The 517,423-nt window shown below is 41.7% G+C and overlaps 2 protein-coding genes and 1 long non-coding RNA gene across 4 annotated transcripts; 2 read left to right on the top strand and 1 right to left on the bottom strand.

Annotated features, from left to right (window-relative positions):
• Window positions 1–15,608: 15,608 nt before the first annotated feature.
• On the bottom strand, window positions 15,609–40,645 carry NFE2 (nuclear factor, erythroid 2). The gene is made up of 3 exons (XM_063428423.1): window positions 40,011–40,645; window positions 26,755–26,940; window positions 15,609–17,291 (listed from the first exon to the last, which is right to left on the bottom strand). The coding sequence occupies exons 2-3, from the start codon at window positions 26,878–26,880 to the stop codon at window positions 16,239–16,241; spliced, it is 1,179 nt and encodes a 392-aa protein (XP_063284493.1). The 5' UTR covers window positions 26,881–26,940; window positions 40,011–40,645; the 3' UTR covers window positions 15,609–16,238.
• Window positions 40,646–208,683: 168,038 nt separating this feature from the next.
• On the top strand, window positions 208,684–209,702 carry LOC134596990 (uncharacterized). Its single transcript, XR_010090337.1, has 3 exons — window positions 208,684–208,751; window positions 209,427–209,538; window positions 209,617–209,702. It is a non-coding gene; the product is annotated as an uncharacterized LOC134596990 (long non-coding RNA).
• A 23,783-nt stretch (window positions 209,703–233,485) lies between these two features.
• Window positions 233,486–512,411, top strand: COPZ1 (COPI coat complex subunit zeta 1). 2 transcript variants are annotated; one of them, XR_010084106.1, is made up of 10 exons: window positions 233,486–233,559; window positions 245,366–245,434; window positions 248,783–248,864; window positions 250,683–250,774; window positions 254,500–254,555; window positions 254,844–254,921; window positions 258,549–258,600; window positions 259,843–259,881; window positions 260,241–260,362; window positions 512,401–512,411. XR_010084106.1 is itself a non-coding variant. In XM_063428429.1 (9 exons), exons 1-9 carry the CDS (start codon window positions 233,542–233,544, stop codon window positions 260,286–260,288), a joined length of 534 nt encoding a protein of 177 aa, XP_063284499.1. In that variant the 5' UTR covers window positions 233,486–233,541; the 3' UTR covers window positions 260,289–261,225. The 2 variants fall into 2 exon arrangements, 1 of the variants encoding a protein (XP_063284499.1); XM_063428429.1 differs by lacking the exon at window positions 512,401–512,411 and having other exon boundaries at window positions 260,241–261,225.
• The last annotated feature ends 5,012 nt before the right edge of the window (window positions 512,412–517,423 follow it).

Genomic DNA, 517,423 nt, shown 5'->3' with positions numbered 1-517,423 from the left:
TAATAGTTTAAAATATAAAACATTGCTATTAAAGCACAATAGGAGTCAATCTTTTGAAAACTGGTAACTAAGATGAGCAATTTAGGCTAATAAGACTCAGTTTTTTTGCGGAGTACATTAAAGGACTGATACACCTTTACCTTAGACCTTATGTAATATTTATGTTCATTATGGAATTGGGGATAATTTGGCTGGTATCACTAAAGCGTGAAATAGTTATATTGCAAGATCTATTACTTTACAATAGTGATTTATTTATTTTTTTCCTTTATGCATGCAGCTATTATTTTTACTCCTTAATTGACATTGATTACGGGGACACTATTTTAGTAAGCTCATATTTTGTTTCCATGGCAATTTAGTGTAATAGTTATGCGTACAATTCACACTTGGACACCCTGTTAAATATCTTTAAGATGTTGATAAAATATAAAATTTTATAACAAGACAGGAGGCTCATTTTACGAAATAACTTTTTTTTTTTACCAGCAGCAAAGACATTTTTTCAATAAAGTTTAGTGAATAAAAAAAGATAAAAATAACTAACTGAAATGGAACGTTGGTAGCCAATCAGCATCCAGCATAGTCTCTATAGTGAATGATCCCCAATATTCTCCCTCTTTATTTGCTGCTCCAGTAGAAATAAGTATCATATATATTCACTTATGCTACTGTTTTCTATACATACCTTCTAGTTTGGTTATATATTGACATGTGTTTATTCCTTTGGAATATATACTTTTCTGAAGTAATTCTATGTCGTCTTATTCTTTTAAAATATATATATTTATATTTGGTGCACTGTCTTTCATGCATTGTATCTGGAAATGAAGTTGCGGTCCGTCCGCGTTCGGTAGTTTTGTCTTTGAACTGTTAGGTCAGTTATTTCTACGAATCACATTAGTTTGTTTTTTTTCTTCACACGAATGGCACCCATTTACTTTTTCGTATTACTTTATTATTCTCGCATTCGCTGGTTTTTGTATACGAACGGGCAGTTCACTGTTCAGTCATTTCGGCAGGTTTATGCGAACCGCTGCACGCGTGTTTTTCAGTTAGTCCCTCATACATTGGTGGCGTTTTATGGGCGGGAATACCAGTTGGTTGGTTCTCAGCTAACTTTCCCGTCCACTTTACCTCAGGACAGCGTTTTCTTCACAACTTGTTACTCTTTACTGGTAATTATTATAATAACTTGAACTATTTGATTTTCCTGTCAGGATTTCCCCTCATAGTTTGCAAAATTATTATTATTCAACTATTCTCAAATAGTAGATACAATTGCTATTTGTTGCAATTTTGTAAATTATGAATTCTAAAGAGATTAGACAAATTGAGTCACCAAAACCTGGTGTTTCTCATGACTGTGAAATCCTCACTGAGGATTCTTTACAAAATATTGTGGATTTATCCGTTCAAAAGTCAGTTTCCTCTGCAATTTATAATGCAATGTCTTTTATGCAAGAAGCAATTGCAAAGTCTGTGGCTCAAGCCATAAGCAACTCAAAACCCAGTGAGAAGACTCATTTAATTAGTACTCCTTCAGACCAGTTCTGGTCATCTGTGGAGTCTATATCTCAGAGACACCTGAGCTTATCTCAAAATCTGATGAGGAGAATATTATTTTGGATTTTAATGGTAAACCATTATTCGACCCAGACCACATTAACCCCTTAAGGACACGTGACATGTCATGATTCCCTTTTATTTGAGATGTTTGGTCCTTAAGGGGTTAAACACTCCAGGTCAGCCGAATGGGTCCCTATGGCTCATGTAGCTAAATATCTTGAATACTGGTAGAGGAAACCCCTTGACCAAGCGGCTAGAAATAAACTAAGAGCTGAATGCCCTAGACCGACCTTGTCAAAGAAAGTTGCATAGACCCCTGATCTAGATCCCACTATTGTGCAATTTTTAACAAAATCAGGGAAGAACCCAAATAAAGGACTTGACAGATCACTAAAATCTTGCCAAGATAAATTAATGGACATTTCTGGTCCTGTGGCTAAAATGTTTGAAACTTTAGAACATGCGACAGCTTTTGGGAATCCTCCCAGCATTGATACTTTGAGAGGCTGGACACAACGCATTGTATGCTTTTTAGGGAATGCTAACGCAGCGCTGACCAGCGAACGCCGCAGGTCTATTTTAATGAAAATTGATCCTCAACTTTCAAATTTAGCCACTTCCGAACCTGGTCCAGCTGCGGAAGGTCTTCTATTCTGAGAATCCTTTATTTATTCTTTATTTTTGTGTCGACACGAAGTGCGGCATAGCGATATACATTGGCTCACGCAGGGGCCAATTACCAATAATTTGACATTATATGTTACAATAGATAATTGGTTTGTCAGATTATATGACATTTGTGGTTTGCCGCTCTGTGTCGCTTTTTTTTTAACTTTGGAGGGCATGTCTTGCCCACTCACAAAATAAAAAGAACATAACAATACAATTAAATACATTAAACCAGTGTTCCCCAACCCCCGGGCCGCGGACCGGTACCGGTCCGTGGATCAAACGGTACCGGGCCGCCCGGATCCAGGGGAGGGAGTGAGAGAGGACCCTGGAGCTCTTACCTGCAGCTCCTCCGGGTCCTCCTCTCGCGGTAACCACGGCAACGCTCCAAATCTCGCGAGAGTGAACTCTAGCCCTGTAACTGGGCTAGAGTTCATCTCACCACCGCTGGGACCACCAGGAACTAAGAAATGTCCCCCCTCCTCCCAGTAAAGGCAAGAAGGGAGGGGGGACATGAATATATTCATTTTATATATATTCAATGCCCTTTTCGTCAGGGCATGCGGCGGATCTGGGCCCCTACTGGTGCCTCTGTCTTTGTCTAGTTTGTGGGGGTTTATTCGTCAGCATAGTCTTCCCATAGTTGCTAAATTATATGGAATGATTTTTCTTTGTTTCTAGTTTGGGCTGTGAGTTTGTCCATCAAATATGTATCTTTGATCTTTACTATTAGCTGTCGCTTACCATATGTCTACCCAGTCCTCTCCTTCCAGTACCCCTCCTAGGTCCGTCTCCCATTGGCCAATGTATCGTGGGTCTTTAGCGTCTTTGTCAGGGGCGCTGTGTTGTGCGTATATGGCTGTTATTAAGCCCTTTTGAACGGTTTCTGCGTTACATAGCTGTTCGTAGAACGTCATGGGGGTGTGAGCTGCTTTTCTAACCTCTGCGTTTTTGGCGAAGTCTCGCAGTTGTATATATCGAAATAAGTCTTTCATAGTTAGGGGTGGTAAGGTTTTCAGATTATCAAACGTTCTGAAGGATTCCCCAACATACATGTGGCCATAGCTCTGTATCCCCGTACTTTCTACGCCCCGAAAGTTTTGTGCGCTCAGCCCGAGATCAAAAGCTTTGTTTCTCAGGTACAGAGTCAGTGGTGAGGGTGTGTGTTTAAGTGCATATTTGGTGGCTGTCCTGTCCCATATACGTATGGAATTTAGGATCGCCGGGCAAGTGGTTCGTAGGGATGGTCTGTCTTGTTTGGGGACCCATATCCAGAATTGTGGCAGGTCCATGCTCATTAGCTTTGTTTCTAGGTCTACCCACCGGTGTGAACCCTCTGGTGCATGCCAAGCTACTATTTGGGCTAACTGAGCCGCCAAGTAGTACTGATACAGGTTTGGGAGACTCAGTCCTCCCCTTGTTTTCAGTCGGTAAAGTACTTGTCTAGCTATTCTGTGTCATCTTTGTGCCCATATAAAGTTATCTATGTGTCTTTGTAGTGTCGTTAGGTCTTGTTTGGTAACTTTGATCGGTAGGGCCTGGAACAGGAACAGTAAGCGGGGTAGCAACGTCATTTTTATTGCATGCAGTCTCCCTATCCATGAGATTGGTTTTTCTTGCCATTTTTCTAGATCCCGGCAGAGTGCTTGCCTAGTGGATGTGTAATTCGCTTCATACAGTTTCCCTGGGTCTGCAGTGAGTTTGATACCTAGATATTTAATGTCAGTTAGGGATCTCAGGGGGTCGGTAAGTGTGACCATGACGTCGTCTGCATACGCGGAGACTTTGTATTCCTCCCCTCCCGCTCGTATGCCCCTTTTGTTCCCATCCTCCCTTATCCTTTGCAGGAGTGGTTCTAGTGATAGGACAAACAGCAGGGGGGAAAGGAGGCATCCCTGTCTGGTGCCGTTAGAGGGCCTGAATGGGGTCGGAGCTGTTCCTGGTACAGCGGTTTGTGCCCGCGGTTCTGTGTACAGGGCTTTAACGCCTCTCAGGAATGTTTCAGGCATTTGTAGATGCCCCAAAATCGAGAAGAGATAGTGCCACTGGACCCTATTGAACGCCTTCTCCGCGTCCAAGGATAGAATCAGAGAAGACGTCCGAGTCCTCACCGCCCACCAAATGACATCCGCTCCCCTCCTGGTGTTTTCGTACAGTTGCCGAGATGGTACGAAGCCGACCTCATCCGGGTGGACCAGTGTTCCAAGTAGAGGATTTAGCCGCGTCGCTAAGATTTTTGCAAACACTTTTCCGTCAAAATGTATCAATGAGATGGGCCTATAATTCCCCGCCTCTGTTGGGTCTCTACCTGGCTTGGGGATGAGTGTGATATCTGCTGTGAGTGTTTCTGGATTAGGATGTCCTCCGTCCATCCATACCGTGTACACCTTCACCAACCTTGGGATCAACGTGTCTCTTAGGATTTTAAAGTAGGAGCCGTCTGGGCCCGGGGCTTTGTTTCCTTTGAGGGCTGTGATCGCCCCGTTTACCTCTTCCTCTTCTATAGTTGCTCCCAAGGTTTGTAGGGCTTCCGGACTCAGTCGCGGCATATTTGTTTTGGCTACGATATCCGCAACCGCTTGTGCATATATCTTGTTATTTCCATCCTGTTCTGGGGAGTGATTATAGATGTTGGCTAGGAGCTCCGTGAAGATCTGGTTGATCTCCATGGGATTGTGGGTCACCTGTCCTTTTTTGTCCCGGATCGCCGTTATGGTTTTGAATTGCTGTTTGGGGTTTAGTGCCCTAGCTAAGAGGGTGTCCATCTTATTAGAGCGTTCATAGTAGAGGCGTTTTTTGCGGACCAGATCTCTTCCGAGATCCTCTACTGCTTTGGCCCTAATTTTGTGGCGGAGTTCCCTAAGGTCCTGGAGTCCCTGTGTCGTGGGGGTTTGTTTGTGTCTGGCTTCGGCCCTCCTCAGCGCCTTTTGGAGCTCGAAGAGGGTTTCCGCTCACTGTTTTTTCCAGCTGGTTGCCAGTTTGATGAGGGTGCCCCTGATGACCGCTTTATGAGCGGCCCATATCGTGGATTGTGTTAAGTCTGGCGTATCGTTCGTATCGAAATAGGTCGTCAATTCGTCCTAAATCAGTTTCGCCACCTCGGGATCTTTTATGAGTGTGCTGTTCAACCTCCATTTCCATGGTGGTTTGGGCCCTGGGATTCTCATTATGAGCTCTATATCAGCGTGGTCTGACCATGTAATGAGGTTTATTCGTGCAGATTGGATCCATGGGATCCCTCCCTGGTTGACCAGAAATATGTCTATGCGGGAATATGTGGTGTGTGCCGCCGAGAAGAATGTGTAGTCCCTTTGTCCCGGGTGTCGCAGCCTCCAGGGGTCTAGCAATTTCGTTTTTTGTATGAACTGGGTTAGCAGCTTATCTTGTCCCCCAGCCCTTGGTGCCCTCTAGCCTCCCGTCGGCGTGCTACGGTCGACTGTTGGGCAGGGAGTTGCATTAAGGTCGCCCCCCCAGCACTATTATTCCGTGTGGCAGTGTGTGGATTAAGTTGTGTAATTGCTCCCAGAAGTCTGGGTCTGGTTGGTTGGGTGCATAAATGTTAATCAGGTGATATGTAGTGGTATATATGGTCCCTGTGAGGATGACATACCTGCCCATGATGTCGGTCTGTGCTGTTTGGGTGACAAAAGGGCATTTTTTTGTGCAGGAGTATTTCTACCCCGTTTTTCTTCACTAGAACTCTAGAAGAGTATGACCTGGTGTACAGGTGATCAGTTAGCTGAATCCGGGCTTAGCGCAGCATATGTGATTCTTGTACGGAGGCTATGTCCGTCTTTTGTCTTTTTAGTTCCCTCATTAACATCGTCTTTTGGTCGGCGTGTTAAGGCCATTGACGTTTAGGGAGGTTATTTTAAGTGTGGCCATGTTCTGTTTCGAGTCCTGCTGGACCCGTTTACGTTGGTGTCGGATCCGTCCGCCGCACGCCCCTCCGAGGTGCGGTGTGAAAAAATTAAGAAATTAGAGAGAAAGATTTGGCTGGGTTTGAAAGGCCTGAAACCCATATGTTAGTTTTTAATCGTTAGTAGATATTAGATTACTGTTCCTGTTTTGGGGGGGTACCTGGCTATTTCCTTGCCCCTAAGTTGGTGTTTACGCTAATGTATAGCATGGAAGGGGGGTGGGGGGTGGGGATGGGTTTACACTTGCGTGTCTGGTCGTGTTTTCGGTGGTCACTGTAGCCCAATTCGGTTTTTATCAGCTTAGGTATATACCACAGGACACAATCCCATTCTTCGGTTTTAACTGGTGCTGTCCCTTTTTTCAAATGTTAGGTGGTAAAGTCAGTGTTCGTTGTTTCGTGTCGAGTTCTCTTTTTGTCCGGTCCTGTGTCTTGTCTTGGTGTAATCACTCTCTTTTCTGCTAGGTCCGTCGTCTCTGGATCAGCGTCTTGTCCATGTTTTGGTGTTTTTTGTTGTTTCTTTTCTTTTTGTTGTTTTTTCTATTGCTTTTCTGTTTTACCCTCTCCTTTTCTTTTCATCTTCTGTTTATTTTATTTTCTCTTTTTTACCTCTGTTTTTCGTTTTTTGTTGTTGTTGTTTATTATTTTGTTTGTGTCTTGGACTTGTATGCAAGGTGTTTATGTCTGTTTGGGTTGGGTCTTGGTAGGTTGTTTCTGTCCGTTATATATTATTAGTCAGCTGGGGGGGAAGGTCCTTTCATGCCCCTCAAGGAGCACCGCCGTCTTGTGCTGCTTCCTCTCTGGGCAATTGGCCCAGTGCCTGGGTACCTCTGTGGGGGAGTCGGAAATCCCCTGGGATTTCTATGCCTAAGCCGTGTAGGAAGGCCGTGGGGTCTGCTGTGGGCAGGAGTATGGCCGGCTTCGGTCCGTTGAAAACCAGCATTTTGAAGGAGTGTCCCCATGCGAAATTAAGGCCTTTGGCTCTAACTAGATCGGCTATGGGTTTCCATTCTCTTCTTCTAACGTGGCAGGCGCTATGTCTTGGTACACGTGTATTGTGGAGCCTTCAAATGAGTAAGTGTGGTGGCGCGCACTTTTAATGATGGCTTCTTTGGTGGAGAAAAAGTGCCACTGCATGATTACATTGCTCTCAGTGCCCTGTGTGCCCTGTCTATGGTCCACAGGTGTTCTGTAATTGCTCTTTAAACAAACTCAGGAGCACCCCCTAGATTTCTGAATCTTTTATTCTTTCCGTCAGGCCTTTTATCCTCAGGTTGTTTCTGCGAGACCTGTTGGAGGCATCTTCTATTTCCGCTTCTAATTCAGCCACTTTTGTAATAAGGTGGTTGGTAGTGGAGGCTGCTTCATTGTGGGCCGCCACCACGTGATCCAGCCTCCATTCTAAGGCCTCTGTGCGTTGGCCCACCGTTTGTATCTCTGCCTTTACTTTTCGTGCGGATCTCTCTATCTCCCCCGACAGGTACTGTCTCACCTCTGCCAGAGATTGTAGTACTTCCGCATTATTTGCCTGTTGCGGTAGGCGACTGTGATCTCTGGAGTTCGGGGTGTCCGGGGAGCCCGCGCTCATATGGCCGCCGCCATCTTTAGTCGAATGCGGCCTGGGTGTTGTGAGCAGGTCGACGACGGATGGGGTACCTTCCTTCGGCTTCTTGACGGATTTTTTGTTTGCTGCCATTGCCTGGCCCTTCCCTCTGGTAGTGAGAGGACTTTGGGAGCGGTGGCAGGGGTAAGTAGCAGTTTGTGTGGCGTTTCGGATCATGCAGGGCGCTGGGCTCTCTGCCTAAGCAGCCATCACTCTCGGCGGTCAAGCCACGCCCCTCTGAGAATCCTTTATTAAAGACACTAATAAATATGTCAATCTATTTAGTTCCCTTGATAAGGCTCAGTCATCCCTGAGGAAAGTTTTCAACCCTAAGGTTTTCGGAAGGGCTGGAAGAGGAAGGAACCGTTCTTCCAGCCGTTCCTTTCAACATAGACAGGTTCCAAGGAACACCTTTCAACCCACCAGGCCCTCATATGACACCCAACAATCAACTCCATTCTTTCCACTACGTGGCAGACCTTGGAGATCAAGAGGCCATCGAGGAATGTCTTGCTTCAGATCTTCATCCGGTAAGTACGACAACCCCCCTTTCTTCCCTGGTAAGGTTAGGGGGCAGACTCACTCATTTTTTCCATGTCCTTGGATACTAGACACAGTTCTAGGTTACAAAATAGATTTTATATCATGCCCCGTCCAAAGAAACATACCTTTCCCGATAAATTTTTCGTCCCAAGACCAGGCCCTGGTGCATCAAGAAATATTAAGTTTATGTTCAAAAAATGCCATCATACAGGTGCCCATGAGCAGCCCAGACTTCATAAGCAATTTATTCTTGGTAAAAAAGAAAGATTCTGGTCACAGACCAGTCATAAACTTGAAATACTTAAACAATTTTGTCAGATACCACCATTTCAAAATGGAGGGAATTTATTACCTCAAAGACCTATTGATATTCAACGACCGGTTGATCAAAATAGATTTGAAGGATGCATACCTCACAGTACCTATCTAACACTCATGTCAGAAATATTTACAGTTCCTATGGGCAAGGGAAGAAATGGCAATTCAAATCATTGCCATTTGGTTTATCCTCTGCACCTTGGTGTTTCACCAAATTACTCAAACCAGTAATATCCCTACTTCAAAGCAGGGGAGTAAGAATGATAATCTGTCTAGACGACATATTGATTATGTCACAGAGTGTGCAAACTCTTCAACTACATTCTCAATGGACATTGAATCTGTTAGCAAGCCTTGGCTTTGTAATAAATTAAGAAAAATCGATTTTTTTTAATTTTTTTTAAAATTCTTTATTTTTGTTCGTGCATAGGGTTAACATGTGAATTTGCACTGCCACAATAGCTGGTGCATTTAAGTTTGCAAACACTCATTGTTACATGGCATTAATGACATTGCACTTTTTTAGTAGTTATATAAACAGGATAGTTTCTCACGCTTATACAGACAAGTTAAAGTAGTAGTAGTTTGATTCACAGATATGTGTCGCTTTATATTCATATTAAGATTAACAGATCTCTTAGATTAATTATTGCAATTAAAGAATATAGCCTAGGCACTAAGTTATCTAGCACGTCTAGTGTATATATGTTAAGGCATCTTCGCTAAAACATGTGTAATTGCAATTTGATTCTTTCCACCCTGGGTGGCCCCCAGTCCGGCAAGGTGATGGTCGACAGCTTTGTGCCAGGAGACCCCATTGGGTAGCTTAAAAGTGGCAGAAGGGTAAGGGCCCAGGAACCGCTGTGTTGGGTATAGTGAAAGTCCCCTATTGGTGTACTTTCGGTTCCTTCAAGTGCCTGTCTCGGGCGGGAGGTAAGTCCCCGTAGTCTCGTCGTGTCCATGTGTGTCTTGCGCGGTACGGCTGGAGATTCACTGCTTCCCTTTGAGTTAGGCCGGTGGTGGTGTTTAGGTGAGTGGTTGCTTGTGGTGCTGGTTGTGTCGGCCTGAGGTGGCTCCGGCTTCTCCGCCAGTTTTGCCAGGCTCCAGATGGGTCTTTGCAGGTGACCGCCAGTTCCCATATGGCTCATGCCGGCCTGCTGCCACTGTGAGGTGAGTGCTTCTCGGGTGGCTCGGCATGCGGTCTCCGCCATTTTGATTACGGCCCTTGAGGATTGGGGCCTCTCTGTCACAGCCTGGAGTGCCGATGTTGCTGCATGCCGGCAGGGTTCGGGTGGGGACCGGGATCACCCCCCCCCGGTCCAGAGGGGGGAGGACAGGGCCAGTTCCACCCAGCTTTGTGCTTCCCTCTGACCGCTGGTGGGCAGGATAGCAGGGCAGCGGCCGTCTGCTCTACTCACCGCCCGAGCGGTCCCCATCGTGGACGACGGAGAGCGCCCCTCCGAGGGACTAGAACTTTGCAGCAAGCCTCTCCTCGGAACCAGGGTGGCTTGCTGCACTGGATCATCGCTGTCAGGCACTTTTCAAGTCGTCTTTGTGCGGTAAAACCGGAGATTCTGCAGGAGCTGCACCATCTTGCGACTGCTCCGCATGGCGGTCCGGCCCCGCCCCCCCGAAAAATCGATTTTAACTCCCTCTCAGGAGATAGAATTTTTAGGATTTCTAGTGAATTCCAATATAGCCACTCTCAGCCTTCCATCATGGAAATTGAAAACGATTTGAAAAGAGATCAGGTCAGTTCTGAAAAAGGAATTAATTTCCATCAGGTCTTTAGCACGGATTCTAGGTCTTTTATCAGCCTCGATCCAGGATATCTTTCCAGCCCCCCTTCACTATCGGGCTCTTCAAAGACGAGATTTCTCTAACTTCAGAGACAAGAACAGAACTATCCTGGTGGTTAGATCACGTTCAAATTTGGAAAAGGAAAGCCATTTTCACATCATTCCCAGACCTAACTAAAGAATCCGACGCAAGTCGATTAGGCTGGTGAGCCCGTTGTGGAGGCAGTTCCACAGGAGGCAAATGGTCTCTAGAAGAGACAAATATGCATATAAACTACCTGGAACTCATGGCAGGGTTTTTCGCTCTACGCAGTTTTGCGAAACACAAATCCCATTGTTGTATCCTTCTCAAGATGGACAACATATCAGCAGTCCAATATATAAATCGCTTAGGAGGTACAAAATCCAAGCAACTGGCGGACATTGCGAAAGAATTATGGCACTTTTGCCTCGATCGAAACATAACATTACGAGCAGAATACCTTCCCGGCCTTTCCAATACAGTAGCAGATTGGAATTCCCGTTTCCTAGTGGATTACAGTGACTGGATGTTGGATCCCAACATCTTCCAACGACTACTTGCTCTGTGGGGTCCATTTCAATACGACCCCTCTTTGCATCACAACTCAATCGCCAACTAGAAACATTTTTCAGTTGGCGTCCGGATCCAGAAGCAGTAGATCAAGATGCTTTCCTCCAATGTTGGAAAGACAGAATCAATTATGCTTTTCCCCCATTTACGATGATATCCCAGGTACTTCTGAAAGCATGGTCCCAGAAATCGACCTTAGTAATTATAACCCCTCTCTTGCCATCACAACCATGGTTCCCTCAGCTTCTCAGCATGCTGATAGACTACCCACGACTCATACAGATGCGTCGGGATTCTCTTCGCAATCCGGAGGGAAATTTTTATCCTCTAGTGCTGTCGGGCCAACTACCTTTGATTGCATCTCTCATTTTGGGTCATTCGAATCTCATAGTGAATTTTCAAACACTACTAGAGACATTCTCTCAGAAGCATGGGCACCGGGAACCTGTGAAAATTACAGATCAGCCTGGAAAATTTGGCTTAATTGGTGCATGGGACTAGCAGTGGATCCCATACATTCAGATTTAGCAAACATTCTAATTTTTTTTCCAGCCTCTTTTGACTCAGGGAAAGCTTATCACACCATTAATGTCTATAGATCTGCTATCTTAGCAAATTACGACCCTATTGAAGTTTTCCCTGTCGGTAAACATCCTCTAGTCTGCAGACTTATGAAGGGTATCAGATTTAAACGTCCTCCATGCCCTAAATATAATTCCACCTGGGATGTTAATCTGGTACTCTAATTAATAGACTCATGGGGTGCCAATGACTAATTATCCTTAAAATTGCTTTAGTTTAAGCTTACCACATTACTATGTCTCATCTCTTTCAAAAGAGCTTCTGACGTTAAGGCTTTAGACTTAAATAATAGACAATATACTCCTGATGGTATTAATTTTTCTATTGTTAGAAGAGGATGGTCAGAAAATGAAGGACAGAATACAGTGCGGAGATTAGTTTTGGTACGTCTATGTGTTGTTAGTGGTCTTCAAGCATATGAGTTTAAAACCTCTTTGATTCGAAATTCTAATTTCTCGCAATTACTAATCTTTTTTCGTAAACCTTTTCTGCCTGTCTCCTCTACATCTTTAGCTAGATGGGTATGACATACTATGTCTATGGCAGGTATTCATATTTCAATGTTTGGAGCTCACTCATCAAGAGGAGCTATGACTACTAAAGTGTTTCAAGCAGGAGGCTCTTTATCAGATCTGTTAAAAACTGCAGATTGGTCTTCAGAATCTACATTTAAACAGTTTTGTTTTAGACCTAGCCTGCATGTTTCAAAAATAATATTGTAATAACTTCTGATGTATTTTATATTATGACTATTTAGCTTTAAATATGCATAATACGAGCCTCCTGTCTTGTTATAAAATTCAAGATTGTCCTAGTCTTGACGTCAGAAAATATAGATTTTATTAAAGACAGGAGGCGAGTATTATCCCTCCCATTAACCCACCCTGTTATTTATATTTCAGCTTAATCCTGTTTGGAGTTTCATCATTCTTATCCTTGGAGTTACTCTATAGAGACTATGCTGGGTGCTGTTTGGCTACCAATGTTCCATTTCAGTTACTCTGTTATTTTTATCTTTTTTATTCACTAAACTTTATTGAAAAAGGTCTTTGCTGCTGGAGTTAAGTAAAGAAAGTTAATGCATAATACTCGCCTCCTGTCTTTAATAAAATCTATATTTTCTGACGTCAAGACTAGGAAAATATTGAATTTTTAGTGAAAAGTAAACATAATAAAAAGACCTAGGAAGTTACAGTTGTCCTTTAAGTTGTTATGGTGTAAAGCCCATGCTTCTGGAGCCTCACTGTTAAATCATCTGCCATTTAGGATTTAAAGGAACACTATCAACAACTTAATATCAATAAGGTTGTTATGGAAAATAAAGATACTCCCCACGTTGAGATAATACAACCCACCGCGCTACAAAAATGATAGATACAGACACTTACCACTTTAAACAAATTTGTAGGGGTGTACCATATATAAAAAGAGAGAATTCAGCAGGGTAATATATGTAGATCATCCAACAAGACAATAACACTTATATGAGGAACCCACATGGTATAGAGCCTTTTCAAGATATAGGCTCTAGACCAGTCATGTCCAAACTGCGGCCCGCGTTCCGGTTTAATACGGCCCCACAGGTTATTTGGCTATCTGTTGTGGCCCACTGTGAATCCCCGAGCGCTACTCAGGATCCCTGGATCTTTGAACGCCGCGGTCCTCTTTGAAAAAGTTTGGGCACCCCTGCTCTAGACAGTAGATATTTGTGCACCTCTGTGGCAACAAAACCTCTGGAGCTCTAAACTTAGTGATGTACCTCAGGTATACGTATGTATGTGTTAGGGATCGACCGATATTGATTTTTTTTTAAGAGCCGATACTGATAATCTGTGAACTTTCAGGCCGATAGCCGATAACTTGCCGATATTCTGTAAATTTACCATTTTGAAAAAATAAACAATTTCTTAAGGTAAATGCACAAAATATACATGCCACATGTAGTGGATGCAGTGTGTTTAGACAGGGGAGCTGTGTGTGTTTGTCTGGTGGATTCAGTGTGTGTGTGTTTGTGTAGTGTGTATGTATACTGTAGTGAATGCAGAGTGTGTTTGTGTAGTGTGTGTATATATATAGTGAATGCAGAGTGTGTGTGTTTGTGTATTGTGTGTAAAGTGAATGCAGAGTGTGTTTGTGTGTGTAGTGTGTATAGTGAATGCAGAGTGTGTGTAAAGTGAATGCAGTGTGTGTGTAGTGTGCGTAAAGTGAATGCAGTGTGTTTGTGTAGTGTGTATATAATGAATGTAGAGTGTGTGTGTATAATGCAGAGTGTGTGTTTGAGTAGTGTGTGTGTGTGTTTGAAGGGATGTAATTTGTGTAAAATTTTAATATTTATAGGTTTTATTTATTTTTTGTCCTCCCTCCCTGCTTGTTACCTGGCCAGGGAGGGGGGCTATGGCATTCCCTGGTGGTCCAGTGGCATGGACTCAGCAGTGGGAGGGGCTCGCAGCATGCTGTTACTTGCCTTTCCAGCAGCTCTCTTCTGCTCCCTGTGTAAATCTCGCGGTCTGCATGCTGCGCGGCCCGCGGGACTCGCGAGATTAAGACAGGGAGCGGAAGAGAGCTGCTGGAAAGGTAAGTAACAGCTTGCTGCGGGCCCTCCAGAACCGCCGGGCTTGTAATGAGCCTGGCGGTCCTGGAAGGTATTATTGGCAATATCGGTATATATATTGGCAGATACTGATATTGCCGAAAATACCAAATATCGGCCGATAATATTGGCAAAACCAATAATCGGTTGATCCCTAGTATATGTGTGTGTGTGTGTATTATTATATATAAACACTCTCACCCAAACATGGTCACTACAGACAAGCTCACTGACCCTCATAAACATGCTTACTACAGACAGGTTTATTGACACACATGCTCCCTACAGACAAGTTCATTGACACACATGCTCACTGCAGACAAGTTTACTGTCACACACAAGCTCACTGCAGACTAACTGACACACGCTCACCACAGGCAAGCTCAGTCACACACAAGCTCACCTCAAATAAGCTCACTGACACACACATTCTGCCTACAGACAAGCTCACTAACACAAACATACTACAGACAAGATCACGGACACATACATACAAACACAAGATCAGTCTCAATAATCGGCTGCTGAGTATTTGAAGCCTACCTGGCATTAAATGCAATGGGAGCACCGGAAGGCAGCTTTTCCAGCCTCTTGCCGGCGAGATCAGCTGCGGAACTGGAGTGTGGAGGTGGAACAGAAGAGGCAAAAAAAAAGCTGCTGGAGGGAGTTTTACAGTGCTTCCTCCGACAGCCCTAATATGGCAGCACCAGCCCCCACCACTTCCCTCTTTAATTCCCTCAGACTGTCACAGTCCAAGGAGCAAAATTATTTAAATAAATAATTATTCCCCGCAACACAGTGGGTCAGTCTGGCCCTGCCTTCCAAAGGTAGACTACAATATATCCACCACTTTGTATTATTCCTAGATGTAGATATTTGTATATTTATAGGTGCCTCTCTCATATATACAAGAAGAAACTAGAGGGACTTAAAAGATCTTTTCTCAATGATTAATGCATACAACACGACGGGACAAGTTTGACATTTAGTACATTGTCGTAACTTGAAATGCTTGCATAGAGGTTGCATGTCAAACAGACTTTCCAATTGATTGGATACAATAAATCAATTGGTGAAAAATAAAATTGGCAATGGTTGCAGATTATAAACATGAGGTCTTTATAGCAAGGAGACACATTCAGTCTGTGAAATTGTATATAACATATAATCCCACTTAAATCAGTGTTTTGAAGACAAAAGCATTTAGGGAAAGGTTCATGCACCCAAATTTGCAGGCCTTGTTGCCCACTTTCCTTGTTTTAAAGGGAAGCTTCCACTTCCCAGGATTTGTAATATTCTTTTTCCTTTTAAATTCTAAATACATTTTTGTGAAATCTGAAAAATAAAGCTAAACGTAGAAATCCACATAACACTACTGAAACTGGGTGCATCCATCTTGACGTCCTGTCAATCATTGTTATAAATGTTGCCCCTTTCTGCCATTGAACATAGTTAATGGAGGATTAGAAATGAAAGAACGGTTTCTTTTTGCATTGTGCACCCTGGCTTTGCTTGGACTGGATTATAATGAAAATGAAAATGAAGCATCGCATGAAGAAAAAAAAAAGTTATGATTTTCAGTGTTTTATTTGAAATTTGGTGGTGTAATTTCCAGAGAGTTACGATGCCCGGACTTACAAATTTGGAGGAGGCAAGATGTGTTCACACACCAGCCAAAGCATTGCATAGGCTTTTTTTAAGTTTTTAAATCTATGCCAATAACATAGAATCCAAAAGTAAAGTGTTTTATACATCTGCTAGCAATTTAGCATGCACAATATATAGATTAATTGTGTTCACTATATGGAGATTCAATATCATGTTTTGTAGCATACACAGTTTTTTTTGCAGTATTTGTTAAGTTACTGTCCGTGCAGTAGATAGATTTGGCATCCACTTTGCATATGTAATATGTTGTTATTGCAGCCATTTTTTGCTGATATTATTGCTTCAATAAATAACATGCTGTGTAATGTCTTGTTGCTACTTGGCTTTTGTTTTCCAAGCCAGCTGGTCTCACTGCTGTAGCAACAACTGACCAGTGAAAGAGTCTATTAGGCTCTGGTCTCCTTTGATAAAGGGGCAGGGAATAGATTACTCTCATACGCCTGCTTGAGTAGGAAGTCGTCAACTGGACAAAGATGGTCTTCCTGATCTTGTAAAACACTAACCACCTGTTGCTCAAGAAGCTCCAGATTCTTTTTCAGATCACCCATTATCCTTCCTACCTCCTCTCGTTCCCGTCGCAGTCCTTCACGTTCTGTCCTCAGCTGCCATATCTCTTTCTCCAGAATGGCTATGGTTTCCATCTTTCGCTTACGACAATTTTGAGCAGCGACTTTATTTTTCCCCCGTCTGCGTATGTCTTTAACTAGTGCCAACTGTGGCTCTGTCAAAGTGAAACGAGAAAGAAGTTCATTGAAGTCCTCTACAGGCAAATTAACAATCCTTTCGGTGGGAAATGGAATATTCATAGCTGCTGCTCTTCTTTCATCTCGACTGCATACCAGTTCTTGAGTTTGAGATGTATCATATGAGCACGTTTCTGAGATGTGATTTATAAAAGGCTGTGAGACTGTTGGCATTAATCCATACTGGTCTTGATAAGCCAACGGAGGAATCATATCCAAATATTCTGACTGTAGTCTTTGTGGTTCCATGTGGTCTAATTCTGTGGATTCCCCATCACTGAAGTTTAGTGACAAGCCTGAATCTGATTCAATGTCATCTTGGCCCTTACAAACCTGATTCAAACTCTGAACATATGTCATTGCCATGCCCATTGCTGGCGTATTGAACAGCCCACCCACAGGTACATTCTTTGGCGGGTAATGTGCATTTGCATCTACTTGAGTAAGGCTTGAGGAAATTAGCATGCCGGTATAAGCGGTAGGGCCAAATGTTGGGGCCAGAGGCAAAGATGGCAAATGTTGCTGTTCCATTGTTACTGTATCCATGTAAGGACGATCATAATTCTGAGTGTGGCTTAGGCTAGTTACTATTCCATCTGGGAGATGGCAAACCCCATATCCAGAAAATGAGATGTTGTGAGTTTGAGGGCCATACCCACTGGTATCATACACTGGATCAGTCTGCACATCCAAGCCCTGAAAAAAAATGAAAATTATTTAAAGTATAAGTATTTTCTGCAGTGCCTGACTGTTACTGTCTATAGCAATTTTTGCAACAAATACTCCTCCATGTTCACCATTAATTGAATCACCAAACAGAGTAGGAGCCACTTTTACTCCAAATAATTGCCATTGTCTGTCAGGAGATATTGTAATTTTTCTGAAAGAAAGCATGCTGTATGATAATTGACTGAAATGCAATACACGTCTCTCTTCTGTGGTGGTGAAAGGGAAATAAAACATATTAAAAAACAGGTGTGGTGCCTGCTAGACAAGAGAACAGACTGTCTCTTATAGAAATTGTATAACAGGTGTGCCTAAAAGGTAGATGCCCCGATGATTCTTTGCATGCCTTTAGAATGACAATATATCAGGCAAGCTGTAGTTTTTAAAACATATTAGAATCTACCTTTTGGGCACCTCTGTTGTATAACAATAAAATAAAAAAGAGGGAACCTAGACCCCACTATTGACTAGGGGATGTCCGGTGAATAGACCACCCTATTTTCCTGTAGGGGAGATAACCATGTAATCCCTCAATGTGCCTGTAAATAGGATAGATCTTTTTTTGTGGCTCAGGAGTCAAAATATTTTTTTTTCTGTAACTGCTGTTTTAAAGCCTTATGGCGTCCTTTGTACTTACCGGGTCCCCGCCGCTCCCCCGACAGCGGTCGCGATCCTGGAGTATATATATCATGTATATAATCTAAGTACATTTATATACACATACATACATCATTAATAAAAGTGTATTTTAAAATTAATATATATATATATATTGATATTAAAATACACTTAGAATGACGTTAATTTGTGTGTATATATATATATATATATATATATATATATATATACATATATATATATATACACACACACATATATATATATATATATATATATAAAATAAAAATAATAAATAAATAAATTGAAACAAATGAAAAAAATAAATAATACAAATTAAAAAAAATATATATACCAATTTTAGTTTGTTCTAACTGTATTTTGACATTAATATACATATTAAATTCAAAATACATTTAGAATGAAGTTATAAATACATATGTGTATCTATAGCATTGCTTCAGACTTGAGAAAGGGAGGTTCTCCTGAAAGCTCGTCATTAAAAAATTCTGTTAGTCCAATAAAAAAGGATATGAATTGTCTGTTTTTTCTATCTATCTATCTATAAATAAATAAAAATTATGAAAAAAAAAATATATATATATATTTAAATTCTACAAATATATTTATAGAATATTTTTACATAATCAAGTCATTTTATTAATTGCAATCTGAGGGACCTGCCCGACAACCCAGGCAGACGGACAGAGAATTTGGCTCGCAAGCCCTATATTTTACCCTGTAACTTTCTAGGACACCATAAAACCTGTACATGGGGGGTACTGTTTTACTCAGGAGACTTCGCTGAACATAAATATTAGCGTTTAAAAACAGTAAAACATATCAACAATGATATCGTAAGTAAAAATAATTTTTTTTTGCATTTTTCACACACAAACTGTAGTTTGACTGTGATAGATTTTATTATTTTAAAACACTAACATTTGTGTTCGTCGAAGTCTCCCGAGTATAACCGTACCCCCAATGTACAGATTTTATGGTGTTTTCAAAAGTTACTGAGTCAAATATAAGGCTTGAATTTCCTTTTTTCACATTAAAATTTGCCCGATTGGTTATGTTGCCTTTGAGACCATATGGTAGCCCAGGAATGAGAATTACCCCCATGATGGCATACCATTTGCAAAAGTATGTCCAGTCTTTTTTAGTAGCCACTTAGTCACAAACACTGGCCAAAATTAGCGTTCAATTTACCAGTGTTTGTGACTAAATGGCTACTAGAAAAGACTGGACATACCTAATTTGTAATACCTTAGGTTGTCTACTTTTGGAAATGGTATTGGGGTGATTTTCATTCCTGGGTTACCATTTGGTCTCAAAGGCAATATGACCAGTCTGGCAAATTCCAATGTGTATAAACTGAAAAATGTAATATGCTATATTTGACCCTGTAACTTTCCAAAACACCATAAAACCTGTACATTGGGGGTACTGTTTTACCTGTGAGACATCGCTGAATACAAATATATGTACTTTATTGCAGTAGCAGCTAACAGTATTGTGACATTCACAGTTAAAATGCCATGCAGAACTAAAAAAATAAAATTTCCTAATTTCTCATTTTTAAAATATTTTTTTCATATTAAATTGTTTAATATACAAATATTTGATGAGACATGAAGACCTTGTTTCTCCTGAATAAAATGATATATGATAAGTGTGGGTGCACATAATATGAAAGAGGTGAATTACACCTGAACAGACATATAGCTCAAATTCAAGGATTTGTTTACTTTTTGATCAAAACTTGTACAATTGGCTTAGTCCGAGTCTGTCATCCTGGGAAAACACTTAACGACATTAGTGTGAGAGGGGGTGACAGTGTGAGGAGTGTGACAGGGTGACATTAGTGTGAGAGGGTTACATTAGTGTAAGGGGTGTGACAGAGTAAGAGGGAGGTGACAGAGTGAGACAATGGAGTAAGAGAGGGGCAGACAGAGTGAGAGGGATGAAGACAAATTGAGAGGGAGGGTGACATAGTGAAGGTGGGTGACAGAGTAAGAGGGGGAGACAGAGTAAGAGAGGGGAGACAGAGTAAGAGGGGGGAGACAGAGTAAGAGAGGGGAGACAGAGTAAGAGAGGGGAGACAGAGTAAGAGAGGGGAGACAGAGTAAGAGAGGGGAGACAGAGTAAGAGAGGGGAGACAGAGTAAGAGAGGGGAGACAGAGTAAGAGAGGGTGACAGAGTAAGAGGGGGGTGACAGAGTAAGAGGGGGGTGACAGAGTAAGAGGGGGTGACAGAGTAAGAGGGGGTGACAGAGTAAGAGGGGGTGACAGAGTAAGAGGGGGTGACAGAGTAAGAGGGGGTGACAGAGTAAGAGGGGGGTGACAGAGTAAGAGGGGGGTGACAGTGTGAGGTGGGGTGACAGAATGAGAGGGGGTGACAGAGTAAGGGGGTCACAGTGTGGGTGACAGAGTATGAGGGGAATGACATACTGAGAGGGGGCGACAGGGTGAGGGGTGTGACATTAGTGTGAGAGGGGTGTGACATTAGTGTGAGAGGGGTGTGACATTAGTGTGAGAGGGGGGTGACATAGTGAGAGAGGGGGGTGACATAGTGAGAGAGGGTTACATTAGTGCAAGGGGTGAGAGAGTGAGAGGGGAGTGACAGAGTAAGAGGGGGTAGACAGTGTGATGGGGTGACAGAGTGAGGGGGAGTGTAACAGTGTGAGGAGGGTGACAGGGTAAGAGAGAGGAGGGTGACAGAGAGAGAGGAGGGTGACAGAGTGAGAGGGGGTAACGTAATGTGGGGGTTACAGTGTAAGGGGGGTGACAGGGTAAGTGGCAGAGTTAGAGGGGGGTGACAGTTAAAGAGCAGGGGTGACTGGGTGAGAGGGGTGACGTAGTGTGAGGGTGAGTGACAGGTGGGGTGGCAGGCTGGGTGAGGGGGGTTGACAGGTGGGGTGGCAGGGTGAGGGGGGGTGACAGGTGGGGTGGCAGGGTGAGGGGGGGTTGAAATGTACCTTTTTCCCTCGTGGTCCAGTGTCCTGGCTGGCTCCCTGGTCTCTCCGGTCTGCAGCTCTGCCAGATGCAGTGCTGCAGACCACATGGTGAATTTCTCATGATCTCCAGTCAGAGCGTTGCCGTGGTAACCCGTGGCAACACTCTGATTGGCTGGAGATCGGGAGACACTTCAGTCTGCAGCTCACACCCGGCGGAGCTGCAGACTGAGGCTAGCTCTCCCCCAGGGCAGACCGAGCGGAGGGGCCTCACACCCGGCGACATAAAGGGAAACTGCCAGGCCCACTCCTGCTTCAGGTCCTGCTTTAATCCTTTGACCTCGGCTTGTACCTTGACTATTCTCTGCTTGTATAGCTCGGCCATTCCAAGGACCGGTATTACGTGTTTCTTTGTGTTCTCTCTCTTTGTGGTCTGTCTGTGTTTTGGTTTCGGAATCCGTGACAGCTGTGCCCGGGACGCAGATGACTGGGTACTACCCCTGACAAGTTTATGCCAAATATTCCCCCTTTCACAGCAAATAGTATGCACTTGATCATAATTTGAATTGCTGAGCTGCTTATATTTAAAAATAGATGTGGCCTTTGAGAGGTAATTTGTAATATTGAGCTGTTAAAAAAGACTTGTGCCCAGCATCCACTTTTGAAAAATATGAAAGTGGTGTGTCTCAAATGTGCCCCTTCAACATCCACATATCCCTGAAAAAGGTACAAATGGGAAAATTGTTGTACTAACATTACATAGCTGAGCCACATATTAGGTGTTCTATTGCCGTAGCACACATAAGGATTGCAAAATATACAGTGACATCTCCAAGTGTGTGTCAAAAAGGCAGAAAAAATGCTAATTGCTACTAGACTTGGTACAAACTTGCAAAAAATGGCCCTATGCTAAGGTTTAAAATACCCTGGGGCATCTACTTTAAGAAATGGTAGGCCTTTGTTTTGTTTTTTTTTTTTTTTTTTTTTTTAATTCTTTATTTTATTTGTGCATGAAATGAACATCTGTGTCTGCACTGCCACAACAGCTGGTGCAAGCACATATATAAACATACAACAATACTGATATGGCATTGAGAAAACATTACACATTTTTTTTTTTTTTCCTCAGATTAGGTAACATGTAGGAAAGTAAAGTGGGGCACACTATTAGCTAGGCATAGAGAGCAACCAGTGGTGGCTGACATTTTGCACATGTGTACAGATTAATAGCTTGTAAAACAATCAGTAAACAATCAGTAAACAAAAGTTGTGTCAGTGAACAATTGGTAGTAACCAGTTTAACTGCTTATATGCCTGATGTGCCTAATGTGTGTGGTAAGAGATAATGCTGGTATAGTGAGCCCCTAAGCTTGAAGTGTTAGCATGCTGGATCTGAATAGTAAGCTGCTTGTGGCATGTCACCCTGGCTGACTAATATGCACGTTCTGGTACAGGCCATGGGAGTCCTCTGTGTGTCGGGCGTGATATCTCGCCGATATGGACTGACTTGCGGTTAGCTGATATCCAATCGTATCAGTGTGGCAGGGAACGATTGTCCACCAGGGTAGGGATCCGGGCAAAGTCCATTTGCTGGTTTCTCGTGGGCAAAGGCGCGTTGGACCAAGACAGACAATTCTGGTCATCAGGAGGATAGGATCTGTCGAAGTGGTGAGCTTAGCTCTAGGAAAGCTTGTTGCCGGTCGCCACGTGGAACCCCTCTCTGAGGTTGCTGCGCCGCAGGATTTGTGTACGGTGGGTATGTGGTCGGACCCGCTGTGAGAGTACTTTGCTTGGCGGCATAGTCGTAAGTCCCTGGCGGGAGTAGTCGCTGTGTGGTGTTCTGACCGTCTAGTGCCACGGCTGTAGACGGCTCGGCTGTGCCGCGGTTTGCTTGACTCGTTGATGGGACAGGTAAGGGTGGGTTGCTTCGTAGGGTGTTCAGAGGCCTCACTGAGTGCTGTGGGCTCTGTGGGAGAGCAGCCTTTCGCATCTACCTCGGCGCACATGGCGTCCGCCATCTTGTGTGCTGCGCCCGCTCCCCCAATCGGGTTGGTGAGGACGTTGGGCCTGCTTTGCTTAGCCACTGGGTGAGGACCGGGATATCCCCCACCGGTCCATAGGGGGGGGAACAGGGCCGGATCCACCTGGTGTTGGGCCTCTGGCTGGGCGCTGTCAGGCAGGATAGTGGGGCAGCGGCCGTCCGCCCCACTCACCGCCGGCGAGGGCCCCAACTGGGACATCGAAGACCTCGCCTCCAGGGGACTGAAACTCGAAGAGCCGGCCTCGCCCTGGATCCAGTGTGCCCTTAGCATTGAGGGCCAGTGCTGTCGGTCCACGGTTGGTTCGGGTTGCATGTTTTTGGGCTTTAGAAGTTGGTGAGTTGCAGGAGCTGCTCAAACTTGCGACCGCTCAGCTCGGCGGTCCGGCCCCGCCCCCCCTGTTTTGTTTTTTTAACAGTCAAACTGCTATAATGCCACACATTGAAACATGGGCCCATCAAATCCGTGTAAAAATTCTACTGTAAATACTGAAATGGACAGGTCTCCTATATGGCACTGTAGCTTCACGAAATAGTGCCAAAGACATTCATGGTGGTATAATTTTACTCAGAAGACTTAGCTGAGCATAATTTTGGTGCTTTGATCTTATTGGCACATATCAAATATACAAAATGCCCAGCAAAAATGTAATTCGTATGTAAAAAAATGGCAAAAATAATTTTTTACCACATCCCTTGACATATACTGGTGAAAAAATGGGGCCAGGTTAAGGCCCAATATGCACCATATGAGATGCCCTGGAGTGCCTACTTTTACAAATGGTAGGCCTTTGTGGGGTTTTTTTGAACCGTCAAACACCCCAAATTGAAACATAGACCCATCAATTCACTCTACATTAAAAGTTTATTTTACTTCTTGTTCTTTGTGACCTGTAACTACCAAAAAAAAAAAAACACCTTAAAATCCCAGACGCATTATATATTCTGTAAATCAGAACTAAATTAATTTATTTTTAATTACTTTCCTTAACCTGCACTAATTATGCACACATTATTATTGCAATTTTTTTTATTTTTTTTGCATTTTTCAATTTTTTAAAATAATAAATAAGCATATATATATTACACAGGGGTCAAGTCCTGGGGAAAAAAGTGTGGGAACTCTCCCCCACCCAAAAAAAACCCACTCGTATGCATATATAAACGCGTGCACACACATACACATGCACTCAGACACTCACAGACGCACACACATACTCAGACACTCACACAGTGGTGTATTTTAATTTTGTGCTGCCCTAGGCATGACTATACCGGAGCACCCCCCAATCTAAATTTACCACCCCTTCCTGTCAAGGGCGCACCGCTTCCTGATTAAGAACCCACCCCTTCCTCTTTAGACTCCACCTTTTCCTGCTCCTTTTAAAGAAATACTATAGTGCCAGGAAAACAAAGCTGTTTTCCTGGCACTATAATTCCCTGTAGTGCCCCCCCTCCCTCATTCGACACTGATGGGGTTAAAATCCTATGGGTATTTAGCAGATGCTGGATGTCCTCATGCACAGGGGTGAGGACGTCCAGCATCAGTTAGGCGACTTTTGGTCACCTAACCACCCGAAAGTCCCTCTAGTGTCTGATAGACAGCCACTAGAGGTGGAGTTACCCCTCAAGGTAATTATTGCAGTTTCTGAGAAACCGCAATAATTACACTTGCAGGTTTAACCCCTTAAGGACACATGACGTGTGTGACACGTCATGATTCCTTTTTATTCCAGAAGTTTGGTCCTTAAGGGGTTAAGGGGACTGGGACACTGCACCCAGACCACTTCAATGAGCTGAAATTGTCTGGGTGCCTATAGTGTCCCTCTAAGCACACTCTCTGACAGACACCCACACTGGCAGATACACACACACTACGTGACAAACACACAGACGTCACTGATTTGACACACACACACATTCACTGACACACACTCATTCATTGACAGAGAGACACACACAAACACACTGACAGACACACACTAATAGCCACACGCACTAAATGACAAACAGACTCTCACTGATTTGACAGACACTTACAAACATACACTAACAGAAGCACATACACGCAAACATGTGCATACACTAACAGAAGCACATACACTCATACGCACACACACGCATACACTAACAGAAGCACATACACGCAAACATGCATACACTAACAGAAGCACATACACTCATACGCACACACACATGCATACACTAACAGAAGCACATACACGCAAACATGCATACACTAACAGAAGCACATACACTCACACACACGTACATATGATAACAGACGTAAATACACTCATACACACACACACACACTGACACAAACACACACATACATACACCAACAGACATGAACTAACATACACACACATAGACTAACAGACATACACACACACAAACAGACATACACACACACACGCACACACTAACAGACATACACACATACACTAACAGACATACACACACACACTAACAGACATACACACACACACATACATACACATACACTAACAGACATACACACACACACACACATACACTAACAGACATACACACACATACATACACATACACTAACAGACACACACATACACTAACAGACATACACATACACTAACAGACATACACACACATACATAGACTAACACACATACACTAACAGACATACACATACACTAACAGACATACACTAACAGACATACACATACACTAACAGACATACACACACACATACATACACATACACTAACAGACATACATACAGACATACATACACATACACTAACAGACATACACACACATACACTAACAGACATACACACAGACATACATACACATACACTAACAGACATACACACAGACATACATACACATACACTAACAGACATACATATATGCAAATTATTCAAATAAACATTGCCCACCCACCCAGCCTCCCTACCTTTCAGGAAAGCTGGCATGGATGGGTCCCTGGGGTCCAGTGGGGCTGCAGTGAGGCTGGCATGGGGGGGCCACCTGATTGCCCCCCTCCTCCCCCCCGGCGGGCGGCTCTCTCCCTGTCACACGCGGCGAGGGAGCTGTGTCCTCTCTGCTCCCTCTCGCCGCGCGCCGTTTTCGGATGCAGGGAGCCGGAATATGACGTCATATTCCGGCTCCCGGCATCAGCAGACAACCCACGCGGCGAGAGGGAGCAGAGAGGACACAGCTCCCTCGCCGCGTGTGACAGGGAGAGAGAGCCGCCCGCCGGGGGTGAGGAGGGGGGGCAATCAGGTGGCCCCCCCATGACAGGGGGAACAGAGGGCATTTGGGGGCGGCATTTTTTGCCGCCCCCCGAGTGCCTGCAGGGGGAACGGCGTTCCTGCTGTGAAAAAAGTGCAGGAACGCCGTTCCCACGCGTTCCTGCAGGACTCGAGCCCTGATATTACATCAAATTAAAGCCCTTTCTGTCCTTTAAAAACGGTACATAATATGTGTTGGTGCAATAAATTAGTAAAATGCAAATTGCAGTTGAACGCAAACAACAAAAAATGAAAAAATTGCTTGTGTCATTAAGTGCAAGACAAGCTTTTGAAGCTGTGTCCCTAGGGGGTTAACAAAGACAAGTAAATTGATGGATAAGTGTATATATAGAACACACACTAGTTGCTTGTTTTTCTTTATTTTGTATGCAGTTGGTATTAAAAGGAAGTAGCACTGAAATGTATAGCAAACAAGAATGAAATGTACAAGTGATGCAATTAAACACCGGAATACATGTTAACACTGAAATACTGCCAAGCAATTATGCAATGAGGAGGTAGAGAAATAAGCAGTGTACTGACCTGTAGGTCTGTAATGGAGAGGATCTCCTGCCAAGCAAGATCCATGTCACCTTGGACACTTTGATCCCCCATTAAGTTTGGAAAGAATGTGTTACCGTTCTTTACTCTTGGAGGACATGGGGACATAGTTCTATATGGTGGCAGGCTTACAGATGCGTTTCCAAATCCTTATTTGTCACTTGGTACCTGAAACCAAACAGATAAACGTAATTCGAGAGAGAAATATTAAAGGGGTCGAGTAATAAGCTAAAGTTAGACAGTATTAGCATTACCTCTGTCATTATGAGGTTGTCTATGTAATGATTATGGGTTTGAGGCCTAGTTAATTTTTTTGCAATGGTAGTGGCAACATATGTTTGAAGGAAATTGAGAAGACACCAATTTTATTATTTGCAAGTACAGCAACCTCTTCTCCAACTGTGAGAATAATTTTCTAGTAGAAGAATAAGGTTAATAGGACTATCAGATGATAAAGTAGTAGTTCAAGCGCAAGGTTATTGTAAAGAGAGTAATTACCAATCTGCAAATTGCATATTATGTAGCGATTTCCAAAAATTACTGCAGCAATAACCCTGCTCCCTGGCTCGCAATCGTCAGAGGAGCAATGTGAACTTCTACATTTGCTTTTTGAGATCTGTCCAACTTGTATGTGGTGCATCCACATAACTAGGACACACACCTGTCTTCTTCACTGGTGAAACGCGAACATGCTTTGGTGGTCGGTGGTTATGGTTAACTCATTCACCAGGTAAATCATTATCATGTAATATGTGGGACTGTGGCTGAAGGTTCAACTACATGCCCCCATTCATTACAGAGTTTGTGGGATAAACTCTGACCACAAAGACCAAAATGAGAGGCTTCTGATTGGTGAACATCAAGAAGAAATCTACCTGTTGCTTACACCTACTTGTGCAGCAGCTTAAAAGGACACTATAGTCACCAGAACAACTACAGCTTATTGTATTTGTTCTAGTGAGTATAATTCCCTTCAGGGTTTTGCAGTAAACACAGTCTTTTCAGAGAAAAGGCAATGTTTACATTACAGTCTAGGAATACCTCCACTGGCCACTCCTCAGATGGCTGCTAGAGGTGCTTCCTGGGGCAGTGCTGCACAGTGTGCACCACTGTCATTCAGTGTCTCCACCCTCTGCATGCAGACACTGAACTTTCCTCATAGAAATGCATTGGTTTAATGTATCTCTATGACAATATGCTGATTGGTTAAGGCTGTGTTTGGCTTCTGCTGGCTCTGCCCCTGATCTGTCTCCTTGACAAGCTCAGCCAATCCTATGGACAAGCATTGTGATTGGCTTAGAACTAAGGCTCAGAACACAACTTCTTATGATGTTAGCCAAGCAGGCAGATCAGGGTCAGAGCCAGCAGCAGCAGGCTGGAGTAAAGGTAAGGTTTTGCAACGGTAAGGGGGGGACCAGGGAGCTAAGTGGCGGTTTTAACACTATAGGGTCCGGAATACAGGTTTGTGTTCCTGAGCTTGAAAAAAAGTAGGTACATATATATTTTTCATATTTACCTGCTTTTTCTTTCTTATGCTTTTCACATCCACTCCAGGGCGATTCTGATCTAACCAATCAGTGTAATATCTCTAGGAACACTGGAAATGTGCATTGGGCATGCCTGACAAATCTACCCATGTACCAGTTGGACGATCCTTGTAACATCCTGACATGGGGAGAAGATCAGTGTGATTCATGCAGAGCAGGCTCCGTTGTCGGGTTTCTCTCTCCTGCTGCTGCACAATGATGCTCTGTTTTTGGCATTAGTGGACTAGTCTGAAACTGATAAGGATGTGTAAAAGGGAGAGGAAAGTGGGGCTGAAGAATCTTCCCTAGATAAGAGGTGTGTCCAACAATGCAATCTGACAAAGTTTACATTATGTTTATAAGAGTTACAAGCTTTTCAAAGTTTTTTTTGGGCTTTATTTTGATTTGGATATTTGTTTAAAAGTTGTTATTTGCATGTTTAAAAAAAAAATTGTCAAGTGATGCTTGTCCCTTTAAAAGGACATCTAAGCAACAAAACAGCTTGCTGTAAAGGAAAATGCAGCCTAGAGGTCCCTGGCGTTATTTCTTGATCTAATATAAAGTTGATTAGTAGTGTTTTGATATAAACAAACAGAGGGTCTTTCCACTGCCTAGGGACCACTCTGATCTTGCTTAGGGCTGTGAGATGATGTTATTGGAAATAAAAAAAAAACTTGGTCAGCAAGGGAAATGTCCATTGTAAACTGAGTGTAGCATGATTTTATTATACTGAAATGTAAGCTTTTATGGTGCAGAAATAATGCAAACATTTTTACTGTGAAGTCCATTCCCTGTCAATATTACATGCCACCTAACTTCTTGTTTTTGGCATGACTATCCCAATTACAGGTCCAATCCTGATTTTGATCCAAAAGACAGGTGCAGTCAGCACAAATATATATATATATATATATATATATATATATATATATATATATATATATATATATATATACTGCATTCAGTACACTGCTTATTAATGGTATTATTATTCTTTGTGTAAAATAATATTATCCAAGAACAAGTGCATATTACTCTTCCACCTTATCCCATCTTCTAAAAAAAGTCTAAAATATAGGGTCTCTCATAAAGCAGTGTTTCTGAACCTTTTGACCCCTGCGAGTCTAAAAAAAATCCTAAGTACCCCTGCCTTGAGCAAGTAATTTCTATTGATTTAAATTCCAAATGAAACGTGTATACACTGATATTTAAGTTAATCCTATATTGGAGAACAAGCCTGATTAAAAGTAGTAAAGAATATTTTTTAAAATATATACGACATATTGTAAATACTGTGTATGTAAGAAAGAGTGTATGAACTATTAATTTGAAGTCTAAAAGTCACAAAATGAAAATATAATACACACTTCATAGTTACGCACAGAGGACACTAATATACACACTCTCACTGACATACACAAACACTCACTGACACTGATTTAACACACACAAACAAACACAGACATACTCATTCTCTCACACACACTCACACATATTTTTTTTTAATTCCACCCCACTCCCTACTTTTGAGAGAGCTCTAGTGTGGCTGCTATCATCTTCGTGCAGTCATGGAAGAGCATGGGCATCAGCGCTCCATCGCCGCCCACCTTCATTCTTTCCTCCAGACACAGCATATTTAGGCAGAGTAGGCACCTGTCATCAGAGTAAACCTTAATGCACAGCCGGCTGCCTCCTGGCATACCACCTGCTTGTGGTGCGCATACCCCTGTAGTACATATTCAACAGGTTGAGAACCAGTGTCCTAGAGGAAAAGTTGAAATATCCTTTGTACTAAGAAAGGGCAGGGAGATCATTAAAATGGGCAAATCCACAACAAGCTTAGAGTAATTGATGAGCCCTAAACTATTTCTCAGTCCAGTGTACGATGTATGGTATGACAGTGGGACATACGTCATTAGATATTTTACACTTCACAGTCTATTTTTTGTTCATAAAAATTATTTCTGTATCTAATACCAAATACATTGCAAGCAATAGACAGACTCAACCCTGTCATGTCTTTTTCTTCATTATCTTTGTCCTGTGTCATATATATATATAACATTTCATTACAAGATCTACCATATGTTCTCTTTTCCTCTTCTGTCTAAACCTCTTTCCTTCCTTCTCATCCACTGTACTGAGTAGATAAGACAACATATCAGGAGACATGCACATCATTAATATGTTCACAGCATTGTATAATTTTATAAGTGCAATATCTTTTGGTTCAGTTTAAAAAAAATCTTAAAGTCAAGTTTAAGAAGTCTCTAAGAGAGGATAACGCAATAAGTAGGATAATGCAATAATAGTTCTCCGGTACTATTACCACTGCAAGAAAATATGCAGAATTAGAACACATGGGGTGCAGCACTGATCCAGAAAGTCTAGGTTTAGGAAGATGTAGGATTTGGGCAGTTTATGGGGTACCTGCCCTCATGGAGCTGGGGATCACATCTCTCAGGACTATGAACAAGGGGCCTTAATTATCAACTACAGCAGGGTCAGGAAACCCACAATACAAGAGTAAATTAAAAGAACATGAACACTGGCTGCATAGAAAGTTATATTTAGAGTGTTGCACTACATGAATGGAGACAACATCTCTTTTTAACACAACTTATGTATAAGAGACAAATTATGGACTATTTTGTATGATGTACTTGCCAATCTTTGGCAAAATGCCATTTCCCATCAGTCACGACAGTAAAAAGGCATGATGTACATCATGTACAATGCAAGCATGAGAATACCTATGGGAGAACCGGCTGTCTTGCATAGCTTTACGTAGATCCTCTTTTGTACTCTCCCGCATGCATGAAAGTACAATAGTGACAACAATTATTGGCAGTTGACAGAAACCAAGTAGTATGACAGCACAGAGAAGAGAGAACTTATAGAAGAATTATCACTTTGCAGAATTTGTAATATTTGTATGTATCCTAATATCCACAGTGGGACTGTTCTGAACTACCATTTTGTAATATATATATATGTGTGTGTGTGTCCATAATACTACATATTGATACCTTATTAAAGTTCAAGCATTGTAAAGTGAATTGGTTTGATTTTTTTTTTTTTTTCATTTTTGGACTGCCCTCCTTTGTATTTTTGTCTGATTGTTTGGGCTAAACTCGTTGTTAGGGGATATCTCCATTTTAAAAAACATACAAAAAGAAACACTTAAATTAACCTTTCTGTGGAATGAACAAAAGAGTGCTGTTAGTGCATCGAATCTTGCCCAAGTCTCTATAATGAGATTACATATAATGACCATTTACTAACATTAAAAAAAATAAAATTTTAGAGTTCCAAAATTGCATAACCGCAATCGTTATACATAAACATTACACAAAACAATATACTTATTAGACAGCATCATAAATATTTGATAAATTGATATTTATTGATCAATTCTTCTTGGACATACCGTATATACTCGAGTATAAGACGAGTTTTTCAGCACATTTTGTGTGCTGAAAAACCCCCACTCGTCTTATACTCGAGTCAGTGTCTGTATTATGGCAACTTACAGCTTGTAATGAGCCCGGCGGTCCTGTTGGGGGCTGGCAGCGAGCTGTAACTTACCTTTTCTGCAGATCCTGTCAGCTCCCCACTGTAAGTCTCGTGAGAGCCGCGGCGTCTGAGCGGTGCCGCAGACCGCAAGACTTACAGTGGGGAGCTGACCGAAACGCAGTAGAAGGGAGCTGACAGGAGCTGCAGGAAAGGTAAGTTACAGCTCGCTCCCAGCCCCCCTCCTGCACAGCCCATACCACTGGACCACCAGGGAATCATATAGCCCCCCTTCCTGTATCAAGCAGGGAGGGGGGACAAAAAAATAAAATAAACATTTTAATAATATTAAAATACAAATTTAATATTACCGGTAAAAATAAAATAAAACATTTTTAGATTATAATAATAAAAAATAAAAATGCCCACCCCCCAACCAAGGTTACACACACTGCATTCATACACACACACACTCTGCATTATATATATGCACACACACACACTCTGCATTATACACACACACACACACACACACACACACACACACTGCATTATACACACACACACACTGCATTCATTATATACACACACTGTAAATAAATATTCAATTAATATAATTTTTTGGGGATCTAATTTTATTTAGAAATTTACCAGTAGCTGCTGCATTTCCCACCCTAGCCTTATACTCGAGTCAATAAGTATTACCAGTTTTTGGGGGGTAAAATTAGGGGCCTCGACTTATATTCGGGTCGACTTATACTCGAGTATATACGGTAAATGTAAAAATGCATTTGTTTTATTTTGCTCTTTCGATTGGATATAATACTTTGTGCAATTTTTGAAATATTAAAAGGGACACTAGAGGCACCCAGACCACTTCAGCTCATTTAAGGTCCCAGGTCCCTTTTTTTATTATTCCAGTTTTTGATAACATTTAAGGGTTAACTCCACCTCTAGTGGCCATCATTTAGACAGCCAATAGAGGGACTTCTGGGTCGTTAGCTGACTCTTGGTTGGTCACCCCAAATCATATAGGAAACCATTATACAAGTTCTAATGCGAGCGTGGCACTTGCTACGCATGCGCATCAGGTCCCCCTGGCAGGCTGACGTCAGTGGAGCAGAGGCGGAGCCTGAACAAGCACTGAGGTTTTTTTGCATCTATCAATCTGCTAATACTTTAGTGACTATCCTTTTCTGCCTCCAGCAGTATGTTCAGAGTTTAACATTGTACTGCTTTTTGCTAAATTATTTTAGTATTCTCTTCATTCACATTTTGCCAGCATTAGTTCTTTACTTGGTACCTGCCTTTTATTGCACCCTTTCCACTTCTCCAAATAATGTTTCTGTACTCTTTTTCGCTGCTATGTTTGTCTCATTCCCTTTGTTTTCTTACCTCCAGCAGTGCCTTAGTTTTTTTATTTTTTTTTTCAGTTTTCTACATTTTTTAGTTTATCCTTTAAGGGCACCATGATAATAGCTTATGTATACCTGTGACATAACACGATTTTCCTCATCACAAGGAGCAGTCTTATCAAATGGGTAGTTGTCCTTTCCTCTTTATAATGCTACCTGTCCTGTGAAAGGTTAAAAACGTGCATTCTCCTCTCCTCCCCTCCCAACCTTCAGGACAGACATTTCTAACATATGGACGTCTTTTGTTTATAGTTGGTGCTATAGTGGAGTCAACTAAAAAGTTAAATATCAGTGAGAAGGATGTGCAGTTAAAAGTCCTTTGGTCTAAAAGCTGGATGACCTCACTCCTACTAGTTCAAATAAAGACTTGATTTGAGTAAATTGAAAACGAAAGAAGTGGGATTTTTATTTCTGATTACTATAGTGCTAATGAATCCCCAAAGTTAAAACTCTACCTGTTTCGAATACTAAAAGGAACACCATACAAATGTGTATTCCTGACACTATAGGTGTAAAACACAATTTAGGCCCCTTGGCCCCCTTGAAAATTAGTTTACTTATCTTTTTCCAGTGCCGTGCGGTTTCAGTGATGACTGCCTTTGCTCATGCTACACCTCATTGACTGAGATCATCAGAAATGATGATCTCAACCAATCCAATGCTTTGTCATAGGAAAGCATTAGGATGCTCATTGCTTGGCAAAATGCTGTCCCGAACAGCATCTCTTCATAGAGATGCATTGAATCAATGCATCTCTATAGGGAGCGTTCAGCATCTCCACGTTGAATGTCAGTATGCATACTGTGCTGCACTGACACAGGAAGCACAACTGGAGGCTGTCTGAGGAGTGGCAACTGGAGGTGTCTCTAGGCAGTAATGTAAACACTGCCTTTTCTCTGAAAATCCAGTATTTACATTAAACACTGTATTACGCTGCAGTTCTTGTGGTGACTATATTGTGCCGTTAAAAGTTCTGACATACAACAGGGATGAGTTTCAACGCAAGCAGCCGATAAAGGAGATGAAGCCTAGATTCAGATTATGAAGTCACTCACTAAACCATTTTGCAGAATCCCTATGTAAAGAAATTAAGATTTGGTCCACCAATGTTGCCAAGAGAAACAAAGTCGTATAAGATTTTTGTTGCCTTTAACATACCACAAAAATACAGGAATTAGAAGACATGGGACATACTTCATAATGACAACATATTAGCAGATGTTTTTCATCCTTCTATCAGCTTAAAATTAAACAAGATGTAAAAGATTGTCCTCCTATAAGCTTAAAATTAAACAATATGTAAAAGATTGTTAAAAAGACTCATTGCTGTAGTCTCGCATAAGCGATCTGTCACTTTTGGGGTCTTTGAGTATTTCACCAATGTCCCCCAAAAACAGATTGCATATGCGAGACTACAGCAATGAGGTCTATGGAGAGACTACAGCATTTTTAGCATTTTTTTCCGCAGATACATCGTCAATTGTATCCTACTTTTAATCAGATACCAACAGCTGTACCGTGTATTCAAGGTAGAACGCTAACATTGTGACTGTGATTTTGGATATATAACTGCAAGGTCTAGTAAATAATCCAGTATTTACATTAAACACTGTATTACGCTGCAGTTCTTGTGGTGACTATATTGTGCCGTTAAAAGTTCTGACATACAACAGGGATGAGTTTCAACGCAAGCAGCCGATAAAGGAGATGAAGCCTAGATTCAGATTATGAAGTCACTCACTAAACCATTTTGCAGAATCCCTATGTAAAGAAATTAAGATTTGGTCCACCAATGTTGCCAAGAGAAACAAAGTCGTATAAGATTTTTGTTGCCTTTAACATACCACAAAAATACAGGAATTAGAAGACATGGGACATACTTCATAATGACAACATATTAGCAGATGTTTTTCATCCTTCTATCAGCTTAAAATTAAACAAGATGTAAAAGATTGTCCTCCTATAAGCTTAAAATTAAACAATATGTAAAAGATTGTTAAAAAGACTCATTGCTGTAGTCTCGCATAAGCGATCTGTCACTTTTGGGGTCTTTGAGTATTTCACCAATGTCCCCCAAAAACAGATTGCATATGCGAGACTACAGCAATGAGGTCTATGGAGAGACTACAGCATTTTTAGCATTTTTTTCCGCAGATACATCGTCAATTGTATCCTACTTTTAATCAGATACCAACAGCTGTACCGTGTATTCAAGGTAGAACGCTAACATTGTGACTGTGATTTTGGATATATAACTGCAAGGTCTACCATGACAAACAACCAAATGTGTGTATGTCAGGATTTAGTGTGTCTGTGTCCATTGTAGCCTTAGATTCCTGTTTTTGGATGACAGTAGCGGGACATGATGGAGTTTTATGCTTCTGTAGCCTGTCTACTTCAAAGTTTAACAAGTTGGAGATGCTCTTGTACTGTATGTACCTTTCTCTTCTAACCTTTCTCATTAACAAGTCATGTTTGCTGTTATGCGTATTTATTACCTATGTTTTTTAGTTTGTGCAGTAGAATGCCGTAGTCTACGGTGTCAACGGTCTTTACAAAATCAAGGAAAATAGCTCCAGTTAGGTCTCCTTGTTCCATGCCAGTTTGGATGTCATTGCAAACTTTTAAGAGGGAAGTTGTAGTGGAGTGATTCTGGCGACAACCCGATTGATCAGGGGCCAGAAAGTTAGATTGTTGGTAATACTCACATAGTTGCGTATGGACGCATTTTTCTAAGATTTTTGACAATATTGGGAGCAATGATATTGGGCGATAGTTAGAAACCAAAGTCGTGCCACCACTTTTATGGATAGGCACTACTCTCGCAGTTGTATCCAGACACCAAGGATTCGTTAATTAGGGTTGTGACTGGTTTAGCAATTGCCGGCGCACTGAGCTTCAACAGCATTGCTGGGATTTGATTAATACCAGGGTCTATAATCTATAGAAAATGTTGTGTGTGAAAATCCCAGGAAATTAGCAGCTTTTGAGAAACTCAAATCACGATGTCTGGCACCAATAAACATTTCACAATCAAGCAGTAGCGGATCCAGAGCCTCACCTCAGGAGGGGCACTTGCAGATTATTTAGAGAAATAATCCAGACACAATACCCACTACAGCTCAGTGTAGTGGTTATGGTGCCAGTAGTGCCGGGAACCCCTCCCAGAGTAAGTAGTCAAACCGTTTAAGAACAGTTTGACAACTTACCTGAGGTCTGCTTGGAAATGGGGCTGTAGTAGGGCATAGGAGCAGGGGTGCAGTGTGTGTGTGTGTTTGTGTAAGAAGGACTGTGTGAGCAGTGTGTGTGTGTGTGAGAAAGTTGCAGTGTGTACGTGAGGACGGCAGTGTGTGTGTGTGCGTTGCAGTGTGAGTGGGGGGCAATGTGTGTATGGGGCAGTGTGTGTGTATTGGGGGCAGGGCATGTGGGCAATGTGTGTGTATGGGGGAAGTGTATGTGTATGGGGGAAGTGTATGTGTATGGTGGGCAATGTGTGTATGGGGACAGTGTATGTATGTGGGGGCAGTGTGTGTGTGGGGCAGTGTATGTATGTGGGGGCAGTGTGTGTGTGGGGGCAGTGTATTTGTGTGTGTGTAGGGTATGTGTGTGATAAGGATGGGGGGCTTTTTTAATGTTTTTTTTTTTAATTTGATCAAATGATTTTTAAAAATTTATTTAAAATATACATAATGTCCCCCCTCCCTTCTTACCTTTGTTTAGGGAGGAGGGGGGACATTTCTCGATCCCTGGTGGTCCGGTGGGGAATCCCTGGTGGTCCATGTGGTGAGAGTGAACTCTAGCCCCGGTCTCCAGGGCTAGAGTTCACTCTTGCAAGATCCGGAGCATTTCCGTGGCAACGCTCCGTGCTCGCGAGAGAAGGACCTGGAGGAGCTGCAGACTGAGCTCCACCGGGTCCTCTCTCTCTCTCCCTCCCCTACCGGCGGCCAGCAAACAGTGCCTGCGGACCGGAGAGGGAGATCTCTGATCACCCCTCCGGTGCACGAAGGCACATTGCAGGGCTGGCGCTTGGATAGCGCCAGCCCTGCATTAGCCGGCAGGGGAGAGGGAGAACCTCGGATTCTCGGGGGGGGGGGGGGGTGGGGGGAGAGGAAATTGCCCCGTTGCCCCCCCTGGATCCGCCAGTGCAATCAAGGACATTTACAGTTTTCCCTAGTGGGATAGGCAACCTTCGGCACTCCAGATGTTGTGGACTGCATCCCCCATAATGCTCTTACACCCATAATGCTGGTAAAGCATTATGGGAGGTGTAGTCCAAAACATCTGGAGTGCCGAAGGTTGCTTATGCTATGTCTATGCCTTACACAATGCTGCACTGAGAATTAAGGGACATTATTCCCACATTGTGGTTCTAGATACATTATTTCACTGTAATCTGTTTCACACTTATTATTCTGCTCTCTCTGTATATTCATCCATACATCCTTATTAGTGATAATTATTATTGTTTAGGAAACTGACATTATACGGAGTCTTGATCGTGAATTGTATTTTCTTCTCGTGTCTATCTCACCACATTATTTCCCTGAGATTATCCAATTATTTTCATCTTTAAAATTTATATTTCTGCCACGGTGTGATATATATTTGTCTCATTCTCCCCCGGTTTAATTAGCGTCTGTCATGCTCGTGAAATGTTAATTCGATAGCTTCCAAGGCTTCAAATGCAAATTAGGGAAAAGAAAACCGCTTTTGGGTGCCATCTTGGATTACTTTTAAAGTTGTGATAGTTATTTCGCTGGAAAAAAGAATCAATCCTCTTTGGTTGTCAAGACTAATTATTTGGGAATAAGTTTCAAAAATATGGGGATCAGGATTGTTGTTGAATCCCACAGCAACCACTTTCATCATTACTGGTTTGTTGAGATAACTCTGAATCAACGGATGAGGGACTTAATTTAAATAAATTTTTAACAGGCAGTGGTTCTATATAAAATGATTGGTTCAACCACATACATCGTCAAAGAGTGTGTACTGATATTTTTTTATTATGTTTTACTATTATATGGCATATTGAGATCAGTTTACATACGTATTCAGAACTTATAATAACTGCCTGTCCTGGAGACTATCTCCATTAGGATATTGATACTTTAGAGCGAGTTCAGAGAAGGGGTACTAAACTGCTTCATGGATTGCAGGATAAAACTTACAAGGAAAGGTTAAAGGAACTTAACATGTATAGCTTGGAGGAAAGACGAGACAGGTGGGATATGAAACATTTAAATACATAAAGGGAATCAACACAATAAAGGAGGAGACTATATTTAAAAGAAGAAAAGCTACCACAACAAGAGGACATAGTCTTAAATAAGAGGGACAAAGGTTTAAAAATAATATCAGGAAGTATTACTTTACTGAGAGGGTAATGGATGCATGGAATAGCCTTCCAGCTGAAGTGGTAGAGGTTAACACAGTAAAGGAGTTTAAGCATGCGTGGGATAAGCATAAGGCTATCCTAACTATAAGATAAGGCCAGGGACTAAAGTATTTAGAAAATTGGGCAGACTAGACTGGCCGAATGGTTCTTATCTGCCGTCACATTCTATGTTTCTACGTCACAAGCATTTTGCATATATTTTACTGTGGTAGATTTGGGAAAGGATAAATCCGCTATTTTGACTTATTTGGTATATAAACCACCTAGTAGAATGTACTGCAGAAAGGTGAGGGCAGCTCTACCAAGAATGTCTTTAAAATAATGTTTGCATATCATTCATTTCAGCTGTCTTTTGCTAGTCACACGTCTTCCTACAAGAATCCTCAATTCTATTCCGTGCCTCTGCAGTCAGTTTATGAATTTTCAGTAGTGCCACTGAGAATATATAATTTGGTCTATTGCTGACCTTATTCTACTAAAACGTTTTTATTTAATGCACCACGTCACCAGTCTTAGCTATACAACCAGTGGTGTCCAGATTATATATACACATTTAAAACTTATGACAGCTGTGTCATTAAACCAATGCCACCACAAAGGCTCAGTGTTAAAAAGTATGCTGGTAATGTAAGATTACGGGGGACTTTGTTACATTATTTGTACCTTGAAGGCAGGTGCCCCAAACTTCTCTCTCTAAGACCACCTATCCCTTAAAACTTGCTAAATGTAAGTAGCTCCTATGGGGCAAACAGCTTTGCCTTAACTATTTTTGAATATAGAGTCATGATGTCCTCTTATCAACGTGCATTTTATTTTACTTGTCTTTTAGCAAACTTTCAACCTTGGCCCTAGACTGCATTTTTTTTTTTTTTAGAATCCTCTGACTTCTTGGGAAAACCCTGGTATAACCTATGCCAGTGGTAACTAAATACAATCACTTGGCAGAAATTCATAAAAACTGACAGCCACAAATATACTTTAAAACATAGTTAAGAGCCAGGAACATACCAAGTGGCTGATAAGGCTACATGAGAATTTTGTCTACTGTAAACTGTATATAGTTTGCAACCCCAAAACTAGGCATTATTGTCTATATTATTGTTGTTTGTTTGTATTTTAATGATAAAAACGAAATACATGTCCTTATAAAAAATGGATTTTAATGTAAAGAAGATGTACCCATTATACCATGCGTTGAGCTATTATTTCTCAGTTATTCTCTGTTTGGCTAGATGCTATACTTTTAAGCTATAAAAATAGTTGGAGGGCCAATTATGTTCCACCAAGGAAACAAGATCACGAAATAATAAACCCCAAAACTTTCCCATACTTATAACAATGAGAAAAGAAAGCAATAAGAAAAAAAAAATAAAAAAAAATTCTCACCTCGGCTAAGGGTTGATCATTTAATTCTCACATTCATATCTCGGAGCAGAAAACTGTAAATAATTCCCAAGTGTTTGCTCCAGAAGTTGAATGTCTTAATAGTTGTACATCCACAAGGTGCTGCTCATATTGATTCTTCAATTGCACAATACCAATAGTATCTCTAGTTAATTCTCATTATCCTTTGCAGTTTATCTGTTCCGGATTTTCTTTATCTGACGTAGTTTGTCTTCACTAACCACCATTCTATGTGCGGCTTTTATACATCTTACCCATATGCTCTCTTGTCCAACTAACTAGTTTGGTTTCTTTATCTCCAGTTCCAGGCTCTGCTTCTCCTATGAACTCCTCCTGCACATCCCCTGCTGTCACTTTATCTTATATTTCTGTTCTAACCTTCTTCACAAATTTACTCTCTTTCTCTACTGGTTACTAATAACCTTCCCTAAACTGCTCGCACTGCTTTAAAACATTCTCACTATCTCCTGCCTCGTATCTCTTTCTATCCGGTGTAAATATTTTGTTCACTTTTTCTTTCTTCTAGCTTTGACTTGCCACATCCTCCCTGAATATAGTCCATATTGCCTGTGCTTCTCTCAGCACATAGTGGAAGGAAAAAGTTCTCTCGGGTTTATCAGCTCTTTCTGGCAACAGTAGGATGTAAAACCACACATTTGAGACACTGGTGTCTTCTCCCCACCCTCTTTCTCTCCCCACCCTCTTGTTGGCTTCCCCCTCTGAAGTCTCTGAGGTATATGGGACACGATTAGGGACAGTTGTTGAGGTTAGATAAGAAGGAACATACACTTACTTCAATGTTACCAATTATAAAATAGGCTTCTTTAGCTTCGCACAGTGGGTTAAAGAGTACTGCACACCTTTTTAACAAGCCATGTACCTTTTCTACTACGTGATAAGGTGTGAAGATCATATAGTAAGTGGCAGTAGTATATAGTAATAATAATAATCAATTTTATTTAGACCAAAAACTCCTGTCCTTTATGCACCCAGACGATGGTTATGAGTAGCTGACTTGTACTAGGAATGTCAAGTACAACATTCCTTGCAGGGACTGCATCTACCTAAATTCAAGCTGGACAATTTGGAGCAATAAAATGACTATTTTGGAGAGAAGAAAGTGGAGATGAAAACAATGCAAATTGTAATTTCTTCTTTTCAATACGTGAATGGCTACTTATTTCTCAGAAACAGACAGATTTATACCTATATGCTCCCCGAGTCCCATAAAGATGTACACCGACAGTACATTATACTGATCCTCCTTTGATACCTACAGATAAACAATTATGCATATTCTCAATAGATAATTGCTTCTGGCTGCAGGATGGACTTTAAACCTCCAAGTTCACAATGCAAAGAGTGATTCCCTGCAGTGCCAAAATCATTATTATGTATCATTTAATACTGAAATAGGAAATGTGTCTATATATAAAAATTCAGACACTTAAAAGGGTTTTACTTCAAGCATCAAAGCCACCATAGCCCGCTGTAGTGGTTCTGATGCCAGAAGTATCCTGGCCTGGTTCCCCAGACTCCGAGGCTCTCTCTCCATCTTGGCAATGCATTTTCGGCTGCTGCTGCAGAACTACAGAAGCTGGAAACCGATCCAGCTCCCAGCCAATAAATGGCACACTGTGCAAAAAAAGCTGCATAGGAGTGACAGTCAGCCAGCCTGGCTAATGACACCCCTACCACAGTGCCAGAAGTGTAGTTACACCTCTGGTAACCAATGAGCTAAAATCTTCATGTATAGCGTTTCACAGTGAAATGCTCCACGTACAGACTCCAGGCACCATGACCACTTCAAATCATGGTCGTGGTGCTTTGTGTAACTCTTTGTCCCGGAGTCAAATGCCAGAGCTGAAAAGGCTCGCGCTGTGCATCTGCACAGCAACAGCCTTTCAGCCAATCAGGTAATCAGGAGAGCCGTGCTGAGCGCGGGAATCCTGATAACCTCAGATTTTTAAAATGGCATCATTGATGGAGGACTCTATTTCTGTGTCTGCCACATATTTAGTGGATGCCTCTCTTAAAGGCAGCCCCATCAATGTTAGAAAGCTCCATAAGAGAGCTTTCCTTGCCAGGGATCTATCCTCTTCGTCATCTGAGGAGGATTTGGTCCCAGTTTTAAATAACAAGCATGAAGGAAGACGGCTGGTCTCTTCCGCCAGTTCCTCGTCTGAGGAAAACTTCTCCGCTTCTCCTTCCCCTCATACTCGTTTGAGTAAGCGAAAATTTAAGGGGACAGGACCCCAAAAAAGGAATAGCGTGTTTCCCTCGTTTGAGCACCAGAAACACCTTCCAGAGGAAAAGGGCAAATCTCGTTGGAGGTTAGATAGTCCCTCTCCTTCCTCTTCTAGAGCGTTTGCTCACTCTTCCTCCCAAAGCCGTCCCAGTTCCAGATACAGCTCTCCGGAAATAGACTGGGAATCCGAGTAAGTGGTTCGTTCAGCAGCTTCCACTGAGCGAGGGAAGCTAAGCAATGTTCAGATGGCCAGAGTAAGTCTCCTAGGAAAGACTCTCCCATCAAAATTATTTCACTCCAGATGGGCTATGGAGCACGATTCTGAGGTTAGAGATTTTGCTAAACTAGCCTTCAGATCCCCCTTGGTTAAGGAAGATGACCTTCTCCTCAGGAACCATATCGGTATCCCAGACATTCAGGCTTTAATGGCCACAGAGGTAGACCCTGCGCTGTTATCCATCACAGGGAGCAGCGTATCCTCTGATCCTACAGACCAGACTTTTCGCAATATACAGTTTAAAATTGCTGATGCTGTGGGCCCACTATTACTGATGCTGGATAAGGCAGAAAAAGAAAGCAATGCTCAGAAACCTTCCACTTCATCTCTGTTAGCATCTAAGATGGCCCTTTTAAAAGCGTCTGGCAGGGCAGTGCTAATTATTGGCCAATCCTTTAATTGCAGATCCCGCTGGCTCCATGCAGCTGGTCTGTCCGACCTAGCCCCCAAATCGCATGAGTTCCCAAATTTGGAGGATTCTTACCTATTCGGTCCCTCGTTCATTCAGGAGGTTAAAGGCCGTTACAAGGCAAGGAGATCCTTTTCAGAACTCAAGAAGACCGTCCCTGGCTACAAAAAGCCCTTTCGGACAGAGGGTCGCCCCTATAGGGCTGCAGGAGCGTCCCGAGAAGCCTCTCACCAGGCCCAGTACCGCCACTACAGTGGTAGACATAAGCTCCCAGGCGGTGGCAGAGGAGCGCATTCCAGAGGCGGTTCAGCTTCCAAAAGAAAACCCATGCATTCAAGTAAGTGTGCCTCCTCATATGCCACTAAATTGGAAGGATATTTCCTCAGACAAATGGGTTCTAAAGATTTTTCAAAGGGGTTTACAACTCCCCCTTTTAAGGTTCCCAGTCCAGAAATTTGCACCCCACAGAGAGGTGAACCCAGTGCTAGATGCCTCCCTTTCCTTAGCTTTAAGTCAAGGGAAAATAGAGTTAACAGACATGTCTATTACAGGATGGGTCAGCCCATTGTTCCCAATCCCAAAGTCAGACGGTTCCTGGAGACCGGTCCTAAACGTGAGGCCTCTGAACGCTTTCATCAAAAGGAAAAGGTTCAGGATGGAGGGTTTATCAGATCTTCCAGGCTTAGTACAGAAAGACTTTTTCTGCATAAAGTTAGACCTAAAAGATGCCTTCCATTCAGTCCCCATAGCCAAGAAACACAGGCGTTTTCTCAGGTTTCAGTGGAAAGGAAAAGTGTGGCAGTGGACCGTTATGGTGTTTGGCCTATCCAACGCACCATACACATTCTCCAGAATTATGAAATCAGTGATAGCTCATGTCAGACTAAAAGGTTTCATGTGTCTATACTATCTAGACGACATACTGCTCATGCACCCAGATGGGGAAGCCCTTGCTTCTCAAAGGGATTACCTTGCTTCCCTTTTACAAGACCTAGGATTTGTAGTAAATCTACAGAAATCAGTCCTAATTCTCACTCAAAGCATCCTCTTTCTGGGTTTCATACTGAACACCAGGACTATGTCTCTTGGAATCCCTCAAGACAAATGGAACAAATTACTGGTACATCTGAACTCATCTCTCAAGCACCAGAGTTGATCCTTGAGAGACCTAGCAAGGGTTATCGGGAAATTAATAGCTTTAACACCAGCATACAACAATTCCCCCTTACTTTGCAGAAGAAGTCAGCTGTTTTTAGGGAACCGACTAAGACAGGGTGGCCATTGGGAATCAAAATTTGTTCTCCCCAAGAAGGTCAGAGAAGAATTGAAGTCCATTCTGGAGTTAGAAATTCCACTTCCTCGTCCACTGTTAGAGCAGCCTGCGACAGTCACTCTGACGTCAGATGCCTCAAGTCACGGTTGGGGTGCGTTTACAACCCAGAACGCCATAAGAGGAATCTGGTCAGACCAAGAGAGTCACCTCCATATAAACATCTTGGAGTTACGAGTTATTAAATTAGCTCTCAAGGGCCTATTTCCTCTAAACCAGTCACCGACGTTGGTAAAAGTCCATTCGGACAACAGGACAGCGGTGGCTTATATAAACCACAGAGGGGGGTACAAGATCAAGGGGTCTTTGCTTAGAGGCTCTAGATCTTTGGTCCTGGGCCTTAGCAAGCAATGTTCAGGTTTTCGCAGAATATGTTCCGGGAGAGGCGAACGAGCTTGCAGACTCTCTCTCTCGCCAAAGTTTGTCCCTGGCAACGATTTAATTAAAGATTGCTCTTTTCCAACGGATAGAAAGCAATTTTGGCCAGAGACAGGTAGATCTGTTTGCATCCCGAACATCTGCTCAAACTCCCAGATTCGTCTCCCGGACCTGGACAAAGGGAGCTTGGAAAATGGATGCAATGTCTTTCCAATGGACGGATGTTCCAGCCCCTTATGCTTTCCCCCCTCCATCTTTACTGATGAAAGTGCTGGAGAAGATCCGCAGGGACAGGGTGCAGAGCTTAGTTCTCGTTTATCCAGTATGGACCTCCAGACCCTGGTATCCCTTGATACATCAGTTAGTCAAGGGAACCAAGATCCCATTAGGCATGACAGTGGACTGCTTTCAGGGAACCAGCGATCTTCTGCTCAAGCTCCCGCAGCTGACGTGGATCGCAGCCCTGGTAGGCTGTTAACACATCCCCTTTTATCGGATCAGGTCTTGGATATTATTAACTCATCTTTAAGACGTAGAACTATGGTAAGGTATAGAAAGATGATCGAGGAATTCAAAGAATGGGAGGTTTCTTTTCTGTCTAACACACAAGGATCTGATACCATTCCTTTGGCGTTAGAATTTCTTACCCTTAAGTTCCATTCTGGTTTATCTGTCAGTTCAATCAAGACCTACGGATCTGCCTTAAACTTCCTGATCCCCAACCTTACTCAGGATGCCCTGTATTTGAGATTACTAAAAGGGTTAGCCGTCTGCCGCCCATATACCCCACGCTACACATCTACTTGGGATGTAGATGTCTTATTAAATTTCCTAAAGTCTTTGGATAATGCTAAAATTGATTTAAGATGGACTGCTATTAAGTTGGCTTCTCTGCTGACCTTGGCCCTGGCAGCTAGAGGAGCAGAGTTAACTCAAATCCATATTTCAGAACCTTGGTTGTCCAGGACCCCGGGAGGTTTCCATATTATACTAAAAGGCAGACAAAAAACATCCCATTTTTCTCCTGGTCCGGTAGAATTGGACTTGGTCCAAGATTCTTCCGAACCAGGCTTATGTTTAGTCAGTTTGTTACAATCGTACCTTCAACTTTCTGCTGTATTTAGAAATGATATCAGTCAATTACTCATTACATCAAGGAATCCCTTTCGTCCAGCCAAGGTTAATACAATTAGAGGCTGGATACCTTCCGCCATGTCTATGGCTGGAATTGATGTTTCAGTGTTCAAAAGCCATTCAATTAGGGGAGCCTCGGCTACTAAAGCAGCAGGAAAGGGCCTTCCTTTCCCTACTATCTTAAAAGCTGCAAGATGGTTGTCCAGTAAAACCTTTGTTAGATTTTACTGGAGGCCATCAGAAGTTGAACGCCTTCAGTTTCTTAGGACCACCACCAGGTGTGTGCTATTCTACCCACTAGCTTTGCTAGGTGGTTATGCCTCCCGGAGGACAAATCAGAGTTTGCAGGAATCTATGATCCGCAAACTTTCTTTGTCTTAGGGATGAGCATAACCACCTAGCAATAGCGCCCGTCCCACTCTCCTCCAAGTTAAGGGTTTTGCCTGCTGGTGGTAGTTTGTTTTTCTAAAACATAAGGTTATCTGGTGCTTATTCAACCTTTTGATAACTGTTCTGTTTTGTTTTTTACAGACTATAGCCGTACTCCAAGACAAGACCAACAAACCAAGGATCCACCTAAGTAGGAGGATTAGATGCAAGTAGTCTCGTCGGTTTAATATTCTCATGGACTCCCTGCATAAAGAATATGTTTGCTGGGACTTGTTTCAACATTTCTTTTCTCTTTTATTGAACTTATTTTGTTGCAATTTATGTTGAATGTTTCCAGTGTTCATTTGATACTTTCCTTTGGCATACATTGTTGCCTTGTTTTTCAGTTCAGCTGTTTTATACAACGTTTCAAGTCTATCTTGTATGTCTTAATGATTTATTAAATATTTTCTTGTTCCCCTGTACTATTGGCATCTTGAATGTTTTTATTTTGTGTTTAGACGTTTAATTATATTCCTGTACACTGTGGGAAATATTTATCCTTAGTATTTCGTGGGATGTGCTAACCATCCGCAGTTTCCCAATTTTAAAAATCTGAGGTAATCAGGATTCCCGCGCTCAGCACGGCTCTCCTGATTACCTGATTACCTGATTGGCTGTTGCTGTGCAGATGCACAGCGCGAGCCTTTTCAGCTCTGGCATTTGACTCCGGGAGGCTGCCGCATACTCACTAGCTTTGCTAGGTGGTTATGCTCATCCCTAAGACAAAGAAAGTTTGCAGATCATAGATTCCTGCAAACTCTGATTTAAACCACTTTCATATTATATTATCTTTACAGAATTCTATTCATTACCCCCCTTTGCCTCGTAGCAAAAAAACTAAAACAAGAAAAACTTTAGGAACCATACCATATCAAAATCTACATTCACACCATAAAAGTGTTTGGTCTTTAATTTATGAAACCAGTATCCTTCCCTATCTCTTAATTTTTTCATTAAACAACCCCTCTCTCATCTAGAGAAACTTGTTCTATACCCATATAGGAGAAATCTTTAAAAATATTGCGAGCACCTATTGCAGTGTACTGGTACTGAATAGGCAGTGTATTTCTTCTTTATATTATTTTGGTTTTCCATCCTAAAAGATTGTCTTGGTAGTAAACTACTAACATGAGTAACTTGATTAGGGTTTCCCCTCCTCCCCGAACATACCCAAGCTTCTCTTCATGAGAGAGGGTAACTTAAAGCGGCACTGTCATGCCGAACTTACCTTTCCTCAATCTCTTCCTCTTCTCCCCCCCTCTCTCGGGATCTGTTATTCTTTTCTTTAAAATCATAAGACAAAGTAGGGACTCTTTGCCTTATGGAGGATTCCTCCGCTTGACCAGCTCTGACCAGCGGAGGAGCAAAGTGTGCTTCATTTCCGCTGGTCAGAGCAATTTTCCCATGATCCCTAGCTTTCCTCCCAGTTCCCACAATACTTCCTGTCAGTATTGCCGAACGTCCTGTCACTTGGACAGAACGCCGGCAAAACTGCCGAATTGCATCCTAACAGAATGAGAAGAGTTTCTCCATTGATGTTAGGATGCAATTTGGTACTTTGTTCGGATCGGAATTTCATTCGAATTAATGAAACGATCCTATTCATTGCCGTGGCTGCATCTTGCAGCCGCTTAGTAGATAACTCCCTAATTCCCACGGTATCAGGGAGCTATCTACTAAAAGGCTGAAAGACCTGAATTGGTCTTTCAGCCAACTTTACTAATACTAAGTAAAGATGACTTAGTATTAGTAAATAATATGCCCTACTCGCTATATCGCGAGTAGGGGCATGTCTAGTAAGCAGTGAGCAGCCTGTGGCTGCTCACTGTAAAAAAAACAAAACAAAAAAAAACCTAATAAACACTTCCCCCCCCCCCACCCTGCGCGGGGGTTAAAGATACTGTCCCCCCTGGCCCCCACCCCTGCGCGGTGGGTGGGGGCCCTAATAAAACAATAAGGGGGGGGGACCTACTGTCCTCCCCCCCCGGCCCCCACCCCTGCGCGGTGGGTGGGGCCCTAATAAAAGAATAAGGGGGGGGACCTACTGTCCTCCCCCCCCGGCCCCCACCCCTGCGCGGTGGGTGCCCTAATAAAACAATAAGGGGGGGACCTACTGTCCTCCCCCCCCGGCCCCCACCCCTGAGCGGTGGGTGGGGGCCCTAATAAAACAATGAGGGGGGACCTACTGTCCTCCCTCCCCCGGCCCCCACCCCTGAGCGGTGGGTGGGGGCCCTAATAAAACAATAAGGGGGGGGGGACCTACTGTCCTCCCCCCCTGGCCCCCACCCCTGAGCGGTGGGTGGGGGACCTAATAAAACAATAAGGGGGGGACCTATTGTCCTCCATCCCCCCTGGCCCCCACTCCTGCGCGGTGGGTGGGGGCCCTAATAAAACAATAAGGGGGGGGGACCTACTGTCCTCCCCCCCGGCCCCCACCCCTGCGCGGAGGGTGGGGGCCCTAATAAAACAATTAGGGGGGGGACCTATTGTCCTCCCCCCGGCCCCCACCCCTGCGCGTTGGGTGGGGGCCCTAAATGACCCCCCCCATCAAGGTGACTAGGGGTCCCAAGCCCCTAGTCACCCCCCCACCCAAAAATTTCTATCCCCTACCTACTCCCCTCACCCTAAAAATTGTGAGGGGGGAATAAAATAACTAACCTGTAAAAAAAAAAATTAAACTTACTATTTGACGTCTTCTTTTTTCTAAATTCTTCAGCCCCCCAAAAGGCCAAATAAAAATCCATCATACCCGTCGCACTTAATCACAGTGCTATGTGTCATTTTACAAGCGTGGGAAAGTTCTTTGGAATTTTCCCACGCTTGTAAAATGACACAGAGCACTGTGATTGGATGGCTTGAAAACCATCCAATCACAGTGATCTGTCATTTTACACAGCGTGGGAAAGTTCTTTTGAATTTTCCCACGCTGTGTAAAATGACACAGAACACTCTGATTGGCTTAAATCAACCAATCAGTGTGTCCTAAGCCTAATTGCAAGGCGGGGCAAGGCTTTATAAGACTTGACTCGCCCTGCGGAGCTCAGTACGCGGCGTGCCCTCCATGGGTGAAGATGGATTAATTTTTGTTTGCGCTCGTTTTTTTTTAATTTTTTTTTTTAAGTGCGACGGGTATGATGGATTTTTTTTTTTTTTTTAAATTCTTTATTTTGTTTGTGCGTTATTCGGTTTCATGCATTAGTTTGACAATTACAAGAGATTAAAGTATGCATTACACGAGTATTAGTCAAGTAGTTCAGCACATATTTTCTTTTTATAACATGTTGCATAACGATTGTGTGCAGTAGTGCTTACAAATGTGTCTGGGTGTATAACCCTTCGTGTGATGCAGGTAGCCCCTGTTTCTTTTCTTCGCGGATAGGGTCACATGGTTGCGCTTCTGTTGAGGCTAGGTACTACTATGTGTAAGTGCACTAGTTCGTAGATTTCGTGAGAAGTCGAGGGTGGTCTACCCGAGGAGCTATTTTAGCTGTGGACACTTATGTGAGCCGGTCGGTTGCACTGTAGCGTCCTCGTGGGGCCACGGTTCTTACCACGGTAGTGGGGGCCCCTTACCCAAGGGGGCTGCGGGGGGGGGGTAGGTGCAGTTAGCTTGTCTGGAGCCTGTTTGCATTAGTGAGGGCTCGTGTGCTTGTCACGGAGTGTGTGATTATTTCTGGGTGCGTGGATGGGTGATTGTGGAGGAGTGTGCGAGTTAATAACATATGTAGTAACAGGTATAACTAAATATCTAAACAGTTATAGAGAAAGAGTAACAGTTCAGTATGCGAGTACAATAGAGTCCGCCTGAGCCAGGTTGACCAGGCCTTCTTGTAGGCTGTGTCAGGTTTCCGAGCCTGTGCTTGGGGATCGGGGAGTAAATGGCCTCGTGGTAGCTGGATCTCCCATCCCGGATGGTCCTGTTTGGGCTGTTGTCTGGGGTGCGTCCGATAATCCAAAAAGTGTGAGGACTGCCAGTATGTCAGCCTCTGACGTGGCTCTATGAATAGTCCCGTTGTGCGGAATCAGCAGGGTTCGCGGCATGCCCCATCTGTACTGTACGCCTGCGGTTCTCAGGCGGCTTGTTAGGTGTTTTATTGATCTCCGCCAGTGTAGTGTCGCCCGAGTGAGGTCTTGGAAAAATAACAGGCTGGATTTTTCGAACAGTAGGGGAGTCTTGCCTCTGATTGCTGCCAGAATTGCCGCTTTGTCTTGTGTTGTAGCACATTTTAGTATAACGTCCCTAGCCTCCGCGGCTGGTGTGTTGTTGCCTGCTGGCAGGCGGAAAATGCCCTCTAGGTTGATTTTTCTGGCAGTGGCTGGCGGTAGTATGGAGGTTAGAAGCCTCCTCACAAAGTGGGGTAATTCCTCTTGGGTGATGTCTTTTGGGACTCCCCTGAGCTTAATATGATTGCGGCGCAGGCGGTCCTCCTGGGCGGCCACCTGCGTCGCCAATGCTTGGTGAGCAGTCTGCAGGGATTGCAGGGCTCCGGTGAGATTGGATGTCTCACTGGTTAATGATTGTATGTCCCCTTCCATGGCACTCACCCTCTCCGCGGTTTTTCGTGCGTCCGTTTTGAGAGTACCAATATCCGCGGCCAGCAGGGATTGAATCTCTTGCATCCAAGTTTGCAAGTCTTGTTTCGTGGCAAAGGTGTTCTCGCTCAGTTCTGTGCCAGCCAGGGGAGATTTGGTTCGCTTGTCTTCAGGCCTTAGCTCCGGTGAGTGAGCCCGCTCCGAAGGTGCTGGCGGGAGGCCTACTGTGGAGGATCTCGTGGCGGCCATTTTGGAGGGTGCGTGTCGTTGCAGCATTTCCCCGATGTTTGGTTGGTCTGGTGCCGATGTCGGGTGCTGTTTTTGTGTGCGGCGCCCCATTGTTGCAGTGGGGCTGCTGTGTAGTGCGGTGACCGTCTCCTCCGATTCCGGGCGGTATTTCGTCCCGATGCTATCTAGGAGAGTCTCCAGGTCGTCTCTCGTGGGAGTGAGGTAGGCCCGGTGTTTTAATTTCACCTTTCCCAGCTTTGGTTGGTGAAAGAAGGGCATTGGTCGGCTCCTCACGATCACCCAATGCTCGGAGTGGGGTTGGTGTCTGCGAGTGGGTTGAGATGTTCGTGATATTCTCAGGTTTATCTTTACGAGGTCGGGCGGTATGATGGATTTTTATTTGGCCTTTTGGGGGGCTGAAGAAAGAAGAATTTAGAAAAAAGAAGACGTCAAATGGTAAGTTTAATTTTTTTTTTTACAGGTTAGTTATTTTATTCCCCCCTCACTATTTTTAGGGTGAGGGGGGTAGGTAGGGGATAGAATGTTTTGGGTGGGGGGGGGTGACTAGGGGCTTGGGACCCATAGTCACCTTGATGGGGGGGGGTTCATTTAGGGCCCCCACCCACCGCGCAGGGGTGGGGGCCGGGGGGAGGACAATAGGTCCCCCCCTAATTGTTTTATTAGGGCCCCCACCCACCGTGCAGGGTGGGGGCCGGGGGGAGGACAATAGGTCCCCCCCCTAATTGTTTTATTAGGGCCCCCACCCACCGCGCAGGGTGGGGGCCGGGGGGAGGACAATAGGTCCCCCCCCTAATTGCTTTATTAGGGCCCCCACCCACCGCGCAGGGTGGGGGCCGGGGGGGAGGACAATAGGTCCCCCCCCTAATTGTTTTATTAGGGCCCCCACCCACCGCACAGGGTGGGGACCGGGGGGGGAGGACAATAGGTCCCCCCCTAATTGTTTTATTAGGGCCCCCACCCACCGCGCAGGGTGGGGGCCGGGGGGGAGGACAATAGGTCCCCCCCCTAATTGTTTTATTAGGGCCCCCACCCACCGCGCAGGGGTGGGGGCCGGGGGGAGGACAATAGGTCCCCCCCCTAATTGTTTTATTAGGGCCCCCACGCACCGCGCAGGGGTGGGGGCCGGGGGGGGAGGACAATAGGCCCCCCCAATTGTTTTATTAGGGCCCCCACCCACCGCGCAGGGGTGGGGGCCGGGGGGGGAGGACAATAGGTCCCCCCCCCTAATTGTTTTATTAGGGCCCCCACCCACCGCGCAGGGTGGGGGCCGGGGGGGAGGACAATAGGTCCCCCCCCTAATTGTTTTATTAGGGCCCCCACCCACCGCGCAGGGGTGGGGGCCGGGGGGGAGGACAATAGGTCCCCCCCCTAATTGTTTTATTAGGGCCCCCACGCACCGCGCAGGGGTGGTGGCCGGGGGGGGAGGACAATAGGTCCCCCCCTAATTGTTTTATTAGGGCCCCCACGTACCGCGCAGGGGTGGGGGCCGGGGGGGGAGGACAATAGGCCCCCCCAATTGTTTTATTAGGGCCCCCACCCACCGCGCAGGGGTGGGGGCCGGGGGGGAGGACAATAGGTCCCCCCCCCTAATTGTTTTATTAGGGCCCCCACCCACACTTATTACCATTTTTTTTACAGTGAGCAGCCACAGGCTGCTCACTGTTTAGTGGACATGCCCCTACTCGCGGTATAGCGAGTAGGGGCATTGGGGAGATTTTAATCTCCCTTGTGCTATTATGGGGGTCGTATTGACCCCCATAGAGTGAGGGGGGACCTGGGGGGCTTATGAAGTGGTGGGGAGCTCTGCTCCCTGCCGCTTCTACACTGTGTGCAGAATTATTAGGCAAATGAGTATTTTGACCACATCATCCTCTTTATGCATGTTGTCTTACTCCAAGCTGTATAGGCTCGAAAGCCTACTACCAATTAAGCATATTAGGTGATGTGCATCTCTGTAATGAGAAGGGGTGTGGTCTAATGACATCAACACCCTATATCAGGTGTGCATAATTATTAGGCAACTTCCTTTTCTTTGGCAAAATGGGTCAAAAGAAGGACTTGACAGGCTCAGAAAAGTCAAAAATAGTGAGATATCTTGCAGAGGGATGCAGCACTCTTAAAATTGCAAAGCTTCTGAAGCGTGATCATCGAACAATCAAGCGTTTCATTCAAAATAGTCAACAGGGTCGCAAGAGGTGTGTGGAGAAACCAAGGCGCAAAATAACTGCCCATGAACTGAGAAAAGTCAAGCGTGCAGCTGCCAAGATGCCACTTGCCACCAGTTTGGCCATATTTCAGAGCTGCAACATCACTGGAGTGCCCGAAAGCACAAGGTGTGCAATACTCAGAGACATGGCCAAGGTAAGAAAGCCTGAAAGACGACCACCACTGAACAAGACACACAAGCTGAAACGTCAAGACTGGGCCAAGAAATATCTCAAGACTGATTTTTCTAAGGTTTTATGGACTGATGAAATGAGAGTGAGTCTTGATGGGCCAGATGGATGGATTGGTAAAGGGCAGAGAGCTCCAGTCCGACTCAGACGCCAGCAAGGTGGAGGTGGAGTACTGGTTTGGGCTGGTATCATCAAAGATGAGCTTGTGGGGCCTTTTCGGGTTGAGGATGGAGTCAAGCTCAACTCCCAGTTTCCGGAAGACACCTTCTTCAAGCAGTGGTACAGGAAGAAGTCTGCATCCTTCAAGAAAAACATGATTTTCATGCAGGACAATGCTCCATCACACGCGTCCAAGTACTCCACAGCGTGGCTGGCAAGAAAGGGTATAAAAGAAGAAAATCTAATGACATGGCCTCCTTGTTCACCTGATCTGAAACCCATTGAGAACCTGTGGTCCATCATCAAATGTGAGATTTACAAGGAGGGAAAACAGTACACCTCTCTGAACAGTGTCTGGGAGGCTGTGGTTGCTGCTGCACGTAATGTTGATGGTGAACAGATCAAAACACTGACAGAATCCATGGATGGCAGGCTTTTGAGTGTCCTTGCAAAGAAAGGTGGCTATATTGGTCACTGATTTGTTTTTGTTATGTTTTTGAATGTCAGAAATGTATATTTGTGAATGTTGAGATGTTATATTGGTTTCACTGGTAAAAATAAATAATTGAAATGGGTATATATTTGTTTTTTGTTAAGTTGCCTAATAATTATGCACAGTAATAGTCACCTGCACACACAGATATCCCCCTAAAATAGCTATAACTAAAAACTACTTCCAAAAATATTCAGCTTTAATATTAATGAGTTTTTTGGGTTCATTGAGAACATGGTTGTTGTTCAATAATAAAATTAATCCTCAAAAATACAACTTGCCTAATAATTCTGCACTCCCTGTATAGTTACATATTACAAGGAGGGAGCTGCATGCCGGTAGCTCCCTCCTTGTAATAAACTGAACGAACAAACGAACACTGATACTCAGTGTTAGTTTGTTCATCTGATTTTTTCTATTCATTCATTCGTCTGTCTGATGAATAAATGAATAGATGAAATTCCCGTTCGCATGTCCAGGTGTTTCACTGGGCATGTGCGGGAATCTCACAGTCTGTGTAGTGTGGGTAGATGACGTGTCCCATAGGGACTTCACCTACCCACACAAAGATGGCGGCCCCCTGAATATAGATCGGGGCAGAAGATAAAGAATTAAAAAGAGGTAATCTGGGGGGCTTAGGGGCATTTGGGGGTGACTAGGGGGTCGGTTGGATGTAGTGGGGGCGGGAGGGGGGTTAAAAAAAAAACGGGATTCGGCATGACAGTGCCGCTTTAATGAAAAAACCAAGACAAAGGGAAGGATACTGGATTCAATAATTACCCAACACCACTATGGTTTAAATGAAGACTTTGATATGGTATGCTTCCTAAAATAGTGTTATTGCATTATGCCATAGGGGTTTATATTTTGATTGTTTTGACCTAATATATATAAAATCTGATTTGTTTTTTTTTTTATATGCAACTTATATATATTTGTTTTTGTATTATCTTTTTTTCCCCTTAATTTATTAATTTTCTTTTAGACCATTTTCAGTCTTGTATAGGTCGCTAACTTTAAGTACAGGGTTTTCTTTGTGATTTTAATCCATATTGTTACTCATAATTTTGCTATAATAGTATTTTTCTATATAATATGTATATTTTCAGTTTTTAGTCCAGTTTTTAATCTCCCTGTAGTTTCACTTTATTCGCATGGACCTCGTTTTATAGGGATGTTCTATTTGTGAGCACAGTGAAACGCAAGCTTACTAACTAGTAGAACTCACGGATGTGATACTTGCTCTCATTTTATATAATACGTATTTGGTTCATCTTGTGACAGCTTTGTCTTGCCATGGTTTTTTTGAGTTAATATGAGGTTTGGTGTGGAATAGGTGTTCTAAGTAGGGATCGACCAATTATCGGTTTTGCTGATATCGGCCGATATTCCTATTTTTTGTAACTATCGGTATCGGCCGATAATCACTGGCAATATCGATAATGAATGGGTGGGGGGGCACTAGATCGGAGTGACCAGCACACTCTGTGTAGAGTGCCAGGCACTCTGTGTAGAATGGTCAAGCGGAGCAGTGCGCACCGTGGTACAGGAACTTACGGACTGAAAGGGCACTGAGAGAGCACTTCCTGTCAGTCCAGTCACGCTACCAGGAGAGCGGGGACAAAGGAGGGGAGTGAGAAAGGGGGACTAAGGGACAGGGGGACGACGACACACTATGAGACGGGGGCGGGGGTAAGGATCACTATGGGGCGCGGAGGGTGGAAAGGAACACTATGTAAGAGGGGGTGGTAAAGCACACTATGTAAGAGGGGGTGGTAAAGCACACTATGGGACAAGGGGGGGGGGAAAGAACACTATGGGACAGGTAAGGGGGGAAAGAACACTATGGGACAGGTAAGGGGGGTGAAGAACACAAGGGGGAGAGGAACATTAAGGGAGGACACTAAGGTACAGGGGAGGAAAGGGAAAAGGAATACTGGGGTAGGGGGGGCACTCAAAGAGAAGGGAGAGGGACATTAAGGGGAATGGGGGGTGGGGGGCACTAAGACAGGTAAGGGGTCGGAGTTCCTACTGCACATATTTACACACAAACACACTGCATCCACTACACAAACACACACACTGCATCCACTACACAAACAAACACACTGCATCCACTAATCAAATATTCTCAATGAATCCACTACGGACACATATTTTTGAAAACATATACAAATCTGACTGGCATGTATATTTTGTGCATTTACCACTTAAAAAAATAATACGGTAAATGTACAGAATATCGGTTCCATTATCGGCCCAAAAGTTCAACATTTTTTGGTATCGGCTCGAAAAAAATCAATATCGGTCGATCACTAGTTCGAAGATGTGTTTTCCAGAGAGCCTATTTCTATCAATTCAATTGCTTTTAAAATAAATTTATCCCGGTCTATCTTCATATACAGAAAGAAAAGTGCTTGTGCACTGCAGGGCTTAGCTCAGACAGAGTGCTTCCAGCTCTTTGTTAGCAGTGGAAGTGACACCAGATGGACCCCAAGTAAGATGTGAAACCTGCCTGGAGGCACCTGACATGAATGTGTGGGATTATGTGTGTCCAGAGAAGCTGTAGAATAAAATGTAATAGGGTATGCACAAGGATGGGACCTTCAAGCCTTTCGGTCAAATTAGACAATGTGTTAACACAATAAGAGTCTTTGTTAAGACTATATTGTCTGCTGTTTAGTTTATATCTGATCACCAGTCACCCCACACAGCTCTGAGGTTTTTCTACGGTGAGATTTATTAGTCTTTATCTTTAAAAAAAAATGTTTCAGTTAAGTACAAAATCTTAGCAATTGTCATGCTAATTGTACTCCACTCCCACACAGATAGTCCAAAGGTAAGATTTATAGCCCATGGTCCTTAAAAAAAAAAAATCAGAAGGATATGCAATCATTTCTTTCTTGGTTTCAATAAAATTTGGACTAAACTTTTGAGTCATTTAAGGAGATGGTAAGATCTAGTGTTTCAGTTGCGGTACAAGGGCATACCGTTAAGAAAAAAGAAAATTGCATTAGGCTTGTCAGTAAAAGCAAAAAATTCAAGAAACCACTGTGGTACTCCGCAGATGTGGCCAAAATAGTAAAAAACAAGAAGTTAGCATTTAGTAATTATAAAAAAATCCAGAGTGAGGAAGACAGAATGACCTATAAGATTAGGCAGAAAGAGGCTAAGCAAGTTATAAGAGCTTCCAAAGCACACACAGAAGAGAAAATAGCACAGTCAGTAAAAAAGGCGGCCAAAACTTTTTTTAGATACATAAATGAGAAAAGAAAAGTAAAACAAGGATTAGTTAGATTAAAAACAAAAGAAGGAAGGTATGTAGATGAGGATAAAGGTCTAGCGGACTGCCTCAATGAATATTTTTGTTCGGTATTTACAGATGAAAATGAAGGAGAGGGACCTCAGTTAATAAAAAGGATAAATGAGTCATTTATTACACGTGAGTTTACAGAGGAAGAGGTTCTATTTCAACTCTCAAAAGTAAAGACAAATAAGTCAATGGGACCTGATGGAATACACCCAAAGCTATTAAAAGAGCTTAGTGGTGTACTAGCAAAACCATTAACAGATTTATTTAACCAATCATTGATAACAGGAGTAGTCCCAGAAGATTGGAAGTTAGCGAATGTTGTGCCCATTCACAAGAAAGGTAATAGGGAGGAGTCGGGCAACCATAGGCCAGTAAGCCTTACTTCAGTAGTGGGGAAAGTGATGGAAACCATGTTAAAGGATAGGATTGTTGAACATCTAAAAACACATGGATTTCAAGATCAGAGACAACATGGGTTTACTTCAGGGAGATCATGCCAAACTAATCTTATTGATTTTTTTGATTGGGTAACTAAAATTATAGATCAGGGTGATGCAGTAGACATTGCTTACCTAGATTTCAGTAAGGCTTTTGACACTGTTGCACATAGAAGGCTTATCAATAAACTACAATCTTTGAGTTTGGATTCCAATATTGTTGAATGGATAAGGCAGTGGCTGAGCAACAGGCAACAGAGGGTTGTAGTCAATGGAGTATATTCGAAGCTTGGGCTTGTCACCAGTGGGGTACCTCAGGGATCTGTACTTGGACCCATTCTCTTTAATATTTTTATTAGTGATATTGCAGAAGGTCTTGATGGTAAGGTGTGTCTTTTTGCGGATGATACTAAGATATGTAACAGGGTTGATGTTCCAGGAGGGATAAGCCAAAGTGAAAATGATTTAGGTAAACTAGAAAAATGGTCAGAGTTGTGGCAACTGACATTTAATGTGGATAAGTGCAAGATAATGCATCTTGGACTTAAAAACCCAAGGGCAGAGTACAGAATATTTGATAGAGTCCTAACCTCAACATCTGAGGAAAGGGATTTAGGGGTGATTATTTCTGATGACTTAAAGGTAGGCAGACAATGTAATAGAGCAGCAGGAAATGCTAGCAGAATGCTTGGTTGTATAGGGAGAGGTATTAGCAGTAGAAAGAGGGAAGTGCTCATGCCATTGTACAGAACACTGGTGAGATCTCACTTGGAGTACTGTACACAGTACTGGAGACCCTATCTTCAGAAGGATATTGATACCTTAGAGAGAGTTCAAAGAAGGGCTACTAAAATGGTTCATGGATTGCAGGATAAAACTTACCAGGAAAGGTTAAAGGATCTTAACATGTATAGCTTGGAGGAAAGACGAGATAGGGGGGATATGATAGAAACATTTAAATACATAAAGGGAATCAACACAGTAAAGGAGGAGACTATATTTAAAAGAAGAAAAACGACCACAACCAGAGGACATAGTCTAAAATTAGAGGGACAAAGGTTTAAAAATAATATCAGGAAGTATTACTTTACTGAGAGGGTAGTGGATGCATGGAATAGCCTTCCAGCTGAAGTGGTAGAGGTTAACACAGTAAAGGAGTTTAAGCATGCGTGGGATAGGCATAAGGCTATCCTAACTATAAGATAAGGCCAGGGACTAATGAAAGTATTTAGAAAACTGGGCAGACTAGATGGGCCGAATGGTTCTTATCTGCCGTCACATTCTATGTTTCTATGTTTCTATGTTAAAAGATACAAAAGAAGGAAACCTTCATCAAGGTCAGAATGATCTTCGGAAAATGTTTGGCTTCATAAATGTCAAATTCATTATGTACGACAGCTATAGTGTGGAGATGGGGTTCCCCCCAGACAAACAGAGAAAGTTTGTTACTCTGGTTTTAAATGAAGACACATGCTTCAAACTCAAGGAAAAACGTCTACAGGTTTTACAAAAACTTCTCAGTTTGATGCAGAGAGAATAGAAAAAAAGCGGTAAATGAGGGCATTTACTTCCAGACACTTTAAGGTTAAGAAAAATTGAATGAACTACCTAAAGAGGACATTCAGGTTGCTCAGTTATCTAAAAAAAAACAACCATGCCAATTGGCGAAGTGTCCGGGCTAAAAGATCCCAAGGAGAAACAAGTAGAAACATCTGCTAGAAGAAGCTCTTCAATCTGCTTCTTTTCAATGTAAGGCAGCATTGGCAGGAGCAGCTGTTGCTAAAGCTCAGAATATTTGGATACTATGGAAGATTGTTTAGTATATGGCACAAAGATTTATCCCATCTTATGATGAATATGAGGTTATCTAACGAGTATATCTCAAATTAGCAGCTCGTATTATGGGTCTATCCTCAGTGACCAGAAGAGCTTGATAGTTAATCCCCTGGACAGCTGACACTGCTTCAAAATCAGGGTTCTGTGAACTGCCATTAGAAAGAAAAACTATTTGGAACTCATCAGACAAATGTCTGAAAATGCTTTTCCACAAGATAGAAAACCTTCTTGGAAACTGGGTTATAAGAATTTTCAGTCTCGCACACAGTTATCGGTATCAAGATAGATTCAAGAATTTTATTAAAGACCCAGAGGCTCCTATTATGCATAACACTTTCTTTATTCCCTCAGCAGCAAAGATAGAGGAATATAAATATTATCAAAATGAAAGAAAAAACTGTTAGGCACACAGGCAACCAATCACATAAGAGAGGAAGTGACTATAAAAGGCCTGTGTCTCCCACAATCAACCTCTTTCTTTGCTGCTCCCTCAGACCAGCTAAGTATTTTGATCCTCTTGTGAATTCATGCTCATTGATTTTATCCTGCTATTGTGCTTTTATATACGTTTGTTGATTACACTGAATTGTCTACTGTTTATCTGACTATTTTTCGTTCTGGTGGTGTGCCTGGGGAAATCCCCATTTGATTTTAGTGTTTCCCCGCCGAGGAGATTCCTCTCCGTGTTCCCCTGTGCCTGCCCTGTTGCTGTGGGTGGCGCGCTGGCCTCGGGCGCCGTTTTCCCGCGGCCCTCGGCCGACTCCGGCTCTCCCCTCACCCTTGCGAGCTGCCCATGTGGGTAGGGTGCACGCGCCCCTTCCCCGGCCTGGAGGCAGTCCATGATCGGTATCTGCTTGGCTTACATGTACCGCGGCCATTTTGGAGACGGATCTCCTCGCGGCCGGCCGCATTTTTCTATCCTGCTCATGTTCAGCCTGCTGCTCGTTCTTGCAGGCCGCTGGGTACCCTGGGCACACCAACAGCCAGGTTATTCTCTGTTTTTTCTGTGGGTTACTCAACCCTGATATTTGTATTAGTCTGTCATTGTCAGGGATTTCCATATACATATACTATTGCTATTTTGCTGCTACTATGCAGGACAGGGATGAGGGGGCCAGAGGGCCTTGCTGAGGACTTTACCCAAGATAACCCTGAACGTACTGTAGCCTCCCAAGAATTTCAAGCCCTACTGGATGCCACTATGGCATCATCTTTGCAGAAAGCCTTTGCATCTGCCATGGGAGCGGTGTCATCGTTTTCCCAGTCCTTACAAGCTATGCTTTTACCCTCCATGGCGGCCCCCACCCTCCTAGGTGTCGGGACCCCCTGCCTGCCCCAGCCATGCCTGGAGCCCGTAAGGCGAGTGCTAAGGCTAAGCATGTCGACTCCCACTCCTCGATGCAGGTTCTACCTGCCATGATGGACATGCTTGAGGCGGTCACAGATGGCGCACCTCCCACGCACAAAAGACCCCCTGGCCGGGCTAAAAAGGCTAGACTATGGAAACGGGCTAGAGCCCATGAGGAGGGGTCGGATACCGACCGGAGTGCGGAGGCTCAGACGTGCTAGAATACGCCTCTTATGATGAGGTAGAGTCGGGTGAGGATGTGCCACCTACGGGTGTGACCCATTCTGGGACACCTTACACTACACAGGGTCTACTGGCTGGCTCCGCTGGGGACGGTGTGGCACTGTTGGGTCTGCAGGGCAACCCCCTGTACGACCCAGATGACCTACGCCACCCCCGGTCGGCCGAGTGGGAACCCCCTGGGCATATCGCCCAATATGTTGCAAGGGGCATGCGAACCCCCCTGTCTAGGGAGGGCCGCAATAAATTGCGCGCTGAATGCCCCAGGCCTTCCCTCCCAGGTTCGGCCTGCAAGACCCCAGAGGTTGACCCACAGATCGCTCAATTTTTGAACAAATCGGGATGGAAACCTAAAAGGGCCTCCCTTCTTCCCAGCTAGAGGGAGGTCGTGGGGTTCCAGATACCCCCGTGGTGCCACTTCGGGCAGACATCCTTGTGGTGAGTACCCATTCTTCCCTTCTCGCTCCAGAACGGGTGGCAGGCAGGTTGCCTTGTTCTTCCGGGGTTGGGCGGGTGTGACCTCAGATACCTGGGTGCTCCAGTCGGTAAGGGGTTATCACCTCGATTTTGTCTCTCTGCCTGTCCAACATTCTGTCCCAAGAGAACTGTCCCTTACCTCGGAACAGGAAGAGTTGCCGTTTGCCGCCCCAGGCTTTACGAGCAACCACTTCATAGTACCAAAGAAGGGGGTGGTGTTCGACCAGTGATAAATCTACGACCCTTCAATGCGTTCCTCCGTTATCAGCATTTTCAGATGGAGGGCATCCATTGCCTCAGAGATCTCCTCCGTGCGTGAGACTGGTTGGCAAAACTGGATCTAAAGGATGCATATTTCACCGACCCCATTGCGATGGAACACAGGGGCTTCCTCCACTTCATCTGGCACGGGAAACGGTGGCGTTTCACATGTCTGCCGTTTGGTCTATCCTCAGCTCCTTGGTGCTTCACCAAGATCATGAGACCGGTTTGATCTTCCTCTGTACACATGGCGTACGCCTAATTATTTATCTGGATGACATTCTAATCATGTCCCATGTCCCAGTCCCTGACCCCAGCTCGATCGATGGAATTCTTGGGGTTCAAGGTGGATTCCATTCAGCAATTCCTATATCTCCCGGAATCCAAGATGAAAGCCATTCAGAAAGAGCTTCAGCGAGCTCTTCGGGTGTCAGATTTGTCCATCAGACAGTTGGCAAGAATTATCGGCCTACTCGCAGCCTCCATTCAAGCGATCTTTCCAGGTCCGTTACACTACCGAGCCCTCCAACGGCTCAAGGGATCGCACCTCCGCTCAGGTCATTCTTACGAGTCCAGGGACGAACTGGTGTGGTGGTTGGCACACATGGAGGCTTGGAACGGAAGAGCCCATACCGGACGTGGTGATAGAATCCGACGCCAGCTTACACGGCAACGTTTCCACAGGAGGCAGATGGTCCGAGATAGAGAGATCCTTACACATCAACTGCCTGGAACTCTTGGCAGGGGCCTTCGCGATTTGCAGCCTTACCCCAGGTCGAGCGAATTGCTGCGTTCTCCTAAAGATCGACAACGTATCGGCGGTACGTTATATAAACCACTTGGGGGGGAACCAAATCCAAGATGTTGGCTCTATTGGTGAAAGATTTCTGGCAGTTTTGTTTGTACAACAATGTCTCCATGACGGCAGAACACATCCCGGGTCTGGACAATTCGGGGGCGGATTGGAACTCAAGACATTTGAGAGACTCGGGAGATTGGCACTCACACGTTTCAGTGTTTAGAGGTCTAGACAAGTTATGGGGCGGTTCGTGATGGACTTGTTCGCATCCCACCTGAACACCCAGTTACCCGAATTTTACAGTTGGAGACCAGACTTTCTTTCAGGAGTGGCCGACGGGCCGCCTGTATGCCTTTCCCCCGTTCAACATGATTGCTCGCACAATCTCGAAGTTGGTTCGTCACAATTGTTCCCTGACGCTGATCACCCCTCTGGGGAGATCTCAGCCATGGTTCCCACGCCTGATGGAGTTGTCGATAGATTATCCACGGCTGATCCAGAGTTTTCAGGAACTCCTTCTGGATCTGGATGGGAACTCAAACGGACTGGTATTACAGAACCAACTGCCTCTGATAGCGTGGCTCCTTACAGGGGACCTTGGAATGTCCCAAACGTTCCACGAGCGACTCTCCTACCCGTTTTTCTGCATTCTGGGATGTCAACGTGGTGTTACAATTTTTGTCGTCATGGTACCCGAACCAAGACACTTAAACAAATCTCTTCTAAGTTAGTGATGCTTATCTGCTTAATTTCATGTAAAAGGGTGTCTGACGTCAGGGCCCTTGATTTGGACCCATTACTTTTACCACTGAGGTTCTCGTTCAACATATCCAGAAGGACTAAATCAGCATCCAAATCTTTTGTATGCCCTAGATTCTCAGGGAATCCGGCATTATGCCTGGTAGAGTGTCTAAAGGTATATCTGGATATTACAGGGCCTCTTCATTCCTTGGACTTCCATAATGGCCCGTATCCACCCCAACTTTGGCTCGTTGGATACGCTGGCTTCTATCTTTAGCTCGTTGGATACGCTGGCTTCTATCTTTAGCTGGCGTTGACACTTCTATCTTCACGCCTCATTCAGTGCGTGGAGCCATTGCATCAAAGGCTTCCACAGTCGGCTGTCATCTGGAGGACATTCTGCGGGCTGCGGATTGGTCTCGAGAGTTGACCTTCCGTGACTTATTTCAGACCGATCAACCACATCACATATCAAGTGATAACACAGCTTTAAACTTGCATAATAGGAGCATCCGTGTCTTTAACCCCCTCCCGACCGCGGACGTATCAGGTACGTCTGGCAGAAAACAGTCCATAATGACCTTGGACGTACCTGGTACGTCTGCACCTATTTTGAGCTCTGGAAGCTCTGATAGTATAGCAGTGATGCTCTGCATGTGATGAGTGCCTTGAGGGGTCCTGGCACTCAGTGCATATATAATAATATATAAAAAATAAATAAATATAAAATAAATAAAATGATCAATATTAACTCCCCTCTTTTTTCTAAAGGCAGTGAATCATGGGGCTTCTGGGGGCGTCCCTAGCATGCCGCATCATAAGGGGCAGGCTGGGGTCATCTAATCACAGCTTGCCCCATTAGCAATTTCATCCCAAGTGTGTTCCCCATTTCTCTGATTAGTGTGGATCTGCCTCCCTCTCTTCACTGTGTTTTAGTGAGAGAGGGAGAGAGATCTGTGGTTTAGCTAGAGAGATTTAGGTATTTATAGGTAGGGATTTGTAAAATCTTGAGACCCAAAGGCTCTTTTCAGAGCCATTAACTCCTGTCTTGCCAGTGATCACTATAATCACTGGCTCTTGCAGAGCAGCACTTTTCTGCTGTTTGTGCCTTTTTTTTTTTTAAGGGGTTCATTTATTTGTGATTTTTTTTCTTTTTTGAGACCCAATGTCAGACTCTGACCCTGATTTTGACCCTGCCAGGTGCTCAGATACATCATCACTAGATACAGTGTCTACTGCTAGTGATGTATCTGGTGATGTTGTGTCTGTGCCTGCTAGTCCCCCCCCTGCCAGAAGGAGACATGCTGCTCCAGCTGGCAGAACTGCTGAGGAGTGGGTAGTGCCTCATCGCCAGAGGCCAGACATCCCATCCTTTACTGCAAATCCTGGCATTAATTTGGATGTCACAGGATTTAGCCCTCAGCAGTTTATGGAGGTGTTTCTGGGCGATGATGTATTGGGGAACATTGTCGCTCAAACTAATTTATATGCCCATCAATTCCGAGCTACAAATCCGGACTCTTTTTTGGCAAAGCAGCAATGGGCCCCCATCGATGTGCCAGAATTTAAAAGATTCTGGGCATTGACTATGCTGATGGGCATCATATAGAAGCCCTCCATCCGCTCCTACTGGAGCAGTAGCCCCATCTGCTCTACCCCCATTTACTCCAAATGTATGTCGAGGAAGAGGTATGAAATGATTCAGCGACAACAGCCTGTGTCCCCCCTAGGGAGCATCCCCAGTTTGACAGGCTGTATAAAATCCGCCCCCTGATTACCCACTTTGCTGCCAGGTTTGCAGAGGCTTATACACCTGGAAGGAATATATGCGTGGATGAATCCCTGATGAAGTATAAGGGAAGGCTGGGATTCAAGCAGTATGTTCCTTCCAAGCGCTCTAGGTATGGTGTAAAGATCTATAAGCTCTGTGATAGCGAGACTGGGTATACTCAGTTTTTATACAAGTGTCCCTTTGTTCAAGCTACTGTACTGTTTTGATACAGTAGCTTGCGGCACAATTAAAAAGAACAGCATAGGTTTCCCAGGACAACTTGCACGCACCCGGCTACGAAGGGGGGAGACCTCAGCTCTGCGCCAAGAGGAGCTGTTGGCAGTTAAGTACAGAGACAAGAAGGATGTGTACCTTCTTACCACCATCCACACTGAGGGGACTGTGAAGGTCCCTGTACGTGGCAGAGCTGAGAGAACGAGGAAGCCAGTGTGCATCAAGGCCTATAACCGTCATATGGGTGGGGTTGATCTGGCAGATCAGCTGCTGCAGCCCTACCTAATTATACGAAAGAGAAGGGCCTGGTACAAAAAGGTTGCAATCTACCTAATGCAGATTGCAACCCACAATGCTTTCTTGTTGTTCAAAAAAGCAAACCCCGGGACGCAACTGAGATTTTTAGTTTCAGCTCCAGATCATTTCGGGGATTTTGTACCGTGATGCACCTGCTCCCCGGGCGGTGATGGGAGAGAGCAGAGTTGGGGCTACACATTTTATTTTTAAAATTCCCCCTACTGCGGCAAAGCAGAATCCCCAAAAAAGATGCAGGGTCTGTTCTAAGAGGGGGCAGAGAAAAGATAGTGTATATTACTGTCCTGATTGCCCTGGACAGCCTGGACTTTGCATTGGCGACTGCTTCAAACGATACCACACGTTGGTCCATTTTTTATTTATTTTGTAACCTTTGCCGTTCAGTTTTTTTTTTTTGGTGTCTTTTTTTTGGGGGGAGGGGGGGTTTGTTACATTTACCCCGTGCATGGGGGGCATGGGTGTCCTTAGGAGGCCTCGCAGAAAACAACCCGGGGTGTTTTCTTGCAATAACCAACAACGGTCTCTCCTAAATCAGTCAAAAGGCGGTGTGCGTGTGTAAAATTGAGGATTGAACAGTTACCTCCACACACGTTCAACTTTTTTTATTTTTTGTCTGGCTAAAAAAAAGTTGCATCAAAGCACTCCACATGCAATACCTCGGGGTGTCTACGGTTCAAGTATGTACCCTTTTGTGGCGATATATAAAACTGGGGTATGTGATAAGCCCCAAGCTAAAGATAGGCCTACCAAAAGAAATACTCTCAATTTCAGCTCAAATTGCAAGTCATAAAATTGGAACCGTACCTTCCCAAAATCCTGGCAGACCTATGCATGGGGGGGGGGGGGCATGAGTGTCCTAAGGAGGCCTTGCAGAAAACAACCCGGGGTGTTTTCTTGCAATAACCATCAACGGGCTCTCCTAAATTACAGTCAAAAAGCGGTGTGCGTGTGTAAAATTGAGGATTGAACAGTTACCTCCACACAGGTTCAACTTTTTTTATTTTTTGTCTGGCTAACAAAAAGTTGCATCAAAGCACTCCACATGCATGTAAAATTGAGGATTTAACAGTTACCACCACACACGTTCTTCTGTGGGGTGTCAACTTTTCAAATATATGCACGCTCATGGCAAGAAAATACATTGGGATATCTGATAAGGCCCCCAAAAGGAAGATAGGCAAACAAGATATGTAGAATTTGAAAAACGCATATCAGACATTTTGCTTTGCACCCCCCAGTGAACCCGACAAACGTATGCATGGGTGTTATCGCTGTACTCGGGAGATGATGCCGAGTACATATTGGGGTGTCCTTTGGCAGTAACACCTAACAGGAGCGTTTGACAGAAACGTTTGACAGAGACTGGTGGTAGAATTAGTGCATGTAAAGTGTTGAAATGCCACCATGTGAAATGACCTAGGGTGTGTACTTTTCAAAAACATACAGTTTGACAGAGGTGAATTACATTGGCCGGCTTCAGACATGTTCCAACTGGGACATGGGTGCATGATGGCCAGCTGTGTTTTTTTTTTTTTTCATCATATTTTACTTTTTTTATTCTAGTAAATTATATGATATGATGAAAATAATGGTATCTTTAGAATGAACATTTAATAGCGAGAAAAATTGTATATAATATGTATGGGTACAGTAAATGTGTAAGAGGCAAATTACATCTAAACACAACCACTGCAGAAATGTAAAAAGAGCCCTGGTCCTTAACGGTAATAAAATTGAAAAATGGCCTGGTCACTAAGGGGTTACTAAAATTCCCAGATTTTACTATTAACATGACGTAAAGTCATGATTTTATTAAAGACACGGATGCGAGTATTATTCCCACCCGCCTTCCCGGTGTTGGGTCATTAGATGAGATGCGGTCAAATTTTCAGGTATGTTACTATCTGGTCTGGTTATTGTGTCCTATGTATTTATGTTATTATACTGTTGATGTTTGATTTTATATGATTATATTCTAATAGTTTTTTCTATATTATAGGTTGAATTCCTATGAAGCTATTGACATTTTAATTGGTAAGTCTTCAGTTTGGAGTTTGGTTATTACGATATTTCTCTCTTTTAGCTTGAAGTTATCGTTTGATTCTGGTTTTCCTATTCTTGCCGTGTGTGAGATCGTTTCGTGTTTTCCTGGTCTTCGGTTCTCGCAAGAAAGAGGGGGATTGTGGGAGACATAGGGCTTTTATAGTCACTTCCTCTGTTATGTGATTGGTTGCCTGTGTGCCTATACAGTTTTTTATTTCATTTTGATAATATTATATTCCACTATCTTTGCTGCTGAGGGAATAACGAAAGAGTTATGCATAATACTCGCCTCCGTGTCTTTAATAAAATCATGACTTTACGTCATGTTAATAGTAAAGTCTGGGAATTTTCAGAGATACCAAAAAGATACCAAATTTGATGACAAGCAGAACAGTCAACATGATAAAAAGAGGAGGTTCTGATGTCAGAACAGTAGGGGGAAGGCTCCGATATTTTCACGACGCTTGGAAGAACACCACTCAAAATTTGTAGGTTACAGACTTTACAGAGAAACCAAAGAAAGTTTCTGATATCATCTTACTCATCAAAAGTAAAGGCAGAATCTCTTATGGCAGAGGCTCTCTCACTCTTAAAAACAGTAGTAAAAAAAAAAAAAATCACAAAGAAACAGGAATTCAAGGGTTGTATATTCTCGCCTCTACCTAGTACCAAAACAGTATCATTCTGTTCATCTGGTATTAGATTTAAAAAAATTGAACAAGATCATCCTATATGTGAAGTTTTGGATGGAAACTATCAATTCGGACACTCACAGTTTGCAAAAAGGGGACTTCATGGCCACATTAGACCTCAAGAACGCGTACTTACACATTGCGATGGATTCAAAGTCAAGAAAGTTTTTAATATTTGCTTTAATGGTTGGTACAATTCTCTACCAGTTTCAGTTTTAGGCTCTGCCCTTCAGTTTAAAATCAGCACCAGGAATTTTCACAAAAATTCTTACTCCTTTTATGGTAGCTTTAAGAGAGAAAGGAATTTCCATCATCCCATATGTGGATGACGGGTTGCTGAAAGCAAAATCAAAACATCTTCTGTGACAGCATGTTCATACTTCAAAAATCAGGAAAAGCAACAACTACGATCTTCTACGATAGTACAACTTCTAGGCTTCCTGATTGTCAATTGTCAGCAATGAGCTATTTTCTCTAAGCTTCTGATTTATTACTTAGATTATTTTTCTAATTAATTTTAATTCTCAGGCTTCATCGGAAATCTTTTGTTCCGATCTCTGGTTCTCAAGGCTATATGCAAACCACCATTTGAGCCCCTGGAAGGCATCCCATTAAAATTTCTCTAAGCCCTTGTGCCTCATCAGAGGAGTTTACCATTATCCATTCAGATAAAGTTTTCTTTCATTGTAAACCATTGTTTTTGCGTAAGGTTATCTCTAATAGAGAGTTTAACTAGCCTATTATTCTACCATCTTTCTAAAACTCCTCTGCCTCTCCACAGGAATAAAAAAATACATACTTTGGACATCTGCAGAGCCTTGCAAATATACCTGGGCAAAACGGCTGCCTTCAGAAAGTCAGACTATCTGTTTATTCTTTTTTTTTTAGGAAAAGCTCAAGAGAAGAGATCTCTAAACATGCACTAGCCAGGTGGCTTACTAAAACAGTTAAAGGAACACTATAGGGTCAAGAACACAAACATGTATTCCTGACAGTACAGTAAAAACCCACCATTTAGGGGGCTTGCCCCCCCTTAAAAGTTAATAAAACTCCCCTTATTTCCAGCACTGCGTAGGTCCGCCGGTGCTGGCTCCGTCCCCTTGGTGATATCAGAATTGCAGATTTTTAGCCAATCCAATGCTTTTGGCTGAAATCGGCAGGGAAGCGGGGCCAAATACCATTTTGGCCAATCAGCACCTACTCATAGAGATGCATTGAATCAATGCATCTCTATGAGGAAAATTCAGCATCCCCATGCAGAGCGTGGAGACGCTGAACGGCACTGCTGCATACTGTGCAGTACTGAGCCAGGAATCACCTCCAGTGGCCACTTGGAGGTGTCCATCCTAGGAGTGGCCACTTGGAGGTGTCCCTAGGGGCAATGTAAACACTGCCTTTTCTCTGAAAAGACAGTATTTGCATGAACATGCTTGCATATAATGATTATTATACTCACCAGAACAACTACAATAAGCTGTAGTTGTGCTGGTGACTACAGTGTCCCTTTAAATTTATTAATGACACAGAGGATTCTATTATGCATTTTCTTTTTCCCTCAGTAGCAAAGAATGAGAGAAAACAGGGCAGTCAATCAAGTCTATAAAGGTAGGCTCCAATAAAGCTCTTCCTCTTTCTTTGCTGCTCCCTCAGACCACCAAGTACTCCTAATTTACTTCAGTATTTTTATTCATATTCACTGTACTTTTACCTAATATTTATTGGCTTCTGTGTATATTCTCCTACCCTGGGGTGCACCCTCCCTTCGTTGGTTTGTCTCAGGTCTTGGGCTGAGCCGTTGCTCAGTCTTCCACCATCACCCTCTCTTCCGCCTCCCTTCTTCCCTACTCGGCAGGCTGCTTGCCGCAACCCGTTGGAACGCTGGGAGGTTTGGCCCTGCGGCTGTGTTCATATCAACTGCTACTGCCACGCAGCTGAGTCCATCTGCCACATGAGCGAACGCAACACTCTTGCGGCCGTTTGCTTGTGTGGTTGCGTGGGTCGCTCGCCAGCCATTGCGGCAGGGAGGAGCCTGTTGGGTTCGCCATGTTTTACAGAGGAAAGGACATACTCACCAAAGCCTGGTTTCCCTGCTGTGGAGTCTTCCTCGACAAAAGCCTCCTCTGTTCCTTGGTGCACTCTATGGTATTGCTCACCTATGCAGGTTATGCTCTGTGCTTGTGTTAATCAACCTTGTGTGTGTACGAAACAGTCAGTTTCAGTGCATTAATTGCTCTATTAGTTTGCGTTGACCTATTACTGGTTCATCCCTTGTGGGTCTCTGAAAGTCTGTAATTTTAAGGGGTTCTATCCTTTTTGGTATATTTATGCAGTCGCTGGGTTACACAGATTGTGTCTCTACATTGCAGGGTTACAGATTGGCTGCTGCCTCTATACTGCCTGTACGGTTACACATTGCTAGCTTTTCCTAATCGTGAGAGAACATTTTATCTTAATATATATGTGGTACCACCCCTCAACAACCGCCTATGTCGGTAGATGAGGGACTGATGCCCTCGGAGGAATTCCAGGCCCTTCTGGATTCCGCAATGGCAGCTCCATCCAGAAAGCTCTGGCCTCAGCCATGGGGGTGATGTCATACTCCATATCACATGCCCTAAGCTCAGGCCTTAATTCAAACCCCAAGGGCCAGCTATGCTAACAACTGCTGCGATTAAGTCGGCACTTATGACCCGCAAAGCACGGATAAAACCACGTCTCTCCTCACTCACAGACACTTAGGTTAGGCCTAAGTTACCACCGCGCAAAAGAGCCACTGGCCAGGCAAAAATCGGGGCAGAAAATGTTGCGCGCCCGACATGATGGGTCGGATAGCAACCAGATAAGGAGTCAAAGGACTCAGATTACGCTTACTAAGAGAAGGCTGACTCCTACATTGAGGAATCAATCCCAGGCGGTGCCCCCGTGTCTCGGGGCGCTGGTGCTCCGTCAGCGGGAGTGGGTCTTTAGGATCCGCAGGGTAACCCCTGTTCAACCCAAATGATCTATGCCACCTGTGCTTGGTGGAGTGGGAGCCTCCAGAACATATCGCCCAATATTTTGCACTACATATGCGCACATCCCTTTCTAAAGAGGGATGCAGCGAGCTACAGGCTGAGTGACCTTCGGTGCCCAATGCTGCATATAAGACTCCCGAAGTGGACCCCCAGATAATCTAGTTCCTGCCAAAAACAGGCTGGAAGCCTAGAAAAGGGCTATAATTTTCATTACACAATTGTCAGGACAAAATTCTTGATATGCTGGGTCCAGCGTCTAAACTTTATGAACTCCTGGAATCCGCTAACGTGGGGGAATCTGTCCTGGATTTTGATATAGCAATTGGCTGGGTGTATAGACTTATATGCCTCCTGGGCAATGCAACAAGGCTCTGCCAGCGGAACGCCGTAAGACAATTATGCTCAAGATTGAGCCCAAGCTTATTAACATTAACCATTAAGGAACTGGGCTCTTTAGCCAAGGGCATGTCTTCGTTAAGATATTCACTAAGTTGGATAAGGCCCAGGCCAATATCAAAAGAGTTTTTACCCCTAGGGTTTTCACAGGGGCCGGGCGATCAAGGAGCCGTCCACCTGTTGAGTCTACAGGGGCCCATCAAGAGTCAACAGAGGCTCCTACACCACACACTGATCATTTCAAGAATTTAAGCCGTCACCCTTCTTCCCTTCTCGGGGAAGATCTTGGTTGTCTCATGGTTCCCAAGGAAGTTCATCGGGACGTCGCCCTTACGGTAAGTGAAATAAATTTCCATTCTTCCCACTGAGGCGTAGGGGGCAGGTTAGCACTGTTTATACAAGCATGGGATTTACTGACTTCAGATGCATGGGTTCTGCAAACGGTCGGAGGCTTTTGCCTAGACCTGATTTCCTCTCCCTTTCAGGTTCATACCGCTCACGAACCGTCCATGCACAGGGAACAAGAGGAATTAATCTTGGCAGAGATTTTGGATTTATTTGCAAAAAATGCAATTCAGGATCTTCCATACAGACCCAGAGGTCTGAGTGCCCTTTTCCTCGTACCCAAGAAGGGTATCAACCTCCAGGCCCAGAACGTTTTTCTCAGGTATCAACACTTCAAGAAGGAGGGCATTCTCTGTCTCTGGGACCTCCTCATGCCATCGGATAGGAAGGCCAAATTGGATTTAAAGGACACTTACTTGACTATACCCACAGCGGAAGACAACAGAGACCTCCTTCATTTCACCTGGCACGGAAGGAGGTGGAGATTTGCATGCCTGTTATTCGGCTTTCTTCGGCTCCTTGGTGTTTCACCAAACTAATGAAGCCAGTGGTGTCATATCTAGACGACATCCTCACCATATCAATATCGGCTGATCAATTTCAATCACACTTGCGATGGACGATTCAACAACTACAGAATCTGGACTCTCCCATCAATTGGGAGAATTATATCTTGATTCCGACACAGACAATAGAATTTCTGGGATTCAAGGTGAACATCGATAATGCAGTTCCTATCCCTCTCAGATACGAAAATGAGGGCCATCAAGAAAGAAATCAAGCGTGCTCTTTGAGCACAGGATCTCTCTGTCCGCCACTTGGCAAGAGTGATAGGACTACTCGTCTTCTCTATTCACTACTGAGCCCTTGGAGCCCTATCTAAGGTCGGGTTATTCCTACTAGTCGTGCCTAGTCCTGGACGTGGAATCACGTGAAGAATTGAAATGGTGGCTTATCCAGATGGAGGCATGGAATGGCCGGGTGATATTTGGATCTGCGCCCGATGTGATGATAGACTCTGATTCCAGCTTACACAGCTCCACTGGAGGCAAATGGTCGGTAGAGGAATCTACGCTGCACATCAACGATCTGGAATTGTTGTCAGGGTCATTTGCCTTTCGCAGCCTCACACCCAGCCAAGCAAAGTGCTGTATACTACTCAAAATGGACAATGTATCGGCATTGAGATACATCAATCACCTAGGGGGAAAGAAATTGAAATTGGGATGCACTGACTTTCCTTCCAGAGGGTATATCTTTTGACTCTACCAGAGTTTCTCAGACAAACCAGCCTTGTGTCCAGTCTCATGTATTAAATCCTACTTAGACCGTACATGCTCCCTTTGTACACTAAGTCAATACCACCTCTTCATATAGTTTAGGAAACCTCATCTCCATGACTACTCTGGCCTGGTGGGTACGTGATCTACTCTCACTATTGGGAGTGGATACCTCCATGTTTTCGGCTCACTCAGTCAGAGGAGCGATGGCTTTTAAGTTTCTTTCGTAGGTTGCCACTTAGAGGATATTCTTAAGGCTGTGAATTGGTCAAACAATTCTACGTTTCATCATTTCTATCGCTAACTTTTTCTCTCGGTTTATTGCTCAGCTTTGAACTTGCATAATACGGGCCTCCATGTCATTAATAAAATTACCAGATTTTACTATTAACATGACGTAAAGTCATGATTTTCTTAAGGACATGGAAACGAGTATTCTTCCCTGCCACCCTCCCGGGGTGTTGGTGACTCTGGTAAACGGATGCCTCACAGTAAGTGAAGGTAAGTATTTCTTCTGAGAGTAGGTATAGCTATAACTGTAATTGTCTCCTGTTCTGTGTGACAGGTTATTGTGCCATTTATGTTTATATTATGTGACATTCAGTCCGAAGGATAAAGATTACCATCTATTTTCTCTCCCGACAGCTTGATCTTCTCTGGATGTTCCTGTTCCAAGATTTAAAGTTTACGTTTCTTCGGTGATCTGGCCTTATTGGATCACACCTTTATAAACTTTACTGGTTTATGATTGGCTGCCTTGGTTCTAGGCAGTTTGTTGTAATGTATATATTTGAGTTCACAGAATGTTTTCTCTCATTCTTCGCTGCTGAGGGAAATAAAAAGAATGCATAGTACTCACCTCCGTGCCATTAATAAAATCATGACTCTAAGTCATGCTAATAGTAAAATCTGGGAATTGTCCTAGAATTCCAGTGGTCTTCAGTATCGAGTCTCAGTTAAAGCTCATTCTACAAGTGCTATGGCTGCATATTCTCATCCTCAGAGGCTACTTTAGGGCGCAAAGTTTTCCATGCTGTGTTTTTTTTTTTTTTAATTTCTACACTTTATTGGGTTCCTGTAATCTTTCTATATCCCACTTGTGTACTGCCACCATATGTTAGGAAAAACAGAAATTTCTACTTACCGTAAATTATTTTTTGCTTTATGTAGTGGCACTACAAATTGACTTCCTATAAGCACTGATTCAATGCTTTCATAGGGGGATTTGCAAGATTCTGGACGTCCTCATGCAAAGCGTAAGGATGTTCAGCATCATTTCATTGAGTAAAACTCTGTGAAACTACAGGGTTAAGACTGTCTAGAGGCAGTCTTAACCCTGTAATATAAACATTGCAATTTCTCTAAAACTACAATGTTTGCACTTGCAGAGTTAAAGGACCACTATAGGCACCTAGACCACTTTAGCTCAATGAAGTGGTCTGGGTGCCAGGTCCATCTAGTTTGAACCCTGCAGCTGTAAACATGCTATGTTTCACTGAGGGTTAATCCAGCCTCTAGTGTCTGTCTCACTGACAGGCGTTGGGCGCTTCCGCTCTTCTCACTGTGACTTTCACTGTGACGCTGCCGTCCATAGGAAAGCTTTAAAGGGGGGCGGAGTTTGGCCACCATCTTAGATGGCCATGTTCTAGAGGAGTTCCTGGTGCAGGGGGACTTTAATACACTAAAAACAACATTTGAAGCTTCGATGTGTATTAACTGAACGTTGGAAGGGATACAGGAATAACTAGCAGACATGCAGAAACAAAAGAAAAACGAAAAATCTGTTCCTGTGATGCAGAAAAAAAGATGTTACAACTGCTGGGGGAGTAAGGGCTCACAGGCCCAATCACCCACCACCAAATCCGAGCCGCAGTTTATTTTGCCGCTATAATCTACTTTAGGAGCCTTGGGAAAACCTGATTATCCCACCCGCCCGTCTTTTCAAACTCGCGCACATATGCGAGCGCAGCCGCGGCCCGCTCGCACAACCCTCGTAGCGGCTGCTATTGCCGCAACCTCCGTGGGCGAATCAGTGAGCTCCGAGCACTTGGAACGCTCAGAGTGTCGAGAGCAGGCTCTCGCAAGCGGCTTAATAGGCGCAGAAAGCCACTCGCGCCAAAACAATAAAATGGCTATGCCGCTAGTATATAAAAGCGGCCGGGCCACAGAAGAAGGGAAAGGGAGCGTGAGGTCACGCTCTCTGACGATGTCCTCTGCCTCACGGCTGGTGACACCGGCAGGGGGGACCTTTCCCTTCATAATGTTGGACAAGGAAAAAGAGAGAACTGCAGATAGCTCAGAAGACTATATTGCAAGAAATAAATTTAACTGCTTATTCTGCCCTTCCACAAAGGACAAGTTTTGATGCCACTACTAAGATGGCTACTGTGGAAACTTATTCCAATGATCATGCCACAACTAAGATGTCTGGTACAACATGTTTAACTACTTCCACAACCAAGATGGCCGCTGCCACATCTGAGACCTGATGCCTCAACCAAGATGACTTCCTCAAGTTTCAAAACAATGACATACAAGCCTAACATGCCACTTGAATTGGCTGAAGATTTGCCACCGTCAGCTGGCATGATTATACAGCTAATACAGAACTTAAGGATAGATCTAAAAAAATGACTTTAGGAAAGATTTTGACACCACGTATGAAGCGTTAGATACTATTGGTCAACACACAGAGGAAATAGAAAATAGATTGACGGTACAGGAGGAATCTCATTTAGACCTGGTCAACACCGTCAAGGAGTAATTTTCATTATTTTCCTCACTTAACGCATTTTTTGTCAATGCCCATATGTCTAGTCAAGATCTCAGATTTTACCTTTAGTATTTTCTCCCTCTTTAAATGCTAGTTTCAATTTTTGACTAGTTTTTCCCTTTTATTTTCTTTTCCTATTTGCATGATTCCCCCTGCCCCAGGTAGCTTTCTCTCCCCGCAACCTGGGCCTAATACTCGGAGATGGAGAATTATTTATTCTCCCTCATGGCCCTTTTTCTAAAGTTTTTTTCTCTCTCCGTATAGGGGAATTTAACCAAGTTTATTACTCCCCATTTTTTATTTTTCCTTTTTATTCCATCCATTTTCTTACGCACTGTAAGCAATTCAAGAAGTTACCAGGTTATGCTTCAAATGTTTTAGCAAACTCACTTCTGTCTAAACAAATGTCTATGTTATTACAATTGTTGGATTTCATAACTCTCCTCTTGGGACGCGGGCATTCAGGCTCCCACATTTCCATACACTCGGATTTGAGTCATGGTTATTAAACTCATGTCATTTAATGTGAGAGGCCTGAACACCGCTTACAAGAGGCGTTTATTGTTTAACCCCTTGAGGACACACGACATGTGTGACATGTCATGATTCCCTTTTATTACAGAAGTTTTGTCCTTAAGGGGTTAAGGAAGTCAAATCCAACAAATCGGATATTGTCTGCATTCAAGAGACCCATCTTAAGGAAGGAAAAGAGTACAAATTTATGGCACGGTTATTCCCATCCCAATTTCATTGCACTTACAAAACTAAGTCTAGAGGTACTCTTTTTTAGCAGGAATATGGCCAACTCTACAGAAAAGATAATGACGGGAGATACATACGGTGGATTGGTAAAGTTAACAACGTTCTGTATACAATTGTCAATGTGTATTTCCCCAACACGGGTCAGCTAACCTTTTTTTTAGAAAAATAATGGATTTGGTGAACGAGAATATGAAAGGAACTTTGGTGATGTGTGGAGATATGAACTTTGCAATGGATGGTGACATAGATAATGCAAGGGAAAATTTAGACAAACCCCATAGGAGTGACAGTGACAGGCTAGCCGTGAAATGTTCGAAATATATGGTTGAATGCGGATTGTATGACCCATGGAGATTAATGCATGAGAACGAAAGAGACTTTACTTTTTACTCAGTATCTAAGAACATGTATTCCAGGCTGGACAGGTTTCTGATACAGGGTGCTCTCATACCGCACATCTCAAGATCTGATATTTTAGATATCAATTGGTCTGACCATGCTCCCATAACTTTGCATATTGATGAAAGGGTTTCTTCCTCCCCCAATAGACACTGGAAACTGAGTGATTTATTAGACGATCCTGAAAATAGATCGCTAGCTGAAGGGGTATTGAATGACTATTTTTTGGAAAATGTTTCACACGAGGTTCCTGGAGAGGTGACATGGAATGCGCACAAGGATGTGTTGAGGGGCCATTTCATTTCCAGGGCGTCTCACTTGAAGAGGAAAAACAATAGAAATTTACGAAATTTGGAAAAAGAACTGTACAACCTAAATCAGGCAAATAAATTTGGCCCATCCTCCTCCCTGTCAGCGATGATAGGGGAGATTAAATCAAAAATACATAAAATAAACTTGGATCGAACTACTCTAATGGTGAGACGCCTCAAGAAAATGTTTTATTTAAAGGGTAACAAGGCCTCAACTCTCCTGGTGTCCAAACTCCAGCATGTAAATGCCCAATCTAAAATTGCATACTTAATAGATGACCAGGAACAAAAAAATATTTCACCCGACAAAGATTAGCGACCAATTTGCAAAATATTATAGTGAACTTTATAACTTGAAATCTGACTCAAACATCACCCCAGCCGTCTGAGGCGACTATTAATATTTTTTTTAGATAAGGTTTCGTTGACCCGGCTGTCTTCTGACAATTTGGTAAAATTAGAGTGTGATATATCTGAAACAGAGATAGCCGAGGCGATTCAACATATGCCATCTGGAAAGGCCCCTGGTCCTAGTGGATTCACCATTCTATACTACAAGACCTTTTCAGAGATTTTACTTCCCCATATGTCCAAATTATTTAACTCCTATAAATCCGGGGGGGGGGGGGGGGGGAGAGGAGGGGGAAATGCCAGAGGAGTCTTTATCCGCACAGATTGTCACCTTGCCAAAACCGGGGGTAAAACTCCTGACAAATTATCTAATTTTAGGCCCATATCCCTTATTAATAATGACACGAAAATGTATTCCAAAATACTAGCGAACCGTTTAGCTAATCTAATACCTTGACCAGGTGGGCTTCGTACAAGGTAGCCAAGCACCTGATGGAACGAGACGGTTCATTAACTTAATTCAACATATCAATTCAACAAAAACTCCTTCTCTGCTTCTCTCATTGGACGCAGAGAAGGCGTTCGACAGGGTACATTGGGCATATCTATGGAAGACAATGAGCAGATTTAATATTCCACAATCTTTTATTACCGCGATTAAGGCACTATATAGTACACCCACAGCTCACGTGTCGGCCTCGGGTTTTCAATCTAGAACGTTTTCTTTAACTAATGGGACGCGTCAGGGCTGCCCCTTATCTTCAATTCTTTTTGTCCTGGCGATGGAACCCCTGGCCGAACTAATTAGAAAGACCCCAGAAATAGAAGGTATTAGCATAAAATGATCCACCCATAACATAGGGTTATTTGCAGATTACGTCATACTAGCACTCAAAAACCTAAAGGACTCTCTGAAAACCCTCAATATTATTCTACAGACCCAGGCCCTAACTTTCCACTTGCATAAGTCTGACATGGAGGAATTAAGACTAACATATCCATTCAACTGGAGGAGAGATTACTTAGAATAATTAGGAATTTGCCTATGCAAGCATTTGCCTGATATGCATATTCATAATTTGAAGAGCGCATGGCCGGACCTACAAAAGGAGATGGAGTGGTATGGAGTTATCATGGTTAGGAAGAATTGCCTCCATCAAAATGTCAATCCTCCCAAAAATCTTGTACTATTTCAGAACTCTCTCTCTATCTGTTCCAATGTCCTTCTTTAACAAAGTACACTCAATAATGCTAAAATGTATTTGGAACAACAAACCCAGCAGAATTAGGCTTGAATCCCTGCAGCATCATAAATTGCATAGGGGCATTGGAGCCCCAAATTTCAGAAAATACTACTTTGCAACTAACGCTGCAGCTGCTGTAAGCTTTAATAGTAAAAATAAAAATAAGCCGGGGTTATATGTTACACAACGATAAACCAAAAACTAGACTGAAACATATGCTATCTTGGGAGATGGAGCTGGGTACCCAATATAAATTGGAGGACTGGTTCACTTTTTTTCCAGCGTTGAAGCGTCTATCTTTCTGCTCCAACCATCATGAAAATCATTTTAAAATTCTGTATCGATGGTATCTAGCTCCGTCTAAACGGCACAATATGAACAATAGGTACAGCGATAGGTGTTGGAGAGACTGCGGAGGATTGGGCAATATGGCCCACGTATGGTGGTATTGCCCAAGACTAACTAAATATTGGAAAATGATACATGACTTAATTATTAAAGTGAACGCCAACCTTGACAGCTTTACATCTGAATTGGCTCTATTTAAAAAAATCCCTGAATCCATCAGTAAAATAGATAAAATAATAGTAGGCCACATTCTGATAGCTGCTACTACATGCCTGCCTAGATATTGGAAAACAATATGCACAACCTCAATTAAAGAAGTACTAACAATAGAAAACAAATCATATGAATCATATAGAAATAACATATTTGCACAATTAAAATATCACTGGGATCAATGGGAAAACGATGTCAAAAAACCTATAACCTGTAATAACTTGTTATGAACTGTCATTCAATTTCAATGTGCCTTGTGGAGCCCGGCGCTGGAGAAAGGTAAGAATTTAACCCCTTCCTCCCCCTTCAGCCCAGGGGGAGGGGGACCCAGAGGGTGGGGGGGACCCAAAGACGAGTTTGTTTTTCCTGGCACTATAGTGGTCATTTAAGAGGACAGGGATACTGCACTCAGACACTTCAATGAGATGAAGTAGCCTGATTGCCAATGTCCAAAAATAATTATATAATTTTATACAGTGAATAAGCAGAAAATAAATTAATGCAGATGGTTCATAATTTTTATACACTTTTTTATTAATGCTAAAATGTAATTGTGTCAGGGATATACCCCCCCCCTCCCCCCCCCCCCCCCCACACACACACACACTTTTTTATTCCAAACAGAAAGCCTTAGAAATGATTTATATATGTTACTAAGTTATATTATACAATCATTTATCTAGCTGTATTGGTTACTGGAAAAATATCACAATATCCAGGTTTTTTGATAAATTACAAATATGAACATAGATCATTAATATAATTATAACAGAATTAAGCACTACAGACAGTGAAAAATACTTTCTTTGGCACTCCCAGATACCCACATTTAATTTAATTAAAACATTTACAAAATTATAACTATTTGCTTTTTTTTTTTTTTAACAATTAAACCATGCAATACGAAATCAGAAGTGTAATAGGAAAAGTGAGAGAAACTAACAGAGTAAATACTCAATATGAAAGAGAAGACAGATGTGGAAAAGAAGAAGAGGTATAGAGGAACTTACAAGGGTGTCAGCCTACATATTTCCATCAAAATATATATTTTTAAATTCTTGTTTCATTTTATTTTTCATCATATTTTTTATCTAGTTTAACCATAAACTGCACATTTACCGTATTTTTCGCACCATAAGACGCACTTTCCCCCCCCCTCAAAAGTGAGGGGAAATGTCTGTGCGTCTTATGGAGCGAATGTGAAGCTTTACTTACCATTCTTGTAGCGTCGGCAGCACAGGGCGCACCGCGGTACTGGAACTTCAATTTCAGGTTCCGGTTTCCGGCGGGACTGAAAGGAAGTGCGCGCACTCAGTGTGCACACTTCCTTTCAGTCCCGCCGGAAACCGGAACCTGAAATTGACGTTCCAGTACCGCGGTGCGCGCTGTAAGGCCAGCCCACGCTACAAGACAGGTAAGTAATTATGGGACAAGGGGAGGGGAGGGGGACAGTATGGGATAGGAGAGTACACTATGGGAGAGAGAAGACTATGGAAAAGGGGGGAGAAGACTATGGGAGGGAAGGGGAGAAGACCATGGGAGGGAAGGGGAGAAGACTATGGGAGAGAGGAGAAGACTATGGGAGGGGGGAGATGACTATGGGAGGGGGGGAGATGACTATGGGGAGGGGGGAGATGACTATGGGAGGGGGGGGAGATGACTATGGGGGGAGGGGGGGAGATGACTATGGGGGAGGGGGGGAGATGACTATGGGGGAGGGGGGGGAGATGACTATGGGGGAGATGACTATGGGGGAGGGGGGGGAGATGACTATGGGGGGAGGGGGGGGAGATGACTATGGGGGGGAAGAACACTATGGGACAGGGGAGAAAATAAAATATTCTGAATAATAAAGTTTACAGCAGAGCAATGCTTTCAATAACTTTCAGAACAAACATTGTTTCTTTTTAAATCGTGTCTAAAATTTTACTAAAAATACTTGCCTACCGCTTCCTCTATTTTTCTGCCATTCTGTAGGTCCCTCCATCTGTTGGAGAAGCCCATCCACAACCGTTGCATCTCTATGGTATTCTCTGCTTCACACTGAACACGTTTCTTGGTGCAAGGAAGGAAATACAATAGAGATGAAACGGATGTGGACAGGACTACATGAAGGTTAAAAAAAATAGAAGACAAGGCAGGCAAGTAGTTTTCATAATGTATAAAAAAAAAAAGATTAAAAAAACAAAAAACAAACCGAACATTTGTCAGGGTACTATACATTGCAATCAGGGGGTAACACTTTAAGGTTTGTTTTTTTTTTTTGTTAAAAACAAGAAAACTAGAAATTGTGTGTAAATCGGTGCTTAAAATTTAGAAAATAAGGTGCAGCTGTAACACTCAGTGGGTATCCCAAAATAACCCCAAATCATAGAGAAAATACAAAATACACTAAATGTTTAGGTGACGTGCCCCATATCTTTTGAGAGTGAGAGTGCAGCGTTAAAAAATATAATTTTGAACATATAAAACACTCATCCCTCCATCAATCAAATTCAATGGGTAAGAAACGTATTGAAATAAAGACAGAAAAACACAATAGAGTGATATTGAATTGCTTAATTGCTCTAAACAGCAGGTATTCATGTACTTATTAGGTGGCAACTAGACCTTAATGCCCTCGATCTATAAGGGATCTCCCAGGTACTCATAAAAGGAAATCAGAATAGAAGAAAAACTGGGTGCAGCATAATCAACTTCAAGCGATATACAAACATCAATGCTCATGAATGCTGGTTCATCTTCCTAGGAGTCTTTAGAACTGGCTCCTAGTATACAGATATTGTATCAACTTTTAGGGTGACACTACTCTTCTGGAACCGGATAAAAAGGTGCAGTGGGAGAGGTAATTAATTTTATTAATGACACGGAGGCGAGTATTATGCATTCTCTTTCTATTTATTTCCCTCAGCAGCAAGAATGAGAGAAAAAACGTTTAACTTAAAACTTATAATACAATAAACTGCCTAGGGACAGGGCAGTCAATCAACAGAGAGAATATTCTATAAAAGTAACGGTCCAATCAGTAAATTTTCTCTTTCATGTTGCTCCCTTAGACCAGCCAAGTATTTTGTGGATATTTCACCTGTGTAGGGTTTTTATTATTGTATTTTTAAAAGTTGTATTGGTGCACCAACTCCCTGTTGGGCAGACTGAGCCATGGATCTCCCTCCCTGTCTCTCCTCAGTGCTACCCGCTCAGCGGCTTTGCTGGGCTCCCTGGCAGAGACGGCGATTGTTCTCGCCGCCGGAAAACTGGGGCGGCTTGCTGTCTGGGTGCTCCCACATTACCGCAGCGGTCGGCTATTTGCCGTGTGGGACTGTGGGACCTGTGTGGAGGAGATTACTCACCAGTGGTCTGACATCAGCTCCTGTGAGTATCCCACGACAGCAGCTCCCTCTGTTCTCATATTGATCTCAGGTTTTCAGCTATTCTGTTCAGGGTTACGCAACTCTTTACTTAGGTACTGTTAGGTATCGGGGCTGCCCCATACAGCCTGTTTTTAGTATTTTCTGAATTGGTGTAGGGGTTATTCTACCTTCCCAGTGTTCTGTACAGCTTCTCTGCCAGATCACCACCACAGAGTGGCTGCTGCCCTGGGTTTTACTATTGTTTCTTCCAACTCCAGCCATGTCACCAGCACTGGGGGCTGGACTTAACCCGTGACTGCTCCTGTCAATGTCCACCTGTATAGTATCCCTAATCAGCAAGGTATAAAACACTGCCTCTCTCCAAGGGCAGTGTCAGTTCAAAATGGAGGGCATCCACTGTTTAAGAGACCTCCTTCTGCCCTCGGATTGGATGGCCAAATTGGACTTGAAGGATGCTTACTTGACGGTACCTATCGCAGTGGAGCCCAGAGACCTGCTCCACTTCACATGGCATGGAAGGAGATGGAGGTTTACCTGTCTTCCATTCGGACTCTCTTCTGCTCCATGGTGCTTCACCAAATTGATGAAACCAGTGGTGTCATCCCTACGAGAACGAGGAGTAGCCTGATCAATTATCTGGACGACATCCTCATCGTGTCGCACTCGCCAGATCATCTACACACCTGCGATGGACCGTACAGCTTTTACAAGACCTGGGCTTTCTCATCAACTGGGAAAAATCTATTCTACACCCAATTCAGACGATAGAGTTACTGGGATTCAACGTGGATTCTGATGCCCAGTTCCTCTATCTTCCAGACACCAAACTCAGAACCATGAGGAAAGAGATCAAACGTACTCTTCAAGCTCGGGACTTGTTGGTACGACGGCTGCCAGGATGATAGGGCTACTCGCCTCTTCCATCCAGGCGATATTCCCGGGGCCACGTCACTACCGAGCACTCCAGAGGATCAAAGGTTCTTCCCTGAGGCTAGACCACTCTTCCGAATCACGCCTCACTCTAGATTCCGAAGTTCAGGAGGAATTGGAATGGTGGCTTGCCTACATGGAGGCATGAAACGGCCAGGCAATCTTCGGGACTACACCGGACATGGTTATAAAGTCGGCTGCCAGCTTACATGGCTGGGGTGCGCGCTGCGGCAATATCTCTAACGGAGGCAGAGGAATCTTCTATGCACATCAATGGACTCAAACTGCTAGCGGGGTCCTTTGCCATCCACGGCCTGACGTCCAACCAGGCGAAATGCTGCATCCTGCTCAAGATTGACAACATGTCGGCAGTGAGCTATATCAATCGCTAAGGGGGCATGAAGTCGAAACTATTGGCGAACGACTTCTGTCAATTTTGCCTCCTCAACAATCTTTCGGTCATAGCGGAACATATTCCAGGATTGGACAACTCATAGGAGGACTGGAATTCGAGATACTTTCGGGACGCAGGAGATTGGCATCTACATGCTTCAGTCTTTCAGACAATTGAGCAGTGGTGCCCACTGGATATCGATCTATTTGCCTCCAGACTGAACGCCAAGCTACATCGTTACTACAGCTGGAGACCGGACCCGAACGCACTAGAGGTGGATGCATTCCTGTAGAGATGGCTGGATAAGCGGTTCTACGCGTTTCCACTGTTCAACATGGATCCTCGGACTATGACGTACCTATGCAGATACAGGTGCTTTCTGGTGATCATCACACCATTGTGAAAAACTCAGCCATGGTTCCCACGCATTCTGGAGAGGTATCTAGATGTCCCACGTTTAATTCAGACTATGCCTTGGCTCCTGACAGACCCGGATGGGAAGTCACACGAGTTGGTGGATCAAGGCCATCTTCAACTGGTGGCTTGGCTAGTTTCAGGAGTACCTGGACTATCCCTGGCATTGCACAATCTACTCTGCGACTCCTCACGATCGCTTGGGCCCCAGGCACAAGATCGGCCTACCGGACTGCATGGCAATCTTGGGCTAGCTGGTGCGTGGAAAATCACTGGATCCAGCTACTGCCCCTCTGAATATGGTTCTTCATTTCCTGACTTCAATCTTCGATGCTGGAAAGGCCTATAGTTTCGATCTGTGATATCAGCGGGACATTGTGGCGTCGATGGATGCTCTATCGGGAGACACCCACTAGTCTGTAGATTATTAAAAGGAATAACGTTGTCAAGACCTCCTCGGGCAAGATATACCTCATTCTGGGACGTCAATATGGTGTTACATTTGTTGGAATCTTAGCTTCCAGATGATACGTTATCTCATAAACAACTCTCTAAGAAGCTACTCATGCTACGGATAGCACCTGATATAATGCAAGCGTGTCTCTGATGTACAAACATTGGATTGGGATGCTCTGGTTTTCCTTCCCGAGGGAATGTCTTTCGATATTACTCGCAGGACGAAGTCTTCTACTAAATCTGTACTTTATCCAGGATTTCCTGATAAGCCTGCATTGTGCCCAGTTGTGTGTGTAAAATCCAATTTGGAATGAACACGCTCCATTTTTCCCGATGGTCATCACCAGCTCTTCATTTCATTTCATTTCGGAGACTGCATCTCCCGGTGTCTATCATTTCACTGGCTCGTTTGATACGTGACGTTGATGTAGATTAATTTAGAAATAAACAAATATGTTTAAATGTCTATCTGTTTCTGTCCAAATCTGAGATGATTAAATTGCGTATACGCAGAAGTAAGCTCACACTGACACATGGAGTTCAGGTTAAAAGCACTTCAGAAAATTTAATGCAATCTGGTTGGAAAACAGTTGTGCAGATCTTTTTTAAAAGCAAAATGACATCATCATTGAATATCAGATAATAACAAATAAACATCATTAATTGGATTAAACATTATGTGACTAACTTCGTGTCCACCCACCAAGAGGTGGTATTATTTTGGACACGGGTGGGGACAAGGGGGGTCTTGAGCGTCATTTTACACGGTCAGTGATATCAGGCCTCATGTCCAGGTGCAAGGTCTCTTATGAATAGAACATTTCATTACTACTGTGTTCTCGTGGCCTTCAAACTATACTATCTTACAAGTTTAGGGAGTAGTCAGCAACTCCTGTGTCTTTGCAGGAAATACAGTCTTTGTCTACTATACTAATTGGGTTGGGAAATTCAGTCACGTAAGGTAGTTTTAAAATGAACAAGTTAAGTCATGAGGACAAAATGGAGGATTGAAGAAGTCAGGTTAGGAGGACAAAATGGAGGATTGTCACAATATAAGGTTAAAATGGAGTTAGTACAATAATTCAATACAAGTACAATAAAGATTTTTAATAATCCCACATCAGTCCCCCCTATGAAATGTTAAATTCTAAGAGATAAAAACTTTATTAAGTTAGTATCAGGAAGACGTGTTAACCCAAGGCACAGAAATGACTGGAGTAACGGTTCTCAAAGTCTTCTTAGTTCTTCAGAGGGACATCATAAATAGACAAGCTTACATTACCATATGGACTTGTGTTATCTGGAATATAGGCACAAGTAGTCATGGTGACAGGTAAACGTTGTTGGTTGCAATAGGTATAATAAATGCAAATCAAAATATTATTATTATTATTAGCAGTGACGGTTGGGAAAATTGACTCAAACTTTCCTTTTACTGCAAAATCATCTGGTACCCCCCTTGGCACACCTATGGCATCAATATATATATATATATATATATCAATCAAACTTTCCCTTTAGAGGGGTGCTCCTTTTTATGTTCTGAAGCATGAATGTGGTGTGTCAAGAGTACCTTGTCATGTATTATGTGTATTGACATAATAACCTTGGCTAGGGTGTAGTATTAAACCTGTCCCACGCTACATCAGCGTAGGTGGACTCGGATCATTTAGTCAATATTAATATCACCACAAACTCAGGATGGGCAAATAATCCTGAGGAAGCTTGGCATTTGGATCCCTTCAGCTTCACGAGGTCTCCTTTTGGGGTCCTCGGCTTTCCATCGATGGCAGGTGGTCAGGCATTATTATGGCCATCAAACACCTACTTGCTGGTATCTTTTTATTTAACAAGTCATTTTTTCTTTAGAGTCAAAAGTGTGTCAAAATCAACAAATGTCACTTCTCATGTTGCAGAGAGAGTCTTGAATCTGGAACAATGAATCCACTGAGTGATCTCTGCAACTTTCACAATGCACTATTGGGTATATGGTCTTGGTTGTCACATTGATGACCGGCTAGGCTTCTGGCCATCCTGACAAAATGTCTATGATAACTAGTGCATAGTTGACCCAGTAGCTCTTTGTCACCTGGATTCTTGAAAGGGATATTGAGAGTTAGCTAGGTGCTTAGGAGTATTTTAGAGATCAAAGAGTTCATGAGGGTCTTGGATAGGTATAAAGTTCCATGGGCTCACTGCCCAGTACATGTTTTTTTTTTGGGTAAACAGAGCTTGAGAGTGTTGGAGTTCAGCCCGTCTTCAAGGGTTGCCCCTTTCTGTTTTTCCAGCTTTGTATTTCTTCAGGGTCAGCAGCTGCTTGTCATTCTTTCAGAAGCTTGAGATCTGTAGGTAGGATCTACATGGTGAGTATAGAAGTTTCTTTAGCGGACACCATTCTGTCCACTTCCCTTGGTGCACTTGTGGCTTGGTTGGCAGCTTTTAGTCAGCTGAGTGGTGCTTCTTATCTTCCAGATTGATCCAAAATAATGTGCTGCACTCAGGGCATGTCTTGAGTCAGTGTAGATATTGGCATGTCTTCCTTCAGGCATTTTGTATGCCACTGAGAAGGCTGTCAATTCAGCGTCTTGAGCAGATGTGAGTGAGGAAAGTGAAGGTGCTTGACGTACCTGATCTTCTGTAGCAACAGCAAATCCAGTATGGTACCTTTCCTCTTTATCCGCAAACAGAGTGGAGTCAGGATCTGGTAAAGCTACTGCATGCTCTGTTGAAAGGTGTCTTGTTTCTTCTTTCATCTGTTCAAAGCAATCATGAGGAGCAGTAGAAGAGGTTTCCTCACCTATTTCTGTGTGAGATTGGGGGGTATTTGTCTTTCTATTCACAGTTCTCTTGCTGACCCCCCTCTGTAGAGATTTGTAAATTGAATGTTCATGTTTTGTTCTCAGCCACCTCCCTTACTTCCATGGGAATCTGGGTCAGGGCCGCACTATTTCCTTGAGAGTGCCCAAAACAATTCTTTCATGTCTGAATAATTTTTCGTTAGTGTGGTATTCCCCCCTGGGAAGTGGCGGAAGAGTGGCCAGAGCAACTTTTCTTCAAAATGTAATGCTGTCAGGTAGAGGCAGAGTTGTCTATGAGCGGAGGAAATTGGTAAGGAATAAGAAGGGAGGAAGCATATAAAGGATATAGATATGGTGGTGGGGAGATGGAAGAATGAGTAGCGGATAGAGTGAGAGGGAAGAAGGTGGAGTAGGAGGAGGAGAAGGAGGAGTAGAGGAGAAGTAGGAGGAGAGAGGAGAAGGTGGAGTGGAAGGAGAAAGTGGAGTAGAGGGAGGAGTAGGAGGAGGAGTAGAGGGGAAGTAGGAGGAGAGAGGAGAAGGTGGAGTAGAGGGAGGAGTAGGAGGAGAAAGTGGAGTGGAGGGAGGAGTAGGAAGAAGAAGGAGGAGTAGAGGGGAAGTAGGAGGAGAGAGGAGAAGGTGGAGTAGAGGGAGGAGTAGGAGGAGAAAGTGGAGTAGAGGGAGGAGTAGGAAGAAGAAGGAGGAGTAAGAGCAGGAAGAAGGAGTAGGAGGAGGAGAAGGTGGAGTAGAGGGAGGAGTAGGAGGAGGAGTAGAGGAGAAGTAGGAGGAGAGAGGAGAAGGTGGAGTAGAGGAAGGAGTAGGAGGAGAAAGTGGAGTAGAGGGAGGAGTAGGAAGAGGAGGGAGGAGTAAGAGCAGGAAGGAGGAGTAGGAGGAGGAGAAGGTGGAGTAGAGGGAGGGGCAGTAGGGGAAAGTGGGGGACTGCAGATGAAGGGGAGGGATCGGTGGGAGGAATAAGTGGGGGTGGGCAGGTAAGGGAGCAGACAGGTGATGTAGCAATGGAGGAGACATCAGAAATCAAGACTAGGTAGAAATGCAATGGAGGCTGCAAATAGCCCATGTACAACAACTATTAACTGGCCCTAAGCTTTCCCTAGAGAAAAATAATAAAAGGCTAACATGCTCATCTTGTCTCCACAAGCCTCGAACATTTCACTCCCATGGGTGGCCCATGATGGCTTGCCCACCACTTCTCCACACGGGGTCTTGTGCCCGCGGAGACAGACGCTATCCCTAACTCTCGTTCTTAATTTAATAATTTATATCTAACATCTCAAAATGTAATTCCTACTCATATCACAAATATACATTATCACAATTTTATGTCTCGTAAATGGGATAAAATGTATTCTACTCTTTACTGATAATGTATTTTTAAAACATACAAAATAGACAAATAACATTGCCTTCTGGAAAATAAATGGAAAAGATAATGGAGAGTTTGTTAAGCTTATAAATGGCTATACATTAATTCACATTTCTTGTACTCCAGTTTCTGGCTGTTAATGACAATGTACAATGTAATAGAGCAGCAGGGAATGCTAGCAGAATGCTTGGTTGCATTGGGAGAGGTATTAGCAGTAGGAAGAGGGAAATGCTCATGCCATTGTACAGAACACTGGTGGGACCTCACTTGGAGTACTGGATACAGTACTGGAGACCATATCTTCAGAAGGATATGGATACCTTAGAGAGAGTTCAAAGAAGGGCTATTAAACTGGTTCATGGATTGCAGGATAAAATTCACCAGGAAAGGTTAAAGGATCTTAACAGGTATAGCTAGGTGAAAGGACGAGACAGGGGAAATATGGTAAAAGCATTTTAAATACATAAAGGGAAAACAACACAGTAAAAGTGGAGACTATATTTAAAAGAAGGAAAACTACCATAACAAGAGGACATAGTCTCAAAAATAGAGGGACCAAGGTTTAAAAATAATATCAGGAAGTATTACATTACTGAGAGGGTAGTGGATGCATGGAATAGCCTTCCAACTGGAGTGGTAGAGGTTAACTCAGTAGAAGTGTTTTAAGCATGCGTGGGATAGGCACTTGCTGCTAGTAACAGATCTAGAATTAATATACTATAATGCCCAAAGTCTCAATTCCTACGCATATGCAATAATAAAATATCTGGGCTTACAACAAAAAAAATTATGTTAGTCAGTCTTTTAATCTGGAGGCAAACATTATCCAGTAAAAACATTTTGAAACCAATCCCTAATTGTATTACCATTTGTTAAAGAAATCTAGGTTTATTAGAACTTTCTTTTAGTAAATGTTCTTTAAGATAACCCCTCTTCCATCATGTTACCAATTTTTTTTTTTTTCCTTCATAATCTAACGTAACAACTTTGCATATTCCCTCTATCCACATTGCATAGTATTGCAACAAATCACACTTGCCTTTACATTTTTAACTCGTCCAAATAATTCTCTATTCCTGCATCAGATTCACTTTCCTAACCTTCGTAATAAACACTGAGCTACTAATTTTACTGAACGCAGAACTGAAAAACCAGGAATGTCACCCCTCCCTCTCCCCCCTCGCGTCTCACAGAAGGCAAGGAGGGAGGGGTGAGGAGAGAGCCAGCATGAAGTTTTTTAACCATGTCAGCGCTGGAAGAACAGTTACGTTACAATTATTGCAAGCAAAGAGACACACAAAAAAAAACACAACATTTAGACAATACACCTAGGCTTCCCATACTTATAGCAATAATTGAAATAATCCCTGATCCAGTCAGGTCAATCCCAATATAGTAATACTCTCAGTGGGACTCAATACAAAACCCCCACCCTCTACCAGGGTAATGGCTAACACAAAATACAAAAACAATTATTATAATATACATATATTCTTAACCCTTTGTGATCTAGTTCCTCCTCAGCCCAACCTTCCTGCTGAATAGCATTGCTACTCTGTACCAGTAAGCTTGCTTTCTTCTCTGTCAGTAATCTACCACATGAAGGCACAGCAATTTTACACACTTTAGCAATCTCTATCTTCAACTAGATCACACGCGCTAGTCAGCCCTTATTGGGCTTTTCTAACCCTGTTCCATTCCCCTCCTATACAGGCGTCCCAGATATAGGGGAAAAAGGTTTTAAACAGTGTCTACAATGGTGGACTGACACTCGAGAGGGGTGGGTCCCCCCCAAGTGCGTCTTCCCAAAACGTAGACTAGTCACTAATTCCGTGTACCCGAGGTGGTAGCCACGGATTGGAGTGGGGTGAGAAGTGTGTGACCAATCACTTCTCTCACAAGAGAAATAGTAGAGGATAGTATAATAGTATAGGAAGTGTAGAAAAGATAAAAAGGTAAGGAAAATCCTTAGAGACAGACACAGGAGTTCATGAGACTCCTATTAAACAAACAAGACAACAATACAATTGAAATACAGTGCATGCATCACAGTTCAAATGAAATCAACAGTAATTCCTTTCCTTTACTCGTGTGCTTACTCCAAAGTCACCTCCCTCAATCCCGTAGTGTCTCCACTACCTGCGGCCGCGGAAAACAACTGACACCGGTCCGAGTTCCGCCAGCCTCCTTCGACACAGCAGCCCACTAATAGTGTCTGCGCTACCCTCACCCTTGTAGTGCCCCTATAAAAACCCACTTTATAAGTCTCACTACTCCGTGGCGATGAAGACAGCAATGCCTGCCCGAATTCATCCACCACAAATAAAAAAAAATTGGAATGGCTCCAGCTCAGCGCTCAAAGCTGGAGGGTACCACCACTCTGCAAGCAGAGTAACGTGCACAGAGAAGCTAGCTAGGCTATCAAAGTGACACAAGAAGAATCCCCAGGAAACTATGAGTCTACACAATCTCCACAGATCCAACACACCTCTTTTTCCCTACAGCCCCAGCCACGAGGCTCCTAAAAGAGTTAAACAGGAAAAGATGACCCCCAGGAACACATCCACAGGTCAACCCCCCTTTTTCCCTACAACCACAGCACCGTGGTTCCTAAAAGGGGTAAAACAGGCAACAGAAGACCCAGGCAAATCCCCTCAGGTCCACCCCCCTTTATCCCAAAAGGGGTAAAATACAAACAGATAGACAGATATACTGAAGACCCAGGCAAGTCTCCTCAGGTCCACCCCCCTTTATCCCAAAAAAGGGAAAACAAGCAAGACAGAACCCCAGGCAAATCCCCTGCAGGTCCACCCCCCCTTTATCTCAAAATGGGGAAACAGGCAAACAATTCAAACACACCCAGGCAACAGATAGACTAAAATGCAGGTAAACAAGTGAGTAACGAGACACCGGGCAAGATATTACCTGTCTTTGATGTCCTCCCGGGAAGCAGTCACAGACACGTGGACGGGTCAATCAAAGGGGCCGGAACATACCGGTGGCTCTGCAGAAGTCTCTACCGTGTACCTGGAGGTGATCAATCTCCTTTCCTACCCCCAGGATTCCCCCGTCCAACCTTGTCTTCCTTAGGACGGCTCACCGGCCAGAGGTCATAGCCCGATGCCCCACGTTGGGCGCCAAATTGATGTAGATTAATTTAGAAATAAACAAATATGTTTAAATGTCTATCTGTTCCTGTCCAAATCTGAGATGATTAAATTGCGTATACGCAGAAGTAAGCTCACACTGACACATGGAGTTCAGGTTAAAAGCACTTCAGAAAATTTAATGCAATCTGGTTGGAAAACAGTTGTGCAGATCTTTTTTAAAAGCAAAATGACATCATCATTGAATATCAGATAATAACAAATAAACATCATTAATTGGATTAAACATTATGTGACTAACTTCGTGTCCACCCACCAAGAGGTGGTATTATTTTGGACACGGGTGGGGACAAGGGGGGTCTTGAGCGTCATTTTACACGGTCAGTGATATCAGGCCTCATGTCCAGGTGCAAGGTCTCTTATGAATAGAACATTTCATTACTACTGTGTTCTCGTGGCCTTCAAACTATACTATCTTACAAGTTTAGGGAGTAGTCAGCAACTCCTGTGTCTTTGCAGGAAATACAGTCTTTGTCTACTATACTAATTGGGTTGGGAAATTCAGTCACGTAAGGTAGTTTTAAAATGAACAAGTTAAGTCATGAGGACAAAATGGAGGATTGAAGAAGTCAGGTTAGGAGGACAAAATGGAGGATTGTCACAATATAAGGTTAAAATGGAGTTAGTACAATAATTCAATACAAGTACAATAAAGATTTTTAATAATCCCACATCAACGTCATGACAATGGCGGGATTGGATACATCCCTGTTTTCGGCACACTCCGTTAGAGGTGCCATGGCTTCCAAAGCTTCTGTAGTGGGTTGCAGACTGGAGGACATTATGAAAGCTGCAGACTGGTTTAAAGACTACATTTCATAACTTTTATTTCCGTCCGATTGAGCATATTTCCTCTCGTGTGATAGCTCGGCTTTGAACTTGCATAATATGAGCCTCCGTGTCATTAATAAAATCCCCATATTTTACTATTAACATGACGTAAAGTCATGATTTTATTAATGACACGGAAGCGAGTATTATTCCCACCCACCCCCACAGGGGTGACTAGGTTATGTGTTTTCGGATTCCTCACAGTAAGTGTGAGTAAGTATTTATCTTAGAATGGTTTATGTTTATTATAGTTTGGTTGTGGAAAACTAGCTTATACAGGACATGGTTGTTTATGTGACACAGTCATAGAAATGAATATTACCATCTATTTTATCTCTCAACAGTTTTATATTTTTACATGGTTCCTGGATCGTGACTGGATGAAGTTATTGGTTTAGTTCATGATATCCTGGTCTTCGGTTGCGGAACCCAAGAGAGAGGAAGTTCACTGATTGAACCGTTACTTTTATAGAACATACTCTCTGTTGATTGGCTGCCCTGTCCAGTGTATTGTATTATATGTTTTAAGTTAAAAGTTTTTTCTCTCATTCTTGCTGCTGAGGAAAATAAATAGAAGAGAATGCATAATACTCGCCTCCGTGTCATTAAAAGCAAATATTGATTGCCAAAAAAAAAAAAAAAAAAAAGTGAAATTGGTAAAAACAGCAAACAAAAAAAATCCTCTTCCCCTGTGAAGACGTGTTTCGTCTCGTCTCTGATTTCTCAATCAACAGTATTGCCCTTTCCCGGTTCCGTACTTAAAACATCTCCAGCTCTTCCCCTAAAACTCCCTAGTCCTATCATGATGTTCCTTTTTGTTGGTGTATCTTCTCCGTCGTTCGTTTTCACAATGCGTCCAAGTATCAGCTATACTATATTGCCTCATCTCTGTGTCTGGTGTTGAAATTAGCTTTTAAAGTTTCGGAAAACTATTACGTACATTTTAGTTGTATATGTTATCCAGTTATAGAGTTTGCATTAAATAGCTATTTTTAAATAGCCTTACTTTTTGATTTCCCATGTGTTTTACTTAGTCTTTTTCCAGTCCTCAATCCTTGCATGCTTTTGGTTTGTGTGGTTACCCCCTTCCACCCTTAAACTGCACAACACAACATAAATGGTTACTCCAGGCACCATAACCACTACAATATAGTGAAATTGGTTATTGTTTTTGGAGTCTGTATGTGCTGCATTTTGCTATTAAACATAGCACATATTGAGTTTAGCTGATTCGCTCGTGGAGGTGTAAGTCCACCTTTGGCAGTGTCACTGTAGTGCAAATTATGGGCATATTTCTATGCACAGAGTTGCACTCATTTCCTGAGAGTTAACAGTTGTCGCTCTCAGCCAATGAATGGCCTCCGAGATTGACATCCATTTCTGTAAATCACCTTAAGTATTTATACACATCTTAAGGCATGCTGTAATTTAATTTCCCTGTATTATAGCTCATTAAGAATTGTGGCTTGTATGCTTTCCCCATTCCCATAAACCCGTTATTAAAGAGCTTCTGCAACCAAAAACTATTAAAAAAAAATAAAAATAATTCCGGTTATCATACTTTAAAAGAATAGAAGTAAAAAGATACTTATTTTCCAGTGCCAAGGCCAGGTTGTCCCTGCAGCCTGATCTTCCAGTAAGGGGGGAGAGAGGTCAGGAAGGATGGGACAGGCTAAGTGAAGAAATTGTGCGTCAGGTAGGTGGGGAGACCATGCCACCATTGGCCATCAGTTGCCTGCATGCATGCATGTTCTGGGTTGGTTAATAATACCCTAATGATTCAGCCAGATATTGAGTTATACCTTTGGCAGCATAGGGATGCATCTCTTTCATAGTGAAACGTGGCATGTACGGATTCCAAGCACCATGACCACTTATAATCACTTGGAATAACCCTCTGATGTATGTAATAAAAAAACACTGTTGATCAGATTATTCTTTTGACTCTTAGACCAAAATGGTTTATTTGGTGAATGAGATCTATATTTTTCCCAAGCATTTATTTTCTTTTCCTTATATTTCATTAATATTGTAAAGTTGTGAAAACAAACTTGTGTTTTTTTAATTTTTTTTACTTTTTGCATAATAACGAACTTCTGCAATACTCATTTGTGCCACTTCTTTGCGGAAAATCACAATTAAAAACAAACAAGGAAACCACCAGTCATACTTATGATCTGCACAGAATTATAAGTGCAGCCATCTTAAATGGCCACCACCTAGGGAAGCTCCTGAGACTTGGGGATAATTTTGTTTAAAAACTAATTTTTTCAAACTAAAACTCACTTTTTAAAGTTCATATATCCGTTTAAGAAGTCCTGTTCAACATGCAGAAACCAAGAGGCACGGAGAAAAATGTTCCTGCAGCAAAGAAGATCGAGAAAACTACAGCGGGGGTGAGTAAAGTCATGCCAGCCCACACACGTTCCCCGTCCCATTCTGCCTATTTCGCCCATTGCGCCCATTGCGGCCTATTTCGCCGCAAAAATCGCCATTGATGGCAGCGGAGAAACAACCACCCTCCTCCCACACCCTCTCGCATACTCGCTCTTATGCGAGTGCGGCCGGTAACCGCTCGCAGGGATCTGAGAGTGTCGGGGTCACGGCCGCACGTACCGGGATCGCCAGGGGGTCTGACAACCGCTCCGATCATTTCATCAGCTCGGAGCGTGTGCATTCAGCTCCCCCGAGCGGAGCAAACGCAGAGCAAAGCCACTCGCGGCTTACATGTAAAGCAGCCCGGTCCCTAGCATATAAAGGAGACCGGGCTGAGGACGAGGGGGCGGGCGGCGGGAGGTCTCGATCCCCATCGTGGTCCTCTGCCTCATGGCAGTCAGTCTTGACGGGAGGGACCTCTGCCACTCGTTCCCCTCACACATTTAGTCTTAAAGGGACAGCAGAGAGCCCCACTGTACATGAAATGGAGGAAGATTGCTACAATGTGTTCCATACACCATTTCAACATATGGTCAGCGACACTGCCACCACTAAAATGGATGATAGCACAGCCCCAGTTCCAGCTATAACCAAAATGGCCACCAATATAGCACATACCACAAATGTCACAACTAGGGTGGCCACTGCTCCGCCCACGACTTCTACTGGATTTAAGACTATGACCTATAACCCTCATATGCCATTGGAAATGGCCGAGGATTTACCACCGTCGGCTGGTTTGATTATCCAACTAATACAAGACCTGCGTGTGGACTTAAAAAATGACCTTAAAAAAGATTTTGATAACATGTATGGGATTTTGGAGAACATCAGCCAACGCACTGAGAACGTTGAACACAGAATGTCTACACAAGAATCTTCTCATTTAGAACTGGAAAAAACTGTAAAGGAGCTTCAAAAACAGGTTAACCAGCAGGCAGAAAGAATAGCTGATTCTGAGGACAGGAGCAGGCGCAACAACGTTAGAATCAGGGGGATCCCTGACAATGTAGATACTTCTGAATTACTGCACTATTTCCAAACCATGGTCAAAACAATTCTACCAGAGGCTACTAATTTGGACTTATTAGTTGATCGCATCCATAGACTACCTAAATCTAACAAGGCACCAGCAGCGGCACCAAAGGACACCATAGCAAGACTCCATTTTTTCCACATAAAAGTAGTACTTTTGGGTACCATACGCACATGAGGTCTTCCTGATGAATACAAAAACATTAAGATCTTTCAGGACTTCTCAGCATACACAATGAGACGTCGCAGGGAATTCCAGCACCTTACAACTGAACTGAGACAAAGAGGGATACGCTACAGATGGGGATTCCCTGTAAAAGTTTTTTTTAATATGGATGGTCGAAATTTCACGATTGCAACTCCTGAAGAAGGGTCGGAATTCATCAACTCTATCAACAGAAGGCAGACTCAATCCCACACTCTTTCACCGTCAACCCCACAGCATGCTCATAAGAAAAGCAAGGCAAATGATACTTGACCGTTGTAGGTCCTGGTTTGCAAGCCGTCAGCCTCTTTTTTTTCTTCACACTGTACTGGTCGCACTTCCTCTACTGTTAAAGAATTTGTTTTCATATTTCTAATTTCTCTCATTACTTTTCTACCCTATGCCACCTAACGTTTCTGCAAAATGGTATTACTTTCATCCTTACACTGGGATAGGTTAAGGCAGCAAGAAACTCACTTTTGGGTTTTCTCAGTACCACGTCAATCTGCAGGAATTTTTTTTTTATTTTTTTAAAAAATTTTTATTTATCCTGCCCTTACGATTATCTATTTCAACTGCGATCCCAGGACTGGAAGGACTCGTTTTATTTTTTATTCTTTTCATATATACATTTGACAATTTTTTTTATTGTAATTGTACTTTTTTAGTTTTGAGTGAAGCATGCATCGGCCCTCCCTTCCCCCAACCTAGGCCTAATACCCTGAGATGGAGAAATATTTTTTATTCTCCCTCATGGCCCTATTTTTACACAAGGTTTTTTTCTCTCCCCATATAGGGGAATTTACCCAAGTTTTTCACCCCCCATTTTTTTTATTTTTATTCCATCCACTTTTTTATACACTGTAAAAAATTTGAGAAGTTAACAGGTTCTGCTTTAAATGCTTTAACAAACTCTCTCTTGTTTAAACATACATATTTGCTGTTACGATTGTTGGATCTCATATTTCTCCTCTTGGGACGCGGGCCGTCAGGCTCCCACATTTCCATAAACTCTCCTTTTAATGACCGGGTATTCTGATTTGAGTCATGGTCATTAAATTCATGTCATTTAATGTGAGGGGCCTTAACACCGCTCACAAGAGGCGATTATTGTTCAAAGAAGTTAAATCCAACAAATCGGATATTGTATGTATTCAAGAGTCTCATCTTAAAGAAGGAAAATAGTATAAATTTATGACACGGTTATTCCCATCCCAATTTCACTGCACTTACAAGTCTAAATCTAGAGGTACTTCTATCTTCTTTAGTAAGAAGGTGGCCAGCTCTACAGATAAGATACTGATGGATGATGACGGGAGATACATATTGTAGATAGGTTAACAACGTTTTATACACAATTGTCAATGTGTATTTCCCCAACACAGGTCAGCTAACTTTTTTTTTAGGAAAATAATGGAATTGGTGAATGAGAACATGAATTTTAGTTGTGTGTGGAGATATGAACTTTGTTATGGATGGTGACTTAGATAATGCAAGGGAAAATTTAGACATTCCCCATACAAGAGACAGTGACAGACTGGCTGTGAAATGCTCAAAGTATATGGTTGAATGCGGATTGTATGATCCATGGAGACTATTACATGAGAATGAGAGAGACTTCACATACTATTCCGTATCCAAGAACATGTATTCAAGACTGGACAGGTTCATGATACAGGGCAATCTCATATCACACATCTCAAGATCTGATATTTTAGATATCAATTGGTCTGACCATGCTCCCATAACTTTGCATATAGATGAAACAGTTTCTTCCTCCCCCAACAAACACTGGAGAGACTGAGTGACTATTTGTTCGACAATCCTGACAATAGATTGCTCGCAGAGGGGGTACTAAATGATTACTTTTTGGATAACGTTTCGCATGAGGTTCCTGGCGAGGTGACATGGAACGCGCACAAGGCTGTGATGAGGGGTCATTTCATTTCTAGGGCGTCTCACTTGAAGAAGAATAATAATAGCAATTTAAGAAACTTGGAAAAAGAACTATACAACTTAAATCAGGCTAATAAATTCGGCCCATCTTCTTCCCTATCAGCAATGATAGGGGAGATTAAATCAAAAATACATAAAATAAATATAGACAGAACTACTCTCATGGTGAGACGCCGCAAGAAATTGTTTTATTTAAAAGGTAACAAGGCCTCAACTCTCCTGGCGTCCAAACTCTGGCAGGTAAATGCCCAATCTAAAATTTCGCACTTAATAGATGACCAGGGACAAAAAATATTTCACCCGACTAAGATTAGCGACCAATTTGCAAAATACTACAGTGAACTTTACAATTTGGAATCTGATTTGAATCTCACCCAGCCATCTGCGGAGACTATTAATACTTTTTTAGACAGAGTTTCGTTGCCTCGGCTATCTTCTAACAATTTGGAAAAACTAGAGTGCGATATATCTGAAGTAGAGATAGCCGAGGCGATCAAGCTCATGCCGTCAGGAAAGGCCCCTGGACCTGATGGATTTACCATTTTATATTACAAAACCTTTACAGAAACTTTAATTCCCCACATGTCCAAATTATTTAACCACTATAAGTCCGGGGGGAAGATGCCGGGGGAGTCTTTATCCGCACAGATTGTCACCTTGCCAAAACCAGGTAAAACTCCTGATAGATGTTCTAATTTTAGGCCCATATCCCTTATTAACAATGACAAAAATTTATGCTAAGATATTGGCGAACCGCTTAACTAGTTTAATACCCTTACTGATCAAGAATGATCAGGTTGGATTCGTCCAGGGAAGGCAGGCACCTGACGGAACCAGACATTTCATGAACTTGATTCAGCATATTAATTCAACAAAAGCTCCTTCTCTGCTCCTTTCATTGGACGCAGAGAAGGCGTTCGACAGGGTACATTGGGGATATCTATGGAAGACTGAGTAAATTTGATATTCCGCAATCTTTCATCACTGCGATTAAGTCATTATACTGCGCACCCACAGCTCACGTATCGGCCTCGGGTTTCCAATCGAGAACGTTTTCCTTAACTAACGGGACACGTCAAGGTTGTCCCTTATCTCCGATTCTCTTTGTTCTAGTGATGGAACCCCTGGCCGAATTGATTAGGACAACCCCAGAAATAGCAGGTATTCAAATTAAGGGATCCACCCACAAAATAGGGCTATTTGCAGATGATGTTATACTAGCACTCAAACATCCTAAAGAATCTCTGAAATCACTTAACACTGTTCTACTCCAGTTCGGAGAAGTGTCATATTATAAATTAAATATATCCAAGACCCAGGCCCTACCTTTTCATTTGCAAAAGTCTGACATGGATGAATTAAAAGTAATATATCCGTTCGATTGGAGGAAGGATTATCTGAAATATTTAGGTATCAACTTATGCAAACTTTTACCCAACATGCATATCAATAACTTGAAGAGAGCATGGCCAGACCTACAAAGGTAGATGGAGAGATGGGGTGGCATGGAATTGTCATGGTTAGGAAGAATTGCCTCCATAAAAATGTCGATCCTACCAAAAATCCTGTATTATTTAAGAACTATCCCTTTATCTGTCCCAATGTCCTTTTTTGCATTCAACAATGCTTACATTTATCTGGAACAATAAACTTAGAATAGAATTAAGATTACATCCCTGAGGCACCAAAAAATCCACGGGTGCATTGGTGTCCCAAATATTAGGAAATACTACTTCGCTACTAATGCTGCAGTGGTTGTAAGCTTTAATAGTCAAAAAAACAGGCTGAGATGGATGGAGATGGAGGAATCCAGCATTCTCCCCTATCAACTCGGGGAACTACCCTGGCTAAGCCCTACGAGGAGACCTGGCGTATCAAAAATGTTTCTGACAACTAAGACCACACTTAAAGCCTGGGATATAGTTTTCAAAAACAATTGTCACTCGATAAAACTATATAGAGCCATGCCAATTGATTCTATAAAATATTACATCCCAACCTTAGACTTAGCACTGCTAAAAGGACATCAACTCTATCCTGTCTTTTGAAAGACTAAAATGTAAACATAATCTGCCGATTAAATGCAAGGTTGAATGTGAGTTAGTGAATGAGAAATTGAAAGAAATATACAAAATTCCAGAATTCAACAAATTACAAAGCACTGGCTTTATCTCCATTAAAAAAGCTATTTTTAAATGACCCAAATAGGAAAGGCATTATATCTATCTGCTATATGATACACAACGATAAACCGACAACCAAACTGAAGCATATGTTATCTTGGGAGACGGAGCTGGGTACCCAATACAAGCTGGAAGAATGGTTTGAATTTTTTTCAGCACTGAAGGGTTAATCTTTCTGCTCCAGTCACCACGCAAATAATTTTAAAATTCTGTATAGATGGTATCTAGCTCCGTCCAGACTGCACAATATGAATAATAGGCACAGCGATAGGTGTTGGAGAGATTGCGGAGGATTGGGCAATATGGCCCACATATGGTGGTATTGCCCAGGACTAACTAAATACTGGATATCGATACATGATTTAATTGTTAAAGTGAACAAGAACATAGACAATTTCACATCTGAACTAGCTCTATTTAAAAAATTCCCTGAATCCCTCAGCAGAATCGACAGGATTATAGCAGGCCACATTCTGATAGCCGCCACCACCACATGTCTACCTAGATATTGGAAGTCTAAACATACACCCTCTATTAAGGAAGTACTGACACTAACACTAGAAAACAAAGCATACGAACTATCACATAGAAACAATACACACATATTTGCACAATTAAAATACCAATGGGATCAATGGGAAACCGAGGTCATAAAAACATATAACCTGTAATAACTTGTAATGTACTGTTACTCAATTAAAGTGCCTTGTACAAGTGAATATATTTACTGTTATAATGGATGGATATCCCCCCCTTTTTTCCCCCTTCCCAGTTTTACCCTTCCTTTACCTTCCCCAATATATTGTTCTTTATTATTTGTAAATTCTGCAAAATTTTTCAATACAAATTATTTGAAAAGAATTAGAGTTTTTTTAAAGTTTGATAAAATCAGCAATTTTAAGTTCAGATTAGAGTGTGTCAAAACACAATGACTGAGTTTTTATAAGTTAATTTACAATTTTCCAGTGAGCGTTGATCAGGGTATCAGTGCAGACAACTTCCCTTGTGCTGCATGGCTTAAAAGCAGCAATGTCCTCTGTCATGCAACTGTATTACGGGGTACATAGCTCTAAGCTGTAACATTTTTTACACTTACACAATTTTTGCACTCCAACTGTTGCAAACTACAACATCCTTAATGCTTAGCCATTCAAATTATAGAATGAAGGATGTTGCCTATCCAAAGTCAGATTAACCCTCCTTTCTGCCCCAAGGCCAGTTTCCTCAATGCACCTCCCCACACAGTTCTTCATAAATACATATATGCAAATAGTTTGGTGCATGTGGATGGATGGGTGAAAACAGCTATGTTGGGGGTGTGTGATTGGATGGATGAATACGACTGGATACGTAAATATGGCTAGCTTGGAAGATGATCGGATGGTGAATGTGAATAGGTGGGAGAATGGATAATGAGTAGGACAGAGCAGTGAGAGAAATTGGGAGTTATGAAATAGGGACACGGGGGCTGGACTTCAAGAGTGTGTCACCAGTGATGCAGGAAACTAGGGTACTAAAGCTGGATGGTGGGACAGGACCTCAAAACTTGAAATATAAACAAAAAGCAAAATGAATGTACAAGACATAATTTGCATCACTTAAAAAAAACAACATACCGTATATACGCGTCTATAAAGTCGATCTCATGTATAAGTCGAGTGTAGTTTTTTGACCAACAATTGTGAAATATGCTATGACTAGTGGATAAGTTGAGGGTATGACTTTCGAATGGAATTGCTCCCCTTCTGTTCGGTTACCGAACAGACTCTGTGTGGTCCCCCTTGTGAACACCTAGTAATCAACGACCACCCCTGGCTGTTAACCTCAAACAAGCATTTCCTGGGTGGCCACCATTCGTATATATACAAACAAAAGTGTTAGTCTTCTGAGTCGGCTACGCAAGCCCACGAACCCCGCTGAAACTTGTACCCCTGCCAGTTCGACTTCCCGACCAGCTAGGAGAAAGGTGTTCGGGAGTCAACACTGCCCCGCATTCAACTCCGGAACGCCGTACAAAATTCTATAGAAACTAGCACTGTCAACTCTGCGTTTTGAAATTACGTTTAGGACTGAAATTTCTCGACTTATACATGAGTATACGGTATATGTGTGTATATATATCTATCATATCTAGTTACTATCCCTTTTAATGACTGGAAAAGGAAGCAAGTAATTTACCTGAGCAACAAATCTCCAAAACTATTCTACCCCTTGGTTAGGGGTGGACTGGGATACTGGGAAACATTTCCTGATTGGCCTCTGTACCTGGGGCTGGCTGGAGAGAATAATTTTTCAACCCGCGGCCATTTTATATTACACAGTAATATAGGAGAGTTAGTTTATTTATGAAAAATAAATTAAAGGGACACTTCAGGCACCAAAAGACAACTTAATCTAATATAAGTTGTTATGGTGCCACAAGGCCCCCCAGGGGCACTCTTACTCAATGTGTAAACTGGAAAATCCTTCTATTAACACAAGAGAGAACCCTCAATAGTTATGGTTGGTTTAAGTTTTAGAAAAAGCATCAATGTTTGAGGCTGATCAGTATGGTACAGAAAAATAAAAAAATAAAAATTGGGGGCACACCCAGAACATGCATTTCTCAGCAGTGGTGCTACTGTAAAGACCACAATATACATATAATACAGATTAAGGAACAGAACACAATCAAACTGTTTTTGGTCTTACAAGGTTAGAATCATCTATCTTGGCAAACAATTATGGGGATACAGTTCCACCATATGGCCCTATTGTGTTAAGCCCATCACTATCCCATAGTACCCCAATATTGGTTGGTTCTACAATAACTTTAACATGGAAGATGAACATACTAACTTCAATACTTACAATACTGTGGTGTAATTAATTAACACAATATGGCCATATGGTGTGAACAAACCCTAATATTTACTTTGTAAGATTTAAAACTGTAATTTGTGTGTGCACGTGGTTCCTTAAACTGTTCAGTATGGTGAATAATGTCACTTCACCATATAGCAACCCTGGAAGTAGGCAAGTAGGCATGTCAAAATTAAGGCATATCTGTTATTTGAAACTAAAAGTACAGCAAATACCTGGTAAAGGCATACAAGTGTAATCAAGAACAGTAGCAGAATACAAAATATGGGGTTAGTTAATAGTAGTACACGTGGTCTTTGAAATTCCCCATGAAAATGTGTGAAAAAAAAACGTAAATATAACCAGCAAAATAAACAAATGTTTGTAAGAAATTATTGAAAAGTGTCAAAATGCTTTTAGTTTAATAAAATGTATAAAAAAAAATTATATACTTTTGTGTACCAGTTTTGGATTCTGTGACAGCTGTTTAAAAACTTTTAGTTTTAATTGTGTAATTTACTCTTTGCAATATTTATTCTAGAACATTAAAAAACATATATCATTGAAATATTGGGCATACAACCAGGACTAACTAGAGAATCTATCGCAATTATTTTTCTTTAGTCGAACTTGGGTGGAAATTATTATATACAAAACAGATACTTTTTTTTTTATAGTTTAGCAAATTAAAAAACTTGATAGAGTGAAGATAAATAAATATGTATACTCACACTTTTAGGAGCTTGAACTCAGCTTGGACTAAAAACAGCTGGCGCAGAATGATCGCCGTCTGAAGATATATAGTCTTGCAAGCTCTGCAGGTAGTGATTATGGCAATGGATATTCTCGTAGAGATATGGAAGAAAAAAAAATATATAGTGTAGTATGACGAGCTAATTGGCAGGAGTAGGTACACGAGAGACTTCGTATTTGGTGATTAAGCTGCCTATTGAACGATATTAATACTGTACAAGTGCTTACAAAAATTCTGTTTTTAATAGTTAGTGATGTGCTATTAATACATATAGGGTGTTAAACAAGAACACTATTTTAAATTATATATGATATGTACGGGAGCAGGGTGAAATTGTGGTAGACTAAACACATGGAGATAGTTCTAAAAAGGCCCAGGCCACTAATGCACCATATTTCAAAATAGCCTTGGTCCTTAAAGGAATAAGTAATCATAAGCATTCAGTGCAATGATGCACATAAAAACACATGGATTTATAACAGCCCATTGTAGCCCTATATCGCGTCGAGTTACAACAGAATTTGCATATAGCAACATAATATGTCGTAAAAATGGAAAAATAAGTATCATGCATCCAAAAGATTTGTATTGATAAGCAGGAATCTGTCGTACCAAATCTTTAACTCTTGCCACGACCAAATTGCCACAATCTAGGGAGCTAGTGATTTTGGTTGCGCCGCTGGGTTAATGGCAATGCAATATAGTGGCTATATATGTATGTACATGCTATGCTGACACAATGTAATCTAGGACAGGTATAAAATAATTTCCAGTCCGACCTAGAGTCTGGTTAAGGAGTAACCCTCAGTAACAGTTTCTAACAGAGGGGTTTGGGTGTTAAGCTGATCTTGGTGTACTATTCCAGCGTGGCTGGCTGTGGGCTGGAATGTGCTCCCTGCTCACTATAGATAAAGCTAAATTATCAGAAGTGCTAGCAGCCTTCAGCTCTCAATCAACTTATCTTTGCAAGACGGGCAATAGGTAGAATTTGGATGTATTTCTAGGTTACAGTGCTAATGGCTGAGAGCTTGTTCATATCAGCAGGTTGACTATATTTATTAGAGAAACAAAAAAGTTAACCGTCAATACTATATAGCACACAGTACCCTAGGTTTATAAGTGTACCCTTATAAACACTCAAGAAACAACTGTGACAAGAAAAAGAAAAACCAAAGGTACAAAGTAATGTGAATCACCAAAGTGATAATATATAAATAAATATAATACCAACTGGAAATATGTAGAAATATAAAGACTCAGAGTGGTATAGTGTATCAGAGTAAAAACAGCATGTCTCCACACTGGGTGGTATTCAAAAGCAGCAACTGGACCAATCAGGATACAAATCAGGAACAGTAGTAGCAGCACCAAACAATATACAAAATAAAATAAACGATTCCAACGCGTTTCGTCCTTCTCTGGACTTCCTCAGGGATGTGTAGTTGTGATGGGGATGGGAGTCCTCTTAAATATCCGTCTGATAATGCTTCAAATGATCGCCGGTGTTGGCGTGCGTTCCAGTGTGGAACGCATGTTACTTCCGCATGACGTCACTTCCAGATTGACGAGTGTAACGAAAAAACAGTTTCTATTGCAAATGACAGCTCGGATAGCAGTAGTAATGATCACATAGAAACATGGAACCAATAGAGTTCCTATTTATCTACCAAAAAACCTTATATATAAATTTACAAATGAACAAAATGGATTATTGGACATTGAGCATATTTAGATGGTATATAGCTGTGTATAAAGTGTAATGTATAATACTGTCCATAATTAATTTGGGGTTCATCCAGTGATAATGGATATGTATATTTGAAAAGAATAGAGATTTGAGAAAATAGAACTTTTAATATAGAAATATAAGAATAGGAAATAGAAAAAAGGATTTTATATTTGAAGATTTAATATTTAAAGATATACAACAATTAATATTTAAAGGTATATATACTAGATATTTAGTGCAACGGCCAATGTACACCATTCCTACACAAAATCGTTTCACGAGCCTAAGATCACCCATAAAGAAACGACCACACATAGAGGTGGAAGACCAGGGGGAAACATCATATCAAGTCCCACTCCACAGACAACATTAAATATCAATAATAATGAAGGAATTTTTAATTTATCCGGTATCCCTTTAAAGAACAGCCAATTATCATTGTTAAAAAAAGGCCTGAAATTCGCCCCCTCTAACAAACCTAATCCGTTCCAGTTGCTTCTGGATAATCAGATTTTTCTAAAAAAGTTAACGAGAAAGAGTTAAATATGAAAATTCTTTAAAAATAAATAATACTAACCATTCACATTTGGAACGAGATTCAGACATTTTGACTGATTCTAACGAGTCTATACAACTCTAATTTAAAATTTAAATCCAATTTTTATCCATGGTCAGATCGCAGTAAATATTTAGAAGTATTTAATGAATCCGTTCAGGAGGATTTTGATAAATTAATAGAAAAAACACATAAAAAACAAAAATATTTGCCATGCAATCTTACCAGGGCTGAAAAACAGGCACTACAATTATTACAAAGAAATCATGAGTTAGTTATCAAAGAAGCAGACAAAGGGGGTGGTGTTGTCGTTTTGTCTAATTCTTATTACATGGAAGAAGCTTATAAAATTTTAAACGACGAGGTCACTTATAAATGTTTGGATAAAGATCCAACGATACTGTTTCTTAAGGAACTTGACATCCTTCTAAAATCTGGATTAGAAAATGATATAATCACTAAGGAGGAATATAATTTCTTATATAACCCCCATTGCAAAATTGCATGCTTTTACTTCTTACCTAAGATACATAAGTCTATTTCACATCCTCCAGGTCGTCCCATTATAAATGGTATTGACTCACTTTCTTGCAATCGGCCTATATAGACTTTTTTCTACAACCATATGTATCTAAGATTCCTTCATACATCAAGGACACCAAACATTTATTAAATCATCTACAATCTATAACATGGAAATCGAGCTACATTCTAGCCTCAGTAGATGTGTCTTCCCTTTATACCAGTATCCCTCACCAAAAAGGCCTATCGGCAGTAGAGGAGTGTCTACTACAACACTCGTCTATTGCTAAAAAACAGATTGACTTTCTAATTAAATGCATGCTCTTCGTCCTCACCAATAATTTTTTTCTGGTTTAATGACCAGTATTTCTTACAGCTATGTGGTGTCGCCATGGGGACGAGGTTCGCCCCCAGCTTCGCCAATCTATATGTCTCCCACTGGGAATCCAGATGTATTTCTTTGGGTCAGACGCTGGGGGGGAGCCTCGTTCTATGGCGACGCTACATAGACGACGTCCTTATTATATGGGACGGTGATCAAGCCAGTTTAGACAGCTTCATTTCATATATCAATAATAATGACTACAACCTTATTTTCACTTCTACTTGCCATTCTACACAGATAGATTTTCTAGATTTAACAATTTATATAGAAAATAACATTCTACAGACAAAAACTTACTTTAAAAACACTGACTGTAACACTGCTATAGACCACACTAGCCTGCATCATCCTATGTGGTTAAAAAATGTCCCAAAGGGGCAATTAACACGACTAAGACGCAACTGTTCAGATATAGAAACTTTTAAAACTCAATCTAAAATTATCAAACAAAGATATATAGAAAAGGGATATGATTTAAAAACGATTGAAGAAGCAGAATCTTCTCTAATTAACAGTGATCGCAATCAACTACTTTCATCAAACAGAAATTAAATAAAAGGAACGAAGATTCAAATAAATTCAATTTTGCTTTTATTACTAGATACCATTCTCAGGCCCGTGAGATTAAAAACATCATTAATCGCCACTGGCATATTTTAAAGAAAGATATTTTTCTTAATAATATCCTACCAAATAATCCGACTATAATTTACAAAAAAGCAGATAATTTAAAGAATAAACTAGCTCCTAGTATTCTTCCCATCAATAAAAGTATTCCCTCCCAACCTACACAATTTTTTTCGAACCAAATATTAAAAGGCTTTTTCAAATGCGGAAAATGCTCCACATGTTTCTTTCAAAAAAAGAGCACAGATACATTTTTGGGAACTTATACTCAACAAACCTATCAGATTAATAAATGTATTCAATGATTAGAGAGAAGGAGACAGAGAATATAGGGTGCTGGAGGGAACCAGCTGCCCCAGCTCTGATGTGGTTACAAGGGGTATAGGGGGCTTAACCCCGGAGGCAAGGAAGAAAAAAATGAAAGAATGGGCAAAATAACCACCACACATAGAGCTATGTGAAGGTGGGAGATTGCTCGTTCAATGATCTATACCCCTTTGGTAATGGTATTTGTGGGGAAGAGGAAAGCGTAAGTTTTAAAACAAAAACCTTTTTATGTTTTATATGGAAGAAGACGTGGGTATTCAACCTTTAATAAGACAACTTATACTAATCACAATGAGGTATAAAACTGGCTCTACTTATGGCCAGGAGGGTGGAATTTCCCTGGCAGGCCCTACACCTCCTCGCTGACTTGCAGATCTTACCTACGTCCAAACTCTGTAGCCTCGACGTTGAGGCACTGTACTCATCCATCCCACATCAAAGAGGCTTGGAACATAGCAGACATTTTCTAAATAAAAGGGGTACTGAACACCAGGCACACACAGATTTCACTGTTAATCTTCTTGAATTCATCCTAAAACATAATTTTTTCCTGTTCAATAAGAAGTTCTACCACCAGGTGAGAGGTACGGCGATGGGCACGGCTTGTGCCCCATCTTACGCTAACCTCCACCTGGGCTGGTGGGAGGAACAGATTAGGACCAACAGTACATTATCACCTTTCATGTCCAAAATTACATCATGGTACAGGTACATTGATGATGTCCTGATTATCTGGCAAGGTGACTTGGATGAATTCAACCAATTTGTGGCACTCCTCAATACCAACGAGGACAACCTCAGATTCACTTCTGAATTTGGGGGCCCCTCCCTGAATTTCTTAGACCTGTCAATCTCGATCTGTGGGGATGGCTCCGTTAAAACAACCCTTTTCCGGAAACCATCCGCATCTAATTCCCTTCTCAAATGGGATAGCCACCACCCGAGGTCCCTAAAACAGGGCATTCCAACAGGCCAGTACCTCAGACTCCGACGGAACTGCTCAGACACAGGGGACTTCCAATTCAAAGCCAAAGCCTTACGGCAACAATTCAAGGAAAAGGGCTACCCCAATAAGTGCTTAAAAAGAGCCTATAAAAGAGCCCTTCTGACAGACAGGGTCGAACTCCTGTCAGATTCGCCCAATGCCAACCGAAATACAAACAAAATCATCAGAATGATTGGCACATTTGACACTGGATGGAACGATATAAATGAGTCCCTCCAAAAATTCTGGCCCATCCTTTTGAAGGATCCTCACTTGAAAGAAGTACTAAGTCCACGTGTCACCATCACTGCCAGACGTGGCAAAAATCTTCGGGACATGCTATCCCCCAGTCACTACACTGACAAACAGAACTCTCAGTTGTCATGGCTGGGGCGACAGATCCCAGTGGGCACCTTCCAATGCGGAAGATGTGTAGCGTGCAAATTTATCCTAAGGGACTCTAAGAAAGTTTGGGACAGTGAGAAAAAGCAATCTTTTCAGATTGCACATTTCTTCAACTGCAACTCAGCAGGGGTGGTATATCTCCTCATGTGTAGTTGCAAGCTGATGTACGTGGGTAAGACTTTCAGGCCCTTTAAGGAACGTATTAAAGAGCACGCGCGATGCACCAAGAATCGGGTGGAGACTCCGATCTCGAGACATCTTAAGGAGCATCATGATGGCTCATCCAAAAACATACGGTTCTGTGGCCTCGAGTTAGTTAAACGCGAGCCGAGACGAGGCGACTTTGACAAGATTTTGCGCCAAAGAGAGTGCAGGTGGATCTATAAGCTCAATACCCTGCATCCAAAAGGCTTGAACAAAGGCTTCTCTTTCGCCCCTTACATTTAAAATATATTTGAAATACCATTGGGTAGTCCTCAATCATGAGATATGTCCAATTTTGTATTTATTTTTTATATACACTAGACCCCTTCTCATCCAAGTGGCTAGTGCCCCTCCCTATTTAGAGGGTTTACACCAACGTATTTTTCCTTTTCTCTCTCTTGTCTTTTACTATTTTTCAAGGCCACTCTATTTGGTGTTTTTTGCACAAAATGTGATGATACAAGGTATTTATGGAATTCACAGTGGATTCACCCTCCCCCCCCCCCCTGTTTTTAGTAGTATCTCTGCCTAATATAAACCTACTGACTTACCTACTACCCCACTGGGAACCGTATGAATCTCTTGCCCGCCGTCCTTTAAACCCATATAGGAACTCATACCCGTTTCCCCCCCCCCACACCCTTAGACCCTAAGCAACATATGCTGCCTCGCTACCTCACCCCACAATTTTAGGGGATATAGGGTGGACTATACACGCTCCTTCCCCCTTTACTTTGAAACTGACAGAATGCACTACCAGCCGTCTGAGCACATCCCCATGTAACCGATACACTCGGGGGGCTGTACAGTACATGGCTGTTAAGTAGCCTATGCCACTATCTCCAATTGCTACCACTCATGGCTGTCAGTATTTGGTGGAATTGTAACTTATGGCCACCTTCTGAAAGACACAAATCGTCAAGAGGACATATGGGAACTACACACCTATTTGGGACTCTAGCAGCCAAAATACACATCTAAATAGGGTTCACAGACTTATGTGTACTGTATGATCCCACTTTTGAGATGATTGTAGCCTTTTAACCTTACCCCACAGTATATGACGGGGATCTGAAATGATGACGCTAATGGGAGGGGCGGGTCTAAGCGAGAGACTGACAACTGACTGTCAGCCCGTCCCCCACGTGGGACAGATTGCGTTGACTCCTCCCCTCGTTTCCCCATTGGACCGCGGTTTATTTCCGGATGGTGGGAACATGACGTAGTGTCGTGGGCGGTGCCGACGTCGACGATTGGCGGGCGGGTTCCCATAGGCGGGCTTCGTCATCCTTTAAACACGGACAGGTAGGCAGACCTCCCCAGCTCTTGACAAAGGCGTTGTTACGCCGAAACGCGCGTCGAGCATTACAGAATGCCGATGCATTCCTGTTTAATTTAATTTTCTTCATTTGTTATTTTTCTCCTTTGTTTGTTCTTTCCCTTTTTTTGTTTGCTCCGGCTCTAGCATTTCTGCAGTTCATCTCATGACTCTTTAAAAGCATCTGGGCGAGTGGGGCTTAGTAACAGGGATAACTTTGAGGCTGCCTTGAAGCAGCAGGTAGTGTTTCATAGTCCCCTGGTTCTAAGGGAGACAGTCAGTTATCGTAGGGCTACTTAGGGTGAGGGATGGACATGTCCTTCAGGTCCACTTGACAGCAAGCTATTATTCCATGCTCTGTGGGGCATGCATACACTGTCAGAATTGGCCATTTGTTTTGTCCGTCTTCTCACATCAGTATTTGTAGCCCACTTTAGTGACTACTCTGCTCCCCTTCCAAGGGTACCCTACCTACCTGGGTTTATTTATTATCCCTATACACTCTAGCCACTAGCCCTGCTGGCCAGCCTTCGGGCTACTATACGTTGCTAAAGTCTAATATACTAGGTGCATAATCATCAGGGACCAGTGTTTCCTACTGATCCTTAAGCACTTATTTACGGCATGAGCTTTGACCAGCGAGCATTACAGAATGCCGATGCACTCCGGTTTTGATTTAACTTTATTTTTTCATTGATTATCATTTCTCCTCCGTTTTCTTACTTTTGTCCTTTGTTCTGGCTCTAGCACATTTGCAGTATACCTCATTCTCTAGGAACACCTGGGCGAGTGGGGCTGAGTAACAGGGATAACCTTGAGGCTGCCTTGAAGCAGCAGGTAGTGTTTCACAGTCCCCTAGGTCCAGGGGAGACAGTTAGTTATCCTAGGGCTATTTAGGGTGAGGGATGGACATATCCTTTGGGTCCATTTGACAACAAGCTACTATTTCACGCTCTGTGGGGCATGCATACACGGTCATAATTGGCCATTGGTTTCCTCTGCCCGTCCTCTCACACCAGTGTCTATAGCCCACTTTAGTGACCACTCTGCTCCCCTTCCAAGGGTACCTTACCTACCTAGGTTTACTCACTACCCCCACACACTCTAGCCCATACCCCTCCTGGCCAGCCCTCTGGCCACTATAAGATGTTAAAGTTTGACATACTATGTGCATAATCATTAGGGACCTGTGTTTCCTACTGATCTCTAGGCACTTATACACTGCATGAGCTTGGACCAGTATTTGTGAGTACTTACCTCACCCACGAATTTACCCTACCAGGGACATTCCACCCTCCTGGCCATAAGTAGAGCCAGTTTTATACCTCATTGTGATTAGTATAAGTTGTCTTATTAAAGGTTGAATACCCACGTCTTCTTCCATATAAAACATAAAAAGGTTTTTGTTTTAAAACTTACGCTTTCCTCTTCCCCACAAATACCATTACCAAAGGGGTATAGATCATTGAACGAGCAATCTCCCACCTTCACATAGCTCTGTGTGTGGTGGTTATTTTGCCCATTCTTTCATTTTTTTCAAATTTATTCAATGCTCCACTACCCACGTAGTCTATTTACTACAATGCGGTTGCGGAGCTCAATATATTGGTCGAACGATAAGAAAGCTACATGTAAGGTTATTAGAACACTTCAAAAATATTAGGAATAAAAAATTAGAACATAGTGTATCTAGACATTGTGTCCATTGCCCTCAGTTCCAATGGAACACATTGATAGTTATTGGGATAGATAAAGTAGAAAAACATTGGAGAGGAGGCAATATTGAAACTTTACTAAATACTAAGGAGGCTCAATGGATCTTTAATTTGAAAACTTTAAAATTTGGTTTAAACCAGGAAATAGATCTAGCAGGATTAGATTTGAGAGAAAAATATTCTTAGTAGTTTAGAACCCCCTTTCTTCTCTTTTATTCCCATTACCCATGTTCCTCACCACTGTTTTATCTATATATTGTCCATATTTGATGATTAATTGTGGTTTCTCATTACAGAAATATTTCTTATCTATTGGATGAGGCCATACAACATATGATTCAAATTTGTAAGATTTTGAGCATTTTTGGGTGATCTATACCAATTGTATATACCTTTAAATATCAATTGTTTTTCATATTGAAATTTCCACATTTCTAAACTTCTATCTCCCAATTTATTTGATGAGGATTTACCTCAAAATATCTAGTATATATACACCTTTAAATATTAATTGTTGTATATCTTTAAATATTAAATCTTCAAATATAAAATCCTTTTTTCTATTTCCTATTCTTATATTTCTATATTAAAAGTTCTATTTTCTCAAATCTCTATTCTTTTCAAATATACATATCCATTATCACTGGATGAACCCCAAATTAATTATGGACAGTATTATACATTACACTTTATACACAGCTATATACCATCTAAATATGCTCAATGTCCAATAATCCATTTTGTTCATTTGTAAATTTATATATAAGGTTTTTTGGTAGATAAATAGGAACTCTATTGGTTCCATGTTTCTATGTGATCATTACTACTGCTATCCGAGCTGTCATTTGCAATAGAAACTGTTTTTTCGTTACACTCGTCAAACCGGAAGTGACGTCATGCGGAAGTAACATGCGTTCCACAGTGGAACGCACGCCAACATCGGCGATCATTTTTTTTTTTTTTTTTTTTTAATTCTTTATTTTTGAAAGTGCATAGAGAATTACACGTTTCAATACCGGCATAAAATGTTACAGTAATCAACAATTGGTGACATTTCAGTGTCAGTTTCAAGATACGTTGCACTTTTTTTTTAAATAAGAAGTTCAAGAGTAAGCATAGAGAGGCATAACAGAATAAAATAATAAAATAACAATCAGGTTATACATGCTTGTCTAATAACGATTTTGCATGTGATCCTAATGCTAAGGTTAATCGTGAATTGCGAACGATCGGCACAATTTCTAAATGCTTAGTTCCTCGTGGGTTACCTGTAGGGTGTCAGTAAGCTTTAAGGGACAAGCCTGCGATCAAAGGGTAAACCGATATGTCTGCTTATTAGTCAGACGCTTTGTGTTGTGTTAGTTCAAGCATAATTTTATGTCACAGGTGAAAAGCTAAGCATGTCAAGATATAAACAGGTATATAATATGGTTCTTTTCTACCCTGCGTGCGGGCTAGTAGGCCTATGTGTGGGATGGTTGTCAGGCTGGAACACGATGTATATATGTTTTATGTTATCAAATAATAAAGTTTAACCGTGGTAAGCGTAGTCATACAGGTTTTTCTCTATGATTATTCCGGGGTCAACAGTTATCAGTAGTCGTCTGGCTAAACAAAACATCCAACTTAACTAATACAACAATGTTGTATAATATTGTAACGCGTTTAGTTTAAGAATAATGCTAGACAGTGTGGACATTCGGTTATTGCTTGCTAGGGGAAACAGGCTAGTCGGTTCAATAAGGCGCAAAATTACTATAAAAATAATAATGCAATAGTGTTAGACATATCTAATATCGACTGGCGTGAGGCCAGGTTTAAGTAAAGATGCAGGGAACTTTGCATTAAACACATGCTCGGGGCTTCGGCTTCGGCTTCATACATTAAAAGGGTGTTGTCAATGGTAATGTCCTCTAACGAGACAGCAGGTAGAGACATCCCCCTGTATGTCTGCTCGATTTTAAGTCCAGGGTTAACCTATACCTTCCAGGCAGGCTGCACAGTCCAGTACCCTGTTGATCTGGTTGCATGGGGCCTTGGCGTCACGGATCATGGATGTAACAGGGACTATTTCTTTTCCTCTTGGTCCGGTGTGAGTGCCTTGGGCGGTGGGGATGCGTTCTTTAAAGTGTGACAGTTTCTTTACACTCCATGCTGTTTGGCGAGTATGAGGTTCTATGTGTCCCCTTGATGTAAAGATATGGCCCTTCAGAGTGCTGTATGCGGCTGGGCATCGCTGCACTTGGGTAGAGCGTCGGTAAGTTTTCTTGCTGTCACTTGGTGCCGGCCAGGTGCAGGCCCCTCGAGTGTGCTGTTGCAGCTTATGGAGCGGTTGGCTGAATTTGGCGGCTTTCCGAGCTCGGGGTTGTTGCTGTCTCCTGTGCCCCTTGCTAGGTCTTTTCAGCTTAGGTGTTGTTTGTTCATGGTTGGGGCTATATGGTGGCCCTGTATGTATTTTCACCCCTGCCTCCTGGGGCTGGGCTTGCTGCATCTTGTCAGCTAGCTTTATCCAGAAGGCTGCAAAGGTACGTTCTAGCCGTGTCATTATATCAGGTACCTCTTCCTTCCCGCTTGCTTTACACGTGGCGTCCGCCATATTACTATGCTCTAAAGTTGTAGGCCTGCTGTGTTGGTCCGTCGTTTGTTTCCTGGGTAGCCAAGCTTTCTCCCAGGGTTGGACCGGGATAACCCCCACTGGTCCGGGGGGGGGGGGGGGGGGAGCTTCAAGCCTCCTGGGCTGCTAACGAGAGGACGGGGAAAGCGGCCGTCTCTCCCCAGGTCCGGTGCCCGCAGGCCGCGATCACACATCTTTAGGTTCCGTGCTCCGATTTTCTTCCGAGTGGTATCAGGAGGTTCAGTGGGGCACACTGATCTCAGGTAGGTTAGTCTCGCGGGTGTGGGTGCCCGTTTTGTCGCTTTTTATGCGATTAATCGTAGGTATCTGCAGGAGCTCTGTGACCATGCGTCTAGTCAGGAAGCTGGTCAGGCTCCGCCCCCCATCGGCGATCATTTGAAGCATTATCAGACGGATATTTAAGAGGACTCCCATCCCCATCACAACTACACATCCCTGAGGAAGTCCAGAGAAGGACGAAACGCGTTGGAATCGTTTATTTTGTTTTTAAACCTAACTTTTATTTGTATATTGTTTGGTGCTGCTACTACTGTTCCTGATTTGTATCCTGATTGGTCCAGTTGCTGCTTTTGAATACCACCCAGTGTGGAGACATGCTGTTTTTACTCTGATACACTATACCACTCTGAGTCTTTATATTTCTACATATTTCCAGTTGGTATTATATTTATTTATATATTATCACTTTGGTGATTCACATTACTTTGTACCTTTGGTTTTTCTTTTTCTTGTGACTATATTTATTACCTGCTATTTGTTATTGTGTGTGTGTATATATATATATATATATATATATATATAGGGTTACGTGACGTAGCCGCGTCACGTGGGGGACCCGGCTGGATGGTGACGGACAGGGCATTCCCGGAGCCCCACACATGCGCAGTCAGGCGAGGATAGACGCCGGATATTGTGGCTGATTCCCAACAGCTGATCGGGTAAGTGCTCAATAGGTTATACAGTCCTATATAAGCTTGCCATTTTTATGAATGTTTCTTATGTGTCCTGATGAAAGCCCTGAACCAGGGCTGAAACGTTGACCTTGGATGATCTGAAAATAAATATCTCCGTTTGGAAGACCTAGAGTGCCGGTATTTTTTTCACTTTATATGTTTTTTCACTGTGCACCAGGCTATAATTTAATAAGTTGGAGTGCAGGAATTTTTTGTCTTACTAGATTTTTGGGCTACTTGATAGCACCATTTCTATGCACCCAGTGAACTACAGACTATATTATCCCCAGATATAGGGGTTAAGCTACATCTTGGGACACTTTAGTGCATAATCTTTGCATTGCTTTTTATTTTTAAAGGAACAGTTACCACTTTTTTTTCGTCCTTTTTAATGTATACCAATAAAGCTATATATTTTATACTTTAAGAAGTGGATAACCTTTTAAGACTAATTGTTTCTCGTCGGGGGAGATAGAAGGAGCCCCTCTTCAACATGGAGGACTTCTTACAAGAATCAGGAGCATGTGCATCACAAGCAACTACCCTCCAATTCTCAGCCGAAGAAGCACAAGAAATACTATGGGACACCACTAGCCTCTCACTACCTACTACAACCACTATAAAGGATGTATATTTCAAATTACTAAAACTGAAAAAGAAAGAAGTAGACTTGGACTTGCACGGATTGTTTTTGTCTGATTACCACCGAGCTAAGCAGATTCCCAGAGGATTTCGGGTCCATAACATACCCACGATAGGGAGATCCAAATCTAAGGTCTGTAAGGCAAATGTTCATTGGACCTAATGCTGATCACAATACAAGACGTTAGAGAGGACCTGATTGAAATTCGTAAGAAAATTCAACAACTCGAGACTGAACAAGCTATTCTCCTGAACACACAGGAAGGAACAACTATACAGCTGAAATTAAGTGAAGAGACACTTAAGTATAAAAACCAGCTTATAAAATTCAAGAGACAAAAAATGGAAAGGGTACAACAGGACTATATGGAACATTATGTCTACAGATGGTTGACTGGGGAATACCAAAATCGCCCCAGAAGATTTAGAAAGCGAATCCTCAAACCACAAATCGCTACTATAGACACTACATCAGGGGAATCGGCCTCAGAAGGAGAGGGACTTCACCCACAGCAACCTACCCATGTTTTAGACAAAGCGGGGACACAGGTAATAACACAGCCCCTGAGAACCTCCACAAGAAGTCGAAACAAAAACGACAAAGAACAACTACAAGAAGAGGACAAAAGGGAAGGGGCCACTGGACACAAAAAAACACCGATACGGAGATAATCCCTGTATTTAATTTGTCGGATCGAGAACTGGATCACAAAGAGATTGATGTACTAAACAAGGGACTTTCTTTTATCCCCACAAGAACTCCGAACAAATTTGAATGGCAAGTGGAGCTATACAAGTTCGGTCGCATATTAAGATTAAAAGATTACTTTCATAAAAATGACAAGCAGATTGCAAGTACGGATACCCCTGTGAACAAACATCAATTCAAGAGACCCAGTCAATTCGATCCTCCACCGAATCAACCGACGATTAGGACGTTCTTATCCACAATTAAAAACGAGACGGAAAGCATCATGACCAAACACACATCACAATTTAGTAATTTTTCCAAGGAACAACATGAAATAGTACGTAAACTATCGACAGACCCTTCTATTGTGATCCGCCCCGCGGATAAAGGGGGTGGAATTGTGGTCATGAATTACAAGAATTATGCGGATGAAATCCAGCAACAATTGATGCAATCAAACACTTATCTTCATTTGGACCATGATCCAACTAACAGTATTGTCCGTAAAATTGAAGACACACTCTTGATGGGTTTACGGGCGGGGCATATCGATATGGATCTATATGAATACCTCCAGAAAAAACACCCTCGTACGCCAATACTGTACACGTTGCCCAAGATACATAAGAGTCTCACCAACCCACCAGGGAGACCGATTGTCTCTGCAATTAATGGTATTCTGGAACCAATAGCGAAATACCTCGACTACGTGTTCAAGGAACCAGTAACTGCTATTCCAACATGCTTAAAGGATACCAAAAGCCTTTTATCTGACATAGACACTATTGAGGGATTTAATGGCCTTCTAATAACTATGGACGTAAGTAGCCTGTACACGGTTATACCACACGAGGAGCGTATCGAAACAATGAGGAAATTACTGCTAACATCATCCCAGTACCAAGGACCATCAATAGAATTTATCATGGAACTTCTATCATTGACCCTAAGTAATAACTACTTTCGATTCGAATCTCAATGGTTCCTCCAAACCTCTGGTCCATCTATGGGGGCCGCTATGGCCCCCATGTATGCAAATGCATACATGTATGACTTCGAACAGCAATATATCCTCACACAGTTTGAGAAACAGATAGTTAAATACTATCGATATATTGATGACATCTTGATCCTATGGAGAGGGTCCAAAGATGAAGCTCACTCATTGGTAGAATACATCAACCATCTACCTACCCCGATCAGAGTAACTTCACAGATTAACAATTAGAGTATAGACTTTATACGAAGACGACTGATCGGAATACTTTATTACATCATGAAAGTTTCCATCCTAAATCACTCAAAAATTCACTCCCACTTTCACAGTTCCTACGAGTGTGTCGGAACAACTCTCAGAGCGAACAATGTGAGGAGCAATTGAAGGTCATGTACTCCAAATTTCTAACGCAAGGCTACAAACGTCCAGATTTGGATATAGCCCTACAAAAAGCAAAACTACAACACAACCAGAAAACTAGCAGATCTAAGAAAGAAGGCAATCCTAGGTTGGTCTTTCCTATGAAATTACATACAGCAAGTCAGGAGGTCACGAAATCCATTAAACGCAATTGGAATATCCTACGACAAGATCCAACTCTACCAAAGCAATTTACACATCCACCAATGTTCTGCTTTAAGAGAAATAAGAACTTGAGGGATATACTAGTGAAAACGGACCCAGTACACTGCTACAACCCAACAATATCGACAATAAGGAACAACGGTTGCGTGAGATGTCTGGGTTGTGTAACCTGTGGCCACATTACTCCAGCTAAGACTTTCTCTCATCCCTATACGGGCAAGAAATTCAAAATAGCCCATAGGATACACTGTCGCACAGAGTTCGTGATCTATAAGCTTACATGCCCGTGTGGACTAAGCTATATAGGAAAAACGGAGACAGCTCTCTGCGAGAGAATAAGAGGCCACAGGTCCAGTATCCGACTAGCCTATCGTGATGGCAAGTCGGACAAACCTGTGGCCAGACATTTTTTAGAGAAAGCCCATCAACTTGCTACTCTGAGATGTTTGGCCATCGATCACATCCCTGAAATGGCTAGAGGAGGTGATAGAGGAAAAATCCTACTGCAGCGTGAAATATACTGGACATTGGAATTGGATACACTGTCCCCGAAGGGGTTAAATGAGAAATGCTCATTCATCCCCTTCCTATAATGCACATCAGGAATTGAGCCCATCCCTTAACTATTAAGCCCTGAAATGGGTGCATTATCTCCCCCTTGAAGATTTTAGTTTTTATTATAAATATTTCTATCATATGTTTTATTATATACATTTTCCATATTGCAAATATGTACTAGATGTAACCTTTGAGCACCCCCACAGCTGGGAGGGGATCGCCTGAATAGATAAAGACTGCCAGTTCCTTTGTATATAGTTCTTAACATATCACTTTAGATGATTTACAATAAGGGATTATTATTCTATTCTAATTTCTAGATGATATACACTTTCTAGATTGTTCACACACGAAGAGATGCCTTCATAGAAGGGCCTTATGGATACCCACACTTAATACACGACTCTCTTTTAAAATGAGACATAATTTTTTACCCTATTTTTGATAGGGTTATATTTACTCGGTTCACCGTACTGAGGGATAAAATTTTTTTTTTTTTCCTCTCTCTTTTATTTTCAACATCACTATATATATGTATATATCACTTTGATACCACACACATGTTTTTTGTATATAGTTGACCACTGTTTTCACTGTTATTTATGTACATAATATACAACAATATCATTGCTCTGAATTGAGCAGATCACATTACAACATACACAATGGGGTTTATTCCCTTGATGATATTATATATAGATCTTTTCCTGTAAGAGCTTATGCTCATTGTTCATCATCTAAAAAAATCTTTTTTTTGTACGAGAAGGGGCTGGTTAGTGACTCTGCCGTCACCTCGCTGGTCCAATCACCCGCGGACGAGAGGAGAGATTCTCCCGACGGCATACGTAAGCACGGCTACCCACAGCCGCAATGTATTTGCGGTTGCTGGGGTTACGTGACGTAGCCGCGTCACGTGGGGGACCCGGCTGGATGGTGACGGACAGGGCATTCCCGGAGCCCCACACATGCGCAGTCAGGCGAGGATAGACGCCGGATATTGTGGCTGATTCCCAACAGCTGATCGGGTAAGTGCTCAATAGGTTATACAGTCCTATATAAGCTTGCCATTTTTATGAATGTTTCTTATGTGTCCTGATGAAAGCCCTAAAATAAATATCTCAGTTTGGAAGACCTAGAGTGCCGGTATTTTTTTCACTTTATTTATATATATATATATATATATATATATATACATATATATATATATATATATTATTATATTGTACCCTATTGTAACAATGGAGAATTTTTTGGGCCAGGACATACATTGAGATTTCTCTCGTTTTCAGGTATCTTCCTGGTAAAATATGTTTTGAACGTGTTGCTAAAATATATATTTTAAGTGTAGTGTTTCCGTTTCAAGTATGTTATACATATCTTTGGACTGTATCGATTGTATAACTTTACAATCCCCAACTTTATATATGCTGGTACATTATAATATATGTGTGTGTATGCACACACATACAACATACATGATTCAGTGCACTCACTCAGTCTCCCACTTTTGTAGACACCAGGGACCTGTCCTCAACAAACAAAGCACAAACACATAAGACTCATTCGCGCTATGCTCAAATCATTAAAACCCGGCAGTGAGCACTGAAACAAACTCCCTGCATAGTGGGCTGGCCCACTTGATTGGCAGGCAGGCTAACCTGTCAATTGTATGGGTGGACCACCCCTTTTCAGGGTAGGTACACACATTTTAGCAGAGCTAGTAACGCAAATTGTGCCATTGGTCCGCCCTCTTTTACCCCTTCGACCAGCATCCCACTTCACAGGACACCAAAGTTGAGAGGTATAATATAAATAGGGCCTAGTATAGTTGATATACAAATTAAGCGCCCTGGCAAGGAGATTTTTCCGGTGGGTCTTTTTAACCCCTTATTTATTTGCTTATATGGGAAAGTCTGTCTTGACTCTGCTTTTAACACAGAGTGCCCCTGTTGTCCTGCTGTTTGGCCAGTGAACACATTGCATAATGTATTTGCTGTTCAGGATGAGAATGTGGTTTCCACCACAAGAAACTTCTTATACCTAAACCACATAAGTAACCAAGTTTACCCTGCCCACGCATGGAGTTTATCAGGAGCCTCAGACTTCCGCATTTGACACCACCACATTACTAGAGCTTTAGAGACATCGTTAGAATACAGCTATAAGAAAGGAGATAGGTTGGAATACATGAGAGAATTGAACACCCTTCTTGGTATCAAGACTTCTGCTGCAGTTGTCTACTATTCCCATCATGCACTGCAAAGCTAGGAATCTTGGTACACTTGGTTGAATCACATGATGCTTATTGTTGCTATTCTTACTTAATCAAAATTATGGATTTTTTTAATGACACGGAGGCTCCTATTATGCTCTTACTTAATTTACTCCTCAGCAGCAAAGAGAAAAAATAACTTGAAAGAGAAATATGAATATTATAAGACATAACCAACCTGCCTAGTAACAGGGCAGCCAATCAGGATATAGGAACAGGAACGGATCCCCTATACTCTAGCCGAGTATATCCGTGCAGAATCTCCAGAAATCCAAGTGTAGTAGAAGGTGTAGTGAATTATAGCTCCCAAACATGAGCCAAGACTTCATGAAGGGGTAAAACGATCTGTTTAATGGTGGACACAGCTTAGCCTTTTATGCAGGTAATCCAGCAAGGTATACTCCCACATGGACCTTGTGGAGGACTGGGACACAATTTACAGTAACCAAACATACAGTACACTGTGAAACACACCCACATAAACAGTAAAATCCCTCCTCTCTATCCTGGAGATAATTGGGTTAAAGGGACACTCAAGGCACCCAGACCACTTCTGCTCATTGTAGTGGTCTGGGTGCCAACTCCCACTACCCTTAACCCTGCAAGTGTAATTATTGCAGTTTTTCATAAACTGCAATAATTACATTGCAGGGTTAACTCCACCTCTAGTGGCTGTTTATTAGACAGCCACTAGAGGTCACTTCCTGGTATTTTTTCACCCCTTCAGTAACCGGGGATTGGTGGGTGGGAGGGAGAGGGACCCTCCAGTGCCAGAAAAACGGATCGTTTTTCTGGCACTGGAGTTTCCCTTTAAGTGGCCGTAGTAAACTGAATTATCTCCAGGTAGAGAATATATTTCCAAGTTATAAATGTAACAAAACATTAAAATACATAACTCATATTTCACATCACTGAACCCCGATATTCGACATATCCCCAGATAGCTTGGATCGGAGCACTTACTATATCCGAAAAGCGCTCAGAATCCCATGAACACAGTCGAATCTCCATGTATTTAGAAGGTTTTCACCAACCGTTCAGCATAAATCTGTCCAGAATTAGTTCCATGGCAGCTACCAGGGTCGGTCTCGTTCATGAGTTTTTATATGTACCGAACTACGCTGCGTTTATATGCACAAAAACAAAGTAATGGAAGTTTGGAAGTCCCAGCGGTGTTCATGTGAAACAGTGACTGAAAACAGTTCCATGCGGTCGACGACAAAACACAGCTGGGCGTTTAAGATGGCCGCTGCCACGTGTTCGTTCATACAAACCACAACCACCCAGCCGTCCCTTGCGTCTGGTCCGGCTGTTCGTTAGTTTGTTCAGTAAACTAAATAAAAGGGAAAAAATGGGGCTAAATACACAAATGGCATACGAAAAAGGAACTGGGATCCATAAAACAGGGGTTTTGTCACAGGAACAGTCTGTAAAGTGCCTAGATTTAGCCTCCAACGTCCTCTTACTTTGCTGCTCCTCAGACCAGCTAAGTATATTTCTCTCTTTCCTATTACATGTTATTGATTGCTCTTATTATTGATTGATTGATATAATGGATTGATCTTATGGTTTCTGTGGTGTATTTATTTGATCTGATTGTTTTTCTATTTGCTGTGTACTATTTCTTTTCCTGCTGTGGGGCAGTGCTTTTTGCTTAGCCCCACTTACGTGTAGCCTGGTTTTCCCCTGCCTGTGCGCACAGGCTGGGACCCGCGGCTACCGGGAGTTTTTTTTTTATATTGCGACTGCGCTGATTCTCTGTGCCGCCTGGTCTCCATGTCCTCGCACCGACAGTTTGTACCGCGTGTGTAGCACGCGCTCCACCGCCATTGACGGGCTCTGATTTCAGCGCGCTTTTCCGGAAGCGAGCGAAGGTGTTTATCCCCTGTCTGTTTTGCACACGTGGCTGGAGTCTCTCCAGCGGCACGGCTCCTTCCTTCACTCTCCTCCTTATTTTTCCGTCGGCAGGTACTGTGTGTGGGGTTACTCAACCCCTGGGATTAGTTCTTTCAGTTAGGTTATCTATTAACCACTCTTGGGGTCCTATTTCCAGCCCACTCTCCCTGGGATTAACTACTTACTGCCTGGGCCTGCAACCCTGCTTTTTTGTAAAGTGTTTTTCCTGTCCTGATTATACAGGCTAGAGGAGAAGGGACTGACAGTCCCATCTACCCCCTCATGGACCCCCTGTTACCCTCTGCTGCAGGGTAGGCTGGCCTCGCACCCTCTCAGGAGTTTCAGGCCCTCCTGGACTCCACAATGCAAAGGACCCTGGCCTCAGCTATGGAGACTGTGTCATCTTCCCTGTCACACACGTTACAACAGGCGTTCCTGCAGCCCCAAGGACCTACGGTTTTGCCCACCACCCACCCTAAACTGCAGGCACAGGTGGGCCGTAAGGCATGTACTAAGACCAGGCACGTCTCCCCTGCCACACTGTTGCAGGTACCACCTGCCCTGACTGACTCGCCTCTGGTCGTCCAAGATGGCGTGTTGCCGCGCTAAATAGCCGCTGGCCGTGAAAAATCGGGCAGAAACTGGAAACAGTCGCGTGCCCAAGATAATGATGGGTCAGATTCCGACCGGAGTGGGGAGACGGGTTCGGACGTTCCCAATTATGCCTCCTATGAGGAATGGGACACCGACGCCCGTTTGATCCAGACGACATGCGCCATTGTAACCGCAGCTGGCTCCCTTATTTACCACTATAACGTCTTAAAGCATAGAACTTAGCAGGGCTAACCATACAGAAATCTTAGCCATAATTTTCTGTAGTTTGTGTAAGAGATCCTCTATTTAACATATATAAATAATTGAGAATAAAATATAAAATAAGGATTGTCTTGGAAGCAATAAAGTTTTGTATTTGAGATATTATATAAAAATATAAATATAGACATAAATCCATTACAATAATTTATAGCAGAGTTTATAAGATTAAACTAAATGCTGGCAAATATCATTAATAGGTTAACATACCCTCCCGAACATGTCACCATGTCAGCCTCTCTGTCATTTTAAGATGGAGCAGCGTCTGTCTCCAAGTCTCTCCTCTGTTCCTTAACATTTAAAAGTACACCTATTTATACCTTAGGTGTCGTCATTTTAGGGTTACTGTAGTTCATATATGAAAAAGTTACTTTCTTCATTTTAGGACCTCCCTTCACTTGGCAAAAATACAAGTTCATAACTAAAGGGTGTATACGTCATGGAAATTTTCCTGACTTAGTTCAAGACGGCATCTTACAGTCTGAACATCTTTATCTAGTTAGGGTTACCACAGTATAATGTGTACTGAGAGAGTCGCAGCATAGCCTTGAAGCTTGTTTATGCATTATTATTGTAATTCGTCTGGGACAAAAAGGCGTTAACATAATATGCACTGAAGGTAGGTAAGAGGTTATTGCTTAAAGAAACATCTATGAAAAACAATGTTCCATTTCTAACAACTTGTCAGTTTAAGATTCTTTATTTTTCATTTTCCATAAACAAAAGTCGTATGAACGTTTTTACAGAAAAAAAGAGGTTGGTTAATCAGGGGGTAACAATATGATACGACAGTTTCGTTTGCACATAAATCTGGCATTGTGTTTTGGTAGTTTACACTATACCTTTCTTTGGGGACCTTCGTGTTTGGGAGGTCATGCGTGTGACCTCGCAGGTCATGTTATCAATGGTCATGTGTTGTTGAGGAGGTCTTTGTTTGGTTATGATGTTTCTGATTAGGTAGCGGTCCCGGTCGAAGGTGTGCCAGCTAAGAGAGATGGTATAGTTTGTGAGTTTGTTAAGCCAGGTGTTTTGGTGGCGGTCGTTCTATTGTTGGGGGGGGGGGGGGAACAGCTGTCCAAGAGGTTGCGGCCTTAGGTCGTTCAATGGCTGTGGCTATGTCAGCAGGGCCTGGCAATTGGGTTGGGTGCTGTAGTCAAGGGGATTGTTGGGTAGGAGGGGGGGTGTTGAGGGGGTAAGGGGAAAGACTACATAGAGGGAGGTTGGTACCTGCTGCCCTCCTGGGTACGCTCTCCGAGCCCCGAGTAGGTAGGGTTGGGGGTTGGTTGGGTGGGTGTCTATCGCTCCGTTCGCTGTATGTTGGTGGTGTTGGTCGTGTGGTCTTGTAGGTCACCATGGGAGGGCACTGTGTCCTTCTAGACACGGGTCCCAGACTTTGTGAAATGATTTAGGGGTGTCGTGTATTTGCGCTGTTAGTTTGTCCATATCTACGCTGTCCGTGATTTTTGTGTGTATTTGAGAGTGAGTGGGAATACGTGGTGTGGACCAAGTTTCTGCAATTGCTCTGCGTGTGGCAAGGGCCACTCTTGCTATGAGTTTATTTTCGCTGCGGGTGAAGATGTCCAGGGGTTTAGAGAGTAGAAGGGCCCACGGGTCAAGGGGTACAGGTTTGTCAAGTATTCTGGTTAGGAGGGTCGTTATTGTTTCCCACAGGGGTGTGAGTTTTGGGCACGTCCACCAGCAGTGGAGGAATGTGCCAGTTTCGCCACATAATTTCCAGCAGAGGTTGGTGGGGCTTTGTTTCAAAGCCTTTAAGCGGCAGCGGGTGAGGTACCATCTGAAGAGCATTTTGGGTGACGCATATTGAGATGGATTTTTTTTTGAAAATCTTTCTTTTATTATGGCACATGCGTTATGGGGTACAGAAGAGAAAGAGGAGGCATTGTGGGGTAACATAAGATAATTGCAACAGTAAGACACGTAGTGCACTCCAAAGAAAGATTGCCATATTTTTTGTTTTAAATCGTGATAAAATGGTTACGTGAATACAAGCTTGGTTAGTAAAGTAAATAAAACATTACGCTTATTTTGTCGTTTAAACAGATACTGAGGACAACATGGAACACAGATTTCTATAGGTTTCATAGAGTTTGTCCACCTGGGGACAGCAGTGCGTTGGCCAAATATGTAGACTTAAACATTTTAGTCGCTTTAAGCCGAGATAAAGAAAACATAAATCACAGAACTATCACCATGCAAATTTGTCCCATTTGCTCCCATCTGTAGGCGCCATAAGCAGTAGTGATTAACTGTGACATTGCAACATTCAACGAAATAGCATGTTATATACTAAGAGCCAGGTAGTTTATTAGTCGCGCATATTGTCATTACAGTATGCCACCTCGATACCAATGTCCCCTTTTACCCTATACCAGTGGTCGGCAGGCTGTTAGCATAGGTCTGAGAGCAGTCCGGGGCTTTCGACGTGGGGGTCATCTCCTGTGCCGCGGCTGTACGATTTCGACTGCGAGCAGTCTCATGAGCTGGTCCCCCAGTTTGTCTGCTAGCGTCGGGGCATTGCTGGGTGTGGGCAGTCGGTCGTCCGGGGACTTTCACCGCTGGATGTGGATTCTTAAGAGGGTGGTTGCAGGTGCCTGAGGGGCGAGTCTTCGCTACTTGCTGCTTTAATTTCAGTCTTCGTCCCCTTCTGGGGGCTTGTTGTGGGTACTCACTCAGGTGCCGCCGGGTAGCTGGTCGGATCCATGCTGCCGCCTCTTGAACTGCTTGTGTGAAGGCCCGGACCCTGTAACGGAGTTTTGACCAGAGGTAAGAGCAGAGTCTGTCAAAGAACTCCCGGGTGTGCCTGGGTGGGGTGGCAAGGGTGTTGCCTGTTCCATGCTTTGCCTTTTTTAATTCCTTTGCTGTGTGTCTTTCTTTGCTGCTTCGTGGCTGCATCAGGCCACATGTAGTGGCGCGCTTGTCCGCCATCTTGGGCACCGCCGCCTTTACTCTGCTTGGAGGTTCATCTGCCATGATGCCTCCGTGTATTGTGTCCCATGCTGGTGGGGACCGGGATATCCCCCACCGGTCCAGGGGGGGGGGGGGAGCGATGTGTGAGCATCCCCTCTTCGGCCCGAGAACCGGGAGAGCGGCCGTCTCTCCGCGGCTCCCACCCGTGCAGGCCGCGGATTGAAAAGCGGGCAACTTGGTGGTGGGTAGCCCCGAATCGGGTATCGCCGGACTCCGCATCACCTCCTGGGTGTGAGGGTAGTCGTCCGCTGCGGGCACGAGGTGGTGGTCGGGCGTAATGCCCAGAATCAGGGCCTCGGATGTGGGAGCTCCCACCATGTGCGTCTTGCTCGATCGGCTTGTAAGCTCCGCCCCCATATTGAGATGGATTTAATAGATGCCCAGATGTCAGCCCAATCTGTGGGGTCCTCGGGGGTCCAAGGTCTTTCTCCCATGCCGTGATGTATGGGAGGGTTACCTGAGTATGATGTGTGGTTAGTGTCATGTATATGGTTGATATTTGGCTCTTTCTGGATGGTGAGTGGAGGGTGTCCCTTTCAAACCCGGTCAGGGAAGAGGTGGCTGCCATGCGAACTGTCCGTTGCTTCGAAGCTTCGGAGTTGGAGGTAGCGAAAGTAGTCATATGTGGTTAGGGTTTCAGGGTTGGGGATGTCAGTGTATTGCAGGAGCTTACCATTGGGGTAAAGGTGTCCTAGCCTCACTATTTCGCTATCTTCGAAGTGGGCATAGTGTTGTGGTGTGAGGCCTGGTGGGAACATCTTGTTGCGGAGGATTGGGGTGAGGGGCGATAAGCCCGTGGACAGCTCAAATTTGTCGCTGAGGTGGTCCCAGAGGTCCAAGGAGTGGGTGATCGTTGGGAAGGTGGGGGGTGGCAGTGATCTGTATTGTTTCTGGAGCCACATGTATTGGGAGGGGTGGTCCCTACCGAAGATGAGGTGTTCCAAGTCCACCCATCGTTTGTGTGTGGGGGGGAAGATGCCAATGCTGGATTTGTGTTAGGTGAGCTGCATGAAGGTAGAGTGTAAGGTTGGGGAGGCCTAGCCCTCCGGAGGGTTTGGGTATGTATAGTGTGGATCTACGGACTCGGGGTTTCTTCCCGTTACAGATGAATCGGTCTATGGCAGTTTGTAGTTGTTTGAGGTCTATCTTTCTACAGGGAATGGGTAATGCTTGGAAGGCGTAGAGGAATTTGGGCAGGAGGTTCATTTTGACTGAGGCTATTCTTCCTAGCCAGGATATATTCATCGGTTTCCAGCGTTCCAGGTTTAGGAATGCTCTCCGGAATAGTGGGTGGGGGTAGTTGGCTGTGTAAAGGGCGGAGGTTTCGTTGGTGATTTGGACCCCTAGATAAGTGATCGCCGATGGGCAGAAACGGAAGGGGAGTTCCCGTTTCAGGGTGTGGATAATTGGTTCCGTGAGGTTGAGCGGCATGAGGTCTGATTTAGTGGCGTTGAGTTGGTATCCCGAGATCTTTGCGTAGTCTTGCAGGGTTGATAAGAGGGCGGTTAGGGTCGGGATGGGGTTGGTCAGGGTAAGGAGGATGTCGTCTGCGTATGCTGCAATGGTGAATGTTTCGTTCCTGATCCGGAGCCCTTCTATGCGTGGGTCGTTACGTATGGTCTCCAGCAGGGGTTCGAGGGAGATGGCGAATAATAGGGGGGACAGGGGGCAGCCTTGACGGATTCCGTTCAATATGGGAAAGGAGGGAGGGGTGATGTTGGGGATTAGTAGGTGTGCGGTCGGTGTGTGGTACATTGCTTGGAGAAAGAGGGTAAGTTCTTGTGGGAATCCGAATTTGCGGAGCACTGTGAAAAGGTAGGGCCAGAGAAGGCGGTCAAAAGCCTTCTCGGCCTCTAGGGAGAGTATTGTGGTTGGGAGGCGTTTATGATTCGCATACCAGATTAGGTTTATGGCTCGTCTGGTGTTGTCTTGCGCTTGTCTTTAAGGGATAAAGCCTACTTGGTCTGGGTTGATGAGTCTTGGTAAGAGGGGATTAATTCTTGTCGTCATTACTTTGGTCAAGAGTTTTAAGTCTATGTTTAGGAGTGAGATGGGGCGAAAGTGGCCTGGGTCTTCGTGGGTTTTCCCGGGTTTAGGCAGGAGGGTGATGTTGGCTCGTGTCATGTCGGGGGGTAGTGGGTTGCCTTTGAGCATTTCATTAAATACTTTGCATAGTCGTGGGGTGAGTATGTCTCCAAATGATTTGTAATAGATAGCTGTTAGGCCGTCAGGGCCGGGGCTTTTATTGGGTTTCAAGGTTTTTATCGCAGCTTGTAATTCTTCTGGGGATATGTCTGCAGAGATTAGCGTACTGGCTGTATCGGTGAGGGAGAGTTTTTTGAGGAAGTCTGCAATCTTTCTTAAAGACAAAGTACACAGTTCAAGAAATACAACATTTTGTATCCGCTCGGCGGAGTGGGACCCACCAGAGCATATTGCTCAATACTTGGCCTTGTGCATGCGCACCCCGCTTTCCAACAGGTTTTCTCTGGGGCCGGGAGGTATAGGACCCACAGAGGTTCCTTCTCTGCTGCTCAGGAATACCAACCCCTTTCTTCCCGGCTCGTGGACGGCCGTGGCAGAGTCGTGGAGGTCGAGGACAACCCTCCCACAGACGTCCGTACGGTGAGTACGCTAAATCCCTTTTTTCCCGTGTAAACGTAGGGGGCAGACTGGCTTTATTTATCAATACATAGGGCATGATTACCACAGATGCTTGGGTACTAATTACGGTCAGAGATTTTTTGCCTCGACCTGCTGTCTCCCCCTTTCCAGACTCGAATACACCAGGAACTGGCGCTGCCAGACGACCAGGCCAATTTAATCTCCGCAGAAATTTCGGAGCTTCGCTTGAAACAGGCCATACAGGAGATTTCGTACAACACTCCGGGTTTCATAAGCAATCTGTTCCTAGTGGCCAAGAAGGGCGGGGGTGTTCGATTGGTCATACACCTCAAACACCTCAACGCCTTCCTCCGTTATCAACATTTCAAGATGGAAGGAATTCATTGCCTCAGGGACCTTCTCCGTCCAGGAGATTGGATGGTCAAACTAGACCTCAAAGATGCCTATCTAACCGTACCCATGACAGGGGAACATTGGGACTAGTTGCACTTCACGTGGCGGGGATGACAATGGTGGTTTACCTGTCTACCCTTGGTCTATCTTCGGCACCCTGGTGCTTCATGAAGGTAATGAAGCCGGTGGTAGCGTTTCTCAGGGCTTGAGGCGTTCGGATGATGATATATCTGGACGACATCCTGATCATGTCCTCTTCACCCGATCAACTCCTGCACCATTTAGATTGGACGGTATACCTGCTAGAGGACTTGGGATTCCTCATAAATTGGGAGAAATCCATGGTGAATCCCGTGCAGAAGATAGAATTTCTGGGATTCGAAGTTGACTTGATCTCCCAATTTCTGTTCCTTCCGGAAGCAAAGCTAAAGGCAATCAAGAAGGAAATAAAACACACGCTTCGGGCCGCCTCCCTCTCCATCCGTCAATTGGCACGGGTGATTGGTCTGCTGGCTTCATCGATCCAAGCGATATTTCCAGGCCTTTAGCGTTACGCGACTCTTGGACAGTGCCTGGGCATCTAGGACTAGAACCGCCTACAGATCCGCATGGCACATGTGGGCTGGCTGGTGCGTGGGAAGGTTGTTGGACCCAGTTTCTGCCTCTCTGAATGAAATACTCATTTTTTTTTGTTTTTTTTAAATTCTTTATTTTGGTTGTGCGTGGTATAACAAAAAGCTTGTGCAGCCACAACAGCGGTCACAAGCAGTAATACATCAAACAGAGGAAACATAACGTGGCATATAATTATACAGCACATTTTAGTTTTATGAGAGAATCTAATAGGGTCTGCCGTTTCAACAGTGTGCTAAAAATTTATAAAGCATTCGATAGTGTCACGTCGCCATATAAAAACTCAGGTACCTCACATTTTGACATAAATATGGCATGAAGGTAACTGCACATTTTTAAAATGCGTGACGATCAGGCTAGGTAGACGTGTCTAGGTATGGTTCTCAGCAGTTTAAATTATTAACGAATCAATGCAAAACATAACAACAGATAAGAGTTAAACATTTTCATCGCCCTACGTAACACCGCTTTGCTATAGAGTGAAGTGCATTTATATGAACAAGTTGAGCGGTCAGTAGTGAAAGAAACGTAGCATCGTAACCACAGGCTTACTACATATCTGTGCATATCAGTCGTGGAGTGCCTGCTTGTATTAGCTGTGCAACTTAGCATAGATATGACGGCTGGGTGCTTAAGGCTAAACTGTGTGCCAACATGGCGCGTTCTTGGGGTTAGTGTGCTTGTCGTTTAACTGTTATGTTCCAGGGGTCGGTGTACGTGGAAGTAATAAAATAATGGGAGTGCATAACATTGCATACCCCGCGTATACCCGTGGTGTTGTGCCGTCTAGCAGTAATATAATATAAAATTTAAAGCATAACTCTACGTGGTATTCCGACTCCCAGCCCATGGGGTTTACCTGTCAGTACAATTATGTCTGTGAGCAGGTAGATTCATCTATCTGAAAATCATGGTACAGGTGTATATAGGTGAGTTGGCTAGGAGACTTGCTAGGTTAAGAAACAGACATAGAGGTCAAAATATAATACCAGATCAGTATGAAAGGGCAGTCGTCCTATATAGATTGCTAAACAATTACATTGTGAGTTCAGTAGTCGGAAGTCCTGTCTATTAGGTATTACAGAAGGTGCTACAATCATGCCTCAGTTAGGCTGCTGGACATGCTATCAGGGCTACTGCACCAGTTTTGAAAATACCAGTCCATGTCAGGCATGTAAAATTAATAGACTAGGTAGTAGCTAAACATTTGCAGGCTAACTATGCAAATCTATATTGTTTATGGAGTGGAGTAACTGAGAAATGGAACAACAACAAAAGAAAAAACATTCACATAGAGTCAGGCTGGCTAAAAACGATCATGCTTATCAGATCTATCTAGGACAAGGTTACGGCAGCAACAGTCCAGGTATGAAGATATAGGGCATTAGAGCAGTAGACTGCGGCTAGTATTAAATTGGTAGGTTGCAAGCAAAGTAGCCTAAGCAGGCTGTGTCCAGCCGGACGACTTGTGGTGGTAGACCCCTTCTTCAGCCTATGCCCTGTGTGGGCACCTCACAGTCCTGCAGCATGGCTCGGTACCTCAGGTCTCCCGGCTCAAGCGTTGTCAGGTGGAGTAGTTCAGCCTGTCGGATCGGTGTGTCCAGGCATCCTGCAGACCGTTGGTGAGGGCCAGCAATAGATCTCTGCGGCATTGTCCTCTGCTTGACCTTGTGCTGGAGTGGTTTGCGTGGTCCGTTGCACCTTCTCCCATCCATCCGGACCGCCAGATCTGAGTGCTGCAGGCACAACTTTGGTCGCTTGCTGGGGGTTGGATAGGCTGTTTCTCCCGACGGACTTGCCGGTGTAGTGCGGGTCCTTCCCGTTTGGGAGCACAAGCTCTTCCCGGCTCTCGCAGTGGGACGCTCTGTAGGTGCGTGCCTAAGTGCGGCTTGCTTTCTCTTGTGCCGAGTGGTGATTGTTTACGGGCGCCGCCATGTGTGTGCCTCTGCCCGCCGGTGAGGGTATCTTCTTCGACGCCATGTTTGTTTGGCGCGTGGTGCTTTGCTGGATGAGTAGCCTGAACAGGGGCGGCTTGATGGCGCCACGGGTGGGTCCGGGACCCGAGCATTGGAAGTGCTCAGTCGGTCCCCAAGCTTTTTCCAGAAAGCAGCAAAAGTAGCGTTTAGCCGCGTCAGGATGTCTGTCTCTCGCGTGGTGCACAGCGTCCCGCTTGTAGGTCCCGCCATATTGGTTCCATATTGGGTCGGCTGTGGCTGCTGCTTCTGCCTCTGGGGCAGTCCGCCAGGGACCGGGATGACCCCCGCCGGTCCATAGGGGGAGGGGGTGAGGGCCCAATTTCTCGCTTGTAGCCGTTAGAGGCGGAGCGGCCATATCCCCCGCGCCGACCATGCTGGTAGGCCTTGAGGTGTACCTCGCTGGTTTCTTCGAGTGCCACATGTTTAGCATCTGCGGGTAGCTCCCGGTTTCGCCCTGCCGTTAGGTGCTCTTGTGAGGGATTTAGGATAAGTTGTAGGCTTATAACCGGTGGAATTAGCCCCGAGGAGCAGGAGCAGCTCTTTTCTGCGTCCTCTCGGCTCTGCGGTCAGGCCCCGCCCCCCAAATACTCCGTTTTTTGACGATGCTTTTCAAGTCTGGATTGGCTTACCGAACGATTAATGTCTACCGTTCAGCTATTTTGGCTGGGCACCACGGTCTTGATGGGTCACCGATCGGACAACATCCTTTCTTCTGTAGATTTTTGAAAGGTATCCGTTTCTCTAGACCCCCGAGAGCCAGGTACTCATCGTTCTGGGATGTTAATGTGGTACTAAAATTTTTGGATTCATGGCATCTTAATGAAGAGTTATCAGTTATCATTTGTCTTGGAAACTGGTCGTGCTTCTTTGTTTGCTCTCCTGCAAGAGGATATCGGACGTTAGAGCTTTGGACTGGAACGCTATATCTTTTACTCCAGAGGGAGTGTCATTTAACATTTCTTGGAGGACTAAGTCTGCTACGAAATCTGTCTCCTATCCGTGATGTTCTGTTCGATCTACTTTGTGCACGGCGGCTGGCCTTCGAGTTTATTTGGATCTTACTAGGCAGTTACGTTCACACGATTTACGTCAATTGTTTGTTTAGTTTCGGACACCGTTCCTTCCAGTCTCTCTGACCACGTTAGTTTGCTGGGTTAAGGATCTACTCTCTTTAGCGGGCATTGATACCTTGATATTCTCAGCTCATTCGGTGAGGGGGGGCTATGGCGTCCATAGCCTCTAGGATTGGATGTCGTTTGGACGATATTTTGAGAGTGGCCGATTGGTCTCACGAATCGACCCTCCGTGATTTTTATTTCCGCCCGATTGACCATGTTTCTTTTCTAGTTGTGGCTCAGATTTGAACTAGCATAATAGAAGCCTCCGTGTCATTAATGCAATTCCAAGATTTTACTATTAACATGACGTAAAGTTATGATTTTATTAATGACACGGAGGCGAGTATTATTCCCGCCCACCCACAGTAAGTGACGATTGGTTGTTTTTGTTATAGATTGATAAAATCAGCATAATATCCCATCATATGGAAAAATGTGGTTCTTGGTTTTTGTTCAAACTTGCAAATGACAATAGAATTGCATATAGATCTGTAGTCTGGATTTTACCATTTGTTTTTCTGTTTCCACAGCTTGATTTCGTTATGGTGATGTGTTTTTCCGTGGTTGACTACTGTTTTCCCTGATGTGTATGGTTTCCAGTTATTTGGTCTTCGGTTTTGAAGGCAAAGAAGAGGAAGTTGGAGGCTGCATCAAGGCACTTTCAAGTTATTTTTTCTCTTTGCTGCTGAGGAATAAATTAAAAAAGAGATAGCATAATCCTTGTCATTAATAAAATTATGACTTTACGTCATGTTGATAGTAAAATCTTGGAATTATAAACAGGTTTTTTTTTTTTCTTTGGAATAAGGCTTGCACAATGCAGAATTCTAATGATTTTGTGTTTCCATTTCTTCCATTGTAGCAGTTATAATAAAGTTGTTTCTGTGAAGACAGAATCTGTTACATAAACAAGTTTCAAATCTATCATTCGTACAAATTGACTAATTCCATGCTTCAAATTATACGTGATATGGTTTTCGTTGATTACAATATGATAAAACATGATGAAAACAAACAGCATTACTCAGGACCCGATCGCGTCTCTCTCCGCATAATTTCACTATTTCCCGCCGCCACTCGTGCACTTTTCGTGTGTGATGGCTATTTTTTTGGGGGGGGGGGGGGGTCACTGCATCGGTGCATAGAGCTTGCGGCGGCCATATTGTAGTTTTTTGGGGCGCTTAAGGGCGCTAACGTTTGTGGCGGCCATCTTTTCCAAAACAGAGCGGGAAACCCAGTACAGGTACTGTAGTTTGGCGGAACACTCCCGGTACCTGGTATTGTTCTCTATTGTAAAAATTCTGTTAGCTTATTGCTTCTTATTGCAATATATATATTATTGTTTTTTGAGTGAGGCCTTATCGACAGTAAAGCCCTGATTAAGCGCAAGCACACGGTAATCCCTCCATCAAACCAGGAAAACCCTGGCATGATTGACACGCCTCATGCTGTCCATGATGGCATGCAAATACTGCGCACTAAAACCACTGGCTTGGCAAAAGCAGCAGAAATTGGAAAAGGCAGAGAGCCCACGATGCAATGTCCGATTCGGACAGAAGTGAGGAGGAGGGATAAGATGACCCATGTACGAAGATGAGGTGCCTGATATCAAGGACCTTGATGAGAAGCAAATTGCTTCTGTGATGTCCAAGACAGCACATACTCCTGTGCTATCGAAAAACTGCCGGGGCAGGCGAGCTCTGGGATACAAACGCAACCCCTTTGTTTCGACCTGGATGAACTACGCCATCCGCGCTCCACAGAGTGGGAGCCCCCAGAACACACCGCACAATATTAAGCATTAAGAATTTGAAAACCCCTCTCTAAGAAGAGTCAAAATAAACTGAAGGCTGAATGCCCCCGACCCATTGTACCTGACCTGGTGGCAAAAACTCATGAGGTAGACCCACAAATTATTTTATCTAAAAACAGGCTGGAAGCCCAGGAAGGGTCTAGATTTTTCCATGCGAAATTGTCAAATTTTTGGACACTCTAGGTCCGATTACAAAATATGGAGCTGCTCGAATCAGCAGTCGGGTGAAACACAACTCTATTTCGCCAATTCAGACATGTCTACCGAGCGCAGGAAAGCCATACTATTAAAGATTGAGACAAAGTTGGTCAGTATGGCTACAAACGATCCAGGAGCGGCCGCTAGAGGCCTTGTATTTGGAGAGTTTAGTGAAGGATCTTGGCTCGTACAGCATTCACAGCGCTCGATAATGCGCAAAAGATATGTAACCAAAAGGTTTTTGGAGGGGCTGGTAGAGGCAGGAGCAGTCTATACGGCCGTAACTTCCAGGGTTCTACCAGAGTTGGTAGAGGCTCCTTCCACTCACACAGATTGGTGCAATGGGATGGATGGGCAGTCTTCGGCTCCACTCCAGATCTCAATAGAATCAGACGCCAGCTTACGTGGTTGGGGCGCTCGTTGCAGATCCATATCCACACACTAACCATTTCTACATATCAACTGTCTGGAATTACTGGCAGCATCATTTGCTGTTGCCGTTACCTGAGACATGGGAGATTGGCAACTTCAACTATCCATTTTCAAGAAAATTGTTAATCTCTGGGTTCCCCTACATGTGGACCTCTTCGCATCCCGACTGAATACTCAACTACCTCAGTTCTTCAGACAGATGCGTTCCTCCAAGATTGGTCCATGGGTTAGACTTATGCCTTCCCTCCTTTCAATCTCATTGCTCGGACCCTGGCATACTTACGTCATTGCAAAGGAACAATGGTTCTGATAACCCCTTTCTGGAGGTTCCCACATCTCCCTGAGACTATCCTCGACTACTGCCGGACAGGCCTTTTCTCCTAACCAATCCAGACTGGGAAAGTCAAAACTTAATCGATCAGGGCCTTTAATGTCTATAGGCTTGGCTCATTTCCGGGGACCCTGGGCAAACTATATTTTGTTTTAAATATGTTTATTAGAGTCGCCATAGAGCGTGGGCAGGCATTTTTTGAATCGGTAAAAGTAACATAAGGGTGCCTGCGCAGAGGCATATATGTCAGAGCAGACAAGTAATATAGAAAACTGAACATACATAGATTAGCAAGATTTGGTACATCAAGGGCATTCAATCGGCATATTAGCGCTTTTTGCAGGCTGTTTAGTCGTCCGAGCCATACCTAAAGTAGATGAAGTGTACATGTACTTTGCGTATTCTAAATTTAAGTGAGTTAGATCAAGGGCACGTTTAACATATATATTAACGCTTGATGCAGGCTGTTTGGGCATCAGTGCCGTACTCGTGTCTAACCCTAAATAAGCGTTGTGTATTAACTGGTGCGTGCAAGTGTTGCGTGTTTGTTGGTTATGTGGGTGCTTTGTGTTAGCCGTTCGAGCCATTATCCCATGCCAGTAGGTGTATGCCTGTGGTCTGTGTCAGCAGGTTGTATGCAAGAGTGACGTGACCGCTGGCTTGTGTCAGTGCTTTGGGTTAGGTACGATGCGAGATTTCTGGGACGTTGGGACGTGCAGTGCAGTTATTGTGCTGTATTCATTCAGTACATCTGCCTTGCTGATATATGACCTGATAGGACATTGTACATTGTATGCAGTGTAATATTACCAGTATGGACATTTCAGAAAAAAGACTCAACCGTTATTTAACTTCAAATAGTGCCTGGAAATGCAGGTGGTAACTAGCATTATAAAAAAAAAAAAAAGAATGCTTCGTATGCAGGATTTTTAGACGGTTAAGCATAGGTAAACCAACAAATAAACTATATATATATTGCCTATGGGCACCCACATTTAAGAGAAGTGGCAAGTTTGGCCCAATGTAGAACGCATTGTAGTAGCCCGGCTTATCATACAGTAAAGGTCGTCAGACCTACGGAACTTTGCACACATGAAAGATTATGGCTGTACAGGACGTTATAATAGTCGGGTAAGGGCCGTCTGTGGCACAGCAGCAATATGACCCCCAGTCCGCCGAGCCCCCATCTGTCTCCCCCAGGCAGGTCTCAGCCCGCCAGCAGGGCTCTCCATGGCTCTGTGGGCACTCAGAGGCAGGTGCCGTCCACATGACCCCCACACCTAGAGTCTACGAACTGTCTGCCTCCTGCACCTCCCCAGAACCTCTCAAGCCCCTGTGGAGCGTGTGCCCCCATGTCTCTCCTGGCGCCGGCCACACTCTTGGGGATGGTGCACGTCGGTCACGGCCACCGGTCCGCCGGACAGCCCGCCACCACCTGGTCCACAGGGCTCACGGCAACAGGGACAAGTTCCTCTGGGGACCCCTCAGATCCAGAGGCCAGGGCATCTACTCCCCCTGCGAGCTGGTTGCCGGAGAATCCATCCGGGGGCCGGCAGCACCGAAGGCCACACGTACTGTCCAAGCCGGGCCCCCACGGTAGGGGAGTATGTTTTGCTGTGTCCCGTCTCAGAGCGGTCTAGAGCGCAGTTAATGGGGTTCCAAGCAGTCTTTTGTAAGGTAACTTCCGCTGTGGCTGTACCCATATCGGTACAGTGCAGTCTCCTGACAGGCTGTTCTGCAGGCAGCCTTTGCCAGTGTAGGCGATCGGCACAACACCAGCCCGGGGGTTCCCGCCACCATGAGGGCCGCCGCCATGAGGTCGGGGTAACCCCCGCCGACCATGGGGGAGGAGCGGGGCCGCGCCGCCGGCAGGCACCGGCCGTGTAATGTCAGTCACTCATCGTTGGCGCATAGGGCTCTCTCACGCCGTCGGCCCTGCTCAATTGCCTCACGAGGCTCCCAGCTAGGAGTAGGCCGGGGTTATCAGCACCCACCTTCCAGTTTGCCAATGGTGGTTATCGGGTGTCTGTCTGATGCTGGGGTTATGCTCCTTGCCGGTAGTGCGAAGTTGTCGACTTTGGGGTGTTCAGCACCCACTTTTAGTGCCTTTTTCTTGTGCTCAGGTCTGGAGCTAACGCTCATGGCTGCCGGTCGGCCCGGCCCCGCCCCCGCAAACTATATTTTGTACACGACTGTCCACCTCCTGGCAGACGCTTGGGCTCCGGGAACTCGACGTTCCTATAACGCGGCATGGAGAACCTGGTCCGATTGGTGTTTAGGACAGTCATTCCATCCTAGATCAGCTTTTTTTTAAAGGTGGTGTTACGCTTCCTCACACATCTATTCGAGTTGGGCAAGGTTTTTTGTACTGTCAAACTCTACAGATCTGCAATCTCTGCCAGTCACGCAGGTTTGGATAGTGCCCCGATCGTAAAGCATCCTATGATTTGCCGATTCCCTAAGGATATCCGTTTTTCACACACCCCCAAAACCTAAGTATTCCTCATTTTGGGATGTTAATTCGGTTTTCAGAATTCTGTACTCCTGGCCTCAAAACACTGACTTATCACTTAGATAGATATGTTAAGTTGCTCATGTTTTGTTTGCTTTCCTGCAAATGCATATCTGACAGAGCATTGGATTGGCACGCTCGTCTTCACCCCGGATGGAGTATCCTTCGATATCTCTCGCAGGACAAAGTCCTTGACTAAGACACAAGGTTTCTGGAACGTCCCAATCTTTGCCCTATACTATCCTGAAGGAATATGAACAACGTACGTCTTCATTACATCTGTTCCATAATGAGGCATCTTAAATAAAAAAATTAAGACGCCCATCTCCCGGTGTCTACACCTACTCTAGCACGCTGGGTTAAATGGCTGCTATCCTTGGCTGGAGTTGACATCTCAATTTTCTCTTCTCATTTGGTTATGCTATGGCTTAGAAAGCTTTGGCAGTGGGTTGCACAGTAGAGGACATTCTGCAGGCTACAGATTGGTCTACAGAATCAACTTTTCGTAACCTCTACTTTAGTAGCTAGTTCTGGCTCAGCTTTAAAATAGCATAATAGTAGCCTCTATGTCTTTAATAAAATCCCCAGATTTTACTATTAACATGACTTAAGTCATGATTTTATTCATGACATGGAGGCAAGTATTATTCCCACCCACCGATCCCTTTTTGGACATTGGTTTGTATTTTTTCTGATAGTGGACATTGTCAGTCTTCCATGGTACGTACACGTGAGATGTCTGATTTATTGGGTCACTGGTAATTATATAAGAAGATTGATTTTTTTTTTTAGATTATATCTTAAATACTGTTTACATACAACTGCGGATTTTATTAATGACACGGAGGCTCCTATTATGCTATCTTTCTTACTTTATTCCTCAGCAGCAAAGAGAAAAAATAACTGAAAGAAAAATATGAATAATATGAAAATACACTGCTCAAAAAAATAAAGGGAACACTTAAACAACACAATGTAACTCCAAGTCAATCACACTTCTGTGAAATCAAACTGTCCACTTAGGAAGCAACACTGAGTGACAATCAATTTCACATGCTGTTGTGCAAATGGGATAAACAACAGGTGGAAATTATAGGCAATTAGCAAGACACCCTTCAATAAAGGAGTGGTTCTGCAGGTGGTGACCACAGACCACTTCTCATTTCCTATGATTCCTGGCTGATGTTTTTGCCACTTTTAAATGCTGGCGGTGCTTTCACTCTAGTGATAGCATGAGACGGAGTCTACAACCCACACAGTGGCTCAGGTATTGCAGCTCATCCAGGATGGCACATCAATGCGAGCTGTGGCAAGAAGGCTTGCTGTGTCTGTCAGTGTAGTGTCCAGAGCATGGAGCATGGTAAGGAGACAGGCCAGTACATCAGGAGATGTGGAGGAGGCCGTAGAAGGGCAACAACCCAGCAGCAGGACCGCAACCTCCGCCTTTGTGCAAGGAGGAACAGGCGGAGCACTGTCAAAATGACCTCCAGCAGGCCAAATGTGCATGTGCCTGCTCAAACGGTCAGAAACAGACTCCATGAGGGTGGTATGAGGGCCCAACGTCCACAGGTGGGGGTTGTGCTTACAGCCCAACACCGTGCAGGACGCTTGGCATTTGCCAGAGAACACCAAGATTGGCAAATTCGCCACTAGTGCCCTGTGCTCTTCACAGATGAAAGCAGGTTCACACTGAGCACATGTGACAGACGTGACAGAGTCTGGAGACGCCGTGGAGAATGTTCTGCTGCCTGCAACATCCTCCAGCATGACCGGTTTGGCAGTGGGTCAGTAATGGTGTGGGGTGGCATTTCTTTGGAGAGCCGCACAGCCCTCCATGTGCTCGCCAGAGGTAGCCTGACTGCCATTAGGTACTGTGATGAGATCCTCAGACCCCTTGTGAGACCGTATGCTGGTGCGGTTGGCCCAGGGTTCCTCCTAATGCAAGACAATGCTAGACCTCATGTGGCTGGAGTGTGTCAGCAGTTCCTGCAAGACGAAGGCATTGATGCTATGGACTGGCCCGCCCGTTCCCCAGACCTGAATCCAATTGAGCACATCTGGGACATCGTGTCTCGCTCCATCCACCAACGTCACGTTGCACCACAGACTCTCCAGGAGTTGGCAGATGCTTTAGTCCAGGTCTGGGAGGAGATCCTTCAGGAGACCATCCGCCACCTCATAAGGAGCATTCACAGGCATTGTAGGGAGGTCATACAGGCACGTGGAGGCCACACACACCACTGAACCTAATTTTGACTTGTTTTAAGGGCATTACATCAAAGTTGGATCAGCCTGCAGTGTGTTTTTCCACTTTAATTTTGAGTGTGACTCCAAATCCAGACGTCCATGGGTTGAAAAATGTGATTTCCATTTTTAAATGTTTGTGTGATTTTGTTGTCAGCACATTCAACTATGTAAAGAACAAAGTATTTCAGAAGAATATTTAATTCAAAGTCAGTCTAATGACATGCAGAAATGATATAAAACATGATGGGCTAGTGTCCACAGTTAATCTACACAGGGTAGTGTCCACTTTTTTCGTGTTATGTCAAATTCCCCAGATTCCAGTGGGCAGGGTTGGAGGCCAAGAAGTCCTCGCGCTAAGAGCAGCTTACCCGACTCCTCTCCGTGGGCATACAGAGTCCCATAGCCCGGCTGGGCGTTGCAGGTAGACCCGATGTGCTGAGAGTCTGCAGGTAGTAGCTGTTGCTGTGGGGGGTCCCCTTGAAACTGCCCGAGAAGTGCGCTTTCCGGTCTGGGCTTGCCGTTGTAGTGGCTGTCTCCGAACCGGGTTCTCTTGCGTTGCTCTGCGTGACAGAGTTTGTCTGTGTCCGCTGCCGGTGAGGGACTGTGGTCTCAGCCTGGGTATCGGTGGTTTAGGAATACTTTGAGTGCGGGAGAGGTGTGAGGGCGGCTGAGTCTCCCTTTTGTCCCGGGTTCCGTGTGGGGTCTGCGTCTTGGAACCACAAACTTGGGTGCTGCTGGAGGCCAAGTTTTTCCCTGCAAGGGCGCTTCGGATAGCCCTGGTGTTCCGTCGCCGCCAGCGGCGGTTAGGCTTCCGGCGATGTGGCCGACGCTGAGGAATTAGTCTCCTGATGACCCTCGGCCCGGGTGGGCAGTCGGTAGTCGACGTGGGCGCTAAGGGGTTTGTAGAGCCCTTAGGAGTCCCATTCCGCTTCTGTTTCCTCGGCCCACATGTTGTATCCCCGTTTTGTATATGGGGTGTTGCGAAGAGTCGATCCAGGTTGTCCACAAATTGCTGGAATATCAGATCCAGGCTTGAGGGTTGCATGGGTACAGGGACCACAAGGCCCGGAGCTTCCGCCATACTGCTGGGCCCGGAGCGTCCGGGACTCCAGCCCGAGTGGGTGGGGGCCGTCTGTGCAGCCATATGTGTCGCTTCGGTGGGGACCGGGATAACCCCCGCCGGCCCATAGGGGGGGGGGAACGGGGATTCCAGCTTCGCCTTGCCGTGCGTTTCGTTAGTGGGAGAGCGGCCGCCTCCCCCACCGCCGCCATGCTTGTAGGCCGCAAACCTGCTTGGGTCGGGTCTGGGACATAGAACCACTTGCGTGGTGTCCACTTGTCGGTCTCGATGTCCCCCATCGTTTGGGAGCCCCAAGACATTGGCTTGCCGCCTCTGTGTGTCGATAATCGGCTTTAGGTGAGTCGATAAGCGGGAGCTGCAGAGACATGCGTCTGCTCCCTTCAGTAGTCAGGCCCCGCCCCCCCAGAAGAATATTTAATTCATTCAGATCTAGGATGTGTTATTTTTGTGTTCCCTTTATTTTTTTGAGCAGTGTATATTACAGGTACAACCAACTCTGCCTAGTAACAGGGCAGCCAATCAGCTTATAGGAACAGTCCATAAATTGCCTTGCTGTATCCTTCCACTTCCTCTTTCTTTGCTGCTTCCTCAGACCAGCTAAATACTATTTTTATCTCCTTTTCATGTTCTGTTATTTCTGAGATTTGTGGTTATTTATCCTTATTGGATTGTTTGGTTATTGTACTACTGTTTTTATTGTTTGTTTTATTTGATTTCATGTTAGTTATTGGTTTCTCTCTCTCTCCCACTTCATGGTAGCCAGGATTCCCTGTCTTTGCTGAGTGCCTAGCGTGTTCAGGCCGGGACTCGCGGCTACCGGGAGAGTGGCACTGTTGGCGTGCGCATTGCTCCCTTTATTTTTCCCTCCCTCCCCTCGCGGCATCCCCGTTCAAGGGAGTTCCTGGCAGCGTGCGCGCCACATGCTCCCGTGGCGCGCTCGGCACGCGTCTGCATTCCTTCTACTGCACACACGTGGCTGAGACTCCGACGGCACGGCTCCTTATACCTCTCCCATTCAGTTTTTCTTCCCTTAAGGTATTGTTCTGTGGGTTATTCAACCCTCCTTCATTTTGTGTTAGCTTAGATTTTATGCTAGGACCCTTTTTGACACACTTGGTCCCTACCCTATTTGTGTACATACACTTTTAATATACTCCTCCCTGCCTTATGATGCAGGCTAGAGGTGAAGGGTCAGATAGCCACAATTACCCCAGTATGGACCCTATGCTGCCCCCTGGCATAGGGGAAGTTAGCCTCACTCCCTCTCAGGAGTTTCAGGCCCTCATTGACTCCACCATGAAGAGGGCCCTGGCCTCTGCCATGGGGACAGTGTCATCCTCCTTGTCCCACACGATACAGCTGGCGTTGATACAGCCTCTGGACACTTCTATGGTGCCCAACCCCCACCCTACGCTAAAGTCTCAGGCGAGCCGCAACGCGCAAGCCAAGACCAAGCACGTCTCTCCCGATATCACGCAGGTACCACCTGCCCTGACTGATGTGCCTGTGGCCGCCCAATATTGGTGCGTTACCGTGCAAGAGAGCCGCTGGCTGGGCAAAATCGGCTAGAAACTGGAAAAGGACGTGTGCCCGGGATAATGAGGGATCGGATTCCGATCTAAGTGGAGAGACGGGTTCGGATGCCCCTGACTACTCCTCTAATGAGGAAAGGGACTCCGATGCTGAGGTAGGGTCCGGTGCTTCGGCGTTACCTCCGAGTGGGTGGCAGGGTCTTTGTGATCCGCAGGGTTACCCCCTGTTTGATCCAGATGACCTCTGCCATCCTCGCTCGGCGGAATGGGACCCACCCAAGCACATAGCTAATTATCTAGCTTTGCGTATGCAAACTCCTCTGTCCACAGAGGGGCGCAACAAGTTGCCCAAGGCCCTCAGTGCCAGATGCGGCGTGTAAAACGCCAGAGGTTAATCCTCAGATTACACAGTTTCTGGCAAAAACTCCACAATTGTCAAGACAAGATATTAGACACCCTGGGGCCTGCTGCCAAACTCTATGAGCTTTTAGAGGCAGCCAAAGCGGGGGAGACCCCCCTTTATTTTGATGAGGCTATCGGCTGGGTCCAACGACTGATATGCCTTTTGGGCAACGCACATACAGCTATGTCGGCTGAACGCTGTAAGGCCATATTGCTCAAGATCGAGCCTAAATTGGTCAACTTAGCGGTCAAGGAGCCAGGAACTGCCGCTAAGGGCATGCTCTTTGGGAAATCTTTTGTTAAGGACCTAGGCTCCTTCGTTCACACCTTTACCGCCCTGGACAAAGCCCCGTCCAACATGAAACGGGTCTTCGGCCCAAAGGTTTTCCAAAGGGACCGCGAGGTATAGGAGCCATCCGCCCGGCCATGGAGCTCGAGGTCCCTCACGAACTCCCAGAGGTTCCTTTGCTGTCTATTGGGCATACCAAGATTACAGACCTGCTCCCTTCTTTCCCTCACATGGGAGACCATGGCAGAATCGAGGAGGGCGTGGTCAGCCCTCACACAGACGTCCATATGGTAAGTACCTCCAACCACCTTTTTTCCTATGTAAACGTGGGGCGCAGACTGGCCTTATTTGTCAATATGTGGGGCACGATTACCACAGATGCATGGGTTTTAAGTACGGTCAGGGGCTTCCGCCTAGACCTTTTGTCCCCTCCTTACGAGGTGAGAACACCACAGGAACGGAGGCTACCGGTCAAACAGGCCGGATTAATCCCTGCAGAGATTGCGGAACTTCGTGCCAAGCGGGCGATACAGGAAGTCAAGTACGAGACACCAGGTTTCGTAAGCAATCTATTTCTCGTAACCAAGAAGGGCGGAGGTGTTCGACCAGTCATAAATCAAACACCTCAACGGATTCCTCTGCTACCAACACTTCAAGATGGAGGGCATTCACTGTCTCAGAGACCTGCTCAGGCAAGGGGATTGGAGTCTCAAAGATGCCTACCTGACCATACTCATGGCAGAGGGACTTGTTGCACTTTACACACTGGGACTTGTTGCACTTTACATGGCAAGGACGTCGGTGGAGGTTTACCTGTCTGCCCTTCAGTCTCTTCTGCACCCTGGTGCTTCACGGAAGTGATGAAGCCGGTGGTGGCGTTTTTCAGAGCTTGAGGCGTCCGTATGATTATATATCTGGACGACATCCTGATTATGTCCTCGTCTCCCGAACAACTCCTACACTATCTGGAATGGACAGTAGTCTTCTGGAGGACTTTGGTTGCCTCATAAATTGGGAAAAGTCTATGGTGGTCCCAATGCAGAAGATCGAATTTCTGGGATTCGAAGTCGACTGTCACCCAATTCCTGTTCCTCCCTGAAACCAAATTAAAGGCTATAAAGAAGGAAATAAAACGCACACTGCTCTCTCCCTCCGACACTGGCACGAGTAATTGGTCTCTTTGCCTCTTCGATTCAAGCTATTTTTCCGGGACCCCTACAATATTGGGCATTACAACGACTAAAGGGATCTCATCTTCAGTCAGGCAGTTTGTACGAAAGCGAACTGAGCCTGGACAGAGATTCCAGAGAGTAACTAATGTGGTGGTTAGACCACATGGAGGTGTGGAACGGCTGAGCGATTTTAGGATCTGCTCCAGATATAGTGATAGAGTCGGATGCCAGTCTGGGGCACTCGCAGTGGAAATATTTCCACAGGTGGTCAGAGGACGAGTCAAGGTTCCAAATAAGCTGTCTAGAACTACTGGCGGGATCCTTCGCCATTCGCAGTCTGTCTCCCATGCTGGGAAATTGCTGCATTCTGATCCGCATGGCCAATGTATCTGCGGTCCGATACATCAATCATCTGGGGGGCATGAAATCGAAGCAGTTAGCGAACCTAGCAAAGGACCTCTGGCAGTTCTGCATCCGCAATGAAGTGTCGGTGACCACCGAACACATCCCAGGACTGGACAACGAGGCAGATTGGAATTCGCATTACCTGAAGGATTCCAGGGATTGGCATCTGCTTTGTTCAACCTTTCAACAGCTGGAGCTGTTGTGGGGCCTGCTGGACCTGGATCTGTTCGCATCCAGACTGAACTCCCAACTGCCTCGATACTTCAGCTGGAGACCGGACCTGTCGGCTATGGCGGTAGATGAATTCCTGCAGAAGTGGCCTCTGGCTCGTCATTTTGCGTTTCCACTGTTCAACATGATCGGACATACCTGTGCAGACAGGATTGTACACTGGCATTGGATTTCCCACGGCTGATTACAATGAGGCCAGACATACTTCTGGATCCGGATGGAAACTCTCACGGCTTGGTGGATCAGGGTCTGCTCCATCTCATGGCTTGGTTGATTTCAGGGGCCCCTGGTCCGTCGCAGACATTCCGCAAGCAACTACACAACTCTTGGATAGTGCCTGGCCACCAGGAACTAGGACCACATACAGCTCCGCATGGCGCATGTGGGCTGGCTGGTGCGTGGGACGGTCATTGGATCCACTTTCTACCTCTCTGAATAAGATACTCAGTTTCCAGACCACACTTTTTGAATCGGGTCTGGCCTACCATACAATTAACGTTTATCATTCGGCTATTTCAGCTGCACATCATGGGATAGACGGATCACCGGTTGGAGAACATCCTTTCGTATGTCGATTATTGAAGGGTATCCATTTCTCTAGGCCCCCCCGAGAACCAGGTTTTCCTCGTTTTGGGATGTTAACGTAGTTCTACGGTTTTTGGATTTGTGGCCTCCTAATGACAAATTATCACTGAAACAGTTGTCGTGGAAGTTGGTTATGCTTCTGTGTTTACTCTCATGCAAGTGGATTTCGGATGTTCGGGTCTTGGACTGGAACGTCTGGTGGCTTGCCTTCGGGATTACCTGGATCGTACTCCGTTACGGTCGCTTGATTTATGTCAACTGTTTATTTCCTTTCGTACACCGTTCCTACCAGTCTCTTCGACTACGTTGGCTCGTTGGGTCAAGGATCTCCTTTCCGCAGCAGGAATTGATACCTCAATTTTTTCGGCTCATTCGGACAGAGGAGCTATGGCATCCAAGGCATATATGATGGGATGTCATTCGGACAACATTTTGAAGGCGGCGGATTGGTCTCACGAATCTAATTTCTGTGATTTTTATTTATTTCCGCCCGATTGACCATGTTTCTTTGTTGGTTGTGGCTCAGCTTTAAACTGGCATAATAGGAGTCTTTGTGTCATTAATAAAACTCCAAGATTTTACTATTTACATGACGTAAAGGCATGATTTTGTTAATGACACGGAGGCGAATATTATTCCTGTCCGCCCACCATGTGGTTGGGACTGCACATTTGATTCAATTGATATGTCCTTCTCTCACGTAAGTGACCATTGTTTGACTTGAGGTTACGGGATATATGATATGTTTACACGTATACATGTACTACTTGGTATTTGGTATATAGTTTTAATGGACGACATTTTATGAAAATATTGCATTTAGAGGAGGCTCTTATTATGCATATCTCTTTCTTTATTACTCTCAGCAGCAAAGAAAATAGAGATAAATAAATAACTGAAATGAACAAAAAAACAGTGCTCAAGCAACCAATCATAACACAGGAAATGACTAATATGCTTGAAGCACCCACAATCCCCCTCTTTCTTTGCTGCTCTCAGACCAGTTAAGTACACATTTTTCTGCTCTGTGCTGGTATTGAATTGTCTTATACTGAATTGTTTGTGTTATTATTTGTGTGCTCCTAGTTTTAGCCTTAGGGCTTATGAGGAGCCTGTTGCTTTATTTTGCTATCGTTTTTTCACTTTTGTTCCGTGGTTTTTCTCTTTTTCCCCCTGTGGTGTGCTCCCCTGGGGGCTGTTGCTGCCGCGTGCGGCAGTGCTGCCACTCGCCCTCTCCCCTCCCTACCACTGACCGAGGGTGGCCGCGGGGTATCCCCTGCCTCAGTGCCTTCGGTTACACGCCGGTGAGCCTCCGCTTAGCTCGGCGGCGGCTACCTAGCGTGTGAAGGTCGGGCCGCGCTGCTACTGCGCGCGCGCTCCCCCCACTATAGCCTGCTGTCTCACCTCTCCTCGTGCGGCGGCCATCTTTTTCTCCTCCCGACCTCACTCCTCTGGTGGGTCGCTTCTGCAGACACCCAGTACCCGTTTTTCCTCCTCTGGACACACCACTGTGGGGTAGGTTTCGTTTTTGTACTGTAATCATTTACTCTGTGCCATGTGAATTTTCATTCTAGCTGTTTATATTCCTTTTCCTTGATATTTCTCTTGTTACTGCTCCTTCCTTTTTCTGTTCTATTCCCCTTTGGGTTAATAAACCCTGACCTTTTTCTTCCTTGAATTTTTTCTCCAGAATACTTACTAATACTATACTATACTAATACTATACTATTTTCTTAATCTCTTTACTTTCAGATTGCCTGTCGTTTTTTGCAAATCCTTTTTAGTCATCACCTGCAATCATGCAGGATAAGGGTGATGGCCCTGAGGGCCACATTGATGAATTCCATCAGGAGCTCCCTGAGGGACAGGCCGTATCTGAGGAGTTCACAGATGGCGCGCTTCCACCGCGCAAAAGAGCCCCTGGTCGGGCAAAAACGGCCAGATTATGGAAACGGGCTAGATCCCGTGAGGAAAGGTCGGAGAGCGACCGGAGTGAGGAGGATGACTATGAGGAAATGGACTATGCTTCCGATGATGATGCCGGCTCGGAGGAGGGAGCTCCCACTGCCGTAGCATTCCCCACTGGGGGCGCTATCCCTGCTAAGGGTGTTGCTGCCCAGGGGGCGAGCGTGGGCGCGGGGCTTCTGGATCCGCAGGGTAATCCCCTGTTTGATCCGGACAACCTGCGTCACCCTCGTTCAGCTGAGTGGGAACCACCCGAGCAAATCGCCCGCTATATTGCACACAGGATGCGCACGCCACTCTCTAAGGAGAGTCGCAGTAAACTGCGGGCTGAATGCCCTAGACCTTCAGTCCCAGGATCGGCGTGTAAGACGTCAATTGCCTGGAACTATTGGCAGGAGCATTCGCTATTCGCAGCCTTACACCAGAACGTGCGAATTGTTGCGTGATGCTCAGGATGGACAACGTGTCAGCGGTGCGCTACATCAACCACCTGGGGAGCACGAAATCGCGCATGCTAGCTCTCATGGCGAAAGACTTCTGGCGGTTCTGCCTTCGCAACAACATTTCCGTGCAGGCGGAACATATTTTGCATCTCAAGTGGTTTCTAAGCTTTGAACTTGCATAATAGGAGCCTCCGTGTCTTTAATAAAATTCCCAGATTTTACTATTAACATGACGTAAAGTCATCCCGTAAAGTCATGATTTTATTAAAGACACGAAGGCGAGTATTATTCCCACCCACCCACCTGGTTGTGGTTGGACATTGGCTGGTATGGTGGGTAAGTATGGTAAGTTCTCTATTGGAAGTTTAGATTTTTATGTTTCAGTATCTGACATTCTATGTATTGGAGAAATGCGTTTATGCTACCACTTGATATATTAACATACTTTGGGTGTGAAGAGTTGGGCTTGACTTAGTGATTTAATTGTTTGTCGTTATGCACACAGTTGGAGCCCGGATATTACCATATTTTTTCTATGTCTCCTTTAGCCTGAATTTCTCGTGATTTTCCATGTTGGAGATGCTGTTGGCTACGTTAGCTGAAGTTGGATGTTCTACCGTTTTGGTCTTCGTTATCCGCAAGAAAGAGGGGGATTGTGGGTGCTTCAAGCATATTATAGTCATTTCCTGTGTTATATGGTTGCTTGAGCACTGTATTTTTTTGTTCATTTCAGTTATTTATTTCTCTCTATTTTCTTTGCTGCTGAGAGTAATAAAGAAAGAGATATGCATAATACTCGCCTCCGTGTCTTTAATAAAATCATGACTTTACGTCATGTTAATAGTAACATCTGGGAATTTTACCATACATTTCTCTGTTTTACAGCCTGATTTCATTGTGATGATTCTCATGTTGGAGATTGTTCGTTCCTGATGTGGATTATTTTCCGGTTGTTTGGTCTTCGGTTCTGAATGCAAAGAAGAGGAAGTGGAAGGATACAGCAAGGCATTGTATGGACTGTTCCTATAAGCTGATTTTATTAATAACACAGAGGCGAGTATTATGCTCTCTTTCTTACTTTATTCCTCAGCAGCAAAGAGAAATATAACTGAAAGAGAAAATATGTAAAATATGAACAATATATAACAGATACAACCATATCTGCCTAGTAACAGGGCAGCCAGTCTCTAGGAACAGTCCATAAGTCTCTATCCGTGTACTTCCACTTCCTCTTTCTTTGCTGCTGTCCTCAGACCAGCTAAGTATTATTTTCTCTCCTGTATATGTGATTGCTATTGTTTGCTAGGGTTATTTAACCTGTTTTTAGTGGATTATTGCTTGTCTTATTCCGTTTTATTTTATGTATGTTATGTGTTTTTATCTACTGATTTTATTGGGTTTTTGCTGTTTTGTTCCCTGCGTTTTGCCACCGCTTTCCCTGTCTGTGTTGCTCTTTTATACATCCAGACAGGGTCCGCGGCTAGCAGGGGAGATTTGCGCCGGAGCTCTGTTGCTCCTTTGTTCCCTTCCCTTTCCCCCTCGCGGCCGCGTTTCTCTGCCGGCCCGATCGTTATCTTCTCGCACCCGCTGGTGCGAGGGAGTCCCCGGCCGCGTGTGCTTCACGTGCTCCCCGGCCATTGGCGGGGAGGAGCTTGGAGGCAGCTGCGGCGCGCTCTACATGCGGCGGCCATCTTCTGCCTCGGCACACACGTGGCTGGGTCTGTTCGGCGGGTCGGCTCCCTGTACCTCTCCCATTTGTTGCTGTTAATTGCTGTACAGGTACTTCTTAGTGGGTTACTCAACCCCTTGCTGTTTTAGGCAATTTGGTTCCCTATTTTTGTTCAGTTAGGTATTATTGACTTCTATTACTGCCCTGTACCTGTAGTATATATTTAAAGGTACAGTACTTATTACTTGGACTTAGTTTTGTTTTACTCTGCTCATTATGCAGGCTAGGGGTAAGGGTTCTGTTAGCCCCAGCTATCCCATTATGGACCCTTCTCAGACCCCTGTCACTGGGGAGATGGGCCTTACCGCCTCAGGAGTTCCAGGCCCTTATTGATTCAACCATGCAGAGGGCTCTGGCCTCAGCCATGGGGACCGTGTCCTCGTCCCTCTCTCACACTATTCAGCAGGCGCTGACACAGCCTTTAGCCCCTACTATGTTGCCTGCTCCCCTGCCTGCACTAGAGCCTCAGGCGAGTCGCAAGGCACAGGCAAAATTTAAGCATGTCTCTCCAGATGTGACACAGGTGTTACCTGCCCTGACTGACGTGCCTATGGCCGTCCAAGATGTTAGCCGCTGGCCGGGCAAAATCGGCCAGGAAATGGAAACGGGCGCGTGCCCGTGATGGTGATGGATCGGATACCGATCAGACTGGAGAGACAGACTTGGATCCCCCTGACTACGCCTCCTATGAGGAAGGGGGCTCCGGCGATGAGGCAGAGTTTGACGCTTCGGCGCTTCCTCCGAGTGAGGGGCAGGACATTTGTCATCCTTGGGGTTACCCCCTGTACGATCCCGATGACCTTCGCCATCCAGTTATCTGGCGCTTCGCATGCGTACCCCTCTTTCCAAAGAGGTGCGCAGTAAATTGAGGGCCGAGTGCCCGAGGCCTTCGGTGCCTGATGCGGCGTGCAAGACGCCAGAGGTTGACCCTCAGATTTCCCAGTTCCTGGCGAAAACGGGTTGGAAACCCAGAAAGGGGCTGGAATTTTCGCTGCATAATTGCCAGGACAAGATCCTGGACACCCTGGGCCCCGCTGCCAAGCTTTATGAGCTTTTGGAAGCAGCTAAGGCTGGAACAAAACCCCTTGACTTCGATGAAGCAATTGGGTGGGTCCAGAGGTTGATTTGCCTTCTCGGCAACGCGAATACAGCCATGACGGCTGAACGCCGCAAGGCGATTCTGCTCAAAATTGAGCCCAAGTTAGTTAACCTTGCAGTGAAGGAGCCGGGTGCCTCGGCCAAAGGTATGCTCTTTGGAGAGTGTTTTGTTAAGGATTTGGGCTCCTTTATACGCACCTTCACAGCTCTCGATAAGGCCCAGTCAAACCTGAAACGGGTTTTTGGCCCTAAGGTTTTCCACGGGGCCGGGAGGTATAGGAGCCGTCCTCCCGGCCGTGGAGCTCGAGATCCCTCGCGGACTCACAGAGGTTCCTTTTCTGCCCCCCGAGCCTACCAGAACCATAAACCAACGCCCTTCTTTCCCTCACGCGGGAGACCGTGGCAAAGTCGAGGAGGTCGTGGACAACCCTCGTACTGACGTCCTTACAGTGAGTACCCCAAAACGTATGTTTTGCAGGACAAGCGTGGGGGGCAGGTTAGCACTATTTCTCGACATGTGGGGTACGATCACCACAGATGTATGGGTTCTGGATACGGTCAGGGGTTTCCGCCTAGATTTATTGTCTCCCCCTTTCCAGACTTTTATCCCACAGGAACTGAAACTGCCGGAAGAGCAGTCCGAGCTAATTACCGCGGAGATCGCGGAACTGTCTGCCAAACGAGCTATTCAGGAAATCCCCTACGACCACCCAGGATTTCTAAGCAATTCGTTTCTCGTCGCCAAGAAAGGCGGAGGTGTCCGACCGGTGATAAACCTCAAACACCTCAATTTTTTCCTCCGTTACCATCACTTCAAGATGGAGGGCGCTCACTGTCTCCGAGACCTGCTCCGTCAGGGAGACTGGATGGTCAAATTGGACCTCAAAGATACCTACTTGACAATACCCATGGCAGAAGAGCACTGGGACTTATTGCACTTTACGTGGCAAGGTCGTCGATGGCGGTTTACCTGTCTGCCGTTCGGTCTATCTTCGGCTCCATGGTGTTTCACGAAGGTGATGAAGCCCGAGGTGGCCTTCCTCAGGGCTCGGGGGGTCCGCATGATTATCTACCTGGACGACATACTGATTATGTCTTCGTCCTCCGAACAACTTCTCAGACACCTGGGATGGATGGTGAATCTCCTGGAGGGCCTGGGCTTCCTCGTGAATTGGGAAAAATCCATTGTGACCCCGGTACAGAGGATAGAATTCCTGGGCTTCGAGGTCGATTCGGTCAACCAGTTTCTGTTCCTACCGGAGACCAAGCTTCGGTCGATGAAGGAGATACGGCGTGCGCTCGAGCCACCTCTCTCTCCGTCCGGCAACTGGCGAGAGTGATCGGCCTATTGGCCTCATCGATTCAGGCGATTTTTCCAGGCCCATTGCACTATCAGGCCCTACAACGTTTGAAGGGGTCCCATCTTCAATCGGGGGGGCTCGTACGAGAGTGTATTGACCCTGGACAGCGACTCCAGAGACGAACTACGGTGGTGGTTGGATCACATGGAGGCCTGGAACGGCCAGGCCATCTTCGGCTCCGCGCCGGACATGATAATAGAGTCAGACGCAAGCCTGCATAGTTGGGGCGCTCGCTGTGGCAGTGTCTCCACCGGTGGAAGATGGTCCGAAGCCGAGTCGACTTTGCACATAAATTGCCTGGAACTTCTGGCAGGTTCGTTCGCCATTCGGAGTCTATCTCCGACTCAGGGGAATTGCTGCGTACTCCTACGCATGGACAATGTGTCTGCGGTCAGGTACATAAACCACCTAGGTGGAACAAAATCGAAACAGCTGGCGAACTTGGCGAAGGATTTCTGGCAGTTTTGCCTCCACAACGCTGTGTCGGTTACGGCCGAACACATTCCCGGACTGGACAACGAGTGGGCGGATTGGAATTTGCGCTACCTGAAAGATTCAGGAGATTGCATTTGCTATCCTCGACCTTTCAAAGGATAGATCGGCTATGGGGTCCACTACACCTGGATTTGTTCGCGTCCAGACTGAACTCCCAACTACCCCAGTACTTCAGTTGGAGGCCGGACCCAGCGGCCACTGCGGTGGACGCGTTCTTACAGACGTGGCCGCAAGGGCGCCACTTTGCGTTCCCACCATTCAACCTGATATCCCGGAGGCTGGCGTACTCGACCGGACAGGATTGCACGTTAGTGGTAGTTCCCCTCTGGCAATCTCAACCGTGGTTCCCCCGTCTCCTGGAGATGGCCATGAACTTCCCACGGATGATCAAAATGAGGCCGGATGTGCTTCTGGATCCGGATGGGAACTCGCACGACTTGGTGGACCAGAACTTGCTCCAACTCACAGCTTGGTTGATCTCAGGGGACCCTGGTGTGTCACGGACGTTTCGCAGGCGACTGCTCGACTCTTGGAGAATGCCTGGGCACCAGAACGGCTTACAAGTCCGCATGGCGCGTGTGGTCTAGCTGGTGCTTGGGAAGATTGCTGGATCCACTTTCTGCCCCTCTGAATGCGCTGCTCAGTTTCCTGACAGAACGTTTCGATTCTGGTTTGGCCTATCATACCCTTAATGTTTATAGATCGGCCATCTCGGGATCGATGGATCTCCGATTGGACAACATCCTGTTGTGTGCCGCCTGTTGAAGGGTATCCGTTTCGCTAGACCTCCGAGATCTAGATACTCTTCGTTTTGGGATGTTAACGTTGTCCTTCGTTTCTTGGACTCCTGGCCATGTAATGAGGAATTGACGCTCAAACAGTTGTCATGGAAGCTGGTCATGCTTCTGTGTCTTCTTTCGTGCAAGAGGGTATCGGACGTCAGGGCTCTGGACTGGAACGCGGTCTCATTCACTCCCGAAGGTGTGTCGCTTAACATCTCAAGGAGGACTAAGTCGGCTTCCAAGTCGGTGGACTACCCTAGATGCTCCGTCAGACCTGCTTTGTGTCCTGTGGCTTGTCTCCAGGTTTATTTGGATCGTACTCGACAGTTGAGGTCACCTGATTATTTATTTCCACTATTTATTTCCTTTAAGGCACCGTTTCTACCAGTCTCCTCGACTACGTTAGCCCGCTGGGTTAAGGGTCTACTTTCCGCTGCAGGAATTGACACTTCGATATTTTCGACTCACTCGGTTAGGGGTGCCATGGCATCGAAGGCTTCTACGATAGGTTGTCGCCTGGACGATATCTTGAAAGCGGTGGATTGGTCTAAGGAATCTACGTTCCGCGATTTTTATTTCCGCCCGATTGAACATGTTTCTTTGTTGGTTGTGGCTCAGCTTTAAACTATACAGCAACAATAAGTGCAAAAACACCTGTGTGCAGATAAAACACACTTAGTGGGTAATAGGTGAAAAAACACAAAAATTACCCTTAGTTATATGGTATTGTAGATAAAAGGACTCCTCATAACAAATATTAGCAAAATACCAAAACGGCAATCTACAATACAGTAATAGAGAAAGACATAGGGCAATATTGTTTGCAAAAAATATGGGTTTAGAAATAAAAATGTGGATTGCACTCACAAACCCAATTTGATTGTAGGCATATCATGAAAATTAATGCGACATCTTCAGGACTTTGGGACATCAATGGCATGCATGAGGAAAAGAAAAAGAATAATAGTGCAGAGTATCTCAATAAAAAAAACACGCTTTAATATTTGTAACACTTACAAGACAGAAGTGTAAATAGGCATATCACACTCAGGTGGAGGTATCTCTAATTCAAAGATCCACAGGAGCAGGAACAGCCAGATAAAATAAATAAATACACAAATAAAAAACAAATACTCTGTACACTAGAAAGCCCTACGCGTTTCGTTCAATGCTGAACTTCGATATATATTGAAGATCAGGAGATCAAAACCAAGACATTTTTCAAGACTATTGATTCTAATAGCTTTATCGATACTGGAAGTGGGCACCATCCGAATTGGCTTAGGGGGGATCCCAAAAGCCAGTTCGTTAGGCTACGTAGAAATTGTACCGATTTAGATTATTTTTTCATACAATCAGAGATCCTTAAAAAACGGTTTCTGGAGAAGGGCTACTCCCCTGAATTCATAGACCTAGAGATTGATAGGGTTGGAAAGATTAGCAGTAGTAATTTACTTCAGAACAAGAAAAAAGATACAACTACCAGAAACCCAATCTTTGACTTTTCTTTCAACACTCAATATAATGGAAAGGCTTTCGACATACAAAGAATAATTAAAAAACATTGGGGTCTACTCGTTGAGGATGAATTTTTAAGTAAGCAAATCCCACAGGTCCCTAAAGTTATCTTTAGAAAAGGTACTAGTCTAAAACAGATTTTGGCTCCTAGCAACTTTCGATCTGGGAAAGATCAAATTAAACACAAGGGAGGTTTTTACACATGCGGAAATTGTATAAGTTGTAGTCATCAATTTAATATCACTAAAGATTTTGTCAGTACACAGACACAAGTTAAATTTAAAATCAAGAACAAGGTGTCTTGTTCCTCCATCCACGTAGTATATTTACTTACTTGTGGGTGTGGGATGCAGTATGTGGGGAGGACTGGGAGGAAACTGAAAGTTAGATTTCAAGAACACAGAAATAACATTAAAAAGGGTATGTTAACACATTCAGTGCCAGTACATTGTAACAATTGTTCACTGTTTAATTTTAACACATTGAAATGTACAGGCATAGAACAGGTAACCCTGAATGAAAGAGGTGGTTTGAAGAGGACCTCATGATGGCCCTAAGGAAAAGAGAGGGCTACTGGATCCACACATTAAAAACTATGAAACCAAGTGGGTTAAGTGTGGATTTTGATTTAGTATGTTTTCTGTGATCTTTTACACTTTTTATTTTAATCTTTATATTCATTTTTATTATTTTATTTTTAATTTTAATTTTTACTATATATATTTTTTTCTCTATATTTATTCATTTTTATTTTATTTTATATTTGATTTATTTTGTGTGATTATCTACTCCTTTATGTCTATGTTTATTTTTTATATTTTATTATTTATTTATTTTCATTTTTATTTATTTATTTATTTTTCCTCATTTATTTAATTTATTTACTTATCTTACTTATATTTTATTTAATTTATTCATTCCATTTATTTCTCTTTATTTATTTCTTTATTCATCCATTTATTTGTATTCTCCATTCCTCTTCATCTGCATCTGCACTATGTATTAATTCATAGTTTGGGATATTTTAATTTTTGTCTATTAATTCATGTATATCTGCTGTTTTTTTGCAAATGTAACATTGGGGACTTTTCCCTGCTCGATTACGAGCATTGGAACGCATGTTATGCCGAAAATCAAAACGAGGCTTGGTTAGCAATTCCGGAACGCAATATAGACGTAACCGGAAGTGCGCCGAAGACCGGACCCGGAAGTATAGCGCACAACTGACCGCTTCGCGCCAAGAACGGATTTAAAAGAAGAAAATTCGGGACTTCACTTCATGCCTGCATGAGGACAGCATTCAAGTTGATGCCCCTGAGGAAGTTCAGCATTGAACGAAACGCGTAGGGCTTTCTAGTGTACAGAGTATTTGTTTTTTATTTGTGTATTATTTATTTATTTTATCTGGCTGTTCCTGCTCCTGTGGATCTTTGAATTAGAGATACCTCCACCTGAGTGTGATATGCCTATTTACACTTCTGTCTTGTAAGTGTTACAAATATTAAAGTGTGTTATTTTGTATTGAGATACTCTGCACTATTATTCTTTTTCTTTTCCTCATGCATGCCATTGATGTCCCAAAGTCCTGAAGATGTCGCATTAATTTTCATGATATGCCTACAATCAAATTGGGTTTGTGAGTGCAATCCTAATTTTTATTTCTAAACCCATATTTTTTGCAAACAATATTGCCCTATGTCTTTCTCTATTACTGTATTGTAGATTGCCGTTTTGGTATTTTGCTCAGCTTTAAACTAGCATAATAGGAGCCTCCGTGTCAATACAATTCCCAGATTTTACTAATAACATGACGTAAAGTCATGATTTTATTAATGACACGGAGGCGAGTATTATTCCCGCCCACCCACCCGTGGGTCTGGGTCAGGGCCGTCTTTAACACAGGGCAAACGGGGCAGCTGCCCCGGGCCCAGTTACTCCTGGGGGGCCCAAAGCAGCTGCCCTGTGGGCCCACAACAATTTGGAGGGGCCTATCAGGTGGCCCATGTATTTAGGGCCACCCGATGGGTATCTCTGAACAGGGACCCGGTGGGGTGCCATGGCCCTTTAAGAGCCGACCGGGCCCCTGTAGTATTAGCTGGCTGGCAGGAAGTGACAGCCGTTCACTTCCTCCCAGCTTCAGAAGAGGGCACCGCGGGAGGAAGGAGGCAGCAGCAGGTAGCAGCATGGGGAGGAGAGGCAGGAATGAGCTGCTGCTCATTCCCACTCCCATCAGCCTCAGCCAGCTCTAAGCTGAATTGAAGGTAAGTGTGTCCAGTCCCTGATCCTCTCCTTCTGGGTGAATGGCTGCAGCTAGGATTGTTTTTAGAAAAAACACCCCACTCAATGCCCCTGCCCTGCTTTCCCCCACTTACTGCTTATCTTCTCTGTGCCCCCACTCACTTCTTCTCTTCTCTGTGCCCCCACTCACTGCCCCTGCCCTGCTTTCCCCCACTTACTGCTTATCTTCTCTGTGCCCCCACTCACTTCTTCTCTTCTCTGTGCCCCCACTCTCTGCCCCTTCCCTGCCTTCCCCACTTACTTCTTCTCTTCTCTGTGCCCCCACTCTCTGCCCCTGCCTTCCCCCACTCACTTCTTCTCTTCTATATGCCCCCACTCTGTACCTGCCCTGCCTTCCCCCACTCACTTCTTCTCTTCTCTATGCCCCTGCCCTGCGTTCCCCCACTTACTGCACTCACTGCTCCTGCCTTCCCCCTCACTGCTTTTTTACCCTGTGCCCCCACTCACTGCCTTTCTACTATGTGCCCCCACTCACTGCTTTTTTTCTGTTTAGATGAGTTTAATTATTGCTGCAGTTGCATTTAAGCAGTGTTTTTTTATGTTTTAATTCTTTTTTTTGTTGTGCATTACATATAACAGTACCAGCTTGCCTTGCCACAGCAGCATCAGCATTTACAAGCTTTGTGCCTCCTCCAACTCTCTGCTTCTGCCCTGCTGCAAACATAAAAATGATCACATGTATGTCAGTGAGTGTATGTGTGTGCCAGTGTGCATATCAGAATTTGTGTGCATGTGCCAGTGTGTGTATCTGTGTGTCAAGGTATGTGCATGTGTCAGTATGTTTATATTTGTGTTGATGTGTATGTAACTGTGTATGTGTATACATCCCAGCAATCAAACACAACATGCAAACACATCCCTGATAACACAAACATTACATACAAACACACCCCTGATTTCAAACTCCAAGATTATATATAAAACACACCCTTTACTCAAACACCAATACTATACACAAATGTTTAGAAGACAACACTACGTCCTATAACAACCCTGAAGGCAAATATTACATACAAACAAAACCCAGTATTAAAATGCCAAAATGATATGCATACACCAACTCACAGTTGCACACCTGCATTTAAAAGTTAACCATACATACAAACACACACCACTGCATTCAAACGCAAACACTACACACAAGTACACCTCTGCATTCCAATTGTAATAGTACATACAAATACACCTCTACATGCACACATATAATCTATACAAAAACAGGCTTACATTCAAATGCACAAACACTGCACACAAATACAACCCTACAAGGATGGGCAAAGTATAGATCCCCAGCTGGCATAGCATTGTGGGAGTTGTATGACAGATGGGGGTGTATATTTTCACCACTCTTGTGCTAGAGGGGGAGGCCCAAACAACTTTCTTGTACCAGGGCTTCTCTGCATTAGTTCCGCCACTGGGTTGGAGTGTAAGGCATGATTGCATGCCAGGGAGTGGGAGGGCAGCAGGGTCCAGGGGGCCCAAGCAAATGCTTGCCCAGGGTCCAATCACTATTAAAGACGGCCCTGGTCTGGGTCAGGTTTACGGTTATGGTTCAATCGGGGGGGGGGATCTTCTTATCTCACAGTAAGTACACGTTTTACTTGTATTAAGTACACGGTAAGTGTATGGTGCGACATATGTACATAATATTCTGACTATAATGCTCTTTATATGCAGGTCACATGATTCTGATAGGTTACACTCAGATCCTAAGTTTGGAGTTTATCACCTATTTCTTTGTTTTACAGCTTGATTTCGTTCTGATGAAGTTTACCAGTTTGACGTTTGTTAATTACTGAAGTGGATGTTTCGGTTTGGGTCTTCGGTTCACAAGGCAAAGAGGAGGAAGTGGAAGTACACGGATAGAGACTTATGGACTGTTCCTAGAGACTGATTGGCTGCCCTGTTACTAGGCAGATATGGTTGTATCTGTTATATATTGTTCATATTTTACATATTTTCTCTTTCAGTTATATTTCTCTTTGCTGCTGAGGAATAAAGTAAGAAAGAGATAGCATAATACTCGCCTCCGTGTCATTAATAAAATCATGACTTTACGTCATGTTATTAGTAAAATCTGGGAATTTCGCTACCATTTTCTCTTCTTTTCTAGTTTCTTTTCTTCGTTATTCCATGGAGAAAGGATGTTTACTTAGATTCTCCTGTTTCCTGTTAAATCTCTTCTACGATTATGGTTACGTTGGTCGCTACGAGAAAGAGGAGTTTAGGAGTGCAACACCTTATATACCATATGCTGTGCGGTGATTGGTTGCACTGTTACTATGCAATGATATGTTATATTCTAGTTTCCTTATAATTATTTATCTTTGCTGCTGAGGGAAATAAAAAGAGAAAGCATAATGTTTGCCTCCGTGTCATTAATAATATAATGACTAAGTCATTTTAATAGTAAAATCTGGGAAGTAATTCACACAAAGTTAGAGGCACTCATGGCTAGTACTGAACCACCTGCAAAAAGGGTTCAAGCTGCGAGAGGTCAATGTGTACTCTTTGTTCATGTCCCTAAATTGGCTATTCCTTTTCGAATGTTGTGTTAATCATATTTTGGAAGAGATCCTGCAAAGTAACAGAGCTTTTTGCTATTTTAATATGAAAATTAACATTCTTCCTACATTTTAGCAAGAATGGCATATAAAATCTTGCCTGCCAGCAAGTACTAGCAAGGGATTCCACTATAAAAACACATAAGCCATCACAAAAAATCCTCAAACTTTTTTTAAAGGCTTGTTTTACCAAAATGTTCCACTAACACAATTCCCATTATTTTCCAATACAATAAGGTGCTCTCTTACGAAGTCTATTCTGCTGAATATCATACTGCTTGTGATGAAACTTATAATCTCATCAAAATTTAATCTCATCACTAATTCCTGCTGGAACGCCGAAATAGCAGTTAACCAGAAACAAGGGGCATCTTTCTCCTTTATGTTTAACAAACATATTCAAACTAACTGCATCATTTGTAAATCAATCATGCGTTTTATTGAAAACCACTTGTTTAACCCCTTAAGGACACATGACATGTGTGACATGTCATGATTCCCTTTTATTCCAGATGTTTGGTCCTTAAGGGGTTAAAAGGAATTTTTTTTTTTTTTTATAATGAAGAAAAAAAGATGACTTACTCATGCTCCATTTTGAGCCCCCAGACACATTGATTATCTGTCAAGACTATGCACAATTTGAGGGTCTGAAATTATTATGGAGTGCATTGAGTTTCATGGTGCCTGCACATCATGTCAGGATTACTAAATGCACACTAGATGATGATTACTTGCATGATTTTCAGACAGATACTACTACTTCTGACTAAATTGGACAAATGCCCCTGAAAGAGCAAGGAGAATGCACAGATGATCGTTATTTAATACATAACAAGATAACACATACATGCTATAATACATGTAATACTTTATTTTATATTGTTAATATTCTGACAAAATTCCTGTGTAAAAATACACATTTGAATTGGCCTCAAAAGTTTGCAAAACTGCGAGAAAAAAAAATGTTTCCCCATTTTGTAGCAAAATTGCAAACCTCAAATTGTGTTTTTCACCTTCGGTTGACCAATACAGAGAGATGCATATATTTAAAGCTGAACTTGATGGACTAGAATATTTTTTCCAACCTGTACTACTTAACTATGCAAAAAATGGCTGGGGATTGAATACTGTATGGATGAACGTCACAAAATCATAGTGTGTTCAATGGGTTTATAGTTTTTGTTCGTGGATTTTAGGGAGCATGTAACATAAAGGGGTTATAGAATTGTTAGCCATTAGCAAAACCCTCATTTAGAATGTGCCTTATCAGTTCTGCAATATACAACATTGGATCATAATCAATTTACAATACATCTTAATTGTTAGAATTAATGTTAACATCATCACCATAATCACATTGGGCCCTCTCTTCTTTGTAGGTTTAATCACCATGGCTCTTCTCTCTTGCAGTGATTTCAAAGCCACATAATCTTTATCAAATAGGTTTAGACCTTGTTTCCTCTGTTTTAAAATCCAAATATCCCATTATAATACTTCTAAAAATGTTATATGTAATAAGATATACACTGATCATCCACAACTTTAAAATTACCTGCCTATTAACGTAGGTCCTCCTTGTGCTGTCAAAAGACTCATATGCGTTGAGGCAAGGACTCCATAAGAGCTCTGAGCGTGCCCTGTGGTATCTGGCACCAAGACATTAACAGCAGATCTTTTAAGTCCTGCAAGTTGCAAGGTGGGGCTTCCATATATCGTGCTTGTTTTTCCAGTACAGCCCACAGATGCTCAATTGGATTAAGATCTGGAGAATTTGGTGGCCAAAGCAATACCTTAAACTCTTTCATGTTCCTCAAACCATTCCTGAACAATTTTTGCATGTAGCTGAAAGAGGACACTGCCATCAGGGAACATCAGAAGGGTGTACGTGGTCTGCAACAATCTCTCGTTAGTTGGTATGTGCCAAAGTAACATCCACATGAATGCCAGGACCCAAGGTTTACCATCAGAACATTGCCCACAGCATAACACTGCCTCCAGTGGCCTGCCTTCTTTCCATAATGCATAGTGTTGACATCTCTCCCCCAGGTAAACGATGCACACAATGCTAGCAAGTTTTCCAGCAATTTGAGCTACAGTTGCTCTGAGTGATTGGACGAGAGGGGCTAGCCTTCGCACCCCATTTGCATCGCCTTGGGCTCCCATGACCCTGATGTATTTTCAACAGTTGTCCATTGCACTACTTTTGGTAGGTATTAACTACTTCATACTGTGAACACCCCCATAAGACTTGCTGTTTTGGAGATGCTTTGACCCAGTCATCTAGCCATAAATATTTGTCACTTCTTAAAGACACTCAGATCTTTTCATTGCCCATGATTCCTGCTTCCAATACATGAAATTCAAGAAATGACTTAATTTGCTGCTGAATATATCCCACTTCTTGACAGGTGCCGCTGTAACAATATAATCAATGTTATTCATTTTAGCCATCAGTAGTTTTAATGTTGTGATTCACCAGTGTATATTCTTTATGGCTATTTAATATTGTCTGAGTGCCCCTGTCATGATTGGAAAATATATTTTGGGACCTTCCAGGGCCTTATGTACTGCAAAATACAGACATTCACAAGATTTGTCAATGTCTGGACTTTGCAAAGTAACCTCTGAATTATCTTGAGTGTAGACTGGATGCAACTGAAATATATGGAGCAGAATCTATTAAAATCTGTAATACTATTACAACCTACATGTTTGCTTAGTCTATATCCAGTCATTGTGCCTTTTTTGGGTGATGTAATTTATTTTTTAGATGTCTGTTTCCAAGAGAAGAGAATGATAAATTTGAGGTCACTGCTTGACAATGCTAGATTTGGTAAGTGGATCTTAGGTTTAATCTCTTAGAGCTACATTTAAAAATAACAATCCCATCCATCCTTATAACAACTTTAAGTTAAGCTTCATTAACTTATGGGGCAGGTGTGTCTGGCACTGTCTTACTGTCAGGAGTTAAAACATTTTCCAGTGGTCTAAGCCTAAATGTGGTCCTCGTGCACCCGACAGCTTTCTTTCCTCCTGGCCAGTGGGGCCAGTGGTCAGAAAGGTTTACCTGGTGGCCGGTGATATTTGTGATACTATTGTTTCCAAATGCTATAGCTAGGAAATAATTTGATTTCTTAGGCTCTAACTCTGCTACTAAGAGGTCATGAAAAATTACCCGTCCTACAAAGATAAAATTTTGAGCCATCTCTTACCCCTTTTCATAGACTATTCGACATAGAGGTCCAAAATCTTAACATTTGTTTTTCTTAAAGGTCAGAACTATAGAACACAATGGAAAAAGTACTATTTATTAGAGGTGAGCAAGGGTGACCTGTGGTGATGTCACATATTGATGCCACTAATTTAAACAGCAGCTGTAACCTAAGCATTACACAATAGAAAAATCACAGAAATAGCTTGATATTATGACTGTTACTAATATTTACTATTAATATTATGGGCTTAATAAATAAAAAAATAAGAATCCATATTGTTTAATTGTGATCACATTTGCATAACTCCTAAACTGTAACAGATGGGTGCACTAAGTGGTAGTGCCAGTGACACTTATATTACAGACAATGTCCAAGTGTGTGGGTGGCCATCCAAAAAGGAGGAGGTGGGCCCCATTAAAAAAGTTGCCTGTCAGCCAAAGGTTAATGCAAACCAGACTGACTGGCAATAGCTCTGACCCATGTCTCTGAGTACAGCATATGCACAGAGCTCTGTTAAAGTATTCTGCCCACGGGATGAAACCTCCTTTGAGTTTCCACAGTAGAAAACCATTTAATGGCACTCACGCTCTACTTCATGGAAACTTGGTCCTTTGTGTCCCACAGATGCAGGACACTAGAGAGTACATTTTAGTCTGTCCTGTGGATCCTGTAACTGGTTTTAGATGTACACACTTGCTTGAAGTAGAGTAATGTAGATAGTATATCAGTCTAGCACCATATTAAAAACTGAAAATGTACCTGTGTAACCATGACATGATTAATGTTCTAAATGTTGAACACTTTGTATGCTCAGAGTCAAAATTATTTGATTTGTTAGAGTTAAAGGAAAACTATAGTGTCAGGAACACAAATATGTATTCCTGACACGATAGTGTAAAAATTACTATTTAGGTGTCGGCCCCCTTATGTGCAGTAAAAAAGTGCTTTAATTCACCTTTACTCCACGCTGCAGCTGGCACTGCATCCATGGCTGAGATCATCAACCTTGATCATCTCAGCCAATTCAATGCATTCTTATAGGAAAATAATTATATTATATATTATATTATAGGCACATTGGGAGGCTATTGTGCATGTGAAGCACCAATCAGCATCTCCTCATCCTGAATTAATGCATCTCTATGGGGAACATTCAGCTCCTCCTTGCAGAGTGTGGGACGCTGAACACCAGCGCTGCACCCTCTTTGAAAAAGCAGCCTTTACGTTGCAGGGACAGGCTATAGACACCAGAACCTCCACATTAAGTTGTATTTGTGACTATAGTGTCTCTTTAAGCAGTACATACACACTGCTCTTAGTCATGTACCCTGTTATGAGCTTTAGAATGACCTTGAAGTTCGCAAGAAATATTTTCACCAAGTACACTTGGGAGAGTGTCGACATTTTGCTAAATGTGGAGATACACAATAGTGATGATGCAACTAGAAGAAAGGAACCAGCTGTCACCGAGAAAATGTGTTTTCTTTAATTTGGGGTCATTGTGAAATTAGATACAGATTTGGCTGTTAAAACGTTACTAGCAATTTTGCAATTTACAATAACACCCTCACTTCTCCCTGGCAAACCACAGCTTATCGCTCTTAGGAATTGTAACAGAACATCCTCTTTCCATTCCAAAAGCAAACTTCTATGAATTTTTAAGGGAGTGCTAATATTTCTACTTAAGAATAAAAACATAGTAAATATGGCATGAAACAAGTGTTTACTGGAGAAAAAAATAAATATTGCAAACCAAAGGCTTTAGCGTTAGTTTATAAAAAATAAAATAAAAATATTTATATGAATGCCATTATCTTTCCACATGACATTTTTAAATTGTGGAATACTACATTTGTGTCAAGGAATTTTGAATATAATATTTTTTTCATGTTTTAAGTGTGGGAATGGACATTAAATGTCACGGGAGCTCATAATTCTTAGCATTACTAAAATTTAATTTTACAGTCCTATATTTTTTAAATTAATTTGATTATCTTGGTTGTATATGTAAAGTGTTATGTCAGTATAAATACGTTTTAATTCCATAAACGTGTCTTATTTTTCAGATTTTATTAATGACACAGAGGCTATTATGCTCTCTTTAATATAATCCTCAGCAGCAAAGAGAAAATAAACTTGAAAGAGAATATGAATAATAAAATGAACATAATCAACTCTGCCTCGTAACAGGGCAGCCAATCAGGATTCAGGAAACAGTCTATAAAGTGCCTTGAGCCTCAAGCGCCCTCTTTCTTTGCTGCACCTCAGACCAGCTATGAATTATTTTACTTCTCTAACGTGTTATGGTGTTGGTTTCTGCAGTGTTGTTCTATTATGTTTCTTTATTGTGATAGTTATCTGGGGCAGAACTCTGCCTGTGCTACACTCTTAGTAAGCACAGAGTGGGGCTCTCGGCCTCAGGCGTTTTTTTCCCCCGTTTGTTCTGGCTGCAGTCGCGTGCATGCTGACCGTGGTAATTCCTTGACGTGTCGGCACTGCAGCGTGCTTATACTGCCACAGGTGCCTGGTTCTCGTATCACCAGATCCACCTGTTTTCGCACCCAGTGGTGCGAGGATTTGGCCCGTGTGTTCCCACTCGCTGGCCATTGCCAGGGGCGGAGCTTGTGTCCCTCTTCGGCGCGCTTTTCTAGAAGCACTTGAGGGTGTTTTCCCTGTGACCCGTTACTCTTGTGGCTGCTGGGGCTCAGATCACACGTCTCACTCCCTTTTGTGTTGCCTGTTTGTTGATTTACAGGTATTCCTTTTCGCTGGGGTTACTCAACCCTTGAAATCTAGTGTAGATAGATAGTTTGCCCATATCTTGGACGTGGAGCTAGAGGTCCCTTGTGAACAAACAGAGGTTCCTTCAATACACCTCGATCTTACCCGGAGTTCAAGCCAACGCCTTTCTTCCCGTCTCGAGGGCGACCATGGCAGAGTTGTGAATGTCGAGGACAACCCTCCCACAGACGTCCTTACGGTGAGAACTCAAAATCCCTGTTTTTCCCTATTATGCATAGGGGGCAGACGAGCTTTGTTTGTAACTGCATGGGGAATGATCACCACAGATGCTTGGGTGTTATGTACCGTCAGGGGTTTTCGCCTCAATCTGGTATCTCCCCCTTTCCAGGTTCAAAGCCCCGAGAACTGGTCTTGCTGGACGATCAAGCAGACCATATCTCTGCGGAGATTTTGGAACTTCGCTCAAAACAGGCGATCCAGGAAGTCCCGTACGACATCACGGGTTTCACGAGCAATCTGTTCCTAGTGACCAAGAAGGGCGGAGGGGTGCGACCGTTTATAAACCTCCGACACCTCAACACCTTCCTCCATTATCAGCATTTCAAAATGGAAGGACTTCACTGCCTCAAGGACCTTCTACCTCCAGGAGATTGCATGGTCAAATTGGACCTCAAGGACACTTATCTGACTATGCCCATGGCAGAGGAACAGTGGGACTTGTTGCATTTCATGTGGCGTGGGCAACGATGGAGGTTTACCTGTCTGCCCTTTGCACTGTCCTCGGCGGACTGAAGCCCGTGGTAGTGTTCCTCAAGGCTTGAGGCGTTCGGATGATTATCTACCTAGACGACATCCTGATCATGTTCTCTTCACCCGATCAACTCCTGTGTCATTTACAATGGACAGTACAGCTGCTTGAGCATTTGGGGTTCCTCATAAATTGGGAGAAATCCATGGTGAACACCATGCAGAAGATAGAATTTCTGGGATTCGAGGTCGACTCGGTCTCCCAATTACTGTTCCTTCCGGAGGCAAAGGCCATCAAGAAGGAGATAAAACGCACGCTCTGGGTTTCTTCCATCTCCATCCGACAAGAGTGATTGGACTGCTAGCCTCAATCCAGGCTCTCTTTCCAGGACCCTTGCACTTCCAGGATCTGCAACGACTGAAGGGCTCTAACCTCCGATCTGGTCAGTCGTATGAATTCGAGCTGAGTCTGGATGTGGACTCATGAGAGGAACTGGAAAAGTGGTTTGACCACATGGCGGCGTGGAACGTTCGAGCGATATTCGGCACCGCTCCAGATGTGATAATCGAATCAGATGCACACGTTGCGGGAACGTCTCCACAGGTGGCAGATGGTCCAGAGACGAATCCAGGCTTCACACCAATTGTCTGGAACTGCTGGTGGGGTCCTTCGCCATTCGCAGTCTATCACCGACTATGGGAACAGTTGGCGAACCTGGTAAAAGACTTCTGGAAATTCAGCCTCCACAACGAAGTGCCGGCTGATCATTTTGCGTCCAGACTGAATTCCCAGCTCCCAGTTGGGAGTGGATGCCTTCTTGCAGACGTGGCCATCTGCTCATCACTATGCCTTTCCTCCATTCAATAAGATTTCTCTGATGTTGTCGTACCTGGGCAGGCAAGACTGCTCATGATAGTGGTTCCACTATGGCAAGATCAATCGTGGTTCCCTCGACTTCTGGAGCGGTCGTTACATTTCCCACGACTAATAACCAAGAGACCGGACTTACTCCTGGATCCGAATGGGAACTCACACGGATTGATAGACCAGGGCTTACTCCAACTCACGGCATGGTTGATTTCCAGAGTCCCTAGTCAATTGCGGAGGTTCCACAGGCAACTACAACACTATTGGACAACGTCTAAACACCAAGGACTAGAGCCACCTACCGTTCCGCATAGCGCTTGTGGGCTAGCTGTTGCGTGGAAAGGTCGTTTGATCCAGTTTCTGCCTCTCTGAATCCGATACTGCAATCTTTGATGTCACTTTTTGAATCAGGAAAGGCCTACCGTACTGTTAATGTCCATCAGTCAGCTATCTCAGCGGGACACTGCGGCCTGGATGGATTCCCGATCAGACAACATCCTTTCGTTTGTAGATTATTGAAGGGTATCCATTTCTCTAGACCCCCGAGAGCCAGATACTCATCGTTCTGGGATGGCCATGTGGTACTGCAATTCTTGGATTCATGGATACCGAATGAAGAATTGTCCCTGAAACATTGGTTGGAAACTGACCAAGCTCATTTGTTTGCTCTCCTATAAGAGGATATCGGACGTTAGGGCTTTGGACTGGGACGCGATATCTTTTACCCCAGATGGAGTATCGTTTAACATTTCTCAGAGGACTAAGTCAGCTACAAAATCAGTCTCTTACCCGAGGTACTCTATTCGACCTAACCTGTGCCCGTTGGCTTGTCTACGAGTTTATCTGGATCGTATTTGGACGTTACGTTCACCTCACTTGTGTCAACTGTTTGATTCAGGTACCCTTCCTTCCAGTCTACACCCACGTTAGCTCGTTAAGGATTTTCTATCCTTGGCGGGGGTTGACACCTCGATATTCTCGGCTTATTCTGTGAGGTGTCAAAAGCCTCTAGGACTTGTTGTTGTTTGGACGATATGTTGAAAGAGGCAGATTGATCTCACGAATCAACCTTCCGAGATTTTTATTTCCGTCCGAATAACCATTTTTCTTCTCAGGTGGTGGCTTAGCTTTTAACTAGTATAATAGGAGTCTTTGTGTCATTAATGAAATTCCAAGATTTTACTATTAACATGACATGGAGGCGAGTATTATTCCCACTCACCCAGCGGGTGTGGGAACTTATATATTTGGTTAGGCTTGGAGTCTCTCCACACAGTAAGTGGTGCTAATTTGATATTGGGTGATGGGTTATCTACATGTTTTATTTATACATATCAATGTGATTTGCAGATATACATAGGCAATGGTATTCATATTGATTTTACTGTAGATCCAGAGTTTGTATTTTACCATATATTTCTATTTTTTCACAGCCTGATTTTCATTTTGGGGACGTTTTTCCTTGATTGGCGACTGTTTCCTAATGTTGACTGTTTTGGGTTATCTGGTCTTCAGTCTTGAAGGCAAAGAAGAGGAAGCTGGAGGCTAGTTCAAGGCACTTTATAGACTGTTTCCTGTATCCTGATTGGCTGCCCTGTTACTAGGCAGAGTTGGTTATGTTTGATATTTTTATTCATATTCTCTTTCAGGTTTATTTTCTCTTTGCTGCTGAGGATTATATTAAAGAAAGAGAAAGCATAATACTCACCTCAGTGTCATTTATAAAATCATGACTTTACGTCATGTTTATAGTAAAATCTTGGAATTTGTAGCCAGCACAAATTAAGCACTAGATTTTTGAATTTGCATCCAGTAGAAAGGTAACTGCAATGTGAAGATGTGCTAAATGAAAGAAAAGCCTGTTGGATAGACTACTTTAAGAAAGTACTACTTTCTAATAAAGTACAGATAAAATAAACAAATCTATTTCATAAAGCATTATTTCATGTATAAACATATTTTCTTGAAGAAATTTATTAGACAACCACTTATTTGTTGCATCTTGATAAACTCGGACATTGTGACAAAACATTGCCTGTAATTTTGGATGGCTGAATAAAATTCAAATTGTACCTAAAACAGAGTGCTGGAGTCTCATTGCTTGGAATTATATTACATCTGTCATGTACTATTTAAGGGTTAGGCTCATGAAACCGATATATAGCAAAAATTCTCAAAAATTATCGAGCCACCTGCATTTATCGTTGCAGGCATTTGTCAGTTTGTCCTGTGAACAGTGTTTAATGAGCAAGTAATTCTGGGTTTTCTGTATGACAATTTAAAATGTCAAACTGACAATAAGAATACATTTTTCCATTTGTGTATTTTCAGATATGGATCAGTGACTGAAAACTGGCAAAGTAAGGAAGCGGGCACATGATATGGATATTGACCAATCACCAAGAATTTCTCAGTACACGTGTAACACTTCAGTGCAAGACAATGAAAAGGCACATCATTTTGGACGCCTTGAGTGGTGACTTTATTTTGGCAAATTCACCATTTGATTGTCAAATTTTCTCTTTAATATTGTAGCGGAGAGGTAGTATAATCCACAATATCTCCGCTGGGTAACAGGAACAGCATAAAATAATCCAGGCAAAATAAGTACAGCATACAATAATCCCGGTAGCGTTGTATAAATCCTTCCCTCCCAAGAACTGGACGACACATAGGCTGGGAGTCAACTGAGCTTTTAATCACAGGTCACAGTATTTATGGGATTCCCCATGCAAGGGGTTTCCCTACTGACATTACAGGGGTTGTACAGTAGGGGACTACATGGGGAACTTAACAACCCAGACATTTCTCCCATTATGCACTGCTGCACGAGAGGGATACACCCACTAGAATATCCAGTTAAGTGGATTATCCCTCCGTGCAGCAGAACTAGCATTTCACACAAAAATACACAACTTTCACATTATTCATCCTACATTAACGAATGACCGTTCGGTAGATAGCTGGGGTCTGAGCTTACCACTCAGATCCCAGCACATGTAGCCGAACGCCGCACAAAACACGTTATTTTACATTCACCTTAAAAGTACCGAATGCATATAGGGGAACAAACTACAGAAGGACCGGTACTCTCGAACGGCCTGGAAGTCCAGCGGTATTCGTGCCGTCGAGTAGCCGATTTTAGTTCCAAGCGCTCGACGACCAAATACCGCTGGGCTAACAAAGGATCCAAGATGGCCGACCGCCGACCACCCTGAATCTCAATAATTACCAAAGGATACATTGTTGCAATACTTCATGAGAGCCACACGACCTGTGTGTGGTCTCCCATTTGGTAGTTTGTTCATTTCACGAACAGTGTTGAAATTCACTGTTCGTGAAACTACTGTATGAATGCTGGTGGCTTTTTTTTTCAGGCACAGGTATTCACTTGGTTCTAAAAGTCTTAAAGGGATAGCATCCCATTACATAAAAATACATTCTTAAGTGGCTAGTTTTGCCACAAATATATTTCTCAGCAGCAAAGAGAAAAGTAACTTGAAAGAGAATATGAATAAAAATATCAAACATAACCAACTCTGCCTAGTAACAGGGCAGCCAACAGGAACAGTCTATAAAGTGCCTTGAACTAGCCTCCAACTTCCTCTTTCTTTGCTGCTCTTCAGACCAGCTAAGTATATTTTTTCTCTATCCCTGTGAATTGCATTTAATGATTGGTTTATATCTGTATTTACATTTATTCTTGGTTTCCTTGTGTTTTACTGTGTTTTAGTTCCTGTGGGGCAGTGCTTTACTGGCTCTGCCCCACTAGTGTTTGGCCTTGCTCCCCTGCCTGTGCTGAGTTCTGCAGGCACAGGCTGGGACTTGCAGCTATAAGCGGGGGTTTCTAGCTTCCTTTTTCCTCCCCCTCCTTTCTTCCCCTTCTAATGCGCACCCTGCTCTCCAAGAGGGGTGCAGCAAAGCGAGGGCCGAATACCCCGATTATCCATGCCCGAAACACCAAAGGTGGACCCCCAGATGTTGCAATTCATAGCCAAGACAGGGTGGAAACCCAGGAAGAGACTTGAGTTCTCCCTGCATAATTGCCAGGATAAAATCCTAGACACGCTGGGTCCTGCTGCAAAACTTTATGAATTGCTCGAAGCCGCTAAGGCCATAAGCTGGGTACAGCGTATGATATGCCTCATAGGCAACGCAAACATACTTATGTCTGCAGAACGTCGTAAGGCAATACTTCTAAAGATAGAACCCAAATTGGTGAAGCATGCGGTCAAGGAACTGCGACACAAACCATAGCGAACTGGGTCTTTTCTCTCTCCCTTCCTTTGGTTCTTACCTTTTTCCTTATCAAGTTCTTGAAAAACGTGTACTACTCAGGCCAACGCGACCAATATATATGTGATGGGCAATTGTATGATTGTACAAATAAGAAAAACGGAATGTAAACTGAAACTGTACAACAGTGTATTACCTCCCCCCCACTCTTCCTCAAATTTCTTTTCTGTAACCCCACCCCATTTAACATACTGTATAAACCAAAATGCACCACAAAACTGCTGCTAAGGACTCTCTGGGGACTCTTTGGTGAAGGATCTTGGGTCATTCATCCGAACCTTCTCTGTCTTGGACAAGGCCCAATCGAACCTGAAACTGTTTTTCCAAAATTGGCTAACAAAGCAGTTTCAGAGTCTGGGCCAGCCAGCAAAGGGATGCTGTTTGGGGAATCCTTTGTAAAGGACCTTGTTCGTCTCGTAAACCTTTACGGCTATTTACAAAGTACAGGCAAACATGTATTTTCCCCTAAGGTTTTTGGTGGAGCGGGGAGAAATAGGAGCCATCCACCCAGCTAAGGGCATAGAGGCTCATTCAGAGCACCCAGAGGCTGCTTCTTTATCCACTGTGGTTTAGAGGAGTTTAAAACTTCTTCATTCTTCCCTTCCCAGGGACGACCGTGGAACCCCAGTGGGCTCTCGAGAAGCTACATCAGGAACCAACAGGTTGGGGACCTCCCTGGTTTTCCCTCTGCCCCCACTTGCCTCTGATCCCCTCCTGTCACCCTCCGTCTCCCTTCCTTGCGACTTCACGGCCGCATTCGCGAGCCAGTGGTGAACCTGGCGTTCTCCCCTCCCTCGGGAGAGCCGCCGCAGTCAGTCTGCTTAGCTGCACAGGGGGGTTTTCCCGTGCGGCTGGATCCCACAACGCCAGAACAGCTGTGAGCTCTGTGAGGGGAGGAGCTGGACACAGCCGTTGGCGCACTCTCTAGTGAAAGCGTGCATAGACGGGAAACCCCTTGTGTCATTGCTCACCTTCCTGTGCTGGCTGACGGCTCCTCTAGCAGGGCATACACCTGGGACTTTAGGGATAACTGAGTCTGGGTTAATCAACCCTTTTTTCTTTTCAGCTTGTAAGTGTTAGGGTTTTTTTCCCCTTAATCATAGTAAATTAAGCAGAATTGGGGTTTCTGCATAAAGTGTCACTATGCAAACAAGAGGTGACAATATATAAGGGACTGGTTTGCCCAGTATTGACCCCTTCCAGCCCCCTGTGGCTGACACGGTCCTAATGGCCTCACATACGAAGTGCGCCTCAGTCTCGATGTGGACTCCAGGGAGGAACTAGTTTGGTGGCTCGTCCACTTAGACACTTGGAACGGCCAGGCGATATTCGGAGCGGCACCAGACTTGATTGAGTCTGACGCCAGCTTACACGGCTGGGGGCATGCTGTGGAAATATTGCCACCAGCGGCAGGTGGTCAGAGGAGGAATCCTTACTTCACATCAATTGCTTGGAACTCCTGGCAGGCTCCTTCGCCATCCGCAGCCTTACACCCACCAACATCACCTGTTGTATCCTACTCAAAATTGACAATATGTCAGCGATGAGGTACATAAATCACCAGGGTGGCACGAAATCGAAGCTATTAGCTCTCGCCGTCAATGAGTTTTGGCACTTTTGTCTCCGCAACATCTCAGTGATTGCAGAACATATTCCTGGACTGGACAACTTCAAGGCAGATTGGAATCGGGAGATTAGAAGCTAGACAGGCAAACCTTTTATCACCTGCAGGCACTGTTGGGACAGTTCGACATCAACAGCTGCGACCTAGATGTCGACACGTTAATGCAGAAGTGGCCACAGACCCACCTTTCAATCTCATACCTCGGACCCTCATCCATCTCAGACGGCACAAATTTTCCATGGTCTTAGTCACTCCCTTATTGATGACCCAGTCGTGGTTACCCAGATTTCTGGAGATGTTGATGGATTTCCCTAGATATAAATACAATGTGATCTTAGGTATATTCAAGGAAGCCCAATTATTTCAAGAGCACTTGGAGGAGCGTGAGTTCAGACACCAGACACATGTTGGTATTCAAAATAAGCCTCTGGAGGCGGAGCTTGCAAGCAAACCGAACAGGACGCCATTTCAGCTTGCTCCGAAACAAAACTGATCAATCACACAAATATCAGCCAACCTGAGCCCGATCCACACCCGAAACCCTCACCACCCGCTCCAGCAAGCCGTCTGGCACTGATTGATGCCTTTCTTCGCGGCCCAGAGACTACCCCAAGGGAGACGGAGGTCTCGGGCCTACTACACGCCATCGATCCCGGACCTGGGGAATCTGCTGGAGAGTATAGCGGCAAGAGAGGCTAAACCGGCACATACCTCCACTCCGGCCCAGCCGACAGCGCACGAACAGGTAATGGGCGAAACTCACAAAAGCACCAAGTCGAAGCGGAGATCAGGGACATTGGGGAGATGCTCCTACGGCCTACTCCACACAAACCCGCGCGCGCACCGCAAGCAGCGACAGCCGAACGCCACCCGACCCGGGAACAACAGGATGAGGAGATCCCACAGCCCTCAGTGCAGGACTCCTCAGATGACTCTGCCCCAACAACCAAAAGGGACTTAAAAATATTGCTAGCAGACATACACAAACTGCTGGCCGCCGATTCTGCTCTCCTAAAAAAGGAGGTGCACGCGGTCACAGAACGGGTGAGGGTCACAGAGGAAGAAGTGATGGCAGTACAGAACCATCCAGGCTACTCAGCATACCCTCACACACAAACTAGCAGCGGTAGAAGACCGCCAACGACGCACCCTCATATCAAATTACGGGGAATCCCAGCTACAATCACAGCGGAGGAATTACCACACTATATCCGGCGACTTCAAGCCACAATTCTGCCCCACACAGCGGCAAAAAAAAAAATCACCATTGACGGAGTCTACCGTCTGACCAACACCACCCCGCTCAAACCCACACAGCCTCGTGATGTGATCCTCAGATGCATCACAATCCAAGACAAGATCCAAATCATGTCGGCCCTAAGAGGCAAAACGCCACTACTGTTTGAAAACACCTCTCTCACATTCTACCAAGATCTCACAAAGGCCACACTCCTTCAACGCAAAGCTTTTGGCAGTGTCACTGCCCAACTCCGGGCAGCAAATCTGGTCTATAAATGGGGTGCAAACTGCACAGTCAGTCACCAGAGATGGAACCACCCATACCCTAGCAACAATGAGTGAGGCACCAACATTTCTACGCAACCTGGGGATATCCACTCCAAACCCTGAGACACCTGGAACTGTGCCAACAGGACTTTGGGACCCAGCCATGGTGGTCCCCTTCATCCCACGGGAACCCAGACAGCTGAGGGCAGCCCCCTGACTCAAGAGGGAGCCACCGCGGCTCCAGCAACGGGACAATTAGAGGGTTCGCAAGGACTTATGAACTCAATAAGAGCCTACTTTTTTAGGGGCTTCTTCCTCCTGTAATCTACCCTTTTTTTAGGCTAAACGGGCAACAGATATTTGTGTTCTCCGATTATGTTGTACCTTTTATATACTTTGGCTTTTTATTTTCTTAACGAATGTTTTACTTGTCATGTTACACGCTTACCCAATGCATTCAGTGTTGGAAACAGCAAAAACACAACGATGACAAAGCGCAGCTAATCAAATCTACACTACAACCAGCTGGCGTCCTCCAGCCATACCCTCTCACCCCCGCGGCCCCCTTGGTTAGGGGCACCCACCCCAGATGGCAGGGGCCTACCCTCACAGCACCATCTGACCAAAACGAGACACAACTCAGTCTCTCACGACACACATCCAGCTACATGACACAAGGCACCTGCACATCTCGCTCACAAGTTTGATCGACCCACGCTCAACTCACATTAAATGCAGACTGACACCTCGCCACCCCACACACATGCCCTGCCAACATAGAGGCATATAGACGCTGACACACCAAGGACAGACCTGGTCTAACAATTGTACAAAGTACGATTTAAAAGTCATGTGAAAACCTCCAACCTGTCCAATGTTTTAACAAGTTAAATATTACAAAAATTGGTGTGTTATATCTGATAAATTTATCTTGCATATACGTATATTTTTTTTCTACATGTATTGTAACCCTGTCACATGTAACCAACGTGAAACTTTTACGCACCTCAAAAATAAAGAATTTAAAAAAAAAAAGCCTCTGACCTTTATTTTGTCAGTTGTGTTTTTATATATTAAAAAGTAAGTGCTTACGTTCACATACTCATAGGACAGTAGTAGGAAGGGTGTGAAAGGAGTACAGATAAGACATACGGATGAACATCATGTACATATAACAGATAAGTTCCGGGAAAGAGAAGGAACAGACTGATTTAGGAGAGACAGCTAACTTGGGGGCTATCAGCTCCTGAAACTAAACATATATGGTCTCAAGTGTCCAGGGACTAATGAAAGTATTTAGAAAACTGGGCAGACTAGATGGGCCGAATGGTTCTTATCTGCCGTCACATTCTATGTTTCTATGTCGTTTTAAGCATTAAGCATTTCCTGAGTCCAAGTTTTAATATAGGATATCTAATATGACACTGATTTAGAGCAAAGAAAACTTTGATTATTTGTCTATCTACACCTTCCAAATTGATTGATTGTGCGCATGTCTTCTGGAAGTAAATCACACCGGACACATTGCAGGTTTGAAAGAACTCCAGAGTGGCCTTTATTGCAGGGGGTGCAATTCCCTTTTAAAGCAGAAAAACGTCATGTACAGAGTCACGGTTAACATACAGTATTCATTCATCAATTGGTTAACAGTCTAAGGGGTCTTGTCTAAACCCACCCTACTGGGCGTGACCCCAGCATCATCACATGACATTTCTTTGTATCCCAGCCCCATTTTACTACACGTGGCATGTTTCTATAGAGCTTTAGTTGCACAAAGGAAGTGGGGGAGGAGTTAGTAAAGGAAGCTGTTCCTTTAAACACAGCTCGATGGGAAGGGGGGAAGGTAGCAGGGAAGGTAGCAGGATGGGAGGAATTTGCAGAGGAAATAGTTACTGAGCACACATGTGTAAGAAATTATGACCCCCTTACAAGGATATTCTTTTAGGGAATGTGTGACAAAATAAGATTTAAACACAAGTGTATAATAGTAAAAAAGACATTTTAGTATTTTGTCCATAACAGTCCCCCCTAAAAATGTATTTTTTACTATCAACTACTATCTCTAATACTATCCATATAGAAAAAATAACAAAAGGCTATCTTGCACATCTGTCTGAACAGGCCTCGAACGCTTCACTGCGCGGGTGACCCATAGCAGCTTATCCACTACTTCTCCCGCGACAGACTTCTGCCCGTAGAGACAGACGCTATCCCTGAATGTCCTTAAGAGGAAGTAGCTGTTGATTTAGTGCAGTGGGACTGTAAGGGTGTATCACGGTCTATGTCGTCAATCTCTTGGTGAAGGAAGGTCGGGGTGGTCTGGTCGATTGACTGATCAACTGTCTTTTGTAGGCATTTCTTAAGACAGGGTAACAACAAATAAGAAGAGCGAGGATGATTATCGTTATTAAAATGGCAAACACCTATTTGGGCCAGAGCCCCTTGCCATCCAGACATCCATCCAAACCATCTTTCCTATGGATCTGTGGCCCCAGAATTCCTTTTCAGTTCATTGGATAAACTCTTTAACTTATCTATTGCCAATGTTACCTTACCATTATGGCCTGTATTATCTGGGATATAGGTACAGCATGTCATGGTGTCTGGGACTATTTTACATACTCTCCCTTTTCCTGCCAAAATCATCTCATCTCTAAGGCCATTCTATTATGGAAGGTCATCTGAGAGGTAGCTTGTAACCGCCCTATCCCACCATATATCCCATAACAAGTATAGTTAGTTCCCTGGATATATAGTAATGCCTTCGTCTGGGTTAATATTTTTAGTAATGATTGCGTATTCATTTTCCATGACTCGCATGCTGACCGCTTAGGTTTAAATATAGTGTAGAGACTTAAAAAGCATACCTCATATCCGGAGGAAGGTTCAGGGATACAGTACCTGGGTGAGGCCTTGCTCCTCCGCAGACATAGCAGTAGACTTGTTATGTGTAGTAGCATTGTATTTCTCATCCATTCAAGTCACAAGTTAGTGTCAGAGAAATCTGTCTCTACAGTCATAGTATCCTCAAATATGGGATGACTACCATGTCTTTTAAAATCCTAATGTGTGGTTTGAGGGGATTAACAGTCATGTACGTGGCACCTACCCATTCAGGTGAGTCCTACATGTCCAGTAAGTAAAAGGTCTCCTGTTTATTGTATGAAGCTCCTCCCTTCCAATTTAGATTTTATTAGCTGTAATGCTTGGGAGAATAGATTCAAACTTAATTTCTTACCTTAAAATCATTTAGTACCCCCCTTGACACCCCTATGGCATTAATATATATGTGTGGGTAACACCGCCTTTTATAGGGGTGCTCATTTTTGTCCTGGAGCATGAATGTGGTGTGTCAAGAGTACCTTGGTGATTTTATTAAAGACACGGAGGCTCCTATTATGCATATCTCTTTCTTTATTTAGAAAGCAACCAATCACATAACACAGGAAGTGACTATAATATGCTTGAAGCACCCACAATCCCCCTCTTTCTTTGCTGCTCTCAGACCAGTTAAGTACACTTTTTCTGCTCTGTGTTATATTGCAAGGATTTATACTGAATTGTTGTATTTGTCTGTTTTCCTGCTCCTAATTTAACCCTTAGGCTTATTAGGAGTCTATGTGTTTAACAGATTCGCTTTCTACCGTGTTTTTTGTGCTTTACTGTCTCCCCCTGTGGTGTGCTCTCCTGGGGGGCTGTCGGCTGCCGCGTGCGGCACTGCCGCCTTCCACCCTCTTCCCTCCCTGCCGCGATCTGCGGCTAGCCGCGGGGTAATCCCTGTCCTCGTGTTTGTTTCTCTGCTACACGCCGGTAAGCCTCCGCTTCGTTTGGTGGCGGCTCACAGGCGTGTGAAGGTCGGGCCGCGCTGCTCTGCACGCGCGCTCCCCCTCCCCCTCCCTGGCCAGCTGCCTCACCTCTCCTCGTCCGACGGCCATCTTTAATTCTTCCGAACTCACTCCTCTGCCATTCTGAGACTGCGGACGCTCAGTACCGCTTCACCCTCTGCACACACCACTGGTTTTATTCTGTTTTTTGTTCCGTTTTTATCATATACTCAGTTGCTCTGTGTATGTATGATGTTTGGTTAATCTGCCTCTGTTCAGTTTTTTACTTCTCTGTGCTTTACTCTTCTCCGTTTTTCCTTTGGGTTAATAAACCCTGTACTTTTCCTTTACGTCATTTCCATCCTGGATACTTATACATATACATTTCTCTTTACTTTCAGATTGCCTGTCATTTTGCCTACTACAACTGTATTTTAATCCTCATCTGCTGTCATGCAGGATAAAGGGGATGGGCCTGAGGGCCACACTGATGAATTTCAGCAGGGAATTCCTGAAAATCAGACCGTGTCTGAAGAGTTCCAAGCCTTGATGGACTCCACCATGGCGTCCTCTCTCCAGAGAGCGCTCGCCTCAGCTATGGGGGCTATGTCCTCCTCCTTCTCCCAGACGCTGGCACAGTCTCTTTTGCTACCCCAGATAACTAACCCTGTCCTACTAGGTACGAGCCCTGCCCCTGCCACTGCCTCACCCGTTGCCAGTAAGGCCAAGGTGAAGGCCAAGCACCTCTCCTCCCACTCCATGACGCAGGTTTTACCTGCCTTGACAGACTCGCCTGAGGCAGTCACGGATGGCGCGCTCCCACCGCGCAAAAGAGCCCCTGGTCGGGCAAAAACGACCAGATCATGGAAACGGGCTAGATCCCGTGAGGAAAGGTCCGAGAGTGACCGGAGTGAGGAGGATGAATTGGAGGAATTGGACTATGCTTCCTATGATGAAGCCGGCTCGGAGGAGGGAACTCCCCCTGCCGTAGTACCCCGCCCTGGAGGCGTTTTTCCTGCTAGGGGTGTTTCTGCCCAGGGGGCGAGCGGCGACGCAGGGATTCTGGATCCGCAGGGTAACCCCTTGTTTGATCCGGACGACTTGTGTCATCCTCGCTCCGCTGAGTGGGAACCCCCCGAGCATATTGCCCGCTATATTGTGCACAGGATGCGCACGCCACTCTCTAAGGAGAGTCGCAGTAAATTATGGGCTGAATGCCCTAGGCCATCGGTCCCGGGATCGGCGTGTAAGACGCCAGAGTTAGACCCTCAAATCGCCCAGTTCCTCAACAAATCGGGCTGGAGACAAAAGAAAGGCCTAGATTTCTCCCTGAGGCATTGTCAAGATAAGATCTTGGACACCCTTGGCCCTCTGTCTAAAGCTTACGAAATATAAGAAACAGCCAAAGCTGGTGAGGCGGAGCTTGACATAGACGTGGCGATTGGATGGGTGCAACGTGCCATCTGCCTGCTCGGCAATGCTAACATGGCCGTTTCCACCGAACGCAGGAAAGCAATCCTGCTTAAAATCGATCCTAAGCTGGCAACCATGGCCATATTGGAGCCTGGGCCCTCGGCTGAGGGGATGTTATTTGGCGATAACTTCGTCAGAGACCTGGGATCTTATGTCAATACTTTCACGGCCATTGACAAGGCCCAGGCCAATATGAAGAGGGTGTTTTCCCCTAGGGTTTTTGAAGGGGCCGGGCGCAACAGGAGCCGCCCACCCGGCCATGGATTCCGGGGTTCGTCTCGAGCCCAGAGAGGCTCCTTCTTCCCCACCAGGAGTTTCCAAGAGCCAAGACAGGCTCCGTTCTTCCCCTCCAGAGGGAGACCCTGGAACTCCCGCTATCCGAGAGGTGCATCGTCGAGCAGACGACCTTATGGTGAGTACCCCTTTTTTCCCTCATGCTCAAGAGCGGGTGGCGGGCAGATTGGCCCAGTTTTACGATGCGTGGGCTGCCTTAACATCAGACGCTTGGGTTCTCCAAACAGTACGGGGTTACCACATAGATTTTGTATCCATGCTATCGCTCGCCCGAGATCAAGAGGAATTGATCTCCGCGGAGATCGTAGAACTTCGCTCCAAGGGTGCGATACAAGAGTTCCCGTCGGCTCAGCCGGGGTTTACGAGCAACCTATTTTTGGTCCCGAAGAAAAGAGGGGGTGTGCGTCCCGTCATCAACCTCCGCCACCTCAACGCCTTTCTCCAGTATCGTCATTTCGCCTTCGAGACCTCCTTCAAGAGTCCGACTGGTTGGCCAAACTAGACCTCAAAGACGCTTATTTTACAGTGCCTGTAACCTCGGCCCACAGGGATTTCCTCCAGTTCACCTGGAATGGGGAACGCTGGAAATTTACTTGTCTGCCATTCGGGCTCTCCTCAGCCCCCTGGTGCTTCACCAAGGTCATGAAGCCAGTGGTGTCCTTCCTCCGGAGCCGTGGAATGCGTCTGATCATTTATTTGGACGACATCTTGCTGATGGCCCAATCGAAAGAACAACTACAGGTCCATGTCTCATGGACTACATCCCTGCTCCAGAATCTAGGCTTCCTCATCAATTGGGAGAAATCGGTGCTCAATCCCACTCAATCGATATAATTTCTGGGGTTTACGGTGGATTCCGTCCAGCAGTTCCTATTCCTACCGGAGTCCAAGATGAAGGCTATCAAAAAAGAGATCAGACGTACGTTACGTGCAGACGACCTCTCTATTCGTCATCTGGTGAGAGTGATTGGCCTGTTGGCCGCCTCAATACAAGCAATATTCCCTGGCCCTCTCCATTATCGGGCCCTTCAACGGTTAAAGGGCTCTCACCTGCGTGCAAGCCACTCGTACGAGACGAGAGTACGGCACACATGGATGCCTGGAACGGGAGAGCCATATTCGGCTCCGTCCCGGACGTCGTGATAAAGTCCGATGCCAGCTTACACGGCTGGGGCGCACGTTGTGGTACCGCGTCTACGGGAGGCAGATGGTCAGATCAGGAACAAACGCTCCACATCAATTGCCTGGAGCTATTGGCGGGAGCATTCGCCATTCGCAGCCTTACACCGGATCGGGCGAATTGTTGTGTGATGCTCAGGATGGACAACGTGTCAGCGGTGCGCTACATCAACCACCTGGGAGGCACGAAATCACGCATGCTAGCTCTCATGGCAAAGGATTTCTGGCGGTTCTGCCTTCACAACAACATTTCCGTGCAGGCGGAACATATCCCGGGGCTGGACAACTCAACAGCCGATTGGAACTCACGCTACTTGAGAGACTCTGGAGATTAGCACTTACACACTGCAGCCTTCCAGGGCTTGGAACTAATTTGGGGCCCATTCGAATTGGACCTTTTCGCGTCCCGTCTCAACACACAGGTAGCCAAGTTCTTCAGTTGGAGACCAGATCCGGCAGCAGCGGCAACGGATGCGTTCCTTCAGGATTGGCCGAATGCTCGGCTTTACGCCTACCCTCCATTCAACCTGATAGCCCGCACGCTGACGAAACTGACTCGACACGGCTGCTCGATGGTGCTGATCATGCCGCTGTGGCGGTCTCGACCTTGGTTCCCTCGGTTACTGGAGTTGAGTGCAGATTACCCACGTCTAATACCGACCTACCCGAATCTCCTGAGGGATCCGGATGGCAACTCGCACGAATTGGTGGACCACGGCCTCCTGCATCTGATGGCATGGCCCCTTTCAGGGGACCCTGGACTATCGCGGGGGTTCCGCAATCGACTCTCGACCTCCTCGACAATGCATGGGCACCAATGCAGGTACTCGAGTGGCATACCGTTCCGCCTGGCGACTCTGGTCTTGTTGGTGCGTGGAACGGTCAGTGGATCCCATATCTGCCCCTTTACATATGATCATGGAATTCCTTACTGGAATGTTTGAATCTGGGAAAGCGTATTGCACCATTAATTTATGCCGTTCCGCTATATCAGCTGGGCATCGAGGCTTGGATGGTTCGCCTGTCGGACGTCACCCCTTCGTATGCCGGCTGCTCAAAGGGATTCGTCTCACTAGGCCACCCTGTGCGAGATTCACTGGGTTTTGGGACGTGAATGTGGTCCTCCGATTTTTGTCCTCTTGGTACCCTAACCAGAATCTGACGCTGAAGCAACTGTCGGCTAAGGTGGTCATGCTGTTGTGCCTCATTTCTTGTAAGAGGGTGTCGGATGTTCGGGCACTCGACTGGAATGCCATTGCGTTTACCCAAGAAGGCATCTCCTTTAACATTTCCAGAAGGAAGAAGTCAGCCTCGAAAGTGTTTGTTTATCCTAGATTCCAGGATAATCCTGCGCTCTGTCCGGTTGAATGCCTTCAGACCTATCTCGAGGTTACTCGACCGTTGCGATCCCTGGATTTATACCCCTTGTTCATTTCGTTTAGAGCCCCACACCTTCCGGTGTCTACACCTACGTTGGCAAGATGGGTACAAGAGTTGTTAACTCTGGCCGGGATCGATACGTCCAGATTCACCCCTCATTCAGTCCGTGGAGCTATGGCCTCTACGGCTTCGTCTATGGGCTGCCGTTTGGAAGATATCCTGCGTGCAGCGGATTGGTCGCAGGAATCGACTTTTCGGGACTTTTACTTCAGACCGATTGAACATTTTGCATCTCAGGTGGTTTCTAAGCTTTGAACTTGCATAATAGGAGCCTCCGTGTCTTTAATAAAATTCCCAGATTTTACTATTAACATGACGTAAAGTCATGATTTCATTAAAGACACGGAGGCGAGTATTATTCCCACCCTCCCACCCGGATGGGTTTGGACATTGTCTGGTATGGTAGGTGAGTAAAAGTTTCTCTATTTGTGGTTTTGATTTGATGTTTCAATATTTGACGTCCTATGTATTGGGGAATGCGTTTATGCTGCCACTTGATGTATTGCCATATTTGGGTGTGAAATGTTTGGTTTGACTTAATGATTTAATTGTTGTGATTGTGAACATACAGTTGGAGCCCAGATATTACCTTCTTTTTTCTGTGTCTCCTTTTAGCCTGAATTGGTCGTGATTTTCCATGTGAGTGATGCTGTTGGCTACGTTAGCTGAAGTTGGATGTTCTACTTTTGGTCTTCGTTATCCGCAAAAAAGAGGGGGATTGTGGGTGCTTCAAGCATATTATAGTCACTTCCTGTGTTATGTGATTGGTTGCTTGAGCACAGTATTTTTTTTTGTTCATTTCAGTTATTTATACATCTCTATTTCTTTGCTGCTGAGAGTAATAAAGAAAGAGATATGCATAATACTCGCCTCCGTGTCTTTAATAAAATCATGACTTTACGTCATGTTAATAGTAACATCTGGGAATTGTCATGTATTATGTGTATGAATGAGAGAATAATGCAGCGCACTCAGACTACAAAAAAATACAAAAAACAAAGAAGGCTACTAAAATGCCTAACTCAGTATAAATATGGGGATTTGGTTCCACCATATGGCCATATGTTGTTAAGCCCACCACTACTTTCAAAGTACCCCATTATCGGTGGGTCCTACACTACACTGTGGGAGACAAAATAATAGTAATCGTGTTATAAATAATATAGTGTTAAATACTAGTAAGAGCATAGTGAGTATACAAACTAAAGTAATGAAAGCAATTAAAAGCAGTGTATTTATACTGAGTTAGGCATTTTAGTAGCCTTCTTTGTTTTTTGTATTTTTTTGTAGTCTGAGTGCGCTGCATTATTCTCTCATTCATGAAATCTTGGTCACAGCGGCAGCACCTTTCATGCAAAATTCAGGTCTCGGGAGTGCCCCCTATCCTTTCTCTGTTTATTCTATATTTGGAGTCCAGACCAGATTCCTTAGGGGTTAAGCACCCCGCCCAGGCCCCCCCAGCTTCAGAGTTTCCTTTAGAGGTGGCCACAGGTGTGTCAAGTCACCTTTATTATTTTTTCCAGTGAGCACAGTCATCTGCATTAGTGAGTATACTCATTTTCAGCACTAACACATTAATTATTTAGCTTTAACACTGCTTTTAATTGCTTTCATCACTTTTGTTTGTATACTCACTATGCTCTTACTAGTATTTAACACTATATTATTTATAACACGATTACTATTATTTTGTCTCCCACAGTGTAGTGTAGGACCCACCGATAATGGGGTACTTTGAAAGTAGTGGTGGGCTTAACAACATATGGCCATATGGTGGAACCAAATCCCCATATTTATACTGAGTTAGGCATTTTAGTAGCCTTCTTTGTTTTTTGTATTTTTTTGTAGTCTGAGTGCGCTGCATTATTCTCTCATTCATGAAATCTTGGTCACAGCGGCAGCACCTTTCATGCAAAATTCAGGTCTCGGGAGTGCCCCCTATCCTTTCTCTGTTTATTGTATTATGTGTATGGACATAATAATTTTGGCTAGGGCACATTTACTTATTCTTAATCTTATAAATCTTGTCTCATGCTACCCTAGTACTGACAGACTCAGATCATTTAAAAATTCAATATTGATATCACCACAAACTCAAGATAAGCAGATCATTCTGAAGAAGCTTCGACTGTGCATAGGCACCTCAGACGTGAGGGCTGCAGAGTAAGGAGTACGTCTGTTTCTCTTTAGTTTCACGAGGTCCCCTTTTGGAGTATTCGGCTTTCCATCGATGGCAGGTGGTCAGGCATTATTATGGCCACCAAAACACCCACTTGTTGATATTTTCTTCAGCAAGTATCTTTGCTCTCTAAGAATGTAGTTTCAAAAAGGGTTGTCAAGATCAACAAATGCTACTTCCCATGAAGCAGAGGCAGACTTTATTCTGGAATGATGAATCCACGGGGTGATCTCTGTAACTTTCACGGTGCACTAATCAGCATGTGGTCTTGGTTATCACTTTGGTGGCTGGGTAGGCCTCTGGCCATCCTGAAAATATGTCTACTACAACTAGTGCATATTTGAACCAGCCACTCTTCGGCGTTCTGGGTGTAGTCATCTTGACTTCTCTGGAAGAGATACTGAGGTTTGGCTAGATGCTTGGGGCATTCCTCCATTCTTCCTAAGTTGCCCTTGGCACAAATGGCACAAGATCTACAGTAACTGTTGGTACAAATGGCACAAGATCTACAGTAACTGTTGGTCAGAGGCAATTCCTAGTACTTCAGAGTATTTGCTGATCAAAAGAGTTCATGAGGGTTCTGGACAGATATGATGCTCCGTAGGCCCACTGGACCACTGCTGAGTATATGTTCTTGGGTAAGCAGAAGTTTAAATTGTTGGGGTACAGCCCGTCTGCAAGGGTTGCCCTTTTCTGTTTCCAGCTAGTGTTTCTTCAGGGTCAGTAGCTGCTTGTTATTCCTTCAGGAGCTTGAGGTCTGTGGGTAGGATCTTATATGGGGAATATGGGAGTTTATTCAGCAGACACTCTTCTGTCCACTTCCCTCAGTGCACTTACAACTTATTGGACAACTTGGTCAGCCAAATAGTTGCCACATGCTTCCTCTGAGTTCAGTCTTCCGTGAGCCTTTATCTTCAGTACGGCCACTTCTTCAGGAAGGTGTAGGGCATCCATCAGCTCTTTTTAGCCGTGCTGTACTTAACTGGCGTGCCAGTTGCTGTAATAAATCTCCTTACTTCCAGATTCATTCCGGAGTCATGTGCCACACCTAGTGCATACCTTGTTGCAGAGTAGATATTGGCGTGTCTTCCTTCAGAGGTCTTGCATGCTGTAGTGAGAGCCTATAGCTCAGCTTCTTGTGCAGACATTGTTGAGGTGAGATACTTGGTCCACTGTAGTGACAGCAAATCTCGGAATCAAACTCAATTATTTCACACCCGCGATTGCTCCCGGACCGACCGGAGTTGCTGATCGATCTGAATGAGAACTCGCACAATCTAATGGACAGAGGGCTGTTGCGTCTAATGGCTTGGCTCCATTCCGGGGATCCTGGACCATCTCTGATATTTCACAGTCAATTCTCAAACTTTTGTCAGAGGCTTGGGTGCCAGGCACTAGAAACACATACCACTCAGCATGGAGATCATGGACTAGCTGGTGCCTGGCGAGGCAGGTGGATCCCAAATCTGCCCTCTGAATAAGATACTAGATTTCCTCACATCCATGTTTGAGACAGGCAAGGTGTACCGTACAATCAATGTACATAGACCAGCTATATCGGCAGGTTTTACGGGAAATACAGCTGGAAACTATTTTATTTGTTGCCTTATGAAAGGGATTAGATTGTCGAAACGTCCAATGGCTAGATACTCTGCCTTTTGGGACGTCAACATAGTCATCTTCTTAGACAATTGGCTGGTGAATCAAGAACTCAACTTTCGGCAAAGTTACTCATCCTCCTTTGCCTAATTTAATGTAAATGGGTTTCAGATGTCAGGTCTCTGGTCTGGACCGCCATCACCTTCCAACCAGGCGGAGTTTCTTTCAACATTTCTCGGAAAACTAACTTATCAATAGTGATGTACCGAATTTTTTCCCGGCGAACATAGCGTGTTCGCGTTCGTCGCCGCCACGGGCGAAAACATGCGCGGTTCGACCCGCCCCCTATTCGTCATCATTGATCAAACTTTGACCCCGTGCCTCACAGTCAGCAGACACATTCCAGCCAATCAACAGCACACCCTCCCTAGCAGACCCTCCCAGCATCCAATTTAGATTCATTCTGAAGCTGCATGCTTAGTGAGAGGAGGGAAAGTGTAGCTGCTGCTCATTAGATAGGAAAATTGAAAGCTAGGCTATTCAGTGTCCACTACAGTCCTGAAGGACTCATCTGATCTCTGCCATAAGGACAGCACCCCAAAAAGCCCTTTTTAGGGCTAGAACATCAGTCTGCTTTTTTTTTTCTGTGTAAGGTAATTGCAGTTGCCAGCCTGCCAGCTTCTGTGTCAGGCTCACAGTGGATACTGTGCCCATTTGCCCAGTCAGTGCCACCACTCATATCTTATGATAAGCTTATGCTTGATGTAAAGGATCCTGCTATCCGTGCAGCGCTGATCCTTGTAGCGTCTCCCGAAATCCAAGCTGAAAAGAGTGAAGTAGTGATTATAGCTCCCAATTCCCCAAACATGAGTCAAGACTTCATGAAGGGGTAAAACAAATGTGTTTATTGATGGCCAAACTCAGCCCTTTTGTGATGGTCTCCCAGCAAGGGAACTCCCACATGGGACCTTGTGGAAGACTGTAACAAAATATGCAGAACCAATCAGTATACAGTACAATTCTTATACACACCCACAGGAAGAGTGTAACCCCTCCTCTCTATCCTGGAGATAATTAACTTAAGTGGTTGCAGAGAACCTAATTAGCTCCGGGCAGAGAGAAACATGTGCTTTTTACCTTTTAACAAAACTGTATTAAAATCAATAACTCATGTTTCGCTGAACGAAGTCCCCATGTTCCACACACCCCCAGATAGCTTGGATCTGAGCGCATATTATAGGCGAATAGCGCTCAGATCCCACGAACACAGTTCTCAATAACGTCGAGTAAAGTTTAAGTTCACCAGCTGTAATGGAAGATAAACTGCATGAACCCACATACGAGTGTAACAGGGGAAATGTACAATCCAAGCAAGTAAGGCGAATGATGTGATCCAGAGACAGAGGGCTCTGTCCCAAGTGCCTTAAGACCCCATGACTTAACGGGCCAGCATCCCAGGGTAAGAGGCTAGCAATCCGGCTCCTCCAAGAGATAGGGGGGTGAAAGGCAACTTCTATCCTAAGTGACTCGGTCCCACTTAGTCGTTCTCTGGTAGGGCAGTTTGTCACATGCAGACCCAGTGACAAAAGCGATTTTGTCACACTTGACATTTAAAAAGGAACTTTTTTTTCACTGTAATAGATTGAATAGCAGTTAGTTGCCTGCTAGCTTCTGTCAGGCTCACAGTGGATACTGTGCCCATTTGCCCAGTCAGTGCCACCACTCATATCTGGTGTCTCTATAGCGTGCTTTTACAAAGAAAAAAAGTTTCAGTGTAAGCTAATAGCAGTCAGTGTCCTTAAAGCGTGTGTTAGGCCTTCAGCATGTGCTCTGCAGACCTCTGCCAGTGTACTTTGCCAGTTGCCACTCATATCTGGTGTCACAATAGCGTGCATTTAAAACCAAAAAACTTTTTTCACTGTTAGATTGAATAGCAGTTAGTTGTCTTTAAGCGGGTGTGTCAGGCCTACAGCGTGTACTCTGCCAACCTCTGCCACTGCACAGTGCCACTCATATCTGGTCTATGTCTCAGGCAGGCAGCATTACACACATGGACGTACGGTGTGATGATGATGATGTTGTACCCGCTGCTGCTTCCTTTGCTGAGTTGTCAGATACAAGTGAAGCAGTTGATGATGACGATGTGTCCATGGATGTCACGTGGGTGCCCGCTAGAAGAGAAGAAGAACAGGGGGAAAGTTCAGATGGGGAGACAGAGAGGAGGAGGAGACGAGTTAGAAGCAGGGGGAGGTCGTCGCAAGGAGCTAGTGGCATAGTCAGACAGCATGCATCGGCACCCGGGGTCAGCCCGACAGCACGCCAATAAACGCATGCTGTGTCCACCACCAGAATGCAGTAATTGCAGAGCTCAGCAGTGTGGCTTTTTTTTGTGTGTCTGCCTGTGACAACAGCGATGCCATTTGCAACCTGTGCCAAAAGAAACCGAGTCGTGGGAAGTCCAACACCCACCTAGGTACAACTGCTTTGCGTAGGTACATGATCGCACATCACAAACACCTATGGGATCAACACATGAGTACAAGCAGCACACAAACTCAAAGCCGCCATCCTCCTCCTGGTCCAGCATCTTCAGCCACGTCAACCACTGCTGTCCTCCTTGCCCCCTCTCAACCATCCGCCACTCCGTCTCTCGCCTTGAGCAGTTCCCGCTCATCTGCCCACAGTCAGGTGTCTGTCAAGGACATGTTTGAGAGTAAGAAGCCAATGTCACAAAGTCACCTCCTTGCCCAGCGTCTGACAGTTGGCTTGTCCGAACTATTAGCCCGCCAGCATTTTTCGTTGATATGCATTTTTATTTCTTCTTAGATAAAAAAAAAACAGACGACATTGGCAGGGCTATTCACTTGTGTGATCTGTCATGAATCGTAATTTGAATGTTAATTTGAACTGTGGGGCACAAGAACTTGAATAGAAAACATCTTTAAGCCAACTAGGTTTTCACTAAGCTTAGTGAATAACTAACATTAACGAGTCTGATTAAACGCACTCTGCACTCGAGGTATGATCTGTTTAAATGACCCCACTCTGGGCCCTAAATGGTAAAACGTTTCACATGGGCATACGAAAGGTACACATGGCAATTAAAATCAGAAAATATGTAAAACATTTTTAGATATACTGGAAATTAGTACACCAATACAATTAAGGAGGTTGATTAATAAACTAAAGACATTTTAATCTATCAAAGCGGCTTGAGAAAATATATGTTTAAAAAGATACAAAAATATCAAAATCTGCTTATAAAAAAGAAATACTGCCTTAAAATTCAAAATGCAAGTATGAATATTAGCACACACAAGCTATCTACCAAATGTGAAAACTATTATTTAGCTTTTCTGGCAACTAAAAGTAACATACTACAGAGTTTACTATATTCAGTGCAATATCTAAAGGAAGTACTGGCTAAAAATTCAATGTAAAACTAGCAAAGTTGTATTAAGTCGGTTGTTTTCTTTTTATCTGGTGAATAAAATGTTTCTACATTATATCAGACAGCTATTTGTCGTCTTCAAAAAATTCTTCTTGTGGTTGTCTTTCTGTACTTTCAGGATTCATGTTTGCACGTTTAATTGCGAATTTGCCAGGAATCTATTTAAGGACAGGTGTCAATCCATATCTGCCAAGTGACCCTATGTAGGAGGAACAGTCTCTATTCTGCTCTTTGTCAGTGTGTATCAGGGATCCTTAGGACAGGTGTCAATGCATATCTGCCAAGTGACCCTATGTAGGGGGAACAGTCTATTCTGCTCTGTGTCAGTGTGTATCAGGGTCCCTGAGGACAGGTGTCAATCCATATCTGCCAAGTGACCATATGTAGGGGGAACAGTCCCTATTCTGCTCTGTGTCAGTGTATATCAGGGATCCTTAGGACAGGTGTCATCCACGTTTGCGGAAGTTCCCGTTTGCCAACCGAAAATTTAGTGTTCGCGACATCACTACTGATAACATACAAATCCCGGTGTATCACAGAGGGATGGAATCCTCACAACACTTGCCACAAATACAATATCTCAAATATATTCAAATAATCAATTAAAGCAGCCACAATGCATATATTGATTAATAACTTGCATCAGAATAATAAACAGTTCAAGCTACAAAACAAAGTCCACTCATACACAGCACATACACAGTATATGCAATAACTCAACCTGCTCTATAATCTCATACTCAGCAAATATAGTGAGGTTAATCCAAACAACACCCAATGATATAAAACAATAAAGCACCACAACTATCAGAGTCAAAAATGGTTACCAACAGAGTTTAGATCTGTATATTGAAGTCTCCCCTGGACCTCTGCTTAGTAGTCACTCCTTGAAGTTCCTACCAGAACTGCCCTGTCTCTAGCCATTCTGGGCCTACATTTATACAGCTTTTTCTCTTTGAAGTTGTTCCTTCCATTTACCCATATCTTCCCTCCATCTACCTAAATTATCTTGGGGGCATGTGATGGGTTTGGGAGGATCAAAAAGCTCCACAATAAATTCCTTATTTCTTGTTTGATGTAGGTGGTTCATCATAGATGTAAATAGCTATGTTAAATATAAGTTGGGAAAACTCATTAACACCCTATTGACAACACGAAACTCAGGATGAACAAACTGATCCAATATCCTGTTCCAAGGTATGCTTTGTTAACAGTAAGACAAAAGGCCTTTGATTTTGGAATTGATAACCCCAACTGTCCCATCTACATTAACAATTAGATCAAAGACTGTTTGTCCTGGAAATTACACCACCTTGTTTTTCCTGATTTACATGGCATATCTAACATCTCCTTTTGATATTAAAGGTCCAAAGGTCAATCATACAGATCTACATACTATTTCCTAAACTTGATTTACCTTCTAATTTGATTCATATTTTACTATTCCTTACATTTAAGTCATCATTTTCTCACTAATAGCAGTCAGTGTCCTTAAAGCGGGTGTCAGGCCTTCAGCGTGTACTCTGCCAACCTCTGCAAGTGCACATTGCCACTCATATCTGGTGTCACTATAGCGTGCATTTAAAACCGAAAAACTTTTTCCACTGTTATAGATTGAATAGCAGTTAGTTGTCTTCAAGCGGGTGTGTCAGACCTTCAGCGTGTACTCTGCCAACGCACAGTGCCACGCTTATCTGGTGTCACAATAGATTGCATTTAAAAACCCCAAAACTGTTTTCACTGTTATACATTGAATAGCAGTTAGTTGTCTGCAAGCGTCAGAAAGTCACCCCCTTGCCCGGCGTCTGACACCTGGCTTGTCTGAACTATTAGCCCGCCAGCTTTTACCATACAAGCTGGTGGAGTCTGAGGCGTTCAAAAAATTGGTAGCTATTGGGACACCGCAGTGGAAACATTTCTTTGCACAAAAGGCAATCCCCAACCTGTACTCAACTGTGCAAAAGGAAGTAATGGCATGTCTGGCACACAGTGTTGGGGCAAGGGTCCATCTTACCACTGATACCTGGTCTGCAAAGCATGGTCAGGGCAGGTATATCACCTACACTGTGTATTGGGTAAACCTGCTGACGGCTGCCAAGCATGGAATGCGTGGCTCTGCAGAGGAGTTGGTGACACCGCCACGACTTGCAGGCAGTCCTGCTGCCACCTCCTCTACTCATCCTACTCCATCCTCTTCCATAACCTCCTCGGCTGAGTCCTCTTCTGCTGCTGCGTCTTGCTCCACATAAACGGCACCCCCCCCAGGTACTATTCCACATCCCTATTATGCTCTGTGTCAGTGTGTATCAGGGGCTCTGAGGACAGGTGTCAATCCATACCTGCCAAGTGACCCTATGTAGGGGGAACAGTCCCTATTCTGCTCTGTGTGAGGAGGAGGAACGGAAAATGAATAGCTCGGCATCCAACCTTGTGCAAATGGGGTCTTTCATGCTGTCGTGCCTGTTGAGGGACCCTCGTATAAAAAGGCTGAAGGAGAACGATCTGTTCTGGGTGTCCACGCTACTAGACCCCCGGTATAAGCAGACAGTGGCGGAAATGTTACCGAATTACAAGTCGGAAAGGATGCAGCATTTGCAAAATAAATTAAAAAGTATGCTTTACATAGCGTATAAGGGTGATGTCACAGCACAACGGGAATCTAACAGGGGAAGAGGTGAAAGTCATCCTCCTCCTCCCACAACCACGCCATATCTGCCAAGTGACCCTAGGTAGGGGGAACAGTCTCTATTCTGCTCTGTGTCAGTGTGTATCAGGGTCTCTGAGGACAGGTGTCAATCCATGTCAGGGTGTCAATATGTCATGTCAGGTGTCAATCCATATCCATTGTGATTTAGGAATGTTAGGTGATTTATGCCCTTTATGTATTAAAACCAGACTCTGCATCAACTGTGTAATTTTCCATGGGAGTTTTGCCATGGATCCCCCTCCGGCATGCCACAGTCCAGGTGTTAGTCCCCTTGAAAACAACTTTTCCATCACTATTGTGGCCAGAAAGAGTCCCTGTGGGTTTTAAAATTTGCCTGCCCATTGAAGTCAATGGCGGTTCGCCCGGTTCGCGAACCGAAAATTTTGTGTTCGCGACATCACTAGTTATCAACCAAACAAATGTTTTATCCAGAATTTCCTAACAAACCTAACCTGTGTCCAGTACTATGTCTGAAAGAATATCTGGATTGCACAACTGCTCTTCAATCTTCCCAGGAAAGTGCTTTTTTATTTCTCTTCGGAAACCACATCTTGCAGTTACATCTCCCACTTTGGCCCGTTGGACCAGATGGATGCGCTCTACAGCCGGGATAGATGTCATATGTTTTATCACCCCATTCTGTGCATGGGGCTATGGCCTCCAAGGCTTCGACGATCGGGTGTTTGGATGATGATATGAAGGCACCAGATTGGTCTAACGAATCTACATTTCAAGTCTTTTTACTATCGTCCCATCAAACATTTTTCTTCACGGATTATTGCTCAGCTTGGAAACTGCATAACAGCCTCGGTGTCCAAGTTTTTACTATTTACATGATGCAAAGTCATGATGATGTAAAGTCATGATTTTATTAACACGGAGGAGAGTATTATCCTCTCCCGACCATCCCGTGGAGGGTGTATACACCTATTACTTTTATTGCTCCAGGTCTACGGTAACTCGCATACAGATTGGTTGAGTTCATTTTACGGATTGACTAGTTAGGATTTGGTCGGGGAATGGTTATCTGCAAGCGGTATATTACGTAGATTCTTGACACCTGTAAACTGATTGGCTCCCCTGTTCACAGGCAGATTTATAATGTTATTTGTTAAGTTACTTCATTTTTTTTTCTCTCAATTGTTTTGCTGCTGAGGAAATAAAATAGAAAGAATGCATAATACTCGCCTCCGTGTCGTTAATAAAATCATGACTTTACTCCATGTAAATAATAAAATCTTGGAATTTTATGCCATCTGGTAAATGTTTTGTTCACGTTGCTCCAAAATGTTTATTTTCTCATTATTCTAGTTCTAGTATAGGCAAGTGGGATATTCTTTCAGATCTGGATGGACATTACATTTTTAGCTTGTTTTTCCCAGTTTTGGAACTTAGATATTACCATATTTTTTTCACTCTACCTCTTTTAGCTTGAATTCCTTGTTTTGATTTGGATCCCTGTTGGATATATACGTTGAGCCTGCTTTGTTTTGTTTCCTGGTCTTTGGGTTTTCACAAGAAAGGGGAGTTTATGAGAAACATGCCTTTTGTGTATATTACATTTATATTATGGTTAGCATAGCAAGACCACTTAATGTTCTCACATATTTTAATATTCTTATTATAGCCAAATTTACCACCCTAACTCCTCCCACAGTTTTTACACTAAATAGACAGTAATATACCGAAACTTGCGGATTGTTCCCGATCGGATTGCTATTACTTTGTGGAATGTTTCGCCGAATGGTTCACGGAATACCGTCGTTCTTGTGGCGAAATTTGTCCCATAGGAATAAGTGGCAAAATGTTCAAAACTAGAGTGGGAGCTGGCAAAAGCTGAAAAATCAGGACATGATTTCTAAACTGCCACCACTACCTCATTTTCAAGCCCACCTACACAAATCTTATATCAAAATGTTCAGCTATCCCTGCTGCCACTAAACTGGCTAAGCCATAGTCCTGATCGTTTTCACAATATGACCATTTGTTTGCAACTCATGCTGCCCATTGACATTTATTGAAACTCCACTCTAACCAGCTCAAATTTGAAGGCCAATTTCTAATCTGTGACTGTGCCTTCATTTTTATTCCAGAGGCATACTATGCATGTAGGTCTGGGTCTTGTGATTCTCACAATATAAGCTCTTTGCTGTAGGATTTATAGTTTTAAAAAACGACCGTTTGAAGATGGCAACCGCCAAAATACTCTGACCTGTGCCAGGCTGGAGCAGCAAGTGATGTCATAGACAGGGCATTTTGTACACCTGCTAATGTTTTTATAAATGTATGTTTTAATGTAACTGTGAAGCCCTTTGGGCAACAACGTTGCAATTAAATGTGCTATATAAATAAATAATAACAGTTACTTTGCCCACTCCAATTGTAGACTACTGGTGGAGGCAAGAACACTTCACACAATTTCCCCAGAAATTGTAGCTTTTCTAGTGATATAGTTTCTCATTTTTGCTGCTGAGGGAAATAAATTATGCATAATGCTCGCCCTCATTAATAAAATGACGACTTCATATTAATAGTAAAATCTGAATTTGTCAGAATTTTAGACCCATATCATTGAGAACAATATATTCAAAATATTTAGCTAACAGACTCGTCGAGTTGACTACCCATTAAATGGATAAAAGCCATGTTTTTCTTATCTAATAGACACGCATCTAATAGTACGAGGCAATCTATAAACTTGATTCACCATGTCTGTTTTCCTCAAAAGCATTCTCGTCTTTTCTTTGGATGCAGAGAGGCATTTGACAGGATAAATTGGGAACGTTCCTTATTCATAGATGCGTTTTTTGCTCTATGTAGAAAAACCCATTGCTAGAGTCTCCGCATCAGGAAATATTTCCAAAAGCTTTGATGTGACTAATTGAACAAGAAAGGGATGTCCATTGTCCCCAATTATTTTTGTATTGGCAAAAATTTACATTGTGGCAAGCTTATGCAATATATGATCATATACTTTAACTAAACCCCCATTATTTTTTGCCTAGGTGAGGTGTTTTTAAATGAAACGATTACAATCTGTAAGATTTTAAATCATTGTTTAGTGAATAAGCAAGTGCGCTGGATTGTGTATTTTGTATATATTGGCCCCTGAAGGACCCTATAATGTATGCATGTTCAGGTGAGTGCAGCCCTCTAGGTTTCTTTTATTTATATTGTACTGTCTTATTCACATTTGTATAGCACTGTGGAAAAGGTTGGCACTTTATAAATGTCAGTAATAAATAAAATCAGATTTGCGGTGGTGGTCAAGTGGGTAATATGTACCATATATGGCGGCAATGCAATAAACTAAAACCATTCTGGATTTCATTATTTCCCTTAAAACTAATTATTGCACCTGTGGAGTATGGATCATTATTTAATGTGCAGTTTGCAATATATATTTAATACTAATGTACAATAGGTGTATGAAATATTGCAGGCCCTTTTGCTTAGATTTGAAAACGTTACACTTTCAATGACATTTCCACAAGGTTAAAGTTAAATTAGAACAAACACATGTGCTGTCAGTCAAATGTATACAAAACTCGTCGTAAGCTAATTACAGGCAAGAGCCTTCTAGAGAATATTCCACAAACACATGTGCTGTCAGTTAAATGTATACAAAAACACTTCGTAAGCTAATTACAAAATCGAGCCATTTAGGGAATATCCCAAACTTAGATATGCAATACATTACATCATGTAACAAGTTAGAAAACCTTTTTGGGAAAATCACACAGGTGGGGGCTGCTTTATGGAGGACAAAATGGCTATTTAACTGAAGGAGAAAGGATAGGACGTTGTCATTCTTTAACATTCATTCACTCAGGCATACATTCAACCATTATTCCATTCTCACTTGCACACGGACACCATACATGCTGTAAGCCACTAATACTTTGGTAAGATTAATTATTTACTGACTATTTTTGCATTCTGTTACATTCATCCAATACACTTTTATCTTATATTTATTTGAGTCATTGTTTCATTTATTACAATATTACTACAGTGCCTTTTGGGTCTGCAGACACTGAATTATTTTAGTGATAAATCAAAAATCATCATCTAGAATGGTTAAGGAAAACAGTATTTATAAGTAATTTGGGAACGGAAGGGTCTACTCCGTATACAGCTATAGATTGCATAAGACACGCTAAGCTTAGAATGACCCGGAGTGACCTTTTGTCGGTAAAGGTCCACATCATACCTGAAGCGAGCCATAACTATCAAAATTGAAGTATCACCGAAACCGACAGCACCAACTATAAACACCCTTTCTGCTAAAATTGGATTGTTCAAATTGACCCAGAGCTTTACAAGTAAAACTGAAAAAATAGCTATGTTCCATATTCGTATAGCAGCAAACATCTGTAATCCCAAGATATTGGCAAGTTGTGCAAATTGCCACTAGTAATGAAATCCTGGCTATTATATGTGAAAATAACATACAAAATTACCATATGTCCTTCATCCCCACTTTCAATACAACTAGGACAAACTTGGAACTCAGGGAGGACACAATTAAAAAGCGGTGTATTAGATAATTATTGTATAACTGGTAGGGTATATTTTAATGTATATTTGGTGTAAATATGTGAAACTCATCAAAACAAAACATTAAGCCTATGAATACTATCATAGCAACCTACTTTTCTACCCTACCCTTACCTTTTATGTTACTATACCCTACTCCCTCTAGCATGTAAGCTCATTGAGCAGGGCCCTCAACCCCTCTGTAACTGTGCTTCCAACTTGTATTTTAGTCCACCCATTGTACAACACTATGGAACTTGTTGGCATTTTATAAATAATGCATGGTTGATAAATATTGTACAATAACTAATGTTAAAATAATTCTATGTATAGGGGAAGATAATTGAAATGGTATTTGCCAATTGTCTATTGAATTGTATTAGTTGGGTCATGAAAACTATTTTCCCCTTTGTTAATTTTTTTTAAAACATATTTGAAAAGAATGACATTGTTGTCAGCTAACAAATACAAATGCACTTTAAGCCTACTATTCAATTAGTTATACTGATCTTCAAAGGTTTAGACTAATTTGAATCCATGATTTAAAAAAAAAAAAAAATTACACATATATATATATATATATATATATATATATATATATATATATATATATATATAAATATATATATATATTTTTTTTTTTTTGGGAAGATCGTGTATTGAAAATGGCCAGCCTGAGGTATTTTACTATCAGAGAACATGTTACAGCTCTCCCAGGAAATTAAGAAAATAAGCCAACAATGGAAAGGGTTAAAATAGTCTTTCCAAAACGCATTTCTCCAAACCTGGAGAAGAGAACTGGAATGCAAACCCCATTGAAGGAGAATGCATCTAAGCTGCCAAATAATCAATAAAGGAAAAACAAGGCACTTCAGTTTCTGTTTCCATTTACAAATACAGAGCTAGTAGAGATGGCACTCATACTTTTATTGAAAAGAAAAAAAAAAAAAAAAAATACTGTAGTAAGCTGATAGTAGTTCCAGACTTAAAACTGTTTCTTACATCATCTGAACTAGATTAAAAAAAATAATAAATAAAGCTTCAAAACAAGCTCAAGGATCGCAACGATTATTTGTTGTGTGCTTTATGAATAGTATTTCAAAACAAACTGTTTTTCAGTTAATAAAAGTAACACATGCAATTTACTTTTTACATATAAATCATAAGATTGGTATCCATTGTATCATATATATATATATATATATATATATATATATATATATATATATATATATATATATATATATATATATATATATATATATATATATATATATATATATATATATATATATATAACTTAGTGAAAAATAATTTTATAGGAAAATGTTATCCTTCTGTCATCCCTAAATCATAGGGAAGAGAAAAAAAAATGTACGGTAAGTGAAATTTTTTTTCATTGCTGTGATTACATACCGTGAAGGTATTGAGACTAGGAGTGTCCTATCACATTCTACACACGATAGAGGGTCACCAATTAAATGTGTTGGAACTACTGGAAGTCTAACTTACCCAAAACTATTTTAGATTTGAGTCCGGATGTTTCCGGCAAATTGCAGTCACTTCCATGAAGGCATTTACGCAAACAGATTTGTAACAATTACAACTTGGAGCCCTGTGGAGAAGCCATTTTATTGTATTTTAAATACATTGATGACACCTTTGAGATATGACATAAGTGAACACTGATACAAACCATTAATTTATCATCTTCCCCAATTCAATTGACGATTAATGCAGATTTTGACCCATGGACTTCTTAGATGTGAGAGTCAAACCAAAACCTGTTGATAGAAACACTTTACTTCATGCTAGTAGATTCCACCCAAATGCACCAAAGGCATCCTCTTCTGTAGTCCAAGTTCTTAAAAGTTCTGAGGTATAATTCTGATGAACAGAATGTGGGAAAAGTTCTGTGAAAGAACCTACAAGAGGGATATTCACCGGAAAGCACTACAGAGAGGTCTTCATAATGTTCCATCACGTAACAACGAAGAGAGCTCATCTCACTTGGTTTAATACACTACAGCTGCTCTAAAACTACATAAAATCATTGATGGCAACTAGCGGATTTTGACAAAAGATACTTTATTGGTTGACGAATTTAAGGATCGCCCGATGTTCTATAAAAGGAACAAGAACCTTAGGGACTTGTTAATCAACATTCATTGTTATAACACAGATCAAGCCAGCAATTAGGGAAACTTATTTAAGCAAATGAAGAGAAAGTAGGCGGTTTTATACTATGGAAAAATACATTAGTCAACAGATAACACCTAGAGGTCTTAGATTTCAATAGTCTTCAAACTAGATAATGAAGTGTTTATGGATATATGGGATAAGGCTTTAGAATCCTTTTCCATTCATATGATGGACATTATTGAACAGAGGAAGCAAACTTTACATCATCTGAACAAAACAATTAAAGAAGTCCAAACTAAATTAGAGAAAAATAATGAATGAGGATTTCATAGATTTGAAGGACTTCAATGACCTTAAACAAACACTATAGGGTCAGGAACATGTATAAGTATTTCTGACCCTATATTGTTAAAACCGCCATCTATCCCCCCCGATCCCTAAATATAGTAAAATATTACTTGTACTCAAGTCTGAAGCTGCTGGCTCTGCCCCTGTCTGCTTCTGAAACTGTGGTGGTCTGAGCCTAGAATTTCTAGGATTCCAGGTCAATTCCACCCAACAGATGCTCTATCTTCCAGAAGTAAAGGTCAGAGCCAACAAGAAAAAGATTAGATGGGTACAGCAGACCCCAGAAATCTCAGTGCATCAGCTAGCAAGAGTGACAGGTCTCCTTACTTCATCTACCCAAGGGATTTTTCCTGGTCTGTTACATTACTGAGCACTCCTATCTGCAGACTGGTAACTCTTATGAAACGCGTCTTGCCCTGGATGTGATTAAAGTATTTAACCCAAGTTTTTTCAAGACAAAAATGTAATGATCTAGAATTTGATAAGGCAGGAAAAGAAAAATCTGGATATGGTGAACAGGAGGCAGTACCAAGCACAAGTAGTGTAAAACCTTGTGTGGGAACCGAAGAAGTGACGCTATCTTTTCTCCAAGACCGGAACACAGACTTGGAACGCAACTTGCATTCCAGAAAAAGGGCAAAAGGAGTTCCGGTGTTCTATCAAAAAAGCATACCCCGTTAAAAAGCAGGGTAAATTAACGCCGCAATGCGCACGCGCGTCTAGTACTCCCATCGGAGGTACAGCGCGCGTGCGCACGCACTACTGAGCAGGGAGCGCTTCACCACCCGCGCGTGCGCAGTACTGGGGTAGGGAAATTTGATGCTCATTTCTCCTGTTAAATCTCCCTACCCCTATAATGCGCATGCGCGGACACAATCGACCGCACGTGCGCAATGTGGGGTAGGGAAATTTCACAGGACAAATGTATACACTGCCCATGCGCTGGATTGGGTAGGAGGAGCTGGAGCTTGTCTCATGTGCACTGGTTGTGTTGGTTAATTATTTTCTGTGCTTACTACAAGTTTGCTATTCTATACATTTATTCTACTACACTTAACACCCTTTCACCATCCTGTGGGTGCAGTTGTAGAAGGATTAACAGGACACCATTAAGGTAAGAAAACACTTTTTTATAACCCTCTCCCCCCCCCCCCCCACTTACCCTCTGCTAGTCTGAACTATATAGCCCCCCACTTACCCTCTGCTAGTCTGAACTATATACACCCCCACTTACCCTCTGCTAGTCTGAACTATATACCCCCAGACTCCATGAAGGTAAGTAATACTCCTATCGTGATGACAACTATTTGTGTCTTTATTGTCCACTCACAGGCTTGATTTAATCTCTTGCCTAGTGTCCTCTCTCATCAGACTCCCTGACGGTGAGTAGTACCCATATGGTGTTGTGACTGTAATAAGAGTTCATAATTTTGTCCTTATATTGTCTCCTTACAGGCTTCACATTTCATTCAGTCCCTCACCTCGCCTATTGTGTCTTTTTAGACTTTTTAACGGTGAGTAATTCCAAGATCGAAGTGATACAATTATATTGCATAATTTGGTCCTTATTGTTCCCTTACAGGCACGACATTTGATTTTATCAGACTACCAGACGGTGAGTAATACCCATACTGTTAACTTATGTAAGACTTTAACATTTTATACTCTCAGGCTGTGCAGTAGATTAACTCTGTTGCACTGTAGTGTTCATTGTTAGTGGAATTTACACTATGTTGTGGTATTTTACAACGAATGTTGGACCAATTTTCCTTTCACTGTGAAAAGGCTAGTTTCAGATTTTGGTTACATATGTTAAGTGGTTATGTATGGCATTTAGGGTAGTTTTTAGTGTTTGAGATACATTTGTAAAATTATGATGTGTGTTCTATTTTTAGAGAAATGGAGACCAAGTACAACGACATCGTAAAATTCCTCGGTTTTGGCGAATACCCACCCGGGTATTCGAAGACACAGAGGCAGACTTTCAGGAAGACCACTGCCAAATTTACTTTAAAGGGTGAGTATCAAAAATACAATCAATCTTAGTTGTTTGTAATTAAACGAACCCTTGAATTTTTCATTTTCATTACAGAAGGAGAGCTCTTCATTGGAAGAAGACGACTTGTGAAAAACGAAGAAGAAGCAAGGAGGATCTTCGTAGAGTTTCATGCATCGCCCATTGGAGGACATACAGGCATCAACAGGACGTGATCGGCCATCTCCTCGAGATTCTTCTGGCATGGAATGGCCACTGATATTGATAAATGGGTACACATTAATTATCTTTGTGTTTTGCTATATTAATGAATGCTTGTACACAGGTTAACAACTCATTTCCTACAGATCCAAGAATGTGATAATTGCCAGAAGTCTGGAAAGCCATTGTCTGCTCCACAGACGTTACAATGTATTAAGGTAAATATCTACTATAGTATTGCATAACAAATGTTATTACATTGTTTTACTTAAAAATGTAATATATTTTTTTTAAATCACATTAGGTATCTGCTGTCTGGGAGCTTGTTGGGATTGACCTAACAGGTCCCTTCTTAGAGACAGTGGATGGCTTTAAGTACATATTGACGGCTACGGATTACTTTTCAAAGTGGGTGGAGGCTTTTCATCTTAAATCAAAATGTGCTGCTGAGGTGGGACGCCATATTTGCTCCATGGTCTATCGACATGGTTGTCCCAAGCGTATACTTTCAGACCAGGGTAAAGAATTCGTCAATCAAGTATGTGTACTTACAATTTAACATTGTTGTTAATAATATTTATTTTGTAATATGTGTTGGCTTATAAAAAATATGTTCCTACTATTTTTTTCTTCTTCTTTCAAGCTCAACGACCACATGTGCAGTCTTCTTGCAATCGAAAGAAGCGTGACAGCGGCATATCACCCACAGACCAACGGCCTTGATGAAAAGACGAATCATAACATCAAAAGGCAAGTTGAATTCAAGTTTTGATTTTATTTCTGATTTTAGTAGAACTTTGACTCACAGGTTTACTTAAAGGGAATCTCCAGTGCCAGGAAAACAAATCCATTTTCCTTACACTGCAGACTCCTTATGTCCCTCCCTCCCACCCCCCATCCCAGGTTGCTGAAGGGGTTAAAACCCCTTCAGTGACTTACCTTTATCCTGCGACGATGTCCTTTGGCGCTGGTTTTGGCTCTGCCCACTCTCCTCCCCCGCCAACGTCCGCGCGCGCATTACAACTCCCCATAGGAAAGCATTATCTATTGCTTTCCTAGGGGGATTCCGGCGACACTGGAGGTCCTCATGCATTGCGTGCGGACGTCCAGCGTCTCTTTAAACACGAAAAGAAGCCGGAGGCTCCTCCAGTAGCTGTCTCATAGACAGCCACTAGAGGAGGACTTAACCCTGCTAGGTAATTAGTGCAGTTTATGAAAAACTGCACTACTTACTCTTGCAGTCTTAAGGGTAGTGGGAGTTGGCATCCAGACCAATCCAATGGGCAGAAGTGGTCTATATTGTCAGCAATATTAACATGTCTTCCTGACACTATAGTGTTAAAGAAACACTTTAAATTTCATGCCCCTTCTGATTACTTTTAAATGCTTTTTTACTCACCTTTTCCAAACGGTTTGTTTCTCCTAACAGGTAGAGCCGTCCAGGCAGAGGTGGCTCTCTAATTAGGAGATTTTAGTGTCGCCTTAGGGCAGACTACCATATCGGATCCTAGGTCAGAAACCGAGGAACAGACACAGGAGGGGGCCCGGCGGCTTCCCCATAATGCTGCTTTGGTGCAAGGCCCCGCTAGTCCGTCTGCCTAGGAGAGAGCCAGCCTCCTGTCTGCAGCATTGCCGGGAGTGAGCTACAGATGTAAGTGTCTCGCAAACTCCTGCCTGTCAGAATGTTGCCGCTGGTTACCAGCTAACTCTCTGACTGGAGATAAAACATTTACCACATGGTATGCAGCTCACTCCCGGCGGAGCTGCAGACCAGAGAGCCTGACTACTGGGGAGAATGGGTGCACACAGTACCACCAGTGACGGTATTTATGAACCCACTCACATGAGCTGCAAAAAGCTGCACTACGCAAATTGACATCTCCTCGTGTTGTTTTTTCAGCACACTTGTTTATATTGTTGTATGCTGATACCAAATTTACAACCAGACTATAATTTATAATTTCTATTGTGCATATAGCGAGCCTTGTTCTTTTTCACCATCCTATTCTTCATTTATGTAGTATTTTTATTTTCAATTAATGTTAAATGTAAGTGATTAACATTAATCTTGACTTTCTTTTCCCAAGTCATCTGCATCTTTGATTGTCATGCAAAGCATAGAAGACAGAGGTAGCAGTTCCTGGTTTTTTTTTAGTTTGACCCTGTTGGTCATTTGTTTGGCCATGCCCTGTTGGTCTTGTCTTTCACTCTATTGCCGTTCTGGATTTATTTTTTTTTCCACTTTGGTAAAGTTGCCACTGTTTGGCATCGTGTTCTATCCAGTTCTCGTTATTAACCATACATGTTTGATATTATACCAAAGAACCTATACAGGTTGAGTAATCCCCTTGTCAGAAATGCCTCAACATAAGTGAATTGAATTTAGGAAGCTTAGCATATATGATTTTTCTTGCAGATTGGATGTTATATTGGGATACTGCTTTGTTAATAATTTGTTTTATTTTTCAATACTTCATTTTAAGATAAGGCACACTCAACCTGTATTAGCTTTGGATCCAGAATGTACAGTTACATACCTGGAGTTAAAAAAAAAAAAAAAATACAGCAAGAAAATTTAATAGTTAAAAACATGTGGGAAGATGAAGATGACGAATCTGTGGAAGCAGTTGTGGGACCATACAAGCTGTATGTTTCTTCGTTCCGTACACTGCATGGCAATAATTGGCTGGTTGATGAGGTAAGAAAAAGTGTTATTCATTACTGTAATGCTAAAATATAAATACAAATATTTAATAATTGATTTTTATTTTTATGCAGGTGATTGATGCATTCATCCATCATCTTATTGTGAAGCATCAGGCAAGTGTGAATTATGTTTATTTCTGGGTTATGTTAGTTGCGTTCGTTATTTTGCATTATAATTTTCCATCTATTGAAACAGGAACCTGTTCGACAGTTTGATGCAGTACTGTCATCTGTATTATTTTATGGTGCAATAGAAAATCTTGGAAAGGTTAGTGACTTGTTAAAATTACATTTTTATATATTGAATATATCTATTTATAATGAATTACCTATTTGGCTTTCTAACTTATTCTTCAGATGAAGTTTCCAGTCGAAGATCTGTGGTTATGCCCTGTAAACGTTGGAGCTCACTGGATTTTATTGGTATTTATTATTAAAATTATTTAATTTCCCTTTCTTTACTTATGTTGCCATGCACTATTATATTCTGTGTATATTCTATGTAAATATATTTAACTACAATCCTATGACACCACAATGCTCATTTGCTCTATATAGTGTTGGCAAAAAGTAGGTATACAGTAGAATGATATATAATAGTGCAATACTGTATGTAATGGTTAACAATTATTGAGTATAGTATAGCAGTCACAAACACATTGATAGAAGGCTCAAAACTCATAAGTGGAGGTGACCTCCAGTCTTCTCATTCCGATATCCCAATAAAATTCATGTGGAGCGAGGGGGAAAACAATTGGTTATAGAATCAGTTTACTTACTGATGATCACTGATATTTAAACAATTTCTTATGTTGTGACGTTCATTGATCACACTGTATATTTACTTTTTGGTCCACCTGATATATTTTAAATATTAATGTAATCACCAAACTTGGATGATTTCACAATATATTTTTTAGGTTGTCATCATGTCCAAGAAGGTCATTGTGCTAATGGATCCAATGGCAAATGAAAACCGCTATGTTTCAAAAGTGCAACATAACTTGCAGTAAGGGTGCCTCTGAAAACCGTTTTAACTTCACATAAGCTTTAATAAACAAGTGATTCCTATTTTTAAATCTGTTACTTTTGTCATAGTATCTTCTTGTGGATGTACAAGCCGGATGAACAGCCAGATCAATGGAAAACATGGATAATGTACCACAACAACCAGCAGGATTCCACTAGCTGTGGAGTTTTAATATTGATGGTAAAAAGTTTTCTAACATAGTAAAAGACACTCAACAAATGCGATCTGCAGTTACAAATGTGAATTATTATTTTACAGTTTGCCAAGGAGTTCCTACGGACACGTACAATCAGTGAAGTGAAGACCTCTCCGGAATATATAAGGGATGCACGACTGGAAATAGCTTGTGCCTTACTCCAGTATAAAGGTCAGTAGTGATGTACCGAACTGTTTGCCGGCGAATAGTTCCTGGCGAACATAGCATGTTCGCGTTCGCCGCGGCGGGCGGACACATGCGCGGTTCGATCCGCCCCCTATTCGTCATCATTGATCAAACTGATCAAACTGATCGTCATCATTGATCAAACTGTGCCTCACGGTCAGCAGACACATTCCAGCAAATCAGCAGCAGACCCTCCCTTCCACACCCTCCCACCATCCATTTTCGATTCATTCTGAAGCTGCATGCTTAGTGAGAGGAGAGAAAGGGTAGCTGCTGCTGATTAGATAAGGAAATTGATAACTAGGCTAGGGTATTCAGTGTCCACTACAATCCTGAAGGACTCATCTGATCTCTGCTGTAAGAGCAGCACCCCAAAAAGCCCTTTTTAGGGCAAGAACATCAGTCTGCTTTTTTTCCTCTGTGTAATGTAATTGCAGTTGCCTGCCTGCCAGCTTCTGTGTGTCAGGATTCACACCGTGACCTCCAGACTGCCAGACGGGGTAGCCCCTTTATTGCCCGAAGAGGGAATTGAACCTGTGTACTCTGCAGTTCTGAACCTGCTTTCTTACCTCTGAGCCATCTCAGGACTTTGGATAACTCCCGTTTAATCTTGAATTGCCTGCAGCACTAGAGGGCTGGACTTCACCTGGCTCAGACCTGTCACTCTCCAGCTGAATCTGATACCTAATCAACAAGGTATAAGACACTGCCCCTCCCTAAGGGCAGTGTCAGTTCAATGACTCTGGTTAGAGTATTGCTATTCCACGTTCCAGTATTGTCCTGACCTTGGATTGCTACTCGTTTGTACCCTGACCTCTGGCATCCCCTGACCTCAGCTCGCTACTCGTATCTCCTGATTTCTGGCATCCTCTGACCATTGGCTTACCTACGACTATTCTCCTGGATTTCCTGTTCTGTACTGCGACTTCAAGCATTCACCTGCACAGCCCCCGTGCACAGATTCACAGGCCAGGTGAGTTCTACCTTGACCACCTTGGCCTGTGTCTAATTGCAAGGGTGAGCATATCTCTGCATATTGACTCCCAGCAAGGTAAGCCTGACACTGTCAGGCTCAGTGGATGCTGTGACCATTTACCCAGTCAGTGCCACCACTCATATCTGTTGTCACAATAGCTTAAGCTTTACATTTAAAAAAAATAAAAAATTCACTGTAATAGATTGAAGAGCAGTTAGTTGTCTGCAAGCGTCTGGGTGTCAGGCCTCCTTCAGCGTGTGCTCTGCAGAACCCTGCCAGCGTACTTTGACAGTTGCCACTCATATCTGGTGTCTCTATAGCGTGCTTTTACAAAGAAAAAAAGGTTTCCAGTGTAAGCTAACAGCAGTCAGTGTCCTTAAAGCGGGTGTGTCAGGCCTACAGTGTGTGCTCTGCAGAACTGTGCCAGTGCACATTGCCACTCATATCTGGTGTCTCTATAGCGTGCTTTTACAAAGAAATTTTTTTCCCAGTGTAAGCTAAAAGCAGTCAGTGTCCTTAAAGCGGGTTTTTATTAGGCCTACAGCGTGTGCTCTGCAGAACTGTGCCAGTGCACATTGCCACTCATATCTGGTCTCACAGTAGCTTGCACGCATAGTACCACTAATCCCCAAAGAAATGACAGCCAGAGGCAGGCCACCCCGCAGGGGCCATCGTGGTCGTGGTGCTGTGATTTCCTTTGGCCCTAGAATAATGCCCAGTTTTCAGAGGCCACGTACCCTGAACGGAGCCGTGGCGTGCGTCTGATCATATATTTAGACGACATCTTGCTGATGGCCCAATCAAAAGAGCAATTACGGGTTCATGTCTCATGGACTACGTCCTTACTCCAGAATCTAGGCTCTCATCAATTTGGAAAAATCGGTGTGGGATCCCACCCAATCGATAGAATTCCTGGGGTTTACGGTGGATTCCATCCAACAGTTCCTATTCCTTCCGGTATCCAAGATGAAGGCTATCAAGAAAGAGATCAGACGTACGTTACGTGCAGACGACCTCTCTATTCGGCATCTGGCGAGAGTGATCGGCCTCTTGGCCGCTTCAATACAGGCAATATTTCCTGGGCCTCTCCATTATCGGGCCCTTCAACGGTTAAAGGGCTCTCACCTGCGTGCAAGCCACTCGTACGAGACGAGAGTACGGCACACATGGATGCCTGGAACGGGAGAGCCATATTCGGCTCCGTCCCGGACGTCGTGATAAAGTCCGATGCCAGCTTACACGGCTGGGGCGCACGTTGTGGTACCGCGTCTACCGGAGGCAGATGTTCAGATCAAGAACAAACACACCACATCAATTGCCTGGAACTATTGGCAGGAGCATTCGCTATTCGCAGCCTTACACCGGAACGTGTGAATTGTTGCGTGATGCTCAGGATGGACAACGTGTCAGCGGTGCGCTACATCAACCACCTGGGAGGCACGAAATCGTGCATGCTAGCTCTCATGGCGAAGGACTTCTGGCGGTTCTGCCTTTGCAACAACATTTCCGTGCAGGCGGAACATATTCCGGGACTAGACAACTCAACGGCCGATTGGAACTCACACGCTGCGGCCTTCCAGGGATTGGACGCGAGTGTCCAAGTTCTTCAGTTGGAGACCAGATCTGGCAGCAGTGGCGACGGATGCATTCCTTCAGGATTGGCCGAATGCTCGGCTTTACGCCTTTCCCCCGTTCAACCTGATAGCCCGCACGCTGTCGAAACGGACTCGACACGGCTGCTCGATTGTGCTGATCACACCACTGTGGCGGTCTCGACCTTGGTTCTCTAATGGTGTGGCCCCTTTCAGGGGACCTTGGACTATCACCGGAGTTCCGCAATCAACTCTCGATCTCTGACAATGCATGGGCACCAGGTACTCGAGTGGCATACCGATCCGCCTGGTGAATCTGGTCTAGTTGGTGCGTGGGACGGTCAGTGGATCCCGTATCTGCCCCTTTGCATATGATCATGGAATTCCTTACTGGGATGTTTGAATCTGGGAAGGCTTACCGCAACATTAATTTATGTCGATCTGCTATCTCAGCTGGGCATCAGGGTTTGGATGGTTTGCCTGTGGTGCGTCACCCCTTCGAACGCCGGACTACTCAAAAGGAATTTGTCTCGCTAGACCACCCTGTGCTGGATTCACTGCCTTTTGGGACGTGAATTTAGTCCTACGATTTTTATCATCTTGGTACCCGAATCAAGATCTGACACTGAAACAGCTGTCGGCTAAGGTGGTCATGCTGTTATGTCTGATTTCTTGTAAGAGGGTTTCGGATGTTCGAGCACTTGACTGGAATGCCATTACGTTTACCTCGGAATGCATCTCCTTTAACATTTCCACAAGGACAAAGTCAGCATCAAAGGTGTTAGTCTACCCTAGATTCCAGACTAATCCTACGCTCTGTCCAGTAGAGTGCCTGAAAGCCTATCTGGAGGCTACTCGAACGTTGCGCTCTCCAGATTTGTGCCCATTGTTAATTTCGTTTCACGCCCCACACCTGCCGGTATCTACCCCTACGTTGGCAAGGTGCATACGGGAGTTGTTGACGTTGGCCGGGATCGACATGTCCAGATTCACCCCCATTCAGTCCGTGGAGCTATGGCCTACAAGGCCTCGGCAATGGGCTGCCGCCTGGAAGATATTCTACATGCGGCAGATTGGTCACGGGAATCGACTTTGTGACTTCTACTTCAGGCCGATTGATCATTTTGCATCTCAAGTGGTTTCTAAGCTTTTAACTTTCATAATAGGAGCCTCCGTGTCTTTAATAAAATTCCCAGATTTTACTATTAACATGACGTAAAGTCATGATTTTATTAAAGACACAGAGGCGAGTATTATTCCAACCCACCCGGTTGTGATTAGAAATAAGCCGGTATGGTTGATGGATCTGGTAAGTTCTCTATTTGGAGTTTTTGGTTCAAATGTTTCATTATCTGACGTGTTGGTGAATTATGTTTATGCTACCGTTTAGTAGATTAGAATGTTTTAAGGGGTGAGGAGTTGGGCTTGACTTAAGTGGATTAATTGATTGTCAGTATACACAAACAGTTTGGAGCCCAGATATTACCATATATTTTCTGTCTCCTTTTTAGCCTGAATTATCGTGTTTTCCATGTTGGAGATGCTGTTGACTACGTTAGCTGAAGTTGGATTTTCTACGTACTGGTCTTAGTTATCCACAAGAAAGAGGGGGATTGTGGGTGCATCAATAATGTTATAGTCACTTCCTGTGTTATGTGATTGGTTGCTTGAGCACTGTATTTTTTTGTTCATCTCAGTTATTTATTCATCTGTTCTTTGCAGCTGGGAGTAATAAAGAAAGAGATATGCATAATAGGAGCCTCCGTGTCTTTAATAAAATCATGACTTTACGTCATGTTAATAGTAACATCTTGGAATTTGAAGGACTCTTATTTCACGGTTCCTATAGCCGAGGAACAGATTTTCTCCAATTCACCTGGCGAGAGAAACAGTGGAGTTTACAAGTCTACCATTTGGGCTCTCATCGGCTCCTTCGTGTTTCATCAGTCACGAAACCCGTGGTATCATTCCTCCGGACCCAGGGTGTTCGTCCAATTATATATTTAGACAGCTTGCTTATGGCCCAGTCAAGAGATCGATTACGATTGCATGCCGGCTGGACGACTACATTACTTCAGAACCTGGGCTTCCTGATCAATTGGGAAAAATCAGTACTGATCCCCCCGCTCAGTCAGTGGAATTCTTGGGTTTTCCAGTGGACTATCAGACAGTTCCTGTTTCTCCCAGAAACCAAAATGAAGGCCATCAACAAGGAAATCAGGCGGACTCTGCGAGCGGAAGACCTGCCTATCCGACACTTAGCAAGGGTGATCTGCCTACTCGCGGCTTCCATCCAAGCGATATTTCAAGAACCACTTTACTATCATGCCCTTCAACGTCTCAAAGGCTCCTACCTCCGTTCGGGTCAATCATACGAGGCGAGACTGAAGTTGGACAACTCCAGAGATGAACTGATCTGGTGGCTGGCTCACATGGAAGCCTGGAACGGCAGGGCGATATTCGGGTCGATCCCAGACGTGGTGATTGAATCAGATGCCAGCTTACACAGTTGGGGTGGGCACTGTGGCGCCGTTTCTACAGGAGGCAGGTGGTCTGAGTTTGAGAAGATGTTGCAGATCAACTGTTTGGAACTCTTAGCAGGGGCCTTTGCTATTCGCAGTCATACCCCAGGTCGCACAAACTGTTGCGTGATGCTCAAGATGGACAGTGTCAGTGATGCATTACATCAACCACCTAGGGGGCATTAAGTTGCGCATGGTTGGCAATCATGGCAAAGGATTTCATGCAATTTTGTCTCCACAAAAATATGTCTGACGGAACACATTCCAGACCTGGATAACTCGAAGGTGAAGTGGTAGAGGTTAACACAGTAAAGGAGTTTAAGCATGCGTGGGATAGGCATAAGGCTATCCTAACTGTAAGATAAGGCCAGGGACTAATGAAAGTATTTAGAAAATTGGGCAGACCTGATAGGCCGAATGGTTCTTATCTGCCGTCACATTCTATGGGGACTGGCGCTTACACGCTTCAGCGTTTCTGGGATTAGAACGGTTGTGGGGACCGTTTGAGGTAGATCTGTTTGTAGACGGATGCGTTCATTCAGGATTGGACGGATGCATGCCTTCCCGCTGTTCAACTTGATCGCTTGAAATTGACCAGTCACAATTTTTGATCACTCCTCTGGAGATCGTGCCCCTGGTTCCCTCGGTCACTGGACTACCCACTGTTAATTCCGAACTTTCAGAACCTCCTTCTGAATCCAGATGGGATCCACAATTTAGTGGACCAGGGCCTACACCTGATGGCGTGGCTCCTTTCCGGGGACCTTGGTCTCTCGGGCGTTCTACAGACTACTCTATCTCCTCAATAACGCATGGGCGCCTGGTACTCGATCGGCCTACCGGTCATCCTGGCAAATGTGCTCTGGTTGGTGCGTGGAACGAGCACTGGATCCCGTATCTGCCTTTACATAGGACATTGGAATTTCTCACTGGTATGTTTGAGTCGGGGAAGGCGTATTGCACCAACAATTTGTTCCGCTCAGCTATTTCGGCAGGACATCATGGTATGGATGGTTCAGTCGGTCGACATCCTTTCGTGTGTCTGCTTGAGGAGATTCGCCTTGCTAGGCCACCTAGAGCTAGATTTTTTGCCTTTTGGGACGTCAATGTAGTCTTACCGTTATTGACGTCTTGGTATACGAATCAAGATTTTATGCTTAAGCAACTGTCTGCTAAGTTGGTGATGTTATTATGCCTGATCTCCTGTAAACGGGTGTTGGATGGCAGAGTACTTGATTGGAATGTTGTTACCCTCTGGGATCTTCCGTGATTTCTATTTCAGGCCGATTGATCACATTGCATCTCAAGTAGTGGCTCAGCTTTGAACTTGCATGACAGGAGCCGTATCTTTACTAAAATTCCCAGATTTTACAATTAACATGACTTAAAGTCATGATTTTATTAAAGACACCGAGGTGAGTGTTATTACCACCCTCCCGGTGGTGGGAATGGTTGCGTGTGTGCGGTATTTAGAATGGTCGGTAAGTATCCTCGTTGGAGATTTGTCATATCAGTTCAGGTTATTTTGGCACCCTCGCATGTTAGGTTTGATTTCTGAAATGTTTATTCCAGGATATTGGGATGATTATGTGACGATGTTACCAGTATTCTATTGTGAACATTCCAGTTTGAGTTCAGAAATTACCATATTTTTTCTCTGTAGCTTGAAGTATCGTGTTTCCATGCTGGTTTTACCGTTAGCTGAATTTGGTTCCTGACTTCTGGTCTTCATACTCTGCAAGAAAGAGGGGGATCTTGGGAGTCACAAGCCTTTTATAGTCACTTCCTCTGTTAGTGATTGGTTGCTTGTGTATTACAGTTTTTTCTCAATTTGAGATATTTATATTAATCTCTATCTTTGCTGCTGGGAGAATTTGCGAAATATATACATAACACTCGCCTCCGTGTCTTTAATAAAATCTTGACTTTGTCATGTTAATAGTAAAATCTGGGAATTCATTTTGCAGTTGAGTGAGACCGTCATGGGTTCCAGTGTTGAGCCCACTTATACCTGTATTTTCAGAATTAAAGGAAAGAGTAATCTATCAAAATGAGTTTCAACAATGTCACCAGATGGTGGTATTATATTGGTATGCTGGCTTTGTGAAGTGTCACGTTTGAATCCTTGAAAGTGCTTTTCCATTTTCTTAATGTTCAGATTGCTTCAAGTTCATATTGAATCATTGTGTGTTCTTTACCATTTCTTGACACAAAAAACCTGAGGGAGGACTTTATACAAATATATATATATATATATATATATATAAAAAAAACCTTGATGAAAACACCTTGTTACATTTCACGAGCTTCCATCATCGGTATTCAAGTCTATTTCTAAAAGTAAATTCAAATGAATGAAAACGTTGGTCTTTCAGGAGGGTAAAGCAAACATACAGCCTGACTGCACGGTTTAAAGATTCATGTTAAGGGGATATCCTACGGTTTTGATTATACAGCAGAAAACAAGACTAAGGAGAGCCCAAGTAGATTAAATAAAAGGTAATTACCCTTGCTTTAACTGCATCTCATGTCTACAAATAGATCTATATCACACACACACACACACCCCAATATTATATACTTTGATTTAAATTTTTCATTTGTTTTTCACTATTTGTTTCATTTTCATCTACACACCTCATACTACCAAATATAACCATACTGTTATTCTTAACCCTTATCTCAATTCAAATTTTTTTTTTCACATCACTACCACCATAATAAGCACACACCTCCAACTGGAAAAACAAATCATGCACCATGGCCTGCTCTGTTGCTGTAACTTATCTGCCGAGTGCTAGTGGAGAGTTATAGAAAATAGCCCTCCTACCCCCACAAAATTATAAAGTATTTTATTTACTATATGGCCAAACAAAAATGTCCAAATTCCTATTCCTTGTGTTACTTGCCCTTGCAAATGATGTGGAGTTTAACCCTGGTCCCCCAGCTAATTCTAGTCCTAATCTCCCCACTTAAAAAAAAAGAAAGAAAAAAAAAGCCTCTTTTGTGAACTGCAACATCTGTAGCTTACTCCCTAAACTTGATGCACTGCAAGCCTGGTGTTCCCATTACAAATCAAATCATTTTGCTCTCAGAATCAGGTTAAAAACTAAAATAACAGACTGCCATTTCAATACAGGGTTATTCAAGTTTTAGAATTGACAGAGCAAAGAGGAAGAGGCATTGTCATTTATGTTGACAATTCCATAAAGTTAACCTCCTTATAAAACTTTAGCCCTCCTGCCACCTTTGATTTCCTTTCTGGCACAATTGAGATCCCATGCAATCAACCATTGTTGCAGGAATCTACCGCCCACCTAGCTCCCCAGGGCATTCCCTATCTGACATAGCCCATAGCTCAAAACCCAAAAAGTGAGCTGTTGGTCTTTGGAGGAGATTTTGATTGGCTGAATCCTAAAAATAGATCTTGCTCGCTGTTTAAGACTTTGCAGCGAATGCAATTAATCTCCCCCAACACGCATAAACATTAAAAGCCATAACCATACTCTGCTAAATTGGATTCTCTCCACTTCTGATAGAATCCAGGCAGCCAGTGTTCTCCCAAACAGTTTCAGTGATCACTGTTTAGTGTACTGCGTGCGCAAAATAAAGGCTATTAAATCCTCTCCCAAGGTTAATATCGCCAGGTCCTTCAAAAAATGTAGTCTTGAATTCTTTATTAATGACATCAAGAACCTCCCATGGCACAGATTAAACACTATCCCAGATCTAGACTGTGCTGTTGAATTCTTTCAGTCTGAACTACAAATTTGGAATTTGCATGCCCCGCTGCGTAAGGTGAGCGTAAAAGGAGCATATATGAACTGGATCACAGCTGACCTCATTCAAATGTACCAGTTTCGTGATTCTTTGTGGTCAAAGTTCAAGCGTACTGGCTCTATGAATGATCACTGTGCATATAGACAATGGCAAAATATATGCACAAAAACAAAATTTACCAAGGCCCAATATTTCTGTAAAAATCTGAATAACCCTAGAAACTTTTGGAAAGTTATAAATAAATTACAAACTCCCCCAAACCACTCCCAACCCTCCATTGTCAAAGTGGATAACCAAACCCTGCAACTTCCCTTAGATGTAGCAAATGCCTTTAACAATTATTTTGTTGGATGCTCCACTGCCCTGATTGCCAAGCTAATAAATGACACCCTGAATCTACAAATGTGGAGTTTGCAAAGACCCAATAGATAAATTCTTTTTTAGACCTGTACCTATTAGTGTCATTTAAAAAAAACAAACACACCTTAATCTAAAAATGAAAAACCAGTCTGGACCTGATCAAATCCCAGCAATGCTGTTGAAGCTCAGTGCGCCGGCAATTGCTAAACCTGTCACAACTCTAATTAACGAATCCTTGGTGTCTGGATACATATCCAAACTTTGGAAGACTGCAAGAGTAGTGCCTATCCATAAAAGTGGTGACACTACTTTGGTTTCTAACTATCGCCCTATATCATTGCTCCCGGTATTGTCAAAAATCTTAGAAAGATGTGTCCATATGCAACTATGTGAGTACTACCAACAATCAAACTCTGACCCCTGATCAATCGGGCTTTCGCCAGAATCACTCCACTACAACTGCCCTCTTAAAAGTTTGCAATGACATCCAAACTGGCATGGAACAAGGAGACCTAACTGGAGCTAATTTCCTTGATTTTGCAAAGGCCTTTGACACTGTAAGACCACGATATTCTACTGCACAAACTCAGAAATTGGTGATTGCTTGCAATGTGTGTCCATTTCTGACCAACTCCCTCCCTCTCCTAGTCACGTGTGGTGTTCCCCAATGTTCCATTCTCGGCCCCCTACTATTTACATTTGTAAATGATCTGCAAATGATCTTCAAAACCTCAAATGTACACATGTACACAGACAGTAATCTATGCAAGCAAATCAGATTTACCGCAGCTTGAGGCTGTGCTCCAAGACCAGTTTTGAGAGGTAGAAAAGTGGATCACAAAAAAACAAACTCTTCCTAAACACTGACAAAACTGTCACAATGATATTTGGAACAGTGCCTAAATTACACAATTCCCACCTATCCAAAACTAATAGGACACAAGGTCACACATTTAGGCTGGAAGAAAGGAGATTTAATCTAAGGCAAATAAAAAGTTTTTTTTACAGTAAGAGCAATGAGGATATGGAATTCTCTGCCTGAAGAGGTGGTTTTGTCAGTCTATACAGATGTTTAAACTGCAATTGGTTAAATACTTGCAAAAACATAAAATACAGGGATATAAATTTCTAATTAGTGGGGTAATAGCTGCTTGATCCAAGGAGACATCTGACTGCTATTATGGAGAAACAGACTTCCAGATTATTGACAACGGAACAAGCTATCCGGCAATTCCGGATATACCGTCAACACGCATGAACGTGGAGCGTCATCTACCATGTGACGGAAGATCGCAATGCGGAAGTAAGCGCAAGACGCAGACGAAGGGCGGGAAATTTGAAATATATAAAGCACCATTAGAGAAGTCCGGTACACACTTTGAGAAAGACCGATCCAGGTCGAAACGCATCAGTGTATGAGGACTTTTATTCTACTATATCTGAAGCTGTATTTTTTCCGTGTACCTTTTTTTTTTTTACAAGTTTGTATCCAATAAAGCAAATTTCACTTTATTATAGTGGACATCATACTTTCTGGGGTACCGGAAAAGGAGACATCAGTACAGCTTGAATAAGCTTATTCGCCTGCCATCTAAGCCAGAGCCTGCTATATGTGGCTCTGGAAAGTGTGAGTTACCCATTACCTCTGTAATAAGATCTGCATTGTTTAAAGTAACAGTATTATGCTATGAGCTCTTATCTTTTCAGAAAGATCAGGAGGCTTCACACTTATAAGTATACACTTCAAATATTTGTCTTGTATAACTGCACCCCCACTATTAACTACCTCTTTTTGAATCATAACTAATCTGCAGCCAATCATATACATTCACATACAATAAGTGTCTTTACCAATCCTTCAATTTCCTCTCTTTGCTGCTCCTCAGACCAGCCAAGTAGATTTTGCTTTACTCTACAGATTTTTCATACTGTGTGTGTGTGTGTATGTGTATGTGTATGTGTATGTGTATGTGTATGTGTATGTGTATGTGTGTGTGTGTGTGTATGTGTGTGTGTGTGTGTGTATGTGTGTGTGTGTGTATGTGTGTGTGTGTATGTGTGTGTATGTATGAATGTGTGTATGTGTATATGTGTGTATGTGTGTGTGTGTGTATGTATGTGTGTGTGTGTGTATGTATGTGTGTGTGTATGTATGTGTGTGTGTGTATGTATATGTGTGTGTGTGTGTGTATGTATATGTGTGTGTGTGTGTGTGTATGTATATGTGTGTGTGTGTGTGTGTGTGTATGTATATGTGTGTGTGTGTGTGTGTGTATGTATGTGTGTGTGTGTGTGTGTGTGTGTATGTATGTATGTAGATACACACACACACACACACACACACACACACATTTTGCTTTAATACTTGAAATGTAAAAGATGTTTGATGGTATACCCCTTTTATGGGAGGACCGCTCGAAGCAGTGTTCCGACTAAGAGCAGTTTCACCCACAATCTCAGTGAATTTAGGAACATTGATTTGTTTGTTGAGTCTACATGTAATATAAGATTTAACAGATTAAAATTGACTCATTACCCAGACCGAGGAGCAATCTCACAAAAGGGTGAGTGGAGCGCCCTCTGTGACCTAAGGGACAATGAAGACAGTCATCAAGCCAGTGGATAAGGGTGGAAACATCGTAATTATGAATAGGCAACATTACGTCCAGATCGCTGAGAATATATTACATGATGAACAAGCCTATAAGGTACTCACCACTGATCTCTCTACTAAGTTCCAAATGGAACTCAAACATCTCCTTGACAAAGCCTTTGATAAGGGAGTTTTATCCAAAGACGAATACACAAACATATTTGTTAAAAATCCCACATCAACCTACATCGACAAACAAAACACCAACACTGTCAGACCTATTGTGTCACGCTCCAATAATCTTACCAACAGGGCTAGCATCTATGTCGATAAAATTCTGTCCGTTTGTAGAAGGACTGCCATCTTATCTGAGGGATACGAAGGATACCCTGAAATGCCTTGACTCTACAAAGATACCTAAGCGCTATACTTTGCAGTATCGATGTAGAGGCCCTATATTCCTCAATTCCACACCTCATAGGGATAGATCAGGAACACGATATTTCTCTGAACTCCTATACTTTATTTTGACCCATAGTTTTTCCTATTCAATGGGAAGTTCTATCACCAGGTGCAGGGAAACGCGATGGGCACGTCCTGTGCCCCATCCTATGCCAACCTGCACCTGGGGTGGTGGGAAAAACATGTGGTCTTCTCTGACGATCTCAAAAAGTACACAGACTCTTTGTGGAAAAGATACATTGACTATGTTCTTGTTGTCTGGACGGGCACTGGGGACCTCTTCACCCAGTTTGTCCAAAGAATCAATTCCAATGATCTTAATCTCAGGTTTACAATGGAAATAGGGCACTCATCGCTCAACTGCACGTTTACAGTATCTGAGGAGTCCCTAAGTCAGACTATACTATTGTAAGCCCACCTCAACTAATACCATGTTGAGATGGGAAAGCCAGCACCCAACCCCTCTTAAGAGAGGTATTCCGGTAGGGCAATACCTAAGGTTAAGGAGGAATTGCTCGTCTTTGGATGACTTGGTTCATAAAGCTAAGGCACTTCACATTAGTTGGGGCTACCCAAATAGATGCCTTAAATAAAGCCTATCAGAGGGCACTCCTTGCTGATCACACTGAACTCCTGAAGGACAAGACCCAACCGAGTACATCTAAACAGATTAGGTGTATTGCCAACTTTGATTCAGGTTGGGATCTGAGCAAAAAAGGCAGGTTTTGGCCATTGTTAACCTAGGATCCACAACAGGGTTAGTCGCCCCACACGTGGCACTCACGGCACGGAGGGGGAGAAACCTAAAGGAAATGCTAGTACCTAGACATTTCGCTCCTGTCAGCAAGAAGTCAAACTGGCTCACAGTGCATGACACGTACCAATGTGGACAGTGTGTAGCCTGTAGGTATATGGCCAAGGAGGTAAAAAACTATGACTGACAACTGGGAACGTAGTATGCAAAATTAAACAGTTTTTCAACTGTAACACCGCAGGTGTCGCATATCTCTTGACTTCTTGTAAATGTGGCCTCAAATATGTAGGCAAGACCATATGCCTCCTAAAAAGGAGTTATGGAACACGTTCACTCCGCAACAAACCATAGAGACACTCCGGTGGGGCGGCACATAAGATCTCATCATAATGAATCACTACATGGTATGAGGTTCACTGGCATTGAGAAGGTACAGTTGGGACAGAGAGGAGGGGGATCTAGATCAAACCCTCCTTAAAAGAGAATGTTTTTGGATACACAAATTTCACACCCTGGCTCCAAATGGCCTTAATGTAGGATTCACATTTATACCCTTCATAGAAATATGAGAGCAAAGTTAATGATTAACACCAAGTGAGAGAATAGATCTGTAAATATTTATATACTTTCGTTATTACTTTGTTATTTGTTCTTTAGAATATCTTTTAGTTGTTTGCATCAGAAATTTGAACCTACCATCCATGAAACAAGTTGCAAAGTTTAAGGGCACAGTCACGTGTGTATGAGATCAGGTTCAGGTCAAATCCGTTCTGAATAGTGTTATGAACCAAAATCACTATATAGTAGATTAGCCCCTATGGCTTGCCACATCCCCAGGGACATGTTCAGGTGGGGGAATATACAATAAACCTAAAGGCACATCACGGGAGGTTAGGAGTCTTTTCCTACAGCATGACTTGATAGTACATGTCATGACATTCCCTAAACCAAGTGACTATCTACAGATCACATACGTGAGGATAGCATTATTGGATAACACCTATCATGGCCTCACAAGTGACCCAGTGAGGAATCTAGTCTGATTCCCACATAACCAGTCAAGCTCTTTGGACAGGATTAGTGCATCGTTTTGTACTTAGCTGCAAAAGCTAGATCACATTATGCCAGCAAGTTCTGACACGCAAGTAGTCCCTCCAGGGCTGCACACTGAAAATCACTGCCATCAGCGAGTCCAGTGGGGGGCCTTGAACGTTCTACTTATATCCCTTCAGACTTCTCAGTCATTTTAGCCCATGATCGGACACAATTATATATTATCCCTCCACTCCTACAGATCCACAATTTGTGTTGGTTATAAACTGATGATACAAGGGCACCATATAGCCATGTTATAAGATGATCCTAAGCTGTGGATAAAGTCATCACCCTTACAATCTTCCAAGTAAGCGCTTGTAAGTCCCCTTTCTCCACACTACCACACATAATGGTGGTAAGTGTTTGGGTATCCCAAGTGTACTAATGGTCAGGCATTATCATTTAATGTTTGGACCTCCATGGCCACCTTTGGGATCTCTCTACCCCAGGTTTTTTTTTTTTTTTTTTTAAACATATCCCCCTGCTACCCTTAGGGATAACCCTCCTTTGATGAGTGGGTCCCATTATGGTAACGTACATGCTACCCGGAGGGATAACCCCTTTGATGAGTATAGCTTGGTTGCTTCATCTAAGTGCTGCTTCTAAGTGTGTGGTTGGAGATATTCTGGAGTTTTACAGAAGCTTCAACTGTCTAAGATTTTACTAAGTTTTCTTTTCTACTGTTACAGGTAAGATTCATCTGTAGGAAAAGGTTACTGATTGTACAAGGTATGATTTCCTGTTGGTAATTTTGTAAGGCATTTGATTTGATTAAGCTAGTTACTTGCTATTGATTGCTGGTTAATTAGCTATTGTTTGCAAATATGCAGAGGCCTACCCAGGTGTTAAACATTCCTAGTGGGTGGTGATTTTAGGAGTTATATAAGGGTTGTTGTCATTAGCTTGGTTGCTTCATCTAAGTGCTGCTTCTAAGTGTGTGGTTGGAGATATTCTGGAGGTAATCTGAGGTATTCAGGAGGACTAAAAATGTGTTTGATTTAAATGATTCACCTCATTGAAATGGCAGACTTAGTTCAGTGTAATAGTTGTTATGCATTTGTTTCATGTTCCACTTTTTGGAGATTTGGATGCCGTCTAATCTGTAGACCATTTTCTATTTTGCTGCAGGAGATTGTATTTTTGAAGTCTGAGATCTGTAAATGATCTGGTAGACAAACTCAGGCTGGAACTGCTGCAAAGCCACTGCCGCAGAGATGTACTAGGAATGGCAGATGGATTACTGTAGGATCTGGTAGACTTGGAGTTGTGGATAAAAGTCATATTTCACAGTCTGTTGCTCTACACAATTCATTTTCTGCACTTTCAGAGTGTAGTGGTGTTGTGGAGACAGGCTTAGGCACTGAGGGTACTGGTGTTGTAGACAGGCTCGGAGACTATGGTGAGGCCTAATAGAAAGCAGTTGTTGGGGGATTCCATCATAAGAGGTGTGGAGATGGACAGTGGTGGTCTTGTGAGATGTCTTCCCAGACATTGTTAAGCGAGCAAAGCAGGAAGGGGAATTGGATATACTTGTCGATTTAGGGACAAATGACGGCTTGCAATGAGGTTTTAGAGGTTAAGAAAGTTTTTAGTGTGTTTGCCAAGGATATACGGCAGGTTGCTTCCACACTGTCATTCTCTGAAGTTCTGCCTGTGCATAACACTCAGAATGACAGGCAGATGCGTATTAGGGACTTTAACTTGTGGCTTGGTGAATGGTGTCGGGAGCAAGGATTTGGCTTTATTTCTTATGGTAGCTCTGTTTGGAATGGAAATAAACTACAAAAAAAAGATTGTTTGCATCTTTCTCAAAAGGGAACAAATGTTCTCAGTGATTTATTTAAACTAGGAGGGGGAGGGACAAAAGGGTGATAAAACATCAATCCAATTGCCCCCCAAAACAAGGACAGAAGGTGCGTTAAAAAAATGACAAGCTTAGAGTCATGTCTACAAATGCTCGCAGTTTAGGGAATAAGATCCATGAACTTGTGGCAATAATAGCAACTGATAATGTAGATTTAGTCGCTGTTACTGAGACATGGTATAATGAGAAAAAATGACCCGGACATAGCAATACCAGGGGTACTCTTTATATAGAAAAGACAGGGGAGGGTGGCCCTGTATGTGAAGGATAGCATAAAATCTAGCCTAATAAGTTAGTGAGGCGAACAGAGTCCGTTTGGGTTACGTTAGAATTTGGTAATCACACAGTTGAGTGGGTGTGATTACAGGCCCGCAGGACAAAATAGAAGAGTTAGATAATCTACTAGTTGAGGAAATAGCTAAAATGACAATGAAGGGGGAAGTTATCATCATGGGTGACTTTAATCTTCCTGATGTGAATTGGAAAACAAAATTAGCTGCTTGTGCCAGGAGCACACATTCTAAACTCCCTACTGAGATGATCTGTAAAACAAGTCGTTTAAGAGCCAACTCATAAAGAGGCCATACTAGATTTAGTGTTAACAAATGGAGATTTGGTATCAGATATTAATGTAGGTGAAAGTTTAGGATCCAGTGATCAGTCAGTGTGGTTTAATATAAGAACAGTGACAGTCACACCACACAAAAACAAAAGTTTTAGACTTTAAAAAAACAAAACAAAAAAAAAAAACACTTTTCTAAACTTAGAATGTGTAAAGGAGTCATTATCAGATTGGAGCAATTTAAATGGAGTCCAAGAGAAATGGGATTATTGCCCAGCGATCACAAATTCGATCCATATATGGGACAAATACGCCATAAAATATGAACAGCAATGACCTCCCGCCTCACTCCCATATACCGAAACAGGGCATTTACCCCAGGCATGAGACCTAGAGATTTCAAAGGCTTAGAAAGGGCAGACCTTTAACGAGTCCACCAACTCTACACAGGAGACGAAATAATTCCTTTCACAGAATTACAAACTAGAACAACCCTGACCCCCGCAGATTTTTTCAGGTACCTCCAGCTAAGAAACTATGCTAACCAAGAGTCTGTTAAAATAGCTGCCAAAACTAAACTGACATACTTTGAAAAAATATGCCTGGCCGAACGCTACCAAAAGGGCATAATATCCCTCCTTTACTCCCACCTCTGCTCCACCACGTGGGAATGGGGCGCCCTCCACTACACCGACAAATGGGAAACCTTAGAGGGCATAGACTGGCAGGACATATGGGAGGCAAACGCCAAAACCTCCATCTACGTCACAATGCAGGAACAGTCGTACAAAACGATGTTTAGGTGGTATACCACCCCTGTTCAATTGTACCACATGAAAAAACGCCTACAGACCTCTGCTGGCGCAACTGTGGAGAGAAAGGGACGTACGCCCACATGTAGTGGCACTGCCCCCGAGAGTAAAATCTTCTGGAAGGCCATTCAAATACTATTAACACAAATTATGGACAGACCAGTAACACTAAACCCATGGATATTCCTGCTAGCCAGACCACAAGAGGATTGGCCTAAACCTTCACACTCCACTGGCATCTGAATAGTCCAGATTTTGTTTAGCCAAGACGGGATCCTTTAGTTAGCCATATATACCTCTGATTACTTCCCAAGTCACGGGAGGCTCCTTTTTCTAGCCGGTCTGTCATGTAACGCACTCACATGTCTCACCGGCATTCAAGCAATAGAGCTCTCATCGAACAGGACTAGCAGGAGCACATTTGATACACTTCTGAGTTATAGGTTACTTACTCCTTAGCCGGCAACAGTAGCAGTTGGAGTAATCAAGGTCAAATAGTGCCAGTATTCTTGGACCAATTGTGGGTCTAGCCTCATTAGTGGGTTTTTAGTCTAGCGACTATAAGCACCAATCTCTCGACTATACCCCGAACCACAATCCAGGAGAGTCCAGGGGTAGTGTGAATATCCAGCCCCCTGATACCAAGCATAAATACTTGATTTAGGCACAATAGCTGAGAAGTTTCTATTCTATACATGCCTAAGTGTACAATATTTTGGGGATTTTGTCCTGCTATATCTTTGGGTATATAGGCTAACAGGCACCACAACAGTAATATAAGCATTAGGAGTCTAAGCATTGGGGCGAGTTAAGGACATAACTTTAGCAACCCTATGACGGATTAGCGTGATCCTAGAATTTGGAATGTCTGTCTAGTTGCTATACCCAGCCTTAATATAGCTACGATGTTTATATGTATTTTCTACATAGGCTCCTTAATATCTAGGTTCAGTCAATCTAACTTTCACTGTTTTTTATATTCACGTTTTTATTTTATTTTTAATTTCTCAATAAAAAGTTATTTTATTTCATACATTCAGATACTCAGGGACCTCCTTTTTCTGTGCCCGTTGGATTCTTCACCTAGGGGCTATTCGTTCTGGAGGTTAACAATACTGTTAGTATTATCCCCTACAAGGTTGTCCCAACACACATTACCTAGCTCCCCAGTGAGGGAACTAGTACACTTCAGTGTACCTAAATAAAAAAAAATTTAAAAAAGCGGCCCGCTCCTTTTCCTACAGAGCGCCGCAATTGTGTTACGACCTCCTGCACACTTAAATCTTCCCCAAGCCTACAGTGCTTTACGAGACCCTTCTCTACATACCTCAACAATGCACGTGTCATGGTTGATTATATATTTACCTGCTCTAAGTTAAATTTTGTTTATATTGTGTATTAACGTTTTTGAATTTTATTGTATCCTAATGTATCAATGAAATGTTTTGTGGACCCAGGACATACTTGAAAACGAAAGAAATCTCAATGCATCTTTGCTGGTAAAATATTTTATAAATACCAGCCCACTTTTTACAATTTAAGCACAATATATAGTCAAACTAAAATATCAGATCATAGATGCATGTCCCTGGTGTCATGGCAAGGGTGCATCATTTATTATTATTACACTATGGAATATTGTTCTTTAATGTAATTTGTGTAGTGCATTAAGGACCTACCGGCCTAGCAGAGATGGTATTGTCAATGTCAAAAGGGGTTAGTCTGATTGAAGGTCAAAAGGGGTTACATCTTTTGAAACTGGGACCCCCACAGAAGTCAGCTGACAGAAGGGGTAGTGTGAATTGCATAAGAATGTGAAAAGGATTTTAACCATAAGCATGTGAATTAATCGAGGCTCTGCATGGTGTGAAATTCTACACTTTTAAAAGCCTGAATGTCTAGCTGGCTTCAGCCCATTTGGCTGAACATTGTAATTGATGAGCCTTGTTCCAGTATCATATGCAAAGGAAGGGAAGAAAAAAAAAATCATTTTACCCCACAGAATATTTAAGCCTAATTTGTTATATTTGGAATGTGACCAGCGCCATCTTCTAAACATGCCCAAACATGAGTGGCCCAACTTGACCATAGGGGTAGGAATTGTGATGTCCGCCATATTGGGTCGAAAGTACGGCATGCAACATCTATAGAATGGAAAAAATAAACTTACAGATGCAATTATGATTTGTGGCAGGCACATAAGAGAAGATAGAGCCAAATGTTTCCATTTGGGTTAATGTGGATCTGGAAACAAGGGGGAGGTCACTTCGTGTCTATAGACACGCCTTAACTCCATCTCTGGGTGAGGCGTGGTAATCCACAGGGTATATCTCTAATGAGACTGAAGGGGGCAGAGTACTTGCTTGGGGCCAGAATCTAATTGTAAGTGAGTCACCATCTTTCCTAGCAGAGACCCCCTGCGGCATAAGTATTTACTTTGAAAGAGCTGAGTAAGTGATTAGGACTCTTATTGTATCCTTTGTTTTAATCTAAGTTGGTGTAAATAATTTGTTTATCATCTACTTTTTGTATGCACTGACTTTTTTGGTCATAATACATATTCCTTTATTAAGTTTTGCCTTGGTCTGGTAAAAGAATCACGTTACCTGAAGAAACCAATTAGTATTTTGCAATTACATAGATATTGTGCCAAGTAATATTTGGTGGGTTTTTATTATTGATTTACCTGGGGGACCAAGGCACCTCCATTTCTAAATTGACTTGGTGGTGGCAGCGTTAAAATAGTAATATAATCTTTAATTGTGGGTGGTGCTAGGGGGGATTTTGTCATTATTTCTGGTCTAATGGAGACAAAGTGAGCTTTAACCCTTTCACCACCACAACTACGTCATGGAAACTCTTGAAGTAGGGTGCATTCGTGACACCTGATACTATGAGAAGGGGTGACAGGAACAAGAGATTGCTTTATAGGGAAGCTTTAGATTTTGGAATTAGTAAGGCTTAGCCCTAGAGGTCTAAATTCCAAGTATGAAGTTACTCCTTTACTTTAAGTATTGATTTTAATTTTTCCATGTGGTTTTACTTCTACTCCGACTTGTTTTGTCCAAGGCATTGTTAGATGTCGTATGTAATGCCATGTGGTGTTCATCTGAGGTTGTATTTACCCACATTTTAAGACCTGCTAAGAAACAGATAATTGTTATGTCCAGATATGTAAAAAACATAGAATTCAAAAGAGGGTGTACTCTTTTTCCCATGACTATGTTAACCAACATTTAGTCTCTATGGTCTTCCCAGTTTTCTTTAATTCTTCTAGGGAAGACCAGAGAGACTTTGTTTTCACTGTGACCCAAGGTGTATATATGGCTGAAGGACCCAAGTCATATGCTAAAGTGATGAGTTGTTTTTTGTTTTACATGTATAGTTCATTAAAAAAAAAAATTTAAAAAAAAATAGATATTTGAGGTGACCGTTAACCTTAAAGTACTATTGTGCGCTCTCACTTTATTACTTGTGTATTTTTTTATAGTTAATTCATGGGTGCACATCTGCACTTTATCCGATTTATACCTAGCGTCATTATACAGTTTTTTTACATTTGATTTGTCTTATTCAAGACCTCCTGTGAATCAGTTATTTTGTCCAAAGGCTTTCAACGGTTTTAGGTCTATTGAACCTATCCTTGAAAACTTTTCTAAATGAATTTTGGAAATCCAGAGTAGAACTATGCACATGTTCTCTCTGGATACACTATACAAGTTAAGTCTCGTTCCTGAATTTCACCCTGAAGTTGTATCAAAACTTCACTTATCCAAAATATATAATCCTTCATTCTAGTTATCCTAATCCATCCTCAGAGGCACCTACTGTATATTCATAGATAGAATCTACAGAATCATACCAGTATGCAAGCCTTTGTCATTCTTTAAGGATCCAGGAAGGGAGAACAAGCTTCTACAGCAACACTTAGAAGGTGGATAATTGTTGCCATCTCTAAAGTATACACCTCAGCATTATTTACAGCACATTTTCATCTGGAAAAATAATCAACTAGGACCATGTATATCTTTTGGGCTTCAAAGGCAGAGATTTCAGCAAAAGATATACAGAAAGTAGTAGTGTGTTCTTCTAGTAACAATGTCGGATCTAGAGAGGACTTCCAAGTTTGGCAAAGAATTATTATCCTACACTACCTCCAATAAATACATTTCTATAGTTAGCAGCTGTGTCCAGCAATTCATTTAGGCTAGGGTATATCCCACTTGTGATGCTGCCATGGTTAGCCAGGAAAATAGAAAGTAATTCAGACTTTGACTTCTCATTTTGCATGGCAGCATCACAGGATCCCCCTCTTCTGCTTAGGTAATTTTGATTTGAGACTGCTGGGACTGGGAGTAGCATTTATAACTTTAAATCGTATTCTTCTTAATTGTATTTTAAGCAGGCCTGTCATTCATCTTTGTTTTCCCTCCTTAGGTCTCCTGTATCTTAAATGATTACTCTCCTCCTTGATACTTCCTTTATGTTTCTCTTTTCTTTCTTAATACCAAGTGTGGCCACTTAGTTCTCTTCTGCCCTTGATGTCTGCTGTTGGCCCTTTAGGGGGATAGCTTTTACCAATGTGTGAATTGTGGCCACATCTGATTGGCTACTGAAACAGAACCTACCGTAAGTTCTGCCTGTAGTTACATTTTGTTAACTAGAAGATTTATAGATAAAACTTACTTCAAACACAGGGAGCTATATAGGAGCAAATTAGACCTTTGTTTTTCTTTACAGGGCCACTTTAAAAATGTACCTTAAGGTTTACAGCCCATTTGTGATGCTGCCACAGAAAATAGCCAGAAAGAAAAAAAAATAAAAAATTACAGAGTCTGAATTCAATTTTCTATTCTACACACACTGACTGTAAACTGATTAGTCATACTTCTGTGGTTCAATTGGTGTCCAATGTTAGCAAGGTTCAATACATGCCCCCACCCGATTCTTTATCTTTATTATGGACTTTTCCATTATGCATAAAACATCAGTACTGCGCATCTATGCAAATTACATCTACACAAGTCAAAGTTTTCACAACTTTAGCTCTTTTTACAAACACCATGAAAATAGCCTAAGCTGCATAAACAAATCCATTAAGCATTAGAGAAAATTCTAACAGTAAACCAGGCCACAATCCATTCGTTTGAATGAGTCAGAATGTGGTTAAATCATACATACTCTAGGTCTAGGGGAATACTTAGAAATAGAGGATAACTATCCTTTGCAGTAAAGCATTTTAAATAAATACGCCACCTGAATCACTGACTTTCAGAATACCAGCCTACCTTCTGCTAATAATTTTACATTTTACCAGAAATCCCTAGGACCTTTTCTCATACTCCACATCTTGCTGTATTAGCATCAAGGTGTTAAATCTGGCAGGATTTTAGGTTTAAGAGATCTCTTTTGATTTATACCCAATAAGTCATTTAATCTATGATCCCACAAGATCCTTTAGAATGTAAGCTCATGGGCCATCTAGCTATGCACTTTGTATAAAACAGCTTAAATGGCTACATATCAGCTTACAAGCAGGGCCCGCTCTACCTTTTGTATTTTTCTGTGTATACCTAAATGTACAGCGCTGCAGAATATGTTAATAGCAATTTTTTTTAATGTTCCGTCCCCATTAAATACCCTACTCAAAAAAATAAATTTTTTTAACTTCATTAACAGATCATTTATACTGCCTGACACTCATACCCCAACTTTAAAAATTAAAAAAAAAAAAGTAGGAACTATGGCCGCCTTCCACTAATGATGATAACTATCCAGTCTTTTGGTAGCCTGCCAGAGTAACCGGCTCCATACACTCAGATTAAATAAAATGGCCGAGCTCTGTTTCCCTATATCAATTCCCAACACATCACTCTGGAGCAGGCTTCAGCTACGACAGCCGTATCCAATAAACTCAGTGACAATCACTGACACAGCTCCTCTATCGTGCACCCTGCCCGCTGCCTATCCCTTCAAAATGGAACAACGCGACGGAAGCCACGTCTTAAGCCGTCTGCAATCACCATGGCAACCATCTGGCCAATTGCAGATTACGTTTTAGGCCTCCCCGCCGCTTTTTTTTTTTTTTTCCTTTTAAGCCAACCTACAAAGGTCGCGCTGATGACGTCACGTCAAATGCCCTATCACCGGGCGAGTATGAATGGCGTCTCGGGCATGCCTTGCTAAGCTAACCAATAGGAAGCGCAATGGGAACTGACGGGTCCAATGATTTGTAGCTTCCGCCCGGACCTAAGCGACGAGAGCGCTTCGCTGTAGCCTCGGCCGGGCTGCAGCCAATCAAAACGCGGTAGAACGTCCTTCGGCGGACAGTGAGCCAATCAGAACTAAGGAGGGCGGGATCTGTTGATGTAGACTGACAGGTCAGCTAACCTATGCGTGTATTGCTCCACGTCTGCAGGACTGAGTAAAATGGACGCGGTGCTGCTGGTAAGTAGGGCCGCAGCTTCTGGAAAAGGGGACTAGTCCAGGAGCACTGGCAGCTACCTCTCGGCACGGCAGTGGTAGTACTTTACGGCTGCCATCAAGCGCAGCCAGGCTGAGGTTTTACTGGGCATTACAAGTGCCATAGTCCCAGATACAGTGCATGTCAGAGAGTGGGCATCACTGCACCAGGAAAATCAAACCTATAGGTTACTGTGTGCTGTTATCTAGTTATCTGTTTGCTGGTTAGAATAGGCCACAACCTCTGGCAATCCAGATATTATGAACTACATATCCCATAATGATCTTACAGCCATAATGCAGGCAAAGCATCACGGGAGATGTAGTCCAGAACATCTGGAGTGCCAAAGGTTGCCTATAGAGCATGGGTCCTCAAAATCTGGCCCCGCAGATGTTGCTGAACTACAACTCCCATGATTCTCTGGCTATCTATGTAATTCAAAGAATCATGTGAGTTGTAGTTCAGCAACATCTGGGGGGACGGAGTTTGAGGACCCATGCTATACAGTATTGTATGGGTGTATTGTAAGCTGCTGTCAGTACATGTTGATATACCTAATAATACATGAGTGTATGTATTATTGAATGAATACAATTGTAGTAATTAATTAAGTCCCCCAGCAAGGTAGAATTTCATGGGATTCTTGCTTTGTCCTGGCGCAGTTTATGGGGACACTGTAGACACCCAGACCACTTCAGCTCATTGAAGTGCTCTGGGTGCAAACTCCCATCACCCTTAACCCTGCAGTGGTAATTATTGCAGTTTTTATAAGCTGCAATAATTGCCTCTGAGAGTTAACTCCTCCTCTAGTAGCTGTCTACCAGACAGCCACTAGAGGGACTTCCGTATTGAAACTCACTTTTGGTCCGTTATCTGCCGCTGGACGTCCTCGGGCTCTGCATGAGTATCTCTAGCGTCAGGTTTTCCCCATAGGAAAGCATTGAATAACGCTCTCCTATGGGGAGATCCTAATGCGAGCGCGGCCATTACCGCACATGCGTGTTAGGTCTCCCCCGTCGATGGGGGAGGAGCGTGGGTAGAGCTGAGAAAGCGTCCAGGGACATCGGCGCTGGACCCAGGTAAGTGACTGAAAGGGTTATTAACCCCCTTCAGTGTTGTAGAGGGGGCCTTGACAGAGGGGAAACCTATAGTGCCAGGAAAACGAGTTTGTTTTCCTGGCACTATAGAATCCCTTTAAGGCTCTGTCATTTAGTTGAGGCAGTTATGCACCTGACAAAGATGTCCTCAGAGTCAAACCTTCTACTGTTCGTGACTTCCAGGGCACTGCCAAAAAGCACAAGGACAGAAAGGATTACCCTACTCAAACAACAAATCCAATATTTATTTTTAGTAGCAAAGGAACACTGTAAGCACCATAATCACTACAGCCTGCCTTAATTGTTAAAATGCCAGTAATGCTCTGACACCCTCACTGTGTACGGTTAGACTGTCTAAAATTGGTTTGACAACTTAGCTGGAGTCCACTGGGTGCTTACTGCCAGCACCTATTGAGCATAGTATGGACAGTCTCTTTGGTAGAGAGCATCAGCCAAAGCGCCAGTGAATGCATCCATACGCCATTGGGCTTAGCTTGGCAATCGCCTTGTGGGGCAGAAGAGGCATTGGCGGGCGCCTTACAGACTGCATATTGGTTGTCAACCCATTCTAAAATGGTTTGGTTACTTATAATGTGAGAGTGCCAGAGGACGCCCGGCACCATAACTAAAGCAGGTTGTAGTGAATATGGTGCTTGGAGTGTTTCTTTAAAGTTTGCCCAGTGTTATGTTCTTCATGGCTTTACTTTTTAAATAACACAAAATGCTGTGGCCCAGTCACAGTTTTGCAAGGGTTTGCACTTTTACATTAGCCACTGCTGTATGGTGAGCCTTGATCTATGTCAGATATTGGCCCGTTGCCATTCATTGCTTGAGAGAGTCAGCTGACCTCTCCTGTGAATGACATTCTGTGCATAGAAATATGCCCTTAATTGACATTAGCCAGCCCAGAATGCTGGTTCGGGTCCGGGCTGGCTAATAATGCTGTTAGAGGTGGCCATACCCCCGGCAGCCAAGGGGTTAAACTCAGTATGTATAGCATTTTCTTAGCGATATGCTGCACATACAGACACCATAACCACTTTAAATCACTGAAGAGATTTATGGTGCTTGAAGTAACCCCGCTAAAGAATATTGGACCTTTGCGGGGTAAAATGCATAAATAAACAATGTAATTTTTAGCACACATAAATCTATTCACTAAACTATTAAGTGAGAATTACACCTTTTAGGCCAAAATAGCCACATTGGGGTGAAAACTTCCAAGTTACCCATTCGAGCTGTGTGTTTAACGTGCTTCTTCCTCTAAGAGAAGCATCTAATTGTAAAAAAAATAGTCATCAGGGTTGATGACTTAACAGTAGGAAGATTGGGCTGCAGTGAGTGGTTCTGGCGTTGTATAAAGGTCAGTTAAATAACCATTTTAATTATTAAAAAACAAAGTGGGGGGCATAAATTCAAACTTTAAGGAGAATTGTCACCTCAAAACTAATTTAATATAATAGTTTTAATCAAACTTTGAAAGGAAATTGTTTGTTTTTAAAATGCATTATATGTAAAAAAAAAAAAAAAAAAGAGAAACTCATCCCGTACCTTTCAGTTTATTACCGGATACATTATATACTAAAGGTAGGGATGAGTTTTTCTCTTTTTTTTTTTTTTTTTACATTTATATTTTTTTACATATGCTGCATTTAAAAATAAATTAAAACACAACAATTTCCTTTTGCCATATGCATGCAATTTTGGTTTGACAGTGTTTGAAAACCGTCTCCATGATCTTCCCTGCTTCATTCACTGCACAGAAGCAGGGAAGACCAGAGAGACTTTCAGTTTTTGTCCTTTCACCCCTTAAGGACACATGACATGTGTGACATGTCATGATTCCCTCTTCTTCCAGAAGTTTGGTCCTTAAGGGGTTAAAAAGTAATACATCTAATTAGAAAATAATTATATTTTTATTGTTCCTTTAATATGTATTTGTGAGGTGGGAACAATTTAAAAGCAGAAATCAGCACCTCTTTATCCTGCAATTCGGTCCCTCCATCTTAGAGCTTATAACAATGATTGTATGTGGCAGAACACAGATGATGATAATATGAATTATTTCTACTTCTCCTAACTTGCAATATGTGCTATGGTTCTGCCAGTACTGATCTGGGTTGTAATGCAATATGCCAAGTCTTTACTTTAAAAGAAAATGGAACATTGCATTAGAACATATTAACATAACATTAACATTAAGTTCTATCTTTCCCCCCTCCCCCCCCGATGTTTTATTCAATTGTTTACTTTACACAGAAATTGCAGTCACCCTATAAAGGGTCTCTGTCACCATCTAGTGTTTTTGCATAATTTTCAAAGATCCCAAACAGTGACTGCTCCTCTAGCAGTGTAGTGGCAGAGGAAGGTGGGTTATACTCAACTGAACCTGCCCTTCATGGCCTTGCTCTAAATGTGGGTCCTCTTCAGCTCCTGGTCGATCCTTCAACTGCTGGTATCTTATGTCCTAGTTGTAATCGCGTCCATGCAAGTGACAACTCTGGCTTGACAAGCTCTGTTTTTTGGGTTTTTTTTTGGTAAAGCGTAGGAAAAATACTTAGGCAAAGCAGTCCCTACTAACTTTTAGTTTGGATTTTGTTTTTTTTTTATTTATTTTGTATGTGTTTTACTTTTAATATTCAGGCATATTTTAAAATACATTATTTCTGTTTAAAGGACCACTATAGTGGTCCTCGTTTTCCTGGCACTATAGTTTTAATGGGTTCCCCCCACCCTCATGGCCCCCCTCCCGCCGGGCTGGGGGGGGGGAAACGGGTTAAACACTCGCCTTTCTCCAGCGCTGGGCTCCCTCGGCGCTGGAGACTCTCCTCCTCCTTTGGATGTCATCAGCTGAATGCGCATGCGGGGCAAGAGCCGCGTGCGCATTCAGTCAGTCCATAGGAAAGCATTCTCAATGCTTTTCTATGGACGCTGGCGTTTTCTCACTGTGAAAATCACACTAGAGGCTGGATTAACCCAGACCAATTCGTTGAGCTGAAGTGCTCTGGGTGCCTATAGTGGTCCTTTAACCCCTTAAGGACCAAACTTCTGGAATAAAAGGGAATTATGACATGTCACACATGTCATGTGTCCTTAAGGGGTTAAGGAAAATTGATCATTTCGATTTTATTTTTTGGCGATGTATTCATTAGATTATACCAGTCTTTGTGCTGGACTAGGTGCAGTAGTAGTGTCAGCTGCTCCTAGGGCTATATGAAGCCGTAACTATCTGATGAGCAAATTCAAATAAATTACATTGCTTTTTCATTCTACACATGCTACACTTAGCAATTTACATGGAAGAAATATTTTACATTATCTCAAGCTCTGTTACTGGATTTGATAAACCCAGGCATCTAAAGAAAAAAAGGACTTTTTTTTTTATTTTTTTTTCATATTCGCTTGTTTTAATAATTTTTATTATTTTTTTTTTTTTAAATGCTCTATTAAATATATATTTAACATAATCTGGATTACAGACAGGATTTGGGGCTACATTAGTGGAGAAGCATACACGTTGTGTCGAATATTTATTATTTCCATTTATATAGCTCCAACAGATTCCGTAGCGCTTTACAATATTATGATAGGTGGGATTTAATTATAAATAGGACAATTACAAGAAAACGTACAGGAACAATATGTTGAAGAGGACCCTGCTCAAACGAGTTTACAGTCTATAGGAGGTGGGGTATAAAACACATTAGGACAGGAAATATCAATCAAATAAGGGGGGAGTGAAGCAGTCCCTTTAGGAAAGAGCAAGAGACAGGTATGTAAGGTAGAGGTTAGTCTGGGAGGCCATAAGCTTTCATAAAGAGATGGGTTTGAAGGCACTTCTTAAACGATTGAAGACTAGGGTATTCCATAGGAAGGGAGCCACCCGCGAGTTCGTTTTCTTTAGCTGCACTTGTGTAGATATTATGGAATGTAAAACTGATTGGGAAACCGTTGTTTTTTTGTTTTTTATTATAGTTTAATTTAATATTGTATTATGTTTACAAATATGGTATCAAAAGAAAACCCTATTTCTTCTTTTAAAAGTGATCTATAATGTGTATGGGTGCACAGGGTGAAATTGTGGTACAAAGAATACATGGCAAATGGCCTTGGTCACAAGCTTGTTAAAGTTGTTGTGGTGCATATAGTGTCCCTTTAAATGACTTTGTTTATAAAGCCCTAGTCACACCAACCTGCTCGTGAATTACAAAGCCTTCCTAAAAATTAGCCTGTTTAATTTAAAATTCATCTCCAGCTATGTTAAAAGTCTGCTAGAGCAGGCAGGAGCCTCCTGTGTGTAATTAAAAATGATCAATCACAGCCAGGGGAGGTGTGGCTAGGGCTGCATGAACAGAATCAAAAGTGATTTAACTCCCAAAATGGCAGAGCATTGAACTGTTAGACTGTATGGACTTGATCTATACATCCAAACTGCTTCATTAAACTAAGTCTCTTTACTTTAAACTACAGTTGTCATGCTGCAGTTTTAGTGTAAAGATTATGCTACTGCTCATTTCTCTACCATTTAGAAGTTAAATCACTTTGTCTATGCAGCCCTGGCTGTGACTCACACAGCCAACATGATGATGATAAATGGTTTCATCAGATGTGATAGCACGGTCACTATGTTTATTTTAGAAGTATTTATTTCCTGCTCTGTCAATTGGATCTTAATCACACACACAGGATGCTCCTACAGGTTTTCTATTAAGAGAATGAAAGAAAGTCTGAATTAAACCGACTGTGCAATGTTTTAAAGGGACACTATAGTCACCTGATCAACTACAGCTTATTGTATTTGTTCAGGTGAGATCTATAGCTCCCTGCAGGCAATCTAATGTAAACACTGTATTTTCAGAGAAAATACAGTGTTTACATTGATTGATAGGAATACCTCCAGTGGCCATCACTCAGACGGCCACCAGAGGGACTTCCTATCATGTAGGGCCCTAAAAAGGCCTTGTGCAGGAGAGAGAAGGCACTGTGTGCGCGCCTTCTCTCTCCGCCTGTCAGCAGAGGAGAGGGGGCAGGCAAAGACCGCGAGCTGAGCTGTCAGTCAGCTTGCGGCCGCGCGCATGTGTGGTAGTGCGCTCAGGACTTAATAGGGCGGCATGAATGCCGCCCTATGAAGTATGTGCAGCAAAGCCGCGCATGCGCACAAGGGAGCAATGACGCTTCCAAATGGAAGCATCGTATTGCTCCCTGCTCGCGCCCGCCTATTTTAACGAAATAGGGGGCGCGGCTTCACGAGGCTCCCGGCGCTGGAACCAGGTAAGTAAAATCGTCTGACTGGAGAGTCCCTTTAAAGATTAGATCTTTCTTTACAGTAAATGTGTAGGTAACATGCAATGGAGGTGTGGCTAGGGATGCATAGGCAAGGTAATTGAGCAGTGCTGCTTCAGGGGGCATAATCTATACACCAAAACCACTTCATTAAGCTTATGTTGTTTTGCTGCTTATAGCGTACCTTTAAGTTGATCTGGAATTGGACTATACGGTGTGGGAGGCCCTGGTCCCGGCTGACCTAGGTAAGAGGCAGACTGTTGGAAAATGGTCTGCCCCATTACTGTGGAATGGCGCCATAGTACTCTTAGTGTCATAACCACTACAGCGGGCTATAATGGTCATAGTTTTAAGTCACATGACTGTTTCAGTCTCGCATAAGTGGGTACTAATTAGTCCACCTTTGATCATGTAGTATACACCTGCTACTGGGGAGGGGGTGGGCAATGTCCTGAGACTAAAGCCACAGTTTACGGCTGCTATATTTTTTAATTAATCACTGTCTGTAGTAACCCTTTGTGATAGGTGCGCTGTAAATTAATCTTTGTAATTGAATGATATGAAGTTCCAGGTATAATCAGCTATAGTTCATATAACAGTGCCTCATCCTGTCCAGCTTTTTAATGCTTGGGTCAGTATTTATTTACATCTGTCTTTTGAGAGGTAATTTTACCGCTAGTAAATAATGCTCGTACAACAATTAACTACGGTACTCACTCAGCACCTTGCAGCAGGAAAACTCTCAAATCCTGTATCATTCATCTTCCATCTCGGGAGTAGAATAAATCGTGCAGTGTTCTTGCATAATAATGAATGAAGAGCTGGGATTTTTTTTTTGTAATGAGATGTTTTCTGTTTACTAAAGCCCACTAGTATCGTGAGAAAAGTGATGCAGCTCTGCTTGTTAAAATGCTTTGGTGGCACTCGTTCAATAGAGTCCTAATTATTACAATGGAGGTTTTCTCTTGCATTCTTAACTAGAATTCCTGCTTTGCATCTAAAACAAGAGTTGAAATGGCAAGGTGCAAGGTCACAACGTCTATTTAGAAATTAGTTGTCTCTACAGTTGTCACTCCTGTGCATATGGGCTGCTTGGGGTGAGATTAAAACCTCCCCTGAACTGTCAGTTATTGCTGTGAGAAAGTGCTTGGTTTGTGCTTTTATCTGACACAGGCCACATGCTCCCTAACTATGCTTTGAGTGGCAAGGAACCAAGCCAGATCATAAAGATGTCCATGCTTCATTTCCTACACTTTCCTTCATGGGATCCTCTGTTGATATCTGTGTTGTACATTCTCGAATGCACAAGAATTTAGGACTAACATAAGCTTGTGGCAGATAAATCGCCGAGCTGAAGAGGACCTGCAGAAGAAGATGGCAGTAGCTGGCTGTGAGGGACAGTTTATGCTAAGTAAGGAGTACCTTTTTTTTCTGCACCCCTGGGTCACCATCTGGCGTCTTTAAAAATTATGCAACCAATCCAGGAAGTGACAGAGCCACTTTAAATTAACATGCCTAAAAGGGAACAGCTAATATGTACAGATCTCGTCACAATTACAACTGCATAACACTTGCTACAGCAATAATATATTTTATAAAATTTGACAAACTGTGTTTGGTATATAAAGTAATTTGATTATTGTGACTTAATGGTTATTCACTAATTGGAGAATTCACTGTGAATTTAACATTGCAGGCCAAAGGAGCAAGGCTGTAGAAATGATCTAATTCCGCTACCAGTTGGGCTACTTCTTTGGCCTTACATTTGAAATTTACTTTGAATTCCCAACAATTCTCTCGTTGGTAAATAGTGTATGTTTAACCCCTTAAGGACACGTGACATGTCATGATTCCCTTTTATTCCAGAGGTTTGGTCCTTGAGGGGTTAAGACAGAGGTAATTGTCCACATTCTGAACCAAAACAAAACCATGAATTATCTTCAAGTGCTCCCAATTATATATAATTTGTTAAAGGACAGAAGGGCTTTATTTATACAAAAAATAAAAAATGAGTTTTTTTATTTTAATTTAATTTTTTTAAAATTTTTGGCTATAATAATGTGTATGATTTAGTGCAAATTATGAAAAGTAGTCATTTATTTGTCCTTATTTAGGATTTCTGTTTATTTTGGTAGGTCACGTACAAGAAGTAAAATAAAATTTCAGTGTGGTTATTTGATATATTTGCCTTGTAAATTTAATATCCCTCACAGAAAATACAATTGCTACACACAAGTATGTATTTATATAAAGTAGATGGCACAGGCTATTTACTTAAAGGGACACTATAGTCACCAATACCACTTTAGCTTAATGAAACTGTTTTAGTCTATATGTCCCTGCAGTCTCACTGAAGTTAAATCACTTTGTTAATGCAGCCCTAGTCACATCGACATGTGATTTACACAGCCTTCCTACATGCTTCCTCTAAAGAGTTGTCTAATGTTTACACTTGTTAACAATTTCTTATCCCCTACTATGTTAATAGCTTGCTAGACCCTGCAAGGGCATCCTGTATGTAATTAATGTTACATTTACAGAGAGAGAGCTAAAAACTTTTAAAGTAAATGACATCTCATTAAAAGTGCAACCATTTGTTCATGCAGACTCATGCAGACTCGGTCACAGCCAGGGGATTATTTATATACCTAACCCTAATAATAACAACTGTAATCCTAATCTCAATCCTAATCCCATAAATAGAAGAATTTCCTTGCTGGTCGTAATACAAACCCTAATCTGAAACCTAATTCTAAACACATTGTAAATATAAACATAATACTTAACCTAATCTTAATCCACAATTTAATCCTAATAACAAAGTTTTCCATCTGCTAAATATCAGTACGGTACTGATAAAAGCAAAGGGAAATCTGAATAAAAACAGAGTGATATGTTGCTGCCATCTACTGGCTGTTTTTAGTATGATCGCTTCCGATCTTATCTTTTTGAATATAGTATGTCCAATGCATTGAGATAAGTGCTGGGCAACTGACAAAGCCAAGCACTATTCAGAATGCAATTGGAGCACGGAGAAAGACACTTCAGTGTCTAGTCAGACCCTGGGGATCTCCTAATCACTTGATCCAGTGAGAGAATTACTGTAGCCAAGTTTGATTGCTCAGCTGTAGTGTTCTTTATGGATTTAAAGGGCTACATGCAGTGCTGACTTTCAGCAGTAAATGCAGCCTATTTGGTGCCACTACAATAGCCCAAGATAACAGAGGGGAACACCAATGTATCTATTGATAACTGGGTATCCTGGTATTGGCAGTGATTTAACCTTGCTCACACCATGATCTAGTTAAAGGCATTTAAAGGAATATTTAAAGGGACACTATAGTCACCAGAACAACTACAGCTTATTGAATTTGTTCTGGTGAGTAGAATCATTACCTTCAGGCTTTTTGCTGTAAACACTGTCTTTTCAGAGAAAATGCAGTGTTTACATTACAGCCTAGTGATAACTTCACTGGCCACTCCTCAGATGGCTGTTAGCTTTCCTTCCTGGGTCATGGCTGCCTAAAATGCATCCAAACATTCAGTGTCTCCTCCCTCTGCATGCAGACACTGAACTTTTCCTCATAGAGATTCATTGATTCAATTCATCTCTATGAGGAGATGCTGATTGGCCAGGGCTGTGTTTGAATTGTGCTTGCTCTGCCCCTGATCTGCCTCTTTGTCAGTCTCCGCCAATCCTATGGGGAAGCATTGGATCAGGCAACCACTTCTGATGATGTCAGCAGACTGCTTGTTTTTCTGAGGCAAACAGCATGCAGATTTACAGCTTCAGGCTTGAATACAGTAAGATGTTGCTATATTTATGGAGGCATGAGGGGCCAAGGGGGGCTAGATGTTGGTTTTAACACTATAGGGTCAGGAATACATGTTTGTGTTCCTGACCCTATAGTGATCCTTTAAAGAGTTCATCAGAAAAACTGGGAATTTAACACTGCTCACACCAAATATGCAGGTTGTTCTATGCCGCCATACACGCTTTAAAGCACACTTTTATGTAGGATGGTGTTAAGGGGTTAAATAAATTGTAGTGGTGATGTATATATTGCTTGTAAAGCACTGTCTAATTTTTCTGGTTACCTGTAATCACTCACTGTTACCAAATTGTTTGTTTTTTCTTCTAACTTTCTCAAATTTATTTCTGCTTAATCGAAAAGAAGGTTGAAAAACTTTTAAAGAGGGTTTTTGTTTAGCAGAAACAAATCAGCTTTTTTTTTTATTTTTTTATTCATGATGTGTCCAAGGAATCAATGTATAAAGTGGAATTATGAGGCAAAACTTTGTTGAGCTAATTTGTTGTATACACCTACCAGAATCCCTTGCAGTAGTGAGAGCACTGTTAAAGTGAGATTTCTGTGAGAAAAGCAAGTCTTATGGCTTGACTGGTGTGTGCATTTGTGTTTAGCAATGCATTAACAATAAATAAATATGTAAATTAAACACTAGGAGCAAATCCCATTGTACAGCGCTACGGAATTTGTTGGCGCTATATAAATAATAATAATATATTCTGTTATATTTAACTGCTTCAGGTAGCATTCACAGAGAACACTGATAAAGTAAAGTATCTTAGAAAGCATCACCTCCTGCAGTTAGCCTGTTGGAACATGGCTGGCAAAACCATCCTCTCTGTGTACACTTTGTAGATAGAACTAAGCTAGTACAGAAACCGGATTAGTCACTAAATTGACAATTGTTAGGAACCTATTTCAAATTTAAGTCCAAAATAATTAAATTGGAAAAAATCACCCAAGTCAGATCTGCTTCAAGTTTAGCTACTTTGGCCATAATTTGAGCTATCTAGGATGGTCTTTTCAATTGGTTAGCTTTCAGTTGCATATATATGTATGTATGTGTATATATGTGTATATATATATGTATGTGTGTGTGTGTGTATGTGTATATATATATATCTCCACATGTTTGTTACAAAATGTAACTTGTAATGGTAAGGGTGCCTGATTCATTATGCTGTAATTAGATGGACACCGGATCGATGAGAGCTGCAGACCGTTAGCATTTGTGGTGAAGTTCTGTTATACACTCAGGCTGTGAGTATGTGGAAGTCAGTGCATCACAGAACTTTGTCTCGGGGGCTTTAATAGACCGACTGAATAAAGGCTTGGAAGAAGAGTAAGCTGTCTCGCCAGGAAAGGGATAAAAGAATTCACCATTCCAACAATTTGATGCATCTCATGTAGCCTTATGTTCAATACTTCTGTGTGTAAATGCGTCACATAATACACTATTGCCGTAATACTGATCTTTTATTGGTTTATGCGAATTCTCCACATTTCATCTCACCTCAGATTTATCTTCCTCTCCACCAACTTACTGGTGTTGTAAAAGCTACTTTCAGGAGTTGAGACTTACAGTTTGTTTTTCCTGGTAGGATCCGTCGCTGTATACAGTGAAAGCTGTTTTGATCTTGGACAATGATGGAGAGAGACTACTTGCCAAGGTAAAATATTTTCTTTTCCTTCCTTAATGGAGTTTGGGGTACTTGGGGACTGGTACTGATCATTAGGAAGCAATTAAGTGCAATGTTAGTTTGTGTTTGGAATAATGCAATAAAGATAATGGAACTATCTGTATTACATTTGCAATAAGACAAGCACTTAAGAGGTGTGTTGTGTTTTTTGTTTTTTTTCCCAAAACTAAAATTTTTCCTTAAAAACAAAAAAGTGAAATTTTAAAACCAGAAATGTAGACCCGTTCAAGACTGATGGATACTGTTATTAAAAGTATTTTAATACAACAACCCACATTTTACAATTGGTTAGCATAGTACTACAGAAAGGATTTTTTTTCTGATCTCCATCACAGGAAGCTTCAAATCCCTCAAAATCTAAATTCCTAATAGGTTAGTTGCACCCTAACTTCTTCTCCTTAGAATATAAAATAGAGATATTCCTGAGGTACTAATGAGCATTTACTCCTATTATTGTTTTATGTTATCTGCAGGGGAGCAGACTAGGGTAAACTGCATGCGTTGGTAAGTGCATGCTGTGAAGCCTTCTCTGCCAGGGGGAGTGGAGCCTGCCAGCACATTTTATGGTGGAATGTAGTCCCAAGTATTGCGCATTTGGACCAAATTCAAACCTCTCTTCTTAAAATGGATTTAAAAGCCTTTGATTTCATTCAGTTTAAAGTGACACAATAAACACCCAGATCACTTCCTCTAGTTGAAGTGGTCTGGGTGCAGTGTTCCTGTCCCCTTAACCCTGCAATGTAAAACATTTTGTGTGTTTTGAGAGATCATGTTTCCACAACTATACCAGAATTCCCATCTTGACATGCAAATGGGCCCAGACAGGCATTGTGTTTTAGAATCACCATGCATTTCTGCAGGTACACAGGTTTTAAAGGGTGTTTTTTTGGAGTGGGGGGATTTATTTATTTATTACCAAAGCATGGGTTATGATCCAAAAGGACAAGTGATCAGAAACCACCCATGTACTGTACAGTTTCAGCTTTTATTTATTTATTTTTGTATTCTTTATTTTTGCGGTTCGGCTTGAAAAGCACATTACATCACATGCATTAAGTGAGCATATAGCTTCATATATAAGTATTGCAACATTAACACAGGTGCAAAGACATCCCTATTGTTTTTTTGTGTATAGAAACATAGAATGTGACGGCAGATAAGAACCATTCGGCCCATCTAGTCTGCCCAATTTTCTAAATACTTTCATAAGTCCCTGGCCTTATCTTCTAGTTAGGATAGCCTTATGCCTATCCCACGCATGCTTAAACTCCTTTACTGTGTTAACCTCTACCACTTCAGCTGGAAGGCTATTCCATGCATCCACTACCCTCTCAGTAAAGTAATACTTCCTGATATTATTTTTAGACCTTTGTCCCTCTAATTTAAGACTGTCCTCTTGTTGTCGTAGTTTTTCTTCTTTTAAATATAGTCTCCTCTTTACTGTGTTGATTCCCTTTATGTATTTAAATGTTTCTATCATATCCCCCCTGTCTCGTCTTTCCTCCAAGCTATACATGTTAAGATACTTTAACCTTTCCTGGTAAGTTTTATCCTGCAATCCATGAACCAGTTTAGTAGCCCTTCTCTGAACTCTCTCCTTCTGGAGATACGGTCTCCAGTACTGCGTACAATACTCCAAGTGAGGTCTCACCAGTGTTCTGTACAATGGCATGAGCACTTCCCTCTTTCTACTGCTAATACCTCTCCCTATACAACCAAGCATTCTGCTAGCATTTCATGCTGCTCTTTTACATTGTCTGCCTACCTTTAAGTCATCAGAAATAATCACCCCTAAATCCCTTTCCTCAGATGTTGAGGTTAGGACTCTATCAAATATTGTGTACTCTGCCCTTGGGTTTTTACGTCAAAGATGCATTATCTTGCACGTATAGTAACTGTGAAACTCTGGGTGCCTAAGCAGTAAAAAATAGAGCATTGGACTAGGGCTGCTGGTGATAAGCATTATGTGCCTGCAAGCTTGATAAAGTAGTGGTGTAACTAAAGGTTTGACATATGGCACAGTTGTGTATTTTGCAGTGGCACAACTTTCTCGGAGCTTAAAGCTTTAGTCAACTCCAGCCTGGAAAGAGAAATAATGCCTGAGTCCTAAGCTGAATGTGTAGTTAAGCTCAACTAGTGACATGGTTGGCATAAGGGCAACATTGCACGTTTAGAGGTAATGTGTGGGTAGTATGAGCTATTCCAAGGTGCATGCCAATCGCTTACAGAGCCAGAGTGTGGAGTAAGGAAATCTGTAAAAAAAAAAAAAAAAAGTTAAACATTAACCCCTTAAGGACACATGACATGTGTGACACGTCATGATCCCCTTTTATTCCAGAAGTTTGGTCCTTAAGGGGTTAAAGAACTAATAAAAATTTGAGACGCATATATCAGCCCCTGTGGGTATCCGGTAGGATAATGGATCGTCTCCGGAGCAGCTCCCCGTGCACAAAGGGGGGTAATTCCCACTACAGTCCAAGATGGACCTGCTTCCTTCAGGGCCGCCTCTGCTGGTAGGCCTAGGGATTGGATGAAGGCGGGTACCTTCGAGAGATGTGTCAATGTTTTGCCAGCCTTGTCCGGTACCGTGGGAGAGCCTCTAGATGCGCCCAGGAGGGCCACTCTGTCAGAGTCCCGCAGAAACTTAAGGAGGATGTCGGTAGATGCGTCTTGGGGTGCGTTGACCGCCTTTGGGAGACAGAAGCAGGCATCCACCACCAGCGGTTTAGCCTGTTTCGGCGGTAAAAGGGTGGCAGTTCAGCGTTAGAGATGAATTCCAGGACTCGGCGGATCCTCACATTTCACGCCTTAGCGCTGTCTTCCATGCTGGCTAGTTGCACCATCAGGTCTATGCATCTCTTCTGTAGCGAATTCAGGGCAGTATCCGTAGCCAATTGTGCCAGTTTAGTGCTTCTCATGTCTCCTTCCACTGCCTCAACCCGACTGGTGAGCATGATAACCTCCTCTCTCTCACAAGTGCCATATCTGCCTGGAACATAGCTTTGATATCTTACTCAGTGCCTGTATTTCTGCTTTAGTTGAAGGAGCATAGTCACCTTCCTCAGTTTCAGCCTTTTGTGTCTTGTAAGCATGGATCCAGTTCTGGTCTGGAAGTTGAGGTGGGAGTTGCCACTTTTATCAAAATACTGTTTTTGGTCTTGGTTTTGGTTAAACATTGGTCATGCATTTTTTATCATAACGTAAATATTTTTGGGGGACGGTGGGAGACATATATCTGCAGTATTTAAAATGAAAAATCTATATATCCCTGGATAACTTAATTTCAACGTGCTAATGAAACTTTCATTTTCTCCACAGTACTATGATGAGACATATCCAACTGTGAAAGAGCAGAAGGCGTTTGAGAAGAATATATTTAATAAAACCCATCGGACGGACAGTAAGTATTGGATTCCATATGTTACAATAAATGTTACTTGTGTATCTGTGGCTTTAACTTTCCTCATACATATAGGTATAAAGTGGAAGAACCAAAAAGTGTTGAGTAATAAGGAAATATAACGAGGTGGTAATCTTACATGGAATACAGAAGTATACATAGTTATAGATCTATGTAATTCTATTTTAGATGTTAAAGTGTGATTAATCGGTGACTTTGTGTCGCAGAGCTTGTGATCCCAAAAATGGGGGGCTTTGCTGCAAGTGATAGACTTGTGCAATGTATGGTCATATTTTATAACCAAATCCTTATCATTTGAAACTATAGCTGATTTAAGTACTTCAGAGTTTTACGGAGCATCCCCTCTTCCACACTTTATAAAAATAAAAAAAATATATTTAAAGTTCTGATTTTAATAAAAACTGGCTCTCCTATAAAGGTACTAAGGTGCATCCTCCCAGCTTTCAGAAAACTTGAAGTGTTTTTCCAGATTGCACTGCACCTGATCACAAAGCATATGTTAATGCTTCTGATAGAGAAGGATTGGATCCATTTCTTCTCTACAACAAGCATTGACTGCATCCGGTGTCACATTGCTTATCAGTGAGATGCACTGAATTTGCTAGTAGATCAGTACTGAATATCTCCCGGCAAGAAAACCTGCAGTGAGGGATCTCCTCAATGCTGTTTTACACACAGGCTAGGTATTTAACAGGAAGAGAGGAGGCCAAGAGGGGCCAGGGGTTTCAATAATACACAAGTGTAAATATTGTTTTTATTTACAACACTGGAGTGTTCCTGTAACCTCTTTGTGATAGGCACTAGTCTGGCAAGGCATAGTGCCACGGAGACTGGAGGCCTATTGACAGAATTGTTTGTGGAATGTGAGAGATGATTATGTATATCCAGTAATAGTTTTGCAGATCTTGCACCAGATAAATTGATAGCCTTGCTATCTGTAAGCGTTCGCTAGATTTAAATCCTATCCAACTTTAATCATGAGTTTAACAAACAACTTCTCCAGGAAGCCAGAAAAGTGGTATGCCAGAATGATCTACAATGTGATTCCTGTATGTACCCTAAAAATATGGTAACGGTATACGTGTGTGTAAATGGTGTATACTGGAGATAACAGCAGAACACAATTCTATGGGTTTTTTAAGTAGTTCTATCCACACAAGGCCTTTGAAATTCACCATTGAAATTCAATATGTATGTGAAATTTTAACAAAAAAAAATTACCACTAAATTGCAGAGTGAAAAGGCTTTTAAAATACCCCATATTATATTGTTCAGGTTGTCTTCTTTTGCTAATGGTATTCCAGGATTGGGGTATAGTGCAGTAAAGGACTTCCATTTTGTTCAATGAAAACTGAAAGTCTGAAAAATTTAAATGTCCTAAATTATATAATAAGCACATTTGGCAGATATTGTGAGAATACAAACACATACATTTGTATCAGTATACCAAGTTTTTACTTAAAAAAACATATTTCACTCCTTGCAATATTTGTATGATAACTACCCAATATGAATTCTTGACATTTTGAGGTATTTTCACAATCAGGACTAAGTTAATCTATTTTGAGGTTTGGTTGTGGGTTTTTTTTTTGGTTTTTTTTTTGCGTGTGTTTTGTACTTTTATTATTACTATTATATGCAAAAGAAACCTATAACAAAAGTGCAAAAAAGGCCTGTTGCTAAGGGGTTAAACAAAGATGCAAAATTATTATTATTTTTTTTTTTAAATATGCATTATTATTTTAAATATTGTAAATGTACACTTTTGTTCTAATTTCCTGTTTTTCTCCCACACAGGTGAGATTGCTCTACTTGAGGGACTAACGGTGGTCTACAAGAGTTCCATTGATCTATACTTCTATGTCATTGGAAGCTCGCATGAGAATGAGGTATCTATCATCGTTTTGCTTAAACAGTTAGACAACAGCTATTTCCTTCCGAGCACACCTATAACATGTAACTCACTAATGAATACAAATTTATTGCCTGGAATCATCCTGTTTGTTGTCAAAACATAAAAAAAATTGTAGTCCAGTTCTACCTAAGAATATATTTTGCTAAATGCATGCAATTTACAGTCCTTGTTTGTTCAACATCCTCATAGCTAAAATGATTTCTAATAATCGGATTCTAATGTGCTTAATCACTTGCCTTGTGTTTTTTGTGTTTTGGTTTTTTTTGTTTGTTTTTTCTCAAACTCCTTTAACCCCTTAACGCCGTTACGGCGTTCTATGCCGTCGCGGCTTTAATGGGCTTTAAAGCCGTTGCGGCGGCATAGAACGCCGTAACGGCTTGCAGCCCCAGGAGCAGAGGTGTACTCACCTCCGCCGCGATCCTCTTCTGGGGGGCTGTCTGAGAGCCCAGGCAGCCCCCCTCCGGCAAATGAGGCCCCCGGGGGCCATGTGATCGCTCTCAAAGAGCGATCACATGGCCCCCTATAGCTGGCTATGGATCTGCCAGCAGGGGGACTGTTTAAAATATTAGACAGTCCCCCTGCTGGTAGGTAGTGTAAAAAAATAAATATAAAAATGTTATAAAATAAATTAAATGGCTTTTTATATATATATAATATGTATATATATTATATATATAATATATATACATATTATATATATGTAACGTCATACGTAATGTATTTTAATATTAATATTAGTATATATATTAATATTAAAATACACTTAGAATGACGTTACATATATATAATATGTATATATATTATATATATAATAGATCTACATATATATATTATATATATATACGCATAATTACAATAATAAATAAATAAAATAATTAAATAAATAAATAAAATATTGAAACAAAATATAAAATAAATTATATATTCATATGTAATTTCATTCTAACTGTATTTTGTTATTAATATATATATATTGGAAACAGAATACACTTAGAATGACATTCTATATATATCTATCTATATATAAAATACAAATAACCGCAAATATATATAGAGAGATAAATACATATAATTACATAAAAGATTACATTAGTATACACGCAGAATTTATATACCTATAAATGCATATATATTAAAATTCTACGTGTATATTTAAGTAATTTTTTAACATAATTATGTCATTTGATTAATTAAAATTTGATTGACATGCCTGACAACACAGGGAGAAAGTGCAGAGAATTTAATTCGCATGCACTATATTAGACCCTGTAACTCTCCAAGACACCATAAAACCTGTACATAGGGGGTACTGTTTTACTCGGGAGACTTCGCTGAACTCAAATATTAGTGTTTAAAACTGGTAAATTGTATTACAACGATGATATTTTAAGTAAAAGTGAAGTTTTTTGCATTTTTTACAAACAAACGGCACTTTTATGGACTATATTATTGTTGTAATATGTTTTACTGTTTTAAAACACTAATATTTGTGTTTAGTGAAATCTCCCGAGAATAACAGTACCCCACATGTACAGGTTTTATGGTGTTTTGGAAAGTTAGAGAGTCACATATAAGGCTTGCATTTCATTTTTTTGACATTGAAATTTGCCAGATTAGTTATGTTGCCTTTGAGACCGTATGGTAGCCCAGGAATAAGAATTACCCCCATGATGGCATACCATTTGCAAAAGTAGACAACCCAAGGTATTGCAAATGGGGTATGTCCAGTCATTTTTAGTAGCCACTTAGTCACAAACACTGGCCAAATATTAGTTTTTTGCTTTTTTCACACAAAAACAAATATGAACGCTAACTTTGGCCAGTGTTTGTGACTAAGTGGCTACTAAAAAAAACTAAACATACCCCACGTTCAATACCTTGGGTTGTCTACTTTTTCAAATGGTATGCCATTATGGGGGTAATTCTCATTCCTGGGCTACCACACCGTCTCAAAGGTAACATTACTAATCTGGCAAATTTCAATTTGAAAATGGAACGTTCTATATTTGACCCTGTAACTTTCCAAAACACCATAAAACCTGTTAATGGGGGGTACTGTTGTACTCGTGAGACATCGCTGATTACAAATATGTGCATTTTGTTGCCGTAAAACCTAACAGTATTATGACATTTACAGCTAAAATGTGAGGCGGAACTACAAATTTTAAAAAAAAAATCAAATTTCTCACAGTTTTTTTTAATTTTATTCATAATAAATTGTTTCAAATACAAATATTTTATATGAAATGAAAGCCCTGTTTCTCCTGAACAAAATGATATATAATAAGTGTGGGTGCATTTAATATGAAAGAGGGGAACTACGGGTGAACAGACATATAGCGCAAATTCCAGTTTTTGTTTACGTTTTGTTTTGATCAGAACGTGTACTATTGACTCCGTCCTGAAGGGGTTAAAATGTAAGGGCAGCTGCAGTGTTGGACAATATGTTCGTTTTGCTGTTTAAATTCCTGAAGACTAATCAATGAGGGAAAAGGGAGTTAATGATTTTTTGTGGACATTTGTCTGCTTGGGTTAGGGCAACAGTTGGTTTGCATTTTGGATTTAAACTGTTTATATGCAGGCTTAGGGTAATTATTGATGTAAATGGAACTCATACCTCTGTAATTGGTGTTAGTCACTCGCTAGTAGATTGAGCGGGTTCGACTTCCTAATAGACAACCTGGAAGTCGTTCTGTGACTCGTATGTTTTCACCTCAATGGGGAATTCTGTGTGTTGTTGGCTGCTTTTACACCAGCATATTTCAAATCTTATACAGTTAACATAAGATAAATATTGCAAAAATGTTACTATGGAAAATTTAGTATTCCAGACACTTCTAAACTGTAAGAAAAAGAAGGCACTCCTTATTATGTTGAGGGAAAAAAAAATCTCAATTACAGAAATGTAGACCACTTAAGCCCCTTAAGGACACATGACGTCATGATTCCCTTTTATTCCAGAAGTTTGGTCCTTAAGGGGTTAAAGGGCAACTTTCAATTCCCGGGACTTTTACTGTTGTGTTTACTTATCCCTGTATTTAATAAATATGTAAGATTTAAAAAAAAAAAAAAAATTCTAATTTAAAAATCCACACCTCTTTATGCTGCAAATGGGCACCTCCATGTTCGTTACCTTCCCTTTGCACCTGACAGTCAACATAGAGAAATCATACAGAGAAAATGATAAATGTAAACAGCGTTTCTATTTCTCCTTTACAACATTTTCCCTGGATTATGCTGTAATTTGGAAAATTATGTAATTTTAAAATAAAACGGAGCATCTAATGCGTTCTATTTGATCCATTTTTTTTTCTTCTTCTTCAGTGGTGTAAATGTCCAGTAAAGTATCAGGAATATCTTTATTTTTCTTTCAGTAATTGCAGTTCCAGACACTGTTAAATGTTTTTTCCATCAATTTATCTCTCTTGCTTTATTCACGTTTTAAAGACCAACTGAAATAACCATTAGATAAAAAATAAGGCATTTTTAGTGCTTCAAGTCTACTTTCTAAGCTCTAGTATTCATTAGCCAGCCAGTATGTAATGTAATTTGAAATGCTACCTCACTGTTCACTACTTCCAATTATGCTGATCAATTGCCAATTGCTTACCTGCCTTGTTTTATTTGAGACTACATCTGTTGGTGCTTGTAATTTTTCATTGAATAACTTAATCTGTTCATCTTTTTGTCTCTATATAGCTCATGTTGATGGCAGTTCTCAATTGTCTTTTTGACTCACTAAGTCAAATGCTCCGGTACGTCTTTGATCACATTTTATGAAATAAACCCCATCCCCCTTTAAAGCAGCGCTGTGGTTTGTGGGTTTCTGATAGAGATATATTTATGGAAACGGCAAAATATGTTGCTGCGTGATCTAATAATTCTATAAATAATATCCTGTGGTGTATTCCTGTAAGAGTAACAAAGTTATTTAAAAGAGTCTTGACTTTTCTGGAGTGGAATCTTGGGCATAGTGCAGTAATGAGTCTATAATTCAATCTAATAACTTGCACATTATGACTGACCGTTTTCTCACTTTATAGAAAAAATGTGGAAAAGCGAACTCTGCTTGAAAACATGGAAGGACTGTTCCTGGCAGTTGATGAGATAATCGATGGCGGGTAAATAAATGAAACGTAAACATTGCCAATAGGGGACTTTTTGGTTTCTTTAAAACCTAAAAACTAGGGTGTAAGAGTATTTTTTTTTTATTATTTTATTTAATTTCAGGGCTCAGGGCAGTTGTAGTTTTCATTCTCTACAAAAATATTGTAAACTTGTCCATTAATGAATCTTCTTAAAGGAAGAAAAATGAGTGGGGGAATAAAGAGCATTTTATTCTTCATGTCTGTACAGTGGGATGACAAAATGCAAGCACTTTCTACCGAATTCTATTATTTTAGCCCTAGCAAACACCTGTGGTTGTCCATAAAGAATTGGGTAGAAATGGGGATAGCCCAATGTATCACAATTACGGTGAGTATAACCATTCCCTTCCTTGCAAGAGACCTATACGCTGCCACCAAGTTACATATTCCCTTAAATGCAATTTAAGTGTCCTGAACTCGCAGGTGATCACATGCCCCTAACCCTTCCTTTCAGCTAAGACCAAGGTTTCAGTTACTGCTGGATAGATGCTGGCACTCTCCACTAAAGCCAAAAGCTATGTCCGCATGCTACAGAGCATTAGAAGAAGCCTTGCCAACATTCACACAGGCTTTTCAAACACGTCGTGGAACATTTTCAAAGTAGGATTGGAAAAGGTCACTTAACACCCTGAAAGAGGTAACCTGATGCTATCATCATGTCAAAGCACACCATGAATAAATATATCAGTGGTATATGACCCCCACCCGCTTACGTAGGATTTACTACCTCACCTGCTTGCTGGGGATGTGGTGAGCATGAGGGTAAAATGGTACATATTTGGTGGAAATGCCACAAATTACAAACGTTCTGGAAGGAGGTGGCTAGCTTACCCTGACTATTAATTATTAATGTTCAAGAAATCCACACTCTTCCTTGATAGAGCTTTGGCAACGTGTGTCTTGTTGGCAGCATGTCGCCTCATAGCTTTACATTGGAAAAAAAATGTGCCATCCTTTCCAAAACTGCTAGAGAGAATAAACCTTAGCTACACATACGAGCAGTTGTGTCTGTCTAGACTCTAGACAACATCTCTCAAAGGGAGAAATTTGAATGGATATGGTGGCCATGGAGGGAATATGCAGTGGTGAAAGGAGAGCCTTTGAAATAGAGTAAAGTAGAAGGCAAAGTACTACATGAGATGCCAACTAAGTAATACACCTGATCAGGTCTTCTAACATAAATACTACATACACAATCAATTCAGTCTGTTTCTGTTTATTATGTTTGTTTTGTATGCCTTGTTATTGGTTATTTTCCTTTGTACACTGATGCTGTTTATTCTGTAACAATGCCACCATTCTTTGAGTACCCTGTACACTGTCCTCTGTATGCCATATTTTGAAAATTAATAAAACACAGCTATCAAACATCGGAAAACCTAAAGGCATCAGCACAGCTGATTGGCTGAGAGTGGTCAGCTGATGCTCTCAGCGCCATTCAGTGACTCCACTTTCATAAAACTGGTTAGAAAATAAGCATACCCTTTTTCAAGCCAGTTTTGTGAACAGGGAGCTACTGACCGCTCTCAACCAAACGGCAACGTTGCTGCCTGATTCGGCAAGACCCTTCCAGTTTACTGATTTTGAGAAAATGTAAGGACAGAGAGGCATGGAGATTAGACACTGGAACACACACATTGGGGTTAAACCATTCGAGAACAGTTTAACCCATTAAGGTGAGCCATGGACCTCCTGGCACCATAATCTCTTCATTTTGATTGTTTTTATTGTGCCCATAGTGCACTTTTTTTTTTTTTTTTTTGCAGAGCTTATAGTGAATTACAAATGATCCTTCAATGCCACAACAGTCAATGCAGGCACAATAACATTAACAGTAGAATAGACGTGTGGCATTGTGAGAATACAGCACTAATTTTATGTTTTGGTATATTCAGGCTAGGCACATAAGTCAAATGTAGGTTCATCTAAGTGACATTATTAGCAAGATTCCTATACATAAACTTAAACTTAAAATAATATCTGAGGACATTCTTGACTACATGGTGTAGCTACAGTAAGGTAGAGAGTTATAAGCGATTAGTACATCTTGTAAGGCACAAGTCTAGGATTTCTGCTTACTGCTAGGTTATCAGGCCAGAGTGTACCTTTTTAAGATGCAGATCAGCAGTTTGATGTGGGTTTTATTCCCCCCTCTCTCCATTAGAAATATGACTGGGTAGCCTTTCCTCCCAACCAATATATTGTGCAGTCGAAGATGCATCCAGGTTTAACAGATTTGCAGGTTCAGTTCTCCTGCAGAAATTGACAAGACAACATCCCCAGTTCATAGGCTTGCCAAATTCCTGTCCGCTGACCTGTAGGGGCCAGAAAAGTTTACTAAAGGGTCAATCTAGACACCATAACTACTGCACCCCGTTGTGTTTTTGGGGCTAGGAGTGCACTTGCACCAAAATAGCAATAATAATTGTCATACATTATTGACCCCCTATCTTCACAATGTACTAACCTAACACACTCAACTTTCCAACTCCTTATCCTTTCTTAAATCCTTTCTCTGCTACCTTAATTAACCCTCTCACGTGACAGAAAATGGTGTTCATGTTTGGGGTGGCAAGGAACATTCAGGTCTGACTAGTTGCTTAAAACTTCAAATATGAACCTTGTTAAAGTGACATTCTAATGTATGATGTTATCCTAACTATAAGATAATGCCAGCGACTAATGAAAGTATTTAGAAAACTGGGCAGACTAGATGGGCCGAATGGTTCTTATCTGCCGTCACATTCTATGTTTCTATGTAATGTTTATAAACGCACAATAGAGCTCCACCTGCTGGTTTTTTTTCTCCCCCTTCTCCCACCCATTTTATCTTTTTGGGTTTTTTTTTTAGTCTGATGCAACCATAGGTCTACCTACAACAGACCAGGGCAGTCCACATGTTAATATTGTCCATATATATTGTATAACTTATTTTTTATCCTTTTTTTGTAAAGCTTTTTGTTTATTTATTCTTTTTGTAGAGGGGCTGGTACTCTTAATTTGTCATATTATACAACTAAAACTGTTCTTTTTCACCCACTCATTTGTTTTTGGTTTTTAAATGCAACAATATCCCAGTAGTGTGCAAACTGTAAATTAGGCAAATGTACTGTTCCTTGGTCAGCTGTTTGAAATCCCTTTTTACACTGAAATATGAAAGGTGTGTGTGTCTCAGAGTGTAGTGTAAAGACTATTGTCTTCTATTCTCTCTGATTAACTAACTATTTGAATATGGCAGTTCAGTGGTTAAAAGTCTAGTATGAACATCACAGCACTTCAGATTCCCAAATGAAGCCTCATGTGATTGTAAATAGACGTGTTAATCTGGAACTTGTACATTTTCCGTCTGTGCTTGTTTTTGCTTGAATTGTGATAGCACAGCAGTTACTACCATAGAAAGCCTGGGAATGAAACTGCTTCTAACAATGTCATTACGATGTAAGTGCTGCTATGTATGCATGTAATGACATCATTAGGAGTGATTCCATCATAGGGCTTCTGCAGATTGCACAGCCGAGATAGGGCTATAAAGGGAAACTAGAATGGTTTTCTGTAACTCTCTCTGTACCAGTGTTAGCATTCTTTGTTCTCTAATTGCAGTGTTATTTTGGAAAGCGATCCTCAGCAAGTAGTTCACCGGGTCGCCCTAAGGGTACGTAGCAAATGTTTGGTTCTTGATCTTCATTAGTATGTTCTTATTGATTAATTTTTTTTCCATGTATTTCGATTGATTCTCGCTAGATGACTCCTCATGTACTGTGAGGAGATGGTGTTGCCACTCGTTGCCCGAAAATAATTTAGTCACAGACTGCTTGTAACACATTATTGTCCAGTTACCTTTCCTAGAGATCTTAACAGCAATAAATATAAATCTTATTGAATTTTAATTGCTGGTCTAAAAAATAATCAATTTCTCACGTAGGGGTCTTGATTGCACGATGGACTCTGCAGCCAATTAACAAACGTACACTGGTAATTCACTGACTAACAAATTATTTATTTATAAAGCAACATGTGCACTGTTCACAAGAGACACTATATAGCAGTTTGACCCCAGATATCTATGGTGGATAATAGCATACGTGATGGAAGAGGAAATTGAGTAAGTCCCCATTAAAGTGTGACGGTCACATCTCCAGTGGCTGAAATTTAAAGAAAAATGGAAAGGCCAGATGTCTGCCCTAATACCAGTGCTTGTGATTCCTAGGCCATCTTGCTGGGCACTTTGTTTGAAATCACTTCATGTGATCTATTATAAGCACTCCGATAGCCATCTATATTTTGCAGTGATATGTTTTTTATTATTGAAAATAATTTATGCAGTTGCTTACTGTGGTGTATTCCCTTATCTTTATAGGGGACCCTGGTAAAGCATTTTATGCGGGAAATGTAAAACACGTTAAGAGTTTCAGCCACTTGTGTTGGGGTCTGTGCTAGTCTGACACTTCTTTGTGTATAAACCACTTTTTTTTTCCCCAACGGACTCCCCAGCATTGAAGTGGTTAAGCTCCTTAAACCATATGGTGTTTCTTTTCCTAACATATGTCCCCTGGGTCTTCCTCCCAGTTTCCTATGAATGCCTGCTGAGCAGGCAGATTGATGTCCCCCATTAACATGCTGTTACAGTGCTAGCTGCATTCTCCCAGGGATTTGTGCCCAGCCTCTAACAGAACCACCTGCAGAGAGATGAGAAGTTGGAACACAGTAGCGGTATCAGTGATGCTGTCTGGGTTTCGTTGGTAGCGGAAGGGAAGAATTAACTGCTTTCTCTTTATGTTAAAGCAGGTGGTAGCAAAAAATGGTAGAAGTCTCTGGTGTGGACCAAGAGGATAAATAGGGAGAGTCGTGTAAAGATTAAGGTTTCGTGACATTAACATATGCTTCTCTTTTCCAGGGAGATGATGTTCCTCTCACAGAACAAACAGTTTCTCAAGTAAGTTACAAGATCTACCTAGTAGTTCGTTGACAACTACTATTTACGGTGCCTCTTTCAAAATGAATGTTTTTATTTACTGAAGTGAGAGTAAATTTCATGTTTAAGGTCAAAATAGCCAAACTGGAAAAATTCTTAGTCCGACATGCTGTTAGTTCACTCTGGCCTTGAATTTGAAATTCACTTTAAATTCTGACTTTAGTGAATAACCCTGTTAATGTAATGTTACACCCTGTCAGAGGTGTTTAGGAATGACATGTAGGGCATTTTGTGTGTGCTTAATATTATTATAGTGTATTTTATTGCATCATTGTGTGTTCCTCGTTTTAAGGTTTTGTTTTGTTTTTCTCCCCTTTCAGGTTCTTCAGTCGGCAAAAGAGCAAATAAAGTGGTCACTTCTGCGATAGTTGGATAATTTTAAGTACGGCATATATTCATTCCATCTTGAGAAGACTTTCCACGCTCCTCCCTCTACTTTAATCTGTATAATGAGCATTACTTTTTTATAGTTCTAGGCCATTGCACTAATGTCCTTGTGTCATTGTTCCTGCTTATAAGGACAGTAATTCAATGCTCTGCAGGTCCCTAGAACAGCAAATTAATTTACAACTTTTGACTTTATTGCCTTTATTTGTCCTATCACACATATAGCTTCCTTATCTTTACAGAATGCTAGCAAGTGAGAACATAGCACCACGTTGTTGTAGTACTAGAACATCACAAAGTGTCATTACAAATTCAACCATTGTCCTTACAATTAAAGCCACAGAGCTAGTATTACATTTTCATGTTGCCTATTATTGGCAGTAAATGCCCATATGACAGAGTAGTAGATTTCTCCAGGGGGCTTGGATCATGTACAGTTACCTTTTTTCTTTATAACATTATCTTCAGGAATAATAATAAAGAACCTCCATATCCTTTCACGCTCTACCAGAGACCACAGCCTTGGGCAATATGATATTACATTAAATGCAATGTGAGTTGACAAAGTGGACCAATTGTGTGTGTATAAAGGGCATGCCTGTGCTACTTCAGGGTTACACAAGTCCATAACCTAAGGATCTTAAAAGCCTAGGCCACTGCTTTCCAAATGCAGATGGTGGGTTTCTGACCCCCAGCATGCCTGAAAAGTCTGCATTCCTTGTTATATAGCATCAGTGTTCTAGTTGATGCTGTGGACCTACAGAATTTTAAAGGCCTGCATTCTGCATCAGTAAGACAGCACTGGTCTAGGTATAAAAAACATTCTACATGAGCACATATGTTTTGTCATGCCTGAATTGCACACATGTGAAACAGAAAGCTGTACAAAATATTAATAAACATTCAACCAACATGAAATTTGTGTGTGAACGTTATTTTTCTTTTCTATAAATGCACCCTCATTGTGATATTGCTGTCTTACAATGTTTACATTTTTATTAAAATATTTTTTTCACATATCTGCTTAGGTATACTGTCTCATATTTTATTAATATCACTTCCCCTTTCATTGTTCATCCATCCTAATTTTCTTACATTACAGCATTTCCCAGCACCTACAATCCAGAGTTTGACTGTAAAATGTCCATTCTTAACACTAAAACATTGTATGAGCAAATTAAAGGAACACTATAGTCACCTAAATTACTTTAGCTAAATAAAGCAGTTTTAGCGTATAGATCACTCCCCTGCAATTTCACTGCTCAATTCACTGTCATTTAGGAGTTAAATCACTTTGTTTCTGTTTATGCAGCCCTAGCCACACCTCCCCTGGCTATGATTGACAGAGCCTGCATGAAAAAGAAACTGGTTTCACTTTCAAACAGATGTAATTTACCTTAAATAATTGTATCTCAATCTCTAAATTGAACTTTAATCACATACAGGAGGCTCTTGCAGGGTCTAGCAAGCTATTAACATAGCAGGGGATAAGAAAATCTTAATTAAACAGAACTTGCAAGAAAGAATGCCTAAATAGGGCTCTCTTTACAGGAAGTGTTTATGAAAGGCTGTGCAAATCACATGCAGGGAGGTGTGACTAGGGTTCATAAACAAAGGGATTTAACTCCTAAATGGCAGAGGATTGAGCAGTGAGGCTGCAGGGGCATATTCTATACACAAAAACTGCTTCATTAAGCTAAAGTTGTTCAGGTGACTATAGTGTCCCTTTAACCCCTTAAGGACACGTGACATGTCGTGATTCCCTTTTATTCCAGAAGTTTGGTACTTAAGGGGTTAAGTCACATTCATAAGGTTATTCACCAAAGTATGAATTTATGTTAATTTGAGATTTAAGGGTCCCGTAGCCAAACCAGAAAAATTCTCCCAGTCGATTTATGCTTCCAGCTCGGCTGCATTGGCCTTAAAGTTGCATTTCAGTTTGAATTACCAACAATTGTACCTTTAGGGCAAATAGTGTGTCTGTTTTACTTTTAGTTTTTTTCAAAATGTTTAATATTTTTCTGTTTAGTAACAATACATTAATGTTTAGAAATAGAACCATGAGCATTTAATATATCCACAAAGTGTTAAAAAAATAAAAAAATAAAAAAAAATGAATGCGGTTATCCCAGGTGAGTCTTCATTAAACTACAGGTGCACAAAAGTGCATGTTCTATATTCTCTTATTTTGTTCTTGGATGTAACAAAACGTCTCCAGACTTCAGTAGCCTCATCATATGTCAGGCAGCACTGGAAATGTGTTTACCTAGTTAAAGGACTACTCTTGGTACCTTAACAACTTCATCACAATGAAGTTGTAAGGCTGCGAGGAGATGCCAGGTGCTATCTTATCTGAAGGTATGAAGTTTTAACTGCAAAGTCTACAAGCCAGAGTACCATTGAACTGCATTATATTCGAGGCTTTAATCTGGAAAACTCAGACCGAGCACTGCTGATAGGCTAAGAGTGTCGGATAGGTACTTTTCTCAATTTAGAAATTCTTATTTCCTGCACTGTTAATAGACTGCTATGCCTTGTAGAACCTCATATGTGTCCCAGTCACAACCAGGGGAGGGCTGCATGGACAGAAACAAAGGTGTTTTAAAATCCTAAATGGCAGAGAACTGAGCAGTGAGACTGCAGAGGCAGTCTCAAAAACGGCTTTATTGAAGAAGCACTATTGGGTCAGGAATACAAACCTGTATTCCTGACTCTGTAGTGTTAAAACCACCATTTAAGTGACTAAAACTTACCTTTTTTCCAGAGCCATGCGGGTCCGTCAACTCTGGCATCATCAGAATTGATCTCAGCCAATCCAATGCTTTCCCATACCTAAAGCAATGGATTGGCTGAGATCACCAAGGAGGTGGGGCCAAATGTCAGCAGTACTGCACTCTGTCTGAGGAGTGGCCACTGGAGGTGTCCCTAGGCTTTAATGTAAACACTGCCTTTTCTCTGAAAAGAGAGTGTTTGCCTGAAAATGCCTGAAGGGACTGCCTATACTCACCAGAACAACTACAATGAACTTTAGTTGTCTTGGGGACTATATTGTCCCTTTTATATAGTTGTAACTGTAGGAAAAACAGTTAAAGTTATATACTTATACAAAACCCAGAGTCTGAATACAAAATACATATTGGGGAATTATTCTTACATTATTTTATGAAATGCAACTTTCAGATATTTTTTTTTTTTATTAATTTTTTTGCCATTGCCTTGAAGTGAAGCTATGCTAAAATATTAACTTTTATAACTAGAAGGAAGGAAGTCTCTTAGTAAAAACAGAATACTTGCAGTGCTACTACGCCTAGCAGAAGATGACCTAATATTTTACCACTGATAAACCCATACTTTCTACTCTTCCACATCATGATCTAAAAAACTTCATAGTTATCCAAGTGGGGAAGTCCATCAAGTTCATCTGTTTGCAGATCTGTTCATGCTGTTGATCCAAAGAAAGAGGAAAAAATAGTTTGAAGTGATTGCCAAATGTGCCATAGAACGTTTTCAAAAAGTCCTCCTTAGATCAATAAGCTGTTTCCACAAATTAATTATATCCTTAAACATTCTGTTCTTTAAATAAATAAATAAATATATATATAATAGTACTAAGACATCTTTTTTTCAGAAGTAAACAAATACATTTTTCCTAGCCTTTTTCATAACTTAAACTTTCCATTCCCCTAATTTGTAAGCCTAATCTTCCTAATCCATGTTTTCTTTCTTTAAAACTGAAACCCATAATTCATTCTTCTTTCTTAGTAGGATTTATTTTTAGGAAACCATATGAATAGCTAAAGCTATTGTGAATTTCTGCTTTTGGCTGAGCTTCCTGGGAAATGGTTCAAACCAGCTGGACTGCGGAAGGTTAGCTTTTACATAGCATGTATGAAAGCTATCACATTGCATGGAATTTAGGTCCTTAATTTCAGTATTAATCCCAGAGCCCATTGTGAGAGAACACAAGCTCCTTCTAGAGGCCATGATTGAGGATGGAGAAGAGAGAATTGTATCCAAAGACTTTGAAGGTGTCTCTAATGTCGACTTCAAAGACTAAATATATTTTGAAATTGACATTTTAATGTCGACATGAAAGAGACGTTAGCAGAGTTTGAGCTTACACCTTACTGCATTCCAAGTGCTCTGAACTCGCAAAGATTTGTAAAGGTTCATTCGCTCGTACTCAAGGTCGTACCTACTTTAATAATGCAATCCATCTCTAACTTTCATCTGCCTTTCATTAGCAATAGCGGCTACAGATGAGAATTTAAAATAAAATCTGCCTGATATGTTTTAATAGGCATTCACTGAAAGGTAATTGTTTAAAAATGTAGTTGTGGAGAGTGTATAAATGTAAACACGGGCTTGTTTTTTTAAAATAAGTTTCCAGCATTACATTCCCTTACATATACAGATGTATATAGGTGACCTCTGGAGTGGAAAACCGCAGACATCCTATTTCACTGTAAGAGAGTAACTAAAATGACAACCCATTAAGGCCCGCATGATGGTCGGTGCCATCATGCTATGCGTTAACGCCATTTGACGTCATAAACCGTCATGCATTAAAAGTAACAGCAGGGTTAAAATAAAAGATAATACATGAGTCTTTCAATACATGAGAGTCCCCTCTGTCAGCTGGGACCACAATTACCATCCCCAGACTGACAGAAGCGGTATGTGCAGCACTCTAAGTGAGCACTGCACATAGCCTTTTACAATTATTTAAATAGCTCAGCTGCTGTGATTTTGAATAAGTCCTTGTATGAGGGAGGCCCCCAGGGTCTGAAAAAACTTTCCCCTTTGCTCAGTGATCGGTGCTGGACTTTGCCAGCAACCCAGGACTTATCACAGTTCCTTGAACTGCAGCATAAGAGGGAGATCTCCTTCTCATTTTGCTGTCACACAGTACAGAGTGCTCACAGAACCCTCTGTACTGTGTGAGTTTAGAAATCCTAATGCTCAAGTCAGTACTGGTGTCAGCAGAGGGAATCCCTTTGAGGAGAGATAAAGGGTTGGATTGATGTTAAGATTAGGAGAAAAGGTATATGTGTACATGTGTGGTGTCATTGTGATCGATAACAGTAGCAGAATACAAATATGTTTATTTTTTTACAGTAGTGGAACACACATGGTCTGAGAATTTCCCAAAAATAAAACGTGAAAAAAAAACAAAGATAAAAAGTTTTAACCTAGGTTTGTAATAAAATGGTTAAAATGCAAGTGTCAATTTTTTTTTTTAAAACTCTTTGTAATATTTATTCTAGAACTTATAAAAATTTATTGAAATTGTAGACATATTGGGCATTTTAACAAAAAGGAGTAATTAGTTAATCTATTTTGAGTTTCTTTTCTTTAGTTGCACTTGGTGTTTAGAAATTACTAAATATAAAACAGAAAAAAAAGGTTTTTTTTCTTACAGGTTTTAATATGTTATTATGTATAAATATAGGGTATCAAAAGAAAGCATTAAAAAAAAAATATTTAAATGAAAGGTTGAAATTGTGGTAGATTGAATACATGGCAAAAGGGCCAAAAAGGCCTTGGTCATAAACGTGTCACATCTCAAAAGAGCCTTGGTCCTTTAGAGGTTAAAGGAATTTACAAACACTTTACCCAGAGATCTGGTGATAATCTTAGGCTACCCTTTATTACAGGAGTAATATCAGCTGTTTTGATATTGCCCAAAGGAAAATTGTCCTACACCACAACCCTTGCAATGTAAGTTCAATGAGTATAGAAAGTACTTTTTCAATCAGACCCGTTGCCACAGGTGTATAACATTATGTACCAAGCCATGCAGTCTGCATTTACAAACATTTCAGAAAAGAAAAAAAGGGTTCTGAAGAGCTCAGTAAATTCAAGCGTGGTACTGTGATTGGATGCCACCTTTGCAATAAGTCAGTTTGTGAAATTTCAACCCTACAAGCTAGTCCACGTTTAACTGTAAGTGGTATTATTGGAAATGGAAGCTTCTAGGAACAGCAGCAACTCAGCCACAAAGTGTAAGACCACGTAAAGTCACAGAGCAGTGTCACCCAGTGCTAAGATGCATCGTGCGTAAACAGCTCCAATGCTCTGCTGATTCCATAGCTGAAGAGTTCCAAACTTCCACTGGCATTTATATCAGCACAAAAACTGTGGTGGGAACTTCATGTGATGGGTTCCCATGGCCAAGTAGCTGCATGGAAGCCTCACATCGCAAGTGTTAATCGAGTGGCGTACAGCACCAAATATTGTGGAAAGCCTTCCTGGAAGAGAGAAAGCTGTTAACGCTGCAAAGGGGGGACAAATAACATATTAATGTCTATGTATTTAGAATGCAATGTTATAAAAGTCCCTGCTGGTGTAATGTTCAGGTGTCCCAATCATTTTGTCAATATAGTGTATATATCGTAGACATTACGTAGGAATCTTAAACCATGGCTGGTATCAAATAAAATCTCTAGATTCCTAGGGGTGAGACCTGGTTACAAGTCCAACAACCTGAAATGAACCAAAATAATATGTATTATCTAACAATATCTAGGCACTTGCTAATCCATTTCGAGAGGCAATTCAAAGTTGCAGCGGATTTTGACAAAAACAAAACTGTTACTATACTAGGATGGTGAGCATTAGGGTTCTGCTAATTTCTTTTTTTAAGCTGCTTGGTATCATTTGTATGTAATATCTTTTTTCAATTATAATACTTTTTAATTTTTAAAGCGTCAACGCATTCTGCAGTGCTGTACATGCGTTCAATTGGTACAAGTAAAAAGGCAAAATGTACAATACATATAAGACAACAGAAAATTTGACAAACAAGTCCCGTGGGAACTTACAATCTGGATGTATACACTGTGACTATTTTTGATCATAATAAATGTTCTTTTACTAAGTTCTGCCCTTTTCTGACATGAGAATCAAGTCACTAAGACATATATAAGTGATTTCTAATCCCTGCACAATGAACCATGTCACGTGCCTGCCTGGAGTTGCCTTGTGTTTTTAAAATGTTGTTGTAGATCATATATAAAAAAGTAAAACAAAAGGGCTCGATTTTTTTTTACATTATTTTCCTGCATTATAAACCCTTACATTCAGTATCTGGCTTTAATGTTACAGCGCTGCATATCTTTTTTATTATACTTCTCACTGGAGATGTGTTTGTTTACTGCATCTGTTAACTTATGCATGTAGTCACGAACACTTACATAAATAAACTACGCATTCAAATAGGAGATGCAGGGCACAATTTTCTCTACAATGGTTGAATTGTGGACCTTGCAAATTATTCCTTAAAGGAACAATCTAGGCATTATACCAATTTTATCTAATTGAAGTTGTTATAGTGCCTGGCTCTGTCACTCCATTCAGTATTAAATGATTTCCAAACAGTTCAACACTGCATGAGGAGGTAAGGCTAAGGCAGAGATTACATTCAGCCTTAGTCATACAGGTAATTCATTCATACTAGCAATGGGCGGTCAGCTGACACTCTCAGTAAACCACTTCTGTCTGAGCTAATGCTTCCTCAGGGGTACAGGCAGTCTGAAAATATTGCAAATGTCCTACTTTTGGGGCGTTGTCCCACTTGGGTTCCCTGGTACTCTGCATTCGGGGACACGAGGGAACTGTAACGAGGCAGCCCAGCGTGAGAACATTACTAGACGTTCTCTCATTGTGAAGCAGGAACTGCAGAGAGTGCTTTAGCAGCATGGTTCTCAATGAGGGGGACTCAGCACGGTTCTCTATGCAGAAGGCTGACGGTGAGCCTGCTCTGCTTGATGCCAGGCTCACACACCGCTTTGGTGGGTGGATCCGCCTACTTTCTGAGCGGGCTCGTCCATTTAGGAGCATCACTAGTTATGCAATTTGTGTCACTGGTGAAGCCCCATTGGAAGGTCCGTCCCTGTCCCAATTCGAGATGGAGCAATGTTGGGAGGTATGATATTTGTCCATTATTAAAATTAAAATGCACCTGCCTGAAAGGGGGCATGTAAACCTGCCCTCTAGAATGTAAGCTCATTGAGCAGGGCCCTCCACCTCTCTGTTCCTGTAGGTTCAATTGTGTGGTTAAAATTACATGTCTGTTAGTCCACCCATTGTACAGCGCTACGGAATGTGATGGCGCTATATAAATAATAATAATAATAAAGAGTAGGTTAATCCATAGATGCTTTGACCTGCACAAGGCGATTGAAGTTTACCCGAAAAGCCCAGATTCTGCAGAAATTCCCAACAGAGATTAGGAAATTTAAGGGAAACTTTACTATAATAGTGATCATGAAGAATAAAGAGAGAGTGATTTTAAATATATTTGGTACTCAGCAAATATGTTCAATGGAAAATAATACTCAATTTTTATATATATAGCATATCCTATTATCCCTAAAAGGTAACTAAAACGTGAGTCAAATGGATTCTACATTTGCACTCAACAGGGTGCATGAGGTGACAGGTTACAATCAAAAGCTTAGATTGTCAGCAGGGTGATCTAGACAGTAGAATCATCTAGTGAGATTAAGACTCCGACTGAATTAGATTTTAAGAGAGTGAAGATGATCAAGAAGGCCAATGTATGACCGACACATGGCAGATAATTCACTAAACACCAGATAGAAGGTGGTAGAATTTATGATATTATAACACCTGGATCACATCTGATAGAAGGGATATTTCTGATTAATTTCCAGTTATGAACAGTCATGTAGGCAGAGTTACCCTATTGTGATGCTGCCACGGATTAGACAAGAATAAACTCTATGGAGGATCAAACCCCTAGTGCACAGAAATAGGAATGTGTGTGAAATAATTCCCAGATTTTACTATTAACATGACGTAAAGTCATTATTTTATTAATGACATGGAGGCGATTATTTTGCATTCTCTTTCTATTTATTTCCCTCAGCTGCAAGAATGAGAAAAAAAACTTTTAACTTAAAATCGTATGATACAATAAACTGCCTAGGGACAGGGCAGCCAATCAACAGAGAGTATATTCTATAAAAGTAACGGTCCAATCAGTGAAGAGTTCCGCAACTCTTGAAGACCAGGATAACATGAACTAAACCAATAACTTCATCCAGTCACGATCCGGGAATCATCCAGAAAAGTCAAACTGTTGAAAGATAAAATAGATGGTAATATTAATTTCTTTGACTGTGTGTCACATAAACAACCATATCCTGTTTAAGCTAGTATACCAAAACCAAACTATAATAAACAAAAAACATTATATATACACTTACTCACACTTACCGTGAGAAATCAAAAAACACATACCCCAGTAGTCACCCCTGTGGGGGTAGGTGGGAATAATACTCGCTTCCGTGTCATTAATACAATCATGACTTTACGTCATGTTAATAGTAAAATCTGGGAATTTTATTAATAATGCATATTATGCAAGTTCAAAGCTGAGCTATCACCCGAGAGGAAATATGCTCAATCGGACGGAAATAGAAATTACGAAATGTAGAGTCTTTAAACCAGTCTGCAGCTTTCATAATTGTAGAAAATAATCCAGGCACTCCAACGAATTCCAAAAAATAGGCAATTTATTAGAACCAGCAGCTACACAGCGACGTTTCAACCCCTCAGGGTCTTTATCAAGCTTGTAAGTTTATATTTGGTCCACTCTGGTATTGGGGCTTGTCCAGTAAAGCACCCTGGATTCCTGGATGAAGGGTTGAGTGCACTTCCATTATTTCTCTATATCAATGCAGCTTTCATAATGTCCTCCAGTCTGCAACCCACCACAGAAGCTTTGGAAGCCATGGCACCCCTGACGTAGTGTGCCGAAAACATGGGTGTATCCACTCCCGCCATTGCCATTACGTCACGTATCCAACAAACTAGTGAAATGGTAGACACTGGGAGATGTGGTCTCCGAAATGAAATGAAATGAAGAGCTGGTGATGACTTTCGGGACGAATGGAGCATGCTCGTTCCAAATATGATTTTACACATAAAACTGGGCACAATGCAGGCTTATCCGGAAATCCTGGATAAAGTACAGATTTAGTAGAAGACTTCGTCCTGCAAATAATATCGAAAGACATTCCCTCGGAAAGGAAAACCAGAGCATCCCAGTCCAATGCTCGTACATTCGACACACGCTTGCATAATATCAGGCAGAGTAGCATGAGTAGCTTCCATGAGAGTTATTTAAGAGATAACGTGTCATCTGGAAGCCAAGATTCCAACAGACATAACACCACATTGACGTCCCAGAATGAGGTATATCTTTGCCGAGGGGATCTTGACAAATTTATTCCTTTTAATAATCTACAGACTAGTGGGTGTCTCCCGATAGGGGATCCATCAAGGCCACAATGTCCTGCGGATATCGCAGATCGTAAAACGTTGACTGTCCTATAGGCCTTTCCAACATCTAAGATTGAAGTCAGGAAATTAAGGACCTTATTCAGAGGGGCAGTAGCTCGATCCAGTGATCGTTCCATGCACCAGCTAGCCCAAGATTGCCATGCAGTCCGGTAGGCCGACCTTGTGCCTGGGGCCCAAGCGTTCGTGAGGTAGATTGTGGAACGTCAGGGATAGTCCAGATACTCCTGAAACTAACCAAGCCACCAGTTGAAGATGACCCTGATACACCAACTCATGTGACTTCCCATCTGGGTCTGTCAGGAGCCAAGGCATCGTCGGGATTAAACGTGGGAAATCCAGAGACATCTCCAGAAGGCGCGGGAACCATGGCTGAGTTTTCCACAACGGTGTGATTATCACCAGAGAGCACCTGTGTCTGCATAGGTATGTCAGGGTCCAAGGAATCATGTTGAACGGTGGAAATGCGTAGAGCTGCTTGTCCAGCCATCTCTGCAGGAATGCATTCACCGCTAGTGTGTTCTGGTCCAGTCTCCAGCTGTAGTAACGAGGAAGCTGGGAGTTCAGTCTGACGGCAAATAAGTCAATATCCAGTGGGCCCCACAGTCGCTTGATTGTCTGAAAGACTGAAGCATGTAGATGCCAATCTTCTGCGTCCTGAAGGTATCTCAAATTCCAGTCCGTCCATGAATTGTCCAATTCTGGAATATGTTCCACTATGTCTGAAAGATTGTTGAGGAGGCAAAACTGCCAGAAGTCTTTCGCCAGGTTTGCCAATAGTTTTGACTTCCTGCCCTCTAGGCGATTGATATAGCTGACAGCCGACACGTTGTCCATCTTGAGCAGGATGCAGCATTTCACCTGGGTGGGTGCAGTTCGAGTCCATTGATATGCATCGAAGATTCCTCCACTGACCATCTGCCTCTGGTAGAGATATTGCCTCAACGAGCACCCCAGCCGTGTAAGCTGGCATCAGACTCGATAACCATCCCGGTGTAGTCCCGAAGATTGCCCAGCTGTTTCATGCCTTCATGTGGGCAAGCCACCATTCCAATTCCTCCCGAGCTTCGGAATCTAGAGTGAGGCACGACTCGTAAGAGTGGTCTAGCCTCAGGGAAGAACCGTTGATCCTCTGGAGTGCTCGGTAGTGAAGTTGTCCCCCGGGAATATCGCCTGGACGGAAGAAGCGATTAGCCCTATCATCCTCGCTGGTTCTGAGCTTGGTGTCTGGAAGGTAGATGAACTGGGCATCAGAATTAGACATGTGCAATTTGTTTCGGGCCGAATATGAATTCGGACGAATTTCGGGCAATTCGGACATTCGGGTACTTCCCAATGTCCGAAGTGCCGAATTACCGAGGTCCCGAAGTTCCGAAATTACCAAATTTCCGAAGTGCCAAAGTTCCGAAGCACAGTATTGCCTAAGTACTAATATACTTACCAAGTGGAAGAAGAAGAATGTTACACTGTATACTATTTTAAATAAAAAGTATACAACCATAGCCAGGATTCAGCTGTAAGCGTTTGCAACACTTACAACAATCAAGTAACACACATTCATATAAAATGTAAGTTACTTAGCCTGTCAATGTAATGACAGGAATGAATAAGTAGATAACTCCCTAATTCCCACGGTATTAGGGAGCTACCTACTAAAGGGCTGAAAGACCTAAATTGGCTTTATAAGCCTTCCCCCGCCCTGCAGAGCTCAGTTTGCAGGGGAAGTACAAATTTACTAATACTAAGTAAAGATTACTTAGTATTAGTGAATTATGCCCCTACTCACTATACTGTGAGTAGGGGCATGTCTATTAAACAGTGAGCAGCCACAAAAAAAAAACGCCCCCCCTCCCCCTCCTAACCTGAAGGGGGGACCTATTTCTCCCCCGGCCCCCACCCCTGAACGGTGGGTGGGGGTCCTAAAGTAAAATAAGGGGGGGACCTATTGTCCTCCCCCCTGGCCCACACCCCTGAGCGGTGGGTGGGGGCCCTAAATACTAATTGGGGGAGAGCCTAATGTTCTCCACCCTGGGCCCCCCCTGATCGGTGGGTGGGGGCCCTAAATACTAATTAGGGGGGACCTAATGTCCTGGCCCCCACCCCTGAGCGGTGGGTGGGGGCCCTAAATACTAATTAGGGGGGGACCTAATGTCCTCCCTCCTGGCCCCCACCACTGAGCGGTGGGTGGGGGCCCTAAATACTAATTGGGGGAGGGCATAATGTCCTCCCCTCTGGGCCCCCCTGTTCGGTGGGTGGGGGCCCTAAATACTAACTAGGGGGAGACCTAATGTCATCCCCCTGGCCCCCACCCCTGAGCGGTGGGTGGGGGCCCTAAATCAGAATAAGGGGGAGGACCTAATGTCCTCCCCCCTGGCCCCCACCCCTGAGTGGTGTGTGGGGGCCCTAAAATACTAATTAGGGGGTACCTAATGTCCTCCCCCCTGGCCCCCACCCCTGAGCGGTGGGTGGGGGCCCTAAATACTAATTGGGGGGGAACCTAATGTCCTCCCCCCTGACCCCCACCCCTGAGCGGCGGGTTGGGCCCTAAATACAAAAATTACCCCCCCCCTCCCCCGGGTGACTAGGGGTCCCCAAACCCCTAGTCACCCCCCTCCCCACCCCCCTCACCCTAAAAATAACGAGGGGGGACCATTTAACTAAGTACCTGAAAAAAACAAAAAAAATAACTTACCATTTGATGTTTTCTTTCTTCTAAAATCTTATTTTTTCAGCCGCAAAAAAGGCCAAACAAAAAGCCATAATAACCGACGCACTTAAAAAATAAATAAAAAAATTCATGTTCACCCGGCGAGGGCTCCGCGCAAACTGAGCTCTGCAGGGCGGGGGAAGGCTTATAAAGTCTTGCCCCGCCCTGCAATTAGGCTCAGAGCACTCTGATTGGTTGGTTTGAAATCCACTAATCAGAGTGCTCTGTGTCATTTTACACAGCGTGGGACAGTTCTTTGGAATTTTCCCACGCTGTGTAATTTGACTCATAACTCTCCGATTGGTTACTTAATCCACCAATCAGAGAGTTATGAGTCATATTACACAGCGTGGGAAAATTCCGAAGAACTTTCCCATGCTGTGTAAAATGACACAGAGCACTCTGATTGGTGGATTTTAAACCAACCAATCAGAGTGCTATGACAGGTAAATGTAGAGACTAACCTGTCAGTAAGTGCGTCGGTTATTATGGATTTTTATTTGGCCTTTTTTGAGGCTGAAAAAATAAGATTTTAGAAGAAAGAAAACATCAAATGGTAAGTTTTTTTTATTTGTTTTTTTTTCAGGTACTTAGTTAAATGGTCCCCCCTCATTATTTTTAGGGTGAGGGGTGTAGGTAGGGGAGGGGGGTGACTAGGGGTTTGGGGACTCCTAGTCACCCGGGGGAGAGGGGGGTTATTTTTTTATTTAGGGCCTGGGGGCCAGGGGGAGGACATTAGGTCCCCCCTAATTAGTATTTTAGAGCCCCCACCCACCGCTCCGGGGGGCGGACATTAGGTCCTCCCCCTCATTCTAATTTAGGGCCCCCTCCCACTGCTCAGGGGTGGGGGCCAGGGGGGAGGACATTAGGTCCCCACCCCTCATTCTAATTTAGGGCCCCCACCCACCGCTCTGGGGTGGAGGCCAGGGGGGAGGACATTAGGTCCCCCCTCCAATTAGTATTTAAGGGCCCCCACCCACCGCTCAGGGGTGGGATCAAAGGGGGAGGACATTAGGTCCCCCCTAATTAGTATTTAGGGCCCCCACCCACTGCCCAGGGATGGGGGCCTGGGGGGAGGACAATAGGTCCCCGCCCCCGTTATTTTACTTTAGGGCCCCCACCCGCCGCTCAGGGGTGGGGGCCTGGAGGGGAAACTCTTTTTTTTTTTTTTTTTTTTAAGTGTCGACGTGCCGAAGTTCCGAAGTGCCGAAGTTACCGAAATTTCAAAGTGGCCAAGTTCCGAAGTGCCGAAGTTCCGAAGTGCCAAAGATCCGAAGTCCCGAATTTCGGAATGCCGAACCAAACCAAACATTTTTCCCATGCACATGCCTAGTCAGAATCCATGTCAAATCAAAGAAACTCTATCGTCTGGGTTGGGTATAGAATCGATTTTTCCCAGTTGATGAGAAAACCCATTGTAAAAGCCATGCCGTCTATTGCAGGTGTGTATGTAGACGATCTGGTGAGTGCGACATAATGAGGATGTCGTCCAGATAAATGATCAGGCGTACTCCTTGTTCTCGTAGGGATGACACCACTGGTTTCATCAATTTGGTGAAGCACCATGGAGCAGAAGAGAGTCCGAATGGAAGACAGGTAAACCTCCATCTCCTAACACGCCATGTGAAGTGGAGCAGATCCCTGTGCTCCACTGCGATAGGTACCGTTAAGTAAGCATCCTTCAAGTCCAATTTGGTCATCCAATCCGAGGGCAGAAAAAGGTCTCTTAGACAGTGGATGCCCTCCATTTTGAAGTGCTGGTACCTGATGAATGTATTCAGGGTCCGTAAGTTGATAACCGGTCGGACGCCTCCGCCTTTCTTGGGAACCAAGAACAGATTGCTTGTAAATCCTTAGGAGAGGTATGGAACTTCTTGGATTGCATTTTTTTGTGAACAATTCTGCCACCTCGGAAGAGATCAGATCCTCCCGATCCTTGGGTAGCCGGGATTCGGAAGGCTGGTGAACCTGAAATGGGGAAAAAAGCAGGCCAAGACGGAAGCCCCTGACCGTCTGCTGTACCCAAGCATCTGAAGACAGCAAATCCCAAGTCTGAGTAAACAGAGCTAATCTGCCCCTGACCCCTGTGGTGAAAGAATAGGGAAGTATGGACTTACTGTATGGTCTTGAGGTATATCCTCGGGGCCACAGGACGACCAGGATCTTCATCCTGATGGGAAGAAGGGCGATTGCTTGGTGTCCTGAAAGACCTTATGTGCACTGAAGGAACCTCTATTGACCCTATGTGGGCCTCTGTATCCATGGCCAGGCGGACGGCTCCTTGATCTCCCGGCCCCATTGAAAACCCAAGGGTTAAATACCCGCTTAATGCTAGCCTGCGCCTTGTCCAAGGCCGCACAAATGTCTGCACAAATGAGCCGAGGTCTTTAGTAAATGATGCTCCAAAGAGCATACCCTTGGCCGAAGGGCCCGGCTACTTAGTTGCCATATCCATTAACTTGGACTCTATTTTGATCATAATGGCCTTACGCCGTTCTGTCGACAAAGCCGTGTTGGCATTGCCAAGCAGGCAGATTAGCCTTTGTACCCATACAATGGCCAAATCTAAATTGAGCAATGTTTCTCCCGCTTTGGCGGACTCAAGAAGCTCATAGAGCTTAGCCGCTGATCCCAGTGTGTCCAGGATCTTGTCCTGACAGTTATGCAGGGAGAACTCCAGACCCTTTTTAACCAAAAATTTTATTATTTGTGGGTCCACCTCAGGGGTCTTACAGGCTGCATCAGGTACCAAGGGGCATGGGTATTCCGCCCGCAGTTTACTGCGCCCTTCTTTAGATAAGGGGGTGCGCATTCTAAGTGCTAGATACTGGGCTACGTGCTCGGGGGGCTCCCACACTGCCGAACGTGGATGACGAAGGTTGTCTGGGTCAAAACCCTGTGGATCCCGAAGTCCCAACTCTACCCCCGTCGGGGAAAGGGGGTGGAGGAGGGGAAAGGACTGCTCCTCGAGACACTGAGGCATCGCTTAAGGTAGGGATCATGTCCCGGGGTTCCTCCACCTCCGAATCCGCCTCCTCATAGAAAGGAGTAATCAATATCGGGTCTTCGGTTGCGGAACCCAAGAAATAGGAAGTTCACTGATTGGACCATTACTTTTATAGAATATACTCTCTGTTGATTGGCTGCCCTGTCCCTAGGCAGTTTATTGTATTATACGTTTTAAGTTAAACGTTTTTTCTCTCATTCTTGCTGCTATGGGAAATAAATAGAAAGAGAATGCATAATGCTCACCTCCGTGTCATTTATAAAATCTGCTCATTCTCAAAAATGGATTGGTTAAAGAAGTGATCTGCTGGCCCTTAGCGTAAATCATTTTATTCTGCTGGGCCTGGTTTATACACTCAGCTCCGTTATACACTCAGATACACCAACAATATGGAACTCCTAGAAAAGAGGCATTTTAGGATGGAAAATAAATCTTGGGATACAAAATAGGGACTCTACCTCCTCCTAAATAGGGACACTTGGAAGGTTGTCAGCCTCACACTACTTACTTGGCTCTCCCTCGACGCTTCCCTGCTTCCGCCCTGCAGAACAATACACTAAAGATTCGGACAATGATCGGTTCAGCAAATTCTCCTCAGCAGCTTCCTGTGTAGAGATCTTATCTTCCATTCGCTGGGAGGGAACACACGGTGTCCATACAATGGTTGCAGCTCGCAAACAGGTCCAAATGCAGCTACCTGTGAGCTGTGAGAGATTGATGATTCTCCTTGCAGTCAGTCAGTCTTCCTGGGACCGTGATCTGGATATCAGCACCTTTAAAGGGAAAGTAAAAGTGGGATATGTTGTGGGGCTGGCGGTGTTGGGGGGGAGGCATACCAACACTTTTCCCTATACATTTGCCCAGTCCTGCTTGCTCAGTTCTACTGTGCTCCTCTAAGTGCTTAACTGTGTTGCTGGTACTTCCTTTTGTTACCTGGGCTTTTGCCGGAATTCTCGCTTATTTACCAATGCTGCCTGGACCAACATGTTTGCTATTGTGACCTCGTCTTTGCTTTGCCTCTATTGGTACTGCGCTTTGGTTTAGCAAGTGATTGCTGTTTCCAGCATTCTGAGAATGTAGAATAACACCTCTCATGAACTGATACAATCTCCTCATTATGTTAATCTTTTTCTGCCTAGACTGCCACCTGCAGGGAGCTTGCAATACTTAGATTCTTAAAAAAAAATTTCATGATTCATTTCTTCTTTAAATTACTTATTTCAACTCTTTCTTTTACTAATTTGAATACACTCCATTTTGGCACCTTCGGCTGTCATGCTGGAAGATCAAGATTATTTGTTTGATTTAATAAAACACTGAACAGCAGTTGTCCAATTGTGAAACACATTCAATTATTCACTAAAGACAAATTTGGTTATCTCAGCTGTATTTACATTACAATTCGGCTTCTGTTCTGTTAGCTGTTAAAATCAACCAGATCTCTATATTAGCTTGCTAAATTGGCAATTTACAAACAGGGAAACAAATCCTCGATTTTATTGAATTCCCCCAATAAAGACCAGTAACCTTAAAGGGACATTCTACCTCCCAACTACAAAAAATAAAAAATAATAATCATTTTAAAAATCATTGTTTGTAGATATACCCAAAATGAAACTGTGCTTTCCTTTTTTTGTCACTGGGGTTATGTCTAAAACTTCTTGCAAAACCTGCCGTTATCTTGTTTGCTGCCTTTGCAAACTCTCCCCTTCTAACACCACACAGACTTTCTGTGGTTGTCCAATCACATACTTCCCAATGCAGCTCAATGAGAAGTCTTTGCAAAGCAGATGTTGTGATCAATTGCTGCCTCGTGCATTTAGCTCCATTGAGCTAAACAAACCAGGAAGTATCAGGATCAGTTGTCTGATTGACCAATTTGATTTTTAAAAATATTTCTAATACCGGGAAAATGTATTTTCTATTCACTTGTCATTCAGTTACGATTGAGCTGTGTCAGGGCCAGATGTGCCAGTAGGTAGTAACATGGTAATGTCATTTTTTTTAACAGAAATAAAAGGGAAGGGAAACAATGAGCTTATTACATACGTGATCACCAAGAAACTAAAAAAAAAGGGGGGACAACCCCAATGTTACAATAAGTAAAAAGAGAAAAAACTAGATTGTTTCTTAGTGTGTGATCAGGGGAAAAGACAAAGATAAAATATAAAAAGTGGCTGTTAGTGTATAACCTCACCGAAGAAAAGTGAATTTACAGATCCTACAATACCTTATTCTTACCTAATGGGGATTCACAGATTTTTTTGTTTTCTTCCCAATTTATTGCTTATCTGTAGAGATTTCTCCTTATAGTAACTACTTCATTAGGGACTTTTGGTCAGTTATATTTTTAAATTATTTAGTAGATAGGTTCCCTCAACGGCACATTAGGGTTTTTTAGGGAGCTCTGACAGCTTTAATAGTTTGTGTGTTTATGGTTTATATGTTTGACAGCACACAGGGCTTATGGTCATTTGTGTGTTCACTGCTTTTATAAGTTTTTTACATTTTATTTACAGAGAGAGAATGCGAATCATGTATTTCCTGGCAGGTATGCATCCTCAAAATCATTGCAAACGCAAAACAGATTTTTATGAGTAGTAGAGGCACCTGGATGCATTATCAAACAAATCTCAGCATTCTAAGGAAATTCATTTGAGCAGCAGTGAGCTATTTAGTCCAGTTTGGCCAGGAGTAGAGAATATAAGGAATCATAGATGAGTTTTATCAGCCAAAATGAAATGAATGGAGACAATTAAATTGGGTTAAACAATTCAACAATAAGTCAAAAGACTTTGATGGATTTCCTTCATTGTGGTCCATTTATTTTGTTCTAATAGTACATCCTAGAGCTGTTTTTGTGTGTGTGTGTGTTTTTTTTTTGTATGGGTTGGGGGAGAATATTTCCAATGGCTCAATATTAATTAATTTATTATGGGAACCGTTTTTTACAGCTATATTTAATTACATTTCATCTGATTCGCTACTGCTATTTGTTTTGGGTGGAATACAAAAAGCAGTGTCTTGATTCCTGCATATAATCTATGCACATGACTCCAAGGTGAACCTTACAATAAAGCATCACTTACTTTGCTACGGTTTAGCTAGTCCCACACTGACCCCTGGTGGATAACTATTTGCCAAACTACAGGCACCTGTTGGCTTTTTAAATTCCTCCAAATGATCTTGTCTTCTCACTGATATTCAGAGTGCAGTCTGTGGCAGAAAACCATTAGACACACAAAGTGTACCATTGGTTTCTTTCTTATTAATTTGTGAACTGCATTTGTTTCCACCAGACATTCAAGAGTGGAAGGTGTTAATGTATAATAAAACCTTTAAGTTAAAGAAAATGCATCAGCTGTGTAAGAAAACACCCTGCTGGTGGCACAGATACACTACAGCCATGAACAAGGCTACTATAGGGTTGTGGACAGATGATACAAGCAATCTTGGGCTGCATCACCGTCATTTGCTGTCCCAGTTCATAACATAATGCATATGTAAAGCTTTTTAACACCTCAATGAATTCCGTGGTAACATATAATCTCCATTTTTACATATTACATATGTTACGGTTACATGGGTCTGGACACTTCTGGTTATGTTTGGACATGCTAGACTTACATGACACAGGCCTCGGAAGATAATAAACAGCTTATTACAAAGACTGTAAACAAAGCTGATACATGTGAATTTTGTAGATTAATTCTGAAAAGATCCCAGGAAAATACATCACCCGCAGTTTAGCTAAAACCAGGAAATCCTTTATTCCTTCTAATTTAAGCTCAATGAGTCATACAGTCTGGTCTCAAGTGACTCATAATCTGTATAGATAAGATAAGTCATTTTTAGTCTCCAAATTATTCTTTCTATTACAAGCATGCCATATTTAATATGCCTGCTTGAATTCAGGTGGAGAGAAATCATGGTAGGATCAATTGTCTGATTGACCATTATACAATATGGAACCCCACTGTACCTGCAAGCCAGTAGTGACCACAGAATCAAATAGAACAAAAGGTAGGACTGGGCTCTGGTATTAGATTCGAAGGCAGAGTATATTGGTCAGGATACAACACTATCAAATGCAATTTGCTTTTGGACTTTATACCAATGCCTAGTCCTACCTTTTGTTCTATTTGCTTGATTTCAGGTGAGTCAGTTAAAAGAACATTCCACACAACTAAAGAACTTTAGCTTGCTAAAAAAAAAAGCTTTATGTGTGAAGAATGTGTCCTCTTTTTTTCATTTTACATAAAGTCTAGATTCTGCTAGATATTGACACTTTTATAAATTAACATTGTGACATCCCCTGGCTGTGCATTAGACAACCATTAGTGTTACTTCCTGGCTGATTAGCTTGGTGGAACTCAAGTGGCAGTAATTGCTCAGAGCACCTGCCTTGAGAAGATGTCTCATTGAGCTGCATTGGGAAGTATGTGATTGGACAGTCCCATAAAGTCTAAGTGTGGTTAGAATGGGATGGTTTGCGAAGGCTGCAGACAAGAGAACTGTTTTAGATACACTCCCAATGAAAGAAAATCCATTAAATGCATGAATAGTTTCATTGGGGTTATATATACTAAATAGTGATTTGGGCAGTGGAGTGTCACTTTAATGTGGAGTGGAGTGGAGTGTAAATTTACTTATTTCTCTATCCAGAGAGAAATAATATCAAATGGTTGTGAAAAAATACAGTTTTCTTTCAGCTGTTGTGGATGGACATTGGTAGGAAATGGTAAAAGCTGTTTGGAGGAAAATGGTAAAAGCCCTCCCTTTTGCCATACTGTTTCATAATTAAAAGGCTACTTATGACAAAGATGGTCATACATGGTCATATGAATATTTCTTGATGGCTGTGGAATATAGACGTTTTTCAATAAAGGTTTTATTTTAAAGAAAACAAATTGGTAGTGACATTCTCAAGGTATACAGATGATGCCATGTGTGACAGAAGGCTTACAAGGTTTTTTCCATAATTTTATTGTGTTGCTACCTTTTATGGACATCAGAGCAGATGTTCATGTAGAGACCCTCATGTAAGGTAACACATTCTCACCCCTCGCAACCCAATTTCTGGAAAAAAACAGTCCAGACAAGATCGTGTTAACTTCTGATTGAAACCTAAACATCAAACGAGCAATAGGGTAGGATTTCCAAGAAAATACTGCATAATAGTCAAAATATAATTACCCCTTCCCTCCTCTATTTATTATAATTGCCTTCTATAACCTTTAACCCCTTAAGGACCAAACTTCTGGAATAAAAGGGAATTATGACGTGTCAGACATGTCATGTGTCCTTAAGGGGTTAAATCAGCAATGAAAAAAGGGCAGCAATGGTTATCATGCTTTGCTTAAATAGAAATAGAATGTCCTGCAACTTAACTGGGTTTATTTAGTAATTAATTATTGTACTTTACATTGGGTATTTTGATGGTTGTATTTTTTTCTTTTTTTTTTTTTTCACAGCAATAGTACAAGGCCCTTAAATTAAAAATGATCATAATCCAGTTTTGACTTGACTATGAACCTTTTCAGGTTTGCTATGAGCAAACTGGGAGTTAATAATGAGGCATTGGGAGAGAATTTGCAATATTAAGCTTTTGGTGCCCTCAAGTGGAAAAATCTGAAACTGCAGGACTCATGCATTTGCGCTAGCAGGGGGAATTATATGTTTCATGTGACTTTGATTAGTTGGTGCAGTGATACACCTAGGGTTGATGGCTGATGTGGTCGATGCTACAAGTCTACATAAAAAAAGATAAATCACTCATTTAGGTTATGTAACTATTTAACCTAAATGATGGTTTCCTAAAGAAATTAGAGCCATGTCTATGTCATTGCTATAACTGATGACGTTTTTAAATTAATTTTAAAAAGTGTCAGTTTCCCTTGAAATAGGCACTCAAATGAACCGGGAAAAGGGGTTAAGAAGCTGAAGTGCTTTAGGGGTCTGGAGTGTCCCTTTAACCCCTTAAGGACCAAACTTCTGGAATAAAATGGAATCATGACGTGTCACACACGTCATGTGTCCTTAAGGGGTTAAGAGTTATTGTTGCCAAAATACTGCCTATATGTTAGTTATTGAAGGATTGATGACTGAGGATAATAAAAGATTAAACCAAGCAATCATTACAGCTCCTAAGAACAGCCTTGCAACACAGAAAACTCAATTTAGTCTAAATTTTGTATTCTGGAAAACTGATGGATAACTCTGCTAAGGAAATGAATTCTGGAAAACTTCAAGTATAAGATTTGATTTTTTTTTTTTTTTTTGTCCATTCAAATCAACAAAAGGAAAGATATTATTTTTTTTTTTTTTTAAATGTTTTAAAATGTGTTCTTTTTAATATTCTGCTAATTCTAAAATACCAAGCCAACACACCTTTAATCCCTTATGGAGAATATGACCCGAATAAGTAAAATAGTGTAAAAGTTACAAAGTCTATTCTACAGCAGAAATCTAGATAAAGCTGGGACCCCAAAAATGTAATTTAAAATGTACATCACAAATAAGTCAGTTCAAGCCTTTAGGAATCTCTGGTTTCCTATTCAGTGTTGTTTTATGAATATTCTAAATATTTCCTATTCTGTTTGGGTAACTGGAAATTCTACAGTTAGCAATATAGAGACTTCTCTAGTAAGAGGCTGGATTGAGTTGTCTTACAGGTGGAAGCAGACATAGCCATGAATCAGCAGTGACAAGTGAGTGAAGCCACCCAGCACTGGGTGACAAGGGATTTGCCGGTCTCCAATTAAACCAGATCATTACATAAAACTGTAATAACATTGACATTGACATTGACATTGACATTGACATTGACATTGACATTGTAGCTCATAGTAAACACGCACAGATGTTGAGACACATAAGACTTTCAGAGTCACAGCTATGCCATGGCGGCGACACACACAACGTCCCCTGTCTCTTTAACAAGTGGAAATGCTATGGGTGTGTGGTTTTTGCTTCCACACTATTAATTTGTGATCTATCAGCTGCTACAACATGATGCCTAAATTCTGAAAAGAAACAGATTTTACTAAGAAAAGCATAAACAGGTGTGTTTTATTGTCTCCTGTATACAAAGCGTGTTGTTTTACGAGGGCATATTTGCAAATATCACAGCAAAGAGATGCAGGGAGAAATGTAAAGTTCAGGATGACTAACATTATTGGTAATGTTACAGAATAACAGGAGAACACTTACTGACAGTTCTGACACAAATAACATCTGTCTGTCTATTGTATTATCTGTCTGTCTGTCTATTGTATTATCTGTCTGTCTATTGTATTATCTGTCTGTCTGTCTATTGTATTATCTGTCTGTCTATTGTATTATCTTCTGTCTGTCTAGAGGTGGATAAGAGAGGCAGAGAGAGAGGGGAATAGAATGTAGAAGAGACTGGTATTGAGAGTTTAGATCGGGGAGTTTGATATAAAAGGATGAGCGAATAGGGAAGCGGGTGGATAAAAAAATCAATATAAAGGGAGGGGATAATGGGGACTGGAATAGAGAGGTGGGAGATAGAGTGGGGAGAAGAAAGGGGAGATTGGTTTTGATTGCTGGGAATATAATGGTGTTGGTAAGAGTGGTTTGGATATTGAACTTGGATCAGGGTACACAATCAATGTCTTGCTTAGGGAGCCAATAATATAACGCTACTGTTTGTGGTACCTTTATGAAATAACTACTTCCACAAGACAGTCACTAGCTCTAACCCAAATCTTAATTTGGTAATGTGTCATTTGGTAATTAAAAAAGCCCTTGTAATGTATGCTTTAGCAAAGTTAACACCCTCAAACATTTGTTTCCTACACAGAGCCCACTGTGATTCAATTTATATTACTAAAATAGCAAGGGGCTGAAAGGACCATTCATAAATACGGCCTTTCAGTTCTCAAGTATACGAAGGTAATGGTGACACACGTATCAACAGCGGCAAGTGTAGCTGTGTTTCTATGTAGCTCCGAGCTTACATTGTTAGTTAAATGGGCATGTGCAAGAAAGCTTTATATGCACAAGAATGACTATTCCAATCCTCAATAAGCTTTCCAAATGGTTCAATACTGTTAGAAAAACTTTTAATAATATTTATCTATATAAGTCACCATTAAAGTCGATGGTTATTTTTCTAGATAAATCATTCGGAAACTTTTTCTAACAGAATTAATTTGTTTGGGCAGTTTATAACATTGATGCCTTATTTAGATCCGGGACTAAAATACTAAAGGACTAAAGTAAAGGTTTTAATGCAGTAAGACCTTACAGGACCACTAGTAGAATTTAGGAACAGACACTATTTGGAGGTGCAAAGTACTAAGCAAAGTGTTCAAAGCAGTACATACAGCCCTTAATCATTCACACTGTAAAAGTCAGACAAGCCAGGCTCCAAGGACACAAATCAGAGAAATGGAGGGTTTTAGACCAAAAATGGCATTTTGATGGAAAACTGCTGACTTCCATCAGTCAGCCCGAGTTGAAGTCTATGAAGACTCTTCTGGTAAAAATCCGTGAATGACACTAAATAACTGAAAGTCACAATTGGCAGGTCGAGAAGTCATCATAATGATTAAACGTTTGTTGGCATGAAATGCCTAATGTTGGGAGAGGATTTTATCCTGGAGGTCACTAACTTTGTGTATTTTATTGCTTTATGGAAGTCATAAGGGCTGGATTTATCTGTCGTTTCAAAGATTCCTAGTTGTTCCCCTACTTGTCTTCTACAGTATTTTACAGCAGTCATGTCTGTTTCCAGTCCGTTTAGTGGTACTTTCTATTGGATTCAGTGACTTGCTGATCATTATGTATTTCTGTATTAATATTGCACGTATGAAATATGAATCCATTGATTTAATCATGTTCATTTATTTAAAGTATGCCAATAAACTCTGCCGTGTTACATACAAGTAAAAAGGTTAATAAAACAGTTTGAGAGACTGACACAGCTGTAGGGTTATTCATTAAATGGGAATTGTGGAGACATTATAAAGGAATTGAAAATGTCATCTAAAAATAGCCAAACTGGAAAAATTCTTCATCTCATCAATTTTTCCATCCTGATATATTGGAATAAAATATGCAATTCCCAAATCCACAATTTACCGTAACGCATTAAGCCAAGTATTGAAGTTTACAGTCTGTCTATAAGGTAAAGAATTATACCCCAACAGACTACGGATAAATGTTTAGTGCATTGGCTCATAACTCCTAGGTGAGGTACTCGTGCTTTTTTAAAGGAACTCTCCAGGTACCAAAACAACTTCTTCTGAATTAAGTTGTTATGGTACCAGGAGGCCCTTGGACTCATGCTTACCTTCAGGGTTTAAACCGTTTTTTTAAAGGTTTAACACAGAAGTGCCAGCGGGCAGGGCGCCGCTGATTGGCTGAGAGTGGTCAGCTGACGCTCTCAGCCAATCAGTGACTCCCCATTCACAAAACTGGCTTGGAAAGAAATGTACCTTTTTGCCAGTTTTGTGAATGGGTAGTCACTGATTGGCTGAGAGCGTCAGCTGACCAAAAACGGTTTAACCTGTGAAGGTAAGAAATCACCCAGGGACCTTCTGGCACCATAACAACTTCATTTCGCTGAAGTTGTTATGATGCCTATACTGTCCCTTTAACGGGTCACCAAAAAATGGAGAATGCATATAATATTCATCCAAATTTCAGACGACTGCTCACAAGCATCTATTGGAGCATCACTATTTTCCCAGTTCAAAGGAAACAATCTAATTACTTTTTTTGTTCTCAAATTTATTTTAGAATTATATTACATTTTTAGAATGGGTAGAATGTAAGCAATCACAAAATGATTACTCCTTGTGTTTTTCCATCCTCTACATCCCAGTCTAGCCTGCTCACTCAATATATTATTGTGTTGTATCTTTTTCACATTTAATATAATGGTGGCAATTTAACTATGAAGAACTAACAGAAAGCCCCATAGCTACAATGTTTGTGACTTTTGTGTCCATTTCATAATGTATAGCTAATGACCATGGAGAGGACTTTTAATAAAAATAAAGACTCTTCCTCTCGACTATAAAAAGAATATATCGAATATATTGTGGTTATGGTTTTGTATCAACTGTAATGATGCTGGGGCACTATAAAAGTGTTTTATTGAGATAATAATATTTAGTTCACAACACATTTTACATAATGCTCTGTTTAAAATGTATGCTTTTAGATAGTTTATTTAATTCCTTTGTGTTTTGGGTTATATTTTGTGAGCAAAGCATGTTGAATGTAAAGAATATTTACAGGCATATGGTAATGGATTGCTTATAGTAAGATGAGGGTAATGAGTTGATATATATTAGCAAAATCTTCACGCCACGGTCAACCAAGATTAAGATACCTGGTGCTTAATTTGGAAAATACAAGTAGAAAAATAGGATAGCACTCAAAGATTTTAGAATAAAATATAACTTACATTTTATTGTCAGGACCCGATGAAAGATCTTTAGTGAATCTAAAATGTTGACAGACAATAAAAGTGAAGTTTTACTTCTTCCAAAAAGTGCTATCCCATTTTTACAAGCTAAGGTCATCCTGACCACATCATCTCAGTAAAATGTCCTGGAAGCACTGGTCCTGTCATTTTGCCATCTCCAGTTAAAACATTATCGTTTTGCAGCAATGGCAATGTTTAAAGCAACACATTACTTCCTCCCCCCCCCCCCCCCCCCCAGTCCCCTCTCCTAAAAATGCCAGTCCAGTAGTGGCTGCAGGAACATTTCTGTGTCTTTGGAAGACCCCGTGGTCTTGCAGGATCCCCCATATAACTCAATGCTGTACTCTCTTGGCTCCGAAGATGATGCACCAGATCAAGAGGTTCACGTTCAGGAGGGACAGGTTCAGGTCAGTAAATCTCACCTTTAGAGGAGATAAAATAAATCGCACCTTTATCTGCTCCTCCACGGCCACAGGATCCCCAATGACAATGTCACCATTGGAAGTCTTCGCGAATTTGGCAAAGTCCCCAGATGGTGACAGTAGCGCTTTAACTTGAAGTCTATTAGCTGTCATGTTGACATTACATAACCAACAACAGGCTGATATCATGAAAATAACATGAAGTGCTTAGGAGAAAACTGCTACCCTGTTTTAGTTCTCTTACGAACAATAAAAAAAGATTAGTCCTAAAATTGTAGGTTGTTGCTGCTAGCTTGACATCTATTTTGACATTTAAGCAATTTATCTAATAGAATTTGACTTCAGTATTTCTTTAGATTACATACATTAGACATATTGCTTTTATAGCAGACCTCATAAAACTTTATATTGATTGTTTCAAGATAGATACAAAAAAAAAGTTGAGCTTCTTTACAAGTACATCAATTCTTGGTTTCCAAACAGTGTACAGGCAATGACGAGAAAGGCTGAACTTGATGGACAAGTCTTTTTTGAACCTGTATAACCATATAACTATGATGTAGAATAGTTCATTCAAAATGTGTCATTTGCGACATAAGAGGGCAGCAATAATTTTTTTATAAAAATATTAAGAGATCATTTCTTATCTCTAACTAAAAAATGACATTAAACTATTTCACCCTGTCCCGCTAGGTCACTTTACAACATGTGCTGCTTCTTATTTCACGATTACCAAATCCCTTCATTGTTACTCATAAAAAGTTTAAAATCTTTTTTTTTTATGTGATGCCAGAGAAGTCCCTGGGTTTGGTAGACCTCATTAACAAGAAGAGGATGATAATAATAATACTATATGACTGTTTCTTTAATGAGCTGCAAAGAACATAGGATTTTACCGGCGTGATTACACAGAATCCCAAAGAGCTTATCAAGGTATTCAGCGCAGAATGCTCACAGACGCAAGATGCTTTTCTGTGGAACTTTATCTGGTTGCTACAGAATCATAAAGAATGGTGCCATAAAATGGATCGTTCACAGAAAATACAACTCGGCTGCAACATTATTAACCTTGTGAGTGCAACACTCCATCTGGCTATCTTAAGACAAGTTCTGCTTCTCTATAAAACCAAACATTCTAAATCCATTGTTCATTCGCAATGTTAGAACTTACAAATTTGTTTCAATGTCCCCCACTCCCTCTAGACTGTAGGTTCATTTGGTCACTCGATTCACATTAACATGTACATCATGTGTTTTTATTGAGTACCCATTCTGTAGAACATGTTGGCATCCTAAAATTATAATACTAATGAATACAATAATATAGGTTAATTCTATTTGTTGTAGTTTTGTTTTACTGATCATTTAACCAATCAAAAAAATACTAGGCCTATATCTTTATATATTGACTAATAAGCCCATGACTGTCACTTTGACTTTGAAGACCTTGTAGCAGAAATATTACCTTTTCATAGATCTGGAGATTTGAGATCCATGGTAGCAAGCAATTTGGGCATTTTTTATGAATTAAAAATTTCAAAGCGTTATTTTGTTGAACACAAAGGTCAAAGAATATTTGTACGTTGATTTGCAGAAACGGATAGAGCGCACTCTGATTATAGAAGAAGAAATGGATAGAATGTTATTTTATACCAGAGGCATATCTGGATAAAAATTAACTATAGTCATATCTACAAAACCAGCTGGACTGTACAGTAATGATAATGACAAAACCGGATAGAATGTATTATAATTATGCTTTCAGAGCCAGATAGAATGTTCTTCGATTCTAATGTTCTTGCTTCTTCTTATGTATTCAGGAGAACACTTTATTTTGCACTTTTTCTGGACATTTTCCTTCTGGCCCTTAAAATGGGCCTGATGATTGACTGGCATGCAGGGCCGGATTAACATAGGGGCTGATGGAGCTGCAGCTCCAGGCCCAGGCCCATGGAATAGGCCCATTGATTTTAGTAAAAAGAAAAAAAAAATTTTTTTTTTTTTTTTTTACACACTACTCTTAGGGTTGCCAGGTATTTCTAATGTATTTCTTAGGGTTGCCAGGTATTTTTCAGAAGTAATTCTCAGGTATTTGAGGCTGCCTAGCCAGTGCTGGTTTTGCAGTAATACTGGCAATAGAAATGTCTCTCTCAGTATAAACAGATTATTCTGCAATACCCACACCGGCCAGTAGGGGTCACTGTTTGTGTGGAGGCAGGGATAAGAAGTTACAGCATCTCCCTCCCTGCCTCTCTCTACTCACTGACCCGCGGGGAAGCAGATCTGCGCAGAGAGTCCAGACAGCAGCTCCGAGCCTGCGAGACATGGGGACGGTGAGACATTGGGACACTGGGGAACATGGGGACCCTGAGACACTAGGGACACAGTGACACTGCAACATTTTGACCCTCTCTCAGTGGCCCTAGTCTCTCAGTGTCCTCATGTCTCCCAGCCAGTGTCCTAGTGTCCCCATTTCTCCCAGTGTCCCTAGTGTCCCCATGTTTCTCCCAGTCTCTGAGTGTCCCCATGTCTCCCAGTGTCCCAATGTCTCTAAGTGTCCCATAGTACCCTAGTGACATCAGGACACTGGGAGACATGGGGACACAGACTCTAAGGGACACTGGGAGACATGGGGCTACAAACACTAAGGGACACTGGGCGACATGGGGACACTGAGACACTGGGGGACACAGAGACATGGAGACACTGGGGGACACAAGGAGACATGGGGACACTGGGCGACTTTGAGACTTGGTAGATATGGGGCACTCCCAGTGTCCCCAGGTCTCCCAGCCAGTGTCCCTAGTATCTTAGTATCCCCATGTCTCGTAGTGTCCCTGGTGTCTCTCAGTGTCCGTAATGTGCCAGTGTCCCTAGTGCCTCAGTGTTTCCTAGTCTCCCAAAGTCCCCTAGTCTCCCAGTGTCCCAATGTCTCCCAGTGTCTGTGTCCCCTAGTATAAAATAAAAATCTCAGGCACTCAAGTCTCCAGTGTCCCCTATGTATCACAGTGCCCCCTATGTATCAGAGTGTCTCAGTGCCCCATGTCTCCCAGTGTCCCTGGTGTCTCTCAGTGTCCGTAGTGTCTGTGTCCCCTAGTCTCCCAGGGTCCCCATGTCTCACAGTGCCTTCAAGTCTCTCAGTGTCCCCAAGTATAAAAGAAAAAAATCCCAGGCACTCACTGTGATAGATTTAAGCAGGTTTATTGGACACTGCAATGTTTTGCCCTGTACACAGGTCTTTATCAAGTCTCCAGTGTCCCCTATATATCTCAGTGTCCCCTATGTATCACAGTGTCTCAGTGCCCCATGTCTCCCAGTGTCCCCTCATGTCTCAAAGTCACCCAGTGTCCCCATGTCACTCAGTGTCCCCAAGAATCTCACTGTCCCCAGATCTCCCAGTGTTCCCTAGTATCTCAGTGTCCCCATGTCTCCCAGTGCCCCAATGTCTCTCAATGTCCCCTGGTGTCATGGGGACACTGGGAGAAATGGGGACACAGACGCTAAGGGACTGGGAGACATGGGGACACAGACATGCCCCTTTTTTGTGTATGTTTGCCTCTTTCGGCAGTTCTGGTTATGTGATTTGTCAGTGGCCAACCCTTTTACGCGATCCATATACTTCCTGCTTTACTGGACACTGCTGTTAGTGGGTATGGGTTTACTTGAAAGATGAAAGCGTATGATTAGTATAGGGTATGTGTTTTCTCATAGCTGCATCCTATGAGTTTCCCTCCAGCACCATCTCCATCAGATACATGACGCTTAGGAGGTAGGACTGTTTTAGTGTTTTTGGTCAATTAGATTTTGTAATTAGGCCCATCATAATTGTCAGCACCAGGCCCCCTGGGCTCTTAATCTGGCCCTGCTGGCATGGCTCTGGCATCCATGTTGGAAACTGCCAAAAATAACAATAAGCCAATGAGGAGCAATGATGTGCTACTGCACCAAAATCAATACATTATAAATTACATATTTGTTAACCTTTTAAATTCTTCACTACCTAGAATGTGTATACATATTTGTAGAATTACAGTGAAATAAAAATGAAATATATTATAAAATGTGGAAATGATCTTTGTCTTCTAACTCCGTCTCCTCGCAGCTGCTATTTGAAAAACAAAATATAAAACTGGTTACAACAATGTGTTGTGATATATGTTTTATCCTATGGCATTTTTTTGAATTAAAAATTTCAAACCGTAATTTTGTTGAACACAAAGGTCAAAAAATATTTGTACGTTGATTTGCAGAAACGGATAGAGCGCACTCTGATTATAGAAGAAGAAATGGATAGAATGTTATGTTATACCAGAGGCATATCTGGATAAAAATATACTATAGTCATATCTACAAAACCAGCTGGACTGTACAGTAATGATAATGACAAAACCAGATAGAATGTATTATAATTAAGCTTTCAGAACCAGATAGAATGTTCTTCGATTCTAATGGAAGAATTAAATTGCATGTTCTCTAATTAAAGCTGCAAAACCCAAAAAGAATGTACTTTAATTCTGACTGTAAAACCAGATAGATTGTACTGTAATCATAGCAGTGTAACCATATAGATTGCACTTTAATTGTAGCAGCAGAACAAAATAGAATGTACTGTAATTGCAGTGACAGAAGTATATAGAATGTAGAGCATATGGTAATTCTAGTGACTGAAGCAGACATAATGTAGAACTGTAAATTATACCTGTAGGAGGAAATATAATGTAGAGTGTGCAGTAATTATAGTAGATCAAGTCGGTAGAGTATAGAATCTATTGTGATTATAGCAGTAGATGAAGAAAAAAAACATAGAATGAACTGTAATCGGAGCTAGAACATTACAAAGCATAATGGGGTCGGTGGGGGCAGGGTCAGTGAGGGGCATGTTACATCATCACCAATGACACGCACTCTTCGCAAAGTGAATGCATCAGTTTGATGCCCCTCCAGGACAGCTCGTGCGCAGAATCCTGCTGAAGAGCTCTGGCATAAAGAAAAGGCCATGTGTTTGTTTAGCAGATTGCAAGTAAATGTTAAAACATGCTAGTTCTGTGTTTGCTTGTGATATGTCTCTGAAATCCCCACAAGTAGAAGATCAGAGGACAAAAGAGGGACAGGGCTGGGAGACGGTGATTTGTGTGTATAGGGACCCTGCCTGTGAGTTTGTATACATTTTGAGACTGCTTTTGAGGTTTGATGTTGGGGGGGGGACTGCTTGTGCTGTTGCGTGGTGGTAGAGTACCTGTTGTGTTGTATGTAGGCAGGTTGTTTGAGGAATTTCATGTGTAGTGGTAGCTGCTTGTAGGGATTCTGCCCATGGAGCTGCTTGTGTGGGTTTGTAGTATATAAAGGAGTAGGGGCTGCAGTATGGTGGATTGGGGCTGCAGTGTATGGTGGAGATATTGGCTGTAGTATATGGGGGATATGGGCTGTAGTATATGAACCGTAGGGTCAACAGAGTGTATGGAGAAAGGGGCTGTAATGTGGTAGGAGAATAGAGGCTGTAGTGTGGGAATAGAGGCTTTGGTAGGTATTGTTAAAAACAACTAAAGCTTATTTCCCCCTTACTGATTTCTGTTGGAGATGCTGCTTGTCCACAACCCCGGTGGGTGCAGACAGCTCCTTCTGGCCAGTGTCAGGTAAAGTAGCAAAGCATTGCCAAAGTAATCCATGACAATGATCAGATACTGTAGAAGGAGCTGAGAACTTGGTCTTTATTAGAAGGAGGTGCAGGTCATATTCTCACTGCACCCCTCAGCATCATGGTGGCATGGCCAGTGAGGGAGATCTTGATCTTCCCATCAGCTTTGGAGATTTCCTTTCTAGGCCGGTGCTCAAGTATCACTGGCTCTGCAGGGGACGGCTGGGGAGATCCCTTGATCTCATATAGAATATAGAATCTAGAGCATACTGTCATTATACCTATTATACCTAGATTATTCTACATTCTATATCAGTGGTTCCCAACCCAGTCCTCAATTACCCCTTAACAGTCCAGGATTTAGGGATTATCCATTTGTGTCTAAGGTGTTTTTAGAAAGAAGAAAAAAAAACACTTTAGGCACAACAGGGTAATCCCTAAATCCTGGCCTGGTAGGGGGTACTTGAGGACTGGGTTGGTAACCATTGTTCTATATTATAGCTGCAGAAGCAAATTGAATATAGAGCCTAGTACAGTGATTATTCATTTATTCATTACTGGCATTTATAAAGTGCTGTACAATTAGGGGAGAATGCACAATATACACAGACACATACAAAAGATAATGAGGGCCATGAACTGAGATCTAGCCATTGAAGCTCTTTTATACAAAGTCATTAGATAAGTGGCCTGTGAGCTTACAATCTAAATGATGTAATGTGGTTTGAGACAGGAATTATAGCAGTAGAAGTATTTAAAATGCAGATCGTACTGTAACTATGGTACTAAAGGTAGAGCATTGTGTGAACTTATAGCACTATAGCGGAGAGTGTACTGCAATCATAGGTGGTAGTTAGAAAGTGTAGAGTGTACTGTAATTTCAGCAGTAATAGTGGACAGAATGTATAGTCTACTAATTATAGCAGTAGAAGCAGATAAAAAGTAAAGTGTACTGCTAATATAGCTATAAACATAGATAGAATGTAGAGTATACTATCATTTCAGTTGTAGAAATGGGTAGAATGTAGAGTATACGATAATTTCAGTGTTAGAAATGGGTAGAATGTAGAATATACTATAATTACAGTGGTAGAAATTGGTAGAATGTAGAGTATACTATAATTACAGTGGTTGAAATGGGTAGAATGTAGAATATACTATAATTACAGTGGTAGAAATGGGTAGAATGTAGAGTATACTATAATTACAGTGGTAGAAATGGGTAGAATGTAGCGTATACTATAATTACAGTGGTAGAAATTGGTAGAATGTAGAGTATACTATAATTACAGTGGTAGAAATGGGTAGAATGTGGAGTATACTATAATTACAGAGATAGAAATGGGTAGAATGTAGAGTATACTATAATTACAGTGGAATAAATTGGTAGAATGTAGAATATACTATAGTTACAGTGGTAGAAATGGGTAGAATGTAGAATATACTATAATTACAGTGGTAGAAATGGGTAGAATGTAGAGTATACTATAATTACAGTGGGAGAAATGGGTAGAATGTAGAGTATACTATAATTACAGTGGAAGAAATGGGTAGAATGTAGAATATACTATAATTACAGTGGTAGAAATTGGTAGAATGTAGAGTATACTATAATTACAGTGGTTGAAATGGGTAGAATGTAGAATATACTATAATTACAGTGGTAGAAATGGGTAGAATGTAGAGTATACTATAATTACAATGGTAGAAATGGGAAGAATGTAGCGTATACTATAATTACAGTGGTAGAAATGGATAGAATGTAGAGTTTACTATAATTACAGTGGTGGAAATGGGTAGAATGTAGAGTTTACTATAATTACAGTGATAGAAATGGGTAGAATGTAGAGTATACTATAATTACAGTGGAAGAAATGGGTAGAATGTAGAATATACTATAATTACAGTGGTAGAAATGGGTAGAATGTAGATTATACTATAATTACAGTGGTAGAAATGGGTAGAATGTAGCGTATACTATAATTACAGTGGTAGAAATTGGTAGAATGTAGAGTATACTATAATTACAGTGGTAGAAATGGGTAGAATGTAGAGTATACTATAATTACAGTGTTAGAAATGGGTAGAATGTAGAATATACTATAATTACAATGGTAGAAATGGGAAGAATGTAGCGTATACTATAATTACAGTGGTAGAAATGGATAGAATGTAGAGTTTACTATAATTACAGTGGTGGAAATGGGTAGAATGTAGAGTTTACTATAATTACAGTGATAGAAATGGGTAGAATGTAGAGTATACTATAATTACAGTGATAGAAATGGGTAGAATGTAGAGTATACTATAATTACAGTGGAAGAAATGGGTAGAATGTAGAATATACTATAATTACAGTGGTAGAAATGGGTAGAATGTAGAGTATACTATAATTACAGTGGTAGAAATGGGTAGAATGTAGCGTATACTAAAATTACAGTGGTAGAAATTGGTAGAATGTAGAGTATACTATAATTACAGTGGTAGAAATGGGTAGAATGTAGAGTATACTATAATTACAGAGATAGAAATGGGTAGAATGTAGAGTATACTATAATTACAGTGGAATAAATTGGTAGAATGTAGAATATACTATAGTTACAGTGGTAGAAATGGGTAGAATGTAGAATATACTATAATTACAGTGGTAGAAATGGGTAGAATGTAGAGTATACTATAATTACAGTGGTAGAAATGGGTAGAATGTAGAGTATACTATAATTACAGTGGAAGAAATGGGTAGAATGTAGAATATACTATAATTACAGTGGTAGAAGTGGTAGAATGTAGACAGAGTATGCTATAATTATAGTGGTAGAATGTAGACAGAGTATGCTATAATTATAGTGGTAGATATAGGTAGAATGTAGTAAGTAGCGTTGTAACTGTAGAAATTGAGAGAATACAGAGTGTACTGTAATAATTGTGGAAGAACTGGGTAGAATGTGGTGCGTGATGGAATTGTAACTGGAGAAATGTATAGAATATAGATTGTGCTGTAATTATAGCTGTAGGATTAGGTAGACTGGTAGACTGTGGAGTTGTCTTCAGGTTTATTAAGCAGCAGTATTACAGTGATTCGACTGGTACATGGGAGCCATACTAGGTTAGTCACTAAAGTGAGAATTCAAAACAAATTCAATGTTAATTGTAAAATTAAAGTCAGAATAGTTCAATAGGAAAAGCTATCCAAGCTGGCTTCATTTTTTATTCAATTCAACTACTCTGGCCTTAAATTTTACATTCACTTTCAATTCACCTTGAGTTATCACTTTATTGAATAACCCTGTTAGGTTTAGAAAACAGGAGAGTAGCATATTTAATTTCATTTTATTTTATTGCAATTTCTTGGGATTGTGGAAAAATCATGGCGATGTTCCCATTTTACCAGTAGGTGGAACCAGAGACAAATGAAACTTTTCCATGCCTTCATTTTAATCCTATAAATCCTATAAATGCTTGGTTGGGGAAATTCTATTGTGGGGGGAACAAAGTTGTCATATCCAAAGCAAAACTAAATAAGCATAATGTAATAATTCAACTATATTTCATTAGTTGTATAGTCTTGTTGTGAATGGTAGGATAGTGAATACGAGTTTAAACTTCTAGAAGGTTCTGCAGCAGTCACTGACATTTTCTGTATAGTTCTAAATGTGACACAGTCACCATGGAAACCTAATGAATATTACTGCTGATTGCCCCACTTTTAAATAGGAACTCTACTTATATGGGAACCCATAAAGACTTCTATGTATAGGTCACCCAGAGATTTCACCAATATCAGTTTTTTTTCTTAATTGTACTCTAGGACTCTATTTCACAATATATAAAAGAAATACAAAATGGAATACTGGCCTTAATGTTAAAGGAACAATATAGTAACTAGAACAACTACAGCTTAATGTCCCTGCAGGTGTTTCAATGTAAACATTGTCTTTTCAGAAAAAAAGGCAGTGTTTACAGTGCTGCCAAGGAACACCTCCAGTGGCAGTCACTCAGTGGGAAAGCATTGGATTGGCTGAGATAGTCAGTTTTGATGATCTCATTCAAGGGGGTGGAGCGAGGGCGGAGCCAGCATCGGCAGTCCCATGCGGCACTGGAATAAAGGTGAGTTTTTACTTTTTTAAGGGGGGCATGTTTGTATTCCTGACCCTATAGTGTTCCTTTAACTGTGTTTAGTACTTGACATTAGTAATATTATGTGAGTTGCTAAAAACCAAACAACAAATCCTTTACTATTTATTATGGAATGCAGAAAGATATATTCATGAAAAAAGTGACTTTGTAAACAATGTTATAAAGCAAGGTGTGTGTGCATGCGCATGTGTGTGTGTGTGTAGGTAGGGAGAATAGATTTAGGATTCATAATGGTATATTTTTTATTAGCAGTTTATTAATATTAAAGCAGTGTTTCAAAATTAATATTTTACCCTTAATATAATATTCTGCAATATGTTCTCTATGAAATAGCATCACTCAAAAAAGTGAATCACTCCAAACGATTTCCTTGCCATTAATTTATACAATAAGCTAAAACATACACATAGAGATAATATATCAATGTCTCGTGACTAAAATCTTGGGAACACGATGACTAAACTTCCATATTATAAACTGTATAGTTTATGCACTGCTATACATTAACTCTGAAATAGTAGACTGGAGACCTGGGTGCTTTTCTTAGCTCGGTAAAGCTTCTAAGGAAACCTATGATGCATTAGGCAGAGCAGCATTTGGATACAAAACATTAAGCACGCTCTTTGTACAGCTGTAAAATCGAGACATGGTTCACACATTGGGGCACAGAGACTGGTATTCGTTATACAATGAAACGCAGGTTGAGAGATTTACAAAGCAAAATAAGGTCTGGTACTCTGAGGGCGGTTGGTTATTGAGGCCCACTGCAAGCCTTGTTTTTTTTGGCCTTCTCTGCATATGTCAAATGAACCACGGAAATAAACCTATATCGGGCCCTCAAGATATTAGAACACGATATAACCACAGAGTTTACAGCTTGGGGAAACGTCCTGGCAGGACACTGGTTAGATGTTATTGTTAAAAGCAACATAGGGTTTGTCTCGTGTGGTTAACAGTATTCAGTTTGGAACATTACAGATGTTGCATTATATTTTAATGTCACATCTGTCATTACTGTCCCTATGGACAGCAACTACTATCAAGCTCAGCCAGCCAACAGCATCACAGAATCTGTTTTCTAAAGGCTTTCTGGGCACGATACACATTCTAGTACACAGCAGTGGGTTAGCTGCAGGATGGCAGAACAAACCAAAAGTTATTTCCTGTGTATATTTTCAAATAAAATAAATACATGCTATGTCTTTTTCCAAACTCGAAGTTGGCTTGTCTCCATTTTTTTACGTAATTAAAATATGTCATTTTGGTACTAAACTTTTCACAGCAGGAAGAAACCTTAATATACGTGATAAATTAGAACCGATGCAAATGAGTTAAGTCTAGTTTTTTATTACAGAAAAAAAGTATTGTAATTAAGTATTTATAAATGGCAGAAATAAGGATAAACGCGAACCAATCCTGTTAAAGAGCAGGATGTGACAGCCTGGCAAAGCAGCACATTAATGCATCGGTTTGTAAAATTGAACACACTTCAGTGATCAAGGAATATTACCATATACTCTTCATAACTGTCAATATTCCAAGCGCTAAATGAGTGGGGAATTGGAAGACGAGTCACATTTTAATAGATGTAGTATAATCTGATTTGTGCCGTCTTACCTGCTCTGAATGGGTTTCATGCCGAGAAGCGATCGTTTATTTTAAGATTATATTTTTATGGGAGAGAAACTTGACTGGGTCATTGCAAAAGGTATATTATGTGTTTGTATAATGGGTCTATTCACGAATAACGAGTGTAGTGAGAGCACGGCCTTCCACTTCCGCTGTCCTTTTTCTCACTTAACCTCCGACTATTAGTAGAAATGAGCAGGGAAATGTTTACATGTAGATCTCCGACATTACTAAGAACATGGAAAAGCACAAAACAAATAAGCATGTTGTTCTTCGGCACCCAAATAAACCAAATATCAAGGTGAATGGTCTCCAAGTTTCCTTACCACATGTGCCGAGAAGTTAGTCCCATAATTCAAGGACTCTAATAATCAGAAAGAACACATCGACTCTGTTCAATGCATTACTGTATGAGCAATTTGTGAGGATTTAATAACACTAAAATAATACAATAAATGGCCAGAATTTAAAATAATGGGCAATCCCTGGCACATACACATTGGGGTATGATGGAATTGGACACTTTTAGAGCCAAGAGAACTAGGTCTTCCACTGATATTTATCTGTCACATCGGGGCCTTTATATTTTCTTTAGATATCAGCCTGATATCTTGTGGGTGAATGAATGAATGAGTGAATAGTGAATGCCATTACAACTTGTTCCAAAAGTCAGCCATATCACCTGTTATTGTGCAAGTTATTGCTTATTTGAATTCATTAGAATGTCATACATTGCCTATCTGGACACCTCGATATTTACTAGACTTGTGCGTTCGGCTTTGGCCGAGTTGCAATTCGTCTGAATTTAGGCCGATCAGCAGTTCATCTCTGAAGTACCCTATGGAAATATAACTAAGCAAACAACTAGCGCGATGGGCCAGCATGTTCATTTGCTTAAGGATCTGAAGTTCTGCCCATGGCGTCAAAAAAAAGGGGTAATGATTGGGGTATAAACACTAAATGTTGATTTTACTCACAGCTCAAGTGAGAAGTGACCAATACATTAAAAAAAGAGGAACTGTAAAAATTTTTTTTTTTAAATCAATATTTTGATAAACAGCAAAAAACAAATGTGAGGAAGGCTGAACTTGATGGACGCAAGTCTCTTTTCAGCTATGTAACTATGTAACTATGTAATATTTACATACTTTATATATAATAAATATATATAATACAGAAATATGTATTTATTTTTACGGCTTCTCCTCTCTTTCCCCTTTTTTTTGGTTACTCTTTAAAGGAACACTATAGTCACCAGAACAACTACAGCTTAATGTAGTTGTTCTGGTGAGTATAATCATTATATGCAGGCATTTTCATGCAAACACTGCCTTTTCAGAGAAAGGGCAGTGTTTACATTGCCCCTAGGGACACGTCCAAGTGGCTACTCCTCAGATGGCCACTGGAGGTGCTTCCTGGCTCAGTGCTGCACAGTAGGCAGCAGTGCCGTTCAGCGTCTCCACGTACAGAATTGGGACTCTGAATTTTCCTCATAGAGATGCATTGACTCAATGCATCTCTATGAGGAGGTGCTGATTGGCCAAAATGGCGTTTGGCCCCACTCCCTTGCTGATTTTAGCCAATCCAATGCTTTCCCCATGGAAAAAACATTGGATTGGCAAAAAATCAGCAATTCTGTTTATGTCACCAAGGGGGCGTGACCAGCGCCGGCAGACCCGCGTAGTGCTGGAAATAAGGTGAGTTTTATTAACTTTTAAGGGGGCCAAGGGTGGGGGCGAGCCACCTAAATGGTGGGTTAAACACTATAGAGTCAGGAATACATGTAAGAGTTCCTGGCCCTATAGTGTACCTTTAATCACTTGATCTGTGAGCAAAATAGCAGGAAAATGCACGTATTTGTGTACTGCAAAATACACACATAATATTTATATTATGTACATATTTTGCAGTACACTGATCAGCTCATTTTTGCACCCTTTTTTTTGTTCCCCCAAATCGTTTTACTGAATATTGTTCATGGACAATATTCAGGCAAGCCTAACCGCCAAATGAATGTGCTTCGAAGGTCCCAAAGTAAATTTCATTTTTGGAAAAAGTGTTCCGGCCTAACCAAAATTTTCAGCTGTGCTGAAGTCTAATATTGACTACAATTTGAGCTTATCTAGATGTCCCTTAACATTTTAAGTGCCTCAGATGCAACTTCTGAGCTCTACATTAATTGAATCATTTTGGCTGTTCCATCTATGATTTTTCTTACTAGTACATCACAATTAGGGTTCCTCCTTGAACACTTGTGATTCAATTGGAGATCTCTAATCCCTAGGATGTTAGCGTTTCCATTAAGTGTTTTATTTAATTATATATTTATTTATTCATTACAAGCACGCCACCTCAAAACCAAGAACTAAATCTTATTATATTACAATGAGAAGCAGAGCAGGCCAGTTCATTTATAGATCACTGTCACTATTTATACTAAATGAGTGTATCCATTATGCAGCTGTGACAATTTATAACGTAATACTATACACCCTATATTTACGCTTGTTTGAGCAGGGTCTTCCCTGAACAACCTATCGTTCTTGTCAAAATTTGTAATAGTTTGCCTAATATGTTGAATTCCGCCCTTTATATCATTGCAAAGCCCTGTGGAATAAATCGGCGCTATATAAACGCCAATAATAATAATATTTTAAGCAATTTTGGTAATATATAGTTATATCTCCTACGTGTCCCTTTTCCTTTACTCATGTTGTTATATAGAAAAAATTTCCAGCACGTCTGATGTAAAAATATCTGGGCTGAGAAATAATTTGTAGCACATTTCCACTTGGCTATTTATTAGTTAACGTTTTGATATCTTGGGTCTCAGTACCGTAATAAAGGAGATTATTAGTGTCACCAGCACTTTTACATCTAATTTATTGAATTTGTTGAGTTTTTGCATCTGTTCATCTTTTGCACCCTCTCGTTTTTGAATACACTACATTTTTTCGGCGACATAAAAGATTTATCATCTTTCATCTACTTTTTCCAATAGCAAAGTGCTCCGTTTAACTTTTTCCTGCTACTCTGAGTTTGGCGGTCCTTGAATTCGAAATTTCTGTGTAAATTGCCAGAATTTACCATGGATATAAGCCTTCCCTGTTTAGATCACTTTCAGAATAACACCAAAATAATGATGGCATTTAATTGGCACTTTTCAGAGAACTTTGATAACATTATTGCTAATAATATCCTAAGTGCAGATTATCTGCAAGTGTGTAGAAAATCAGAAACTACTTATCCAGATGATTAGCTGGCCTAAAGCTGAGCTGGGCATTGTGGGAAACGGAGTCTGCAAACATCTGGTTGACCATTTTAATCATCATCATCGTATTTGTTCAATTCAATATAGTACAATAAAATGAAAAAAATGTGATTAATCTTGTTATAGAGATGGGGATGGCGGATGAAGCATGAAGAGCTGTTGTAGGACAGCATTCTAAAAATGGAATGATCGTCAGGAACATTGAATTTGTATTCCATGATGTCTTTTCCAGTGCTTTATCTTAGCTTTAGAATTTCCCTTTAAATATATCTCTATAATATATACTGTGTATGGTATACTTTTGAATCAACAAAGGTCAAGTACACTTTTAAAATGTCTAGTCAATTCAGACAGGGGGTCAGAACTAGGTATTGACCCTGGAAATCTTGGACAGTTGGCAGGCAGTTTCTGGACACTATCACATAGTGGGAGGCAAAGTATGGTGGAGGGGTGAGAGGCAAGTAGACAGTGGGAGGAGGGAAGATGCCAGGAGAGATGAGCAGCAGATGCAGTGAAATATACACTTGAATGCTTCCAATGAGTTAAAAAAAAAGGAGAAAACTAATTTAAGCTTTAAATTAAAATAATGACACTGAAGAAATAAGAGAAATGGAAAAACCATATTAAATTTCAGTTTAAACATTTTTTATTTTTTTTGTGTGTGTTAGATACTATTTAAAGTTTATTAATTAATCATTAAAATTTTTGTGTGATAGATTGTAAGCTCACGGGCAATCTAGCTAAGCACTTTGTATAAAATAGCTCCCATGGCTAGATATATTACGGGCAGGGCCCTCTCTACCTTTTGTATTTGTCTGTGTATATTGTACGTCCTCTACTAATTGTACAGCGCTGCAGAATCTGTTGGCGCTCTATAAATACCAGTAATAAATAAATAAATACATAAATAAATATGTTCTCAAACAAATACCAGAGTACTCAACAAACTACAATTGGAGTAAACTGACAATGGATTTCTGCATTTAAGTCCAAAATAAGGAAGAAAAACTGAGTAAGAGATATTTTTCCAGTTTAAAATAATTTGACCCACAGTTTGAATTTCTTAGTTTAGTGCGTAATCCTGAAATGACATTTTTCATTATATGTAGTCATTGCAGTACTCATTATTGCAAAATGATAAAAGGACACAACATATTTGTTTTATCACTTGCTTTGTTATCTTAATAGCATAGAAAAGTTAAACTAAAGGTGCCACTTTAACTTGTAAAACAGACATGCTGGTTTATATTACTTAGCACAATGTGTACGTATGGCAACCAGTCGGCAGTGGAGTTGTTTTTAGATTAAATAAATCCACAGATTATTACTTAGAATCTCTTGTATTGCCTGTATTTGTACGCAGTACTGGAGACCGTATCTTCAGAAGGATATTGATACTTTAGAGAGAGTTCAGAGAAGGGCTACTAAACTGGTTCATGGATTGCAGGATAAAACTTACCAGGAAAGGTTAAAGGATCTTAACATGTATAGCTTGGAGGAAAGACGAGACAGGGGGGATATGATAGAAACATTTAAATACATAAAGGGAATCAACACAGTAAAGGAGGAGACTATATTTAAAAGACGAAAAAATTCCACAAAAAGAGTACATAGTCTTAAATTAGAGGGGCAAAGGTTTAAAAATAATATCAGGAAGTATTACTTTACTGAGAGGGTAGTGGATGCATGGAATAGCCTTCCAGCTGAAGTGGTAGAGGTTAACACAGTAAAGGAGTTTAAGCATGCGTGGGATAGGCATAAGGCTATCCTAGCTATACGATAAGGCCAGGGACTAATTAAGTATTTAGAAAATTGGGCAGACTAGATGGGCCGAATGGTTCTTATCTGCCGTCACATTCTATGTTTCTATGTTTCTATGTATACAAAAGCAAGCGTCTATCACTATGGGAGACCGTGAATGGGCGTCAGAAGTTTTATCCTATGTTCTACCAACTGTACTGTCACAAACTGTACACCTTCCTCTAGCCAAATATACCTACATACCGTCTAAAACCATTTAGGTTGCACAGTCTACGGCAGGGATAGGCATCCTTCGGCACTTCAGTTGTTATAGACTACATCCCCCCATAATGCTCTTACACCCATAATGCTGGCAAAGCATCATGGGAGGTGTAGTCCAAAACATCTGGAGTGCCGAAGGATGCCTATGCCTGGTCTACAGTGTACTAGGGACATCCTATCCAAATGTATAATATGATTTTCACACCAAGCATAACTTTTGTATAATGAATGCACTTTTAACTTATGCACTGTAAATCATAAAGGGATAATTACACTTGTTAACACTTTATGAATTATATATACATATACAAGCATCAAGGCTCCCTGGCATGATGTTAAAATTGGATGAATCTCAAAAGTGAGATATGCTTTTTTTTCCTTCTCTAAAAAAATGCATTTGCGTTTTAATCTTTGCTTCTTTTCTTTGGATGCAACAGTTAAACAAGTTTCATTTCTTTAAAAAAAACAAAAAAACTAACATTCTGCATCGGTTTTCATGTCTACTTCATAAGTACTGCTCTGGAAATCCTTTTCAGACCAGTTATTTCCCCTTTCTACAGCAGTGATGGTTAACCACTGAGTGCGTAAGGGGCGTGCCCAGACTCACCGTAATGCTAGCCTGCTTTGTTCTCTCTGTTCCCGACTAAAAGCCTAAAATGTGACTGTATTTATATATGCACCTTGTTATCAGTGAGCAATGTTTATACATAGCGAAACTCTACGTTGTTTTTTTTTATGTAAAATGTATCAGATAATTCAAAAATAAGTAATTATGCTTTAGTTTGTTTAAGGAATAAAACTAAATATTGTCTATGAATAAGTATAAGTAATAAACCAATCCCTATGCACACCTTATGAACTAGCTATGTATAGGTGTATGTACCTTGTTTATGACTACATGCCTCGTAATACCCGTTGAACAGCGCTACAGAATTTGTTGGCGCTATATAAATAATAATAATAATAATAATAATGCTCAGCCATCCTCTTGTTTCTCTAACAATGAGAAATATATAATAACCTTCCAGAAAATAAAAAAATCTGCCTCCATTTTAGTAGTTCTTAAAATAAAATAACATATTTGTACCTAAAAAAAGAAGAACCTGTTTTACTATCTTGCTATTATTGCGTGCTCCCTGAATTCTTTTGTATCAGTTACTCTTTGTTACATTATTGTATTAAGCATAGTTATTGAGATATAGCTCAGGGTTCTGCCTGGTTTCTTAGTAAATTAAATAATATGTGGAACATAGCTTCTTAAACACATTTATCGTACCAGATTACCAAAAGGACACTACCCTATAATCCACACACAATTATTATTATTTCTCCCCAAAAAGAGAGAGTAAGAGAAAGAAAGAAAAGGAAATATGCAGAAATGCTGGAGAGCTGGTCTACGTTCAGAGACTCCCCCCTCCCCACCCCCCTCTCTTTAACACTCTCAGACAGGGGAATTCAGTCTGTGGCAGATTTATAGCCAGAAGCCTCTGATTGGCCAACCCGTTGGCAGCTTTGATTTAGTACCTCCCAGGATTGGCTGCCTTTTGACAAGCTGATTTATAGGCAGGTTCTGATTGGTTTGCTTGATCTGCCTGTAATTTATGAGACTGCTTCTGATAGAGAGCAGTGGAGGAGGCGGCAGTCTGAGCTCATTATCCTAATGTGGACCATGCATATGATGCAAGTCACACACATACAGACTTAGCCGCACGCATGCACGCGCACACATACACACACACACACACACACACATATATATCCTTGGTTTAAAATGCTAAGGTAAAGCATTCATGTTGTAGAAGTCATACAGCCTCTCCTCCTATATGTTGCTTTATATTTAAAAATGCCAATGAATATTCATTTTTATTATGCAAGTCTCACAAATATAATTAAAAGATTAAAAAATTGAGAACACACTATTACGTTATTTATCCTGATGTCTTGCGTGCACGTAATATACCCAACAGGCACACGCAAGCTTGTCTCATTATGTTAGTGTGTAATAAAAAGGACACAGGCACGCAGTGATTTATTTAATATTTGTGAAGATCTGACCAAGGGAATTGCAAATTTTAGGACAAAAACGGCTGAACTGGAAAAAAAAATCTCAGAGTCAGCCCTTTTTCAAATCGCTGTTCCTTTGTCCATTCTTCATATTTCCTAGTTTACTGAATAAACCCACAGTGTATTGTAGACAAATATAACTTCAATTGCATGTGGTGCAAAACAAACATAATGGAGCACTGTTAATGACTTTCACAGAAATACACATACGTATGCTCACTTTCATTGTTCTGATGTGTAACTGGGGCGTGACAAAGGCACATTCATAAAGAATATACCATATAAAATCTGCAAGTCACAAAAGGACAGATGTAGTATATATGTATTGTATGTACTGTATGCCGACATATTTTACTGAATTATTGATATTATATATTGATATAATGCTTCTTAATTGAAAAATAAATAAATAAAATATATAACAGTGAAACCTGAACTTGGCACCCCAGATTTTACCATCTGCATAGTGCATGATGCAGAGCCAGCTTTTAGGTTACTACATTTGGGGTATCACATTTATCATCCCTGTTGCAGAGGCTTCCTTTTTTATCTTGTCCCATAACATAGACATTCGGAAATCCTTTATTTACTGGTGTTGAATAGATGCTTATTTGTATAGCTGCCAACCGTCCTAGTTTTGCTGTAGCAGTCTTTATAGAGCAACTTAAACCTATACCCTTCTCTACCCAGTGTGTGTTTTCCACAGCTTCAAAATAAACAGGCAGTGAACAAGGAGGGACAGACATAGGCATGTGAAAGACGCTAAAACAGCTGCACCTTGATAGGATTGGACTTTTTGTCTTGGTCATTTTCTCAGCCAAAACTGAGTTTATGGTAGCATGAACGAGTCGGCTCTTGCTAAGAGTGCTGGGAACTGTAGAATACAAGAGATGGTGTTTCTGGGATAGTATGATTAGGGCCCTGAACCTGTTGCATGTGGCCAGGGGGACAGGAGACCCAGACCTCTTCTAGTCGATGAATGTCGAGAAGGAGTTTGACCGGGTGGACTGGGACTTCATGCATGCAACATTTCAGACGGATGACTTTAGTGAGTGTTTCCGGTCTTGGATTACCATGCTGTATACATATCTGTCCACCCGCTGTAGGATAAATGGGGCACTGACAAACCCATTTGATATAAAAATGGGACCAGGCAGGGGTACCCATTGTTGCTTTTACTGTCCACATTGACATTGGAAACTTTTCTCTGTACAGTTAGGTTGATAGCGGGTATTCATCATAAGGTCCTGGCGTATGCTGATAACCTCCTTTTCACGTTGTCCTCACCATCAGGCTCCCTAACTGCATGATGAAAATAAGGTACTTTGGAATATGGATTGCCTGAGACTTATCCTAACTATGCAAGTTTAATTTCACCCTGTTTCTAGATGGTTTGCAGCTCAAACCCAGGGAATGGAATGCAAATTCCTTATCATGGATGGGAAGATCCAACGCAGTCAAGATGACGGTCGTACCACGTCTCCTATATCTTTTCCAAACATTCCTTGTAAGCCCACAGTTTTTCAAAGAGCTCCAATTGTTGGTACAGCAATTCGTCTGGGGTTGTAATTTGTGTGTAAATGGGCCAGCGTATGTCAGTTTGTCTGTGTGTGAGTATGAAGTGTGTGTACCATGGAGCAGTGCGCTTGCCATATTTGTGTTTTTTCTAAAGCATTTGTTCATATAGGAGTATTATGCTTTATACATTGCTTTCTATGTGTTTTTATACCCAATAAACACTGATTTAAAACAAAAGATGGTGTTCCAGATGGATAACATTTGGATTATCAATAAGATACAACAATTATCTCCACTATACTAAAAACACCTCAACACATATATATCCACGATTAATATAGAGCCATATTGCCACGTTTCTCACAAAGACTGCAATTTATGTAACAGGCAACTATCACATTTGGCATGTTGTTCCCTGTAAGGCAGAGATGTTTGTCTACTGACAGTGTGGAAACGTCTACATTTGCACTTTAACCATTTAAGCACCACAAGGGGGACTCACTCATATTCCCTCTGGCTGACATTTAAATGATTTATTTTAGCAAAAAATGCTTTCACATTTTTCAGAATCTGTTTCATACGCACAGGCGTCATACACTTAAACTAGTAACCATACTTCCCCTTTAACCTTTTGAGATGTTCATTGCACATCCCTCTGGCACCCAAGTCTCAAGAAATAAGTAATTAAAAGCATGTGTCCTTAGTGTCATTATCTAAAGGCGACAATACCTGGCTCTTAAACCAATATACAGAAATGTACACATCTATCTACACCAGTTTTATAGAGCAGCCTCATTTAGCATCTTGATACAGATACAGTTTTATGACTGTATTTAACCCCTAATAGACCACTGATATATCATGCCAGTTTGGTCCCTAAAGGCCTCATGCCAGCATGGAATATTCTGCTTGTTTAGCAATTATCATGGCGGAATTATACTATAATAGACTCTTAAAGGGTTAATATGCTATTAACTTAGCTTTGCCCCTGTGAAATGCTAGGGAAATCAAAGCACATGATCTTCAGAGCACACAATGGCATTTCAGGGGTTATTGAAGTCTCCCAGCTGCAGACCTGAGGCCAAACCCATGCAAATGGATTGCTCCGAATTCATCTCCAGGGAAAAGGCTCAATGCTTTCAAAGGGATTCTTCATGTCATACATATGGTACTCCTCTTTGTACTGCTTTTCACTTAGTTTTTGTTACGTTAGTAAACATAGTCTGGAGCCTACACTGTTTCTCAGATGTTGCTCTGGTATAAAATATTCGTCATATTAAAGGAGAGACACACAGAGTCCCTCAGCATGACCTCCTGTCCTTTACTAAGGAGATCACTGGGTCAAGTTTATGTTCCACAATCTAGCAGTACATATTGAAATCCAATCTTCTTCAAGCAGAGAGTATGTATACCTTAAGGTTGTGGTTTCTAAAATGGTCCTTATTTCTACCACCAAAAAGAACAGATACATTGTTCCTGTAATCGGTGGGCATCTGTTCCTTAAAAACTGTTCACTACTGTTTCAATAACTTTAGAAGAAAGTACTAGACCTTAGAACCTTCACAAAACTTCTATCGGCACTCATAATTGGATATGCCACTCGGGTATTGGCATATGTCCAGTAATACTTCAGTGTCTGAAGGCATCTGGCTCACTGTCTCCGTGACTAAGAATTATATTGTAGTTTGATTAATTGTCCAGATCCTCCACACTGAAATCTGTGACACGCTTACAAAAATGACATAACTTTATATAGTTTGCAGACATATCTCTTCTGAAATAACCCCTTTTGAGTTTATTTCTCTCAATAGGATGAATGTGATAAACAAACCCATTGACTTACATTGTGGCTGTGTATATTAAATGTAGAAGAATGTGGTAAATGTAAGTGGGAATATATGTCAGGACTATTATTCTATCTCTTCTCTTTTCTTGTGTTTTATGACTATACTCTAGAATTACTATGACCAGGAACGTGTGAGAATTGGGGAAAATGCATGATTTTTTTCTGGGTAAAGCTATGTTTTATTAGGGCATTTAAAACAATAAATTATATGATCATACAAAATAATAAAATGGACATACACCTCTGTTTTATTTACACTAAAGGAAGTCATGACAAGTGTCCAGTTGCTCAGTAACATTTACATTAAACTTTACTCTTTACTTAATGCAGTCAGCATTAAAATAAAGTAACTGCAGTTCTGGTAGACATTTAAGTTGACCTTAAGTGCCCTAGTTCACTGTTGTCCAACATGAAGCCCAAAGTCTGCATATGCTCGGTCCCCTAAACGTTGTTTTTGAGTTAATTTAAGACCTCTACATTAAAATGAAAGGCAACACTGCTATTAATTCCGAATGTGTTGTAAATCGTTGGTTTCTTTGCTCGTATATGTCCTACTGTATGCCACATTTTCTAAATAACATCTGCAATGAAAGAACTAGTGGAATAAGCAGAAGGGCTTCAGAGGATATAGCAGCACCCAGAACCATAAGACACTTGAATGGTTCAGTTACCACCCAGTTCATTGCGATTTTGAGTAAGAGAACTGAGAAATATCTTTTGTTCTGCTCTTCCACAGGCTGACACCTCAATGATTAACGCAGGTGTTTATTATTATTATAATATATATATATATATATACAGAATTGATGGGAGTTGCACTCCAGCTTTCCTCAAGTGTCTGCACAAATGTATAGCGTTCAGAAAAAGTCAGCACTCAGGGCGTTTATAAAAAGTAAAAACCTTTGATTCCAATTTGTCTATGGGTCCATAGACCCATAGACAAATTGGAATCAAAGGTTTTTACTTTTTATAAACACAAGTCCCTGAGTGCTGACTTTTCTAAACGCTATATATATACGTATATATATATATATATATATATATATATATATATATCTCAAGCACTTTCACAGAATTTAAAGCAATATAGAATTTCTCCAAATCTGTAATGTGGGTGCTCAAGATGAGGCTCAGTCTTTTCAAACTAAAACAAACATCTATAAAAAATATACCTATGGCACTTGTGTGAGGTGAGCATAAGGCTACATTCCCCAACAACTGATTGCTACATTTATTGTTCTCCACATCTTTCTCAAGTTCCAAACGTGGCCTTTTATCAAGCCATGGTCATCATGCTAAAGTTCGATTTAATTCTTTGTATTGATTTTTTTTTTTGCTTTTTCTTAATTGTTCAACAAAATGTAATGAATTGAGATTCCAAGCAAAATAAACAGAGCACCCCAATATTATTCCAGCAGAGGGTTGCACGAAGAACAGATCTTACTCTACAAACTAGGTAGTGATTTATTATCATGTCATAATATATAAACAAAAAGGAGGAATTCCGCACTCTATCAAAATCCTGGTGCAACCAGACTTGGGGTTGGCTGCCCCCTATTGTGATAGTTGAACAAATTTATGGTCCAGGCACTCAACGGTCAGTTAAACAGCAGGTATATTTGGAAAACTGCAATGTTTCGATCTCCACGAGATCTTTCTCAAGCTTGAGATAGATCTCTTGGAGATCGAAATGTTGCACTTTTTTCAAATAAACCTGCTGTTTAACTGATCCTTGAGTGATTGGACAACAATTTTGTTCAACATTCCATACTGACTCAGCACAAGCATATAAAGCGTCTATAGGACAATCAAAATGAAACAAATTATTATGACGAAAAGTTAAGGTCAAGAGAAAGAAGACAAGTTTTACAGTAATCCATTAATCAAATCACAAATAATCTTCGAATAGTTTACTAACTACCGGTAACTCCAAAATAGTAAGATAGTGACATCTCTGAATGGTGGGCATTTGCCAAAGTAAGGCTTATTATTTTTGTTCTCCAGTTGTGTCCAAAAGGCACATATCCAAACTACAGCTCTCACGATGCTTTCTCAGCCTTTAGCTTTAGCACAGCCTTTATTTCTGTCCATGACGGATGGCTACAGGATTCCTCTTTAAATGAAAACTGTAATTTATTTTTGTATTATTATTATTATTATTATAAAAAGATTACACAGTCACAGTGTGTATTACTTTAAAATGCATATCTGTTAGTAGATACCCCTTTCGCGGTGCATAATTTGCCTTAGGCATTCTCCGTAGGGGAAACCATCTTTAAATTATATTAGATCATAAGTCATGCAGGTAACTGAGAGCTAGCGCACATTCATGACATCATACATGAATCATGCATTGCTGAACATGTAAACAAAATGTGTGAGATGGTTTGAACCGTAAACAGCTCATGATCTTCAGTTGGTAGTATCTAGGGCAGGGGTGCCCAAAAGGTAGTTCCCCAGATGTTGTAAAACTACAACTCCCATGATGCTTTGCATGTCTTTAGAATGCCTTTAGAATGACAAAGCATCATGGAATCTGTAGTTTTAAAACATCTGGGGATCTACGTTTTGGGCACCTCTGATCTAGGGAATACACTAAAAATAGATATTTCCTTGGATGTATATGCACTACAAAATAATGCATTTAACATACGTAGTGCATAGCGATGATTTTAAATAATGGTAAAATATTATGACAGAGGTGCACGTGTAAAGGGACTCCCTCATTTACTTTGGTGAATCGTGTGCTATTGTATGGAAAGATGTACTTAACATCTGTCCTGTTACTAAAGTTCAAGTACTGGAGCTGTGTATCCCTGCCTAAAGGATATATCTGCCTGAGAACATCTGGATTAATTAGCTGTTTAGTGAGGAAAAGTAGGCCACTTATACAGCATAAAGCCTGACCTGCTGGCATTCCCTTGAGGACTGGAATTGCTCTAAAGGAATTCTGACTTCCTTTCTTCTTACCACTATGTTTTAGAAAAGCAAATTACCATGGTGAACTGATATTAAACAGTTTTGCTTTGATTTATCCCCATTTACTCTATAGGTAATAGGTGGCATATGCTCTGTGAACAGGAAAAGGCAACCTTTAGAATTTCGACTGCTCTGGACTACAAGCATTACTGACCTAGGATGATTGGAGTTGCAGGCCATGTCTGGAGTGTTGTGCACTGCCTATTCCTCTCCTTTAGAAACAATTGGAATTATGGGCAGCGTAGTGTGAATTACAGATTTATTGCCAATTAAGCCATGCTTCACTGCAATTTCTCCAGGGAAATCCGAGTGAAGCCTAGGGTGTCAGCCAGAAGTGCGTGTCACGTATGAAATGACATAGTGCAATAGTCACTTCTCTGTCGTGTTATTTGCTGATCACACATTAACGTTTCTTGTGCTTCTTTTTTTAAGGCATAGAAAGTACTGCCCTGACTCCTGAGAATAAAACAAAATCAGGAATAAACTTTGTGCTTTTTGAAGTTGGGAATGAGCCGACCAGAGGAGCCTTTTGGCTTTTTAAATCTATCTTTAAAATGTCTGATTGTTTGTTTTTCTTATCTTATTTTACAGAACATGCTTACTGTTCAGCTAAAGGGTTAATGTAAAAAGCAAAACAAAACCATGTGTTCCAACTGGATATATAGACTATGTATAGAAAAAAAAAGAAAATAATTTTAAAAAATGATGAAAAACGGCAGCTAAAATGGTTAATCCGAAGATCTGGCATCAGGCGTGGGCAATTGGCGATTAAACAAACCTAATGGCCCTGCTGCTGATTTTACACTTGTACTTGGGAGAAACCTGCAAATCTGTAAACCACACTATACATTTGACTCATTTAATAACACCCCTGACACACAGGTTTGCAAACGTGCATTTAAGCAAAAATTTCAAGCATCCTGCTCAACATTTCCCTTAAGCTACACTGATGTGCTCTGTTCATTATGAGCTTAGCCAGAGGAGTCTGACGCTCATCTCTACATCTGGTACAGCCTGTGGCCGATATGCTCGTGTATATGTCTTTTCTGTCTTCTGTTTCGATAACAAAAGAAAAACAATCTCCAAATGGTGCAGGTCTCTGTTAGCTCTGCCACCCTATTCCCCATTCTTAGATGTCATTTAAGAGTCCGTGTATTCTAGAATACTTTGATCCAGACTGCTGAAGCTTCCTCTTTAACAATGCATGCTGGTAGCATTCCAAATGCTAGTACAAACCAACAGACAGCAGGACCATTCTGCCAGACACAATGGCACAGAAACAAATGACAAGGAAGTACAGATGGACAAACATTACAGGAGTCATTTCAAAGGGCGGGCATTCAGCAGATAGAAAACTGGGCAGAGAAATGTATTATTAATTTCTTTCTGGGGTAACATTTTGCCTTACATACTAATATAGTAGGAATTGCATTTTAATATTAAGATCAACAAAGGTAAACTTCAAAACGGACAAAATTAATTATAAGTTATCATTTGTCTATATTGATGGAGTTATTCACTAAACTGAGAATCATGGAGGAATGACAAAGGGAATTACAATTTTTATTTTCAAAATAGCCAAACACCATGAAAAATAGCAGAACTGGATAATTTTTCTGTTATACTGCTTTGACTTAAAATGTGCATTTTCTTTTGTCAATCACAAAATCTAAAAAATTCCGATTACAAATAATGCTGTAGATTTGAAGTGTCCCATGTCAGATGTCCATGAGTGACTAAGACTCACAGAATAACACGTCCAAATTACCCCTTCTCGTCTGCAGAACTCCACCTTTTTGTATTATTTACTTTCAGCTCTGCTCATGCACGCCCTCTACTGGTTGTCACACAGGAGTACACAGGGATTTATTCACTAGCAAGCAATTGTGAGCTCACTACCGTTTAAAATGGAAAAAAAAAAATATTCTCCACTCCACCAAATTTGGTGATTTTTTTTTAAAATTCATTTTTCTTTGCCCTATTTTTTAGAAATAGTTATCAGACTGCCTCAGCTTGCGGTTAAGTGAATAAAGCACAAACTGCATGCTTCATTTGGGAGATCATCCAATTATAACTTGGACTTCCAAATGTAGTTTTTTTTTTATTTTTAAATTGTGAGCTCTAAATTTACAACAGTGTGTGAATGGGTTTTAGAAATGTGTAAAGCTTTACCTCCAAACACAGACTCTGAAAGAATAGTTTGAATACATAGTGCTGACAAGAATAATGACCAGCAACATTCCAGTGCTACAAACTAAACTAAGATTCTTAATTTGAAATTTGTTAAATGCTCAAATTTGTCAACATGCAAAATACGCTTGAAAGGCGAAAAGACAAGATATCCACACTTATAGCTAGAAGTGACAATTATAAAAATAGCATAGTTAATACATCACTGCAAGTTGCACTCACTCAAAAATGTGAGATCTTAGATATTTGTTTGGTATGTCTTATTTACCACTCTTATTTTGCGTTCTTTACAAAATTTAGAATACATACCTTTCAAATGTAGTAATATAGACGCATATTGAGCTCTTAATAGCACTAATTCCCTGTGACTTTAATAGTACACATAATTATTAACATACTTAATCATTAAACCAGAAATTTAGGAGACTAGGAAGCTTGGAAAGAGTCTGCAACTCAAGTATTTTGGCCTAAATGTTTGCATTTCCTTGCTAGTTTGTCACAATTATTGGTCTAGTAGATGAAACCCTAACACTTTAAAATTATGAAGGCCCTTTACTAGTAACATTTATTCCTGTAACAGAAGCTTCCCCATCTTTGTTTACCAAAATAGATCTCCATTTTGGATCAGTGTTACACAGGTTCCTTGTCCATTATTCACAGGTTATGCTGTGTCTGCTTGTGCTGCAGTATTCCATAGTTTCCTTTATCAGAAGAAGGGGTATCCCACTATTGCCACCAGTTGTAACAGAAATAGTGGTGACTGGTCCAGAGCTTAGGATCTAGGCCTGTCTCGCTAGCTAATCCATCCCTTCTCTGCTGGCACCACTTCAATTCTTCAGGCAAAGGTATTGTTCTCTACACACTAGACTGTGTGCTCCAGCCACTCTATTTACAAAAACACTTTTGTCTCAAAGGCCCAAATGATCAAGCCTCCAGAACCCAGGTCCAAAAAGTCTGTCACCATGCCTCATGCCCCTATACAACAGACAACATTCAAATTCAGGGGGCAAGAATCCTACTTGGCTATTTTGTTTATTGTTTTCTTTACAAAGATCATATAACTTACAGGTCCTGGGCACCCCAACACCACTTTTTATGAAATGGATGTGTTTTTGTTTGCAGATTGCTGAATGTTTGACATTCTGGGCTGTACAATTGGAAGCGTTAGTTTTGACAGTACTAGGTCACAGATGGTAACATTCGATCTATTATGTTTTTATGTATTAATGGTAACCATTAAACCCACCCAGTGTATGTATTGATCATGCACCAAAGAAAACAAGAATAATTGCATATTAGACAAGACAGCATTTAGTTCCATCATTTATGACACTTAAAGGGGACATTTCAGGCACCCAGACCACTTCTGCCCATTGGAGTAGTCTGGGTACCAACTCCCACTACCCTTAACCGTGCAAGTGTAATTATTGCAGTTGTTTATCAACTGCAATAATTACCTTGCAGGGTTAACTCCACCTCTAGTGGCTGTATACTAGATTTTCTGTGCTAGAGCGTCGCTGGACGTCCTCACGCTGTGTGAGGACCTCCAGCGTCGTTCAATTCCCCATAGGAAAGCATTGAAAAATATTTCCAATGCTTTCCTATGGGGAGCTCTAATGAGCATGTGCGGCATTGCCGCTCATGCGCATTAGGTCTCCCCAGCCTGCCGGCGGGATCAGTCTCGCCCACCGGCCGACGTAATGCAGAGGAGGAGCGGCGGCGGAGGAAGAAGCAGTGACGTGGGACATGTCGCTGCCTCTGGTAAGTGACTGAAGGGGTTTTCATCCCTTCAACAACCGGGGATTGGGAGATGGGAGGGAGAGGGGACCTGCAGTGTCAGGAAAACTGATTGTTTTCCTGGCACTGGAATTTCCCTTTAAAGCAGACATAGTCAGAATGGTTTGTTTTTATAGTGATTTTACATTAAAACATGTTTTTTTAAGAATAGCCTGCCGTGCAATTACAACGCAAAGTTATGAAAGGGAAACTATAGTCATCAAAACCACTACAGCTGACTGTAATGGTTATGGTGGCGTCAATGGCATGTTCCTGCAGTGTTAGCAATATAAACACTGTCTTTCAGAGAACAGGCAGTTTTACATTGGTGTCTAGGAACCCTTTTAGTGGGAATCACTCAAACCGCCACTAGAGGTGCTTCCTAGTCCTGGCTGCGTGGATTGGTGTACATTGTCTCCATGCTTAATGGTCCCCATAGAGTTACATTGATTCAATGCATCTCTATGAGGAGATGCTGATTGGCACAGCGCTCTCATGTTCAGTAGCCTCTCAATGCTTTCCTATGGGAAAGCATTGGACTGGCTGAGATCATCAAGACTGATGATCTCAGCCACAGTGTGGAAGAAAAGGAACATTTTAAACCTTTAATCTCCATGGAGAGACTGGCAAGAGACCTAAACAGCAACTCCTGCATGTTTGTATTCCTGACAGTATAGTGTTCCGTTAACTCACACATTAAAAGCATAAAGGGACTTTTAAGCATGAACAGTTATTCAAACTGTATTTTGATTTTTGAAACAAGAGTTTGATCTTTTCAGAAATAATTAAAAAAAAAAGATTGAAGTCTGTTCAAACCCAGTTCCTTTTCTGGAATATTGACTATGTTGCTAGAAGTTGGTGTTAGGTGGGTAGGAGGTGTGGAGAAATGGAGTAAGTATTCTTTGATCATGTCATGTGCTTTAAGTTTATGAAATATTGAAATACTTTACTAAAATTCCTCAAATTACACAGAACAATGTTTGTTTTAACCCTTTCTGCTTTTGTCTAGATTGGCATGTTCTTAGATTAGATGTTCTTGAAAAAGGCCTTAGTGACTGTAAAGTCAACTTGGTTTGGTTTATTTCTAATACATTTGGTCTTACATGGTCTTACATGTTCCCAACTTGCCCCATTACAGTCTATAATGAATGCGGCAACAAGGCTCATCTTCCTGTCTGCCCACACCCCTTCCGCGCCTTTCCACTTTGTCAGTCTCTCCATTGGCTTCCCGTAAGATATAGGGCTCAATTTAAGATCCTTACACTTGTTTACAAATCTCTACACAATGCTGCTCCCATCTACTTATCCTGTCTAGTCCCATACACTCTGCCAGGGACCTACTTCTAACCTCTGTACGTACTCCTACCTCTGATGCTTACCTTAAATACTTCTCTAGGGCTGCACCGTTCCTCTAGAACACCCTTCCCCTCTCTGTAAGACTTTTACCCAGTCTCCACTCCTTCAAAAAATCTTTGAAAACGTACTTCTTTAGGAAAGCATATCAATTAAACTGTGAACAGCTTTCCCTCCCCGCACCCTTATTCCTCTCCTAAAATTGTCATCAAAACAAAACACTCAGCCCTCAATGAACACTATCCTAGCAACCTACTTTTCTAACCTACCCTTACCTTTTGTGTCACTATACCCCACTCCCTCTAGCATGTAAGCTCATTGAGCAGGGCCCTCAACCCCTCTGTTCCTGTGCGTCGAACTTGTCTGGTTACAAATACGTGTCTGTTAGTCCACCCCTTGTTCAGCACTATGGAAGTTGTTGGTGCTTTTAAAAATAATAATAATAAGTTATTTCTAATATTTCTAATACACTTTTGTTCACGGAAGTCCCATGAGTGCTTTCTTTCAACTGGTTTATGCATGTTACTAAGTTAGCACCTGAGCAGAAGTTTTTGAAAATTTGTTGTTATGAGTGCTAGAGGATTTATATATAATCATTTTAATATTTTTTACTTTCTCAACCTTCTTAGATATTTATGTGTATTCCTCATTCTTGGGTCCTCTCCCATAGGCCTGGGAGTTTGAGGGTTATGTGCACTATCTTAACTGTTCCTAGAACTACACTCTTCTGGACAGCTATCTCAGATACACCATCTGGAATCTGTTGAATCCACTACCACAAATTGGGGGTCACCTCCCTGAGTGCTCCTATCACACGTGGGACTACTACTGCTTTCACTTTCCACATCCTTTCCTATGTTCCCTCTTCCTATTTTTTTGTCACTAGATGTTGTCACATCCACCAACACTGCAATATTTAGTTCCTTGTCTACCACCACAATGTCAGGTTGGTTGGCCACTACTTGCTTGTCTGTCTGGATCTGAAAGATCCACAGAATCTCTGCATTCTCAATTGCCATTTGTGGTACCCCCCCCCCCCCCCATCTTCTGTTCAGATATGTTGGTACACAATCCCAACAACTTGGCCGTACATCTCAGTATATGCTGCCCTGCTAATACCTGGCTTGCACCTAGCAATACTTGGCTTGCACCCAGCCACTATGTGCTGGATTGTCTCAGTGGCCTCCTTGCACAGACTGCAACGAGGGTCTTGTCTGGTGGGGCAGGCCCAAGCTTCTCTTGATCTGGTGCTGAGTGCCTGTTCCTGTGCTGCTAGGTTTAGTGCCTCACTGCTGTCTTTCAGTTCTGCATTTTCCAACAACTAGTAGTGCATGCCGGTGGTGCATCTCATGGAGAGGATTGCTTGTAATGGACCCTCCTCCTTTTCTGCATCCTCTATCTGTTGTATGTCTCAGGCATTCCCTCAACAGTTCATCTTTGGGAGCCATCTTTGTGATGTACTTGTGGATGCCCTGTGTTTCACCCGTGACTGTGACCTTGACACTCCACAGGCCCCGACCTCCTTCCTTTTGGCTGGTGTACAGTCTCTGAGTACTGGATTTTGGGTGGAATCCTATTCACAGTGAATAGTTTCCGGGTCTATTCACCCATTGGGGAATACCTGAAGCAAAACCCTCATCCCTACTATTTCCATTTAAAGTTCTCAACTCATCTTGGCCAGGTTATTATTCCAACTGGGTACCTGATTACTGATATGTACACTATACACTATACTGTAAATCGTGGAATAATGTCTAGAGAATTTAAGAAAATATAGTCCAAACAATCTCATAGTTTTCCAATGTGGCTATATTGGCTTAAAATGTGCATTTTCCTTGTCAATTTCATAGTGGACTGAATAAAACTTCAGTATCAGAAAATACAAATTTTGCAAAGAAGTGACCTAGGGGGAGAAATACATATTTTAAGGTCTAACATATATATTTTGTTTAATTTTTATTCACTAAACTATGGATTTGGGGATAATCTATAAGTTAATTACAAGTTAAATTGGAAATAGTCTCCAACACAGCTAGTTATGCCTAACATATGCATGTCCCCACAATTCTTAATGAATAAACCTCTTAATGAATAAACCTCTTAACACCCTAAAATTAAGCAGGACAGAGATCCGATGCAAGAGACATCTGGGCTGGCACTCTACGCGAGAGTACGAGGTCCACTGCCCGCGCTATATCTCTTCTGTGTGAAAGAGAACTTGGCATGAAGATAAGCCTTCCTTTGAGCTATATTTCTGCCACCGAGAATGGGTTTGTATTGATTCTCTGAGCATGGTCATATTTCCTGCTAACAAAATAAAATGTGCTTTAGGAAAGGAATTTGTTTAGTTCTATTCCCTTCTATATCTTATTTATAGAGTAAATGTTTTTTTTTTCCCAGAGGAGAGGCAGTACACTCAAATTCCTAGTGGCTATCTATATACATTGCACATATGTGAATTAATGTATAAATATACAAATGCGCACATGATGGACTGTGTTTGTTTTCTCTAACCTTGCATTCAGTTATAAACGTCTCAATATGTCCTATGGTAATGAGACAATAAAGGGTTATAGTAAGCAGTTTTAAGTGCAAATTACACATTGATTAATTGATTTTTGTAAATTCCCTCTCCAGGAAAACACATTGAAATGTGCATTACAGATTGAAACAAAGTCATTTTCCTAATGTAACAACCTTATCACACGGAAGCCGCTCACAAGCGGCTCAGCACTGCGGATATTATATAGACAAGATTTTTAATGAACCGTGAAAGGGAAACACAACCTGTGGAATTAGAACAGATGTTGTATAACAACTCCCATCATCCTTTGGGTGTAAAATAGTAGTTATTGTTGTCATACCACTGGGCCAGATGATAAAGTGCATATCTCGCAAGTGTCACTCTTCAGAAGAGTCCTTATTTTATGCCCAAATCCCTTCATAATTTCTGTATTTTCGATTGTATAAGAAAGCTTGATAGCAATATAACTCAACCAAGAAGTTTCATAAAACTCCAGAATTAATTCTGAATGACAAAATTTAGACTAAAACATCTGATTTCAATTCAGAGATTAGTGAATAACCCTGACAGTCGTTGATCTGCAATTAGAAGTGAGTTTATGTAAAAAATATTAGGTTCTAAATATAATTTTAACTTGCTTCAATAGTTATCAGTAGGTCATGATGTCAACTACAACATCAAAGAATAACCACGCCTCCACCTGCACCCTGTAAAATGAAAGTGTCTCTTGTCAGCCATTTTAAATGTTAGGAGGTAAAAACAAAATGTATGTGATAATGGCATTTCAGTATTTACCCCCTTGCAACATATTGCCATGAAATGAATGGCAAAGGGAACATACCTAAAAACAAATTTAAGATTGTGTTTAAAAATAAATAGACTATCTATCTGTCGACAGAAAGATTGATAGACAGACAGATAGACAGACTGACCAGAATAGATTGATAGACAGACAGACAGACAGACAGACAGACTGACCAGAATAGATTGATAGACAGACAGACAGACTGACCAGAATAGATTGATAGACAGACAGACAGACTGACCAGAATAGATTGATAGACAGACAGACAGACAGACAGAATTATGCTCTGTTTCCTGATGTGCTTAGCAATTTACAGGCTGAATGGCTGATGCAGGGAGTTAATATGCAGCAATAGTTATAGACATTAAATTAGTTACAATATAGACATGTTCATTAGGATAGGTGCGTCTCGCTCCATAGAGCTTACCGTCTGCCTTTTTTACATACCTGCCAACAGTCACACATGTTTTCTAAAATCGTTTCATAGGAAAACCCCTGATGGACCATGACCTTAGGTTATTCCTATTTGAACACCAATAACTCAAACCTATATTAATGAAAAAGCAAGCCCTCAATCGCTGTGAACAGTTTCCTTTAGGACTCTGCTGAGAATCACTGCTTTAGGCTGTGAGCTCTGCAATGTAAGGAACCATTAATCTAGGAGCAGCACGGCATACACCGCCAGTTCTATCCATCCAAACTGCTGTCATTTTTATAGTCACATGCCTAATACATTGTTACCTCCAGGCCAATTTTAAACCCTGTGATTGCTTTACACTGATCAACCTGTTCTTTAACATGCGAGTGTATGCTAATAAACAAGTTTGAAATACAAAAGGCTAAGAGCCACCTTATTGCTACAAAAGTGAATTCAAAGCAATTTAATAATTAGTGCTGGGTACCATTTGAAATATTTATGTTAATCTCTATTTATGTAGAATGCAAGTAAATTTGATTGGGACCTCATCACCTTTTATTCCTGTGTCTACTGCTTGCATGCATTTTTTTTTTACCCCTAATAAAGCTCTGTATTATATTTGGGCTACTTATGCATAAAATAAAAGTAAGATTAAATGAGCACTTTTACTTTCTAAATACTTTTATGTATTTATAATGTTAGAGTGTTCTAGGTGGCTTTATATTAATGAGCACCCTTTTTATTAATGAAAATAAAATTAAAGTCGTCTCTCAACCATCGGCTGAGCCAATTGGATTCTCTTTGTAGAAAAACATTATAATGTAATGGGATAGCTTACTTCATTCAGTGTTGTTATGACGCCAAATGTAGACGGCTTCAAAAAAGGAAGGCATTCAAGGAGGAAGTGCCTCTATTGGCTGTCAGATTAACAGCCATTACAGGTATATATTGACTGACAAATTGACATTAAGCTGCAGTGGTTGTGGTGCTTAGAATAGCTCTTTAATTTTATCTATGTATATATATATATAAAAGCAAGGTGTCTGTAGTTGTGGGAGGGGTTTGTTAATGGCCTATTTTTACTCCCTCCTCCCAGCTCCCTCCTGACATCCTGCCTAAGTTTGGAACCCACCTACCTTTCCCTCTTTAGACTCTTTCAATAGGCGGGGCCTCTTTTTCAGGCCTACCACATTCGTCGGTTTCGGCAAACCACAACCAACTTGCTACGATTGGTATAACTCAATGCTAAAAGGAACACTATAGGGTTAGGAACACAAACATGTATTCCTGACCCTATAGTGATAAAAACCGCCTGTTGGGTGGCTTGCCCCCCCTTAATACCCTTAGAAGGGGTTTAAACAGACCTTACGCTTAACGGCTCAGCCGGCGTTGCCCCACCCCTGATCTGCCTCTTTGGTGACATCATCATAATTTATTTTTAGCCAATCCAATGCTTTCCCATAGGGATTATATACACAGCTCTGTATTTTGGGCGGCAGTCTAGAAAGTTATTTTGTATCATCTCTAAAATTGTAACCAAAGTACCAAGGTTGGAAATATTTTCCATTCTATATTGACCTACATTTCCCAGTGTGTTCATTCAACACAGTTCACCAGTTTGTATTTACATGTTTTCCAGAAATGAAGGAAATGTCCAGAGCAAATTGCCATCATTGTGATCATCGGCTGCTGTTTGGATTGTGGTTCACAAAAGCTAGTGTGGCATCATGGGAGCTGAAGTGTAAACTGCTGGACATCCTAAGGTTATTCATCACAGGCCTAGTGTACCAGACCAGACCTGATGATCTGCCTGAAGTGACTGAGTGATTAATTTACTAAACAGTGAATTGTGGGGCGTTGACAAGTGATTTACAAAACTTAATCCAAATCACCTGAGCTGGCGAAAAAATCTCCAACTCAGCCAGTCTAGTGCCGAACTCACCATAAATCTCTGTTTAACATATAAATCATTGACTTAATATTAATTAACTGATTTTAATTTATACTAGAAACATTGTATTTTTTCCTTTTTTTCATGTACATGGAGAGTTTATTACAAAATCAATATGAACATTACCATATGGTTTTACTAACACAAATTTAATTTCTTTGTATGCGTGTCTATAAATGTGTGTCTCTGTTTTTTTTTTTTTTTTTGAGGGGGGGGGGAGGGGGGAGATGCATATGTGTAGCAGTATCTGTAAGTTTGTACCTGGGTGTATTTAGGGGAATGTATATTTCTGTCTGTGTGTGCATACCTATGTATGTGTATGTATCTCTGAGTTTGCAACTGTGTGCATCTCTCGGTGTACGTACCACATGGGAAAACTAAATGGTTTTTTAAGGGGCTCTGTAGTTTCTGAAGACAGCCCTTGCTGACTGAATACTAAAAACGTATTTAAATACAGGTCGTTTTAACGTGAACCTGTGTAATGACAGGAATTGATTTTTCAAGTAGGTTTTCTACTTAATGACTCACTTTATTGATTATGTCCCAAATTTAAGTGTGATACAATAGATGTCACAGGCAGTCCAGAGGCCTTGCGGGTCTGTCTTCTTCCTGATGGAGTGTGTTATTGAACACTATACAGTGTCATCAGTGCTCCTTTACCAGCAATATAAAAAGGTTTACTTAGAATTATGGGAGTTGTAGTCCACAGTAACCTGATTGTAGTATCATGCAGATTTGTAGACATCTAAGGGAACATCTAACGCACATGTGTCAAACTCCAGCCTCAAGCATGTCAGGCTCAGTTCCTTGCAAGAGTACCTGCTTTAGCCCTGGTGAATACATCAAATGTGATAAAATTAGAATGCTCACGTTCTGGGTATGTCTCTCTTTTTCTACTATTCTGATTACAGTCATGGGGTTATTTTATAATAGCATTGATGGGTCATTTGTGTTTCCCAGAAAAATCACAAAAAAACCCACAAAAGGATAAGTGCTACGGAATCTGTTGGCACTATATAAATAGCAATAATAATAATAATAACGTTTGAGGGTTAACAAAAAGTGCCCCAAGTACCTGCTAGATTTGTTTCCCACTTTCTATTGTTATATGTAAATGAATGTAAAAATGTGTTATATTTGTAAAAAAAAATGTAACCCTCTGTTACCTTGTTCATTGTGCAAACCGTTTTATTTATATATATATATTTTTTTTTAATTTAATGTATAGTTATTTATTTATTATATTATTTTTAACTCTTTGCTACCTGGCTCATATAGCAAGTGGGCATTATGAAGGCGAGCCTTATAATAACCTATAATAAATACCCATATTGCAGTGTTAGGTTAATTTCAGACTTTAGCCAAACTTTTCCAGCTTTTGAACCCTGTGAGTTACCGCAAGGGGCACGAACTCAGACAAATGACCACAACACACTGTTTGTTACATATACCGTATCAGAAATTATTATTTTTTCACGTTCAGTAGAATCTGATGCCAGGTACACCAATTTTCTATCAATGTACAACAATATAATAAAACAGACAGACAACATAGTAAAAAAAAAATATATAAATGAAAGACAAATGGACGTATTCACTGGGAACATGTCACTAAACCACCTAACTGGAGCCAGAGATATTAATGTTTGGTGGTTGTGCACCCACGTCAAGTCGCAGATAAAATAACACCAAATTACATTTTGGAAAGTGCATAAGAAGAACCATTAATACAATACACGGAGGGTCAGGATGAACATATATTGTACACAGTGAAAGGATTTGTACAATAAAACATAACTTTTATTCAGAATAAGCTAAAAGGTGGATTAATAAAGTAAAATGAAGCTATTAGGATAATTAAAAATTGTAGAGATAGAGGGGAGAAGAAGACATCCATCTGACCCCTAAAAGATTTTGACTGGAGGTTCCATATGCAAAGTATGAGGTCACTATTGAGGGCAATAAGTTGTGCCTAGTGGTCAAAGCTTGCTCCTTACTTTGAGATATAATCTTTCCATGAATACTGTTTAACCTTCAAATGGGGTAATATGATGGTTTCAAACTATTTCTTTTTTTTTTTTTTGTATAGTTTAACATGGAAGGATATGATTAGTAATGTTTCTCTATATACAGAGCTGTCTATTAATTACTTGGAAACCTCACTACGTACTAGCCACACATCCCTGCTAAAGGACTGCTCACTGATCCGCTTATCATGGAACACAGAGTCGTATACAAAGGCCCTGTTCTTTCACTGAATAGTAAATATGTTGCATATGTACAAAGCTTGAAGAGAGAGATTTAACTTTTCACTCCACCGTATTACATGTGGTGGTGCAAACATAGATTGAGGCCTGTTGGCAATTGTTGAGGAACAGCATCTCTAAGCAAACAGAATGATCTACAACAATAATGATAACATTTCAACTCAACGAAAGGATAATTAACTTGACAATTGTGTTGTGCTGGTGTTGTGTTGCAACTTGCAAAGTAGCCTTTATTTTTTTATTTTATTTGGTGGAATAAAGTCATTGTGTAAAAACTAATCTTGGCTTCTTCTTTTTTTTCCCCCAGGAATGTTGTTTATCTACTTAAAGGGGCACTGTAGTCACCCAGACCACTTCAGCTCATTGAAGTGGCCTGGGTGCAGTCCCCCTTAGTCCTGCAATGTAAATCATTGCAGCTTTTGAGAAATCACAATAATTAAATTGCAGGACTAAGACTGCCTCATATTTACTATTCAATGAAAGAACAGGACCTTTTAATCAGTCAGTTAATCAGCCACTAGAGGCCCTCCCTGCTCGCTAGATGACTTTTGGTCGCCTAACTGATGCTGGACATCCTCACATTGTGCATGATGACATTCAGTGTTAGTTAAATCCCCATAGGAAAGCTATAAAAGCAATGCTTTCTTATGGGGAGGGCCTAATGCAAATGAGTCACTCACTGCACATGCACAGTTGCCCCCCCCCCGCTTCAGATGACATCGGAGGAGGCGGAGCACCGACCCAGCGCGGGAGAATGTCACTGGAATCAGGTGAGTACAATGTACAGTAAGTGTTTTTTTTTTTATTTAATGTCAGGGGTGGGGGTAGTGGGAGCTGTAGTGTTAGGAATACAGACAAACATTTGCAGTTAGAAGAATAAAAAGCTCTGCCCCCAGTGTGTCCTAGATATTGCTAGCTATTTCAAATGCTGCTATCAAAATGTCATGTTAAAAATGACGAGCGTCCATTGAGTGGTGCCATAATGATGTTGCATTCAGAATAATGCACTGTCAACACAGCACATAATAACACTGTTTTTAATGTCCGTTCTAAGGTTAGGGTCACTGTGGGTATTGTATAGGTGCATTCAATGAGATATTGACTGTTTCTCCCATCACTCTGATAGCAGTTATGTGCATTACCGTCCACAGTATCTACAATCTACCAGAGGATAAGGAAGAACACAATTTATCTATGCCAATTCCTTTAGGAGTCTGATTAACATATGATACCATACTTTTAGAAAAGATTTGCAACGTGAAATTTAGATACTGGCAGGCTTCAAAATATCATACTTTCAGTATAATGAGACCCATGCTCACAGCTGCTCCAGGACAGGGTAGGCAACATTTAGCACTCCAGTTGTTGTGGACTACATCTCCCCTGGCCTTTTGCTAGCAATATGTACATTTGCTCTTGGCTCTTTCAGGGCATTTACCAATACATGAAATTCAGGAGCAATCTGCACATGGGCAGCTTTAACTTGCCTCCTTGAAAGGTCTTAACACTCATCAGAGTGATATGACCCCTTTATGGCCTTGTCATGCCACATATTCCTCCCTTTTTTCTGACCTAGTACTTGTCGGTGTTGGCAAGTATGCCAGGGCATATGTTGTCATTTTGGAAATAAAATAATAGCATTGCATAGGGAAACATTTAGATATTTAATATTTAAATGCCACAATATGTAACAATAGTGACCATAAAGGCGTTGAGTCACAGTGGTCTAAGCAACTCTGCAGCAGCTTTCCTTGGCGCAGGATATGGTGTAATAGGGCCTTAGAGTACAAAGCTATGTGATATTCCAGAACACACAACCAGACATGATGATTGTTGAAAATTCATTTGAGTGGTAGGTTCTGAGAACAGAGGTGCAACCACTATTATACTGAACCAGGCATGGTGATTTGCATTTTTCGTGTGTCAGTATCACCAAACCTGGTCTACAGCAACAGTACTGATACGCAATCTTTTGGATTTAAAATTAATTTAATTAAAAAGAAATAAATAGGTGGTGGGAAACAGGATAGTGATAAGGGTGAGGGTTTCAGCCATACACATTATCAGATCAGCTGATTGAATAAAAAACTAGTATATAGAGATCCATGCAGACATTCATACAATGACTTCACTGGCATTCTCTGTCAGAAGTTTCCAAATGCCTTTGTCTTTCTTGAGGCCCATGTCATTTCCACAACTATCTGAATTCCTATTATTTATTATGTTGTGTTTCTTTCCAGTTTGCATTTTCATACATTCTGTACATTTCTAGAATAAAGCATGATGCCCAGTTGGGGCGCAACACAGTCCTAGCTGACTGGCAACATAACATGAATCATGTATATAGATGCAAGGGACATATAAGAAGAGTATTTGGCTTATGGAACCAGGCTGATTATTGCAAAATAAATACGAGCAAACAGTAATAATTACCATGCTGGGTCAGCTTTATTTAAAATAAACAACAAAATATGAATAAAATAAAATAATATTAACAACAAAACAATATAACAAACACAACAACTAACAAAAAATCTGTGGCAATAATTCCAAGATTTTACTAGTAACATGACGTAAAGTCATAATTTTATTAATGACATCCGGTGAGATACGCGTCCTTGAGGTCTAACTTGACCATCCAATCTCCTTGTCATAATAAGTCTCTGAGGCAATGAATGCCTTCCATTTTGAAGTGTTGATAAGTGAGAAACGCGTTGAGTTCCCTTAAGTTTATAACTGGTCGCATACCCCCGCCTTTTTTGGCTACCAAAAATAGGTTGCTGGTAAAACCTGGGGTATCGTATGGGATCTCTTGGATCGCTTGTTTGGTGCGGAGTTCTGTAATCTCCTTGGCTATGAGTTTGGCTTGGTCTGGGGGTAACGTCAGTTCTCGTGGGGCATGTGTTTGGAATGGGGTAGATATTAGGTCGAGGTGAAAACCCCTGACTGTGCTCAAAACCCATGCGTCTTTGGTGATCTTGTCCCATGTGTGTGTAAATCCTGCTAGCCTGCCCCCTATATGTAACTGTGAAGGAGGGTGAGATATTGTACTTTCCGTAAGGACGTCTGTATGTTGATTGCCAACGGCTTCCCCGAGTTGTCCATGGACGTCCTCTGGATGGGAAGAAGGGTGCCGGTCGGAATTCCTGATAGGTGCGGGGTACACCGAAAGAGCCTCTATAGATCCTGGAGGGACCCCTGTAGCCTCAGCCGGGTGGACGGCTCCTAGATCTCCCGGCCCTATGTAAAACCTTGGGGCTGAATACCCATTTTAGGTTGGCCTGTGCCTTGTCGTGAAGGTTTTTACAAATGCTCCAATGTCCTTGACAAAGGAGTCTCCAAATAGCATCCCTTTTGCTGTTGGCCCGGGTTCTCTACTTGCCAAATTAATCAGCTTTGGCTCAATCTTTAGTAGAATAGATTTACGGCGTTCCGCCAAAATGGCCGTGTTGGCATTACCCAACAGGCAGATAATTTGCTGGACCCAACCAATGGCTTCATCGAAGTCCATGATGGTCTCTCCCGCTTTAGCAGATTCAAGTAATTCATATAATTTCGTGGTTGGCCCCAGGGTGTCTAGTATTTGTCCTGGCAGCTGTGGAGCGAAAACTCCAGTACCCTCTTGGGCATCCAGCCAGATTTCGACAGGAATTGGGCGATATGGGGATCCACCACAGGGGTCTTGCATGCCAGGTCTGGCACTGACGGTCTGGGACACTCTGCTCGGAGCTTGTTCCTACTCTCGTTAGAGAGAGTAGTACGCATACGGAGCACCAAGTACTGCATGATATGCGTTGCTGGATCCCACTCCGCTGAGCGAGGGTGGCGGAGGTCGTCCGGGTCGAACAGGGGGTATTCCTGTGGGTCCCGAATACCATCCTCCATCGCCGTCGGCTCCTCCTGAGGGCTAGACTCCTTCTCCGAGTCAGAAGCCATCTCCTGATAAATATAGCCTGGGTCATCCGGCACCAACGTGCCCGTTTCCAATTTCTGTCCGCTTGTGCCCGGCCAGTGGCTCTTGTGCGTGGCAACACGCCATCTGGGACTGCCATAGGCGGGTCAGTCAGAGCAGGTAACACCTGCATCAGTGGGAGTGGAGAGGTATGTTTAGTCTTTGCTTTTGCCTTGCGGGCCGCAGGGACTGCAGTAGAGGTGGCTGTAACTCTAGGGGTTGTAGCAGTGCTTGTGCCAGGGAGTGTGAAATCGAGAAGGACATTCTCCCCATTGCCGATGCCAGGGCTCGCTGGACCGAGCCGGCCATAGTAGACTCCAGGAGAGCCTGGAATTCCTGCGAGGGCAATATACCCAGGTCTAGGCCAGGGAGAGTCAAAGCAGCCTCGGTGTTAGGGCAACCAAGGCACTCAGTTCTCTTCCCGTGATTCTGCATCTTATAGGTTACGTACAGCAGAATGGCCCACTAGTTGTAAATCCGTAGGTGTGCTAGGGCAGGCAAAGTCAGAAATCTGGATTCTTTCACCAGTGTATGCAAAGACTGGGTAGGTGAGTTCCCACTTTATGATAGTGGACTTAATATTTTTTTGAGAGGTACCTTTAATTAGCACCCACCTAAGTTTTAGCACACGGCCAGCAATAACTGTTATGTGTACAGTGTTTTGGGAGTGACAGGAGAAAAGGGAGGGAAGAACCCTCAAGGGTTAACAGAGTATACCCTGACTGCAGAGCTGAATTAACCCTAAGAAAAAAAGGAGAGACCATGGGGTTGATTAACCCCAACCTAAATACTAATATTACCACAATACTTGCAATTTGCGTTTATGGGGACAGCAGGATCCGAGCTAGGAGCCGTTCAGCCTTCCCGCGCTTCAGAGGGGAGAAGCGCGCTGAAGGTGAGTAGCTCCGCCCCCTCTGCAATGGCCACGAGTGTAGGCCCGGGGAGAAAACAGTGTTGCTCGGCACCCGCGGAGTGTCTAAGCGGGTGCCGGCATGTTACAGTGGGGGAAACACTAGTGAGACCGGTGCGGTCTCACAGCCTGTCAGACCCCTCTCAGACCTGCGCGGACGGAGAGCACAGGGAGAGAGGGAAAAAGTGTCTGACACAAGTGCAGCAGTGTGGGAGACACTGCCTCACGGTGGTCCCGTTAAAGAGCTACAAACAGTAATCAGAAAAACTATTTTCAAGTGGAAATCAATCAATCATACAGAAATAGAGACATTAATACAATCTGTGGAGTACAATAAAATCTACTTAGCTGGTCTGAGGAGCAGCAAAGAAAGAGGAAATTAGAGGATTTGTCAAGACACTTAATGTATATAAATGTATATGATTGGCTGCACTGTTGTTAGGCAGATTACTTATGTTAATTTGTTTTATTCTCTTTCAAGTTAAATTCTTTGCTGCTGAGGAGAATAATAAAGAAAGAGAAAGCATAATAGGAGCCTCCGTGTCATTAATAAAATTGATATAATTGATAAAGCAAAGTGTTACAAACCGTGAACACCCAAATACATTTCCAATAAGTAATGAATTGTATTCAAAAATTGTAGTGCTGAATAAACTCTATTGGCTAATTATATATGTATATTATGTGATTATTTCTGCGTTGTCTGAAACATATGTACAGGAATGGTAACATAAACCTGGGCATGGGGGCATAGATCATTAACATTAAGTTGCTGGGTGAACACCAGACCAAAGCAATTGTCTTCATAGCATTTCCCTTCTCATATTCTGAATTTTCTTCCCCATTTTAAAATACCTTGATAATCAATTATATACATTTTTCTTACAAACAACCCCTGGTCTCTTTCAGTCATTTCTGTTTGCGATATAGGTTTATGTTACATTGTGTAGAATTGTGGCTAACGTTGGGAAGTTCATACGTTGATATGAATCAATACTACTAATATTTACACACGTGTAAATCAATGCTAATATTTAAGTTTATAAATGTACATCAATTTTTCTATGTGAGGAGGTTAAGTAAACAGACAAAAGAACTTAAACAACCATACACCACAGGCCTTCAAATGTAATGCCAACGGTGCACAATTATTTCATTCCACCGGCTTGCAAAAAAATAATTACACCTTTCTTGACGGGGGACGAGGGAGGATATGTAGCTGGGAGGGAAAATCTATTAGAGGGGGTTATGTGACTGCATTCCTATTAGGAAGAAGTGGTGAAAAGTCTTGGAACATGACATATATTTAGCTTATACACCAGCCAAATAAGTGTTTGTACAGAATACTGTGGAAGAGAGGGTATATATATTTTTTCTTGCTCACTTGACCCAATATTTGTAATGTTTTTAACCCAGGACAACTGATCAGTTAGAGGTTTTATGGCTGTGGGGGGTATTGAAAGGACAAATGTCAGACACAGAATGGAGCTCAAAGTCATGGAAGAGGTACAGAAGAAACTGAAATATATTGGGGTGATCCATAACAAGCAGCCAAAATGTAGTTAGGCAGGCATAAGGCAGAAAGATGTGAGAGTATTGACACATGAAGGGACTGAAGTATATGGGGGATGACAGGTACAAGAGGGGCATAAGACATGGGAGGCAACCCGACACAGGTGTGTGACTGTAGTAATTTGTACTGACCAATCAGGAAATTTTTGTTTTTAGTTTCCTGTTTAAAATTAGTTCTCTGTGACGTCAGAAGATACACTGATCAGCCACAACATTAAAACCAACTGCCTAATATCAAGTAGGCCCCCCTCGTGCTGCCAGAACAGCCCAGATGTGTTGTGAAATGGACTCCTCAAGACGTCTGAACATGTCCTATTGTTTTTGGCACCAAGACATTAGCAGCAGATCTTTTAAGTTTTGCAAGTTGCAATGTGGGGCCTCCATAGATCGGGTTTGTTGTTCCAACACATCCCACAGATCCTCAATTGGATTGATATCTGGGAATTTGGAGGCCAAGGCAACACCTTGAAATCTTTGTCATGTTCCTCAAACCATTCCTGAACAATTTTTGCAGTGTGTCAGGGAACATTATCCTGCTGAAAAGGTCACTGTCATCGGGTGACACATCGCCATGAAGGGGTGTATGTGTTCTACAACAATCTCTAGATAGGTGGTACGTGTCAAAGTAAGATCCACCTGAATGCCAGGACCCAAAGTTTTCCAGCAGAATATTGCCCAGAGCATAAAACTGCCTCTGCCAGCCTGCCTTCTTACCATAGTGCATCCTGCTCCCATCTCTTCCCCAGGTAAATACGCACACGCACATCCACCTGATCTAAAAGAAAATGTGATTCATTAGACCAGGCAATCTTCTTCCATTGCTTCCATGGTCCAGTTGTGATGGTCAAATCCCTATTGAAGGCACTTTTGGCGGTGGACAGGGGTCTACATTTTTTGCCCTCTTTTTCTTTTTTCCCCTCTCTTTCTTTTCTTATTTTTCTTATTAGTTTAAGGTAAACATCCCTAATTCTTATAATTAAAACTGTCGAGAGATGTGCAAAGCTTTGCAGTTTTATTTTAAATTATACCTTTTGTTGTTCTTTTTTTAAAAAGCAAATTGCAAATTTTAAATGAAGAATTAAACAAAAAATTCGGACTGCAAATAATTATGATTCGAACTGCAAAACGACCGTAGAGAGGCTTAACAATCGAAATCTGGATCATACTACCAAATGTTCTGGCAAGACACAGCAACACAATCGTATAATGTATTTTAAACTATTCTAAATACTATTGTTTGGATCAACAGCAAAAACAAATGTGAGAAAGTCTGAACTTGATGGATGCTTGTCTCTTTTCAGCTATGTAACTATGTAACTATGCATATGCAATAAAATTCACAATCACACTGTATAGATCACATTTTTGCTCAGCTTTCATTCTCCACACGTTTGATTGATTAGTGAGTATGTCTGTTGTTGTTACCCAGTGGAAAGTTTTATCAGTGATTTTTTCCCCCTCCATCGGTAACTGGTAAAAAAAAAAAAAAAAAAAAAAAAGAGGTGTGCTGGGGATCAAAAAACATATTTTTTATATTAACATTAATTATATAAGTAAATAATGATTAAATATTAAAACCTAAAAGAAAAATCTAGAATATAAAAATGCTTTGGGCAGTATAATAAATCTCAAATAAATATTGAATCTTTTAGAAACCATGCCATCCATCTACTCAGTGTAGATGCTGGAGCACAATAGCTCTGTAAGAGTCTATTTGACAACAACAAACAGAGCAATTTTAGAGCTTCATGAAAAGGCCTCTTGCACATATATCAATCAGTTTCTAGATTCTCTCTTATTAGACTATGTGTGCGAAGGCACGGGTTAATTTAGCATGACCAACAGAACTCTGTATACCATCCTTTCACTGTGTGCTGGGATTCCTGAGGCGTAATGACCCTTACTACACATCAGTAACCCGCCAGTCATAAAACTTTATAGTTTCAATGTTTCATATACCTGCCAACTCTCCCGGATTTTCAGTGGGACAAGCCCAAGATTTTTCCCACTGTCATGATATCCTTCTGCCCATTATTTGTTTTATACGTTAAGCTGAGACCAAAATTTGACATTTATGGCATGGGACTTTATACACTAAACAGTGAATTGTTCTGAAATTAAAACGGAATTGCAAAGTCAACTTAAAGTTGTGACTTCAGCAGAATTTGAAATTTTTTCAACATCTTCTGTTTAGCGGTAGTTTTTGCAATGAGTTTTTTTTTATTCTCTAATATTTAGATGTTTCGAGAATTACCCTGTAATGGTGTTCCAAACATGCAGTTAAAGCTAATGATTAAGACTATAGGTTCCCATGAGCCAAGTAATCACTGCTAATTTAATTTTATGCAATATTTACTCTCTGTGAGTTTGGTTCTTTATTTGTAACATTTTATATTTGTATTTACTTCTGCAGAACAAGTCGTTGAGTTTCTTATTTGTAATCATTATATTACCGTTGCTTTGTCATATATTGCTGTTATGAAAGCTATTTTTTTTTTACTGGGGAATATATTTAATAACTAGTGTGTTGCACTGTGATGATAATCAACACTCCCAAATCTCCAACAAATTTGTGAGAGTTAGTTCACAAATGTCCAGTCATAGAATATTGTGTAGAGGAAGATCCTTGTACAATTACTCCTCCTCTTGCGCATATAGGGTATTTAAAAGAGGGTGGTAACTGGCTAGTGGCGGCTAACCTGCCACCACCATTTTTCTCCATGTTCACACTACTGCTTATGGTGTTGCAATGGAAGGAGGGCCCATGTGTCCCTCCTGCTTTTTTTTAAACTAACTGACTACTGACAACCTATGCAGCCAGCAGATCATTGTTCTTATTGCCGAACATTATTTTACCGGTAGATGAACATATTGAAAGTCAAGACAAGATAAATTGTTTCCTCATTCGCCTATAAAAAATTATCGACACAATTTTATCACAATTTTTTTTAATCACAACTAGAAATTCTGAGTTGGCCCTGAAGGGACAAACACCTGTGACATATTAAGCTTGGACACTAAATGACAGTCACTCAGGAAGCAATGCACAAAATTCAGAATATGCATTATTTGCATACATTTCTTTACACGAGTCTGCGTTATAATTACAAAAATATTTTGATAAATATTTTAGAGTCACCCAGTGCTTAGAAAGAATGCCAGGCAAAAAAATCCTAAGCGGTTCTACTGTCTCCGTGTCTAGTTTCACATAATGCAATTCCAATATATGGCTAGACACAACTTAAAGGTCTATAGTCCGGGTAACGTTTTGAAAGGTAAGAGGGAGCACTGTGCTACACACATCGCCTCTTTGGAGCTGTTAAGCACACTGCAACTAAAAAAATTGTTAAATTGTAATACAATTGGTTATAGGACATTATGGTTACATAATTATAAATTCTCAAATACCGGTTCCATTAAATTATTGTGTATACATAAAACATCAAAGGATACACAGAACAAGTTATGGAATCATAACAAGAGAACATTATATATTTCTATTCATTAGAACTGATGGAGTTACAGCTAAGTGAGGTAGTGATCAAGGTTATGGTTTACATTGTGGAAGCAGGGACTATTGGGGAGGGATCAGATCAGGAGGACTGAGTAGAGACTCTCTGGGATCTTAGGAAGTATTTAGAATGCTTTAGTGTAGAAGTAGGCTTTATGGAGGGATCAGAGAGAGGAGGTTAACTGGATCTAGTAGTAGGGGGCCAAGAGTAAATAGGAGCACATGCATATAGAGTTAGAGATAGGGATGTGGAAGAAAGGGAGGGAGTGGGTATTGTGGGATATGAGAGAAAAGAAATAGGAAGGAGCAAGGTTATAGAAAGATTTGTAGCATTTAAAAATAGAGCATTGTTAAATTGGAAGCCGATGGAGTTTTTGAAGAAGGGTCATGGCATTAGCATGTAATTGCAACACGTGATGACATACAACGAGTAAGATAAAAAGCCTATGGGCTGGGTGAAGTTTCAAATGGTCAAACGGAGCACCTTGCTGTCACACATATCACCTCTTTGGAGCTGTTAAGCACCATACAACTAATACCAACATTAACTACAACACTTACAAATAATAATAATAATAATAATAATAATAATAATAATAATATCACTGTTTCATTTAATATCAGTGTTTATGAATAGCTGACACTTTCTCTATTTCTTAGATACATCCTGGGATATAGATATTACTAGTCCCCTACTCAGTGATACTTATTTTATAAAACTTAGAAACTTAGGTATGGTGAAAAGGGTAGTTGATCTGTGAGGCTTGGACCTCTGACCTTAATGTTTGCATAGATACTGCAATTAAACAGGACATCTAATGGGCAGGTAAACAAGTTATGTTTTTTGCACTAAATTACTTTTCCCTTGGGGAAATAATTTTTTTTATATATATATGTGTGTGTCCAAAGAGGTAGCAGCACTCACGGAGTTTTAAAAAATACTATTCTTTATTTGGTCATTTAAAAATTGCGATCAACGTTTCAGTCCTCTAAACGTGACTTTCCTCAGGATAAAAAAAAAAAAATATATATATATAGAGAGAGAGAGAGAGAAACAATAAACAAAGGAGAGCACTCTCGGGTATTTTTGTCTTTTCTGGCATGTCAGATCTGGACCAATCCTTTAGGTGGGTTCAGTCTGATATGCCAACGGTATAGATTTCATTTGTAATGGCACAAATGTTATAAAATATATTTAAAACCTCAGAAATGAGCAGCTTTTTATCTATTATCTTCGTGTCTTTTAAACTTACTTGCTTCTTTCCCATATTCAGTATATATATGCGCAAATATTATAGGAATATTTTTTTATAGAATTACTTATAATTCCCTTCCTGATAAAACTGAACAGGGTGATTAAAACAAAAGAACTCTGTCGTAGGACTATATTCTTTATCTAAAAATGTATGTGTATTTTGAAAAGATCCTTTTTTTAGTGAGTGATAAATCAAAAGATGCCTTCATTTTTAGTGGTTTACTAATTGATTCAGGATGCCGGCAACCAGAAAATTTGAGCCATTGCATGAAAATAATATATTTAGCTAATTTTATGTGTTAAAGCATCATGTGTCAAAATAAAAGGCAACATGAGTGGTAGAAAAATATAGGCTGCAATAATGAGTGTCAGTGATCGGAAACGTGATTCTTCAGACAATTCACGAGCAATCGTTAATCACACCACAGATGTCAAATATTTAACATACCTGTGAAGAGCAGGCCTTTCAGAACATATATTTCATTCTATTTGCTAGGTATATCAGCAATGTTATCAATGAAAGAAAAAAGTTAACACAAAAAACAACTCTCTGCGGAGATAGTGAGTGATACTCTAAAGTGCCTGAACAGAAGAAGCAGCTCAACACAAAAAGTGGAATACCCTAATCCACAGTAAAATGCAAATATTCCAGAAATTCTGGAATATTTGGAAAGAAAAAAGTTACCTGCGCTCTCTCCCAAATCCCTATGTATATTTAAACAAATGGAGGTTATTTAGTTGCTCCAATGGCCATTGGAGGGAATGCCCGCCTGCCAACGTCAAGGCAGACCCCCTAAGCAGGTCCTACACTGACCCTTCACCCTGCTTCTTTGAGCTTCTGGCAAGATATCTCTAATGAGACAGAGAGGGGTATTTTTTATATACACCCCTATATACTTATTAACCCTTAATAGGGAACACATGGGATGGGCGGCAGCATTGTAACTTAGCTGTGTGATACAAAATGTAAATACAAATACAAAAAAAAATCACTCCTGGGCGGCAGCAACAACCATAGTGCACATCAGCCCCAATACATACAGTAAAAAACAAAGAAAAAAGTTACCTGCGCTCTCTCCCCCCCTTAATAAGTATGTAGGGGTGGATATATAAAATACCCCTCTCTGTCTAAAAATGTTATCTTTATGAAATACCTATTTTGGATGGTCACAAACCCCGGTCAGAACTAGTGTTCATATTAGTTTTTTGTATTTTTCACAAAAAGCTGTACATTTTACTTCTCTAAAACACCCATTTGTTCAGAGATATGTCACAAGTACAACAGTACCCCCTATGTACACATTTATTTGGAGTTTTGGAAAGGTACAGGATCAGATATATGGCATGCCCATTTAAGTTTTCCAGATTGATTTGCTGGACCTATGTTGCCTTTGAGACCATATGGCAGCGCAGGAATTAGCTATAGGGTATTCAAAATGTGGTATGTCCAGTCCTTTTTAGTAGCCAGTTAGTCACAAACCCTGCCAAAGTTAGTGTTGATATGTTTTGCATTTTTCACACAAATACTGTACTTTCATTGATAATATCATCGTCACTATAAATTTTACTGTTTAAAACATTCATATTAGTGTTCAGCAAAGTCTCACAAGCACAATAGTACCCCCCCATTTGCAGGTTTTATGGGGTTTTGGAAAGTTACAGGGTGACATATAGGACTTGCAAATTAAATTCTCTGGACTTTCTGCCAGGTAGGTCCCTCAATTTTTTTTATTAATACAATCACCTAATTAATGTAGATTAATATACACGTAACATATATTCAGATTTTTTCTAAATTTATATTAATACCAAAATACACTTAAAATTGTATTACATATATATATATATATTAAAAACATTTAATTATTTTCATTTTATAGTATATTAGCATTCAATAATACATTATACATTTATACATATATATATAATTTCAATATAAGTGTATTTTGATATTAATATATAAATATCAAAATACAGTAACAATGCAAATAAATATATGTATAATATATGTATAATACAGTAATTAAATGTTTTAATTACATTATAATATATTATACATATATAATATATGTATAATATATTAATTAAATACTTTTTTAATTTTTTTTTTTACTGATTTCAATGTCCGGGGGACTGCCTGACAACACCGGCAATCCTCCTGCAGGCAGTTATGTAGGCCGCCATTCTGACCATGTGATCGCGATAGCATCAAGATCACATGGCCACGGAGGGCCTGATTGGATGTTAGGCAGTCCTCCCCAACCGGAATCGCCGTAGAGACCTGCGGAAGGCAAGTATAATATGCCAGGAGAGAGAAAGAATACTCAGAGCAGGGCTTAGTGCTTAGCAGAATGCCCCTGCCCTGAAGATTCCAAGAGGGCGGTAAACCGTTAGGGAGGGTGTACCATGCTGCCTTAACGGCGTTAAAGCACACTTTTATCAGGCAGCATGATACACTCCAAAGGCATTAAGGGGGTTATATGCTGCTCATTCATAGCATATTAATAGCAGGTCATCAAATGCATGGAAATCAAGATAGAACCCAAACATGGGTAAACTCAGAATTAATATAGGACTTGTTTTCACCAAGTGAGCTCAGCTTATCAAGGTTGAAATGTGATAGACTAAAGACATGGAATAATTAGATGCAAAGCTGTCCCTCAGAGCCTCTAAATAATTACAAAGAGCTTTACAATGACTGTAGTTGATATCACGGGGCCCCATAGCTGTCTATTATAAGATTTATATTATCTGAGGTAGGTTAAGCTTATAGGTGTAGCTACCAGGCCTCCAGTGGTGCTACTGAGAAGGAATCCAGCAGTTTATAAGGGACCCATGAGGGTTGTCATTAGGTGTTTTAACTAACATGATTGCCTTTTAGCAAGATTTGTTGTTTCCTAATTCCTAATGTAATGAATCCCCATTCCCCAATCATATTTAAATCAAATAAAATGTGTACTTCCATGTGTACGGTTTTGCCTAGTGCTGTGTTTATCTATATTTTTTTTCCATTAGTTCATCCTAAATGACATTCTAAAATCCATATATTGTGCGATATTTGTCTGTTTTTGGTGGGGTTATTTTATATGTATAATACCATGTTTGTTTTATTTATGAAGCACACACATTTTTAACACAAAGCTAAATCCAAGTTCTAATCAAATAAAGGAAAACAAGCTCTTTTCATTAGCACTCTAAAAAAATAAAATGATATACAGGCTGGTAACAATTTAAATAATTTATTAAATTAAACTTAACAAAACCTATTGCATATTATCGAATACTATAAAAGAAGCACACATAAAATATAAAATACAGTGCAGTGATGTCAGAAATTGGTTCAATTTAGATCCTCTATATTTTCCTATGTGTGACTTTTGTATGCAAATAACTTTTCCAATAGGCGTATAAAGGAATCTTTGGACAACCTCTATAGTATAGTACTACTTTGAAAGTATTTTGGGATTTGTAGGCTATCAACATCTGGGGAGCCTCCAACACTGCAAAGTATGAAATCGGGATGGGTGGGTTGGTCTTGGGGGGTCATTGCCAGTGACACAACTCACATCACTGTTGATGCCCATAATGAGTGGGCTCATCCAGGATTGCGGGTGTTCCTACCAACTGAAGGGACGTGCCTGCCTGGCGTCAAGCACAACAGGATGGCAGATAGCCTCTTGGCCAGTCCCCAGCATAGAAGGCAATGCAGAGAGCACTGTGCAATCACTCTCTGTATGGTCCTAGTGACTGCCAGGCAGTGCTAGCACAGCTAATGAATTGTTACATTATGCAGGTTCAGATCGCGGATGTCCCCAGATGCAGGTTCTTATTTTAAGTTCTTATCCCTCCAATATTTGAATTGTCGGGAGGCCTGTAAACACCAAAGGGTTTTTTTTATCTGGTTGAACACAATTTTGGTCTTGTTTTTCAGAATTGTTCATTTCAAATCTAAATGTTGAAATTCAGTTCTCAAATCACTACAAAGCACTGTTTAGTGGATAATCTCCATTATAATTGCATACAGTGTGCTTGCCTTGTAGGATAAATGGAAAAAAAATTTGTAGGCAGTGTATGCTATTAGCTTGATGATAAATATGTTTTTCTTATTTTTGGGTTAAAGAGTATATATGTAACCTTACACATATACAATGTTTTTAAGAGTATATGACAGACTCCTAACACTCTATATGTTCGTATAGAGATGTCAATAGCAGAAATAAATGTAAGTTGTTTTAATGAAAATATTTTATGAGCTTGAACGGAATCTCACATTATAGCTATTTTTTTATTTGATGTATAATTCATGACTGAGTACAAGATGGCAGCTCTTTTGTCCTTAGAGGTGAAACACGATTGGACAATCCTAGTCTTAGAAAACGTACGTATGCCTATTGTAAGAAACAAAATGAGTTAATTTAGCAGCAGATACGACTGCTATGTGATGGGAATTTTAATACATTCCTTTATTATTTTACAATTGTAAATGTAATCTTCAACATTTACTTTTTAAAAATAATATGGAAATTTCTTAAATGTTTAATTATTGATGACATAAAAAAAGATGACTAATTGCAATACTGTGGGGGAAATATTTCTACTCGAAAAATTCACCTATTCAGAAATCTCAATTTCAATTTCAATACTTCTCAAGGCTATAATCTATGTTATGAATAAAAATGATTAAAATATTGTGGGTGCCCTTTAATTACAGTTCTGACAAAATGTTTTTGGATCAGTTCTTTCACTGGAGATATGCTACAAAAAAAATCTATGATAAATAATTTACCATGGACTAAATAACAAATTTCAATGAAAATTCCATCATTTGTTCTATTCTGTCAACATGTTATACATACGGCTGTCTTTGTTGCCTTTGGCATGCTTTCTACAGTTCGTGGATAGATTTAGTGTTCAGTAGACTAATCAATAGTATATTCACACAGTACCATTTTTATTAATTTCACCTGTTTTTACAGGCCTTTGCCATGATAATACCCGAAGCTGGGCATTCACATGCCAAGTTGGCATACATTAACAATAGCTAATCTTTGGCTTTCATTCACAATAATGTTCAGCCAGCATTAAGAAAATGTTGTAACTTCAGTACCAAAGATTAGACTCAACTGGCAAAGATTATTTCCCAACTGGTATTTTCTCAAGATCTTCAGTCCAATAAAATTAAAATAGTGAATTTATTTCTGTGAGAACCCAGAGTGAGACAATGGAATCTTTTGACGAATATGTGATACAACCTTGAAACATTGTCTGTTCTTAAAAGCACTTGCTACATATCACCAAAGCATCCACCGTTTCCCTAAATCCGTAACCTTGTGCTTCTTTAACAAAAAAAAACCCTCTGTATTTTAAAAGCATAGATACATAGGCTCATTCAGACCTTCTGCAAATACCAAATCACACTATAGAAGCATATGAAAAGCTACTAACAAACACATACATAAATCATATGATAATCTAAGTGAAGTATAATAAGTATAACTCACGTCTACCACTTGTTACTCAGGCTAGTTTCCACAACTATCCCAGAATTCTCAGCTTGACATGCAAATGAGCACTGACAGGCATTGTTTTTCAGACTTTATAATGCATTTGTGCAGATACAGATACTTAGTGTACACTTTTTTAAATACAGTTTTTAAAGAAAACAAAGCACAGGTGATCCCAAAGACCAGCAACCAGAAACTAGCCATCAACTGCACAGTTTCAAACTTTTTGGTCTTTTCATCAGGGGGCCAGTTCTAGTCTGACAATTTAAGTTTCTCTGAGAGCCCAATAGCGGTCAGCCCTTGTGTACTTTACAAAATAGACCAGTCTTCAAAAACTCTAAGTACCAAAAGTTTTTTTAGTTTTTACCGTGTTACAAGGATATTTGGCTCTACATCACTGTATCGCTACAATAACATTGGACAGCATCCCCCCTGGTAAACAACAAAAAATACAAGTAGAATATTGCACAAGAATATGAGATCTGAAATATATTTTACCGAATACAATAAATTCAGGTCATTTTAATTCTAAAACGGGTTGAGGTTGGAATTATTAGCTGAAAAAAGAAATTGGTAAAGTAAACAGTGTTCATAGTGGTATTAATAGCCGACAAGAGAAATGGTATCGGCACTTTATAGATTAACAATAACAAGTCATTGTACAATGCTGCAGTATAGCTTGGTGTGGGATACATTAACAATAACTCACCACAAATATATTGGACATCTCTAAAACACTTGGATGCTAATGTAATAGAGCTCATTTAAAGAAGGATAATAAAAATACATGCATGTCTAACGTAACAACCTATCAGTAAAGACTTTTTTTTTTTTTTTAATAATAATAAATATAATTTAAGGTAACATTGATGTTATTACAGATGCTAATTGTTAAGTTACTTAATTTAAAAATCATCTTTTGGATTATGTTTTGGAATACAAATCTCAGGTTTTTTTTGTTTTTTTTTAAACAGAATTTTTTATATAACCAATGAAGTATATTTGAGATATTTTAGGCCGTGACTGTCTTTGTTTCTAGGGGTAAGGTGTATATCGTATCCTTCAAATTGACATTCTGAAGAGCCAAAGACAGAGTAGAACAAATTCTTTTTTACAGGGAGGTTGGGGGTCACACACACACGCACATCTTTAGGTTGCATCTGGCATTCTAAGGGCATCTGGTTGGATGATCCTTTTTATAAACATTTATTGAAGATAGTGTTTTAGATTTATGTTGAAAATATAACATGAAAAATACTCATTGAGGATAGACAAAAGCTTAATAGCTTGCTCTATCAAAGGTCTCCATTCAGGAAATCTCATTCAAGTTATTGCTTGCTTGTTGAGGACATGAACAGATCACGTTTGTCAACAACAATAAATGAAATCCAGAACTGAAATACCAGGCAGGTCTCTGTAGCAGAACAAATATACCAGTACCATACTGCTGTGAGGTATGACCAATATCCCTATTGACATGGCAACAGATCTGTGCTTAAATGGGATCTTTAGTTTAATGAAGCAGTTTTGGTGTATAGATCATGTCCCTGCAGCCTCGCCGCTCAATTCCCTGTCACTTAGGAGTCAAATCACTTTTGTTTCTGTTTATGCAGTTTTAGCCACACCATCCCTGGCTGTAACTCATACAGCCTGCATGACAAAATTGTTTCATTATCAATCAGATATTAACTTTCTTTAAAAGTTTTAATCCACTTTAGTCCACTCCTAACCTTTATGGGTGCACATATTCACCTTGAGTATGCTATGATGCACACATCACATACAGCAACCACACACACATGTATATGTGATATATATATAGATATATATTTGTAGTCGGGGTCATTAAGTCATACTTGAAGTCGTAGGTTTATGATTGATAGTCGGTTGTGGTGTGCCTAAACCGACGTCCGGGTAGGCCTGAAATAAAGAGGGCCCACCTAAGAAGTATTTGCTAAGGGGTGTTGGAGGGTGGGGAGTCTAGGTCAATCTCGGCTAGGATTAGAGGTAAGGCTGAGTTTAAATAGGCCGGTTAACCTCTCCCACAACTACAGGCTCCACCTTAACATTTGTAGTCGGGGTCATTAAGCCGTACTTGAAGTCGTAGGTTTATGATTGATAGTCGGTTGTGGTGTGCCTAAACCGACGTCCGGGTAGGCCTGAAATAATGAGGGCAAAAAGGTTTAAATATAACGCTTTTAACACTTGTTATTCACATAAGCAATTCCTTGAAAGCTTTCCTAAGTTCTCTTTCTGGCTGTGAAATGTAACTGCCATAAGCTGCTGATTTCCACCTACCTAGATTCTTGATAATGTGTACGGGGACGTGTGTACGGAGGCGGCTGAAGCGGCGCAGATCCTAAAGGAGTGCCTTGAGATGGACATGGGTTGTAACCTAGTCTGACGGCCATGGCTCTAACATAGTATACGGATTCCGCAGTGGTCACGTGTTTGTCGTAAGTTATGAGCAAGGGTGAGTAGCTTTGTTGTTCAGTGAGGGAGAGGCAAAAAGGTATCCAATACGGACGCCGGACACCATTTATTATGGGTCGGAAAGTATAGGACCTCTGTCGGCGGGCCCATCTGGTCGTCTTAGATTGTCTTAGTTGTCGTACATAGTGGCCCCCTTGTTTATGTAGATCCCTTAATCTGATGTAACTTGGATTCCCGGATAGTCTACACACCGTGAATTCATTGGGTCTTAAGGACACGTAAAATGTTATGTACATTGCTGCTTGATTATTTAGTTAGTACTGTGTTCGAATGGTAGGTGTCTAACAAATCTGATGGAGCCTTGAATTTCCTTCCCTCAACTTGTTAACTTTGCGGTTAGAGGGCCGTCTGTGTGAAGTATTCCTTTTAGGACGTTTTTCAGGTGATAGGATGACATGAATGGTTTGTGATAGGGGAATAAAGTGAGTGAGTGAGAATGGTAGGTGTCTAACAAATCTGATGGAGCCTTGAATTTCCTTCCCTCAACTGGTTAACTTTGCGGTTGGAGGGCCGTCTGTGTGAAGTATTCCTTTTAGGACGTTTTTCAGGTGATAGGATGACATGAATGGTTTGTGATAGGGGAATAAAGTGAGTGATTGGTGCTGTACACCTGTGAGGTACAACTTGATGGTGATATGTGCCAGCTTAAGGTGTAAGTGGCAGTGAGCAGTGAAGGCAATTATTGTGTAATGTAAAAGGGTGTTGGTGATGTGGTGTTCGGATGTGAATCTGGAGAAGACAGTAAGTGCTCTGTCGTTGGACTTTAGTATAGTTTAGTATTTAGTATTGTCTGACAGTGCAGATTTCACCAGGGTTTGGGCGTGTTGTTTAATGGTACTTAGTCCATGATCAGGTCCTGGAATGTTGGGGTCACTTCAGGTGTGATGGCCGCTGTGGGGTGGTGTTAGAAAAAGGCCTGAAAGTTGACCTCTCATCAGCTGAGATGTTTTCCCGACCGGGTACATGTATGCAAACCAAATGAAAGTCATGTGGTGCTGCCTACCACGTGAGTCTCATGATGACTATTGATCTCCCATTCCAGGGGGAGAGAAATCTACCCCACATTTGTAAATCTGCTTTGGCGTTGTTGACAATGAGAATGGTAGTATTGTCGTGAGTGGCCTCAGTTAGGAGGTATAGAAGGCGTGAAATAAACGCGCGTCCCTGTGGTATTATGTGGACCACGAGATTCAGGGGGCCCAGGAGAGACTGCAGCTCTTGCGGGAGCAATTGTTAGTGCAGGAACCCTGTTATTTCGTTTGTGCTGCAGTTAACTTCTCAACTGGTAGGTTAGTTGTCATGGTTTCGAGTCTAGATGGATACCTAAAAAGGTTAGAGCGGTAGAGGGACCTTTTGTTTTCTCTCTCAATAGGGGAACCCCCCAGAGTGGAGAATAGTGCTGCTGTTTTGTCGATGCCGTGGGGAATGTTATTGGGTTCCTCGATCATGAGGAGGTAGTCCAGGTAGTGTATAGCTACTGGGCAGCAGCACGCATTTAGTAGGCACAGCATTTCGGCAAACTTGTCGAAGAGTTTGGGGCTGCTCTTGGCCCCAAACGTTATACACGTGGCGAAGTAGTACTGGACACTCCATTTGACACCATGTAGATGCCACAGTGATGGATGTATGGGTAGCAGCTTAAACACCTTTGCAATATAGTTTTACTAGCCGGGCGCCGGGCCCTGTTTTCGAGATTGCTCCCATGGCATTGTCCACTGTGGCATACTGTAGTGAGAATTCACCGGATGGTATTAGAAAAATAATGATAGGAACAATAGAGGAATGAGGTGCGGAGAGGTCAATGATTAAGCTTCTTTTTTTTTTTTGTTAAATTTCCCAGTTGCAATACAGATTGGGTTTCTCTGAAACTGGCATAGGGGGGTTGTGTGAAGGGGCCCATCATAAACCCATGGTTTATTTCTGCAATGAGCAGTGTGTCCGTGGTGTCGGGGTCTAAGGTGGCTGATTGGAGGTTTCTACATTCTAGAGTGCCCCCTGTGAGTGCCACTAAGCCAATGTGGAATCCTACCGTAAATCCTGTGGTGAGGAAATTGACCAAGTGAGCCTAGAATCAAGAGACAGGTGAGGCCCTGCTAGTGCCAAGTGGCGGAGAGAGGCTCTACCTATGATTTGGGCAGAGGGAATTTTGTGGCCTCTTGAACGTGGTGGCAGGATGTTGGCCTCTCGGTGACCGTAAGAGATTCAAAACGTGTGGACGTGACTTGAGAAGCCCTAGCTGTAGCCCTAAAGAAGGGCGAGCGAGGTGGCTAACTATGATTTGGTCATGGGGCTGAAACTCTGTGTATGAGGTGGGGTGTAGACCTCGCCGGACTGGTGTTTTACTTAGGATATCTAAGGCCAGCGCCTAACCCTAAATGCCGGTTCTCTAACCTGATGGGGCTTGTCTTTTAGAATAATGTGCTTGAACATATGTAGATACTATCCTTGAGTATTTGTCCTATTTCTTTGGACAGTGCACAGGAAGACTTCAATATATATATATATATATATTCCAGGAATCCTAAGGGTAAGATAGATGCTAGTGGGCCTGAGGCTTGCCACTGGTATGCCAAGTGTAAAAAGTCAAACGTATGGGTAGGTGTGTATCAAAAGATACTGTAACGTAAGAACCTGTGTAAGCTGAGGGACCTGAACGTTGGTACGTAATTAGAGACAAGCCCCTGGGTTCCCACAATTGTGCATTTTTTAAATGGTACGAAGGCGAAGTGAGGCCTTAAGGAGAAACGTAATCGTAGTGAGTAAGATTAACAATGCCTAATACTGAAATGCAGGGAACCAGGTAGTCTGTTGGTTGTTGATGGTGTAGGACCAGGCTAAGTAATGATATGTAGAAATGATAGACAAGAAACGTACCGTTAAATTAGTAGTAACACAGTGGTTTTATGTGGTTGTTGTTGCCATTGTAGTGAGGAATCGCAGACCTGGCACGTTTTGAAGTTTAGAACCCACTTTGTTTAAAAGGGGTTGGGGTGGACCATTTGGGTGCCGGTTGGTGACATATGAACGTTGGCATAGCGTGTGACGTCTCTGGCGGAACGGTGTCGGCTTGTGATGATTGGATAGTGGATTGGCGTAAAACATGAGTTTTCCTGTGATGTGATGTAGGTAGGCTGTTGCCTCCGTGAGGTGTCCTGGAATGGACCTAAGCGAGGGGCGGAGCTGTGATGGTGGCTTTATTTTTTTTAAATTTTAATTAATTTGTATTTATCCCCCACCATGTTGGCTCTTAAGCCTGCTGGTCTGACCGGGGGTGCTTACAAGTGGGAAACAACAGAAATCAGTTACCTTGTAGCTAGCAAGGTTGTGAATACTCTAGGGTCCTAAGGTGGATTACTATTGTCCTGCCCGGAATAGTACAGAACCGAAATGACCAGGGATGGGCGTTTGATGACCTAGAATTAGGTAAGGTAAATCTGTGCTGGTTCATGCAGCTGCGAGAAACACTCTATGGGAAAGTATTACCTGTGTCTTGGACGGCTGGTTGTTGCAGAGCCAATTTCTCTATAATTACAGTGTACATACCTGGTTCTTAACTGTAGGGAGGTATTCTACGCCAGAGGAGCTAGCCTGGCGTCGGTAGAGCTGGACCTAGCTGTAATATATGTTGAGGAATGTAAAGAGGAAGTTTAAGATACCGTAAGGAAATGACTTCCCTCCTGAGCTTGTATGTGTGGCCCCAATACATGTCAAGTTTGTAGGAGTCCGGACGTATTTAGTGAACGTGGTGCCTGTAGAAGTGAATGTCTGTGGTATCTGGCACCCCTTACCTCTCTCCAAGATCGTGATTCTTGATGTTCAACATAGAGCAATGGATTTTTATTTACGTGCCTGATTGAATTAAGGACCAAGCTGGAGTTGTGGTTAAGTTACATGGTCGTTTGGATGTTGGCATAGCATATCCTTCTGTGTACCTATCCAATTACTGCCGAATCTCTACTTATCAGTGGTGATTGAGCACTAGGTCATGTGAACGTGACTCTGGTGTGGAATGTCTTTTGTAATGTGACCTGGGGTGACCGTGTAGTACAGGCAGATGTGAGCATCATAGGGGACAGCGAGTTGCCTGGAGGACGCCTACCAACCAGTGATTGGTAGTTGCGTGCACCCGGAAGAAAGGCGTGTGCCGGGTAAGGGGGTTGCGTGTTTCAGTGGGGGGAATTGGTACTCACGTGACCGGTAGTGGTTGCGGCCTAGACGCGACGCCGTGAGCGTCGGCGGAAACGCGGTGTGGAGCCAGTTTACAGCAGGCTGGCTGGAATGCCGGTGGGTATGGTTGCCCTCCGAGTGTCTGGAGCTGAGTTTAGCTGCGGGTTAAGGGTAGTTCTTCTTGCCCACGGGAACGCTGCTGCGGCTGACCGGAAACGGCCGGTAGTACTGATGGAACTAATGCAGGACCTGACTGCGGCTGGCTGAAATGCCGTCGGGTAAGGGTGCCCTCCGGTCGCTGGGCTGATGCTGGCTGCGTGAAGTAGGAGTCTTCTTGCAGATTGGGGTTGCTGCCGGACCGGAACCGGAAGTGGACGCAAGGGAGTCTGGGTCAACCTCGGCTTGTATTAGAGGTAAGGCTAAGTTTAAATAGGCCGGTTAACCCCTCCCACAACTACAGGCTCCGCCTTAACATATATATATATATATTATGATATGTGATAGATATATTTATATATCAGATAAAACATCTGCTGGTCATATACAAATCCTACAGCAAGCAAAGGACGCCCATATCCAGTGGCGGAGTAAGGGGGGGGACGGAGGGGGCGGTCCACACCCGGTGCCACCTGGTAGGGGGGTGACATGACCCTGGTCTGAGGGCTAATGGGTGATGTGTGAGCTGCGCTTCATGGCTGCTGGGGTGTCGCACAGCTCACACGGAGAGACCAGCAAGGCAAGCTGAACTGGCCGCACGGAGGGAAGAAGGGGCGGAGCCTATCCACGAGTGGGGGTGGGGCTTAACACAGCCCTTACCCGCTGCTGTTACTGCTGCACATGGAGGTGCAGGAAGAAGAAATCCCTGCTCCTCTACCTAACAGGCTCCAGCCAGGGAAGGACTTCAATGAATCCACTCCTCCAGCCCACACTGTCTGTAAGTAAGAGAGTTTGTGTAACTGCCTGTAACTGTGTGTGTGTGTGTGTGTGTGTAACTGTCTGCCTGTAACTGTGTGTGTGTAACTGTTTGCCTGTAACTGTGTGTAACTGTTTGCCTGTAACTGTGTGTGTGTGTAACTGTCTGCCTGTAACTGTGTGTGTGTGTGTGTGTGTGTGTGTAACTGTCTGCTTGTAACTGTGTGTGTGTGTGTGTGTGTGTGTGTGTAACTGTCTGCCTGTAACTGTGTGTGTGTGTAACTGTCTGCCTGTAACTGTGTGTGTGTGTGTGTAACTGTCTTCCTGTAACTATGTGTGTGTAACTGTCTGCCTGTAACTGTGTGTGTGTGTGTGTGTGTGTAACTGCATGCCTGTGACTGTGTGTATCTGTCTGACTGTGACTGTGTGTGACAGTCTGCCTGTGACTGTGTGATGTTGCCTGTAACTGTGTGTGACAGTCTGCCTGTGACTGTGTGTGTGTGTGTGACTGTCTGCATGTAACTGTGTGCGTGACTGCCTGTAACTGACTGTGTGTGTAACTGTCTGCCTATAACTGTGTGTGACTGTTTGTCTGTAACTGTGTGCATGTGACTATCTGCCTGTGACTCTGTGGCTGTAACTATGTGTACGACTGTCTGCCTGTGACCGTGTGTGTGACTGTATATGTGACTGTCTGCCTGTAACAGTGTGCGTGACTGTGTGTTACTGCTTGTAACTGACTGTGTGTGTGTGTAACTCTCTACCTGTAACTGTGTGTATGACTGCCTGTGACTATATGTGTGACTGTCTGCATGTGACTGTGTGCGTGTGACTGCTTGTTACTGTGTGTGACTGTCTGCCTGTAACTGTGTGTGAGTGGGTGCAGGGATTTTGTAGAAGGGGGCAGGGGTTTTAAAAAGTTTACAAATTTGTGCAATACATTTTAAAAAATTTAAAAAAAGAACACATTTTAAAAATGTTGTAGTGTTTTTTTTGGAGGGTGGGGAGGGGGGGAGGGGTGTGCCAAACCCAGGACCCCAGCCCATATCACATAATGCACCTCCACATGTGTAAACATATCACAAACAGCACTCACATGAGAAATCTCAATGTATCCTTCCTGGTAAAATATTTTATTAATAAATAAATAATGAATACTAAAAATAAATCCTTTGTAGGACACTGTCCAAGCTGAGTCGATTTGCGGAAGGAACTCTGATAGTAGGCGGGAATTTCAATGCCCCCCTAGATCCCATCCTAGATTCCTCTACTGGACACGGCAGCATACCCCACAGGCATATCCAAGCGATCCGTACCTCTCTCAGTAACATGAGATTAGTGGACTGCAGGGCCTGTCATCAAACAGACAGGGAATACACTCACTACTCTGCTGTACATGACCGATACGCCTGATAAGACAACCTATTTGTAGAGCAGGAAGGCCTCACACGTTTAAAGGCAGAGATAGCCGTCTCTACCTGGTTCGATCATGGAACGGTCTTGATTGACATGGCATCTCCCTTGACTAAACCAGCAGAGTAGACATGGCGGCTCAATGAGTTCTTATTACGGGATCCTACCATTAAAGAACAGGTAACACAAGCCTTATCACTATATTTTGAGGAGAATGACACTGCGGGGATGTCGCCCACCACGGTGTGGGAAGCACACAAGAGTGTAATCAGGGGCTGCTTAATTGGCTTAGCTACCAAGAAGAAAGAAGCAGCACAACAACTACCTGACCTGTCGACATGTATAGCCACTCTAGAGTCGCAGCACAAACGATCACACCTGGAATCAATTTATGCTAATCTACTAGATGCACGCCGAACACTCATGGAACTCTTGACATGTTGGCATTTTAGGGACCTCCAGAAGTCCAAAGGTTTTTATTATACGCACACCAATAAAGAAGGGGAAAATTCCTGGCCAGAATGCTGTGTGGACTGTGGCAATATACTCAGATACGCAAACTTAAATTGGCCTCGGGGGTACCTCCCAGTTTCATCAAGATATAGCGAAGGAATTTTATTCCACACTGTATAGAACTACTACTACTACTCTTGGAACCTCACCACACCTCACCACACCTCTAAGGTCCAGAGGTACCTGGACGACCATAAACCAGACAGGATTGCCAGAAACGTGGTGGACCTGCCCTTGGGGGAAGAGGAGCTTCTGGCGGCAATCAAAGCTGCTAAGGCGGGGAAGGCGGCTGGCCCAGACGGATTCTCCATAAGTTGCTACAAGATGTTCTCGCATATACTCACACCTAGACTGACAGCCCTGAACAAGTTGGCGGAAGGGGGAGAACTCCACCGTGAATCTCTGGTGGCCACAATCACAGTGCTTTTGAAACCCAATAAGGACCCTGAATCCTGTGGTAGCTACTGCCTAATATCGCCCAATATCGCTCCTGAACGTTGACATTAAATAGCTTACGAAAGCTCTGGCGACTTGGATGCAAACCTATCTACCTTACCTGATCCACCTGGACCAAACTGGCTTTATCACCGGCAGAGAAGCCAGAGACAGCACCCTTCGCCTCGATGCTCTGCAACATCTTGCAAGCCACACAAATAAACACATGCTCCTACTATCCACTGATGCAGAGAAGGCTTTCAACCGTGTCAACTGGGCCTTCATGTTTGCTACTCTATCTGTAATGGGCTTCGGGGTGAAGCTAAATTGTTGGATTAGATCTGGATCAGATCCACAGATGTGTTTGTGCTGAGCAGCAATCATGCATATGGAAACCTGGTAATTGCTTTTGGGGTCAATGGCCAGTTATGGCCAATCGGATCCACAGGAGGGATATTTAAACTAAATTCTTCTTTTTCTCACTGCCCTGTCGTGGTTTACTTCCTGATGGTAATCCGAGAGTGCGTTCCTGATCTTGATTTTCTGGTATTTGTCTTTGGCTTTGTTTTGACTTCCCTGAATTCTGGTATCCTTGACTTTTGGCTTTCTCTCATCGTTGTGTCTGATTCTGTGTTCCTAACCTCGGCAAGTATTGTGGTTCACACAATCCACCTGTTATTAGGAGCTGGCTGTCAGTTCCATGGTTAGCAATGCAAGCTTCTATGGAACCTATTATAGAAGGGAAAGCTATACTATATATATGTAAATGCAATCTGAATCAACCTTAAAGGGGGGTATCTACCTGCTTTATATATGCACAATTTGAACATGTTGGGTAGATGTTCAGCGCCGCCTTTGTCACAAGTGATCTGATTGACAGGTAGTTTCACAATGCACTTGTATGTTTACCATGCAACCTTGTTTGGCGCTAGATACTCTGTACTTATTACTCTGCCACAGTTATGCCTTTAGGAGCCTGTGTGCGTTCTCCTACTATTCTGTGATACCTAGTAGATATAATTTTAATAAAACAATTTACCAAAAAAAATGAGGAGGAGGACAATAGGAGGGGATTTTTAATTGCTGTTGCTGACTGCCCTCTCAGGTTGGGTCACTGATAGTTTTCACATCCCTTTAGGTTGGCCTACCTATGATGTGCAATTGGGTATTGACCATTCGTACTGGATGGCACCCATTTGTTTGTTTTTTATGCACTACCCTGAAGTTCCCTACGGTTCCTACATATCCCAACCTAAATACATGCTTACTTTATGACGTACAGAAGTTAGGGTTGGGCATTCTTAGCAGACTTTTGGGATCACACACCTAGATCTTGTATTATGTCCATTTTAATTATTGTTTTGTTCTTTACTTTATATGTACTCTGATTTAATGGGACCTGCGTGTCCCTTTCTGATATCTCAGTTAAAAACTCGAAATAAAATCTGATTTACAAAATAAATAAAAATATTATGCCCAGGTTTTAATTGTTAATGATTACTAACTTTGTGGCGTTACCAGCAGAAAACAGTTAACACATTTTTGCACAGTGAGTGATCTTGGTGAAAACAAATACACAATACTGGCCGATGTTCATAAACCGTTAAACAAAAAAAAGTGTGAGTCTTTGATCAAGGCCTGTGTTGGGTTACTGGTAGATCCAGCATCTACTATTTCTCAACTAATTTCTTGAACTAAGTTGCTTGTCTGTAAAACTGTCAGTGAGAGGATGAACTGTGGCAAACAATATGTGCTCAGTTACAATAATCACTACAGGAAGATGAGATTGTAACCATGTGAACTGGTATATGAACGAGAGAGGCCAGAGAAGTTCAGCAAATAACTCAGTCACAGCAGGTATCAGGACAGCAAGAAACAGATACCCTGGGCGTCTCTGCCAGGTCAAATGGGAGCAGCATGTGCCTCAGCAGACCATTAATAAACAATGCCTTGAGACTTAGTGAGAAAACAAAATTCTCACAAACTAATACTTGTAAAAGGGACTCCTTTTCTGGGGATACTCACTACTTACTATTTTTGTGAGAAAGTGAAGAAATTAGTGTGTTGTTTAGCAGCATTTGGGTATGAGGCACAGCTCTCTGGTAAATGCTTGATGCCAGGGTATTTACATCAATAAAAGACCAGGCAACATGTCTTCTCTAATTATTATTAATATTAGTATTTATAAAGCGCCAACAAATTCCATAGCACTGTACAATATATGGGCTAGCAGACATGTATTTGCAACAAGAGGCACAGGAACAGAGGGTGTTAAGGGCCCTGCTGGAATTAACTTACATTATTAAATATCTTGTATCCTGTGTGAATGTTTCCAAAGTGTTGGCTATTTTCTTTCTGTGTAAACATTTTTCATTTCTTTTGGTTTTGGGACGAAAGAGGGGTACCGAAAGGAAAAAATGCCTAATGATAAAATCTTATACAGTGTACAGCAAATGGTGTCAATGTTTACACATACATTGGAAGAATTAAGCAACAAATAGGTTTCAGTTAGACGTATAACATAGGTAATTGTAGCTTTCATAGCTGTAGTGGTAAGTCAGTAAATGGTAGTATCACAGTATGGTTGCGGTATGAAGTTACAGTGGTAAGGGGTGGAGGGGTGGAGGTGGGGGGGAGAAGGGGTATTGGCACGTCCCTACCCTTCCTGGTGGTCCATGTTGTACAAGCCTAGGGGGTGACCGGTCCTCCACACGTGCCTACAGAGCTAAATATATGTTTACAAAGCTTTCTTCCTATCAGTGGTGGTGGTTTAGTCTTTAAGGTTGCATTGGGCCTGCTTTGCATAACCAAATACTCAGTGGTGATCTATTTTTAAGGTGCGGGAGGAGAAGAGTATTGGTTATTTTAAAAGATTGTAAATAAAGTTTCTTTTATTGACGTTGACATCCACATATTGTTATATGCACTGCTCGTATCAATAGGGCAAAAAACTGGGAATTGTTTTTTAAAAAACTGTTCAAAGTTTGGCTTTAGAAACATTTCCAGCAGTAAAGAAAATGACATTTAAGATAACACTTTAAAATACACACTGTTAAATTAAATCTAAACTATAAAGTCTCTCTTGGAATTCTAGTGGAATTTTTCATTTTCTAAGGTTTATGGCAGAAGGAGCTAACATCAGCATTAGAATAATGTTGACATTTATAATAATGTTGACGTATATAAACACGTGCACATTTTTTCACTCATTAGCAAATAAACATATTGTGCATATTTAGCTATATGCTAAAATTGCTAGAATTGACGCTTTTATTTCTTTAACCCTTTAATGACAAAGGGCTTAGGTAAAGACATTTCTATCATGACAGCCAAGGAAGGTCATCTGTCATGAATAGGTTAATACATTTGCTTGCCAAATTATTGTAGTGGAATCTAGAATGTCTATGTCTGTGTAGTTAATATCAGTCCGAGTAGTAAATGTGCAATTTCCTGACTCACAATAATGATCATAAACCCAAGAAAATGTGATTTATGGGTCTCTTTTTGTTGTTTAATTAAGCATTCTTCAACATTGAAGTGTGGACCATTGCTTTTTAATTTGCAACCATCTTTTTACAACCTTCAAGTTTTCACTTATTAAAGCGAAAAAGACAAAGCTTTTTTTTTGGCACAAGGATTAATTATTTTAGAGCAAGGGGCATTGCAGTGTACTTAACTTCGCTGTTCACAAAACCACCCTTCCATTCCGAGTGCCTCAATTCAATTTCATGTGATATATTGAAATGAACATATAAAAGTTCAATTTTATTACAAATAACTGGAAACAGTCCACAAGGCAGTGTAACATATAATGAAGAATTACTTTTGCTGTTGTTTACCTAAGAAAGAAATCAAATTATGACGATAGCCTGCTGGTTAAATAGGTAAACCCATTATTTCCAGTGAGTAGAGATCCCTATTTAATTAGCGTTGATAAGTGTAATGCTTGTAGCAGTCAAAACACTTCATAATATGTGCAATGGAACAATGTTCATTCGATAATACTAAATGCTTCATTAAATAATGGCTTGCAGATAGCAAACTTATCAAGTGCTACAAATAGGCTAAACATTACACAGCTTGGTACCAGTTATCTTTAGTGATATTGCAAACTGGAGAAAATACTAAAATCCAATCAATCATGAAAAGAAAAGCAAAATCTCAATAACAAGGCAATTCAGCGTTATATTATGACATTTATTAAAATACAAAGGTGCAAATCCTGAAAACATCTTATTGTCGGACTTTAATGTGTTTCCTGTACAGCTTTCTAAATTGCAGAACTTGTGTTACTCTTGTGACGTTGTTGTTAATAGACATTGAAGGGTAAATTCTCAAGAAAACGAATGTTTGTGTTTCAGACCTGTAAAACATATGATTCGTGAATCATTAACCTGTGGCAGACTGGAAGCATTAGACTGATCTTTGCATCCATTATGTCATGAAGATGATGTCATATGCATGCACACTGGTTTGTGCTAGTAAACCTGTGTTGGAGGATGCCCTTTAAACATTCACCTGCCATGCACTGTAGGCAATATTCAACTATAGCGAGGTTAACATTTTGCTTGGTCAGTCTGTTGGTTGAATAAAAAACTAAAAAAATAATTAAGCTACTGTGGGCTGAATAGTTTTTGGTACTTTGAGTAACCCTCTAGAATGTAAGCTTGTTGGAGCAGGGCTCTCAACCCCTTCTGTTCGTCCCACTCATCTGGTTACAAGAATTGTTTGTTAGCGCACACATTGTACATCACTGCAGAATTTGTTGGCACTTTAAAAATATTAATAATAATAACAACTGGGGGCTTAGAACTAGTGGAAAATTAGTGGTGAAGACAGGAGAGTGCCACCTACTGTGGAATTTTTAATTTGTAGCCAGTTGTGACTTGGGGTCCCGACTAATCAACTATTATAGGTTCTGTACAGATATTGCACTTAAAGGGACACTTAAAGGACCTTAACCACTACAGTCTACTGCAGTGGTGATGGTCTCAACATGCCCCATAATACCATCTGTCAGTTCAATATCAAGCCATTTGGAAGTGGTTTGACACAAACCAAATGTTTACTTGTTAGTCATGTCTTAGCCCTTTGCTTGGCATATTGCTTCTGTAGAGTTTACACTTTTGCATTAGCAAGAGCAACTCTGTATATTGTTTGACACATTCGACCAAAGAATGACATTAAAACACCGGTAAAACCAACAAAAGCTCCCAGGAACATGTTGGGGACAAAGAACCAAACTATTTTGAAATAGTAATTTTGTTAACTGTCATATTGTAATGGGAATTTGTTCTGTACAATCTGTATGAGAGCTAACATGTGCCTTGCCACTTAAGGTTCTCCTGAACATATAGCCATAGTGACTATTGTGGTAAATATACTTCTCAATAAACAGGCAACAATATAAACACACATGCCCTCTCTGAACATGGTGCTCCCTCCACCATATCCTAATGGATTATGTCAACTGTGATCATGGTCTACACAATGTAAATGACTAATTCCTATGATTTGTATTTTATTTTTTCCTAGAATATTTTAATGCAAACTGATTTCATGGAGTGAGTCTGTTTTGCAGCTCTGAGATTCACAATCCAAAATATACCAGTCTCCGAAAACCCAAAAGTGCAATTTGATTATGCCAGATAATTGAATGCTGGATTAATTGTGTAACACACAATAATAACCTGGATACACATGCATTTATGTGTTCAACCCGTGAAGGTTCATTTCAGAGACAGATTGTTGTATTTTCATTTTAAGGACAGAAGCCATCAGTGTATATATCACTATTGACAAGAAGGGTTACATTTATGTCACAAAGTTCTTTTTAAGATTTGAAGAAGTTGAATCCTGGCCGAATGTGTTTTGGAATTGTGACCTTCACATTTGTAATTTAAGTCTGTAAATCTTGGAGCTGAAGTAAACATTTCAAAATCTAATTAAGACCTTGTCAAGCAATTTTACAATGACGTGTCTAATACAAGCCTGACACACTGAAGGGCACCGGGTAGGTGGGCTACTGGAAATGTCACGATGGACACAATGCTCTGTCAGGATGATGAAGCACAGGTCCAGACTAAGTAAACCATTCTTAGAAAGGATGATACCTATGTAAGCTAGATACAATTTCTGTAAGACATCTTTGATTTCCATATTGAACATTGTCTCCATTGCAGCTAAAGAAGATGATATCAGATTACTGAGTAGACTTGTTTATCCCATCATATTAAAGCCATCGCCAATATTATTGGTCATCACAAGATCATCAAATACATAGTCACAGTAAAAGTAGAAAAGTAAGTAAAACGTTTTAATTATCTATGTTGTATTCATCTAAATGCACTCCATAAAAAACACTTGTTTTAGCTTTATTGGCTAAAACACAAATTGACTTGAAATATAGTATTTCTTTTATTATTATTTTTTTTTTTTTACAAAGAATACATTGGATGTTCTCTCACTGTGGAATACTGCATGAAAAGGCTGTACCACCAAACTCCATGATGCAACAAGAAATGAAGAGTATGGTGCTTGAAGTTGTTATAAGGGACGATCCTGTTGCTTAGGTAGTTTGCACATTTCCCCGAGAAGTGGTTATGAAGTGTTAGCGCTGTTGTCAATGTCTGGAATTAGCATTTGTTGTGCTATAATTTTCCTTACCAGGGAAGTAAACCAGGATGAGTTTTCACAGAATTTTCACTTGCCAGTGACTAGTGGGCAGATGGAAACAGAAAAAAAAAGAAACAAAAAAATAAACATTTTATTAAAGATCTTCTCACAGTCTCTGATCACCCTTCCAGGGACATACCAAGTAATTAGGAACTCATACTGCACATGAAGCTGTATAACTTTATGTTAGTTGTGCTTTCATAATTGTAAAAAAAAATAAGGACGTTACTTGCGTACATGTGCATAAAAAAATATTAATTGCAATTTCATGGTGAATAATCATTAGATGCCTTTCACTTATAGTGACCCAAGATTCTCCACAGTTCTGTCTATTGGGTAAACACAACATGCTAGTCATTTTGACAAAAAAAATGGTTAGGCATATAATACATATAATAAAATGATGTAAAGGTAAAGATTCACTATCACTACCGTGCAAAACAATCTTCAAATATTTATAGAAATAATTTGTGGAACAGTTTATATTGGTAAAAATAGCATACTTTATATTTGCTTAACTAATATATATTCTTCACTCAATATTGCCATGTTCTAACATTCCTTTCATTGCTAATACATCCCAAGCTCTTTCTTGCTATAACTAATGATCACTGAGGTTTATTTTATGGTAATATTAATATTAATGATGACAAGCAAATTATATCATGACAACAGCATACATGTTCATTTTTTAAATTTATTTTTTAACAATGCATGCATGCAAACAGCATGAAGTCCAAGGTTTTTATAACAGTTGTAATGATGGGGATAAAAAAAAAAAAAAAAAGAACGGAGGCACTGAGAATGTAATGTAGCTGATGTCAGAGGATTTATAGCGGAGAGTCTATTGATGATGACAGGAGAGCTTCAACAAAGTGTTGTTTTTTTCATAGAGCAAAGATGTGTTTGTCACCTGTAATCTGTCATTGTAAAGAATCATCATCTCACTTCATCTGAGTATCAAATGCTGGAAATTTAGAAATCATTGCTTTTTGGCTGTTCCCCTACATACAGATTGAGGGTCAAAGGGTCTAACATAAACAACAGAAGTAGACAAAGGATTTGTGGGACAGTACAAACCTTTATCTGGAAATCTATTCATAAACAGGGCTATACATAGGACACGAGGTCACACATTTAGGCTGGAAGAAAGGAGATTTAATCTAAAGCAAAGAACAGGTTTTTTATTTTTACAGTAAGAGCAATACGAATATGGAATTCTCTGCCTGAAGAGGTGGTTTTGTCAGAGTCTATACAGATGTTTAAACTGAAATTGGATAAATACTTGCAAAAACAACATACAGGGATATAATTTCTAATTAGTGGGGTAATAGCTGCTTGATCCAAGGAGACATCTGACTGCTATTTTGGGGTCAAGAAGGAATTTTTTCCTAGTTTGTTGCAAAATTGGAAGCGCTTCAGACTGGGTTTTTTGCCTTCTTTTAGATCAACAGCAGAAAGATATGTGAGGAAGGCTGAACTTGATGGACGCAAGTCTCTTTTCAGCTATGTAACTATGTAACTATGACATGAAGGCCCACAACAAAGCATGTGGTAGGTGGTCCATAAAGTATATTTGGTAAAGTCATGAAGACCAGTATCATTGAAAAGCATGCACCACAAATGTTGAAATGAAAATGCCTTAGGTATATCAGTCTGCAAAAAGTTACAAAGCCATTTATTTCTAAGGCTCTGGGCACCCAGTGATCTACAGTTAAAGTCATCATGTCCACTTGGAGATAACTTGAATCTTGTTAATCTTTCCAGCAGTGATCAGTCTACTAAAATCATCCAAGGGTACAGCAATGGCTCATATAGGACGTCACAAAAACCACCCTGGACAACATCTAAGAACAACATCTGTATCTAGCCTCAATGCATGTATGCTTAGTCATTGTCATTGTTTAATTCACCCCCTTAAAGTGCTGTCTCATCCACCAATTCTTCTTTGTTTTTATACCCTTCCTCTTGTCTATTTTCTCTCTTTTTTTTTTTCTCCTACCATAATAAGACAAGCATGCAAAATGTTCTGATGTTGCTTTATCACCCCTGTATCACAAGTCAGGTTTGACTTACATGTGTCATTTTGTTTTCCAGAAATTATTTAAACTTAATAAAGGAAGAATCTCCAGAAAGAGCGTTGCTACAAACTTATGCGACCCCACTAAAAAGGTATTCAAATATACAATAATAATCAACTATTATAGATCATATAACCTAAAACAGAATATAAATGTGACCAAAAATAATAAAAAACATTTGAAAAGAGCCCTAATGAGGAAATAGAAACTTTAATTTTGGAAATATCTGAAGAGAGGGTCATCCCACAGGTACCTGGGAGACCCTGGTTAGTATCAAACCTTTTGCTAGTTTTATTCTTACCTGGGGACGTTGGGTTGTAATGGTTTTGGTTTAGAGTAAACTTTTAATGGAACACAGGCCTTGATTGTTCAGAAAATAACGTTAACATATTTCTTAATTTATCTATTATATCATCATATTTTTTATGACTCAAGGCTATGAGGCAGAGCCGAGTCAGCAACATACAGTGCCAAAGTAATGGTTCCATAGGGGAAATCCATTAAGTATTTTGAAAACGGGTAGCATATGCCCAGTGGAATAAGTAAGCTCAATTATTGCATAATCTAAGAATGGTAATGAGATTTATTTTAAGGAACAAGCTGGCACAGAATGCCAGTTCATCTGTGTAATACAGACAATATGTGACTCTGGGGTCAAAGACAAGAATGCACACATCTGTGTCTCAGATAACAAGTATATAGGTATAAATAGTTTTTGTTTTTTTCAAAATCTTTCAGATGGTCTATCAGGGTGTATGGTTTAAAGCCATGTATTCTCAAGTTGCCACTGAGTTTTTGCATTTTATAGACCTTGGTCGTGTCGGTAGTATTCCTAACTCAATGTGGGTAGTTTCTTGCCTTGTTACTCTGTGTCATGGCTTCACATGATAGGAGTTTAAGGTATGTGCAGAATTATTTGGAGGACACCACAGGCTCTAATGCATAAGGGGGCATGATTTCTGTGGTATCTTGAGTATGGTAAGCAAAAAACGGGGCGCAAGAGTATACTGAGAACGGGCAGCAGCTGAAATAGCCTGTCCTTCAGTGGGTCTCCGCTCAGATCTCAAGCTGGTTTTAGCTCATCTTGTGCCATTACAGAGAGAACATCTCTGAAACATATTAGACTGGTCCCACCCATCTCCACGAGAGATACAGCAACCCCAGACGATCGTTTCAGCCTTGTTAGGTATCATCAGTGAGGCATAGCTGATCTCTCTCTAGGTACCGTGAGCAAGGGGTCCACGTCTGGATTACCCTTTAAACTTATGGAGAGCAAAAACTTGAGTATGGTACACACAGGGCCAGTGCAAGGATTTTTGCCACCCTAGGGAAACAAAAATTTGCTGCCTCTGGAGACAGTTTGTAAGAGTGCTCACAAAAATCAACAAACAGGAAACAGCTCCATTTTTTGGGGCCCCTTACACAGCTCAAAGTCTGGGCACCCAGGGCCTGACTGTGAGTATGCCTACAAGGCCTGTCCATAAGTCCACCTACATGGCCCACACATGAGCTCGCTCACAGGGAGTGGAGTGTATGTGTGTAGGGGATGTGTTATGTGTTATTGTAGAGGTTGTAATGTGTGTGTGTTCTTATGGAATGTAGTGTATAGGGATACCAATTTGTGTAAGGGATTTAGTGTGTGTATAGGGGATGCAGTGTGTGTTTGTGTGTAAGAAATGCATTGTGTATTTCTGTGTGTTTGTAAGTAATGTAATGCAGTGTGTGTTTGTAAGGGGTGCATTGATTGTGTGTAAGAGATGCATTTTGTTTCTGTGTGTGTGTGTGTGTGTGTGCATAAGGGATACATTGTATGTTTCTATGAGTGTGTGTGTAGGGATGCATTGTGTGTTTCTGTGTATGTGTAAGGATGCATTGTGCATGTGTGTAGTGTGGAAGAGAGGGTTTGTGGGGTGGGGTAGGATAGGGTTGAGAGGGGAGCAGCTCTTGATTTTTTTATAGCACTCTCCCCTCCTGTGAATTAGTGATCTCCCCTCCTGTTCCATTAGTTCTCTCCCCTCCCCTCCCCTCCTGTCCCTTACTTCTCTCCTCTCCCCTCCCCTCCTGTCCCTTAGTGTCTCCTACTTATCTGTGTAGCATGGCCGGGCGGGGCAGACCATGGTACAGGAGCTTCTGTTTTCTCTCAGTGAGCACTTCCTGTCAGTTCCGGCCGAGTACAGGAAACAGACGTTCATGTAGCCCGGTCCGCACTACATTGAGTGACTGGCAGGAGGGAGAAAAGCCAAAAGTCATAATCCCTATTTTTTAAAATCTTTTTTGTCTTTTCAAGATATATTCCACAAATAAAGAAATTAAGCACAAATATGAAAGTATGTGCATTCCTCATATCTGTAATCCTGAAGTGTAATTACACAAATATATGGCTTTTCAGAGGGATTTCTCAGTCTACTAAAACCAAAGTCAATTTATGGAAGGTATAATATTAGATCTTTCCCCTTTTTTCATGACTGTAATTTCAGAATTTGGACTTCCAAACAACCATTTGGGATACAACATAGGGAAGTAATATCAATAGTGTAAAATGTGTTCTAGCATTGCCCCAATGCTTTCCTTTACCTTAAACACACACAAAAAAAACATGTTCTGCATACAGTCGTAATGTCTTAGACAGAATTTATTACAATATCTGTGCACTTCTTATATATAATGTACATTTCCCTACTGAGTGCCTACCACAATTTAAGTATGTCTGAGCTCTTCTTATTTAAATTTTGATTGCATTATTTAAATGGTCTGAAATCAATGTAATGAAAAAAAGTCTAAAATGGTGATATTTAAATAACGTTATTTTTCACTAGTACAGAATACTGTTCATAAATAACGAAAGAGCATTTAATCTTTAAAATACATCCACAAGGATTTCTGTCAAGTTTGTTAATGACTTTTCATATTGTGTGTTTTTTTTCACTGTTATATTCTTATATTCTTGATATGCTCTTGAGGATTCAAGAAGAGTTTAACACAATGCTTGCTTTTTGTCTACAGATAACAAATACTGGGGCCCAAGCCAAATAATCTGAAACATTATCACACTGGCAATATTTTATCTAGATATCCATCTTCAAACATCTGTGCAGTTCCAACAAGGTTCTAGAGGAAGTTTTGTCTACAAATGTATTTTACCAGAAATAAATAGACACGGAGAGGCAAAAGGTATGTACCATCCCAGTAGTTCATAAGTTTTAATTTATGTCCTAGTTTTGGTTACCAAAAAAAAAAAAAATGAAATATATTAATAAGTGGTACCGTGACTACAGCCTATACTTGAAGTAGATATGTCACATTCTGAGTAGACTGACAAAGATAGACACATTGTCCTGAAAGCTGTGTGCTTAACTGATCTTCCACCCAAACGCATCCCGACTCTTGGATCTTTTTGTGTCTTGCATACTTCATTGAATTGAGCACTACGTCTACTGACCATAACATCTGTAGTTGTAAGATCTGATGACATGGTTCCCAACCACACAGGCTCAATTTGTGACACTATGTCACACTCCTTATGTGACAATATGTCGCCAAGTTTTGTTGTCAAGCAGGTTTGAATCCCAGTTTATTTATTTCTGGTTTTTTTTTATTCTAAATGAACTACTACCAAAAGCTTACATTTATTTCCTTTGGTGCAAGTTTGTCATAGTTTTCTAGATAAACCTCAATCAATCAAGTTATATTACATGTTCCGTATGAATTTGAAAGATTGTGCTATATAAAAAATATATAATAGATGCATAAAGCTATGAATGCTATTTATGTATACCATTAAATAATTATGGATGGTGAGGTAAACACTGTGTCTGCAATGTTTGTTAAAACGACCTTTATTATAAATCTGGTCTGTTTTCAAAACTCCACGTTATTACTTAGCTGTTATATCAGTCGGGTTCTGATCCTCAACATTTTGTTTCCAAACTCGCAGCTCAAACTTGGATCTTTCCTACCACGAATATGAATTTGGCCTCAAGCCTAAGAACTATTCTGTCATAAAGTACATTTTTAAGAAATAATTACATTTCTCACAGCTGTTGAACCATTACAATCCTGCAGTACAAAACTTCAGTTCTGAAACCTCATAAAACAAACGAGTCGAAAAGGGATCACCAGAAGAATTTTCGACTTTTATGCTTATGTAAAAACTCCCTTACCACAGTAGCTGATTTTTATTTTATAGATACAAGACAGTACAATCTGTTCCATGTGTTTATAACGGGAATAAGCAAATAGATGCTCACTCAGTCTCTCTTGAGAGGGATTAAATAAGCAGAAAAAAAAGCCAAATCCACTGGAAAAATGCCTTTCCATTTCATATTTATCGAATTGAGTAACATTAAGGAAAAGTATGATTTATATGTCTTGGGTAAAATTCTTTTATTTTTTAAATGATAATGAATATTTATTACTGAAAGATATAAAATACACAAGATGTTTGCACTCAGGGATATCTATTTGCAGCTGTTTGGTAGAATTCTGAAACAGTATTTATCAACGCTGATGTAATAATGGGTGTTTTGAAGACTAATCCTTGTATTCTGTTGAAAATCTGGAGCCCATCGTTATTAAAACTCATGTATGCCATAGTGTGTTTTGCTGACTTCATTCTAAGTAAGCAAGAAATCTATCACCAGAAATGCATCCCTTTGGACTTGGCTACTCATTTCTTGAGATTTTTTCCTTCTTAGTCAGGTATTTTTTGTCTTCTTAATGATGGTGTGGAAAAGGACAGTTCTTCCAGTCGGGCTGTGCCTCCATGTAGAGTGGATAACTTGACTGCAGCTAGGTCAGGAATGTGAAACTTTCAACGGTGGAACAGCATCAAAGGCCGACTGAAGAAGACAGGATATGTATCCAGGAGAAACTGGAGGCCAGCAGTTATAGTCCCCTGGGTCAGGCAGCTTTGACACAATCATAATAAATGCTAGTACATATTCCCAGTTCACACATGTACACACATGCTAAGGAACAAACAAAATATGCTGTATCCACAATATATTTGTTTCCCCCCAATAATGTGCTCAAGTTGATAGGTCTAACGAGACACAGTCATTTTGCCTGCCCAGTCATGGCCATTCTGACATGAACTGTCTGAAGTTGAAGGTCCTCCCATCTAGCTGGCAGCCACCGCTCCGACAAATTCAACGAAGACCGACATAATGTAAATCCAGGTCTGCCCTGGTGGTTCATCACTTAAACAGGAACCTAAAGGTTAAAAATATGCAAATTTTAATTAACTTCCAATAACGAGAAAAATATTTTATTTTTTTGGTCGTACATTGACCGGAGCATGTAATCTAACACAAGATAAGCAGTCTAATTCCATCGTATTTTGCAGTTTTTTTTCCCATAATGTAAATTACCTGAGTGTGATTTATCAAAGTAAAAGTGCTATACATAGACCTATCAATGCAAAACTATGCACTTTTCCATTTAACGTTTTATTTTTTTTGATAAATTACTGTAGTTTTGCCTTAATAAATATGTCTATAAAGGCTGATTCAATTTGCACAGATAATTGAATACAAATTCTTCCATAGACTGCGAGTGAAATTTTTTAGATAAAACCCTCTAATAAATTTTTTGTCAGGTAATTGAATCCAGCTCGTCCTATCTCACTCATCTCTCGGTTTAACTACATACTGACGCAACTGCTTTAAGAGAATGCAGTTAAAGGAACACCATTATGAAAAAAAGGTTCTGTTTTTCTTTGCATTTATATGCTATATAGCACAAACTATAGATAGTTCTAATTGTTAGAAAAGTATGTTTTGTATTTATCTGCAGTATGTGACATGCAACCAACTTGTTGTGAATCAAGGCACAATCCAGATGCCGTGAACTACAGATACAATTTACTTGGCCAATAATTCAACTAGCAATGTATCTTAGAAGATGTGGTCCTCAGCATCTGGAATGTTCCTATGTAACAAAAGACACTTTCTTTTTGTATTTCTTTACTTCTGTTGAACTTCTAGAGTAGCCCAACTTTTCTTTACGTGGAGACACATTTGAACATGACATTAGCTTGATGGCCCTTCTAATTGTGCTGTTGTGTGCTATTTCTGTGCATGGGTATATGGTAAGTGAACTGCTTCACCAGAGGAAGATATGAGAGAAACATTCACTTTTTGACTTAAGAATACATTACTGTTTAATAAGCAGAGGCTCAGGGAAAATTAGGAAAATAGAAAAATTTGAAGGGGTTATTTTTATTGTATATTTTCCAAAATGTATTGTAAAAATGAGTGGTAAATCCACCCTAAAGTATACTGTTACATTTATTATGCAGGGGTGTCAAAGTGGGGGACAGGAGGGGAAGATTAATCGCCCAGATAATTAGGGGGAGATAAAAAGGGAGAGATCACCCCCAGTCATGATAGTCTAGCTTTTAATATCCCAATTAGCTTTTTTAACAATAATTAAAAAAAAAAAAAAAAAACATTTTATAGGAGATGATTATATTATTTGCATAGCATGACAAATAGATGTAAATAAAAAAAAATTAAAAAAAGATCTATGGAGAAACTGAAATGTATTTATTTTTCTTTGACCATGCCTTTAACTTTTTTTAATAAATAAACATTTTTTTTTTTTTTTTTTTAAATTGTGAGTAATTGCATACCCGTGTATATTCAAAGGGTTAATTCAGCTTGAGTAGGTTGAGTAGGCTATGGGAAATATATATCCCATAATTTACTTCAAACCTCGTAAATACCTTTCCATAAAATTAAAAAAACAAATCCTAAAACTCACCTCATTCATGGTAAAAACAAATATAAAAATATTGCAGCCCTGTACTATTTATCTAGTTAGAGGGTACCATTTTTTCCTGCAGACAATCATGTGGTTTGAAATGTGATCTTTAAAGGTTCTCCAGATATCTTTTCTAGTAGGCTAACCTCTATAAATTTGGGTTCGTATGCCAATATTAATATGTTCCTTTTCTTTTCTCAGACATTATGTTCTTTACATCTAACTGTTTTACGTTTTCGTTTCTACTTTACCAATCTACGTGATCCGTAGCATGCAATCTACCAAAGCTTTTTCATAAAGTGTTTTGTCTTAAAGACTAACTTCTGACAAAAAGACAGTTTCCCATTCGAGTTTTACACAATAATGTCTATCAATATCTTCTCACTCCCCACCACGTGTACAGAAGAGGGATAAATCTCCCTAGGTGGTCTTCATTTATTAACGTATTTACACATTATTTTCTTTGCTTATCAACTGTGTCTGATTTATTTGCTCAATTAAAGAGTTTACCAAACATTTAAAGTCCCGTTTTATCTTTTTAAGATGCAGCTTGATTATTAGTTTTAATCTCATCCTGTAATTGTTATAAAAAGGCCTCCATGTCTTCTGATATCAAGACTCTCTTGAGACTAATAATATTTGCCATTTACTTTATGTTTTAGCGCTAAAACGAGAAAACATTTTAATTAGGAAGAGTTCATCCGCGCTATCATCCTATATTTTGTTTTCCATCAGAAGATAAGGTTGGTGTTTTTGAAGACAACTTGCCAGGAATATCATGATATACAATACAAAGGGTCTTACACAAGCTCTTGTCTTGGAATGAGTGACTACCTAGGACACAAGCTGTCACAACGTTGCCATTTTTAGGGCTCTCTCTCTCAAAAGATCTGTAACATTTCAAGGTATTTACTTTTATCACAAATCTAGCACAACTTCTGAACATTCAGGTATTATTGCTTTGTGGAAGGAAAGCAAAAAACCCCCCCCAAAAAACGAGGATTGGGGCACACAGTGTTCAGCGGTTATAGTTTTGTGTCATTAATCAGTCTGTATTATTATTGAGAGGGTGTCATAAAAAGTGGAGCCTTGGGGTTGTTCTAAATGGATTGTTTAATCTACTACAAAAGCGAGTGCTATACCTTGATTTAAATTATGTTTTCCCTAGTGAAACCTCTTCTTAGAAGATAATTGGGAACAATCTAATGTAACATGAGCATCGCATTCATGATGTTATCTCCCACTGACAGATGAGGATCATCGGATGGTGCAGTTGCAACATCACTTAAAGACTGCAACATGTGTGCCAGTACGCCTAGACTCAAGTCTATCCCATGAGTTGGTAAGAAGTCGAGGTGCAGATTGGAATTTAGAGCACATTAAGTCAGTGCAATTATTGTCATAAGAGCTTGCATGAGATTGCAATTAAGACATAAGAGACAATGAAGCAAACCAGAAGATATAATTAGCTGGGTATACGAAGAGGAGAGTTTGATGGCCTATGTTGCGGCATCACACACAATTCCACATAGACGTTTATTGAACACGTTCTTGAGACTGCAAACCAGTATACAGACTGTTGTAATTAACAATAAAGTACACATTTAATTAAATATACCTTTCACTTTTTTTTGGCGTTGCCAAACATTTGTATAGTAAATATACATCTCAGCAGGGACTCAGGTAAGGTATGTGCAGGAATGATTCTCAGAACAAGGAAATATTGAGGTACCATTTGCAAAGATTTTTACTCTAGAGGTTAAATGTCCCTAACCCTTCATTTACATATAAAAAAAAAACACGGAACCAGCTATGCATAAAAAAAGAGCAAGTAAAAATTCTCAGTTCATAATGGCATCTGGGTGAGAGAAAATTTATAGCTGATGGTTAGAGAGAGAGAGAGAGAGAGAGAGAGAGAGAGAGAGAGAGAGGGTATAGAGAACTGAACAGAGCAAAAAACTGGAAACTGAGATCAGAATATAATTCTGAGCTAATTATATGTGGGGGTAAATCTCTGGCAGAGAGCAATAAATTCAGAAGCCAGTGGGGGTGGAGTGAATGGGTAGTTTAAAGGGTCTAGCTTGAGTAGAAAAATTACTCTGTCATATTTAGCTTTTAATATTCCTGGAATTTCTGTGGTGCATGTTTTAATTTAGTTTAACCCCTTGGTTGCTTTGGTTCTGGGTTCTAACCTTGAGGAATAGCATTAGCAAATTTTAAATAAAAAAAAATATATCTCTGCCTGGAGGATCTGCAAAGCACCATGAAGCTAATTCGGGCAAACAGTTTAAAGTAATAAATAATACCAATAATTAAAAATAATGACTGCCTGCACATGTCTGCATTAAATATGTCCCATCTATGTACAGAAAACAACTATTGTACTTTATCTTCTTTTACAAGTCTCCCCAGATGAACTGAAAAAGTATTAACCCATTCAATTGGCACGCCAATTTTAGGCTACAGTTATTTATTTATTCATTCATACATTTATCATTCATTCATTTTTTTCGGTTAGTGTTGTTCCGTTAATTCCAGCCCACCTTCCCTCCCACCCTGCACTGTTATTTTTTTTTTTTAAATCTAACATTACAGCTTTGTATGATGTCATAACTTAAGCTGTTAGCTTTCTACAGTAGAACGTTGTAAACCCAACTACAAATCCCAGAAACTCATCATATGCCCATTAAGTAAAGCTTATCAATTAAGCTCAGCGGTGCTATATAAAAATAAGTGAGCACAGATGGCTGAGCCATTTGTTGGTTCAGAGGGACTCACTGCAGAAGCTGCAAACACTAAGATTTTGCAGCAAATGTTGGAATTTGAAAACTAGTATATTTTTTATAATTTTTTTTATTTAAAGTTTTTGGGCATATTCTCAATATTCATTATGCATTAAAGAAATAACATACATTGGCGTCAAACGGGATTCCTACTATGCAAAATAAACTGGAATACAGTCATCACACTGAATGAAAGAAAGACGTTGGATGAAAACTATTGCCAAGCCAATTGCAATGCTCCATTCAAATTGCACTGATGACACATTATATAAATAATTTATTTGTTTTTTTATTCTTAATGTATAGTTATTTAACATCGCTTTTGCCATACACAGCAAACAAAAGAATCCATTAAGAAGTTATGGAGTTTGTTAGCAGACTCATAATGGAAACATAAAGGAATGGATGAGTAAAGGAGGCTTCATCATGGAAAGTTCGGTACATGGAACTACATTTAAAAAAATATATATTTTTTTTTATTTGTAACTTTATTTGAATTTTTATTAATGGTACGCATTTCCATATGTGGGCTCTATGACTTGGGGACATAAAGTCGACTCACGGGATATACAGATAACAATAAATGCTAGCCTATATAATTTTACATGGACTGTGTTTGTTTTAGTAGGATTAGCCATAAGGTGAATTTAGGCAACTGCCTATTGCCCAGGGGCTAAACAGGAGCTGTGCAACCAGAAATTTGACTGGCCACATTTACTATCTTTCTTTGATCATAATGTGAAGAATGAAGGACTCAATCCAAACCAAACCTGCCTGGGGCTCTTTGGGGTCTTAATCCTTTTCTGGTTCTAGCATATAAAATCTTATAATACATGAAGAACCAACAATAAATGAACTTTATTAACTAAAGGGACACTCTAAGCGCCATAACCACGTTAGCTCATTGTAGTCTTCCGACATAACACCCCAGATTACTGTAACACTGTTTTTTCGAGTGGTTAGATAAAACCCAGGTCTCACAAGCACCTTTGAGCCCATCCCCATTGTTGCAGCTAGCTACCCCTAACTAGGGATAATGGCTTTTTGCACCATAACCACTTCTATGAACTGCAATGAGCATGATGTTTAGAGTTCCTCTTGCAAAAAAGATTTACTTTTGACACTACCTATATTTATTTTTTCATTATGTATAAAACAAAAATAAACAAAGGCAGGTTACAGGTACACAATAAATGTGCCATTCATATGTTAATCAAAGGGCATTAATGTTTTTTAACACTTTATAGCATTCAATACTTTGAAGGGCAGCAAAGCTACTTTGCTTTCACTCTTAGGTAAGAGTACAATGGTTTTATTTGGCCATCAGAATTGATCGCCATTCCAATTTCCAGTATTTAATGAAAAATAACTTGTTTCATCCCAATACCCAAATGTCATATAAACATCTCGGACCAGGGTACCACACAGGAGCCTGGACTCATAAATTCCTTGCCTTAAGGCAAAAAGGGTCTCACTTCATACAACCCCTCACCTTGTGGTCATCTTCTTGCAAATAAATCTAAGGCATGTCTAAAGGTCGAAGCTTTTAGGCTTTCTAGAATATTGTGTGCCATATGGCCCATTAACCTAGCCACCCTTAGAGACACTCTTTTTCATGATTTGTACAAGATGTTCTTAAGAATCCATTTACCACCTCACATTAAACTCAACAAACAATCTTTCATAATACAGCTTCCTATGATAAAACTGCTCTCCGAAACCAATCAGTTTCTCCTTGCTTAAAGCATGTTTTTTTTTTTTTTTCATATCTGAATTGTAGATGTACCTTGCATTTGTACGTGTTGCTTGTTACACAAGAGGAATCTGGTCCTTTCTATTGAAAGTTGAAAATGATGACACACATTCTGAGATTCAAGAGCAACTAATACAATACAATTAGCAAAATAAAATATTAGTTTTTGTAAAAAATTCAAGCAGGGTCAGAAAAATACACTAAAAGATCATAATCTTATAAGTCAACAAACTATCATACATTAAAGGGACACTCTAAGCAACATATTCACTATAGCTCCTGTCCCCAGTCCAGGTTGGATGAAATTGGCATTGATTATGTGGTTAAGTTTATTCAAGTTCCGCATTCTCTACGAGACTAAGGAGGGGACAATCTTTGGGTGACACGGACAGCCCCTTGCTTTTTTCAAAACACTTCTGAAAATTCAACATAAAACTGAGAGGCAGGACCCAAAGTCTCTAGGCAACATAAAACAGTAGACAAAACTGCAGTGGTTATATTGTTAAGATTTCCCCTTTAATAGCTTAAAGGAACACTATAGTGTCAGGGATACAAACATGTATTCCTGGCACTTTAGTCTTGAAGTGGCTGTTTAGGTTTCTCTCCAATATAAGGAGATTTTACTCATCTTGTGATTTTACTCATCTTGTCTCTCACCCTGTGCTGGTCTCATTGTGGCTAGCCCGCCCACACTCCTGCCTGCAGTCATGATGATCTCAACCAATCCAATGCTTTCCCATAGGAAGGCATTGGGAGGCTATTGCGCATGCATGGCAAGAATACCGTGCTGCACCTATCAGCACCTCCTCATAGAGATGCATTGAACCCTGAATCGCTATGGAGAACATTCAGCATCTACACGCTCTGCATGCACTGCACACTGTGAACGTCTGAGGTGTTACCAGGCAGTAATATAAACACTGCCTTTTCTCTAAAAAGGCAGCATATTTACATTGAAAAGCCTGCAAGGACAAGCTACAGACCATTGAACCACTATAGTGGTTCTGGTGACTATAGTGTCCCTTTAATACTCTATAATTTTTATTTTTTTTTACAATTTAATAAATTTGCCAAAAACTTTCAGGAATAAATTGTGTAAAAAAAAAAAGTTAACGTGTAAAGCTTGTTCTTATACCGTACACTGCTACATTGGTAAAGAGAGCAATGTTTTGCATTGATAGATATGTTAATACTAAAAAAAACATAAATGTAAATGTTCCACATGACAACCTACTTTATCCAACTGGTTATTTTCCATTTATTATAAGCTTTCCTCCTAGAGTGTAAGATAATTTGAATAGGGTCTTCTCCACCTCTTCTTTATGTCCACATTAACTTGACTATTTTATGTTTTATATCGCTATTGTAAAATTGCAAATCTCTATGGAATACTTTGGCATTATATAAATGATAATAATTTGTACATGAAAAGACACAACATGAACAAATTATTATACTCTGAAGTTTTTTGTTTTTTTCCATGTTGACAATGGTGGTCAGGCTATTTAATAGACCTTTTAACCTTTTGAAAGATATAGGTATAGAATAGCAATCCATCACATGAAGGGTTAATCTGGGAATGGGCTCCTGAATACAAAGCTACATATTGCTCTAAATTCCTGTCCCAGTGACAGGATCATAAACTCTGTTTCTGCTTCTGAGCCCTTTCTTCTCCTTTTTTTTTTTTTTTTTTTAACGAGGGCCAGAAATCTTGGCCGTTATAAAATGCTCCCAAATGACAAAAGCAGCAGTGCAGAATAAGAAGCGCAGTCACTTTTAATCATTTTTCTCTTTACCAGAAAGCAGCAGGCGCTTTTTCAAAATCTAAAGTTCATCAAAAATGAATCAAACGTTTAATTTAAACCTGACTCTGTTTTCAAAGAGGTTTATTTTGGCAAAAAACAATGCAGGGAAAGGGAGGGGGGTGTGGATGGAGACAAGCAGAAAGTGGACAAGGGAGCACAGATAGAGAAGAATAGAATTTGAGAGGTAGAGATCCCCAAAACAAAGATAAATTATTATTATAATTATTATTATTATTAGCGGCGTTTATATAGCGCCAACATATTGTGCAGCGGTTTACTATATTATAAAGGGGGAAATTTAACAATGAATACGAATATTACAAACTGTTATAAGAATAACAAGTTGATGACGATCGTGCTCGCATGAACAATCTAGAATAGATCTAGGTATAAGTAAATAGATACAGATGGTAAAATAGTCTGGATCGTTTAGTCCCTAGTAGTGAAGATTTTGTATAAAACTAAAAACAGCAGAATATCCATGTAGAAATGCATATTTTAGAGAAGGCAACATTAATTTTAAACTGAAGCTAGGAATTTCAGAGAATGTTTTAATTAGTTACAAGTAGTTTTTCCCATTTGCTCAGACCTGAATGAAAACCAGAAATGCAGTGGGTAATCATTGCTAACTGGGGGTGCAAAGAGACCCTTATTTTATATGATAGGTATAGTAAATAATTCTTACTTATTTAATACTTATACCCAAATATCTGTGCATAGATAATCTGACAAGTTTTCTGCATTCTCTTTGGGATATGTAAAACATTTATTACGACATTTCCTTGGTACTAGAAAATTAAGTGAGATTAATATAAAGCATAAAGAAAAAGTTTCAGACTTTCATAGTGCCTCTAGGTATTTTATATATATATATATATATATATATATATATATATATATATATAAATATATATATATATAATACTCATATATATTACAATGTCATGCTAACACAGATAGTTATAGTTGATACAATATTGGTTCAATAAAGGGCCACTATAGGCACCAAGACCACTTCATCTCATTGAAGTGGTCTAGGTACACTGTCCCCGCCCCCTTAATCCTGCACTGCAAAACATTGTAGTTTTAGAGAAACTGCAATGTTTACATTTCAGGGTTAAGACAGTCTCTAATAGCTATCTACCAGACAGACACTAGAGGTGCTTCCTGCATTTACATAGAGTTTAACAACGTGAAATATCGTTGGACATGCAAACGCTTTAAAAACCCAGTGAAAATACAGTGAAAATAATAGCATTGACAAACTAGTTATCTAATGAATGTCATGACTTCCTAATTGTTAGGCACAAATGTAAGGTTCAAGTTATAACATTTTTCTCCCTATGAAAAAGAAGTATAATTAAATAAATGTAAGGTTCAAGTTATAACATTTTTCTCCCTATGAAAAAGAAGTATAATTAAATAAATGTAAGGTTCAAGTTATAACATTTTTCTCCCTATGAAAAAGAAGTATAATTAAATAAAATAAAATATAATTTCCCTGAAGAATGTTTAGGGTTTAGTTAAAATACTTAATACTCAAGAGAGACTCCTGTTTATTTATATTTTTACTTTGCAATGTTTACAAAATGCTGAGTGAATAACAATTCCTCTATTGCAGTCTACAGGAACATTGAAATTCAGTAAGCAGAGTAAATCCAGGTGCATAGATGGAATTTTGGCCAAACATACTTTGTGTTGACCACCCACTCCAATCCATGCACTCCTTTTGAAATTACAACAGCTAAGCATAATTTTGAGTAGAGCCTCAAAACAGTGAGTGTTCGCAGTTAACTAATTATCTCATGTTAACATTGGTGTAGGACCACTTATATAGAGATACTTTGAAGCAGTAGTGGGCTTAAGCCTAGTATATTGTGTGACTGACTCCAAATATAATATACCTACTAAGTTATATCGTTGTAATTACTCTTTTAAGACTTAGAACGTGTGTGTGTGCGTGCATACGTGCGTGCATGTGTTTATTTTTTGTTATTTTTTACTCTTATTCTCTATTTTGCCTATATAATCGGACTTGGATTCTGCAAAGATAAACTAACAAGATCTAGTTTCAGAGACAGCAATAAAAGCATGGGGTGACATAGCAAAACAGTTTTCAGAAACAGCAGTGGTGCACACAGCTAAGGAGAAAAGAAACATGCCGCATTGCCATTGGATTATTTAACCCCTTAAGGACCAAACTTCTGGAATAAAAGGGAATCATGACATGTCACACATGTCATGTCCTTAAGGAGTTAAAAGCATCTTTATCATATATAATGCAAAATAATGCCCAGGTGTATGCACTTGTCATTGGTGTAACCCAGGTGCACGCTGGCAGGGCATACAGGAAGGGCATTGTGGAAGCTTGCATCATGACGTTTGTGAATGTATTCTCTTCTTTCCTGTTTTAGCAACATCAATGCAATTTTCATATCAACCACTGAGGACCTCATCAAGAACCTAGGAAGACCTACTCAAGACCTCCTTGTATATTTTCAGAGACTTACCTGTTGTACTTCTTCCCATTCCCTAGCGCACCCTGTATTTTTGTTGTTTTCTATTAGCAACATCAATGCCTACTGCACCAGTACCTATGTAGAAGCCTAACGTGCACACAGTCCTATGCATTTCACTACCAAGCACAGTTGACTAGTTAGCTGTTCCATCTTCTTGCAAAGACACTTTATGCAAAGACCTCCGGTTTCAGCTGCTTTCCTTCTCCTCTGTGTTGTTCGTGACACCATCCTTAACGGTTGTGCACTATTGGTATATTATTTTGTTTTTCATATCAACCACTGAGGACCTCATCAAGAACCTAGGAAGACCTACTCAAGACCTCCTTGTATATTTTCAGAGACTTACCTGTTGTACTTCTTCCCATTCCCTAGCGCACCCTGTATTTTTGTTGTTTTCTATTCTCAGATTTATTGAAGGGTTTTGAGGGTTGCCCTTTCCCTCAGGTGTGCAGCTCCTTTCCCCTCTGTGATCAGTACTTTAGCGCTGTTCCACCCCTTTCTCTTTTGTGTTATAGTTACTATTTTCCCTCCGGTTTCAGCTGCTTTCCTTCAGATCACAGCTATCATGTCCATTTTTGATTATAGAAATAATCACACTGCTTAAACCAGCAGCAATCGCAGTAGACCAACCCCCATCCATTCCACCATTTCAGAGGTTCCACTCTTTAAATTTAGTAGATAGAAAAATAAAGAAATAGAAAGCGTATTGACAACAGTACTCAACCGGAAATTAAAACATTGATTCTTATTTATATCGTATGACTACTGCGTTCATTTTGCTTGTTGAGTTGTCAGTATACGGCACTGATGTGGACATGAAAAAGCACTCATATTGGTGTTTAAGGGAATACAAAAGTATAAAAAGAGGAATATACTTTATAAGCAAACCTTAGTGTTAATTAAGAAGAAAGCAATGTTCTACCTGTTTAACCAACACACATTGACAGCTCTTCCATGTATCATACCAGATTAGGAACCAGAGGGTAGACTAGTTTAATGATGAATCACAGCAGCACTCTAGTTTCCATACCATTGGATACTGACCTCAAGCCCAGGTCCTTGGATCAGGGAAGTGTGAATGACAGTACACTTCATGCGGGTGTGAGTGACTATGTGGTTAGATGCCTTGGATGTCAAAAGCACTAGCTGAGACCAGGAACGTGTTTATTCAAGGCATGTTGCAACAGCATACCTGGCAGTTGATGAAAGGTGAGAATATTTTAACTGGAGTGTTGCAGAAATACACTAAAAATATTCAGTATGCACAACATAAGCAATATTCTTTCACATGTCTACAAGCTATATATCTGTTTAAAGCTAAATAAAACAGACGAAAAATATGGGGATTCCGTAATATAATAGTAATTGTAAGGATTAACATATTATTATTATTATTATCCTTTATATATTAGAATATATATTGAAATATTAGAATATAAATTTGATAATATTGTGGGGAAATGTACAATGGAGTCATGGAATTTTCAAATGAATGTGAGATGAATGAATAATGTTCATATGAATTCTGTGTGCAGAAAGAGAAAGCAAGAAAACATGACGGATGTGGAAACTGTATAGACAGAAGAAGATAATAGTGAACTATAATATATAATCGATATAATTTTAGGTGGATGATGACAAGTAGGTAAAAAATTAGACTTTGAAAAGTTTGATTCGGATGAGTTATTTTGCAGGACATTGAAATTCTGTTTGGGATTTCCAACACTTCTTCATGTGATCGTTCGGTTGGCTAATTATTGTCCATGGAAAAATATTCGGGGAAACATTCGGGCAAACCAAAAAGAGCAAATGTTTTGTTCATTGATAGGCACATTTACCAACTAATTGGTACATAGATCAAGTGCAAAAAAGTAACCAGTATCGTAAACAAAAATCTATATTTCTATATTATATATATTTACTAAATTTACATTTATATAAATATAGACTTTCTTTTACTGCTCCTCCCTTCTTTCCTTCTGTTGGTCACTTCTCACTTGATCTGTGAATAATATCAATATTTAGTGGCTGCTATCCCCTATCCATCAACCATGTTTTTTTCCATCAATCATTTTTTTTTTTTTTAGCTCCACAGGTAGAACTCCAAATACTGAATCAAATGAACTTATACAGCCACTGTGCTAGTCATTTACTCAGTTCTATGCCTGTATGGAGTTTTGTAGATGTGGAATTCAGCTGAATTGCTCAAAATTGTCTGAATCACAATTTCGAAGAACCCGAATGCAGAAGTCATGTAAAGATAGAGACAATGCAGAGGGGAATGAGAAATGCTTGACAAAAAAAAAAGTAATAGAGAAGGGTGTGAGGTGTATGATTGAAAAAGGTAATGGAGGATGTGATGGGATGTTAAATGTATGACTGAAAAGGGTAATGGGGGAATATGGCTGAATAAAGGTAATGGAGGCATGTGACGTTTATGACTGAATAAAGGTAATGGGGGTTGTAACGTGTGTGACTGGAAAAGGTGGTAAATCAGCAGCAGCAGCAATCTTTCTTTTCAATATATAACTTTGCCCCCTTCCCAAGATGGGGCATCGTTGCATCTTACAATAGACAGGGAGTATTGTGATGCAAGAAAAAAAATGCTCATAGAGTAGTTAGATCGATGTTAAATCAGAGACAAAATTAATGAGGGGCAAGAGAAGGAATGTGGCAGAAAATCAGTTTCTTTAAAGGAACACTTTAATATCAGAAATAAAACTAGACTTCGATTCAAATTTCAATTCAGCTGAACCACTTAATCCAAACAATGCTAAAATATTTCAGGATTGCAGAATTTTGTGTAGAATTTTGGCTCGTCAGAATTTCGTCCCCAGAAAACCATTTGGAAAACCAAACCAGATGAAAGAGTTCAAAAATAGGCCAATTATTGTACTGCAAAATATTTACATGATATAAATATTATGTATATAATTTGAAGTACTTTGATAGGAACATAGTCTCACCATTTGGTTCATTGATCAAGTAAGGAAAAGAAACCAATAGAGGGGAAATGGAGCAGTAAAAAAAAATCTAAATTAATTTAGATATTTGTTTACCCCTCCTCCATTTTTTGTCTCTCTATTGGCCACCTGTCACTTGAAAAGTAAATAAAATCAATGTTTAGTGGCTGTCCTCTAGCCATCAATCATCTTTTTCCTCATCAATTATCTCTTTTTTGTTTTGGCAGAACTCTGAATCGCGAATAAAACAAACACTCTCGTCCATTGCTTTCATATTAAGACTACATGGCATTTTGTAAATCGGAAATTCAGATGATCAGCCAGTTGCAGTTCATAACGAAATGAATCTCCAAGGCTAATACAAATATATATTTCTGATGTCAGAGTATTTTCTTGCCCAAAGGGCCCCAGTGAAACTTTAATAAATAATTTCTAGCCGTTTTTCATCAATCTACTTCCTTCCACGTGCTGGCCTTATCACGGCTTCATTTCTTCTCCGGCTGAGATCATCAGTGACAAATGCCCATAAGGTGCAATTGCTACTCTGTGCCAATAAGCATCCCCTGTTAGAGATGCATTAGCTCAATGCATCTCTTTAGGGAGCATCTAGCGTCGTTATGCAGAGCGTGAAAACTACTACAGCTCAATGTAGTGGTTATGGTGTTGTTGTTGAAAAGACTGCAACTAGAAGCCCCTCTAGAGACTGCTTGTGTGAGGCAGAGTGGCTGTCTGAGTGGTGACCTTAGGAACAAATGTAAACACTACCTTTTAAGGCAGTGTTTGCAATTGTCAGGCTACAGGGGTACTCTCTATACACCATAACCACTACATTGAGCTGTAGTAGTTTTGGTGGTTTGAGTGTCCTTTTATAGAAAGAGGAAAATTATTGTGGAACAAATGAATATGAAGGGGGAAAATATAATGGAGCGTGAGGAAAAAAAAAAAAAACAGAGAGAGTTCCACATTTTAAATATGACTATATCCACAAATGTAAAACAGGTGATTTATTTTTTATTTTTTTTAATAAATGTCTGAGACTTTTCTATACAATACCTGATCTATTTAATATTAAAAATGTGGTGATTGTCAGTCTATTTTCCAAGAAAAGTGTGGTCTTTTAATAAAGGCAATTTCCACAGTACATTTTCAAGCAATAGATTTCTTTTGTTTTTTAAATTTTTAGGCAGGAAATTGCTCCCATTCATTTATGAAGTAACCTACAATTTGAAAATTTGCAGAAACGTAGGGTTAGGATCTTTGGATATATCCTTAAGAAGAAACGAAAAAAAAAAGAATTAGAAGCCTATATTAGTAAAGATTAATGATACCAAATAAAATAAGTAACAAAAAAGAAATTGAAACTACAATATGATGAGAAAGGTAAATAAAGATAAGAAAAGGTAAGTTGAGGTGTTTTCTCTAAACAGCACTGTGGTTGAGAAACAACTTTCCTAATGTATAACATAATGGCACAGATAGGGAAAACAATATCAGGACCTGCAGAATTGAACAGGTTTCCATCTTTTAATGCATTTTATGCTAAATGCAAGAAGTCATCACAAATCGCTAATTAGTGGCTAGACCAGACTTTGTGGTCTCCCCTGATGCTTTGCCAGCATTATGACTGCAAGTGCATACTGGGAGATGTAGTCCACAATATGGGGAGTGCCAAAGACCGCCTACCCCTGACTTGGACAGAGTTAGCACCAAGTAAAATCAGATGCAAAAAAAAAAAAAAATACCCATCAATGAATAAGGAAAGACTGAGCAATGATGTATTAAGATCAGGAAAGGAAACAGGTTATTTTTTTTAAATACAGAGCCTGATGTTAACCTTTTGATCAACACAAAAAAATGCAACATGTTGCTCAGTAATGCTTTGCACGTGTCTGCAGATGTCACAGAGTTAATCTTTCTAAGTATGTGGGGAGTCCAGAGAGATGTGCATGTGGGATTTATAGAGCCTACGTTAATGAAGCAATAAAGCTACTCTGTGTTGCGCAGGAGGTGAAAATGGTACAATGGAAAAATCTGTCCCTACGGCACAGCGCCAGTTACAGGGCGCCGTCAACGATTTTATTTATCAAGGACTTGCTATTGTAACTCAGACTAGTATAGTAAACAGTTGTTCATTAGATTTTAAGGAAATGAAATTTCTTTACTATTTTGAAAGCTTCGGGATGCATCACCAATACGGTACTCACACTTCTAGCCATGCGGTAGTTAATACCAAATCATCAGGGGATCTTAGAAAGTAATGTTCAGCTATGGCTTTGAATTAGTGCAGGTGAGCGATGCGATGAGAATTAAATAAATGTTTTTGAATCAGTGTTTTTTTTTTCTGTAACATTTTCTACAGCCTACTGACAAAAGATAACAGTGATGAAAGATTTAGTGTTCAAGTCCAAAACACATTGAGACAGACCTGCCAATATGTGATCTAAAAGTGATTTAATTCATACAAGGTCTTCGTGGTTCACTAATGAATATGCCGCAATAAAGTAAGCATGAACAAACACTGCCAAGTGCCTAAATCTTCTCTGGGTCTAGAGATATAAAGTACTTTTGCAGGTCAGGAGACTTCCCAAAGTGAGCCATCTGTAAATTGTATCTATAAAGGAGTCACAGTGACCTATAGAAGGTACAAAACGTCAATTCAAAAGCACAAAGTGTAAGAATATCTTTGTAATACTTATTATTGTAGTCCTTTTGTAGTTTGATAAAATTATACCCATTTTTTCATAGGTTAGAAAATATAAGGACACAAATTAAACGTTTTTGAGAATAAAGCTTGTGTAACACGGGTTCCATTACACCTGCTCTGTATATAATTTATGGTCTCAATAAGCTTAGACTATTGATGTTTGCCACTCAATTCAACCACACTAGCTCCTGGGATCTGTGAAAACATTCTATTCCTTAACCCCCTTCGTAACACGTGATGTCCAAGGGCCATTGTGATATCAGTGGACTTAACTGACACATGGTAATAAATGGGTTAAAATACTACATTTCTTCACTATAGATCATTCTAGACAAGTAGGAAATATAAATACTAGATTTGTTACAGTCTATTCTATGGAGATGGTACCTCTTTCTGGACGAAAGACCAATCTCTGGCTATCATAGAGGTTGTACGATAAGCATCTATTCTGCTAAAATATTTGTAGATACATTGGACTTGTCTTGTGCCGGTTCCACGAAAAAAGACCAAAACTTCTGATACTATTCTATGAAGCCATTTTTATTATCTTCAATCAGCTGGTTGAGTATAGCAAGTACAGTATGAAAATTGCTGTTTATTCTTATTCAACAAACTAGGAACTGTGAAAAAAATATAATGCATCAACAATGTCAAAGCTATAATAATTAAAGGGACTCTTTTGACATGGCTAAAGTGTCAGGAGTCCCCTGGTGCCATTCTTCAATCAGTGCTAAACTGCTGCTTGGGCTATGAGAAAGAATTAACCTTGAGCAGCAATGGATATCTGTGATTGGCCGAGAGTTTCAGCTTACTGCTTTTAGCCTATCAGAGGACCCATTCGGGTATGAATTGGTATGGCTAGAAGGAAGTGTGTAATCTTTTTCTTAGCCATACCTCCAGTAGGAGCGTGGCTATGGGAAGCAAAGTTCTCTTATTCAGTGTTAAGCTGCTTGCAAATGTTTTAACACTGAATGGTGGGACAGTGCCTGGGGACTCCAGGCACTATAACCACTTAAATGAGATGAAATGGTTATAGTACCTACAGTGTCCCTTTAAGGTGAAAAAATAGATCAGTTGATATATTTTTTAATATAATTGGGATATTTGGCCTCACATTTGCAGTTCCCAAAATTCTTATGATTCCTAATTTTATGGCAAGACAGGAGGCTTCATATTTGCTTTACATTCTTTACTGAAAACCTCCAGCAGCAAATAAATAGTTAACAGAACTTTTTCAAACAACCAATCAGAACAATAGTAACAGCAGTACTAAATCCCTGAGTCAGACCCTCCCACTACCTCTTTCCTGTTGCCTCCAGGTGAGCACTGTCCAACTCAGAGAGTGTGTCTGTTCTGGGTTATTTATGTTATTTTCATTGTATTATAACTGTTAATTTAGTTTAATTAATATTAGAGCTACTGTTTAGTGTGTGTCCTCTTGATTTATGTGGGGATCTGGGTTTTGGGGATTGTAGGACCTTTTTCTCTGGGCTTTCCCCCATCTGCCCTTGCGCAGCCCGTGATTGCGGCACCCTCCTGGGCTTGACCGCGCTTCCCCTTCCGGTTTCCCAGCCTCTTTTCCCCCTCTTGCACATCGCGGCGGCAATTTTGTTGGAGCCGCAGCAATCATTGTTCTTGGCACCGCGTGCACTCCCACATGTTCCGGGCGGCCTGGACCTCTGGTTCATCGCCACCCAATCCCCCTACGTGCTGGCTGTGCTGCTGGCTCCCTCCTCCTACCGTTCTGCTTCTCTTTTAGGTTGTTAGGCCACCAAGGCCATAGGTGGTGGTAGGCCTCAGGCCAACTATATGCGGTGTGACCCCCCCTCTTACAGCATGTACTATATTACTGGCCAAAGCCCAGTCACTATTATTGCCCTCTACTGGGCCCTATTGTGGCGTCTGTGTCACACTACTGGGTTGGGTGAACCCCTTCCCCTGACTGCACTGCTGGATCTCTATCCGGTTATAACCATATTGAGGGTGACCCCCTCTCCAACTGGCCTATGTTGCATGGTATGCGTGTGCTTGCTAGGTGACCACCAGCTGGCCTCACTCTGCACGCTGGGTGACCCCCAGCTGGCCTCATCAGGTACTACACTTACAGTGTTCTACCTCTATTGCAGTGTTACAGTCATGACTGACGAAACAGAGTTCCATACCCCTGAAGGCCTCCAGGACTGGCTTCGTGCTGCCATAGCGGACTCACTACCAAAAGCCCTTGCAGTCTTCCAGGGTGACACCCTACCAGCAATCCTGGACCCTACACCTGGCTCCTCTGGGGCTCAGGGATCCGACTCGGACGACTCCCTCTGCCCTGGAGTGATGGATTCCGCCCGCAAGAGGCCTTGGGAAGGTTGGGGCACTCCCACAGGGAAAGAAGAATTGTCCAGGATGACCTCCGGCCCAGTACAATGTACTGGATGAGTCCCGGACCGGCAGCTCTGGCGCCGCTTCCCCCAGCAGGGGGTTTCTCGGCAGCCACTCACGTTTTTGAAGGAGATGGTTCTGGGCTCCCACAAGATTGATTGCCATAGGGATACGTCAATCACCACCAAACTAGTCCATTCAGAATTGATTTCACTGCAGGGCAAGGGCGCAGTGGAGAGGGCGACTGGACCACCTCGGTTCTTGAGAAATAGCTTCTTTGTAAGAAAGAAGACGGGGGACTTCCCCCCCGTCATCAACCTGCGTACCCTCAACGCATATGTCGTCTACCGGTATTTCAAGATGGAAGATATCCATCTACTCAGGGACCTGCTCTGCGAGGCCGATTGGTTCACTCGACTGTATCTAAAGGACGCCTACCTCACGGTTCCCATCCACTACGAGGACAGGTTTTTCCTTCAATTCTCCTGGATGAATCACATTTGAATCCCACTCATGTCATGGTGCTTCATCAAACTGCTGAAACCAGTCATGGCTGCCCTGGGAGCCAAGGGGATCAGATTGATTGTCTAGACGATATTCTGTTGATGGCACAGGACCGCTGTCCTTTGCTGGCAGACGTCATTCACGATCCATCTGCTTCAGGACCTGGGATTCATCATCAATGTGGAGAAATCGTAATTGAACCCATCCAGGTCTGTTCAATTTCAGGGCTTCATGGTAAATTCAGTTCAGGCGGTACTTCGTCTTGCGACATCCAAGGTGAACGCTATCAGGAAGGACATCAGACAACTGCTGCAAAGCCTGAGGGTCACGCTAAGGAACCTTGCCCGAATGACAGGCCTGATCACACCACTTTGGAAGAGTCAACCGTGGTTCCCTCTCTTACTGGAATTGTCTTGTGAAGGCCCTCTAATACTCCCGGGCTCCAGGTCTCTCCTGCGGGATTCACTAGGGAATCCACATCCATTGATATTAGAGGATCGCCTACTGCTGGTGGCTTGGACCATTTCCAGGGTTCCTGGGATTTGTGAGGCCTATCGACAGTGGCTAGAGAACTGCTCTGGGATTCATGGGCACCTGGCACCAGATGATCATATCTGCATGCATGGAGATACTGGCATAGCTGGTGTCTGGAGAGATGTTTGGGTCCCTTTATGGCCCCTATCATAGCAGTCATGAACTTCCTGGCTGAATTATTTTCTCAGGATAAGTCATATAGGACCATTAACGTTTTTCGGTCAGCCATCTCAGCGGCTCATATCCCTTCTCAGGGCCCCTCGGTCTGCAGGTGGTATTGCTTGTTTTGTGGTTCCTTAAGGATTGTCCTGATAATGAGGATTTGTCTCTTCGCCAATGTCTGCGAAGCTGGCTTTCCTGTTATGTCTTGTGTCTTTCCGTCGGGTCTCAGATGTTCGTGTTTTCTATGTAGACTCCTTTTCCTTCTCTCCAGACAGTGTATCTGTCTCTATCTCACGTAGGAGAAAATCTAATTCATCTTCTGTGTCGTACCCCTACTTTCCAGATAGGCCACGTCTCTGTGTGGCTCGTTGTCTAAGGATATATATATATCCAGGACCTTGTCCTTACGACCTTCTGCCCATGGGCAGCTGCTGATTTCCTATGTATGACCATTTAGGGCTGTTTCTGCACTTGCGATCGCTCGTTGGATTCGGTGGCTTTTCTCATTGGCTGGTGTGGATAGTTCCTTTGGGGCACATTCGGTTAGAGGCGCTGCCGCACCCCGGATTGGTCTTTTAACAAAGACAGGAGGCGAATACTTCCCACCCTCTTAAGTTGCCCTCCCTTTTATTGGGGATTTTTTTCTCTTATGTTAATGTGGGATAAGGTTGTCTTACTATCTATGACTTTATGTATGTACAATAAATCTTTTTCTTGCTACATGGTTTGGTTTGTCTGTGTGTGTTTATTCGCCACTTATTATAATGTGGAAGTAAACTTTTTGTATTATGACATCCTGCCTTGACAGTTTACTTTCACGATGTTTATTTTTCCTTGCAGCGTAATCTGGTTTCCCTCTGGTTGGCGGTTTTCTTCCATATATTTTCCATGATACAAGTTGGATTCATTGGTTTCCTTGCTCTCCTGCTCGACCTCAACAAAGAAAGAGGAAGTGGGAGGGTCTGACTGGGGGTTTAATACTGCCGTTACTATTGTTCTCATTGGTTGTTTGGAAAAGTTCTGTAAACTATTTATTTGCTGCTGGAGGTATTCAGTAAAGAAGGTAAAGCAAATATTCGCCTCCTGTCTTTATTCAAATTTAGATTATTCCCTCACCGAGGCTAGATTACCGTAATTAATTGTATAAACCTAAATTTATGCTAGGTTTTGAGTGTTGTTCTAGATTGCATAATTAGGGAATATATTATTTGTGGAAATACCAAATTCCATGTACACTCCTTTTGACATCTTGATGCTGGCACTGTTAAGGATGAAGATAACCTATGAGTACATTGATATTTGTGATCCTTTAAAAAAACAAAAGGAATAACACCATAGGCCAGTGGCTAGCCGTGTTGATCTAGTTGATTGTGATATATATTTTGCTGTTTGATTCTTAAGAATGGGTCACCAAACTAATGCCATTTGTAAAGTTCAAGTCACTGTTAAGAATCATTGTGTTAGACAATAGCAGTAAATGGATCCACCACCAAATGGTCAAAGGAGAGTTGAAATACCAACCCACCAGTTTGCTTATATCCACAAAGCTTAAAGAAGCATATATAGTATGTGCTAGTTAACAAATAAAAATAAAAATAAAAAGATTAAGAAAAAATTAACACACATAACTTGTGCATTTATAGTCTGCATGAACATTCTGGGTATATTAAGGAGAAAATATGCAGTTATTTTTGTTACCTTATTTAGAAATGAATGCCTCTGGATACAGCTGATATTACTTGTATCTCAGCAGCTATAGTAGAAATGACTTATAAACCTAAGCCTTGTTCACATTCCTCTTTGTTTTGGATGTAGTCTGAATGACTAACATCTTGGATTCACTTCCAGACCAACAAAACATTGCAGTTTAATGATCACATTGTCAGTGAATTTGTTATCTACATAAATTGAAATAACCAGTTGCTTTTCAAGGTTATGTAGTGGTGAAAATAAAACATTCCTTTGGTGCATTGGTAAATGATTCTTTGACAGATACAAATACTTCCAATTTAAAAATGTGTCAAGATTTAGGTTCAGATGAAGAAATGTGGAAGAGGACTCACCAATAACGGACACACCGGAAAGCATGATACGCTTTAGGAAACATCTCAAAAAGGTTTTATATAACATTTAATGTCTTTACTGAGGACATGTTCCCATGAGCATACGAGACAAGCTTTCCATAAAGAAGTCCTGATTTACATTTCATTTGCATAAGATATTTTGTGATCCGCATTCTACTGTAAATACCTCTAATAGACATCATCAGTGGTGGACAGCTGGTATTTGTTTTGGTTCACTAGGAAAGGGATTCATATCTTTATTGCTCTTTATAAACGGAAGAATAGTTTTTTCTCAATAAACAGGCCTATGAGAAACTGAAGTAATTGTCTGGGCTTGAGTTTTCTCTAAGGCAGAGGGTATTTTAGTCGTATTTTGGGTTTGGGAAGTATATGGATACAAAGTAAAATAAGATAACCTTTGTCCTGGCTCTCTACTTTCATCATGTAAGTAGTACATCATGTAAGAGTAACAAACCCTGGCCAAAGTTAGTGTTCATAATTCCCAGATTATACTATAAACATGATGTAAAGTCATCATTTTATTAATGACATGGAGGCGAGTATTATGCAATCTCTTTCTTAATTTTCCCTCAGCAGCAAAAGAATGACAGAAACTCAAATAAATGTATACATATAACAAAAACTGCATAGAAACAGGGCAGCCCATCATGAAGTAGTACAGTCTATAAAAGGCATGTTCCCAAGGATCTCTTCCTCTTCTTTACTCCGAGACTGAAGAACAGATCACTGAAGAAAACTATAACTTTCAACCTTGTAACCGGAACCAGGATCATCTAGAGAAGATTAAACTGTTGAGAGAGAAAATAGATGGTAATATTCATCCTATGGACTCTATGTCACATAATGTAAAACAGAAATAGTTCCAGAACCTGACCGCCCAGACCATGACACAAAACCGGATAAATGTAGTTAATCTCAAAATACTTACCCTCACTTACCGTGGAGCATCCGTTTTACCAGACTAACCCACACCCAGGGAGGGTGGGAGGGAATAATACTTGTCATTAAAAAAAAATCATGATTTTACATCATGTTAATAGTAAAATCTGAGAATTTTATTAATGACACAGAGGCTCCTATTATGCAAGTTCAAAGCTAAGCAATGACCCACGAGGACCAGTGATCAGTAGGCTGGAAATAGAAAGTACGAAATGTAGAATCAAGTGACCAATCCGCAACCTTAAGAATATCTTCTAAACGGCAACCTACAATCGAAACCTTAGAAGCCATCGCTCCTCTGACTGAGTAAGCTGAAAATATGGAGGTATCCACCCCTGCTAGTGATAATACATCTCGCACCCAGCATGCCAGAAAAGTCATAGATACAGGGAGATTAGGTTTCCTAAATTATATGAAGAGATGGTGTTGATTTGGGGTACGAAGGGAGTGTAGGATTTAAGACATGCAACTGGGCAACTGGGCACAAGGCTGGTTTGTCTGCAAAATTTGGATAGGAAACTGTCTTGATTGCTGACTTCGTCCTCCGTGTGATGTCAAAAGAGATACCCTCGGGAAGGAAAGTCAGTGCATCCTAATCGAGTGCTCTCACGTCCAAAAATCGCTTACAAGACAGCAAGCAAATAACATAAACAATTTCCATGAGAGTTGCTTGAGGAAACAAGGTATTGTCTGGAAACCGAAATTTCAGGAGATGCAGAACCAGGTTAACGTCCCAAAAGGAGGTATATCTTGCTCGAGGTGGTCTCGAAAATCTTATCCCCTTCAGGAGTCTACAGACAAAAGAATGCTTACTGACGATGCCCTGATGTCCTGCAGAAATAGCAGACCTAAATATGTTCACAGTCCGATATTCCTTTTCCACGTCGAAGAGTGAAGTCAGAAGGACCATATTCAAAGGGGCAGATACTGGATCCAGTGATCGCTCCAAGCACCAGCCAGCCTATGAACGCCAGGCAGTCTAGACCAACAGCACCTGCAGCTCATTGACTGTCTCCCTCATTTGTTTTGTCACTACTACACTCATCAATGTTCAACTATTAAATGTCTCTTTAGACGGAGATATTCATGTATTGCGGAAGCAAAGTAACACAGTTTGGAAGAAAACACAGAACATTTCCTAGTCTAAAGCAAATAAGACAAAGTTGTCTTAATTTCATTTTCATGTGGCCTATTGCGCTGTGGGTTCTTGCAATATAAAATATTACTGTTTTCTTCTCCAAATTTCTGCGCTGTGTCTTTGTACATTACCAAATATGAAATGAAAACAAATATTGCATTTTTAGCTGGGGGTGGTTGGCGCTCACGTCGCTTCAATAACTTTTACAAAGCAAACGCAGTTTTAACCTGTTTAACATTGTTCCAAAACAGCTTGCAGTATGTATACAATAGGTTATGGTACCACACAGTGACAACTCACACAAAGTAAGATGGAAATAAAATTAGAAAGCTGTGTTATGTGACATCTTGCACTGGGGAACCATTGCGTACAATAAGAATAGACAAATCTCCAGGCAATGTAACTCCGACAGCAATTACAGACTCAGTGGTTGTATAATTATCAGTAATCTAATGACCAGAAGCAGATCAGTGTTATAATGACTCATTGTATGGTATTAATTAGAACTGTCTTGCTGTTTTCAAACACTTTTCTGTAAAGGTGGATAGGATTGCTTTGTCTCTGGTCTCCATACAGCAGAGCAATATTTAAGACAGCAAAGGTTGGTTGGCAGAATTCCATTGCAAGAGAATCTCAGATGCATTATATTTTCATTTTAGTCTATTCAGGTGTCTGCATTGCGATCAGGAAATCATTTTTTAGTTCAGTAGTAAGTTGGAGTCTCCTGTCAAGCAGCAATGGCATGCAAGCGTAAGGTCAGACTATATGGCAATTAGAATGGTGTTGTGATACCCAAATCTTTCCCATCCCTCTTATGCCTTTCTTTTCACCTTTCCACAAATGGAATAGCAATGCCTGAAAATGTGCATGCGGAAGAGCGGCTAATTAATCTTCATGGGCCTTAATTAGCTCAGTGTCATTATTTATCATCCTGGAGCTGACAGATTGTGAGCTGGCAAGTCTAGAGAAATAATTAATACTTAAACCCTTATGTTCACAGGATCTATGACTTATCTTGTTCTGCTTTTCAGTGCTTTTTTTTTTTGCCAATGTTTTAAGAATGAGAGGTGGGTCGTGTTAATGCTGTTACCTTTTTGTGGTGCATTTTATTTAATTGAGCACAGATTCTCTTGGGAGCTTGTGTGTACTGACCTATATGCAGAATAAATGAGAAGTTAGAAAGCAATGTGCAATGCTAAGGATTATCTTGCTTTATACCAGTCTTTAACACAATACTTTCTTGGCCACTTTGTGTCCAATGAGCCTTGCTAAATTGTGACTGCTGTGGTATATAACTGTGAGAACATACTAAAAACAAAAGGTCTCATCCAAATTGCGAATCCTGAAGTCATTTTTTCATGTTGTCATTGATTAATCTATATTTACAAACTGAAGAGCTGGAAGAAGGGAGCTCAAAGGATAGGTGCAAAAACATACAAGCCTACAGCAGAAATCTATGTTCTCCTACACCTACTCATAGCATATTACATCCTTGATCACACAATGATAATCATTAAGGTAGATAATAATAGTGCTAATACAAGAAGCACTCTGACGTTTTGCATGCTTCTTACCAATTTCCGTCTATCAGATGGATGATTAGTGATTTCTCCGTGGAGTGGTGAACAAGAGACTTTCAATAGAATTTTTATACACAGTGCTGCATTATACCCGTTGCACTTGTTTTCAGTGGTAATATAGACCACATCATTTCTGATTGAACTCTTGGAAGCGGTGAGCAAGAGTGATGTAGATGTTCCAACCATTATGCCGGGTCCTCATAGAACACAATATCAGCCATTTTGGTCCACATTTACACTAAACCACTAGCAGACATAATCTGATCAACAGGTCTGCATTATATATATATATATATATATATATATATATATGTATAATATAGCCAGATAGAAATCAGAATAGCAGAAAGAGTAGGTCATCTCAAACCTTTAAGATGGCCAGGATTGAACAACATGTTTCTATGCAATACAAACAATATAGAACTAATAATGTTAGAATGAAGAACCTTCCCAGCAAGCTTTACTTTGCGACAAGCATCAGACCTTGAATCAACCATAAGAACCCTCGACATCATGTATGTCCTCATCATAACAGGTTTAAAGGCTAGTAGAATTCATGGAGAACAATCTTTGCCATAATTACAAGGGAGCACTATAATACTATAGATGGCTTGAATAAAAGCATACATCTATCACAACTCTTTATATGTAAGCATGCCTGATGGCCTGTTCTCCTTACTAATGGCAATTACCTATTAAACATGTTGAGTTAAAGCACATAGTCATATATTTAAGCATAATATGTTAGAAATAGTTAGTAGTTAGTAGGTTCTTACAGGAGAACATAAAGTAAGAGGTTCATCTTCCATCCATCCCAAGAAGACTTCCAATCCTCTCCCCCTCAAATGTCCTCAAAAAAAGTTTGGCATACGTTTTGCAAACAATCCTCTTTGTCAACACTAGATAAGCAGTGGCAGCATAATAGTTCACTAGACTTTGCTCTCAAATCTAGTAATATTTTTTTTTCTCCAAAGAACGTGTTTTGCCATTGTATGCAAAAAAAAATAATTATATTTTATTTTTATATAAGAAGATATTTTCTTCTTACACAATTATAGGAGATAGTGAGACAACTTAGTCTTGTAGGAATGAGGACTCCTCAACCACAAAGGACACCCACCAGCACGCACCTGGAATTGCAGAATGCAATATGGCAACAGGGACCAGTATTCCGCATCTGTACCAAATAAGAATGGCCCCAGGACCAGAGTTCCATCTCAAACGTCTCAGTGCACATTCACCGTAATTTATCCCAAGATAATAAGCATTATTGTGCAATGCTATTTTAGTTTTAAAGTGCAGAGTTGCAAATTTTATTACTACGTATGCATACAGATTAATAAAATAGGAGCTACACACTGAGAACATTTCCTTATTTTAAGGTTTAAAGTTAGGTTTTAAGGATTTGGTGTGCCTGTAGACATGGCCCACAAGGGAAATTTGGCCCTGTTTGACCCATACAGCTGGCCAAGCCAATGCTTCATGAATTTTACTTTTACATATTGAAATGCTATCTTGAGTATCTACCCCTGCTGTTTCTTTTCCTATTCAACTCCATAAGAAAAGGTTGAATGTTATGTTTTCATGTTCTTAAAGTGATCTAGTTAGGCACAACATTCCATTATTTTACTTTTTTTTTTTAATTGTCATTATGTTTAATTAGGTTGCTGGAAAAAAAATGCATGTAATTCTAGTTCCATACTTTGTGAAAGCGACCCATACAACAAATGAAATTGATGAATGCACTTTGAACATCCTACATTTCCCAGCATGCAGTTCCCACTGAGCATTATGGGATGCTGCACTCAGGGGCTCACATGCAGCTGCCATTTTGAATGAAGCAGCAGCAATATGTTGTCACGAAAACATATACATTTCATTGTAGTAATTACTGAACTTTGGCCAAGCCATCTTCACCTCTGCCACGGATTGTTCAATTTTAATCTGAAAATGATTTCCTCTATTCACTGTGATAGCCAAACATTTATATAATGTATAGATTTACAGATGTCAAATTTAAAGTATTTGCCTGAAGTCTGGCTCCAGTGCAGGCCAGTTAGACAAACTGAATTTATGTGCTTTCTCCCAAATCATCTGACATTTTTTCTGGAATGTCCTTACTGTGAAGCATTCTGGGACAGTTTGGAGATAATACAGGTGTTTAATAAAGTTTAAGATGGTGGTTCTTGCATTCTGTTTGTAACTGAATGTTGGGTAAATATATTTTACCAATTTGCAAATCTGTTTATTCAGCTAGCACATAGTGTGGATGCAATTATGTGCAAATTAAAATGGCACTCTGTTGTTTTCTGCATTAATAACATGTAATAGTTACTTTTATAGAAGTCACACCAAGCATTGAAAGTATATAGTTTAAAAAAAAAATTCAAGTTACCGAGCATTTTCTCTTTCCTTGATATACACAGTATTTGATTTTAACTCTGTTCCAAGCAACATCCAGAACCTCCGCTTTAGCAAAACGGCCACACCTTTAATTCCTTAGACAATTTTCAGGATTTTATACTCCGCGAGACTCATTTCGGTAACTATAGCCCCATTCATTGTGATCCTCTTACTGTATTGGGATGGCTTCCAGAAATAATGTCCTGCAGATTTTTGTGTTTGCTTTATAAAGTCTTTCTTTAAATTCTCATGAACATTACAATCCATTAATATTTCTTTTTACAAAACCCACCATTTTTTTTTCAGTGTATTATCCGCAGATATAATAAAAAAAATCTGCTACCGTCCAGTACAATAGTAATAACTTGTGAATGTTTTTAATGACTTGAAGCCCAGACAGAAATTAAAGCCCCAGTGATATCCTATGAAAATATGTTCCATTAGCTGGTATGTAGAATGGTACTATAAACAGGATTTTTTTTTTTTTTATTCAGAACTTGACCATGAATTGAAAAGGAAATATATATATTATTGTATGCTCCCAGAAAAATGACTTTCTGCTTCTTTCATGTAGAAAATATAGCATTACCAAAGGAGCTCCGGAACAAGAAGAGGTGTTACCAAGTATATTCTGGGGGTCTATTCATACATACTTAATCAAATCAAAGGAGTCTGGAAGGAATACTAAAAACCATTTCTGAGTAATGTGTAAAAAAGCTCAGAATGTGTGGAAAATGCTTATTTAACTCCTTTAAAGTATGGGTATGGACAATTCCGATTTGGCTGCCTTAACGTAAACTTTGGGATGCGTTTTTTCTAATGAGTAAATCCAAACATGTTGGCCAAAAACGTTGGAAATATCCTCCAATTCATATAGTTTTGTAAATGTTTCAAAAGCGTGCTTAAACCATGATTCCTTTCAAAATGGGATTTAATTTTGTATTGCAGTGATATGAGTAGAGCAAGTAATATTGTATTTTGCTTTTAGAAGCTGAGCATGCTAAGTAGGTTCTGGGCTCAGAAGGCCAGGTGAACTAATACAAGTTGTTTATGCAATGTGTTGCATAATGAAATCTTGGTGTCAGCATTTGTTATTACTCAAGCAAGTATTCAAGTACCAGAACACACCACAACCAGCAGTTTGCCTTTTTAATTAGTTAAATGCTTAACAATTAGTCCAAATACATCAAGGAGGAATCTAATATATATATATATATATATATACATCTTGAAATGTCGGGCTGTACGTTTGTCAGTCTGACACTCTGTGTGTGTTTTTACATCACTATATGTGCATACCCCCAAGTGTCCCTATGCCCCTGTTGAGAAGTGATTGTCCCAATTTTGGGCCCAAATCCCTTTTCTATCCCAATGACAATCTTTTTTGTAGAGTTCCATATTGTTTAAGTTTCCATATTGTTGGAATGTATAACAGAGCACCACAGCAATAATATTCACAGTAATGTAGCTCTAACCTATAATAATTATGTTAAAATATCAATCTGCATAAATAAGATACAATGTTCTTGTTCTAAATTACATTTTGGTTTCCGAAATTTTTATTGGTAAGTCACCTAAAATTTCTCACAACGTCCCTGCCCCTGACCACAACCCACTCACACTCCTGAAATTAAAGTGTTCCTCTTTGTCCATTTGAAATGTTGGGAGGTGTGATATGTGAGTTTTTGTTGTCTGTTTTTTTAATATGTGTGTTTGACTGTCCTACAGCATGGAACAGGAAATCTTTGGCAACTTGGCTGCTATAAAAATAAAATCAATAAAGTATAATAGAAAAGAACAGTATATTGTGAAAAAAATATCTTAGATAAGTGTTGATTTCTTTAGAACCACATGTACGATTATAATGTATATTTTATACATGACTTCATTATAATTCCCATGATGCCTATAAAGTCTTCAGTTGGATTTACACCCCAGGACATACTTGAAAACTACAGAAATCTCAATGTATCCTTCTTGGTAAATTATTTTATAAATACAATAAACAGAAGTTATATTAATACACATACATACAATTACATAAACATAGATTTAACACAGTTGTATATACCGTATTTTGTGTATAAGACGCCCCCATGTATAGGACGACCCCTTTTTTTGAGCCCAAAATTAAGAAATAAATATTTTAAGCATCAAACAGGACAACTTGATGTTTTACTTTGATTAAAATTGTGCTCCTTAAATCCACACTCTAATCTGTAATGCTTTTAATTGTTTGTACTGTTTGTAATCAGATTTAAACCCTGTCCTCATTAAAGGACCACTATAGTGCCAGGAAAACATACTCATTTTCCTGGCACTATAGTGCCCTGAGGGTGCTCCTACCCTCAGGGTCCCCCTCCCGCCGGGCTATAGGGGGTGGAAGGGGTTAAACTTACCTCTTTCTCCAGCGCCGGGCGGGGAGCTCTCCCCTCCTCTCCTCCCTCTCCCCAGGGGTGTCCAAAAGCTAGATAGAACTACAACTCCTATGAGAGCAAAAAACAAGTCGCAAGAGAGTGCTGAGATTGGACAACAGCTCAATTAGCCTGCCCTTTGGTGGGTCCCCGCTCAGTTCTCAAACAGTTTTTAGTTGCATCTCAGACTAATTCCATCCAAAACGTGGACCTCTTGTTCACGGTGCCTAGAGAGATATTGGCTATACCTCACTGATGATACCTTACAAGGTTGAAATGATCGTCTGGGGTTGCTGTATCTCAGAGGGAACTTGCTGGCATTTTTTATCTGGACTGCCCATACAGGTGGGACCAGTCTCATATGCTTCAGATATGTTCTCTCTGTAATGGCACAAGATGAACTAGAACCAGCTTGAGATCTGAGCGGGGACCCACCGAAGGACAGGCTAATTGAGATGTTTTGCCGTTTTCACCTCTCTTGCTACTTGTTTTTCTCTCCTTAAGTTTAAATGGCAATCCAGACGTGGACCCCTTGCTCACGGTGCCTAGAGGGATATTGGCTATACCTCACTGATGATACCTTACAAGGTTGAAATGATCGTCTGGGGTTGCTGTATCTCTCGTGCAGAGGGAACTTGCTGGCATTTCGGATGGAACCAGTCTGATATGCTTTGGATATGTTCTCTCTGTAATGGCACAAGATGAGCTAAAACCAGCTTGAGATCTGAGCGGGGACCCACCGAAGGGCAGGCTAATTGAGCTGTTGTCCGTTTTCACCTCTCTTGCTACTTATTTTTCTCTACAACTCCCATGATGGTTTGCAGGATTGTAGAATGCTTTAAGAATTACAAAGCATAATTGAAGTTTTAGCTTTAGAACATCTGAGGATCTACCTAGCCGATTCATTCTCAAAACACTATCTAAAGGCTTTTGCTGAAGGCGGAACAACCTACAGTAGGGTACTCTTTTTCTGCCACAGACCCTCAGAGACAGTTGCTTAGCTAAAATATGGGAGTATATTTTGTATATTATTTTTCACCTTAGTATCATACGTGATATATTGAAATTTTGGCTTCAGACTAAAATTATCACATAGGGGTTAATAAATCAAGAATAGCATTTAAATGCTGTCAGTTATTTACCTGACTTACTGTACTTGGATTTCCAATTGGCTCTGGTTTTGGCTGGATGCTTTTACTCAAGAAAACTCTTTGGGAGTTTGCTGCCTGGACATTGATGTACTGCCCTGGGTCACTGTGCTACTATACATCTTGTCATACATTGTTTAGTAATCTGCATTCTGTCAAATATAAAGCTTGTCAATATGTAAGTGTGTACGAGTTAGAAGAAGACTGACACTTTTTATTCACAGGATACGGGTCTGTCCAGGATTCTGGTTTGATTTATGTGTTTGGAAAAGGTGACTCACCACAATATGTTCTGGCTGAGATGTGGGATTTGGCAGAACTTTTCATTGGAATCATTTAATGATGAAAATGCACTAAAATAGACAAAAATAACATTTTTGGAAATAGATAAAGCTTTGCAGCCTGCAGATCAAAATACATATAATGAGGATTACACCAAGATCTATTGAAGCAACATTCCAAGCACCATAACCACTATGGCCTGCTGTAGTGGTTATGGTGCCAAAAGTTCCCTGCCCCTCCTCCAGATTAAGTAAGTCACACTATATAAGAATGGAATGGCAGCTTACCTGGGTGCCCATGGCTGCAAGGAGAATCTAGTTTCTTCCATTGAGCTAAAAAAGGCCATGTAGGACTGCTTTCATTGGCTGAGAGCACCAGCTGAACTCTCTCAGCCAATGAACGCAGCCCTGTCATGGGACTTGTTTAGATCAAACGGTTTGCCTACTTTCTCTGGGAGGACAACTTTAGTGGTTATGGTGCTTCGAGTGTTCCTTTAAGCAGCTCTAACTTTTCAATACTAACATTTCTAGATTCCTAAATTAAAGGGATGTAAGGTCTTATGTAAAGAAAGGCCCTCTATGTGATTCCTGCAGCTCAGATGTGCCTCTAGTTCTTTTTCTTATACATATACCGTTAACTATCAAATGCATAATGATACGCAAAACAGTTCCAACTTCTTGCATAATCTGTTGCCTCTTACTTTTACTGACAGTTCTACTTTAAATCAGAAAGCAAAATAAAGCTTTCTGATTTAAAGTAGAACTGTCATATCCCAAGTAACTGCTCCATGTTCATTCACCCCACTAAACACTTTCAGCACTTATTGTGGTGAATAATGCAACAGAGGTAAATAAAAAATAAATAAAGTAAAGTAATGGAAAAGGAAAACATCTTGCATTGTTACAGAAAAGTAGGCAGCAATACAACCACGCCAGGAGTCTGAATATTTTGGGCAAAAAGGAAAGGAAATGGGTTTTAAATCTAAAAACTCTAGTTCCTAATGGTCTTAATGCTGATTTAGATTTTTTTTAAATTTTCTATATTTGTTTTAAATTTTCTATATTTGTTTTACATTTTCTATATTTTTTTTAAATTAATAAATATGTTGTCCATTTATAATCTAATGTTATCTTTTAATTGACTCTTCTACTCATTTGGTTATTTATTTATTTTTTTTATTCCGACTTCTTGTCGGAGACCTGATTCTTAAGATAAACCCTGTTTTGGTATTCCATATTTTCTGAGGATTCATACGAGACGTCCATTTGCATCCACAAGTGGAAATGGTACCAGTCAAGCGCATGTTAGAGCTAATTTCTGTGTAAGTGTTTGTATATTAATGTATTCTTCCATTTATTTACTCACCTGGCCCTACTACACTATTGGATTTCTTTTTCCTGTCCATTTTAGTTTTTATTCTTTTCCTTGGATCATTGAGGCGCAACTTCTATCCCTCCTGCAAGTAAAAAAAAAATTGTACTTTTAGCAAAGTTAGTAAAAACTTACTACTGCTGCACATCTGTGTTGCGACAACTTTGTGTGTTTTCTCAGCATCTTCTCCAGCAATAGGGCACTTCAAAAGATAACTAATTTATATACTTTGCTGGGTTTTGTACATTAAAATAATGGAAAATACAAAGAATAAAAAAATAACTACAACCAATAGCTATAATTGAATAAGTAAGTGTTCCTCTTTAAATGGGTCATCGGATTTGTCTATTTGGAAATTATTAAAAGAGAGGTGCTTGCTTAAGCTCACGTGAGTTATTATTTGATCAAAGTGGGGACACTATACAAAAGGAGAGCCTCTCAAAGGTGTTTTAGGGAACTACCTGAGCAGGTCCATTGCCAGACTAAAGAGCTACTATTTCATGCTGTGTTGTAACTAGACACTTTGTTAATAAAAACACCCTCTTGAGCTTAGCAGTTTAGTGGTGGTTAGTATGGCAGGAGATATATAATATAGCAACAATACAAGGCTAAATTAATGGCATTATCTAGTGGGATGTAATAAATTTGAGAACTATGCAATATGTTTTTCCCTTTTTACAGAGGCTTAAATTTCCCAAGTTAGCAGTATATCTCACTCAAACGGAATTTTATGTATGGATTTCGTACGTTCGATTTAACAATGAGATGGGAAATTGTAAATACTTTCTGTACTCCGTGTCATGCTTTTTTTCTGTCTAAACCCTCTGTGCTTCTATTTACAGTAAATATCAGAATGTTTATAGAAGGAAGATAAGCAGTCAACTGGAATGGGAGGCTTGAAAGGGAAGTATTATGATTTTCCAGTCTGTTTCTCCTCAGTCTCGCAGTTGGGGGCCCAGGATTTAGCCAGTTACATCATTATTTTTTTTTCCTTCCAATTTAATTCTGCAGTCACTATTAAGTAGTAACAGCACATTATATCTTAAGTGAAATTACTGGGAACCATTTTGGCCCCTTGGGTAACTAGGACGTTTTAGAACAAAAACATATTGCTTTTGGTAAGTTTTGTTTCATTTGCGTCAAAACTTAGAAAGGCCCTAAATCTTTGTCTGAATAGATTGCATCATTTAGGTCATATATGTAGGCTTTGCTTGAAATGACACAACCATTAATCTATTTTGATAATCAAAGTGTCATACTGTATTATAGAAACATTTTTTTTTGATAAGTTCAAAATGCAGACAGTGAGAGGTAACCATGGAAATTTACCATGACATTTACACTCTATTTTGGACTACATCTCTCGTGATGATCAGCCAAACTTGAGATTGGATGAGCATCATGGGAATTGCAGTTCAGAAACATCTGGACAGGACAATGCAGATCATGGTTAGGCACAATTGAACCATGTCTGATAACCCAGGTAATGGAGTACAGCTTCAACAACATAATAACGACAACTGCATGTTGGATAAGTGATGACGACCTTATGGCCCAGCTGCCACCACTGTCCGTCACGAGAATTCAAGGTGGCTACATGTTATTTATCAGTCCTCCTGAAGGTCCTGGTGTTGTAAAACACTAACTAGATGTACTATGATATAACGGGCCTCAAAAACCGTGCTGATTTTGGTGATACAGTCTGGATTTTCATGTCCTGCTTTGACCAGGGAACTGTCCCAACAAGCATAGTGCAAGCAGTGGAGGCTTGTCCTAGGGTAACGTCCCACCAGTTTTTTTTCTGGAAACAATGATTTGCAGTAGCTTAGAAATAATAAGATACTTTCTCTGGGGCATGGAGAGTAATCTAAAAAATGGGGGAAAAGAAGATTAACATACTCCATCCATTGGCTATATGTATGTCAAAATTAAAAATAAATAAATCTGTCTCTTTAATTCTGAAATGGGTGTCAGTTCTACAGTGCACCTCTCCAGTTCTTCAGTTCTGCAGTGCCCCTCTCCCCTAAGCATGTCAAAAGTGGGACGGATTTGAAATCTGTCCTGTTTCAGCAGATTTTGCACATGCCAGAGGAATTTTAGGGAAATCCCATTGAGTTGTCATTTGGGCAGAAAAGCCAACTGCCCATGAGTGGAGGTATTCTATTGGCCTCTCTATTAAGGGTTAATCGTTGTCTCATAGCACCAGGGGATAAGGTTACAGTGCCCACAACAGAAAGAAGCAAGAAGCCATCTTGGAAGTAGCAAATTGAGACCACATCAGCACCTCCTGGTCCCTAGCAAATTTAAATGTACAAGATTATCATTTTCTCTCCCCCAATAGTCTCAGTGTTTGCCTGAGGGCTGATTAGAAGAACACTCCAGACACCATAACAACTCAATCTTAATGAAGTTGTTGTGGTGCTAGGAGGCTCCCAGGTACTTTCTTACCTAAAGGGATGAAACCATTCTCTAATGGTTTAACCCCCAAGGCTGCCTCCAGCGCCGGATCTGCAGTTATCCCAGCCGTCATCCGGCTTCTGAAATAGAGTTTCAGGAAGCACTTAGTGCCACTGTGCAGGGGTACCACTAAAGCAGTCAACTGATTATCTAAGCCAGTCAGTAGCTCGACATTCATAAAAACACACGCATCTTTTTATGATTGTCTTAGTGTGTCAGCTGACCACTCTAGCCAATCAGCTAAAAGGGGATGGAAAGCACAAAAGGGAGGATGTCAGTTAACAATTATCAGGTTAATTTTCTCAAGAACATACTGGTGAAACTATTTATTTTGATTTGTAAATGGATTTTATTTTAAATTGTAAAGGTCAAGCATACATATATACCGTAGTATGACAGGTTATGGCCGCCTACGCAGAGGCATATGGAGGCAATATAAAGTAGCACTTCGATATGCTGATCAGTACCTTTGGTAGGTGTGTAAAACAATTCAAAAGCATACATTAGAATGGAGGATAAACAAGAGTCATGGGTAGATTGTTTTTCCAATAACAGCCATCCCACGCAGGGGAGATAAAAAGCATATTTTGTGTCATCTATGTGCATGTATACCAATGAATAGAGTAACCTATTCGCAGGGGAGGCAAAGCTTAGATATTTGTAAACAGTAGCCCTTGTGAACTTAATGCAATATTTGAAATAATGAACCTTGTCTGACAGGTGTAGCAAAGTATAGTCAGTAGGCATGTCTCCAAGGAAAATCCTGTTGGCATTATTTTAAGCTAGCCTGTCATTATCAGCTACCCTGAGTGAATCTTTGCACCTTCTCTGCCCCCGGTGACTGCCCCCGGTCCACCATGCCCCGGGAGTCCCCTGCCGGTGATATCCCTTCTTGTCCCAGCTGGCCCCGGCACACCCTTCCTTTATTTTTGTAATTGCAAAGTTACTCCAAAATTATATTTACTATTTGGTTTAACTCAGCCAGAAGGCTATAAAAAAGTTTATGAGTGTAACAAAACTTATACCTGAGACATACAGCGAACGCACTCCACCCAGACCATTCCACCGATATATGGTCTTTTTTCATATTTCTCGTCCAGCATAGGATTAGGCTCCTGATGCAGTACCATTGGATATATTAATAGTACTGAAAAATTAAATGAAAAATGGAGGAAATAACCTTTTTAGATTTTAGCACAATTAGGTGATTTTGTTTCTCCTTGATAAACAGCTTACATGAAAAAATAGAAATTATGTGCACAAATACATGGAAAAGACACCTTTCAGTTTTAGCACCAACTGCTTCAGTGTTCATCAGGGAACTTTTCATTAGGGTTCATTAGCATGCCCCTCTTCAATGCTTCCTTTTTAAAAATTACATTATCTGGCTAATGTCAACCTGTTATTAGCTGTCCTCTTCAGTGGTATTGGTGAGAGTATCTGTCAATCATCAAATGTCCACTTTCATTCGGTGTCTTATGCAGAATCTTTTCCCCCATACAGATGGACACACCTACAATTTAAAATGTTGGCACAGTAAGCAAGATAGCTTCTTTTTTGAGTCCTCCTGTAGTGGTGCCATCTCGATCTCTTACCAATAATAAAAATAAACATGGAACTAGAATGAAATTTCACATTTACTGTGGATAGATAGATAGATAGATAGATAGATAGTAAGGTAACATCCCCAGGACGTACTTGAAAACCAGAGTGGCCTAAATGTACCTTTCCTGTTTAAATACGTTATTATTATGGTAGATAGACAGACAGATAGATAGATAGACCAGCTCAAAGATAAATGCAGCATATGCAATATATATTATCAAAATTATAGAAAAGTGTTATTTTCATGAAGAAAATTTTCACTTGCTTGACTTTACAGTCATAACATATGAACGCCTAACAGCTTTTATATAGGTAAAAAAAAGTGGAATTTCTGCTGTGTTTTACTAATAAGATTCATCATTCCAGAGTAAACTAATTGTGAAGCGGGTTTGGGTATTTTGATGGCACACAACGGGTTATATTCTACCTCTCTGCTTGTGTACCATATTCTAAAGCAAAAACACATACATCAGACCTGATAACTCACACAAGTTATAAAACATCAGGGGTGGCTAAGGGGAACAGGCCAAATTCCTGCATACTTGTGTCAAAACATAAACTTCCCTGGGTTGAGCACAAGTCTCCAGTTCTACGTGTGCTCTGTCTGACTATTTCTGTATCTCCCTGGGGATGCTTTGCTCCACATGTAGCACAATTTTACTAGACCTGGACCCTTAATTAAAATCCTTTACCTCTAGTGAACCTAGGCAAAACTGTTCAGGGTCGTTTCAGGAGATGAACAGTCTTTGAGTGATTTCAATAGGCCTCTCATTCTTTTATTTTTATTTTCTAGGCAGGGCCATATTTCAAGAATCTTTTGTCCTTTTTTACTGAGTTGTGTGACTGCAACAGTGAAAAGAGAACAATTAAATAGTACTTACATGTTAATTTTGTTTTGGTTTTATAAAAAGCTGTTTTAGACAAAGTTTTTGTTTTTTCACTTATCTTTGCATTCCGATTTCTGATAAAGCTCTGCATATCATTCTTTCAGTTACACAACGCTAATCTCCTCCCTCACATCCTATTCCAATGTGACATCAAAATCGCATTCCCCTCACCCATTAAGATATGCCATGCATATATTCTTTGCTTCATCTGTTCAAAAGTGCCACATTAATCTCCTCCTACCAACTCACTCAAATTTACCAGAGATATCTCCTACTCTTAACATACTTAAGGACAATTGTCACCTGAAAACTCTTTTTTTTAATATAGCATCAGGTTTTAATCATAACCATCAGGTTTTGAAAGGAACTAAATTATTTTTAACTGAAATACATGTACAAAAAAAGTGAAAAAATTATCCCAACCTTTAGTGTATGCAGGGCCAGCACAACAATAAGTTGGCACAGCCCAGGGCACACTGGTCAAAGGGTCGAAATCTCTGGGTTACCAACCGTGGACTGTTAGGCCATGCTACATGGAGGTAGGTGGGCAGGTACAGGAGGGAGTTAGAGACCACAAAGAAGGGGGGAAGGGGAGTTAGAGACCACAAAGGAAAGGTTGAGTGGAATAGATACACATAAAAGGTGCTTGGAGTGCGAGCTAAATAGAGGGGCTGGTGGAAGAATGAGACTCACACAGTGTGTTGGGGGGAGAAAGAGACTCAGAGAGGGGCTCGGTGGCAAGAAAGAGACATGCAGAGGAGTTGTGGAATGGAAAAATGAGAAACACAGAGGAAAGGGAAAGGGGAGAAGGATACACACAAAGGGGTGGGGGCTAAGAGACACACAAAAGGGGCTTGGTGGAGAAAGACAAAAAAAGGGCTTGGGGAAAGACATACATAGCAAATGGAGAAGGGTAAAAGAGACACACAGAGGGGCTTGGGGAAAGAGACACACAAAGGGTCTGGGAGCAAGTAAGAGATTCAAAAGTGGGGCTTGTAAGAGACACACAAGGATGTAAGACACACAAAGGAGAAAAAGGGGGAAAAAGATACACTAAAGTGAGTAAGACAATCAAAAATGGGATAAGAAACACAGAAAGGGGCAAGAAAAAAAGCGGGATTAAGGGAAACACCAGTGAAGATGCATTTTTTTGTGGGGAGGGAGGGGTATGTGGCAAAATGCATCTTCACTTTTGTAGTCAAAAGTCCTTGTGCCAGTCCTGAGTGTATGAAAGGATCCTATGGCCATATACATGCACCTTGCTTTTGTGCAGGGAGGACACTTGGACAGCCACTAGAGAGACATCCTTGGTTTGGTCCTGCACGCTCTGAATGCTCCCCATAGGTATGCATTGAAACCACGCATCTCTATGAGGAGATGCTGATTGGCGCAGTCTGTCAATTTGCCACACACGCACACAAGCATTCCAATGTTTCCCTACAGGAAAGCACAGGATTGGCTGAGATCAACAATATTGATGATCTCAGCCAGGGAAGTGGGCAGCTGCACACAGACTGAAGCAGTGATGGATTAAAGGTATGCAAAATGGCTTTTTGTAATCCAAACTGGGGGGTGGCCACTGAAATAGTAGAACAATGTAGCTTTCTGAATACGTTTGTATTCCTAACACTGTAGTGTTCCTTTAAGGCTCACAGGATGGCCCCATCACTCACATCTTCAGCTTCTTAAAAATGGCTCCTCACATTCAATAAGAAACATAACCTCTTTGGTTATCAAATTGAAAATAAAATTGTTCATATCAGATTGTTATGTGCAGTGAGTAAATAGGCTCATATAGAAGCAATTTATTCATGGTTTCATTTTGCAACGCATTACAAAAACTAACATTATTTCCATAATTTCTCATCGTTGTTTTATTAATTAACATATATATACACATGGTAAATTCACGGTATATTGTAAACTGTATGTGATAATACAAGATTAATTACTTTTAAATAGCCAAACTAAAACATCAACAAGGTAACTAAGTCTTTACTGCAGGTTTCCTTAGTGGTGCACTATGGGTAAATAATACGTGAGTCCAAAGAAAACAAAAACCTAACACCAGGCATCCTATTTATGGATTATAAATCTCGCATCTATAAGAACACTTCTGCTTGTCTGTAATGCATAACAGGCCCTGCTGAAGGAAGAGGGGAAGGTAAGCAGTAGATGAAATAAAAACAGGGCTTTTCCTATAATAAATTTGGAGTGGCCTTTTATCCTCTGAAATGCAGCCAGAAACCTTTGACAAATAGCCACAATCCCTCTAAATTCTCACTCCCTTTGAGGACTGTAAGAAAACTAGGAGCTGCTGGAGGTTGAGTATTTGCAGTTTTTCCAGCAACAGAGAGAAAGTTGTCAAATCCGCTACCGTAGCAGCGAACTAAAATAAGATCGGACTGTGTTAATATGCTTTGTCCCATAAGATTCTTATTTTACACTTAATTAATTTGCTAAGGTGTTAGGAGAAAAGTAAAGCCATAGGAAAAAAAAAAAATAAATAAATTCAAAAGAAAGGAAATCCTACACAGGCAATATTTATTTACCATGTATGGCAGATAACAGCGGAAAAAATGAATCCGAAAGATTATTTGAAGGTCTACAGGGATCTTGTACATTTCAGCTTCTCGCTGCCCCTTCCCAAGTGATTTCTTAATAGCAATATCAACAATGCCCTCCATTAGTCTCTCTCCCAGCATCCTCTTTTCCTGAGACATGTCTCCCCCTCCTACAAATGGGGCCCTCGCATGCCATGAGCAGGCCCATTGCCATGGGAGCTGGGATAGCTACAGCAGCTGGCTGAAGCCTAATTACATTCACTGTTAATCAAAGGCTGTTTTCTTCATCTGACAGGGCCTGGGAAGCACATTCTTATGTTGTTAAGGTGCCTCCGGGGAAGCCAGAAGAACAAGCAGTTTGACAGTAACAACATGCTGGGCCAAGGGAGAGGGGGGAAATGGTGGGGAGACAGTCAAGGCTGACAGAGGGAGATGATTGGGAAATTCCCTCCAAGAGCCCAGGGGATGTAGGGTCAAAGAGGAGGAGAGGACTTTGAGATGAAAGGTTGTAATCTATGGAAAAAGATGAATTCACACAATTCACCTCCCACCCACAGTGAGGGTGTCCCCCATCTGATGAAACTTCTCCTGCTGTCCCCGCAGCATGCGTCCATTTCATGGCAGAGCCACACGTTTTTGAATATGCTAGTTATTATGAGCACAATATTGCTTCTGACTTGACTCCATCATGGATTAAAATGACCATTTTAGGACTGCATGAACTTCTGACCTTTTCCAAGACAAAAACAAGTGTTCGTCATTCCTTAGAGGTGTTATTGAGGGTTGGCTGAGAGTGAGGAGAGGGCCTCATGGTATTATTATTATTATTTATAAAGCGCCAACAAATGTCCCGGTTTTGCAGAGCCGTCTTTTTTCCCCATCAAAGATCTCCCTCACCGGTACAAGGCAGTTTGCAGCTGCAGAAGGAGGAAGGGAGCTGGGCCTGGGAGGCAACACGCTCCTCCCATGAGCAGGCATGTCGGAGCATTACCATGGCAATGCTCTGACACTTCACTGTACTCGCGGGAGTGTAACGCTCAATTGTTGATAAGATGGAAACAACTGCAGATTTCTGAATTTGATAACGTTTATTACTTTAAAATAAAAAAGATAATCAATTTTGAACTGTCTCTTTAATTCCTGGCAGGTTATAACCAGCAGCGGTGTTTGAAGTTGTTTTAGGATAAGGTAACTTTAACACAACCAGCGAGAAGTTCCAAATTAGGATGCAGATAATTAATAAGTGGAGCAGAATGCAAACCACTTAGATTAGAGATGGTTTTATATTAAACTTGAGCCAATCTGGTTTACTTAACTTATGAAGGAGAGATAATCCAAATTGGTGATGGAGGTTCCACAGAGGATCGAGGTTGCAACAGGCAAGAGAATGTCCAGAAACAGTCCGAGGTCGTAGGAGAGGAGAAGGAGGGTAAATGATTAAACAGTCCGGGTCCGATACACAGTAGAAGTAAATATCCAGTTTGAAGTTCGCGGGAGCTTTCGAGTTGATCAAGCACTGTGGTGTTGGCGCGGACTCTCTATGAACCCTGGGAACGACCACGTCATAGGAGGGGGAGTGGCCGCGCTCCGAGAACCCGGAAGTCCACGGTTAGCGAATGCCGGAAGGTCTGACAGAACCCCCCTCATAAGAAGCAGCCACCGGATGCTGTCAACGAGGTCTGGATGGGTAGCGAGCATGGTACGCGTTGATAAGTCGACGAGCATGCACCGCGGAGGACGACACCCATGAGTCTTCGTCAACACCGTAGCCCTTCCACCGGACAAGATATTGTAAGGAACCACGATGGATTCGTGAGTCGAGAATCCTCTGAACCTCGTATTCTTCTTCACCTTGTACCAGAATGGGATCAGGAGTGGTATGAACATCCCTCATGAAAGGGTCGGAGTGGTGTGGTTTAAGCAACGACACATGGAAGACTGGATGCAGTTTCATGGTAGGTGGAAGTTTCAATCTAACCACGTTTTCGTTGATGAGTGACAATATACGAAAAGGGCCAAGGAAGAGTGAACTTAGTTTCTTTGAGGGACGGTTGGTAACAATGTTTTTTGAAGAGAGCCATACGAGATCACCAACCTTGTAAGTAGGGGAAGGTCGTCTACCAGTATCGAAAAACTTTTTCTGAGCAGATGATGCATTTTTAAGGTTATCACGTAACTTGAGGAAGAGGGCAGACATGAACGAGTTATGGTTGGAGACGTATGGATTAGAAGAAGGAAGTCCTTGATCGGGAAATGAAGAAGGATGGAATCCAAAATTTGAGAAGAATGGAGTCATTTTGCTACTAGCGTGTACCGAGTTGTTGTATGAGAACTCTGCCATTGGTAACCACGTGATCCAATCATCTTGTAAATGAGAGCAATAACACCGCAAGTATTGTTCAAGACATTGGTTAACTCTCTCTGTTTGTCCGTTGGTTTGAGGATGATAGGCTGAAGATAATTTACGTTGAATGTTGAGGGAGGAACACATCTCATTCCAGAATTTGGAGGTGAACTGTGTTCCTCTGTCTGATATGATTTCTTCAGGAAGACCATGGAGTTTCACGATGTTGTTGATGAATACTTTTGCAAGTTCAGATGAAGAGGGTAATTTCTTTAAAGGAATAAAATGGGACATCTTGGTGAAACGGTCTACCACCACCAGAATGGTGGTATGATGTTGCGAAGGAGGGAGTTCTACCAAGAAATCCATTGAGATGGACTGCCAAGGTCTTTCTGGAACAGGTAGGCTCAGTAATTGACCGAATGGTGGATGATGGTCAGATTTTGATCTCAGACAGGTTGGGCAGTTTTTGACATAAGATTCTATGGTTCTGTCCTGGCGAGGCCACCAGTAATATCTTTTAGACAGCTCCAGTGTTTTTCTTGTACCAGGATGACCAGCCAGAGGGGAATCATGAATCAAGGAGAGTATTTTATTCCTAAGCAAGGGAGGAATGTATAACCTGTCTTTGAAGTAGTACAACCCGTCCTTTTTTGATAGATTGTTTTGTTTGGGAAGTTCAAGATCTTCTTCTTTAAGATGTTTAATCTCATCAGTTAATGACGAAATAATACCTATGATTTTAGGAGGTTGAGTTTCGTTTACAGGAAGATCTTGGTGAATTCTGGACAGGGCATCTGCCTTTTTATTTCTGGATCCCGGTCTGTAGATGATTTGAAAATTAAAACGGGAAAAGAAAAGATTCCAGCGTACTTGTCTGGCAGAGAGTGTTTTGTTGGAATGAAGATATTCAAGGTTCCTGTGGTCGGTATAAACAATTACAGGAGTGCGTGTGTCTTCAAGTATGTGACGCCAGTTTTCGAATGCAGCTTTAATACTTAATAATTCTTTTTCTCCTACAGGATAATTGCGTTCAGCAGGAGACAAAGATCGTGAAAAAAAAGCTACTGGATGGAGAGGATCTTGAGGCGTTTGGTGTTGAGAGAGTACAGCCCCGATAGCTGTATCAGAAGCATCCGTTTCCATGACGTAGAGAAAAGCAGGATTAGGTAGTTGAAGAATGGGAGCACTTGTGAATCTCCGTTTTAATTCATCAAAGGCTGCTTGAGCCTCTTCGTTCCAAGCAAAGGATCGTTTACTGCTATTGAGCAGGTTGAGGGGATGAGCAACCTTAGAGTAATTTTTAATGAACTTCCTATAGAAGTTGGCAAATCCCAAAAAACGTTGTAAGTCTTTAGTATTAGTAGGAGTAGACCAGTTGACAATGCAATCTATTTTGGAGGTATCCATACTTATTGAATGAGGGGAGATAACATATCCCAAAAAAGTGATTTCATTGACTTCAAATATACATTTTTCTGGTTTTGCGTATAATTTGTGTGTTCTTAATCTGGATAATACCCATCTCACGTGTTTTCTGTGTTCTTCAAGGTTGTTGGAGTAGATGAGAATATCATCTAAGTAAATGATGACACAAACGTCTAGGAGATCTCGGAAGATATCGTTAATGAAATGCTGAAAGGTTGCAGGGGCGTTACATAGCCCGAAGGGCATGACAAGATATTCGTAAAGACCATATCGGGTTCTGAACGCCGTTTTCCATTCATCATTGGCCTTGATTCTAACAAGGTTATATGCTCCACGAAGGTCAAGTTTAGTGTAGATGGTAGCTGTTCTTAATCTTTCAATCAACTCATTGATCAGGGGAAGAGGGTAACGATTCTTAATAGTTATTTTATTTAAAGACCTGTAATCGATGATGGGGCGTATAGTCTGGTCCTTGTTTCTCACAAAAAACATGCTGGAAGCGGCTGGTGAACAGGAAGGTCTAATGAACCCCTTCCGGAGGTTTTCATCTAGGTATTCCTTGAGGGTTTTTAGCTCTGATTCAGAGAGGGGATAAATATGTCCAAAAGGGATAGGAGCACCAGGAACAAGGTCAATCGGACAATCATATGGTCGATGAGGAGGAAGTGTCTCTGCTTCCTTTTTACTGAACACATCAGCAAACTCCGAATAGCTGGAAGGTATAGTGGATTCCCTAGTAACATGCAAAATGGGGATGTGTTGTAGACATGTTTTCTGGCAATATGCAGAGTTAAACGTGAGAGAGAAAGGAGCCCAGGTAATAAGTGGGTTGTGAGTCCGTAACCAGTCTATCCCCAATATTATAGGATAAAGAGGAGAATTTATGACATCAAAAACAAGAAATTCAGAATGGACATAATTAGTAGTAATCCTTAAAGGGACAGTTTCAAGGCGAATGGGCCCCGAGGAGATTAAGGAGCCATCAATAACTCTGACAGAGACGGAATTACGTTTTTGAACACAAGGAATTTTATTTTTTGTAACAAAGGATGAGTCCAGGAACACCCCATTAGCACCGGAATCAATAAGGGCCTTAGTAGTAATTCTTTCTTTGTCCCACTGTAATATGAGAGAGACAGAGGAGAAATGAGAGGTTGGTTTAGAAGGAAGTACACTCATTATAGCCGTGGTAGAACCATGCTTACCGCCTCTTGGACGTTTCAATAGGGGACAGTCTGGGACCACATGTTCTTGCGAAGCACAGTACATGCAGAGGTTCAGTTGTCTTCTTCTGGTTCTCTCTTCTGGAGTAAGAGGACTTCTCACAACCCCTATTTCCATAGGTTCAGCGGGAGTTATAGGTTTCTCCGGTGCCTTTGAAGAGGTGAAGGGTTTTTTCCATAGAGAGCTAGTGAGTGATTTCTCAGCTTTTCTTTCCCTAAGTCTTCTGTCGATACTGATTGACAGTTGAATAAGTGTATTTAGTGTAGTAGGTAGTTCAGTTCTGGAGAGCTCATCTTTGACAGCTTCAGATAACCCAATACGGAACTGGTTACGTAGAGTTATGTCATTCCACTGAGTTTCAGGTGCCCATCGTTTAAATTCAGCAATGTAATCTTCAACAGGCCGGTTTCTTTGCTGCAGTGTTCTGATGGTTAAATCTGCAGTCGCTTGTTTGTTTGGGTCTTCGTAAAGGAGAGACATGGCTTCAAAGAATTCATCCAGAGAATCCAATATGGGATCATCGTTCTCAAGAAAGGAATGGGCCCAGGCCATGGGTTCACCTCTCAAAAATGAAATAACAGAACAGACTTTAGATCTTTCTGTGGGATATGATCGGGGTTTTAATGCAATCAACAACTTGCAAGAATTGATGAACTCTCGGTATTGGGACCTGTCTCCAGAGAATTTTTCGGGGTTGGAGACAGCAGGGTCACTAGCCGAGTGTGTAACTGTGTGAGGAGTATGGGTTTGCAAGTCCCTTACATAAGTAAGGATTCTTTCATTGGTGATCTGTAGATCTTGCATGCCTTGAGTGAGAGTATCCACCCTTTGGTTTAATCTGGTGATTTCAGAAGTGAGATCTGCTGTATCCATTAATTAGGCTTGATCAATCTGTAACGCTCAATTGTTGATAAGATGGAAACAACTGCAGATTTCTGAATTTGATAACGTTTATTACTTTAAAATAAAAAAGATAATCAATTTTGAACTGTCTCTTTAATTCCTGGCAGGTTATAACCAGCAGCGGTGTTTGAAGTTGTTTTAGGATAAGGTAACTTTAACACAACCAGCGAGAAGTTCCAAATTAGGATGCAGATAATTAATAAGTGGAGCAGAATGCAAACCACTTAGATTAGAGATGGTTTTATATTAAACTTGAGCCAATCTGGTTTACTTAACTTATGAAGGAGAGATAATCCAAATTGGTGATGGAGGTTCCACAGAGGATCGAGGTTGCAACAGGCAAGAGAATGTCCAGAAACAGTCCGAGGTCGTAGGAGAGGAGAAGGAGGGTAAATGATTAAACAGTCCGGGTCCGATACACAGTAGAAGTAAATATCCAGTTTGAAGTTCGCGGGAGCTTTCGAGTTGATCAAGCACTGTGGTGTTGGCGCGGACTCTCTATGAACCCTGGGAACGACCACGTCATAGGAGGGGGAGTGGCCGCGCTCCGAGAACCCGGAAGTCCACGGTTAGCGAATGCCGGAAGGTCTGACAGGGAGGAGAGAGTAGTCAGCCTGCAGCTAGAGGAGCTGCTGGCTGAACTCCCAGAGGAGCTGCAGTCTGCGCGCCACCACTGGACCACCTGGGATTCAAAAGTCCCTCCCTCCCTCCTGGCCAAAGGTAAGACGAAGGGAGGGAGGTTAACATAAATTAGTTATATTGGTTACAATTACAAACTAGTTAGTTGTTTTTTTAAATATATACATTTGCTCAGTTATTCCCCTTCACACATTGAAACCCTACTAACACTACACCTCCCCCCCACACACACTGAACACCTACACACTACACTCCCCACACACTAAACCCCTACACACACACACACACACAGCACCCTCCACACACACTGAATCCCTACACACACACACTACACCCCCAAACATGCACCACCACCTACACACACACATACACACACTGCACCTCCTTCACACACAGCACCCCCTCCACACATCCACGCAGCACCCCCTACACACACAGCACCCTCTCCACGCACACACACTGCACCCCTCCACACGCACACACTCACCCCACACACACAATGCATGCCACACACACTGCAGTCTGTCTGTGTGTGTAGTCAACAGCCTGTGTGTGTGTGTTCAGAAGTCTGTGTTCAGCAGTCTGTATGTATTGAGCTGTCTATGTGTCAGGATTACTGTTTGATCCAGCACGTAGAACTGTATAGCACGGATGACAAATAAGTAACGTATTACCGGTCCTTAGAATGGCCGGATTTAACATACATAGAATAGTCAAAAATACTAGCCGAGGTCAGGGAACACAGAAAGGGACGCAGCGATGAGGAAAGCCAGGAGTCAGGATACCAGAATAAAGTCAATAAACAAAGCCAAAGTCAAAAACCAGGTAGAAAACTAATAACAGGAACACGCTCTCGGACAACCACAAGGGAAACCACGACAGGGCACTGAGCAAGATGAGAACTGGGCCTAAATACCCCTCCTTTAGTTCTGATAGGCTGTAACCGGCCTTTGACCCCAAAGTCAGTTACCAGGTTTCATTTGCATAATTGCTGCACAGCATTAACCCTTCTGTGAATTAGGTTGCTGCTCGGCACAACTTTTCCTGTGTGGACAGTACATATCATTAACCACATTTCTATAAGCGGATGAATACGTGACACTATGTGAGTGTATTCAGCAGTCTGTCTGTGTGTTTGTGCGTATGTATTCAGCAGCCTGTGTGCACTTAGCAGTCTGTCTGTGTGTATTCAGCAGTCTGTCTGTATGTGTATTCAGCAGTGTGTGTATTCAGCAGTCTCTGTGTGTGTATTCAGCAGACTGTGTGTATGTTTATGTGCAGTGGCGTACACACAACCCATGGGGCCCCGGTGCGAAAGTGATCCATGGGGCCCAATCCTCCCTCCCTCATCCCCCCTGTAACTCCCCCCTGTCTACATACAGACAGACAGACAGACACACACACACACACACACATACATACATACAAGCAGACAGGCACACATACATTTAGAAAGATAGATAGACAGACACATATAGACAGAAAGACACACACAGAAGACATACAAACAAAGATACATACATACAAACAGACAGGCACACATACATACAAACACACACATACATACAAACACACACACATAATATTTAAGTCACTCTCCTGTTTCCTACCTTTTAGGTGCAGGAGGGTGACTTTCCCCGGGGTCCAGTGGTGGCTCAGGCTGCTGGGAGTCAGAGTTCCTACTCTGTGCTTTGCCTGGGGGCGCATAATGTTCAGCTGAGCACCGGCCACTTGGTAAATATTCCTGTTCACTGTGATGGCCGGGAGGATGGATGAAACGAGGCAGAGGTGTTGACCGAAAGACCAACTTTAGGGACAAACCATTCAAAAAAGAGGGAAATGGTTTAACCCCTGAAGACAACAGCCGCATACTCCTGCCCCCTTAACAACTTCACTGAGCTGATGTTGTTATGAAGGTAGGAATATTCCTTTAAAAATGGAATCCTGTAGAATGGATGCAGTGTAGTGACAGGTCACTCTGTACCATATGTTCTAAGTGTCCCTGTTTAGGAGGTAGGGTCCCCATTTTGGGCCAAAATCAATCCATCCCTCTTTTCTACCCTAATGTCTCTTTTCTAGGAGCACTGTATTGTTGATGTGTGTTAGTGCATACCAGAGAACCACAGCAATAATACTCACAGTAATGTGTCTTCAATCGATAAATGGTTATAGAAATCAGTCTGTATAAATAAAATACATTGTTCTTGTGCTAAAGTACCTTTGCTTGCATAAATTGTTATTAGTAAATCACCTAAAATTTCACAAAACAGCCCCGCCCCTGCACACTCCCACTCACCCCCCCTCCCAAAATTTTATTTTTTTTAAAGTATCCCTCTTTGTCCATTTGAAATGTTAGGAGGGATATTGTACAGCTCCAACTGTAATGGTTTCTTCCAGACAAGTCAAGGTATGTCCTATAATGGAGCACACTAAGAGCTATAGGTTGCTTCCTCAATATGTTTTTTTCCCAGACAGCTACTTCCACATGCTGCTGGAAGGTACATGATCAGCTATCCCCAGCAGTATGTAGAAATCATATGCTGCCAGAGGAAACCAGTTAAGGTGTCAACTCTACTAACACTTTATCTCTGCTGCCACCGTGGCTTTCTATTGGCTGAAATGTCTGAGTGCGTCAAATGATTATCATGCTCTTGTACGTCTGATCTCTGGTTATCTACACTCAGGAATTTTTATAATTAGAATCTTTTTGTAAATGAAAGAGCTGTTTCTTAATAAAGTATTTACTGCTTTCACTTCTGCATACTAGTCGTAGAGGTATTGGTAGTAGAGTTATTGGTAGAATTGTTGCCAGGGAAACCTGCCAGGCAAAACAAAATCTCTGGAGGGAAACCTAGGGAAACCTTGAAAAGGCTAAATCACTGGGTTTGCCGTAGGAGTCTAGCCAGCTGTGTTTCAGATCCAGCAAAGAAGGGTGCCAGCAGAATTCAGTGTTCCCCTCCCAAATGGACCAAGATATCGTCATCAACTTATTCTAAGACATGATCACAATGTAACAGTTTTGTTTCTGATTAAAAAACAGGAACACAATCTGCATAGCAAATTAATGCTTGCAGTTAAATATAGCCAGCACTCATGATATAATTATTGTTTTTAACCCCTTAATGACACAACTTCTGGAATAAAAGGGAATCATGACGGAATATATCCGTCGTCTGTCCTTAAGGGGTTAATATTATATTCATATTGTAAATAGTATTCACTTCATTATAATAACATGTCTGAGGGTTGGAGATGCAAAAATGTATTTAAAGGATCACTCTAAGCACTAAAACAACTTTTACGTAATGAAGTGGTTTTGGTGTGTATATCATGCCCCTGCCGTCCCACTTCTTAATTCTCTGCCACTTAGAGCCCTGTTGTTTTGGTGGCTAGACTATCCCTTTAATAGCTATTGGTTAACTGCCCTTCTAACACTCCAAAAAACAAGAGTGAAAAAAGGAGTGAATAAGTAAAACAGTGGACACTATTGTTAAGGTATGTTGAAGAAATTGACAACTGTTGAAAATAACAACACATACAATTTTTTTGTATAATACACTGATCAGCCACAAATTTAAAAACCACCTGCATAATATTGTCCAGGCATGGACTCCACAAGACCTTTGAACATTGCCCTGTGGTATCTGGCACCAAGACATTAGCAGCAGATTTTATAAGTCCTACAAGTTGTGAGGTGGGGCCTCCATGGATCAGATTTGTTGCTCCAGCACATCCCATAGATGCTCAATTGGATTGAGATCTGGGGAATTTGGAGGCCAAGGCAACACCTTGAACCCTTTGTCATGCTCCACAAACCATTCCTGAACAGTGAGACAGGGTGCATTATTCTGCTAAAAGAGGCCCCTGCCATCAGGGAATACTTTTGCCATGAAGGGGAATACGTGTCAAAGTAACATCCACACGAATGCCAACACCCAAGGTTCACAAGGTTTTCAGCAATTTGAGTTACAGTAGTTTTACTGTGTGAACGGACCAGATGGGCTAGTCTTCGCTCCCCATGTGCATTAATGAGCCTTGGACACCCATGACCCTGATGCTGGTTCACCAGTTGTCCTTTCTTGTTCCACTTTTGGTAAGTACTGAGCATGGCATACTGGTAACAATCCTCAAGACTTGCCACGATCCTCAAGACTAACCATCACTATTTGACCCTTGTTAAAGTCACTCGGATCTTATCTCTTGCCAATTTTCCTGCTTCCAACACATGAAATTAAGACCTAAATGTTTACTGCCTGTCTAATACATCCCACCCCTTGATTGGTGCAATTGTAATGATATAATTAATGTTATTTACTTCACCTGTCAGTGCTTTTAATATTGTGGCTGATTTAACACTGTTTTAAACAGTAACAGTATCATACTATACTAGTAAAGCGCTACGGAATCTGTTGGCGCTATATAAATGGCAATAATAAATAAATAAATAAATACTTAACTTTGTCATCCTCCTTCGCCAATGTTTGAGGTCAAAGCCACGTACATATATACATATACACCACTCATGCTCATTCATATTATCCCCTATATAACATAGACCAAAGTATTGTACACCAGTAAACTAACATGCATATTGTACCACAGATGCATACTCAGAACATTGAGTATATCTATGAAACATCTAATTCCCAACACTGTAAAATTCGACACTGTATTATTTTTTCTTGTTAAAAATATTATTTTCTACAATTACTGACATATTAGGTTGTTTCCCCTTATGAAGCATGTAATATTCTATTGCTCTGTTACCTTTGGCACTCGATTCACACCCTCTTTTATATTCTATTCATATTATTTATATGGGTCTCAGCAACTTCTGCAGCAATACATACACTGAGCCAGAGATCCGAAACACAGTTAGTGTAATAAACAGACACACACATATAGCAGCTAATGAGAAATCAACTTTTCAACAATTTGTCTGGCAATTAATAGGTTAATACACCGGCCTTTCATTTATGTACATTGGATTATCTTATAATGTTCTTTGAGTTCTAAGCCTGGTTTTCAGTCTTTTGTCTTTCTATCGCTTTACATTATAGAGTGTTCCATAATGCTTATTCTTCACTTTCACCCTCTATCATTATGTCAATGCTCCTATTCATCCTTTGTGCCTGCATCCTTACAACTCCGTTATCTCCATCCCCATTTACAGTCATCTCCCGTGTCCATTTTTTTTTTACATTCTTTCTTTTCTATTCCTATTTCCCTTCCTTTTTTGGTCTTCCTTCATTTTCTTGCTTCCGCTATTCATCAATAATTCTCTTTCTCGATTTATATCTCGTGTGATTAACATTTCCCTTTCAGCTTCTCTCTACCTGACTTTCTTTACGCAGCCTTTTCCCTACAAAATTAGACATAGGCAGCTTTTTCTCCCTGGCTTTGTACATACTGCCCAGTTTTCTATCCGTTCTGTGTGTGCCTCTTCGCATCTGCACACTGTAAATAAAATTAAAAAAAGGCTAAATCTACACCCCTTTTCCTCTACCACCCTCCCCTCCCTCAGGCTTTCTGCGGACAAACTGCAGGTGCGTTTATGGCAAAAATATATTCTGCTCACATCGCAGAGCTGCTGTGCCAATGTTATTTTCCACATTACACAGAATGAGGATTAGGGAGGGGAGGCTTTGCAGTGGAATGGACTGCAGAGCTTTGAAAAGATTGAAAAATAAACTGCAGGGAACTTTGTTGTAGCCAACACAGTGCTGCTCATAATATTATATTTGTAAGTATTGTTTGTAAAGAGCAGACAGTGTTTTCTGCGCTGTGTAAGATAAGAAGGACCATGTTGAGACTGGGATGTTGAACCCAGATCAGATCGCTCAGTGTTGAGTGCAGTCTTGGTGTTGTATGGTGACAAGGAGCAATATACTTCATCGTAAGACGACAGCTTATAGTATAATTTGTGATGGGATTTAAAGGATGAGTGCTGAGTTATGTTAGCAAACAACAGAAGTAGGGGTTACTAAATCACAATTAACTGCTCCTGTGAAATATCATTGAGAAGCCAAGAACAGTCACCACATCAAGAGGCAGTTTTCTCATTCCAAACCAATCTCATGCACAATTCTGGTGATTATCGAGCAAACCGTTTTTTTGTTTGTTTGTTTTTAATGGAAAATGTGCCATTTTTTTGTTCTTACCCTAACAAATTCAACCTGTTTAGAATTAGATTTTTCTTCCCAAAATATGTGCTGTTGGAACTGAATGCTACAATGCATCATCTGCTTCGAAATTTGATTCAAAAGACATTTTGGGAGGGTGTCGAAATTGGCAAATAACGATCAACATAAATGCATGCATTCCCTAAAGGGGACAAGGTCGATTTATGGAAGGGAGTTTCCAGTTGCTTTCTGCAATTTTCCATTTTTTGTTATTTTTGGTAAGGTTTGCAGTTTTTTTGTAGCTTAAATATATTAGTCAATCTGAAATGATAGTTTTATGGCAGAAAAGCGTTATATAGCTGGACATATAAAATAACATCCATATTTTAGACAGCACGGTGATCTCTTTATTTTGGCTTTCAGTATAAAGTGTGCGAAATAATAAAAATAAATATATATACATACTCATTTGTTAAAAAGATTTTATTCTGCCTCTGTTCCAAGATGAGTTTGGCACGTGAAAAAAACCCAAAAAACATATTTTCAACAGAAAACGGAGAACAGAAAACAAAAAAACTCTGTCCCCTTTTTATGTGACACGTGAACTATATTGAGAATTCAAAGTGAATTTCAAAACGAAGGTCAAATTATCCAAAATGGAAGTCAACAATGCTTCTACTTTGGCTACTCTGGCCTTAAATTCAAAATTCACTTTTTAGTGAATAACCCTGTAGGTTAGTATTGACTGCGTTGTAATAATCCAAGCACATTAATTATGCTACTTGTTATGACGTCTATTTGAGATGGATGAGACTCTAAATTTTGTTTTTCTGAGATATGTTTCCTTATTTTGTCAAACACGGAAGGATGAAAGCTTGACTTGAAACAGCCATGAATTAAGCCTGCAACCATGAGGGGCACTAACTCACCAAGTTCTGTTATGGAAATAAATACACAAAACACTGACCATGATAAGCTCAAGACGTCAGAACATTTCTAACACCTCCCAGCAGTCTATACCAGGGTTGCTGACATGTAGGATTGCCCAAAATCCCAACAGACATGTAGTTTGGAGGAATGGACTTAATTAAAACAATGATCTACCATGAACAAACCTTGAAGGAGTCAGACAGCCTCAGGTTCTAGATAGTCTCTGGAACAAAGTCACACCTAGCTGGACAACACTGGAATAGTATACTGTCAATGAGTCTCTGCAGTGGAAAGAACAACATATTGCTTTCCTGAAATACCCTTTGTCACATAAAAACTGTTTTTTAATAGATAAACCTATTGGTATTCGTTTAGAATTTTAATAAATAATTAGAAAGCTGTCACTGCTTTCCGTTCTTCTGCCGGCGTGGCCGCACATAAGCTAAGCGGCCACACCGACAGAGATATTGTATACTTACCTTGGTCGCAGAAAACCGCTGCCTGACCTCCTTCTGTTCCGGTCCCCAGCGAGTACGACGTTCCTAGAGATGCCGGCCGCTGCGGTTCTGGTTTTAATAGGAGACTCACCTTTGCCCATATCAAAGATGGCGCCAACATACGTGCAACGTCACATCATAGACACACACACACACACATTTTGGGGTCAGAGGCCAGAGACAACCAATTACAGCCTCAAGAGGGTTATTTAATCCCAAAGTACCTTTTGGTCAGTGCCCTGTCGTGGTTTCCACTAGCTGGTTATCAAAGAGTGTGTTCGTGTTTTTCTGTTTTTTACTTTGGCTTTGTTTTGACTTTGGCTTTTCCTTATCACTGTGTCTCGTTCTGTGTCCCTGACCTCGGCTAGTTTTCTAACTATTCTCGGGTACGTTAAGTCTAACCATTCTAAGGTCCGGTAGGATGTGATACTATTCTGCGTGCTGGATCAATATAATCCTGACAAAAACTTCATTCATTTCATCATATTATGAAAGATGATAATCATGTTCCATATTCCTCAAACAGCTACCTTTACCATATGCCACTTTAAGTGAAATAGCCTCAGTCAATGCACCCCTCTATGCTCATGTATGATATTACAGTTGTCAATAGATATTCCAGGACACCACACTATATTTTGAGGCCCATTTAAGAGATAAAATATATATACAATGATTTAAGACTAATATCTGTCCTGCTATTTTAGACAAGATTTTAAAATTTTATAACTTACAAACACAAATGTGATGATACTTAGCAAAGTGAATCATGCAGTTAGCCCATAATGGAATCTTGCCCTGGCTGGCTTCTTCATTGAGTCCTCCTGCTCTTCTCATTCTATTGATATTGCTCAAACCAAAGTAGCCATTGACTTAATTGCTAGATCCAAAGGCCGCTACTCTAGTAATTCTCCTTGACCTTCTTCTCTGTTACACAGTGAGCCACCTGCTTCATCTCCATAACCATGAGCTTTATGACATTGCTCCTTTTTGGTTCTTGTCTTACGTCTACCACAACTCTTTTAGGGTCTCTATGTCTGGTACATAATTTTCTAAGCTAAGTCTTTCACCCCAAACTCAGTTCTGGATACACTTTTATTTTCTCTCTATACTTCCTGTCTTGATAATCTAGTACATTTGGATTTCAGTGTCAGATATATGCTGACACTCAGATATACCTTTCTATAGATATACCTTTCTATATGCTGACACTCAGATATACCTGATAACTGTTTTCTGCCACTGTTGTGCCCACTTTTTAAGATGATATTCCTTCCCTTTGCTCCACTGAACACTAATTCCCCTTTAACAGTCTTCTTTTTGTTCAATAGTTGGTAAAATCCTCCAAGGTATCAAGGGAATAAGTGTCTTCATTTCAAATGGAAACTATAAGTGGAAGTTAATTTTTGATGTTCTTCGATCCATTGTCAAGTGCTAAATTTTTTATTATTATCAATTCCTCTAACTGGTAGTCATGTGGTCCCTCTGATACAGAGGCAGGCAACTTTCGGCACTCCAGATGCTGTGGACTACATCTTCCCTGATGCTTTGCCCGCATTACAGCTGTAGGAGCATATTTTGAAATATAGTCCACAACAGTGCCAATGGTAGCCTACCCATGCTGTAGTCCATTCAAAGTCAAAAAGGTACAAAAGGATAATGAGTCCATTAGATTTGGTGTGTTTGGTGGTTTACTGATGGGTAAGTTAGCCTTTTTTGTTTTATGGATATCACTGTCAAGTGAACAGAGACAAACTATTTTCCCCACAAACCTCCAGAAACTTCCAAATATTGCCAACTACGTCAACTTCATCCATTTCTTACATGATATTCATTCAAGCTTTTTGTTAAGACACATTCATTATTTCCTTTCTAGATTCCTAAAGTCAATCCTTCATGTCATACTTGCATTTGTTATCCTGTTACAGTAATCAATAAATGTCACTGTCAGCCATATCTTCCTTTTCTCACAAACCACACTCCACTGCCAATTCTTGTTCTTGCACTTTGTATCCTTTATGATTCGATGTAATATCCTAGTTCTCCCATAAAGTGCTCTCCACAATGCCAAAACACACCAACCAAACCAAATGTACTTTCCCTTACATTCCATTGCTTTACATATAATCTTCAACTGTCCTCCACTTTCATTTCCAAGTACAGCTCTCATTTATTATACTTTATAAAGTGCCAACAAATTCCGCAGTGCGGTACAATGGGTGGACTAACAGACAAGTATTTGTAACCAGACAAGTTGGATGCACAGTAACGGAGGGAGTTGATAGCCCTGCTCAAAGGAGCTTACATTTCACTTCTAGAACTTCACAACTGCACTCTTATTCTTATCAAATGCCCTACTCTACTCTACATTATATTTTACTCTATTTCCTCTCTATCTACTCGAAATATCCTCTCAAAAGAACTAATGATTAACTCCTCTCAATATGGTAGCCAACTGCTCAACTCAAACAACTTGCTCTCATTGTCACCTGGCAATTGATTCCCTTCTGGATATTTTCCCATTTTACTTTGGGTGTAATTTAAATCTCCTCCTCTAGACCAGTGGTTCCAAAACCAGTTCTCATGGCCTATTGGACCACAACTGGACTTCCACCACCATGCCTACTTTAAATCACCTAAGTAATCATTATGGATGATTTATAGTAAGGGTTAAATTAACACTTTAGGCACCCAGGCCACTTCAGCTCATTGAAGTGGCCTGGGTGCAGTGTCCCTGTCAGTTTAACCCTGCAGTTGTAATTATTGCAGTTATTGATTACTGCAATAATTACATTGTAGGGTTAACTCCACCTCTAGTGGCTGTCTACCAGGCAGCCACTAAAGGTGCTTCCGGGTCGTTAGGATCGTGTCTGCATGAAGACATCCAGCATCAGCTAAAACCCCATTGGAAAGCATTGATTCAATACTTTCCTATGGGGTAGTCCTAATGCGAGCACGGCACTCACCATGCATGTGCATTAGGTCCCCGATGCCAGCTGACGCTGGGGGAGGAGGAGCAGAGGCGCACTAGCACTATAATTTCCTTTTAAGAGAGACTTAGCATTAGTAGTATCTTCAAGATTATGTGGGCTGAAACTCCCATCACTCTCAGTCAGGCTGACATCATGACAATCTTAAAGGCTAGAACTCCTAACCCATTCCCTAGATCTCTTGTCCCTAAATCTTCTAGACACCCCCCACTCTTAGTTTCCCATAATACTATGGACTGCCCCCACCCTAACCACCACTCTTAGTGATTATGTTTTTAGTGCTATTATCATTAAAAACTCTCCATTTCCACCACACATATTGAGCTATGGGTTATTTATTGCTTAAATTATACTATTATGAATTCTGTTCAGGCAATGCTGTACACAACCTACAGTAACCTTCCTTGGAATCTGGAAAAGACTTTCAGAGGTCCGTAGCAACACGAAGATCACACAGTTCCAAAAGCACAGTGAATTCCATTCAGATGGGTGATCTTCTGCCAGATGTCTGTCTCTCTGCCCATCCTCCACTCCACCATCTTCAGATTACAGAAAGGTCACAAAGCACCGTCTGGACATTAACTTCTAACATGCTATACCCACAGGTTAAATTGCATGCAAATTGGCAAAAAATAATTAGTGTACTAGTGAGGAGCCGAGAATATTAAATAAAAATGAAAATCAGTTGGATGTCATGCAGTTGGATTAGAAGAGGAGACAGCTACAATACAGTGACAAAGGGAAGCATGTTTACCAAATGACAGAGGAGAAGGTTAGACACTGAAGTAGCAATAAAATGATTGAGGTTGTCGGGAGACAAACATTAAAATATAAACAAAAGGATCAAAACTGACGAGGTCGAAACAATATAATGTTGAAAAAAAAACCATACTGATTTTATTTATTTTGGTATTTATATAGTGCCAATTTATTCCTCAACGCATTACAATATTATAAACAGGGTGAAATTTAACAGTAAATGAGACAATTACAAAATGTTACATGAACAGTAGGTTGATGAGGACCCTGCTCAAACGAACTTACAGTCTAGAGGAAGTGTGGTATAAAAACACAATAGGAATAATCTAAAAATAATATAAAAATAATATTTAAAAAAACAACACACATTTATGTTTGTTTTTAATCAGATTGGAATATAGAAGATCTGTCTGTCTGTCTATGTATCAATAAAGTGAATTCATTAAAAATTCCAAATCGCTTTTCTGGGGTTAGAATAAGTACAATGTGTAGAGAAAGAAAAGTTGAAGGGTAAAAGACAGAGATATTTTTAATAAAGTAAGAAACAAAGATAGCGACTGCTTGAAAAATCCATTTAAATTCACAAAGAGTGATGGACATTGACAGACACATTGACAAATTCTATTTTCTGTAAAAGGCAATGCCATTTTCTTTTTTTCTGTGAAAATGTTCTACTCTAGGCAAGAGGGGATTTGGCTATAAAATAAATGATAAATTAATCACAGGTAATAGAATCTAGGCTGTAAAGGGATGAAACAGAAGAGAGCACAAGAGAACTTTGTTTATAAAGACAAAGATAAAGAAAGATCCAGACTGACAGAAAGAATGCACTACTTACAGATAGCGCAGACAGAGAAGTCCGTATACTGCAGATAATGGAAACCAGGGAGATAATCAGAAATAGAAACAGACAGAGTATGTGAGCAGTGTGTTTGTAGTGTACATACATTTCCAAAAGGTTATTTTACTTAAAAGAAATACTATAGTATCAGGAATACAAACATGTATTCCTAACACTATAGTTCTGGAATACATATTTAGGTCCTCTTCCCCCCTCTTTGTGGAGATTTAAGGTTTAAAACGTACCTTTTCTCCACCGCTGCGCTGGTCTTGCCGTGGGTGGCCCCGCATCCATGGCTGAGATCCCTTATCTTGATGATCTTAGCCAATCCAACGCTCCCACATTGGAAAGCATTGGGAGGCTATTGCGCATGCACATCAAAATGCCATGCTGCGCAAATCTGCATTTCCTCATAGAGATGTTTTGAATCAATTAATCCCTATGGGAAGCGTTCAGCGTCTCCATGCACAGTGTCGAGATGCTGAATATAATTACTGCACAATGTTCAGCACTGAACTAGGAAGCACCTCTAGTGGCTGTTTTGAGTGACTGCCATTAGAGGTGTTCCGAGCCAGCAATGTGAACAACATTTTCTTTGAATAGGCAGCATTCACAAAACCGAGCCTTCAGGGACAGACTATAGACACCAGAAACACTACATTAAGCTGTAATGGTTCTTGTGACTATAGTGTCCCTTTAAAAGTACTAAACCTATACATTTCTACAACTCAGTGATTGTATTAGCCTATTGTATATTGCACTGTAATCATAAAATGATTAACATATATCATCAGATTGCTGTTTGATTTGTATCCTATTTTTATCCCAAATCTAAAAAGTATTTATAAAAATGAGTATGTTAAATAATGAATTAGTGTTACTAAGAGGTGCCAAATACAACATTTATTTACAGTTCCTGAATATAACAATTTTTATTTGCACTTAGGCAGCCATCTTATGTTCTTAGAATACTGAGCTATCGTCACAGAGTCCATTTTATAGCATAAATATTGTATAGGTCTATCCACATTTCTTCATCATCACAGAATATTCCGGATTCTGAGGATTTGTACGCAATGTGCTTCTGTGAAGACTACTTTGTGTTTTCTAAATATTTGTAGTGAAACCAGCAAAATATTTGGAGATTTTCCGTATGGAAGGCTATATGTGACATTCACCCCTAAACAGCATGCAAATGTTTAGCAAAAAAAAAAGCCTTATGACCATAAAAAGTATACACATTCATAAAACACACTCACTCAGTCCGCCCCAGCAAATGGATATCTGTGAAGCATCACAAAGCGTATCTTTATAGAATCCTGAAAGGTAACTGTCTTACATATACATCTGTCTTCATCTACAGCAATGTTTTATGATACAACACAGACATCGAGAAAAGACTACTGCACTACAGTAAACACACTAAGCCAACTAGCTCTCCATTCAGCTGCTAGTTGTTAACATGCAATATGTTTTCAAATAAAAATAAAACGTTGAGGGATATACTAATTATGTAACCAAAAATTGTGGCAAATTCTTAGGGGAGTTATATCACCAACCCAGCTGTTTTTAAGTTTAGCAATCTGGCCTAAACGTTTTCAATGCTCCAGAATAACCAATTTTATTAAATAAAACCAATAGATTTGTACATTCTCCCTGCAAGAGAGAAGATGATCATGTCTGTCGCCAGAGTGCTGTGCACGCTGATGACAGACACAAAATAGGGGGGTTATTGGCCCCCGAGCATGCTACCATGATTAGACATGACCTCCGATGCTCAAGTTCCACACGTATCTGCGCGATTTGCACCACCATCTTTGGACACTGCTTTACCCAGTCCACCTGAATTCCTTCGGAAGTAACCCTTGTTAATTTATCTAAACTCTCACCAGACAGATCTATTTTTTTTTTTAAATTCTTTATTTTTGTTGTGCAATATATTATCACAATCTGACAAGTGAAAAAACATATTTTGCATATGTCAGTACAGCACAGGGACGTCCCTGTGGTAGCGTATTACATGTTTTTAGTGAAAAAGAAATAACTTTTTTAATAACAACGTTTTAACATGAACCCATGTGTCACAATCACTTATTCAACTTTCTGGCTAAGTCATAGGGTATGTTATCTCATAATGTAAATGCAAGGTTCGCTGTACCTTAAGAAGCATCAGCACCACTCCTTATAGGAGAAGGCTCGTGGTGCTGATAGGAGAAGAGTGTAAATGGAAAGAACAGAGAAGAAAGTATAGAGCGGAGGCAAGACGGGGCATGGAAGCGCGAGGGAGGCAGCCGCGGAGGAGGGAGAGAGGGGAGGGGGGGGAGGGAAAGAGGAGGACCCGGGCCCCCGGACCGGCCCCCAGAACCGTATAAGTCCCGCCCCGCACCCTAAGCGCCCAGCGGACTCTCGTCCCACGGCTCCCACAGTCTACCGAACGTTCCCAGGGACCCCCTAATCCTAGCTGTCAGGTCATCCATAAGGTGCACCTCCCTAATTCGCGCAATAACACTCGCTATATGTGGTGTCTCCGGTTTCAACCATGTATAGGCGATCGCTCGCCTTGCGGCCAATGTAATTTTGTGGATCAGTTTTTGCTCCCTTCTCGTCCACACGTCTTTAGTCCTATTCAGGAGATACACCCACGGGTCTAAGTCTGGGGCTCTAGAAAAAACTTGCGTCAGAAGGTCCTGTATGGCTCCCCAGAATCCAGTGACCCTCGGGCAACCCCACCACATATGCAGGTAAGTCCCCTTCTCCCCGCACCCCCTCCAGCAATCGTCCGTGGTGGTTTTGCGCATCTTAAACAATTTGACTGGGGTCGTATACCAACGGAACATTGTTTTTAGGGATTGTTCCTGTAATGTTACACATACCGAGGTTGTCCTGCTTGCCTCCCATATTTCTTGCCACTCTACTCCTTCAAGTTCTTCCCCCAGGTCTCGCTCCCATTGTGCAATGTACGTCAATTCTCCCCAGTCCCGGTATTCGGAGCATAAGTGTGCGTATAGTCGTGTTATGAGTCCCCTCGGCATGCTCCCCTAGTCACACATGGATTCAAAGAAAGTTAGTGTTTTTTGTGCTATTGCTTTTATGTTGGGTTGGCTAGCGTAATCTTTCATCTGCAGATATCGAAAGAAGTCCGCAGGTGTTAGGAGTCGTCCCTGTTTGAGTTGATCGAAAGTAATTATGTCAGAGCCCTGGTAGAAATGATGCAGTCTTTGTGTGATTGGGAGTTGGGGGTATACTTTCTGATACTAGTGTAGCAGAACCCTTTTGGCTGTCCAATCTATTCCCTTTTATTGTTGGCACTTAAGAGTTTTCCTTATGCCTGGATTATACAGAATTAAATACAATTATATGTGGCCATACTTTGTTTGGTATAAAGATATACCAGCTTGCATGTGAACGGCTATATTCACCATACAAACTAAACTACCGAACAACCGGACCACCCTGGTGTGAAGAGTGGATGTAATTTACCTCCCTGATTGCTTGTTACATTCCCTTGAACGCACGAACACTCTGCTATATCCCCTGGGTGGCCGCCATTTCGGCAGCCGAACATGTGGCGGCGGCCATCTTAAACCCGCGAACAGCGGTGTTTGGTCGTCGAGTGTCTGGAACTCAAAACGGACACTCGACTAACCGAACACCGCTAAGACCTCCAGGGCTGCAGAAAGTATCGATGGAAACGCACGAACAGCAAATCGTTCAGTAGGATGAATCCCACGAACTAGGGGATTCATCCGGTTACCAACGTAACTATGGATGGCATAGCCTTTTGGGACTTTTGAGGCACGAACGGAGACTGACCGCAGGGCCAGATCTCATGGAACTATTTTCGGCTACTTTACCCATGCGGTCGGTCAAATCTTTACCTTCTCATAACTCCCGAACCCCTGGTCTGATCTGGGTGATTTTTGGATATGTTCTTAACCCAGATCATTTAAAGGTGTATCCCTCATATTTGGGTTACATCCAAGAATTGGGGAAAAGTATGCACTGTATAATTATGTTAACTGTTAATCTAAGGGGAGGAGATGTGTGGGAGGTAACGTCTATGGGATTGGTTACTGTACTAATTGTGGTGAGTCCCTCCCTTGCATGGGAGAATCTCATAAAAGCAGGAATGTTGCCATTAAACTTCAGTTCTACTTCACCCTCAATCTGAGTCCTGTCTCTTATTGGGGGAATCTGCTTCAAGGGATTGCTATGCTCTGCATATTCCCTTGCTACAATCACTGAGCTCTTGTAAGAGCTTGTTCCTGCTTCACTCTCTTGGAGGAGAGGTTCACCCACTGGAACCTGGAGCCTTGTTGTAGGTCCAGGGTGGGAGACGGCGAGACCCCAACCAAGCTGCGGCGGTTCGTGGGGTTTACGGTGGTTATGGTGTCTGGCAGAGCGCTTGGAGCCCTCTGTAAGCGCTAAGAGCATCCTTCAATGGAGGTACCCAGTCGGGGTGCCAGGTAATCCGTTACAACTAGCACCAGTGATTCCTGGGTGCCATGATAAATTTGGATTTTACAGACACAAAATATGCATAGAATTGACATTAGACAGCCTGGAACAGAGTTCTGGGCTGCCAATGTCATGTGTGCTGTGGTGGCAATTAGTCAATAGCACACAATTAACAATACCTCAGTATGTGCAGTGATAGGAGTATATACTGTACTTACATACTCCTACCACTATGATCATTTCAAACCCCTGGGTTATGGTGATTCGAGTAACCCTTTAAAGGGACACTCCAGACCCCTAAACAACTTCTGAAAAGCTTAATGTGTGAAGAGTGTATGCACTTTTTTTTATTTTGCAAAACGTGCAGATTTCATAAAAAATTTACACTTTTATAAATTATCCTGGTTACACTCCTTTGGCTTTCAAGCAGACAACAGGTAATACTATTTCCTGGTTTCATTAGCCCAATGCTGCTGACCTCAAGAGGCAGAAACTGCTCAGAGCATCTGACTTACAAAGAGTTCTCATTGCATTGGAAAGTCTGTGATTGGACAGCCACAGAAAGTGTGGGTGGGGTTGGAAGGGGAGAGCTTGGAAAGGCAACATACAATAGAACTGCATGTTTTGCAAGCTGATTTTAGATATATCCCCAATGGAAAAAAGCCTCACAAGATGGGCAAATTGTGGAAAAGTTTGATTTAGGAAATGTTGTACCAGTATAAGCTGGATTTACATTAGATTCGATGGCTCATTAGATTCAAATCCAAACATCGCATTAGATTCGAGTGCAATTTAATTACTAACAAAATGGAAAGCACAATGCAGTAAAGACAAACCGCGCATGTGTACTACTCTTGCTTATCTAGTTTACCGCACTTTACGACCTTCTCGGAGATTCAGAGGGCATACGACGTGAATTCGCATTCACATAGCTGCGACAGGAAGGCGAGACGGTTTCAGTGTAAAGTATTTTCTTGTGCAAATGCCCATAACAATCGCCAGCAAAAAAAATTCCGGCTTCCAGGTTTCAAAAATTGAAGTGCGCATTAGATTCGATGGTGCATTAGATTGGAGTAAATACGGCATACACCTTATTTTCCTTAGTGCCTAAAGCCAGTGAAATTGATAAATACATTGCTTTGAAGCATAGTGCAATATCTATTTCATGAAAACCTGCAGCTGCTTTTAAAATGTTGAATTAGCAAATATTGTTAAAGAATGGGGTGGGATCTGCAGCTTTGGCAGGGACAAAAGATATCTTGAAAATGTATCTGTTTTCTATCATCAGACTTTGGTGCATATGGAGACAGATAGGTACCTCTACGCATACTACAAATGGATGTTCAGAATGTAGCAGGCAGCAGACCTTAACCAAATAGCATAAAATATAGGCTGCAGATGGTTTAGTACTGAAGATAAATGCACACATATAAAAACATTGTGTACATAAACAGGGGCAGCTGATAAAGACCTACATAAGAAAAATGAGGTAGAATGGGCCCCACTGAAAAGTTAATAGAGATGAATGAGAGAGTAGAAAGAAAATGGGGAAATGAAAAACACTGAAAGCACAAAATAAATGATCGATTGTAAAAAAAGCTAAGAAAATGCAAAATTGTCAATGAACAAAGAATATAGCCAAGGAGAAAAGAAGACTATTTTTGTTGTTGAGATTAGGAAAATGTTAGAACTAAAATCATATTCCGCTGTCCGTTATGGTATTCTGCATTATTTTTATGTAGAGGATGCATAAACCAGTAATAGCGGGAGCATTAGATTGTTATGTCATTTCTCATTGTTTATAAGCATGTTTCTCATAGATTGCATGACATAGGCACTGTCGTTATTCGGCAGGTGTTAGTTTAAAATTACCTTAATAAGACTCGGACACCGGTTATTCTGTTGGAGTATAACGTCCACAGCTTTATTAAATCTCAAACAAATTAACAAATTTAGGGTCATTGTCATTTCTGACATTTTGTTACTATCCCCCCATACAATACCCCTGACAATGACCCTAGCACTTAAACAATAAATAACATTTCAATAACATTTAACTTATAACACACGGCCTACCAAAGAGGCCCCAACCAAACGTAACTGTAGGGGTGTACCCAGACACCCCTACCCCCTAGGTTCGTAGCCACCGAAGAGCTTGAACCTACCAACACTCTTATCCACCTGGCCTACTCCGGCCTAGGCCTTGGCCTATCCACTTCCAATTCCAGCCAACTTCCGACTTTACCATGCCCTGTTCCCGCCGCTGTGACCAAACGGGAACACAACCAAACCTAAAGGGAGGGTGGGTGGGACAAAGAACAGGTGAGTGAGTTTCTGTTAAAATGGCTCCTCTCTAAGATGGCCGCTATTTAACTCGCTCTTAGACCACCCCCACGCTGCATTACCCTAAGCCCACCCCCAATTCTTTACCCTGCCCACTCTCTGGCCCTGTCAAGGCCCACTCCCCCTCTGCGTTGTTCCGTGGGCTTCATGACATAGGCACTGTCGTTATTCGGCAGGTGTTAGTTTAAAATTACCTTAATAAGACTCGGACACTGGTTATTCTGTTGGAGTATAACGTCCACAGCTTTATTAAATCTCAAACAAATTAACAAATTTAGGGTCATTGTCATTTCTGACATTTTGTTACTATCCCCCCATACAATACCCCTGACAATGACCCTAGCACTTAAACAATAAATAACATTTCAATAACATTTAACTTATAACACACGGCCTACCAAAGAGGTCCCAACCAAACGTAACTGTAGGGGTGTACCCAGACACCCCTACCCCCTAGGTTCGTAGCCACCGAAGAGCTTGAACCTACCAACACTCTTATCCACCTGGCCTACTCCGGCCTAGGCCTTGGCCTATCCACTTCCAATTCCAGCCAACTTCCGACTTTACCATGCCCTGTTCCACCATAGCACATGCCTTGACCCCTTAAGGACATGCGCGACCCCCACTACACAAAAACAGGGCCCTATCAATACCCTCCTGAAAACCCAGGTTCAGCAAGTCAGTCCCTACATCTGACAAATGAACCCCGTCTCTCCTGAAATAACCGGGCAACATGCCCTCCAACTCCTTGTGTCGGACAACTACTCCCCCCAAACGTCTAATAAATGCTGACATTGCCCTATTCACCTTGCCCCTGCAACGGGCTACCGCATCCAAGTCCCTAGCGTGCCTCCACGCAAATCGGGGAACCATCTCCGACCACACCACTACAACGCCAGGGACCAGCCCTACCAGCCGGTCCATGTCCCTCTTCATCCACCTCACTAACTCCCTCTGAGGGACAAGCCCCAAATCGTTCCCCCCGCCATGCAACACTACCACATCAGGCTTCGCCCCCCCATACACTTTCCTGAACAAAACACTGCTCAAACCTTGCCAGCTAAATCCCCTAAAACCAAACCATGAGATCGCCACCCGCTCCCGAGGAAAGCCCAGCTGTGTTCCGCTCCTTCTAGCTGCAGCTCTCTTCTGTGCCCAATACACAAACGAATGGCCGATCACCCACACTGTCCAATCTGAAATGAAATAAACGTTAGTACATCGTCATCCAAACCACCGTCCCGTCACCAACACCATCACTCAAAATACTTAACTTTCAAAAATTTTTAGTTTTTTTTTTTTTTTTTTTTTTTAATTTACACCAGCCTGTCTGGCCTCACATACGATCGGAAACGCAAGGAGTCCCACCTACCAACCCTTTTTATCCTATCGTCACCCAGACCTAACCTTGCCGCCTCTGTCGCGGCCCCAATACGGAATGAATGAGTACCGAACTGCATGGGCTCCAGGCCCATCCTCCCCAGGCCTATCCGGAAGACCCTGGTAAACTGGAAACGTGACAACGCTGACCCGTCAGCGTGTATGAAAAAACAGCCCTTACCCTCTGGCCGGAGCGCTAAATAACTAGCACCCCGCAGCACCGGGCACACCTTGGACCCCGGCAACCCGTACAAGACCACCGTGCAGCCTTTTCCAAAAACATCCGTTTTTGACCTGCACAATCTGATACTCACCCTGTCAGCGCAGACCAACACGTCTTCCTGCTGCAGACCCCCAACCCCCGCCTTGTTCACACTCACCAGCTCGCCGACTCGAAACGCCCCAAAAAAGGCCCACACAAATGCACCTGCGAATAATTCAACCTCAAATGGCGAGCGGCATATCGAGGGTAGCAGCTCCACCAACTGTTGAAGCATCCCGAAAGACACCGGCCGCCTCGAGTCAGCCGTTTTCTTCCCTCTCCTGAAGCCCTTGATAGCCTGCCGAACCAAGAAATGTTTAGTAACATCTTCCCACCCGTTGAACTTAAATAAAAAAAGCCAGAGCCGACATATGTCTGTCGACCATGGCCGGCGAGGCCTGCTTAACAAACAATTGGCAAAGAATCCACAACAAAACGTCCAGTCTCCGCTCCGCGGAAAGCTCCCCCCCTACCTGATGCACCGTCTCCTCCCATACTTTCCAGACCTTAACATACGCCGACCAGGTGCTTGGCGCCAGCGACTTCCTTATGCACTCCCCAAGCAGGCCATCCCGAGTTGCCACATTTCGACTGGGCCCACCTGCCCCACCTTCGCTGCACCAGGAGCCGCTTCCCAAAAACGTTCCCACTGTAAACGAGATAGAGCATCAGCCACCACATTCTTACACCCCGGAATGTGCCTAGCCTTAAACACAATGTTAGATGACATACAGAGCAAAACCAACCGCCGCAACAATCGCACCACCGGCGGCGAGCTAGCAGACAGGCTATTAATCGCCTGCACTACCGCCATGTTGTCTGAATGAAATGTGACCCTCTTGTTGGCAAGCTCCTTGCCCCAGAGCGACACCGCGACCACCACGGGAAACAGTTCCAGAAACGCCAGGTTTCTGATAAGCGGGGATGACAACCACGTTTCCGGCCACCCCTCCGCGCACCATTCTCCCGCCAAATAAGCACCAAAACCAATACTGCCCGACGCGTCCGTAAACAACCCCATAGCCTCAGACGACACAGACAGCTCCCTAAAAAACACCGTTCCATTAAAATTGGTCAGAAAATGATCCCACACCTCTAGATCTTCTCTCATGTCGGCGGACACTCTAATATAGTGAGACGGCCGCCGCGCCCCGCCCCTGGCCTGAGCCAACCTCCTACAGAATATCCTCCCCATAGGAATGACCCTGCATGCAAAGTTAAGGCTCCCTAGAAGAGATTGCAAGCCCCGTAACGTAACCTTCCTTGCCCTTTTTGCCGCGCCTACCACCTGTCGTAAAATCTGCAGCTTATCTACTGGCAACCTGCACTCTCCAGCACACGAGTCAATCTCCAGACCCAAGAAACAAATGCACGTAGTGTATGCGACACCCACTGCAGAGTCCCCAGCAGCTGACCGCACCTACCCGAATCTCGAGGGCCGACACATAGAAAATTATCGAGATAGTGCACCACCGATCCCCCCGCCGACTCTTTGCGCACCACCCATTCCAAGAACGTGCTAAACTTCTCGAAATAGGCGCATGACACAGAGCAACCCATAGGCAGGCACAAATCTACAAAGAACCCGTCCTCGAAATGACAACCCAAGAGGTGATGACAATCCGGATGGATGGGGAGCAGCCGAAACGCTGCTTCCACATCCACCTTCGCCATTAACGCCCCCCGACACGCTCTCCGTACCAGCTCGACGGCTTTGTCGAATGATGTATAGGAGACCGAGCACAGGTCCGCGTCAATGTCATCATTCACCGAACCCCCTTTCGGGTGCGACAAATGATGAATCATACGGAATTTACCCGGTTCCTTCTTGGGAACCACACCCAAAGGGGATATCCGCAGATCCGCCAATGGCGGGGCAGCAAACGGACCCGCCATCCTTCCCAAGGAAACTTCCTTCAACAACTTCTCCCCAACCACCCCCGGATGTTCCAGTACAGACTTAAGATTTGCGCTAACCCCACTCGGACCTTTTGCCTTGAAGGGGATCCGGAAGCCCTCCGTGAAACCCTTCCATAAAAATTCTGCATCTTGCTGACTATCGTATTGCCTTAGCCAAGGCAACATCACGTCGACCTTCACCGGGGACCGCCCCAGCGGTAGTCGCTGTAGCAGCGGTTCCTGTCGTACCTCCCCCTGTGCTACTCTTCCCTTTTTTAAAGCATCTACTGACCCCGTGGCTCCCGCCGCAACCGGAACACTCGTGTCTAAACCTACACGAAGCCCCCCATTTACACTGGCCCTCGTTAAACGCCCAGCAAAAACCTTTTTTCGGACCCGCCGACGCAGCACTCCCAGTGGCCGCGCCGGCTGTCCCCGGAAAGGGAGCAGATTTCTGCGCCATCATCAGCCGCATCCAAAGCGGCAGGTCCATCTGGTCCCACCGCATGGATGCATTCGCTGCTAGCCGTTGACGAAACTGTTCGTCGTACTTCCACCACGCCAGCCCCCCATAAGTCCGGTACGCATCTCCTATCCCGTCGAGATAGCAAAATAGCTGGGAACAGCAATCCGGACGCTTTTCGCCTATAACGCTGGCCAAAATACAAAATGCCCGCAGCCAATTCCCAAAAGTCTTCGGGATCTTCCTATACTTACGCCTCTTTTCCTCTTCCTCTTTCTTGGCGTCTTTTTTGTCCTCATCCTTGAGGTCTAGGAACTCCTCTAGGGGAAGAAGGGAAAAGATTTCCACGAACTCACCTTTCCATATCTTTTCCTTCACCTCCCCTTTTAAATGACAACCAAGGGGACCCGCGAAGGACACGTGCACGTTTTGCCGTGCGGCCTCCGAGATGTCCCCAAACCCTGCCTCCTGCTCTAACGCCCCTTCAGTCGATTCCACCGGCGGAAGCGCGGCATTCGCGTCCCCACTGGCAACCCCCCCCCGATAACGAACCTCTACTAGTAATTACCTTACCTTGGTCCCCGTCTGTGGCCCATACTCTACCAAACTGCTGTGACTCCCTACCTTCCTCCCACGAGTCCAATAAAGATTTCAAACAGCCTATGAGTGTTCCTGGATGTAAGGCAGAGCTCGACTCACCACAGTTGCCCCCGGCCGCCTCAGGCCCAGGGGATGCCGTCCTTCCACCGGCCCTGACAGGCCCCGGAGCTTCCGTAAATCGCCGACTCCTGCTCTCCTGGTCTCTCCTCGGAACCGCTGGCGTGTGACTCCGCGACCTGTAAGGAGACGACAACCTGGGCAGTCTGTTCGATCGGTCCCCTGCCCGCCCGTGCTCCCTACGCTCTTCCCTTCCGTCCCAGTCCCGGCTCTTCCTTGCCGCCCTACGGTCCCTGCTGACAGACCTCAGCCTCCGATCCCGGCCACTCCTATCCGAAGAACCGGAAGCACTCAGCCGACTATTCCCCCTCCAATTCCTAGAAACGGACCTCCGCTGCCTAACTCCGCAACTGTGCCTGGAGTCGCTACGCCTGTCCCGTGACGGGCTCCTGTCCTCACTCATCCGACCTCTGTCCATGCACCTGCTTCTGCTGTGCCTAGCGCTAGCGCTGCGCCGCTCTTTGCTCCTTCCCCTCCAAACACTAGGCCTCCTATTCACACCCCCCTGGGAGCTGCCTGCCGGGCCCTCCCGCTCTTCTCTGCCTCGCCTGCCTCCACCAGCCGTCATGGGCCCCAGCCCATCCCAACCCGGCTGGCCACTACTCGTCGTCTCCTGTCCTCCGCTGACCACTACCGCCTGACTACCAGAAGCATCCCTGGCTGTTGCCGCTTTCTTCGGATTGTGGCTGAGCTTGCAGCGCCCCCTCTCTCCTCCCTCTGTCCTGCTCCCCGACCTGGCCCTCGATAAGGCCGCCCCCTGTCCACTGCTGACCTGATCCCCCTGCTCCTGAGGCGGGACCGCTAGAGAAGATCCTGCAGCAACACTCTCGCCCTGACTCCCCAAACCCCCCCTGGTGTTCGACTCACCGCTTCCTGACAATCTGGCCTCCCTGGCCTCCTGGCCGCTTCCTGACCCACTTTTCTCGACAGCTGTCCTGGAAACCGGCTCCGTTCCCGCCTTCCTGCCAACCGCAGATCCGCGGGGCGCCATTTTCCCCCGCGCTCCCTTCGCCGTGGCCTTCCTCGCCTGGCTAGCCGTCCCAGTGACCGGCGGCGCCTGCTTCGACAAACCGCTGCCGGAACCAGTCGCCATTTCCCTATCCTCGACCGACGGGCTCCTCCTCCGACGAGTTGCGGGTGCCACACCCGGGCTGAGACGCTGTGGCGGCCTCGTCCTCCGCGTAGGCCTCCGCTCCGACTCCCGGGAAGTTGCAGCAGCGCCGAGCTGCTGATGTAGCCACTCCATGCCCCGGTCCCTGACAGCCGCTCGGACTCCCTCCAGGATCTCTTCTAACGACGCCATACCTGCAGAAACGAGAAAACAGAGGAAACCCACAGACCTGACAAAGAACAGGTGAGTGAATTTCTGTTAAAATGGCTCCTCTCTAAGATGGCCGCTATTTAACTCGCTCTTAGACCACCCCCACGCTGCATTACCCTAAGCCCACCCCCAATTCTTTACCCTGCCCACTCTCTGGCCCTGTCAAGGCCCACTCCCCCTCTGCGTTGTTCCGTGGGCTTCAGGTTCGTTTCTCATAGCTTGCAGGTTCATTTATCATAGATTGGAAGCTCGTTTGAGCAGGGCCTTGTTCACCTCTTGTCCGTTATATTCTGTATGTAAATTACTTGTTGTCAAATACCCCTATTTTATAATTGGAAAGCGCTGTAAAATATGTTGGCGTTATACAAGTGATAATAATAATAATTAACCTGCATTCATGCATGTTGGCAAATAAGAGCTTTGTGCATTCGTACTGAATAATTCTCTGTGTGCCAGATTCTGTTTTGGGACATACAGCAAAGATGAATTGCAGTGCTAAAGATACATTTGGAGGTAGACAAGTGACAGTACTTCCAATAACCACTTAAGGAAATATTAATTTGTAGCCTACCTTTATTGCCTTCTAGGTAGGCTGCTGCAGGGCCGGACTGGCCCACCGGGATACCGGGAAATTTCCCGGTGGGCCGTCGGCACCTGGGGCCGGGCAGACACCTGGGTCTGCTGGCGGCCTCTGGGGTTCTGGTACTGGTGGCCGCCTAGGGAGGTCTGCTGGCGGCCTCTGGGGGTCTGGTACTGGCGGCCGCTGGGGGAGCAGGCTGTTCTGTCTCTGCTCTCCCGCCCCAGCGTGCCGGTTAATGAGACCGCGGCCAGAATATGACGTCATATTCTGGCGCTGGTCTCATGCAGCAGCGCGCGAGGGCGGGGGAACAGAGACAGAACAGCCTGCTCCCCCAGCGGCCGCCAGTACCAGACCCCCAGCGGCCGACAGTACCAGACCCGCAGCGGCCGACAGTACCAGACCCCCAGCGGCCGCCAGACTCCAGCACAAGTTCCCCAGCGGCCACCAGCACAGACAGCCGTCTGCACTGCACGACCCCCTGGCAGGTAGTAGTAATGTGTGCTATGGTGTGTCTGTCTGTATGGTGTGTGTGTGTGTCTGTCTGTATGGTCTGTCTGTATGTGTGTGTCTGTCTGTATGGTGTGTGTGTGTGTCTGTCTGTGTCATGGTGTCTGTCTGTATGGTGTGTCTGTCTGTATGGTCTGTCTGTATGGTGTGTGTGTGTCTGTCTGTGTCATGGTGTCTGTCTGTATGGTGTGTGTGTGTGTGTCTGTCTGTGTCATGGTGTCTGTCTGTATGGTGTGTGTGTGTGTGTGTCTGTCTGTCTGTATGGTGTGTGTGTGTCTGTCTGTATGGTGTGTGTGTCTGTCTGTGTCATGGTGTCTGTCTGTATGGTGTGTCTGTCTGTATGGTCTGTCTGTATGGTGTGTGTGTGTGTCTGTATGTGTCATGGTGTCTGTCTGTATGGTGTGTGTGTGTGTGTGTGTCTGTGTCATGGTGTCTGTCTGTATGGTGTGTGTGTGTCTGTCTGTCATGGTGTGTGTGTCTGTCCGTCATGGTGTGTGTGTCTGTCCGCCATGGTGTGTGTGTCTGTCCGTCATGGTGTGTGTCTGTCTGTCCGTCATGGTGTGTGTCTGTCTGTCCGTCATGGGGTGTCTGTCCGTCCGTCATGGGGTGTCTGTCTGTCCGTCATGGGGTGTCTGTCTGTCCGTCATGGGGTGTGTGTCTGTCTGTCCGTCATGGGGTGTGTCTGTCTGTCCGTCATGGGGTGTGTGTCTGTCTGTCCGTCATGGGGTGTGTGTCTGTCTGTATGGTGTGTGTGTCTGTCTGTATGGTGTGTGTGTCTGTCATGGTGTGTGTGTCTGTCTGTGTCATGGTGTCTGTCTGTATGGTGTGTGTGTCTGTCTGTCATGGTGTGTGTGTCTGTCCGTCATGGTGTGTGTGTCTGTCCGTCATGGTGTGTGTGTGTCTGTCCGTCATGGTGAGTGTGTCTGTCTGTCCGTCATGGTGAGTGTGTCTGTCTGTCCGTCATGGTGTGTCTGTCTGTCCGTCATGGGGTGTGTGTCTGTCTGTCCGTCATGGTGTGTGTATCATGGTATATGTGTGTGTGTGTCATGGTGTGTGTGTGTGTGTCATGGTGTGTGTGTGTGTGTGCGTCTGTCTGTGTCATGGTGTGTGCGTCTGTCTGTGTCATGGTGTGTGTGTCATGGTATATGTGTGTGTGTGTCATGGTGTGTCTGTCTGTCTGTGTCATGGTGTGTGTGTGGGTCAGTCTGTGTCATGGCCTGTGATGGTGTGTGTGTGTGTGTCATGGTATATGTGTGTTTCTGTGTCTGTCATGGTGTATATGTGTGTTTAAAAATAGTGTTTTTGCTCACCTTTTTTTCCCCCACGCAGCGTGCTGGTCTCCCCTCGACTGGCCCTGCCTCTATGGCTAAGATCATCAAGCTTGATGATCTCAGCCAATCCAATGCTTTGCCATAGGATTGGCTGCAAAACGCTACACCAATCAGCATCTCCTCATAGAGATGCATTGAATCAATGTATCTCTATGGGGAACGTTCAGCGCCTCCAGAGTGTGGAGGCCCTGAATGTAGGTGCACTGACACAGGAAGTACCTCTAGTGACCGTCTGAGTGACTGTCACTAGCGGTGTCACTTTGAAGCAATGTAAACACTGCCTTTTCTCGGAAAAGTTAGTGTTTACGTTGAAAAGCCTGTAGAGACATGCTATAGATACCAGTACCACGACATTAAGCTGTGTGTGTGTGTGTGTGCACGTCTGCTAGTGAGTGAGCGAGCTTGCTTGCATGTGTGTGCCTGTTGGTGAGTAAGCTTGTGTTTTTATGTCAGTGAGCTGATGTATATCAGTGAGATTCTTTGTCTATGAAGGTGTGTATCAATGAGCTTGTGTGTGTCATTGAGATGTCAGTGTCTGCATGTGAGTATGCTTACTGTATAATTAAACATTTTACTCTGAAAGGACCAATATTTTATATTAGAAAAAGCAATATATATATATATATAAATATATATATATATATATATATATATAAATATATATATATATATATATATATATATATTACTCAATCATCTGTCATCTGGGGTGGTAAGACATAGCCTTACATATTACATGCGACAATATATTGCGCAGTGACTTATGGGGCTGGCATAACATTTTTTTCCAGGGCTGCTTTGTATCCCCAGTCCGGCCCTGGGCTGCTGTGGTGACCCGAAGTAAGGGTCAGCTTTTTACAAACTTTAAAATCAACCATAGAAAATAAACCTTAGCCGTATGCAGACAAAGGTTGTACATTGATTTTATGACCCTATGAGAAGTACATCCCCCCCCCCCCCCACCCCCCCACACACACACAATAGGCATAGGAGTGAAGCATCAGATTTGTAACCAGCTAATCACTGATGCTCCCTGTGGACGAATTCAGAATTGCAACCAAACATACTAATGGTTCTCTTTAAATTCTTTGTAAGAGATTACGGGCTCAATTAATCTTGCTACTCACTCTGGTTTCGGCACCCAAGCACTGTTTTCCTTTAGCCATCAAAGAAAAGCAGGGAATGGACGGCTGACTCAATGCAGTAAAAGGCAGTAACTCTGAGTGACGGTCACGCTGTATTAGCTTCCACAGGTCGTGCCCCTTACTGTCCCATGATGACTTTTCTGAATATTGATGCATGTTTACTAAAGATTTGTATTTTGAGCAATAAACATTTTTTTAAGTGATGAAACATGAAATGCCTTAAGATGATATACTAAGTGAAAAACGTTAACATAGAGAGCTTCCCCCTCTATGCCCTATGGGTGTCCTTTGTTTGTTTTATTTTCTGATGGTTTTTAATTTAGCCATTTGTAGACCAAAACAACTTAGGGACTGAATTTGGATATAGCATTTATTAACGGTCAGTAATGCAGCAGATGCATAATGTGTGTCAAAGCATAACCATCTTCTGTGGCGTACACACAACCCATGGGGCCCCGGTGCGAAAACTGATCCGTGGGCCCCCCCCGCGCGCTTACTCTGTGCGGGCTGGGGCCGCAACACATGGCGGCGGGCACCGGGTCGCAGGGCTGCGACCTGTGTGACCGCGGTATGTACGCCAGTGCATGCATAAACACATACACTTAAAGGACCACTACAGACACCCAGATCACATCAGCTCAATGAAGTGGTCTGGGTGCCAGGTCTCTAGTTTTAACCCTGCAGCTGAAAACATAGCCGTTTCAGAGAAACGGCTATGTTTCACTGAGGGTTAATCCAGCCTCTAGCGGCTGTCTCATTGACAGCCGCTAGAGGATTTTCTGCGATTCTCACTGTGAAAATCACAGTGAGAAGACGCTGAACGTCCATAGGAAAGCATTGAATAATGCTTTCCTATGGGCGGTTTGAATGCGCGCGTGGCTCTTGCCACGCATGCGCATTCGGAGCGGAGAGGCGGATCGGGGCGGAGAGATTCCCAGCGCCAAGGGAGTCCGGCGCTGGAGAAAGGTAAGTGCTTAAGACACACACACTCTCATGAACAGACGCACACATTTACTGACAGACACACACTCAGTGACAGACATACATACACACTCACTAACAGATGCACACAAACATACTCAGTAACAGACACACACACTAACACACACTCTAACACACACATTAACATACACTCACACACACACTCTAAGACTAACACACACTCACACTCACACTAACACACAATCTAACACTAACACACACTCACACTCACAAACACACACTAACATACACTCACACACTAACACACTCACACACACTAACATACACTCACACACACTAACACTCACAAACACACACTAACATACAAACACACACTAACATACACTCACACACACTCACACTCACAAACATACACTCACACTCACAAACACACACTAACATACACTCACACACACTCACACTCACAAACATACACTCACAATCACAAACACACACTAACATACACTCACACACACTAACACACTCACTAACACACACTCACACACACTAACATACACTCACACACACTAACATACACTCACACACACTACCATACACTCACACTCACAAACACACACTCACACTCACAAACACACACTAACATACCCTCACACTCACAAACACTAACACTCACAAACACATTTTTTTTAAATCCCCCCAGCCTCCTTACCTGTGGGAGAGCTGAGGGGATTCCCTGGGGTCCAGTGGTGCTGCTGGGCTCCTGGGGGGGCCGGTCACCCGGCGGGCAGTCAGGCTGGCCGGTCCTGCGGGCGCGCGAGGGAGCACTGTCTCCTGTGTGCTTCCTCTTCAGCTCCCTCGCGCGCCGCACTGATACCGGAGCCGGAAGATGACGTCATCTTCCTGCTCCGGTATCAGTGCGGTGCGCGAGGGAGCTGAAGAGGAAGCACCTAGGAGACAGTGCTCCCTCGCGCGCCTGCATGACCGGCCCGCCGGGTGACAGCAGGGCCAGCCTCGGGGGGCCCTGAGGTGGCCGGCTCTTGGGCCCCCCAGGAGAAGAGGCTGGCCCAGTGACATACATACCGGGGTCGCAGGGCGGCCGGGCCCCCTGGTGGGCAGGGCCCGGTCGCAGCCGCGACCCCTGCGACCCCGGTATGTACGCCACTGACCATCTTCTTCAATACCATCTCTTGTGTATATCGTTTTTATATCGCTACATGCCTCCACGGTAAGGCTATAACCCTTTCATGAGCACATGTTTTAGTCTATATTGATACTGCTTGTTCTGGCCATGAAAACAAAATAAACAGTAAAAAAAAATATGATAATAAAAGGCACAAATGAGAAATGCACAAGAAAAGAAGATTTTTCGTGTTTTAAAGGAATACTATAGTGCCAGGAAAACAAACTCGTTTTCCTGGCACTATAGGGTTATTAGATGTCCCCCACCCTCAGGGTCCCCCTTCAGCCACTTACCTTTCTCCAGCACCAGGCTCCCTCTGTGCTGGGGAACTCTCCTCCTACTGCCGGCATCAGCTCCGATTGTGCATGCGCAGCAAGAGCCTCGAGCACATTCAAACAGCCCATGTGAAAGCATTACTCAATGCTTTCCTATAGATGTCCAGCGTCTTCAGTGAGAATCGCGGAAGCGCCTCTAGCGGCTGTCAGTGAGACAGCCGCTAGAGGCTGGATTAACCCTCAGTGAAACATAGCAGTTTCTCTGAAACTGATATGTTTTCAGCTGCAGGGTTAACACTAGAGGGACCTGGCACCCAGACCACTTCATTGAGCTGAAGTGGTCTGGGTGCCTATAGTGGTCCTTTCACATCTTACCCATTGGCAGCGTAGGCATGTGTTATAAACTATTGAAAAGTTTAGCAACCAAATTCTATCACCCAAAATATTAATAACTGTCTACATGAAATATTGGTCAGAATCATTAAATGACAGTGGTACACACTGCATGCACATAACATTACAGTGGCAAACTACAGGTATAAATTGTAACAACTCTATAGTAACACATGAGAATATTGTAGCAGTCCAGTAATACGGGAGGTGGAGTATCTTCCAAGCTTCAGTCAGTACCTGAGAGTGATGGGTGTTTCTGCAGGATGGTAAATGTAGTCTTCACTGAGTTGATTGTGAAGTGAGGCCTGAGAGTGATGGGTGTTTCTGCAGGATGGTAAATGCAGTCTTCACTGAGTTGATTGTGAAGTGAGGCCTGAGAGAGGTTGCATCCATATATCTCTGTTTTCCAATAGTTTGAAAATTTGTAATTAACTTATATATTTGAGGCATTATTATGTTGCTTGTTCTTCACATTATGTATGGTGTTTATATTTTAATGGTTGTCACCACATGTTTTATGTCCCCAAAGACTAGTCCTAGTTAAAAATGAAGTTTTGTATGTTAGTTCATTTTGGAACTGTGTGTCCTGTGTGGATTTGTTCAGGGATCCCAGTAACAGAGTCTTCTAACCCAGTGTTCCCCAACCCCCGGGCCGCGGACCGGTACCGGTCCGTGGATCAAACGGTACCGGGCCGCCCAGGGGTGTGGGGTGTGCGAGCCTGCCGGCTAATGCAGGGCTGGCATTGCCCAAGTGCCAGCCCTGCAATGTGCCTGCGGACCGGGGAGATCAGAGCTCTCCCTCCCCGGTCTGCAGGCACATTGCTGACAGCCGGCAGGGGAGGGAGTGAGAGAGGACCCGGGAGCTCTTACCTGCAGCTCCTCCGGGTCCTCCTCTCGCGAGATTTGGAGCGTTGCCGCGGTAACCACGGCAACGCTCCAAATCTCGCAAGAGTGAACTCTAGCCCTGTAACTGGGCTAGAGTTAACCTCACCACCACCGGACCACCAGGGAATCCCCACCGGACCACCAGGGACTAAGAAATGTCCCCCCTCCTCCCAGTAAAGGTAAGAGGGGGGAGAGGAGGGAGGGGGGACATGAATATATTAATTTTAATTAAATAAATTTTAAAAAAGCCTCCCTACCCTCCTTACCCCCCATACACACACTGCCCCATACACACACTACACACACTGCCCCCACACATACACTACACACATTGCCCCATAAACACACTACACACACTGCCCCACAAACACTGCCCCATACACAGACTACACACACTGCCCCACAAACACTGCCCCCATAGACACACTGCACACACTGCCCCACAAACACTGCCCCATACACACACTACACACACTGCCCCACAAACACTGCCCCATACACACACTACACACATTGCCCCATAAACACACTAAACACACTGCCCCACAAACACTGCCCCATACACAGACTACACACACTGCCCCCATGCACACACTACACACACTGCCCCACAAACACTGCCCCATACACACACTACACACATTGCCCCATAAACACAATGCCCCACAAACACTGCCCCATACACACACTACACACACTGCATAAACACACTACACACACTGCCCCATACACACACTGCCCCACAAACACACTACACACATTGCCCCATACACACACTACACACACTGCCCTGCAAACATTGCCCCCATAGACACACTGCACACACTGACCCACAAACATTGCCCCCATACACACACTACACACACTGCCCCACAAACACTGCCCCCCACACACACACTGCAACTCTCACACACACTGCCACCCTCACATACACACTGCACCGCTCACACACACATACACACAATTTTGAGTCTATGTCTTTATGTGACTGTGTTTGTGATTTTCTGACTATGTATGTGTCTGCGTGTTTTTTTAATATATGTGACTGTTTGGTTTTTTTTTTTGTCTTATTAAATCAAAACAAGCGGGCCACGGAAAAATTATCAAACGTTTACCGGTCCGCGGCATCTCACATAAAGAAACACACATACACAAAGTTTGGATTATTCAATTGCAGGCACCTATATGACTAGTTTGTGGTATAATTGATTGGTAAAGGCAGGAGTTAATCACATTAAAGGCAGAGGTGTTAATACCTGCCTAGAAAATAAGCTGAAGAGGGAAAGGCAGAGGGGATACTTGCCTGGAAGAAGAGAGTTGCAGCCTGGTCTGGTAAAAGAGTTCCAGAAAGACCCCAGACAAGTTTTGTCGACTGGGGCTGAAGTGTTCCAGGGTCCCCTGTGGCAGTGAGGAAGTGGACTTGGCGGAGCTACTCGGTTGGAGTATAAGAGCTCTGCCACAAATTATTATTCTAAATTAAATAAAGTAATCTAGTAAAAATGTATATCAATAAACAGCTTTATTACATTACTACATCCTGTGGCAATAGCATATAATCCATTCTTTGGTGAATAAAACCCCATGTGTGTTTGGACTTGCCACCTAGCAACATCCCTGCTGATTATCTCAGGACCATATTAACCATAAGAAAGTGCATAATTAGTTATATGGGATTCATGGTTTTATTCCACATTGGTAATTTTTACCACTGGAAATTCTTCAGTACTTGCATTTACATATCATTAGTTTGTTCCTCAAAAGATAACAAAAAGTTGCAAGCACAGATAAGTGGTGTACGAAACCCTTTCACCGTTAAACCGACAACATGGACAATGAGAAAGGAGTAATTGTAAGCAATCTATAGCTGAAAATATATTCTAAAATGCATTGACTTTTGCATGAGCATCTGAATCTAATAGGTGATTCTAAGCACCTGTGCCTTCTAAGAACTTCTAGTTTCACCAGCAATAATTGTAAATCATGGGGTGGCATATAATGCATTCCATAGAGATTGATGGCCCCGGTACTCAATATTGCATACAAGAAGACTTGCACTGTGCTTGACAAGAGATCAGGAATAGAGAATAGATCTAGCCAATATTGCAAGTTCAGGTTGCATTCATTAGAACTTGAGTTTCATCTGTTTGTATGTGAGAAGCTACTACTGTTTAATTATTATTATTTCGGCATTTATATAGCGCCAACTTTTCAGCAGCACAATTATTCAATGGGGATATATAACTGCAAGGAATTGACAGACAAAATAAATGTTGACAGATACAAGAGGTGAAGAGGGTCCAGCACAAACAAGCTTAATTGGAGACATTAGCTTGCAGATTCAGTGCTCTGTATCCATCAAGTTATAGAGCCTAGGCTATGAAATGGATTCTTTATATCTATATATTTATTATGCAAACTAATTTAAAATAGTCTGTGGTATATGCCTATAGAGTAAAATATAGAGTGTGAAGAGTGAAAAATCCATAGATGTATGGATGCACAGACAGGTAGAAAGAAATTTATTATTTTTTGACAATACTGAACCATGGTGTGCAAGATTTGGACAGTCCACATGGAAAGAATACGTGGCTGCTTTTTAAGTCCAATACTGCAAATTATAATGGCTATTTAAATGTAAAATTATATATTATATATTATATATAGAGAGAGTGGATGATAAATTATAGAATTATTGGCTGCGGCTGGCCCTGCCTCTTTCCGGCTCTGTGGCTGAGATTGTCAAATTTGGCAATCTCAGCCAATCCAGTGTTTTCCCATAGGAAAGCATTGGGAGGCTATTGTACATGCGTGGCAAAATGCTGTACCGCGCCATTCAGCATCTCACATAAAGAAACACACATACACAAAGTTTGGATTATTCAATTGCAGGCACGTATATGACTAGTTTGTGGTATAATTGATTGGTAAATATGACTAGGTGGGTGGTTGGACAGTGCTGGGAGAGGGTGTGTGTATGCACGTGGAGGCTGTGTGTGGTGTTGTACATTTGTGAGGATGCTGCTTGTGGAGTTATATGTCTGTGGGTGGCTGCTTCTTATATTTGGGGCTGTACTAGGGGAATAGGGGCTTTAGTGGGGGTAGTGACTATAGTTGGGAAAGAGGGGCTGTAGTGGGGAAATAGGGGCTGTAGTGGGAGGATAGCTATTGTGAAGGGATAGGGGACATAGTGGAGAGTATAGTAACTATAATAGATGGGGGTAGGGGCTATAGTGGGGAGAATAGAAGTGAGGAGGATTGTGACTATAGTGAGCGGAATAGGGCCTGGAGTGGAAGACAAGGGCGTATAGTGGGGGAAATGGGGAAATGGGGCTGGATAGTTGGTATAAATCGGGTGACTGGGGCTTTAGTGGGATGACAAGAGTGATAGTGGGGTGACAGGGAATATAGTGGGGTAATAGGTGCTATATTTGGTTGGAAAGGGCTGAAGTGGGGTCATAGAAGCTATACTTGGGTGACAGGAGTTATACTGGTGTGACAGGGGCTGTAGTAGGGTGACAAGCTATACTGTGGCAACAGGGACTATATAACATTTTCTTCCTCTGTCACTGAGGATTACGTTGGGCCACAGAAAGAGGAATCCTGATCCCTGGTGGTCCAGTGGGAGATGCAGCATACTTAACCTGCAGTGGCTGGCAGGGGAAATCTCCCCTGTCGGCCTCAGCCACACAGTAGAAGAATGGGCTGGCAGGTGAGGTAGATCTTTGATATCCCCACCAGTCATGGCCTCGGTGGCCTTGTGGCAAATTTAGCCCTGCACAGATATAGCAACAAATGCACACACACATACATCCAAATGTGATGATATTTGGCTAAGCTTGTCATCATTCACATCATTCTATAAAAAGAATAAAGGGTGGGGAAACCGTTATCCTAATCCTTCTTTGGATATCAGTGAGGTTTTCTGGAGAGAGGGTAAGACGAGAATGCCTTCTCCTCCTCATGCAGACATAATATTCCCACAACCAAAGATTGCCACAGATATGCAATGAAAGAAAGAGAGGAGAAAAAGTGTCCATGTGAGTCAATGCTGAGGCTATTAAAAGTCCATAATTAAAATCCATAATTTAGAGGAGGAGATGATTTCAGTGAATTTGGTAAGAGCATTTGGTTTCCATGCGCTTTTGTGTTTAGATCTCATATGACTCACATCAGTTGATGAAGACGCACCTTGCTCCAACGGGGGAACATGCATGGCAAAAAATTCTTTATATCAGAGAGTGGAAAAGCTTTTTTGTAGAAGAAAAGGAAGACTAGACAGAGGAGAGAGGTAAGTCAGAGATCTATTTGCTTAATTGGCCTACTTAAAGTATCTTTAAAAATGGAACTGTCAGTGGAATATATAAAGTGTAAAGTACAATAGTTATGGATAAATAATGGACAAATTATAAAGTACAATATTTAAACAACAGCTCTGTCCAGCTGCCACCTAAGGATTTCTACCACTACTCTTCCCACCAAAAATATGAACACCAAATTTTATAGTGCAGGTTAATATATAGAATGTAAGTCACATCTAACTGTGCAAATTGCCACGTATGTGACATATTGGTATAAGAGATATCCATAAGTGAATCAATATTTCACTTATGTCCTATGCATAATAATATCTTGATTTAATTAGTATATAGAAAGAAACATAAAACCATCATGGCGAAGCAGTACTTCTAAAACACTAATTGTGAGTATAACAATCACACTCAGATATGTACATGCACATCAGCAATAAGTAATGCGAAGTAAGAACTTTCCGGACAGTTGTCGCACCCAGACTATATTGGAAGTCTGCCTGCTCCTCTGCGAAGCATGTTATTACAGGGTCCAAATGTATTCAATATACTCCAAAGATGGGCTTCAAAGCAGACCTATCTCTTTCTTCTTTTTTTTTTAATTCTTTATTTTTGTTGTGCAGGTAAGTACATAACAGACACAAACGCCACAACAGCGTACTTATGTAGGTATACAGGCTTAACAATGGCATGAGTATGTGCACATTTTTTTTTTTAGTATCAACAAGCTCACTGAGTCGCTGAAACATTCGTGGAGAGTATCTGCACAGTAGTTTAGCATGTGTGTGGATTAAGTGTACTTTGCAGGGAACTAATGCAGTATTTTAAATGCTGGGATATACACATCTGCCTGAAAAATAAAGCTGAAGGTGCAGATGTAAAAACGGTAGGCAAGAAAATTATCAATACAGTAGAATAAGTAAGTAACATAATAAACAGGCAAGGTGAGGACTGATGCTTAGTTGCCGCTGGGTTCATAGATTTACGGTAACCGGGGACAGCCCTCATGGTACTAGGGATAACTGATGCCAAATAACACATTAAACATTACATTTATGCAGGTCGACTGCCCTGGGGGGCTAATTGCCGGTTTCAATTGGTAACAGTGGTTAAATAAATCGGCTCGCTAGTGTGTAGCTGTTAAGCAGCATTTTAACGAACCTGTATAGCATAGTCAATACAGAGATATAGGCGTAAAACAATACAATATACTGGACCCCCTTTGTATGACTGCCTATAAAGTGGTTCTCCCTTTGCGTTACCGTGTGTTGACTTAAATGAATAAAAAATAAAATAAAAATGGTAAGTATTTAGAAAAAGTAATCGCTCGTGGCTGAGAAAGCCGTTAAGCCCGGCAGCCCTGTACATCTCCTGTTACAAGGTGCCCGTGGCAAACGGAGAGAGATAGACAGGACAATGCCCTCGCGCGGGGTGTTGAGCTATGTTGTCAGTAGTGTGTGCAGTGTGGTCTCGTGTAGTCAGGTTGCGTGCCTGTCATGGTGTCAGCCATATAAGGCTGCTAGGTGAGTAGGCATATTAATGCTAATTGCCTCTCGTGTGAGGCCCTCTGGTTGATCTAGTGGGGTGTAATGTGTGGGAGCAATATTGCATATTTACGGTGGAAACACAATACCTAAGTAGGTAATAGACACCAGGTTAGATAAAACATGCAGCAGGAGAATTCAAAACCAAGAAGTAGCACAAAACGAAACAATCCATTGAGTTATGGGTCCGGAGTCATCCTTGCTCCCAAGGGGGGGGGGGGGGGGGAAAGCGGTATATATTCAACGTGTGAATGGGTATGTGGGTCAATGGGCCGTGTTTGGTTGGGGCCTCTGGATTGAGTGAGTCCCGTACTGGGCCTGCGGTCGGCCGGTATTCAGAGAGTCAGGTCTTGGCTCTGTCCTGCGAGCTCTGGGTGGCCCGTCTAGGGACAAATTCCGTTGCGGTTTCCGGGTTCCAGACGTGGGTTGGTCGCTGTGCTGTCTCCGGTGCTTCGGTGGTAAGAAGGTGTTGGGGAAGGCCCAATTGCTGCAGGACCATTCCGGCTTCCCGGAGGTCTCGGATGATGTGAGTTTTAGTCCCGTGAGCGACTGATAGGGCGCGTGAGGGGCGCCATTTGTAGCTGAGGTTGTGCTTCTGTAGGAGGGTTGTAAGTGGTCGCATCTCTCGGCGCCATGCTAAGGTGCTGTAACACAGGTCTGCATAGAAAGTTAAGTCCATGCCTTCGAAGGAGTAGGGCGAATTGTTGCGCAGTGCGTTTAGGAGGGTTGCCTTGTCTCTCCCTCTAACGAACTTTACGATTAAATCCCTCGTGGCAGAGGTTGGTGCTTGGGCGGGTTTGGGTACTCTGAATATGCCCTCTATCTCTAGTGTTTTGGACATTTTTGGCGTGAGCAGGGCCGAGAGTAGTCACCTTACCATGTGCGGGAGCTCCGCTTCGGGTACGTCGTCAGGGACCCCTCTGATCTTTATGTTGTTCCGACGGCAGGAGTCTTCCAGAGTTGCGAAGCGCCTTTCATATGAGCTGTTCAGTTGTCGCAGATCTCGGACCTCCTGTTGGAGGGTAGTGACCTGCTGCCTGGATGAGAGGGAGGTAGTTTCCAGGGCGCTTATCCTGCCGGTCAGCCCTTTAAATTCTTGGCGCAGCGTGGCCATGTCTGCCTGGAGGTTCTTTTGCAGCTCTGCCAGCAGTTCTTTCAGGAGTGCGGCCGTCACCGGAGCAGAGTCCGGCTGTGCTGTCGGGATCCGCGGCGTGGGGAGCGCTGGAGTTGGTAAGTAACCCTCATCGGTTCCACAAGAAAAATCGTCCGAGAGGTCTGAGCAGTCCCCAGTAATGGCCGCCATCCCAGGCCCTTGAGCCCCTCGTGCCTGCCGCCACATCTCCCCTATGTTCATGCCCATTCGGGGCGCTTCTTGTCTCGCTTTTTTTGTTTTTTTCCCCATCTGGGTTTAAGGCTCCTGGGAGAGCTATTGGGCCCTGTTGGTCCGGTTTGGGTAGCAGTATTTAAGGTGATTGTCAGCTTTGTAGTCCGGAGCTCCAGACACATGCGACCATTCGCTTTGGCAGTCAGACCGGAAGCCCTATCTCTTTCTTCTTAATGTTCGTTGCAGAGCAGAGCAATTAACATATCTGATCTTGTTTTGCCTTCCAGGTTCTTCAGAGACTAAAAGCGTGGATACCAATGTCTCTGTTTTCTCTCTTCAAATATAATAATTCCAGTTGCATTTGTGAAGTTACGTGACTAGTGTGAAGTATCAGTGCAGCAACGGCGTGGTATTGCCCACAGATGTGCACTGCCTTCCAGTGCTTCATTATGAGAAGCACTGGATTGGCTAGGAGATTCTGACTAGTTATGATCTGCCAGAGACTAAGGTGAGGAGAACCTTTCGCCATTGTCTTAGAGATCAGTAATAGCTTTTTGGGGAAGTGGATGAATCAAAATGAACTTTACATCACTCCTGTGTTATAAATAAATATATCTATAGATATATATATATAATCTTGGAATGTTCCTTTCATGGCGACAGCCGCACTAACAAAATCCTGATACTGTTATCATCCACCAAAAAGATGGCGTTCTGTCCCATCAGTAGTGACAGTTCCTCCGACCAAATTAAACTGAACATTATAATTTGTCTAGTAAGTACAGGATCAGCTGAAATCTCCTAAGGTACTGGGAACCTTAAATAAATAATTAATATGTGGAAAAATAGATGGAATAAATGTGAAAAGTGATTTAAAAATAATAGTGGATAGTGAATCAACCCCTTGCAGGTGAGTTAGAGAATTTCTTCAGATCAGCTGTCTGTACCTACAGTTAGCTATTCAGAGTTGAATTTGCTATAATTTGGAGTTTAATTAAAGGACCACTCTAGTGCCAGGAAAACATACTCGTTTTCCTGGCACTAGAGTGCCCTGAGGGTGCCCCCACCCTCAGGGACCCCCTCCCGCCCGGCTCTGGAAAGGGGTAAGGGGTTAAAACTTACCTTTTTCCAGCGGTGGGCGGAGAGCTCTCCTCCTCCGATCCTCCTCTTCTCCTCCCCGTCGGCTGAATGCGCACGCGCGGCAAGAGCTGCGCGCGCATTCAGCCGGTCACATAGGAAAGCATTCATAATGCTTTCCTATGGACGCTTGCGTGCTCTCACTGTGAAAATCACAGTGAGAATCACGCAAACGCCTCTAGCGGCTGTCAGTGAGACAGCCACTAGAGGACATAAGGGGAAGGCTTAACCCATTCACAAACATAGCAGTTTCTCTGAAACTGCTATGTTTATGAAAAAATGGGTTAACCCTAGAAGGACCTGGCACCCAGACCACTTCATTAAACTGAAGTGGTCTGGGTGCCTAGAGTGGTCCTTTAATTATCATGATGATTTTTTTTGCAAATTAATATTTAGAGATGCATGAAGAATGTTGTATTTGATTTTCCGGAGAGTGTGGGCTGCTTTGCTTTAAATTGCATGAACCTTTTTTGTCCTGGTTTGGCCTGCTCTTAATTATTATTATTTTATTTTTTTCTAAAAAAACAAGCATAGTCATAAACTGCCTAAAACAGTGACTTCAAAGTGCTTGCAAACACAATCAGCAGTGATCTAAGTATGATATATATTCTGATGGTTACACGCTCTCATTGCCACCATCTCTGTGAAATTTTGTGGCACCTGACCCCATTCCATTTCCACAGAGACTGTCTATTTACTTTTGTATACAAGGGACAGCTGGAGATTACTTAAAATTCAGGATGTAGCTGGAAAAGATACATTACTATTCTTTATTGTACAGCGCAATGCTAACTGTCAGCAACTCATAAAAATAAATACAGTGAGCGTGATTTATAGGTAGCGAAGCTCTCAGGGATTCATCAAAGCTAGCCCCCCTTCCCATTGCCTGCCATTATGCTCAGAAAGAACTGGTGCATTTGACATCTAGAGTACGTTAGAGGGGCTGCCAGGGTGGAAAGCAGAATTATGAGCTTGGAAAAGGTCTTCAGCATCCAAAGGGAGGTTCTCAGCTCTATCACTGTAGCTAAATACCACTTCTTCATTGCAGTGTATCTCCACTTCCTGCGCATGGAGTCACCCTCTCTCTGCAGAAGAGTATTTAACCTGTTGAGTGCTAAAACGACTCCAAAATCATGTCACATTCCTTCTTTTCTTGCAGCACAAATTTGCCATGTTCACCGCATAAATAGGATATCTTTATTTGTGTTTACCTTCATGACCATGTTTTTTATGGCTTGAAATCAACATAATTTTGATCTGAAACATGGAATGCATAGCTAGCACAGAAATTAAAGATGGACCAGCTATTTTGTGTAAGACCAGTGTTCAGTGATACCTAAAAGAAAAACAAGTATGTCAATTTACAAAACTATTTTTTTTTCTTCTTTTCAGAAAAACTGGGGAGGAGAGGGACAGTATAGAAATGTTATGGTGTCCATCGCCTTGCAATATTTGAGATGGCCTGAAGTGTTTGTACAGAAGCAGCAATATAATTTATGTTACATAAAGTTGGTGTTACAAAAATATATCAATCCAAATCGTAATGATCCCTCTTTTATTGAATTTGTAAAGACACTGGTGGGATTTCTGTGAAAACAGTTTCCTAAAAAAATGCCACCAGATGGTAAGAATACAGTTTGTATATATTGTTCACTTACAGTATGTGCAGCTGATTGGCTAAAACTAGACATGTGTACTATACAAATTATTCCTGTCTGTGTTTGCAGTCTGCAAAGAAGCCCTCTAGTGTACTCAAAGGCACCTTGCCTCTCAACCTACAAGAATGTAGCCTCTGTTCTCTGACCTACTAACACATCAAAATATTGTGAAAGGTTGGGTATTTACTATCCCTCTCCAAGATTAAGGGCCAGGTGCCGGGGCCATAACCATCTATTCTGGGATCAGACCTACCCAAAGATTACAAGATGGTTCCAATCGTGTCCCAACAAAGTAGTGCTAGCAAAAGATTTGTCTAAGTATGTAGATACAACCTGTTATCAAGCAACTGCTCTCTCATACAAACAGAATTGTGCCAAATGCCTCTAATTTAACAATATTATCAGTATCTTGACCTGTTAGAATAAGTACGTGGGGAATACCACATGCTGTGAAGAAAGAACCCTGCCTTCATGGCCTTAAATACCTTCAATATCAATGTTAATCTACCAGACAATATAATAGCTGTCTCTCAATCCTCTTAAGTGGTAGACTTATTAAAAGTTTTAAATTTCATTAAAGACCAGGCTGCTTATTAATACTTCGCCTTCTCATGTATCCCATCCTTACCTCCACTAATTCACGTACATGGCTTTAATGAATTAACTCTTTCTTACCGCTATTGGCTCGCTTTTAGAAAAAGCATAAGTAATTAAATGTTAACAACTGTGTGAGCTGGATAGTAATGACTGCATCGCCCGCACTCTAAACTCTCTTAGCTAATTAACATCACTAGATTTGTGTGATCCATTTGATGGATGCCTCTCTTTCTCCCCATGCGCCTTAACGAGCCAGTGCTACTAATTAATTGATGGGAGATCACTCATGTCCCTCTGTCCCGTTACACATTTTCTGCCAGTAATAGGGAACAAGAACAGTACATTTTGTGAAGTGAGAGATAAGCCAGCCTTTTGCTTTTATCACATTACCCTTGGGTCCACAGTCCTATGATTGAGAGACAACTGATTGTGTCCTAGGTGTCTTTATACCTTTTGCTGCTACATAGTGATTCCTTATCCATCACCAGCTTCAGTGGTGCTGTCAGTATTATCTCAGGATGAATCTGTTGGACCTGTATGATTAAAGTGACAGTGCTTTATTTTAAATGCGGAATACTGTGAAAAATGGCATTCCGCAACCTGCGTGTGAACTGACACAGCCATGTAAAGTGGATTTTGTACACATTGCATTATGTCAGGGCAGAATAATAGCATCTACAGGGGATCGGCAAAATAATGTAACATACCTAACACTATAATGATATGAAGCACCTAATAAAGAGGACAACATTTGCCTACAGAACAGCTTCACTTCTTCAATTATAAATAGTTAATAAATTCCCCAATTATGAATATTGGAATATTGGATCATGTAATGCCTTTCATTTTTGAGGGCTGGGGAAAACTTTTTGAATGTATCCTGATGTTCATAAAACTACTATTGAATTTATTTAGCAGTATATAGGGATATCCTAGAGTAAGGAACTATGATGGTACCACAGAATACCTTGTTCTTAAACATGACTTCATATTTCTTGTTCATTAAACAACCATGAAGTACAATCATCGGACTTAGAGATTGTCCATAGCATTAGGAGTCCCCCACCATATTATAAACTTAACAAGATTTTGTGTGTTAAATATACCTTTTGACTTTCTCCAAAAATTAGCTAATTCAGATGCAGATAATAGTGGAAAAGGTAACATTTGTGCCATGTACAATTTTTCAAAGCTCAAGGGTGCAAGTAGTGTAGCTTTCAGCATAGGCCTGGGATGCTAGTCGTTTTCAACCTGTAACTTGCCGATTAGCGATGGACATTGGCTTTTCTTCCTGTTTATCAATGGCATAATGAAATAACATACTGTTTTTGGTATCCACAACACCATAATGTAGTCTTTGCTGGAGAATAGGACTCAACAGCACTATAGGGACTAGAGCAGGCAACAACAATTAGGCTATTTCTGTTAATTCAGGGGATGGATAGTTTAGATTCCTTCACTATCAAATCTACCTCCAGTCTAAAATCCCTTAAGAAATCTCAATACTTACTATATCTCAATACAGAATTCAGCTGTAATCATGGGTGATTATATTGCTTACCTGTTCATTGTTGAATTTATGTTTATTTTAATATGATTCTATATATATTTTTTTTTTTTTTTTAATTCTTTATTTTTGCAGTGCTTATAATGGTTACAGGCTTGCATATGGTACCCCAACGGCATTCCATACGTTGATTGCTAAACATTTGTTACAGAGGGTATTAGATAGACAAAGCACTTTTTTTTTTATATTACATGGTAAACAGGCTTAAACGTAGATTGAGATTACAATAGAAAAACAGAAGAAACATTCTAGAGTTTTGCTTTTAACACATATGAATAGGTCTAAATAACTAGGAGACATGTTATTACATGTAGTTGACAGGCTATGGATCTGCAGTGGTTAATCTTTAGGTATGAGCATGCTAGGCTAGATATTCACGCTACTTTATTTCGCTTAAACGTTATGAGAGTTAAGCTAAGGCTAGGGCACATTATAGGGTATACAAAGAAAGATGATAAGGTTAAATAAAATTTGCACAACATTATACCCCACAGGTATCCAGGCTGTTTTATGCGATTCGGCTTATTCCCATGCGGGTCCCACAGCCAAAAAGTCCCAGTGATTATGTGAATAACGCAAAATGTCACAGTGGGCCAACAAGTCTTCAACGGAGAGATATGTGCATACATATATAGGCTAGTAGTGGCCTGAGAAGAGTGACCAGATCAGCCGACTCTCTCCATTGGTATAGAGCTGCCCCATCTGGAAGCCCTCAGGGTTCCCCTTTCTGTGTTAGGCTGCAGTGGGGTACCTCGGTCACAGTCTCTGTGTCTTGCGGCGTCCTCTGTTCCCTTTTCAGTCTGCTTGGGGGTCCGTCTCTGGATAATGTGAGTTTGAGCCTCCGATGGGGTGGGGGTCTTCTTCCTCCACGGTCCTTGGGAGTCTCGGGCTGCCTTGTACTGGTTTCGAGTAATTGGTTTTCGTTGCCGTATCTTAGGCAGCGCGGCAGTTTGTTTTGTCTGCTTTGTCTTCGGGCGCCTCGTGGGTTGCTTGACTGTAGGCCAGCTTGGGTCTGCGACTGGTTGTGTGTCACCTTGAGTTATTTTTGCTGTGGTATACTGCTTTGCACCCCGCTGGGTCAGTTCCCGGAATTTTTCCCAGAATGTGTCGAATGCTTGTGCGATGCTGTCTTGCGTGGCTCCCTTCCTGGGAGTTTGGGTGAAGCTGGGTCTCGGTGCGGCGGCCATCTTGGCCATCTTGATTCTGCAGAGCCTCTCCAGTGGATGCTGGACGGGTATGTCTGCCCTTTGGGGGGGACCGGGATGACCCCCGCCGGTCCATAGGGGGGGGGGGTTTGGAGCGCTTTTGGTCTCCGTAGTCGACCTTAGTGCAGGAAGAGCGGCCGTCTCTCCCCGCCTCGGTCACCAACAGGCCGCATGGCTGCTTCGTCCTGGAGCCGCAGGCTACCGGCAGAATCGCCACAGGCAACATGGTCCCAGGTTGCTCACGGGTGTCCAGCAGGAGTATGAAGCGGTATTTTGTAGGTTTTGGCTCGTTAATTAGTCGATTTATAGGTCTCGGGCCCGGAGCTCGGGCAGCCTGCGACCATCCACTTCAGCAGTCAGGCTCCGCCCCCCATGATTCTATATTTTTAATATTATACTGTGCCCTATTGTAACAATGGCATGTTTCTGGGCCCACAACATACTTGAAAATGAGAGAAATCTCAATGTATCCTTCCTGGTAAAATATTTTATAAATAAATAAAATGTTCCTAACTTTACCATAAATCCTATCTATCTCTGCGCTTAGCAATGAGTAAAGGTCACCTTTGAATGTTCTTTTTTTTCCTGCACATCCCAAGGATGCAATTACATAAACAGAGACCCAGAAATGGCTGAGTCAATTTGCTTTTAAGGCCAAATGAACAAATATTATTCATTTTCTTTTCATGAATCAGAGTAAGCCAGCTGTGCAATGTATGCATGCAAGTGTCACTGTGGGTTCTGCTGTTAAAACCTATGGGGAAACATACCAACTGTATTTTCAATTCAGTTATTTATCCACTCCCTCTTAAAAGATGGAGAGAAAAGGGTAGAGTTAACATTCAATTGGTTTTTGATTTTTTTCGCTCAAAACTTGCTTTAACATCATCCAAACAGGATGGTTTGTCCGGATAGTTTCTAGGCTCCTTTAATCAATCCAGCACCCAGAAGTCTTATTAAATAATCGAACATTGATAAAAAAATAATAATAATAATTCTCTTTCACTTGGCAAGCTTATATTAATTTACTAGAAAACTCTACTCAAAACAAATCCATTTTTGAATTTACAGGTTGGATCTTAACCAGGGTTGTAGTTTCTTAATACAAACCTTTTGGATCTAAGTACTCCAGGTTTGTTGCCCCCGATGTGGCGTCAACTTGATTACACCAAGGCTGCAGACCTAATTTATAAGCGTGATTCGTAAGAGAGCATATTTTGTTTGATTTTATGTAACGTTGTTCTTTTATTCATTTTATTCTTCTTTATAATTTTCTACTAGAAAAATGTCAAGTAAGATATGCAAGTCAATAATCTCAACTTTAGTAATTTAAAATGTAATATGTGTGACTGCCTTACTTATTATTTCACCTTCACTCATGACAATAAAAGTTTAAAACTGATCAACCCAGCAACGATACAAGATTAACCATATACGCTCTACGCGGTTTTCAGATGATTCTAAAAAGCAGAACACTCAAAAGCTTTAGATGTTGACGCTATATAAATAAAATAAAAATAATAATAATGAGCCGGATGTCATAGGAATTTGAGTCAATACTGAGCAGCTGTAAGCAGGCTTTAGAGCAAAGGGGTTGTGGAGTGTGCGGACTCCATCGTAATATACTCCACCAAACTGGCGCCCGATACGAGGCTAACAAACTTTTGTAAACTTACATAATATACATTTTTACATTTGTCTGCAAAAAAATATATAAACAAAATTGACGTGTTTATGTGTTTATGCTAGCTATGCATCGCTTGCTTCAAAACAAAAAGTTAATCTGTGCCAATGAAAGTCTCTTAGGGAATTTAAAAAGAAATGTTCTTCTACAGATTTAGCAATTAAGGGATTAAACACTTGTTGCTACCTGAATGGCGTACAACCAGCATGCATTTGGATATGAACACTGCTGAAAACCAGCAATTAGTACTTTCTGACAGCTGGTCTATGGTGTGCATTTGTTAGTTAGGCTCCCTGCTCAGGATAAAATGATATGTATCTGTAAACGTGCATGCCGTTTTGTCTACACACTCGATCGAATATTTTGCTAACCTTTGCTTCTTTTAAAACGGAAGAGTTCCACCAAGAACGCTCATTTCTCCCACAGGCAGTCATTCAAGTTGGCTTTCTGTTTGAAAATATTCAGCTGTAGAGCAGCATGGGTCCAAGATATAGATTGGGACATGTACCTTAAGTCACCCAACATATGGTGAGTTCTTACAAATATCCATCAGAAAGTGGTAATAATTTATGCTGTGTCTTCAGGATCAGCGCTAAGCAGTTTTGCAGTGAACAAATGTAATAACAAGCATGCTTACAGTCACATGAAAAAAATAAAAAATATAAATGTATTTTTCTTAGGACTGCGTTTTGCTTAACCCATTCATTTAGAATAGTGTATAATGATGCAGTATGTGTTTCAATGCCAGTGCATGTTGGCAACCTGTAGGTATTTGTGGGTTATAGTTCCATGATGCTGAGCCAGCCTTGAGCAATGATTATATATATATATATATATATATATATATATATCACTAATATTAGAGTACTCCTATATTCACTGTATGTAGAGTCTTTATTTTATTCACTATTCCTTACAGCATATGCGTCTCACTATAGAAGGTACATTTTTCTGAACTATATTAAAGGAACATTTCAAATAGCATAACCACTACAGTCCACTGTAGTGGTTATGGTGACAGAATTGTCAAGACACCATCCCATTGTAAACAGACGGTTTAGTTCAGTTCTACAACTTACCTGGGTCTCCTGGGGGCCCACATTGCATTTGGACTTCTCCAACAGAGTAATTCAGTCTCCTAAGAGCCTGAATGTATTTAATGCGGCTGTGGTTGACTGATGGGGCCAAGTTAAGTTGTCAAACTGTTCTCAAGCTCAAGACAGAGATAAGTAGCATCAATTGTGCAAAGCCTTGACCTTTATAATGAAGACACCAAGGCTAGATAGATTTTCATTGAAATAGATAGGTGTGGTCCATGTGGTTTCCCTATATGTGTTCAGCACTCGCTGCATCATTTCACCTTGCAGAATCAGAAATGTCAATCAAAAACAATACACAATAGTGTAATTTGGCGCGCACAATATTAATAGTTAAACAAAATATAAGCAAAAGAAAAATAAAAGTTATTATAGATTGCCATTAAAAAAATAATTGAAATGCTGTAAATTAATGAAAATACACATTCACACTACCGAGAGTCTCATTAAGATATATGCTTTCAAATGCAGGGGTCTATTAGGTGACTCTTTTCTCACTCTGATACAACACTTCTTTCTTCCTTATCCAAATTTTGGTGCTCCAGATCTAAGGCTCAGAGTTTAGACATTGGTGTTTGACAGATGGGAGACACCTCCCTCCTACATATCACTGTTCCCCCAGAGTTCTTTCACAAAGGGATCCAATTCCCATGTGCAGTAGAGATGTCACGAATAGTTCGCTGGCGAATAGTTCCTGGCGAACATAGCTTGTTCACGTTCGCCACGGCGGACGAACATATGTGATGTTCGGTCCGCCCCCTATTCGTCATCATTGAGTAAACTTTGACCCTGTACCTCACAGTCAGCAGACACATTCCAGCCAATCAGCAGCAGACCCTCCCTCCCAGACCCTCCAACCTCCTGGACAGCATCCATTTTAGATTCATTCAGAAGCTGCATTCTTAGTGAGAGGAGGGACAGTGTAGCTGCTGCTGATTTAATAGGGAAATCGATAGCTAGGCTAGTGTATTCAGTGTCCACTACAGTCCTGAAGGACTCATCTGATCTCTGCTGTAAGGACAGCACCCGAAAAAGCCCTTTTTAGGGCTAGAACATCAGTCTGCTTTTTTTTTTTTCCCTGTGTAATCTAATTGCAGTTGCCTGCCTGCCAGCATGTGTGTCAGGCTCTGTCAGGGTCTTACCTGAGTTGGGAGTCTGTAGCGCAGATATGTCGCTCACCCTTGCAGATAGCCACAGGCCGAGGTGGTCAGGTAAGAATTCACCTGGCCTGTGGGTCTGTGCACGGGGGCTGTGCAGGATGCAGTACCAAATTCGCAGGACAGGCAAGGACAGAACCAGCAGGATAGTCGAGGGATAGCCGAGGTCAAAGGATGCCAGAGGTCAGAATAAACGTAGTCACAAGCCGAGGTCAAATATATGAAGCAGAATAAACAGGAACACTGGTACGACACAGGAACACTAGATCAAAGACTTGACAATGAGTACAGGGCGAGGCTGGGTTTAAATACCCTGCTGATGAAGATCAGAGTCAGGTGAGATACAGACAAGTCAAGGTGCAGCCCCCGGTGTAGTAGCCAAGCCAGGATGAACAAGACCGGAATCAGTAGTCTCTGGTAAAGCTGCTGTGGCTCAGAGGCAGAGAGCAGGACTAGGATAGATAAGTACCCCGGTTCAAGTCCCCTGTTGGGAATTCCAGGAGTGACCACGTCTGGCCGTCTGTCTCACAGGTGAGTACCCTGACAGGCTCACAGCGTATACTGTGCCCACTTGCCCAGTGCCACCACTCATATCTTGTGTCACAATAGCTTGGAAATAAAAAAAAACTAAATTTTTTTTCACTGTAATATAATAGCAGTCAGTTTCCTTCACACGTGTGCGTTTCAGGGCCTGCCAGGGCACAGTGTCACACCAGTGCAACTCATATCTGGTGTAACAATAGTGTACATTAAAAAAAAAAACTAGAAATTTGACTGTGAAATAATAGCAGTCAGTTTCCTTCACACGTGTGCGTTTCAGGGCCTGCCAGGGCACAGTGTCACACCAGTGCAACTCATATCTGGTGTAACAATAGTGTACATAAAAAAAAAAAACTAGAAATTTGACTGTGAAATAATAGCAGTCAGTTTCCTTCACACGTGTGCGTTTCAGGGCCTGCCAGGGCACAGTGTCACACCTTTTTTTTTTTTCGATTAGTGGTACTATGCGTGCAAGCTACTGTGACAACAGATATGAGTGGCACTGTGCACTGGCAGAAGTTGGCAGAGTAGACGCTGTAGGCCTGACGCACCATCCTCCTCCAGCTTAGCTTTGGGCACCTCTCAAGTTACCACTCGCCCGCCTGCCGCCACCACCAACACTAGCACCACAGCCGCTTCACTTGATCTGTCAGAGGAGTTATTTACACATCAGTTGGAAGAAATGAGTGATGCGCAACCATTATTGCCAGAGGATGTAGATAACAGGGATATGTCTCAGTCAGGCAGCATTACACACATGGACGGTGTGATGATGATGTTGTACCCGCTGCTGCTTCCTTTGCTGAGTTGTCAGATACAAGTGAAGCGGTTGATGATGACGATGCGTCCGTGGATGTCACGTGGGTGCCCGCTAGAAGAGAAGAAGAACAGGGGGAAAGTTCAGATGGGGAGACAGAGAGGAGGAGGAGACGAGTGGGAAGCAGGGGGAGGTCGTCGCAAGGAGCTAGTGGCACAGTCAGACAGCATGCATTGGCACCCAGGGTCAGCCAGACAGCACGCCAATCAACGCATGCTGTTGCCACCACCAGAATGCCATCATTGCAGAGCTCAGCGTGTGGCATTTATTTTGTGTGTCTGCCTCTGACAACAGCGATGCCATTTGCAACCTGTGCCAAAAGAAACTGAGTCATGGGAAGTCGAACACCCTGCTTTGCGAAGGCACATGATCGCACATCACAAACACCTAAGGGATCAACATATGCGTACAAGAAGCACACAAACTCAAAGCCGCCATCCTCCTCCTGGTCCAGCATCTTCAGCCACGTCAACCACTGCTGTCCTCCTTCCCCCCTCTCAACCATCCGCCACTCCGTCTCTCGCCTTGAGCAGTTCCTGCTCATCTGCCCACAGTCAGGTGTCTGTCACGGACATGTTTGAGCGTAAGAAGCAAATGTCACAAAGTCACCCCTTGCCCGGCATCTGACAGCTGGCTTGTCTGAACTCTTAGCCCGCCAGCTTTTACCATACAAGCTGGTGGAGTCTGAGGCGTTCCAAAAATTTGTAGCTATTGGGACACCACAGTGGAAGGTACCCGGCCGAAATGTATTTGCACAAAAGGCAATCCCCAACCTGTACTCGATTGTGCAAGGAAGTAATGGCATGTCTGGCACACAGTGTTGGGGCAAGGGTCCATCTGACCACTGATACCTGGTCTGCAAAGCATGGTCAGGGCAGGTATATCACCTACACTGCGCATTGGGTAAACCTGCTGACGGCTGCCAAGCATGGAATGCGTGGCTCTGCAGAGGAGTTGGTGATACCGTCTCAACTTGCAGGCAGGTCTGCTGCCACCTCCTCTACTCCTCCTACTCCATCCTCTTCCATAACCTCCTCGGCTGAGTCCTCTTCTGCTGCTGCGTCTTGCTCCACATCAACGGCACCCCCCAGCTCCCCAGGTACTATTCCACATCCTGGATACGGCAGTGTCACGCCGTCTTGGGGTTGAATTGCCTGAAAGCAGAGAGTCACACCGGACCAGCACTCCTGTCCGCCATGAACGCACAGGTGGATCAGTGGCTGACTCTGCACCAACTGGAGATCGGCAAAGTGGTTTGTGACAACGGAAGAAATTTGTTGGCGGCATTGAATTTGGGCAAGTTGACATATGTGCCGTGCATGGCACATGTGTGTAATCTGATCGTACAACACTTTGTGCATAAGTACTCAGGCTTACAGGACGTCCTGAAGCAGGCCAGGAAGGTATGTGGCTATTTCAGGCATTCCTACACGGCCATGGTGCACTTTTCAGATATCCAGCGGCGAAACAACATGCCAGTGAGGCGCTTGATTTGCGACAGCCCGACACGTTGGAATTCAACACTCCTAATGTTCGACCGCCTGCTCCAACAAGAAAAAGCCGTTAACGACTATTTGTATGACCGGGGTGCTAGGACAGCCTCTGCAGAGCTGGGAATTTTTTTGCCACGTTACTGGACACTCATGCGCAATGCCTGTAGGTTCATGCGTCCTTTTGAGGAGGTGACAAACCTAGTTAGTCGCACCGAAGGCACCATCAGCGACATCATACCATTTGTTTTTTTCCTGGAGCGTGCCCTGCGAGGAGTGCTGGATCAGGCCGTAGATGAGCGTGAAGAGGAAGAGGAAGAGTTGTGGTCACCATCACCACCAGAAACAGCCTTATCAGCATCGCTTGCTGGACCTGCGGCAACGCTGGAAGAGGATTGTGAGGAAGAGGAGTCAGAGGAGGAATGTGGCTTTGAGGAAGACCAAACACAACAGGCATCCCAGGGTGCTCATTGTCACCTATCTGGTACTCGTGGTGTTGTATGTGGCTGGGGGGAAGAACATACCTTGGGTGAGATCACTGAGGACGAGGAACGGGACATGAGTAGCTCGGCATCCAACCTTGTGCAAATGGGGTCTTTCATGCTGTTGTGCCTGTTTAGGGACCCTCGTATAAAAAGACTGAAGGAGAACGACCTGTACTGGGTGTCCACGCTACTAGACCCCCGGTGTAAGCAGAAAGTGCCTGAAATGTTACCGAATTACCGCAAGTCGGAAAGGATGCAGCAGTTCCAAAATAAATTAAAAAGTATGCTTTACACAGCGTATAAGGGTGATGTCACAGCACAATGGGAATCTAACAGGGGAAGAGGTGAAAGTAATCCTCTTCCTCCCACGACCACGCCGGCAAGGACAGGACACTTTACAGACGTGTGGTTGATAGAGGACATGCAGAGCTTTTTAAGTCCTACGCATCACCACAGCCCTTCGGGGTACACCCTCAGAGAACGACTCGACCGACAGGTAGCAGACTACCTCCTTTTGGTGGGTGAGATCTCCATCTGTAGTATCAACAAATGGGGAGTTTGTGGTTGTGCAAATGGACTGTTTGCGGTTGTTTGCGGTGCGTTAAACGGGGAGTTTGGTCTGTCACTGTGAAGCGGGCGTAACCCTTACACTACCTGATCGATACAACATCATACCTGATGTTTTAAAGCACGTTATTCCAAACAATTTAGGAATGTTACGTGATTTATGCCCTTTATGGATTAAAACCAGACTCTGCATCAACGATGTAATTTTCCATGGGAGTTTTGCCATGGATCCCCCTCCGGCAGGCCACAGTCCAGGTGTTAGTCCCCTTGAAACAACTTTTCCATCACTATTGTGGCCAGAAAGAGTCCCTGTGGGTTTTAAAATTCGCCTACCTATTGAAGTCTATGGCGGTTCGCCCGGTTCGCCCGTTTGCAGAAATTCGCGTTCGCCGTTTGCGAACAGAAAATTTTATGTTCGCGACATCTCTAATGTGCAGTATTCAAAATAAAACAATTTATTATTTAAAGTTAAAGAATACCAATATAAGGTACTGTAAAACCAAAATGCATTTCACCTGTTATTTAAGACTTCCTCAGTCAGCATTACTATGATCGTCAATTCGTCCTTAAATATTCTGCACAAACAATGTTTTTGTCTTTGCGCCAGAACGTCTCCGTGTTTCATCCTGTAATCCATACCTAATTTTCATATTGTGATGATATCGATGTATTCATGCTTGCATTCCAACATGGATATTATATAGACTCCCACTAAACGCCAGACGTCATCTTTACAAATCACTATACCTCCATTCCAAATATAGTACTTATTTCGACTTCTGGATTTACAAATTTGCATTCTACAAAGTAACATGGCTTTCCAACTGTCCCTTATTCCTTTTCAATCATTAAATATGATTAATATTATACATAAAATTTAATTATACATATTTACTAAAATTACAAAACTCCTAAAAAAAAAAGGGAAAGGAGTAAGGGAAACATTAAGATTTTACAATTTTCTTACTTTATGCAAAATAGAAAATAGTGAAATTTTTAGGTTTCCTTTTCTCCTTCCCTTTTTTGAGTTTGATATTTTTGGTAAAACTTATATTTTAAATAACTGGCATCTTATAAGACACATTGGACCTTATCTGCGTACAGGGAATTAGCTGAATTGTTTGATCTGGACTGCCATATTGGGTGAGATCAGTTTGTTATGCAAATAGTTTAGGTTCTATCTATTAAGGCCAACGTGAGCTAAAACTAGTTTGAGATCTCACCCACCAAAAGTCAAGTTGCTTTCCATTCTCTGTGTTCTCTTGCAAGGTTTCCGTTATATTAATAAAATAAATATAAATCTCATTATTGACCACATGATGTTCCACATTAACCAGCTATACACCATCAATATCTTGACGTAACTTAAAAGGTCCCAAAAAAGAATCCCTGACACCCAAGGCGATCTTTTATGCTTAGTTATGCATTTGGCTCAAACCACATGAAACCCCTAGAGAGCTCACCAACGCTGCACCCAATACAATGCCATTCACATCACCTGCTATCAATCAAAAGTCCCAATCAAATTGCTGTTTATGTTTAAATTGGAAGTGAGCTTAAAAGGGACACTGTAGGCACTGTAACAGCTTTATCTCATTGAAGTGGTTATGGAGTCTGGAGTCCCCTGGTGCTGTCGTTTCGTACAGCATTAAGCCATTTTTAATGCTAAATGAAAGTCCTCAGCAGCCCATCCTCTGTGTGCTAATTGGGGTAATGCGAAAGCATTAGCTTGAGCAGCAGTGGGTGGCTGTGACTGTCATCCGATTGCTTTCAGCTAATCAGAGCAACAGTTACGGTTATGAAGTTAGTGATTGATACGGCTAAATGGAAATGTGTATCTTTGCCTTAGCCATACCTCTAATAGGGACTGGGCTTTGGGTGGCCAGGTACCCTGAGGAATGATCTTATACAAGCAGCATTTGAATTTCTACACTGACCACTCTGAGCTGTAAAGTAACCTAAAGTTGATACTACAGATGGTACTTAATGCCCACCAGATAATCCAGGTCATTTACAAACAAGTCACTGCTACGTTGGAAGAATTGTATTGGGGCAGGTGAAAAGACCCTCCCTGGACTGATAAGGAAGGGGCAGACATGACTGATGCAGAGATAAGGGGATGGGACAAGAGGGATACATTGTGACATTATGGGGACTGGATATATAGGGGACAGCTGGGTGGGGACTTACCAGTCAGCTAGGAAAAGTGCAGGGATCCTGACTTTCCCGCCCTCCCTAGGGGTTAGTGGAATTGTTGGTTGATGTCTGTGTGTGCTTTTGTTTCCTGTCTCTTGTTCTGTCACAGCATGCGGGAGTCCTGGCCAGCGCAGTCATAAGCGTAAGAAGGTGCTGAGGAGGCCGGGAGCTGATAGCGGGGCAGGCTGCTTCGGAATCATCGTTTAATGGGATAGACCTGTCTGTTGGTGAAGCATCCCAACAGCCGACAGTGGTGAATAGTTGCTGGCATTGATTATCAATAAAAGCTGTGGCCGTTGCCCTTACCCAACACAACAAGGTCTGATGTGTTTTATAGGGTAACGGGTGGGGGTTGTTCCTGGGGGTAGTCAGCAGTCATGAACCCTACATTGTGCTTGTGCTGAGCTATGGACCCAGCAAGGAAGTAAAGTCAGACTACCATCAACATCTGAAAAGAAGCACACAAACTCAAAGCCGCCATCCTCCTCCTGGTCCAGCATCTTCAGCCACGTCAACCACTGCTGTCCTCCTTCCCCCCTCTCAACCATCCGCCACTCCGTCTCTCGCCTTGAGCAGTTCCTGCTCATCTGCCCACAGTCAGGTGTCTGTCACGGACATGTTTGAGCGTAAGAAGCAAATGTCACAAAGTCACCCCTTGCCCGGCATCTGACAGCTGGCTTGTCTGAACTCTTAGCCCGCCAGCTTTTACCATACAAGCTGGTGGAGTCTGAGGCGTTCCAAAAATTTGTAGCTATTGGGACACCACAGTGGAAGGTACCCGGCCGAAATGTATTTGCACAAAAGGCAATCCCCAACCTGTACTCGATTGTGCAAGGAAGTAATGGCATGTCTGGCACACAGTGTTGGGGCAAGGGTCCATCTGACCACTGATACCTGGTCTGCAAAGCATGGTCAGGGCAGGTATATCACCTACACTGCGCATTGGGTAAACCTGCTGACGGCTGCCAAGCATGGAATGCGTGGCTCTGCAGAGGAGTTGGTGATACCGTCTCAACTTGCAGGCAGGCCTGCTGCCACCTCCTCTACTCCTCCTACTCCATCCTCTTCCATAACCTCCTCGGCTGAGTCCTCTTCTGCTGCTGCGTCTTGCTCCACATCAACGGCACCCCCCAGCTCCCCAGGTACTATTCCACATCCTGGATACGGCAGTGTCACGCCGTCTTGGGGTTGAATTGCCTGAAAGCAGAGAGTCACACCGGACCAGCACTCCTGTCCGCCATGAACGCACAGGTGGATCAGTGGCTGACTCTGCACCAACTGGAGATCGGCAAAGTGGTTTGTGACAACGGAAGAAATTTGTTGGCGGCATTGAATTTGGGCAAGTTGACATATGTGCCGTGCATGGCACATGTGTGTAATCTGATCGTACAACACTTTGTGCATAAGTACTCAGGCTTACAGGACGTCCTGAAGCAGGCCAGGAAGGTATGTGGCTATTTCAGGCATTCCTACACGGCCATGGTGCACTTTTCAGATATCCAGCGGCGAAACAACATGCCAGTGAGGCGCTTGATTTGCGACAGCCCGACACGTTGGAATTCAACACTCCTAATGTTCGACCGCCTGCTCCAACAAGAAAAAGCCGTTAACGACTATTTGTATGACCGGGGTGCTAGGACAGCCTCTGCAGAGCTGGGAATTTTTTTGCCACGTTACTGGACACTCATGCGCAATGCCTGTAGGTTCATGCGTCCTTTTGAGGAGGTGACAAACCTAGTTAGTCGCACCGAAGGCACCATCAGCGACATCATACCATTTGTTTTTTTCCTGGAGCGTGCCCTGCGAGGAGTGCTGGATCAGGCCGTAGATGAGCGTGAAGAGGAAGAGGAAGAGTTGTGGTCACCATCACCACCAGAAACAGCCTTATCAGCATCGCTTGCTGGACCTGCGGCAACGCTGGAAGAGGATTGTGAGGAAGAGGAGTCAGAGGAGGAATGTGGCTTTGAGGAAGACCAAACACAACAGGCATCCCAGGGTGCTCATCGTCACCTATCTGGTACTCGTGGTGTTGTATGTGGCTGGGGGGAAGAACATACCTTGGGTGAGATCACTGAGGACGAGGAACGGGACATGAGTAGCTCGGCATCCAACCTTGTGCAAATGGGGTCTTTCATGCTGTTGTGCCTGTTTAGGGACCCTCGTATAAAAAGACTGAAGGAGAACGACCTGTACTGGGTGTCCACGCTACTAGACCCCCGGTATAAGCAGAAAGTGCCTGAAATGTTACCGAATTACCGCAAGTCGGAAAGGATGCAGCAGTTCCAAAATAAATTAAAAAGTATGCTTTACACAGCGTATAAGGGTGATGTCACAGCACAATGGGAATCTAACAGGGGAAGAGGTGAAAGTAATCCTCTTCCTCCCACGACCACGCCGGCAAGGACAGGACACTTTACAGACGTGTGGTTGATAGAGGACATGCAGAGCTTTTTAAGTCCTACGCATCACCACAGCCCTTCGGGGTACACCCTCAGAGAACGACTCGACCGACAGGTAGCAGACTACCTCGCCTTAATTGCAGATATCGACACTCTGAGGAGCGATGAACCCCTTGACTACTGGGTGTGCAGGCTTGACCTGTGGCCTGAGCTATCCCAATTTGCGATAGAACTTCTGGCCTGCCCCGCTTCAAGTGTCCTGTCAGAAAGGACCTTCAGTGCAGCAGGAGGTATTGTCACTGAGAAGAGAAGTCGCCTAGGTCAAAAAAGTCTAGATTACCTCACCTTTATTAAGATGAATGAGGGATGGATCCCGAAGGGACTGGCAGTGGGTGATACATTCGACTAAAAAAGGCCTGATGAGGGGGACGTAAGAGGGATTAAACTGATAAGAATAGTACTACTTAACACACCACTCCTATCTGGTTGCACATTAGATTGCACGTGCAGTGCCCCAAATTTGAAGTAGGAGGACCGACCAAGCATCTTTTTCCATCTCCCGGTTCCTAAAATCGATGCCATATACACGTCCCCTGATAGGGGACGTAACAGGGATTAAACTGATAAGAATAGTACTACTTAACACACCACTCCTATCTGGTGGCACATTAGACTACACGCGCAGTGCCCCAAATTTGAAGTAGGAGGACCAACCAAGCATCTTTTCCATCTCCCGGTTCCTAAAATCGATGCCATATACACGTCCCCTGATAGGGGACGTAACAGGGATTAAACTGATTGGAATAGTACTACTTAACACACCTTATAATAACGCAGAGAGAGGCAACGCAGAGAGAGGAGTCTGAAGAAGAGGAGTCAGAGGAGGAAGGTGGCTTTGAGGAGGTGGAAGACCAAACACAGCAGGCGTCCCAGGGGGCTTGTTGTCATCTTTCGGGGACCCTTGGTGTTGCACATGGCTGGGTGGAGGAAGAGACCTTCAATTACATCAGTGAGGACAAGGAACGGGACATGGCTAGCTTGGTATCCAACCTTGTGCAAATGGGGAGTTTGTGGTTGTGCAAATGGACTGTTTGCGGTTGTTTGCGGTGCGTTAAACGGGGAGTTTGGTCTGTCACTGTGAAGCGGGCGTAACCCTTACACTACCTGATCGATACAACATCATACCTGATGTTTTAAAGCACGTTATTCCAAACAATTTAGGAATGTTACGTGATTTATGCCCTTTATGGATTAAAACCAGACTCTGCATCAACGATGTAATTTTCCATGGGAGTTTTGCCATGGATCCCCCTCCGGCAGGCCACAGTCCAGGTGTTAGTCTCCTTGAAACAACTTTTCCATCACTATTGTGGCCAGAAAGAGTCCCTGTGGGTTTTAAAATTCGCCTACCTATTGAAGTCTATGGCGGTTCGCCCGGTTCGCCCGTTTGCAGAAATTCGCGTTCGCCGTTTGCGAACAGAAAATTTTATGTTCGCGACATCTCTAATGTGCAGTATTCAAAATAAAACAATTTATTATTTAAAGTTAAAGAATACCAATATAAGGTACTGTAAAACCAAAATGCATTTCACCTGTTATTTAAGACTTCCTCAGTCAGCATTACTATGATCGTCAATTCGTCCTTAAATATTCTGCACAAACAATGTTTTTGTCTTTGCGCCAGAACGTCTCCGTGTTTCATCCTGTAATCCATACCTAATTTTCATATTGTGATGATATCGATGTATTCATGCTTGCATTCCAACATGGATATTATATAGACTCCCACTAAACGCCAGACGTCATCTTTACAAATCACTATACCTCCATTCCAAATATAGTACTTATTTCGACTTCTGGATTTACAAATTTGCATTCTACAAAGTAACATGGCTTTCCAACTGTCCCTTATTCCTTTTCAATCATTAAATATGATTAATATTATACATAAAATTAAATTATACATATTTACTAAAATTACAAAACTCCTAAAAAAAAAAGGGAAAGGAGTAAGGGAAACATTAAGATTTTACAATTTTCTTACTTTATGCAAAATAGAAAATAGTGAAATTTTTAGGTTTCCTTTTCTCCTTCCCTTTTTTGAGTTTGATATTTTTGGTAAAACTTATATTTTAAATAACTGGCATCTTATAAGACACATTGGACCTTATCTGCGTACAGGGAATTAGCTGAATTGTTTGATCTGGACTGCCATATTGGGTGAGATCAGTTTGTTATGCAAATAGTTTAGGTTCTATCTATTAAGGCCAACGTGAGCTAAAACTAGTTTGAGATCTCACCCACCAAAAGTCAAGTTGCTTTCCATTCTCTGTGTTCTCTTGCAAGGTTTCCGTTATATTAATAAAATAAATATAAATCTCATTATTGACCACATGATGTTCCACATTAACCAGCTATACACCATCAATATCTTGACGTAACTTAAAAGGTCCCAAAAAAGAATCCCTGACACCCAAGGCGATCTTTTATGCTTAGTTATGCATTTGGCTCAAACCACATGAAACCCCTAGAGAGCTCACCAACGCTGCACCCAATACAATGCCATTCACATCACCTGCTATCAATCAAAAGTCCCAATCAAATTGCTGTTTATGTTTAAATTGGAAGTGAGCTTAAAAGGGACACTGTAGGCACTGTAACAGCTTTATCTCATTGAAGTGGTTATGGAGTCTGGAGTCCCCTGGTGCTGTCGTTTCGTACAGCATTAAGCCATTTTTAATGCTAAATGAAAGTCCTCAGCAGCCCATCCTCTGTGTGCTAATTGGGGTAATGCGAAAGCATTAGCTTGAGCAGCAGTGGGTGGCTGTGACTGTCATCCGATTGCTTTCAGCTAATCAGAGCAACAGTTACGGTTATGAAGTTAGTGATTGATACGGCTAAATGGAAATGTGTATCTTTGCCTTAGCCATACCTCTAATAGGGACTGGGCTTTGGGTGGCCAGGTACCCTGAGGAATGATCTTATACAAGCAGCATTTGAATTTCTACACTGACCACTCTGAGCTGTAAAGTAACCTAAAGTTGATACTACAGATGGTACTTAATGCCCACCAGATAATCCAGGTCATTTACAAACAAGTCACTGCTACGTTGGAAGAATTGTATTGGGGCAGGTGAAAAGACCCTCCCTGGACTGATAAGGAAGGGGCAGACATGACTGATGCAGAGATAAGGGGATGGGACAAGAGGGATACATTGTGACATTATGGGGACTGGATATATAGGGGACAGCTGGGTGGGGACTTACCAGTCAGCTAGGAAAAGTGCAGGGATCCTGACTTTCCCGCCCTCCCTAGGGGTTAGTGGAATTGTTGGTTGATGTCTGTGTGTGCTTTTGTTTCCTGTCTCTTGTTCTGTCACAGCATGCGGGAGTCCTGGCCAGCGCAGTCATAAGCGTAAGAAGGTGCTGAGGAGGCCGGGAGCTGATAGCGGGGCAGGCTGCTTCGGAATCATCGTTTAATGGGATAGACCTGTCTGTTGGTGAAGCATCCCAACAGCCGACAGTGGTGAATAGTTGCTGGCATTGATTATCAATAAAAGCTGTGGCCGTTGCCCTTACCCAACACAACAAGGTCTGATGTGTTTTATAGGGTAACGGGTGGGGGTTGTTCCTGGGGGTAGTCAGCAGTCATGAACCCTACATTGTGCTTGTGCTGAGCTATGGACCCAGCAAGGAAGTAAAGTCAGACTACCATCAACATCTGAAAAGAAGCACACAAACTCAAAGCCGCCATCCTCCTCCTGGTCCAGCATCTTCAGCCACGTCAACCACTGCTGTCCTCCTTCCCCCCTCTCAACCATCCGCCACTCCGTCTCTCGCCTTGAGCAGTTCCTGCTCATCTGCCCACAGTCAGGTGTCTGTCACGGACATGTTTGAGCGTAAGAAGCAAATGTCACAAAGTCACCCCTTGCCCGGCATCTGACAGCTGGCTTGTCTGAACTCTTAGCCCGCCAGCTTTTACCATACAAGCTGGTGGAGTCTGAGGCGTTCCAAAAATTTGTAGCTATTGGGACACCACAGTGGAAGGTACCCGGCCGAAATGTATTTGCACAAAAGGCAATCCCCAACCTGTACTCGATTGTGCAAGGAAGTAATGGCATGTCTGGCACACAGTGTTGGGGCAAGGGTCCATCTGACCACTGATACCTGGTCTGCAAAGCATGGTCAGGGCAGGTATATCACCTACACTGCGCATTGGGTAAACCTGCTGACGGCTGCCAAGCATGGAATGCGTGGCTCTGCAGAGGAGTTGGTGATACCGTCTCAACTTGCAGGCAGGCCTGCTGCCACCTCCTCTACTCCTCCTACTCCATCCTCTTCCATAACCTCCTCGGCTGAGTCCTCTTCTGCTGCTGCGTCTTGCTCCACATCAACGGCACCCCCCAGCTCCCCAGGTACTATTCCACATCCTGGATACGGCAGTGTCACGCCGTCTTGGGGTTGAATTGCCTGAAAGCAGAGAGTCACACCGGACCAGCACTCCTGTCCGCCATGAACGCACAGGTGGATCAGTGGCTGACTCTGCACCAACTGGAGATCGGCAAAGTGGTTTGTGACAACGGAAGAAATTTGTTGGCGGCATTGAATTTGGGCAAGTTGACATATGTGCCGTGCATGGCACATGTGTGTAATCTGATCGTACAACACTTTGTGCATAAGTACTCAGGCTTACAGGACGTCCTGAAGCAGGCCAGGAAGGTATGTGGCTATTTCAGGCATTCCTACACGGCCATGGTGCACTTTTCAGATATCCAGCGGCGAAACAACATGCCAGTGAGGCGCTTGATTTGCGACAGCCCGACACGTTGGAATTCAACACTCCTAATGTTCGACCGCCTGCTCCAACAAGAAAAAGCCGTTAACGACTATTTGTATGACCGGGGTGCTAGGACAGCCTCTGCAGAGCTGGGAATTTTTTTGCCACGTTACTGGACACTCATGCGCAATGCCTGTAGGTTCATGCGTCCTTTTGAGGAGGTGACAAACCTAGTTAGTCGCACCGAAGGCACCATCAGCGACATCATACCATTTGTTTTTTTCCTGGAGCGTGCCCTGCGAGGAGTGCTGGATCAGGCCGTAGATGAGCGTGAAGAGGAAGAGGAAGAGTTGTGGTCACCATCACCACCAGAAACAGCCTTATCAGCATCGCTTGCTGGACCTGCGGCAACGCTGGAAGAGGATTGTGAGGAAGAGGAGTCAGAGGAGGAATGTGGCTTTGAGGAAGACCAAACACAACAGGCATCCCAGGGTGCTCATCGTCACCTATCTGGTACTCGTGGTGTTGTATGTGGCTGGGGGGAAGAACATACCTTGGGTGAGATCACTGAGGACGAGGAACGGGACATGAGTAGCTCGGCATCCAACCTTGTGCAAATGGGGTCTTTCATGCTGTTGTGCCTGTTTAGGGACCCTCGTATAAAAAGACTGAAGGAGAACGACCTGTACTGGGTGTCCACGCTACTAGACCCCCGGTATAAGCAGAAAGTGCCTGAAATGTTACCGAATTACCACAAGTCGGAAAGGATGCAGCAGTTCCAAAATAAATTAAAAAGTATGCTTTACACAGCGTATAAGGGTGATGTCACAGCACAATGGGAATCTAACAGGGGAAGAGGTGAAAGTAATCCTCTTCCTCCCACGACCACGCCGGCAAGGACAGGACACTTTACAGACGTGTGGTTGATAGAGGACATGCAGAGCTTTTTAAGTCCTACGCATCACCACAGCCCTTCGGGGTACACCCTCAGAGAACGACTCGACCGACAGGTAGCAGACTACCTCGCCTTAATTGCAGATATCGACACTCTGAGGAGCGATGAACCCCTTGACTACTGGGTGTGCAGGCTTGACCTGTGGCCTGAGCTATCCCAATTTGCGATAGAACTTCTGGCCTGCCCCGCTTCAAGTGTCCTGTCAGAAAGGACCTTCAGTGCAGCAGGAGGTATTGTCACTGAGAAGAGAAGTCGCCTAGGTCAAAAAAGTCTAGATTACCTCACCTTTATTAAGATGAATGAGGGATGGATCCCGAAGGGACTGGCAGTGGGTGATACATTCGACTAAAAAAGGCCTGATGAGGGGGACGTAAGAGGGATTAAACTGATAAGAATAGTACTACTTAACACACCACTCCTATCTGGTTGCACATTAGATTGCACGTGCAGTGCCCCAAATTTGAAGTAGGAGGACCGACCAAGCATCTTTTTCCATCTCCCGGTTCCTAAAATCGATGCCATATACACGTCCCCTGATAGGGGACGTAACAGGGATTAAACTGATAAGAATAGTACTACTTAACACACCACTCCTATCTGGTGGCACATTAGACTACACGCGCAGTGCCCCAAATTTGAAGTAGGAGGACCAACCAAGCATCTTTTCCATCTCCCGGTTCCTAAAATCGATGCCATATACACGTCCCCTGATAGGGGACGTAACAGGGATTAAACTGATTGGAATAGTACTACTTAACACACCTTATAATAACGCAGAGAGAGGCAACGCAGAGAGAGGAGTCTGAAGAAGAGGAGTCAGAGGAGGAAGGTGGCTTTGAGGAGGTGGAAGACCAAACACAGCAGGCGTCCCAGGGGGCTTGTTGTCATCTTTCGGGGACCCTTGGTGTTGCACATGGCTGGGTGGAGGAAGAGACCTTCAATTACATCAGTGAGGACAAGGAACGGGACATGGCTAGCTTGGTATCCAACCTTGTGCAAATGGGGAGTTTGTGGTTGTGCAAATGGACTGTTTGCGGTTGTTTGCGGTGCGTTAAACGGGGAGTTTGGTCTGTCACTGTGAAGCGGGCGTAACCCTTACACTACCTGATCGATACAACATCATACCTGATGTTTTAAAGCACGTTATTCCAAACAATTTAGGAATGTTACGTGATTTATGCCCTTTATGGATTAAAACCAGACTCTGCATCAACGATGTAATTTTCCATGGGAGTTTTGCCATGGATCCCCCTCCGGCAGGCCACAGTCCAGGTGTTAGTCTCCTTGAAACAACTTTTCCATCACTATTGTGGCCAGAAAGAGTCCCTGTGGGTTTTAAAATTCGCCTACCTATTGAAGTCTATGGCGGTTCGCCCGGTTCGCCCGTTTGCAGAAATTCGCGTTCGCCGTTTGCGAACAGAAAATTTTATGTTCGCGACATCTCTAATGTGCAGTATTCAAAATAAAACAATTTATTATTTAAAGTTAAAGAATACCAATATAAGGTACTGTAAAACCAAAATGCATTTCACCTGTTATTTAAGACTTCCTCAGTCAGCATTACTATGATCGTCAATTCGTCCTTAAATATTCTGCACAAACAATGTTTTTGTCTTTGCGCCAGAACGTCTCCGTGTTTCATCCTGTAATCCATACCTAATTTTCATATTGTGATGATATCGATGTATTCATGCTTGCATTCCAACATGGATATTATATAGACTCCCACTAAACGCCAGACGTCATCTTTACAAATCACTATACCTCCATTCCAAATATAGTACTTATTTCGACTTCTGGATTTACAAATTTGCATTCTACAAAGTAACATGGCTTTCCAACTGTCCCTTATTCCTTTTCAATCATTAAATATGATTAATATTATACATAAAATTAAATTATACATATTTACTAAAATTACAAAACTCCTAAAAAAAAAAGGGAAAGGAGTAAGGGAAACATTAAGATTTTACAATTTTCTTACTTTATGCAAAATAGAAAATAGTGAAATTTTTAGGTTTCCTTTTCTCCTTCCCTTTTTTGAGTTTGATATTTTTGGTAAAACTTATATTTTAAATAACTGGCATCTTATAAGACACATTGGACCTTATCTGCGTACAGGGAATTAGCTGAATTGTTTGATCTGGACTGCCATATTGGGTGAGATCAGTTTGTTATGCAAATAGTTTAGGTTCTATCTATTAAGGCCAACGTGAGCTAAAACTAGTTTGAGATCTCACCCACCAAAAGTCAAGTTGCTTTCCATTCTCTGTGTTCTCTTGCAAGGTTTCCGTTATATTAATAAAATAAATATAAATCTCATTATTGACCACATGATGTTCCACATTAACCAGCTATACACCATCAATATCTTGACGTAACTTAAAAGGTCCCAAAAAAGAATCCCTGACACCCAAGGCGATCTTTTATGCTTAGTTATGCATTTGGCTCAAACCACATGAAACCCCTAGAGAGCTCACCAACGCTGCACCCAATACAATGCCATTCACATCACCTGCTATCAATCAAAAGTCCCAATCAAATTGCTGTTTATGTTTAAATTGGAAGTGAGCTTAAAAGGGACACTGTAGGCACTGTAACAGCTTTATCTCATTGAAGTGGTTATGGAGTCTGGAGTCCCCTGGTGCTGTCGTTTCGTACAGCATTAAGCCATTTTTAATGCTAAATGAAAGTCCTCAGCAGCCCATCCTCTGTGTGCTAATTGGGGTAATGCGAAAGCATTAGCTTGAGCAGCAGTGGGTGGCTGTGACTGTCATCCGATTGCTTTCAGCTAATCAGAGCAACAGTTACGGTTATGAAGTTAGTGATTGATACGGCTAAATGGAAATGTGTATCTTTGCCTTAGCCATACCTCTAATAGGGACTGGGCTTTGGGTGGCCAGGTACCCTGAGGAATGATCTTATACAAGCAGCATTTGAATTTCTACACTGACCACTCTGAGCTGTAAAGTAACCTAAAGTTGATACTACAGATGGTACTTAATGCCCACCAGATAATCCAGGTCATTTACAAACAAGTCACTGCTACGTTGGAAGAATTGTATTGGGGCAGGTGAAAAGACCCTCCCTGGACTGATAAGGAAGGGGCAGACATGACTGATGCAGAGATAAGGGGATGGGACAAGAGGGATACATTGTGACATTATGGGGACTGGATATATAGGGGACAGCTGGGTGGGGACTTACCAGTCAGCTAGGAAAAGTGCAGGGATCCTGACTTTCCCGCCCTCCCTAGGGGTTAGTGGAATTGTTGGTTGATGTCTGTGTGTGCTTTTGTTTCCTGTCTCTTGTTCTGTCACAGCATGCGGGAGTCCTGGCCAGCGCAGTCATAAGCGTAAGAAGGTGCTGAGGAGGCCGGGAGCTGATAGCGGGGCAGGCTGCTTCGGAATCATCGTTTAATGGGATAGACCTGTCTGTTGGTGAAGCATCCCAACAGCCGACAGTGGTGAATAGTTGCTGGCATTGATTATCAATAAAAGCTGTGGCCGTTGCCCTTACCCAACACAACAAGGTCTGATGTGTTTTATAGGGTAACGGGTGGGGGTTGTTCCTGGGGGTAGTCAGCAGTCATGAACCCTACATTGTGCTTGTGCTGAGCTATGGACCCAGCAAGGAAGTAAAGTCAGACTACCATCAACATCTGAAAACTGCTCGGCTTAATGTATATGTGGATCATATTGCTAAGAAGTTAATTATATACTCCATAGTGCTAAACAAATCATTGGTAGGCATTGGACCACATAGTCTCTTTTTATCCTCTCAATATTTCTGTTAAGGATTCGCAAATAATTAAAACATAAAAATTAGGTAAATGCACATGAACAGTCATCGGTAAGCATAATTGCTTATTTATCCTTCGTTTCTGTGTTAGCTGTGCACGCAGTGTTTCTAATGCCATGTTTTTTTAAACCAAAAGAGTGCTTAGTAGTTAAGCAGTTATTGCTATCTATATATGTAATATATATTTACATTTGCACTCTGTTTTTGCTTTGTTTTGATAACATTTTTTATGGCATGTATTTATGTTGTTATTTTGTGTTTATTTGGGCTTATCTATAAAGTTTTTTTTTTTTTTTATCAACAAATGGTCTTTTATAATTCCATAAACCCTTCAGTAATGCAGAGCAATAAAGTTCAACAAAAAGAATGCGTGAAGATAATAATAGTGTCATAAAATATTTATAAATCTTGAACCAAATTTCCCAGGGACACAATAAAAAAGATAGTTCTGCAATTAGCTTTCATTGATGAGGGAAGTAAAATCGAACTGTTGCTTTGTTAATATGTTTTTCATGACAGGTGCATGAAGGTGCAGCTGTTTAAAGATAAGACAAATCATTTTCAAGAATTTTCACACACACACAAAACAAATACCTATTTTTGGTTTCCTATTTAAAAAATGTGCACTTTTTGGCTTCCTTCAGGAAATCCAGCAGAGCAGGAAATGGAGTCCCTGCAAGTTAAAGTAATTTAGTGCATTAAAAACAGTTGGTTCGAAACGTACCAACGTTCTTCACCAAAAAAAATGTGAAAATATATAGTAAAGATCAAAAATACCATGGGGAGAAAGTAGCAATTGCCAACATTCTATAGGCTGGGTAGGATATGCTGGTTATATTTCAACCTGTACAATGACCCATCACATGTAACTAACAATCTGGGGTCTAAATCTTTTTTTTTTTTTTTTTTATGTCTTCTTGCAATGCGACTATGATTAATGTTAGAACTCTGATGTTTCTGATTGGATGCCCATATGAAGGAGGAAATTTGAGGTAGACTTGCCGGGGAAGATGCACCATTTTTATATTTTATATTATTACTTTATTATAGTAGCATCCTGTAACGTGAAGATTTAAAAAGTGATGGGTTTTTTTTAGCTAGTATGGATGGGCGAAGAAATGCTTTCTCTTTTTTTAATGTCCTATTTTACTAGACAAGTATAGTACATGTTTTTTGCTGATTTCATGCAGGGGGGTAATTTTGTAACCCCCTCCGAGCAAAATGCTTCAGAATGGTACTCCTGCATCAATGTGAGCCCAATCATCAGAAATGAGTCCGCATATGCTGCCAGTGTACTGCCCTCACAGTTGGGTTCAGAAATAAAACACATCGAAAACCTGTCAAGAATGATTGCATCTAAGCCGACAAATCTGTTGTGGAAGTTAATGTTAGGAAAGAGGGGGAACTCGGCTGTGTGTAGCATTCTTTACTGAAAAGAAAATAATAATTTAGCGACAATGGTAATTCATTTTTCCATTAGCAGTATTGTATTTAGAAAAAATAATTTTAAAAGGAATTTATATACAGAGGAAAAAATAGTAGCCTTTTAAATATTTGATGTGATTAAAAAGCCTGGTGAAATAAATAAAATTGCAGACATACTTTCTTTTCTTCCTATTACCTGCTTTAAAATGTACCAAATGATTTGTACAGTGGAGGTAACATCTTTTCAGAAGGTAAAATGTGTTTACTTAAATTAGTTTTTTAGTTGTAAAAAGGTAATCAGAAAAAATTCTCAACCCAGAGTTTATCTGTAGAGAATATAAATATTTAGAGCATATCTGTGTTTTTAGCTGAGGATTTGTGGCATAGCACTCTTAACTATGAAAAGAATGGCATCACCCAAAAATTGGGGGATAACCAAAACGCCATGACAGTCAACCATAGTATATGTAGATTCCTATAAAAAACGTATTTACATTTTTTTTTTATTTAAAGGGTTATTCCAGGCATCATAACCGCTACAATCAGCTGTTGGAGTATCCTGGTGCAGTTCCCCAATAATGCTAATGCTAAGTAATTGCTAAATGGTTTGCTCTCTAACCTGGGTACCGCCTGGAGGCCTCTTACCCCTGCAGAAGTTGGAAGCTGATTCAGTCACCATTCATTGGTTGAGAGTGTGAGCTGACCTCTCTCAGTCAATGAATGACACAAAAAAATATATACATTATTGACATTAGCCATCCTTGAACAACTTGCTTTGGGCTGGCTATTCTATCAACGTCCCAATGGCGATGTCATAGGTAGAGATAGACCTCCGGCAGCAAGGGGATTAAATTCTCATACTGAAAAGCTACTCATACAGACTTTAGGCATCATGACCACTTTAAATCAATTAACCCTTTAAAATAAAATCTTGCATGCAAGCATCATAGCACCAGTGTGTACTATTTTACATACGTGTAAGTTAATGCCTTTATATATATGTTTCTCCTAGCTAGGGGCAGCCATCTATAAACCATATGTGCTCAGAAGCTCTGCTTATCACCAAAGCACATGCAAGTAACCTAGAACAAGTGCTCATTCATAAATCCTCATTTCATGCTAAAATGATGGGTGCCTTACACATGAGTAAGAGCTGGTTTCAGCCATTCAAATTGCACATATACATAGTGCTTCCTAGCAAAGCAGACTTAAAGGTGGCCACCCTACAGTGTCAGGGCAAGCTGGGGAAAAGCACTTAACAAGGGTGTTTAATTATATGTACAAATTGCAAACAGAAACAAAACATTTTAATAAAATGATTTTTTAAACTTTCAATAAAAAAAAATGTCAGTTTTACTGTAGGATGCGCAAATCCTGTCCAGCCTCACAGACAGATATTGGGGGAGCAGGGACAACACTGAGTTGTACACCTTCTATAACTGTTCCTGCAGCTCTTTGATCAAAAATAGGAAACTGACTGACTTTTAAAAGACACTGACCAGGGCTTCTGGTATTTATCTCTGCCTAACATAAGTTATAAGCGCTGAAAACAGGCACCCTCTAGTGGGTACAAAAATGCCGCAAAGTATGACCTTGCTGTTCCTCTCAAATAATAGGGACAACATTACATAAAAATGTTTCATAAACCTTAAATTAACTCTGTAATGAAAACAGCAATGTAATTCTATACTAGCAATGACTGAAAAATTGCTTATACAATTATAGCATTGCAATCCTCCATCTCTCAGTACATGACAATGGCCGTTTTCATAGCATTCCAAAGTCTTCCACTGATCTGTGCTTATAGGGAGAAACGAGGGAGCCCAATTAAACATATCACACACTAGGTATTTTTGGAATTTTTTTGTTGTTGCCTCTTCAGTACCTATCCCTGAAAACTTCAGAGATTTGATTGCATTGTTTGTGTCTAAAATGTTACAAAGAGTTAAAAATGTATTTTACTTCAGCAGACCCCTGCACTCTGCTACTATAACACCTGCTGTCCCTTCCATTGCCAATTTTGATGAATACAGCAGTTTTTAAGTACCTGTGGTCACTGATGGACACATAACACAGTGCAATGCCCCATAGTAGTTACTACACACTGTCATTCTGCACTAATTTCTCTGCATTGCGCCTTAATCATGTTGTTTAAAAAACCCTACCTGTTGAGTGTTATCTTTCTCATGAACCCTGTGCGTCAAAGAGCAACCATATTCTTATTTATACCACCTCTAAATAAAATAAATAAAAACGAAAAGCAGTGTTCTCCGGCTGAATCTGCTGCTCCCATTTCTTTGTCAAACTATATTGTTTACTGACGTTTGCAGCTCCAAGTATTACAACAACTGAGACATATATTCTATTGGTAATTTTGTCGCTCTGTGTTGACGATATGGAAACCCTTAGGAATAGATGCAGAATAATTGAGTATTGCAATGTCTTGATAAACTTGAAATCTGATCTTTAACAAGACTAGAGCTCTATTTTCCTTGATGAATAAAGGATCTCACTAAAACCATTGTTCCAAAATGTCATAGTCCGAAAAAAAATTATATTACGACATACTGCCATACACTGATATTTACATCAGCTGTACTTAGAAACACACAAAGCTAAATACATGTTTTTGGTAATCTTCTCTGCCGAATTGTAAGAAGTATCATATTTTCAGTCTATTTTTCTATACAAATAGTGTTTTGTATCACATGAAATCAGCCATAAATAAGACACAAATCTGACATATATATTAAACAAATTGCTCAAAATACCTCTTTACTAGTAACAGAAATGGGGTAAATCTAAGGGCATGCTGCACTGCCCAAGAAGAACACTAGATGGTAGCAGATGCACCTTTTGCAGCAAAGAGAAATATATAAATCTTTAAAAAAAAAAAAAAACAGAAAAAAAAACAGGTTAAAACAAACTATATAGCTATATACTATGTACACTTTTAAATATAAGTAACCTTTAATGTACTGTCCCAAAACTATATTAACTTAATGTTGCCATACTTGCCTCAAATTAATAGTTTTTTTAATTTTATTTTGGTACAAAGTTTGAGTTATGGAATGGGTCAAAAAAACAATCATACAATCCTCCAGCTTCACATTTATTTTAATTTTAATATTCCAATTAGAAGGTGTGTGCATCAGCATTTTATGCACTTTTTACAAATGTGTTCTACATGCATTAAACAGATGTCCAAATAATCGAATTCAACATAACGAGAGTGGCTGCTTTAATTAACACAAAGGTGAATTAGCCTGATGCTGAATGGATAGCTGAGCATTTAGAGACAACATCCCCCAAATCTAATAGGTAAAGCATTATACAGTATGGTTTGACAAACTGCAAATTTAGAGGACAATGAATACTTCGCTTTAATTCTATGCATCATTACAGAGAGAATAAAAACTCCTTAACATTTGCTGACTTGTGTTGGATTCCTATAAAACAGAAGCATAATGCAAAATGTGAGCCAGCTATAGGCCATTTGGAAGCTGGTGCAAAGTCTAGGGTTAGTTCAGAACAACCCTCGTCACCTCTATCTTCTAGATACCTAAAATGTTACCACAACTACTTGTATGGTTTGTGTACCTGCTGCTGTACAGTGCTGCAGATATGGTTGCAAGAGACTACCACATTTTCCTAGAAGCATATGGGGTAGCTCTAGAACAGTGCTGCCCTGAAGCATGTAGCATTCATATGCTGCAGGAAGGAAATCAAGTCATATTAATGCTGTATACTCCAGGCCCTGGCTTTCCATGTGTTGCCCTTCAAAATGAGGATGCACTGTGTGTCCAGGAAAACTGGTTGGATTTGGCAAACCTAGCTGCATAATAGATTGGCACTACATCATTTAGCATTATATTTATGGAATACCAGGACCAAAAGTTAATTAGCACCCATGAAAACATTGAATGTGACGGCAGATAAGAACCATTCAGCCCATCTAGTCTGCCCAATTTTCTAAATACTTAGAGTCCCTGGCCTTATAATTAGTCCCTGGCCTTATCTTAAAGCTAAGATAGCCTTATGCCTATCCCACGCATGCTTGAACTCCTTTACTGTGTTAACCTCTACCACTTCAGCTGGAAGGCTACTCCATGCATCCACTACCCAGTATTACAGCTGAAGTTGAGTCTGCGGTAACCAAGGTAAGTAAAGAGTTGGATTTGGTCAAGGTAAGTATCAGACTATATGAGAACTGAGATTAGACCAGCATGGTCCGAACACTTGTAGGCTGACCTGTAAGCTTTGCGAAAATCAAGAGCTCATTTCTGACGTTGTTGGTAGGTTTTGTTGACAAGCTGTTACTCCCTAGAGTCACTAACATTAGTGAGTAGCGCTGATTCCATCCTGCAACATCCTACCATTAATGAGGTCAGGTCTGAAACTTGAGAAAAGTTTCCTGTGCACAAGAGAAACAGCAAAACACCTATGACAAATGTCTGCAAACCTCCCAACATTCTAAATGGAGGAAGAGGAACACTTTATTTTTAGGGGCGTGAGTGGGGGTGTGGCTGGGGGCAAGGCTGTTCTAAAAAATCTTGGGTGACTTTCCAATATTATGTATGCAACTAAAATGTAACTTAGAACGATGTATCTTATTTACAAAGACTTATTTCTAAACACAAGTATTGTAATTTTAAGATACTTTACCGGGAAGTATTTTTACTGGTATACACTCAGGCACAGCAGCAATATGGAGCTGCTGGAAAAGGGGGACATTAGGACAGAGAATAGGGACAAAGGGATTTGTGTCAAAATAGGGACTGTCCCTACCAAATAGGGATACTTGATAGGTATGTGTTTGGTCTCTTATAGACTTCATCACTGAAGTATGATGATATGGTTCTAAATATGTAATAGGTTCATATATCCATAATCCATGTCTTATTGGGATTCCAATGGCGGTGTGACACTGTCTATCCTGTTTATACTTTGAAAAGAAATGAAATTCCTGAAAGAGAACACAGACCAAATCTAATTGACTCAGAACCTACATTTCTTACTGCAAATGAACATATTTAACAGAGTAGACACCAATAACCTTATAAAGAGATATTAGAAATAAACAAGTCACAGATGAAAAGTTCTTCTGATGACTGTTGTGTGACTGTTTCCTCCAATCGGTGTATATGTACCCTTTAATAAAACTATGGGTGCATCCTATAATTTCTGTTGCAGTATATGTAATGCTCTGCAGCCCTGAATAATGAAGTAATGTCCTGCAGCGAAGTCTGTGAATTAGGGGGTTTGACAGGAGAGTGTACATTGGGGACAGAAGCATCTCCCCCTTCTTCTTGTTCGCAGGTGAGGGATCGCTGGGGAATATCTAGATTATGTTAATTGCACATTACTTTGCAAGGAAACTGACGCCACCTGTTCCTTCTCCTCATTCCGCATGCAAAAGATGGACATAACTCAGCAATGAACAGCGTGGGGCTGATTTAAACACTAGAGGTTCTTTCCGCTCCCTATTCCACTTACAGCTGTTTTGTTTAACCCTTTTCCTGCCATGAAGATTGCAGCAACTAATGATGATGCACAAAGTCAATGGAGCACAAAAAAAAAGGAAATGGTTCCGCATTAACTTTGCAAAGACCGTCTCTGCTCTACGACCGCAAGCATACTAAATAACTCAAAACAGATACCAACTAAAATGAAATAAACAGCAATAAAACGTAGAAACCCTCTACAGAACTAAAAGCTCCTCACTCCGAATCAGTGCATTGGGGTTATGGATAAAGAGCAAATATGGGTTAAAGTTCTGTAAGTGCAGTAATCCCCATAGAAAACCAATGGAATGTCCATAGTGATTGATACAATATGTCTTCCCCAATATGTTCACACACTATAAAAGGTTAACCAACTAATCGCTCTGACGTGCTCTCGGTTCAAACACTCCAAATTTACTTCTCGCTACCCCCAGGTAACCTCTCCCCTCAAAGTTATTCCTTGTCCCCATTAGCTATATAAAACAGATTTATGCCTTTTACTCTCTATGTATTTATATATGTTATTCCAGCTTTTATAGTAAAATTAGAAACATAGAATGTGACGGTAGATAAGAACCATTCGGCCCATCTAGTCTGCCCAACATCTAGTCTGCCCAAAAATTCTGTCTGAAGCTGTTGCCCAGGTGTCCTGAAAGATTGCAGTAACTATCCTCGCAGTTTAACGATAACTTGCATCACTTTCATGATTTTTGATTCTAAAGACCTTTTTTTTGTAACAATATGGCTGCAATTAAAGAAGGGAATTTATATTAGACTTATGAACAAATGTTTCAGCTGGTATTAATGAACTAAATGCATTTTAATCTGCACCAGATCTAATCAACGTTTCTAGGATTTACCTGGAGTCTTCATCAGTGAATACAATTCAACAAGTAAGACCTAGATGGATCATTTATTTCGGGGCAGATTGAAAGGCACTTGACTTGTTCGTACCAGCTGAAAAGCATTTGTGTACAGGTATAGTCTATATTATTATTATTATTATTATTATTATTATTATTATTTTATTATTTATATAGCGCCATCAGATTCCGTAGCGCTGTACAATATATAACACAGTTTATCAAGTGACAAGACTTTGGTATACTAAAAAACGAGCATTAAGACATTCAAGATTAGCGCAGGCTAGTAATGCTCTCTTATTACTGTACTTTATTGGGTTTACAATAGGTACCCTGCCTTAAAAACTATTCTGTTTAACTTTGTGATTTGTTTAAGAAATCTGTCCCCGCCCAGTCTGTTTCTAAAGGAAATAGTTATTTAAAGGTACTTATATGTATGTCACTCAAATTCTGCATGTATAAATGCCAATCATAATAAAAAGTTTGTTTTGCAAATCTATGGCAAGGGCAATACATCACACAAGCTGCAGGAGTGCCCTGCTGTTCAAGTTTAATTGGTAAAATGGTTAGTTAGCGCCATCTAGTGTTTAAATTGCAAAATGGTCTCTATTTATACTAAACATACAGAGTTATTTACTAAAGTTAGGAAATCAAACTGAGTGCAAAGTTACTTTCCTGGTAATTTTCACTTTAGTGAATAACTATGACAGGGGTTTAAATAGATTTTTTTTTAATATAAATATTTTTTGCATCTACAGTGAATGAATTTCCTTGTTTTAACATTTCATTAATTTATTGCATATTTTAAATTTTTCAATTCATCATCATTATTATTATTATTAGCATTTATAAAGCACTACCGATTTACACAGTGCGTTACTATTTTACATTGGGCATGTTTAACAAGTAATCAGTTGGTTGACAATGTTATTGCGGTTTTGAAGAACGAGCAAGTGGTTAACAGTTTCAAAAGCAGCAGAGAGGTCAATGAGAATTAAAATATGGTAATAACCTTTAGATTTAGCTGAAAGCAAATCATTAGTTACTTTAGTAAGAGCTGTTTCAGTAGAATGGATGGTATGGAAACTGGACTGAAAACGGTCAGATATTAACGTCTCACTATTGGTAGTCTGCATCAATGTTCAGTTTAAAGGGATTCTACAAATCTGTATTCCTAACACTTTTGTGTTCTCTGGTCCCCCCCCCCCTTCCCCACCCTCCCTCACTCGTGGCCCCCACTCCAGCATATAAAGGGTTAAAAAAGTCTTTAGTCACGTACCCGATTCCAGAGCCTCCTCTGATGTCATCTGACAGGGCAACTTAATAAACATGTATGGCGAGGGCATTAGGCCTTAATGCTTTCCTATTGGGTTTTAACTGCTGCTGGATGTCTTAATGCAGAGCGTGAGGATGTCCAGTATTATTTAAAGGTACACTCCAGGCACCCAGACCACTTCTGCCCATTGGAGTGTTCTGGGTGCCAACTCCCACTACCCTTAACCATGCAAGTGTAATTATTGCAGTTTTTACTAGACAGCCACTAGAGGGCACTTCCTGGTCTATAGCACAGGTTTTCTGTGCTATAGCGTCGCTGGACGTCCTCACGCTATGTGAGGACCTCCAGCGTCACTAAAATCCCATAGGAAAGCATTGAAAGCATTTTCATTGCTTTCCTATGGGGAAGTCTAATAAGCGTATTAAGTCTCCCCTGCCGGCGGCCGCACATGCGCAGACGGTCCCCCACGCCGGCTAACGTTGGCGGGGAAGGAGCGTGGGCGAACCCTAAACCACCGCCGAGGGACATCGGCGGGGGTCTCAGGTAAGTCGCTGAAGGGGTTTTCACCTCTTCAGCAACATGGGATGGTGGGTGGGAGGAAGAGGGGACCTGCAGTGCCAGGAAAACGGTTTATTTTAAAGTCCCGGAAGCGCCTCTAATGGCTGTCTAATAGACAGCCAATGGAGGCAGTCTTAGTCCTGTATAGTAATTATTGCTGTATTGTTTTACATTGCAGGACTAAGGGAGAAAGGGACACTGGACCCAAATTACTTCAATGAGATTAAGTGATCTGGCTGCCTGAAGTGTCCCTTTTAAGCAGGCTCCAAACTGAATGGGGTGTAAGTCTCTTGAATCCGCTATTACCATATGCTGTCACTAATACATTCAAAGAAAAAGCAGGGGTGGATTATGTTACAATACTAAATATGGCAACTGAACAGCAGTTCTCCCATTGACATGTATAGTAAAACTACCAGAGATAGGTATTTCTCTAGCAACTAAATTTCATATATCCCATCATTTCAAATGGACAAAAAGGGGCACTTTAGTTATTCCTAGAAAAGAGGAGTATTGGGATAGAGAAGAGAGACAGAGGGATATGGCCCAATCTAAATAGGGACACTTTTGAGAGATAAGAAATGTGTTTAAACTCATCAGTTATAATCATATATCTAATAGAATTTTTATTGAACTCAATTATTTACTTAATTGATATATTACCTGTATAGTTTGGAGGTTTGTTTTACAGCATATTTAACATATACATAATTGGCTATGTTGCCTTGTAAATATTTGTGCCATCATACAGCACTTCAAAACATTTCTATATACTTTAACATACGTTTTTTTTTTTGTTTTTTTTTTTATGTATTTAACCCCTTCCCTCCAAACAAGTTTTTTTATCAATGTTAACATTCATTTAGCAATTCAAATTTAAAAAAAAAAAAAATTAGCTTTGCTATTTGCTGCAGCACTAGATGTTAGCTTGCAATGGAACTCTTATCTCTACCAGGCCTCCATTCTATCCCTGTGAATCTGTCAAAAGTATTTGTCAATGGCACCTACACACAGTCTATATATCTTTGTCTTTATCTTATAACAGTTAGTAAACTACAGGAATTCTGTCCAGGCTGCAAAAGCAGCCTGCATTATCTTGTATTGTATACATTATTTGTGTAACTATACTTACTGTATGCAGCAATAATGTCCAATTAAAGTTATAATTTTTACATTCTAGCTGCATTCTGGGAATCTCTATTCCTATGAATACCAATGTCTTATAAATACCCAAACAGTCTCTGAATATATATATATATATATATATATATATATATATATTGTGTTTATCTTACATACAATGTGTGTTAAAATGGTATTTATATGCTAGCTATGCATCTCTAGTTTTATATCAATGTTGTTCTATTTTTCTTTAAACCCTATTGTGAAAGGCTTCATTAAAAGGTGAATAATGTATAGCTCTCTTATGTGATTCCATTAAACTAGGTAAATGTTATTGTTCTATTAAAGGGAATCTCCAGTGCCAGGAAAACTATCCGTTTTCCTGGCACTAGAGGGTCCCTCTCCCTCCCACCCCCCACTCCCCGGTTACTGAAGGGGTAAAAACCCCTTCAGTCACTTACCTGGGACAGCGGCGATGTCCCTCGCCGCTGTCTCCGCCTCCGCGACGCTCCTCCCAGTGATTACGTTGGCCGGTGGGCGAGACTGATCTCGCCCACCGGCCGAGGAGACCTAATGCGCATGCGCGGCAATGCCGCGCATGCGCATTACGTCACCCCATAGGAAAGCATTGAAAAATCATTTCAATGCTTCCCTATGGGGTTTAGAGCGACGCTGGAGGTCCTCACACAGCGTGGGGACGTCCAGCGACGCTCTAGCACAGGTTTCCTCTGCTAGAACCCAGGAAGTTCCCTCTAGTGGCTGTCTAATAGACAGCCACTAGGGGAGGAGTTAACCCTGCAATGTAATTATTGCAGTTTATAAAAAACTGCAATAATTACAGTTGCAGGGTTAGGAGTCGTGGGAGTTGGCACCCAGACCACTCCAATGGGCAGAAGTGGTCTGGGTGCCTAGAGTGTCCCTTTAAGAATGTGTAATTTTATTCTCTTAAGGTGCAATTGTCGGAATGTATTTGTTGATGAGTCGTGTGATTTCAGATACTAATGCATTGTAATAAGTTAATAAAACAAGATGACCTAGGGTTCTTTAAGTCACCTTGGAAAAAAGTCACATCAACAGTTGGATGGATGCCAGAGTTCTTGTGAGTCTTACCTATAAATGGCACATGCTTTGAGCATGGGATGGTCTAATTTGGCCAGCCTGAGAAGGTATCAGTCAACCTGTCGTACATGTATAGCAGGCTGATACACCTGCTTTTGGGGCAGGATCACTCCTTATTATGTCCCTGCTTGTCTCCCACCCTTATTCTAGATCCATATTTCCCAATGTTGGGAAGTATGCTGAGTGAAACAATGCTTAACATACAGGTTACATTAGGAGCTTGCAGAGAGGTGTGCAACATTTAAATAGAATAAGGACATAACTAGACTGTAATCAGGGGGAAATTAAGAGTAAGGATGTAAAATGGGTGTGATAAAGTTTGGCGAGAAAGTCAGGTTTCCTATAAGGTATTTTACAAAATAAAATAAAAAATCTACATATTACTACAAGTACACCAAGGAGCTGCAGAGAGAGTTCCCAGATTATCACATTTTGGAGACGTATTAAACCATTACTAGGATTAACCAAAGACCCTGCTGATGTCCTGAATGGGAGAATCTAACTGTGTCATAAGGGAACATGCTGTGCCAAAACAATACATAGCTCCTGAATATGATAGTGTTTAGCTTCTGCAATCATCTCTTTTGTGCACCCTGAAATGCCAGACATTGGCCATTATGCCATATCCGTCACAGTGATTGTATGTGTTTATATAAGAATGTTCCTGCAGGTTTATGTATCTGTAAATGTCTCTGCATGCACATGCTTGTGTCTCTGTATAAGAGTTTGCATGTGAGTGTTTCTATGCCTTTGAGTGCATCTGTGATTGTGGGATCTAATTACTACAGTCCAAATGTCAATGTACTGAATGGGGTAAAACTATCTGATTCTGTATGGCGCCATTTGGTCTGCTAATACCAAACATGTTAGAATTTTGTGTAACAGGGTCCAAATGAGCTGATGGACAGCTGAAATCTGGACCACAATGCTTTAATTAAAAAATACTAACTATTCGCAAATAGTTTAAAAAAAACTGGTGCAAGGGTGGTGCAAGGGTTAAGTACTCTAGCAGCTGGCCAGAGTTTGCTAGCCAGCCACCAGAATAAAATGTGAATTTTAAAAAAAGCCAATATGTCCCCTGTGGTACTATAAGGGAGGTATAACACCTCCCTCGTGTCTCCAACTGCCATGGAGCAGTGGCTGCTAACTGTTAATGAATCTAGTGACTAGGCAATTCACCATCCCTACATGAAGAATGAAAGGTGGGGCCCAAACCAGTAGTCTGCCTAGGGCCCAATGGAATCTTAACTTTTCTCTATTTGTAATGTCCTTCATGTGCATAGGGTGGGGGCTATCTAAAAATAAGGAAGCAAGGGTTAGTCTGGTCATTTTTATTGGATTTTTTCCAGATGAATACCAAAGGGTCGCCACAGCCAACAGAACCTTACAAGACTGGGAGAAACAGGAGGTTGATGCCCCATTCATATAGAATGTCCTATCATATTTTTGCTCTCTCCAATCCTTTAAAACAAATTTCTCAGAATAGCCAGAGATAGATTAAGGTTGTTTAGGGCCCTTGGCAGGATACCAGGCTTTGGCCCGCTTTGTAAATTGTAAATGTAATCTGCACTTCTCTCTAGCAGCTCCCAAATGGTCTAGGTGCTAAGAGCACTGGCTGCAATGCTCTGAGCCAGTGATAAATGCCAGGACCATGAGGGAACTCTTAATTAGATCTGCAACCGATAGAGGTATAGACCACAATGCCAAACTGAGAAGGAAGCAATTATTGATTTATTTATTTTTAAATAAAAACATACAGTCACCTTGACAACTATTGCATAATAAAAAAATGTTTGGCATCTCAGGGTGCACAGGAGAGGTCACTCCTTAATATCCAAATTTGCTTAACCCTAGTCATGGTAATATATCTCCAAAAGGTGAGAGTTTGGGAACTCACAGTGCTACTGAAAGTGTCCACATTTTAATTACTCTTTCAGCAGCTCTGGACCCTTAGGAGCCACTTATGCCACCTGATGGAAAATCTGGCTCTGGGGATAGCTTATCATCCTTTAGGGTAACTCGTCTTGTTACAACAGTCCTCCTGTTCTTCCACAAATAAGCTGTCTCCACATTCCACTTCACTCTCACCTTCCACTATATCGTACCTCTCCCACCAATCTCATGCAGGTATTATATGCACCTACCTCTCCACACCTTTGACACGTTTATCATCTTGTGTTGCTTTACACATTTTCCGCCTCAACTCTATTTTGTCTGTCCATTATTTGCTGTTAGACATTAAAATACCATACAATATGTTTCTGCTATATATAAATGCTTATAGTAATAATAACAACAATAACAGAACTATGTTTTCAGAATTTCACAGTCAGGGCTATCCACCAAACTGAACATTTCCAGGAATATACCAAGGTTTAACCGACTATAGGCTAAAAATGTAAAATTCTACAAATCAGCTTTCTTTTTCCAGCTCAACTATTTTATCTTAAAATCTGCTATTCCCTGGTCAGTTTTTTGGTTTGATGAATAATCATGTTTTTTTTTTTTGTATGTGTATAGTTTAATACAAAGTCTGAGTAATAAAATGTGATATAAATTGTTAACACCTGAAAGGCTGATTACATTTTTGCTCTTATAGTCAGGTCCCTAAACATGTTATACCATCACAAGATTTCCAGTTTAGTTTTAGTTTCACCAGTTCTGCTGTTGCCAAATAAGTAGGATATTTAATTTTGGAATAAAAGCCTTAAATGATAGACTGTTATAATGATATATACTAGAGCATCATTGGTCCTTTGCTAGTTAATTTAATAATGATACTTATCAGTGTAGGTAAACTGACTGACAGCTCTGGAAAGTGATGTTAGTTTTCCACAATATTTGTATCTGATTTTTAATTCTCTTTTCTTAGTCTTAGATTGCCCTCTGCAGGCCATATTGTGTAACTACTTAAGCAATTGCAAATTTTGCCTGCGTCATCCTGGATCATGGTATGCAAACTGTTAATGTTCTATTGCAGCGCATGCCATTTTATATCGAAAAGTAATTATTAGTGCTGGGTTGATGATTCCTATGATCAAAACTGGTTATAGTGTATATATTGCACTGGTATTGAGTTTACATATTTTGCTTTGATAAAAACTGAGAATTGTCTGTGTTGTGAATGCGAATAAAGTTCATAATTTTTGTTTGTGATGTATTTACCGAACCGAGAATTAGGGAAATTAGGGACAACTTACAAGGGAATTGTACATTTTTGTTCAAATTGAAAAATTATTCAACTTTTAGCTTTTTTTTTCAGGTCTGCTGGTGAGGCAGAAGAGAAAAAGAAGGACATAAATAAAATTAAAAAAAAAGGTAAAAAAAAAGTTTATGAAGGATATGTCCTTTAAGTGTGAGTCTTTACAGGTTCTGTTTTTCATGGTGTGTCAGTGCTGGACTGGGTTATCACATGATAGGTAATTGTATGACTGCGAGGACGTTTGTGTCACACAGAGATACTGTAATGGCCTTATGACTATAAAGTGCAAATGTATGGCCAGTTTGAGCAAACGAAGGGGATAATGGATTCACCCAATGTGTTTTTCAAAGTACAGTCTAGTTACCATACACACCGTAAATACCATGTTCTGGGCAAACCTGGTCAGTCTGGCAATCTAAGGGAGCAATTAAGTAGCACAATCCACAGCTCTGGTGTGACATCCATTTCATGAATTGCCAAGGTTGCAAATAAGAAAACAATAATAGCAAACAAACAAGAAAGACTCTATATAAGTATAAACAATCCCACAAAACACTTGTTCTCTCTCTGTTACAAAGTGGGAAACTAGACTTGGAAAAAATGATGGTCTCAAATTCAAAACACAACCTTACACGTCTTCTTATTAATATATTTAAAACTGGTCGTGCAATTCCACGATGTCTACTAGCACATCGGAAAACTATCAACTTTCATGCAGTCATTATAGCTACCTGAACTATAGAACAGTGAGATAAAATAATTGGCAAACTGAAATGATTATTGTTTTTAACTGGTTTGAGGAAATAAATCTTTAGAGACAGTACCACTCTCATACATTTCATTTAGCTTAAGTATGAACACAAAGGAATTCTGGAAATAAACACTGGTTGTGATCAGAATGAAACATCAAAAAATGTACTTTCATTTTTAAATGTTTAGAGTGTTGTATATTCAAGAGGAAATGTCATATAATACTGCTCCCACCCTATGCATGGCATGGCAACTAACCGTAACAAAGAAGAGAGGGCGCATACAGGAAAGAAAGATTAAAGCAGGTACCTTACCTGCTTTAATCTTTCTTTCCTGTATGCGCCCTCCCCAGGCCACTGATGTCACCCAAACTATAAGGAACCAAAACCTGCCGTATTATGCGTTTTCATTAGCATCCCCCAGGAAAGGTGGTCAGTTTATTTTTTATTTTTTATTTAGGGAATGACAGTCAAGCATGTACATGGCCGACACAATGCTCGGAGTGCGGTATTTTGTACATCAACTATGAAAAACATAGTAATGTAACAGAAAGTACATGGTATTTTTATTACACATTGGCACTTGGTAACATATTATAACCTTGGTACGTCGTGCACACTTATTAAGTGTTCAAGAATGCCAAGCTGAGGCAGTGCCATTTTCTGCCCACTGCCAGTTTTCACCATATTTTAACACTCCAAGATAAAGTATAGTATAGTACGAGAAAGTAGAGAAAATAAAATCAAAAGAGGAAAACTAGTATATCTCCTGGAAGACAGAGCACAGGATCCGAGAATATCATATTCAGTGAATCAAACGTGGATGGCAGTCCGTACCACTCTGTTGGCCAGAAATTCCTGTGAAAGAGGTGCCACATCCTCCTACAGCAGATCTAGAGCAACGACGTGGAAAGTTGGTCAGTTTTATGGGTAAAAAGAGAGGGGAAAGAGGCACAACTAAAAAGTGATAGCAGGCTTTGATTCCCTTTGACTTTGAAAGTTACTGAGAGTACTTTAGAATCTGAATATTACAGGGATAACTGCTTCATTATAATTTTAATCAGACATAATTTCAAGGCAAGATCTGGAGAAACATCTTTGCTGAACATAGAAACATCAATGATTTGTTATATGTGCATATATAATATATATATTCTTGTCAAAGAAACACTCCAAGCATCATAGCCATAATAGTTATGGTGCCAGGGTTGCGCCCCCTATTGTAAGGAGTCAAACCATTTAAGGACAGCTTGACTGACTAGTCCACCAGGAAAAACCTCCCGGCTTCTCTACAAACCCTGGAGAGTTGGAAGTTCCTAAGCAGCAAATTCTCTAAACTCTCCTGAGCTATGTCTTGCAGAGCAGGCCTCAGCTTATAGGTTGAGAGCAACGGTTTGACTACTTACAAGTGTGGGGATGGGGGAGGGGCGCCAGGGCTTTACTGGTTCCTTAACCAATATAGCTGTAGTAGTTATGGTGCTTAGAATGTCCCTTTTAAAAAAAACATTAAATTACAAGCTGGCCAAGAAATTCTGGAAAATAGCGTGGAAAATATGAGATACTCCTAAAGAAGACCTTTAACAACACACTCCTCCTCCTGTTGAATCCACGCGTTAAGGGGGGACTCTTACCTATGGCAGATGATTAATTCGACAGCTGTGCCCACACCCTCTCTACAGACAAGGTGTGTAATATGAGATGTACTGTACCCTCCATGGAATACATCACATTCTGTATGTGTTACTAGAATTGTCCTGCATGCTAATTTATTAGAAATGATCACAAACGATTTGAGTTATATGTATCTAAGATGTCTTTCCCACCAGCCCAACCTCCCTTCCATCTCTTTACCTCTGCCCCTCTCCCTTTCTTTGTTATTACCCTTCCCCCCCCCTCCCCCACCCCACTCAAGTTAAGTTGTAAAAGTGCCTGTGCACCACTGCTGCTTCTTGTTTCTCGATGTAACATTGACTCACGTGATATAATTATGTGGAACAATGGCTGAATGTTTGTCATATATGTACACTAATAGACTTTGAAAATTAAAAAAATAAATTAACTAATTTAAAAAAAAATTACAAGCTATGGCTTCATTAGGAAAAAAGATATCCAAGTACAGCTTGTATCTGTGCTAGGTGCATTCTGGATGAATTTCCATAGCTTCCTGCTGAAAAACCTTTTGTAAATACATTATTTGATCTTGTCAGGGGGCTACACAATTCTATTAGCAAACATTATTTGCCTGTCCAATGGGTGAACTAATGTTCACTGAAACAGCAATCTCAAAGTATGACCAGGTGATTGCATATATATTCAGTCTGGTATCAATGAAACCCCGAATGCAGGCAATTTTCCAAAGTTACCTATTAACGGAGAAATGTTTGTTTAAATAATAATATAAAAAGAGGTAAATAACATAATTTATCCAGTTTTAGGAGACTCTGCTGCTCGGACTTGAATTCAGATTATAATTTTCAAAGAGCGCAGACATCAGTGGGCTTCTATATATTCTTTAAGAATTTAAATTGGACCCAGACCCAATGTCCCCATTTTTCAGACTGAATATTCTTTATACAGTATAATGAAAAAGAATAACTTTGTAAATAGCCCAAGAATGGTTACTAAAAAGTGATATGGTGTGCACCCACGCTGCTATTTTCTAACAGAAATCTCTTATGTCTAAATTCCATTTTCCCCATGTAGGATCATTATAGCCATAGAGAAAATGAAAGAACCGCATCAAAGATTTATATGTATAATGATCTGATGGAAGCTGCTGTAGCTCCTGTTGATCAGGGCTATACGTGTGATTGCTCTGATGTAGGGATTGATCCTTATAGCTTTGATACAATATTTTGTTAAATAAGGTTGCTTAATATTTCTGACATTATATTTTGGAGGAATTGGTGACTGAAAATAGGCATCACATTGTCTAAATTGTGTTCATCACGTATATCATTTATTAAATGGTTTCTCAATCCTTTTTTTTTTTTTTTAAAGATAGAATAATGCCTTACTGACCCTATTATATCAGTTCCCCCTGCAAGAACACTCAAAGAGCATTTTAATACAAAGTTTTATTTACATTAATTCCAGCTCTGGGGAAGCTCCTAGCGCTGCTCGGCGCACCTTGTCTGACGTCACGGGAGCCGCGCCAAGGTCCAATCAAAGGTTTCTGATAGAGAAGACTTCGATTGGACCATTTGCAAGCTGAAACACTGCACATCACACTTCTGCCACCATGACCACTTAAAAAAGCAGAAGTGGTTATGGTGGTTAAAGTAACACTTGAAGTCACTTATTTATTGAAATTTATCAACATTACTTAAGGGGGCACTCTAACCATCATTGCCACGTACGCTGCTTAGAGTGCCCCTTAAGCAACATTTCTCACACTTCTTGAGCACAAAGATGAGGTTTACTGGCAAAAAGCATAGAGTCCCTTAATTTATCATTGACAGTAGCATAAAACATGTAAAAGTAGTGTATATTCCAGGTGTACCATCCACCTGAGCTTTGTGAAATGTGATCACTGTGCATTATCATATATATTTTCCCATTAGTGAACCCTGACTGGTAGGTGCAGTTCGACTGGTTTTGGATGCTACACAAACAACAGTCACTAGCATTTCCCATTATTCTTTATTATTAGAATTTATCAACTGGTCCCAATCCTGTTGTTTTTTTTTGTCAGTTGCCTCTAGGCCTCCAAACTGACTAATTGATAACACGTGTGCATCTCAGTGTTGATTAAGTGCAATGGCAAATTCTCAGTTGATGAACATTGGGCTCATTTTCTATGTATTTTATATTGTCTCTACGTTGAATGCTTTTTGCGGCATGAAATTTATTACACTGGAGCAGTACGTTTACACTACATTTCTGTTCCACAAGTCAAATTAGTAAATCTCGTGGATATTTTGAACGAAATACAAGTGCAAACCTTTATCTTGCTTATGCTGGTTTTAAATGCACTAATAAATCAAGACAACAAAATAACAAACTTATTCTCATATTGTTTTCATTCTACACTAAACATGAATATTAAAAATAATGATGTAGCTAAACTAAATCCCATTGTGATTATGCTGCCTGGCTTTGGTAATTTATCTATCTTCATTTTATTTAATTGGTGCTGTAGTTTGCCACGGATCAACTAATCACATATTTGTTGGAGGTCTTTTTTTTTTTTTGTGAATTATCAAAACTGCTGCCTCTTGTTCTTTGTGAATAGCACAGAGGAAAAACTTTTAGAAATGCATTCTGATTCTCATTAACCAACTTACCTATTCCAGATTTCAATATACCAACACTTTACCTTTTTTATGTTTTTTGGTATTAAAAGAGCATAATAACTCTGTAGCATTAAGAATACATATCTTTATTCTTAACGCTACACTCCTCGTGCCTCTTATAATTTTGCCCCTCCCCCCCCCCCCCTACCATCTGTACAAAAAAAAAGAAAAAAGAAATGCAAATAAACAAATTACTCATCTTTTCTCCAGCGTTTTAATCTGTGCTGCTGCGACCTACTCCCCGGGTTTTGCCACCCTGGAGGCATGCTTCCAGGATGATGGGCCAATCCAAGGTTTTTCAAAGAAGAGCATTGGGAAACGTAAGCACATGCGCAGCACTCACCACACTGTGCCCACGATCCACCATTGTATTAACCTCTTAAGGACACATGACATGTCTGACACGTCATGATTCCCTTTTATTCCAGAAGTTTGGTCCTTAAGCGGTTAATGTAAGATTCCCAGCTCACATACTCAGAGGGCTTTGATGCATGGTTTGAAGCCATGGGTCCCAGCCTTCTAATTAGTTTAATATTGGGTTCTGGGGGGGTTAGGGTGGGGATGAGGAGGTGGAAGGGGTGGGAACAGGGCAGGACTTCATTAAGATGAAGTTGTGAAAGTGCCTACAGTGCCCCTTTAATATAATTACAATTTTTGTTAGTGTTTGTGTTTAACTATTCTGTTATTTGTTTCCTTTTCTAATGTAACCAAATATGATGGTCCTTTTGCAAGTTATGTCAGCTTATTTATACATTTTAAATGATGTGGCTGCACGCAATTTATAAATTTGGCAACTGCTCAATTTTATAGTTTAGTGATGTCTTTTCTTCTAGCATACGCGTTTCTGAGAGATGCTTTGAATTAAGTGCAGCAGGTGTAAATATATTCTGTTAAATAGGAATGTAACTCAGGTCAAGATGTGCCTGTAGGGGTTCTGCAAATCGCACAGTACCAGTCACACCGTGCTATATGTATTTATTTACACTTTTAATAATTATAAAGCACCAACAAATTCTGCAGCACTGTACAATAGTTTGACTAACAGACAAGTGGTTGCAACAAGACAGGTTGGATGTACAAGAACAGGAGGTTCTGAGGGCCCTGCCCATGTGAGCTTACATTCTGGGGGAGTGGGGTAAAATAGCACAACATAACGGTAAGATGTATTGCTAGCACACTTTACAATGAAGGTTGAATTGTTTTAGATGACAGTAGCAGGAGAGAAGGTGGGTTAGTGAGGTGTGGGGAAGGAAAGCTGTTAACAGTTTCATTGATATGCCTTCTTGAAGAAGTGAATTTTCAGTGATTTTATAAAGCAATGGAGATTTGTTGAAAGTCTAACGGAGCCGGGTAGAGCGTTCCATAGGAGCAATCATAGAAAAGTCTTGAAGATGAGCAAAAGAGGTGCAGGTATGGAGACATTTATGCATAGTGTGGCTCACCTTGCAGTTGAAGAATTGAATACGTAATCGGCCTGGTGATAGAAAGTTCATATCATGTTACATTACATATATAAAATATTATATGTAGTGATGCTTATAACCTGCATGAATAAAGCCGTTGCAGATCAAAAATGCCAAATGTTAGTTTCTTCTACTAGCTAACACGTTGTGCTTTTTATATATTAAGTTATATATTTGTAAAATACAACATACTGTGGTTAGTGACACTTTAGTGATAATTAATTTAAAAAAATATATATTTGAGCAGTTTAATTTTATATTTATATAAAATCTGTGCGTGCAGTAATTTCAGAAATGGTTATTGTGGCCAAGTATCTTCTTATAATATGACAGCATCCTCTCCGGTGATTTAGAGGGCACTGAAAGTTTTCTTGATCAACTCGATTTCAGTAACTTCCTGCTTGACGAGTATATAATCAATCCAGACTAACCACAACATTTGTAATATGTTGCAGTACAGTCTACTGGACTAGACACGGGTTAATGCAACCAAGACCTTTTGGAACCTGGGCCGATTTTTATTTGTATTTTAAAAAAAAAAATTTTAGTGAGTCTACTTTATTTTAAGAAATATAGCATATGGGTACGGTCATATCATGGATTAGGTTAAAGAATGTCGGGCTATCAGCTAGATAGTGCTGTCTAGTAGTGAAAATAACATAAAAATGAGTTTCGGTATACTGTGTAAATCAGTTGCAGTGCAGTGTAAAATGTGTCAAAGGATTTTGATGATTATCTTAATGTAGATTAAGCACAAAGTGCATTCTCAGATGTAGCCTACATATTACGGTAAATATCCAGACACAGATTTTAAGCACCTGATTTCAGCTGCCAGCAGTGTTCAGGACACAATTCTGGTCATTCATAGCCAGCTTTGCAAAATGCAGACATTGTTGAATAGTGTTAACATTTTTTGGATTTTGTAGCTGAATGTCCCTGTGTACACCAAGATGGTTTTGACTCGTTTGGTGTGGAGACCAGTCAGTCTTTAGTGAAAAATCCTGTTAGCATTAATTATCCTGAAAAATGTGAGGTTCAGTTGCTTTGTGAGTCTTTTCATTAACCATTACATGAAACAAGACAAGACACAGATAAGTATAGTCCTGATCGCAACTACAAACTTTGAACCCATTTTGGATTTATAATGCAGTTTTTCTTAAAGGAACACTATAATCACCAGAACAACAAATGCAGTGTTTACATTACAGCCTAGGGATACCTCCACTGGCCACTCCTCAGATTAATGCTAGAGGTGCTTTGTGGGGCAGTGCTGCATACTTTGAACTTTCCTCATAGAGAAAGTTCAATGTATCTCTATGAGGAGATGCTGATTGGCCAGGGCTGTTTTTGGCTTGTGTTGTCTCTGCCCCTGATCTGCCTCATTGACAAGCTCAATCAATCCAATGCTTTCCTATAGTAAAGAAGTGTGATTCGCTTTTGATCAACACTTCTGATGATTTCAGCTAAGCAGGCAGATCAAGGGTGGAGCCAGCAGCAGCAAACTGGGATAAAAGTAACATATTGCTATATTTAGGGGGGCAAGGAATGGCCAGGGGAGATAGATGGTGTTTTTAACACCATAGGGACAGGAATACTTGTTTGTGTCCCTACCCTATAGTGTTCATTTAAAAACCATAGCCATCCTTTACTTTGGTAGCAATTTATTATATTTTGGATACGCTTTTCAAATGATCACAATCTGTTAGAATAAAACTTCAAATGATTTATATACAGAAGTCACCATTAACGTTTATAGGAATTTGTGTGCATAAATCATTTAGAAGGTTACTGGCAAATTACAATTCTGCAAGTACCAAACACATTGATTCAATATTATTAGATATGCTGATGCTGCTTACTTTGAGTAATCATGTTATATATATATGTCATATATATTATTGTAACCTATTACATATATAACATATTTGTTGTATATGTTTATAAATGTCATAACAAATCAGATTTTCTATGCTCTAAATATGGCAGTGAAACAACTCAAGTAAACATGTGAGACAAAATGATTACTTGTGTTAATGATCATCAGATGTGCAGGCTTTGGAGAGCTACATGTATTATGAGTGCATTGTTCTATGGATTATAACGTACACAGTATTACAGGATGATCTATATAAATATATATAGGCAACTGTCACTAGTCTAATACTATCCTTACCTTTTGTGTCATTTTACCCCACTCCCTCTAGCATGTTAGCTCATTGAGCAGGGCCCTCAACCCCTCTGTTCCTGTGCATCCAACTTGTCTGGTTACAACTACATGTCTGTTCGTCCACCCATTGTAAAGCGCTGCAGAATCTGATGGCGCTTTATAAAGATCATAATAATAATAAATGGTGTACACTGTGTGCAGAATTATTAGGCAAATTAGTATTTTGACCACATCATCCTCTTTATGCATGTTGTCTTACTCCAAGCTGTATAGGCTCGAAAGCCTACTACCAATTAAGCATATTAGGTGATGTGCATCTCTGTAATGAGAAGGGGTGTGGTCTAATGACATCAACACCCTATATCAGGTGTGCATAATTATTAGGCAACTTCCTTTCCTTTGGCAAAATGGGTCAAAAGAAGGACTTGACAGGCTCAGAAAAGTCAAAAATAGTGAGATATCTTGCAGAGGGATGCAGCACTCTTAAAATTGCAAAGCTTCTGAAGCGTGATCATTGAACAATCAAGCGTTTCATTCAAAATAGTCAACAGGGTCGCAAGAAGCGTGTGGAAAAACCAAGGCGCAAAATAACTGCCCATGAACTGAGAAAAGTCAAGCGTGCAGCTGCCAAGATGCCACTTGCCACCAGTTTGGCCATATTTCAGAGCTGCAACATCACTGGAGTGCCTGAAAGCACAAGGTGTGCAATACTCAGAGACATGGCCAAGGTAAGAAAGGCTGAAAGACCACCACTGAACAAGACACACAAGCTGAAACGTCAAGACTGGGCCAAGAAATATCTCAAGACTGATTTTTCTAAGGTTTTATGGACTGATGAAATTAGAGTGAGTCTTGATGGGCCAGATGGGATGGATTGGTAAAGGGCAGAGAGCTCCAGTCCGACTCAGACGCCAGCAAGGTGGAGGTGGAGTACTGGTTTGGGCTGGTATCATCAAAGATGAGCTTGTGGGGCCTTTTCGGGTTGAGGATGGAGTCAAGCTCAACTGCCAGTTTCTGGAAGACACCTTCTTCAAGCAGTGGTACAGGAAGAAGTCTGCATCCTTCAAGAAAAACATGATTTTCATGCAGGACAATGCTCCATCACACGCGTCCAAGTACTCCACAGCGTGGCTGGCAAGAAAGGGTATAAAAGAAGAAAATCTAATGACATGGCCTCCTTGTCCACCTGATCTGAACCCCATTGAGAACCTGTGGTCCATCATCAAATGTGAGATTTACAAGGAGGGAAAACAGTACACCTCTCTGAACAGTGTCTGGGAAGCTGTGGTTGCTGCTGCACGCAATGTTGATGGTGAACAGATCAACACTGACAGAATCCATGGATGGCAGGCTTTTGAGTGTCCTTGCAAAGAAAGGTGGCTATATTGGTCACTGATTTGTTTTTGTTATGTTTTTGAATGTCAGAAATGTATATTATGTTATGTTATATTGGTTTCACTGGTAAAAATAAATAATTGAAATGGGTATATACCGTATTTATCGGCGTATAACACGCACTTTTTTCCCCTGAAAATAGGGGAAAAATCGTGGGTGCGTGTTATACGCCGATATCCCATAATTACTTACCTGTCCTGAAGCGTGGGCCGGCTTCACAGCTTGCACCGCGGTACAGGAACTTTAATTTCATGTTCCGGTTTCCTGCGGGACTGAAAGGAAGTGTGCACAATAGTGTGCACACTTCCTTTCAGTCCCGCCGGAAACCGGAACATGAAATTAAAGTTCCTTTACCGCGGTGCAAGCTGTGAAGCCGGCCCACGCTTCAGGACAGGTAAGTAATTATGGGAGGGGAGGAAAGTACACTATGGGAGGGGAGGGGAGGGGGGGGAAGTACACTATGGGAGGGGAGGGGGGGGGGAAGTACACTATGGGAGGGGAGGGGGGGAAGTACACTATGGGAGGGGAGGGGAGGGGAGGGGGAAGTACACTATGGGAGGGGAGGGGGGGGAGAATACTATGGGGGGGGAGAATGGGAGGGGAGGGGGAGAATACTATGGGAGGGGAGGGGGAAAATACTATGGGAGGGGGGAGAATACTATGGGAGGGGAGGGGGGGAGAATACTATGGGAGGGGGGGGAGAATACGAGGGGAGGGGAGGGGGGAGAATACTATGGGAGGGGAGGGGGAGAATACTATGGGAGGGGAGGGGGAGAATACTATGGGAGGGGAGGGGGAGAATACTATGGGAGGGGAGGGGGGAGAATACTATGGGAGGGGAGGGGGGAGAATACTATGGGAGGGGAGGGGGGGAGAATACTATGGGAGGGGAGGGGGGGAGAATACTATGGGAGGGGAGGGGGGAGAATACTATGGGAGGGGAGGGGGGAAGAATACTATGGGAGGGGAGGGGGAAAATACTATGGGAGGGGGGAGAATACTATGGGAGGGGAGGGGGGAGAATACGAGGGGAGGGGAGGGGGGAGAATACGAGGGGAGGTGAGGGGGAGAATACTATGGGAGGGGAGGGGGAGAATACTATGGGAGGGGAGGGGGAGAATACTATGGGAGGGGAGGGGGGAGAATACTATGGGAGGGGAGGGGGGGAGAATACTATGGGAGGGGAGGGGGGAGAATACTATGGGAGGGGAGGGGGGAGAATACTATGGGAGGGGAGGGGGGGAGAATACTATGGGAGGGGAGGGGGGGAGAATACTATGGGAGGGGAGGGGGGGAGAATACTATGGGAGGGGAGGGGGAGAATACTATGGGAGAGGAGGGGGGAGAATACTATGGGAGAGGAGGGGGGGAGAATACTATGGGAGAGGAGGGGGGGGAGAATACTATGGGAGGGGAGGGGGGGGAGAATACTATGGGAGGGGAGGGGGGGAGAATACTATGGGAGGGGAGGGGGGGAGAATACTATGGGAGGGGGGGAGAATACTATGGGAGGGGAGGGGGAGAATACTATGGGAGGGGAGGGGGGAGGATACTATGGGAGGGGAGGGGGGAGGATACTATGGGAGGGGAGGGGGGAGGATACTATGGGAGGAGGAATACTATGGAAAGGGGGGGACACTATGGGATGAGGGGGGAATATTATGGGATGAGGGGGGGGGGGAATACTATGGGAGGGGGGGAAATTTCCTGGAATTTCTTTCTAAAAATGAGGTGCGTGTTATACGCCGGTGCGTGTTATACGCCGATAAATACGGTATTTGTTTTTTGTTAAGTTGCCTAATAATTATGCACAGTAATAGTCACCTGCACACACAGATATCCCCCTAAAATAGCTATAACTAAAAACAAACTAAAAACTACTTCCAAAAATATTCAGCTTTGATATTAATGAGTTTTTTGGGTTCATTGAGAACATGGTTGTTGTTCAATAATAAAATTAATCCTCAAAAATACAACTTGCCTAATAATTCTACACTCCCTGTATATATACGCCTACATATGACATTTTAGTACCTATAACAGTACTTCTCAACCCCTGGATCGGGTGCCAGAAGTAATGCTCAAATTATTTTATTGGATCCCCAGGTATTGGAAAACACACATCATGTTCATCTTTGCCCCGTGCAAGTGTTCAATAATTTTTTTATTGTACTACCTTCCCCAGTTGCAGGGAGAATCATCTGACATTAGAAAGTGCCTAACTGAATGCTAAGTTAGGGTCCTTAACCAGTACCGTGCTCTGTAGTGGTTAAGAAGGCAGTGTAGCCCACGGAGCAACGCAGGGGGGGAGTGGGCCTTGACAGGGCCAGAAAGTTGGCAGGTGAATTGGAGGTCAGGGGGTGGGCCTAGCTAGTGTGGGGAGGAGAGGGGTAGTTTAAATAGCGGCCATTTTAGGTTGAGGCCATCTTAATCTGAGCTGCCCTTACCTGTGAATTGTCCCTCCCACCCTCCCTTTATGTTAGGTTTTTTGTGGTAGTTCCCGTTTGGTCACAGCGGCGGGAAATAGGGCTTGGGTAAACTGGCTATTTGGGGGTTATGAATGTGTTATGCCAAGTTCTAGGCTGGAGTAGGACGGAAGTTAAAGTGTTTGGTAGGTTCTAGCCCGTAGGTGGCGACGAACCTAGGGGTGTAGGGGTGTCTGGGTACACCCCTGCAGGTAAACAAATGTTGGGGCCTCTTTGGTAGGCCAGGTATTATTCGTTATGTATCAATTGTTATGTTTGTATTGTTTTGGTAGGGTCATTGTCAGGGGTATTTGGGATCGAGAGGAACAGAGTTATTACTGTTGACAATGACCCTAAATTGTTAATTTAAATATTTTATAATTAATAAAGCTGTGGACGTTATACTCCAACAGAATAAGCGGTGTCTGTGTTTTATTTATAATTTTGCACATGCCGAATAACGTCTGTGCACATGTCATGTTTCTGTGGTGTCACCCCCCAGGTAAGAGTCAAACTTTATTTTTTTTTTTTTTTTTAAAGCCTGACATTTAACGAGATCCTATGGGCCTCTCTGATCAGGTGGAGTGATCCCAAAAGCCTTCAGTAACCAAAGGGAATGAATCTACTTCAGCCTTCCCATTTACAGGTAGGGAGGCTGGGTGGACTGATTACACTTTTGTTTGTGTGTGTATGTGTGCAAGGATGTGTGCTGGACTGTGTGTGAGGGATTATGTGTGTGAGAATGTATATGAACTTCCCAAATTCTTTGTCTGCGGTTGAGTGGCTCTCACACTGACATCCACTCAGAAGACAAGAGTGTGAAGAGGGGTGGCAATATACATCTTTGCCTTTGTAGCCAAAACCCTTTGCACCGACCTTGAGTGCAGAGCAGTGATGTAACCAAAGTCAGATTGGGCTTCAGGTAAACACAGCCTTCACGTGGGATTGCATGTTTTTTTTAAGAGGAGGGGGGCCGTGCCAGAAAGGATTAATCCAACAAAAAGCCAGTTTTACTGAAACTATTACTTATCTACAAAGTGGTATATCTACATAACCATAACCATGTATTTATGGCCTCCTTTAGACATAATGCACTTTTCAAAATAACAGGGGTTAAATGTCAGGCAGCGCAGTTACCTGGTAAAAAGAAATAACCTGTTGAAATAAATTTCTGATTCTTCATTCTGTAAGTTTCTGTAAGATTGTTGGCTAACACACGCACTTTGTAGTTTGTGAAGGGGTTAATTTGTCAAGATGATACAGGCCCATGAGATTTCTGAAAGAAGGATTGTTACCCAGAAAGTAATTTCAGGATAAATAGATGCAGATGCGAAGGAGAATGAATTAAATTATACAGGGTATAAATTTTGTCTGCATGGATTTCGCTGAGATCAGCAAAAAATATATTGCATTGAGCTGGGAGCAGAGAACGAGGGGCAGATGGTAAAACAACGATTTAGAACCAGCAATCTTGATTTAGCATATTTTTATTGCGATGTATATTTTTTTTTATAGCAACACATATTACAAAGTGTAAAATGCTCTGAAAAAAAGTGGAAGTTTTATGGACTGAGCTGCTTGTTATTTTAAACTGTTGGCAAGGGGACTAGGGAGCTAGATGTGGGAGCAGGGGATAAACTCTCTAATGTACAGGACACTGTGATAACCGGATTATTCAATAGGTGGAAATAGTGATAATGAGGATATAGCCTGGAAGAAACAGAAAGGATGGCTCAGCTAATTTTAATGCTGAAGCAAAGATTTTTATATCTAGGCCACCAATACGCTTATAAAGTCCATGTAGCAATTATATTTCAAATTCCATCCTCTCTGACACTAAGGTGCTTTTATAGACCATTCAATGGCATTATTGCTGCAAATTGTTTAAATGTTGGGTCATCGAGAATGCTGGCAAAACCAGGCCTACTTCAGACAGTTATTAATATTACACCCCTACTTTGTAATAAATAAATAAATAGATAAATAAAATAAAAAACTTATTAGACTGAGTGATTTTTGTGTTTGTAACTGTTTTTCTTGAAATGCTGATGGATGTATTGACTCTCTTTCCATTACTGGGGAATTATAGCAGTTTGAGCACTCTCTTGACAGTAGAGAAAGTGAGTTATCTTCCCTTTTTAATCCTTCAGCAAATAGCACCTCCATTCAGCAACTTAATTTCTTTAGAAATCCATAGCACTGAGATTCTTTACAGTAAATAAAACCCACTAACACAGATCTAAGATGCAATTGACTTCTATTAGTAAAGAAAAAGAAAGGAGCTAAATTAAGATTCATGAAACTGTGAAGAAAACTCTGTGGTCCTCTCTGTTGGAGTAAAGTAACTTTTTCCAGCATTTAGTGACGTTTAAATTAATTATATATATTATACTATTCCATAGGTCTATACTATACTATTCCATAGGTCTTGCACTCCTGCTTCCCAGTGTTTTCAGGCCGGTGCTCAGCTGCACAGAATACATCTCCAAAAGTAAAGCCAGCACTCAAAGACTTGTCAAATAAGGTAAGTTTTAATCCAAAGATTAATTCAGTTTATAATCCAGTGGTCCATGTTTCAGTTCTTACATTAGAACTTTCTAATGTGTTTGTGTGTGTATGTGTATATATATATATATATATATATATATGTGTGTACCTAGGTACCCAGCTGGAATAATAACCTGGCCAAGAGAAGAACTAGTCACCATGGATGTCAAGACCAGGAAACTACTCATTATGAATGGAGGATTCCACCCGAAATCCAGCACCCAGAGACTGTACACCTGACGGAAGGAAGGAGGTCGGGGCCTGATGAGTGTCAAGGCTACAGTCCTGGATGAAACACAGAGCATCCACAAGTACATCACGATGGCTCCCAAAGATGAACTGCTAAGGGAATGCCTGAGACTTCCACAGATCAAGGATGCAGAAAAAGAGGAGGTTCTTTGGCAAGACAAACCTTTCTATGTGGTGTACCACCGGCATATAGTTGATGTGGCTCAATGACAAAATCCTACCAGTGGTTGGAAAAGGCAGGACTGAAAGACAGCACTGAGGCACTAATCCTAGCAGCACAGGAGCAGGCACTCAGCAACAGATCAATAGAAGCTGGAGTCTATCACACCAGGCAAGACCCAAGGTGCAGACTGTGCAAAGAGGCCTCTGATGCAGTCCAGCACTTAGTAGCTGGATGCAAGATGTTAGCAGGAACAGCATACACGGAGGGATATAACCAAGTTGCTGGGATTGTGTACCGAAACATCTGCACAGAATATGGATTGGACCTGCCTAAGTCCAGATGGGAAATACCACCAAGGGTAGTTGAGAATAAAAGGGCCAAGTTCCTGTGGGACTTCAACCAGACATCGTGGTGGTAGGCAAGGAACAAAAGACTGCAGTCGTGGTGGATGTGGCAATACCCAGTGACTATACCATCAGGAAGAAGGAACATGAGAAGGTGGAAAAATCCAAGGATTGAAGGAAGAACTAGAAAGGATGTGGAAAGTGAAGGCAGTAGTAGTCCCAGTTGTTATAGGAGCACTTGGGGCTGTGACTCCCAAGTTGGGGGAGTGGCTTCACCAGATTCCAGGTGGGACATCTGAGATCGCTGTCCAGAAGAGTGCAGTTCTAGGAACAGCTAAGATACTGTGCAGGACCCTCAAACTCCCAGGCCTCTGGTAGAGGACCCGAGAATGAGGAATAAACATACCACCCAGGAGGGGTAAGAAAATAAATGATATATATATATATATATATATATATATATATTCCAAGGGATCCTTGCACTCAAAAGCTCCAAAGTATCATGACCAGGTGCTTGCAGTCTGGGGGAGGCAATACACATAGAACAGAAGGATAACCAGCACTCACGGTTTTCTGAAGTTTAAAAGTTGTAGACTTTAATGAGAATTCATTTAAAATAGGACCGAGGTTTCAGTCCACGTTCGGGACTTTCATAAGGATCAGGACTGAAACATCGGTCCTATTTTAACCCCTTCAGGACGTAGTCAACAGTGCACGTTCTGATCAAAACAAAACGTAAACAAAAACTAGAATTTGCGCTATATGTCTGTTCACCCGTAGTTCCCCTCTTTCAAATTATATGCACCCACACTTATTATATATAATTTTGTTCAGGAGAAACAGGGCTTTAATGTATCATTAACTATTAATATATGGAACATAATTTATTATGAATAAAATTAAAAAAAAATGTGAGAAAATATTTTTTTTTTAAAAATTTGCATTTCCGTCTGGCATTTTAACTGTGAATGTCATAATACTGTTAGGTTTTACTGCAAAAAAATGCACATATTTGTAATCAGCGATGTCTCTCGAGTACAACAGTACCCCCCATTAACAGGTTTTATGTTGTTTTGGAATGTTACAGGGTCAAATATAGAACATTCCATTTTCAAATTGAAATTTTCCAGATTAGTAGTGTTACCTTTGAGACGGTGTGGTAGCCCAGGAATGAGAATTACCACCCATAATGGCATAGCATTTGAAAAAGTAGACAAGCCAAGGTATTGAAAGTGGGGTATGTTTAGTCTTTTTTAGTAGCCACTTAGTCACAAACACTGGCCAAAGTTAGCGTTCATATTTGTTTTTGTGTGAAAAAAGCAAAAAACTAATATTTGGCCAGTGTTTGTGACAAAGTGGCTACTAAGAAAGACTGGACATACCCCACTTGCAATACCTCGGGTTGTCTACTTTTGTCTACCAATCTGGCAAATTTCAATGTGAAAAAAATGAAATGCAAGCCTTATATGTGACTCTCTAACTTTCCAAAACACCATAAAACCTGTACATGGGGGGTACTGTTATTCTCGGGAGACTTCACTAAACACAAATATTAGTGTTTTAAAACAGTAAAACATATTACAACAATAATATAGACGGGGGCGGAGCTAGCGGCACACTGCAGCGGTCGCCATTTACTCCGACAAGCCAGCGCGCAAAACCGGCCAAAGCACGGCACTAACAGCCCATCGACTGAAGAGAACTGCAGGGTCACTCTCCGGACACCCGGCGGATCTTGCAGATGCCTTTTTTTCAAAAATCGGGCACAAAACGCCGAACTAAGGGACCCGGGGCCTACCGCACGAGTGAACACCACCTAACGAGGGAGCTGACTTCGTGGCTCGGCGGGAACTCATTACTCACCGACGCCGACTTCCACACCACGGAAGAAATGGGGCGGAAATCTCACAAACCGATCCCGAGCACTCCCAAGCCACAAAGGGACATATGCAGCATGCTGCAATCCCCTCCGCCTGCACGGACCCAAGCCGTCGAGGCGGCATCGCCCGAGGGGTCAGAGGATGAAGACTCCACTCACAGTATGATTACGGCAGGCACGGGAAATACAAGTATGTACACCCAGGATGACACGGCACCGGTATCGAAGCGAGACATCCAGGACATGCTGGCCGGTCTCCAAAAGAACCTTCAGCACATGTGGCAAGCTGACCTAAAAGGGCTGGCGGCAGAGGTACAGGCAGTAACGGCAAGAACCCAGGCCGCAGAACAAGAGGTGAGAGAAATACGCCAAGACATCACCTCCCTTAAAGACACAGTCTCCCAAATACAATCCACACAAGCAAACGCCATCAAACAACTGGCTATACTAGACGATAGGGGCAGGAGAAAGAACATTAAAATCAGGGGTGTATCAGAGATGGTACTACTGGACGAACTGCCCCATTTTATCAGACGCCTGGTAGCTGCACTCCTCCCCAACAGACAGGCGACACACTTCATGTTTGACGGAGTATATCGCATTGCAAAAGCGCAGCAGGCACCGAAGGCAGCCCCGCGTGACATCATCCTACGATGCCAATCCCTAACGGATAAGATAGCCCTGATGACGGCCATCAAAGAGACAACAATGAACGAATTTGAAACACACAGAATCACCTTCATCCAAGACCTGAGTAGAGACACTCTCCTTTGGCGCAAGAGCATGCAGCCCATCACGACCACCCTGCAAGCAGCGGGCCTCAAGTACAAATGGGCTACTCCCAGGACATTATGGGTGACTAAAGGCGACCAACATTACAAGATCTCCAATTTAGGAGAAGGATCGGCCCTACTGACCACTCTGGGACTGTCCATTACCACCAGGGCACCAACCACAACACTGCCGGGACCGGCAACCTGAAACCTGCATTGGTCACACCGCCAGACTATTATTATTACCATTTACTGTTCTTATGTTTTTATGCCATCTTTATTTACTGTTTATCGCACCCTGTTTTGATATCTCTTTTGAAGACGAACTAAATCACACACAACATGTTCCGCTGACCCAACCTCAACGGGTGGTACCGACTACATGGCCCCGTGACAATGAAACGACGGCCCAGGTCCGACCAATGTCCCCCATCCCCCCACCCCCCGGATGCCCAGGGTTACAGGGCACAGTACATTATGGAACCCTCACAGTACACTACATAACCCGAACTCCATACCATCCTGCACTTACACATAGACGAGACACAAAGGCTTAGACCCTGCCCGTTACCCACCATGACACACGTTAAACCACGCAAGGAACTAAGTGATTACCCAGGCCATAACCTGTGCCAGTGTCCCAATATAGTCGTATAGTCCCCCCGGGGACGACAATAGATGTATACACAACACGCACCAATGGCATGGCCAGACCCTCGCTACAACTACATAGCCCTCATCAACACAAAATGTGCATAGCTCGACTCGGCCCAACGCATAAGACGACTGTAATGTGAATGTTCTATTGTGCAACTGATGTTGTGGCATGATTACCTTTATATGTACTCGCTGAAACTGCACCAAAAATAAAGAATTAAAAAAAAATAATAATAATATAGACCATAAAAGTGCCGTTCGTTTGTAAAAAATGCGAAAAATGTCAATTTTACTTAAAATATCATCATTGTAATACAATTTACCAGTTTCAAACACTAATATTTGAGTTCAGCGAAGTCTCCCGAATAAAACAGTACCCCCTATGTAGAGGTTTTATGGTGTCTTGGAGAGTTACATGGTCAAATATAGTGCTTGCAAATTAAATTCTCTGCACTTTCTCCCTGTGTTGTCAGGCATGTCAATCAAATTTTAATTAATCAAATCACATAATTATGTTAAAAGATTATTTAAATATACACGTAGAATTTTAATATATATGCATTTATAGGTATTTAAATTCTACGTGTATACTAATGTAATCTTTTATGTAATTATATGTATTTATCTATATATATATATATTTGCGGTTATTTGTATATTATATATAGATAGATATATATAGAATGTCAGTCTAAGTGTATTTTGTTACCGATATATATATATTAATAACAAAATACAGTTAGAATGAAATTACATATGCATATATAATTTATATTAAATTTTGTTTCAATATTTTATTTATTTATTTTATAATTGTATTTATTTATTATTTTAATTATACGTATTTATATATAATATATATATGTACATCTATTATATATATAATATATATACATATTATATATATGTAACGTCATTCTAAGTGTATTTTAATATTAATATATATACTTATATTAATATTAAAATACACTTTGTATATTTAATTTATTTTTACACTTGTCTAATTTTATTTTTTTTACTTTCCCACCAGCAGGATATTTCAGACAGTCCCTCTGCTGGCAGATCCACAGCCAGCTATAGGGGGCCATGTGATCGCTCTTTGCCGGGGGCCTCATTTGCCGGAAGGGGGCTGCCTGGGCTGTCAGGCAGCCCCCCAGAAGGGATTGCGGCGGAGGTGAGTACACCTCTCCTCCAGGGGCTCAAAGCCGTTACGACGTTCCATGCCGCCGCAACGGCTTTAAAGCCCTTTTAATGCGGGAGGGCATAGAACGTCGTAACGGCGTTAAGGGGTTAAAAGAATTCTCATTAAAGTCTACAACTTTTAAACTTCAGAAAACCGTGAGTGCTGGTCATCCTTCTGTTCTATGTATATTATATATGTATATATATATATATATATATATATATATATATATATATATATATATATATAGTTGATGTGGCTCAATCAACCATATATATATATATATATATATAAATATATATATATATATATATATGTTATAGTTTTAAGGTGTGTGTGTGTGTGTATATATATATATATATATATATATGTATATGTTTATAGTTTTAAGGTGTGTGTGTATATATATATATATATATATATATATTATAGTTTTAAGGTGTGTGTGTGTGTGTATATATATATATATATATATATATATGTTATAGTTTTAAGGTGTGTGTGTGTGTGTGTGTATATATATATATATAGACAAAAAATGGATAAGCAAGGCACTCCTCCTGAATTTCTCTAAGCAAACATCAAAACTGCCTAGGTGCAATCCCGCGTACCAGTATATATAATAATAAATAAAGGGAGCACACTAGGACTTTTCAATAGTGGAAAAAATGGTCTTTACTGTATTAAATCATAATACAAAATCTGTGTACAAAAAATCGACGTTTCGACCCTCCTGGGGTCTTTATCAAGATCACAGTGAAGCATACTCAATGTGTGCAATATATACATATAAGTGTAGTAACGCTTACCAATCAGACGATCAGACAGCCGAAAAGCTGAAGAACCCGGAAGTGAGGAAACCACGTGAAAAGTGCTTCCGTACTCGTGCATGTGACTTGGTTGCTAGGGCACCAAGCAAAACAACCTCTCTATTCCAGTGTAAAGGATCCGGTAGCCGGCGAGCCGGGGAACCCGGAAGAAGCTACACCACGTGATCAACTATCACCTGATCTGCACAGACGTGCATGTGACCGGGTTGCATAGCAACCAATCAAAACCGTGCAATTCTGCCTACCCCCGATAGAAACGGGGAGTAGGACATAAACAGTGATGTTGGAGGACATAGTCATAAAAAGCATCAAGATGTCAGTGATCTGGCAGTAACATATAAGTGAAACGAAAAAACATCAGTGAACAGTGTGTGATAGATGTCAGAGCTA

This window comes from Pelobates fuscus, chromosome 1 (assembly GCF_036172605.1).
Source record: "Pelobates fuscus isolate aPelFus1 chromosome 1, aPelFus1.pri, whole genome shotgun sequence".
NCBI lineage: Eukaryota > Metazoa > Chordata > Amphibia > Anura > Pelobatidae > Pelobates > Pelobates fuscus.
The sequence above is the reverse complement of the archived record's forward strand: the minus strand, read 5'-3'. Positions and strand labels throughout refer to the sequence as shown.

Coding starts and splice junctions, on each gene's coding strand:
- NFE2 (XM_063428423.1), bottom strand. CDS start 26,880: ATGTCCCCATGTCCTCCAAGAGTAAAGAACGGTAACACATTCTTTCCA. Junction 17,292..26,754: donor TCTCCATTACAGACCTACAG/GTCAGTACACTG, acceptor ATTTTTTTTCAG/GGCTTGGATGTGCAGACTGA.
- COPZ1 (XM_063428429.1), top strand. Junction 248,865..250,682: donor TAAAACCCATCGGACGGACA/GTAAGTATTGGA, acceptor TCTCCCACACAG/GTGAGATTGCTCTACTTGAG. Junction 254,922..258,548: donor GATGAGATAATCGATGGCGG/GTAAATAAATGA, acceptor CTCTAATTGCAG/TGTTATTTTGGAAAGCGATC.